Source organism: Emys orbicularis, chromosome 1 (genome assembly GCF_028017835.1).
Source record: "Emys orbicularis isolate rEmyOrb1 chromosome 1, rEmyOrb1.hap1, whole genome shotgun sequence".
Classification (NCBI taxonomy): Eukaryota; Metazoa; Chordata; order Testudines; family Emydidae; genus Emys; species Emys orbicularis.
This window is the reverse complement of record NC_088683.1, coordinates 225853612-226430327: the sequence shown is the minus strand read 5'-3', so window position 1 is coordinate 226430327 and position 576716 is coordinate 225853612. Positions and strand designations below refer to the sequence as shown.

General features: G+C 41.5%; 2 protein-coding genes across 6 annotated transcripts; one reads left to right on the top strand and one right to left on the bottom strand.

Annotated features, from left to right (window-relative positions):
* The first annotated feature begins 201233 nt into the window (after positions 1–201233).
* Positions 201234–562280, top strand: CNKSR2 (connector enhancer of kinase suppressor of Ras 2). Of its 5 annotated transcripts, XM_065413921.1 has the most exons (23): positions 201234–201297; positions 252786–252949; positions 278834–279036; positions 295770–295857; positions 330857–330898; positions 359796–359915; positions 369043–369102; positions 373555–373623; positions 406340–406486; positions 419000–419133; positions 423000–423211; positions 429409–429498; positions 431169–431383; positions 464273–464321; positions 465091–465263; positions 470457–470530; positions 473309–473380; positions 483222–483289; positions 496891–496991; positions 498990–499524; positions 557013–557036; positions 558651–558847; positions 562065–562280. In XM_065413921.1, exons 1-23 carry the CDS (start codon positions 201234–201236, stop codon positions 562278–562280), a joined length of 3117 nt encoding a protein of 1038 aa, XP_065269993.1. The 5 variants fall into 5 exon arrangements, with proteins under 5 accessions (XP_065269993.1, XP_065270000.1, XP_065270012.1 ...); XM_065413928.1 differs by lacking the exon at positions 557013–557036; XM_065413940.1 differs by lacking the exons at positions 406340–406486; positions 557013–557036.
* Positions 562281–566053: 3773 nt separating this feature from the next.
* KLHL34 (kelch like family member 34) lies at positions 566054–567808 on the bottom strand. The gene has a single exon (XM_065398985.1). The coding sequence runs from the start codon at positions 567806–567808 to the stop codon at positions 566054–566056; it is 1755 nt and encodes a 584-aa protein (XP_065255057.1).
* Between the last annotated feature and the right edge of the window lie 8908 nt (positions 567809–576716).

Below are 576716 nucleotides of genomic sequence, written 5' to 3'. Positions count from 1 at the left end.
ATATATCTGGGATTTGTTTTGGGTGGGATTTTAAATGAGTTGTCATTTTGTAGTTTGAACAGTTTTTATGTTCTCCATTGGCTCCTCTGCTCAAAGCAGTTTAAGTTTTCTAGCTGCACAGATGGGCTCATTAGCAGACTTTCTGATTCATTTTTCACCAGAGGGCAAAATTTGATCAATTTGTGAACTATGACGTGGATAGGTCTTTGAGGAGAGTTTGCTTGTAGTGCACCTCTAATACACAACTAACACCCATTGCTTGATGAGATCTGCTGCTGCCAAAAATACAGTCCGCTAATGCAACACAAACAAGGGCAGCAATTCTGTTAGAAATTCACACACATATTTTTTTTTGGTAACACATGGAGGTGGGTAGCATCAATATATTACACACCATGAATCATACTGAGCAAGCTGACGAGTCAGCAAAGCTGTGAGAGGATCCTGCCGTGTGACCATATCTGCCTACAGCTATCACTGCTGTTGTTGGAATAAAATAACATAGGCTATGCTCAATGGTATGGCAAAGGCTGAGGGCTGATGCCCTCCAATGTAGACCGTTGCCAACTGGCTCATCCTACAGAAGGTTCAAACTCTTGGCAATAATGACTTATTTCTGAACTGCCATGTAGGCATTGTAAGCAATGCACATTAAATGCTGACTCTGTGCCTGGTGTAGACTGATCCCACTTATTTTGTGCCAGTGTAACACCAAAATCGCTGGAGCTACTCCTGATTCACATTGACCTCAATTGCAGGATTGGGTCCTTACTTTAAAGCCTTGTCATAGAACAGCTGGTCAACTAACTTTCAAGATCATATATCTCATAGTGAATGAAGCACAAGTTATTTACTCCATTTATTTGCCATCAATTTTCTTAAGAGGTATCTGTCATACTCAGGGCCGATATGGGGGGGGGGGGGGGGGGGGAGGAGAAGCTGGTACAAATTACCAGGGCCCAGCAGTCCGGAAGGGGGCCCGGGGCCCAGCTTCCCCCCCTCTCGCGGGCCTGTTTAGCCAGCCCGCCCTTGCTGGGGGGCCCGAAAAAATTCCGGGCCCGGCTTCCCCCCCCCCCTCTTCGGCCCTGTTTAGCTGGTCTGCCCTTGCTGGGGGGCCCGAAAAAATTCCGGGCCCAGCTTCCCCGGCTTCCCCGCCCTCTTCGGCCCTGTTTAGCCGGTCCGCCCTTGCTGGGGGGCCCGAAAAGTTTTTTTCACCACGGGGCCCGAACCTGCTCTCGGCGGCCCTGGTCATACTGTTTCTAGTTTATCTGGTTCTTGAGGATTCACTTAATTCAAACCTTTAGCATTTACTGGGAACAAGATTCAAGCCTTTTGGTGCAAAATATTTGAGTAATGTATTTCAGATTCTTTGTTTTCTAGTGTATGTGTCCAAACTTAGTCCTTTATTTTCTTTTCATGATTCTGCCAAAGTATCACTATTCCTAGGGGAAATGTCTAAGCTTGAAACTTTGCCTTCAGGTGAAGTCATTCTGTTACTAAAAGTTCTCACAATTATAGTCATTCAAATAATACTGTTGTAAAATATAAAACTCTGATTATTGGACTCTGTTCCAAGATATTTCAAATAGCTGCTGTTTTCTATGGAACACTTGAGACCCCTGAAAGAGAAGCCACACAGATATGACTTCACAGATATTTCTGGAACATTTTCCCATGAGAAGAGTTGTATTTATTAGGGTCCAGTTTTGCAAAGCTCTTAAGCACATACTAACATCCCATAGACTTCAAAGTTAAAGTGAGCACATGTTTAAGCACTTTGCTGAATAAGACTGAAGCACATGATTAAAGTTAAGTACATGCTTAAGAGGCTTGATGAATTGGGATCTAGATCCTGAAAATGGTTTCTGTCTCAGCTTTTTCATGTGGTCAATAATAGTGCACTCACTTATGGATATGAAAGTGCTTCACAAAGGTGAATAAGAATTAGGGAGTTCTGTTTTGCAGATGAGGTAACTGAAATGAAGATGTATGAAAAAACTATTATTTCGGCAAATTATCTGCAAGAGCATACAACTCCAACCAAAGTCCTCTCTCAGTCACCATGTATGCATTTGTCTTGTCAGTGGACACCATAAAAACATAACCTGAAGGCTGTTCGTTTCTTGAAAAAGACAGGTACTATGTCCCAAATTGTGGATCTTTTTACACAGAAGATATTCTTATATTCAAAATACTATCAGGTTCAACATTGCTGGAGGTATCTCCCTCAAATAATTAAAAATCTTTTGGGCAGGAAACAAGCAGAGAAATTTAATTCCCCAAAGTGGATTATTCTATTCTATTTGAAACAGGGATTATTGTGGAATCCATTTTGCAACCTTAAATAAAGTGGGGACTACCACCCATTAACTATAAAAGAGAAAGGATCACATAACAAAGAGAGAAGAGGAGTGAAATGAGAGATTATACAGAAAGGAAGAATGAGGGACTCAAGGGAAAGCTACAGGAGAACAAGAAATGAGAGTTTATTCAAAGAAAATTCCAGTTACCACTTTATAATTCTGTTCTGTTTGTTCAGGTTTTTATATCATGTCCATCATCATGTTATAAAGGAAAGTTAATTGAAAGGGGAAATTTCATGTTTGAAAGCGATTACCAAATCTTGCATTGATGTTGCTTTTTAGAAAGGCTTCTCCTTCCTCACCCCATTTTTCTTCATTTCTTTATATATTTATTGCTACTGCTGTTGCTTTAAAACAAGGTGACCAGTAGATGGGTATTTGACAGTTTCAGAACATATTTACATTTTAAAAGCAAGACCATTCCATAGTTATGGAAAGGTACAGAAAGATAACATTTACTTATATAGGGAAATTTTATACATTCACAAGTTAGGAAATGAGAGGAAAGCTTAGATTACTACCTCACAATATAGTATATATCTGCTGCTGAAGGGTCCAAATCTGTTCCCATTGAAGTCAATGGGAGAAAACCCAATATGCTCAAAAGCATTAAAAGATGGCTGTAGTATTTTGCCTATTTTAATACAGAATCCAAAATGGGAAAAGGATCATTTGATGGGGAGTCGTCCCCGCCCCCCCAAGTCCTGAAGCAGTAAATTAGGCCAATTAACTTTAGGCTGCACCTGGATGAAACCTAGGGCATGCTAGGGCCTAATTGCTGATGAAGTCCACCTAGGAGAGTAGCTGGGCAGGAGCTATAAAGAGAGGAAATTGGTAGGCTCTAAGGGGGAAGTCTGTAGTTATACAAGGGATATAGGGATAAGATACAAGGGATAAGAGCAGGAAACTGTAAGGACAGAATAGGGAGTAGTAAGGCCTGGAAGAGTAAAAGCCCAGAGCTGCTAAGATCGGGTCCCTGGATTGGAACCTGGTGTAGAGGGCAGGTCTGGGTTCCTCTATCAGCCACTGTGGGAGTGATACACTAAGGACAGCTAGAAGCAGACTTTGAGGATACCCTGGAAGTGGGGAGAACTTTAATGGAACGTAGCCAGAGGACTAAGCTGTGAAGAGGCAAGTGGTGCAGATCCCAGCACGGTAGAGGCCACAGAATAAACCAGGGGAATGATGGGCTGAGTAACTGCAGAAGAGGGCATCAGACCAGTGGGTTGCAGAGCTAGCTCCCCAGATGAGTCACAAGGAGGTACTGCTGACTGGTGAATATCACAGATCAATTTTAGGCTATTCATGTCATAGAAGTGTTGAGAATCTGAGGTTTCTGGATTTATAATTGAAGCACTAACAGTTAAATTAGCTAATTAACAAACAGCTCTTGGTTTAGTATTACTACTTGAATTTGTATTTCAGCAAACAAAAGGGGGATTATGTACTATGGAATATCAAATTTATGGAAGAGAGACTGCAAATAATAATGACTACTATAAAGCATTTTTGTAATTAAGGAAAACCATTACAGAGACTATTTTGTTGGAAAATATTTGGTAGATAAGCACATACATACTTTAAACCAGACAAACAGGAAAAGTGCATCTCTTTGCTATTAGTCCCCCGACCCCAGAAACAAAGCTTCCTTAGTTATTGTACATTATGTAGTACTGGGTATTGCCATTCTGCAGCCCTGTTGGCTGTCAGCCATTTTTCAGTGATGTCAGCCTGTTGCTAAAAGTGCAATTGTCAAGCTCTAAGTGTGGTGGTTGTAGTAGATTGTTTATTACACTTGCAGCTGTACAACCACTGTAGTGATGGCAGGCAGATTTCACCCACAGAGATTGTGTTAGGCAACAGAGGTTACACTGCCCTATGTTAAATACAGGTGTAAAAAAGGCAAAAGTGCTGCTCAGGAAAGCAGCATTAATGCTAGTGGGCTGACCTCAGTCAGGTGCTACCTATAACAAATTGGGTGCAACTTGCAGGGAAATCACTGAGCCAGATTCAAGGCTGGATTGGACAATAGTGAAAGTTGCATATCAAATGTAAGCTGGTGGTGAAATAAGTGAAACTAGCTTAGTATAATTTGGACCAATCAGGCAGTCTATGACTGTATGTAATTGCAATCGGGGGGGGGGGGGGGAAAGAGGGCGTGCAGTTTGAAAAACAACTAATAGGGAATACAAAAAAAATAACCTTGGTATGGCACCACTTCTGGTGCTCAATTTGGTCTGTGGTAAAGATTCCATTGACTCCAAAATCAGTTGTACTCGTTAATGCTGGGGTCTGAATTTGATCACAGCATAATATCAAATGGGTGTAACTTGACCCTCAAAGTGTCATGGCAGCACGTAAGTCACAACCAGTGACCACTCAGCCCTTTTCAACCTAAAGGTGATGCCTTCATTTCATCAAAATCCTTCAGCCCAACACAATATGAAAAGTGGGCTTGTCTTTGAAGAAGGGAAGGGGCAAATGTAAGTATTTCCTTGGGGTACGTGTGGGGGGAGTTATGACAGCAAAATTAATTCCTATTTGTTCATTTAACTTGTGGAATGCAACATTTAATTTTAACAAAGGCACTGGCATATTCATAACTGCTCAGATGTTCCTGCTGTGTGGTAACCTTCACTTTAGAATAGGCTATTTACTGCCAAAGAATGACCACAACCAACTATTCTAAAATTCACACACTAATCAGTGGTTCAGGAACCTATTCCCCTCCACAATAATGGGGTGGGGGAAGGGCAGTCACTTACCAAGTCAGCTCATCAGAAAATCATAATTCCACTTAGCTAGAGAAATAGAGATTGAATGGAAGGGAGGTGTTAGGGCAGATACAAGAAAATCCTGCCCTTGAGGTTTTTTTAAGCTTCACAGGTTGGAGTAAAAGTAGCCATACAATAGGTCTCAGAATCATCCTGCTCAACATAAAGCATTATGGCTTTGGGAGGCTCGAGGAAGTGGGTGGAAGGACTGAACTGTGCCTGCATGTATGGAGGAGTAAAACGTGCTCTGTAATAGTCATAATACTCCTTTTGTTCTCAATAGAACAAGATGCTCAGCATTCATGATGAAGGGAGTTAAGGGTGCTCAAGAATTCTCATTATTGTTTCTTTTAAAAGTCCTCAGTATAGTCTTTAATCTAGTGCTTGCTGCTGGTGGCAGCTCATGTGCAGCAAAGACTGGACAGGAAACCCATCTTGTTGTTTTGCGGGTGCTCGGAAGTAAAAGAGCTCCTCTGCACCTTCATCCTTCAGTGCCTCTACACGAGTGAGGGGAAGATTTTTTGTCATATGTATAAAAGGAGGAGTAAAGACATTTTAGATCATCAGATCCATCCTACTTCCAGTGTAGGGTCAGTCTCCCACTATGGCTGAGCTCAACACTGAGATCAGGTCACATGATTCCCATTCTAGTGCTCGACACTAGGCAGTCCTTTCTGCCATTCTGAAAATACGTATATTACACACAAACTATCTCAAAAGAATATTAAGGTTGCAAAGTTACACACTCAGAAATTAGGAAATGGCAGAACTAAGTTTGCCTGTGGAACCTTAATTTGCTTCCCTTGTGTGAATGCAGTATGACAGTCTTTAATTACATGATAGTATTTTTTCCCACTGGGCCCTTGTCTTATTCAATGCACAGAATGGACCTCTGGGGATGAATTGGGGTTGTGTAGTGAAAGAGGCTAGTGTCTATAGGGCACCTATTTCATTTGTTGCAGATATTGAGAGGTGTGTGTTTGAAGTACAGGGGATTGTTGGGTCAAGGCCCACCCAAAACTAACAGACCTCTCCTCAAATAAGGGCAAGGGGCCACTGATCCCAGGCAACAAGTCATTGCTGGGGATAATGAATGAAAACAGGTGCAGGAGAGGGGTCAAAGGTTGAAAATCAGGGCTCCACAGCTGACTGTAATGGTTATAAAGGGATCTCACAAAACTGGGTAACTGGGCAGTAACTGGGCTAACAATGTTAGGAAAGGAGTAGATAAGACAGAAAATATCATAATGCCACCATCTAAATCCATGGTATGCCCACACCTTGAATACTGCCTGCAATTCTTGTCACCCCATCTCAAAAACAATATATTAGAGTTGGAAAAAGTACAGACAAGGGCAACAAAAATGATTAGGCGTATGGAACAGCTTAGGAAAGGAGATATTAAACAGATTAGGCCTGTTCAGCTTAGAAAAGAACTGACTACGGGTGGGGGGTAATGATAGGGGTCAATAAAATCATGAGTGGAGCTGGGTATAAAACCTAAGCAATCTTATTATGGCTAAATGTAAATGTATACATCTAAGAACAAAGAATGTAGACCATACTTACAGCATGGGGGGACTCTTTTTCAGAATCACTGCTTCCAGGATAGATTTGGAGGTCATGGTGGCTAACCAGCTGATTAGGAGTTCCCAGGGTAACGCTGTGGCCAAAAGGACTAATGCAGTCCATGGATACATAACCTCTCTACTCCTACATGAGATGCCCGTTTATTTTACCTCTGTGTTTGGCACTGATGTGACTGCTGTTGGAATATTGTGTCCAGTTCTGGTGCCCACAATTCAAGAAGGATGTTGACAAATCAGAGAGGGTTTAGAGAAGAATGATGAGAATGATTAAAGGATTGGAAAACCTGCCTTATAGTGATAGGCTCAAGGTGCTCAATCTATTTATCTTAACATAGAGATGGTTAAGGAATAACTTGATTAGTCTATAAATACCTACATAGGGAACAAATATTTAATAATGGGCTCTTCAGTCTAGCAGAGAAAGGTGTAACATGATCCAGTGGTGGGAAATTGAAGCTAGAGAAATTCAGACTGGAAATGAGGTGTATATCTTTAACAAACATTTCTCTGACAGATATTTTGGGGAAGTTCTATGGCCTATGTTACACAGGAGATCAGACTCTATGATCACAATGGACTGTTTTGGCCTTGAAATCTATGCATGAATATCTGAGTGATGAGAAAGGCGTGGCACGTAAAATGTAGCATCAAGTTGTCAAGAATAATCATATGCATCAATGCTGGAAGCAGTCAATGCCAGCTAAACAAAGATTCATTTTATGAAGAAGTCTATCGTGAAATTGTACATTTGTTTTGTATCTGCATGTCCATCATCTAATGGGTCTAGTTAAAAGGCATGCCAGAATAACTGGAAAAAAGCTCAGTTTAAGAAATTGTGTCTAGCTTACACAATAGACACAAGTCGTGTCCTGCCTGCTAGTTGCCAATAAAAGGAGAAGAAAGTGGAGGAGATAGAAACAAGAGGACTGTAACCATCGCTCTGTATCTTATCTCAGGAAACAGGTGAGATTCCTCAGCTGTCTAAAAGCAAAATCTACTGATAAACAAGGTATTTGTTATCACCAGCTATCACTCTCAGGTTACAGTGGGATCCCCATACTACTTAGTAAAGTCTTACTTCTTGAAATTCTTACTTGAAAATATGTTCTATCCGATTGCTTTAGAGATGATTCTGCTTCCCAAACTCTACCTTATATACTGTTTCTGGTCTGAACTTTAAAAGTTGTCTGATAACTAGATAGAAAAGTGTATACAAGGAAATTTAGAGCGCTATTATACAGTGTGTATAAGGGTGGGTGGGTTTTTTTTTGTTTTTTTCCCCCAACAAACTTTTTCTATTGTTTTCGTACATGCTGCAGTTACTCCCTGCCACGTGGTAAGACCTGTATGTGTCAGGGTATCTCTGGTAAAACTGATGTTTAAAAGCCTCTTGAACTGTAAGATGACTGTGAGAGAAATAGCCAATATGAAAATGTAGACCTATTATAAACTTCAAGCATTCCAATTTCAAAGGGGAATTGTGGCTCTTTTGCCTTCTTGTTTGTGAAGGAAAGATGTGACATATCATTATCATGGGATGGAAAATGTATTTTTAAGAATGCTAATGAATATGTGATTGAGAGCTTGGTTTCTTTATTAGGAACTTTTGCAATCAGTTATTTTGATGGACTTTTTGAGGCCCTCATCTGACCTCAAGTTCTGGAAGTCAGAGGATGACCGTTGTTATCTGGATGAGGCCCTGTCAACTTCCTGAAATGTAGTCTTGTGCCTATTTGATTTTTGATTTTTGGAGGGTATTATGGATTCCCAAATCATGTGGTACACAAGATATTTTAAGAGAGCTGCTGGTTTAAGCAGGATTTTTCCAAACTGGTGATAGCTTGAAGGTCATCTCACCTCCAGTGTGACTGGACTATGTTGTCTGAATCCAAAGTGTATTTCACACCTGATCTGCTCAGAGACCTCAAAGGGAGACAGCTTTGACTAATCTCCCTGTAGCCAAAGAATCCTGCTAGTGTGAAGTGCTGTATCAGCAACATTATCATAAGAACGGCCATGCTGGGTCAAACCAATGGTCCATCTAGCCCAGTATCCTGCCTTCCGAGAGTGGCCAATGGCAGGTGCTTCAGAGGAAATGAACAGAACCAGGTTATCATCAAGTGATCCAACCCCTGTTGCCCATTCCCAGCTTCTGGCAAAGAGAGGCTAGGGACAGACACTTCAGAGCATGGTGTTTGCATCCCTGCCCACCCTGGCTAATAGCCATTGACGGACCTATCCTCTGTGAATTTATCTAGTTCTTTTTTGAACCCTGTTATAGTTTTGGCCTTCACAACATCCTCTGACAGAGTTCCACAGGTTGACCAGGCATTGTGTCAAGAAATACTTCCTTTTGTTTGTTTTAAACCTGCTGCCTATTAATTTCATTTGGTGACCTCTCCTTCTTGTGTTATGAGAAGGAGTAAATAACACTTCCGTATTTACTTTCTCCACACCAGTCATGATTTGTCATCTAGTTCCTTGGATGCAACTGTAGCTCCTGCTTCTTGTGAGTCTGAAGACTTCAAGAGCTGAAGAGTTTGACCCCTGTTATCTTATGTATTTTAATTTTTTTCTATTTTTGTCTTTTTGCTGTTGTGCATGTCCTTGGACTGATCCATCTACTGAAAAGGCATGCTAGAAAAATGGGGGGGGGGCAGTTCCATCACAGCCTTTTATTATTTATAAGGTATGAAAGTGTGGCTGCATGGACATGTGTGTGAGGACCAGGAAAGACCCCACAGTGTCTAAAACTCTGCCTTGTAAAATCATTGAATGTGTATTCCTTGTTCATTGAAAATGGCCATACAAACTCCAGCTGTCAGCTATAGACTGTTAATTGAGAGCTGTTAAAATTCCACTGATTGGAATGTTTAAGATCTGTATTTTTCTTGGAGTGGAGGAGAACATTAGCTACCTTACTTTAGTGAAATTAAAGGAAGATGTTTCAATTGGCTTTGAGGTTATGGCTTAAACATAAACAATTTAGTTTTAATATTAAAATATTCAACTAGCTAAATTACTACTCTGCCATGAGTTCTCTAATTGGGGTTTATAACTAAGTGGACAGTCACCTACCTAGAGTTTTTTGTTTTAGGATTTATAGGTATTATCTACTGTACTACTCTGATGATTTGATTACTTGATTCAAATTCAATATAATTGTTAATTCATTGATTTATTGATTTCACCTTAGTTTGATAATTTTATTGCTTAATCCTTAGTCAGTTTGTTAGTGGTTATAGTAGTTTAGCCTTAGTGGTATGTTTTCTTGATTTTATTTTTGTTTAACTTTAGTAAAATGTATAAACAGGATTTTGAGTCATATTTCTTTCAGTATGTAACATAGGCCAGAACCACTGAGAATCTGAGAGATGATCTGATCCAGGTAAGAATCTAATTTGCTCCCTGTAAATCAACACTTTGATTCTTACAACTTTTCACCTTAAAAGAAATTAGCTGTGTTTTCTGGGGTTAGAGTAGATAAGAGGAGGATCTGAAATGTAATGTTCTATTAAGCAATCAAGGGAAGGTTTGTTATATAACGGAAGAGCTTCATATTGTTAAAGGTACCTTATAGTTTTGTTTGTAAAATGATGGTTTGCTAATGCAACTATGTGGCCAGTTGGATGGGAAGATGCAATGTACCGCGGTTCTTCCCTCTCTTCTCCTTCCCCCCCCCCCCTTAGTTTGGAGCTCCCTACAATACAGCCAGATGTTTTTGATATCTGGAAAGACAGTATGAACATTGATCTTCAGCATTTGGCATTTTGGAAAATGTAGTTCAGTAACAACTGGGTGACCATTTTGTTGTAGGCATGGTTGGTGGTTGTTGTGATTAGTTTAACCAATCACTAATGTGATTTTGTTTCCCTGAAGGGATTTTTGTATTAAAGATCAGAGATTAGTTACCTGGTCTGTATGTTTATAGAACACTGAAGTGAGATACATTCTTTATTTGAATAGGAAAAAATATTAATGCTTGTGGGTAGAAGATTATGGGTAATTTCAATCCACAAAGAGAACTGTGTTGGCCACCTTGATTTTTCATAGTGGAGATTATGCACTTGTAGAAGCAGGGTGACTAAAAATCAATGTTTTTAAAAAAAGTATTTTTTTTGATAAAATGCTTTTTGAGGAATGATCTAAAGATAGTTTTAATTAAGATACATTATAGCTCAAAGATTTCTCATCATGGAATAGGGATTATAAATTCCAATTCTATAGTATGAGACAATATATTCATGTAATGCTTAAGAAAAGTTTTGTAAATGAGTTCCAATAGTTCATGGATTAGGGACCCAATCTTATGGGGTTCCAGGGTCTTGTGTATAGATTATTTAGGTTAATCTTTCTATCTATCCAATGGGACTCAGTGCTCAGTCTAGAAGATACCATCAGAGATGCTTAGTTTTGCAGTTCTGTGGATTTGTGTCTCCAGAGATAACATGCTTGTTAACAGCAAAAATGTGTTTTTAAATAATATATAGAGATGAGAAATAACAGACCTCAACCCTATTGCCCCTTTGCAAATTTGTGTACAGTCAATCCTTACCTCTCTCTAAAAGTGCAAAGTTTCAAAAAGTTCAATGAATAGAAGACTGTTGGGGGTGGAATAGATCTGGACAAGGAGAAGAAGTCTGGAGCTAAATGTGAGAAGGGAGGGACAGGCAGTAGAAACAAAAGTGAAACTGTTTGAGCAGCATATTCCAGAAACCTTGAGGTCTTTCTGAGTGTAGCCTTCATTTATTTGAGATCTACCGTACCATTCTCTCACTAGAAGGGAAAACCGATAATGGCAGCAGGCCATAAAAGAGACCCAGTTAGGGAATATTTTAATGAAGTTCCTCTACCTGTGGGTAAGACGGGCATGTGTGCAAAATGCAAACAGTGCAACAAAGAAATGTAAGGCCTGGTTGCCCAAATGAAACAACATCATGAGAAGTGTTACTTTTCAGGAGGAAGCTGCATTGAAGATGATGAAAGGAACATGTCTGAACATGCAGGATCTTCAGGTTGGTAAACTTTTTTTTATTTCATACTTCTTTCTTAAGGACTGCCTGTCTTCCTTCTGGACTATTCTTGAATTCTCATGTTTGAGCATAAAATATAGTTGTTACTCTATGGTACTATCATTTTAGATGCAGTTGTGATTAAAAAATAGCTGAAATAGGCAGATCTTCCTTTTACAATTTCACCTTTAAAGTAGTACTGAGTGTCAGTGAATGCAATGAGTAATACTAAATGAGCTGTATGGTGGTAATAATTAAATAACTGCATTGACTATTTTGTTTAGGAGAATCCATCCTCAACCTACAGGATTCTGAAGACTATCCACCTTAAAGATCGCCATCATTTTCTATAGTTTCAGAGTTATCTGCCAATGATAGTGTTTCAGTCACATCATGTATGTCACATAGCCACAGTATATCACCTGTAGCAAAAAGAAAAAAAAACTCCATCATCCAGAAACAACCATAGATAAGTTTGTGATAAGAACCAGCAGATTACAAAGAGAGATAATTGATGAAAAAATTGCCTGGTTTGTTTATGCAACAAACTCTCCTTTCTGTAATGCTATCTCCAGCTCATTTTCTTGCAGATATTCTCAATACTCGTTACCAGGGTCAAACCTTAACTGCTGAAGAAGAGGAGTTGGCTATGACATGGATATCCAGCAATCATCCCTCCATAATGCCAACTATAATAGACTTCAGAGCTAAGGGTGAACCATTCAAGAAATAGATGTTTGCTGATGATTTAAAGAAAGTCACATCAGTGAACTAGTGGAAGTCACTTAAGCACTTGGGTTCAGACTGAAGTGATAATCTCACTTTTAACAGCAGTAGCTTCTTCTGCCGGTGTAGAAAGAATATTTTCTTCCTTTGGACTAATTCATTCCAAATGGAGAAATCGTTTGGGACCTGAAACAGCAGGAAAGCTTGTTTTTCTTTTCCAGATTATGAACAAACAGGAAAATGAAGGTGAAGACGACTGAGTTAGCTGCAGAAGCCAATATTTTAAGTTTCTCATGTAGACCTGGCTGACATAGTCCATTTAATTTTTGTTTTTTTAAATATTTCATTAACTAATTTAGTTAACAATTTTGACAAAAACAAACCTGATTTTAAAAAACGTGAATGTTTAACTAAATTCAAAAATTCATATGCTTGTTTTGTTAAAATATTATGTTTGCTGTTGAAGAAAAATATCCAGAATATAAAACAATTTAAATGTCTGTCTGGTGATGTTCTCCTCTTAATACAGCATGGCAAGAAAATCCTCCAAATATTAATGATTAACCTGTTGAATTGGAGATAGTTCACCTCCCAATGACTTCATAAATATCTGCTTCAATTACCTTTGGTAAATTAAATAACCAAACCATCAATCATTTTCTGATATAGCTGTAAAACTAATCTGAAACATTTTCAAAATAAATCACTTAAAAATGTATCGTGTGTACCTTCTAAAATGAAACCTACATCTCTCAGAGCCGTGAAGAATATGTATTAAGGTTATAACAGCCAACAAGAATGCACTTTTATGTAGAAATCCATGATTAAATCGAGTCTTCCTGACTAGTGATTTAAATCATTTAAATCAAATCAATTTCATTTAAATCAAATCAATTTCATTTAAATCAAATCCACTTTGTGTAGAAGTAATATGGGCAAAATATTTGATGTAGCAGTAAGGACTGGCGCTGGAGTTCTAGAGCCTATTTATATTGTCAATTAGCAGACTAGTCCTTAATCTTGGTGGTGAACTTTTTTAATTTTTAAAATAAACAGGGCTTAGTATGGTCCCAGTTTCTTAGAGTCAGAGCATATAGCAAGGAGATAGACTATTTATATGTTACCTAATACACTATCACTTTGTAACAAATCCATATGTTCCATAATACAGACACTATTACTAGATAAATTACACAGACACCTAGGAAACTGAAACTAGAATATTGAACTTTCAGCACCTGAAAGACAGCCCTCTTCCACCTGAACTATAGAAGATGGGAGATTGCATGCACACACCAGTCCCACCATTCCCCTTGAAGGTCACCTTATTCTAGTATGGGAGGGAGTAGGGTGCAGTGCCATACAGCAGCTGTGTATGTTTGAGACAGCCTAATGTTAGAGAATTTGGACCATCTGAAGGATCAACAAATCCTACTGAAACTCCGCCTTTTTGATCCTATGCAACTGGTTAGGTCGAGCTTTTAGTATCCAATCTCTCTGAAAAGGAGTTTAGATAAGTTAGGTGTCTATAACCACACATCACATTGTATGAGGCATCAGTGATCTGAACATCCTGTTGAAGCTCAGCCAGGTGAGGTTCCTTGTTTTGTGTGCTCTGCTCATATTTTTGTTCGGCTCTCATTGATGCTAGGGACCTATTCTTCTGTCATCCATGCATAGAGGATTTACACATGCAATTCAAAATGAGGTTAAGGGGAGTTCTGCTGGACACACCCCACACATCAATGAGAGAATAAATCCACTAGTGGGTTGAATAAACATAGCTGCTCATGACCTTGTCCAAACTTCTTATAGCATAAGAAAACCAGACAACCATTTTCTGTTCAATCACTTATAGAAGTAGGCCGGATTCATTTTTCCTTTTTAGCAGGGTGGATTGATTGAAATCAGCAAGCAGAAAACCTTGATTTAAATAATGAATTTTAGTCTTTTGAATTTGTACTTTTCCATTATTTTCCTAAAGACCAGCTGATTCTCATTGATTGGTAACCATTAAAACATGTTGATTTGCAACTAAATATAGCCTCTATACTAAATTTGATACTTTTTGCTAACCAGGAAGATAGACTGTCTCTATACATTTATTTCAGCAAATTATACACCTTAACATACATTTATTCAGATTCTTAATTTTTACATATTTTTATGTTGGAATATGGTGAACGATGCATTTCTTATATACCAGATTACTTTTTTACTCATGATTTGTGTGTTTTTGGATGGAAATTGGATTCAATTAATGTTTATTAAAATTGTTGTTGCTTAAATAAAACAACCTTAAATATGCTGGATGTATAAGAAAACATACATTTATCAAAACATGTTTTGCATTTAAAACCAATGGATTTATTAAACAAAAGTATTATCTGTAGTTAGTGGATTGAACTGGTTTTTTCTGGTCACCATATCCTTCACAATTCAGCACTAGGAGATCTCATCCTCTCACACCTAGTTTTTATTCCTAGATTGGAAGAGGAAAACAAACTTTCTTACTTTTACAACTCTGAATTGGTTTCTTAGTTTGGAATGAACTATAATCATTGAACTGAATAAACTGAAATGAGAAAATATTCTCTCTTTACCTGCAAAAAGCTGTCAAAAGCTGGGTTTGCACTTCAACAAACATTGTTTCCAGGTGTTTAACAGTGATTTCAGCAGTTCAGTTATTTGACTTTTTATAACATTTTAACAGCAAATATGTACTCCTTAATATTATTTCTTTAATTTAAATTATTTTAATATGATAGTAAGTTTAGGCCTTAACATATTATCATAATTGAAAATTAAATTTTAAATAGGTTTTTTAAAGTGTTTAATTTAAATTTAAAAATCATGTTTAAATAAAATATGATTTTACAGTTTTTAAAATCTTTTTATCCACAATGCTTTTTAACTAATATATCTGACTGAACATTTATAGATGTGTCTTTGAGGTTAAAACACTTACAACTCAGCCATTCCTTTGTCATAAACAGAAGGCAGGCAAAATGTCACCTCATTACCGCTGATTTAGTGAAGAACAATAAGTGAAAGTATTACAAATAAACACACATCATTTGTCAATATGAGTCACCCTTATGAACAACAGGTATTGGGTATCTAGTATGATATTTCCAGTTCTAAAGTAGATTAGAAGGCTGAAGTGTTTAATATCTATTTTGCTTTTGTCTTCACTAAAAGAAGTAATTGTGACCAGTTGCTTAATACAATTAATATTAACAAGGGGGAGCAAACACAAGCTGCAGTAGAGGATAATCAGGTTAAAGAATCTCTAGATAACTTAGATGTAGTCAAATCAGCAGGGCCTGATGAAATTCACCGTAGGGTATTTAAGGACCTGGCTGAAACACTTTTGGAACCATCAACAATTCTCTTCAAGATCTCATGACATATGGGCGAGGTCCCATAAGACTGGAGAAGGACAAATGTATCTTTAAGAATGGGAACAACCAATTATAGACCAATCAATCTAACTTTGGTCCTGGAAATATACTGGAACAAATTATTAAACAGTCAATTCATACAGGATTATAAGGTGATAAATAATAGCCAGCATGGATTTGTTAAGAACAAATCATGCCAGATCAATCTAATTTCCTTCTTTGATTGGGTTACCAGCCTAGTAAATAGGACAGAAGTAGAAGATATAATATATCTTGATTTTTAGAAAAGCTTTTGACACAATCCTACCGGACATTCTCATAAGCAAACTAAGTAAAGGTGGTCTAGATGAAATTACTGTAAGGTGGGTGCTCAACTTGTTGAAAAACCGTTCAAAAGATAAGTTATAAATGGCTCGCTGTCAGACTGGGAAGATGTATCTAGTGAGGTTTCACAGGGGTATGTCCTGGGTCTGTTATTGTTCAACATTTCCTTTAATGATTTGGATAATGGAGTGGAGAGTATGCTTACAAAATTTGCAGATGACATCAGATTGGGAGGGGTTGCAAACACTTTGGAGAATGGGATTAGAATTGAAAAGGACCTTGAGAAATAGGAGAATTGGTCTGAAATCAACAAGATGAAATTAATAAAGACAAGTGCAAAGTACTGCACTTAGGAAGGAAAAAACAAATGTACAACTACAGCATGGGGAATAACTGGCTAGGCAGAAGTACTGCTGAAAGAATCTGGGAGTTAGAGTGGATCACAAATTAAACATGAGACCACTGTGTGATGCAGTTGCAAAAAGGCTAATATCATTCTTGGATGTATTAACAGGAGAGTTGTATGTAAGACATGGGTGGTATCCCTCTCACTCTACTTGGCACTGGTGAGGCCTCAGCTGGAATACTCCGTCCAATTCTGGGCACCACATTTTAGAGAAGATGTGGACAAACTAGAAAGAATCGAAAGGAGAGCAACAAAAATGATAAAAGGTTTAGAAAACTTGGCCTATGAGGAAAGGCTGAAAAAACTGGGCATGTTTAGTCTTGAGAAATGAAGAGGGATCTGATAAGTCTTCAAATATGTTAAGGACTGTTATTGTAATCAATTGTTTTCCATGATCACTACAAGTAAGATAAGCCGTAATTGTCTTAATCTTCAGCAAGGGAGATTTAGGTTAGATATTAGGAAAATCTTTTGTAACTATAATGATAGTTAAGCACTGGAATGGGTTACCAAAGGAAGTTGTAGAATCCCCATCATTGCAGGTTTTAACAGGTTAGACAAACAGCTGTCAGGGATGGTCTATATGTACTTGGTCCTGCCTCAGCACAGGGGGAGGGACTAGATAACCTCTTGAGTTCCCTTCCAGTCCTATGAGTCTATGATTATATTTGACATCAGAGCTTTCTTTGACTACTTCAGTTAAATCAACATGGTGGGTAGATCATGAAGCCCCTCAAGGTATTTGCTGTAGAATACATATGCCTACAAAAGGGAAAGAATAAAATAAAAATCTGTTTTATAGTAGGGACCTGATTAAAAGCCCACTGAAAATCAATAGGAATATTTCCATTTGTTTCAATGCACTTTGGATCAGCCCCTAGATCTGGTATATTGTGTGCAGAGCTTTTTCAAAAATGTTATATATTTGTTGGTGAAAATTTTAAAGAACAATGTGCCCCTTCTTTCACTGACAAATTTTGGAATTTTTAATTTTTTCAATCAACTCTACAGCTGGTTGAAAAATGGGGGGAAATGGTGGGGTATAGCAAAAAAAATTTTTTGCAAAATATATTCCTTTTTGTCAAAATTGTAATTTTTCAACCATCTCTGTGTGTGTCATGAAAAATTATCACATAGGGTCATGAATATTGGAAGACTAAACAGTTCAGGTCAGTTCATACCTTTTTTCCACGTGTCCTTCGCCTCAGTACTGTCTGATACATGCAGGTACAAACAAAAGCAGATTTCCTGCACCAAGCATGCTCAGTTCAGTATCTTTCTCCCTGGCTATTTTAGAGGAAACAATCAGTTATAGCTGGGGTAGAGATGGGAAAACGAGTGGTATTCAGACAAAGCTCCACCTACAGTCCCAGAGGAGCTGGATGTATCAGCTAAAATGACCACCTGAAGAAGAGCTCTGAGTAGCTCAAAAGCTTGTCTCTTTCACCAACAGAAGTTGGTCCAATAAAAGATATTGTCCCTCACCCACCTTGTCTCACCAATGTAATAGTTAATGATATTTAAAATATCAGGGTTAGGTGTCAGAATTAATACCTAGGATAGGGTGGCTCGCATAGCTCAGTAATATTGTTTCTATCTGCCTAAGTGAAGACTCAGACAATGCAGATTGACTGAACAGATTTGTTGGTGGCCCCCACCAATTCCTCTGAAGGATTTAAACTCTCATTAGAAACAACAATAAAGCTAGCCTTTACATTTGCAGAACAAATGTTCAGGTTTTGACATGAATGTCAATCGGACTTCTGAGAATACCAATGGACAAAGGTTGGGAATATGGATATGTCCATGCAATACCCACCATGCACAGGAGAGAATGGAAGAGAGGAAAGCAATAGAGGGAGGAATTTCTTTTTTTGAAGGAGTACTTATCTGTGCACTGAGGCCCTTACAGAATACAGTAGAAAATTTCAGTGTGGTTTTTAGTTTTCATAACTGTATATTTGCTCAGGAGAGGGGGCAAGGAAGTGAAAAGAACTCAGAAATTTGATAATTCTATAACTCCACCTGAACCAAACATAATGAGATGTGAAATCATTTGTTGGTATAGCAACCCACCAATTCAATACTGCTAAGCATTTTAATCAGGTTTTATCTGACATGTTTAGTAGAACTTCAATATTTTACTTCAGACACCGTTAAATAACTGTTGATGAAATCTGGAAAGTACTAGTGCTGGTCACAGATTCTCTAGGATTTGGGTTTATTTGAATGCCCACGTAAATGTGGGCTCCCATCAATAATTCTCTAGCAGAGCATGTTAAATAACAACCCTTATTTACCATTACATAGACATGGATGGCCTCTAACTAAATGCAGATGCCAGTACGCACAGAGTATATTTATAAGATATCTAATCTAGATATGGAGCTTGCCCATATTTTTAATATTTATGTATGAAAGCAAACTAAATCCGATTTTCCCCTTCTAATCCAAAATTGTGTATGTCCATGTGCATTACCACCTCAATCTCCAGTTTTCATGTTTATTTATTATTGGTGTTACAGCAGTGCTTAGACTCTAGTTGAAATTAGGACCCCATTGTAAGTGCTGTACACATTCACATAATAAAAAGCAGGGCTTGCCCAGAAAGCTCACAATCTAAATAGGTAAGACAGACAAAGGTGGGAGAAAATAAATCTTGTTAGGGTAGCATTATTCCCATTGTACAGATTGGGGACACGGGGGGGGGGGGGGGAATGAGGCATAGACAGGTGAAATGTCTTGCCCAAGATTACACTAGAAGTCTATGGCAGATCCATGAATTGTAGTTCAGTCCCATCCTGGGGCTTAACCACAAAAGCACCCTTTTTTGACCCACTGGAAGGTAATATTTTATTTTTAATTAAAAGAATATTAAGGTTGCAAAGTCAAGCACCCACAAGTTAGGAAACATCAGAATCAAGGTTTCCCGAGCAACTGTAATTCTACCTCAGTACATATGTACTGGGATACAGATTTTAATTACACAGTCACATACTATTGGTTTTTAAAGGATCCCCTAATTATGGGCTCATGCTGAGACAACAGAGTGGAGGAAAGATGCATATTTTGTCCCAATGGCCACAGTTGCTCTTTCCAGAGGTTATTGCTGTGCCCAAAGATTTACTTTTTTTGCTAGCATGATTAAAGGCCTTTACTTATATTTAACTGATTCTAAAGGCAGCCCTAGAAATTAGGACTCATTTTTAAAAAAAATTCTTTTCAATCTCTAACAGCGTTGTCTTAGTTACAGCTTGGGAACTTGGGAACTGTGCTAGTGAAAATTGATTACTCAGACATGTGTGACTATGAGTCATCAGAGGGCTTGAAAAATAAGATGCCTGAGCTTTTTCTGCATGATTCCTTTCTTTATTTTTTAACTTGCTCTTGGACAACACAGTAACTTGATTGTGCAATGGCTTTAGGCAGAAGAACAGGATACACTTTTATACCTATACATGAGATGATGTACTGGATTGTCGGTTAAAGATTCAACCAGAAACAAGGCCTTTGCCCATTTTATTTGCTAACCACAGAGAAAATATTAAATTGTCATTCCCTCTTGAGAATTCCACTTTCCTAGGAACACAGGAAGTGCCAGACTGGAGCAGACCCAAGATCCACCTGGTCCAGTATCCTGTTTCGGACAGTGGCCAGCATCAGGTGCTCTGAGTTCAAGTTCAGGAAACCCAGCATTAGGCAATTATTGAATAATTTACCTTTAGGATAATTTATTCCTAAGCCAAACTCTAACTGATAGGGCTTATGACCTGGGACATGAGGACTTATCCTTGCCAAACTACTATTACTTTTTTCTCTCCCTACTAATATAATTCAGGATTTTTCATTATTTATGTAAATGTCTAATCCTTTTTAAATATCTTATTATTTTTGAAAAAATGTTGTCAATTTTAAATGTCTGCTTTACAGGTGCTGCCACGGGTAGTGGGCCAACTGTACCTCTGATCTCTCCTGGTGTCCTTGAGTGTCCCCTCTCCCAGGTTTCAGGCCTCCAGTCATCACCTGGCTCCAGCTGGAATCATATAGGGACCTGCATGACAGTCTCCTTGTACTAATAGTGATTTACCTCAGCAGGTCTGACTTAGGCTCAGACCCTGCAGTTCTCTTCCCTCTAGGGCAATGACCATGGTAAGCAGTGGCCAAACAGCCTTCATAAAGCAAAGTATCATTTATTTAGGACAAAAAACATTGCAGAGAGAGCCTGTCGTATAAACAATAAACATGCCTGTACACATTCTTGCTTACCAGGTAAATACTTCAAGTATTTATCCACAGTGGAACTGTCATTGGGCCAGAGAACGAGAGGAATGACCCTGTAGTCCAGAGGTTAGGGCATTCACTTGAGAGGTGGGAGACCTCTGGTCCAGTTGCTGTGCTCCAATCACTGTTTTATTATTTATCCACAATGGAACAGCTTCAACAGGAAAGAGTAAGGGAGCCTCACATCAGAATACCCCATAGCCAATGGTTAGAGCACTCACATCCTTTCTCCTTTGGGTCTCCTACATTCCTGGTGCATACTCTAACCACTGTCCTAAACAGGGCACCAACACTGCCTCTTCCAGCTGGATTTTGAACTGGACCTGATCTGGTATGCAGCCTCTGAGCATGCCTACGGTATCAGGACCTGCATGCAACATGGGTGACTGAACACCTATCCTCTGAGTTTGTGAATTGCTCTGCAGCTTAGGTGGGAGAGAGGTGTTTAGACAGCTGGACTGAGGCAACAGTGCATGTGCACAGAGGCTGGAGACTAGGAAATTCTTACCCAAAAACCTAGGTGCTGAGGAAGTTTAGGCATCTACAGGGTTTGGCAGGAGTTTGGTGGAGCCAAAACTGGGACCTAGACACTTAAATCTGTGGGTTTAAGCACCTAGGGACCTTTGTGGATCTCATTGAAAATCCGTATAGACTCTTCTGCAGAACCTCTATCTGTGTCAGCTTGTCTCCCTGTCACAGCTCACTGACCGCACCCTGGACAGCCCCTGGTGACTCATCACATCCTTCACAGGGACACTTTTCAACTCTTTATAGACCTCTGGTCTCTAGCCTGGCAGTACAGCTGTGTCACTTTGGCCTAGAAGGATGCCATTGTCTTTCAAGTGTGTGCATGGGTGTTCTTACCTCGGAAGCCAATGTGTCACATTCCTGTATAGACCCCCATTGCATACGAACACTATAAGCAAATAAGAGACATTCCATTATTCTCAGGATAAATTAAACCCACAGAGGAAATTATAATAATCCACCATAGTTATACAGTAACTTTACTTCAATGACTAAGTCACATACAATGTTCACAAATGGTTACATCTCAGTATTCATAACACTATTACATATGAGTGCCATGCCTATTCCAGGTGCTATGCCCTCAACCTAAGGAATTTGTCTACACAGAGTAGTAAAGCATATTACAGAGATGTAATTTGTAGAGTGCTCTAATGTACTGCACTCCAACTGTCCTGGCTAGACCTTGCAAGTGTGAACTAAAAAGTACCTAGTTTCAAACAGGACTACATTAACATGAACGAAGTATCTTTTGTAACTCACCAGCAGAAGTTGGTCTAATAAAGATATTACCTCATCCACGTTGTCTCTCTCTAAAATTGATATGTAAACACTTAACTAAATGGCTTTCTATTCAGGGGTGATAAAATCCCCATAGCTCCCACTTCTTTCTTTCATAGCATCATAGAAGGACTGGAATGGACCTTGAGAGGTCATCTAGTCCAGTCGCCTGCACTTATGGCAGGACTAAGTATTATCTAGATCATCCCTGACAGGTGTTTGTCCAACCTGCTCTTAAAAATCTCCAATGATGGCGATTCCATATTGTCCTCCCTGTGCAATTTACTCCAGTGCTTAACCACCCTGACAGTTAGGAAGTTTTTCCTAATGTCCAGCCTAAACTTCCCTTGCTGCAATTTAAGCCTATTGCTTCTTGTCCTATCCTCAGAGATTAAGGAGAAAAATTTTTCTCCCTCTTCCTGTAACAACCTTTTATGTACTTTAAAATGGTTATCATGTCCCCTTTTTCAATCTTACCTCATAGGTCATATTTTACAGACCTTTAATCATTTTTGTTGATCTTCTCAGGACTTTCTCCAATTTGTCTACATCTTTCCTGAAATGTAGCACCCGGAACTGAACACAATACTCCAGTTGAGGACTAGACAGCATGGAGTAGAGTGGAAGAATTATTTCTCGTGTCTTGATTACAACACTCCTGCTAATACATCCTAGCAAGATGTTGGCTGCCTTTTTTTTTTTTTGCAGCAGCAGTGTTACACTGATACATATTTAGCTTGTGGTCCACTATTAGCCCCAGATCCCTTTCTGATGTATTCCTTATAGATTCAAAGATTCATAGATTCTAGGACTGGAAGGGACCTCGAGAGGTCATCGAGTCCAGTCCCCTGCCCGCATGGCAGGACCAAATACTGTCTAGACCATCCCTGATAGACATTTATCTAACCTACTCTTAAATATCTCCAGAGATGGAGATTCCACAACCTCCCTAGGCAATTTATTCCAGTGTTTAACCACCCTGACAGTTAGGAACTTTTCCCTAATGTCCAACCTAAACCTCCCTTGCTGCAGTTTAAGCCCATTGCTTCTTGTTCTATCCTCAGAGGCTAAGGTGAACAAGTTTTCTCCCTCCTCCTTATGACACCCTTTTAGATACCTGAAAACTGTTATCATGTCCCCTCTCAATCTTCTCTTTTCCAAACTAAACAAACCCAATTCTTTCAGCCTTCCTTCATAGGTCATGTTCTCAAGACCTTTAATCATTCTTGTTGCTCTTCTCTGGACCCTTTCCAATTTCTCCACATCTTTCTTGAAATCTGGTACCCAGAACTGGACACAATACTCCAGCTGAGGCCTAACCAGAGCAGAGTAGAGCGGAAGAATGACTTATCTTATCTTGCTCACAACACACCTGTTAATACATCCCAGAATCATGTTTGCTTTTTTTGCAACAGCATCACACTGTTGACTCATATTTAGCTTGTGGTCCACTATAACCCCTAGATCCCTTTCTGCCGTACTCCTTCCTAGACAGTCTCTTCCCATTCTGTATGTGTGAAACTGATTTTTTCTTCCTAAGTGGAGCACTTTGCATTTGTCTTTGTTAAACTTCATCCTGTTTAACTCAGACCATTTCTCCAATTTGTCCAGATCATTTTGAATTATGACCCTGTCCTCCAAAGCAGTTGCAATCCCTCCCAGTTTGGTATCATCCGCAAACTTAATAAGCGTACTTTCTATGCCAATATCTAAGTCATTAATGAAGATATTGAACAGAGCCGGTCCCAAAACAGACCCCTGCGGAACCCCACTCATTATGCCTTTCCAGCAGGATTGGGAACCATTAATAACAACTCTCTGAGTACGGTTATCCAGCCAGTTATGCATCCACCTTATAGTAGCCCCATCTAAATTGTATTTGCCTAGTTTGTCGATAAGAATATCATGCGAGACCATATCAAATGCCTTACTAAAGTCTAGGTATACCACATCCACAGCTTCTCCCTTATCCACAAGACTCGTTATCCTATCGAAGAAAGCTATCAGATTGGTTTGACATGATTTGTTCTTTACAAATCCATGCTGGCTGTTCCCTATCACCTTACCACCTTCCAAGTGTTTGCAGATGATTTCCTTAATTACTTGCTCCATTATCTTCCCTGGCACAGAAGTTAAACTAACTGGTCTGTAGTTTCCTGGGTTGTTTTTATTTCCCTTTTTATAGATGGGCACTATATTTGCCCTTTTCCAGTCTTCTGGAATCTCTCCCGTCTCCCATGATTTTCCAAAGATAATAGCTAGAGGCTCAGATACCTCCTCTATTAGCTCCTTGAGTATTCTAGGATGCATTTCATCAGGCCCTGGTGACTTGCAGGCATCTAACTTTTCTAAGTGATTTTTAACTTGTTCTTTTTTTATTTTATCTGCTAAACCTACCCCCTTCCCATTAGCATTCACTATGTTAGGCATTCCTTCAGACTTCTCGGTGAAGACCGAAACAAAGAAGTCATTAAGCATCTCTGCCATTTCCAAGTTTCCTGTTACTGTTTCTCCCTCTTCACTAAGCAGTGGGCCTACCCTGTCTTTGGTCTTCCTCTTGCTTCTAATGTATTGATAAAAAGTCTTCTTGTTCCCCTTTATTCCCGTAGCTAGTTTGAGCTCATTTTGTGCCTTTGCCTTTCTAATCTTGCCCCTGCATTCCTGTGTTGTTTGCCTATATTCATCCTTTGTAATCTGTCCTAGTTTCCATTTTTTATATGACTCCTTTTTATTTTTTAGATCATGCAAGATCTCGTGGTTAAGCCAAGGTGGTCTTTTGCCACATTTTCTATCTTTCCTAACCAGCGGAATAGCTTGCTTTTGGGCCCTTAATAGTGTCCCTTTGAAAAACTGCCAACTCTCCTCAGTTGTTTTTCCCCTCAGTCTTGATTCCCATGGGACCTTATCTATCAGCTCTCTGAGCTTACCAAAATCCGCCTTCCTGAAATCCATTGTCTCTATTTTGCTGTTCTCCCTTCTACCCTTCCTTAGAATTGCAAACTCTATGATTTCATGATCACTTTCACCCAAGCTGCCTTCTACTTTCAAATTCTCAACGAGTTCCTCCCTATTTGTTAAAATCAAGTCTAGAACAGCTTCCCCCCTAGTAGCTTTTTCAGCCTTCTGATATAAAAAGTTGTCTGCAATGCAGTCCAAGAATTTGTTGGATAGTCTGTGCCCCGCTGTGTTATTTTCCCAACATATATCCGGATAGTTGAAGTCCCCCATCACCACCAAATCTTGGGCTTTGGATGATTTTGTTAGTTGTTTAAAAAAAGCCTCATCCACCTCTTCCACCTGGTTAGGTGGCCTGTAGTAGACTCCTAGCATGACATCACCCTTGTTTTTTACCCCTTTTAGCCTAACCCAGAGACTCTCAACACTTCCATCTCCTATGTCCATCTCTACCTCAGTCCAAGTGTGTACATTTTTAATATATAAGGGAACACCTCCTCCCTTTTCCCCCTGTCTATCCTTCCTGAGCAAGCTGTATCCATCCACACCAACAATTCCAATCATGTGTATTATCCCAGCAAGTTTCAGTGATGCCTTCCTAGGCAGTCATTTCCCATTTTGTACGTGTGCACCTGATTGTTCCTCCCTAAGTGGAGTACTTTGCATTTGTCCTTATTGAATTTCATCGTACTTACTTCAGACCATTTCTCCAGTTTGTCCAGATCATTTTGAATTTTAATCCTATCCTCCAAAGCACTTGCAACCCCTCCCAGCTTGGTATCGTCTGCAAACTTTATAAGTGTATTTTCTATGCCATTATCTAAATCACTGATGAAGATATTGAACAGAACCAATCCCTGCGGGACCTCACTTGATATGCCCTTCCAGCTTGATTTTTAACCACTGATAACTACTCTCTGGGAATGGTTTTCCAACCAGTAGCTCCATCTAGGCCATGTTTCCCTGGTTTGTTTATGAGAAGGTCATGTGAGACAAAAACCTTACTGAAGTCAAGATATACCACATAGAATATCAGGGTTGGAAGGGACCTCAGGAAGTCATCTAGTCCAACCCCCTTGTCATAACTATAAAGGGAAGGGTAACAGCTCTCCTGTGTACAGTACTATAAAATCCCTCCTGGCCAGAGACTCCAAAATCCTTTTACCTGTAAAGGGTTAAGAAGCTCGGGTAACCTGGCTGACACCTGACCCAAAGGACCAATAAGGGGACAAGATACTTTCAAATCTTGGGGGGGGGAAAGGCTTTTGTTTGTGCTCTTTGTTTTGGTTGTTGTTCGCTCTTGGGACTGAGAGGGACCAGACATCAATCCAGGTTCTCCACATCTTTCTAACCAAGTCTCTCATAATTCAAACTTGTAAGTAAACAGCCAGGCAAGGCGTATTAGTTTTCCTTTGTTTTCTCAACTTGTAAATGTACCTTTTACTAGAGTGTTTATCTTTGTTTGCTGTACTTTGAACCTAAGACTAGAGGGGGGTCCTCTGAGCTCTTTAAGTTTGATTACCCTGTAAAGTTATTTTCCATACTGATTTTACAGAGATGATTTTTACCTTTTTCTTTAATTAAAAGCCTTCTTTTTAAGAACCTGATTGATTTTTCCTTGTTTTAGATCCAAGGGGGTTGGATCTGTATTCACCAGGAATTGGTGGGAGAAAGGAGGGGGATGGTTAATTTCTCCTTGTCTTAAGATCCAAGGGGTTTGGATCTGTATTCACCAGGGAATTGGTGAAAGGTTTCTCAAGGCTTCCCAGGGAAGGGAATTAGCTTTGGGAATGGTGGCAGCGGACCAGATCTAAGCTGGTAGTTAAGCTTAGAAGTCTTCATGCAGGCCTCCACAGTTGTACCCTAAAGTTCAAAGTGGGGATACAGCCTTGACACCCCTGCTCAAAGCAGGACCAATCCCCAGACAGATTTTTACCCCAGTTCCCTAAATGGCCCCCTCAAGGATTGAGCTCCCAACCCTGGGTTTAGCAGGCCAATGCTCAAACCACTGCTTTCCCCCTCCTCCCCATCCATAAGGCTTGTTACCCTGTCAAAGAAAGCTATTAGGTTGGTTTGACACTATTTGTTCTTGACAAATCCATGCTGACTGTAATCACCTTATTATCTTTTAGGTGTTTGCAAATTGATTGCTTAATTGTTTGCTCCATTATCTTTCTGGTTACTCAAATTAAGCTGACTGGTCTGTAATTCCCTGGGTTGTCTTTATTCCCCTGTTTATACATAGGCACTATATTTGCCCTTTTGCAGTCCTCTTGAATCTCTTCTATCTTCCTTGACTTTTCGAAGATAATCGCTAATGGCTCAGATATCTTCTCAGTTAACTCCTTGAGTATTCTAGGATGTATTTCATCAGGCCTTGGTGACTTGAAGACATATAACTTGTCTAAGTAACTTTTAACTTGTTCTTTCCCTATTTTAGCCTCTGATCCTACCTCATTTTTACTGACATTCACTATGTTAGACATCAAGTCACTAGTAAACTTTTTGCTAAGAGACATGATTAGCAATATTCAATTAACAAATTTCACTTGCTCATCATACTGGGAGATCTACAAATCAGTGTCCAGTAGCCTTTTGACAACATTCATTGTTTTACATGCTATTGGTTAACAGGAGTGCCATAGGAAGGTTGAGCTCCCACTGAAGTCAGATTTTTAGTTGTTGAGGTCAGTGCAAGCTACAGGTGCTCAGCACCTGCAAAAATCAAGCCACCTGCCTAGATGCCTAAATATGGTTGCCAGTCCCTCATGTTAGTAGCCCAAGTTCAAAAATTTGGTTCTTAGTGGCTTGCCCCAGGACAAGTAGCATTTCAGTAACAGTCTCTGCTGAGCTGGTAGTGTCCAGTCCCATGGTTAATTTACAGGATCAAGCTGCCTCGCTAGACAAGCACTGCTTAGAATAAAGATTTTATTTTCCTCTATTGGTCTGATCATAATCTTGATTAAATTAAGTAAGACTCTGTTTTCCCTGCCCGTAGGTGACCTTAAAACTCTCTACCTCTGATAGGCTTTTCTTTTATAACTACACAAAATCAGCATTCAGAAACTGTACAGATATCTGAGATGTACTAAGCTATGTAAGGAGGGTGTGTATCTTAGAACTGGGACAGGGAAAGCATGGAAAGGGTTGTGATTTATGTTAGTCCCCCAGTTATGTGCCATTACTCGTCACCAGCATGCTGGGGACATCAGCTTCCTTTTCAGACCTCACTTCTTGCTCTCCTTAGGTTAGCTGTGCACTATAAGTGTATTGGTATTGCTTTCATCTCCATGGGGAAAGGGAAATGCTTTTACAGTTCAAGAATAACTAATGGCCTGTGACCCAGTTGTCTGAGAGTCCGCCCCTCACCCTATCCCTTGTACTGTTAGTGAACATCAGCTGAGATTCTCTCTGTCCCTGGTAGTGAACTCTCTAGGATTGGTGGCAGAGTTTTCTTAGAAGAAAGAGCCCCAGTTTGGCATTCACAGCCTGCTAGACCACTAGTTTGATGGTCTTGTGGACATAATGCATGCTGGCCTGATTTTATTTAGCTTTTGATGGATTTGTATTTTGGTTTGTTAATTCCATTTCCTTTGGCTGTCAGTGCTTTCAATGGCACAAACAGTGGTGATTTAACTTGTGCTACCTATTGTGGATGGTTTATATAGTGGGATTATGAAGAAAGGCCAAAAAACCTGGGCATGTTTAGTCTTGAGAAAAGAAGATTGAGGTGGGGCCTTATAAGTCTTCAAATAAGTTAAGGGCTGTTATAAAGAGGATGATGATCAGTGGACATGGAGAACAATTGCAGTCAGGACAAGAGGAAATTGGTTCAATCTGCAGCAAGGGAGTTTTAGGTTAGATATTAGGAAGAGCTTTCCAACTATAAGGATAGTTAGGTACTGGATGAGGCTTCCAAGGGAGGTTGTCGAATCCGCAGCACTGGAGGTTTTTAAGAATTGGTTAGATGAACATCTATCAGGGATGGTCAAGGCCTATTTGGTCGTTCCTCAGTGCAGGTGACTGGACTAGATGACTTCTCAAGGCCTCTTCCAGTCATATGTTTCTATGATTCTATCATAAGCTTTTACTTTTTTGTTTGAAACACCTAGTTGTCATGAACCTAGGCATTTTGTGAATTACTAAATTAAATAAGAGAGTGTTTTTGAAGGACTATAAAAAGAAGCCTTTCCATTTCCTCTTAACCAGTTTCAGGGTGTAACAGGCTGGCTTGTCCCTTTAATCACCTGTGCAGAGATCAGCTGATTCCCCTTTACAGAGCAGCTGGACGCTGCAGAGAGAAAATCTCCAGGGAAACCAGAGTGGGGATGGGGAGAAACAGAGCAAGATTACAGAAGGTGCTAGGAATGAGTAGGCTCCAGCAGAGAAACCTGGGACTTGTGAAGTCAGACTACAGGAAGGAAAGGCCTGGGGCTGACCTGATAAGAAGGTAACTGAATGGACTTGAGGAGAGACTTGAGAACTTTGTTTTGAAAGTTAATTTAATAAACCAGAACTCATGAAGTGGTATGAGTGGACAAAAGATTCTGTGAGTTATTGAAGAAGAAACCCCTTGAAGGAGGAAATTGACGAAGGGCCCACTTGTAGGACCACTTGGAGGTCATGGGGGGCACCCTGGGGAAGGCTACACTACCACACAGGGCCATGGTATATCGTAGGAGAAAGGAATTAAAGGGATAAGTGAATTGTCAGGAAGATCATTAGGACTCCATTGGCATCAGAAAAACCGCTGGAGGAGGATGGGTTGATTTTCTTCACATAACAATCTCCTTATTAATATTTTTATTACAGCAATACCTAGATGTTCCAACAAAGACTGGGACCCCATTGTGCTAGGCACAGTACAGACAAGTATAGTAAAAGACAAACCCTGCCCCAAGTGGCTCAGTCTAACTGGACAAGACAAGGAAAGGGTGGGAGAAAAGAAGTGTTATCATCCCTACATTACAGATAGGCACAGAGAAGTTAAATGACTTGCCCAAGGCACACAGGAAGTTGGTAGCAGAGCCAGGAATTGAACCCAGCTCTGTAGAGTCCCAGGTCAACATTTTAACCACAACTTAATCCTTTGTCTCCAGATAATCTTCCTGCTCAAAAGATATGGGTGGTTTTTAATAATCAAAGCATATGAAATGAAGTTAAACCTGGCCCCACAGCTCTTTTGTATTGCATAACTGCAATCCTATAACTAGATCATTAGTTATTTTATATTTCAGTCTACTTTTTACATTGCTGTCACCTTAAAAGGATGCTGAGCTGATAAAATTTGTGCCAGTTCCAACCACAGGCTCTGCAAAGCATTGCAAATTGACTATGTCGATTTTTTTAGAACCCTACAGTATCCTATCTGATCCCATTAACCATACAAGAGTAGCCAATGCTTTTTAACTGACAGCATGGCTCTTTCAGAGCTCTTAAAACTCCTAGGACACTGGTAAGTGAAGTGGATAGTGAAGTGAAATTGCAAAAAATCCTGCTCGTCCCAGATGACCTGACCTCTGACTCATCTTGATCTTGTCAAATCATATTTATTTAATTTAAAGTAATACTGCTGTAAACATACAATTAAGAATTTCTAATAAGTGGTAATACATGGTGTATTTTCAGTATTTGGAAATTACATTATCCTGTATGTATCAAAAGAAAGATTGACAAATATCCCTAAAATAGCTATGGTGTGAATTCTCTTACTAGAACTGTATGAAAAGAACACCAGAAAATGCAGATACTGTGGGGAAGGAAATGATCAGTGAAGGATAGTCAGATATTTAAAAATGATGGAATGACTTGATTACAAATTTTATTATACTTAGCTACTGATCATATTATACCTTAGTGTAAATAACTTTTCAGTGTACTCGTAAATCAACCCTGTGTAAAAATGAAGTCTTTTGAGATATTTTAAATTAGTCTTTAAAATGACCCTGCTCAGAAATGTTCACATTGCAGGATAATAGAGCTATGTGCGAAATGATATGCATTCAAGGAAAATGAGAGATAATGACCATGGCTCACTTAGATAAATCCATGTTTAAACCATAGACAGCTATATGCTCATACTAAATGTAGCTTGACAATGAAATCAGCCATGGTCCACTGTGTGAAGAACATACTTGTTAGACGAACATCAATCAAAAAATGACTTCATTTTCAAAATGCTGCTGAATAAGAGAAAAACAACGGACACGGCATATCTGTCGTGTCAAGTCAGTGTTTAATATAGTATTCGAAAATGGCACAGTCAAAATTTGGATCATATCTTATGAGACAACAGAGCATGTCCTGGAATGAGTTCTGTGGTTCTTGCTCAGTTCTTCCTCAACTTGCTTTATCGGATAGCACTGCCTGACATGGCAGCAGGGATTGTCCCCTGGTCAGTATTGCACTTTAGAATCCAAACATGCCGAAGGATTCTGAAATAGTTTTGCCACTATATTAAATGGTTTGAGTGGTGATCACACCTGGCTTATGTGGAAGGAAAACCAGTTTACTCCTCCAGTCTTATGCGCAACTGCTGACGTAAGCAAGGTCTGAAGGAGCTCTCCCCTGACAACTAGTGATGATCTGGCGAGAAAAGACTTCAAGACCAGACTGTATTTACATGAACACATCTACTCTGCCTAGGTATCCAACAGACAGAACTGTGTTGCCCAAATGATCAGCTTTGGATGGTGTTGGGTTATAAATCACTTGAGTATTGAATGCACAGATAATTAAATGTTGTTACCCTTATTGTACGAGTAAAGGGCAGCAGAACTATACTTAGCCTGTCCTGATTGAGGGGGGTCAACCTGAACTGAACTCTCTAAGCAGGGGGTTTGGATGCCAGATCCCAGTGGAGAGTGAGAGGGGGTGGGGAAAGGTGTTCCTGCCTGGAGGTGTAGGCTCTGCCTAAGAGTCCTAGGCACCATTTAACCTGCCCCTCTCCACCATTTAAAGACAGAGCTAATTAGGTTCCATTGAAAGTCTTTTGTTTGGTTAAGTGATCATTAGAGCTGCAATCACCGATAATCAGGTCTAAGTGCTGCTTATATCTGCTATGGGACAGCAGTTTCTGCAGAAGAGACTGCCCAGCCTGCATTAGATGTGAGGTTCCCCCACTGAGAACTGAAATCAATGAGAGCTCAAAGCACTGACAGCTGGGTGAAACCTCAAAAGACCAACTTACAGAGGTCACATTAGAGAGGCAGGTGGCAGCAGAAGGTGACGGCGCAGGGCCATCAGTGACAGAGCAGATGGCACAATAGCATGAACGGTTGCACAAGCCGCAGCAGCGGAGTGAATGATGGCATGGCAGCAGGCAGCGACACAGAGTGAACAATGGCAACTGTGAGCCAGTTGCTGCAGCATCAGTGAAGGCATTGCTCGACGTTTCTTCCCCCCTCTGGGTGGGAGGTGAACTCGTGAACGCAACTCTGAACTCTGCTGTCCTTGGTCAGCGAAGACCCAGCTGTGAGTGGGATGTGGCAGAGGGAGAGGAGTGGCATGTTAAAGGCATATTTCTTTGTTGGACTTTCACACCGCAAGGTGAGAAACGGAGGCAAGGACACTGCCCAATGTAGTCTGGAGTGGAAGTATTGCTCATGGTCAGATGTGTTCAAATCATGGTTGAGGTTTCCCCAAATTAATACCAGGTTCCTTTCCCCTTTGTATTAAAAGTTTTATCTGCTATAGACCGACTCAGTGCTTGTGAAAGGGGAAGTATTGCCTCTTTCAGGTGCCTAGGAGTGAAGTTTACTTTTTCCAGATTACTGGGTGGGGCTCAAACTGGTTCTGTGTTGTATTGTTAAGAGGGACCCATGGATAGTGAAGTTGGCCCTTGTTGCTGCCAACTGAACCTGGCTGAAGGGTTACACTTAACAATACCAGGTGTGGGGGTATTTGTGCCATTTGTAGGAACAGATGAAGGGGTTAAAATCACTGCTAACACATTGTTTAAATGTGCTCTTCTAGATGATAGGCTAAAAGATACAAATGTTGTTTCTAATATTGTGGAACATGAAGCCACTGCCTTCCTTTTTACAGTAATTCAAAATCTTTGTTTTCTGTGAATTAAGACAAATACACACAGGGTCAAAATCCATTCAGTTTTGGGTGTCCAAAGTTAGGTTCCTCATTCCAGCTTTACGTGCATAAATAAGAAATATTCCAGGGCGCCAGCCCAGCCAGAGGCAGTGGGGGAAGAAAGGAGCCTGCCAGCCAGGCAGCTGGTGAGCTGAGCGCTCCGACCAGGGGCTGGTTCTCCGCAAAGCTGGGAGCGGGACGCGCCCCGCTGGTGAGGATATGGAGGAGCAGCATGGCTGGGGGGGGGGGGAAGGGGCAAAGCAGGGAGAGGACAGCGACGGGGGAGCACATAAAGGGCCAATGAGTGGGCAGCAGAGGCGACACATAACAGGCCACTGCCTGGAGTCTGCCCGCAATCACCAGCCACTGCAGCTCACAGTGCGCCGCCAGCACCAGCCAGAAACAGGACAGGAGGCAGGGCCCTGCTGGCTGAGAGCCGGCACGCAGCAGGGGCTGCACTGATGGACCAGCAGAGGAGCGGCCACCCCACACACTGCATCTTTGCTCCACCACCAGCTTTGCAACCCCACCCCCATCATCAGCCACTGGACCCTCCCCCCCCAATCAACGCTAGTGGGAGGGTGGCTGGCGAGCAGGGATCTGGCCAGCAGCAGGACCCGCCAGTACTGATTTGGGGGGAGGAAGGAAAGGGAGGACAGAAAATATGAGACGATTTGCCCCTTTTAAAGAAAAAGTCAGGATACCTGCAGGAGGGCTTAAATACGGGATTGTCCCTTTAAAAACAGGACATCTGGTCACCCTAACTAAAACCCACATAAAATAAAAATATTTTATTTAACCAATGTATAAAGAATCATCCTTTCCAAATTTTGTAAAATGGTAAAAATTTAAACTATACCTCAGGCTAAACTGAAAACCACTAACAATAATCATCACTGACAGTGACAATATGTCAAAACAGCTGTGGGAATGTTTTTAATGACTTACTCTTGCCTCATAAATATGTTTGGAAAATATTCAATATAGAGACAAGTTATGTATGTATATTGTATATAAGCCATATTTCTCATTCTCTGCTCTTAATTACTAAGGACATTTGTATAAAAACTGTATCTTTGTTCCTCTTTTCAGCTGTTTCTGCTGCTTAGTTCCCCTCATGGAGACGTAATCCTCAGTTTTGCTAGCAAGTGAAAAGATTGAAAACAAAGGAAGAAAAATGTAGCAAACAGCTATAATATAGGCAGGATTGTTTTCCAGGATGTGAAAATGTCCTTTAAGGTTAGTTTGTTTAATGATTACAAGCCCAGATCTTCAGTCTTCTAGGTGGTGTTTTGACCTCATTGCAAATTGAGGGCAGTGAGTAGCTTGCAGGACGGGGCACTGTTAATGTGAAAGTACTGGACATCTTTGAACATTGAGTTTAGTGTCTTATTTCTGTTCTTAGTTTTTTGCTTTTTAAAGCTTATATGTTGTTTAGTTTTTTTCTTTCTTTACAAATTACTGCCAGGATTTTGCAATCATGAATACAGACTGCAGATAATACACTATTGGAGAGAATGTTCTGGTGAAGAGGGACAAACAAAAAAACTGGCCCAACTAGGTGATAATCAGCATAACAGAGGCCACTAGTGAGAAATGTGTTCTCCAGATGAACCAGATCATCATACGTATTGAGTTTGAAGTGGGGATAGGAAAGAATTATGTCTGATGTTGTTTTTGCAGGAGCACAGCATATTATATAACATTTTCATTTTATATTTTACACATTATGTATAATATTAAACATGTGATATCATTTAATCCCATGGAAAGATTAGGTTCAATTCTTCTCTGATGGCAATTCATTTTAATCAAATTGATGGCACCCTTCATAATATCCTTTGGAGGCCATTTATTTGTAGCACACTGACATTTACATGACACTTGCATACTACAGTATTTGCACCTCCGAAATTCTTTTCATGACACCTATTGCTGGCATGTCAATAGAAGCTTTACTGCTGCAATCAGCTTCTTGTGTAACTTTCTAGTAAGGATAGGATTTCTTTTAATATTACTGACAAATACAGCGTACATTGGATTCCATTAGTCATCTGGCACCATAATGGGTACATTCAGACTTTCTATTCCCCAGATCTCTTTGAGTTTCACAATGGACAAATGTTATCAAAGCTGGTGTAGCTGAAAGGGAGAGAGTACTAGGTTGAGCACTAAGTGATGCAATTAGAAACTAAGTCAGAGAGGCAGGAAGAGACAGAGATATTTAGGGACAAGGACAAGAAGTTAAAATTTGATGTGACAAAAAAGCAAGAGCCAATAGGTGAGATTCAAAGTTGGGAGATGGGGGTGCTATGGTCAGATCAGGTGAAGAAGGTAATTTTAGAGGCAGTGTTTTGTGTAGCATGGAGTGAGCGGTGATGTGAGTGTCAGGGAAGCCAGAGAGGAGAAGATTGCAGTAATCAAGATGGGAGATAATCAGAATATGGACAAGGGTTTCAATTGTTGGGACAAAGAGAAAGGATCAGCTCTTTGAAATATGATGGAAGAAGAAACATAAATATTTAGAAATGGCCTGGATATTAGGGGAGAATGAGAGGAAAGCGCTGAAGATGGCACCAAAGTTGGGTAAAATCAGAGAATGGTAATGGTGTCGATAGTAGCAAAGGGAGAAGGGAAAGGAGAGGGTTTGGGTGGAAAAATAAGGAGTTTGGTGTTAGCCACATGAAGTTTCAATGGTTGGAGAGATTTCAGAGTGACAGGCTGAAATGTGGAACTGATCGAGGAACAGAGGAAAACAAGGTAGGAATGAAGAGGTAGATTTCTGAGCAATCAGAATCAGTACAGAGCTGAAGGAAATTATACAGAAAGAGTTGCAAGAGACAGAAGAGCAAGATCATATAGTCTCAAAAATAGTTTTTCCTGATTATAACTTTCTGGCAGAAAATAGTGAATTTTTACCAGTCATAAGGCTTTTGAACAATCTGTTCAGATTAATCATAGATGGCAGTTCTATCTCATGGCCAAAATTTCTCATAAAAGACTGAAGTATCTTTCTGTGTATTGGATTTATTTAGCTTTCTTTCTTATTCAAGAATTATATATATTATCCTGTCTTATTAACGGTTAAAGACATTCTGGATTTCTGGAGTGAGTTGATTCCTTGTTGGCAGAGAGAGAAACAAAAGACGCAACAATCCTAGTCTATTTTCTTCAAAAGTGTTTATATTCTTGAACAAAGAAAAGCAGCAACAAAGCTTCAGCAACAATTCCCCTCTCAGAACTCCAGCTAAATACCATTTTTAATACTGAGGTGAGTGTGTCTTGTAGATGGTCTCATGGCAAAAACTTGCTGAAATAAAATAGCAACTTCATTTTCTTCCTGCCTCCATCATATGTCTCTGTTTGTTAGAGACATATATACAAACATACCACTCAGTAGATTCCTCACCCTCTAAATGCTCGTGCACACTTTCTTTTATTGCTAATGCAACTGTGTATGTGTTCTTTTAAAGTTCATAGATTGGTAATTCAACTTTACCTTAGTCAAAATAAAGTACAACTTTTCAGGATTATTACTCATTTACTGTATTTCTTACAAACATGGTATTTATAAATAACAAATTTTCTTCCCCCAAATCATTTTTCTTTATTGTACAATGCACCTATCAATTAACTGGTATTAGGTCTGACTTTAAAATCTGACCTGTATTTTTGTGAAGCACAGTTTTATGTCTCCAGCTAACTGTGTGCACAAGGGCTCGTATTTAGATGTAGAGCTGAGCAGAAAATGGAATTGCTATTCCTCCCGAAATTCTGATATTTTGCAATTTTGTTTTCATCTGGAATTGAAATGAAAAGTTCAAATTTTGATTTTTTTTCTCAGAAGAGAAATTCAGAAATTGCTATTCAGAAACAGCTAAATGACCTCATCAAAATATTCTACTTTGACAGTTTTGTTTCAATAATGTTGAAACTTTATATTATAATTAGTGCAATCTCTTATCATGAAAGTGCAACTTACAAATGTAGACCCTTTTTGTTACATAACTGCACTAAAAAAAATAACAATGTAAAACTTTAGCGCCTACAAGTCCACTCAGTCCTACTTCTTGTTCAGCCAATTGCTGAGACAAACAAGTTTGTTTACATTTATGGGAGATAATGCTGCTGGCTTGTTATTTACGTCACCTGAAAGTGAGAACAGGCATTCGCATGTCACTTTTGTAGACCGTGTTGCAAGGTATTTATGTGCCAGATATGCCCCATTTATATGCTCCTTCATGATTCGGCCACCATTCCAGAGGACATGCTTCCATGCTGATGATGCTCATTTAAAAAAAATGTGTTAATTAAATTTGTGACTGAACTCCTTGGGGGGAGAATTGTATGTCTCCTGCTCAGTTTTATCTGCATTCTGCCATATACTTCATGTTATAGCAAGTCTTGGATGATGACTCAGCACATGTTGTATGTTTTAAGAACAATTTCACCGCAGATTTGACAAAACGCAAAGAAGGTTCCAATGTGAGATTTCTAAAGATAGCTACAGCACTCGACCCAAGGTTTAAGAATCTGAAGTGCCATCCAAAATCTGAGAGGGATGAGGTGTGTAGCATCCTTTCAAAAGTCTTAATAGAGCAACACTCCGATGCAGAAACTACAGAACCCGAACCACCAAAAAAGAAAATCAACCTTCTGCTGGGGGCATCTGATTCAGATGATGAAAATGAACATGCATCGGCCCACTCTGCTTTGTATTGTTATTGAGCATCATCAGCATGGACGCATGTCCTCTGGAATGGTGGATGAAGCGTGAAGGGGCATATGAATGTTTAGTGCATCTGGCACATAAATACCTTGCAGCGCCGACGGCAATAGTGTCACGTGAATGCCTGTTCTCACTTTCAGCTGACATTCTTTGACAGGGTAACAAGCTTTGTGGATGGGGGGGAAGTGGTAGATGTAGTATATCTTGATTTTAGTAATACTTTTGATACTGTCTCGCATTACCTTATCATAAACAAACTAGGGAAATGCAACCTAGATGGAGCTACTATAAGGTGGGTGCATAACTGGTTTGAAAACCATTCCCAGAGAGTAGTTATCAGTGGTTCACAGTCATGCTGGAAGGGCATAACGAGTGGGGTCCTGCAAGGATCAGTTCTGGGTCTGGTTCTGTTCAATATGTTCATCAATGATTTAGATAATGGCATAAAGAGTACACTTATAAAGTTTGCGGATGATACCAAGCTGGGAGGGGTTGCAAGTGCTTTGGAGGATAGGATTATAATTCGAAATGGTCTGAAGTAAATAGGATGAAATTCAATAAGGACAAATGCAAATACTCCACTTAGGAAGGAACAATTGGTTGCACACATACAAAATGGGAAATGACTGCCTAGGAAGGAGTACTGCGGAAAGGGATCTGGGGGGTCATAGTGGACCACAATCTAAATATGAGTCAACACTGTAACACTACTGCAAAAAAAGCGAACATCATTCTGGGATGTATTAGCAGTGTTGTAAGCTAGACGCAAGAAGTAATTATTCTGTTCTACTCTGCGCTGATTAGGCCTCAGCTGAAGTATTGTGTCCAGTTCTGGGTGCCATATTTCAGGAAGGATGTGGACAAATTGGAGAGAGTCCAGACAAGAGCAACAAAAATGATTAAAGGTCTAGAAAACATGACCTATGAAGGAAGATTGAAAAGATTGGATTTGTTTAATTTGGAAAAGAGAAGATTGAGAGAGGACATGATAACAGTTTTCAAATACATAACAGTTTGTGGAGGAGGAGGAGGGAGAAAAATTGTTTTTCTTAACCTCTGAGGATAGGACAAGAAGCAATGGGCTTAAATTGCAACAAGGGAGGTTTAGGTTGGACATTAGGAAACGCTTCCTTACTGCCAGGGTGGTTAAGCACTGGAATAAATTGCCTAGGGAGGTTGTGGAATCTCCATCATTGGAGATTTTTAAGAACAGGTTAAACAAACACCTGTCAGGAATGGTCTAGATAATACTTAGTCCTGCCATGGGTGCAGGGGACTGGACTAGATGACCTCTCGAGGTCCCTTCCAGTCCTATGATTCTATGATGGTAAACAAGAGCAAATGTAAACAAACTTGTTTGTCTAAGCGATTGGCTGAACAAGAAGCAGGACTGAGTGGACTTTTAGGCTCTAAAGTTTTACATTGTGTTATTTTTGAATGCAGGGTTTTTTGTACATAATTCTACATTTGTAAGTTCAACTTTCACGATAAAGAGATTGCACTACACCTTGTATTAAGTGAATTTAAATACTATTTTTTTTGTCTTTTAGAGTGCAAATATTTGTAATAAAAATAAAGTGAGTATTGTACACTTTGTGTTCTGTGTTGTAATTGAAATTAATATATTTTAAAATGTAGAAAGATCCAAAAGTACTTCAATAAATTGTATTCTATTATCTAACAGTGTGATTAATCTTACAATTAATTTTTTTAATTGCTTGACAGCCTAATTATAATATAATTGAAACAAAGTGAGAAAATCAGAACTAAATACTCCATTTTGATTTCTGAATGTTTTGAAGTTTTTCCATAAAAAAATGTGTTGAAATTGATATGTTTCTGTGAAACATTTGGTTTTGATGAAATAACATTGTTTGATGGAAAACTGTGGCATCAACCTTTTTTTTCATCCAGCTCTATTTAGATGCCTTGATTTATAGCCACAGTTCAATTGTGGGGGTAGAACTGTGACTACAAAAAAGAGGCGACCAGGCCATAGATGTCACTCAAGTCAGTCATAACTAACACAAACAAAATAACTCATCCATCAATAGCCTCTCTCCTCGCCTCCCCAGCTTCACAAGCAAAAGGTCAGCCATTGGGCAACTGTATAGATGCCTAGTGGTCTAGTTCCCTGTGTGGCCTGCTGAGGTGGTCCATTCTCTTCTCTGCCCAACTGGTTTGTAGAGGAACACTGCTGTCTAGTTCATCCCACCAGCACTCCCTCCAGAGGCTAGCAGGAATGCCTTCTCTATGCCCTGGTGCTGTGGGGATTCTGCCCCAGAATCAGCTCCTCTTTCAGCCTCATCTCTTCCCCTTAACTAACAAGTTAAGCCAGAGCAGCTTCAAGTCTAAATTTTCTCTAGCCCTGCCCCTCAACATGGTTACTCTTCTGCTTGTCTGTCCCTCCCAATACAGGTGGCTGTAAGTAGGGAATGGCGGCATCTGGGACTCCATGTGTGGATGACCGACACTTCAATCCAGACTATCTTAGAATCTCCCTATTTATCTCCTTTAAAAAAAAATCCGCGTGTTCCCCTGTGTAACTTTCAGTTAGCTGTCCTTGTCAGTGACCTTCATTATACCCGTAAGAGTGTGCACTCATGGAGCAAAGTAATTTAAATAAGCTGTCTGTTTCTCTCTGGAAATCTGGTGAAAGCAACTCATCAAGTTTCCATAGGCCTAAAAAATAGACACATCTGCTGCAGTTATCATCAGCTCATTGGAGGAGGAGGTGGGGGATCCATAGTTCACTGTCAGGATTATTATTTCTAGGAGAACAGCCCAGGGTGAATTAATAATGTAGAAAACTTCAGGGCATGTGTATTATCCAACCACCCAGAAAATCCAGTTTCATTTGTGTTACAGTTATTCATCGTAATTGTATAAACAGCCTATTAAAATCCATAGGGCCCAATTCATTCCTCGGGAAACTGCACTGAGGTCAATAGAGTTACAACAGGGATGAATTTGGTGCGCTGTACTTTGTCATACTACCATACGGTGTGCAACAAGTTCTAAAAATGAGTTTATAATTAGAGGATCACATAATATGTGATCATGGAAAAAAAAGAAATGTATTATATTGACTGACAAATGTTGTAATTGACAAAAAAACCCTCCCCTGGTAATCACAGAAGACAAAGAATATAATGGACCAAAAGAATGAAACCTAATAATAATTAAGGTTATCCTAACACAAACAAGGAAAATTCAGGCTCTTTTGTTACCATTTAGAGTCTAGTTCTTTAAATAGGATTTGGTACAATTTAGCAGCTTTCATAATATGTGTCCCAAAGTTCTTTGCAGAGCATTGTTAGATATTAGTAGTGCAATAACAACATAAGCAAATGAAGCAGCCATAACGCATACCTCTCTTGCGCCTTAGAAACTGTTTTAGTGAGAAAAGTAACCATTCCCAGGATAATCGGTTATCCCGTGCGATATGCAAATAATACCTTAGGCTCTTTACAATTTGCTTGAATGGCCACTAGAAATGAAAAGAGAATCTGGACTGACACATCAGTTGGAGAAGGGTACCAATAATGGTGAAGTTCTCAGAGTATACCATAGCACCAGTGTAAACTCTGGATATTTTCTTCTGAAATTCTTTGAATTTGCACATTGAGGTTGTAAATGTATTTATCTTTCTTTTATTTAGCAGTGTTCTTTTTGGTAACTATGTCATAAATAAAATGTATTAGGGGATAGAAAGGATACCTTTACAAAATTGTACTCATCCTGTGATAGGTATTAACTGTTATGCATGTGTTTACCAAGGAATGCGGCTACATGGCCAGTGAAAGCTTCAGTGGTGAGATTAGATTGCCAATGATGGACATGAACCAAACATCCAGGCAGATGGATGTTAAGGACCTAGCTAGAGATCAGGGGCAACACTCAGAGGGGGGAATTAATGAGGCTATAGCCACCCAAACATTTGCCTTAGCTCTCCTGTAGCCACCCTCCCAGCGCAAAGGTCAAATGTTACACAGAAGTAAGGATGGCATGGTATGGCATTGCCCCCCTTACTTCTTTGCTGCTGCTGGCAGCGGCACTACCTTCACAACTAGGTGGTCAGAGAGCAGTGACTGCTGGCCAGGCACCCAGCTCTGAAGGCAGTGCTGCCACCAGCAGCACAGAACTGCAGATGTAAGGGTGGTGTGTGCTCACAAGATGTATAGCGCAGCTCCCCCAATTTTCTGTCTAGTCCACCTTACTCCACCCCTACCAGGAAGAGGCTGGCACTGCCCCTGCTAGAGATTGATCTGGGTGGGGCTCAATCTGCAAGAAAGCTACATCTTTTGGGGATTTGCCTTGTTGAAGTTGATGATGCAGTTTTCTTATGATGCCAAAGAACAAACATATTCAGATCTTTTGCTGAAATACTGACAGTGCTGTATATATCTCCTCTGAGCTGAAAATCTGCCAATACTCATACATGGTCAGTCAGAAAAACAAACCAACCAAAAACGTTAAACCTGCAAGTCAACTTGAAGAGTTTATGGGGTAGAAGACAACTGTCAGAATAATTATGGGCCTGATCTTTCTCCCTTGCTAAGGTTTACAGCAGTGGCTCTCAAACTTTTGTACTGGTGACCCCTTTCACATAGCAAGCCTCTGAGTGCAACCCCCCTTATAAATTAAAAACATTTTTTTATATATTTAGCACCATTATAATTGCTGGCGGCAAAGTGGGATTTGGGGTGGAGGCTGACAGCTCGCGACCCCCCATGTAATAACCTCATGACCCCCTGAGGGGTCCCGAACCCCCAGTTTGAGAACCCATGGTTTACACTGCGGTAACTTCATTGCATTCAGTGATGTTATTTCTGATTTTCATGTGTGTGAGAACAGAATCAGAAATTTAGCAAACAGCATCAGAAGTTAATTTATTAGATCATTCAATCACACGCCAAATTCCTGTTGACTTAAATGGGTATTTGTCCCACAGGAATGCAAAAGGACTGGCCTCGTTAGGCAATATCATCATGTTCACTGCGGTATTGCAACTTCTCAAAGTTGTAAAGTTAGATTATTCCTGTTTACTTTACCTCTCACAAGACTACTATACTCTGCTGTATTACACATTCCAGAAATAATTATTAAAATTATATATTTGAGTTAATAGTCCTGATTTGCTGATGGGGCTTCAGCAATTTGCATAACCTCTTTGTGCCTCAGTTTCGCCATGTGTAATGGAACTGGGAATAAGGCTAGTCACCTCACAAGGGAATTGTGAAGAATAATTAGTTAATGTTACCAATGTGCTTTTAAAAACGTAAAGCTTTACAGGTGCTACATATGAATTATTATAATATATAACAATATATATATAATATATAACACTATATTTAAGCAAGTGAACAACAACAAAAACTAGTGTTAATGCCACTAAAAAATCAGGTAAGAGACTTAAGGTGGAAGGCTTAATCTTCTGTGTGCTTATGGCTTAAGTATGATCTTACATTTTTAATCAGTGAATACATTATATAATATAAACTGGAATTTCTTATGTGATACAACCTGAGATAGGTTATGTCTACACTAGGGGTGTTATTCCCCGATCAAGCAGACATACCCATGCTAACTCTGATAGAGCTAGAGTAGCTGCGGCAGGGTGAGCAGCAGAAGCAGCTAGCTGCGGCAGGGTGAGCAGCAGAAGTGGCTAGCCGCTCCATGTACAACCCTGTCTGAAACCCTAGGTGCATATTTAGGCAGCTAACCCATACAGCACTTGTACTGTCACACCTACATGTCTATTTTTAGTAAACTTTCTCACTCAGAGCTAGCACGGGTATGGCTACATGAGCTGGAAATTATACCTTACAGCTCCAGTGTAGACATACCAATAGAGTGAGCAGACATGCCAAACCCACAAAAAAAACCCTGCAGAAATTGGACTTGTTTTTGGCTTAATTGGCTTGTGAGTTGCTTGTTGGCTAGTTTTTGACTTGTTGCTTTTTTTTTTTTATCGGCTCCTGGCAAGCAGGGGCAAGGGGGGAGAGAGGGGTGCACAGCGGGCCCACCACAGTCCCAGACTGCACGCCGGGGGATCTAGTCACATAGAATGTTGGGGTTCTTAGGGATTGGCTTGTTTTGGCCTTGTTTTGAAATGGGATTAGCTGAATTTCTGGCTTATTGTGAAAGTCGGGGTGCTTATTTACTGTGTGAAAGTTGGCAACTCTGAGAGTGAATTACAGTATGGGTATTATACCTTCAATCTTCAAACTTGGCCTTTAAGTCTCAAAGAGATCTAGAAAATAAATCAGATTCAATCCAAAATAACTGTTGTTGTTCAGTGATGCATGCCCACAGTATTGACTTTGACATAATTCAAATATGGCAAAATGGACTTGGTTGAAACTTCCCCTCTCTCGTGCACACACACACTATCATCATAATCACAATATATGGCAAGGCATTTGTTTGATGGTGGTTTGATGGTGGTTGCTTTTTAACCTTTTTAACCTTAAAAATAATAACTGCTACTGCTATAACACATCTTTTAATCCTTTAATAAAATCTAAGTAATTATTTTTATTGAATGCTGCTTAGCCCTCTGCTGTAGTGTTGCAAGGTAAATAAGTTTCATGCAGTAAAAAGAAGCAATTAGCTTGAAGTAACATTCTCCAACCACAGTGCACAATGACAGTGCTCTGTTGTTCATTGTTGGCAAATGAAAAAGACACCCACAAGCTAACTGCAAGCAATGTTAAAGTAAAATAGTGAACTGTTAGGAAAAACTGTGTCTTTTCAAAGTATGTATTGCCATTTTAACAGTGTTTGTTCAAACGTCATTAGTAACCTTTGGCATTTCATTTGGACTACTGAAAGCTTGCCACTAGGGTTACATTAATATTTGAGCAATGGCATTACACAAAAGAGGCAAGAAGTCGTGACTGTGAAAAGAAAAAGCCAGCCAAAATCTATGATAATCATCAGGAAAATCAGTAACATATATCAGATGAGTGTGGAAACAAATGTGTTTCTCACTGTACCACACAGAAGAATTTTAGTACCTTAAAAGTCAAAGAGATCCTTATACAAAATGAATTCATGCCTGGATATTTTATTATCTAGTTTAACATTCCCTTTGACAAATAGTTTTTGTTATGCTTTCCCAGCACTAGTCAAGAGATATGATTTAGAGGGATCAAATTTGTTTTAATGAAGCTAAATGTGCATTTTTTCCTGCGTCTGGGTAGATAAAGTCACATATCAGAATGACAATGACTTCTAAGTCTTAAATATGATCTACCCTTTATTAATAAATGCAAACCCCAGTGTAGACAGCCCTGTGTCAACGGGAGGGCTTCTACCGCCTCTCACAGAGGTAAATTAACTATGCTGATGGGAGAAGCTCTTCTGTCAGTGTACTAGTGTCTTCACTGGAGCGCTAGAGCTGCGCCGCGGCAGGATTTTAAGTGTAGACCTGCCCCCAATCATTTATCATTCAAGCTGCATTTCAAAGGGCCCAGTCCTTATCTGTTTACCTAGGGCATGATAGTCTTTTGGCCTATGTGCCCGGCCAGGACTTAAGGCTCTCCTTTACTCCCCTATATAGGCAGGCTACCCACATTACAGGCCTCAGTGAGGGCCACCTTAGAGGAGCAGCTACTTCCCCCGCCATGCAGGTGGGCAGGAAGTAGACAAGCAGGTACATAGAATGGGTGAAGCAAGGGCAGCAGGTCGCGGAGCTGAGCCAACTGAGGGAGAAGTAATTTACTACATGTAACAACCAATAGCAGATTTATTTCTCCTCTGGAGGACATGAGGAACCAGGGAATGAGTTGTGACTCTTCCTTACCCAGAGCAGAAGGTTGTGCCACAGTCTAGCCCATAAGCAGTAGTAGATTTGAGTTCATAGAATTCAAGTTTCATAATTTTTGCTCAATAAGGACATTAAGTGATGTAGGATGGGGTGCACACCGGGACTGTTCAAAGCCCATTGAAGTAATGGAAATACTCCTATTTAACGTCAGTGGGATTTGGTTTAGGCCCCCAAAGTGTGGATGCATTAGCATTTTACCTCAAGAATCAAGGTAAAGCCAATTTAGGCTACAGCAGAAAATGAGTAAAATGATCTGATCTGAGTCCTCCTGTGTGTACATTGTAAAACAATCTTACAGTGTGGAATAATAGACAACCTGTGCCACAGAGAGGGCCAGGACTAGAATATAGAAGGTACTCCAGAGCAAGACTGAGTCTCATTGGCAGAGCAGGCTCGGGAAACTTGCATAAAATCTGCCCACAATATGGGCCTAATCATACAGTATTTTTTCACATTAAATTCCTGTTAAAGTCAGTGGAAATTTTGCCTAAATAAAGTTTTGAATAAGGACTTCAGGCTTTGTGGTGTATGGCAGTATCTAGTTAGTGCAAATAGTTCTTTCACTTCCATGAGCATTAATCACTCCTAAAAATACAACTTTTTCAAAAAATTGTAAACTCCAATAATCTCTTCAGCTAAGTCGGCAATACAAAAATGTAAAAGCAAAAGCACTGCTGTCATATTGCAAGTTAAATTCAAACCCATGATTAAAAGTTGTAAATATCATCACTGCTACCTGTAACTGGGAGTTTTTAGGACAGGGTATCTATTGTCAATTTGGATGTATAGACATTTTGGATGCCTTGTTTTGAACTCCAAATAATTCATAAATTTATTTGACCCCTGGTTCCAGAGCAAAGACAGAAAGGAAGATCGGGACATCCCACATTAACCATTGGGCCAAGTTTTGGTCTCTAGTGTAATGTCATTGAGTTCAAGTGTTGCCTATAAAGGTAAAGAAGTTATGAATAAGAAATATTATATTTAACCTGATGCTGTCCCTTTGATGCTGTATTTACTTGAACCTTGTTTCCCTTTTAACCCAGAGTTTGGAGTTAGTTTGGTCTTTCTTAGAACTTTGAGGGGTCTGCCTTTTGCACCCATTTTCTTCATTTTATATCACCAGTCTTAATATCTTGCATACTAAAAAGAGATGGGCTGAGAAAGTGATGTTTGGATCTGGATTAGGTTTTGGTTAGAGATTGAAGTCAATGTCAAGGGTAAATTAAAGGATTACTGTTTGGTTCAGATCCAGTAACATTGTGAGAATGGTTTGAGATGTTTACACTGTCAAATCCAGAGAAATAAATTCACTTTTAGATCTGATCCTGGAGCAAATCTATGAGTATGTGTTTGTGGGGAGCAGGACGAAAGGTTGTATCCTAGTTTACCCCCAAATTCAGTGTGATTCCCATTCCATTTCTGACCCTTCTCTAATCCAAACAGAATCTGACATTTTCCTCATCTATCAGAATAAGCTCTTAAGGGATGTGAGGCACCAAAGCAGTACTTCTAGCTCCAGATAGCCATGGAAACAAGAGATTGGGAGTGGCAATTGCAGCAGGATATAACATGTGCCAGTATAATGAATTGTAACTAACCCACCAGGCTGGCCTTATGTTTCCATTTTAACAGACATTCATCTTTAAGGACAAACAGTGTGCTTGTTTTGGATCTTAACACACGAAGAATTGCATTCTCTGGAAAAAAAAAATCCATCCTTCATTAATGAAACAATCATAACATGGGTGAAACTCAGCTTTGAGGCTTCCACCTTATTTTTCTCAGAGCTGGGAAGGTTATAGAAATTATCCCAAATGCTATTCAAATAATGCATTTATTATGTCAGGGGTTGTAATCTTGATGCGAGGATGGAGGACCATTGTAAAACAGTACAGAGCAAAGGGGTTGTTGATGCAAAATCTCAATCAAAATATGAAATGAAAATTAAAATATATAAATCTCACTTTCTGTCACACACACTCTAAGGACAGGATTTTAAATGGTCAGCCTCCCTCTTCCTGGGAACAATTTGTACCTACAATTTAAGTATGGATGGAATGCTCCACACAGCAGCAATCTATTTAATGCCACCCTTTACTTAGTTTTGTCATCTACTATTCCGAAAATGAATTTAGCTTTTTCTCTTGTTTTCATTACTCACATAAAATGAAACTTGTATTTCCATTGTGTTTCTACATTTGATAGGAGGTAACAAGCTCAGGAATACTGATCTGTTTTTTGTCCTAAGTAATACATGTTAGAAGCTGGCTATAATGAGCCCAAATAGCAAATAGAAACCCATTGAAAAAGCGACAAGTGCAAAAGAACTGTCAGCGCATAGGAAAAATATGTAGCATTCTGTTTTCATTTCCCCTAGTAAGTTTTCTAAAAATTCTATTTTTTAAATGCTTTGGAAAAGTGAGCTATGACATTTATATGTACCTATACCATTTCCCTAGTAAAATCCAATTGACAGGAGGTTGGTTTGACTCTTTGACTCTTTACTTAAAAAGAATTCCTCAATGGTCTGAAAATACAAACAGAATTATTTTATAATGCTATATAAATCCTACTTGTCCAAAACTTCAGAATATTCTCTAGAATTTTGCATCTGAGCTAGACAGGTTACTGAATTAGACAGTTACCATCAGTTGTTTCACGTATTCAACCCTGGAGACTTGAATGTTTAATAAGAAAAAAACATCGTAAATATAATTTTCAGTTCAAAAATTTCAAACCAAATTCATTGAGTGGATATAAATGTAAAAGATCTGCTGGTCTCATAGCTAAAATAACACAATGATCCCAATTCTGGCTTTATCTCCTATGATTTGCAAGTGGCCATGACATGCTAAATAACACGCCACTATGGTTTGTAAACAATAGATTGTCTATTATTCTGTATTCATGTTACAAATTTATTTTATCCCAATTTGGAGCAGGGATAAAATATGTGAAAACCTGTAACATTCATTGGCAACAAAACAGCCCCATGAGTTACAAATGATTATGACAATATGGATGCTACAGTCTATTAGCTTCCTATGTGGTCTGCCTGAGCTCACATGGAAGAGGTGAACATAGCCTTCTGCGTGCAGATGTCTAGCAAGTGATCTGCAAGTCAGGTCCCTCCACGCTACACACAAAGAGATATTTGTGCTGTCAGTCAGAATCCATTGGTCCTGTGATGCTGCTTTGGTTTGTACCCCCTTTTTAAAAAATATGTGTCTGTTTCCATGTCTCCTATTGAGAGACAAAAAACAAACAAAACAAACAATGAATAAGCTTGATGCAACAGTCCAACAAGCCTCTAGGATGGTCAAAGAATAGTGCTACAGCACACCAATAGAAAAAGTGACACAACCTGAACCTGAATTTGTTAACCTTCTGGGGAAATAGAATAAACCAGAATAAGGAATTGATGGCTTTTGTTAATATTTTCTTGACAAATACTCACAATGAAAGAAAACAGGCATCTTAAAACTAATTCCAAATAAAAAATGTAAAAAGGACTGATAATCAGAGGGCAAACAATGCTGTGGTGATTTATTCCAATACCAACATTGTCGGGCTATTAGTCTAGTCTGAGGGTATGTCTACACTACGAAATTAGGTTGATTTTATAGAAATCAATCTTTAGAAATTGATTTTATACAGTCGATTGTGTACATTCCCACTAAGCACATTAAGTCGGCGGAGTGCGTCCTCAATACCGTGGCTAGCATCGACTCAAGGAGCGGTGCACTGTGGGTAGCTATTGGAATTCTGGGTTAAACTCCCAATGCCTGATGGGGCAAAAACATTGTCACGAGTGGTTTTGGGTACATGTCGTCAGTCTCCCCTCCCTCCCTCTGTGAAAGCAATGGCAGACAATCGTTTCGCGCCTTTTTTCCTGGGTTACCTGTGCAAACACCATAGCACGGCAAGCATGGAGCCCGCTCAGCTCACTGCTGCTGTTGTGATCATTGTAAACACCTCGCGCATTATCCAGCAGTCGATTGTGAGGAGGACATGGACACAGACGTTCCTGAAAGCATGGGCTGTGGCAATTGGAACATCATGGCGGCAGTGGGGCTGGTTGATACAGTGGAACACCGATTCTGGGCCCTGTAAACAAGCACAGACTGGTGGGACCACATAGTGTTGCAGGTATGGGATGATTCCCAGTGGCTGCGAAACTTTTGCATGCATAAGGCCACTTTCCTTGAACTTTGTGAGTTGCTTTCTCCTGCTCTGAAGTGCAGGAATACCAAGATGAGAGCTGCCCTGACAGTTGAGAAGTGAGTGGCGATAGCCCTGTGGAAGCTTGCAACGCCTGACTGCTACCGGTCAGTCGGGAATCAATTTGGAGTGGGCAAATCTACTGTGGGAACTGCTGTGATTCAAGTAGCAAATGCAATCACTGACGTTATGTTATCAAAGGTAGTGATTCTGGGAAATGTGCAGGTCATAGTGGATGGCTTTGCTGCAATGGGATTCCCTAACTGTGGTGGGGCGATAGACGGAACGCATATCCCTATCTTGGCACCGGACCACCTTGCCAACCAGTATGTAAACCGTAAGGGGTACTTCTCAATGGTGCTGCAAGCACTGGTGGATCACAAGGGATGTTTCACCGACATCAGTGTGGGATGGCCGGGAAAGGTGCATGACGCTCGCATCTTTAGGAACTCTGGGTTGTTCAAGCAGCTGCAAGAAGGGACTTACTTCCCAGACTAGAAAATTACCATTGGGGATGTTGAAATGCCAATAGTTATCCTTGGGGACCCAGCCTACCCCTTACTCCCGTGGCTCATGAAGCCATACACAGGCAGCCTGGACAGTAGTAAGGAGCAGTTCAACTATAGGCTGAGCAAGTGCAGAATGGTGGTAGAATGTGCCTTTGCACGTTTAAAAGCTCGCTGGCGCGTTTGCTGACTAGGTTAGACCTTAGCGCAACTAACATTCCCATTATTATTGCGGCTTGCTATACGCTCCACAATATCTGTGAGAGTAAGGGGAAGACATTTATGGCAGGGTGGGAGGTTGAGGCAAATCGCCTGGCGGCCGATTTTGAGCAGTCAGACACCAGGGCGATTAGAAGAGCACAGCTAGGTGTGCTGCCCATCAGAGAGGCTTTGAAAACCAGTTTCATGACTGGCCAGGCTATGGTGTGACAGTTGTGTGTGTTTCTCCTTGATGCAAACCCGCCCCCTTTGTTGATTTTAATTCCCTGTAAGCCAACCACCCTCCCCCATTCGATCACAGCTGGCAAAAGAAAAAGTCACTATTGTTTTGAAACCATGCATTCTTTCTTTATTAATTAAAAAAAAGGGAGATAACTGACAAGGTAGCCCGGGTGTGGGAGGAGGGAAGGACAAGGCCACATTGCTTATTGTAGCCACACTACAAATCAAAACTGATTGAATGACAGCCTTCTGTTGCTTGGGCCATCCTCTGGAGTGGAGTGGCTGGGTGCCTGGAGCCTCCCGCTTCACGTTCTTGGGCATCTGGGTGAGGAGGATATGGAACTTGGGGAGGAGAGCAGGCAGTTGTACAGTGGATGCAGCGGCGTTCTCTGCTCTTGTTGGTTTTCCTGCAGCTCCACCAGATGCTGGAGCATGTCTGTTTGCTCCCCCAGTAGCCTCAGCATTGCATCCTGCCTCTTCTCATCGCGCTCACTTAATGCTTTCCTGGATTCTGCCACTGAATGCCTCCACGCATTCAGCTGTGCCCTGTCAGTGCAGGAGGACTGCATGAGCTTGGAAAACATGTCATCGCGAGTGCTGTTTTTTCGCCTTCTAATCTGCGATAACCTCAGGGACAGAGATGATAGGCGGAGCATAGAAACATTTGCACCTGCGGGGGGATAAAAAGGGAGAGTAAAATTTAAGATGATACATTTCTGAGAACAAAAGGGAGACTCTTTCACAGTGAATCAAGCAATTCACAGCAGACAGCACATGTGCTTTAGGTGCTTTAGGTGCAAGGTCGCATTTTGCCTTTTATACTGAGCGCCTGCCGGTATGGTGACACATCACACACAGCTGGGCAACAGAATTCGGTTTCCAGGCAGCCATGGTAAGCCAAAGGATATAGGGGTTTGGCTTCTAACGCCTTCATAACATGTGGGAATGTTTTCAAACTGCAGCGCCCTCCTTTCCCATAGCAAGCAATGCCTGTTGGGTTTGCCATTTAAAAGGAGGGGCTGCGGTTTTCCGGTGGATGTGCAGCACACACCTCTCCCCACCCCTCCACATGGCTATTTGGGATGATCCCTTCACCCTTCCCCCCGCTGCATGGCTATTCTCAGGGATGATCCCTTTTAGCCAGCACAAACAGTCCAGCATGAACGGGGTCCTTTTACTGTTCCCTTACAAAAATTCCCCTATTTCAACCAGGTGACCATGAATGATATCACTCTCCTGAGGCTAACACAGGAAGATATAGACCGAATGTTGCTTGAATGCGACCAAAACCCAAGACCACTCGTTGGCATGCTTTGTGCTGCCATGATTCCAGACTACTTGCCACTGGCTTGGCATGGTAAAGTGTCCTACCGTGGAGGACGAAATAAGGCAGCCCTCCCCAGAAACCTTCTGCGAAGGCTTTCAGAGTACCTCCAGGAGAGCTCCATGGAGATGTCCTGGGAGGATTCCCGCTCCATCCCTAGACACGTTAAGACTTTTCCAGTAGCTGTACTGGCAGTGAATGCATCCCAATTCCTCAGGGCAAATCAAACATTAAACACTATTGCTTTTAAACCCGGTACTGTAGTTACAAATGTGCACTCACCAAGTGCCTTCTCCGGCTTCAAGGATCCCGCCTTGGGAGGGTATTGATATCCCGCCTTTGGTAGGCTTGCCTGAGCTCCTTAACTTTCACACGGCACTGCTGTGTGTGCCTGTTGTAGCCTCTCTCCACCATGCCCTGTGCGATTTTGGCATATATATTAGCATTTTTTCCTTTTTGATCGGAGTTCGGCCTGCACAGATTCTTTTCCCCATACAGCACTCAGATCCAGTGTCTCCCTTTCGGTCCATGCTGGAGATCATTTGCGATTCTGGGGGGACTGCATGGTCACCTGTGCTGCTGAGCTCCCCACGCTGACCAAACAGGAAATGAAATTCAAAATTTCCCGGGGCTTTTCCTGTGTACCTGGCTAGTGCATTGGAGTTGAAAGTGCTTCCAAGTGGTCACATTGGAGCAGTCTGGGATAGCTCCTGGAGGCCAATACTGTCAACTTGTGGGGGAAGAGGATAGCTCAGTGGTTTGAGCATTGGCCTGCTAAACCCAGGGTTGTGAGTTCAATCCTTGAGGGGGCCACTTAAGGATCTGGGGCAAAATCAGTACTTGGTCCTGCTAGTGAAGGCAGGGGGCTGGACTCAATGACTTTTCAGGGTCCCTTCCAGTTCTAGGAGATAAGATATCTTTATTTATTTTTTTGCATCTGCACTACCCCAAATCCGACCCAGCAAGGTCGATTTTGGCGCTACTCCCCTCGCCGGGGAGCAGTACAGAAATCGATTTTAAGAGCCCTTTAGGTTGACGGAACAGGGTTGGTTGTGTCATTTTTAAATCGACCTAATGAGGCTAAATTCGACCTAACCCCATACTGTAGACCAGGGCTTAGCCTTCTAAGAGGCAGGTAAAACCCGGTTAATAGTTATATATTTCTGGTATGCCTGTTAGGTATACTTCTATATGGTAAGGGAATATAAACATTCTACAGCTTTGACCAAAGAGGCAGTGAGTTTTTCCTGTCTGTCTATCTCTGTTTTTGAAGCTTTCATTTACTGTAGCATACTGAGCCTGCTTCTCCTCTCCTGTCTGCTGGTATAAATCCACTGATATCCCGGTTTTATGCCAGTGTAAATCTAATGTTAAGTGAGAGAAGACTCAGGCCTACTTCAGTGATGCTGACGTTGTTTCTTTTCCTCATTCTCTATTTGTAATCTCAATTTTTAAACTCCCTGCAATAGACCAAATTACAGAAAGATCATAAAAAAGATATTTTATGAGTCTCAAATTATAAGTGATGAAAGTAGAGAAAATTACACCTAGAAAAGAGTTTGAGGCTGGAACAAGTAGTTCTCAGTTCCTTTTCCAGTAGTTGTCTCATTTTGTAACTTGGACATCAATTTATGACATTCACAGTAGCATTTTAGTACAGATGACAAGCACATTTTTTCATTTTTAGAGCATACAGGGAACTCTATGGTAAAAATACTTTGGCTATATAAAAAAGACAGAGTTAATATTTTATAAGATTTCTACCTGCATAAAGGCACTTTGTAGGCTGAATTGTCTTCTAAATAACAGAATGACTGTGTCACTATTGTAAAGATACTTTGTAGGAAACACAACAAAGAAAAGGCTGTGCACTCAGAATGACTGAGCTTATCTCTCTGTTCTAAATGTCCCCAGTCCAGACCCAAACTGTTTAATTTTGATTTATTCATAGCTAGAATTGTTGAAGACAGCACAAGGAAATCCAAAAGAACGACTCTTCTAATGAAAGCCTAATCAAAGAAGCTTCAACAGATTAGGTATATAGGCACTCTATTAGTAACAGAGAAAGCAAGCAATTACTTTACAGATACATTCCCAAAGAGGTTCTGCCCGATCACTTTGAGACAGATGGTATTGCCCTCCCATCCATCGTCCTTGTCCCATTTATAGAATTAGGATAATGTTATAATAACTAGGAAAATTAACATTCGTTTTTCCCTCAGATGTGTCAAGAAAAACCGATACATGAACTCAACATTAGCAGAAAATAAAAGTAGTTTAAAAAACATAGAATGAAAATGATGTGAGCTAAAGTCCATAGTTTTATCAACCAGCTTTTCATTGCACCCTACCCCTTTTCCTCATTACTGTGCGTCTGTTTGGACAGTAAGCTTTCAGGGCAGGTATCTTGTCTTCATTTCTGTCTCTGGAAAGTGCCCAGCACAGAGTTGTCACTTTGCGACAAAATAAGAAGAAATAATAGAATTGTTTTGAACTGGCTAACATGTGACGCTGCCTCTGGTGTCAGAAATGCTCAACTGTGTGTCATAGGGGCCTGTGCTGTTGATGGCTTAAGGAGATTCTTCTTTAGCTCAGACACTTGGGCCTGTGCTCCTGAAGCCACCTGAAGACAAGTTTTATCCCTGCTACCTCTATGAATTCTGAATGAGCCATTCATGCAGCATACTAATAATTTGAGCAGGGACTCAAACCTTAAAAAACAATGCACAAATATTCACTTAAATAAAAAAGTCAATAATGTTGCCTGTGTTTATGACAATTTTGGTTTTTATTTTCTAGCAAATGCATTTAATGGTGGGAACGTTTGTGCTTTCCCTGTCCTCACAGAATCATCCCCCACTGATAAAAGTGGCGCTTAGGGGAAGTGGAAGTTCACAGCTGAGCTCTGAGAGGATAATGTTGCCCTCTGTTGGTAATAGAGAGCAGGACAAACCCTCACAGTTACGTGTTACATATACCTCTTGCAGCTGGATAGCAGCAAAGGGAATGTTGTTGCACAAGCTCTTTTGAATGCTTCTGCAGTTCTCAGTGAGTTCTCACTTAGCGTATAGCTGTGATTCTCCAAACAAAGCTCCACAGTGGAGTCTCTTAATGATTCTCTAAAATAATAACCCAAAGGCAGCAGGTTGGAGGAAGATTAATCTAGTGTCAGGCAGTAGACCCCCCCTGAGGGTTTTGGGATGGGTGGGGTACAGGTAGTGGGGAAAGGAAAGGATTGGTGGTAAGCTGAGGAGAGAGGGCTGAGGTCAGAGAGCAATTACATATATAGACCCATCTTTGGAGTCTTTAGTAAAAGTCCCATTTACATCAATACCTGAGGAGGGCTGCAAGGTCAGGTCAAGTGTAGGCAATTGCTAGCTGTTCTGAAAGCCAGGTGGTAAGATCTTTGCTTATGTGAGAAATGTAAATTGGAAATTTTAAAAATGCTGCAACAATTAGATTTTTGTTATGCTTTATTCTTTTCCAATGATGTAGTCATTGAATTGCCGCATGTGTCTGCATGGAGCTTGAAGGAAGGAAGGGACACAGATTGCAGGCGAAAAGAGTTTGAAAGAGATACCAGGAAGTCAGTCTGTGCGCACATGGCTAGAATGCTAGCTGCAGTTGCAGCATCTAAATTCTCTTTAAAAAGAGCCAGTTTAGTTTTGCAAGCATGTAGTCTTTTCATGTTTTTACCAAGATGTAGCACATGGAATAGTGTCTAGTGTCCCACAGAACCAGATAAATGGAGACTATCAGATAATGCCCTTTTCCTAAACAAACTTTTTAAGGGAAAAAAGGTTCATTCTAGGAGCCTACTCAACCAGCATCCACTGGTTGAAAGATAAAAAACATTTTTACTACAAATATTGAAGTTGTTTCAGTTTTACATGATTTTTCACTCTTCATTAAATTTTTCATGACCTATTTTATCAACATTAGTATCAAAATGGTTATCTATGTGTATTTGTTTACCAAAACCAGGGTTTGATCATCATTACTATTTAGATTTTAAAACTGATTTGAAAATTAATGAAAATGTCGTGAAAAATTTGTCAACAGGTGTTAAAATTGTTTTTGAAAAAAGAACACTCCAACCAAAACCTTTTTGTTCAAAAAATGTCAACCAGGGCTACAGCCAACCTCTTGCATCTTGTCAAAGCAACTTCAAAGAGGGCATTTTCAGTCAGTCCCCTGTCTCAAGGATTCATGCTGAAATTCGTGATTGAGATGAATAGAAAACTACCAAAGCAGGAATCAGAAATGGAAACGGTTTTCCACACAATTGATTCAGACGGAGTACTACACCCACGCAGGTACACAGAAAAGTCACAAAGGCAGTGTTTAACATAAGCTCACATTCTAGTCACCCTTTACCTTGCATATCAACCCATTCGCCAAACAGATCATAGAATCATAGAATCAGGAGGTCATCTAGTCCAACCCTCTGCTCAAAGCAGGCCCAATCCCCAACTAAATCATCCCAGCCAGGGCTTTGTCAAGCCTGACCTTAAAAACCTCTAAGGAAGGAGATTCCACCACCTCCCTAGGTAACCCATTCCAGTGCTCCTTGCAGTGTCAGGGCTCTGTGGGAGTGAGGTAACAGCACAACTGCATGAAAACATACGTTGTTTGCAGTGTTATGGTAGCTGTGTTGGTCCCAGGATATTAGAGCGACAAGGTGGAAAATACATGGGCAATGTTCTATCCTGGCCTCATCCTGGATGCTCTGACTATGGAAGACCTGCAGCGTGGCATTAGAGGACTAGACTGTGTAGCTTTACATTCTGTTCTCAGTAAGAGGTGACACGTAGCTGTGCCACCCCAGTAGCAGACCAGGAAACAAGTTGTGATTCATAGTCACAACTCCTCCCTTGCTCTAGGAAGGGAATTTAGTTACTTCATCCTCTTTTTGTGGAGCAGAGAACTTTTCCCACGTGTTAGGTCAGCTGCTTTGGCTAGCAAATAGCAGATGGGATGGAGCTATGGCTCTCCCTACACTTCACCGCTCCCCACCCATTCTCTGCCCATGACGTTCCAGGGACAGTATTGGATGAGCAGTTCCTGCTGCCTTCCTGTGGCCAGAGTCACAATCTGAGCAGCCCTCACTCAGCCACGTGAGGGAGTAAGGACTGTGAAAATCTAGGGGGAAGGGAAGCAAGGATAAGGGTAGAACGTTTCTGTCTGTCTCCTCGCTGGGGTTTTCTAGGTGTGCCCATATCTGCAACCCAAGGCAGAATCTGGCCCTTGGTTTGGAAAGCTTCAATGGAACTACTCATATGCTTACATTTACACATACTTAAGTAGCTTGCTGAACTGAAGTCAAAATGCACCCCCACCACCAAAAAAGACATATAACTGGGGAAATATAAGAGAATGGCCAGTGGAAATAGCTTATTTTATATGTTGCAATATTGAAAAGCAATAATACCAAATGAATTGGGATGAATTAGAACAACAAAGGGTAAAGAAAATAGCTTGAAGTAACATTGGATATTTTCATAGTAGTGTGGTGAGAAGAGTGAAGGAGTAATTAAAATATTAGACAGACAGGCTACCTAGCACATTAGAAATTCAGAGAAGTTTTACTAGATTAATGTGCTTCTCAAACCCTATTTAATTATAGTTACCAGCTTTGGGGGAGAAAAAAGAAAAATCTTCAGCTACGTGAAAAGATAAAAGAATAGAAATAATCCAGAGGTCAAACCAAAGAAGCATGGAGAGTAGAATTAAATATAAACATTTGCAATTAAAAACGAAGACTTATGAAAATATCAGTAATGTCATTGCACATACTCTTAAATGATTCTGGTAGTCAGCCATTGCTGAGCACATAAAATGTACCGTCTGACAGTTTGCCTCCATCTCTGTGGGTGTGTTAATCAAATAATTGAGTTTTTTCTTAATTTAAATGTTCAGGAGAAGACAAAATGCCTGCTGCTAGTCAAGGAATTTCTTGAAGGCCTCTTCTTCCACTGTAGCAAAGTAACAGCAGAAAGAGTATTCTCTGGTTTGGTATGATGGGAGATCCTAAGTCAGTTCCCATTTTCTGGTAAGTTCAAAACAAAGTCAACTGTCAAATTGTGTAGGTACGGACAATTTTGTTTTTTCTTTACAAATAGTTTTAGGACATTTTTTTCCTAACCAGCCCCCATTGCATATTCTGCACTCATTTCACATGTAGAACGTACGTTGTTGTCAATGGGAGTTCTGCACATAGAATAAGGATTATTTAAGAGAGTCCCATGCTGTAGATAAGATGGGTGTAGCCTTTTGATTGATTTAGGTGCAAAATGCACAAGTGACTAAGCACAGATCTTTTTAGTCAGGTGGCTAAATGATTTATTATAGGAAATGAGATTGCTGAGTCGCATACATAGAGACATGAAGACTTTATTCAGTATCCAAATTAATACAAGTATAAGAGCAACTGCAGAAAAGATAGTTACATATAGCAAAAATACCCCCACTCCATCATGCATATTCACAACCTGATGGAGACCTTCAGATTATCTGAGAAGGGTAGCAGTATAAGTGGGCATGACATTCAGGTTTCCACCATCTTGTCATCCAAGTGCACCCAGGAATCTTTTATAATCATATTGTCCTTTCTCCTCCTCCTATCCAGGATCATATCTGATTTTGTCTTGGCCCCTTTACCATGTTTGTCATTCCAGGGGACCATAATTAGGGTTCCAACTATTGTCATAGGCTATTTGTGTCAATACATTTCACAATGGTTTCAATACATTAATGCGGTTTTGCTCCATGATTACATGGACCATGCCCCCCACTCGATTATTTTAAGCTTAGTCTGTTCCTTGAAGTTTATCCCAAAATATCTATTGCTAAATCTTATGACTCTATGTCAAATACTCATGATAACTATTTAGGCCTTATGCTAACTAACTATATCTTGTGCTAATTGTAAAGCATTATTTCAAGCATTTTTACATTTATTTCCCCTACTTGAATTACAGCTTTAACATCAGCATCTTTAAGCATTTTAGCTTTCTTAACATATAAATTAAAGTATAAACATAAGCATAAATCTACTAAGATCAGGTTGGGGTCAAGGGTCAATGGGGAAGACCTTTACCTCTAGTATGAGCAGCTCCAGTCACTAATCCTAAAGCCAACTTGTTGTGAAACAGCCAACCAATTCCTCCCGCCATCTCAAAATAAGAAACACTATATTACTGGGACAGTTTAAATGAGTTTGTTTCATTTCATGTGGGATATTTTGTCCTGGTGGATCTCATTTTCCATCTTGTCACTGATCAACTTGTTACCTCCACCCTAGCAACATTTTGGCCCATTACTGAACATAGAATTAAGATTTTAGATTTATAGTTTCAGACTGCAGATGCACTGATGAAGATGAAATACCCACATCTGACATGTACTATGTGTGTTATAGAATGGCAAAGGTAAATTCTCCAAACCAAAAACATATATTTTATCTCTAGGCAGAGTAATTGACATGATAATATTTCCCACAAATCACAACAGAATGTGAGGCGAGGGCAAGAGAGAGATTGAGGAGACAGTAGAATGCATATGGGGCAGAGTGAGAGCAGAAAGGAGACTGCTAAGGGGGGATAGAGGATGAAGGAGACTGAGTGAGGGGTAGGGCAAAGAAGCAGAAGTCAGATATGTGGCAGGGAAATGTCAGACAAAATGGATACTAAGGATGTAAGAGAGACACTATATGGAGCAGGGCAGTATGGGGCAAGGAAGGAGAGGGCAGGAGACTGTGAGAGGGCAGGAGACTGTGAGGGAAAGTTACGAAAAATCTGGGTGACAGGTAAATGAAGGGAAAAGGTGGTGTATCGGAATCTGTGAGTTAATGTGAAGGAGTAGGAGATAGAGGGGACAGGGAGAGAGACAGGACAGGGGCTGGGAGAATAGGAAGGCAGAGAGGAGTGTGATAAGGGAAAAGAATGGAGAGGAAAAGAACAGTCCTTCCATCCCAGTGGTTAGGAGAAATTAAATGGAGTCCCTCTCTTAGTGTGGTGGGACACCTACCTCATTGTGTGTGCATCAGAGGGCATGTATACACTTACCATGGATTAACACTGCGGAGATCAATCCACCAGAGGTTGATTTAGTGGGTATAGTGAAGACCCGCTAAATCAAACACAGTTCACTCTCCCATCGACTCTGGTACTCCACTGGAACAAGAAGCATAAGGTAAGTCGACGGGAGAAACTCTCCCGTCAACCCAGCGCGGTGTTGACACCGCAATAAGTCAACTTAAGCTAGGTTGACTCCAGCTACGTTATTCACATAGCTGGAGTTGCATAACTTATGTTGACATAACCCCATAGTGTAGACCTGCCCTAAGTTTTTCAACTTGAAATAATTGTACACAAAGTAGGGGTGATGGGCTCCCTCAAGAATCAGAACTATTTTAAAATAAAACTCTCATGATTTTAAAACCATTCTCATGATGAGGTCTGAGTTATGATTTTAGAACATTTGAAGTTGGCAATAGAATGTCGACAAAGTGCTATATTTTATCTCTAGGTTTTTGTTTTGTTTTTGTCTTTTTTTTAAAAAAAATTGTAATGCAAAACATAGGCAATGGATCAGAAACCAGGGCATACAAAATTGTGGAGCACAATCATCTTGCCACTTATTTGTATTCAGAAACAAAACCCTCCTGACAGAGCAGTTATTGAGTTTATAGTACCTCATAATGTTTTTCATATTTTGCATACAGAAGCACAACAGAGCATAGTGAAAATAAAAATGCTTCCTCATCTCTCGCTCTCTCGCCTTAATTTCATCAGTTTAGTGCTTGTGCAGACCACAGCCAGATGTTTGATTCAGAGCTGTGGATCCAGCATAGTAAGAGAGAGCGTCACAGCTTGGGAGAGCTATTGTGTATGTCTCAGTGAAAGAAGAGCGACAGTCACAATGAGCAATTCCAGAGGCCAGACTAATCTAGAATCTGACCACTTAGAGGCCACGCTGTAAATACTTGCTCCTTCTAGCATACTCAGAGAGGGAGGGCTCCTTACTCAGCAAGCCAGAATCTTTAAGCCAGTTTCTTTGAATATTACCCTGATCCTGAATAAATAATATTAATATGCAATGTAGTACATTAACATTTTATTGAAACGTTGCATTAAAGTCTACAATAAAAAAAATTACACCATAACAAATCAACGAGGTATGGGGGTGGGGAGAGAAAAGAAAGAAGTCGAGAAAAACAAATGTATATAAAGCCCAAGTTCCTCTACTAGAGAAGCGAGAAGAACAGAAGACTCATGGGATGAAAACCTGACTCCATTGAGGTCAACAGCAGCTTTGCAATTGACTTCAATGGTGCCAAGATTTCACCTATTAAGTCCATTAAAGACTAATGCAGATCTAATTTACTGCAGAAGCAATTTGATACTATAGAAAATCCCAGGGCCTAATTCTGCCAACACAGATGCTTTTTAGTGCACAGTGAGCAGTCCCACCGAAGTCAACAGAACTACTCACAATGTGTACAGTTAAACATGTGTGTAAGTCTTTGCAGGATTGGGGTTTAAAATAGTGGGAGTGATCGGAGCTATTTATCTCAAAATGTTTTGAGGGGGGAAGAATGGGCCGCCAGCAATCTTTGCTATCCCTAACTCATGATCCTATTCTCTGTGGAAGAAGAATCTATCCACAATGAACATCCCTAGAAAAATCTCTGGTACAGCAGGATGTCACCTCATGTGTGCCTTGCTTAAGAAGCTGACAGCTGTCTACTTTAACACTCCACATAGGAGTCATCTTTTGCATGATACTTTTTTCTATATTAAAATATCGATAGTGGCTAAGAATCCTTTGCCTTCCAGATATAAGAAATACTAGCACTCATGTGCACATGATTAAAAAATAAATTTGCCTGCATACTAGGAGGTTATAATGCATGAAAATATTGCCCTGCACTGTATACTGTGTCCCCCTATCTCCTATTAAAAGTATAGACCTACGTAAACTGCTTTTGGTGATGCGGGAATCCTAGACTATCTAAATGTGACTTGTATTCTTTTTCTCTTTTTGATTTTGAGAAACCTCATTTCTGATTTGAGAAAAGGAATAGTTTATCTTCAGCTGCCCTATTTATATTAGAACAATACACCCAAGAAATCAATACACTTAACAGAACAGAGAGGACCAGAATACAATTAGGTCACAAAATGGTAGTTCTCTTTTTTTGCCTCAGAGTCCTATGCTTCTCTTTTTTGGCACAAAATAACTTTGCTCTTTTAGAAGCACCACACTCAAACTTCTCCCTGAGGTGCGCTGTTCCTTTTCATTGCTGAGCCCTGGCGCGTTGACTATTAGAGACTGTGTAAAGTCAGTAAAGAAACTACTAACATCATGTGTAAATAGTCTCACTGAAACCAAAGGTAACTACTCCCATGATTCAAACCTGCTCAAATGAATAAGGTTTATTCAGGATCTGCGCCTCATTTAGGGATTGTATGGTATAGTAAACATAGATAATGTACATAGAGCTAGGTCATAGGTCATACTGTGCTTACAAATGTAACAGTCCTCTAACCTGATGAATAATGAAGCATCACATTTCAAAACCCTTGAAGTCTTTTTCACCTTTTTTCTTGTACTTCTGAGAAAGGCGTATTTCCATGAATCATGGCAAACAAATAGAACATGGGTTGTAATGATTTTCTATTTTAAATTCATTGTTTGGGTTCTCTTAGTATGGCATACAACTCAGGATTTGTTTGTAATGATTTTTCATATCCCCAGAGAGCCTAATGGAATTAATTCCAATAATACTTTTGAATGTATTACAATACTAAATGTCCTGAACAGTGGTGTAAGTACAATGGGAAGAGAGAGGCATGATGAAGTTGATGGTTTATAGGATTAATAATGGGATTGTGTCACGTCTAAGTCCCCTGTGTGAATCAAACCCAGATTAGTAATGGCTGAAAGTTGTTACCATTTGATCACTGTCTGGTGAGCTGTATGAAATGGCTACATAACATATTAAATAAATTAATGGAGATATCCTATTTCTTAGAACTGGAAGGGACCCTGAAAGGTCATTGAGTCCAGCCCCCTGCCTTCACTAGCAGGATCAAGTACTGATTTTGCCCCAGATCCCTAAGTGGCCCCCTCAAGGATTGAACTCACAACCCTGGGTTTAGCAGGCCAATGCTCAAACCACTGAACTATCCCTCCCCCTAAACCCAGCACTTCCTAAACTTGTGGAATTCAGTGACACAGGAAGCCAGGACAAACACTGTAACTGGATCCATTAAAAGGGCTGATCATTTTCCGACCAGACCCCTAAGCATATTTGTAGCTATGCAAGCTAAGGTAATAAGGACAAGGACAGCATGAGCAGTTTCAGAGCAAGCTTTTTTACAGTGCCAATCAGCTAAAGGGCACTTGACCCTTTAAGGCCTACCTTGATCCTTTCCCTCCCCCAAGAACAGGAGATGTTAGAAACAAGATAACTGGACTTAGATGGTCTCAGATTTGATTCAATATGGCAATTTCTATATTCTTCCCATCAGCCTATCCCCCAACCTCCAGAAGCCAGTTTAGCTGCTTTCTGGACCTAACAAATCCTGGAGAATGATGTGGACCTTTATTTTTGGTAAACAAATTAATTCTGCTACTTTACATGTTTTAAAAATCTTAATTAATGATCTGGAGGAGGAGGTGGAAAACTGATAATTACATTCTCTGATGGTAGTGAGTTGGAAGGAGCTGCAAAGAGCTGTGAGGGTAGAGAAATAAAGATCAAGGTGATTGGAAACATGTTCAGAAAATAACAAAAAGAGATTCAGCTTTGAAAAATGCATGTTAATGCTTCTGGGGGAAAATAATCAGAACACGGATATTCGATTCAAGGAGAAACTCGTGTTTGGACAGCAGTAATCGTAAAGGAAATGGGCTGGGTTGTTAGTGGACTGCAAATCAGACATGAATTTCTAATATCAGATGTCCACAAAGGGTGTTTGGAACCACATGAAATTATTCTTATATCGCATGGAGTCCCATTAAATCCAAAGGGGCTTCATGGAGGCATCAAGTCCTCTCATATGGATCTGATTGCATGGTCAGGTTCTTACGTTGCATATAGAGATGTGTCACACCATGTGGAGAAAAAGTTTCAGAACCTTTCTGTATGACTGCTGAGACTATATCTGAACTATGGAGCATCTGATTACCAAAAATAAATAAATACACCTCTACCTCGATATAATGCTGTCCTCGGGAGCCAAAAAATCTTACCGTGTTATAGGTGAAACCGCGTTATATCGAACTTGCTTTGATCCGCCAGAGTGCGCAGCCCCACCCGCACGGAGTGCTGCTTTACCGCGTTATATCCGAATTCATGTTATATCAGGTCGCATTATATTGGGGTAGTGGTGTACCTAAATCTAAAGGAGAGCCCTGGAAAGTGTTAAGTTGCCTTGATGCACATTTTTGTAATTTGATTTTCCTTTCTATTTCAAGGGGGGAAAAGAAAAGAAAAAAATAGGAAAAATCCAGTCCTGTTAGGCTTAAGAAATGTATAAAGCTTTCTTTAAGGGAGCTTATAAACTGCACAGAAAAAAAAGCCTGCCTTCTTCAGAGTCTAATAGCTCCACAGAAGTACATGAACAAATGATTTTAATATAGAATCTGCTTTGCTTTGAAATCTGTCCACAGTGCAAGTTTTCCATGTATATATAAAGTATAAGTGCTACAGTTGATATTACAGCTCTCAGTGCTCTTAACATTCTGAACTGAAATCTGTCGAGAGAATGTTTTCAACATAGAAAACTTTCTCTATACATATTAGCTATGATGCTAACTCAGCAATGCATTTAATTAACTACCACTCATCATTAGTAAAAGCCACTACTAAGCATACACAAAAACAAGCCCTTAGAAGCCTAGAGCTTACGTTTGTGGTGGTGGCAGCGGTTGGTTTGTTTGTTTTTTAACCTGAAGGAAGGTCAAAAGTGAAGGGCCTAGTGTTCAGTGATAACTAACCACTCTGAAAATTTCATATTAGAAAGATCTGTTTGAGTTATTTGCCTGTGGGCAAAACAACACCCTCTCCCCACCACATTTTTCCTTTAAATAATTTTTTTTTAAATCATTGCATAACTCAGATACGCCTGCTGGAACTTTGTACAAACATTTTAAAACAATTAAGACCACTCTTGGGAAAGTTCAGCCCAAAATAATTTTTTGCAGGACATTGTAAAAATATAAAAATAAAAAAGGTGTTTAGAACAGAAGTTGTGACATAACCTAACTTGTCCAGCACAACCACTATAAGAAAATATATATATCTGCATACAAGTCATTTTTACAGTTCTGAACTGACAAGCTACAATGGACACTGTTTTCACTATCATGGCATTATATTGGTTATTATGTCACCAGGATTACCCCAACCCCAAGTGTTCAACAATTATGAGTCAGGTCCCACAAAAATCATGAGATTGGCTTAAAAATAATGAGTTTTTAAAAAATTGTTTTATTAGTCTTCTCTTTCTGAGTCTGTAAAGCACACTCAGGTAATGTTTTCAAGCTTTCGTCCACAACCATGAGTACTAGAAACCTACTTTAAAAAAAAATGAAGCTGAGAATTTTGTGTAGACAGAAGACCCCAGGAGCTGAGGCTTCAAGAAAACACTAGATATCATAAGACCATGGATAAAAATGGCAAGAGTTGGCAACATTGTCACATGCTTTATTTTAAAGGATGCATTAGCACATTTTACCTGATTCTGAGACCACGCAATGGGGCGTCCGCCCCATACTGTCCTGTAAAGTGTCAATAGAGTCGTAAGGAGGCTGCGTGAAAAGCAGCCAATAGGAGTGGGGCTGCGAGGAGTAGCCAGTCATGGCCTGGCAGGCCCATATAAAAACAGCTGCAGGGCAGAGCACAGTCAGTAGCTGCCTGGAGCTCAAGGAGGGAAGCCCAGGTTCCTAACAAGAGGAAGGAGTGTTAGCATCCTGGACAGAGGAGTGCTACTAGCAGGGATTGAGGAAGCTAGAGAGAGCTCCTGGCTGGCTGCTAAGACTGGCATGCTGAGGCCCTGAGGTAAGGGTGAAGAAGGTGCTAAGGCCATGGGGAAGTGGCCCAGGGAAATGCACTGAGAGGTTGGAGGGGATGCAGCACATGGCTGCCATCTACAGGGTCCCTGGGCTAGGACCCGGAGTAGTGAGTAAGCCTGGATCTCCTCCCCCCACTTGCCACTGAGGAAGTGGCTGGACAGTTGGACTGCAGTACTGGCCCCCAGAAGGGAGAAATACAAAGTGTGGCTCAGCCAGAGGGCCGTGTTATGAAAAGGATGCTGCAGTAATTGGAGTGATGTGTGTCCGGGAGCAGAAGTGATGGTGGGCAAGACTTTACCTGGAGTAGGTGCACCAACCTATGGCTCTGATCCCCAAGACAACCAGCAGGAGGCACTAGTGTGGTGAGTGGAGCCCCGTCACAGACCACTTATGGTGGGTTTTCAATAAGGTTATGTTCATGAGCTTTCCTTGGTTTGCATTCTCCCTAAACTGGGCAGAATGCACATTACTTCCTGGTTGGAGGTCCTTTTTTATTTCCTGCCTCAAAATACAAGTGATTAACTGCATCAACAGGCAATTACTCCTTCATCACAAACAGCTGCCAGCACATCTAAACAATAACTCTGTGTAGGTGCTCACCATTCGTGGTGGCAAGCAGAAGTGTGATGGCATGGAGGTCACCCTGGTACACCCTCTTTCGGTCAGACATGGTGCTGGAGGTGAGCCCTGCCTCACTTCCTTTCACTAGAGTTTTGAGCAAATTCACTCAGACCTTTTTATCTGAACAGCATGCCTCTTCCAAGGATCTCATTTATTACTGATAGTCATAAGCACAAGTAGAAGCTCACTCAGATACACCAGGGGAAACTTGTCACCACCTCAGGCTTAGTTCAACTAGCCATCTCTGCCTCTTTCCTTGAGGAGACTCTTCTTTCCTGCATCTGAAACCTGTCTCTGGTTTGGGAACACTTTCCAGGTCCTTCTCAGTGTTACTCCTTTTCAGTCCTTCTTTAAGCAGGAATTCCCAGCTCTCCTCTTTGGAACTGGGCTACATTAGTTAGTTCCACACCTTCTTCTTTCTCAGGGTTGTCCCTAGTTACCCTCCTGGAGCTGGGTTCTTTTATTCAGGTTTTCTAGTCCTTCCTAAGCAGGACTTCTCAGCTCTCCTCCCTGGAGGACCTGGCTCCTTTTCCTTAATTAGCCTTCAGGCTGCTCAGCAGGGCAGATTTTCCCTGCTACTATTTCCTGGTGACTGCTCTGTTATGAGAGAGGAAGGAGCCTTATGCTGATCCCCTTCTCCAAGTTAATCCCCAATTGGTCAGGTGGACTTGCCCTGCCCTCTCTGCAAGGCTCCTGACCCTGGGCTCTTAAAGAAACAGTAACAGGATTACTTCTCAAACATTTCTTACTTCCAGGACTGCTTCCTCTCTCCCAGTGTCTTCCAGGTCTATATATATATATATATATATATACACGTATGTGTATATGTGTGTGTGTAATATTTTTGAATGAAAACAATTATACAACTTTTAGAACTGCAGTTAAGAGCCCAAAGGGGAGAAATGACTTTACAAATCAGAGAAGAGAATATATTTTTACAGGCTACCTTACCTGGTTAGGAATAAAAGGGGAAAGGAAAATGACTTTTGCATAGTTGAGAACTAATATGTATTTCACACTGATGTCTAGAAGGAAAGGTGGGTGGGAGGAAAAATCCTGTTTCTAAATAAAAGAAAATGAAGCAAATATATTTAGAAACTGCCTATAAGCAGAGAGCGGAGAAAAGAATCCATTCCTAGAAATGCTGCCCTTCTGCCATCCGTGATACCCTCTGCATTTTCTTCTGGCTCCTCCTGCCACCTATTTCTGAAGGTTGAGAGTTTGTAGTGGAAAGCTGGGCACATTGGTTTTAAGCCACCCAGGACTTCCCTATATCAGTCCCCTTTAAATTGCCCACATAGTACAACTACCCAGGATCTGGCCTATTGACTTTTTTTATGGCAAACACTGTACTCTGGAGGCGGAAAGGAGCTAGAACCTGTGAAAGGGGATGCCTGTATGTGTGCACATGTGTTGCTTGTTTGCATTGACCCAAAGGCCATTTCTGTAGCTGCAGTCTGCAAAGTTGCTGATTTCCTTTATGAACTTACAGTGGTTTGGATATACTAATTTAGGAGTATCATAGCATTCATCCCTACAGACTGACCAGGTTTATTGAGATTAACTCTTTCCATACCTTATCCTGACATGCCTTGATCTTTTGAACTGATTGGCCTAAATCTGACTGAATATTAGAACTTGTTCAAAAATGGACATTTTTAAACTATCATGAAAAATTCAAAAATATTTTTTCACACAACTTTTTTTTCCATATTTCTGTCAGCTCAATTTTTAATCAAACAAGTCAGGAAAAACTATTTCCACAGCAACTATATCTCTTCTCCTTATTTGCATTACAATAAAGTATTTCATTAGATGATCACAAAGCATGGTCCAGGTCCTGGAGTCTAACCTGCCCAACAGAACCACTTCACTAAGCTGAAGACCCATTGACTTCAGTAAGCCTCCAGATGTGATCAAGGGTCTGCAGGCATGTATCTCATTGCAGGATTTATGCTGATATATGTAGTTATACAAAATGATTCATGGGATGGATGTCAATGGAGTTACGCCAGGGATTAATCTGGCTGAATGAATGTATAATTGTAACTGGGAGGAGGGGGACACAGATCTCTTTGCATCATTGAAAAATGATGTTATTTGAAGTAATAAATGCAGAGGAAACTGTTGGTAAGCAAACAGTTTTTCATCAGGTAAATGATTTTGTTGGTACACCTCTACCCTGCTATAACGCGACCCGATATAACACGAATTCTGATATAATGCGGTAAAGCAGTGCTCCAGGGGGGCGGGGCTGCGCGCTCCGGTGGATCAAAGCAAGTTCAATATAATGTGATTTCACCTATAACGCAGTAAGATTTTTTGGCTCCCGAGGACAGCGTTATATCAGGGTAGAGGATTACATTAAAGTTTTGTAGATTTAGATGATGCTCTTAACTACTTAAATTATAATTGTCAATTTGTCTCATTACTGTCGTCTTCTTTTGGGTTAACTGTTTAAAATGGGGGGGGGGAGGGGAACTGCACATTTACCAACATGTCTAGAATTGTGTTCAGTGCCTATCATACATATTGGTCAAGGTGCCTTAAAATAGGCTTTTAAATCCACATTCAGACCCCTAATAAGAAATCTGATTTTCAAAACACCCTCTGATGTGTCAAGCACCCAGTTGTTCCCCTTGACTTCATTATACGCTGCTAGGTAATCAGCACTTTTGCAAATCAGACCAATTATTTGGGTGTCTGCATAAGGATTAATTAGCTTAATTTTAGACATCCATTTTTAAAATCTTGGCCTCTACTTACATCTCTCCATATCAAATTCTATAAATGCACTTTAATTTGTTAAGAGATATTAAAATAATCCAGTAGTGTGCCACGAGAACAATGATTGTATAATGGTTGCTTAGTAATTACCTCTTGGACTTCCTGAAAATAATTGTACTCCAGTATGGTATTCATCAAAAAAGAGGGACAAGGACTGTATGTTCCCCCCCAGGATTTACATTCTAATATTTTGTGAGCTATTAAGTCTTGCCAAATGTGTCTACATCCCCAGGAGATGAAACAGAATCCTAATAAAATGGTATTGGTTAAACACTGAATAATTATTTATATCCCATCAACTACTGGGCTAGGTGCTTCACAGACAGGTCTAAAAACAAGTTACTTACAGGACAAGGTGTTGCTTCAACAGGAATAAGGGTGACAGTATTAGTCCCTACATGAGTAATAAAACGTAAGTAGATTGCTGCCCCCTTTTTTTTTTACTCAAGTTTCCCTCCTTTCGTTACATTTAGACAATTGACTGCATTTATGTAAGCTACTTTTATATTTTGTTTACTACTTCTTTGCATCATTTTATCCATTATATTGCACATAACTATAGTAATTAAAGAATAGTTTCTGGCTTGGTATGTACAATCTGAATTTACATGGCTATTACCCACCTTTCATGGCACCATAAAAAAGAACGCACCATATCTTTGAGCAGAAAAATCCTACTTCTGTATTAACCAGAAGGGGTTGTTTATAATTCAGAGTGCATGGACTAAGTAGTGGAATAGAGAAGGTGCAATAGCTGCACTTAGGAAAGGCTGGGTTGGTGAGTTTGTGGCATCTACTACCATGTGATGCGCTGAATTAATGAGATCTGCTTGCAGTGCAGCTGTAGAAACCTGGCTAACATCAAGGTTCAGCAAAACTGTAACCAAAGCTTTGTACACACTACAGCTTACATCGGTATAAATTATGTCACTCAGGGGTGTGAATAAGCCCCAGCGATGTAAGTGACACTGACCTAAGCGCTGGCGTGAACAGTGCTGTGAAGCAAGGAGATTCTTTTCCCTAAAAATCAGGCAGCACAGACAATACTGAAGAGGTTTATTCACGGCACCGGGAAGACTGATAAACAGCTTCAAAAGTACGGTCTTACAGTGACCAATTATATACATTTTCTTATCAATTCGTTTGCATTTACCTTGTACTTACAGAGACAAACATTGTTTCAGAGAGAGAACACTTAACATAATAATGACAGGAGCAGAACATACGCATAGAAACCATTCTGATTACATCAATTATCTATGACTACCCTGAAGGGGAGGGGTGAGGGTAGGGATAGGGGTGAGTGTTCACAGATATCCAGAGAGCTGTGGAGGGTTTGTACTGTTCTTCCTTACTGAGAGGCTGAGTTGCTGGGCAGACATCTGACCATTTAAGTTATCAGGTGTTTACAGCTGCCATTGTCCTTGGGCCTCTGGTGTTTCTGCTTGTTTGTTATGTGGGTTTCTGCCTCAGCTGCTAACTGAATGTTTAACTCTTGCCTAACAGTGCTATGTCTCCTGCTGACATAGCCACCGCTGCTCGTGGGGGCTAATTAAGTCAATGGGAGAGCTGTCTCCCGTCAGCTTAGAGCATCCACACTAACAGCATTACACTAATGCAGCTGTGCCGCTGTAAGTGCTGTAGTGTAGCCATCTATAGCCTAAGTAAAGGCTAATTCCTCAGTGCTCTGCATGCTTTTGACTTTTATCATAGGGCATTGTTTTCTAACTGAACCTGCACTACTTCACCTTCTCTGCAGACCTTAAACAATTTGGTTTTAGTGGCAATTTATGTGAGACCCACACAATAATATTCTTTGTTCAAATGCAGAGTTGATTAGAGCTGTGTGAAATGATATATACTGGGCCCAATTCTCCTTTCACTCACAAGCAAAAAATCAATGGGGCAAAGGGGCTGTGGGAGGTTATCCTGCAGACTTTACAAATCTTTCGTGCTCCATAAAGTTACTGCAGTTCCATTTCTAACTGTGTAGTGTTTGAATTGCCTTCATCCCATCAACAGATCCTCTGGTTCTATTGATCTTCACTTTGCACAAGCCTGGAATTGGGAATTAAAATGAATGTAAGCCACCTTCACAGCCCCAGATCCTGGGATAAATCTGTGCCAGCCTGGCCCCATGGGGGCTGCTCCAGTTACCCACAGCCCAGAACTCACCCTTGCAGTAGCCAGAGATCACCTCTCCTATAACCATGCCACCTGTGCCAGAATTTAGTTCTGTGCTGTCTGCAGATTCCACAAAGTACAGGTGTCCTCAAGGGGTCAGTTCAGGTGACTTTGCAGCTGCAAGCATATAATGTGTAGCCATTTCATTTTGATTTCATAACATTCTGACTTTGAAAAGTGATTTTTGCCATTCATATTTCCTTTTTACCCATATTAGTTGTTACAGGTTCACCAGTCTTCAGTGGTATAAACTGTTAGTGCTTATTTATCTATTTTGGGAGCTGTAATTTCAGTCTTAATATCTGCTCTGTGTAGGTCAGTCTTGCTTAAAATAAATTCCTATTTGCCTATATTATGGCCAATGATGATGCAGGAAAAACAAAGCTGCAACTGAAATATATTTCTATTGACTATTTTAAGATTTTTAGTGTGGCAGTAAATCATGATATCTAACTATTATGCCTGTATCATACTATATTAATCTTAATCCCTTGAGGGTTTTACAGACTGAAGTAGTTGACTTTATGATTTTGCAGGAAGCAGTTTTTTACCGTTGATTTTTAACCAGATTAAAACTTGGTGGCAGGAGCTCAAGAAATTTTTTCACATCTTAGCTCGCAATCTACATTATTTACTGTATCTTGATCTTCTGCCCTTTAGTAAATCTATTGTTGTAAAGTCAGGCAAGAGTATTCAGCTCTTGGTTATGCCAGCATGAGGGGGCTTTACAGTGTGACAAAGCGTGTGGGAATCCAAATGAACAGTGTCACAGAAATGGAGTTATCTTGTACTCTATTATGCATCCAAGTTCTAGTGACTTTGATGCATTGCTATTAATTAAAAAGAAAAATAGTCAGTCTTAGCCCCTCAGTAGATGCCAATGTAAGGTAATAACACTGAGGAACAGATGCCCTTGTATAGGCAAAACTCCCATTCACTTCCAAGAAGGGCTATAAAAAGGCCCAAACACATGCTGTGAGCAAGCTAATTATCAGGAATCTGGGCCCACAGCAGCCATTGGACAACCTAATAAGCACAGTTGGTCTGTAGTAGGCTGTCTGATTGGCAGGAAGAGTCAGCAGACCTGCTCTTAAGCCCAGCAGCAGAAGCAGTTTGGTGGCGGACATGTCCAAATGTGGATTTGTTTAATCAAGTTAAGGGTAAAAAGGAGAACAGGTATAAAAAATGAAGTGTCCCAGTGTATAGATGAAAAGGGGAGTTGTTGTCAAATATATCCAGATGGTTCCAATAAAAAAAGAATGGGGTGGCATATTGTATACCAAAATTAGGACTTAGTACATCTAAAAGAATATCCTATTTTACAGCTGTCATGACAGCTGAACTAATAGCAAAACTGCTAGTGTTAAACTGGATCTGGGATGTACACACAGCAGTGGAGGACATTTTTCTTGGACTCAGTAGCAGGCTTTATGGTAATAATAAAGGGTGTCCCCCTGTGTGGAAGTGATTTAATCAATGAAATTATATGTCTAATAAAAGCTAGTATAGAAGGGGATACATGCAGCATGAGCCTGGATACTAGGGTATACTGAGATAACAAAATGGTGGACAAAGCTGCTAAAAGCACTGTAGGAAATGGATGGACTGACCCAGAAATTCTCCTGGATAAAGGGGAATTCAAAAGCCTAGTACAGAAAAGTTTAAGAGGAATGGCAGACACACACAAAAAATGGAGTAATGAAAAGAGGAAGATTCTATTTTTTGAATTGTGCTCTAGAGTTGAGGATAATTACCTGGTCCAGGGGAAAATGCAGTGACTTAGTTTAGAGTTCTAAAGTAGCCATTGTGGCTTAAACAAAAGTCTTTTTTGAACAAATAAACAAAAAGACGGACTATGTGCACCCTGTAAGGGGGAAGAAACACATGCTCCCCATTTATGGGTATGCATGGGCTTTAATAAAGACAGGGAAAAGCTTTTTGAGGAATTTAAATAACGTAACTTTTGTTACCTTAAGCCAGTGTTTCCCAAACTTGGGATGCTGCTTGTTTAGGGAAAGCCCCTGGCGGGCCGGGCCGGTTTGTTTCCCTGCCACGTCCGCAGGTCCAGCCAATCGCGGCTCCCAGTGGCCGCGGTTCACTGCTCCAAGCCAATGGGAGTTGCTGGAAGCGGCGCGGGCTGAGGGACGTACTGGCCGCCGCTTCCAGCAGCTCCCATTGGCCTGGAGCGGCGAACCGCGGCCACTGGGAGCCGCGATCGGCTGGACCTGCGGACCCTGCAGGTAAACAAATGGCCCAGCCTGCCAGGAGCTTTCCTTACACAAGCGGCGTCCCAAGTTTGGGAAACACTGGCTTAAGCCATTTAGTAAAAATAGCAGGGAAACAGGATAGCATTGGAAAGGTATTGTTACTTTGCCTGAAAGACAGCAGGCAGAATGAGCACATATAAACTGCTAGCTACTTAGGAATTATAGTTGGTCGTGGCTGTATACTATCCAGTCAAGTCTGCTTCGCCATGAAACCAAAGAAAGTGGCAAAAATGTTTGGTGGCTGCTCAAGGCATTTGCCCAGGCCTGTGAAAGCTCCTGCTTCTGCCTTGGCCCTGGCTCCAGGCAACCTGCCTATGACCCTCGGCTCTGATTCCTGACTCCAGCTCTGACCCCTGACTCTGGCATCTGGCCTCTGACTCAGGAATGGGAGACAAGGGTCAGTACTAACTTCTGACTCGTATCTGGACCATCACTCTACCTCTGACCCTGGGCTGCTTTTTCTAGCTACCAACTCTTGCTGCAATCACTAGGTACAACTGTCGATGTCTCTGACACTAATTCAGAAATGTCATCTTTGGGGTAACTGTGGGTATTGTACTCCCCATACAATATCTACCTAGGATGTTGGGGCACCTTGGTATATTCATGAAAAATAGAGAAGTTGGAAAACTTCAGGTCGTGGCATCATTAGCAACTATTTCAGTTTTCTTTTTTGGTCTGGAAAAGGCAACATTAAATCCATAGCGTTCATCAGAGGGAATTTATTAATTTGGTATAAAGTATGCTTGAAGTGTTCTGTTACTTGATGTTCTGGCTATAGATTTTGGGGAAAACACTGTTAGCAATTTATGCCACATGACATCTTCAGTTGGGTTCCAAAGGTTCTAACTCCTCTCAGCATTTGACCTACTGAGTTTAGAGGATGAATTTTGCCTGATAGTTACCTTGTGATTGCATGATGCATACAGCATATTGCTATCAAATATATTGTCACTGACAAAACAAAGCTGCGGAGTTGCTACATGTATATGTGGTCTGTCAGACATTCACTTTTCAGAAGGAATTTAGTTGGGATAACCTGAGCTGTTCTGTCTGTCACTGAAATGAATGTTGTCTGTAAGCTATTATATATTAGGGCTTCACTCTGAAGTCCTCAGCCATGTTAACTATCCAGAAAATCCAATACCATCTTTATATGGACGTGTTTTTTCCATTCAGTACCTCCTGTTCTTCGCCTAATAAAATATAATCCTTGTAGTGACATTTCTGTTAAGGGCATATGTGTTTAAAGCCAGTTGTAAATATTTAAAAAAAAAAAACATTTTAAAACAGCAGTGGGCATATTTCGTGTTGTCACTATCACTGCTATTTTGAACACAGACTCCATGCTGTTCCTGTAGGAGTCTGCCAAATCTGGAGAAGTGACTCATTTTTCATGGGAAGATGCTCGATGCTGTCACTTTTAAAGTGTTGCAGCCTTTAAGACAAGCTTGTCTAGGATGTTGCAGCAGTCTTGAAATCCTAGCTGCCATCTTGGATTTGCTTTTCTGAGGAGCACATTCCTTTGCTTGCTTTATAAGCTTCTTGAAACAGATACAGTATGTATTTTTAGAGTAGAAACTCTAATTCCTTCCTCTTCAGCTCAAACCTAATTTGTCCTCAAACTGAAGTGAATGCAGACTTAATCCTTTCAATGATTTCCCTGTGCCATAATGAACCCTAGCTCATTAACACTATTTGCAGAAGAGAAAACACTTAACACAAGCACCTGCTTTTATTTAAACCTTACACAGGTAACAGTTATATACTCATTTTCCTTTGCCTCACTTGCAAAACAAAACAAACCTATAAAACCCTGAACAAATATTTGAATGTGCTAACTTCATTTGCTTAAAAGCCTATTTTTAAAGAGTTTAAACCGATGAAAACTATTCAAATACATTTGGACATGAGACTGCACCACATTAGCAGTAATTAATACCACACCAGGGCATCCAAACTAAAGAAATACAGTAAAGTTTCTAAGTAGCAGACCTGGGAATAGTTAACCCATTTCCCCATGTCTCAGCTGTTCTTCATTATGTAGGGCAAACCTACATGTTGGATTCTAATTTCTTCATCCCACACAGTCCTTGTTTTGTTTTTTCTCCTCCTCTTTAATATCATAAAATCCTAGTGGTAAAGTATAAAATAGAGTTTTTATTTAAACTGAGAGGTGATCTATAGAACCCAAGGAGTTTACTGCCGTTAGTGCTTTTAATGATTTCTATTACGGAGCAGCAGCCATCCCCACCTCATGGTTAAGGTTGTAACAGCATTTCCCTTTTGAACTCAATTCCTTCTCCCACTTTGACAGTCCTTTCTTGGCAAAGTAATATCAGCCTTAAAATCTGTAAGCTATAAGTGGGGCTGAGATATGAAGTGAATTGGACAAGGGATTTATAAAATATGAGGGGTTCACCTGAGTTCAAAAAGTCTTCCACCTTTGCTTAAGCACAGAAAGGAGAGAGAGGACCTACTTAATTAAATCCCCCCCCCCCCCCCCCGTTGAGATGTAGGGCCTGAGCCAAAGCCCACTGAAATCTTTTGATCTGGACCTTAGTGTGGGAGACCAAAGATGACCTGATTACAATCACATTTAAAAAGTTCTCAACAGTTTATATAGGCATGTCTCTCTAGCTCACCATTTCCAATGAGCTCAACATAGGACTTCAAATACAACAGGAGACCTAAGCTTTCATTAGAAAGATAAATGTCTCTAACCGATTTCCTTACCAAGACAGACCTCAGCATGTGAGCCAGTCCCTGGAGGTGGAGGGAAAGGAGAAGGACTTCAATGGGAACAGGAAAAAAAATTCCCACCTGAATTGAAGCTAATCAGACAAGCTGCTTGAAGGTGTCAGACAAATGGTGATTACAGCTAGACTGTGTTTCTCCAACATTTCCTGACCAGATCATTGCTTAAGAATGGAAAGTGGGAGCAAATTAAAGTTATGCTATCTGCAATAGTCTGACGGGGGAATGTGTCCCAGTTCCAGTGTGACCCTTCCAAGGACCCTTCTCTCCTCTGCCCTGCACTTAGTGCTACATGCTTCTATGCTCCCTGAACACCTCCTAATGTCTGTCGGGAGGGAGCTCTGTTCCTGCAAACCTTAAGAAATCTCTGATTGGGAAGGGGAGAATAAACTGAGCAGGGAATTTTGTGGGGGGAGGGAAGGGGGGTTAACACCAATGTTCTGAAAAGTAATATATACTCTCAACACTAATGTGTGTTTGTAGCCTTAACTTCTTAACAAGGGTGTTGGGGGGCGGGAGTTAGAAATTGATTTCCTTTGTTTCTCAATTGTAAGGGTAATTGGTTCAAATTTGTCTTTTGATAATATATTTTCAATATATATTTTAGGACACAAATACCAGATTGTTTAAATCACATTTTGAAGTGGATACTCAAGAGCAGGAAATTCCACAGAGATATTTTGAACTTAAAACAAATGCTAAAACATGGTCAAACTAACAAGGAAGCAGCACCCTTTGAAAAACAAAAGATTGGTATTAAAGCAGAAGTGAGCTGCTAATGAGAGAGTCAAACTCTAATGGACGAGCCCTTTATACCATACTGGCATCAAGGCAACCAAGTAACTTGCTTTGATCCTTTGCACTGTGTTTTTCTGGTTGTTAAATATAGGTTCTACAGCAACTGTTGCAGCACCAGGTGTTGTTGTTGTATTAATTTAGATAAAATGAATGGGCCCAAAGAGGCAAAGGTGTTAACATGACCCCGTAACTGTCCAACATTAAACAGTTTTAAACAAGATTCAGGGTTTGGTATACAAAGACCTCAGCCTGCTTAGCATCATGGCAAATACATCATTACATTTTTTGAAAACTTTTCCTTTTTCTGTAGCTGTAATAAAAAACAGTTAAAGCATTTGAAATGTAAAATATTAAATAAGGGTTTCATTTTAACAACATCCGTTGTTCCCTTTCCCATTATCTTTATCTGTAAAGATTTTTCGAAGGAAAATTCCTTGTCTGACACTCGTTGAGATGCTATAAAAATGGTAATAATGGTCCTTTTGGAGGGGTGGGGGGAAGAGAAGAAGTTAGTTGAGATGGGCTGGAGCTGTTGTTACAGTCCGATCCCATTTGCTAACAGACAACACAAGACAAACACAAGTGAGAAAAGAACAGCAAAGATTAAAAAATGCAGCTTCTGTCTGTGGTGTTGACTCTTTCAACCTCACTGCAGGAAAACCACAAGCTCAGCACATGGACATATCTGCCACTCCCAGACCTGGCAAACTTGTACCAATATCAGGCTCTTTAGGGCATTGCCTCTCTGGTCACAGGCTTATAGCAGTAGTGCAAAATAATCAATCTTGGCTGGCTAAGCCCAACTTCTATGAGCCAGAAGGAGAAAGGAGAGGGTTAGGAAAGAGAAGAAATAGGGTGGGGGAGGAAAAGGACTCCTGATTTTGGTGGGGGAGAGGGGGGCGTTTACAAAGTTTCACATGCCAGATAGTAGTTCGGATTTTGCTGGAGCCAGTGGAAGTAGCAATGTCATCTGGATCCTGCTTTCGTGGCCCAATCTGGTCAGGACATCCCTCAAGATCAGGAAGACAGGTCTTGGGTCCCAGGAGATGGTGGGGATGGCAGCCATGAGTTAAGCTTGCTCCTTCCCTTTCTCTGGTCTTTCAGTCAGCCAACATTCACATCCATCCATCCATTCATCTCTATTTTCCTCCCAAAGTCTCTCTCTCTCTCTCTTTTTTTGTTTTTGTTAAATTATTATTTATTTATTTAAGGACCCCCCAAAAGGTGGAATGGTGGTGGTGGTGGGTGGAATACCCTGTCTTCTTATTTTAGCCATCAATTAGGCCTAACTTCCAATGCACCAATTTTGGTTTACTGATTTTTAGCCCCACACTTCTCTTGCTTACCAGGCATGATTTTAACACGGTCCTTGAGTTAACTCCGTATGCTTGTTTGTTTGAATGAACCTAGTCTTTGTCTCCCTTTTGCCCCTTTCCCCATCAACATGTATTGTTCTTGGTTACTGTGACATTTTATGAACATTTACTCTTCACAGTTGGGCTCACAACCAGAGTAAATTTGTAGGCACAATTATCACACCAGTGGCTTGGTCTAGTCCTGCACTGGTGTAGGCAGTTGAGGAGAGTCGGTCAGGATGGAGACTAGTCAGCACAGAGAAAAGTGAATTAAAGAAACTTGTGTGGGGAAAACAGAAGGATTTGACCCTTTCACCTTTAATGGGACTATAGCCCAGGTTAGTTTCTGAAAATTGTTACCCTCTGGTGGTGGCCTATTGATCAATGGAAACAACCAGCAGTGTTAGTCCATTTCCCAGAAAACTGCTGTCCACATCACAAAACCCACTTCAGTTACCATTAATTAGCAACCTTGTCCTGACAGACTCAGCTGAGAGGCCAGTGACTGAATTATCTTTTCACATCCTGTCACTACAAAGGTGGTCCCTTCAGGTCACGGCACATTAATTGGCAAATGCAGAAGGCTGGGTTATTGCTGTGCCTGCTCTGTGGAACACTGAGGGATTTGAGTATCTAGTGCTAGCACTTTCCATAGTACTAAAATTGTCTGTGTGAAGGGTGGGTGGTGATTTTGTTTTTTAAAGAGTGCAATACCTTCCATGTTCTGGGGATGAGAATGAAGTTAAAGGCAGCACTCTACATGTGGAAAGGAGAGGGTAGGAGATGATGTTAATGATTTTAACTCAAACATATATTCATGCCTCATTGCAGAATTTGGAGGTGAGCAAAGGTAAATGAGTTCCCCCAGGGATTCCTCTGTTTCTCACACAGAGTCCGGAATAGTTCCTCCAATTCCTCCTTGTATCCTTTGATGCTCGGGAGGACCCTTCAGAACTTATCAACATTTTCCTTTTTATCATCTAGAGGTAGCACTAATGAATCAGCCCTATTTTATTCAAGATTTTGAGGAAAATGCACAATTTAGCATTTTCCATAATCCCATAAAACTAGTCCAGTAATACTTTTTAACTGCATTTTATTATGTAATATGATTCATTTTACCGCTGGGAATTATTAGGAACACTGGTATCACTAGGCACAAGATACTGCTAGCACTTCCACTGTAGCATTAGGGACTGGTAATGTACCTAAAGTTAGATGCTAGAACTTTTGCTGTATTGCTGGCCATCGATTGCAACATGATCTCAAGCAGAAAGACTGAAGTGCTACAAATCCCTAACTCTCTCATAAGAGCCTGATTACTCTCTTCTTCACCAAATTACCTCTATGCTAAATGTCTCTACTTGTATGCTTCATTAAGTGGCTGCATTAATGTGTGCTGGTTGTTTGTAATTTATACTGGTTAAAATATTTTAATGCACCTAAGTCCCATTTTCAAAAATGATGAAGGCACTTAAGAGCCTAAGGGTAAAATGTTCAAAAGCACGCAAATGACTAAGGATCTTCAGTCTCATATTTTTTTAAAATGCAGATTTTTAAAGTATTTTTGTCCCTTTTGAAAATGGGACTTAGTGTCACTCAGTGCTTTTTTTTTTTTTTTTTTTTTTTTCCTGAATATTTTACACATTGTTTTACTTACAGATTACTTAAAAAAATATAATAGTAGCCATTGGAAACTGTCACATGATAGGGATCAAACATGATAACTTTGGTAACCCTGGCTAAATATCAAGTGACTGGGGCTTAGAAATTAAGGTGAGTCTTTGATCAGCACTTGTCTGTACTACAGCTGGTTTAACTAAGAGATAAGACTAGATGATTACAATAGTCCTTTCTTGCTTTATAATCTATGAAATTAAAAAGATTACCTGAAGGTCAGGGAATGGGGCACAAAGAACCAATCAACCAAGTATCAAGTGTGGTCCATGCCACAGGGCAATGCGTGCTGCCTCCACCACTGAACTGTTACGACTTTTGGTTTTAGTGTGTTTATTAGATCCTCATGGGAACCAGAGTGGGCTATTTTCAGCTGGGAAAGAGCGTGCAGTATGCTTTGTTCCAGTCATTTTAATGCATACTTCCGCTAATTCAGAGGCACAGGAGTCACAGGAAGCAGAGTCAAAGCAAGGGAGCAATTCTTAAAAATAAAGGCAAGTACAGTTTCTCTTAATTGAGTGCTCCTTGAATGTATGGCTTATCCAGGTTTTTGAAGGAAAAAAGCTTGCTCACAAGTATAGGTTCTCCAAGGTCTTATAGCACTAATTAAAATTCCTTCAAGCATAATGCTGATTGTGGGTAGGTAGGTGTTATACTGTACCACTAATAGAACAGTCAGAGCTCATTCAATAGCACGTGACTCAACCCACAATTCAAGAAATGTAAAATTAACTTAGTTGCAGTAGTAGACAAATGTTTAACAGCACCAAACTATACAGTTTAGAGCCTGGCCTATTCTTGATTTTCGTTTTCAAGGTGTTACAGTGTGCAGGAACTGAAAAGGAGCATAGGATCAGAAAATCTTTTAATAAGCTTGTTTTCACTAGCATTTCTGCAAGTTTACATGATTATACAAGTGAAATGTATATTGATTCTCATGTTGTCTACTTCCACTACAAGATGTTATGCTTAATGAATTATAGTAAAGGTAAAGTGAAGAAACATGTATTTATTCCTATCAGATAAGATGAGGAAGGGCACCTAAAGAAAGGACACCACTGATATTCCTAGTTCAGTGTGTTGGATTGGGTTAAATAATGGGTGTTTATAAACATTGACTGTAAGCTGTTGAGGGCAGGGACAGTCCTTTACTACATGTTTGTACAGCACCTAGCACACTGGGAGCCCAACCCACTTGACGTCTTGATGAAACCACAATATAAATTTTGGAGGATGATGATGATCAACTTTATGGGGTAAACAATGGACAAAAAAGGGAGATTTGAGGAGGATAATGGAAGCGAAAATATATCCCTCGGATACTTCTCCCTGATTACTTCCATAAAGACTCCATTTCTCCATAGGTTTTTCTCTCTGGTTCATCTTATACAGAGGTTCTCCCTGTTCCAGGGAAATCCTAAGGGGAAAAATCAGATCCTAAAAATGTCACAATAAGCAGCGTTAATCCTTTGTCCTTCTATTCCCCTCCCAAATATGATTAGGCATCAAGATAGAGTGAAGTGGTGGTTTACTACCCATGCTCCAGCCACAGTGCACTCAAAACCCAGAACAGCTGGAAGGTTCTGTTAAAATGATTTCTCAATATTTCACAAATTATATTGCTATTACTGGGTTGCAGAGTAAACCTCCCATAGGACAAATCTGGCTGCTTGCTCATCTTGAATTACTTTTGCCTGTGATTCGGGAAGACAGCACTTCATTGGGTTACATGCAGAAGGTTTCCTTAGCCACCATGAGGGCTAGAAACTTAATTTTATTTTTAATAGATGCTTAACTTAAAAAAAACAGCAGAGCAAGTGGGAAAGTGCTAGTATTGTATACAGCAGGGTGGATTTGATTTAAATCAAATTGATTTAAATCACTAGTCAGGAAGACTTGATTTAATCATGGTTTTCTACATAAAAATGCATTTTTGTTGGTTGTTATAACCTTAATACATATTCTTCACAACTCAGAGATAGATGTAGGCTTTAACTTTAGAAGGTACACACTATACATTTTTAAACAGTGATTTCTTTCGAAAAATTCAGATTAGTTTTACAGTTATATCAGAAAATGAATGATTGTTTGGTTATTTCATTTACCAAAGATAATTGAAGCAGATAGTTCACCTCCCAATGACTTCATAAATATCTCCAATTCTACAAGTTAAACATTAATATTTGGAGGATTTTCTTGCCATGCTGTATTAGGAGGAGAACATCACCAGACAGACATTTAAATTGTTTTATTTAACTAAAACAACAACATTATGTAATCTGGATTTTTTTTCTTCAACAGAAAACCTATAATATTTTAACAAAACAAGCTATGGCCCTCACTTCTCACATTTATCTCCAGACTTCTTCTTGTCCATATCTATTCCACCCCCAACAATCTTCTATTATTGAACTTTTTGAAACTTTGCACTTTCAGAGAGAGGTTCATAGATTCATAGATTCTAGGACTCGAAGGGACCTCGAGAGGTCATCGAGTCCAGTCATCCCCTGCCCTTATGGCAGGACCAAATACTGTCTAGACCATCCCTGATAGACATTTATCTAACCTATTCTTAAATATCTCCAGAGATGGAGATTCCACAACCTCCCTAGGCAGTTTATTCCAGTGTTTAACCACCCTGACAGTTAGGAACTTTTCCCTAATGTCCAACCTAAACCTCCCTTGCTGCAGTTTAAGCCCATTGCTTCTTGTTCTATCCTTAGAGGCTAAGGTGAACAAGTTTTCTCATTCCTCCTTATGACACCCTTTTAGATACCTGAAAACTGCTATCATGTCCCCTCTTAGTCTTCTCTTTTCCAAACTAAACAAACCCAGTTCTTTCAGCCTTCCTTCATAGGTCATGTTCTCAAGACCTTTAATCATTCTTGTTGCTCTTCTCTGGACCCTCTCCAATTTCTCCACATCTTTCTTGAAATGCGGTGCCCAGAACTGGACACAATACTCCAGTTGAGGCCTAACCAGCGCAGAGTAGAGCGGAACAATGACTTCTCGTGTCTTGCTCACAACACACCTGTTAATACATCCCAGAATCATGTTTGCTTTTTTTTTGCAACAGCATCACACTGTTGACTCATATTTAGCTTGTGGTCAACTATAGCCCCTAGATCCCTTTCTGCCGTACTCCTTCCTAGGCAGTCTCTTCCCATTCTGTATGTGTGAAACTGATTGTTCCTTCCTAAGTGGAGCACTTTGCATTTGTCTTTGTTAAACTTCATCCTGTTTACCGCAGACCATTTCTCCAATTTGTCCAGATCATTTTGAATTATGACCCTGTCCTCCAAAGCAGTTGCAATCCCTCCCAGTTTGGTATCATCCGCAAACTTAATAAGCGTACTTTCTATGCCAATATCTAAGTCGTTAATGAAGATATTGAACAGAGCCGGTTCCAAAACAGACCCCTGCGGAACCCCACTTGTTATGCCTTTCCAGCAGGATTGGGAACCATTAATAACAACTCTCTGAGTACGGTTATCCAGCCAGTTATGCACCCACCTTATAGTAGCCCCATCTAAATTGTATTTGCCTAGTTTATCGATAAGAATATCATGCGAGACCGTATCAAATGCCTTACTAAAGTCTAGGTATACCACATCCACAGCTTCTCCCTTATCCACAAGGCACGTTATCCTATCAAAGAAAGCTATCAGACTGGTTTGACACTATTTGTTCTTTACAAATCCATGCTGGCTATTCCCTATCACCTTACCACCTTCCAAGTGTTTGCAAATGATTTCCTTAATTACTTGCTCCATTATCTTCCCTGGCACAGAAGTTAAACTAACTGGTCTGTAGTTTCCTGGGTTGACTCTGTGTACACAAATTTGCAGAGGGACAATAGAGTTGGTCTTAAGTCTCACCTCTATATATTATTTATTTATTTAAAAACATTTTTGCTGTTAACAAGCATTTTACCTCTGGAGAGACAAATCCAGAGTTTGAGAACTGCAAAAGGAAGCATCTCTGATGTTATCTTCTAGACTGAGCACTGAGTTCCACTGGGTAATGATTAACCTAAATAATCTATACAGAAGCCCTTGGAACCCCATAAGATTGGGTCCCTAATCCATGAACTATTGGAACTCATTTACAAAACTTTTCATAAGCATTACATGAATATATTGTCTCATACTATAGAATTTATAATCCTATTCCATGATGAGATCTTTGAGTTTTAATTAAGATAAATTATAGCTATCTTTGGATAGGTTTTTTCCTCAAAGCATTTTATCAAAAAAAATAATCAGATTTTAAATCATTGATTTTTTTTTTTATCCACCCTGGTATACAGGTACTGTCCAATCCCCTTAGTGAAATCTAATAATTTCACTTTTATGTAGTGAAAACAAGCAAAAGTCGGCCACTTTCATATGCAAGTAAATGATATTTAAAATTTTGCTTCTGTCACTTCCTAGAACTAGGGCAAAGGCAAATTCTGTTTTTCTTCAGGTTCTGTCAATTTCTTTTAGACTTCTGTACGAATATTTCCACTAATGTGGTTGATTTATTCCTTCCTTACCATCAGTTTTCATTGTTATACCTAGTTCCTATCAATATTTTCTGCCAGGTTATTTGCCTCAGGTTAAAGATCACTTTTTTCTTAATAAATTATTTCAAAAGGCAGCTGTCCCCTAAATCAGACAAACAAACTTTTGTCTTTGCAACTTCTCTTCTTTTACAGACTTTTTTTTTTTAAGTAGAGATGTGAGAGTGATAAAATACAGGCTATCCATTTTGTATGCAAGATACCAAAATGTTACCCTCCTCTTCTGAGTGATCTATCCTGCCAACTGCCTATTAAAATTGAAAGCAGGTATTTGGTACACACCAAAATGTTGGCAGGGCTTTCAAAGCAGAATGCTAATTACTGGAAGATTCTTGAATGAACACTTTGAGCAACCCCTTCTGTTTTACTGAGGAATGTATTGATGTGCTCATCCTTCAGGAAAGGGTCAAGGGTAAGGTCAGGGGCAGGGAAGATGTGGGTTTCTAGAATGATGTGGATGAAATAAAAAGATAATGAAGGTATCTGAGAGGATCATCTCAGGGGGGAAAATGCATGGCCATACACTAAACTTTTGCAAAATGTTGGAGGGTTGAATATGTGCTGCATGGGGGGAAAATGTGAATTTCTATATGCAAAAAAACTAGAAAGTGATGGGCACAGGGTTGAAGTCCAGCATTTGAGTTCTGTTCCCACCCCTGCCAATGACTGGCTTTAAAATACTTTATTCTTAAGATAGCATTTTACAAGCATCATTTACTGAAGCCTCAAAACAAGGGTCTGATGTAGGTAAATATCACTAAGCACATTTTACAACTACTGAAACCAAGATTAGCTGACTTGCCTAAGGCCATGTAGCAAATTAGTGTCAGAGCCAGGATTGGAATCCATGTATCCGGACTACCATACTTGTGTCTAATCCATTAGATACCCTATTTGAACTGGTCTGATTACCTAATGCATCATTTCTGAAATGGGCTCTGTGACCAGAGTCCCAGGGTAGCCAACTGAGGTCACTCAATTAGGGTGAACTGCAAAGAATGGGGTAGATAATCCCCAAAGCTGGTGGATATTCCAATACTTAGATTACCAAAACAGCTTCTATAATACTTCACTGATTACCCAGAAGCCAACAACACAGTGCCCTTAAAGCAACCCCACCTTAGGCCTCCACCAAGACGCCCAAGTCTAATGATGAGGATTACTGAAAATCGTATTCATCATATAAGAAAGTCACACCAATCCCAAAGGATCGGACACATTGCCTCCCAGGTTAATGAATATTCCAGATCTTACTCAAATACACGCTTACAGCCTATTCTTCTTAACTAAACTAAAAATTATTTTTAAAAAGAAAAGAGTATTGGTTAAAAGATCAGTATACATACAGAAACGAGTACAGTTCTTGAGATTCAGATTCATAGTAGAGATGGTGAGCTTTGTAGTTGCAAAGAGTTCTTTCAGAATTAGTTCATAGGTTATAGTCCAATGTTTATATTCAGGGTGATTCCAGGTTAGGACTGGAGATCTCAGCCTTTTGGCTTAAGCTTTCCTGCATGAAGCATCAAGCAAATCTGAGATAAAAAGGATCAGGACCCCAGACATTCTTATATAGTTTCAGGTCTCCTTTGACAGCTCAGAGTCCTTAGGTGAACATTAGGTCTATTTCAAAGTCTCCATAATTGCCTATTTCCTAAGCATCACTGGTAATTAGCTATATGAATTAACATAAGGTAATTGCTTGTTTTCCACCATTCTCAGGTGATTTGCTATACATTTCAGAGAGATGAATACAGTGATATTACTATGTTTACGGTTCATTTAAATGTTAATATTTCCTTTTGATATCTGAGGCTTGGTCTACACTTACCCCCCAAGTCGAAGTAAGGTACGCAAATTCAGCTACGTGAATAACGTAGCTGAATTCGACATACCTTACTTCGAACTTACCGCGGTTCAGACGCGGTCCACACGCGGCAGGCAGGCTCCCCCGTCGACTTCACGGTACTCCTCTCGTCTAGCTGGAGTACCGCAGTCGACGGGGATCACTTCCTGGTTCGATTTATCGCGTCCACACCAGACGCGATAAATCGAACTCCGAACTTCGATCCGCAGCCGTCGAACTACCCGGTAAGTGTAGACTAGCCCTGAATCAACAGCTATAGTGACAGACAGGAACTATCTGCTCTAGCCTATCTAGCATAGAGTGGTCCTAATTACCATTTATATACTTTTCTAACATGTCTCTACAGATTGACTCTGTGTCATTTAGCCTGCAGGATGCTTAACCCTTTCTGGCCATGCATCACACTTTGTATAAGATTCGTTGCAATTACATAACAGTGGTAGTAACAATGACTTGTGTCACGTGGTCATATGTTAATCAGATAATGTCACAGGCTCATAGCAAGAACTGGTCAAAGTTTGTTTGAAAATGAAATTTTTCTTCATTTTAATTGAAACCATTACTGAAACTTTTCCTTCAGTAAATGATAAATGCTAATAATTTTTTTGAAAAAAAAATCACCAGATTTTCATATTTTGCATATTCAAATAAAATAATTTTCTCAACTAATTTCTAAGGCCAAAACTGTGTGGCCAGGTTTGAAATGGACCATCAAATACCACTGAATTTTTTGCAAACTTTTTTTCCCCTGACCAGCTGTAGTCCTTGACCCACAAGTGGATCACAAGAGGTGTGAGATGGTAATGGCAAAATCCCCAAAACATGGCAACCACTCCCAGAAGGGAGTAAGGGAAAAGAAAGAGAACATTTCCAATCCCTCCACCTGAACAGCACAAATCTCTTCAGCCTTCCATGTTTTTCCTATGTATGTAATACTTTCCCTCAGTTGATCTACAACATCATCACCCTCCTTCTTAAGAACCACTCTTCCACAAACCCTATACAAAACCAACTAAGATTTTTTTTTTTTTTTTTTTTTTTTTTTAGTGAAGAAGCCACTGATTGAAAGGGTTAGGTAATAAGAGATGTACTTCCTCAGTTCCAAACTGGCTTCACCATGTTGTACTCCAAGTGAAGTGCTGCTTAAAGCAAGTTACTCGTTGTTCACCTCACCATCTCTCAGAGGGCTTCAAAAATTATTTTTAATTCAAATCTTTTAAAATGTAAATTGACAGCAGGGCATCCTGGAGGAAATGTCAGAAAGACAGATTGAGGTCTGGGATTGGACGGAGGGAGACAGGTCAGGAGTGGTGAGGAAGATATGAATCTGCAGCATAAATATGATAGTTGAAGCTGTGTGAAAGGGGGATATTGCCCAGAAAAAAAGACGTATATGGAAGAAAAGAAGGGGTTAGAGAGGCTGTGAGGTTTTTAATTCTGAAACAGAGAAGGGTAGATCATCTACATCTCAGGGCAGGACCTCATCCAGCAGAACTCTATTTATTGTCTGAGTGCCTGTTCAAGTGGAATTAACTCCTCTGATCAAAAGCACAGAGTTACTGCACAAGAGATTCAGTATTCCATGGGAATCAATAATTGGACTGAAAGATAAAGGCATTTCAGGTAAACTGAAGCAAATAGAAGTTCACATGGCAGACCTTAATTCCTCTAGTGGCTGTGTTTCTGTGCTCACCGGAAAAGTAAACTGATTAAAAATCTCAGAATTTTATCAAGACCCAAAAAAACAACCAAGGATTGTATATCTTTGGAATCTGGTAACTTGCTGTTGCTACTATTTGGTAACTTTGTGAAACTGAGATGTATATTGCTTTTTAAATTCCAAATATTGACTATTTAGTTGTATATGAGTCATAATAAAGAACTGGGCAATTTTTAGACGGTAGAACTGCTTCATTTTTCCGTAGGCTGGTCTTTAAACCAGATTTAGAAAACGAATGGCCATTTTGCCACTCTCCCCCAACTCTTAATCTGTGGGTAAACTATCCTTGTGGGACCTAATTTAATGGAATTGGTTTCTACTTTTGCAAGGATATTATTGTATGCCATGAATCAGTCTTCCACACAGCTGAATCACCTTAAACTCAAAGTCCTCATGGATGCCGAACAAGGCAGCCAAAGCAGATGTCATATTCAAGTTCCAGGGCAAAGAGAATCAGCATGTACCTGGACTACACCGTATTTTTATTTTATTTTTTTTACAGAAAAATCAAAGGATATTTTTTGCCAGATTGAAGCAATTATTTTGGGATATGGGTCTCTGTTATTGTTTTGTACCTGTTATATTTGCAGTTGAACTGTTTGGGACAGACCTGAATTTTTAGATGATATTTATCAGTGAAATTGTCACTGAACTTTGGAAGATATAAGCAAGGACAGAAGCCATTTTTTGGCATCCATCACTAGAAAGACCCAAGGAAACAGAGCTCTTGCAAACTGAGAAAGATGGGTCCTTCACTCAAGGGGGCGGGGGTTGAAGTCTCTGAAAACTAAATATAGGTGAGAAACTATCTTGAACAAAGCCTGTACCTTGCTAGACTAAGTTTTAGACTTTTAGATGCATTTTCACCTTTAGCAAGGGTTGCATGCAAAAACTTTATCTCTTTTATTTGAACTCACTTAAAATCCTATCTTCTTTTTTAATACATTTATTTTACTAGTAATCTAAACCACCAGTGCTGTGTTTGAATGAATGTAAATGTTAACTCCAGCTGATGTGGCAAGCTGGTGCGTTTTGTATCTTCAGAGAAATAATAAGGTTTGTTTGTTCCTCTAAAGTGTCCAGAAGAGGGCTGGACATTACAGAACAAAGGGTTTGGGGAAAGTTCGAGACTGGGAGTGTGTTGGGTCACCCTGCAAGTAGTAACCAAGACTGCAGGAAGCCAGAGTGGGGCTGTAGACAGGCTGGTGGACTCAGAGCTGCTGAACCAGGGCTGCACAGCACACAGACACTCAGGGTGTGATCTGTATGCTTGCAAGCTAGTTGTAAGCATCCCATGTCAGAACCTACAGCAGCAAGGCATTGTGAGGCACTCAGGGTTACAGGACGGGTGATGACACAACCCTTCAATGGTCCGGATTGCCCCCAGACTCATCACAGTTTCTACCATGCTTTTTGTCTAGGATGTTAGCTTCTTAGGGCAAATTTACTTGTGGACTAGGTCAATACAACTCACTTGACTTTACTAATTCTGCACCTGCTCACATGTGAGAATTTTACCCATTGTGTTTTCATAGGCACCTTACTTTCTGTTTTAATCTATGTATCCAATTCAAAAACAGCAGCGGGTTGTTCATTATATAAAGTTACAAGATTCAGGCTTCCAGCACAAGATTGCTCTCTGTCCTTCACATCATAAAACAGGAACAATAATGGAAATGGTTAAGAGAAAGACAGCCCACTGACCAACCTTAGAAAGCGAAGAACAGCTAAAAGAATCAAACATACACACAAGGGATGGATAAGCAAATCCTACAACTCAAAAGGGAAACTTGTTAAAGGCCTGATCTAAACCCGTGGAGGTCTGTGGAAAGGTGTCCTCCCCCCTCCTCCCCGCCGATTTCTATGAGCTTTTGATCAGGCCCTAAACCCTTACACTCCCACTCTCCTGTCAGCCACCCTGTCACAACAAAATGTACTGAAAATCTATCAAAAGACTGGACTGTAATTCAAAGGAAACATGCACTAAATGCCCACAGGAAAAAAATGTGTTCTAAATGTGAATGCTCAGTTTTACTCCTCTCTTTGATATTAGAAATATACTGTAACTAAAGACAGCCGCTAGCATATCCAAAGAACCAACACTGGTAATAATCTCTCTGTCCCTAGATCTCAAGTAATATATTGTATCAAGGATTTATGTGGTTTCTTGTACAGGTAAGGACTTCTTTGTAAACAAAACAAAACCAAAAACCCAACCACTTCTGCATTGCATCCTTCCTCACATGATATCATTCAGAAGGCCAGATTCTGAGGTGCCTTCTCTTCACCCATGCTAATACAGTAACTCCTCACTTAACGTTGTAGTTATGTTCCTGAAAAATGCAACTTTAAGCGAAATGATGTTAAGCGAATCCAATTTCCCCATAAGAATTAATGTAAATGAGGGGGTTAGGTTCCAGGGAAACTTTTTTCACCAGACAAAAGACTATATATATATATATATATATACACACACACACACACACACACAGAGTATAAGTTTTAAACAAACAATTTAATACTGGTACACAGTGATGATGATTGTGAAGCTTGGTTGAGGTGGAGGAGTCAGAGGGTGGGATATTTCCCTTCCTGCTAAATGATGAACTAGCAATTGGCTGAGCCCTCAAGGGTTAACTCTCTCTCTACACAAGGCAGCAGGAATGGAGGGAGATAGGCGCATTTCCCTTAAGTACACTGCCAGATCAGCTTGCTGAGACACAGCTGCTGCAAGCTCCCTGAGTCCTGGTCTGTCCCCCCTGTTCTATGGAAGATGGGGTAAATGGGGTGCAGGAGCGGGGGGGAGGGGGACACACTGACATTAGCCCCCCTCTTCCTTCCCTCCCCCCTGCACAGCAAGCAGGAGTCTCGGGGAGCAGATCCAAGGCAGAGGGCAGGAGCAGCACTATGGCAGTGGGGGGAGGGATGCAGCTGCTGCACAGGGAACTTCGGGGAGTGGGGAGCTGATAGGGGGCTGCCGGTCAACCCTGGTTCCAAGCCCCCACCAGCTAGCTGCAAGGGGCTGCTCTTCCTGCAAGCAGTAGACAAAGCAGGTGGCTGCCAAATGACATTAGAAGGGAGCATTACACAACTTTAAACGATTATGTTCCCTAATTGATCAGCAATGTAACAATGTTAACCGGGATGACTTTAAGTGAGGAGTTACTGTACATTTAAATTAAATATGGAAGGGGCCTGGTCTTCTAGTCCATTTCCATTCCTCAGCGTCTCCAATGACACAACTATGGATTTAATAATAGCCACCACGTACCTCGTTAGTGGTCCACAGGAAGATGTGTAGAATCCACATAAAAATTAGAATCTTCCTTAGTGAAAACATGTCATGCCTATTTGTGGAACGTACTGAAGAGGATAAAGGAAGCCTCACATAAACAAATACACAGACTACAAGATAACTTGGCTGCTTTCGTAACACTTTCAGTAAAACAAGGTGTGAAAGCAATTAAACCTAAATCTTTCACATTTTTCACAAATTGATCCTAACAAAATAAAAAGAATGGTTGCCACCTGACAGATGTAAACAGTACATCATCCACCATGTAACAACACTGTGGCATAATGGCTTATATACTACAACTAAAAAGCCATTAATGTCCTCTTTTCAGTTTTCTCCCATAAGTATTTCCATTGCTTTCCCTCATCCCTACACCAGGAATGTCCTCTCTTATCCTAAGTGCTACATAACTTCCTTCAAATTCCCCTCAAGCCCCACTTCTAAGCTAAACAACAGTGAAATAGCATGAAGTGTAACTTCCACAAAGTAAGTCTATGAAGTTGCTTGTTTTTGCAAGTCTGGATCATCCCTTGTCTGATGCAGTCTGTCCCTGAGTTGCGTGATATATCATATAGAACATTTAGACTGCAAACTCTTCAGGTGAGTATGTGTCTTGTTTTTCTGAGGCATCTATCACATTTTGGTGTTCAGAAATAATTATTAATAATACGATTTCTAATCAAGAGTCAGGGTCCTTGGGTCAGAGATCATCTAGCTATCTAGACTCTGCACGTGTCATGCTTACCTATGGAGTTGTTATATACAATTGGTAAATAATAATCACTTTGAAAAATGTTAAATTTAGGGGCATTATACAGTATTTTCTTCAAATAAAAAGACTTTCTCATAACTTCATATCTGTAAAGTAACTCCTAGGTACTAACGCAATAAAAGTATTAAATAATAACCATTCTTGGCATGAGCTCTGGTTTGCTTAAAACACTTCAGGGAACTTGTTATATGAGCCCATTTATTATAGTTCTGGCCTTTCTTGGGGGGGGGGAGGGGAAGAGGAGGGGAGTGGTGAGGCCATCATTAAGGGTGAGCTATTCAATGTCTGAGCTTCCAAAAATCTTTCTCAGCTTCTCCATATAAAAAGAATTAAAGTTTCATGGCAAAGTTATGTAATATGCAATGTTAGGAATATCTCACATACCATGGAATGGCAATGTGTTATGTACAGCAGTATCAGTTGTTCAAGGCACGTGTAACATTTCTAAGATGCCAGAAGTCATTTTTAAGATTGGGTGTAGTACATGCTTAATTCCAATAAATGACTGAGAATTTGAATGGGAAGTTTTATACACGGGAAATTTTGTAAGCAGCTGCAGAAATGAACTTTGCAAACAGAACGAATTCATTATGACAGGGGCCAAACATTCCTGAGTGTGGACATTTACTAGTGTATTGAGGGTGCTAGTGAAATACAAATAAATAACATTAATGGAAATGAAATTAGAACCTCTAAAGCAATAGAAAAACTATATGCAAATCTCCTTTCCTCTTAAAACTTACTGAACAGTAGCCTGTCCTGAGAAGGCTTGGCAAGATCATAATAAATCATATGAATCATAGCATCATCCTGGGAACTCTGCAACCAGATCAGTAATTATATGCCTTTCTGCTCCACACTCCACCTGCATATTGAGGGAGTTGAAAAATGATCAGTTTCTGAAGCTGGCCTCATTACAGAGTGACACACTAACAGACACATGTATAGAGTGCGCTGCACCCAAGACAATCTTGCCATCTCACAAAATTAATTAATGGCTTGTGCTTGCAACTTCTGGTTTCACAGGAAAACTAATATGCAGAACTAATTATTTGTCAGCACTGAAGTTCTGGTCCACTGTGCAGAGCCTGAATAAAGTTGCTTTGCATGGAATTGTATGTGGGTGTATGGAATCCTACTTCTTCCTATACGGAGACAGGGTCTGAAACACCTGCCACCACTCTATTTGAAGGCTGTACCTCTCTTCAGCATTGCAAAATGTGGTGATATACTGAATTGCAGACACACTGGCCATGCCCCTACTACGTCCCTAACTTGCTCACATCCACATAATCTTCCTGTGAGCTAGGCTCCATGGTAAAGAATGGACTGCATTGTTTCTCTGAAAAGCCTCTTCATTTTCCTCTCCCGCACGCAGCATATTTTCTGTCTTTTGGGCCTCCCCACACTGCTTTGTGGGCCACAAGATTTGGCCCTAAGAGAATAATATCCATGAAATACTTAATACACTGTGAAATGGCTGTTTTCTCTCCTCTTTGATCGAGCCTGTAGCCTGGGATCCTAAAGCTGGTAGTGTGACTCTTTTAACTAGGCAAACTAGTTCAAATTATTTTTCACTCTTGTATCTCTCAGTTTTCCCAGGGCGCTGCCCAGAATCAGGAACAAGTTTCAAAATACCACGGAAAAAGTATTAACTGGAAGCAAGAAGCTCAAGAAATCTTTCAAGAAAGGCTGCTTGTAAGATTTCCAGCCCACTTGTGCAGACTTGTGAAGTTTGGCTGACAAACCACAAGTTTGGACTTCTTGAGTTTCAGCCATCAAAAAATTTAACAGAAATGGTGTTTTGTGTGACAGATGCTTCAGATGCCCACAGAGAGTTAAGATGGTTTGCTTATCAACCTCTGTACCCTTGAAATATTTGTGCTTCAATGAAGTCCAGAAAACTATGATGATAATGTGTGAGATAATTAAAACTTCAGTCCCCCAATCTTCTGAAAATACAGACACTTTTAATTTTTATATGTAAATAAATATACAAAAACATTAATGCAAGCAATGGCGTACATATTATGAGCCAAATGGTGCTGTAAGGATTTACAGTCGCTGAGTGTCTGGCCCAAAATCTCCTCCCAGGTTGCTTTACTAGCAAGTAAACATGTTCAATGTGAGGCTCAGTAACTTTTAAACTAAGATTTAATACATACCTTTCAAGCCATCTGCTTTTTTTGAATCTATATCTCAGATATTCAAAAGGCACTTTTCTCTGCAAAAGAGCTTTTAAAAAGATTGGCATGCCAGGCACGCTTAGGGTTGTCATGAGCTTTATTTAAACAAACTCATAGGCTGGGTGAGCTGAAGTATCAAACTAAAATTTTCTCAACAGAGCCTTGCCATAAAAAGAGCCATTTGTGTCTATAGTAGCAATTGTAGCCAACAAAATTGAGAAATACACTTAATTAGTAAATGTTTTATGTATATTTTTAAATAGATAGGAAGTATTAGTAGCTAAGTGTTTCTAAATCTCTACACATTTTGTACAGAGGAACCCAGTTCAACTAATATGAACTGAAGGAAAAAATTTTGCAAGGAGAATGTACAGTATTTGAAAGCAGATGGAATATGTGGACTAAAATGCGGGGTCATTTTTTAATCATGTATAGTTCCTACTTAAAAATAAGCTTCCTGTCTAGCTAATTGTTACTGGACCCATTGAAGCAATATATTTTCAGTGCACCTTAGTCAAAAGATAAACAAAATGGCTAGTTCCCAGGGCCGGCTCCAGGCACCAGCTGAGCAAGCTGGTGCTTGGGGCGGCAGATTGTTCGAGGCGGCATTCTGCCCAATCCTAGGGCGGCACGGCCGCTTTTGTTTTTGTTTTTGTTTTTTTTTGTTCTTGTTCCGCTCCGGCTGCCCTGTAGGGGACGGCGGCGCGGAGAACCAGAGCGCCCTGCAGGGCAGTCCTCTTCCTTCTGTTGCCTGCCCAGAACTGGGCCCGAGATGGCAAACAGAGTCCGTCGCCCGGTGTGCTTGGCACCAATAAAGACACCGAGGGGAGAAAGCAAGCCAAGTTTACTTCAGAGCTCTGAAATGGCACTAGGAGACCAGCATGTCTCAAATCCAGTGCAACAAATACAAACAAATTTTACCTTTTATACTCCAAACTGTTTGCATACATCTCTTTGTCTGGCTGTTCCCCCTTACCCCTCCCTTCCAGACAACTGTTACAATAAGCTCTACATAAACTTGTGATAAAACTTTCCCAGTCTCTGCGACCTTGGGTTAGATGCCTGTAAACTAACTACACCTCCTTTCCCTCGCTCCTTATCTCTTATTTCTGCTAGTGTGAGTGAAACTGCAGCCATCTGCTAGAAACGCTGACCAATACATTTCTGCTTCAGCCTGCTTCAGAGCATGTAAGCAGTTAGCATAGAAGTAGGTGAGAGTTCACAAGATGGGGTTTGGGGGTTCAGGTAGACCCAGAGCAAAAGAGTTTCATCAGCACTTTTGGCCTTCCGCTCTCCCGAGTTACCTGGTAGCTAGCTATGCCTAGTGGACCCCAACAATCCCTCCTTTGAGAACACTCAACAAACCTTTGTCAGAGTTTTCTCATACTCTAAAGACAAAATGCGATTAAGCTCCATGCAATCAGGATTATCAATGAGAGGGTATAAGGGAACTTCTGGGGTATGGGAGGTACAAATCTTACGTATGAGCACTTTACAGCAAATGAGCAAAAGAAAAAGAACAAAACATATCACCACACCTGTGAGCAAGATGCGAACAATGATTCCCCCTATATCCCCTAGTTCCCCTAAACCAGATATCCAACCCCAAAGGGAATCCAAAATAGTGGGTTCTCTTTCCTGGGCCTTCCATTGGTTAAAGGCCCGTTCAGCTGACAAGATGTGCTTGTTAATGTCCTGTGAAAACTCTGGGACATAGGTACAACACTCTTCTCCAATAAGGGCACAGACCCCGCCTCGTGAGGCTAACACATAATCTAGGGCCTGACGGTTCTGCAAAGCCAGCAGTCGAAGCTGGTACAGCTCAGAACTTATGCTTTTCTCTATGGCTAGGGTATTATTGGCAAACTGGGTGAGAAATTTAGACAGTCTTCTGTAGAGTTGGGTTAGCCGTCCCACCCCATAGGAAGGGAGGGCTATCATCCCAAACCTGTCTCCTTCACTGATGGGTTCTAAGGTAGCTCTCAAGGATCGATAGTACCTGGGACGACCTGAGGGAGCCTTAGGTAGAATGCGGAGGGGAGGAGCAAGATAGCCTTTGTAACAGCTACCATGCCAACCATTAGGAAGCCATTTGTAGGCACTAGTACCACAAACCCAAAAGGCTTCACCATAACTAGCCTTTCCATTGTTACCTTGTGAGTCCCGTAGGGTGGCTTGTGGGGAAAGGGTAAAGAATGCAGCTCCGGTTTGCCAACCAGTGGCATTCAGCACAGGAATAGTGAGACTTATACCAGGACCAATATAAAATCTACACTTACTAATGCCCGCAAACCAGGTATGTTTACTCGTACTGGCTTGCTGATAACATATGAGACCAGTGGGTGGAGAATGTAAACGAATAGGCTGGGGCTTACGAGTGCCCCTATAGTGGGAAATCCAAGAGCCATCGTGTAGGCCACAAGGAGCTTCCGCAGTACAGTTAGATCGCAAACCTAAATTGTCAGAAGTGCTGCTGCTGGTAACCATCCATCTTTGACAAAAGTCTGACCAATTTTGGGGTACTACTCTCCAGGGCAATCCCGCTGAATGATGGGGAGTCTGGGCACATATCCAACAGTTGGAGAGATTGAACTCACGGGCAAAGGCAATTTTTAGGGCCTCGTATGTGTTGGTAGCCATATCTGCAGGGATGGCTCCCCATCCTGCATGCGATGTGGGTGAAACAGTAGGTAACAGAAGAATTGCCTCAGTGATAAAAAGAAATGCTGTGAGAGACCCTAAACCTAAACCCATATTGTAATTACCACAACCCAAATACCCAGAAGATAAGAAGAATTGTTGACAAGTCAAAAAATAACAAGACCAAATACATAGGCCAGGTCGGCCTTCTGTGAGAAAATAAAACCAATGCTCAGGGTTCTCGCGGGGAGTATGCTGTGACTGTTCAGAAAGATCACAACGCATTCCCAGCGACCCTTACTGTCTTTTGAATAACAGCTTAAGTCCCAAATCATCGCTGGCAGTCTTCTCCGCAGGCTGGACAGTCCACTGTTTAGGAGTGGGCACTGCTTTCAGTCGAGAGTGATGAATCCAGTTCTTGTGTCCTTCGACCTTTGCCGCTGTATGGGTGACAAGCAGGACGGTGTGGGGTCCCTTCCACTTCTCTTGGAGAGGCTCGTCCTTCCAGGTCCGAACGAGAACGGAGTCACCAGGCTGCAGGGAGTGGACCGGAGTATCCAGCAGAAGAGGCTGTGAATCTTTGGTGTACCTGTGAAGAGAAGAAAGAACAGCAGACAGAGAGCACATGTACTGAGACAAGAAACCACACCCCACTTCCCACTCCCCTGCCAGAACTGGGGTACCATTCATAGGCCATGCTCTTCCAAACATAATCTCGAAGGGACTAAGCCCTATCCTACCCTTAGGGAGAGCACGAATGCGAAGTAACACAAGGGGCAAAGCATCAGGCCACCTAAGAGAGGCCTCCTGACAGACCTTTGAGAGGTGTCGCTTGAGTGTCTGATTTGTGCGTTCCACTACTCCACTGGCCTGGGGTCGTCAGGGTGTGTGGAGTTTCCAGGGGATTTGCAGAGCACTTGATATCCTTTGAACAATTTGAGATGTGAAGTGTGTTTCATTGTCAGATTCCATCCACTGGGGAAGGCCGAAGCGAGGAATGATTTCCTTGACAAACTTAAGAGCCACTGTTTTGGCAGTGTTGTTGCGACATGGGAAGGCTTCAGGCCATCCGCTGAATCGATCCACTAAGACGAGAAGGTACCTGTACCCTTGGGTCCTGGGAAACTCAGTAAAGTCTATTTGCCACACTAATCCTGGGCCTGGGGTAGGTTCCAGGGTGGCTGGTGGCACTGCTACTCCTGGTCGAGGGTTATTCTTTTGGCAGATTAAACATTCAGCTTGTACCTGTGATGCTAGGGGTTTAAGTCCAGAGGTTAGAAAATATTTATTTATAAGCTGGGTAAGAGCCTCTCTGCCTGCGTGTGTGGTTTGATGCAGTTTCTGCAACACTGGTCGAATCAGGCCCTTGGGCAGGAGGATTTTTCCCTCTGTGGAATAAAGCCATCCCTCCTTTTCCTGGAGACCGAGACTGTCAGCCAGGTTTCTGTCCTCTTGGGAGTACTGAGGAGCTGCAAGCTCCCCTACTGATGGGATGAGGGCATGCATTTGGGCATTCTCCTCAGTTGGTGATTTCAGGGTAGCAGCTCGCTTAGCTTCCCTGTCTGCTCTGGCATTGCCCTTGGTTACATCTTGATCTTCCCTTTGATGGGCTTTGCAATGTACCACTGCTACTGCTGAGGGGAGTTGTACTGCTTCTAAAAGCCAGAGAATTTGAGACCCATGCTTAACCGGAGAGCCTTGGGCTGTTAGCATTCCCCTTTGCTTCCACAAACCAGCATGAGCATGCAATACCCCAAAAGCATACTTTGAGTCAGTAAAGATATTAACCCGTTTGTTTTTTGCCAGCTCGAGTGCACGAGTTAGGGCCATTAGTTCAGCAAATTGGGCAGATGTTCCTGCCGGTAAACTCTCAGCTTCCATGGTATCATGAAGAGACACAATAGCATAACCAGCCCTCCTTTGCCCCTCCACAACAGTACTACTTCCATCTGTATACCATTCCAAGTCAGCATTTGGGAGTGGCTGATCTTTTAGATCTGGACGGCTAGAATACTGAACATCTATGATTTCTAGACAGTCATGTTCCTGCTTTTCTGTCTCTGGTAGCAGTGTAGCTGGATTAAAGGAGGGACAGATCTGCAGGGTGACTTCAGGATTCTCTAACAGCTTCACCTGGTACCGAGCAACTCGAGCCTGTGTGAGCCAAAGACCACCCTTAGTGTCCAGCAAGGCTCGGACCATATGGGGAACATACACTTGCACAGTTCCTCCCAGTGTCAGTTTTTCAGCTTCCCCAAGCACTAGAGCAGTAGCTGCGACCGCCCTCAAAGAGGCTGGCCATCCCTTTGAAACTTGATCCAGTTGTTTAGAAAAGTATGCCACAGGACGCTTCCAGGCACCTAATAGCTGGGTAAGCATTCCCAAAGCTACCCCTTTTCGTTCATGCACATACAGTTGGAACGGCTTAGATAGATCGGGCAGACCTAGGGCTGGAGCTTCCATTAGCTTCCTTTTAAACCTTAAATGCCTTCTCTGTGCCTCCTCCCTGGCTTTGGCTATGACCTGAATCCGCTCCACTTCAGACAACAAGGTTCTCATAAGTATATTACAGTCATTCCAGTCAGGCTTATGGCTAGCTAGACATCCTTCAAAGATAGAAATGAACTTGCTTGGATTCATTGAGAATTCTCCTGCCTCTGCCTTAAAAGCAGCTAGATGGACTGGATTAAAAGGTACATGCGAATATACAGACACTATCTGGGCTGGCCGTTCCTGTGTTCCTGGACGGGCTACCACACTCTCAGTAATCAACGGATACAATCCCACGGGGGGGGGGGGGTACTCTCTGAAGCCTGTGGGGGTGGAGGAGCCGAAGGGGACACCGATTCTGGCATTACAACAGTGGGAGGGTTCTGGGGTTTAGCAGCAAATACTACCGAGTCTGTCGGAGTCAAATGGCACTTGAGCAAAATATCAGTCCTATTTCTTAACACCATAAACGTATACGCATAGAGATGTTCATTCCATTTACCTGTTCTCTGACAAAACAAAAGCAACTGAAGGATCGTGTTGTAATTAAGTGATCCTTCCGGTGGCCACCTTTCTTGGCACTCCAGCTGGTACTGAGGCCAATCAACTGTACAGAACCTTTTCAATTTACTTTTAATCAACTGATCAGATCCAAACACTTTCCAGTTCACCAGAATGCATTCTAAGGGTGTACACTGTACCCTGTCGGCTGTACTCTGTCCCTGCCCCATATTCTAGGGAGACTCTGGGCGTCCCCAGGTCAAAACAGGTAAAGTCCCCACTGGACTGTTCCTACCTTATCCAAGGGTCCGGTTCCCCACCGTCGCCCGCAGCTGCTTCTCCACTGTCTGTGTGCGTTGCACCGTTGTGCCCTCCGGGGTCGAGCAAATCACGTCTCCGCTGAGGCCCCCGATGAAGTCACCGATGAGCTCTGGGCGTCGGTTGTCGTCGTAATCCGTCGGCCACCAGGAGGGATCCGGGCAAGGCTAAATTTCAGCCTCGAGCCCCACGGTAGGGCGCCAAAACTGTTGCCTCCCCAGAACTGGGCCCGAGATGGCAAACAGGGTCCGTCGCCCGGTGTGCTTGGCACCAATAAAGACACCGAGGGGAGAAAGCAAGCCAAGTTTATTTCAGAGCTCTGAAATGGCACTAGGAGACCAGCATGTCTCAAATCCAGTGCAACAAATACAAACAAATTTTACCTTTTATACTCCAAACTGTTTGCATACATCTCTTTGTCTGGCTGTTCCCCCTTACCCCTCCCTTCCAGACAACTGTTACAATAAGCTCTACATAAACTTGTGATAAAACTTTCCCAGTCTCTGCGACCTTGGGTTAGATGCCTGTAAACTAACTACCCCTCCTTTCCCTCGCTCCTTATCTCTATTATTTCTGCTAGTGTGAGTGAAACTGCAGCCATCTGCTAGAAACGCTGACCAATACATTTCTGCTTCAGCCTGCTTCAGAGCATGTAAGCAGTTAGCATAGAAGTAGGTGAGAGTTCACAAGATGGGGTTTGGGGGTTCAGGTAGACCCAGAGCAAAAGAGTTTCATCGGCACTTTTGGCCTTCCGCTCTCCCGAGTTGCCTGGTAGCTATGCCTAGTGGACCCCAACACTTCCCTCCCCGCCGACTGGAGCGGAGCCCTCGCGGCAGGCGGCAGGAGGCGGCGCAGCGGGAGGGGCCGCGTGGCAGCGCCCCTGCTGTAGCCCTGGCCGCCCCCTTCTCTCTCTCTCCCGCCCGCTCCCTCCCCTTCCCCCCCCCCCAGCTGGTCCCCCTGCACCCGCGCTCCAGCCGCGCCGCAGGTTTTTGTTTGTTTTTTTTTGCTTGGGGCGGCCAAAAAGCCAGAGCCGGCCCTGCTAGTTCCCAAGCCTTTGACTGCAACTTGAAACAGCAATCAATGCCTAGATCAGAGCACTCCCGTAAGCCATACTGTACTGCTCTAGGGAAATGGTGAAGAGTACTTGCTTGTTACTAAGGTGTAGTCAAACACACACCAAGCCACAATAAATGGGCTTTGTACTGGTCTGGGCTACAGAGAACCCACATCCCAACCCACATGGGGTAGCTCTGCAATCCTTAGGTCTGGTCTACACTGGGGGGGGGGTCAATGTAAGATACGCAACTTCAGCTATGGGAATACCGTAGCCGAAGTTGCGTATCTTATTCCGACTTACCTCCCGTCCTCACGGCACGGGATCAACGGCCGCGGCTCTCCCGTCGACTCCGCAACCGCCACTTGCTCCGGTGGAGTTCCGGAGTCGATGGGGAGCGCGTTCGGGGATCGCAATAAATCGATCGCTAGTCGCCGATACGGCGGGTAGTCTGGACGTACCCTAAGTCTGGAATAAGGCTAAGGAATCTGCATCCTTTAGTGAGGGTCTATGTGATCAGAGATCAGTGACTACACTTCTTCCCTTTGTCTATCCCCAAACACTTTGTAGTCGTTTATTCAGACTTAGCACTGATTTACTAGGTTTTTATACATAAAACAACAAAAGAAAACAGATTTGTGAATTTACTGAACAGCACTAATAATATAAGCACCGGACATAAATTTCTGTTTCAATCACCTTATATAATCATTTAACTATGGCCTTGGCTACACTTGCAGCTGTACAGCGCTGTGAGGTAAACCTGTCTTCGTACAGCTGAGTAGGGAAAAGCACTGCAGTCTGTCCACACTGACAGCTGCCAGCGCAGTGGTGTGGCCACACTTGTAACATTTGCAGCTGTGTTGGGAGCGGTGCATTATGGGCAGCTATCCCAGCATTCATGTGGCTGCAACGTGCTTTTCAAAACGGGGGGGTGGGATGGATTGTGACAGGGAGTGTGGGGGGAGAGAGAGTGCTTTTTGGAGTATGTCAGCTCTCTATTTTGCAAGTTCCGAACTCCCGGCCCCCTGCTCATTCATTTACTCACTCAAAGCAAGCTGCAAACTGTTTGCTTTTCTCTGTGGTACGAGCTTTGAAACCAGCACTTCCGCATTCCTGCAGCCGGTCACAACAATGGAGAGGATTGGCCACTTGACAAGGTGATTAGTACAGCGCTGCAAGCGTTTACACTCACACCCGTGAGTCGTAGCCACTCCACTGCAGCTGTTATTCCTCTCGGAGATGTGGAGTACCTGCAGCGGTGTACCCAGGGAGATACAGCGCTGTAAGTGCCCTGCCAGTTTGGACGGGGAGTGAGTTACAGCGCTGGGGGAGGCTTTACAGCGCTGTAACTTGCAAGTGTAGCCAAGGCCTAAGTTATCTATTGTGGTTAATTCATATGTAACCAATGTGTGATGAATAGACTTAAGTTGTAGGTATTAGGTATAGGAATAAGTAGGATAGTATTATAGGGGTATAAGGTTGATGGGCATTTATGAGTGATGCATGTGAATTAGGTACATAGGTACTGCTGTTGGGGATGCTGCTGCAGCCCCTTGCTTGAAGTGGTTTCCATTATATACAGGGTTTACAGTTTTGTTCAATGACTCTCAGCACTCCCAGTGTACAAATTGTTCCTGCATCCCTGTAGGTATATAAGCAAAGCAAGGTTGTAATGCAAAGCCTGCAGCCAGAGGCCTGTAAGATTTTAACTTAGCCACATTAGGCCTTAGGGCCAGGCCTAAAGAAGGGTTGACACGAGGAGGTGACCCAAGAGTAACCCTGTACCAGTAAAGTTACAAGATTACTGTAAATTATGTGCTAAAAGGTGATGTTCGGTACCCATCAATAACACAAGATGCTTGATTGCAACATCATGGAAAATTCTGCAGTGACTGCAGGTTACTATGGGGACTTGTTGACATAAATGCTAGTGAAAATATGGAGAACTAAGAGGATAGCCTTTAAAAAGTGGGGAACCCCAAATTTTATGAGGAGTGGAAATCTTGATAAGGGGAAAGGATTGGAACCCTCAGGCAAATGCATATGGATTATAGGTTTGAGCATAACACAGCATAAGAGGGGTTCCCCAGCATGAATAGGGAGGAAGAATCCATCAGGAGACCCTCCACAGATGGCCACCTACTGCATGAGCCACCCATCTTTATGGTACACTTGGAGATGTGAGGTATGAGAACAATGATGCTGGACATATTATCATAGAATCATAGAATATCAGGGTTGGAAGGGACCTCAGGAGGTCATCTAGTCCAACCCCCTGCTCAAAGCAGGACCAATTCCCAACTAAATCATCCCAGCCAGGGCTTTGTCAAGCTGGGCCTTAAAAACCTCCAAGGAAGGAGATTCCACCACCTCCCTAGGTAACGCATTCCAGTGCTTCACCACCCTCCTAGTGAAATAGTGTTTCCTAATATCCAACCTAGACCTCTCCCACTGCAACTTGAGACCATTGCTCCTTGTTCTGTCATCTGCCACCACTGAGAACAGCCGAGCTCCATCCTCTTTGGAACCCCCCTTCAGGTAGTTGAAAGCAGCTATCAAATCCCCCCTCATTCTTCTCTTCTGGAGACTAAACAATCCCAGTTCCCTCAGCCTCTCCTCATAAGTCATGTGCTCCAGACCCCTAATCATTTTTGTTGCCCTCTGCTGGACTCTTTCCAATTTTTCCACATCCTTCTTGTAGTGTGGGGCCCAAAACTGGACATAGTACTCCAGATGAGGCCTCACCAATGTCGAATAAAGGGGAACGATCACGTTCCTCGATCTGCTGGCAATGCCCCTACTTATACAGCGCAAAATGCCGTTAGCCTTCTTGGCAACAAGAGCACACTGTTGACTCATATCCAGCTTCTCATCCACTGTGACCCCTAGGTCCTTTTCTGCAGAACTGCTACCTAGCCATTCGGTCCCTAGTCTGTAGCAGTGCATGGGATTCTTCCATCCTAAGTGCAGGACTCTGCACTTGTCCTTGTTGAACCTCATCAGGTTTTTTCTGGCCCAATCCTCTAATTTGTCTAGGTCCCTCTGTATCCGATCCCTACCCTCTAGTGTATCTACCATGCCTCCCAGTTTAGTGTCATCTGCAAACTTGCTGAGAGTGCAGTCCACACCATCGTCCAGATCATTAATAAAGATATTAAACAAAACCGGCCCCAGGACCGACCCTTGGGGCGCTCCGCTTGAAACCAGCTGCCAACTAGACATGGAGCCATTGATCACTACCCGTTGAGCCCGACGATCTAGCCAACTTTCTATCCACCTTACAGTCCATTCATCCAGCCCATACTTCTTTAACTTGGCGGCAAGAATACTGTGGGAGACCGTATCAAAAGCTTTGCTAAAGTCGAGGAATAACACATCCACTGCTTTCCCCTCATCCACAGAGCCAGTTATCTCATCATAGATGGCAATTAGGTTAGTCAGGCACGACTTCCCCTTGGTGAATCCATGCTGACTGTTCCTGATCACTGTCCTCTCCTCTAAGTGTTTCATAATTGATTCCTTGAGGACCTGCTCCATGATTTTTCCAGGGACTGAGGTGAGGCTGACTGGCCTGTAGTTCCCCGGATCCTCCTTCTTCCCTTTTTTAAAGATGGGCACTACATTAGCCTTTTTCCAGTCATCCGGGACCTCCCCCGATCGCCATGAGTTTTCAAAAATAATGGCTAATGGCTCTGCAATCTCATCCGCCAACTCCTTTAGCACCCTCGGATGCAGCGCATCCGGCCCCATGGATTTGTGCTCATCCAGTTTTTCTAACTAGTCCTGAACCACTTCTTTCTCCACGGAGGGCTGGTCACCTCCTCCCCATACTGTGCTGCCCAGTCCAGCAGTCTGGGAGCTGACCTTGTTTGTGAAGACAGAGGCAAAAAAAGCATTGAGTACATTAGCTTTTTCCACATCCCCTGTCACTAGGTTGCCTCCCTCATTCAGTAAGGGGCCCACACTTTCCTTGACTTTCTTCTTGTTGCTAACATACCTGAAGAAACCCTTCTTGTTACTCTTAACATCTCTTGCTAGCTGCAACTCCAAGAGCGATTTGGCCTTCCTGATTTCACTCCTGCATGCCTGAGCAATATTTTTTTACTCCTCCCTGGTCATTTGTCCAATCTTCCACTTCTTGTAAGCTTCTTTTTTGCGTTTAAGGTCAGCAAGGATTTCACTGTTAAGCCAAGCTGGTCGCCTGCCATATTTACTATTCTTTCTACACATCGGTATGGTTTGTTCCTGCAACCGCAATAAGGATTTCTTTAAAATACAGCCAGCTCTCCTGGACCCCTTTGCCCTTCATGTTATTCTCCCAGGGGATCCTGCCCATCTGTTCCCTGAGGGAGTCAAAGTCTGCTTTTCTGAAGTCCAGGGTCCGTATTCTGCTGCTCTCCTTTCTTCCTTGTGTCAGGATCCTGAACTCGACCATCTCATGATCACTGCCTCCCAGGTTCCCATCCACTTTTGCTTCCCCTCCTAATTCTTCCCTGTTTGTAAGCAGCAGGTCAAGAAAAGCTCTGCCCCTAGTTGGTTCCTCCAGCACTTGCACCAGGAAATTGTCCCCTACACTTTCCAAAAACTTCCTGGATTGTCTGTGCACCGCTGTATTGCTCTCCCAGCAGATATCAGGGTGATTAAAGTCTCCCATGAGAACCAGGGCCTGCGATCTAGCAACTTCTGTTAGTTGCCGGAAGAAAGCCTCGTCCACCTCATCCCCCTGGTCTGGTGGTCTATAGCAGACTCCGACCACGACATCACCCTTGTTGCTCACACGTCTCAACTTTATCCAGAGACTCTCAGGTTTTTCTGCAGTTTCATACCGGAGCTCTGAGCAGTCATACTCCTCTCTTACATACAATGCAACTCCCCCACCTTTTCTGCCCTGCCTGTCCTTCCTGAACAGTTTATATCCATCCATGACAATACTCCAGTCGTGTGAGTTATCCCACCAAGTCTCTGTTATTCCAATCGCATCATAGTTCCCTGACTGTGCCAGGACTTCCAGTTCTCCCTGCTTGTTTCCCAGGCTTCTTGCATTTGTGTATAGGCACTTAAGATAACTCATTGATCGTCCCTCTTTCTCAGTATGAGACAGGAGTCTTCCCCTCTTGCGCTCTCCTGCTCGTGCTTCCTCCCAGGATCCCATTTCCCCACTTACCTCAGGGCTTTGGTCTCCTTCCCCCGGTGAACCTAGTTTAAAGCCCTCCTCACTAGGTTAGCCAGCCTGCTTGCGAAGATGCTCTTCCCTCTCTTCGTTAGGTGGAGCCCGTCTCTGCCTAGCACTCCTCCTTCTTGGAACACCATCCCATGGTCGAAGAATCCAAAGCCTTCTCTCCGACACCACCTGCGTAGCCATTCGTTGACTTCCACGATTCGACGGTCTCTACCCAGGCCTTTTCCTTGCACAGGGAGGATGGACGAGAACACCACTTGCGCCTCGAACTCCTTTATCCTTCTTCCCAGAGCCACGTAGTTTTGGTTTGCTCCTTCTTGATTTATATCTGTAATTGTGTCATTGATTATCTGTGTAGTAAGGTTTTTAATAAAGGGAAGATTGATAACTTGTGAATGCTGTTGTGATCTCTGCTGTTGTTCCTCGTGTGCTCCTAGAGTCTCCAGCCCTAATGACATTTCTACTGATGGTTCTTGCCCTGCTAATTCTAATACTGTCGTCCTTAGGAAGGGCGAACTTCTGGCATAGATTACCTTGATTTAAGATCCCATTGGTAATATCAACCCATGCAGAATATAAAGGCTACAAGTCTATTGTCATTTTAAATAAATTACTTTTAAAATTGCATATTTGATTTTTCATTACATATGAAATAAAAGCCATTTTCCCAAGCCATCAGCAGAAAGTAGATTTTAATATAACAAATAATATTCACTGCTGATTTAGAATTGTTTGGGACTAAATTTGTCTAGAATCCATACTTTTTGCTTTATAACAATTTTAAAATATATAGGGCCTCATCCAAAGCCCATTGAAGTCAATGGAAAGATTCCTTTTGGTAGGCTTTGGCTCAGGCTCATAATCCTTTCCTCTCATTTATTATAAGTGCAATGGGGTGATTCTCCTGGCTGCTAGTCAATGGTGCCAGTGCAGGTAATTTTATGTATGCTTTTATAATATGCTCTGAGGAGAAAATCTGGGATACATACCTTAACAAACTTCAAATCGCCTTCACCAAACAAAGATGTTCCACCAGAGAAGTAGCTCACATGATGGATATAGGCTAATCAAATACCCTGAGACAACCTGCTTCAATGCAGGGGGGAAAAACACCCCTTTGACCACACACCCCTATTTGTCACCTATTACCACACACTGGAATCCATACAGGGTATCATTAAACAATTACAGTCCATACCCGATGAGGACCACAACTTGAAATAAATCTTTCTTGAACCCCCTCTTCTTGCCTTCAAACAACCCCCCCCCCAACTTCACCAAGCTTATAATCAGAAGCAAGCTCCCCACATCAGGACACACCAACTCAAAGCGGCACCAGGCCCTGCCATAATAGATGCAGAACCTGAAGACATATCTCCACTGCTATGATGATCAATACCTCACCCAACATATCTTTAAAGATCCAGGGTTCCTGCACATACCTATTACACAATGTGGTGTACCTCATCCCGTGCACTAAATGCCCTAACAACAACTACACGGGTGAAACCAGACAATCACTATGCTTTCAAAAGAACTACAGAAAAATGATAAAAGACAAAAATACCCTGTCCCCTGGGTGCAAACACTTTTCACAAAACGATCACTCCATATCTGACCTCTCAGACCTCATCCTCAAAGGAAACCTGCACAATCCCTTCAAAAGATGAGCTTAAATTCATAACTTTTCTAGACACTAAAATTCATTATCTTAGTAAAGACATAAAATTTACAACAATCAGTAACCCACTAACCCCCCTTTTTTTGTCCTATGACTGCAGAGGTATTAATGGGCGACTTCACCTCAAATGGTCCCTTAGAATATGTGTTGATTACAGTACTTATGCTAAACAATCCGTTCCACTTTGTATTTAACTGTGATACTCTCAGTACTTTTCCCGGACCTGAAGAAGAGCTCTGTGTCAGCTTGAAAGCTTGTCTCTTTCGCCAACAGATGTTGGTCCAATAAAAGATATTACCTCACCTACCTTGTCTCTTTAAGAAGGAAAAAGGCAGATTATTATCCCCATTTCATAGATGGTGAATTTACCCACACAGAGAGTAGGTGAATTGCCCAAAGACATACAGGGAATCTATGGCAGAGTCATGAGCACAACTCAGATATTGTAAGTGCCAGGCCAGTGCTCTATAACCACAAGGCCATCTTTACTCGTTCAACAGAAAAATTAGATGTCAGAACATTAGAAGTCTCTCTTAAAATGCATTTGGAATCTTGGTGAGGTAATCCTCACAATAAGCTTAGGAAAGATTTGTGATGTTAAAAAAAAAAATTCAAAAGTAGTCCAAAAAAAAAAAAAAATCTAAGCTACTACATTCTCAGCATTAGTACAATAATAGCAAAAAAGCTTAGACATTTCAATGACAAAATTAATATCAACGACAAAATTAATATCAACAAGTATATATCTTAATATGAAAATGACCACTGTTTATACTACCTCAAGTGCAATAATGTATCTGTGTTGTTTAAAGCAAGCAGTGTGTGAGAAGGTAGTAGGATGTGAAAGAAGAAAAGCTAGTTCATCCTCACCTGCTGCTCAAACAAACAAAACCTTTGGAATGAGCCAATTCACATTTAATCTCAGGGAAACTGCAATACTGGTAGCATACTACAAATAGATGACGCAGTTCTGTTCCCATTGTCTTCAGTGACAGCATGATAAAGCCCTAAATGATTTTTTAAAATATAGGGAGGCAGGATACAGCACCATTAAGATATAATGTTTATTTTGTGCCAGTGCCAATGCTACTAATGTATTGCTCTAAACTTCACTATGTCCCCCACAATCTGATCCAAATGTATCTTAAAAATAAACAATATATTGGCAAGTTATTCCAAACACAGCAGGGTCAATAGATTTCATTGTAGGCAATCTTGTTTCTTCTTACAGAAATAATTTAGAGTACTCCATGTAGCTCTGTGAGGTGATTTCTCCTAGGAAACTTACTTATGTCATAACTTCACTATTGATGGCTAATTTCCCCTGGAATTCCCTTCTTTCATACTGCATGATATGTTCCATTACAGTGTGAGTTAGAAACCTCTGACACTTGAACTAATCCTAGAGCACACCAATGGATGCAAAAGAGCAAAATCCATAGCAATCTGACAAATATCTATCCTTTCTGAATAGGGTCCAGCCACTAAAACCTGTTATTTAAGTGCAGCTTATTGAATAATAGGTACTGACTAAACCACAAACAGGAAAAAGACAAATGCCCCATTGAAGAAAAACTGTAGTGCATAGAAAAATAGGCCAACATTGAATAAGAAAATGTAAAGATATAGGATTTGCCATGCAAGAATAGAGATCAAATCTGCCTCTGAGAGTGGCCATATGTAATACAGTAGAAACTTGATTTTATGAACACGATTTTATGAATGACTGGTTATATGAACCATTGTATCCCTTGATCAACAAGGTACATCTGTATGTGGCTGAGCAGAAAGTTTTAGTTACACACAGTCAGGATGAGGGTGACCTTCCAGCACTCTAGTGAAAGTACCTTAGCCCTGGTCTACACTACAGGGTTAGGTCGAATTTAGCCGCGTTAAGTCGATTTTATAATGAATGCATCTACACAAGCAACCCCGTTCCATTGACCTAAAGGGCTCTTAAAATCGACTTCTGTACTCCTCCCCGGCAAGGGGAGTAGCGCTAAAATTGACCTTGCAGGGTTGAATTTGGGGTAGTGCAGATGCAAACCGACGTTATTGGCTTCCGGGAGCTATCCCAGACTGCTCCAATGTGACCACTCTGGACAGCACTTACAACTCCGATGCACTAGCCAGGTACACAGGAAAAGCCCCGGGAAATTTTGAATTTCATTTCCTGTTTGGTCAGCGTGGGGAGCTCAGCAGCACAGGTGACCTTGCAGTCCCCCCAGAATTGCAAACGAGCTCCAGCATGGAGCGAACGGGAGACACTGGCTCTGATTGCTGTATGGGGAGAAGAATCTGTGCAGGCCGAACTCCGATCAAAAAGAAGAAATGCTAATATATATGCCAAAATCGCACAGGGCATAATGGACAGAGGCTACAACAGGGACACACAGCAGTGCCGCATGAAAGTCAAGGAGCTCAGGCAAGCCTACCAAAAGACAAAGGAGGCAAACGGTCGCTCTGGGTCAGAGCCCCATACATGCCACTTCTGTGATCAGCTGCATGGCATTCTTAGGGGGGGGACCCTACCACTACCCCACCACTGTCCGTGGACACCTGCAAGGGGGGAATCTCACGCAACAGGAAGGAGGATTTTGTGGATGAGAAAGAGGAGGAGGAGGAGGAGAATGCGCAGCAGGCAAGCGGTGAATCCGTTCTCCCTGGCAGCCAGGACCTTTTCCCAAGAGCCAATACCCTCCCAAGGCGGGATCCTTGAAGCTGGAGAAGGCACCTCTGGTAATTGCACATTTGTAACTACAGTACAGGGTTTAAAAGCAATAGTGTTTAATGTTTGATTTGCCCTGAGGAATTGGGATGCATTCGCGGCCAGTACAGCTACTGGAAAAGTCTCTTAATGTGTCTGGGGATGGAGCGGGAATCCTCCAGGGACATCTCCTGGAGGTACTCTGAAAGCCTTCGCAGAAGGTTTCTGGGGAGGGCTGCCTTATTTCGTCCTCCACGGTAGGACACTTTACCACACCAAGCCAGTAGCAAGTAGTCTGGAATCACTGCAGCACAAAGCATGGCAGCAAATGGTTCTGGATTTTGGTCGCATTCAAGCAACATTCGGTCTATATCTTTCTGTGTTAGCCTCAGGAGAGTGATATCATTCATGGTCACCTGGTTGAGATAGGGGAATTTTTGTAAGGGAACAGTAAGAGGACCCCGTTCATGCAGGGCTGTTTGCGCTTGGCTAAAAGGGATCATCCCTGAGAATAGCCACATGGCGGGGGAGAGGTGAAGGGATCATCCCAAATAGCCACGCAGAGGGGTGGGGGGAGGTGTGTGCTGCACATCCACCTGAAAACCGCAACCCCTCCTTTTAAATGGCAAACCCAACCGGCATTGCTTGCTATGGGAAAGGAGGGCGCTGCAGTTTGAAAACATTCCCACATGTTATCAAGGCGTTAGAAGCCAAACCCGCATACCCTTTGGCTTACCATGGCTGCCTGGAAACCAAATTCTGTTGCCCAGCTGTGTGTGATGTGTCACCATACCGGCAGGCGCTCAGTATAAAAGGCAAAATGCGACCTTGCACCTAAAGCACATGTGCTGTCTGCTGTGAATTGCTTGATTCACTGTGAAAGAGTCTCCCTTTTGTTTTCAGAAATGTATCATCTTAAATTTTACTCTCCCTTTTTATCCCCCAACAGGTCAAATGTTTCTATGCTCCCCCTACGATCTCCGTCCCTGAGGTTATCGGAAATTAGAAGGCGAAAAAAATGCACTCACGATGACATGTTTTCCAAGCTCATGCAGTCCTCCCACACTGATAGGGCACAGCTGAATGCATGGAGGCATTCAGTGGCAGAGTTCAGGAAAGCATTAAGTGAGCGCGATGAGAAGAGGCAGAATGCAATGCTGAGGCTAATGGGAGAGCAAACTTACATGCTCAAGCATCTGGTGGAGCTGCAGGAAAGCCAACAGTGGTCGCCGCTGCAACCACTGTACAACCGCCTGCCCTCCTCCCCAAGTTCCATATCCTCCTCACCCAGACACCCAAGAACGTGGGGGGAGGGGAAGGGAGGCTCCAGGCATCCAGCCACTCTACTCCAGAGGATGGCCCAAGCAACAGAAGGCTGTCATTCAAACAGTTTTGATTTGTAGTGTGGCTACAATAAGCAATGTGGCCTTGTCCTTCCCTCCACCCCCAACCCACCCTACCCCACCCGGGCCACCTTATCAGTTATCTTCCCTTTTTTTTAATTAATAAAGAAAGAATGCATGGTTTCAAAACAATAGTGACTTTATTTCCTTTGCCCGCTGTGATCGAAGGGGGGAGGGTGGTTGGCTTACAGGGAATTAAAATCAACAAATGGGGCGGGTTTGCATCAAGAAGAAAAACAGACAACTGTCACACTGTAGCCTGGCCAGTCATGAAACTGGTTTTCAAAGCCTCTCTGATGTGCAGCGCGCCTCACTGTGTTCTTCTAATCGCCCTGGTGTCTGGCTGTTCAAAATTGGCAGCCAGGCGATTTGCCTCAACCTCCCACCCCGCCATAAATGTCTTTCCCCTTACTCTCACAGATATTATGGGGCACACAGCAAGCAGTAATAACAATGGGAATATTGGTTGCGCTGAGGTCTAACCTAGTCAGCAAACAGCACCAACGAGCTTTTAAACATCCAAAGGCACATTCTACCACCATTCTGCACGTGCTCAGCCTACAATTGAACTGCTCCGTACTACTGTCCAGGCTGTCTGTGTATGGTTTCCTGAGCCATGGGAGCAAGGGGTAGGCTGTCTCCATGGATAACTATTGGCATTTCAACATCCGCAACAGTAATTTTCTGTTCTGGGAAGTAAGTAAGTCCCTTCTTGCAGATGCTCAAACAACCCGGAGTCCATAAAGATGCGGTGAAACGTCCCTTGTGATCCACCAGTGCTTGCAGCACCATTGAGAAGTACCCCTTGCGGTTTACATACTGGTTGGCAAGGTGGTCCGGTGCCAAGATAGGGATATGCGTTCCGTCTATCGCCCCACCACAGTTAGGGAAACCCATTGCAGCAAAGCCATCCACTATGACCTGCACATTTCCCAGAGTCACTACTCTTGATAGCAGAACGTCAGTGATTGCATTGGCTACTTGAATCACAGCAGTCCCCATTGTAGATTTGCCCACTCCAAATTGATTCCTGACTGACCGGTAGCAGTCAGGCGTTGCAAGCTTCCACAGGGCTATCGCCACTCGCTTCTCAACTGTCAGGGCAGCTCTCAACTTGGCATTCCTGCGCTTCAGGGCAGGGGAAAGCAGCTCACAGAGTTCCAGGAAAGTGGCCTTACGCATGCAAAAGTTTCATAGCCACTGGGAATCATCCCATACCTGCAACACTATGCGGTCCCAGCAGTCTGTGCTTGTTTGCCGGGCCCAGAATCGGTGTTCCACTGTATCAACCAGCCCCACTGCCGCCATGATGTCCCAATTGCCACAGCCCATGCTTTCAGGAACATCTGTGTCGATGTCCTCCTCACAATCGTCCTCGTGCTGCCGTCTCTTAGCCAGGTTCTGCACATACTGTAGCATAATGCGCGAGGTGTTTACAGTGCTCGCAACAGCAGCGGTGAGCTGAGCGGGCTCCATGCTTGCCATGCTATGGCATCTGCATGGGTAACCCAGGAAAAAAGGCATGAAATGATTGTCTTCAGTTGCTTTTATGGAGGGAGGGAGGGAAGGAAGGAGGGAGAGAGTGGAGACTGACGACATGCACCCCAAACCACCCGCGACAATGTTTTTGCCCCATCAGGCATTGGGAGCTTAACCCAGAATTCCAATGAGCAGTGGAGACCGCAGGAACTGTGGGATAGCTTCCCACAGTGCACCGCTCTTTGAGTCGATGCTAGCCACGGTAGTGAAGTCGCACTCCGCTGACTTAATGTGCTTAGTGTGGACATAGGCAATCGACTGAATAAAATCAATTTCTAAAAATCGACTTCTATAAAAATCGACCTAATTTCGTAGTGTAAACATACCCTTAGTCTCAGGAGAGTCACACCTCAGAACAATTGTGTGTGAGTGCCCCCGTGTTCTTAAGTGTTCTTTTTCATGATGGCTGCAAAACTTAAGCAAACTGTATTCAGCGTTCAAAAGAAAGTAGAGATTGTTGAAAGTATGTACATACAGTACTACATGAGTGCAATCCATTTGCAAGATTGTAACAGGCACACTATACATGTATTGCCCTGTTATATACACTATCAATGAATGATTATTAAATTAACATGTGCACTGTACCTAATGTAATTTTGCAATGTTCAGTTTTATGAACATTTTGATTTTATGAACGTCTCGGTCCCCAATTACTTAATAAATAAAGGGTCTAATGTACTTTTATTGTAATTATTTGTACTGAGTAGAGACCTCCAACCAAGGTCAAGCCTCCATTATGGTGGGCTGTCAAGGACCAGACCAGCAAGGTACAGCTGCTGGCATGCTCCCTGACTAACTATGCTGCTAAGCAACCAGTGAGTCCTGCTGCACTGCCTTAGAACTCTGAGTGGCCACAGCTCCTGATTGGCTGCTGGTTTAGCTCAGTGCAGACCATGCCTGAAGCTGGGCTTGCCCGTGTTCCAGCCCCTTCTCCCTTCTGGCATTGACTACAAGCTTTGCCTCTGTCTTATGACTCTGGCTGACCCTCTGGTTCTAGCATTCATTCTCTGGTACTGATTGTGGTTGCCAACTCTCCAGGATTGTCCTGGAGTCTCCAGGAATTAATGATTAATCTTTAAAGGTTATGTCACATGATGAAGCCTCCAGGAATATAGCCAAAATTGGCAACCCTACTTATGACTCTGGTTTACCCCACTCCCACCTCCCACCCTCCCGGCTCTTGCATTTGGCTTCTGTTCCTCCAGTACTGACCCTTGGCTTGTTTTCTGGAGTTTGCCTACCCTGGACCCAGGTCATCTGGTAGACTGAACTCTTGCCTTCACCACTAGATCTGACTGCCCATAGTATGGTTGGCAACATAGACAGTGTACATCATGTGAGTAAGAGACAATTCCTGCCTCAAAGAGCTTATATTCTAATAGACCATACAGACAAAGGGTGGTAGCGTTGCCAACTTTGGTTGGACAAATTCCTGGAGATTTCATCATATGACCTAATCTTTAAATATTAACCTTTAATTAAAGATTAATCTTTAATTCCTGGAGACTCCAGGACAAACCTGCAGGGTTGGCAACCTAGGTGTGAGAGAAGAAGTATTATCAGCTCAATTGTACCGATGGGGTACTGAGACACAGAGAGAGGCAGTAAATGACTTGTCCAAGGCCACACAAGAAGTCTATGGCAGAGCAGAACTCAGATTTCCTTAGACTCGGTTCACTGTCTTAACCACAAAACCATCCTTCCTTCAAGGAAAGTGAAGCTTGAAGATGAAGCATGAGACATTCGGTACTCATACTAAAACACAGAATTACAATATTACAAAAACTACAAATATTATGTTTGCCTGGCTGACCTCCTGTACCAATGAATTCCTACACATCTGAAGAAATATTTGTCTGTTTGCTGTAACTTTCACCTGCTCATTTGAGGGGAGGTTCTCTTCCTCTGTAGCAGTTGTCACTGTAGCAAGGCAAGAAAGACTTGTTCTTGATGTGTCCCAGATATTGTCCCCCATCTTGGAGCTGTCAGCCAGAGAGAATAACTTCAGGCCATGTGACCCTTTGAAGAATCTTCCCCTTCTGATTAGGACATAGTCTCTCTAGCAGAGAACTCCATGGAACTTTTAAGACTCTGAGTCAAATCATATAGACTCTATATATCATTAAGAGAAGGATTTTTGAGGAATGACCTCCATATAGCTTAGAAACTCTCTCCAGTTTGCAAAACTACTCATTGTTTTCTGTTTTTGAGCCAGGCTTCTCTCACAGGATTACCATCTCCTGGCCTGGAATTCTCTTGACTATGTAGTTTTGTCTCTATAAAAATAAATCTTACAGTGAGTTCATTATAGTCAGCTTGATTTCCCCTTTACAATACCATTATAGTTGTTTCAGTGTTCTCTCAACAAATCTCTTAAATTGTTTCCAATATTTTTCCCCAAACTGTTCAATTAACTGCAAACTCATATGGTCGTATTTCAGAAAAATAGTGTTACCCTGGCCAATTGCTAATAGTGAAGAATAAGAGAAGAATTCACTACTATACTCTCTTTAAAGCAGGTGCAGTCCCCAAGTTCGGTTTTGACCAGCATAGGTAACAAATGCCATAGTATCTTTGATATCCTGACTACTTGTGGTTTATAACTCTCCCTCATGTCTAGCAGTATAGTGTCCCCTTACACCATGCTGGGGCACTGGCTCAGAATCAGTACAGCTGAACTACTGAACAGCCAATACCACTGTTTAATCCTTTTATCTTATAATTTACACAGTGAATATCTTCAGTAAGCACTTTCAATGTTGTATAATTATCATTAGCTCCTGGATACAACTCAGTCTTATGTACTATCTATTTAACTGAGTGACTTTCCAAGATATATGTCCACAACAGTCCCCAAGTATGTTGGCGGTTCAAAAACTGTATTAGAAAGTGATTCTGTGCTACCTCTAAGAATATACTTCTTTGTTAGATTTACCATTAAAACCCTCTCAGTCAATACCTGGGCAATTTAAAATCCCACATGATCAATGTTCTGGCTTTTTTTTTTATATGCTGCCAATAAGAAACTTCTCAGCACCTTTTTTTTTTTTTTTTTGTCCTCAGCTTCAATCCCAATAGGTTGTATGTCCAGCAGGCCATAGTAATAGAAATTGCTTTTATATAGTGCCATTTATACTTCCAAGGTATCACAACATTTTACAAAGTAATGACCTAATATATCTATTCCATTCCATCTCTTGTTTTTGTCTGTTTTGCATGCATATTCAAGCTATTTTAAATACCAGATCTAATAATTTTTCCATAAGATGTATACCGTAAATATAGAACATAAATAGAATGTTATGTTTCAGGTTCTGAATATGCCTGGGGAACTTTAATCTGCAACCTGTGAATATGATTCATCTGTTTAAAATCTAGTGAAGATATACTGGGTGGAGAAAGTCAAATGCCTTTCTATGGAAAGTTAGGTGAGCAAGTTTCTCTCAGTGAGTGGCTGTTAGGCCCCCACTCAAGAAACCATCTCTTGCATTGACAGTCTTGCCAACTATCACTCTATCTCTACCTTTTTTCTCTGAGTTAATATGATTCATAAGGTTGTGATGAGGCAACTCTGATGTCATCTGTTGTCTGCCAGATTCAGCCTTTCAAACTGTGTTAGGTCTGGTTGGATAATTGCAGACTCCCAGCAATGAATAAATGCTAAATGTTCACTTTGTCAGCAGCCCTTGATACCACTGAACATGAAATGAAGTTCCGTTGACCTGCCTATTGCCCCTGACTGCAATAGACCACATCACTCAAGTAGTTTCACCCTTCCCATTCAGAGTTCTCTGAGGTGGAGGTGCTGCCACTCCACTATATGGACTCTCTCAGGGGGTTATGCATGGTTATATTCTGCTACCTCTTCCTGTTTGTTGAGGCTGAGTGGGTGGTTGAGATAATGAGATGTTTGGGGCAGTGGTGCCATTAGTATGCAGATGACATTCAGTTTCCTGTCTTGGCAAAATCCAAATGATAGCACCTCCTTGCATTCCTAGTGCAGGTTAGGACTGAATGAAACTCATAGCTCTCAAATGTCCCTAACTTTGAGGGAGATCACTCATTTAATTCCCAAAGTTCCCTATGTTCCATACCAATTTGGTGTCCCTTCACTTTTAGTGTTGAAACTTGTTTGCATCAGAAATAAAGGATCATTAAACTGAGATCATCATACACATAGCTATTTACACCAGTGTATCTCACAGTATTTTAAATCTCCTACTTTGTGCACCTTATTTTTGGTCTTTGTCACATACCTTGGCAGGTTGAGAGGGATGATGGGACCTAGTGGGCTGAATATTTCAGTCAAGGTGGAAGTGGCATGGAAAGGTACAGGGAAGCATCTTGAGAGGGAGACAGGGTGATGAACACCAGAGGTTCACAAATCGGGCTGGCTGGAAAATAAAAATTCTGTTTTATGAAAAATGTTGAGGTTTCAAAATTTGTTTTTGTTCTGTTGCAAAAAGAAATTACTAGGGAAAAAAGTGTGTGAACCACACCCCAGAATAGCCAATAAACCCATGGTTAGAGAAGTTACCTGGGATGTGGGAGATGCAGATTCAACTCCCTGCTCTGCCTCCCTTTCTCAGATTCCATCCTAGACCTGACAAACTTTCCCAGCAAATTTTTTGTTGAAATCAATACATTTCTGTGACACATTTGGGTTTCAACAAAATGGCATTTATCGATGAAAATAAATTTCATCAAAAATGTTTCAAGCAGCTATATTCACAGTCTGAGTCTGCTTTTGGATCCCCAGTTCTTTCTGGAGTCCCAAGTAGCAATGGTAGCCAAAGTATTTTTTCCGCCTACATTTAGATGATTGCACCCACTTCTCTCCAATGACTACCTCAGCACAGTCATCTATGCCTTTATGGCGTGCTTATTGGATTATTTCACTGTCTATTATATTGGCCTACCGTTGCTATTACACTCTGAATCTTGAGATTCCATAGATTTTTTTGAAACCAGAGACTTTTTTCAGTCCGTTTCTGAGTAAAATTTGAGGTATTGATTTTAATGTGTAAAATCCTACATAATTTAGGTTCTGTCTAGCTTAGAGGTTGCTTCTTTCTCCATTAACCATCTCAAGAGTCGAAATCAGCTGAGGCATTTTTGTTAATAGTCCCTATCCTTGTACATCTGAGGAGACTGGAGGCAGGGAATTCTCATAAGAGGTGCATCTATGCTGGAATTTGATCCCCTCATTGTTTTATCACTGCCAGAGTCTTTTGACCTTCAGGGAAAATTACAAAGCTCATCTATTCCTTCAGGCTCTTGCTTTGGAGCATTCATTGCAGGGAGGATAATGAACTATTTTTATGAGGGAGTCTGTTTAGATACATGTTGTTAATCAGCTTGTTTTTATTTTTTGTCCATGTGTATATAGCATATCAGATAAAGGCATTTTATAGATTGAGAATTCTATTAAAATAAATTCTGAGACCGTCAAATGTAAAAAGGAGTTTGTGTTTATCCATATTCACACAACTAATTAAAATATATAGAAGCACAGCCAGATGTATGGCTTAATATACACCTAATTAGAATATCAGGTAGCATTGCTAATCCTTGCAGGCAAGAGATGCCTGGCTGCGTATTTCTCAATATTAAAATAGACTCTCTCTGAGGATAGTAGCCAGGAACAGCTTAGCTTCATGTGTGTTGTGCAAAAGAACTGTCCGAATGCAGTGTATTCCTGCTGCCAGTCCTCCTGTCTGAAAATAATGCGCTATTGTTCAACTGAACATGTGTGGGTGACAGATCAAGGGACTTCCTGCAGATGTTCATATGGCAAGCAAAGAGGGCCCAATTTCAGTTTACAACAGATGGGACTGCTGGTGCAGAATGTCAGTACACAATATCAGTTGTCTTATGGGACACGAACCATGAAGAGAATCCTGGTAAAACTATATGGCTGTGGATCAAGGTCTTGCCCTCAGTCAATACCAGAATATACTATAACCATAATATAGAGGGAACTTAATTAAAAGTGGAGACTGGAATTTTCAGTTAATGTAGATATAGTAAATGTAAGTGATTCCCTGGGATGGTGCTGAACCATGATTCATATCCAGATTTCAAACAGAGCAAAGTTTGGACTACCTGTTTTTGGAAGCTTGTTGTTTCAGACAATACAGAGCTAGCAGGCAGGTGCTAAATTTGGATTCAAATCTGAACTCAGATTCTGAGTCCCCCTCACACGCACACAAAGTTGAGGATACGGGATTTTAGTTCAGACTTATTTGTAGTCATTACTGAGTTGGACCTGGGGACTGTATAGAGATTATACTGGTTTTGTTTAGTTCCCTCCTCCTCCTCTATAAGCTACCTTAAAAAGCAACAGAGGGTCCTGTGGCACCTTTAAGACTAACAGAAGTATTGGGAGCATAAGCTTTCGTGGGTAAGAACCTCACTTCTTCAGACTTGCATCTGAAGAAGTGAGGTTCTTACCCACGAAAGCTTATGCTCCCAATACTTCTGTTAGTCTTAAAGGTGCCACAGGACCCTGTCATAACTATAAAGGGAAGGGTAACAGCTCTTCTGTGTACAGTACTATAAAATCCCTCCTGGCCAGAGACTCCAAAATCCTTTTACCTGTAAAGGGTTAAGAAGCTCGGGTAACCTGGCTGACACCTGACCCAAAGGACCAATAAGGGGACAAGATACTTTCAAATCTTGGGGGGGGAAAGGCTTTTGTTTGTGCTCTTTGTTTTTGGTTGTTGTTCGCTCTTGGGACTGAGAGGGACCAGACATCAATCAAGGTTCTCCACATCTTTCTAAACAAGTCTCTCATATTTCAAACTTGTAAGTAAACAGCCAGGCAAGGCATGTTAGTTTTTATCTTTGTTTTCTCAACTTGTAAATGTACCTTTTACTAGAGTGTTTATCTTTGTTTGCTGTACTTTGAACCTAAGACTAGAGGGAGGTCCTCTGAGCTCTTTAAGTTTGATTAACCTGTAAAGTTATTTTCCATACTGATTTTACAGAGATGATTTTTACCTTTTTCTTTAATTAAAAGCCTTCTTTTTAAGAACCTGATTGATTTTTCCTTGTTTTTAGATCCAAGGGGGTTGGATCTGTATTCACCAGGAGTTGGTGAAAGGAAGGAGGGGGGATGGTTAATTTCTCCTTGTTTTAAGATCCCAGGGGGGTTGGAACTGTATTCACCAGGAGTTGGTGGAAGGAAGGAGGGGGGATGGTTAATTTCTCCTTGTTTTAAGATCCAAGGGGTTTGGATCTGTATTCACCAGGGAATTGGTGAATGTCTCTCAAGGCTACCCAGGGAAGGGAATTAGCTTTGGGATGGTGGCAGCGGACCAGATCTAAGCTGGTAGTTAAGCTTAGAAGTTTTCATGCAGGCCCCCACATTTGTACCCTAAAGTTCAAAGTGGGGAAGCAGCCTTGACAGACCCTCTGTTGCTTTTTACAGATTCAGACTAACACGGCTATCCCTCTGATACTATAAGCTACCTTGTAGATCCTGAATGTTGAAGGGAAAAATGCAAAGCCTACTATAAGGTGGGTTAAAGCCTATGCAAAGGTGTAAGGTAAATAATTAAAATATAGTACCCCATATCATTCTTAAAAGCCTTTGCGACATCCAACAGATTTGCTTCACTATGGACCAGTTTTGCTACCCTTATTTACTCTGGAAGTCGCCCCACTGATGTAAATGGAGCCTACTCATGGAATAAGGTATTACTCAATGTCAGGAAAAGGAATCTGTCCCTTATATGATCACTAAATAAAAAGTTAAAATATCTAGGGATATGTTAGATTAAGGCCATTCAGACTTTTTAATAGGTTAATGGTGTAATGTAAAATGAATAAATGCAGCATCTAATCAATAGTTACTACAATGATTTTGCAACCAGTACATTGCACGTTCTGTAACAGTTGCAGTTTATAGAGGGCCTTATCAGGGAAGCCAACCAGAAAGAAGTTTGAATAGTCTAATCTTAAAGTAATGAAAGCAGGAATAACCATTCCAAGGTCTGAATCAGATAAATCTGCCTGCAGAATGGTGATAATTTTTTTACTACCTAATTTTTTTATCTTCCCACAGGATTTTGATTAAACTCAAGACATAAACCAAAACTCTACTCAAATGACTGTTAAAATACAGAAAACATCAAAGGGTACTACAAGGGAAAAAAGAGTCTGTCATGTTTTAGTATAAGCAGAACTATCTTCTTTTATCAGCGTGAAGTCAAGAAAATTCTTGGATTTCCAGGAGTGGACATTTGACAGGCATGATTATACCGTAACATCAAGATGGCAGCTGTGCTTTCCCCACCCCCCTTTATCTTTATTTCCTTCTATTAGAAGAATAGTTATGTATTTCTGAGCCATTGAGTACAGCTTTGTAATTTTTTTTTAAGTTTTAACTTTTGTAGAGCTCCCAGAGAAATAAGGATAAGAGCTACAGGTACCCCCCTCCCCCCAAAAAAGTTAAAAAATAAACAGAAGTATAGACATGCAACATTAATTATGGCTATTGCTAGGTGAGAAAAGTTATAATATGTCCATATCAGTGAAAAATATTTGTCCAGGGTGACACAGATGATTAAAAACACAAGTGCCTGATTCTATGACACTCTTTTCTAAGGACCTGATCCAAAGCCCCTTGAAGTTTTCAGAAAGACTTATTGTCTTAATTGGGCTTTGGATCAGAACCTAAAACCCTAATCTTGCAAGCTGATCCACATGGGCAGATCCTTTTGCCTACACAAATTCCCATTGAAGTCAACTGGGCTCCATATGGGCATATGTGCTGCTTGCAACTTTGGGGGCATAAGGACCCTAGGTGGCAAAAATTGGGAGTTTTGCTAGAGTAAAGAATACAGAATCAGCTCAAAATCAGAAGGCCAAGTTCTGCCATATATTCCTGGAGAATTCTCACTGACTTCAGTGGGGGCCACATGCGTGTATACAAAGGGAGGATCTGGCCACAAGACACCACTATCCAGAGAAGAGACTAAAAACACTGTGAGAAATACAAAGATTGCACCAGCCAGTTGACACAAGGGTACAATCATGCAATCATTAGTAGAATCATATGCAGCAAATTGTTCAAGAAAAACCAGGCCCACGGGGAGGCCAGAGTCAGAAGCATAGAGTAGTATATCATTGTAAAGCCTGGTCAGTGTGCTTGTGCTGCTCTCACTAAATCTCAGGCTGAAACCATATGCATTTTCCAAACCAATGATTATTAGACACAAACTTTAAACAAAATTGGCAAAAAGGGGAAAATTTGTTTTGGATGAGAACAAGCTAAATGTTTTACAGATAAAGCATTTATTTTTCAATAATGGTCAGAACCTATTTCCAATCAATGTCAGCTAAACCAACCTCCCACACTGATATAACAGTGGCCACGCGGGGGGGTTGATTCAACTGTCTCTGTTTAAATTCACCCTAATGCAGAAGAGGATGTATCTGTATGATGAATGGTAAGTTGAAAACGGTATCTAGTGGTGTGATCTTTCTGAACTCCGCTCTAATTTAAAATTTCTAGTCTTGATTCTCCACTGTTATAAACCAGAATAGCTGCATTACACTAGGTCCATTATGTTAAAGATTTGCATCTGTTTGGTGCTTGATACAATCTGGTGTTTTCTCAGTTTCTCTCTAAATATACCCTTTTGTCTGAAATGCCGAAGATAGATGCTGGAGTGGATTTGTCTAACTTCCTGTCAAATCAATGGTTATTCAAAGAAATCTCTTTTGTTGTTTTGTCACAGAAAGTTACATGGCATGCTTCACTGTGGAGATTTAGCTAATCAGTGTTAGCATGAAGAGCTTGCTAGTTTGGCTAATAATATGGTACACTATGACTTCTTGTTGGACAATGAGTTCCAAGGACTTGTTTTACTATCTTGCAGTTTAGGCTCTTTTATTTAGGTAAAAATGTGTCTTCTCTATCTGTATCCAGCCTATTGCCTACTAAGGAGAAGATGGCAGGGGGTTGATGTTTGAGTCTCTGTGAACGAGTGGTAGCTAACATTAACTGTTTTGAATTAGAAGAATCAAAGCAATAAGATGATGTAAGATGGCAATTCTGATGATAATTTAACCTGGTGTTAGTAAACATATGTGTATGAATACAGAGCATTTACTCTGCCTAACCCAAATTCCACTGAAATCCATAATAGTCTTCTCCCTTACTTCAGTGGGAGTTGGATCAAGTTCATTGTGACTTTTTGTAGTGATGATGGTAACAGAAAAGGGGCTTCCTTATTATGGTCTGGCTCCTATTTATTGATTTCAGTGAACACCAAATGGGGAACAAACCGAATGCAATAGACCTATACCAAAGCAAAACTAAAGCTTTTATAGTGTCTATGCACCAGTGTGTATATGCACTAAGTTTGGCTCTGAATGAGAGATACCCTCCCGCCCCAATGGTGTATTTAAACTGAATTATAGAATAGGTGACACTGGCTTCTTTGCAAAGAGGCATCAAACTAGAGAACTCTTCAAGAGTGATTCCTCCCCGTGATTGGCATATTGCCCTGTCTTCATGAGAATGAGTAGTTATTGATCTTCTTTGGCCCAGCCATACAAAGACTTATATTGGCTTTTTTATGGATATGTAATAAACTGGGAGCATAGCTCATGTGGGACACCCCCAACTGGCCTGGCACAACAACTTTTCTTCACAAAGATGAAGTGGCATAATTGATTGGAACATTTAGGCCAAAAGCAATATTTTATTATTATGTATTTGTATTATCAGCAGGCCTTAAGGTTCCAACCAAGACTGAGCCTCATTGTGCCTGCTATTGTACATATGCTGAGTAAGAGAGAGTCCCTGCCCCCCAAGACCTTACAGTGTCAATAAAGGAGACAAACAATGGGCAGGAGGGAAAACAGAGTTATAGAGATGTGAAATGACTTAGCTATGGTCACATAACATGTTAGGGGCAGAGCCAGGAATAGAATCCAACATTCCTGACCCCCCCCCCCAGTCTAGCATCTTAGCCACTACAATGCAATGCCTCCCAGAACCTGCCTGCCTTCTGATTGTACTTCTTTGAATGCACACTAGTGAACTGAGGGAAGTGTATGCTCTTTGGACGCTATTCTAGAAAAATCCCACTGAACGCTCACTGGGCCAAATTCTGCCTTCAGATATATGGATGCAGCTTCCATTAAAATCAGTAAGTTGACAGAACGTGACCTAGTTTACATATTAATTAATTAATTCATTAATAACTTTTAATGATGAATTTCAATAAACATACCTCTATAGACAAAATACTGGATGAAATCCTGGCCTCATTTCAGGCAAGGGCAGTTTTGCCTTTGACTTAAGTGGAGGCGGGATTCCACTCATTTGGTTTTGCAGTGTGAGAGAATGAGACTTCAGGGCCTTGTTGACACAGGAAAGCTGCACTGCCATAACCTAGAGGAGCATCTTTTACATTTCTCAGTACTTTAGCCATAAATCATCCTGCTCTTTCTATGATACAAATACAAATTGTATCTCCAGTCTTTAAAAAAGAACAAGGAAATGTACAAATAGTAGCTGCTTTTCGTCTAGAATCTCTTTTTCAGGTAGGTCTAACCTGACTAGACCCACACATGCAGGTAATGTCTGCATCCCTATCCCTGCCTACTGGGATGCCTCTATAGAATGCTGCTGGCTGATGCCAGCTAGGCAGATGGTGATCTGAGACAGTCTGTGAAAGTGTGTGATCACATAACCATTACCCCATCCTCCCTCAGGCCCATTTGTTTCACCTACTATTATGCCTAGTCACAAACTGAGATTGTAGGCTCTTTAAGACAGAGAATTCCTTGTATTATATATCATCATAGCATCTATCATGGTGGAACCTTGGGACCTTTCGTGCAACTCTAATACAAATAGAGCTGGGCAGGAATTTTTTGATGAAACACCAATTCGTCAAAAACAAAACTTTTCACAGAAACATCTCAGTTGAGAGGAGGGAGACCTACCCCAGAATAGCCAATTGCCCAGTGATTAGGGCACTGAATCTGCCTGGTTCAGAGCATGGCTCTGGAAAAAAAATAGCTGGCACAAGAAAGGAAACCTCAGACTTCTGGTAGACTCTGCCTTACACCAGAAAGCCATGAGAATTAATTGACATTTCTTTGTTCCTGTTTCTTATGCTGTACTAGAAGTTTCCAAACATTTATCTAAGGGCATCTATTTATAGCAGGTCTAAAGAGTTAAAATAAAGTTTGGCTCACCCACCAAACCTTTCATTTAGAGCAAAGGCACTTAGGTGCCTAAGTCCAACGTCTAGGCATCAAATCCCACACGGAGGTGCTTTGTAGGTGCCTAAATTTCCTACATGCCTAAATTTCTGCTAGTGGGCATACACAAAGCTATCTAAGTCCAGATGATGCCAAGCCATGCAGAGTCCTCACTCACTCACTCACCCCTGAGCCCTGGTGCCATTCACAAACTAGGCATTACCCTTCCTATCTTGCTTGTGGGGGCTGATCCAGTAGGCAGGCTCAGAACACAACTAACGCTCACAGAAGGGCAGGGGGTGCCTACCTATCAGCCCAGTGGTTAGAGCTCTGGCATGTGGGAGGCCTGGTCTACACTATGACTTTAATTTGGATTTAGCAACATTAAATCGAATTAACCCTGCACCCGTCCACACAACGAAGCCATTTATTTTGAAATAAAGGGCTCTTAAAATCGATTTCTGTACTCCACCCTGACGAGCGGAGTAGCGCCAAAATTGATTTTGTCATTTCGAATTAGGAGTAGTGTGGCCGCAATTCGATGGTATTGGCCTCCGGGAGCTATCCCACAGTGCACCATTGTGACCGCTCTGGACAGCAATCTGAACTCGGATGCACTGGCCAGGTAGACAGGAAAAGCCCCGCGAACATTTGAATTTCATTTCCTGTTTGCCCAGCGTGGAGAGCACAGGTGACCACAGATAGCTCATCAGCACAGGTAACCATGCAGGCCGATAATCGAAAAAGAGCACCAGCATGGACCGTACGGGAGGTACTGGATCTGATTGCTATATGGGGAGAGGATTCAGTGCTAGCAGAACTTCGTTCAAAAAGACAAAATGCCAAAACTTTTGAAAAAATCTCCAAGGGCATGATGGAGAGAGGCCACAATAGGGACTCAGATCAGTGCCGCGTGAAAGTCAAGGAGCTCAGACAAGCCTATCAAAAAACAAAGGAGGCAAACGGTCACTCCGGGTCAGAGCCGCGGACATGCCGCTTCTACGCCGAGCTGCATGCAGTTCTAGGGGGGGCCGCCACCACTACCCCACCTCTGACCGTGGATTCCCAGGCGGGGATAATCTCATCAGCTACACCTGAGGATTCTGTGGACGGGGAAGAGGAGGAGGAGGAGGAGGACGAGCTTGCAGAGAGCACCCAGCACTCCGTTCTCCCCAACAGCCAGGATCTTTTTCTCAGCCTGACTGAAGCACCCTCCCAACCCTCCCAACCCAGTATCCAAGACCACGACCCCATGGAAGGGACCTCAGGTGAGTTTACCTTTTAAAATATCAAACTTGTTTTAAAAGCAAGCGTTTTTAATGATTACTTTGCTCTGAGGACTTGGGATGCATTCGCGGCCAGTACAGCTACTGGAAAAGTCTGTTAATGTGTCTGGGGATGGAGCGGAAATCCTCCAGGGACATCTCCATGAAGCTCTCCTGGAGGTACTCCAAAAGCCTTGCCACAAGGTTTCTGGGCAGTGCAGCCTTATTCCGTCCTCCATGGTAGGACACTTGACCACGCCATGCTTGCAGCAAGTAATCTGGTATCATTGCATGACAAAGCCTGGCAGCATATGGTCCCGGTGTTTGCTGGCATTCAAGCAACATCCGTTCTTTATCTTGCTGTGTAATCCTCAGGAGAATGATATCGCTCATGGTAACCTGGTTGAAATACGGGAATTTAATTAAGGGGACAGAGGTGGCCGTTCCTACTGGGCTGTTTGCCTGTGGCTGAAAAGAAATCCTTCCCTGCAGTTAGCCAAGCGCCGGGGGGGGGGGGGGGGAAGTTGGCCCAGAGCTTTTCGCGTTTGACTAGCAGGGATCTTCCCTGATACCAGCCACGCGGTGGGGGGAGGGGTAAAGCGATCATCCCAGAGAATTCATGGCAGGGTGGGGGGTGTTAGTTTGGTTCCTGCAGGGATCTTCCCGATACCAGCCACGCGGTGGGGGGAGGGGTAAAGCGATCATCCCAGAGAATTGGATGGGGGAGGGGGTTAGTTTGTTTTCTGCTGCTGAAGGTTAACAGGAAAACCGCAGCACTCAACGGGCTTTGCTTGGTATGTGGGAAAGGAGGGCGCAGAAGCCGAAAGACAATGGCTTACCATGGCTGCATGCAATTCTGTTGCCCGGACCTGCGTCTGTGATCTCTAGCAGCAAAGCCACAGGCACTCAATATTAAGAGGCAAAATGCGACCTTGCACAGAAATCACATGTGCTATGTAATGTGAATAGTGTTGGTCACCATGAAAGAGTATAAGCATTGTTCTGCAAAATGTATCTTTTTAAAAAATTCTCTCCTTTTTTCCCTCCCTCCAGCAGCTGCAAATTCTTCAAGCCTCCCTCCTCCGTCCCGAAGGCTATCACAGATAAGGCGACGGAAAAAGAAGACGCGAGACGAGATGTTCGCGGAAATCATGGAATCCACCCGCAGTGACAGAGCTCATCTGAATGAGTGGAAGGACACGGTTTCAAAGTATAGGAAAGAAGCCAGTGAACGTGAGGACAGGAGGGACCAATGTGAGGACATGAGGGACCAACGTGAGGACAGAAGGGACCAACGTGAGGAGAGGAGAGATGCTCGAGGAGTCGGGATGCAATGCTGGGGCTGCTGCGTGAGCAAACAGACATGCTCCGGCATCTGGTGGAGCTTCAGGAACGGCAGCAGGATAACAGAGTGCCGCTACAGCCCCTGTATAACCCCCCTCCCCCCTCACCATGTTCCATAGCCTCCTCACCCAGACGTGTAAGAACGCAGAGGGGGAGGCTCCGTACACCTTCCCATTCCACCCCAGTGGACAGCCCAAGCAAAAGGCTGTCATTTTTTTAACCTTTTTTTAGTGGCCTTTTCCTTCCTCCTCCCAAACCCCACCCGGGTTCCCTCCCTCTTTTTATAATCTATGAATAAAGAATAAATGATTTTTAAATGATAGTGACTTTATTTGGTTTGAAAGCAAGCTGGGGGAAGGGCGAGGGTGGGTTCCTTACAGAGAATGAGTCAATAAAGGGGGCGGATTTTCATGAAGGAGAAACAAACAGATATTTCACACTGTAGCCTGGCCAGTCATGAAACTGGTTTTCAAAGCTTCTCTGATGCACAGCGCTTCCTGGTGTGCTCTTCTAATCGCCCTGGTGTCTGGCTGCGCGTAATCAGCAGCCAGGCGATTTGCCTCAGCCTCCCACCCCGCCATAAAGGTCTCCCCCTTACTTTCACAGAGATTGTGGAGCACACAGCAAGCAGAAATAACAATGGGGAGATTGGTTTGGCTGAGGTCTGAGCGAGTCAGTAACGATCGCCAGCGACCTTTTAAACGGCCAAATGCACATTCTACCACCATTCTGCACTTGCTCAGCCTGTAGTTGAACAGCTCCTGACTCCTGTCCAGGCTGCCTGTGTATGGCTTCATGAGCCATGGCATTAAGGGGTAGGCTGGGTCCCCAAGAATAACTATTGGCATTTCAACATCCCCAACGGTTATTTTCTGGTCCGGGAAGTAAGTCCCTTGCTGCAGCCCTTTAAACAGAGTAGTGTTCCTGAAGACGCGAGCGTCATGAACCCTTCCCGGCCAGCCCACGTTGATGTTGGTGAAACGTCCCTTGTGATCCACAAGTGCTTGCAGCACCATTGAAAAGTACCCCTTGCGGTTTATGTACTGGGTACCCTGGTGCTCCGGTGCCAAGATAGGGTTATGGGTTCCATCTATCGCCCCACCACAGTTAGGGAATCCCATTGCAGCAAAGCCATCCACTATGACCTGCACATTTCCCAGAGTCACTACCTTTCGTAGCAGCACCTCAGTGATTGCTTTGGCTACTTGCATCACAGCAGCCCCCACAGTAGATTTGCCCACTCCAAATTGATTCCCGACTGACCGGTAGCTGTCTGGCGTTGCAAGCTTCCACAGGGCTATCGCCACTCGCTTCTCAACTGTGAGGGCTGCTCTCATCTTGGTATTCTGGTGTTTCAGGGCAGGGGACAGCAAGTCACAAAGTTCCATGAAAGTGCCCTTACGCATGCGAAAGTTCCGCAGCCACTGGGAATCATCCCACACCTGCAACACTATGCGGTCCCACCAGTCTGTGCTTGTTTCCCTTGCCCAGAATCGGCGTTCCATGGATAGAACCTGCCCCATTAACAACATGATCTCCAAGCACCGGGGCCCGCGGTTTGAGAGAATTCTGTGTCCGTGTCCATGTCCATGTCCATGTCCTCATCACGCTTGTCGCTGCGCTGCCGCCGCCGCCGCCTCCTCGCTTCGTTTTTCTGGTCCTGGCTCAGCATAAACTCCATGAGAACGCGCGAGGTGTTTACAATGTTCATGACTGCTGTCTGGAGCTGAGCGGGCTCCATGCTTGCCGTGGTATGTAGTCTGCAGTGTTCACCCAGGAAAAAAGGCGTGAAATGGTTGTCTGCCGTCCGTTGCTTTCATGCAGGGAGGGAGGGAGGGGTGAGGCTGTACCCAGAACCACCTGCGACAATGTTTTTTGTCCCATCAGGCACTGGGATCTCAACCCAGAATTCCAATGGGTGGGGGAGACTGCGGGAACTATGGGATAGCTATGGGATAGCTACCCACAGTGCAACGCTCCAGAAATCGACGCTAGCCCCGGTACATGGATGCACACCGCCGAATTAATGTGCTTAGTGTGGCCGCATACATTCGACTTTATACAATCTGTTTCCCAAATTCGAATTATATAAATTCGGATTAATCCCGTAGTGCAGACATACCCGGAGACCCATATTTAAATGCCTGCACTGGTGCAGGGACTAAAGCGTCTCCCCCTCCTAAGCAACAGGCTACTGGCTATTCTGAGGTCAGTTGTTCTAAATTTCTTCTGTTGAAGCTGTTCCACTTTGTATTAAATAGTCATTGGGCAAGAGAAGGAAAGAGACTCTATGGTCCAGTGTTACGGCGCTCTCCTGGAAGGTGGGAGAGCCAGGTTCCAGTCCCTGCTGCAATGAATATTTAATTATTTATACACTGTGGAACAGGTTCTAAAGAGAGACTGAGAATAGTCAGTAGCCTTGTGATCAGGGATGTGGGAGACCGGGGTTCAAGTCACTATTCCAATCAGATAGAACAAGGATTTGAAAACAGGTCTCTCACATCCCAGGTGAGGGCTCTACCCATTGAGCTATTGCCTATAATGGGGAGTGCTCTCCCTTTCCTCCCTCCTACCCCATGAGAGAAGAGTTACTTGGTTTAGGCACTTAACCCCAAGAGAGTGTTCACAGCTGTGAATCCTGAGCAGAGAGAGGCTCCTTCCTCAGATCTGGTGGTATGCACCTAACTAGCTTTCAGGGGCTGGATTTAGGCCAAGCTCCTCTCCTCACCATTTCCTAATGGTCAGCTTAGGTGGCTCCCTGCTCACCATGCTGACTTCTAGGAATCCCGTTCTTAGGTGCCTATTTTTCCCCATGCTTTCTATAGGGAGCCTAGATGCCTGATGTGGCAGAGCCTAAAAGTCGGGTGAGCAGTTCCCACCTAAATCTCCTCTGTGGATCTAGGCCCAAATCTCTGAACCTTTTGAAATTTGCCCAGGGAAGATATTCAACATAATATTCAGAAAACAGAAGTGGAAGCTAGGCGTTTGATTCTGCACCCACCGAACTCAAGGATAAAGCTGCTGTTGATTTCAATGGGGGAGGATCAGGCAATAAGTGAGCATCTCCTGAGAAAGCAGAAATAAGACGTAGAGTTATAATCAGTATTGAACTAATCAGTGATAAAACAATGAGATTAGCTCCTAAGGGCGAGATCATTCCCTCCCATAGTAAAAATTCTCTCAGGGATCCCCCCACATCATCCTATAGGGGAAACAAAGTTGGCAAATCTGAAGCCACTTCCTCAAATTTATGTGTCTCACAAGCCAGTCCACATGAAAAATATTAATACTCTAGTGGTGTGTTCGTATGACTTAAAATATAAAAAAAAAAAATTTGTCAATAGCTAATAACTTTCATTCCTAGCTTTAGCTCAGAATTCCTTGTAAAAATATCCGCTCACGGAAAGGAGTTTATAATGGAGCTGTATAGTTTGAAGTTCAACCTTCATTTTATATGAAAACAAACCTGATTTAGAGGACTGCCAGACAAGTAAGAACCACATTTTTTCTGTTAATTTACATTGCTTTGAAATTTACAACTCAAATACTTTCCACAGCTTGGCCTGAAAAGCTACAACTATATGTGCAACCTTCAAAGCAAAATAGAAACTCTGGCTTAATGTTGGGCCCCTTTACTTGATCTACATCACCAGATAAATTTACAGGTGTTTGGTGCACAGTCAATCACACATTCCTTCAGGAGCAGTGGCACGTGAATCCTTTCTGAGGTAAGGAAGTATCTCTGTACAAAATCTCTTTCAAAATGCAATCCATTTGCACAAGACTTATTCTAGCTTCTTTATTACCTAGTGTGAAATTCAAAACATAAATTCAAATAGCTTCTGTGATATATTGGATCATTAAGTGAAGGGTTTTATTTTCTGAGGGGAAAAGTCCAATAACTTACTACTTACATTTACACAAATGTTAAAAGTCACAGGAATGAAATGCAAAATCTTATTTTTAGTCATTTACTGAACAGGTCTACAAGAAAAGAATACATGAGCTGGGTTCTAAACAGTAGGTTCTGGGTGAAACTAAGGAAACCGAGATCCCTGTTTGTACAGCGTAAGTTGTTATAGTTATTAGCTGTATTACAGTAATGCACAGAGACGTCAATCAGAATTGAGGCTCCAATGTACCAACTCCCCCTCATGTGCCCCGCCCCCCTAAAAACCAGACAATTCTTGCCCCAGGGAGCTCTCACATTCTAAGACTATGACAAGTTGTAATAGGTGGAAGACACAGACAATAAGGTAGGGAAATGGTGGAAAGGTGCACTAGAGTAAAATGCATATGAGATTCATAAAAATTGGTTGTCATAGTAGCAGGACACATAAACCAGGATATTGCTATGCTGTAGCTATCCCTGGATGTCAGAATGGCTCCTTGGAACTGTGGACAGCCATGCACAGTTTAGAGCAGCCCTGAAGATGCTCTAAATTATGCTGTGGGCTGTACCAACCTCAGGTACAGCCCACAATCGATTCCCAAAATCAAGGGAATATAAAGATGGCATAAAGACTCTTTGGGTCCTGTGCCAAAGGTTTGATAGACAGACCCAAGAAGTGGCACCTTCGTATACATCCCAATAAAAAATAAGTTCCAAATAAGACTATGCTGGACCAGATCCTCACCTGATACAAGTTTGCATATACTGAATTTTGGTTTATAAGTGTTAGGAAAGATAGTCTAAAAATATAACACTGATTGTGTTAAATAGGATTCATCTTTTAAAAGATAATTCTTGGATCAAGAGTACATGTTGGTACTATCAAATGTCAATTTTCAGCTTTTTTGGTGCAATTTGAAGATCATTTACAATACCTACAATAGCAATATATTTTCTTTTTATACATTTCCTAAGACATTGCCATTGCCCAACCGTTTGCACCCCAGATTTGATATAATTGCTATAATCTACTGAGGAATGTCCTCTGGATACAAAGTACATTCTTAGAAGGGTGGCCCCTGTTTTGTGTGTGCAGACTACACCCACAGTTTGTAATCTGCAATTCAGTTTCCATAGCATCCATCAGTGTACTATTTCCATAAATGGTCATGTTCAAAGAGTACACCTGAATAGAAAATAGTGTTCTCCCCTCTCTTCCTTTCTCAAAATCTCTTACTGAAAGAGTCTGAGTGGTGTTGGAATGAGCTTCTTAATAAACTATTTAAAAGGTTCATTCCCACCTTATTTGATTAGCATCCTAGGGATTTTTTTATTCCTTCAGAGAGCCCAATTCTGCATTCTCTGTTCCTTACATACCAAAAATACCTACTGAGTAGGTGAATATTGAAGGAATGCAGGTCTGGGACGAATGCGCGTGCCATTAGTTGCTAATGAGAATTGCACCAATACTTCAGAGGCCCTGACACTGGAAACACTTAGGCACCTGGGAAATGTTACTCGTATGAGTGCTCCCATTTATCTGAAACAAGCGTAATATTACTCATGTGCATAAGGATGTGAAGTTTGAACACTAAAGCTGTAAAATGAATTGCATTGTGAAAGCTTCCCATTTTGAAAACAGCTTTAAATGTTACCAAAACTAACCAGGTGTAGAAAATCCTTTATCCCCCCCCCCCCCCCCGCCCCACACATACACACAGCTTTATGTTCCAATATATCATCTTAATAAAAGTTTTGGGTTTTTTAATCAAATTCCTTCCCTGGTGATCTTCTTACTGTGCCACAATGGAACCCTGATGAAGTAAATAAAGTCTGCAACAACTGATAATATAGCAATATATTCAAAGACCATTTTAGAAAGTTAACACACATACAACATATAATCCATTTTTCATGTCTCCTTCATGCAGAAGTAAGCTGCATTTAAAGGCATTATACATGCTTGCTGTGTAATTACATTAATCAGCAAGAGCTTCTTTTCTGTGTGCCTTTGCTGTTGCCATGGCAGCATCCACATGTTTGCAAAGTACAGAGCACACACAGACCCATTCTTAATTATACTTACAAAGTTGCTACATTTCAAAGGAAGGAAATAAATACAAAGTTAAAGTGAGGATGCTGAAAAGAAGAGATATGAACACATTTCCAAAACATCTTTATCTTGTGGTTTATTTCACAGCCTATTATAAGAACATTTTAATTCTTGGTTTCCTTTGTGTGTTTGTGGCAAATTCAGAATAAGTCTGCCAGAAATCGCAATGCTCCATTTCTGAGCTGACCACAGAGCTATTCTTTATGAATCAATATCATTGAGAAAGATCTTGCAAATCTTAACAGTAATAGAATAGGGCAAAAGTAGAGAGTGTCTGACAAACAATTAAAATACCAACAGAGCATTCCGTTCATTTGAATCTACCACTTCTGATGCCTTAATGAGCTGTTGCCTTCACACAGTCTCTGCTCTTGGTGCCACTGCATAATTTTGGGTGACACGGTAGAGGCTACATACCATCAGTCTGAAGATGGAAACATGAGCTTAATCAAGCATAATTTACTTCCTGTGACACGCACAAACCCTCAGCTCTGTGCAGTGCTCACTAACAGCATGGCACCAACTCCTTTGTTGATGCATAACATGCAAATTGCACTCAGTGCTGACATCTACATTATTTTTTGGTATGGATAAATAAGGAATTCCCTTGTTGGAAATTAACATTCTCCCTGAAGTTGAGCAAAGCCTGTGCCGATGCCAGCATGAATTATGTATTTTCAGGGGGTGGAATGTCCTACAATTATAGTATTATTCATGCCACAAAGATTCATTGGGGGGGGGTAAAAGTAATCAGAATGTTCTGGAGTCCCAGATTAACTTTTCCAGAGTTTGCAGTGAAATGAAATTGGTCATCCCTAGTTTGCATGCTTGTGGCTATCCCATGACAAACTTGTCAGGTCTCAGCACTTGCATGAGAAAACTTGGGGGGAAATCCAGATGTGTTGTGGTAAGTGGAGTTGCTGATTCAGTAAGGAATAGGAATATATGGAGATATACCTATCTCATAGAACTGGAAAGGACCTTGAAAGGTCATTGAGTCCAGCCCCCTGCCTTCACTAGCAGGACCAAGTACTGATTTTGCCCCAGATCCCTAGGTGGCCCCCTCAAGGATTGAACTGACAACCCTGGGTTTAGCAGGCCAATGCTCAAACCACTGAGCTATCCCTCCCCCCTTAAATAAGGGCCACTTTTCCAGAGTTGATATTGAAACAATGCCATGCAATGGTAATAGGGGGCACTATCTTTAAATATAAAATCCATTTTGCATGTGATTTGCAAATAGAGTGGGTGAAACCCTATTTTCCACCTTATTTTTAACCCTTAGCTGGTTTGTTTTGTGTTTTACAGCATGTACAGTCTTGTAGTAGAAAACTGCTGTGTGTTCACTTGGTTATGTGCATTTTTCTGTGGAAAAAGGCAGCATAGCTGCCTGTGTTAACAGACCACATTAAGACTAGTGCTAAGGAAGAGTCAGCTGTTGGAGCAGTAGGGGCTCTCATACCCACACTTAGGAGATGCTTCTCTGTTACTTCCGTTATTGCTGTTTCTGAGGCTAGGTCTACACTACCCGCCTGAATCGGCGGGTAGAAATCGACCTCTCGGGGATCGAATTATCGTGTCTCGTCGGGACGCGACAATCGATCCCCGAATCGACGCTCTTACTCCACCAGCGGAGGTGGGAGTAAGCGCCGTCGACGGGAAGCCGCGGAGGTCGATTTTGCCACCGTCCTTACAGCGGGGTAAGTCTGCTGCGATACGTCGAATTCAGCTACGCTATTCGCGTAGCTGAATTTGCGTATCTTAAATCGACCCCCCCCCTGTAGTGAAGACGTAGCCTGAGTGTGTCCTGTCATTTGGTTTATGGGACTTAGCCTAGATATCCTATTCAATCAGAACCTAGATATTTGCCTCCCCCAGCTGGAGTAGGGGCCAAAGCCAGGACTCCTCCAGATCACAGCAATCCCAAGCTAGGAAATTGCCTCTTGGAATCATAAGCAGCCTGCACAAGTTACGGAGGCCTTCAGGTTATTCTAACTTAAGCTGGGGACTGGAGCAGAGGCTACAGCTTTGTGGGACTGCAAAAGCCATTCTTTGCCCTCCCTCACTCCTCCCGTCTTCTGATGTGTGCTGTGTACTCCTCTGCTGCAGCCCAGAATCTGAGCCCTGCAGATGGGCCAATAATGATGCTGTTCACACTCTTAATGAGAATAATGCTGCTGCTTCTGAGTTTGCTCCTGCTTACGGGCTTCTAGACCCAAATTCCTGCACTTTACTATGTATGATGGAATTTCCCCACAGCTTTCAGAGACAAAGCACTGGAAACAAGGACTACAAGACTAAAGGTGGTTTCATTGTACAAATATTTTGTCATATATGTAAGCTTGTCTTGCCATTGTTTTTAGGCAGAGCACAGATGTTACCTAACCAGAGGACAGAACCATTGTCCAACCAGGCCACAGAAAAACTATGTGACTAATCAACAGAGTGTAACTTGTAAATTGAAAATTGTTAATATTCCCAAAGATACTTCTGTTATTGATCTCTGTCAGGGTTCCCTCCCCACTCTGAACTCTGGGGTACAGGTGTGGGGACCCGCAGGAAAGACCCCCTAAGCTTATTTCTTCCAGCTTAGGTTAAAAACTTCTCCAAGGCACAAATTCTTCCTTGCCCTTGGACGGTATGCTGCCACCACCAAGTGAGTCAGACAAAGATTTAAGGAAAAGGACCACTTGGAATTCCTGTTCCCCCAAAATCCCCCCAAGCCCCTTCACCCCCTTTCCTGGGGAGGCTTGAGAATAATATTCCAACCAAATAGGTTAACAAAGTGGGCACAGACCAGCCCTTGGGTTTTTAGGACACTAAAAACCAATCAGGTTCTTAAAAGCAGAACTTTATTATAAAGAAAAAATAAAAGAAGCACCTCTGTAAAATCAGGATGGAAGGTAATTTTACAGGGTAATCAGATTCCAAACACAGAGGATCCCCCTCTAGGCAAAACTTTAAAATTACCACACAAAAAAACAAACAAACAAACAAAAAACAGGAATAAACCTCCCTCATAGTATAGGGACAATTCACAAACTAAAAGAAAAGATAATCTAACGCATTTTCTTCCTATTACTTACAATTTGTAATCTTAGAGGCTTAGTTCAGGTATGGCTTTAGGAGATGTATTTTCCCTGCCCTGATTCCTCGCTGACCCGGAGAGAACAAAACAAAAACCTTCCCCTACAGATTTGAAAGTATCTTCTCCCCTTATTGGTCCTTTTGGTCAGGTGCCAACCAGGTTATCTGAGCTTCTTAACCCTTTACAGGTAAAGGAGGGATTTTATGCTACCCTTAGCTGTATGTTTATGACAATCTCCCAAAAAACAATTTTGCAAATACTTCTGAAGAATAACTATATGTGGGAAAGGTCTCCTCTCCTACTGGACAACTAGTGAATAGAAAAAGTGATGGAATTTGTTGCCTATATTGAAATTATTCACTGCAAATTATTCACTCAGCTCTGCTAATGACATCATACTGACTCAAGTGATTAATACTGGGCTCCAACTTCTCTCCTCACTTTATACCTGCGTGTGCAACCGCATTGTATTCAAGGCAGAACACTAACCACACAGGCAAGCTGTTTGAGGTAGATTAAGAACTAGCAGGGGAAATCTCGGGAGTTCACCTCCCTCCCTCAAATATACCAGGAGTCTACTGGTCATCTTGTGGATTTTAAAAATCTCTCATGTTGCCAATTTACACCTTGGGCTACGTAAATGATCCCCTGTGAACTGGCATCTGAAGAAGCCTCTGAGCATACCAATTTGCACAGCAAGGGACCTGCAACAGCAAGGCAGAGACTTCTAAAATCTTTGGGCCAGATCCACAGGCAGTGTGAATCTGCAAAGCTCCATTGCAGTCAATAAAACTGCGCCAGTTGACATCAGCAGGGATCTTGGCCCTTTAATAGAAAACTGATGATAAAATAGAAGACGGGGGCAGAAATGAAAGGCTTTTACATTGTGGAAATATGATGATGGCAACCAAAAGGAAGGGCTGGGGACAAAGATAGGAGGGCAGGTTTGAAATGATGAAATCACTAATAGGAGAAAAAGGTGAAAAAAAGATAAAGGATAATGGGGAGAAGGCCCTTTGGTTGACTGACTCATTTTATATCCCCTATACTGTACTTGGGTTTCAACAAAGTCCGTCCAATTCCTCCATAGAGCTAGTATGAGCAGCCAGCATAATGGTTTCAGTTTACACTCTATGGGCTAGGTTGTGACTTCTATTATGCATCCACATGCAGCATTAAGCGCGCACACACACACACACACACACACACACACACACACACACATTAATGCCTGTTGTGACCTACCAGGACTTTGGACCAGAATGAGTGGGGGTAAGTATCATCTTATTGCTCCATCAGAGCAGATGGCAGGAAGCAAGAGGGGCCTTAGCTCCGCTCTCAATGCACCAGCCAACACAGCTGAGCCAGCACAGTGGATAGTGTAATGTGCTGCTGACCTATACCAGGAGCAAAGCACATTACTATCCCTTTACATCAAGGGTGGAGCAGGGAAGTTGTCTCCGAGTCACAGTACCTTCCAGAGCTGCTCTTGGCATTGTTCTCTTTAAGTACCACTCTCTTGCCTAAAGGTACAGTGAATCCCTCTAATACAAAGTCACTGTCTACTGAATATTCAAAATGCTTACAGATAAGTTCCTCACTATATTTCCACTCAAATTCCCTTTTTAGTATTGACTTACTCCATTTCTTCCAGTTAGTATTACAGTGCCTAGCGCAACAATTGGGGCCTTGAAGGGTATGTCTATGCTGCAATAAAACTCCTGCAGCAAGCCGGTGTCAGCTGACTTGGGCTGCAGGGCTATAAAATTGCAGTGTAGATATTTGGGCTTGATATGGAGCCCATGTTCTGGGACCCCGCCAGACTAGACGGTCCCTGAGCCCAAATGTCTACACAGGCTCTGGGACCATCTAGTCTGGCGGGGTCCCAGAACATGGGCTCCATATCGAGGCCAAATGTCTACACTGCAATTTTATAGCCCTGCAGCCTGAGCCCAAGTCAGCTGACATGGTCCAGCAGTGGGTGTTTTATTGCAGTGTGGACATACCTTAAGTGCTACTATAACACAAATCAATAAACAGTAAAATTGCCACATGCCTGTTGACTTGCTGTCATTCTTCTTTTCCAAGCTTTTTTCTCTCCCTTCTTTCTTGCTCTTTTTTCCTCTCCCAATCCCTTATCTCGCCCTCTCCTCTCCCATGACATAGTAGGTGCATTAGCTGTCATGCTCTTTTGTTATCTTTGCCAGAACACGGGGAATCAGATCATTCTTGGTGGAGGACTCTTGCGTTTCTGTATGGGCCACCAAAGTCTGAGTTTGGAGGTCTCAGTACAAGATTCATCTGTCTTGTCTGACATACAGTTAATAATTAGCAGTGTATTTCTTGCTGGTGGTGGAGTGGGTGATGAGATGGTGGGCTGGGCTGGAAAGGTTGTGGCCACACCGATTGGCAATATGTTGTATTTGTTTGTAATGTGGATATTCTTTGATCTTCCTGTTACAAATTAATGTAAAGATCAAATAAACTCCTATCGGGAAATTGAGTGAACAAGTGTACTTTACCCAAAACCAGTTCAAAGCTGCATTGAGGCCTGAAGTACCTGAGGTCCAACTTTAAGGGGGAAAGGATGCATTTGTAGGACACTGTAGTTATTAACTGTCAAACAGCTAATACCTCATTTGGAAGAACTTCAGATATCTGGAAGATGAGCTGTGTATATGTAGGGTCCAAATATCCAAAGAACTGGCAAAGAATGTGGACCATAAATCTGTCTGAGAGGATATTTTTGTCAAAGTTGGTCTCAGGGCAGCAGCATCTGCGTGACATTTTGGATAACCTGCTCTCTTGCTCTTCTCTGAACCTCAGCTGGAATCTGAGCTCCATTCCTGCAGCTTCCTTGCAGCTGTCAGGCCTGGTTAGATTCAGCATAGCAATAAACATTCCAGTCATTCTCAAAGAAACGTGTTTATCAAAACACTTTTACACTCTGCCAGTGTTTTCCACTTCTCACAGTCACCAACTCTCACTCTCCTCTGCCCCAAGTTCTGTTCCACTACTACTTCTTCCCTTCTTATGCAGGCAGTGTGTAAAATACAATCCCCAGAAGGATCAATGCTGGGAGTGGGAGTGAAGATAAGCCCTGGTGCCTGCTATTTTAACATTCTCACCATACATGGTTCAGCAAAAACAATAACTGAATAACCAACAATAAAATGCCCTCTTCCCCAAAATAACTGATGAATTCTACTCTGGGCTATACATGGTCAAAGTCCAGGATGTCGCACATTGCATTCAGTCAAAAAATGCACAAACAAAAGAATTTTAATAAACTAATAATAGTTCACACGTGAGCCATGGGGACCATAGAATTTTTAGACACACATGAACCACAGCATTCAGGAGAAGGGTCCTCTGCTCTCTTCAGTCCTAGTGCAGCCAGGCCACCCCAGCCTTCCAGAATGTTGTCACTCCCAGAAGTCTGTGCACCAAACACACTCTGTCCCTGGATGGCTTCCCCTCTGATACAGCACTTGCAAAATAAAAGGTCCTGCCCCAAATTTTTCACATTCTGCAGGGAGAAAAGGGAGGGAGAGCTTCCATGCATCCATTCACATAAACTCTGTTAAAGGCCCTCCCTGCCTAGAGATAAGTTCAAAACACTTGCTTTATTCATGGCTGCTTCATTTTTTGATCATCATTAGCTCTGACTATCTGTAAAAAGTGTGTGATCTGACACCACTGTTCTCAGTCACCTGTTGGTTTATCATTAGGGCCCTACCAAAGTCACAGTCCATTTTTGTCAATTTCACAGTCATAAGACTTTAAAAATTGTAAATTTCATTATTTCAGATATTTAAATCTGAAATTTCAGGGTGTTATAACAGTAGGGGTCCTGACCCAAAAGGTGGCTGTGGGGGAGGAGGGGGTCGCAAGGTTATTTTATGGGGGGGGTCATGGTATTGCCACCCTTATTTTGCACTGCTGCTGGTAGAGGCGCTGCCCTCAGGATTGGGAGGTCAGAGAGCAGTGGCTGCTGCCCAGGCGCCCAGCTCTGAAGGCAGCAGTGCAGAAGTCTGGATGGCATGGCATGGCATTGCCACCCTTCTGCGCTGCTTCCTGCAGAGCTGGGCCCTCAGTCAGCAGCTGCCACGCTCCGGCCACCCTGCTCTGAAGGCAGCACAGAAGTAAGGGTGGCAATACTGTGACTCCCCTACAATAACCTTGCGACCCCGTGACCCTCCTTTTGGGTCGGGACCCCCAGTTTGAGAAACGCTGGTGAAATCTGTATAGTATAGGGTAAAATTACACAGAAGAGCAGATTTCACGGAGGAGACCAGATTTCACGGTCCATGACACCTTTTTTCATGGCCGTGGATTTGGTAGGGCCCTATTTATCATATACTTGGCTTTTTTTGTTGTGCATGTCTGATTTGCATGTTTCTGCAAAGCGGTTTAATTTGTTTCATTTTGTACAGCAGTAAACTTCAGCAATGCCATGTTTTTCTCCACTGTATCCACACAATCGCTGTGCCTTTATGTACTGTAAGTTACTGCTCTTGCTCTACGGAGTTTTTGCCTGTATCTCTCTGTCCCTTTGGTTTGGTAATGGGCATTTGTTAGAATTTGAATATCCTTTCCCTTCTGAATGCAGTAGTAATTTATTGCCTTGCTTTGCACCAATATCACTGGTCTACAATTTTTGAGAAGTCGTCTGCTTCAGAGATAAAATGTGCTATTTATTATGTATTTTGATGTGCTGAATTCAAATATGACAACTAAAACAACTGATTGGCTACTGTTTCTAAGATATTTAAGTTTTTACATTTTATGTCTATGTATATTGTGTAGATAGTAGAGTTTTAATCATAAATTGGAAACCTAGGTCTTTTCATGTGTTTATGGTTGCTTTACATGATAATATTTCACCTGTCCTGTTTATGTAACACTTTAAAAATCAGCAAAAGCGTTATATACATAAAATTTATTATGAAACAAAAGGCAAAAAACTATTATGTACATAGTTTAGTCCTATTCAGTGTCTACTCGGCGCTTCTTGGCTTGTCTCTTGTATTCATTAAATGGAGCATCTCTTGTCACTGTCCAGCAATAGTCTGCAAGCATTGATGGGCTCCATTTGCCCTGATAGCGTTTCTCCATTGTTGCAATGTCCTGGTGAAATCGCTCGCCGTGCTCGTTGCTCACTGCTCCGCAGTTCGGTGGAAAAAAATCTAGATGAGAGTGCAAAAAATGTATCTTTAGTGACATGTTGCAACCAAGGCTTTTGTATGCCTTGAGGAGGTTTTCCACCAACAACCTGTAGTTGTCTGCCTTGTTGTTTCCGAGAAAATTTATTGCCACTAACTGGAAGGCTTTCCATGCCGTCTTTTCCTTGCCACGCAGTGCATGGTCAAATGCATCATCTCGAAGAAGTTCACGAATCTGAGGACCAACAAAGACACCTTCCTTTATCTTAGCTTCACTTAACCTTGGAAATTTTCCACGGAGGTACTTGAAAGTTGCTTGTGTTTTGTCAATGGCCTTGACAAAGTTCTTCATCAGACCCAGCTTGATGTGTAAGGGTGGTAACAAAATCTTCCTTAATTCAACAAGTGATGGATGCTGAACACTTTTCCTCCCAGGCTCCAATGACTGTCGGAGTGGCCAATCTTTCTTGATGTAGTGGGAATCTCTTGCACGACTATCCCATTTGCAGAGAAAACAGCAGTACTTTGTGTATTCAGTCTGCAGACCAAGCAAGAGAGCAACAACCTTCAAATCACCACAAAGCTGCCACTGATGTTGGTCATAGTTTATGCACCTCAAAAGTTGTTTCATGTTGTCATAGGTTTCCTTCATATGGACTGCATGACCAACTGGAATTGATGGCAAAACATTGCCATTATGCAGTAAAACAGCTTTAAGACTCGTCTTCGATGAATCAATGAACAGTCTCCACTCATCTGGATCGTGAACAATGTTGAGGGCTGCCATCACACCATCGAAGTTGTTGCAGGCTACAAGATCACCTTCCATGAAGAAGAATGGGACAAGATCCTTTTGACGGTCACAGAACATGGAAACCCTAACATCACCTGCCAGGAGATTCCACTGCTGTAGTCTGGAGCCCAACAGCTCTGCCTTACTCTTGGGTAGTTCCAAATCCCTGACAAGGTCATTCAGTTCACCTTGTGTTATGAGGTGTGGTTCAGAGGAGGAGGATGGGAGAAAATGTGGGTCCTGTGACATTGATGGTTCAGGACCAGAAGTTTCATCCTCTTCCTCTTCCTCGTCTGACTCAAGTGAGAATGATTCTGGTGCATCAGGAACCGGCAGTCCTTCTCTGTGGGGTACTGGGCGTATAGCTGATGGAATGTTTGGATAATGCACAGTCCACTTTTTCTTCTTTGACACACCTTTCCCAACTGGAGGCACCATGCAGAAGTAACAATTGCTGGTATGATCTGTTGGCTCTCTCCAAATCATTGGCACTGCAAAAGGCATAGATTTCCTTTTCCTGTTCAACCACTGGCGAAGATTTGTTGCATAAGTGTTGCAGCATATGTGTGGGGCCTACCTCTTGTCCTGATCTCCAATTTTGCAGCCAAAAGAAAGGTGATAGGCTTTCTTAACCATAGTGGTTATACTGCGCTTTTGTGATGCAAAAGTCACTTCATCACAAACATAGCAGAAGTTATCTGCACTGTTCACACAAGTACGAGGCATCTCTGCTCACTTTGGCTAAACAGAAATGTGTCCCTTTGCAAAATCAAACACTGACAAATAAGAGAGCACGACACTGTATGATTTCTAGATCTGATATAGGGCAATTTGTTCAGCAGAGTGATATAAGCTTCGTTATGATTGCATCATCCATGACTTCTAGGAATAACATGATGCAATTCATATCATGTATGACGCAATACCAGCTTCAGATTGCATCATTCATTGTTTTGCCTAAAAAGCAAGTACTGTCCAAACCCAGTCATAGATTTATTCATAGATCCAGTCAAAGATGTATTATCTATGTATCAGCTCTTAAAGATGATACCCTTACTCTTATCTTTACTCCATGACTGATCCCATTATCCCCATTGGGCTCACATGTGGTGTCAGGTATTACTTAACAGGTGTAAAGAACATCAGAATCTGTCCTAAAGTCAGCACACCTCACAGAGAGACACTTGAGATGTCACAGTACCAAAAGCTTGGCTTTGCTGCCATTACAGTTTAACTGAGAAATTTTAAAAGAAGATTGCTGATGGGTTCTAAATCTATGTTCTAAGCTATTTGGAAGACTCATATCTAGCTACCAAGTGTTAACAGCCAATCTGCCAATATAATAGTTAGCCATAATACATACTGCTATCCTGCTGCAACAATAGCACATTTTAATAAAACTGCTGTAATGAAACAGAGCATTATGTACTTTTATACCTTGATTAGGAGTTGGCACATTTAATTAGATTAAGTAACTATACGCATTCTATCTTGTCAGCTTGTTGCTAAAGATCTAAAATTTGCATACTCTAGGCAGTACAGATGCACTTTCAAAAGACATTCTGGTTTCTCCAGCAGTTAGGCCTGCCGTTTTACTGGTTTTTTGCCCTTGACCACTGTTGTGTAAGCATCTGATTATTTTTGTTTGGATTTTGGGAGCATCCACCATGTGCTAGGCACTTTCTATGCACAAAGTGCTTTCTATGCACTTTATAAGCACCTCAATACCTTTTAGGATTTTGGTCCAGGGGGCTGTCATAAATTAGGTAACACATTTTTTGGTGATTTTCAAGACCCACCCACCCCTTGTAACACTCAAACAAACACACACAATTAAGAACCACCCATCCACTACTGTGTTACACAATTTATGGACAGCCCCTAAGTGGCTAACTTAATTAGCTTTCAAATCTCTTCACCATTCTTTGTTACAACCTCACCAATGCATTCTAGTCCTGACCTGGAATGACCACTTCTAGAGATGAGAGGGTCATTCAGTCTGCATACCAGTTCACTCCTATGCATCTCTGCTGAGACTGCTGTGGTGCTGATTTTTGTTACAAGTACATGTGCCCATGTGATGGACGTTTCTATAGTTCACCATCAGTCCCCTGAGATCTTCCATCATCTCATAATCTTGCATTTAATTATTTTTTCTTCCCATAAACAGCTCACACGTACTGTTCTAAGAGGTGATATCACTTGTAAAATGATATCACACACTCGCCCTTCATGGCTGGAGGCCTGGAAAGAAGCTACAAGTGTTACTTATCCCAGGAAAATGGAGATCCTTAGTTAGTGCTGCTGCTAAAACTGCTATGAGAGCCTCTGTTCTTGGTCCAAGTCTCCACAGAGAGGCAGATTCCTCACAATTATTCTAGTTACTGGCTCAACACCCCCACAACAGCAGTGTGTGGTAGCAGCCATGACATTTTCTAGAATAGTGGTAAGGTATTATGAATTTAGCCACTAGCAAAGAGGAGGGCAAACAAACAAAAAGAAATTCAAAGGGAAACAGACCATTTAAAGTAACTTGAGTTATGCAACAAACAGAGAGAAGGACCAAGAGACTGGAAAAGGAAGATGGCTAAAAAAAAATCAACCCCCCTCCCCCCCCCCAAAAAAACAAACAAACATGTATAGCAACATCTATCTTGTCCCGGTCTCACACTTCAGGTAGTGCTGATAAACCCATTTTGATGATAAGCCATGCAAGACTAAACTGTTCCCAAGCCCTCAAAGAAAATAGATAAATACAATCTTTTGTTGTTCGGTGTTTCTCTGGTTTTGATGCAGTAGCCTTTTAGACTTGTAGCTGATCATTTTTACAAGGGATACAAATACTAAGGAGAGTACCAGCAATTTGCTTAGCGCTGATTCAGCTGAACCTGAAGCTGAAACAATAAGCAAACCGTTGCCAAGGAACAGGCAGCCTTGTAGCAAAGCAGAGAAGTAGACACGCTCAGACCATGTAAAAATATTTCAGACTTGAAGTTTCCACCATACTTCCCTGGTGACATAGCAGCCAGCCAGAACCTGCCAGGAAACAAAAACAGGTTTAAACACAGCATTAAGCACCCAACATAGCAGCTCTGCTAGATTCACTACGACAGGAGTCAGCAGAGCTGAGTTAGGAAACTTGAACAATTCAGTGCAATAGTTACACCAAGATCAAGGTATGAAAACCAGGGGAAGCTAGCTGTGAATTTGAAGAGAAAAATGTGGCTATTCTGCTTCTTCCATTTCTTTATATAAAAGCCATGAGAAAAGGATCAAGCAGTATCTACAACTCCTGATAAACAAAGGGATTTTCTGCTCTTATTAGTAGCAAATCATAAATTACTGTTCATATAAAGGGTGAAACGTATCTTAAATGGTCAACAGGGCCTTGTGCTGGAACTTCTGCACAATAGTGAATTTCACCCATGAAACTTATTGTCAGCAAGCAAAGTATTGTGGAGGATACAATACATCTACAGTAATGAATGATATAGCAATAGAGCAATCTGGGCATCCCAACCTTTCTGGTACCTCACACCACTGGCTTTTTTTTTTTTTATAATGTTGAATATATGTCTTGAGGCTTTGGGGTTTTTCGCCTTTTTCATTTTTATAGATCTCATCCCACTTTGCCTGTGTGAAGTGCATTAGTTACTATGGAAACAATGTAGTCATTTGTGTGAAAGGAGTTTGGTGACATCCACATGTGCAGTATAAAGTTAATTTATATCACTGTTGTGAGATGTAGGAATTTCTGTGAAGGTTATCATGACTGTGTGAGAGAGAGTGAATATGTATGTGTCTTTGTATACTGGATGAAACAGTTCAGTTATATAGATGCAGCAAATAACTGAGCTGTAGAATATAGCAGTATTGATACTGATATACTAAGATCCCTGGCTGTAGAGAGACAAGCAATTCACTCCACTATTTTTACTTTTCCTCTTTTGTACAAATGTCTTTGTCTTCACTATGCAGAGCAACTTTTAAACATCAGCAATTTAATTACCACAGAGAATATTTTGATACAAATCAGCTTGTGGCAAAAATGCAATACTGCTGAAGGAAAAGACAAGTAAAACAAACATAGTACATGAAAAGAGGAGTAGAAATAACATTGTGACATATTTTGTAAATAATAAACTAAAGCTATCTGTTTGGTAGGTATCTCATTTGGCAACATAAAAGCAAGTTTTCCCAACTGATACTTGTTTGATGGTTTAAGAAACCATTTATGACTATTCTGTTCACACCTGCTGGAGGAATGCTTACTGAGTTTCACTTCAAGTATGTTTCAGTTAAAAAGGAGTGTTATGGCAGTTTAAGAAACTGAAAAGGGCTAAATTGTGACAGCAAACCTCAGCACTACATTGGGGTGCATTACAAGTCTGTATTACTCACAAGTCCTAGAAGCCTTATGTGTGAAAAGGCCAAGTTTTGGAAAGTGACACTTTCTGTTTGTGGAAATGACCATAATGCTGGCTTGGAGACTTATTAGATTAATAATTTGCAGTATCATAGATGATAACTAATTTGAGAATTTGCCATCCTTTCTATCATTAATTTACTCTATCAAGATATGCAAAACAGCTTCCTTGAGTATTACTGTGTAATGCAAATTTAACAGTCTCAAGAATATGAACCTCTGAAATAAAAGTTGGTTTATATACCATGTGTTTCAACAATGTTAAAAGCCAGCAAAGGTGTGCTAGCTTGACGAATCAAATGAATTTCACCCTGTAAGATGCTGGAACCAGGGAAAAGGAAATCAGTGAGAGATCTTTACTAGGATAATGAAACCAATCAAGAGCCCATGGGGGCCAAGGACCCCACTGAATTCCCCATTTACAGTTACATTTTGAGACCTGTCTTTTAAAACCCATTTATCCTTTCTAAATACTAGTGGAATGGAAAGAGTGTTATCATCACCATAAGATACGTCTGCATCATCTGTTTTTCCCCAAATACAGATCAGAAATATTTATTGTACCCTTCTGCTTTTTCTGCATAATTATTGATAATTCTAACATTTCCGTGTAGTAATGGACCAATACCATTGTCGGGATTCTTTTGGTTCCTAACATATTTTTAAAAATCCTTCTTATTGTCCTTAACTCGGCTGGCCATAGATTTCCCCTGGGTCACTTATTAATTTTCTACAATTCCTAACTTCTGATTTATATTCATTATTATCAGCTTCCCCTTTCTTCCATTTGTTATATATATTTTTTATTTTTTATGGCTGCCCCTGTAAACCTGGTTGGTTTTTTATCTAGCATAGCCTTCTTTCTCACTTTCAGGCCTCTAGTAGGATGTTCTTAAATTATTCCCAATTATCATTCACATTTTTCTGATTAAATTCTTCCTCCCAGCTGATTTGGCTCATAATTGTTTTCAGCTTTGTGAAATTGGCCCTATTAAAGCACCAAGTACATATATATTACTGGTCTGGACTTCACTCTGCTTGAGCATTATACATGTGATCAAGTCATGATTAAGGCTACAATTTAATCATGGGTATTTTTAGTAAAAGTCATGGACAGGCAAGAAACAAAAAATCACAGCCTGGCCATGACTTTTACTAAATATACCCATGATTAAATTGTACTATAAATACCCCTCAATTAATCTTGGCGAGCCCTGGGGTCCCGCAGCACCAGCTGTGTGTGTGGGAGTGTTCTGGGGGGGCTGCGGCACCATCTGCCGGGGGAAGGGAAGACCTGGGGGGCCCTGTGCCATTCTGGCCACCCCGGGACCACTGCTGAGAGCCATTGAGCTATGGCTGCTCCCGCCACCCCCGTGACCGCTGCTCAGGCAGTCCCCAGGGCCAGCCACATCAGCCATTGCTTGGACAGTCCCCAGGGCCAGCTGTCTGAGGCCACCAGAGCAGTGGCTGATGTGGCTGGCTGCGGGGCTCTGGGGTCAGCCACACTGGCTGCTGCAGAAGTCATGGAGATTGCAGGAAGTCATGGAACCTGTGACTTCCACGACCTCTGTGACAGACACGGAGCCCTAGTCATGATCACTTGTACCTAAGCTACCACTAACTTTTAGTTCTGTGATCAGCGTCTCTTTATCTGGTAGAACATATTTGAGTCAGGAAAGAAAATTGGTGCAGTCCGTACAGATCTGACTGCTGTGACATGGTGTGGCATGTTGAGCTGACTACCAAGCTGATGAAAATTATTCTTTGTAGGCTGATGGTGTGGTTTGTTCAAGAAATAATTAGCAATCAAAGCTTCATTCTGGAAGTTGGGGAGAAAATCAGTTGCTTTAAACATCTCTGCAATGGCCTTCCACAAGGGTCAGTTTTGGCTCCCATTTCATTCAGTATATACACATATGACCTTCGTGAAACACAGGCTGAGAAGTATGTGAATTCTGATGACATCTGTATTGCTGACCCTGGAAATGACTTCCACAGGATTGAAGGGAATGTCAGCCAAGACATGGATACTTTGACCACTTACTTCCCATAATGGAGACTAATTCTCAGTGAAACCAAAACAGTGGCAACTACTTTCCATCTTGCCAATCAACCCATCATGATCTGTGTCCAAGGTCAGCTACTGCCATTCCATCCAGTTGTCACATATTTGAGCATAAAACTTGACCATTGCCTGACATACCAACCTCATCCGGAACACCTGAAAATCAAAATCTCTTCCCATGTTGCCTTGATGTGAACACTATCAGGAACCTCTGGAGAGCAGACCCTTTGGTACTTCATACATCTATATTAGCCCTGGTGTTTGCTCCAAATGATTACTTTTCTGTGGTCTGAGGGTGCAGCCGCCACATTCATTGTCGACACAGAGTTGCATTTGGCCACCAATATTATTAGTTGCTTCTTGAATTATATACCAACCTCCTCTCTGTATGTGTCTCCGTCAGACCTTTAATGAGATTCCATTACTACTAATGCCTGGAGAGCTGAAACAGATGAAACTGACCAATTAAATCTCCAATTGACTGATGCTCCATTTTTCAGACAGAAGACATCACACAGTGCCAACTTGAAGGTCTGCTCATATTCAGTCGAGGAATCCCACTCTTGTGATCCAGGATGTGACACCACGGCTGATCTCTTGACACCCTTTGCTATGGCAGCTCACGCATTCTTGGACAAGAGCCCTACTGGCTCTTTACATTGTATGGATGATAAGCACCATCAAGAAGCTGAAAACTACATCCTTACAGAGTGGAAGCATTGGTGGGAGAGTCTAGCACACTAAGTAAACTCAGGAGTCCATAGCTGCACCTGCCTGCTTGTCTACTTGATTGCAGATTTTGGAGCAGGCTCAACAACTACTTTCTGGCTTATCCAAAGGTGTCTCAGTTATGAAATGGCTTGATATGGTGTAATCCCCATACTGTGACTGTGGGTCATTGCTGCAGACAATAACGAATGTGGGGAAGAGTGCCTAACCTGACATCTGCAGGCCTGTTTACAATGCCTAGCTGTAGCGGGGTGGATACCCGCTCCTGCCCTGAGTGGTTGGAAAAGCCCTGCAGACGGCTGGGGCTGGGCAAGGTAAAACCCTGGCTGATTGGGGGAAGTGGCTGCAGCTGGGCCACACCCTAATCAGAGCCCAGATGGCCGGTATAAAGAGGCTGGGAGCCAGGAGCTCAAGAGTCTCTCTCTGTGTTCAGGGAGAGAAGGGCCTGGCTGCAGGGAGCTAGATGCAGAGTACCTGTAGGGGAGCAGGGCTGGGGAGCTCCAGGCTGGAAAGCCCCAGGCTGCGGCCTAGTATTAGGCCAAGGGGTACTGGGGGTTGCAGAGGGCAGCCCGGGGCTAGGCCAAGGCAGCAGGTCCAAACCCAACCTTGCCAGTGATGAGTGGCCTATACTGCAGTCTGCCCCAGGGAGCGGGGGCTAGATGGTGACTGGCAGTGGCCTAGTGCTGAGGCAAGGTGGGGATAGTGGGTGGGGGTTCCCCAGGGAGGGGAGACCCAGATCTGTGGGGTACTGCCAGGGGTCAGCATCCCAGTAATAGGGGCACCGGATCCTGGGAGGGACATGGGGGCCAGAAGAGGACAGGCGGATCACCGGCCTGCAGAGGGCGCTCGAGAGGCTGGTGAGGTAATTCCCTAGAAGACCAGCAGGAGGCACCGCAGGGGTGAGTCCAGACCTCTACACTAGCCTACCTAGATATAAGGATTATCCTCTAGTTACAGAACCTGGACATCAAGCTCTAACATCTGCATCCAGGAGAAAGAAAGTGCCCTTCTGGTGTGTGTCTTATCTTAGCAAAGGCTGCCAACTCTACCAAATGAGGTATGTAAGATGAGATAATTGCTCTGATGTCATATTACATCACAATTCATCAGAATCTAATAGAACATCCTATGTAATGAGACTATGATGTTCATCTGAATCTTCACCATTTTAGGCCCTGATCCTGCAATGTGATCCACTCAAACAGATGCTTATGCTCACACAAAAAATCCCTTTGAAGATAGGATTAGAGCTGTAACCTGGTGTGACAGTGCATGCCTCACCTCTGCAGCGCCTCCTGCTGGTACCTTCTGGGAATTAGCTCTCCAGCTGTCGGAGTGCCCTCTGCAGGCCAGTGTCCCACTTTTCGTGGCCCCCGGGTCCCTCCTGGACCCGGTCACGCCGGGGTGCTGCCCTCTGGCAGTACACCCCTCAGTCTCTGGGTCTCCCCTCCCAAGGGAACCCCACCCACTACCCCGCCTCTCCTCATTCATAGGCTACTGCCAGTCAGCAATGAGCCCCTGCTCCCTGGGGCAGACTGCAGTACAAGCCACTTATTACAGGCAAGGGGGGTTTGGACCTGCTGCCTCTACCTATAGCGGAGCTGTCCCTCTGCAGCCCTAGTACCCTCTAGTGGGCCCTTACTTCAGCCTGGGTCTCTGCTAGGCTGGAGCTCCCTGGCCCTTCCCCAGCACTGCTCCACCCTAGGTACCTTCCTCGGCTCCCCCAGGCAGCCTGGTCCCTCCCTCTCCAAAGGCTAGAGAGAGAGTCTGCCAGCTCCTGGCTCACTGGCCTTTTATAGGGCCAGCTGTAGCGTGATTGGGGCGTGGCCTAACTCCGGCTGCTTCCCCAATCAGCCTAGGAGCTATTTACTCGAGCAACAGCCCTCTCCTGGGCTGTTTTAAGCCCCAATGATATGACAATGTAATTATTTTATGTAGCATTTTTAAATGAACGCCACAATGCCACTAATCAGCTTGGTCAAAAGATGTGAACAATTTCTCTTTCTGTTTTTCATAGTATTTGTCTTCTCTTTTCAGCTCTTTTCAAACACATCTGAAATATCATGAGTAAGTTAAGCATAAATGTCTGAATCATATCAAAAGATGACACATAATGAGAGAATGTAATCCTCTTTCAGCGAAATGCTTTTTTTAACCCCCAAAATCTTCATTATGTATGGAATTGCACTATATGGGGGGAGGGCCTTCTAGGGGAAACAATGGTTTTCTCCCAAGACAAGTTGCCAGGCCTCTCTTCACTATGTGCAGTTGCAGGCCACTGGCAGTTGTGAGAGACAAGTGTGTGCTGAAAAGTTCATGTTTTCACCCTCAGCATAGAGCAGCTGGAGCAGGACAGACACAAATTCATCCATTCCCCTCCTCATATGAGACAGTGGCAATTGTTCTTCTCCCCTGCTTACTCAGAGCAGAGAGAAAGGGGAACTGAGAAGTGATGAGTGTTGGATTCCAAGGGGTTTTGACACAGTTGGTCCCAATTAGACTAGAGGGAGATTGCCTCCTTTTTGGTGAAATATCATTCATTTTATAGTGGCAAAGTCCATTAAAATGCATTAAAGAAATGAGACTTTTAGTCCAGGTTACTATGGCCAAATCTATGCTGGATGAATTTTTACCCCCACATTCCACAAGTTCTAAGATAGTGGAAGTTCTAGTGTGGACAAATCTCCAGCAGCTGAAACCATTTTGACCACCTGTGGAAAGGTGAGTCATTTCAAAATGGTGGTATAAATGGTGCTAGCCTCCAGAGTCTTGATTACACTAGGACTCCCATTGGTTTAGAATTAGTGGGGGAAATCTTGAATATATTTCCTCACTTCTAAGTTAGACCTACATTTGGAGTTTCACTATAACAGAGTTCAGGATCAGGGGGGTCCATTGTATTCAAAAGTGTTTAAATTAAAAACTTGTTATGGTAACAAATTAGTCAAAGAGCTAAATTGTGGCATTAAGCCAAAGACTTACATTGTGGGGGATACTGTGGGAATTCACTTCACCAGCAGAAATTCCAAGAATCATCATTCCTTTCTTGGAGCTGTCAGGTGCACAGGGGGTGCTCTCCTTTATGGCTGGACTGGTGCAGAACAGTGGGACTATGGCCCTACCCTCTTCCCTGCCCCTTTTGGGACAGTTAGCACTACTAGTTAGCACCAATTGCTAGCCTTGTGCTAAAGGAGCATTGAGGTTCAGCTATGGACAGTGGCTGTGTAGGCAGTACAAAAGGATGCTTCTTGTGCCCTCCGCCCACAGGCCCAAACTGACCCAGATTGCTTTAGCTCCTTAGCAGCTCTCCTTCAAGAATTGCTTACATTTTAGTGCTGTTAATTCTTGTGGTGGTGGCCATATCAAACACATGATACAGTGGAAAGTTTGCAGGATTGCCACTCAATTTTTAATAACTATTTCTGGGCCCCTCTTTATGGCTGGATATCATAAATGAGGGAAGGGAACAAGAGAGGGAGGTGCACAATGGTGGCTTTAAGCTGCCTTTGTCCACCTGTGATCCTGGAGCTGCGATGCATTAGGCCAGGCCTCAGGGACAAGTTAAAATAGGTCAAGGGCAGCTCTGTCGCCAGGAGCCATTCTATCAGCTGGAAATTGCTGGGACAAAGACATGCACAGGAACGATCCTGCCCTGGCTGACTCAGCCAGCTTTAAGGTAGTTTTTTGTAAGCAAATGGCACAAGCCTGTCCTAACACAGGGGATAATCTGGCACTTGGATTCTGAACTAAGTGTACTTGTCTCTGTCGTAGGAGTTCTTGCTGAGTGTAGGGTGACCAGATAGTAAGTGTGAAAAATTGGGACGGGGGTGGGGGGTAATTGGCACCTATATAAGAAAAAGCCCCAAATATCAGGACTGTCCCTATAAAATCGGGACATCTGGTCACCCTAGCTGAGTGTCAAATTTATTTGGCAATGCTTGCTACAATGCCTCTTACAATGCAGCTTCAGCTTCACCTCCATTGCTTTCTCTCACCCTTCCAATGACAGTTATCAGTTTTAATTGGTAGCAATGTCAGATGGACCAACTTGGAAACAAAGGTTAAAGTACATGAAGAATAAGGAGTTTAGGATCAGGGGGAATGCTGGATATTTATGTTGATGTTGACTCTAGAAATTGTTCCCGATTTCAGTCATGCAATGCTGTGTCAATAGGGAAGATTGTATATGTAACCACAATCTTTATAAAGTGTTTCTCTGAGATTTGTCTTCTATTTTCAGTCCAGAAAATTGGTAGATATGAATTTTCTAGGTAAGGGGTGTAATTTTCTCAATGTACTTTCTATATGAATTATATAAAACACCATAGTAACATAGGTGTTCCGTAATATCCTACTGCTAGGCAGGTCAAGAGGATCTTCTACTGTATTATATCACTTGTGGGTCATTCTGCAAGGTTCTTCTACGATTTTGTCATTGCAGTCATGAATGGACATTTAAGGCACATCACATGCCAGTCAAAACTTTGAAGAATTTATTCTATTTTATCTGCCATTTGCTCAGGTATCTAGAAGCCAGTATTTTTTTCTTTTTTAAAGTTTCACAAATGACTACATATACCTCTCTCTCTCATATTATTAGTTTTATACTGTAGCATCTGAGCTCCTTTCACATAAAATCAACAGCATTAGTGAAGTCCCTAGTGGACTTCCTGGGGTATGTCTACACTACAGGATTAATCCGAATTTATATAATTCGAATTTAGGAAACCGATTTTATAAATTCGAATGTATTCGGCCGCACTAGGCACCATTAATTCGGTGGTGTGCGTCCAAGCTACCATAGTAGCATCGATTTCCAGAGCGTTGCATTGTGGGTAGCTTTTACATAGCTATCCCATAGTTCCCGCAGTCTCCACCCCCCTTGGAATTCTGGGTTGAGACCCCAGTGCATGATGGGGCAAAAAACATTGTCGCAGGTAGTTCTGGGTACAGCCTCCCCCTCCCTCCCTGAAAGCAACGGCAGACAACCATTTCGCGCCTTTTTTCCTGAGTGAACTCTGCAGACTCCATTCTGCATCAAGCATGGATCCCGTTGTGCTCCAGAACGCAGTCTTGAACATTATAAACACCTCACGCTTTCTCGTGGAGTTTATGCTTACACAGGACCAGAAAAAAGAGGCGAGGAGGAGGAGGCGGCGATTGCAGCGCAGCGACCAGCGCGATGAGGACATGGACACGGACACAGAATTCTCTGAGACCGCGGGCCCCGGTGCTTTGGAGATTATGATGTTAATGGGCCAGGTTATAGGCTTGGAACGCCGATTCTGGGCCCGGGAAACAAGCACAGACTGGTGGGACCGCATAGTGTTGCAGGTGTGGGACGATTCCCAGTGGCTGAGAAACTTTCGCATGCGTAAGGGCACTTTCATGGAACTTTGTGACTTGCTTTCCCCTGCCCTGAAGCGCCAGAATACCAAGATGAGAGCAGCCCTCACAGTTGAGAAGCGAGTGGCGATAGCCCTGTGGAAGCTTGCAACGCCAGACAGCTACCGGTCAGTCGGGAATCAATTTGGAGTGGGCAAATCTACTGTGGGGGCTGCTGTGATGCAAGTAGCCAAAGCAATCACTGAGGTGCTGCTACGAAAGGTAGTGACTCTGGGAAATGTGCAGGTCATAGTGGATGGCTTTGCTGCAATGGGATTCCCTAACTGTGGTGGGGCAATAGATGGAACCCATATTCCTATCTTGGCACCGGAGCACCAGGGTACCCAGTACATAAACCGCAAGGGGTACTTCTCAATAGTGCTGCAAGCACTTGTGGATCACAAGGGACGTTTCACCAACATCCATGTGGGCTGGCCGGGAAGGGTTCATGACGCTCGCGTCTTCAGGAACACCAATCTGTTTAAACGGCTGCAGCAAGGGACTTACTTTCCGGACCAGAAAATAACCGTGGGGGATGTTGAAATGCCAATTGTTATTCTTGGGGACCCAGCCTACCCCTTAATGCCATGGCTCATGAAGCCATACACAGGCAGCCTGGACAGGAGTCAGGAGTTGTTCAACTACAGGCTGAGCAAGTGCAGAATGGTGGTAGAATGTGCATTTGGCCGTTTAAAAGGTCGCTGGCGATCCTTATTGACTCGCTCAGACCTCAGCCAAACCAATATCCCCATTGTTATTACTGCTTGCTGTGTGCTTCACAATCTCTGTGAGAGCAAGGGGGAGACCTTTATGGCAGGGTGGGAGGCTGAGGCAAATCGCCTGGCTGCTGATTACTCGCAGCCAGACACCAGGGCGATTAGAAGAGCACACGATGAAGCGCTGCGCATTAGGGAAGCTTTGAAAACCAGTTTCATGACTGGCCAGGCTACAGTGTGAAATTTATGTTTGTTTATCCTTCCTGAAAACCCGCCCCCTTTATTGACTCATTCTCTGTAAGGAACCCACCCTCCCCCTTCCCCCAGCTTGCTTTCAAAGGAAATAAAGTCACCATTGTTTAAAAATCATTTATTCTTTATTAATTGATTATAAAAAGAGGGAGAGAACCTGAGTGGGGTTTGGGAGGAGGATCAGCGGGAAGGAAAAGCCCAGTAAAAAAAGGTTAAGAAAATGGCAGCCTTTTGCTTGGGCTGTCCACTGGGGTGGAATGGGAGGGTGTACGGAGCCTCCCCCCCCCCCGTGTTCTTAAACGTCTGGGTGAGGAGGCTATGGAACATGGTGAGGAGGTAGGGGGGTTATACAGGGGCTGTAGCGGCACAGAACCTGAGTGGGGTTTGGGAGGAGGATCTGCGGGAAGGAAAAGCCCAGTAAAAAAAGGTTAAAAAAATGGCAGCCTTTTGCTTGGGCTGTCCACTGGGGTGGAATGGGAGGGTGTACGGAGCCTCCCCCCCGTGTTCTTACACGTCTGGGTGTGGAGGCTATGGAACATGGTGAGGAGGTAGGGGGGTTATACAGGGGCTGTAGCGGCACTCTGTTCTCCAGCAGCCGTTCCTGAAGCTCCACCAGACGCCGGAGCATGTCTGTTTGCTCACGCAGCAGCCCCAGCGTTGCTTCCCGACTCCTCTGATCTTCCTGCCGCCACCTCTCATCTCGAGCGTCCCTCCTCTCCTCACGTTGGTCCCTCATGTCCTCACGTTGGTCCCTCATGTCCTCACGTTGGTCCCTCCTGTCCTCACGGTCACTGGCTTCTTTCCTATACTTGCAAACCGTCTCCTTCCACTCATTCAGATGAGCTCTTTCATTCCTGGTGGATTGCATGATTTCGGAAAACATCTCTTCTCTCGTCTTTTTTTTACGACGCCTTATCTGGGATAGCCTTCGGGAAGGAGGAGGGAGGCTTGAAACATTTGCACCTGCTGGAGGGAGTGAAAAAAGGAGAGAATTTTTTTAAAAGATACATTTTTCAGAACAATGCTTATACTCTTTCACGGTGTATACTATTCACATTACATAGCACATGTGATTTCTGTGCAAGGTCGCATTTTGCCTCTTAATATTGAGTGCCTGTGGCTTTGCTGCTAGAGATCACAGACGCAGGTCCGGGTAACAGAATTCACCTTGCATGCTGCCATGGTAAGCCACTGTCTTTAGGCTTCTGCGCCCTGCTTTCCCACATACCAAGCAAAGCCCGTTGTGCTGCAGTTTTCCTGTTAGCTTGTTTTCTGCTGCTGAAGGTTAACACCCCCCCCCCCCATCCAATTCTCTGGGGTGAGTGCTTTCTCCCTCCCCCCACCGCGTGGCTGGTATCAGGGAAGATCCCTGCAGGAACCAAACTAACACCCCCCCACCACCACCCGCCATGAATTCTCTGGGATGAGTGCTTTCTCCCTCCCCCCACCGCGTGGCTGGTATCAGGGAAGATCCCAGCAGGAACCAAACTAACAACCCCCCCCCACCACCACCCGCCATGAATTCTCTGGGATGAGTGCTTTCTCCCTCCCCCCACCGCGTGGCTGGTATCAGGGAACATCCCTGCAGGAACCAAACTAACACCCCCCCCCCCCCACCCGCCATGAATTCTCTGGGATGAGTGCTTTCTCCCTCCCCCCACCGTGTGGCTGGTATCAGGGAAGATCCCTGCTAGCAAAACGCGAAAAGCTCTGGGCCAATCCCCCCCCCCCCCCTTTGCACTTGGCTAAATGCAGGGAAGGATTTCTTTTCAGCCACAGGCAAACAGCCCAGTAGGAACGGCCACCTCTGTCCCCTTAATTAAATTCCCTTATTTCAACCAGGTTACCCTAAGCGATATCACTCTCCTGAGGATTACACAGCAAGATAAAGAACGGATGTTGCTTGAATGCCAGCAAACACCGGGACCATACGCTGCCAGGCTCTGTCAGGCAATGATACCAGATTACTTGCTACTAGCATGGCGTGGTCAAGTGTCCTACCATGGAGGACGGAATAAGGCTGCACTGCCCAGAAACCTTGTGGCAAGGCTTTTGGAGTACCTCCAGGAGAGCTTCATGGAGATGTCCCTGGAGGATTTCCGCTCCATCCCCAGACATGTTAACAGACTTTTCCAGTAGCTGTACTGGCTGCGAATGCATCCCAAGTGCTCAGGGCAAATTAATCATTAAAAATGCTTGCTTTTAAACCATGTTTTATATTTTAAAAGGTAAACTCACCTGAGGTCCCTTCCATGGGGTCATGGTCTTGGGTGCTGGCTTGGGAGGCTTGGGAGGGTACTTCAGTCAGGGTGAGAAACAGATCCTGGCTGTTGGGGAGAACGGAGAGCTGGGTGCTCTCTGCCAGCTCGTCGTCCTCCTCCTCCTCTTCCCCTTCCACGGAATCATCAGGTGTACCTGATGAGATTATCCCCAGCTCGGAATCCACAGTCAGAGGTGGGGTAGTGGTGGCGGCCCCCCCTAGAAATGCATTTAGCTCAGCGTAGAAGCGGCATGTCCGCGGCTCTGACCCGGAGCGACCGTTTGCCTCCTTTGCTTTTTGATAGGCTTGTCTGAGCTCCTTGACTTTCACGCGGCACTGATCTGTGTCCCTATTGTGGCCTCTCTCCATCATGCCCTTGGAAATTTTTTCATAAGTTTTGGCATTTCGTCTTTTCGAACGCAGTTCTGCTAGCACTGAATCCTCTCCCCATATAGAGATCAAATCCAGTACCTCCTGTACGGTCCATGCTGGTGCTCTTTTTCGATTATCAGCCTGCATGGTTACCTGTGCTGATGAGCTCTCTGTGGTCACCTGTGCTCTCCACGCTGTGCAAACAGGAAATGAAATTCAAATGTTCCCGGGGCTTTTCCTGTCCACCTGGCCAGTGCATGCGAGTTCAGATTGCTGGCCAGAGCGGTCACAATGGTGCACTGTGGGATAGCTCCTGGAGGCCAATAACATCGAATTGCGGCCACACTAACCTTAATTCGGATTAACAATACCGATTTTGACGCTACTCCTCTCGTCGAGGAGGAGTACAGAAATCGAATTAAAGGGCCCTTTAATTCGAATTAACTGGCTTCGTTGTGTGGACGGGTCAAGCATTAATTCGAATTAAGGCAGCTAAATCCGAATTAAAGTCGTAGTGTAGACCAGGCCCTGGAGTCTCTGGCACATCTCTTTTTAGGGTCAAAAGTTTGAATGGGGTAGTTTTTTGTTTGGTTTTTGGTTTTATGTTGGAGGCAGGGAGTTGATAGGGGTTTGGGAATAAAAGGCAAGTGCAAAAGCCTTATTGATGGCAGTCTCAATAAGGAAAGTTTTGCATCATTTCCTAAAGCTGGTGAGACTGGATTTGTCTGATCTCCTCTGAAAGACTGTCCCATAGCCAGATCACCTAGACAGAGAATGCTTTGTCTCCAGTTTTCACATGCTTTGTCCTTAGCTTTGTTATCTGCAGTGTCCCTGAGGAGTGCGGCTGTCACAGAAGATCCTAGATAAAAATTTGGTCTTTGATATAGCTGGGGCTTAACCCACTAATTGCTTTGATAAGGGCCAAGGCCATAAACAGGCATCAGAAGCTAACTGGAGCCAGTGGAAGCACTTGAGCATGGGCTTAATGTGCTCACAGCAGCCTGTGCCAAGAAGAAGTACAGAATGTGATTGCCTGCCCACTTTAAGTCTGTGTATTGTCTTCACATTCAGCTTCAGATACAATGATTAAGGGGTTAGAAAACATGCCTTATAGTGACTGACTCAAGGACCTCAATCTATTTAGTTTAACAAAGAGAAGGTGAAGGTGTTTGATCACAGTCTGTAAGTACCTACATGAGGAACAAATAATTTAATAATGGGCTCTTCAATCTAGCAGAGTGTGTGACTTGATCCAGTATGACTTGGTCCAGTGGCTGGAAGTTGAAGCTAGACAAATCCAGACTGAAAATAATGTATATATTTTTAACAGTAAGAGTAATTAACCACTGGAAGAATTTACCAAGGGCCTTGGTGGAATTTCCATCACTCACTTTTTGAATCAAGATTGGATATTTTTCTAAAAGGTCTGCTTTAGGGATTATTTTGGGGACATTCTATGACCTGTTATATGGGAAGTCAGACCAGATAACCACAGCAGTTGGACTTCTTGAACATTCTGAATCTATTAATGAGTTATGGTAATTCAGTCTGGAGGTGACAAATGCATGGACCATTGTGGCTAGGTCCTCATCCAGGAGGATAGGATTAAGTTTCCCAGAGAGGTGGAAGTAAAGAGGCATTTTTGGAAACTGATGCTACCTGACCATCCGAGAAGTCAGACAGGACCCTGAGGCTTCACACCACTTTGCTGAATGGGAGCTGTTTGCTTTTGGTGGAAGATGGAGATAACATCTTGGCCACCTCTTCAAAGCATTTCCTATTTCTGGCCAGCAGCACTTTAGTCTTTGTGGATTTAGCTAGAGCTGGCTGCTGTTCACCCAAGAGCTAATTTCTTTATATATATATATATAGTTGTATGTCACTGACAAACTGTTGAAAGCTGAACCCATCGTGTCTCATTATCTACCCCAGTGGTCTCATGTAGCTATTGAAATAAAGGAGGGATAGTTCGGATCCCTCTTGGAGCTTGTATCTGAGGATTTTCAGAGAGGAGGAGCAGATACCCATCCCCACTCTGAGTTCTGCTGGAGAGGAATGACTGGAGCCGCTGCAGTGCTGGACTATGTACCTCTGCTATGTCATGTAGGCCTGTTAGTAGTATTTTGTGGCCTTCAAAGATAGCAGAAAGGCTCAACCATCCGGCTGGAAATCTTAACTATGTCCATGGCCATGAAGTCATTTTCTACGGCCACTAGAGCTATCTCAGTGTCGTGCCCTGGTCTGAACCCTGAGTATGTGGCATCCAGGTTGCTGGCTGATGTCCTGTTGTTAGAGTTTGATGGTTACTACTTTCTCAATTATTTTGCCCAGGAATGGGAAGTTGGAGACAGGGAGGTAGCTGAAGAGGTGTTCAGGGTCAAGTGTTGGCTTCTTGAGTATTGGATGTACTATTCCATTTTTTTAAGGAGTTTGATAGGAGTGTTTCTCTGGAGGAGATATTGACTATTCCCATTAGTAGTGGGCATAGCTGATCTTCACTGACTTTTATCAGTCAGGAGGGGCATGGATCCATTTCACAGGTTGTGGCTCTGAGTTTAATGAGCTTCAGCATGTATGATGGGGCCAGACTCAGTCAGGGGTTGTAGAGTAGTTAATACAGTCTGGGGGTGGAATTTCCTCTCAGATAGCATCATATGTATTCTGTTGATCTTATTAGTCAAGTACATTGACAGTTCTTCATATCAGTCCATGTTGGAGTTTAGTGTCTGGGTTAATTAGCTAAATATCTGTGCTGACTGAGATTCTGCTGTGTTGATTGTGGAAGAAGAGAAGGCTCATTTTGCCTCCTTCACTGCAGCGGCCTAGTCCTGCAAGTGCTATTAGCAGAGGGATTCAGAATGTCTTGAGCCGCTGGAAGCGGCAGCCAGTAAGTCCCTCGGCCCACGCTGCTTCCAGCAGCTCCCATTGGCCTGGAGCAGAGAACCGCAGCCAGTGGGAGCTGCGATCGGCCGACCCTGCAGACGCGGCAGGTAAACAAACCGGCTTGACCCGCCAGGGGCTTTCCCTGCACAAGTGGTGGAACAAGTTTGGGAACCACTGAGCTTGTATTTTAATGATGATTCCTACACGGATGTGTCTATCTTAGATACTTATATGGCCTCTATTACTGTTGTATCTGAACTGAGCACCTCACCGTGTATTTATTCTCTCAACAATTCTTGTGAGGTAGGAAAGTGCTATTGTCCCTATTCGGCAGATAGAGAACTGAGGCATAGAGGGACTAAGTGATTTGCCCAGCGTCACACAGAACAGGGAAATGAACCGGGTTTTTAAAGTCCCAAGCTGGCACCCTAACCTCTGGACCATCTGTTCCTTCTGTTAGAAAGTTCATGCTTTTTATGGGGTCATTCTCTGGCTGATGCCTGCACAAGTCTACAAAGAGAGAGGAACAAAAGAGGAGCTTCCCACCTAGTCCTCTCACAAAGCACCTCTGCTCAGGGGGCAGACAGACTCCTGTTGAACAGCTAGTCCCTGCACCCTGCTTACTCCAGCCATGGTCATGTGGAGATGGGTGGCTGGGTGTAAAGTGGATGGCATAAGTCATGGGTGGAGGAGCTGTTATTCCAGCATGTTAACCCTTGCAGCCCCAAGGGGAAGTTTGATACTGACTCCTCCAAAGAATTCTTATACTGACTCAACCAGACTTCCCCCTGGGGACTCCAGCTACTATGCATGCCCGTCCGGCATGTAGGACAGAATTTTGGTCATGGAGATCATTTTACTGTGAACAGCTATTCACTGCTTTCAAAAGACCGTGGTCCACATTTTTTTCAGACCTTTCTTGTTTTAGTACAATGTGTGACACTTATGAAAGTATCAAATTCCAATGCTTTGTAGTATGTAGGAATTTCATTTAATCATACTAGTATAATATTACACAGAAGGTTAACTCCATTCTAAGACTTTAATGTAGGAAAGAGCCCACTCATTCCTATCATATGCTATTTAAAAAACTTAAAAGATAGCCAATTTCTGGCCAATATATGACAGAGACAGAAAAACTTGTCCCAGTTTGACTTTATTGCTCACTCTCTTTCAGATGTTTAAGGGCAGAGCTAGAACGTAAGATCATATTAACTATGACCTGTTTGGCTTAAATGTCCTTGCTCTGCAATGGATGAATAAAAACAGTACCCACCATACCACAGAGGATTGGGGGCAACACCAATAGATCCCCAACACCTACTACCCATGAGTGTAGGCCATCTTGTGTGGATGTATACATGCACACACAGTTGTATTTATATAGACAAAAAAAATGCTCACAATCTGGACTATTTTTATTGTCATGGTCCCTGGGTAAACTATCTCTTCTGAGTCCCTTTTCCAGTCCCCCAGGAGCACCCTTTTCAAGTGGAGGCCCATGACTCTACTTTTCTTTGAAATGGGACCCCACAATGCAACTGCTGTCTGACTGGATCTCTGGGTCACATCCGCTGGTGGTCAACTGTGATACCTAACAGGCCCAATTTGCTTGGCATCTGCAAGAGTTTCCTCTTCAGGTGAAGACAATGGTCAATAGCAATGTGCAGTCATATAGAAGCAGCGCTTTTATTTGGATTTATTTTGCCAAAAGGTGTACAACACTCCAAGGAATGGAATTAAAGCAACAAAGAGGCCTGTGCACATACTGTCTTACCTATGCTTGGCACTTCCTCAAGTCTGTAGGTAGACATGACTTAGCTTGGTTCCCCCACTCTCTTGGTGACCATGTCATGGATCACTTACTGCAGACCACTGACTCTGTCAGCCTATGGCAATCTGCAGCAATTGACAATTCTCCCCACCCACTTTCTTGTGTGAGGATTTTTTAAGTGATTGGTGCCTCCTGGTTTTCAGGTTCACAACCTTGGTAAAACAGCTATGTCACCAGGGTTGGGGCTAAGATATTGCCCATTATTTGCTACTATCCTGGTTTTTGTGTTTGTTGAGATGCTGCTTTTCTAGGTCATTGTGTTAACTTCCCTGCTTGTTTCCCCTAACAGCCCTATTTAATCTAATGTCATAGCAAGTAGCCCATCGTAAACAAACACAGAGGTATGCACAACAGTCATAAAAATAATACATTGTCCACTTCTCCACACTTACTATTTATTATTTCACTAGAATGCAAGATGCCTTCACATAAAGGCAAGCTCCCTGCCTTGAGGAGCTTACAGACTCATTTTGGACATGACCTGACAAACAGCTTAACAAGACAGTAGGGAGTAGAAAAGGAAGGACAGTGTCAACATCATTAAAATTCTGCATTTACTCAACAAGGCTTGTTCTGTGTATTACACTGTATGTAAACTAGTGATACAGATCTGAAGAAACTGCATTGATGTCAAAGCTGGCCCTGCTCAGTGTTCCTGAGGGTCATAAGGAATAAGCGGTGGTCGTGGCTCTACTTTCCTCCCTGTACCCAGCATCTAGCTGCAGGGCAGTATGATCCACACTGGTAGAAGAGGAGGAATCAAAGCTGCCTGTGGTAATGTTCCCTCATCCTTTAGGAGGCATTATGTCTGTTCCCGGCCTTTGCAGGCCTAATGACCACAGTAGTTACTTCCCAATAGGTAATACAGCGTCCTGCTAGCCAGTGTGTGTGTGTGTGTGACGTATAAAATCTGTCCTTAAAAGGACACGGGGAGGACAATTTATTCTTACTGAGTTGTCATATTCATAACCAGTATAACTCTCTGCAATGTTAAATGGCCGTGGTTCAGTGCTAAAGCTCCTTCTTAAAATGGCCATTCTTTTCTACTTGGTTTCTTCCAAGTTTAAGCAATGGGGACACACTTGCTTTAAGCAAGGATCTCCTGGGATCCAGTATGTGAGGAGGGTGGACACTAAGACCCAGTGGTGCCCCAAATTTTCAGGGGCCTTACGCAGCTGCCTATGCCTGAGGATGGCCCTGGGTGCCCCCAACCACTTGCCACCCTAGGCGGCTGCCTAGTTCGCCTAGTGGTTGCACCGGCCCTGGTTATCAGTACATATTTCAAAATAATGCATATTTTTCAGGCAAATCATTTTACATTCTTCCACATAGTTCTTGATTTGGGTTTTGTTTGTTTGTTTGTTTGTTTTTTACTATAATTTGGCATTGAGGAATTTGCTTTTTATCTTTATCCAAGAGGTAAAATATATTTATTAGGAGGGTTATTTTTCACATTTGTATGAGGTTAGACTATAAATTATGTAACATGGTGGTTCCAGAATGGGCCAATAGGATTCAGGCATTTTCTTTTTAACATGTCTCTGCACCTAATTTTTTCCACCAGACTCAAATTACAGAAGAACATGACCTCACCTAAAAATATTAGCACCTCAAAGTACTTCAACTTCAGCGACAATATTAACACTTGGTTCATTTTTAAAAAGCCATGGTATTTCTTAGAACTTTCTGTGTATGAGACAGGTTACATATAAATATGCCTTTTTAAGAAATGTAAAATAGCATATTTGTGCAGTGTGAGATGATGCATTTCTTCACATAGACCTCAACTAAAGGGAAAACATACTACAAATATATAAGCAGTCTCATTTTATGTGAATTGTTTCTGACAATACACAAATACAGAATATCAGTGTCTGACATTTGGAATAAATATTACAATATTAAGTATGTGTGCTAACCTTATAGACAACGGCCCCAATCCAGCAAAGTACTTAAACATATGAGTAGTCCAATGAATTAATATTAAGCATGTTTTAAGTGCTTTTCTAGTTTGGGGACAATATCAGGGATATATCTGTGGCTCACTCCTATTGCACTTGGATTATCAACCCATGTACTAATACCTCAATGCAAGAAGAATTTATGCCAGATGTCATCCACTCACCTCCTTCAAGTTCAGAAGGATGGAGTTTAATATAACTTAAATTGAGCAAATTAAATTAAATAGAATAGACAACAGACAGTGTGGCCAGACATTGGAACAGAAACAGAGTTTTAGACACGAAGCACCAAAAAAGGTAATAGAACATATTTTTCTTGCATGTTACTAGTTCCATGCCATGGAAATAGTGAATTAATTTGAAAAGAGGGAAAATACACAAATGCATACTGAAATTACAATAGTAGAAAAAAGGATCATGTCTCACATTTACATAGTGCTTGTCATCCCAAAGTATCTCAACGCTCTCTACAAATTCACCAAACTGATGTTCAAATAATATATAGTGTAAATAATATATACACAGTAAACTACAGCTGAGGTAAAATGAGGTGGTGGTTTAGCAGAGCACAGGAACACTAAATTGATTAAAATAGTAAATAAAGAATACTGTTGGAGCGAAATCTGTTGAACTTAATGGGAGTTTTGCTTGACTTCAATCAGCCAAAATTTCTAATTTTACATTTCAAAAGACTGCACATACTGCAGGACAGTGGTCACTGAAACCATGCTGGAGCATTGCTTTATTACAGTGTACGTGCATTTGCACAAATAAAATATAACTACCAGCAGCAGAAAAGTCTAGAGCTCAGGTCTAAGTATTCTAATTTCCCAAACGAGCAACCCCCTAATTTATCTCCTATTAAGACTATTAAGGGTAATTACAAAATGGAGCCTTTGTAGTATTGAGCATCTCAGGCAAGTAAAATGGATATGGCAATTTGCATTATCACCAAAATCACCATAAGTGAATTCTAACAGGACTTTGGGAGGGAGGCATGCAAAGGACATCTCATAGACTCATAGACTTTAAGGTCAGAAGGGACCATTATGATCATCTAGTCTGACATCCACAGAAAGTCTTTGAAGATTTCATTATCATGGGTTGAACAGTTCATTAATCATATTTGGGGTTCTTTTCTTGCACATATGAGACATGCAAAGGGGTACTGAAAAGGTCACTCTGTTTAATGTAGGTTAAATGCATGTCATTTGATTTTAGTAGGAGTCAACCCTATTCCTAATGTGCTAATGTGAAAATCATGTTAAATGGCAGTATCTTGTAAACAGCTTTGTTCGTTGCTTTGTACACTCAAAGAGAGGGGAAAAGATTCCACTTGGGATAGCACTAGTAATATGCCCAGATAAAGTTGATACTCTCCCAGGTTTTAACAATTTATTTTTATTCTAGATTAAAGAGATTAATATAATCTAAGTGAAGATATCAAGAACAGGAATATGGTAGTACAAAATCTAAGGGAGAAATAATCTTATGCTCAGAGAACAGAGGATGTAGTACGACTTGAACATAAGTTAAGTATGTAATTGCTTACAGGTAGCCTGTCCTAATGTGTGTACAGAAGGCTGAATTGAACATAATAGGAGTGGTAGTTATGGCAAAGAAAGTGACAGTTTATTAAATTAATTTTCCATTTGAGTTTGTATAATTGAATATTAAAGGAAGACAAAATATTCAGTGCACATGGAGTATAACTTTGATATAACACATTATGATACTTTATGCAAAATGCTGAGATTAATAATCAGACTGGACAGCTCCAGTAGAATCTTTCAATCACATACTAGCGACGTATTACTCCTGATAATAAGTTGCCAAGCCATGCAGCCTGTCCAAAAGACGAGAACAGATGCTGCTCTGATAAACAATCTGGATCATTTTTTGTAATTAGGTATTTACATGAGAGAACAAAACTGCTGTGCAGAATAAATATTATTCACATTTTATCCCTTATTGCTTATTAAACCAAATGATTTGATTGGCTTTGACGAAGGCTTTTTGGCCTTTGTGACATAATAACTATTTCAATTAACTCCTGGGAGTAGATGACAGGGTATGGATCACTCAGTGATTGTCTGTTCTGTTCATTCCCTCTGAAGCACCTGGCATTGACCACTGTCAGAAGACAGGATTCTGGGCTAGATGGACCATTGGTCTGACCCAGCATGGCCATTCTTATGATTTTAATTATTCAATTAACCTATACATGATCAAAAGTAACTAGAGCATCTTCTATTATTGTGTATGTATTATATGTTGGCCAACAGTATAATAAATACTATGGATTATTTCTTAATGTGATTGGAAAGCCGAGCAATGTGTTTATCTAAGGATTTTCAGGATTGTTTAATACTCTTCTATGAAGTTTTCTCTCTCAAAAAATACCCTGCCCCCAAGAAATGTAATTAAGTTAAAAAAAAAATATGAACCACTAGATTCAAAGTTCACAAAAATCACACCATTATGCCTATTTTTCCTCCCACAATGCCATGAGTGTCAGATATAAACATGAATTTCCTGGGTTTGCTCTGTATGTGTAGGTATGCAATTCTTATTTTTCTTCTTAAATTTGTGAAAATATGGTGTTTATAAAGGTCAATATGGTGTTTATAAAGGTACAATAAAAGCATGGGGTAGATCCCAGCATAACATGTTTAAGTAATGTGCCAGTGCACCTTAGTCCGAACCTGGAACTCTCCTGCTAATCCAGTCTAGCAGATCCTCCTGCATGTGAACTCTGGCTAAACAGACATGCATTGTCTGCAAAATCTGCTCAATGTTCATTAAACAGCAAGTAAATAAAGATGGTCTTGCTCTTTAATCGGATTATATTTAATAACGTAATTATAAATCATATATATCCTTTCTGTTTTTCATTTAAGGAAGTTTCTCAGATTTTGCAATATGCTCAAAGCCAATTAGGAAGGCAACCTGGTTATTACAACTTCAGTTCACTGAGTTATAAAACAAATGTAAACAACTTTTATTACAGTGAAACTTATATTTTTAATCTTAAATAAGGGTTAGATTTTTTCAAGAACCATGACTCAACACCAAAATTATTTCATGCAGCTCAGTAAACTGTAGGCCCATATAAATGTACACTGTAGTTTACAATGAGTGAGCTGGGAGGACCAGCTAGCAAGCAGAATCTAGTTTCTGAAGACATTACAATCTCCAGGCACAAGCAAAAACAAACAGAAAAAATAAAACCAAACAAACATAGGCCCCAGCCTGTAAACTGTTCCACATGGGGAGACCCTTGTGGCTGCATCGAGCATTCTGCATGGGTGTGGTGTTCACCTGTGGCTTTGGGCCACAAAGTGTGACAGTCACATGGCTAGAATGCTTCTAGAGCTGAGGAAGTTTAGTAAGTTTTTTGAATGAAGCAAGGGAGAGAATTTGGCATAGAATTTGAAAAGGCTATTTCAGGCATAAGTGGAATTCTTAATAAGTACTTTTTAAAAAGACAGTATATAATTCCTCCATCAACTACTCTTAGCACTTTCCATAAATTAAATAACACACCTCCAGATTTAAGAAGACACTGATCAATGACTTCCTCTCTTTTATGGCTCAAAAATTTCACTTCCAATTTCATTTCCATGCACCTGTTGGAAATGCGTTGCTTCTGTAGAATTTTCTGTCCACAGCAGCAGGATTTTTCTATCCATTTACTACACTCTGACTACCAACCCATCGACTTATAAATAATGTAATCTCTTTTATAAGTTTTAAAAAACTATGAGTCCCCATGTGTGTTGCTAATAAAACTATACATTTTTTGTAAGTATTGGTTAAAATTCACTCTTCAATGTATTTCTTGCTATAAGGCCTGATCCAAAGCCCACTGCAGTCAATGGAAAGACTCTTATTTACTTCAATGGGCTTTCAATCAAGCCCATAGGGATGTCACTTGCTTAGTAAACTTTATTAAAATTATCTCTCTTCTCTGAGCTTGGCATTAATGCCTTAACGCTGGTAAATAACAAGTGTTTTAATTTAGAGCTTTTGAAATCGAAGTTCTATCTAGGATATCACAAAACCTAAATGGAATTAAGTGGCAGATGCTCAACTGGTGTAAATCAGCCTAGTGCTTTGACATAAGTGGAATAAATGGAGCTACGCTGACTTACAGTTAAAGATCTGGCTCCAAGAGACACAACTTTTATGAAAAATGGAGCCCTTGCAGAAGTGAGTGCGAGTTTGCCACTGACTTCCATGAAGCCAAGAATTCACCCAAAGAACATTAAGGGGATGTGGCACACACTGCTACTGTTTGTGCTTTAGTACCTTTCAGTGCAGTCCTCTGTGAAATGCTCTAAGTAAAAAGATGGACACTGTCCATGCAAGCATTATTGCAGTGCACAATAAGTTTGAACTGTTGTCTTTGGGAGTTTCCAGCTGCAGCACAGAGACTTGCATGGATACAATAGATCAGTTGATGACGCAGACCAGATTAGAAATGGAAGAGGAGTAAAAAAGATTAATGCATTATGCACAGCTGTGATTAAAAAGAATAAGGCTCTACATTCAACAATAGCTATGCTGGAAAATCATCTTCATGTGTAAAATGTGAAAATAATTGGAGTGCCTGAAAATGAGGAGGGTAGGGATAACTATGAATTTTTGGAAAGATTCCACTTGGTCTATATATATGTGGAATGATCTTTTACAGTATCTGTTGAGCATGTGTATAATATTTAAATTTCCATACATAAATAGTATGGTGAAGATAATGTTGCAGGATCCTATCAGTGGTTTGAGTTAATATTAACTCTCAAGGATGTAGGAGCCCAAGAAATGAAGGAATTATGGGTGCAATTCTCAAGCAAGACATCCAAATCATCTTAAATTGGGCCCCAGAGCAACCACATATCTTCCCCTCTTTGCATGTAGGAGGTATCAGAAATATGCAACACAGTACATTGTTTTTATAACTTGTTTCATACATACATGTGACTGATACTAAGTGTAATGCTTTGTCACCACGTTAGCTTTTGCTTATTTTTCATGTAAGTGCTCTAATTTCATGATATGAAATTTGGAGTTGGAGACATACTAATGACAGTTGATAGTGGACTGCCTACTGCCACACTTTATCTCGTGAAGTGCTCCTGTAAAGTAGCTCCTTTTCCCATGAAGAGCTGATTGTCCTTGCAAGATTGGGCCCTTAATGAGTAGTGATGCTATTCGGTGTGTTATTTGGCTAATTAAGAATTTGTATTGTTTTTGGCCCTAAAGATGGCTGTACAGGAGAATAATCACTGTAAACTTAATCTGAATAAGGTTCTAAATTTCACAGGCATTGATAAGTAGGGCCAGTCATAAATTGTTTGTCAAAATTATTTTTTGGCAGAAAAAGGGGTTTTGACTAAATACTATTTTGCTCCTAAGCTGTTTGTCTTCCACAAAATAATTTTACTTTTTGCTGAAATGTGAACTCAAAATATTGTGTATATTTACAAAATGCACAAATATATATAAAATACACAAAATAGAGTTGTGTATATTTATGTTAATATAACTCCAATCTAATAACTTTTAAAATGATCCATGAAAAATATTCAGTGACTCAAATAATATAAATCAAGTCTCTCACAATAAACAAGATGGGTTATCATTTCTATGTATTACATAACCGTTAAATACACACACTCCTTAAGCAACTTTGAGCTACATTGGCAAAGAGCAGTGTTACCCATTAATCCAGTTTTGATTATACGATAAAAATCCAAAAATGAGAGTCAAGAATAATTTCTTATAAGGATAAATAATAGAATCTAGGTCTGGTCAAAAAAATTCTGTTGCAACATTTTTTCAATGAAAAATGGCTTTTCCAGCTAAATGAATTTTCCCCCCAAAAATATAGTTTTAGTAGAAAAAGTAGTGTACGGCAGAAGTTTAAAAAACATATGACATTAATTCTAGATAAGCTAAACCAACAGTTGAATACCATTCTCTAAGAAACAGAAAATACTAATAATGTGGCATAATATCTGCTGCCCTGAACAGTAGCACTCCTCTCATGATGTTAACAAATCAACATGCACTAGGAAGGGAGTAGTGGGGAAATGCCTTCTTCCCCCTTCCCTCCTTTTTCTTTTTAAACTTTCTTTTCCTCTTTTTTTGTTCTGTTCCTCTATTTCCAATATTGTCCTTTTGGCCTCCTTTTCATGTTCCTTTCACAGTAATACACCTAAAGCTAGTTCTCATACTTCCATAACTTCCTGGAACTATTTATCTTTATATAATCAAACATACACACACTGTGAACCCAAAGCCATGAGCATTGTAAAGCCAGTTTTAGACTGACTTCATTGGATGGTGGAAGCACTCAACTTCTTAGAGGATCAGGCCCAATCTGTAAACTGTTTGAAAGTAGTGGAAGATTAGTGCTTATGAAAAGTGTTAAACCCAATATGTACGTCACATCCAAGGATCCATATCCTATCTTCACAGTTACATACTTTATAAAAGTACAGCACTGTACCAAAAAGGTCATATTCAAGTACATTATAGGTAATGCTCATTTCCTCTATAGTATTGTACCAATTTTATATGGAATACTTTGCATTTTTATTTTAATATATTAACATTAGATCCTGTATAACTATAAAACTATCATTATAGTAATATCAGTGTAAATACCAGTGTTTACAGAAGAGACAGTAAAGTGCTTTCACCCACTGTGTTTTATAAACAAAGGACCAGAAGCAGTGCCTAAAGTGGCATAAGTTAGACTCCGATACACGGATTCTACTCTTAGAGCTATTTATTTTTATCTATGTGCAAAGGAGTTTAAGCAAGTGTAACTTACACACTGAAGATGGAAGAAGGTGTAAGTTAAAGTCAGGTGGGGCTATTTTAACTTACACCTTCTTAGAGTACATGCTAATGTGCCCCCCCCCCCCAAAAGTAAGTTACAGCCATTTCAATTACTATCCCTAATCATAGAATCATAAAGCTGGTTTAAGGAGGTTTGAAGGAACGTAACTTACACTACTTTATACACCTGTGATGAATTTGGCCCAAAGATTTGGAATCCACCTTTTTCTATTATGAAAGAAAGGCGTAAGAATGGCAGTGCATAGCAAAAACACTGGAATATCCCCAAATTTGATGCTGAGGCTCAGGAAAAGCACCCCCTCCTGCCCCATGGATTTACAGTTTAATGTTTGGATTTACAGTTTATGTTAAAGTTATTATAACAATTCTTAGCTTCTTCATTAACATTCTTTTAAATGGCACAAAACTATTCAGAGAAGCTACATCACTGAAATATTCTCTATTGCCGATTGTTTTTCTTTTTAATGGGATAAGAATTAATGTGACCTATTTCTACTCTGGTGCTGATTGCAGTATGATAATGGTTGCAGAGTACCATTGAATGTTTTGTGTGACGAACACTATAGGAATTGATCCTAGAATCTCTGTCTTTGTAGATCTGTGTTTCGTTGTACAGTACAGAATTGTCATTGACCCGAAGAAGACTGGTTTTTATAATTTTTTATACAACCTAAAGGAAAAAAAATGCTTCCTTGAGATGGAAAAGTCTATGCTCCATAGACACTTTGCAATACTACTGTTTCATAAGTCTGTAGTTGAACTCCATGATTCCTTGGAAAACAGACCTTTCATTAGCAAAACTAGTTTTTCAAGAAGCTCTAGAATCTCAATCACCTTGGGATAGTGACATCAAGAAAAGTATAGAGTACTGTACTTCCACATTTTGCTACTTAGCCCTGTTCTACACTACGAGTTTAGGTCGAATTTAGCAGCGTTATATTGATTTAACCCTGCACCTGTCCAAACGATGAAGCCATTTTTGTCGACTTAAAGGGCTCTTAAAATCGATTTCTGTACTCCTCCCTGACGAGGAGATTAGCGCTGAAATCGACCCTGCTGGGTCGAATTTGGGGTAGTGTGGACGCAATTCGACGGTATTGGCCTCTGGGAGCTATCCCAGAGTGCTCCATTGTGACCGCTCTGGACAGCACTCTCAACTCAGATGCACTGGCCAGGTAGACAGGCAAAGCCCCGCAAATTTTGAATTTCACTTCCTGTTTGGCCAGCATAGCGAGTTGATCAGCACAGGTGACCATGCAGAGCTGATCAGCACAGGTGACCATAGAGTCCCAGAATCACAAAAGAGCTCCAGCATGGACCGAACGGGAGGTACTGCATCTGATCGCTGTATGGGGAGATGTATCCGTGCTATCCGAACTCCGTTTCAAAAGACGAAATGCCGTAATATTTGAAAAGATCTCCAAGGGCATGAAGGACAGAGGTTATAACAGGGACCCGCAGCAGTGCCGCGTGAAGCCTACCAAAGACCCAGAGAGGCAAACGGCCGCTCCAGGTCAGAGCCCCAGACATGCCGCTTCTATGATGAGCTGCATGCCATTCTAGGGGGTGCCTCTACAACTACCCGACCCCTGTGCTTCCCTCCTCCCCCACCCCTCCCGGGCTACCTTGGCAGTTATCCCCCCATTTGTGTGACGAATTAATAAAGAATGCATGAATTTGAAACAACAATGACTTTATTGCCTCTGCAAGTGGAGATCGAAGGGGGAGGGGAGGGCGGTTGGCTTACAGGGAAGTAGAGTGAACCAAGGGGGCGGGTTTTCATCAAGGAGAAACAAACAGAACTTTCACACCATAGCCTGGCCAGTCATGAAACTGGTTTTCAAAGCTTCTCCGATGCACAGCGTGCCCTGCTGTGCTCTTCTAACTGCCCTGGTGTCTGGCTGCGCGTAATCAGCGGCCAGGCGATTTTCCTCAACCTCCCACCCCGCCATAAACGTCTCCCCCTTACTCTCACAGATATTGTGGAGCACACAGCAAGCAGTAATAACGATGGGAATATTGGTTTCGCTGAGGTCTAACCGAGTCAGTAAACTGCGCCAGCGAGCTTTTAAACATCCAAAGGCACATTCTACCACCATTCTGCACTTGCTCAGCCTATAGTTGAACTGCTCCTTACTACTGTCCAGGCTTCATGAGCCATGGGAGCAAGGGGTAGGCTGGGGTAGGTGCGACTGCGCGGTGCTGCCGACTGGGAGAGCAGCCTGAGGCAGAAGCCTCCAGCTGGCATGATATTCCAGGCAGGACTGAATCTCCATTAGACGAAACTTAAAGAAGAGAATGACCTGGAGTCATTCCCATTTTTGTCCAGGTGCCCCCGACTGACCTCACCGTGGCCGTCCAGGAGCACCCATGTCTGCCCAGGTGTCCCCGACCAACCTAACCGAGGTCGGCCAGGAGCACCCACAGGACGATGACGACGGCTAGCAGTCGTATTGTACCGTCTGCTGTCCGCAAGGCAAGGCAAGGCAAGGGGAGGCTGCTGTGTAGCTCTGCAGTACCGCGTCTGCCAGCAGCACCCAGGAGACATATGGTTACAGTGAGCTGAGCGGGCTCCATGCTTGCTGTGGTATGTCATCTACACGGGTAACCCAGGAAAAAAGGTGAGAAACGATTTTTTGCCATTGCTTTCACGGAGGGAGGGCCTGACGACATGTACCCAGAACCACCCGCGACAATGTTTTTGCCACATCAGGCATTGGGAGCTCAACCCAGAATTCCAATGGGCAGCGGAGACTGCGGGAACTGTGGGATAGCTACCACAGTGCAACGCTCCAAAAGTCGATGCTAGCCTCGGTACTATGGACGCACACCGCCGACTTAATGCGCTTAGTGGGGACACACACAATCGACTGTATCAAATCGATTTCTAAAAAATCGACTTCTATTAAATTGACCTAATTTCATAGTGTAGACATACCCTTAATCTTCTTGATCTAGCCCTATCATTGTACAACTTAAAACTATAAGAATATTAATTAATATATTTAGTATCTTAAAGAATATTTAAGTTTTATAGGTCATCTCCTTTAAAGGTAAAAAAAATATGCAGACCATTAAAGAATCCATTCAAGAAAAAAGGAAGATCAATTTTTATTTACTCAATTTCTAAACATCTAGCAGCCAGGAGAGGGAGTATGAGGTGGAGCAGGAAGGATGAAAAAGATGAAAAAGACCTCACAATGGTACAAAGTGACTGGAAGAAATAGGATTCAAAGACGTGCTAAATACAGAGGTGATGTGTAAGGTATTGTAAATTAGATGCCTTTACACTCAGATTCCCTTACACTCTGCTATACTTACATTTTAAGGAGCTGGAAGAAGGTATAAAAGTGTATGTTAAAAGGAGTTTGGAGACAACTTTAACTCTTTACACACTTCTGTTTGGTGTATACATTGCTTGTACATAGACTCCCTTACATATTGGTGATATGGATACAAGAAGCTCCTTGGGGTGCTGATGTGTAAGATGGTTTAACTTGCATCATCTGAACTTGACCCACAGTCCAGAGGAACACTGACCCCCTCTTCACTGACAATCTCATCTCTTTTTTGCTGCACCGACATTCACACAAACCATTGGTTTATGAAAGCATATTTCAATTAGCTACAGACAATAAACGATTGTTTCAGTTACCTGATCTTTAATGATATATTGTGACAGCATGAATAATTTGTAACACAGTTCTCCTCCCCACCCCTAATGGACAATAAAGGGCATCAGAAAGAATCTCTTTGTACAAAGACTCAAAATGGCAGGCTATCCTATGTAACATTTCATGGTAAACAACTGGGTCATTACCATATTCAGCCAATGCTATGGCTAAATTTTATTCCGTTTTTCATTTTGAAAAATTGCACGAGCCTCATGGTACAATAGTTTGCAAATAGTTCTGAGAATTATATGCCCACCCTTTGAAATATCTGAAAGGAAGGACAGTTGCGTAGTTACAGGGCTGGGAGCCAGGACATCTGGGTTCTCTTCCCAGCTGTGCCACAGACTTACTTTGTGACTTGAACAGGTTGCTTAGCTTCTCTGTGCCACATTTTCCTATCTGTGTAAAAAGGGGATGATAATACATACTTCAGAAGGATAATGTGAGGCTTAATTCATTAATATTTGTAATACCTAAGATCACTGAACGTAATGTGCCTTATAAATATGAAGTAGTGTTATTTATAGGATTGACAGCTGGCTGAAATAACCTCTTAGATCAAAACCTGAGGAATAAAAAGAATAGAAAATAATTCTGTTATTCATTTGGAATTATTCTTCAAAAATAGTTTGACGCACTCTGAAGGTGCTTGTTATCTCTACAGAGAATCTGCAGTGAAATCAGTTATTAGCTAAATTAAAAGGCTGACCTCTCTTTTTGCCTCCTCCTTCCACAAACCATTGTCTGTATGGCTCTTAAATTTCTTAAGCAAAGTAAGCAATCATGGGATCAGAGGGAAGGTCCTATCATGGATCAGTAGCTGGTTAAAAGATAGGGGGAAAAGTGTAGGAATAAGTGATCAATTTTCACAATAAATAGCATGGTCCCCCAAGGATCTGTATTGGGACCTATGCTGTTCGACATATACATACATGATCTGGAAAAGGGGGTGGACAGTGAAGTGACAAAATTTGTAGACAATACAAAATCACTCAAGTTTGTTAGTAACTCTTCACAGTCAGTTTTGGACCTAAGGGGGTCTCATAAAGCTGGGTGACTGGGCTACAAAATGGCAGATGAAATTCAATATTGATAAGTACAAAGTAATTCACACTGGAAAAAATTATCCCAGCTATACATACCTGGGGTCTAAATTAGCAGTTGCCACTCAAGAAAGAGATCTTGGAGCCATCATAGATAGTTCTGTGAGAATAGGTGCTCAGTGTGCAAAGGCAGTCAAAAACACTAACAATATTAGGCACCATTAGGAACGGGATAGATCAGGGGTTCTCAAACTTCATTGCACCATGGCCCCCTTCTGACAACAAAAATTACTTCACGACCCCAGGAGGGGGGACTGAAGCCTGAGCCCGCCAAAACCCCACTGCCCCGGGTAGAGGGGCCAAAGCATGAGCCCCACTGCTCTGGGCAGGGAGGCCAAAGCTGAAGCTCAAGGGCTTCATTAGGGGGCCTGAAACCTGAGCCCTGCTGCCCAGGGCTGAAGCTTCATCTTCGGCTTAAGCCCCAGGCCCCACCAAGTCTAAGCCAGCCCTGGTGATCCCATTCAAAGGGAGTTGTGACCCACTTTGGAGTCCGAACCCACAGTTTGAGAACCACTGGGATAGAAAAGAAGACAGAAAATATCATAATGACACTATATAAATCCATGGTATGCCCAACCTTAAATTCGCCATGTAGTTCTGGTCACCCCATCTCAAAAAAAAGATATATTAGAACTGAAAAAAAGTACAAAGAAGGGCAACAAAAATTGTTGGGGTATGGAAAAGCTTCCATATTAGGAGAGATTAAAAAGACTGGAACTGTTCATCTTAGAAAAGAGGCGACTAAAAGGGGTTATGATAAAGGTCAATGAAATCATGAATGGCATGGAGAAAGTGAATAAGATGTGTTATTTACCCCTTCACATAACACAAGAACTAGGGGTCACCCAATGAAATTAATAGGCAGCAGGTTTGAAACAAATAAAAGGAAGTATTTCTTCACTACGTTTACAAGCAACCTGTGGAACTCATTGCCATGGGATGTTTGAAGGCCAAAAGTATAACCGGATTAAAAGAAGAATTAGATAAGGTCATGGGGCATAGGTCCATCAATGGCTATTAGCCAAGATGATCAGGTGCAACCCCATGCTTCAGGTGTCCCTAAATCTCTAACATCAAGAACTGGGACTGGATGACAGAGAATGGCTCAGTTGACAATTGTTCTGTTCATTCCCTCCAAAATATTGAGCAATAGCCACTGTTGGAAGACAGGATATGGGGCTAGATGGACCATTGGTCTAACCCAGTATGGCAGCTCTTCGGTTCTTATATACAATGGATGATACAGAAGAGACACCCATACATAGTTTCTGAGCTTGATTAAAATCTTTCTGGAAGACAATGAAAGATCAGAATATGGAATACAAACATTTGTGTCATCCTATATCAGGGGACAAAGCATATCTGTGATTTAAGCCATTAGGTCTGGGGTTAAGTGGTGTAATGGTTAATCTGGTTCTGGGACAAAAGTGCCTATGCTGGTAGTTTAGAAGGAAACACAAACAGAGAAGGGGCTAATTATGAGTATTGTGAAGCAATGGAAGCAGGAAACAGTACAATTTGTCTGCCTGCTCCATTCCATGATTAGAACCAAAACTACATACTCTCTATACTCAAACATCATGTTAAATAGGCTGTGTATAATGATGGATCTACAGTGAGAGAATTCCTGAGAGACACAAATTAGATCTTAGATTGTTAATACTTCCTCAATGAGGGAAAACAAAAAACCCACCCTAACTATTCACTTACTTTGCAAGATGTAAACTGTATATTAGGATTCCATCAAACTTTTAAATATTGTAAGATATTATGCCCTCTATGGATTAGATGAACATTTACTTAAACAATTCTTACAGTTTGACAGAATTTGCTCTATTGCTTCCTGAATAGCTGCTTGATTTCAAATTATAATAAACTTGACTTTTCATATAAGAGGAATGAGTTGCTTATTATCAAGCCAAGACATTTTGAAGCATTACAAAAAACATTGGCAACCTGTGGGGTTTAGTATAGATGAAAAACAAATATTTTAAAAATATTGTCTAGTATTTAGCATAACTGCTTTCTTTTCTTTTTGTTCTCACTGCAAAAGTAAAACAAAAGGAACAAAAATAATCATTGTTATACCAGTTTATTTGCAAAATATTTCAACATATGTTTCTCAGTATTGGCTTGGTTTCTCTGGAAAGACTTGACCTGTTTGAGAGAGAGAGGTGATACAGTGTGACAAACCTAATTAATTGACTTTTAGGAGGAAAAAAGCAGAACAATTTATTCTTCTGCTATATCTCTCATCCTGTACAGAAAGGTCAAAGTTTCAAAATTGAAAAATAGTATAACAATTTCTAAAAAAAACATTAAGGGCTACTGTGCCAGGACTGCTATAGTGCTAACTAAAGTCTCTAAAACAAACTTCAAGGCACTTGGTATTAACAACCACCGATGCACAATGGGATCCTAATTCTGTTGTCACTATTCTGATGCTATATGAGCATAAATCTGTTGAAGTCAATGTGCCAGATTCCACTTTTAGATACTCTGTATGTACACCAATGAAAGTCCACAGACGTTAATGGCGTTACTCTGGATTCACACAGATGTAACTCAGAGCAGAATTTGGCCCAGTGGAGTAATTCAGTATGCTGTTGGTCAAGGGGATTAATAGCGCATAGACTCAAAGGACATTTTAGAAAGGTAGGAAGACAAAAAGCTGATGTATAGTAAATTCATCCCATTTTGATTTAGCAGCTGTATGCAACCCTTCAATGAGAGTGGAAGGCAGTCAGCATTTTGCAGGGGGCCGGCAGCATCTCCCAGGCTCAACCAAATATTTTGTAATGCCTTTCCAAAATTATTAAAGAATTAGCTAAAGATTATGTAATTGCCGAACAGATATGTGCTTTAAATCTATTTGGAAAAAGGGATGAGTATTACTGGCCTGGAGAACAGTTTAACATCTGTATTTAAAATATCCCTGGATACCTTAGGCCTATAAGCTTTACACCATCCATGGAGAAGATACTTGAAACAGAAATTATCCAGAGAATATAAATGATTTGGAAAGTTATAATATACATCAAGAGAGGCAATATTGATTGTGCAACAAATCCTGCAGAGGGTATTGTGTTAGTATCAAAAGTATTGGCAGGGAGATGCTATTACTGTATTTTACCAGGACTTTATGAAAGTTTATAAAATAGATTGAATAAAAAGAAACAATCTAACAAAGATTCTCTTGTATTAATTTAGATGGAATAACTGGGTCAAAGGTATTAACATAACACTGTTTAATGCTGGACAGTGACTGGGTTAAACAAGGTTTGGGATTTGGTATACAGAGACCTCAGGCTGCTTAGTACCATGGTTAACACACCACTAAAAATCCTTTTTAACCTTTTATTAAAGATACAGAAACGAAGGGAAAACCATTAAAGTATTTGAAATGTAACATAAGGTTTTCATTTTAAGAACACTTCTTGTTCCATTTCTCTTTAGCTGGAGAGAGTTTTAGGAAGAAAACCCTCCAGTCTCTTAAATGGTACCAAAGATGGTAATTGTCCTTTTGGGGAAAAGAGAAGAAGTTAGTTAAGATGGGCTAGAGCTGTTGCTGTTAAAGTTCAATCCCATCTCACCTCAGGTGGTAGTTGGGATTCAGCTGGAGCTGGTAGAGGTGGCGATGTTATCTGGGTCCCTCTCTTTGGGCCCTGGGGTCTCAGGAGGCAGTTGGAGTAGCAGCCATATTGGTGAAACTTATTCCAGTAGCCTCCATATGTATTTCTCCTCCATCTGTTCTTTCTTAAGGAACCACAAAGGGAATGGAGGGTGGAATAGCTCATCCCCTCATTATTTTGTCCACCAGTTTGGCCTAATATCCAACACACTTTGGTTAATTAATTTCTGGTTCCACATTTTCTGTTTTTACCAAGCATGATTTCAACATAGTCCTTAAATTATTCAACTTGGCCTTTTTGTTTGGACTAATTTAGTCTTTCTGTTTGGTTCTGTTGCATCTGTTTATAACATTGGCTTACCTTCTGTTAACATTTGTTATTATAGGTTATTTTAACATTTTATGAACTTCCATATTGATCTCACAACTAAATTAAATTTGTAGGGCCAATTTCCCAACAGTTCCCATCTTTGCAGATCTGGCACAGTAGATACAGTGATCAGAATTTGTTAGCCACATCTGTATCCTGAAATCCATATGTCCAACTCAACAAAAAAACAGCCCAGAAAAAAAATCTTATTTTACTACAATCAGTTTAACAAACTCTTTCCACTTGAATGGATTACATCAGGCTCTAATCTCATTTCTCATAGCAATACTGGATCATCTGGTCAAACTAATGGTTTAATTATGATCTCATACAAGATATAATGTCATCAGCTATCTTCTAAAATCTCTTTTTACTCCCATTGTGTACATTTGTGCTGTCGCTGTGTTTACAATACAATGTGCAGTGATACGAGCTCAAACAAAATATCCAAAATAAGACTACATCCCTAAGACTTTTATACCTTTCAGATGTATGTATATGAGCCTATAACATCATGGCTTTCACAAATTGATTTAATTCTTCCTTGAGCAAATGATAACTGCGTAAATGACACATTCATACCATATAGCCCTTCTAGTTTCTCCAGGATTATTGGCAGTTATATAGAAGATTCTTGCTACTAATGAAGAGACAGGTGTCATGGAAATCGGGATATCTTCATGTTGCTTTATACATTTGTGTAGAATATAGCCTGTAATTATTGGAGGTAGTTATGGTAATTTTTGCAAAGTGTAGTAGGATGTGTCAGGCATGAAGTCTGCTCAAGATTTTCTCCTTTTGAACTGTCACTTTCTTTCTGTTGAACTGATAGAAAAAAACAAAATGATTTAGTGTAATTTTCCATATATAGTCTATTGAGGCAAGTTCATTTTAGGTCCATGGATGGTGCTGGCAGCAAAAACTATCATTTCCTTTTGGCATGGACTTATGGATAAACACTCACTCCCATACTGCTGGACCTCACAGAAGTGTTGTATATTATCACCCTGGAGATGCAACTGCTGCACCTCAAAAATCTGGCAGTGAAAATGAACATGTGCAGCTCTGGTTCAGATCCTTCCCCTGGGAACAATCACAGCAGTTTGTAATGGGCATCTGCACCTCCACCTCTAGAGACCTCACTTGTGAAGTTATACATTGCTCTGTCCACATTCTTATTCTCTTCAACATGTATCTACAACCTTTAAGGAGATCAAGCAACATTCTGGCTCCAAATACCTCCAGTATGAGGATGGCATGCAATGCAATTCTACTTATCTTTCACAGTAAATGTTAACAGTACCACCTCCCAGCTATCCCAATGCCTAAGCAAAATCAGTGTTGGGATCAATAGTAACTGAGGGCATCTAAACCTGATCAAAATGTTAATGGGAAGAGAACATTTCAAAGCACTAAGCAAAACTCTAATATCATCCTCAATCCAGGAGGCCAAAAGAGTTCACAGCCTTTGGATCCTCATGGACTATGTTGCTATTGGATTTTCAAATAGCCACAGCTGCCAGAAACACTTTGTTCCATCTACCACTGGCCAAGAGACTAGGCCCTGTCCTATCATTTACCAACTTGGCTGTATGGATCCAGGTATATGTGACTTTCAGGCTCAACTAATGCAGTGTGCTGCATTTGGAAATAACATCATCATCTCCGGGGGAACACAAAACTTCAATATGGCTCAAAATGCTGCAGCCCACCTATTAAGTAACACACACAATGCAGGTACATCATCCTGGGGCTCCAGATGTTACACTTGCCACACAACAAATACCAGACCAAATTCAGAATTCTGGTCCTTCAACACCCTCAAAGGGCTGAATCTAGGCTACTTCAGGGACTCAACTCTTTCTATGTAACTATGACCTTTCATGATAGCTGCATTCCTCAGGAGCAAGCGTGAGGCTCTATCTACATATGGGGAATTTGCATCAGTGTAACAACATTGTGCAAGCCCTAATATAAAAGTTTTGCACTGATGCAAACAATGTCTTACACTTGCACAGTTTATTTTGGTATGTTACCAGATTACATTGCAGTGGTGTAAACTCTGCACCTATGCAGCATGTCTACATTTAAACCATCAATGTCATTACATCAGTGCAAATTTCCTTAATGTAAACCGGCCCTATGAGTCATGAGAGTGGGAGACACAGCTTTTTCTGATGGGTGAGCAACAGCTCTGGAAGTGTCTCCCTCAGGAGCTTAGTATAATCACGAATCTCACTGACTTCTGGACAAAACTTAAGATTCCACTCTTCTTCATAGCTTTCCCACAATAATAACTTTAGAAATAAAATATATCTCCCTTCCTTCCCACGTGGGTGAAGAAGAGAGAGAACCAAACATCAATATTAATGTGACTACATAGCAGACCCATTTAATTCCATAAAATGCTCAGACACCATAGTAAGGAGCACAATAGAAATGCCCAGATAGATGAGATATGTGTGATACCAACCATCAACAGGCCTTTTAAAATTAAGACGGTTAAGGGATTTCTGAAAGGATTCAGTTGCTTGCAGCTTTGTCTCACAATTGGTATTCAAAGAACAGAGCTAATTGGTTTTACTCACTTCCTTTGCCAAAACCCCATTCAAAGGTACTTATGTTTCCCATTTCCTGAATTTTTAGTGGTGGTCTAAGTCAACCCAATAAAGGAGACCAGCTTCAGCAGATTCCAAGGGTGGCATTGCTGATTGCTGGGAATCTGTCTGGCCAAGATGGTGTCCATTTCCCAGGTGGAAATCTGATCCCCGTAACTAGACTGCGGACAACCATCCAGTAAAAGGCAATTTGTTAGTCATACTCTTCTATGGCTGTCTTTTGTGTTCATGAAGTGTTGACTGAAATATGATCAGCAATTCTTTCTACTTAATGTATGATGCATTATGTTTGAAGCACCATATACATTTAAGATAATTTATGAGTGATAGTTAATCATAGTAATATTAAGAAACATCAAAACACATTTAATTATTGCACAGAGATGCTGTATTTGTAAATGCATGTAATTCATTCTAATAATGTGGTATACATATGAAAATACTAAAATTACTTTCATCTTGAGAAATTTTGGGGATTTTTGCATAAAAAAGAACTTTTAGAGCAAGTTGTTGGTGTGGGAGACAAAGTAAAACTGTGAAGTTTCCTTATTCATTAGCAGCCAGATTGTTCCTTCCTATTTCAGATATCCAAACCCCACAAAAACTGGATTGACACATTATTTTGTGGCACTAGAAGATTTATAACTGCTCCAATTTAGTCAGTGTGAATGCCACCCATCCCTGCTACAGCTACACACAGTATAAGCAAACAGTATCCTATATTTAAGAGGAGGTTTCTGACTTTGAAGACATATGGCAACTCTTCTTGAAGTCAGAAAGAAGAATTGGCATGTAGTACTTGTACTCCTTGCCAGGAAGACAGATTGTACTTTTCTGAGTATACTGACAAATGTCCCTTCTCACTGTGGTTTTGCCCTTTTTATATTACTGTATCATTATTCTTTTCCTTTTGTACTGCACTGTGTAATTTGGATTACTACATTCTTAGGCAATTCTAGAATTCTGTTTTATTTTTGGAATGGTTTAGAAAATGATCAGATGTTAATTATCTTTTCACATATATACATTTATCAGTAAAAATATACTTAAAGAGATATTGCCCATTGTGGTTAGACAAGCAATATGAATATTCAAAAGGTAATAAAACAGTATGTACAACCACAAATAAACTGCAGCATTTCTTTTAAAGTTACATTTTTAATGAGATTTCTGAACCTACTCTTGTGGGCTGCCATTTTACATTTGTGATGCTAATGTGTGGGAACCCAATGTTTATAATTAGTAGCTGTTTTCTTTTATAATCTGCTCTAGTAGTCTTTTAACACAGAAGAACTTCTATGAATATTTGCCTTGGGATTTTTATTGTTTCAAGCAGTGCATTTGTTGCTGTAGTATAAATGTAGTCTTATTCTAATAAGGTAGTTGAATGAACAAACCACCTCCTCTCCTCTTCCTAAAAAAAGGAAAACATAAATGGTCACATACTACCTGTGACGGACTATCTTAGTCTGCAGAAGAGAAGAATGAGGGGGGATTTGATAGCTGCTTGCAACTACCTGAAAGGGGGTATTTGATAGCTGCTTTCAACTACCTGAAAGGGGGTTCCAAAGATGATGGATCTAGACTATTCTCAGTGGTACCAGAACAAGGAGTAATGGTCTCAAGTTGCAGTGGGGGAGGTTTAGGTTGGATATTAGGAAAAACTTTTTCACTAGGAGGGTGGTGAAGCACTAGAATGGGTTACTTAAGGAGGTGGTGGAAACTCCTTCCTTAGAGGTTTTTAAGGTCAGGCTTGACAAAGCCCTGGCTGGGATGATTTAGTTGGGAATTGGTCCTGCTTTGAGCAGGGGGTTGGACTAGATGACCTCCTGAGGTCCCTTCCAACCCTGATATTCTATGATTCTACCTCTACATGTTTTTTTCCCCTAGGGATAGGAAACTCCATGAGTTCTCATTTCCTCTTTCAAAGTGGAGCAGGATTTTCCCTCTGCCCCATACCACCATTGAACTGGCAGGTTGGCTGTGCTCTCTGAACCTGCATATCTTGGGCTGTTCAGATGTGCAATATCATTTTCATGGAGGCCCACAGCCTCCACACTGCTCACTTGCCTCTTTCTTCCCCAGGGCAGCACAGATCATCTCGCATGAGCTATGCTGTCATGAAATTCCTTGCTGATGTCACAACAAAGCTCTAGTACCACTCCTGCAGTTGTGTAAGTGGGAGTTACTGCTACAACTAGAAAAAGCTTCCAAGGAGATTTCAAGGGAAGCATATTCTGCAGCTCCTTGGCTCTAGCCCCCCCAGAGCCTTGAAGCCACTGTCCCCAGGTATTTGCCTGGTGGGTCTTGCCCATATGCTCAGGGTCTAATTGACCGCCATATTTGGAGTCAGGAAGGAATTTTCACCAAGGTCAGAATGATGTTCTGTGGCCTGCAATGTGCAGGAGGTCAGACTAGATGATCACGATGGTCCCTTCTGACCTTAAAGTATGTGAGTCTGTTGCCGGCCCAGAGGGCCCGAGGGGGCAACAGGGTTCGTTGCCCGGTGTGCGTCGCACTGATAAACACACCAGGGTGGAGAAGCAAACCAAGTTTATTCGAGATCTCGAAAAGGCACTCAGGAGACCAGCATGTCTCAAATCAGAAGCGCAACAAATACAAGCAAGTTTCCCATTTTATATTCCAAGCAGCTTGAGTAAGCCTTTGTTCTGTTTCCCCTCCACCCCTCCCTTCCCGACAGCGGTTACAGTAGGCAGTACATTGTGGCGTGTTAGAAAAGTTCTCGTCCGCATGTTTATCTTTGGCCTTGCAAGCCTCAACGTAGTAGACTTCCCCCCCTTCCCCCCTCCTTCTTCCTTATCACTACTGCCTGTGCTAGTGTGAGCGAAACTGCAGCTGTCTGCTAAAAAAGCTAACTGTTACATATTCTGCTTCTAGGCAGTTAGCATAGAGGCTGGTTAAAGTTCACAAGATGGAGTTACTTTGGCTCACTTAGACCCAGAGCAGGGGGGTTTCATCGACACTTATGGCCTTCCACCCCCCCCCCCTCCCGAGTTACCTGGTAGCTATGCCTAGTGGCATCAACAATTCCCTCCTTTGAGAACACTCAACAAACCTTTGGCAGAGTTTTCTCATACTCTAAAAACAAGATGCGATTAAGCTCCATGCAATTGGGATCATCAATGAGAGGGTATAAAGGAACTTCTGGGGAATGTGGGTACAAATCTTATGTATGAGCACTTTACAGCAAGCGAGCAAAAGAAAAAGAACAAAACATATCACAACACCTGTGAGCAGGAGGCGAACAATGCCTCCCCCTAGACCAGGTAACCAACCCCAAAGGGAATCAAAAATAGTGGGTTCTCCTTCCTGGGCCTTCCACTGGTTCAAGGCCTGTTCGGCTGACAAGATGTGCTTGTTAATATCCTGTGAAAACTCTGGGACATAGGTACAACATTCTTCTCCAATAAGGGCACAGACCCCGCCCCGTGAGGCTAACACATAATCTAGGGCCTGGTGGTTTTGCAGAGATAATAACCGGAGTTGGTAAAGCTCAGAGCTTATGCCTTTCTCTATGGCCAGGGTATCATTGGCAAACTGGGTGAGAAATTTAGACAGTCTCCTGTAGAGTTGGGCTAGCCGTCCCACCCCATAAGTAGGGAGGAATATCATTCCAAATCTGTCTCCCTCACCGATGGGTTCAATGGTAGCTCTCAAGGACCGATAGTACCTGGGGCGACCTGAGGGAGCCTGGGTTAGAACACGGAGGGGAGGAGCGAGATAGCCTTTATAACAGCTACCATGCCAACCATGAGGAAGCCATTTGTAGGCACTAGTACCACAGACCCAGAATGCTTCACCATAACTAACCTTTCCATTGTTACCTTGTAGGTCCCGTAGAGTGGCTTGTGGGGAAAGGGCAAAAAATGCAGTGCCGGTTTGCCAACTGGTGGCATTTAGTACAGGAACAGTGAGACTTATACCAGGACCAATATAAAATCTACATGTACTAATGCCGGCAAACCAGGTATGATTACTTGTACTGGCTTGCTGAAAACATATGAGACCAGTGGGTGGAGAGCGTAAACGAATAGGCTGGGGCTTAAGAGTGCTACTATAGTGGGAATTCCAAGAGCCATTGTGTAGGCCATAAGGAGCTTCCACAGTACAGTTGGATCGCAAACTTAAATTGTCAGAGGTGCTGCTGCTGGTAACCATCCACCTTTGACAAAAGTCTGACCAATTTTGGGGAACTACTCTCCAAGGCAATCCAGCTGAATGGTGGGGAATCTGGGCACATATCCAACAGTGGGAGAGATTGAACTCATGGGCAAAGGCAATTTTTAGGGCCTCATATGTATTGGTAGCCATGTCTGCAGGGATGGCTCCCCATCCTGCATGTGATGTGGGTGAAACAGTAGGTAACAGAAGGATTGCTTCTGTGACAAAAAGGAATGTTGTGAGAGACCCTTAACCTGAACCCACATTGTGATTACAACAACCTAAATGCCCAGAAGATAAAAATCACTGACACCAAACAAATCAAAAAATAAAAGGACCAGGACCATAGGCTAGGTCGGCCTTCTGTGAATAGATAGAACCAATGCTCAGGGTTTTCGCGGGGAGTGCGCTGTGGCTGTTCAGAGAGATCACCAGGCATTCCCAGCTACCCTTACTGTCTTTTGAATAACAGCTTGAGTCCCAAATCGTCGCTGGCAGTCTTTTCTGCAGGCTGGACAGTCCACTGTTCAGGAGTGGGTACTGCTTTCAGTCGAGAGTGATGAATCCAGTTCTTGTGTCCTTCGACCTTTGCTGCCGTGTGGGAAACCAGCAGGACGGTGTGGGGTCCCTTCCACTTCTCTTGGAGAGGCTCGTCCTTCCAGGTCCGAACAAGAACGGAGTCACCAGGTTGCAAGGAGTGGACCGGGGCATCCAGCAGAAGAGGCTGTGAATCTTTGGTGTATCTGTGAAGAGAAGAAAGAACAGCAGACAGAGAGCACATGTACTGAGACAAGAAACCACACCCCATTTCCCATTCTCCTGCCAGAACCGGTGTAACGTTCAGAGGCCATGCCCTTCTAAACATGATTTCGAAGGGACTAAGCCCTAACCTGCCCTTGGGGAGAGCACGAATGCGGAGTAACACAAGGGGCAAAGCATCAGGCAACCTAAGAGAGGCCTCCTGACAGACCTTTGAGAGGTGTCGCTTGAGTGTCTGATTTGTGCGTTCCACTACTCCACTGGCTTGTGGTCGCCATGGTGTGTGGAGCATCCAGGGGATTTGCAAGGCACTTGATATCTTTTGAACAACTTGAGATGTGAAGTGTGTTCCGTTATCAGATTCCATCCACTGGGGGAGTCCGAAGCGGGGAATGATCTCCTTGACAAACTTAAGAGCCACCGTTTTGGCAGTGTTGTTACGACATGGGAAGGCTTCGGGCCATCCGCTGAATCGATCCACCAAGACGAGGAGGTACCTGTACCCTTGGGTCCGGGGAAACTCAGTAAAGTCTATTTGCCACACCAATCCTGGGCCTGGGGTAGGTTCCAGGGTGGCTGGCAGCACTGCTACTCCTGGTCGAGGGTTGTTCTTTTGGCAGATTAATCATTCAGCCTGTACCTGGGATGCTAGGGGTTTAAGTCCAGAGGTTAGAAAATATTTATTCATAAGCTGGGTAAGAGCCTCTCTGCCTGCGTGGGTGGTTTGATGCAGTTTTTGCAACACTGGTCGGATCAGGCCCTTGGGCAGGAGGATTTTTCCCTCTGTGGAATAAAGCCATCCCTCCTTTTCCTGGAGACTGAGCCTGTCAGCCAGGTTTCTGTCATCATGGAAGTACTGAGGGGCTGCAAGCTCACCTACTGATGGGATGAGGGCATGCATTTGGGCATTCTCCTCTGTTGGTGATTTCAGGGTAGCAGTGCGCTTGGCTTCCCTGTCTGCTCTGGCATTGCCCTTGGTTACATCTTGATCTTTCTTTTGATGGGCTCTGCAATGCACCACTGCTACTGCTGAGGGGAGTTGTACTGCTTCTAAAAGCCGGAGAATTTGAGACCTATGCTTAACCGGGGAGCCTTGGGCTGTTAGCATCCCTCTTTGCTTCCACAGACCAGCGTGAGCATGCAATACCCCAAAAGCATACTTTGAGTCAGTAAAGATATTAACCCATTTGTCTTTTGCCAGCTCGAGTGCACGAGTCAGGGCCACTAGTTCAGCAAGCTGGGCAGATGTCCCAGCAGGTAAACTCTCAGTTTCCACGGTATCATGAAGGGTCACAATAGCATAACCCGCCCTCCTTTGCCCATCCACAATGGCACTACTGCCATCGGTATACCATTCCAAATCAGCATTTGGGAGTGGTTGATCTTTTAAATCTGGACGGCTGGAGTATTGGGCATCTATGATTTCCAGACAGTCATGTTCCTGCTTTTCTGTCTCTGGTAACAGGGTGGCTGGGTTAAGGGAGGGACAGGTCTGTAGGGTAACTTCAGGATTCTCTAACAGTTTTGCCTGGTACCGAGCAACCCAAGCCTGGGTGAGCCAGACACCACCCTTAGTGTCCAGCAGGGCTTGGACCATATGGGGAATATACACTTGTACAGTTCCTCCCAGTGTCAGTTTTTCAGCTTCTCCAAGCACTAGGGCAGTGCCTGCGACCGCCCTCAAGCATGCTGGCCACCCCTTTGCAACTTGATCCAGTTGTTTAGAGAAATATGTCATGGGACGTTTCCAGGTGCCTAATAACTGAGTAAGCATTCCCAGGGCTATCCCTTTCCTTTCATGCACATACAGTTGGAATGGCTTAGAGAGATCCGGCAGACCCAGGGCTGGGGCTTCCATCAGCTTCCTTTTCAAGATTTTAAATGCCCTGTCCGCTTCTGGGGACCAATGAAAGGGGTCATGATCCGCTCCCTTAACACATTCATACAGAGGTTTAGCCCACAGTCCATACTCTGGGATCCATATTCTGCAAAAGCCTGCCATGCCCAGAAATGCCCTGAGACGTTTACGGTTGCTTGGGCACATTCAGACCCCCCTTTTCTTGGTTGTCAGCCAAGTCTTAGCTGTGAACAATGTCCTTGGATGGGGCCAGCATCTTATCTTTGGACTGAGCTTGCTAGCTATATTTTCCAGTTAACTCATTCTGTTCTTTTTCCTTCTCCCTTTCTTGGCTTCTTTTAACCTCCAAAGGAAACTTCCACTCTTCACTCATACACCTTTTCCCAACAATGAACACATACACATTGCCATTATACACCCTTTCAGTAACATAACTTCTATACAGAGCTTTGGAGCAACAAACCAGGATGAGCACACCCACTTTTGAGGATTCCACTCGGTACAACCTCTGGTGTCCAATAGCTTTCCTTTTTAAAACCTTAAATGCCTTCTCTGTCCTCATTATGCCTCTTCTGTGCCTCCTCCCTAGCCTTAGCTATAACCTGATTCCGCTCCACTTCAGACAACAAGGTTCTCATCAGTATATTGCAATCATCCCAGTCAGGCTTGTGGCTTGCTAGACACCCTTCAAAGATTGAAATAAACCGATTTGGATTCGTTGAGAATTCCCCTGCTTCTGCCTTAAAGGCAGCTAGGTGCACTGGGTTAAAAGAGACATGAGAATACACTGGCACAATCTGGGCTGCACGATCCTGTGTTCCTGGACGGGCTACCACATTCTCAGTAATCAACGGATACAATCCCACCGAGGGGGTACTCTCTGGAGCCTGTGGGGGTGCTGGAGCCGAAGGGGATACCGATTCTGCCATTACAACTGTGGGAGGGTTCTGGGGATTAGCAGCCGTTACTACCAAGTCTGTCGGAGTCAAATGGCACTTGTGCAAAATATCAGGCCTATTTAATATCATAAACGTATACGCATAGAGATGTTCATTCAATTTACCTGTTTGCTGACAAAACAAAAGTAACTGAAGGATTGTGTTGTAATTAAGTGATCCTTCTGGAGGCCACCTTTCCTGGCACTCTAGCTGATATTGAGGCCAGTCAACTGTACAGAACCTTTTTAGTTTACTTCTAAGCATCGAATCTGACCCAAACACATCCCAATTTGCTAGAATGCATTCTAAGGGCATACACTGTACCCCGCCGGCTGTACTCTGTCCCTGCCCCATACTCTAGTGAGACACTGGGCGTCCCCAGGTCAAAATAGGTAAAGTCCCCACTGGACTGTTCCTACCTTATCCAAGGGTCCGGTTCCTCACCGTCGCCCACAACTGCTTCTCCACTGTCCGTGTGCGTTGCACCGTTGTGCCCTCCGGGGTCGATCACACCACGTCTCCACCGAGGCCCCCCGATGAAGTCACCGGTGCGCGCTGGGCGTCGGTCGTCGCCGTAATCCGTCGGCTGCCAGGAGGGATCCGGGCAAGGCTAAATTTCAGCCCACGTTGGGCGCCAAAACTGTTGCCGGCCCAGAGGGCCCGAGGGGGCAACAGGGTTCATTGCCCGGTGTGCGTCGTACTGATAAACACACCAGGGTGGAGAAGCAAACCAAGTTTATTCGAGATCTCGAAAAGGCACTCAGGAGACCAGCATGTCTCAAATCAGAAGCGCAACAAATACAAGCAAGTTTCCCATTTTATATTCCAAGCAGCTTGAGTAAGCCTTTGTTCTGTTTCCCCTCCACCCCTCCCTTCCCGACAGCGGTTATAGTAGGCAGTACATTGTGGCGTGTTAGAAAAGTTCTCATCCGTATGTTTATCTTTGGCCTTGCAAGCCTTGACGTAGTAGACTTCCCCCCCTTCCCCCCTCCTTCTTCCTTATCACTACTGCCTGTGCTAGTGTGAGCGAAACTGCAGCTGTCTGCTAAAAAAGCTGACTGTTACATATTCTGCTTCTAGGCAGTTAGCATAGAGGCTGGTTAAAGTTCACAAGATGGAGTTACTTTGGCTCACTTAGACCCAGAGCAGGGGGGTTTCATCGACACTTATGGCCTTCCACCCCCCCCCCTCCCGAGTTACCTGGTAGCTATGCCTAGTGGCACCAACAAGTCTATGAGCCCCCAACCTAATCCGTGGGTCCTAATCTGTCATATGATATTTACTATGTATGCAGCCCAAATACTTCTGTCATGGGCAGGATCTTAGCTACAAATTATTTAAAGAGAAGTACCATAACTCCAAAGAGGACATGAAACTTAAAAATGATTGAAATAGTGCTTTGCCTGAAAATTCTGTATGTGCTCAGTGCTTGTTTTTGTCATTTAACTAGTTTACATCTAAAAAGGAGATGGACTGCACAGTCTGTCAGCTTTCACAGTCACTCCATGGGACAACAGTTTCTGATCCTCAAAATTGCTCTTCAGTTTAGAATGTATCCCCACTATCTCTGAGTTAAATTCTGTCATTTTGTAGTTAGTTACACATGAGTATTTCAGATTAGTTATAAATACTATAGGCAATGGATATATAAGTACTAATGGCTCCACAGTGTTTAAATTACGACTTGTTCTCCTGAGAGGGGCAAAATGTACCACTTAACTCCATATGGAAAGGGATTAGTAATTGATACATATTGGTACAAAAAACAAGTATAACCATGGAAAAGAATAATCTCTCCCCCTCCCCCTCGCCCTTGCAGGTATGACTGGGTGAAATTGTATGGCCTGTGTTATAGAGAAGGTCAGGCTTAGATGTTCACAGTGGTCCTTCCTGATCCTAAAATCTATTAAACCTGTTTATTTCCTTATACAGCCAGTAATGGAGCAAGTCCCAGTACACAATTTACTTGATTGCCCCTGTTTAAGAGATGTGATGGGACTCAAATTGTACGTAAAACAGGTTCAAAGGCAGGATTTCTTTTTTATTTAATGAAGAAACCTAATTGAAATTATAGGGATTTCTTGGGGGAAATACTCAGGCCAGTCATTTTTAAATCCTTTTAAAAACCATGATTTTTTGTTTTATAAAAGGTGTTTGAAGTCTTTGAATTTTTACCCCTTGGCCACCTTTCTCATCTAATAGCTTTAAGTGAGTCCTGAGTGGTTTAAATGATTAAACGTCCTTTGGGGGATTTATGATTTGTATTTCTGATTACACAATAAATATAACATCAAGTCATTATTACACAATCAAGATTAAAATGTTTAATCCTCAAAAATTAGTTCATATCATATTAAGTGGTCATGGATTTAAGGCATATCCAAAGGGTAAGATGACATTTAGGATAAGATGACATTTGTCATTAAACTAATACTTTAAAATACACTGAAGGAGGAGAAGATGAATTGAGTGGTGAGAGGAGGGGAGGGGAGAAAAGGGGAGGAAAGAGAAGAACTGAACTTAGGCGAAGAATTAAATCAGAAATATCATTGACCAGTTGGACCTCTTTACTTAGGGGTAGACCCTGCTACCCAGTACTCATACTGAGTGGTAGCTTACTACACAAATAGTCCCATGTGCACCATCAATTTGGTGGCAGATTTCAATATTGTTACTCATGCTAGTCCTACTAAACTTGGGTGCTACCCAACCTAAGAACTTCAGAACCTGACCCATAAACTTTGCAGAGTAAGCTATCACTCAATGCAAGTATGGATGGCAGAATCAAGTTCTCAGAGACATTTGGATGAAAGAGCATAAGAAAAGTATTCCTTGAAGTAAATGCCTAACTGAATCTTGCCACAAAATGGGCAAGCTTTCCTTGCTTGAAAGAAATACTACCCTTTTCACAGATTTCCTCTGGGTATGTTTAATAGATCCCAGCTAATTTGCCTATTTGGGGCTACTTCCATTAGCTTTATTATTATTTCTCTTAGAATCTAACTTGTTTCTGTTATCTGAAACAATATCTTTGGAATCATAGAATATCAGGGTTGGAAGGGACCTCAGAAAGTCATCTAGTCCAACCCCCTGCTCAAAGCAGGGCCATTCCCAGACAGATTTTTACCCCAGTTCCCTAAATGGCCCCCTCAAGGATTGAACTCACAACCCTGGATTTAGCAGGCCAAGGCTCAAACCACTGAGCTATCCCTCCCCACCCTGCCTTCTTTTACTCCAGGGAAAGATTGTAACTTGTCATTGAACAGTGTGCAGGGCTTATATATCCCATCAGCATTCTCTGAAATTTCTGGGAAATCCACAGATATTCAGCAATCCATCACTCAGAGCCAGTGTACAGTCTGGCCCCATGTAAATAATACAGATGCTCAGTGACAGACTCTTGATTTGTATTGCTTCACTCAGGCAAAAGAAAAATAAAATTAAATTAAGGTATAAAAAGTGAAGGTTAAGCAGACAAAAACTGAGGGAGTGTTTGTCTAAAGAGTTACTAAGGTGCTGAACAGACCAGCCGTGCAGTGCCTACACAGAGCCTAATTCTGCCACCCCAAAGCTGAGTATCACGTTGGTCCAGTAGGACTTAATTCTCTTTTGCATCATTATTGTTATTATTAATCGTTTGTATTGCAGTAGCACCTAAAAGGCCCCAGTCAAGCATCAGGGGACCATTGTGCTGAGCACTCTACGAACACAACAAAAGATTGCCCCTGCTTCAAACAGCTTATATTCTATAGCTTCAATCCTAACAAAAACTTCTATTTTACTACTGAAATTTACTACTGGGAGTAGTCCCATTGAAGTCACTTGTAGTAGTAAAATTAAGCACGTACATAAGTGTTTGCAGCAACGGGGCCTAAGCAGACATATCCTCTGCTTTTGACTTCAGACTTGTAATACAGCATTAAATTCCACCCTCTCCCCCATTTTTATTTAACAATGGATTTACTTTTATCTTTATTTTCACTACTCTAAAAGTGGAAGGGTATTTAATTGACAAATGTGACTGCACAAATACAAATTTAGACACTTTAAAAAATACATGTGAACATTTAAAGTATTGTGTGTATTAGATCAATTGCAGTGGATGAGTTAGTACAAAAACTAGGATTATACAATCTGCACTTTGATGCACTTGAATGGATCCTTGCACCTGGGCAGAATCTCATTGAAGAGGGCTCTGCCTAGGCAAAAAGATGGTGCATGTAGATTGGATTGCAGGGTCAGGGCCATTGCCTGGAAAGGAAAAGCAACAAAAATAATTTGATTGAGATATTTAAGATTGGGAAAGTCACTGTAAAAGTCATCAGTCTCACCTTTTGACTCCTTACGCTAGCAAGAGAACAAGAAAAAAATCAACCAAGCAATGAATTTAGAACAATTTTTGAAAGAAATACCTTCTTTGTACCACATTCTCAGGCTGTGGAATTTGCTGCTGCAGTAGGTCATCAGGTTAAATACTATGGCTGGATAATTTTATCACTCATAATGGGCCAAATCCTTCTCCTTTAATCCATGCACGTAGTTCTATTGACTTTACTAAAAGTACTTGTTTGCGAGAGACAGCAGGATTTAGCTGAATAGTCGTATGATAGCTGTGCCAGATAAAATAACAAATGTAATCAAGTCTTTTGCTTCAGAGCATACACTGTTTACTTAAGAGGCTAGTAAGCAAGGATTTTTCATTTACCATTTCATAATTAGGTCAGAGCATTTTCGAGCAACAGATACTGACTGCTGCTAGAGGTAAAGGGTCAGAGATGAACCTATTGTCTTCTCCAGTGTTGCAAACCTTTTCCCCAGTGTAACTGTAGTTTATTCTGTAAGTATATATTATAGGACACTTACATGTGGGTATTGACAAAATGGGCAGAAAAGCCACAGAAAAAAATGTGAAATATTTGAACTTGTATTAGTTTTTGAACTCTTCTTAACCAAGCATGCAAATGATTGCCCCTCTCCTCAGCCACAATGTTGTAAATTATACATTAGTGGTATGAATTACAAGCCATGTTTCTGTCTGGACTGAAGTTGGATATCCATTTCTAAGTCTTCCAGAATAAAGGTTGCTAATAGAAACCATTCTTAACAATAGCAACAATAGCAATAGCCCACGGTTTCCTTTAATTTTGTAAGGATTTGCATCCTTTGCCCCTTTCAGAGGGGAAAATGACTAAAATTAAACTTTGCAAATGGAATCCTGAGTTCCAGAAAACTATAGGTTTTAGTGGCATTAAGTAAAGAAATCATTCTTAGAAAAAAACTGAGTTGCCAATGGGATAGGATGGATTAAGGCCTATGCACTATAGACAAGTCTAGAGTAATGCTTCTGCAGTCAAGTAATGATGTCAGAATCTTATCCCTCCTTAAAAAAAGAGTTTCTAGCTCTGTTAATTGCAAATAAAACCTTGAAAGTGACCTGAGTATAATGTAATCAGTGCTGTTATTAGCAGGACTAGGTTACCCCCTGGCTTGCTGGAGGGAGGGGACCACTTCTGCTGCTCCCAACTCTCCTGAGGGGGGACCTCTTCTGTAATCTCTGCCATTCTCTAGGGGAGGGGACCCAAGATGTCATGCCTATCTCTCTGTGTGGGAGATCCCTCTGCTGTCACCCATACCACTCACAAGGGTAGGGGGTCTGGCTGCCACTGCTCCTTGCCAGGTTGGCATTCTCTCCACAGCTCACTATCTCACTCTTTTGGTCTCTCCCTTACTCTCCAGAGTGAGAGGGGACGACTAAGTGGTGGAAAGTAGGCAATAATAAATATGGGATATGGAATGAATGAGGAGGGAGAGAAAATGAATGTGTAGATGGAATGAGGGAGGGATAGAGTAAGAGTAGGAGAGTCTTCACTCAGAGATGTTACATTTCAATGTGGGTAGCCATTTGTTCTGCACACAGCCAAGAGGGAACGCTGGTCCTCACCTCACCCCTTGGCATAGGAATGGTTGGGAGAGTTACTATCTCCTTGGAGCTGGGGTTCCTGCCTATGGGTTGATTAGGAGGAGCACACCTACACCACCCTGCCACCGCGGTAGAGGTCTCTTTCTGCTGCCATCCCATCCTGTTTTTGTTTGGGTGGTGCTGGGTATATAGGGAATCCTGCACTCGGGTGGGAGGAGGATGAGTCCTTTCTTCTCCTGGATGGACCCAAGATCACCTGGAGACAAGGAGTAGGGAGGAGACCAGGTGTGGCCCAGACTACCCAAAAGGAAATGGTGGCAGACCCCTACCATCCAGAAGATTGCATTTGTGGATGCCCCTGGCTGCCAGCATCCCACGTGGTGCGATGGTGTGGAGATCAAGGCTATGGCAGGGATCGGACTAAAGGGAGCCCATGTGGTGGTGAGTCTGGGAATTGCCTTAATCTGACCCTGATTCTGCCAGTTTTACTCACATCGAATAGTCCCTTACTCCACCAGTAATCTCATTAAAACAAGTGGAATAGTGGCGGAAATGAGCATTACTCAGCTGGAGTAAGGTCTGCAGAACTGGGCTGAGTCTTAATAAACCAGAACTATCTGAAGTTAAATCATCCATCCTTGTATAGGCGTAGCAGGTGAATTACGTGTTGAATATGCATGAAGGAGCAAAACCACCATCCACTTGACGTTCCATTCATTCTGCTAGTCCAATCATGTGGATTTTAGGTATTTGAATAGATTAAAAATCACAGCCATTTTCCAGCAGGGCTTTTCTCAGTAATTACCTCCCGGAGCCCACTCAGAAACGCTTTCAAAAGGAACACGATGCCTCCCGGCTTGATTTCCTCCTCCACCTCCTCCTGATGCATCAGCACCACCAGCAGCTCCTGCTACTTCCCCCTCCCCCCCGAAAGACGGGGGTTTACCTTTCAACTAACCAGACGCTCGAGCAAAGCCGGCGCCTCGCGCTCTGAAGTTGGACTAGTGGAAACAGGTGCTCTGCGCGGCCGCCTCCCGCGCCTTTCGCTCGGGAGCGCTCCGGCTCCCACCTCTGCCGCCCCCTCGCTCCCAGCGCCGGCCCGGGCGGGGAGTGCGCGCGCGCTGCGCTGGGGACTGGGGCTGCGCGGGTGCAGCTCGCCCCACGCGCGTGAGATTTCGCCTTCCCCCGGCGGCTACTGCTGCTGCTGCTGCCGCCTCGCGAAGCAGCATCTCCCCAGCGCGGAGCCGGGCGGCTTCGCCTTTTCCTTCAGCTATTTGCAGCTCGTCATTTCCGCCAGGCTCCCGGCCGTGCGGGAGAAAGAGACAAGCGTGGAGCTGCCGTGAAGGCGGGGGAGACAGTGGCTGAGCCCCAGCCCCTTGGCCGCCTGGTTAGCCGCCCACGCTCACGTCTGCCTTCGGAGCAGTCCGGGGATCGCTCGGGAGCAGCGGGGGCGGGAGGCCCGAGGCGACGGAGCGTGCAGCAGCAGCAGCCGCCGCCTCCCCCTCCCCGCCGAGCCAGCAACATGAATTGAAACCCCGAGAGAGACGCAGAAGCAGAGCCAGCGAGCGGGAGAGGCGCGCGGGGCTTTGGTGGCGTCCCCTCCACTGGCGGGCTGGGGCGCTGAGGCTGGGCTGCGAGAGGCTTGCCGGGTACGGGGCTGTTGGAAAACCTACTACAGCAAAAAGCAACCTCGACCCTTCTCCCACCTGCCCCCCACCGCCACCACCTCCAGCTCCTCGGCTGCCCGGGAGGACAAGGGGAGTGGGTCCGCGCTTCTCCGCCCGCCAAAGAGGCGGCCAAGTCCCCGATGGCTCTCATCATGGAACCCGTGAGTAAATGGTCTCCGAGTCAAGTGGTGGACTGGATGAAAGGTAACTAGCGTGGCCAGGCTGTGTGGTATCCCCGGGGTCTCTGTCCCCCCCTTGCTGTGGGCTCGGCAGCATTCCCTGCATTTGTGTGTCCGAGCTGGTGTAATCTGGGTGTCACGCACGTTTGTCTTATGCTTTCTCCTCTCCCCCCCCCCCCCAAGCGAACTGGTGGCGTGTGGTGCGATGGCTGAGAAATAATCAGCCCCCGGGTCCGCAGCCCGAGAGGGCAGGATCCGTGTCCCGCTCAGTCTGTTACACGTGAGACTTTAGCTGAACCTGGATGGACATTTCTTAGCGCCCTTCCCTGCCGCGGCCCCTCCGCCGGCAGGTGCTACTGCTCTCCGTGGCCAGATGCCAGCTCTGGGGCTGGAGAGGCACCGAGCGGTCCCTCTGACTCTGCTGCTGTCCCGGTGTGCTCGGCCGGGGTCCCCGCACTCGGCCGCCACTCAGCGGGGCCGAGTCCGATGGGGCGCTGCTGGGAGAGAGCCTGGTCCATAAGACTCAAGTGCTCTCCGTCTCATCATTGTCGTCCCCTGTCATCAGGCAGGTATTTGATCCGCCACCGCCAGCCGCCTTCTTCCCCGCCCAGCCTCTTTCTTTCACTCCTGGAGCGGCCAGGGGATTTGCCTGGCCCGCGGAACCTGCCCTTCCCACCCCTCCGCTCTGGAGGGGAGCGGTGGTTCATTGCTGCGTTACCCCTCATAACTCCTGCCGGCCAGCCCAGCCCGTCTGAGCTGCCCCTGGTCCTCACACGCCGGTCCGGATGGCTGGTTCTCAGTCGCTAACGTGCTGGTTTCCGCTGTGGGGCGAGCGGCTTGGCGTGTTTGGCATTGCTGGGTGAGGGCGATTGGTTCCCTCTCCTCTCCCTGTACCGCCAGAGCGATCGGGCGCCTCTAACCCTGGCTGCCGGTGGAGTATTTGCTTATAGGCGGCCGGTATATGGTGGCTGTACAGCCGGGGAGCGCAACAGTTCCCTTATCTCTCTCCCCGCAAAATTTCATCCATTTACATCAGTGGGGATGCTAGATCCTTCCAGTCTTTTAAGGCGCTTTCCCCGTTTTTATTGAGACTGAATATCATTTGCACCCTTCTTTCCTCACTATAAGGCTCCTATATACGTTGTAAGACTGCCTGACGCCTCAATCCACTATCTTTGTAACGCGCATAGTATTTGCCTGCTCAATTATTGTTGTATGGGAATGGAAGGAGAGTGGTTTAACACCCCCCCTCCCACCGATGATGTATTTCATACACTGTAATTCACATGCTTTAAGATTCAGTACCTATGTTCAGGAGGAAACCGGGTGGATTGTTTTAAAAATTAACTCCCAGTACTTGAGCATGAAAATGGATCTGTTTTTTTTTTTTTTTAAATAGCTTAGCTGGTCCAATTAAAAAAAAACACATTACATATTTCAGCTCAGGCTATCCTTGACAGATGGGATATGAAATGACTCATATAATAAAAGTTTAACATAATGTCTGATGTTAGTTAATAGAGATGACTGATTTAAATGCATGCTTTACTCATTGTATTTTGTCTTCAGAGGATTAAAACTTTAAGCAAGATCTACCATATGAGAGAGATGTAATCAGTCCATTTTTAGTCAGGGGTTTCATCTCCTATGAGCACCAAAAGAAGCCTCCCCCCTTGAATGAAGCATTGGAAATCAATATCTTGTTATAAAATGTATTTCACTGTATAAAACAACGCCTGTCTAAACCCTAGATGCTAGTAAAAGTTTTAAAGCTTTCTGATCATGATCTAAGATGTATTATTTACATTGACCTGGAACTCTTTATTGAACTGTATTTATTCACCCCACAGCTCAAGCCCTTAAAAACAAATCTTATCCAGATAGGAATTGAGCTTTGACATGTTTTCATATTATTTTATATACAGATACAGTTTTAAAACTCTAATTTAAAAACCAGAATTTTTAGTATTTCTAATCTAGGCTGCAGCTGTGATTTGAATAACTCACATCTAGTATTATGTATCCTTTAATAAAGACAGCACAACTGGATGAATATGACTTTTGAACAACTGTTACATTGTGGGAGTTCTTCATAACATGTTGCGCCCTACTAATGTGACAGTGTCATCATCCTTAAAATTTGAGGCACATAGCATATGTTTTCAGTTATTCCACCCTGGCATTTATAGCCATAAATAGAGTTATTATGTTCAGTAACACTCATATTTCTTGCTGCTGCAGAAGTCCTCTCCATCCACAGAACTTAAAAACAAACAAAAAAACATGGATAACATGGTCATTCATCATCTAAGAAATTACAGAGTAACCAAATTTTACAAAGCTATTGAAACAGGCTGAAAGTTGTCAATGTTGATAGTATGTACCTGGTAACTGTAAAATATTTCACGAGAAGTATTAATTTAAAAAAGTCCAATAAAAGTAAAAGATTACAGAATATTTGGGAGCTTTCTCAATTGATGGCTTAGAATACTCTTTGTAAACTTTCTCCACTATTGATTTTTAAACAAGATATAGTCTCTCCCTTCTTGGCTTAGTAGATTTGGGAAGAGTGGGTTTTAGCCTATTTTTAGCTATACCATATTTTCCAGTCCTGCCCTAGAAATGTAATAACATAAAAATTTTTTTTTAGAAAAAATGTGTTGGCAAGATGTAGCCATTATATATTTTTGCTGAAAATACTGCACCTATGTAAAATCAGTCATTAAAATAATATCAGCTTGTTTATGATTACTCTAATAAGATCTAGTATTCAAAATTATATCACTATTTAAATACTTGTAGCCTGAAACCTATGTCTAGAGATCACTGTATCATCTGTCTGAAAAAAACAATATATGCAAGCTTATAAAAGAAACATGGTTAACACAAATTATGCTTGAATTTTACATTGCAAAACTTGATTTTAAATGTATCTAAACTCAGAATTTAGTTTGGCTTTAGTTGATCTTGTCTACATTTACCGGAGGATTGATGCTGCAGCGGTCAATTTAGTGGGTCTAGTGAAGACCCGCTAAATCGACCACCAATCGCTCTCCCGTCGAGAAGAGTAAGGGGAGTCAACAGGAGAGCGTCTCCCGTTGACATCGCGTAGTGTGGACCCCGTGGTAAGTAGATCTAAGCTACATCGATTTGACTTACACTATTCACGTAACTCAAATTACGTAGCTTAGATTGACTTTCCCCTTTAGTGTAGACAAGGCCTTAGCAATGAAACTGCAGTAGCAGAGCAAGTAATACTGATGACATACTTAAAAGTTTTAAAGTAATGTTAAATTGTTCTTAATCTTTGTAGGAATGAAATGAAAATTCAAATTACTCAAGGAGGTGGCAGTGAAATAATTTCCTTAAAAAAGGATAGAATGGCCTCTTGAGCGTTAATACTAAAGGAATGTAGGAAACAATTGTGGGGTTTTCTAGTGCATGGAAGTGTGGAGATTGAAGGGGTGGTGATATTGCCAAGTTATGCAAGTAACCTAATCCTCAGTGAACAGACATACAGCACTTCTAACCTTCTCTTTCTTTCTTTTTGTACTTGGCACCCAAGGTGAAAGCTCACGTTCATTGCATCTCATTATAAAAGAAGCTTCAACATTTGACTAGAACTCTCTGAACAGAAAAATGTAGATAAATTACATAATTTTATAACTCTTTGGTTTAGAAATTAGCAACATAAATAGTGGTGTGGTGTACTGTACTTGCTGAATAATGACATGCAAACAATTGGAAATACTGTAATGGAAAAGGTTAAGTGGAGGTGGTCACAATGACTTCACCCCCATCATTATTGTTCTAAAGTATTGCAATTTTTTACAAATTATCTGATGGTGGCATTTGATATCCACTTCAATCACTTTTTGTTTTCCTAATGCTTTTTAAACATTTATTTCTAACAGTATTACACAAAAAAGTCTCAAGTAAATAGCGTATTCATATGCTTAATAGATACTAATTTGTATCTATAAAAAGATAAAGAAATAAAATGTGTAATTAGTACATCTGTCTTATTTCATTAGAACTTCAGTGGAACGCTGAGGAAAATGCATTAAGGATCTTCATAATAATGGAGATCAGTCCTGGTTTGCATCCATTGCACTGAATCTTCGTTATTAGAAATCAAGTGCTGTTTGAATGTTTTTTAGAAATTGGGTTATTTTGTTAAACTGTAAACACTGAACTCGGTTATAACAGCTTGCTTTCCATAGGTATTCAATTATAGAATGTGTCTGCTAAGGGTAGATCTCTCAAGAGTGTACAACAGTTTGTCTAAAAAATTGTTCTTTAGATCAGCTTTCAGTGTTCAAAGCGCAAAAACTTTTTTAAAAAAGAAAAAAAATTCCTACTGATTACTATTATCTGGAAGGTGTGTGTGAGGAATGCAACACTTCAGATGATTGCTTTTGGTATTTATGTGATGATAATCTTACTGGTATAAATTGAACACTTGCAATAAATGGCCCCGCCTGGAATTATTTTTTCTGGCAAAAGAGGGGCATTTTGCTGGAGTAAGGACTAAAGGATTGAGCTCTATATTAAAAATGGAGATAAACTAATGTAAGTAAAGCATTATAAGCTCAGAAGCAGTACGTAATATATCTAGACTTCAGGAGGAGATCTAGGTGTGCAAGGAATAGGAATGAAGTCCATGGATATTTCATTGGATAAAAATCTCTTAAAGTAAGATTTTAAACTTCTAATAATTCCAATATACACAATGTGGCCCAATAGTTTTCAAATGATCTATGGATTCCAGTAAAGAAATGGACATAGTGGTTATAGACTTGGCTTAGTGCTTAGTTGGTCAACATTCAAATGACCAGTGAGAATCTATAGAAGTGGAAGAATCCATATACGCTAGTCACAACTCACAATTTAAAAAGGACAAAATGCATTCAGCTTGTGTCAGCATAGATATTTTGCAAACTTTAAAATTAACCCATCTACAATAACTGAACTGACACGGAGCTGTCAGATCAGCAGCAGGATTGGCTTTTTTTCTGTCTCCGACATACAGTATGTTATCTTGTATGGTGAGGTTGGAAGAAAGGAATATTTTAATGTCTTAAAACTGCTTTTTCTTTTTCTTTTTGCTTTTTCACGTGTTTAATGACTATTCTTAAAGGCCCTTTATGGATCACTGAACTAAGTTGATGTCAATCAACTCCTCTGCCTTTTCCTATGAGGACATATGTGGATTTCACTGAGGAATTGTGAGACATTGACATATTCCATGGATGATTCTTATTGGGAGTCATGGTATGCACTTCTTCGAGAAGTGGAGCTGTCAGATACACTTCAGATTTTTGAAGCATTGGGGAAATGCTGAGGACAAGATTTATGATTACTCTCCAAATACCAAGATGCACTTTGCAGGGTCTTATATTTTTATTAACTACATCCCTTGTAAGAATATTTATAATAGCTGTAGTTTGCTGACAATAGCTTGATTTACTGTGGTTGATATGGTGACTCATTAGTTTTCAAAAAGTGCTAGTTAATTTTAATCTAATGCTCCCAGCCTCTGTCCCCCAAAAAGGATGCCATGCTGGGGAAAAAGTTAATCAGTTTTGAAAAGCTAAATTAAACCATCCAATGAAGCTTATATCTTTGTTAACTGTACCCTGTGATATTTTACTAAATAAGCTAGCTTAATATCAGAAGAGAACACAGTAGATTAATATTACCATGTAGCTTTGCTTGTAGTAAACAGAAACTGAAATCTGATGTGTTGAGTTTCTCTCATGGCTTTTAATGCTATATTTTTTTCCATCCATAATATCTTTTTTAAAGCAGTGCATGTTGGGGGACAAGTAGCATGGAAGTGCTAACAAAATAAAAGCAGAAAGTAATTAAGATTCTTAATTTTACTGTGTTTAATATTAAACACTGTTAATTTCCTCAGAATAATATTTTTTTCAAGGTAGGTAGAGTACTATGTAGGTTACTGTGTGTATATTTCAGATGAGACATCAAAACTGAGTCCCTGTCTATCGTGCATAAAGAGAAATTCCATAGCCCTTTTCATAAGAGCATGGGTTTGTTCTGGTATCATCACCCTTCCCTCCTGACAGCAATACTTTAAGTGACAGATGGCTTCCACCCCTGGGGTGGCTGCTTTACTTCAGTGATATGTTTTATGTTTAAGAATCACCCAGCACTCCTGGCACAAGAAATTGCAGGCCTGTATGGAAATTCCCTGAAATGGCTCTGGTCTTTCCTTTCAGACCAAACCAGAGTGGTGTTATGGGCAACTTTTCTGCCAAATCTAGAGCCCTCCCCTGCAGAGTTCCACAGGCTTAATCCTTCATCTCATTATTCAAAATCTATCCAAAGGCCTTTGGGAAGGTTGTTTAGACAGCGTGGGGTGAAGTGCCAGCAGTACAGAGACACAGCTCTTTATCTCATATCTCCCAGCTTTCTCGATACTTGGCACCCTGAGGAAAAGCAATCGCTAATTTTGAACTTCGAGAAGACTGATAGAAAGAGAGACACTCTTTTAAGAACGGTCTGCATCTTTAGGATTTCTTTAGCTTTAGGGATCTTTTAGAATCTTCCTTGTATTTGGATGTCCATATAGCCATAGTGGCAAAAAATATGCCCCATCCTAGTGAACGCAGATATGGCTATGTTGAAACACACATTTGTGACCTCCAGGCTTGATCATTGCAACTGCTTACATCTAGGAATGAAGCCCCACATTCTGAAAATACTCTAATTGGCAAAAATGCAGCTACTGTCTGCTTAGCAACAGCATTCGCTGTGAACATACTACCGAAGTTTTCTCTGCACTAGCTTTCCACTAAATGTGGAGTCAGCTCAGTTAAAGGTCTCTGTCCTGATATTCAAATGTCTCCGTGGAACTGGCCTAGGTGCCTGAGAAAGATCACTTATCCCTCTGTGCCCATTACCTGCAATGACAGCTACTTTCTACTGGAACAATGAAACTGTCAAGCAATAATGGGGAGGCCCATGAGTGAAAGAGAGAGAACTTTCACAGGAGCTGAACATAGAATATGGAATTCATTCTTATAAGCACTGAGAATGACCACAGATATGGCCACTTTACAACTTCTTGCAAAACTCATTTTTGGACTTGGCTTTCCCTGAATAAAGTTCCTCTGACATGCAACACATTAGTAAATCAAAACACAGTAAAATTATAATTTAATCAAACTATCTGCTATAATGCTGGTAATATCTGTGTCCCCTCCCCCTCTCACTCACCCAGCAGTATGGCACCATTTCCACGTCCTGCCCCTGCAGCCGTGGTTTTCCCTGGGGAGGAAGTCACAAAGTTTTCACCCTTGCCTCTTCTATGTTAGGGGGTGGGGAGGGAGACAGACAGACACACAGAAACCAATCTGGCCCATAGACAAGCCTTTCAATATTACCTCCTTCCAAATGTCCTCCAATGGTTTATTAGGTTAAAATTTGCTTTTTGCTCTTTGGCTTAAAAAGTTTTGAGCTTTTGTATGTAATGCCATTTTTATATGAACAAATGTTTACATTAGAGTCTACTGTTGTCAGCCTTGCTTTTCGTATTATAATAGATTATTCATAACCCACTTGCAAAACATGTTCAACAGAAATAATTGTAATCTCCCTGTTTTTTTCTTCTGGAAATAAAGCTGCCTATGTAAAAGGTATGAAACATACACATGATCTGCAATCTTGTATTCATTGGTGAGACTGTGTAGGTAGTCCAAGCATTGCACAACAGTGAAAAATGGTCATTGCTAATTGTCCTGTGTGGAACAGGTGGGACTTTTACATGGTGTTAGCATTAAAATATAAAGTTTCTTTCAGAATAACAAATTGAAATTCTGCCAGATCAGAGGGTGCATACAACACTCCATTCACTTTTGAAGTGATGCCATTAGACTTTAAAGCATAACAAGGAAAGCTGTTGCTGAAAAACAATGAAATAGGGCTGTACTTCAGACTTTTTATTATGAGGAACCATTGAATGTTTTTCTTTCTTAGAACTTTGATACCATTCTGAAATTTTTATTAATGCAAATTTCAGAATAACAATGAGTTGTTTCCTACAGTATAGTGAAAAGGCTAATCTTTTTTAGTTTAATTTAGTGTATCAAATTTCATTTTAAAAGGATTCCATTTTTAAAACTGCAGTGAAGGATCGTCCCTGAAAGTTACATATTTTACCTTGTATTTTCTTTCTGTGAGCATCTCTTCAATATTTTTGCTCATCCTTATGACATTATGATTTTTAATAACATTGATAGCTGTCACTTAAATCAGTTATGGTGATCTATTCAGATATATTAGTCAGAGGCTGAGATGCTTTAAGTGCCATGGTTTATGAGCCGAAACCAAAACTTGAGTTGAAATTAATATATGCGACAATGCTTAAAAGTCCCTCTGTTGGGTAACATTGTCTTTGCTATGGCAATCAGCCACTTTGCAAATAATTAATAAAAACCATATTTTAAACATAACATAAAGCACATACATTAGGTAAGCTGTTAATCTTCTAGGTAGATAGTCTTAATGGATGAGGCAATTTTGTTCAACATGAAAGTAAATGTGCTAATTGCAGTGGCCTTTTAATATTGCCTGTTGCACCTTTATTTTGTTTGAACATATTGTTCTGTTTCTAAAACATCTGTTGGTTTAAACATAGCCTCACAATATGTTTTCTCAAGTGATTTCCACAACGGTTATATGCTATGTTCATAGCAGTGCTAGGTTCTGATCTTTCATAGTTATTTTGGGTTTTGTTACACAGTACAGCATGTCACTTAAGCCAAACAATTTTCAAATGGGGATGGAGCATTCTTGACAGGCTTACTATTTGATGGCGGCAATCTTGCAGAATGTAGAAGTAATGTAAACCATATCAGTTTTTCATATTAGAGTTTAGAAATGTCTATTTTATAGGAATTTAGGCAGTATGCTTTCTAATATTAGTTCACTAATAATGAATTGTACATGTTCACTGTGTAAATTCCCAAATGCTGAGTGCTCCAAACTTTGTGTCTGCTTCCAAGAACCACCGATCATTACCAAATCTCAGTGACATCCCGTTGGCATTGTGGATGCTAGTCTGTATGTCTCGGTGATGGACATTTTATTGAGCGCAGTTCTGCTCCCATTGAATCCATGGATGTTTTTTGTTACTGATTTCCAAGGAAGCAAGCAAGACTACTGTTGTTTTGAGAGAGTTCTTCATTTTCAGACATGCATCTGATTGTATGTAGCCAGGAGGAAAGTAAAATGTATCACAAGAAGAGATGTCTGCAGCTGGTTCTTCAAATTTTGACTATGTATGCATTTTTTTTTTTAAAAAGACAAGGTGGGTGAGGTAATATCTTTTACTGGACCAACTTCTGTCCCTTACAATATGTGTTAACTGCTTATGCTGTGCAGTCTGGTCCATCTTGTATTTATTTGTGACACAGAGTACATTTCCCAGACCTGAAGAAAAAGCACGAAAGCTTGTCTCTGTCACCAACAGAAGTTGTCTAATAAAAGCTATTACCTCACTTGTCTCTCTGATATGCTGGGACCAACATGGCTATGGCTACAGCTACACTGCATACATTTTTAAAGACATTTTTGTTTTAATTAATGTTGGCATTATCACCTCAACTAAAGCTTTAATCAGGTTAATTTTAGCTTTAGAACTAAAATGTATTAGGCCCAAATCAAGGAACTGTACTAGTATGGTACTTATTAGTCAAACTGAATCCTCTTAGTTGTGGTTTTTTTTTTTTTAAAGGAAAACTATCACAGCCAAAAGTTGATGGATAACAAGAAAAACACAGTAGAACATGTCTCAAAATGCCTGATTTTTGTTTTAAAAAGATATCATAAGATTGTTGAATTAATTTTAAATATTCAAAAAGCTACGTTCAGGATATTTCATAGTATCCTGTTGCTTTCTTCATTCTTCTGTTCTAGTTCAGATTCACTTTTTTTTTTCCCCTTTTCAAGGGAGAGTTTGAGAATGGTATTTGTTCAGTTGTAATTTGCAAAAAAAGGAAAACATTTTTTGGCCCAGATACTTCACTATATCGAAGCTGTGCTCAGCTGTAGAGGAGAAGGGCAGCCTCAGGAAGCGGGGTTCAATTCCCTGCTCCTTGGCATTCCAGCCCCAGGGAGCCTGTTCTAACTTGCTCCGCTGGTGTAAGTAAGTAGGACCAACAGGGGGGCCTGCTGTAACATCTGCTGCAGCTGGGCTGCTGAGGGCATGGAGTAGGATGACCAGATAGCAAGTGTGAAAAATCGGGACAGGAGGTGGGGGGGGGGGGTAATAGGTGCCTATATAAGAAAAAGCCCCAAATATCAGGACTGTCCCTATAAAATCAGGACATCTGGTCACCCTAGCATGGAGCCACTTCCTGGAGCTTCCACTTCCCACTGCGGGCCTTATGCCAGTGGGGGATAAGGTGTTGTGAAGCTCTGGTCTACCACACTCCTTCATCTCAACCCTGGAATGCCCTGACCCACATCCCACCCTCCCCATACAGCAGGGTTAGGAGGATGGCTAGAGGTGAAGGAGGGAAGCCCTAGCCTTCTACCCCAGCGGGTTCCCCTACACCAGTGGTTCTCAAACTTTAGCAACCCGAGGACCCACATTTTGATTTAAAATTTTTTGCGTACTCCCACACTCCTCACTCAGCCCCAGGCCCTGCCCCCACTCCATCCCTTCCCCGAAGGCCACACCTCTTCCCGCCCCCACTCCACCCATGCCCTTCCTCTTCCCCACCTCTTTCTGCCCCCTGCCCCAGGCTCTCCCCGTCTCTGCTCCTCCCCCTCCCTCCCAGTGCCTCCTGCGTGCCACTGAACAGCTGTTCCCCGGCATGCAGGAGGCACTGGGAGGGAGGGCGTAGAGGCTCGGGAGGAAGGGAGGGGGAGGAATTGATCAGTGGGGCCCACGGACCCCCTGGACTACCCTCGTGGACCTGCAGGGGTCTGTGAACCCCAGTTTGAGAAATGCTATCCTATATAAAGGGAATTCTCCACTGCTCTTTTAAGTCCTTAATGGGCCAGAGAATCCAACCCTTCATGTTCTGTCTGCCTTCACAGAATATACTCTTTGAAAATAAGTATGGGCCTGATCCTGGCAGGTGCTAAGCACCCTCAACTCACGTTTACTTCAATGGGAGTTGAGGAAGCTCAGCACTTCACAGAAAGTGTCCAACATCCTTGCAGTATTGGGCTTTACGTAATTAACCTCTGCTACCGTACCATATGGCAGTAATTTCCAAGTAAACTGTTAATTAATATAAAAGAGCGCACCAGATTACTCTGTAGTTAAGCTGTATACTACTGAAGTAGGTTATTCTAATACCATGGGTTGCCATGTGCTGCATATTCATCTTATTCCTCTATGTTTAAGCTAAGTAGATTGGCTTCATAAAGTAAAATAGTAAATCTACTAAGAACTTATTCAGACTTTAAATTAAAGTTTCAATGTTCTAATGTAAATAAATGATTTTAATGATTTAGCAGCTGCACCTATTGAAGTCATTGGCAAAGCTCTCATTGGCTTCAGTGATATCCTGACATCCAGGTGCTTTCAGGGTCGGTTTTAGGGGTGGGCGAGCAGGCACTCATCCTGGGCACAACTTCCACTGAGCACCGTACCTCTGGGCTTTTCCCCCCCAATTTGATTGGCTGGCCCTCCCCACTCTCCCCCCACTGATTGGTTGACTGTTTTCTTGCTTGGATGCTGGGAGTGCATGTGCTGGAGGGTGTGTTGCTGAAAATATTTTTCATCCTGGCCTGCAAAACAGCTAGAGCAACATAGGCAGAGCAGATTTCCGAATAAGGTTCTCTAGGAAATGCATATGAAACTTATTAGCCTTCTTCAGATTTTGGATGCCATACAAAATCACTTGCTAGTATTTTACTGATTTCTAGTCACAGATCCTCTAGACTGGAGATCAGATCTATTAAGATTACTAGCTAGGCTATCTCAAAAGGTCTCAGCTCATGCAATGAGGTTCACACAAAGTAAGACTTTAAAATGCAAAACTCTTACAACTTAAGATAGACAGTAATATTTATTATTCATTTTATTTTTACTCTAACATGATTAACAAGTCAACAATTGCTACAGTTGTCAATGAGCTATTTTAAAATAGGTCCTTCTCTCCTCACCCCTCCCTTTCACCCTGATAATCTGTATGCAGTTAATAAAGCTGAACAAAATCTGCACCCATGCCATCTAGTGCTGTGATCCCGTCATTGAGGTCAGGCCAGATAAGTTTTTTCGATGAGAGATTTCTGCGGGATAGGAAAAGTTGTAGGACTGTGTTGGTGATTCACTAGGTGGCATTCTTCCCTCTGAGTCTGTATTGAATCCATTCCCCTGCATGGTGGTAAAATGCAATGCTGCCGAATAGGCTATCTTTTAGTAAGGTGCTAAACAGAAGTCCTGACCATCCTTGGCACTTTTCGTAAATGTAGAAAAGTAGAAATGTTAAACATGGTGCTCTGATTATATTCTGCATAATTAAATTATCCTTGCGGTTTCTATGAATAGAGTATCTTTCATTACTATCTTAAATTGTTGTGTAGTAAATTGCTGGTTGCTGTTAAACAGTTGCCATTTTTATCCAGTGGTAAGGTTTATTTGGTGGATGAAGAGATTCCTCTGTTTAGTTCATGTTGTAGAAACTTAAAATATTGTTGTATTAAAGTATTTGGAGTGAAATATTTGTTCTCCTTGTTTAATGCTATTTTTTTAGAGGGGTAGCCATGTTAGTCTGTATCAGCAAAAACAATGAGGAGTCTTTGTGGTACCTAAGGGTATGTCTACACCCAGCCGCTAGTTCGGCGGCTGGCAATCGAAGTTCTGGGTTCAATTTATCGCGTCTTGTCTGGACGCGATAAGTCGAACCAGGAAGTGCTCGCCGTCGACTGCGGTACTCCAGCTAGACGAGAGGAGTACCGCGGAGTCGACGGGGGAGCCTGCCTGCCGCGTGTGGACCGAGGTAAGTTCGAACTAAGGTACTTCGAACTTCAGCTACGTTATTCACGTAGCTGAAGTTGCGTACCTTAGTTCGATTTGGGGGTATAGTGTAGACCAAGCCTTAGAGACTAATAAATTTGTTAGTCTCTAAGGTGCCACAAGGACTTCTCATTGTTTTTGCTATTTTTTAAATGATGGTGGGGGAGCACTATATACATACAATCAACTTAGCACAAGTTTATTCAAGAAATGATCAATATTATCTATTAAACTATTGAAAATATATTTTTCTCCAATATGGCTTGCCCTATATAGATCTAAAAACAAATATTAAACTTCTTCTTTGTGTAGCAGTATATGTGGCAATGATGGGAGTTGAAAGACAGGAGTAGAGTACAGTAAATAAGTGAATTCTTGTTTCTTAAGTTGCTGTGCTACCAACTTTGATTGGCTTCTAGATTCGTTGCTACTTTCATTTATTGTGGACTGGTCTCTTCAGAAAATAATAGTCTTGTGTACATTAGTCCCAGTTAAATAAAGAAATATTTTTAGACATATCGGTAGTTTCAAAACAAATACTATAACAACAACAATTTCCCTTTTAATTTCCTGAACTCTTTGTACGTACATTTGTGCTGTCCTAACCATCGTTGACCTTCAGAAAGTTCTCTAGCTTTGGCATGAGTGAGAGAGAGTTTGGGACAATATAGGTATTGCGTACGTGCTCACTGTCCCTCTAAAATAACAGGTGCAGTTGTATCTGTGCATAAATGAAGTTTGCTTGGGAGAGTAAAAAGTACTTGGTTTCAGTCCAGTAGAAGTTAGTTATACCTCTGCATGTAGTGCAGGCTTCAAATGATCCATTCGTTGTGGGATGTATACGAAGACAAGCATGAGCTCCTTTATGTGAATTCATGAGAACAAATGTCAAATGGAATGGATAAACCTGCATTCAGCTGGCCCAAAAACCAAAGACCCTTCTTTGAAATCTAATCTCTTGTAGGAAAGGTCCTGAAGGAGGAGAATACACCTGATGATCACTAGAAAGGACATCTGCTGCTTTGTTTCTTAAGTGAAGTTAGTTCCCAAGGTCTTTTTTAAGTTATTAAATTATTACAAGAAATTAGTTAACAGATGTGCAGCAGCACGTACACTCATCTCAAAAAATCATAGCATCAGCAAAAATGGTTGTTCAACTTGGATAAATGTTTTGGGAGGAGATGGTGGGGGGAGGGGAGAAAAATCAAGAAAGTTGCTGTTTGATATAATGCAGTAAATTAGCCCTTTTGGCTCTCCAATAGTACTTGCATTTAAGAAGACCTAGATTTAATATGGTGGTAGGGTATATATGTTTTTGTATTGCAAATGGTGTGAATTCATGCTAAGTGCATTTGAAGTGTTTCAATGAAGCATAGTATGAAGATTGTGCAACCTGGCCCACTCTTCCTAATACTTTGCGAAGAGAGCAGCTCTGAATGATAGTTTTCAATAGATATGAAGTTGAATGGTATTAATGGACCCTTTCCAATTTCTGACTGCTAGTATGAATGGTATCTATTTCACTATCAGTAATCTCAATACTGTGCATATCCAGAGTAGTAACATTTGGCCTGCTGTTTCAAGGATTTCTTTCTTCCATTAAAATCTTTTATTCTTGGACTGTGCAGCAAAATAACACTTAATAGAGTGGGTTGGAACATTTTTGACTAAATGTTTTTTCATCTAAGATTAAACATTTTGTGGAGATGTATCTATTTCAAGAAAGTTTTTGTTGGGAAGGTCTCTGAGGTTTGAGGTAGACTCTTTAATCACAGAGAAAGGTGTTTGATTCTGGTTTCTCTCTGACTTTTCATTCCAATTTCTCAACATTGCTTTAAGCATACGATTTAGCAAATTGTGTATTAGGGTAATATCTGCATATGCATGCAAGTTATCATGAAACCACAGTAAACAACTCTACAAAAGAAAACAAAGCTTCTGTAATCATGAAACTTTCAGTCATCATCCTGAAATTAGTGTTTTCCCTAAATTGTTGTTTTTTAGCACCAGAGTTCATAATAATTCTTTTGGTTTAGATGAGGCTGCTGGAAGAGTCATGCCAGTGCTGTTAAGGTGTGCAATTCGTCACCTTGTTTGAAACAATAGCATTTGGAAATTCACTTACAATTGCAGTAATTACAAGAGTATTTTAAATGACAATGAAACATTTTGGGCAAAAGAAAATTTTTCTTTTCTGTAAAAATATATCCAATTTAGCATCTAATGTTCACTATAAGATAGTAGGTGGGGTTTGGTAAGGAAAATGGAGGGTAGATTCTATTCAACTGCTAAAATGTTGAAAGTCAGGACATGGTAGTCTCATCAGTGAGGTTTTTTTATTTTGGCATTCAGTCTTAGAAATAATTTTTATTAACCATCTTCACTTATTTCAGCCTCAATTAATTTTTTGTCCTCTGCATCCAAGCTATTCTATATTAGATTACTGTAAGCTAAAGTGAACTGTGGAGTTGCAAGTTCTGTCACAGGTTTGGAAGCAGATGATACTGATGGCCTCTGAATGAGTAAGCCTGGATAAGTTGGATGAAAAAATGATAACAATGCAGCAATCTGACCCATGGGTTGCTGGCAGTGTTTTTGAGGTAGAATGTGATTCCTGTGATGGCATACATTAGCTGGAACCCTGTGCATCTGAATTATGACAAATTCTGGTTCAGAGGCTTGATTCTGCAAGATGCTGTGCCATGAGCTCTGATTGTCTTCCTAACAATGTGAGTTCAGGGCACGCCGCACTTTGCAAGGTCAGGCACTTGGTGCATAATAGAATAACTGAAAATTTCATTTAGAAATGAGACAGTTTTAAATGTATTGACTGAGGAAAGAGATTAGGTAACTAAAAGGAATCTTTCTTACTCAAAATACAGATGACCAATAAAATAGAATAACAATAAAATCCTGGTCCAGTCTTTTATTAATATTTAATAAAAAAAAAAGTGAAACAATGCCCAACCTGAAAAAGGTATGAACATTTGCTTTTTAATATACTGGAATATACTAGCTGGTTGCAACTGAAAATAATATTATTGTGGACTGTGTTGAGAAGGCAGATTATTTTTATCTCACATTTCAAATGAAAAATTAGTATTCTCATAACTTTACATACATACAAGTTTCAGCTCAGTTAAATTGTCTTGGTTTCAATAACTAAGACAGAATTAAATAACATTTGCCGTTCCTAGCAGTTATTATATCTTGAGACATCTCTGATTTTTTTTACACTCCTATTATATTAGTAAACTTCATACATGTCAATAACTAAGTCTACCTTTTACATATGCATGGAGGATGCTGTGTTCCACTGTTAATTAAAACTAGAAATTCTAATCATATGCTCTGTTTTGTATTGAAAGTACTGCCTTGGCAGAATTTCATATTGGTAAATGTTACAAAATCAAAATTTTTGTCATATTGGAAGAATTGCAATGAGACTATGGACTTCTAAAAGAACTGATTGCTGTGTATCAGAGTTTGCTGTAGAATTCTCAAGTTCAAGACACACCAGCAATTAAAAATATCCATATACTGCAAATTCTGGAATGAAAGTGGCTTCCAAATAAGTGAGATTTTTAAAAAATCAATATTGCAGTCTCCTAATATTATCATTGCAGTATATAGGTACATTTACGTTATCATAGTTTAGTTAGCACTTTAAAATACTTATGAAGTAGCCAGCACAGTTGTTTAGCTGTACAGGGGTGATACATAGTACCTTCATGTAATCATGCTCTCTAAGGATCTTTGACTTCAGTGGGCTTGGGTGAGGCCCTAATGTGGTCCCCTTAAAGTTACTGTAATGGAGCAGATGGGAAGCTGGAGTTCAGAGGGAGCTTGTAAGGCCAACTTAAAAACTGTTGCATGCCTTTTTATTAGTGCCATTTCACTGTTGCATATGTGATTTTTGTTTTTAATTTTCTCTGTGCTTTTCTCTGTGCTTAATCCAGTTGCTTTGTCTAGTAAAAATAATTTTATTTTTTAACTCTTTATAGACGTCACTAAACTTTAAAATATTTCATTTGAATGCCATTCAGAATTAAATGTTCATATAGATTAGAATAAGTTATTAAAGATTTAAATGTTCATAATGGGACACGTGCCAGTTTTTGAAATGAAGTCATACTGGTCAGGAGCTAGAAAGTAATAAGCTTAATAAGGTTTTAAAGGTGTGTTGCAAAACATTAGCCCCTATAAAGCGTGTAAGATGGTAACAATATACAGTATTTCAGTTGTTTTCCTCTAATGGGTCCATCTTTAGTTCTGTGATGAACTGGGGCTATGTGTGTACAGTTTAGGATTTCTTATCATGAGTGCTTATAGGTAGGGCCCTATCAAATTCACGGCATGAAAAATGCGTCCCGGACCATGAAATCTGGTCTCCCCCTGTGAAATCTGGTCTTTTGTATGCTTTTATCCTATACTATACAGATTTAATGGGGGAGACCAGCGTTTCTCAGATTGGGGGTCCTGTCTCAAAAGGGATTTGCAGGGGGGTTCAAAGGTTATTTTGGGCGGGGGGGGGGGTCATGGTAGTGCCACCCTTACTTCTGTGCTGCTTTCAGAGCTGGGTGGCTGGAGAGCGGTGACTGTTGGCTGTGCACCCAGCTCTGAAGACAGCACCCTGCCAGCAGCAATGCAGAAGTAAGGGTGGCAATACCATACCATGCCATACTTACTTCTGTGCTGCTGTTGGCAGTGGCTCTGCCTTCAGAGCTGGGCTCCCGGCCAGCAGCTGCCTCTCTCCAGCTGCCCAGCTCTGAAGGCAGCGCTGCCGCCAGCAGCAATGCAGAAATAAGGGTGGCAATACCACAATCCCCCTACAATAACCTTGCAACCCCTCACACAACTCCTTTTTGGGTCAGGACCCCTACAATTACAACACCATGAAATTTCAGATTTAAATAGCTGAAATAATGAAATTTACAATTTTTAAAATCCTATGACCATGAAATTGACCAAAATGGACCATGAATTTGGTAAAGTCCTACTTATAGGTATGTGGAGCCACCATTACTGACAGGTCCTGTCGCAGGATGGTACACCCCAGACAGATACAATGGGGTGATGCTTAGGACTCAACATCCATATTCTGGTGCAAACATGTGGGAACAAGGGATGCGCTGCATCCATAGAAAATAATTTTAGTTCAACTCCCCCTGATGGGAGGAGGGAAGGAAGGGTGTGGGAGGATGGGGCTCAGCGGGGGGAAGGAGAGTTTGAGTATGTAGGGCTCAGTGGGGGAACTGTGTGCTGAGGGAGTGGGACTTGGTGGGATGGGGCCCTACCTATAAGCACTCATGATAAGAATTCCTAAACTGTATACATACAGCCCCAGTTCATCACAGAACTAAAGATAGATCCATTAGAGCAGGGGTAGGCAACCTATGGCACGTGTGCCAAAGGCGGCACGCAAGCTGATTTTCAGTGGCACTCATACTGCCCAGGTCCTGGCCACTGGTCTGGGGGGCTCTGCATTTTAATTTAATTTTAAATGAAGCTTCTTAAACATTTTAAAAACCTTATTTACTTTACATAGAACAATAGTTTAGTTATATATTATAGACTTATAGAAAGAGAGCTTCTAAAAACATTAAAATGTATTACTGGCACGCAAAACCTTAAATTAGAGTGAATAAATGAAGACTCGGCACACCACTTCTGAAAGGTTGCTGACCCCTGCATTAGAGGAAAACAATTGAAATATATTGTTACCATCTTACGCTCTTTAAGGGGCTAATGTGGGTGTCTAGTTGCAGGTGGTTGGGCTCAGTGGGGTGGGGGTTCGGGTAAGGGGGGCTTGTTGGGGTCATCCAGTATGGGGAGAGGGCTCATTTGGGGGGGGGGGTTGATGGGCCTGCTTAATGGGGGAGTCCCAGCTGCTGCTGAGAAGATGCCGCATGCTGGGCTCCCCCTTCCCTACCTTTCTCTCCATCCCCCTTCCCCATCCTATCCTCCTTTCCCACTGCCTCTTCCCAATCCCACACCACTTCCCCTCCCCACTGTCTCCTGTCCTCTCCCCTCCCCTCCCCTTTCTTCTCCCCACTGTTCCATGCCCTTCTCCACCTTCCTTCCCCACTGCCTCCTCCCTCCCCCTTCCCCCATTTCTCCTGCCCCGCCCTACCACGGGCACTCACCCTTGTACAGAAAACAGGAAGGCTCCCAGCACACAGAAGGGAAGCATGACCAACACTAGGACCCAGAAGGCAGCATCCAGCTGCAGAGTCAGCAGTAGGAGCTAAATCATCCTTCAGCTGGGCAGCTTTGCACTTGCAGAAATGGGGCGGCAGAGGTGCATGCCCCCCATGCCTTGCCTGTGTTTGGGGAGCAATGCTCCCCCCAAACTACATCCACGGGTGTCCCCAGGCCCGCTGCTCTGGGCACCAGAAACCACGTGGGCAAATGACTGCTTTTGTGGCTTCCCTTTGCTTCCCCGTCATTTTCTGCAGGGAAGCAAATAAATCTGCAGAGGGATCTGAATTCTGTGCCCATGCAGTGGTGCAGAATTCCCCCAGTAGATATGACAGAGAGATTTAGACATTGCTAAGGAACAAATATTTGAATACATTAAAAAACTAAACTGTTTTGGAAAACAGAAATTGCTTTATAATCTATTCAGTCATTTGGTAGATTTCCAAGGAACATCCAAATGCTGCATGAGATGGTGGTATAGGTGTGACTTTCGCCAATGTATATTGCTATGGAATACATACCACTGGAGGTACCATTTTTTTGCTCACATGCAATTTAGGTCCTAATTACTCTTGGATATTAAAGACCCTGTAACTCAGGGATCGGCAACCTTTGGCCTGTGGCCCACGAGGGTAAGCCCCCTGGCAGGCCAGGCTAGTTTGTTTACCTTCCGTGTCCGCAGGTTCGGCCGATTGTGGCTCCCACTGGCTGCGGTTCGCCGCTGCAGGCCAATGGGGGCTGCGGGAAACAGCGGGGGCCGAGGGATGTGCTGGCTGCCGCTTCCCGCAGCCCCCATTGGCCTGGAGCGGCGAACCGCAGCCAGTGGGAGCCGCGATCAGCCGAACCTGCGGATGCAGCAGGTAAACAAACTGGCCCAGCACGCCAGGGGGCTTACCCTGGCGGGCTGCGTGCCATAGGTTGCCGATCCCTGCTGTAACTCCTTTTGGAAGAGTAAGGGTGTTAGACCTGGTGTTTTAGCCAAACTCCAATTTGGGTAATACTGTACTTTTTGCTACTGAATATTTCCTTTTATACATAATTTGTTTCTCATATCTTCTCATGTAGGATTACTATGTGTTTCACCCCAGAATTGGCAGCATTCTCGTGATGGGTGAAGTGAATTCCTCATTATGTATTTTGCTGAAAGAAAATGCTCAGAGTTCTCTGCTCTAAAACTTTGTATATAAAAGATTATCATCTTTAGATGCACTGAAAATGCTTCTAATTGCCTACCTTCCTTTTTATTGAAAAGAAGCTTTTCTAATAAGTTCTTTATATGGCTATCTAATTAAAAAATCTCCATTATATTATTCTGCATATATCTTGTTTGGTATGCAAAAATTATATTCTCCTTGGCAGATTTATTTCTTGTTGATGTTAGTTTAATTGGACTCCACTGTACCAAATTTGTATAAACTAAGAAATAATAAGGCATTAAAACATTTTATACATTTGAAAATACAAAAGCCAGTAATAATAATAGAGAGTATTTTCAGTGTTCTTTGTCATAAGAGACCATTAGTTCCACATGCATAAGTGGCTCTGCCTTATGGCAAGGCTAAGTTAAGGGAAAATTTAGTTTGATACATTTAAACCTAGGAATTTCTTTAAATAAAGATAATTATAACGCACAATGTGCCTTAACTAGCAACGTTTCTAAACGCTGTCAGGCTGGAAAAATGTTTTTTTAGTGAAGAGGCAAAACTGTTCTTTCCCAAGTGCTCCATGTCAGGTGCAGCCCTTTTGAATTGTTTTAAGTTATTATGCTGTTCCATCCATCACTTCATTTGCTGCACTTTTATTATTCAGAACTGATTTAAGTGTGCACTGGAGAAGCTTGAGCATTGGCACTCCAGATAACACTGCTCATCACTAGAAGAGGCTACCTGGCTGTCAGAATGGAGGGTAGCCATATACATATTTGATGGACAGGAAATGTCAGAATGTTGAATGGACTAATTAGAACATTTTGTTGACTTTGACATCTTCCTGTGGAACAAGTTTAATGTTTTGGTGAACCCCATATTTTATCTGGCACATATTTGTTTGAAAAATTTCAACGAGCTATAATGTACTCTTATCTTTACATTTCCAGGTGCCATTTTCCCCTTTTCATTTATAGTACCCTGATCAGGACCTCATGCTTTCTACTGAAGTTGGCCCAGAATCCAGAATGCTATTGCAAAATCCAATATTCCTCTAAAATATGTAGGAATGGGAGTTTTAAAAAGCACTCAGCATTGACCTAAGTATGCATTTAGTGAAGTCAATTAAATTTTTTCCCATTAACATCAGTGAGAGGAGAGTTAGGCCAGTGCTAAGTGTTTTCAAAAAATCCCACCCGAACATTCTTTCCCTTATGCTTGTGAAGATTGTATTGGTTTATGCTCGGTTGGCTTAGTCTACTTGAATCTCCAAACAGCCTGAAATTAGTAAAAAGTAAAGTTGAGAACTGGACACATTTACCTCAATGAGAGATTAAATTTGAAACTTGATGATCAGTTAAAATGTTAGCATTAACTACTTTCCTGCTGTTTGAGACAGAAACTGTTTTATGTGTATGTTAAGTGCTTAGCACTATGGCCCTGATAATCCTGGATGGGCTCTTTGAACACTATTGGAATATAAAATATTAATGTTTAGCCAAAACGTCAACATGCTTATTTATTGTGCCTGGACTGTGAAAACAGTGAGATGGTTGATTGCTGTCAAAAGTTGCTGGTACAGGTAATTAGAAGATCAGGCTTCATTCTTCCTCCCAGATAAAACTCAAGCCCCTTTCTCCTGTAGTCCCAACTGAAAGGGGGAACTGGAGGCATATTCCTTCTCCAGTACCAAAAGCTGCAATTGTGACTTGAGCACCAAAACCCCCATACTTCTTTCTGCCCAGCTGTCAAAATCTCCAGCTCTCCCCTGACAACTTCTTGCTGTACTGTTACGTGTAGAGACACAAATCTGCAACATGCTGAAAACAGAAAATGAGTAAAACGAATCGATTAATATTCTAACACTGACACTCCTATTGAGTTTATTAATATTTATATTTAATAAATAATCTTAGTGTACGGAGATAAAATATGTTGAGGCTCCATTGTGTGAAGTACTGTATGAACATTATAACAAGTATCTCTGGCTTAAAGAGCTTGCAGTCTAAAAGACAAGACAGAAAAGATAGATGAGACAAACATGCAGCCAGGGTGATAAATGGGGGAGGATGGGTAACAAAAATAAAAGGTGTGCACATTTCTTGGCAAAGCAGAAGTCATTGAAACTTGCCACCTGCTTAGTTGTTATCCTGGGTTTAATATGAGAGAAAACACTTATTCATAATTAATGTATTCTGGATGTACACTTTGGGACCCCACTGTGTTACGTGTCATATGGATATGTAGTAAAAGATAGTCCCTTATGATCTCGATTAAGGCAGTACATAACAGATGGGTGAAATCAATAGAGGGAGGAAGAGACGGTAAGAGTAATAAGTGTTTTCCCCCCATAGATGAGCTTTGTGAACAATTGATAGTCATGGAGTACCACTAGATATAAGATATCGTCACTTGATATAAATTGGAGTAGATCCATTGGGTTTTGATTTAATGTTTGTTCATGGAGACAAATTTGTACTGATGAAACATAAACATGTTTCAGAAATCATGTAAAGCTATAATAAAAATGTATGTGTCCCTCAGAACTTAATATGATGCACCACACTCATCTGGAGGAGAGACGGGGCTTCTAGCTACTGAATTTATATCTTTTTTGCTGCAGAGTGCACAGGGCTTGAAAACATGAGTTTTATGAAGTTTATATAATATTGCCCCTTTTTGACCTGAGTGAAGTCAAAATTTGGGGTCGTGGGGACGTTCCAGTTGGAAGTAGAAATTGATGGAGTCTGGTATTTTCTTTGCCGTTTATGTGCAAGTAATGTACAAACTCCTGTGTCTCTGAATACATATAGCAGGAAACAGGTTCTTTTGCTCACAGCACCAAGAACACTCTTTTTTGGCCTGCACTCATGAGCCAAAAACCTTTTTCAGGGTCAGACACCATGCGTTCAGCTGCTCCTTCTGGCGGCCTGCCTGTTTCTGTGTCTCTCCCAGATTTTGTCTCTGTATTGGGTTGTATATACATGCCACTCCCCCCCCCCCCCCCCCCCGTATGCTGCAAAACCCTCTGTCTACTCAGTCCAAACTCCTGGGCGGGTTCACAATCCCCTTTTGTCGTAGTTGAGGGGCTTCTAATTAATTTATACTGACATTTATGATAATTGAAGGATGCATTCACACCCAATCTCAATGAAGTTTGTGATGCGAGCAGTCACCAATACCTTTGAGCATAACCATATATAACTAAGTATCAGAGGGGTAGCCGTGTTAGTCTGGATCTGTAAAAAGCAACAGAGAGTCCTGTGGCACCTTTAAGACTAACAGATGCATCTGACGAAGTGGGCATTCACCCCCGAAAGCTTATGCTCCAATACATCTGTTAGTCTTAAAGGTGCCACAGGACTCTCTGTTGCTTTTTACATATATAACTAAAGATATTTTTTAAGAAAAACTTAACTAATGGATCCTTTGAGTCTATCTGGTGTGTGTGTATGCCAAAGAATAATACAAAATGTGGAATGGAACCCTTTAGAACACTCTCTAGTAAGCGTTTAGTGAACTTTGACATTTCTATAACAGCAGCCTTCTCAGTTTCAGCTTTTATTTCTGAGGATTGGTACAGCTCTTAAAAGGAACATTTTCTTGGGCAAAGCATTTACTGGCAGACTCAGAAAACATTTTAAAAGGAATTTTGAAGTGAAGTCATTGTATAGTTTGAGACCAAGGAAAATCTGTATATTCTACTGTGAAGCTCACACAAAATAATTAAGAAGAATAATTTTCAAGTTCTATAGAAAATGTGGTGCAACAAATTTTAACATACTAATTAAAATGAATAAATAATGCAAAATGTTCTCAATGTACTATGCACCATTTTTATAATATTGTATGTAACAGGGCCAGCTGTCTGAGTGCCCGTTGGTGCCAGAGGTCCCTCTGCAGCACCCTGCTTCAATTTCCCTTCAAATCACAAGGTCACAGACCAAAGGTAATTAAAACAACTCCTCTTCTGGGGTCTAATTTATTTAGTCTTGACATATATTGGCTGTCCTGATGCTGCATTAGGTAAGTGTCTCTCTGCCCTGAGGTAGGGGGCTACAGCCCTCCTTCCCGAGCTGGGTCATAGTTTCTTTATTCTCTGCCAGTATCCCTAGCTGAAGCTCATCCTTTTGGCTCTGCCTTCCAGGCCCCAACCCTTCTCCCAGTCACAGTCTTCTACTCACTCCAGCTCTTGTCTGCCAGAGCTTCCATTTACTGCTTCCTCTGGCTCTTTATGGGAAACACCTGTCCTCTTATGCATCCCCATCAAGCCTGTTACTGGGACACAGGTGAGCTGCAGCGTTTCCTTCTTAAAGGTCCCAGTCCACTCTGTGACAAACACTAAACATTCATACTTAAATAAACATTATTTACAACAGAAAATGACTATGAAGCACATTTACCATATGCCAAAGGCTATGAAGTTAGATCTTGTGTCTGATTTATACAGTCTTGCTGGCAGTTTTACCTGTAAAGGCAGTATAACTTGTTGGGGGATGGTCACCCCATTGTAGGGGAATCCTCTGATGGTGGAGAGCTAGCAGAGAGGCTCATTCATCACCTCCTTTCTGCTTTTGGTACAGGGGGCATAGAAGGTGCTTCTCTAGTTGCTGTTTTGGTTCATCGTGGCAACCAGACCAGAACTAAGTAGGCTTAGAAGTAGGAGGGCAGAGGTGCCATTTGTGCATCCACATACATCCCCCGAAAGTTGCTCTGTATACATTATGGCTGTACACAAGAGTTAGGCCAAACGTCTCCTAGTATGCCTCCCATTAGTGGAATGTTGATGTGCTCACTGAGAGTGAATCTGCTTGAGCTGCAGAGGGCTTGCAACCACAAAGCATGTAGTATACTCTCAAAGTAAACAAAGAAGCCCTTTTTAGATGGATTAAACTGTATAAGGTGAGGTGTGTGGTTTTTTTTTAACATTAGTATTTTAATTACAGTTTGCATTTCTTAACCTAGTGGCTGTCATCTTACTGTAGTGTGAGATGATATGTAAAATGGGCAGTCAAAAAACCCCTACTGGACGTATGTGTGAGTCTAAACACATTGAAGTCCTTTCCGTGTATTATAAAACAAGCTAATATCTAGGTTCAATATTAAGCTACAAGTTACAATACAGTTCTGACTGTTAAAACAAAACTAAAGCAGGTAGTATATTGGTCAACAATATAATCAAAGGAAGGTCTATAATGGTTGTTTTTTTAACATATTCTTTGAACACTCAACTTTAAATATTAACATTTAAGGTGAGTTTAGTAAAAGACCTTGAAACATGTTTAATCATGATGCCCTTTCTTAACAGAATGGCAGCCAGTGGTGTCAGGTTAAAAAATACCAATTGTAATTAAAATTTAAAATACATTGTCACACTGTCTAGACTGGCTCACGACCATAAGTGCCTGTTTCAGGGCAGACTGTCAAAATTGGGTCAGATGCCCCAACCAGTCGTATGTTCTATAATTAGATTTCACCAACCTAGTACCAAATGTGAACTCCCAAAGCACTACAATAGTCTTCTAATGGAGTCAGAGACAGCCCCCTTAGACACTTCAGTCTATCTTGCCACCCAAGCAAGCTGGTTTCTCTGATAAATAGTCACTTACACCAAAAATCACAAAATATTCAGGTTGCAAGCAGTCCCAAGAGACCAGTCATTTACCCAGGTTGCCTTACATCCTAGATCTCAATTCTATAGTAAATTAACAGTTTATTAGCTAAGAAAAAGGAATGAGAGTTTATTGAGAGGTTAAAGCAGGTAAAAATATATGTGCAGGTGAGTCATGGTCTATACTTTCAAAAGGTAGCAGAGATGTAGTATTCTGGCAGTTTCTCAAAAGTCTTCTAGGGATACCCAAAGTAACTCTGGGGATCTCAGTCTTTTCATTTGGTTATTCTGCCTGTTAGAATCCAAACAGTCCAGAGATGAAGAATTTTTCCTTGTGTCCATACTTATAGCTTCTTCTCCCAGAAACCAAACTGACAGCAACAGTTCCCACACAGGCCCCTTCTTCATAGAGTGGGGAGAAAGTCTTTGATCCTTGATTTCGCACAATGGCTCATTTGTGTTTAATTAACAGAATTGAATATATTCTTGTAAGAGACCATCATTTGCATTACACAAGGCTTCTTTCTCGTTTGATGGGTTACTTAGTTACAGGATTATATACAATGCAAATGTTTGCTTTACATTATAACATGGGTGTAGTTGAGTGAGAACAAGACGTGGCATCCTACAAACATTTTATAAAATACTAAACACATTCTTATCAATTTAACATCTAATATTTATTTTGGTAATGCTAACACACAGATCAGCAAGACAGGTTTCCAGCTACGCATTTGTCAGTGTTCAGTGAGGCCAGGGGCATTGGCATGAGTTGGCACCTGGTCTACCAGTGTCACATACATCTTGCTGTTTACCGTGTGAAATGTTTTGACTACTGGTAAACTGAGTGTCATTCTCCTCTGTAAACTTATTTTTAATTGCCTAACAACTGAAACCATTAATAAAATATTTCTGTGCATTCAAGATTTTTAAAAATTTACAATCTGGAAACTGGATCCTCTCATTTGGCTTTAAGTCTTTTGGTATCTTTAGCATTCGAGACAAAAGGATAATTTTTTCTTAAAATGAAGGGTCTACTATTTAATGAAATGTTAAAAGGCTGATACAACACTAGTCTTCTAAGAGTAACACTTACATTGGTTTGCTTCTCCTTCATAATTCACATGAAATCCTCAAAACACTTAGAAATGTGCAACTACACAGCTTACAATAAAGGGAACATTAAATTATAAATCAAAGGACATTTTCTAATCTTCAGAGCACTGCAAAGTTGTAAAGTACAGTTTTTCCTCATTTTAACCTACCCATACAACTGCCTTCCAAATAGTTGTAAAATAAAACTATCAACTCCCACATACATCTGTAATTAAAGAACCTACTCCTAAATCCAGACCTACTCTGAACATACACAGCAGCACAAAATTGAAGTTTTGTCAAAATCATCTTAATTTTTATTGATGATACTTTTAAAAATACCCGTGTACGTGAAGTTGGCAAAAGGCAATTTTTAACAGTTTATATCTCTGTAAAAGCTAAATGGAATTTCACAGGATAACAAAAAGGTGTTTCCCTAACCCTGTGCTGTTCCCCCTGCCAAATACCAAAGGCCTGCTGCGAACAGTGGTTGCATAAATCTTTTTATAAGGGAAAGCTAGACAACCTAAATATAGGAGTTGCTGCCAGCTCCCCTAATAGTGATAGAGATATACAAATCTCATGGCAGCATAGTTGGGGAAGAAGAGATTCCCTTACCTGTGGAATGCTAGGCAACAAATGGAAATAAGTTATGCTGAAGATGACTGAGGAAAATAGGTCCCAGAATGATGAATGTAGCAATCATGGAGCTTGGTGAAACCTGAAATGCAGGAGAATGAATTTAATTCCCTATAAATGCCTGTTTTTTACTTTATGCTGAATGGCAATGTTTTCATTAAGGAGTAACTGAAAACCTGATCAAATAAAACCATCCCTGGATTCTGTGATTCCTGTATTATGTTGGCCTAGATTTCCTTAATAATGTTTAGAGAATGCTTAATGATGAGTGTCAGGTTTTAGGTTGCTAATTTATTTTATTTTTGTTTTTTACAAAATGGAATAAATTTTAAGAGAACAAAAAATAGCTACATGCCCTCATGATCTGCACCCTATGGAATTCTGAAAACATAGATTGCTCTTTGTAAAGTGCTTTGAAATCTACAGATGCCTGAGGCCCTGACCGTGCAATGAGCACCACTCAGACGGTCTGCATCTTCAGAATTCATTGCATGATTGGGGCCTAAAATCTATTATTGTTGGTAGTAGTATCAGGTTTTCTATCACTATGCAGAACTTTATTTCCTGTAAATGCCATATTTAATTCCAAGGTAACACCTTTATTTTCATGACCCTGACCAGTTTGGTGTATTTTCAGGGTGAATTTTTTACAAATACAAAAGTAGAAACTCTTGTAAATATAGACCCACATTCAAAAACATGTGAGTAAACTTACGCACATGCTTAAGTGTTTGCTGGCTAACATAAGGTGAGAATTTAGAGAACATCATTTACACTATATTACATGGATTTTATAACTGTTCTGGAATTATTTGTGGATGCATCCTGTTAGACGTTAGTACTTTTTTGATGTTGGCTAATATTTGGAGTGTGTGTGTGTGTGTGTGTGTGTGTGTGTGTTAAAAGAAAGAAATAACTGAATATTTCCACAATTTTTGTTTGACACTGTCTTTGAGACTTTAAAAATGTACTACGGTAATTAAAATGTAAACAAGGTATAAATGTTTTTAATGATTTCTCAATTATATCAATGCAGTGTTTTTCCTCCCATAATTATAGTGAAATAAGTGGTCATGAGGGACTGATGAGCCAAAAGACTGAAATTTTCTAATTAGAGGACAAGAGAAAAGTGCAGGTAATAGAAATATAAGCTTCCTCAATTGTGATGTGGTGGTTGCATCTCAGACCTTTTCTGGTGTGAATCTGGGAATATTCTGGGATAATAGGCTTATTAAATCATTGGCTACTCAGATTGCTAAAAGGATGGCAAACTTGTTGTTTTTTTGTGCAATGCAGATGGTGGTCATCCAATGGCCTTGATTATGCAAACACACACATGCAAAACTTGCTAATTGTCAGAGTGGTTAAGCACTGAAATAAATTGCCTAGGGAGGTTGTGGAATCTCAATCATTTGGGATTTTTAAGAACAGGTTGGACAAACACCTGTCAGGGATGGTCTAGATCAGGGGTCGGCAATGTTTGGCACGCGGTTCGCTAGGGTAAGCACCCTGGTGGGCCAGGCCAGTTTATTTACCTGCTGACGCGGCAGGTTCGGCCGATCGCGGCCCCCACTGGCCGCGGTTCGCCGTCCCGGGCCAATGGGGGTGGCGGGAAGTGGCGCGGGCAAGGGATGTGCTGGCCGCGGCTTCCCGCCGCCCCCATTGGTCCGGGACGGCGAACCACGGCCAGTGGGGGCCGTGATCGGCCGAACCTGCCGCGTCAGCAGGTAAATAAACTGGCCCGGCCCGCCAGGGTGCTTACCCTGGCGAGCCGCATGCCAAACGTTGCCAACCCCTGGTCTAGATAATGCTTAGTCCTGCTTTGAGTGCAGGGGACTGGACTAGATGACTCTCAAGGTCCCTTCCAGTTCAATGATTCTATAACTTTAAGTACATGAGTAGTCCCAGTGACTTTAGTGGAGTATTGAATTGACTGCGAAATCCTCAACAAACATGACATCCACCATAATCTCTTCACCTCCGAAAGGACAGCCATACAGTCCTTGAAATCTAATCACCAGATAGTGATCAAACCAGCAGACGAAGTAGTACACAGCCATTGTAGTCCTCAACCACAATGACTATGTTAATGAGGCCAACCTACAGCTCCCTGACACCACTTACTATAAAGCAGTGGTTTTCAAACTTTTTTTCTGGGGACCCAGTTGAAGAAAATTGTTGATGCCCATGACCCAACAGAGCTGGGGATGAGGAGTTTGGGGTGTGGGAGGTGCTCCGGGCTTGGGGGGACGGTTCAGGGATGGGGCAGGGGGCTGCAGGGTGGGGCCAGGAATGAGGGGTTCAGGGTGTGGGAAGGGGCTCTGGGCTGGGGCAGGGGGTTGGGGTGCGGGAGTGGGGGTCAGGGCTCTGGGCTGGGAGTGCAGGCTCTGGAGTGGGGCCGGAGATGAGGAGTTTGGGGTGCAGAAAGGGCTTCTGGGTTTGGGGGGGTCTCAGGGCTGGGGCAGGGGATTGGGGCGCGGGCTTACCTCCGGCAGCTCCCGGTCAGCGGCGCAGCCAGGGTGCAGAGGCAGGCTTCCTGCCCGCCTGTTCTCCAAGAGAATCTACAAACTCATCCCCCACGAACCCACCCCAGGGGCCTTCTACATGCTTCTCAAGATATGCAAGCAAGGGAACGCAGGCAGACCCATCATCTCTGGCCATGGCACTCTTACTGAAGGAATATTGGGCTCACAGAAACCATCTTCAAACCACTCACCACACAAAGGGCCAGGTTCCTTCAGGATAAAACTGATGTCCTCCGCGAACTCCACAATATTAATAACTTCCCTCAGAACACCATCCTTGCCACCATGGATGTCACCTCCCTCCCTGCATCAACATCCCTCACAATGATGGCATAGCTGCCTGCCTCAAATATTTACAAGACAATGGACAACCCTCAGATATCCACCCCAAACACATCGCCAAACTCATTCATTTCATCCTCACCCATAACAGTTTTACATTGAACAACAACATGCTTTTTGTCAAAACCAAAGGAAGAGCCATGGATACTAGGATGGCTCTCCAATATACCAACCTCTTCATGGGCCACCTTGCAGAAGAATTTCTGGACAAGTGCACCACAGAACCAATGATATACCTGAGATACATGGATGATATTTTCATCCTCTAGACCAGGGGTCTCAAACTCAAATGACCACGAGGGCCACATGGGGACTAGTACATTGGCCCGAGGGCCGCATTTACTGACACCTCCCCCCCGCTGCCCTCGGCCCCGCCCCCACTCCACCCCTCCGCCCCGCCCCGCCTCTTCCCACCCCTTCCCTGCCCCCATTCCAACCCCTTCCCTGAAATCCCCACCCCAACTCCGTCCCCTCCCTGCCCCCAGGGGGAGCAGGAGGGGTGTGGGGTGTGGCGGGGGCTCAGGGCAGGGAGTTGGGGTGAGGGGTGCGGCAGGGGGTCAGGGGGCTCAGGGCAGGAGGTTGGGGTGCAGGAGGGGTGTGGGGTACAGCAGGGGGTTCAGGGCAGGGATTCAGGGTGCAGGGTGCGGCAGGAGTCTCAGGGCAGGGGGCTGGGGTGCAGGAGGGGTGCAGGGTGCAGCAGAGGGCTCAGGGCAGGGGGTCAGGGTGCAGGAGGGGTGCAGCAGGGAGCTCAGGGCAGTGGGTTGGGGTGCAGGAAGGGTGCAGGGTGCAGCAGGGGGTCGGGGTGCAGGAGGGGTGTAGGGTGCGGCAGGGGGTTCGGCTGCAGGAGGGGTTCGGGGGGTGGGCTCCAGCCCAAGGCAAGCCGGGGGCAGGGTAGGCTCCCTGCGTGCCTGCCCTGCCCCCACGCTACTCCGGGAAGCGGCCGGAACCTGGGGAAGGAGGGGCGCAGGGGTGTGTGTGGCTGTTGCTTCAGGTACCACCCCCAGCAGCTCCCATTGGGGGAATGGGAACGGGGAACCGCGGCCAATGGGAGCTGCTGGGGGCAGTGCCTGAAGCAACAGCCACACACACCCCTGCGCCCCTCCTTCCCCAGGTTCCGTCGGCTTCCCGGAGCGGTGCGGGGGCAGGGCAGGCAAGCAGGCCGGGAGCCTGCCCCCGGTGCGCGTCGGGCCGGAGCCGCTCTAGGTAAACGCTGGGGGAGCGTGGGGGGGCCGCGAGGAGCTTGCGGGCCGCAGAAAGTAACTCTGCAGGCTGCATGCGGCCCCCGGGCCGCGTGTTTGAGACCCCTGCTCTAGACAGATGGCTTACACTCGCTTATAGATTTCCACCACAACTTTAATAATCACCACACATCCATTATTCTCTCTCTGGAACACACCCATGCTAGCATCCACTTCCTGGACACCACAGTCAGTTTCAACAATGAAACCCTGGAGACAACCATATATAAGAAACCTATGGATCACCACAGCTACCTTCCTTGATCTAGTAACCACCCCAAACACAACAAGAAATGTGCTATCTACAGCCAGGCACTCTGATACCACAGAATATGCTCTGAGGAGAAAGTCCAGGATACACACCTTAACACGCTTAAAACTGTCTTCACCAAACAAGGAGACACTACCCGAAAAGTAGATTGCTTCATGGAATGGGCCACCCAAATACCCCAAGAGAACTTGCTTCAATGCAGAAATAAAACCCGCTCTGAACACACATCCCTAGTTGTCACTTACCCTTTATGGGTTCCAGTGTTGGATGGTATCATCAAAGTACAACCCATACTCGTTGGGGACCCCATTCTGAAAGAATTCTTTCCTGAACCCCCACTTCTGGCCGTCAGACAACTCCCCCAACCTCTCCAAGCTCATGATCAGAAGCAAGCTCCACACAGACCAGGACACACCAACTCCAAAGCAGCATCAAACCCTGCCATAACAACACATCTGCAGGTTTTGCATCTATCTCTGCTATTACAAAGATCAATACTCCCCACAATACACCTTTCAAGATCCCTGGATCCTACACATGCCTATCACAACAACGTGGTATACCTCATCCAGTGCACTAAATGCTCCAACAACAATTATGTGGGTGAAACCAGACAATCACTACACTCTCAAATCAACTCACATAGGCAAATGATAATAGAGAAAAACACCCTATTGTATGGGTGAATACTTTTAACAAAGCAGTGAGTCTCTATCTGACCTCTCGGTTTTCATCCTTAAAGGAAATCTACACAACACTTTCAAAAGACAAGCCTGGCAGCTTAAATTCATTACTCTGCCAGACACCAAAAATCACGGACTGAACAGAGACACTGAATTTATGGTTTACTACAACAATCTGTAATCCACTAATCTTCTCTTTTTGTCCTATGTCTTCAGAGATGTTAACAGGCCATTCTACTATGAATGGTCCCTTACAATATGGGCTAACTAGCTATGCTAAACAATCTGTTCCACCTTGCGTTTTGCTGGGAGTTCCTTTCCCAGAGCTGAAGAAGAGCTCTGTGTGGCTCGTAAGCTTATCTCTCTCCCCACAGAAGTAGGTCCAGTAAAAGATACTACTTCACCAACCTCGTCTCTCATATACTTAAAGTTAAACTCATGCGTATTTTGTAGGACTGGGACCTATATTTTGGATGTGCAACCTGGGTGACTTACATTTACAAGAGAAATTTTAATATGGGGAAATTTCCAGATTTGTGAAGGGATTTTGTGTTTGTTTGGGGGAGGAGGGTGATTTGTTTTTTTTTTCAGCTTTAATATTGCATTAATGCTAGTGTCTTGCATTTAATTTGCCCTTCACTCTTTTTCTATGAAGGTCATACATTCTTGCGTGGTCACTAATTGTGCAAGTAGTATTCAAGCAGAAGTACATTTATGTTGTTACTTTTACATTTCAAGGTGTATTCTCTATTGTTCTTTACTTGGTGCGAGAGACTTACCTTCTGTTTATAGTATGATAGTGCTACTCTGAAGAAGGAGCCCATATGCAATTTTGCACTGTTTAAGGCTGCTGTGAACAACTGATTCACTGAGGGAAGCAATAATATTATCTCCATGTATTTCAAAATGGAAATGCTGGTTAGTATTGTTTCCCAAGCATTTGGTGAAAACGTAGTAATTTCTGTAGTACATTCTTGAAAATTTGAACCTACAATATTACACAAGATGGGAAGGGTAAATCTTTTTCAGATTATTTTGAAAATATTGTTATTCAGTTGCCTGCTCATTGACCTTAAATGTAAAATAGATTATTATTCACCAATTTACTTTATAAGATGCTTTCAAAATCTGCTAGTGTCTGCATACTTAATTTTGTTTGTCTGAGAAACCTGTAATCCTGTTTTCAAATCTTGATTTGCTTATTAGCCTTCCTCATCCTAATTGAAAAAGAGAGAGAGGCTTTGGACTAAAACCCAATGATGGCTGGCCAGACATTGAAAGATTGTTTGCACAGCTGCATCTAGGCAGTAACCAAACCATTAAACAACCTAGTGGAGGAAAATGAATAAGAGACACTTGTTGGCCGGAACATTAAATTTCCTGGGCAGTACTATGCATGTTATGAAGTCATTGCACATGCTGGGTCAGTGCCCTTACCCATTCCCCCACCCCTCCACCACCCACTGCCCCTCCCGCTTTACGTTCAGGAATAATTTGTGCTTTGCTTTTTCATAATAAGATAGCTGGCTTAAGACACCAAAACAATTCCAATGAATGATGCACTCGGTGTATCTTAAATATAACTTAAATTAAGAACCTTTTCCTGATAGTTAAATGATTCACTGACATGAGTGAAGACAGTGTCTGGATATCTGTCTTGTCTCCTTGCAAATTGTAGATTATGAAACTGGGCTACTGCGCAATAATTTAATCAGTAGCATCAGAAGAGCATTAAGCTCCATTAAACATTGGGTCACCATCATAACAGACAAGTATTAAATTATGGCTTGCAATTTAGCAATGCTTATTCAAGAGGCAATCCTTAGGTTCCTGGCAAGTGTTTAATGGTTTATTATCGAACAGATGCTTCAGAGTTTAACATATGACTAAAGTGTCAAGTTGTGTCAGAGAAGATGGGTGCAACACTAAAATATGGTTATGTCACTTTGGTTCTATGACTACATTAGACACAAATCAGACCATATATGCAAAAATGAAGTGATTCAGTAAGGTGTCATTGAAATTAGGACACTTAGTAGGTAGTAACATTTAAATCAAGTAAGGGCTTCTCAAAATGCTCTTTTTTCCCCGTCCAAGGTTGGTGTACAATATCCATAGCTTATTCTGGGACTGCCTTTGTAAAATCTATTCACCAGTGATAGTGGAAAACTTTCCCTGATGAATGATGGGGATGTCAGCCATCCATTTCTGAAGAAGTTTAAATTTTTATGTAAAATAGTAATTTTTAGGGCTGTCAAATGATTAAAAAATTAATTGAGATTAATCGAATGTTTAGCATATCTGGCATGTAAATACCTTGCAACGCCGGCTACAACAGTGCCATGTGAACGCCTGTTCTCACTTTCAGGTGACATTGTAAATAAGAAGTGGGCAGCATTATCTCCCATAAATGTAAACAAACTTGTTTGTCTTAGCGATTGGCTGAACAAGAAGTAGGACTGAGTGGACTTGTAGGCTCTAAAGTTTTACATTCTTTTATTTTTGAGTGCAGTTATGTAAAAAAAATTCTACATTTGTAAGTTGCACTTTCACGATAGAGATTGTACTACAGTACTTGTATGAAGTAAATTGAAAAATACTATTTTTTTAATCTTTTTTACAGCGCAAATATTTGTAATAACAATATAAAGTGAGTATTGTACACTTTGTATTCTGTGTTGTAATTGAAATCAATATATTTGAAAATGTAGAAAACAGCCAAGAATATTTAAATAAATGGTATTCTGTTATTGTTTAACAGTGTGATTAAAACTGATTAATCGTGACTATTTTTTAAATCTAGTTAATTTGTTTTGCGTTAATTGCTTGAGTTAACTGTGATTAATTGACAGCCCTAAAAATTTTATATTCCTTTTGATTGTGATAATCTTCTGATTGAGACCCATCACAGGACTGTCTTCCTGAGTCTTCAGACAGATGGCTCCAGTGACTCTGCTCTGCTGTTCATATCTTTCTCAAGCATCATCAACAGAGTGAAACTAACAAGACTCTCTAGTCTGTTTCACTGTTGCTATTCAGAACCCTGTAGGCAGCAGTGAAATCGTCAGGAGGCTTGTCAGTTCATTGCTGTTCAGTGCTTCTGCTGCTAAGGAAAGCTATGAGTGACAGTAGAGGAAGGCATTGGAGCTACGTGGTGGGTAGAACAGCAGAGGTTCTGAGGTGTGGGTTTGGCTAGTTTGGGGGCTGAGGAAGGGGGAAGTGAGATTGAGATCTTTTCTCTGTCCAGCTTCAAATTTAGCAGAATTTTATATCTATCTCTGTCTGGTTGGTAAGAAGAAGCCCCCATGTAGGAATCCCAGCACCATCTCCTTTCTCAGCAGCTGGGGATGAAGGAATTGGGTTTCTCAGCAGAATGTCGTTCATAGACATCTTTCTTGTCCACCTTTTGACAACTAGTTTTAGTTCTCTGTTAAATGTCTAGTAAAATAGTTCAAGCCCTCATCTAATGAAGACTTATGTCATTGTGATCAATATGTTGTGAAGAAAGCCTTCACTGTTGTGCAAGAAACCAGAGTGCTCCTTTCATTGTTAGAGGCTGGGAACACTGTGCTAGTGCTACAGTTTCTGGTGAAGGAAATTAAGAAGCTGGCTTCAAAATGGTTGAATTTCTCTCCAGTGGCTAGTCTGCAGAGTTACACTGGTGATCAGGGCCGGCTCCAGGCACCAGGCAACCAAGCACCTGCTTGGGGCGGCACCTGGTAAGGGGCGGCCAATCTTGGGGTGGCGGGGGGGCAGCGCGGCATTCCGCGGGGGGGGGCGGGCTCCGGCGGCTCGGCGGGGGGGCGGCGCGGGGCGCGGCACTCGGGGGGGGACTGCGGCAGGGGGGGCGGGCTCCGGCGGCGCGGCGCTCGGCGGGGGGGCGGCGCGGGGCGCAGTGCTCGGGGGGGGTTCCGGCGGCGCGGCGCTCGGCGGGGGGGGGGGAGGCTCGGCGGGGCGGCGCTTTTTTTTGCTGCTTGGGGCAGCAAAAAAGTTAGAGCCGGCCCTGCTGGTGATTGCCTGGAAGGAGAGCATATGCTCATCCTTCTGTCTGGAAGATACAATGATGGTGATTTGAACTATTAGGATAATGTGGTGAGAGAGGCTACCTGGGTTAGAAGGGTTCTTCTGTGACTGAGTGTCACAGTTACTAAAATCCAAAATTTCATGTATGTTTATTTTTAAACAGAGTACTGTCACAAATCTGCATGTATCATCTTGTCATACTATTTTTTCCCTTTTTGTTTTAGAAAAATCCTTTTAAAGCGCACCAGCTAACATGTTGCTGAACTTTTAGTGCAGGATATGTGTGTCTACATTTCAAAAATGTAATGTGTATGAAATCCTTTTTTTCCATTCCCTTACTTTTCCTCTCTTCACAATGGTGAAATTCATCACTGTGCAGAGGATCAGCTGTAAGTGGGATGTCAGTGGGGCATGCTGTTTGCATCTGGGTGAACATTAGTCTGTGTTCATAAGCAGTACAAGTTGTCCTTATCCACCAGTGCTTGGCTTAAGGCAATAGCCTTACTGTTGAAAGACACCATTGCAGTGGAAATAAAGAAAGAGGGGTTCTAATTAATACAAGAATTTCAGTGTGAAGTAAAGACTTTAAGGTACTGTATGTGTGGAATATGCTTGAGACTGAAATATTACCTAAGCATTAGTATGGATACGGAACAATGGAAGATAGGAGTGTGACTAATAAATGCATGTTTGATAAGTGGTTTGGCAGTCAGAAATAATGGATGTTAAGTGATATGTTTGCAGATTCTTCAGATCAGGCACTTTCTAAAATGTCATCCTCTGGAGTATTATCATGGTTCAGGAGCTTTGCTATGGTGCCAGAAGATTCCACAGCAGATCCAAGGCACAGAGATGGGGAAAGTAAACTGGGATTCCTATTCCTATTTAAGAACAATTCGTTTGGACTTGTGCAACTATTAAAAAAGGCAACTAGTCATATGCTTTAGGCATGCTTGATGTCACTGTAAAATACATAACAAAAATACCCAGTAAGGTAAGCAAGCAGTACAATTCTCTGTAACTGTTTCCTTAGAAATCTGTGGGATGAATATTATTATTGACTTTGAAAAAGTCATGATTTTTCACCCCACTTTTCAACCAGCGCTAATGGGTGGCATTGAAAATAATTAATATTTTACATATAAATCCACCTTTCCAGTACTGGTAAAGAAAACAAAAGGTTCTTAATCAAATCAAAATAAAGTGTGCTATAATTGGCTATAGCCAATGTAACAAATGTTAAACTGTATTCTCCTCTTTGTTGCTCTCTTATGAAGATTGATGGGAACATGCATGATTAAGGCAGCAACTTTCTTCCGCCCCCTCCACCCAGTAATATTATTTGGTGCTACTTGTTATACTATATCCATAGTTGGTAATGATGATCATGTAGGGAAAATCCAAATCCAAACACAAAATAGAATCCAATGGTATAACTGTGTGTGCTTTCTTTATTAAAAAACAACAACAACAACAACAACAACAAACAAATCCAAATAAACCCCCAAACCAGGTGAAGCTTGCCAGATTTCCTGACCATCTTGAAACTCAGTCCAAGTATGTGCTGAACCAGAAACCCAGGTAAAATTGGGCTCAGATTTAATCCACCTTGTCCTCCCTGGAGGTTCCACCATGTCCAGGTCCCCTACCAAATGGGTCCTGGGAGCATCTCTTTGTGTTGTCTTCAAGGGGGCAGAGACCTGGAACTCTCACCTCTGATATGTTTAAAGGTGTCTGCCTGTCTCAGTTCTTCAGTGGATGGCTGGCAGTCCTGCCTCTTTCCCATCTGTCAGTGTGGGGCATTCTAGGTGCATCAGGTCATTGCAGCAGCAACAAAACCTGGTGACTTCGGGTCAAGTTCTGCTTTGGGTTGTGCCAGTTTAAACCTCTGAACCAGTCATAGTAAAATTTGTTATCCTCATGTGTGAGAAAATGCATGTAAAACAAAGCTGCAGCATTTGGCATAAATATATCATCCCAACATATTACCAGTGCCGAATGATGGTATCAGAGAATGAAAGTGGAGCAAACTGATATGACTTACTTACACATTCCTGGTATTTACCAATGATGGGGAAATATATAAAGAAGTAGTACAGATGTTAATTATGGGCTTGATATTGCTGTGGGGTTTTTTTATTTTAGTTTTTTTCGGGGGAGAGGTCTGCTGTGGTGCTGCTACTTGTTCAGAATAGATGCATTCCAATATAAGCATACTCGGAAGGTGTCTTCTGAAGCATATCCTGGAAGGACACAAGCGATGGTAAAAGGCATAAAAAACAATGGCCAGTACTCTTGTACATGGTTAATGTCAGTGTAAGCCTTTGGCTTACATATGTGTATAAGGTTTTGGGCATTTTATAGATACATTCATAATTTTTTTAACATCTAATTTTTAGGTTAGGCTGTAAAATCTGAGGTATCACTGTCCAGTAGTGCAAATTTTGACAAAAAGATTAAGGCTATTAAGAACAAAACACTAACTTTTTTAGACATTAATAGGTATATTAATGTATTTGATCAATGCTTTTAAGTTACAAAAAGTCTCTTACCAATTTAATCAGGTTGTAGAACTTTTTTTGGTCCAAATCACAAAACCATTATAAATCGCAAATTATACCAGATTGTAAAAATTTCTGTTTGTGAAAGGCTGAAGACTAGGAATTGCATGGGCATTGCAAGGGAGGATTAAGGGTGCTTGGTTCACAGTTTGGGGAACCTTGCACTCTGACTGTCTACATTAGGCCTGATTATTAATAGCCTCTACCTTGTGTAGTTTTTTGTACCGATGTCAAGTACTACTGTTCCAATATGGGTGCATTTTACGTTTGGTTAGCACAGCTGCAAATGATTACGTGAGGTGAAAGAGAGTGGGGAATTGGGCCCAATGTGTCTTGCTTTTCAGAGTCATTTGTCTTTTAGTCTAATGTGCATAAAAAGCTGTGATTGAGACTGGTATCTAGAAAAGATGAAACTATTAGAAGTTTTATCTGTACAAAAAGCATTCCCTATATCAAAGGCCATCCTTTAAAGGTTTATGATGGTCCTATTCTTAGAACAACTTGTTCACAGAAACATTTATTCTTGGCTGAAACTATGACTAGTTGGGTTACTGTGTATGGTGGTGGGAAAGCAAAATGAAAACTAAAATGGAGATGTTTATATGGTGAGCCTTACTTTTTAATGTTGGTGGTTTGTTTTGGGTGTTCTGCTTTGTTTACCATAATCTACCATGGATTTTCCATCAAAGTGTGTTCTATCATAAGGCTTTGCATTTATGCTTAGAATTATCTTTAGGGATTGTGGTGACTTTATCACTGTGTGGGAAAGATTTGAAATGCAAAATTATTTATATAAAGTTTGCACTGTGTATTACATAAATGTCTGAGTTGCAGACCCCTAGAATACACATTGCCTAAGGGTTAGAACAATTCCTGAGTTTGATTGGCTTCAGGCCGTATTGCACACTCTCCAGATGTTTTTCAACCATTAGGCACAATTATCCGAGTTTTGCCCTGGAACCCAGATGGTATTTGTTCTATCACTTTAGATTTTTGTTAGGGCTGTCGATTAATCACAGTTAACTCACACGATGAACTCAAATTAATCACGATTAAAAAAATTAATCACGATTAATCGCAGTTTTAATCTCACTGTTAAAAAGTAGAATACCAATTGAATTTTATTAAATATTTTTGGATGTTTTTCTACATTTTTAATTTCAATTATAACACAGAATACAAAGTGTACGTGCTCACTTTATATTTATTTTTGATTATAAACATTTGCTCTGTAAGAATGATAAAATAAATAGTATTTTTCAATTCTTTACATTTGTAAGTTGCACTTTCACCATAGATTTTTTTAGTTACATAACTGAACTCAGAAACAAAACAATGTAAAACTTTAAGTTTAGAGCCTACAAGTCCACTCAGTCCTACTTCTTGTTCAGCCACGCTAAGACAAACAAGTTAGTTTACATTTACGGGAGCTACTGCTGCCTGCTTCTTATTTACAATATCACCTGAAAGTGAGAACAGGCGTTCACATGGCACTTTTGTAGCCGGCATTGCAAGGTATTTACATGTCAGATATGCTCAACATTTGTATGCCCCTTCATGCTTTGGCCACCATTCTAGAGGACATGCTTCCATGCTGATGATGCTCGTTTAAAAAATAATGCGTTAATTAAATTTGTGACTGAACTCCTTGAGGGAGAATTGTATGTCTCCTGCTCTGTTTTACCCGCATTCTGCCATATATTTCATGTTATAGCCATCTCAGATGATGACCCAGCACATGTTGTTCGTTTTAAGAACACTTTCACTGCAGATTTGACAAAACTCAAAGAAGGTACCAATGTGAGATTTCTAAAGATAGCTACAGCACTCAAACCAAGCTTTAAGAATCTGAACTGCCTTCCAAAATCTGAGAGGGACGAGGTGTGGAGCATGCTTTCAAAAGTCTTAAAAGAGCAACACTCAGATGCAGAAGCTACAGAACCCAAAAAAGAAAATCAATCTTCTTCAGGTTGCATCTGATTCAGATGATGAAAATGAACATGCGTCAGTCCGCACTGCTTTGGATAGTTATCAAGCAGAACCTATCATCAGCATGGATGCATGTCCCCTGGAATGGTGGTTGAAGCATGAAGGGACATATGAATCTTTAGCGCATCTGGCATGTAAATACCTTGTGATGCTGGCTACAACAGTGCCATGTGAATGCCTGTTCTTACTTTCAGATGACATTGTAAACAAGAAGCGGGCAGCATTATCTCCTGCAAATGTAAACAAACTTGTTTGTCTGGGTGATTGGCTGAACAAGAAGTACGACTAAGTGGACTTATAGGCTCTAAAGTTTTACATTGTTTTGTATTTGAATGCAGTTATTTTTTTAATGCAGTTATTTTTTGTACATAATTCTGTGTTTGTAAGTACAACTTTCATGATAAAGACATTGCACTACAGTACTTGTATTAAAGGTGAATTGAACAATACAATTTCTTTTGTTTTTAGAGTGCAAATATTTGTAATAAAATAAATATAAAGTGAGCACTGTACATTTAAATAAATGGTCTTCTATTATTGTTTAACAGTGCGATTAATTGCGTGATTAATCGCGAATAATTTTTTTCATCTCTTGACAGCCCTAATTTTTGTTAGTGCATGCTGGTTGCTTGAGAAATGTGAGAAAGCAGCTGCAGTACCAGTAGAATGGCATGGTGTTGTTAGATGGACTCTTGAGCATGTCTTTTGACTTGTAGACACAAGTGCATGCTATTCTTGGTAAGTGTCCACATTCAAGTTTCCTATTGGTTCAAAAGGGAGATACTTTTGGTCAAGAAAGATGCACAGAGGTGAAAGTTTTTATATGATGTCAGTGTAGAAGCTGCTTCCATTTCCTTAAGTTTCAGAAGGGTAAAAAGATGGTTTCTATCTCTTTACTATTTATCTATAGATTATACTTTTAATAAAATGTTTATCCAGTTGCCTCCCACTAGTGAAAAGGCAGACTTGAAGCTGGAAGGAAACACAGTTAAGAAATCTTCAAGTACTTTATACACAGTGTCTCTTTTTTAAAAGGATGCCTTATATTTTACAAATGACCTATTTATAGCACAATTATTACTTACAGCCAGATGCATGATAGTGCATTTTTTGGGGGGTGGGGAACTACAGATTCTACAACATTAGATACACGGAGGAAAAGAAAGTATTGGAAATCTGTTCAATGGAAAAAATGAGAGACAGCCTTATATCAGGATCAAGTAGATTTTAAAATATATGGCTACCATTTTTGGAATTTGAACAAAATAAATACACAGATAATGAGATGAGCTTGACCAAATACATATAGATCTTTTAAAGGTAACAAATACAAATTATGAATCTTTAATACTTGTATAAAAATTAATGTATATTTATAAGATGTGAAAAGTTCTAGTTATATAGTATAAAAAGATATCATCATGTAGTTTCCAGATCCATCATTTAGGTTTTGCACAAAAGGTTTTACAAATCCTGATATTAACAGAAAAGTATTAAGAACTTAAAATACCCAAACCTGTTGGAATTTAGACATCATTCCTCTAATACTTGTAGCCCATATATTTCAGCATTGTTTTAATGCAGTAGATCTCAAATTACAACTGTCAAACAACCAGTTTTCTACATTGTTCTTTCCTCTGGTCTCCAGGGCAATCAGAACAGACAGAAAATGCTATGTTGAATTGGTTCAGAACTGGAAGATGGGTTGACCAGCAAGAAGGTTTCTGTTTTGTGAAGTGATCTGCAGAATAAAATGAGGGAGGCGGGGAGAGAACCAGCATGCTAGTGCATTAAAACCAGAAAGTAAAACAGACTAGAAGGAAAAGTGCTGGTTGACTAGTAGGTTTTCATTATCATAGCTGAGCGAATTGCAAAGACAATGCGTAAATGATAGAAATCATATTAGATAAATAATAATTAAAAATTCTAATATGTATTAATAAGAACATAAGAATGGTCTGACTCAGTATGGTCAATGGTCCATCCAGCCCAGTATCCTGTCTTCCAACTGCGGCCAGTGCCAGATGCCTCAGAGGAAATGAACAAAACAGGGCAATTATCAAATGATCCATCCCTTGTCGTCCAGTCTCAGCTTCTAGCAGTCAGAAGTTAGCTTTTTAAATTATTTTTTATGCATCCTCAGCCAGGACCATGTTTGTGTTTGCACTGCACTTAGCACCCTGGGACCCTGATGTGGAATGGGGCCTCTGCATACAAACCTTAAATAATGTATTATTAAATATAATCTTCACCTGAGGTGTCAAACCTCTTATTGGTTGTTTTTTGGGTTTTTTTGGGAATGTGGCCCTGCGAACATGGGCAGAGGACTCAGGAGGAGCAGGGGCAGCCGCGCAGCCGGAGAGAAGCGGTGGTTTCCCCTTCAAAGCGCCGCTTCTCTCCAGCCGGCTGTGTGGCCACCCGGTGCTCCTCCTGAGTCCTGCAGCCATGTTCCCCGTGCTCCTGTGACTCGCACCTCCCGCCTGCTCCCCTGCCCCTGTAGTGCAGCCCCTCCCCCCCGCAGGAGGTGTGCCGGTGCTGAGCTGCCTGAGTGCCCGGCCCTGGGGCCCCCTGTTGTTGGGGGGTCCCATGCCAGGACACCCTGTGTTCACTGTTAAATCTGCCCCTGAGCCGTGCCGCCCAGCTGGAGCCAGCCATGCCGCCGCGCTGGCGGCATGGCGAGCTGAGGCTGTGGGGGAGGGGGAATAGCAGGGGAGGGGCCGGGGGCTAGCCTCCCCAGCCGGGAGCTCAGGGGCTGGGCAGGACGGTCCCGCGGACCGGATGTGGCCTGTGGGCCGTAGTTTGCCCACCTCTGGTCTAGGCTGTAAATACAAATTCACTTGCTAATGTGCCAAGTTCAATATCATTCTTTATGAAAACATTAATTTTATAAAGGAAAGTTTTAAGGGCATGATGGAAGCTTCACTGTGATAAACTATCTGTAGATATTTTCACTTTGTGCTAAGCATGTTTGATAATGCTTGGACACCTTACTGGAGGATTTTTTTAAATATAATGTAACAACTAAACTATGTTTATTAAAAAAAAAACCATTTTTTTCTTAGTAATGATGGGCTTAGCTTGCAAAATTTGGATCCAGATCTAAATTTCCTCAAAATTGAGGTGTATGCAGATGTTTCATGTAGTTTCTGGTCTATCTCTAGTTTATAACTAAACTCTCAAATTGTGCTGAGGCTTTAAACCATTCCAACACCAGCCAAAGAAGATCTTTCAAATTAAAGTATCAAATACCATGATGAATGCCTACCATCCTCCTCCCCCTTTGCAGCCAGTCATAGCAAACTATTTTGAGTAAATGCCTGCATTCCCCATATGAGAGATGGTATTAATGTTGGCTTCATTCAAAGGATTCCTGACTTTTGCTGCTGTGGGTTGTTTGGCAGGCTTCTTCCTCCCTCTCCCCTTTACCTCCAAGACATTTCTATTCCCATTGACAACCACACAAACTTTCAGCATGCTTCAGCATTTTTGGTGTGCAAAGGCCACAGCTGTATGTTGAACAATATATCATTTATAATCCAATAAAATAGTCCTAAATAAAACAATGATAATCTCTTACATTGAGAATAATAATAATCAGGGACACCGATCCTTGGTTTTCATAGAAATATGGACGGAATTGCAAAATTTGGGTCTTCTCACTGCATTTAGCAGTATTCTCCACATTTTAAGTTTTCCTTACAAAAAAAGAAAATGGATTTAGCTGTTAACTTTTGGCAATGTTGAAACTATCTTTCTGAGTTGGCAGGCGGGTATATTGAAACAAATAGCACCCAGAGGAGTGTGAATTTTCAAGTTTGTCAAGAGCAAACTCTGCAGGCATGAAAACAGAAGAAATTTTAATCACGTTGGCAGGACAGGACATGAATTTAGCTTAGGAGTGTAATATCAGAGAAGGGGGGGGATGCCTATTTCATCCCACCTTTCTACTGAAACCCTTCACATTGCCCCAATCACACTTCTTTGCTTCCTAGATCCAGTCTAATGTGAAGACCCCCATACTTTCTCTGCTGTTCCTTTCAACTCATATAGGATATCGCTCCCCTTCTCCTGATAAAGAATAGAACAAAATGGAAAAATAAAAACATTAATTCCTACTACTTTGTCTCCTTGTTCATTTGTGGTACTTTGCTAAATTAGGTTGCTACTATGTGCATGCTGTTTCCTCTGGTAGGAAAAAACTTCATACAGCCATAACACAGATGCACAATGGATCCAAAGATTGTGCTGACAACCTTAACTCTGTATGGAGTGTAGTTGTAGCCATGGTGGTCCCAGGATATTAGAGAGAGCAAGTGGGTGAGGGACAATATCTTTCATTGGACCATTTTGAGCCACACAGAGACTTGAAGAAGAGCTCTGTGTGGCTTGAAAGCTTGTCTCTCTCACCAACAGAAGTTGGTCCAATAAAAGGTATTACCCTTAGGCCACACAATGTGAACTACTATTTAGTGGGGCCTGGGTTGGAACCCAGTGAAGCATGGAGGGCTCAGGTTCCCCTATCCCTGGCCACAGACTCTTGCTGCTGGGCGACATGGAGGTCATGGACTCTCATCGCTGGGTGGTATTGCTGGTATCAGACAACAAACCCCTCTACACATGGTGGAGAATGCAGGCAATGCCCAGGTTCTGTTAAAAGGGCCACTGGAATACCAACTGAAGTGACCCAAAACTGAAAAGCTTTGCATCCCCGTCCCCCGCCCCCGATTTGTTAACCTTTTGAATACCTTATTTTTATTGCATTTTCAGCTCATTTCATGACTTTGATGCATGATTTAATCCTGTCATATAAGATGATAAATTTGCATGCTAGGATCGTAAATCTGAATTTATTCACACCATATATAAGCAAATAAAAAAATTGTTTCCTCTAAGTTTATAGAAGTTTTTATAATTTTAAGAATAACTGAAATGTACTAATATCAAGCAATTGAACTGTGCGCCAACATTGGGTGGGCCAACATTAAATAGTGTTACAGTAGGTGACAGCCTTAGAATGTTAACCATAGTCCTTTAGTTCAAAAGGTCGCTTTTCTCACCCTTACTCACACAAACTGAAGCACAGCTTCAGAGAGATACAAAGACTGACCAATGGCATTTTCAAACGATAAAACAGCAAGCAATGTCAGTCTCTTGTTGGCCATCATCGATTGAACGTATGTTTTAATGAGCCTGAGCTTTGAAAAGCTGCGCTCACCACTCACAACTGTGACTGGCAGCATGAGCAGAATCTTCAAAGCTATCCACACATTAGGAAAAACGTCCTTTAACTCTGCATCATGAATGAATTGGAGAACTTGGAGTTGTGAGTGCTTCCCGTGTTGCAAAATGTGATGGACATTGTCCAGTGCGACAGGGAGATCTTTATCATTGATGATGTCTGAACATTCCTCATGTGTCAGAGTCCGATGAAGGTCTGTACAATTGCTCAAGAGTGTTTTCCTGTCTGTCAGCAGCTTACTAAGGTCATAAAAAACTGCCCAGATCTTATTGTGGTGCTTCATATATCCAAACCTTTCTTTGATGGACACTCAGGCAGTGTCAATGAGCGAGCAAAAAAACACCCTCTTGAATTTTTCTTCTGAGCTTCCTATCATCTCATCTCTGCTTTTGGAACCAAACTGTCTCTTCTTCCAATGAATACAAGCACCACAACTGGGCTCTTACTTCACTTTGTTCTTGTATCTCAGTGACTGACTGGTGACACCGCACCCCTTATACACCCACAAAGGCACGGCTGACAACATTGTAGGAGGTTCAAGGAAAATGTAGTTCTCAGAAAGTCTGGAAGGTTCCATGAGATTCTACAAAGATCCAGAACATTCTATGAGGTTAATGAATAATGAGTCCACATATGGAATACCTGAAACATTTTACTTCAAACATTCTATTTTCCCTTTTGCCACTAACAACAAAAACAGCACCCTGAGCCTGGTGCCCCCCAATCCCAGCCACCACAGGCAGTAGCTTGCCCCTAAATCTGACCCTAGTTTTCGATTGCTCTTTAAGTAAGAAATAGAATGACAAAAATAAGCGACTTAGAAAGGATGTTCTAATTTGGGATAATAGGAAGAAATGCAGCTCATTCATTATTGTGGCAAACTATTCTCAAAACGTCCTGTAGTCTACATTTTAATTATGGCTTTGCTCTTCCTTGGTTTTATGAACTTGGTGAGGCAGGCAGTTGCCTGCATTTCTCTCTCCCTACAGACTGTCTGCACAAGTCTCTTCTATACCTGAGTGACAATTAAAAATATACAAGAAGCAAAGCAAAAAAAAAAAAAAAGGCTATTTGAATGCAGTTTTCTTTAGAACTGACATATACTATATGTTTATTGAATAGCTCTATAATGACTCATTTTTAATTTGTATTATTAGCTGGTAGTGATATGAAACTAGTTTTTCTGATTACATCAATGTTTCATTTGATTATTCCCACACAGTCTACGTAAGCAATGTGGGAATTGTTAAATGAAGAAATATCAAAAGTACTTCTTGGCCTTTTTTTTTTTTTTTTTTTTGGCCTACTATGAAAAGACATCAAATGTCTGCAATCTGTTTTAACACATTTTTTTACATATATAATTCATGTTGTATCGTCAGGAAAAAAATGTTCTGCCAACAGTTTGAAGTACTATATTTAGTTCCTTTCAAAAAAATACATGTGCCATTATATGAGAGATTTCAGATGTGAAATAACTTGGAAAATGCGATTCTCAGATTTCAAAAGCCTAACAAGGCCTCTAACAGCTTTCTGGTAAAGTATGTGAATATGGATTATTCAGAAAAATTCAGTGAAAACTATTTTCACATGTTTGGGGGAGTGGTGCGTGTGTGGGTCTGAATAAATGCTTTTTGAGAGTCAGTAATCTTTGAATACAGTCAGATCAATCCTTTTCTCAACTTTAGTTGTACTTTAAGGTTTACATCAAAGGGAGGCAGCACCTGCATAAATTGGAATGTAGGAATGTAAGGTGGCCTTTTTTTTTGCAAGGGAAGTGACAGGGAGAAAGTACTGCTACGTATGTATCATATAACAGTGCTGGACTTTATTCCCCATGTCTCTATACTGAATGTAACTGGTAGTGAGAGTCCTGGAAGGATATGGCAGCACTTGGGTGAACTGAGGACCTCCTGTTCAAATGATGGGAACAAATAGAATTGACACTTCTGGACTAGAAATAGGGATTCTACCTTTGGAGGAGGTAATAGTGTCTATATTCTGTGAAAGAAGCAGGATCCTCTTAAACATGCGCACGTACACACACACACTGTGCCATGGGTGTGTATCCTGGTTTATAATCTTACATTTTTTATACATTTTTTTTTCTTTAATGAAGATTGGATACTCAAAGCATCGATTCTTGTGTTTCCTTTTAATAACAACAACAACAACAACAATTAATAATAATTAATAAATATCAAATGGACTGGCTAATGTGGTAATACATCCAAAATGACAGGCCATATTGTTTTGGCTTGGCAGATCATGAGTGTTTCTACTTTATTTAAATCATCCCTTTTATCTATTGATGGCAACCAAACCATACAGTTTTTGATCTACCATTTGTCCTCAGTGGGTCCAGCTTAACCAATCCAGAATCCCTTCTCCCCTTTTCCCAGTATTGATTCAAGAGATAAGAGGGTAGGGACTTATTACATCAGCTTTCATTATTGAACACCAGACTATTGCCTTTTCCCTTACTAGAGAGTAATTTAGTGTAAAATGAGTCAGAACACCATTTGTTGTTAAAATGCTTATTTTTCTCTTAATATGTTGCCGTATGTGTCTCTTTCAGTAAGTGGACAGCTACTCAATTAGAAGGGGAAAAGGAGTGCTGAGGGCACAAAATGATAGGTTGATGGTGTGGTGCCTCTATGAGTTTGTTTACACTGTTGGGGGAGGAGGAGAAAAGCGTGTTCTTATATCAGGCTAGCTAACCTGCATTGGCTAAGTTGGGTAAAAAATAGCAGTGAAGACATGGCAACTTGGATCAGCAATTTGAGTTAAACTGTAGGGTAGCCCGGAGTTGAACTGTGTGTTTGTGCAGTGTCTAGAACAATGGGGACTTAATCTTGGTTGGGGCTTCTAGTGTACTGTAATACAAATAAGCCATGTGATGTCCTCCACAGAAGAATCTGTCAGGCTGGACTGTATAGAACATATTCTAGGTAAATGTACTTGTGCTGGGATGCAGACTTCTTGCTTTGGCTGGGATAGGATCCTGCAGCCATGACCCAGTGGTGCTGCTGGGGGAGGCCACATCGTGGCATAGAGGTTTGAGGACTGAATCCTGGCAGGACCATTCAGAACTCCACTTGAAAGCCTCTCTGAGCTGAGGTAGTTAGATGTATCTGCACCTAGTTATGCTCAGAACCTCAAACAGGCCCAGACTACTTTCATGTGGAAAGTGAATGGGATTTGCTGTCTAGAAATCAGAGAGGAAGATAAAAAATTTCCTATTTACACGGTATGATTATGTATGGTTTGTTTTTGTAGTTTGAAGTATAAGGATTTAAGATGCATGAAGAGATTATGGCCGTGTGTGTGGTGTTTTAGTTGCTCTCCAAGAGAGAAAAATCATATAAAATGAAAACAAAACCCCATAGAATTTTCTGCACAACCTGGGACTCCTGTGAAGTTCTTATTCAGCAGACATATGGGCTCTTGCACTCACATGCTGTCTTACTTAGATTTTTATTTTTCTGATTATTCAGTAAAAGTGTTGTCTTTCGTTCCCAAATAAGATAATAATTTTTAAAGAGCAGATTGCTTATTTCCTTTATATCAAGATGAGGATGGTGGAAACTCCTGTTACTACTTGTGATTTTTTTGTTTATTTGCTAAAATGTCTATAGTAAAGATATGCACAGTAGTTGTAGCCATGTTGCTCCCAGGATATTTGAGAGATAAGGTGGGTGAGGTGTATGAATGACCTGAAGAAGAGCTCTGTGTGGCTCGAAAGCTTGTCTCTCTCACCAACAGAAGTTGGTCCAATAAAAGATATTATCTCACCCACCTTGTCTCTATAGTAAAGGTAGTTCATTTCAAATTAGTTATGGATATTGCTTTCTGTTAAGTAATGCTACTAAATGGCTCCAGGTAACTCTAAATATTATGTACTTAACTAGGAGTTTTATTAAATCTTACATAGTGAAGATTTCTAGATGATAAGTAACTTATAGGACACCTTATAACTACCGGGTTGTCGGGTGGGATCGAACCTGGGTTCTCTGAAGCTAAATATCTGGAGATATTTAAGAGCAGGTTAGATAAATGTCTATCAGGGATGGTCTAGACAGTATTTGGTCCTGCCATGAGGGCAGGGGACTGGACTCGATGACCTCTCGAGGTCCCTTCCAGCCCTAGAATCTATGAATCTATGAATAAATGCATGAGCCTCCGCTGCATGAGCTAAAAGCCACATGGCCCTTAGCTAAGGCTGTAGAGCAGACTCCTTAATCTCTAAGTGCCACTAGAGGAGACAGACACCACGCCCAGGAGGTGTGTGGGTTACACAAGCTTCCCCATAAATTCTGCCAGTTTTGGGCCTCTCCAACAAAGACTACCAGTCCAAAAAACAAAAAAACAAAACACTATAACAAATTATGTCAAGTACTGTGGTGGGTTTTGCTGCAGGCAAAAATATGTAGTAAGCTAGACTCAAATTAAGTCTTAAACCTCATGTTCCACGTAGTCTTGCTCACTCGTTGGGACAGATTCTGTCCCCTATTCCAACCACCATACACTGTTCTATTAATATATGGCAGCTATTAATGCACTGCAGCTGGCCAGGGTAGATTCCCAGCAGCATAGGTTTGCCATAAGTGACCCTAGGCTGCTGTCTTTGGAAGACCTGGCATAGGAGATGTGCCAGATTCACATGCATAACACATGGCACTACAGGGATTCAGGGCTGCCATAAATGGAGGAACCAGGCCTGCTGTTTTGGCCCTAGGAGCAACCCATAATCTGGAGCATGCAAAAGTGGCATAAAGCCACCTTCTCTGCTCTCTATGCAGCATAGAATTAGATCCTTTGATTTTTTTTTAATGCTTAAACATTTTGCTTATCCTTCATGGGCTTTTGCTTATTTAGTCCATTTTAGTTTGACTTTTTATTTGTGAAGTCCAGAATGTTAACTTTCCCCCCTTTCCCTCTCTTCTTGTAGGTCTTGATGATTGCCTGCAGCAGTATATTAAGAACTTTGAGAGAGAGAAGATTAGTGGGGACCAGCTACTACGTATTACTCACCAAGAACTGGAGGATCTGGGAGTCACCCGAATTGGCCACCAGGAGCTTATCTTGGAAGCAGTTGACTTGCTCTGCGCATTGGTAAACTTCCTGGGAAAGAGGGGAGGGGGAAAAAACAGGAAAGATATATTATTTGAGAAATTGCTAAATAGTTCAACAAATTCTTGACATTAAATGCTAAATTGCTTATATATTGTAAAATACGAAGTAGTGCATGCCATCATGCTGAGCTGCTGATTAGAAAGAGGCTTTTAATTTAATAAACTGATGTCACAGATTTGAGGCTGAGAGGCTTGCACATCAACCTTAAGAAAAAATCAGCCCATCCTAGATCAACTCCCCTTCTCAAAGGCTAGTTTCTATTCAAATTGAAATGTGAAATTGTTGTATGAGAGTGCAATAATTGGATTCTGGTTGCCCTTTAAAAACAAAAGGTCCTGATATTAATCAAGTCAGTTTCCAGTGTCCCTTTCATGCACTCCCTTAGAGTATTATAAATTACATGTTGGATGATTATTCCAGTTTGTTAAAACATAGCTGCTTTTATTTTACAGTAAAAAGGATTAACTGTTGAAATAATTATCTAATATGTAAATAATTTGTACGCTTCCTGACATCTGGTTACAGACATGAATGGTATAACACGCACTAAGAAGGTTGTCTGCATTCTCAGCTGTGGGATAGGTGCTACTTCTGGGCATGGGATTATAAAATGAGAAGATAGTGGGTGATTCCACTAAAATGTTCTTGATTTTTCCAAATTACTGGGGTTTTTAATATGAGCTAGCTTTTAGAGCTTCAGAAGCATCTGTAGGGAAGCCTAATCCCAGTGGAGCAAATCCAAGATGAAAGATTCAAGTGCTCTTCAGAGGGCTTTGTAGTCCTGTGTATCTGCCAAAGTTGTTTTTCCATGTGACAAGTCTGTAGGTCGTATTGTCATGTCTTTGGTGGGAGTTTGGAGTGGGGACGGGACTCAAATTAAAAAGAAGAGGGAAATACAATAAGACAAGAAATAAGATAGAGGTTGGGTTTTGAACATACTTCCCCCTAAGAACATTCTGTACAGTTGTACCATTGTTGACAATGACACACAGAGCTTCAGTGCAATAGGAAAATCTAGTCCTGGGGTCCGAACGTATTTAAAATGTTGTGTGTGTGTACACACATATATATGTGTGTATATATATAGAGAGAGACAGACACACACGGGAATCTTCTGAGAACTGCTGCAGATGTGCAGAGGGATGTAAAGTAGGTTACTTGCTACAGTATAAAGTGCAATGAAAATATAAAGAAAACAAATTTTAATTAACTCAGAAGAAACAAAATTGAAATTAGTGTGTCTGGAGTGGCTGCACAATAGTATGCACCAGACAGATTGTTACACTGAGCAAGCATTGTTTGTTATAGCTGGTATATGCTTGTTTCCTCATGCCCAGTTACTATAATTTATTTTTTGAGAAATAGGTGCACCATATATTTATAGTTACCACACACATAAAATAATATAATGGAGTTGGATTACATACACAAAATATGAGGAATTTGTAGTGAAGGTTAAGCATCATGCTTAGTTTGTGCTATTGTCTAGACATTGGTGATCAATGTTATGTATAGGTATGTAAGAAAGATAGGGTATACTAACCTTATTTAAGCAAGTGCTTAATTGATTACCTGTACCACCTTTCCTAAGGTTCTTTTAATTTCAATTGCTTAACTAAAGAAAAGGATTCAAGTTGAATTTAGTTTTACTGAGTTTATTAAATATCCTTAACAGTAGCAGCTAAGAGTATAAGGATGTAAGACAACAAAAATAGTATTGAGTTATGATTTGGCTAGCACAAACTAGAAAATTGGTCGATATAACCATTTACATTTTTCAGACTCAAATCACACAACCACAATAGAAACAATACTTACACTTAATCACTTTGTTTAGATTTTTGATTGAGTTCCTCAGAATAGGGCCTCGCTTGTGCCAACTGGTTATCAACACCGGTGTTGCTAATGCAAAAAAGGAAAAAACAATCCAAAACTAGAGCACAAGACACAGCTTGGTCAGTTACTTATGTGCCAATTCACCCAGGTCTCCTCTTCCTTCTTTATTGGCTGGTTAAATACCACCCGATCACATTCAAGGTTTTGGTCCTTCTCTTCCATTCACCTTCAAGGGATTGGCCTAAATTAACTGAGGAACCACCTCACTCATCTCCCACGACAGCTGCATTTCACTGGAACTATGCCAAGTTCCTTATGTGCAGGAGACACAACTTCCTCTAAATCTGATTCATGATTGTGGAGCTCATGTCTGAAGGACAGTGGAATGACCTCAGTGCAATCAAAACATAATGAAAAACTCACTACTTTGCTTAATCTTCCTTTAGTAACACCACCACAATCACGTGTTTAAACTCAAACTCCCTAGGGATATTCTGGAGTTCACTTAAGTGTGTGAAGTATTAAGAAACCATGGCGATGAGTGTGGTATAAAAAACTAGGTAACCAGATTAACCACCAGGGAAGGATTTCCTCTCTTCTCCGCTTCTTCCCCCCATTCTTTTAATTTCTTCTGTGAATTCTGAAACAACTTTTTTAAAAAATCCCAGACAGATAGCACAGTGGGGGCTATCCAGTTTATTGCACTGATTGCAGCATGTATGATTACCTGCCTTGTGTGCAGGTGACATATATATGAATTCAGTGCCAGCAACTCAAGGCCCTCTGAGACCAAGTACAGCCTCTTGAGACCAGAGGGGCTGAACTAGAAGAGCTAAGGGAGATAGAGAGGTACGCAGATGAGACTTTCAGGGAGACAGTAGAGCAGTTCCACCCCCAGTCTGTTAGTCTCTTTGCTGTAGAGGAAGATGAAAATCTTGGGGAAAGAGAACATCAAGCTGGAGTGGAGGGAAACAATCTCATAATTGAGGCCCCACCTTCTAGATGATGTCATGGTATCCTCTTGCACTGAGGATATCCTTCCAAGGAAGGAGATCCCTGTTAGGATTTGATTATCAGAAACATAGATAGTTGGGTTTTTGATGGCTGGGAGAACCGCATGGTGAATTGCCTGCTGGGTGCGAAGGTTGCTAAGTTCTTAGAATCATAGAAGATTAGGGTTGGAAGAGACCTCAGGAGGTCATCTAGTCAAAGCAGGAACAACACCAACTAAATCATCCCAGCCAGGGTTTTGTCAAGCTGGGCCTTAAAAACCTCTAAGGGTTGAGATTCCACCACCTCCCTAGGTAACCCATTCCAGGCTTCACCACCCTCCTAGTGAAATAATGTTTCCTAATATCCACCAAGACCTTCCCCAATGAGACATCTGAATAGATTTATGTCCAGTGCTGGGGAGGAGCCGGTGGTCATGGTACATGTAGGTACCAGTGATGTACTGAAAGATAGTAGAGAGGTCCTGGAGGCCAAATTTAGGCTGTTAGATAAGAAATTAAAGTCCATGACCTCTTTTGTAGCATTCTCTGAAGTGCTTCCAGTTCCATGTGCAGGTAGGGTGACCAGACATCCCGATTTTATCGGGACAGTCCTGATTTTAGAGGACTTGTCCCGCGTCCCGACCTTATATTGGTCAGGACGCACTTTGTCCCGATATCGGGGGGACCGTGGCAAGCCGGTGCTGCCGGCGCCACTTACCTCTTCCTCCTGGGCCCTGGGGCAGCGCAGCTAAGCTCCCAGCGCAGCGGTGCCAGCCCGCCGGCCGGCAGGAGCCTGCAGAGTTCAGCCCTGCCCCAGGCACACAGAGGCGGCGAGGAGGTCTGCTGCAGCGGGGCGGGGCTTGTAGACCCCGGCAGCGAGCGCCGGGCAGAGAGAGACACCCCCCCCTTCAACCCACCCCGACCCAACCCGACCCGCCTACCCCGACCCGCGACTCAGCTTCTGGCCCGGCGGCACCAGCACGCTGGCCGGAAGGAGCCTGCAGACAGGGTGCAGCACTGCCCCACAGCCCCAGGCACACAGAGGCGGCGAGGAGGTCTCCACTCTGCTGCGTGCTGCAGCAGCTTGTAGACGGGCGCCGGGCAGAGACCCCCCCCGCCCCCCTCAACCCGCCCAGACCTCACCCGCGCGAGCGACGCGACCCGACCCGACCCGACCCGACCCGACCCTACCCTAGGAGCCAGAGGGAGGGACCTGCCTGCTGGATGCTTCCTGGAAGTCGCTCCAGCAGGTGAGCACTGCTGGGACTCACCTGGTCCCCTGGCAGGTCCCTCTGGGGGGGCTCCTGGCCAAGCAGGTGTGAAACCTTACCTGGCGGCCAAAGGGGGGGACTCCCAGGGAGTTCGGGGCGAAGCTGCAGAGAAGGGAGCGGGGCGGGCTCGGGGAGGGGAGACCAGCACCAAGCCACTTGCCTTTCTCCCTGTCTGCAACAGATTTGGGTTTATCTTTATATTAAGGGGCAAATTCACATGCAAAATTCTCATTGAATTCAATAGGTGTTGCATGCATATAATGATGCCTGGAGATGGCCCATAATTTACACACTGACAGAGGCAGACATGGGGCTTTATTATACTACTGAAGAAGAAAGTTTATCTAATATTTGTGCATATCTCAGACACTTGAATGTTTGCCCATGCCTGTTGCAATAGATGACAATCTAGATAGGTTGTAATCTCTGCTCCTTTGTTTTCTTTCAGTTTATTTCAACTATAACACTTTATTGTGCTCACACATGGAAAAAATATTGTAAATTTAATTTACAGCCTTATTAATGCTCCCTGTTGGACTTTGGTAAACTGTCATGAGTATTTTTATGACCTTCATTACTGTGGTATCTGTGCACCTCACAATCATAGAATCATAGAACTGGAAGGGACCTCGAGAGGTCATCTAGTCCAGTCGCCTGAACTCAAGGCAGGACTAAGTATTATCTAGACCATCCCTGACAGGTGTGTGTCCAACCTGCTCTTAAAAATCCTCAATGATGGAGATTCCACAACAGCCGTAGGCAATTTATTCCAGTACTTAACCACTCTGACAGTTAGGAAGTTTTTCCTAATGTCCAACCTAAACCGCCCTGGCTGCAATTTAAGCCCATTGCTTCTTGTCCTCTCCTCAGAGGTTAAGAAGAACAATTCTTCTCCCTCCTCCTTGTAACAACGTTTTATGTACTTGAAAACTGTTATCATGTCCCCTCTCAGTCTTCTCTTCTCCAGACTAAACAAACCCATTTTTTTCAATCTTCCCTTATAGGTCATGTTTTCTAGACCTTAAATCATTTTTTTGCTCTCCTCTGGACTTTCTCCACAATCTTTAACATATTTATCCTCACAACTCCCCTCTGAGGCAGGGAAGTGCTAATATCCCCATTTTACAGATAGCCTCTCTGTGCATCAGTTCCCTAAGGCCCAGATCCTCAAAGGTATTTAGGCACTTAACTTCCATTAAAATCAATGGTAGTTAGGTGCTTATTTACCTTTGAGGATCTGAGCCTTAAGTGGCTTACCCAAGGTCTGTGATGGAGCAGGGAAGCTGGGTCTCCCAAGTCCTATGCTAGCACCTTAACCACTGCACCCTCGTCTCTCTTTTATGTTTCATCCTAATCTGTGACTCTCCATACTTTCATTGTCTGTCATTAATGTAATATTCTTCTAAACAAGATTGTAGTAGCGCAGTGCACTGAAATAACTGCCACCTCTTTTTTTAACAACACACTCTCTGCTAATGATTTCTACAGGCGCCATGTCACTCTTCTCATCGAATGAAATGTTGCTCAGATTGATGAAAGGGCAACAGATATGTAATCTGGGGGGGGAGGGATAGCTCAGTGGTTTGAGCATTGGCCTGCTAAACCCAGGGTTGTGAGTTCAATCCTTGAGGGGGCCACTTGGGGAATCTGGGGCAAAATCAGTACTTGGTCCTGCTAGTGAAGGCAGTACTTGGTCCTGCTAGTGAAGGCAGGGGGCTGGACTCAATGACCTTTCAAGGTCCCTTCCAGTTCTAGGAGATGGGATATCTCCATTAATTATTATATTTTTGGGGGGGAGGGATAGCTCAGTGGTTTGAGCGTTGGCCTGCTAAACCCAGGGTTGTGAGTTCAATCCTTGAGGGGGCCACTTAGGGATCTGGAGCAAAATCAGTACTTGGTCCTGCTAGTGAAGGCAGTACTTGGTCCTGCTAGTGAAGGCAGGGGGCTGGACTCAATGACCTTTCAAGGTCCCTTCCAGTTCTAGGAGATGGGATATCTCCATTAATTATTATATTTTTGGGGGGGAGGGATAGCTCAGTGGTTTGAGCGTTGGCCTGCTAAACCCAGGGTTGTGAGTTCAATCCTTGAGGGGGCCACTTAGGGATCTGGGGCAAAATCAGTACTTGGTCCTGCTAGTGAAGGCAGGGGGCTGGACTCGATGACCTTTCAAGGTCCCTTCCCCGTTCTAGGAGATGGGATATCCCCATTATAAAAAAAAAAAAAAAAAAAAAATCTATTAATTTACAATACTTGGCTATGAAGGGCTAGATTGTGCCTTTATACCTCAGTCCTGAGAAGATACATAGAGCTGAAACGCCCCTTTGGGAGCTCAGCAAGGGATTTCACCATGGGGAGACACAATCCATCCGTGAACTTCCAGATAAGTCTGCTACCCCTAGTCCTGTGCTTATCCTGCTCTAGTCCTTCTTCTCTTCCTTTGAGGAGATTTATCTTCCTGGGATGTGCACAGAGGGATCAGTCTCTGTGGTCCCTCAAATGCAGTGACTATGGCTGGCCATTTGGCAGGGCTTCATTGGGGAAAGGTTTTGTGCCTCCACCAGCATCCCCCCACAAGGGCAAGTTGCAATCTGGTCTTAAGCAAAGGTGTTAATTGGACAAACTTGTGTTCAGTTACTGGTAATAGTTGAAGGCCTGATCCTGCAAATGCACATGTGAGTAACTTTACTCCTGTGAGTAGTCCCACTGAAAGTCAGTGGACCCACTCACAGTACTAAGCACTTTGCCCCTAGGCTTTAGTCACTATAATGTCCTAAGTGGGCCATAAGCCTGAGCCTTCCAGAAAGTCACTCTAAGCTTTAATGGCGAAAGGCCTAGCTATTCTGTCTGTTTTTAGAACTAGAAGTCACCAAATTAAATTAATAGGCAGCAGGTTTAAAACAAACAAAAGGAAGTATTTCTTCACACAATCAATCTGTAGAACTCTTTGCCATACGATGTTGTGAAAGTGAAGACTAAAGAAAGGAAAGAATGAGACCAGCAGAATAAGGACAGTGCACTTCAAAAAAAGCAGACTTCAACAAACTCAGAATTTGTACGGAAGAAAATGTGGTGGGAGGAAATCTTAAGAGAAGTAGGAGTTCAGGAGAGCTGAGGGTTTCTCAAGGAGACAGTATTAAAGGCACAATGGCAAACTATCCTGATTCACACAACGCACAGTCAACCTGTGGAACTCTTTGCCAGAGGATGTTGTGAAGGCCAAGACTATAACAGGGTTCAAAAAAGAACTAGATAAATTCATGGAGGATAGGTCCATCAATGGCTATTAGCCAGGATGGGCAGTGATGGTGTCTCTAGACTCTGTTTGCCAGAAGCTGGGAATGAGCAACAGGGGATGGATCACTTGATGATTACCTGTTCTATTCATTCCCTCTGAAGCACCTGGCATTGGCCACTGTTGGAAGACAGGATACTGGGCTAGATGGACCTTTGGTCTGACCCAGTATGGTCATTCCTACGTTCTTTTCTCTGGCATAGCCCTGGTCTACATTTAAAATTTAGTTTGACTTAGATCTCTTAGAGGTGTGAATTTTTCACACCACATAGTGCTGTAATTAAGGATCTCTCAAAACTGGGTGACTGGGCAACAAAATGGCAGATGAAGTTCAATGTTGATAAATGCAAAGTAATGCACATTGGAAAACATAATTCCAACTATACATATAAAATGATGTGGTCAAAATTAGCTGTTACCACTCAAGTCATTGGAGTCATTGTGGATAGTTCTCTGAAAACATCCACTCAATCTGCAGCGGCAGTCAAAAAAGCGAACAGAATGTTTGTAATCAATAAGAAAGGGATAGATAATAAGACAGAAAATATCATATTGCCTCTATATAAATCCATGGTATGCCCACATCTTGAATACTGTGTGCAGATGTGGTCACCCCATCTCAAAAAAGATATATTGGAATTGGAAAAGGTTCAGAAAAGGGCAACAAAAATGATTAAGGGCATGGAACAGCTTCCGTATGATTAAGACTTTTCAGCTTGGAAAAGAGACGACTAAAGGGGGATATGATAGAGGTCTATAAAATCATGACTGGTGTGGAGAAAGTAAATAAGGAAGTGTTATTTACTCCTTCTCATAACACAAGATCTTGAGGATATTGTGAAGGCCAAAACTATAACAGGGTTAAAAAAAGAACTAGATAAATTCATGGAGGATAGGTCCATCAATGGCTATTTGCCATGATGGGCAGGGATGGTGTCCCTAGCCTCTGTTTCCCAGAAGCTGGGAATGCGTGACAGAGAATGGATCACTTGATGATTACCTGTTCATTCCCTCTGGGGCACCTGGCATTGGTGTTGGAAGACCAGGATACTGGGCTAGATGGACCTTTGGTCTGACCCAGTGTGGCTGTTCTTATGTTCATAATAAGAGTATAGAAGTAGGAATATACTGCAGAGCACCTGCCCAGGATAGTTTCAGTGATTTTGAAATGCTCAGGGAGATTAGAGAGGCTAGCAAAACAGAAAACCCAGTAGTAATGGATGATTTAAACTATCCCCATACTGTCTGGGAACATGCCACCTCAGGACAGGATGCAGAGAGAACATTTCTAGACACTATTAATGACTGCTTCTTGGAGCAGCTAGTCCTGGAACCCACAAGGGGAGAGGCAGTTCTTGATTTAGTCCTGAGTGGAGCACAGGATATGGTCTGTGAGGTGAATATAGCGGAAACATTTGGTAATAGCATCCACCATGTAACTAAATTTAACATGCTGGGGGAGAGGGGGAGAATACTAAAGTAACCCATCACAGTGGCATTTAACTTCCAAAAGGGGAACTACACAAAAATGAGAGAGGTAGTTAAGTGGAAATTTAAAAAGAACAGCCACAAGAGTGAAATGCCTGCAAGGTGCATGGAAGCTTTTTTAAAAAACATCATAATAGAGGCTTAAACTAAATGCATACTCCAAATAAAAAAACAGCAAGAGGAAGAAAAAAAAAAGTCACCATGATTAAGCAACAGAGTAAAAGAGGTGGTTAGAGGCAAAAAGGAATCCTTTAAAATTGGAAGTCAAATCCTACTGAGGAAAATAGAAAGGAGTATAATCTCTGACAAGTAAAGTGTGAAGTATAATTAGGCAGGCTAAAAAGAATTTGAAGAGCAACTAGCAAAAGACAAGAAAACTAACAGCAAAACAATTAAGTACATCAGAAGCAGGAAGCCTGCCAAACAATCATTGTCACCACTGGATGATCGAGGTGCTAATGGACCACTCAAGGAAGACCCAGGCCATTCTGGAGAAGCTAAATAAAATCTTTGCATTCATCTTTTCTGCAGCGGATGTGAGGGAGGTTCCCATACCTGAGCCATTCTTGTTAGGTGACAAATCTGAGGAGCTATCCCAGACTGACGTGTCAGTAGAGAAGGTTTTGGAATAAATTGATAAATTAAACAGTAATAAGTCACCAGTACCAGATAATTTTCACCCAAGAGTTCTGAAGGAACTCAAATATGAAATTGCAGAACTAGTAAGTGTGGTATGTAACCTATAACTTAAATCTGCCTCTGCACCAGATGATTGGAGGATAGCTAATGTAATGTGAATTTTTAAAAAGCCTCCAGAGGCAATTCTGGCAATTACCGGTCAGCAAGCCTAATTTCAGTACCAGACAAATTGGTTGAAACTATAATAAAAAACAGAATTATCAGACACATCCGTGAACACAACATGTTGGGGAAGAGTCAATTTGGCTTATGTAAAGGGAAATCATGCTTCACCAATCTATTAGAATTCTTAGCGAGTGTCAACAAGGATGATCCAGTGGGTATAGTATACTTGGACTTTCAGAAAGCCTTTGACAAGGTCCCTCACCAAAGGCTCTTAAGCAAACTAAGCAGTCATGAGATAAGAGGAAAGGTCCGCTCATGGATCAGTAACTGGTTTAAAAGATAGGAAACAAGGGGTAGCAATAAATGGTCAGTTTTCAGAATGGAGAGTTAAATAGCAGGATTCCCCAAGCATCTGTACTGGGACCAGTGCTGTTCAACATATTCATAAATGATCTGGAAAAGGGGTAAACAGTGAGGTGACTAAATTTGCAGATGATACAAAATTACTCAGACTGTGAAGCATTACAAAGAGGTCTCTCAAAATTTGGGTGACTGGGCAATAAAATGGCAGATGAAATTTAGTGTTGATAAATGCAAAGTAATGTACATTGGAAAACATAATTGCAACTACACATAAAAAAATGATGGGGTCTAAATGAGCTGTTACCACTCAAGGAAGAAATCTTGGTGTCATCATGGATAGTTCTCTGAAAACATATATTGAATAGGCATCAGCAGTCAAAAAAGGTAACAATCTTAGGAGCCATGTAGAAAGGGATAGAATATAAGACAGAAAACATCACAATGCTGCTATATAAATCCATGGTACGCCCACACCTTGAATACTGCATGCAATTCTAGTCATCTCATCTTAAAAAAAAAAAAAGGAATTGGAAAAAGGAAAAGAGAAGGACAATAAAAATAATTAGGGGTATGGAACAACTTCCATATAAGGAGAGATTAAAAAGACTAGGACTGTTCATCTTACAAAAAAAATGGTGGGGGAGGGGGATATGATAGAATTCTATAAAATCATGAATGGTGTGGAGAAAGTGAATAAGGAAGGGTTATTTGCATCTTCACATAACACAAGAATTAGGGGTCACTCAAGAAATGATTAGACACCAGGTTTAAAGGCCAAAAGTATAACTGGAATAAAAAAAGAATTAGATACATTCATGGCAGATGGGTTCCTCAATGGCTATTAGCCCAAATGATCAGGGATGCAACCCTATGCTCGGAATGTCCCTAAACCTCTGACTGCCAGAAGCTGGGAGTGGACGACAGGGGATGGATCACTTGATAATTGCCCTATTCTGGTCATTCCTCTGAAGCATCTGGTACTGGCCACTGGACCATTGGTCTGACCTGGTATAGCCATTCTTATGTTTTTATGTTTGAGTTCTGTGGATTGGGATTTAGGAGGCTGTTTCTTGACAGCATTTTAAAAACTATGGGTCAGACCTTTGGATGGTATAATTTGGCGTAGCTTCACTGATTTACACCAGCTGAAGATCGGTCACCTAATGAAACCATCCTTGAAGTGCAATATATTGATGGAGAATGTGGTGGTGGGGAAAGGAAACCCCCTCTAAAAGAAGGAAATAATACATATTTTTTACTTTGAGTCTTGCGTAGGTCACGGGGAAAGTAGCAGATACGGTGTGCTTAGAAACTTACTTAATGTCAGTTGCCTAAATTGCTATGGCTGGTACTAGAACTTGGTTATATTCGGTGCATTCAAAATTGTGAATATTGAGGATTACTGCAGACAGGGCAGCAGTGTGATTTGCCAGAGAAATTATTGATGTGCATCCATTATGAAATTAGTTATCATTAACATGAAACATTTCTGTGCAAATGAATGGAAGAATAGAACTACTTTATCCACGAATGAGTCCTCTTAAGAATATACTTTTTGTCTTAATCTCATCTTCTGAAACCATTTCCTAGACAGAAATCCTTTCCCCTGCCTTTATCACTAGTTAGATCTCAAAATTACATTTGTCAATAATGGTGAACATTAAACTTAATCAGCCCTGTGATACTGAGAGAAGATTCCATTTAGGAATGGAAGATCATATGTACTAAAGTTAAGATTTATTGGCAATATCTTCTTGTTCATAGGAGTAAAATTACTTATCCTTTTTATCATTGGCCTTTATAAGCTACAGTTGCATTCATATATATATAGCTGTTTCTTTCCCATCTTTGGCCTGAACTAAACGACAGAATCAAAAGTCCATAACTGGTCAATAAAATGAGGACGTAAAAGGATGTCTCCAATAGCCCACACAGGTCACTTTGAAGGTTCTTATTGCTTTTTTAAGGTGTAGTTGAACAGTTCACTTAGAACCTTGTGGGAAAACTATGTTAATGCTAAATGATCCGCCTCCCACAAAATGACAAAAACAGAGAAACCATGGGTAGGGGCCTCAAGAGATGAACACCTCAGTGAGGAGAGGATCCATTTGCAGAGATATCCCATGCACACATTTCTCTCTGGACTTCCTTCCCCTGGGAACAAGGCCATGGAAACTGTAACCAAACTTGATGGATTCCCAGGGCGCTGTGGGAGGCCAGGCATCTGGTTGGAGGGGCTGTGTTCATGCATGGGCTTTTTGTCTGGTGCTGCCATTGGAGCTATGTCAGTCACTAGGAACTCCTTATGGCCGCATCTGGCACAAGGACTCCTGAGAGGAGGTTCTGGGGAAAACATAACACACCTCAAAGCTGTGTTACCTTTTATGGGGAGTCTTTGAAGGGACCTGATGGGGATGATGATTCCCTTTTGCCTTTGCTTATTCAGTTTTCTCCTGGTCCATCCAGCCTCCATCCCTTCCTCACACATGTACCTCAAACCCATGTAGGAGGGAGGAGGATGACACTGTGATGTTACCTGATTTCCCTTTCTGTGGAGAAGTAGGCCTGTGCACAAAACTGCCTCAGCCTCCCCCTCCATGTGAAATTAAGGGGTTTACAGTCTGTGTTGTGGATCTGAATTTTTACTTATTTATTTAATTAATTAATTTTAGTGGCTGCTTATAAGAGTTTAAAAAGGTGCACACCCCTTCAAAGGAATTGGTGTTTAAAGATGTCCATTATGGAATAACAAGTTTTAAACTGGTGTTACATTCATGACAATGCCAGTGGTTTTACTGCTTCCTTTAAGATATCAGTCTGAGATCTGGGTGTGATGTTTACTACCGTACAATAATATTCTGACATCCTAAATTATAGAGGAATGAGAGCAATTGGCTAACTAGGACCACAATGATCTATTTGAGAGAACATAGAGAAAAATAAGGGTAATTACTGCTTTGTTTTATGGACTCTGATTAAATTGGATTAACAAAATAATTGTATACATGCTTTATTAGTGATAATCTTCAGTGTCATAACTAGAATTTGCCTTTCTGATGCCCCAGTAGATAGTGCAGCGATACAGAAATCGCTCTCTGAAAAGCACAGATGGGATTGCTGGGACCAATATCGTCATTTATGTGAGACTCTCAAACTCCAAGGAGTTCTGCAGAATTGCTTTCCCTCACTTTAGCAGTATAGTATTGATAAACATTGCAATCACTTGGGCATAGTTTGTTTTTCAGTCAGCAAAATCTCATAGCAAATGTTAGTAACAAGAGAAGTGTTGTTGTAGCTGTGTTGGTCTGAGGAGAGGAGAGACAAAAGATGGGCAAAGTAATATCATTTATTGGACCAACTTCTGTTGGTGGAAGAGACAAGCTTTGGAGCTTCACAGTGCTCTTCTTCAAGTCTGGAAAAGGTATCCAGAGTGTCACAGCTAAATTACAAGTTGGGACAGACTGCTAAGCATAAGGAGTATCATACGGAGTATCATCAAACAATTATAACCCATGCTTGATGGGGACCACATTCTGAAAGAAATCTTTCCCAAACCCCCTCTTCTGGCCTTCAAACTACCCTCCCTCCCCCCAACTCACCAAGCTTATCATCAGAAGCAAGCTCCACACACACCAGGATACACCAATTCAAAGCAGCACCAGACCCTATCAAAACAAGAGATGCAAAACCTGCAGATGCATCTCCACTGTTACAATAATCAATACCCTCTACAACATACCTTTCAAGATCCAGGTGTCCTGCATGTGCCTATCACAACATGTGGTGTACCTCAAGCAGTGCATCAAATGGTCCAACTACAGCTATGTGGGTGGAACCAAGCAATCATGCTCTCAAATGAACTGAAACAAAAAAAATGATGAAAGACAAAAATATCCTATCAGTCATAAGAACGGACATACTGGGTCAAACCAAAGGGCCATTTAGCCCAGTTTCCTGTCTTCCAATACCAATGCCAGGTGCCCCAGAGGGAATGAACAGAACAGGTAATCATCAAGTGATCCATTCCCTGTCTCTCATTCCCAGCTTTTGGCAAACAGAGGCTAGGGACACCATCCCTGCCCATCATGGCAAATAGCCATGAACTTATTTCGTTCTTTTTTTAACCCTGTTATAGTCTTGGCCTTCACAACATCCTCTGGCAAAGAGTTCCATAGGTTGACTGTGAAGAAATACTTCCTTTTGTTTGTTTTAAACCTGCTGTCTATTAATTTCATTTGGTGACCCCTAGTTCTTGTGTTGTGAGGAGTAAATAACACTTCCTTATTTACTTTCTTCACACCAGTCATGATTTTATGGACCTCAGTCATATCCCCCCTTAGTCATCTCTTTTCCAAGCTGAAAAGTCCCAGTATTATTAATCTGTCCTCATACGGAAGCCGTTCCATACCCTTAATAATTTTTGTTGCCCTTTTCTGAACCTTTTCCAATTTCAGTATATCTATTTTTTTTTTAGATGGGGTGACCACATCTGCACGCAGTATTCAAGATGTGGGTGTACCATGGATTTATATGGAGGCAATATGATATTTTCTGTCTTATTATCTAGCCCTATGGGCAGATACTTTTCAAAATGTGATAGCTTCATATCTGACCTCTTAGTCCTTGTCCTCAGAGGAAACCTGTACATCACTTTCAAAAGACGAGCCTGGAAACTTAAATTCATAACTCCTGCTAGACACTAAAAATCATGGTCTCAACAGAGACTGGTTTTATGGTTCATTCCAACAATTTGTAACCTACTTACCCCTTTTTGTCTTGAGACTGCAGAGGTGTTAATTGCCCACTTCATTTTAAGTGGTTTCTTGCAACATGTGTTTACCCCTTATGCTTAACAATCTGTTCCACCTTGTATTTAGCTGTGTCATTCTGTGGCACTCTGGTTACCTGCAGAAGAGCTCTGTAAAGCTCCAAAGTTTGTCTCTTCCATCAACAGAAGTTGGTCCAATAAAAGATATGACCGTCTTGTATCTCTCAGTAATTACATAAGTCATTTGGAATAAATAATTACTGAAACAAAGCTAGTCATCTTTTTGTTTTGTATTTATGAAGATGAAGTGTGAGGAGCACACACTGTACACTTATAAAACAGCATAATTTAAACACTGTAGATTAACCTGCTTGGCAATGCTGCTTCAATGCGAAGGAAGGATGATACACTTCTTAAACTTTGTTTTGGCATTTAAAGACCCTGGGAGAGGTGGCAGGGTCTGAAAAATATATATTGTAAATTTGTTAGTCTCTAAGGTGCCACAAGTACTCCTGTTATTTTTGCGGATACAGACTAACACGGCTGCTACTCTGAAACCTGGAATATTGTCAATGGAGCTAGTAGCAATGCCTGTGGTTAAGGATGCCCAACACTTCCCATTATAAAAGCCTGTTTTCAGTTGTTTATATGTTTATAACTTTGCTAATATCTAATCGTTTGCGCTGAAATTTTCAATGCCGGCTGTTTGCCTCAGGCTTTTTTTGTTTTTGCTTTTTGCTTCAGCTAAAATGGTTCAGCCATTTCTGAGAATGAAGCTTGGGAAAAATATTGTTTGCCTACGTTAAAACACACGCACACAAATTTTGCAACCGTTTCATCAAACACCTCCTTGCTTTGCAGCAGACTTGAAATTTGGCAAGGTGGTTGCCCTGGTGCCTGGCCAAGTTTTAAATCTCTGAAAATCTCAGTTTGCACAAGCTCAGTAGAGACTTGTTCAGTTTGGCGGCTAAATTCTCCACCAGAGAATCTGTTTGTATTGAGCATGCTCCATCTCCAGCAAGCAACATTCTCCAGCCTAGTGTTGCAGGGCCTGACCAGGACTTTTCTGCAATTGCTTCTCCTGGCTGATTGGGTGCTCAGGGCACAGGAACTGAGAGCAGGCAGACTGTCTTTTCTGTGCTCTCAATTATCCCTGTCTGTCACCCATTCAGTGAGGTCGAAAAGGAGGAGGCAGCTACACTGGAATGCAGAAAGGTGAGAAATGTGATGTGGGGGACAAGGGAAGAGAGGGTTCCATAAGCTAGAACAGGTGGGGGACAGGCGCTGGGGAGTGAATCGGAGCAGAGTGGGCAGGAGCTGGTGGTGAGGGGTAGAGGGGGAGTGAGGCTAGGGGCACAGGGGCAGAAGGGTCTAGAATCACTAGAGCACATACTCTTCTCCAGAACCTGGAAATGAACTCAGAAATCCTGAGTCTTCACAATCTTCTGCTGTCAGCAAATAACTGAATCCCAGTAGCAAAGTATGTATCTCATCTCTCCTCTGTTGTCTGCTCCACGTAGAGGATAACAGCCTGCTACAGCTACCATTTACTCTGTTACTTCAAATGGTAGAGGTTTGTGCATCGAAATATTCAAACCTTGCTGATGTGCCATGTGGTGTCAATATTCCACATGATGGAATGTTTTTATTTGTCTTCTTTTGACATAATTTTTTAAAGAACATTATTAGGGCTGCAAAGTCAAGCACTTTGAAGTTGGAAAATGCCAGAATTAAGGTTTCATGAAACCTTAATTTACCCCCCCCCCGTGCATTTGCATCATTATACAGTCTTTAATTATACAATCACACAGAATGTTTTTTTTACAAGACATTGCCTCATTCAGAGAATGGGTAAAATAATAATTCAGAGGAAAGAAAATGTATAACTTCATCCTTGTAAATTTTATTCATATCATCGAGAAATGTCAGGCATAATCAAGAAGTTACATTCCTAAATATGTAATTTATTAAAGATGTAGTGCAGTTATCTTGTAGAGTTTAGCATTTATATTTTCAAAAGGCTGTCTTGATGATTTAAACTAAAAGCATTTTTAAAAGATCCATAATTATCCTTGTCTTTAAAAATATTTTAAGTGTAATGACAAATATTTTCCAGAGGAAAAAAAAAATCTTCTACTTCTGTTATTCACTCAGCTGCTGCTGCTTAGGGTTGTCAACTTTCTAATCACACAAAACCAAACACCCCTGCCCTGCTACCTGCCATGAGGCCCCGCCCCTTCCCTGAGACCCCACTCCCTGCTTGCTCCATTCTCCCTCCCTTCGTTGCTTGCTCTCCCCCACCCTCACTCACTTTCACCAGGCTGCGGCAGGGGATGGGGTGCAGGAAGGGGGTGAGGGCTCTGGCAGGGGGTGTGGGCACTGGAGTGGGGCCAGAAATGAGGGGTTTATGGTGTGGGAGGGGGGCTCAGGGCAGGGGCAGGGAGTTGGGGTATGGGAGGAAATATGGGGTGTGGGCTCTGCACATGGTACATCAGCAAGGTGTGGAAGGAGGTTCTGACCTGCGGGAGGGAGTTCAGGGTTGGGCGGGGGTTTGGGATGTGGGCTTTGCCTGGGCGGCGCTTACCTCCTAGGTGGAGGGGCCGTGGTTCCTGGCCAATGGGAGCTGTGGAGCTGGTGCTTGGGGCAGGGGCAGCGCGGGGAGCCCCCATGGCTGCCCCTGCGCCTAGGAGCTGGACATGCCAGCCGCTTCCAGGGGTTGCAGGGAGCCAAGGCAGGCAGGGAGCCTGCCTTAGCCACACTACACCACTGACTGAACTTTTAGCGGCCCAGTCAACAGTGCTCACCGGAGCTGCCAGGGTGCCTTTTTGAGCAGGTGTTCCAGTTGAAAACTGGATGCCCGGCACCCCTACTGCTCCTGCTGCCTCCTCCAGGTGGGAGGCAGCAGCTCAATAAATCACCATCATTAGGGTTCTATATATTCCTGTCTTAGTTCTGTTCCTATTTTTTCCTTTGCCTCAAGCAGAAATATTTGCAGTAATATCTACTCCTGTGTTCTGTAGAGTAGTCCTATTCTTTGTGGTTTGGGTAATGCTTATTTTTCACCTAAACCAAATAATTTCTCAGGCATTTCTTGTTTTTTGTCCTCTAGGGGAAATGGTATCCCTTTTTTAACATCTTCTATAAGGGATAAAAATTTCTACAGGACAGAATCACTTGTATCGCTTAGTGGGTGGAACACACAATGGGACTGTCTGTCAGTTGTCTATACTAGAGAGTTCAAGTGAATCTACATAGCAGCAAAGCCATTCTGGTCAATGAAAATGTATACTTCCTCCACATGGATTGCAGCAGCTTTCTGTGGTGAAAAGGGAGAAATAATGGTTGAGGGAGAGATGTAAGGTGGCCATATGGTCCTTCCTCTACCATGTATGTTTTTAAAAAACATGCAGTGACCTTGATCTCAGATGTGCGCAAAGACATCAGCGCAGTAGTGCCAGTGTAAGAAACTATGATCCACCTGTCTATTTTAAAGGTCTGTGAAACGGCTATGGGAACTGAGGCTTGAATCCCAGCAGCTTTAAACTGTGCGCTGACAGAGCAGCTATGGTAGGGTTAACACTATATCTGTGCACCAGTTTGGAACATCCAGCCTTTCTTCTTATCTATGCTGCGGTGTGAAGTGCTTTAGCCTATTAGCAAATGTTCAACTAGTTTTTCTTAGGTTTGTTTTTTTGAAGTGGGCTTTTGTTTTAATAGTTAAGCAACTTTGTTCAAGCTAATCCAAAGTGTTTTCATTCAGCTTTTCCCCCCTCATGGCATCAAATGGCTAGGGCCCTACCAAATTCAAGGTCCATTTTCATCAGTTTTGTGGTCATAGGATTTTAAAAATCAATCATTAATTTCATGATTTCAGCTATTTAAATATGAAATTTCAGTGTTGTAATTGTAGGGCTTCTGACCTAAAAAGGAGTTGTCATAAGGTTATTGTAAGGGGGGTTGCGGTATTGCTACCCTTACTTCTCCGCTGCTGCTTTCAGAGCCGAGCAGCTGTGCGACTGCTTGCTAGGAGCCCAGCTCTGAAGTAAGTGCAGAAGTAAGGGTGACGATACCATACCTTCAGTCAGTCACCACTCTCTGGTCGCCCAGCTCTGAAGGCAACAGCGCAGAAGTAAGGGTGGCATGGTATGGTAACCCTTACTTCTGTGCTGCTGCTGGCGGAATGCCGTTTTCAGAGCTGGGTGCCTAGCCAACAGCTGCCGCTCTCCAGCCACCAGCCGCTGCTCTTCAGTCACCCAGCTCTGAAGGCAGCACAGAAGTAAGGGTGGCAAAACCACAGCTCCCCTAAAATAACCTTGCGACCTCCCTAGAACTCCCTTTTGGGTAAGGACCCTCTGTAGAGGAGCGGACTCACCCAGCAGCACCTCCTGCTGGTTATCCTGGGAATTAGCTCAATCCAGCCCAGAGCGCCCCCTGCAGGCCAGTGGTCCACCTGTCCTCCAGCCCCCATGTCCCACTGCCCTTTTATCTGGAGGTGCTGCCCCCTGGCAGTACATCCCTCAGTATTAGGGTCTCCCCTCCCCACAGAACCCCCACCCACTATCCCTACCTCACCTCAGTATAAGGCTACTGCCAGTCATTGTCTAGCCCCACGCCCTGGGGCAGACTGCAGTATCAGCCTACTACATCACTGGCAAGGTTGGGTTTGGACCTGCTGCCTTGGCCTACCCCTGGGCTGCCCTCTGCAACCCCCAGTACCTTTTAGCCCAATACTAGGCCACAGCCTGGGGCTTTCCAGGCTGGAGCTCCCCAACCTTTCCCTGCTCCACTCAGGTACCCTGTCTTTAGCTTCCTGCAGCCAGGCCCTTCTCTCTCTGAAGGCAGAGAAAGACTGCTGAACTTCTGACTCCTGGCTCCCAGCCTTTTTATACAGGCCAGCTGGGCCTGATTGGGGCGTGGCCCAGCTGCAGCTACTTTGCCAATCAGCCTAGTAGCTGCTTCCCCCTGCAACAGCCTTCTCCCAGGGCTGTTTTAAGCCCTTCAGAGCAGGAGGGGGTGTCCACCCCGCTCCACCCCCAATTTGAGAAATGCTAGTCTCCCCCATGAAATCTGTATAGTATGTGGTTAAAGCATACAAAAGACCAGATTTCACAGTGGGAGACCAGATTTCATAGTTTGTGACACATTTTTCATGGTTATGAATTTGGTAGGGCCCTACAAATGGCACAGAGCATTTGCAGGCAGAATGAGTAGGCTGCCCCCCCCCCCCCACAAAATATAGAACTGATTGATGGTGATTGGTGGTGCTGCTTGTCAATTTGCGAAGGAGCTGCAATTCATCACTCACAAACTGTCATATGAAGATTAGCAGGTAAAATTTCTATTAATGGACCCCACAAGTTTTAGCTCAAACACCTGCTGCTAAGCTTCACAGCTTTCTGTTATAGTTTAGTTTCCTCAGGTTTTTGTTCTCTGACTAAAGACTCCTTTAGAGCCATTACTGTAGTGTTGTGGTATGATTAGGGTAACTCCTGTTGCAATGGAGTTCAGTCATTCATCTCTTTCAAAAAAGAGATTTCTGAACTCGTTTAATCTCTGGTAATTCTTCAGTGGTTGGTTTTTATTTTGGATTGTGGAACCATAATATTTTCCATAGCATGCAATTATGTCTTTTTAGATTGCTTGAAAATGAATGCATCGTTTTGCTTAAAAAACCACATTGATGGTGATGCATTTCCAAATTTAAATTATGATCAGACTTGGGAATTATTACTTGGGCAAGTTTTTCCAAGCTTAACATGTACAGCTTTTCTTTTTAATATAGCCCAGTGATGGGGGAAAGAGGGTTGTTAGTTTGGCAACTGTTTTAAAGGTATTTTTTACTTAAGGGGGTTTTAATAAACACAGCTGTGCAAAATGATATTCTGGCAGAAATTTGGTATATCTATATTCACATTCCTTGCTATAACTGTATTCTATTTTGCATAGAGACTTCATTGAAATAGACTCACTACTAATATAAAATAGTTCTAAAATTTATTGATTTCAGGCACTAGCTTGTGCTCCTGATTATTATTATTATTATTTTTAAATGAGAGCAGGTGATGGCTCTACAAGAGCAACAGGTTTTGTTGTTTTTACATCCTTATTTCCCCTCCCCCACTAGTGCCAATGAGAGAAGACATCCAAAAGAGAGACAGACAATCTTTAAATAGTCATAATGTGCAACTTTAACTTATGGCCCTAAGCTTTCATAGTAATTACTTTTCTAAGTATATTTTTTCATATAAATCTGTATGGCAATTTACTTTATCATTCACATGTAGCAAGAGTGTATTAAGAATAGTATTCTAAGCCTGTATGCCTTGATGTAAAAGTGAAGAATTGAGCAAAATTGCATATTATTATTATTAGTTTAATTATTTGCATTATAGTAGAATTCAAGGCCTAAACCTTGGTTGGCGTGCCATTGTGCTAGGCAATGTACAAGTACATAACTGCCTTAAAGAGCTTACAGCCTAAATAGACAAGACAGGCAGAGAGGGTTGGGGGGGAAGAGAGATGAAGTGACTTGTCCAGATCGTCTCAGCAGGTCAGTGGCAGAGCCAGAACTAAAGTATACAGACTCTCAGTCTAGTGCCCTATCAACTAGACCACACTGCTGAAATCACATAATTGCTCACCTCCCTCCCCCCACAACAACATACAAGTAATTTGCATTTTTTAAGTTTAGCTATAAAGATCTGGTAGCTAGTTTAAACAAAAATCTCAAGAGCAAAGATACTTTTGTTTACGGTTGCATCCTCATCTTTTTGTTGTTGTTACTCTTAGATTTGTTCATTTGTTTCCTGCATTGTTTGTGGTGAATTGAACCAGACATTTGGGAGAGATGACCAGACAAGAAAGATGGTGTTTGGTTCTTCAACCTTTTCCTTATGTGTCTTAGCTAGAGCTGAGTGAGATTTTGGTTTGTGGGGCTGAACCAAAACATTCAGGAAAAAAAAATGGTTTGGTTTGAACTGAAACTGAATTTTTTTCAGTTTTTCTAGCTGAAACTAAATAACCAAAACACTTTTGTCTCAGGTCAAACAAAACAATTTGAGCAGAAATTAAACCTTTTCAGTGTATTTTTTTTTTCCTTTTGGGCATTTTCAGGCGTTTCACCATTTTATTAAAATTCAATTAAATTTGAAACAAAATGGCATTTTGATATGAAATATTTCAGTTCAAAATAGTCAAAACAGACAGTTTTGACTTTTTAAAATAAATTTCCTGGCCAAATCTATTTGCTGAATTGGACCTGAATTTGTGAATAATTTTGATGCATTCATCAGCAAACTTATATTTACCGAAAAATAATAGTCCTAGTTCTACTATTATGCTCATCGTATCCCTCCAACTACTGGGCAGAGCAAATCCATTTTTATTGTATCTGTTGTTCATGGTGATAACTTGTGTCTTTAATTAATTTAGTGGTTTTGCTGAGGTGATTAATTACTGTCAGTTCTTTCACTGCATTATAAAGCATGCATTGCTTTTTCCATGTTAATTTTAATGTCGGCTTAGAAAGTTTTTCTACTTATACTCTAAATCTGTCTATCGTATAATTGGTATAGAATCTTTAAATAGTGGAGAAAAATGATTGCCTTCAGTATACTGTGTATTTAATCAATAATTAAGTCTCTTTCGAAGGGCTTGTGTATGACTAGGAAGAAAAGTCAGCAACTGTACAATTAAGTATTAAAGCTTCTGTGGTCAGAAAATATGTGGTAGGTCAATAGATAAGCTTGTCTTGAAGCCTCTGGTTCTCAGGGTTTTAATGTGTGTCTGTGGTTTATTTTTATTTACCTTAAATAAACCTTTATTTACCTTAAATCCCCCTACATTATTCAAATAGTCTTAAAGTGTAGCTCTGCTGTGAAAAGTAAATGTTTAGTTGCTGAATGACTGCAAGTAAAAAGAGACTCTGGCCAGGATGATGGGAGACACGCACAAGCTCTTAGGTTGCTCCCCTCTGGCGCATTGTAACACCTCTCCAGGAGTAGAGACTGTGTGACCACCCAAATATGTGGGATAGAGGGGGCAGCCAGTGGTGAAAGGGCCCATGGTATTTCTATGGGGAATTCTTGCAGGAGGCAGATTCTTCCATGTGGATCTCAGCCCCAGTGGAGTTGTTTGCTTTCTATTCTACCACTCCATCAACAGTACCTAATAGAAAACTGTCCTGCTAATAAGCAGCAGCAAGTGTGAACTCCCCTTTCTATTATCACCTGAATGACTTGTTAAGACCCATTCATTTTACTGAAGTTATGCTCTGAAGTGATCCCTAGGAGCAAATTATATACATCCTAACTATCTCCTCTCTTATTCACAGGATGGCTAAAAATACTCCTGGAGGAATTCTGTGCCAAAAATTAAAAATTCTACACACAATATTTTAAAATTCTGCCTATTTTATTTGTTAAACTAACACTATATAATCACACCAGTTTCAGTTATTTTGGTAATTTGTTTCAAAATACCTGTCAGCAAATATGTCTGTAACAATACAGACACACAAAAATTCTCCCAGGGGTAGAGAATTAAAGAAACCCTTACGATAACCCAGTTTCTGTTTCTCTGTCTCCTCCCAGCCAAGGGGCCAGACCCCCACGGCCCCTCCCCCTGAGTCCAGCTGTGGGGCACCCCTCAGTCCAGACACTTGCACTCCCTCCCCCCAGAGCCCCGCTGCATCCCCCCAGCCGAGATACTCACAGCACCTCCTCCCCCAGAGCCCATCCATGCCTTCCCCAGCCCAGAAACTTGCATCCCTTCCCCCCAGAACCCAGCTGTGGGCCATCCCCAGACCAGACACTCACTCTCTACCCCTCAGAGCCCAGCCACAGCCCTGACACTCACATGCACCCCTGTTCCCTCAGAACCCAGCTGTGCCCCCACAATGCAGACGCCTACCCCACCTACTCCCAGAGCCGAGCCACGGGGCGCCCCCCAGGCCAGACATTTGCACCCCCTACCCTCCCAGAGCCCAGGGATCCAGAGGGAGAAACAGCCTGATGCTGGGTCCTGGGCTTGTATGAAGTTTCCGGCATGCTGCCTCCTTCCTCCAGGGCTTGCCAGGAACTGCGGCTGCTGGGAACCCTCCAGCTTCCACTCCCTATTACCCCCCAGCAGTGTCTTCTGTTTGTGAGCTGGGATCTGCTGGGTCCAGCACTCCACTAGTGGTAGCCAGCAGCTATGCAGCCCATTTCTGTGGAGGGGAAGGAAATTCTGCGCAGTGGTGCAGAATTCCCCCAGGAGTAATATAATTTGTAATATACTTCAGATACAAGGGGAGGGGATGAAGGTGTTTGGTAACTGGTTCTTCATCATTATTTTTGTCAAAAGTTGGGTTTTTGAGGAAGTAGCAGAAAATGTTGAAAGCCTGTGCGGTCGCATGGGTGTAATGTGGGTAAAAAAGTCAAAAATGGGTGAGAGTTTAAAAATTGGATGGTAAGAGGCCACAAATCCCAGTGATTGACTCTGGTGACATTCTAAAGAATAGGAGCTCTCAAACATACTTGTAGCTATTTCCATTGCTTTACAATGACTCTACAGACATTATAGGCTTCGGTGTGAGTTTTGAGGTTATTATGGTGCTACTTGTGGTGTTGTGTGAGTGGTTGTGTTGATTTGCACGTGGGTTGTTTTGTGCAGGGAGAGTTGTGGGGAATGATGGGTATATGCTGAAGTGAGGGACTGTGTGTGTTTGAGGTTATTGTGTATACTGGTTTTGTTGTGTAGGTGGTTGTGTTGTGCTGGGGGATTTTGTGTGTGCTGCATGACTGTGGCAGTTGGGCACACAGGTGTGGTAGCTGGGCCAAGTAATGCACCATCAGTGCAGTCTCTGTCATGCAGCTATTGAACTGTTGTATGCAAATTAGCTGTAGAGTAAGGGTGGTGATTGGTTGAGTTACCTCTGATATCTCAATAGTCTAGGACTCTTGGCAAGGCATGGGTACATTCCTTAATATAGCTGTATACCACAGGGGTGAAATTTGTGAAGTCAAAATAGCTGAGAACTGAAAAATTGATTGGTAAGAGACTTTGAAAAGCCAGTGATGATCTAGCCTGGTGATATTCTGAACAAAAAGAGCTCTTGACCATGTTGTAGCTGCTTCCAATGCTTCACATTGAGTCAACAGGCATTTTTGGCTTCAGAGTGACATTCCTGGATTTGGTTGTAATAGGTACAGTTAATAATATGAATTATATATGAGAATTATTTCATTTTATGATGCATTTTTCAGAAATATTTCCATAAAATGGAACGATTACCAAATTTTTGTAATCAATTAATATTGCTGTATAATTCAGTGCATATCTGCTGCATATTGGAGGAGTCCATAATTTCAGTCTAAGAGATTGCACAATACAAGGGACTACAGTACAGAATTTGGCTTCAAAATTGGAATGTAGTTAACAATTCGGTTGAGAGATGAGCCAGAATTGTACAGTCTTGTGCTCAGTGTTCCATAGTTCTGCTGTATTGCTAATGAGAGTAAAAAGGAGTAAAAAGTCATTCTTTTCACTAAAGTCAGCAAATGTGATTTGGAATGCGCCAGGTCGGATTTGGATATTGAGTAGTATCTTGCTACAGAAGTGGTCCCACTGAAAACTAACGGGACTAATCGTAAAGTAAGGTATTGTTCAGGGTGAGTCAGGGTATTGGAATCTGTCCCATAGGCATCAGATCTCTTGAGTAGTAATGCACTGCTTTTATATAGCCACTTTTCTGAGCAGAAGCACATTAAAAAAAAAAAAAAAGTCCAATGGTAGCTCTGGTTGGTTTTTAAGCACACACATTTTATACTTTAAAACAGTTAAAAGATTAATTACAATTTTGCTTTTTTTCCATTTCTATTCTGTATCCTGTAGAAACAGAACATGCCAGGAACAACAACAACAAAAATACATTCATGAGTAGGCATGTTCCTACCTTAATTATCAGGAATGGCTAAGTTTCGAAGCATAAGAGCATTATTACTGTTTCTCAGTTCTACATTATGGCAAAAAGTACTAACTTTCTTTTAATTTTATTTCTTTTAAATGCAGAACTATGGTTTGGAAACAGAAAATCTAAAAACACTTTCTCACAAGCTAAATGCATCTGCCAAAAATCTGCAGAACTTTATAACTGGGAGGAGGAGGAGTGGTCACTATGATGGCAGGACCAGCCGAAAATTACCAAATGACTTCCTGACCTCTGTGGTGGATCTGATTGGAGCAGCTAAAAGTCTGCTGGCTTGGTTGGACAGGTAAAATCTCCCAAATGTTTCACAGGTAACCAGTTCATGGACACACCCAAAACAACCCTTTTAAAATAATTTTATACTGATTTTTAAGTGTAAGTTAAAACCACCAGTTGACTTTAAAGAATAGAAATTTAAATTGATCTTTAAAAAGATGAAGCTTTAGCATGCAGTTTGGACTGCACTCGGGATCATATTTTTAAAAATACTGTAACAATGGGCTTATTTGCAATTGAATATTACGGCTAAAATGGATAAGGCAAATTGATGAATTTTTGTATTGGTGCAGGGACAAACTTTTAAATGAACTGTTTAATTCAAACAAGTTCTTTTGATGTTTATTGCGCTGGTAAAATTTTTGTACCAATGTTAATACCTAGTTCCACAGTATCTGTGTTGCAGTTATGGAATGTCTTTACATGCAGTTATGGAATTATTTACATGCAGTTATGGAATGTCTTTGAAGCTCTAGACACAAATAGAACTTTTCTGATCAGCTGCCTTTGATGTTCCGCTTATAGGATCTGATCAAACTCAGATTACTCGATGGAAAGACTCCCATTGAAATCAATGGGAGCTGGATCATGCCCTTACTTTACAATACCTTGCAAATATTCAGGACCAGGACTGACCTTCTTACTACATTTCTTTGTTCCAATTTTATTTATCATGGCACTGAGACTCTCCAGGTAGTAAAGATGATTATTGCAATTTCTCAGGTGGTTAAAATTATTCTGCTTTTAAGCGTATGCCTTTATAAAAACACCTCACAAGTCATTTTATAGTCAACCATAAATAGGCTGCTTGTCTTGTCTTGATTTGAATATGCAGTTGGTAAAGGGCAATTCATATTCGTGTATCGCCAACTGAAGCTGTGATGCACTGTAGATTAAGCAAAAATAAAAAATAAAAAAAAGTGTGTGTGTGTGTGTGGGAGGGGGAGATTCTGAAAATCCAGACAGATACTTTTTTTTCTTTTTGTCAGGAAAATTACCTTTGTCCCCTAAAAGAAACTCTCTGGACAGAAGTGGTTTGTTTTAAGTGAGGTATGTACCTGTCCAGCTTTTAAGAATGTATTCTTCAAAGTCCTGCTTTTGCTTTAGGAACTGTAACTGCCATTGACTGCTTGTCTTGAAGTTTGAAAAGATTGAGCTAAAATTGGAAAACAAATAATAGAAAAGAGACATCTTGCAGTTTAAGGAGTAATTTGTTGGTTATGGTGTAAATAATATAGATATTGTGTTTTCCTTTAAGTTTGGCAATAGCATTACAACCAGAATTAAAAAAAAATGGATGCCTAATGTTAGACTTCTAAGACCATATTTAGGCACCAGGAGAGGTGATGTTTTAGTGGACCGAGTACTGAACAGGACGCGGGAGACCTGGATTCTAATCCTGGCTCTGCTGTTAACCTGCTGGGTGACTTTGGGTGAGTCGTGCCTCAGCTACCCTATAAAATATAAATGATACTTACCTGTTTTGTAAAGCACTTTGAGCTCTCCTGATGAAAAGCCCTAGGTAAGAGCTGGGTATTATTATTTATTATATAATAAGTATAACCTGGTTTACCGAAAGGCAGAGCACCTGGAAGCTCCCAGTGACCTGGCAGTTCTGCATTTTTGAAAAGCCAGTTGTTTACTTAAATGCCTAAATATAGACTTTGGAACCCAATGTAGACACCTATTTTAAAAAGCAGGAAAAGTCCTTTAAGAACCATTTTGTTTAATATATCTTTTGAAATATTTTCTGATTTCTGATATCTGCACTTACAAAAGCACATCAATAGTTAAGTCTCTACTGAGAATAACCTCATTGAAGGCACCTTTATTTTTAAAAGTTACACTTCAAACTCACCTAGTTTTAGCTTGATTTAACCTGCCTTTTTAAAATACTTTAGCTCTTCTTTGTTGAGGGTTAATCATAAATACTTTAAGGCCTAGCACTCTTAATCTTAAAAGATGCCAATAACATAAGGCTACGGTTTCCTGCTTACCTGCTGCAGCACATTACAACTTGTACTATAATTACACATGCTGTTGCACCACTTCTGCCACAAAAAATGTGTGTGACACTTAAAATGTTTGAGTCCAAAAGACTGTTGGGTGTTATGAAATGTAGGGGTTTTTAATTGAAAATGTTTTAAAATAAATTAACTTTTTTATTATTTCTAAAATATAATTGCCCTAGCTATTGTAAATTGTCCTTGTAGTGCTATCACAGGCGCCTACTTTCCTATGTGCCGGGGGGTGCTTGACCCCCGGCTTAGCCCCAGGCCCCACCCCCACTCTGCTCCTTCCCCCAAGTCCCCACTCCCACCACACCTCTTCCGACCCCATTCCTCCCCCTCCCCTGAGCGCACCATGTCCTCGCTCCTCTCCCTCCCCATGAGCCTTCTGCACGCCACGAAACAGCTGATCGCAGCATGCGGGAGGTGCTGATCGTCGGGGCCCACCGGCGGGTGGGAGGCGCTGGGGGAGGGAAGGGGACTGATCGGGGGTCTGATGGTGGGTGCTCAGCTCCCACCATTTTTTTCCCCAGGGGTGCTCCAACCCCGGAGCACCCACAGAGTCATCGCCTATGATTGTGCTATTGATTTTAGTTAATAATGTAGATGTACTAGACTTACTAATGGCAAGAGACTCTTAGAAGGTGATGAGGTCAGCTGACAATTGATTTCTCTGCCTCTATAAACATAAACTCTAGATGAAAACACACATGCCCTTATGCTTTTTCTTGAGGAATAATCAGCTTCTGAAATCCAAATTCAACATAATAGTTGTTCCATTTGAGCACTAATGTGTGACATGATATCCAAGGTTATGCCAAGATTGCATACTTTAGGATTAGACACAAAGCCAAAGGCCCCCTGATAAGTGGATGTGGCCCAGCAATCCATGCCCTGTCATTCTTTACTGAAATTATAAGAAGATTATTTATAAAGGCAGCCACTTTATATCAGTCATAGATAATACTACAGGCAAACAAAAAATTGAGAGAGTTAATAAAATCATCTTAAAAATACAGTTCCCAATTTTACTTTCTGTTAGTTGCCCTTTTGAGCTCATCTGGAGCTGTGGCTGCTCGGCGCCTCTGACAATGGAATCTCAAGGCGTTTCAAATTTCAAGGCACTCAGAAATTAAGGCAGCCAAAATGAGAGGCTACTTTTGAAAATGTTGTCTTTAGTACCTGAATGGGGCTTTCTAGAAACAATATTTGAATTTCACTTAATTATACAGTAAATAGATATTTTGAACAGGTATGTAATTTAAACATTCTTGTGTACGTTTTTGTGAAATTTTAAGATTTTCTTCTAGTATATAATATTTTTCATTCAGTAGGTCCATTTTTCCTCTTTCAGATGTCTCAAGGGGGCGGGTTAATGGCTATGTATTATTCCTCCTTAAGAGCATGAATGTCTGGAGATCCATAGGGTTCTGTCACTTCCTGTTAAAGGGCAACTGGGGGAGATAGAAAGATTTTTTTCTTTTACACAGATATGGTTTTGCTACTATTAGTCCTGACAGTCAAAGCTGAGCCACAGACTTTTCTGTTTCAGAGATACTATGATGGTTGGAGCTACCTAAGATAAAATGGTCTGCATTTTTCTGTTGATTAGTTCTAGCCGTATTTTTTGATAGGTTCTCTGAGTGGGAGTGTTTTTCTAGTGTTTCTTTATGGCCTTGAAGACCTGAAGACATTTTCTATATGATGCTTTTATAGCCAGTCTGGCTGAAGTGTCTGACTGCTTCTCAAGGCTAACCTTAGGGAAATCTGCATTTTATATCCAATCTTTTTTCATGTAACTTCACTATTGTGTTTTCAGTGCCTCAGAGAGATGGGGGGACATTTGTGATTAAGCTGGCATAGACTTGGCCCATATAAAATGAAAGGGAGGCATCGAGGTGAAAGGGTGAGGGTTGTAGGCATGCCTCCCCTCTGACAATAATTTGCAGCCCTGGAGTGATTTGATATATTTCTGTCCTTGGATTCTCGGGTGGCAGCTATGGCTTATAGCACCTATTTCCATCTGTGACAAAGGAATTTATCAAAAGGAATAACATGGACATTAACACAGAGATACATGCCATTGTAACATCCAGACTGGATCACTGATACGCACATTTACCTGGGGCCACTCTGGAAAAAGCAACTAGTGGCTCCAGCTGGGTCTAAATGCACCAGCTTGCTTCTTGGGTGGAGAGCACATAAAACTTGAGCTCCATCTCTGCACTAGCAGTTTGTTCATTTCTGAATGCAATTTCAACTTGTTGGTTACAGCCTATAAAGACCTAAATGAGCTGGGCCCATATATCTGAGAGATTGCCCTTTTCCTATGGTCTGTTGAGACTTCTGATTTGTTGGGTTACTCTCACTGTTGGTTCCCAGGGTTAAACTGGCCATGGCTGGTATCAGGCCATTCTTTGTGGAGGGTCCATTCCTCTAGAATCTGCTTCTTCCAGTGACTGATCAGAACCAGAGATCAATGAGCATCAGGGCATAATTTAAAATTTATATTTTTGCCAAGTTTTTAAAGTCTTTTGGTTTAACTTAATAGTAGGGATTGGGATTTTTTTGTAGAAGGCTTCCAAACCTCCATTTACAGATGGGTCAGTCTGGCTGTTTTAGGTGCCTACATGGGAATCTGATCCAGGCGCCCTGAAAAGTATCAGGGCTCAGGACATTAAGGTGGTTGTGGTTTACTTACAAGAACACTTTGACTTCCCTCTTTCTCACCAAGCCATAGAATTCTCCTCTACTTCTAGAAGGGTGTTGTCCTAATGTTTTATAGTCATGTTTTTGTACTCTTTTCCCTGATCCTCTGATCTTTTGCCTGTTAGAGCTTTGTTTTCTTAAAAAAACATCTTTGGGTACATTTAGATGCCAACTGGCATGGAATACAGGCCTTGGCAACCAAACAGCTGCCTTGAATCGCTGCCTTCTATTGGCTTATATCAAGACCATGGGTCAAATAATACTGCCCCATATGTATGGACGTATTTTTGTTTAAGGAAATATGTTCAGGTATTACAGAATTATTATGTTGTGGCCATTTGGGTATCCCATACAATTACTGTTAAAACCTATCTCAGAGTTACTGTGAGCCATTGTTTCTGCAGTCACAGGAACTTATTTTATCTTGAGATTATTAATATATAGCACTATTATAAATTCTTCTTATCTGGCACGGTAGATTCCTGTTTTTTCTGTCTTATAGGACTGATGCATTCTGTCCTGTAGAGGGGAGTCTTCAGTGCTGTGTCTGTCTGTCTGGTACCTAATTACAAAGGTCATCTTTGGATCCCTTGAAATATGTGCTAACTACTTATGCTAAACAATATGTCCCACCTTGTATTTAGCTGTGACACTCTGAGTACCTTTTCCAGACCTGAAGAAGAGCTCTGTGTAGCTCAAAAGCTTGTCTCTCTCACCAACAGAAGTTGGTTCAATAAAGATATTAGCTCTCCCTCCCTGTCTCTCTAAAGATCACCTGTAACAATCCTGTGGAATGTATTTCTCATCATCTCTATTGAATGGTTATTAGCCATAACACACAACCTTCAAAAAAAAATTTTTAATTGAAAACCTCTCTGAAATAGGGGAGAAGAAGAAAAAACCCAGTTAGGCACTGTTTTGTGTTTCTGGCCATGAAGCAGCAAAGTTATAGATAACACAGAGCTGAAGCAACCAGTGTAATGAGTAGAGCAGTAGTTCTCAAACTTTTGTATTGGTTACCCCTTTCACACAGCAAGTCACTGAGTGCGCCCCCCCCTTATAAATTAAAAACACTTGTTTTATATTTAACACTATTATAAATGCTGGAGGCAAAGCATTATAACCTCACAACCCCCTGAGGGATCATGACCCCCAGTTTGAGAATCACTGGAGTGGAGAGTGCTATTTTACACCTTTTTATTAAAATATTCAAAGGAAAAACATAGATAGACAAAAGACCTAGGAAAATTGGAACAGTGTCAATAAAAAAAGCTCCGTCGAAAGGAAAATAAACTAAATAATCAGAAAAAACTGTTCAAAGGAATGAAAAAAAGACACAATAAAACTTTCACCTTCCAAAAATTAACTGCAAAAAACACGGAGCTGACTGAGACACTTTAAATGTAAGACAGATTACAAATTAAATGGAAAATAAAACTGAGGTTAAAAATTGTGGGTGTGCTGGAGATAAACATAAAATTAAGGCAAACTAGAATGGAATCTTATATTGCAGACTGGTTTAGGGAGTGAAAGCTCAGTGAACTGTGGTTATGGCCACACAGTCTCAGTGCATAGCAATTCTATGGTGTAAAACCACTTTGTAAAATTGATACACTAATCTACTGAGTAAGAAGTTATCTGGTTATATTTGCTGACTTTATTGAAAAGTACGTTTTTATTCCTGCTAACCCTGAAAATTTTGTTCCATCCTTTGAATCCTCGTCAGAATTGTTTACAAAGTTCTGGTTGGGGTCGCTCTTGTACAGCCCCATTGAAAGTACCCTGTAAAAATTAATTGCAATTGTCGGGTTCCATCTGAACCATCTTTCATTGAGTTCCATATCGAATATATGCAGTTAATCATTTTTTTCTGTGAGCATCGTAAACTCAGGCTTCTGAGGGTCAAGCTATTGTTGTTTCTATCTCCAGCACCATTTTTAAGGTTCTACAACCCAAATTGTACCCTTAGTGGCACCTATGCACACCGCACGGTTGGGTCCCTTTGTCCTGAGGCAGTAAGAAAATTGCAGAACAGTGATGTCATAGAGATGCCGCTTGAGAGAACACCCCGGAATCCCTGACTATTGAGCAGTGCAGCAGCCTTTAGAGGTCATCTTTTCTTCAGTTGGGACATGGCTAATTCATTGTTCTTGTATTTTGATCTCTTTTTTTATTCCTTCACACTGCTTCCAATGTGTTCCCTCCACTTTCTATGGTCCATATCTTTGCAGTCCCACCAGAGGTGCTGGAACAATTTTTATAGTGGGGGCGTTGAGAGCCACACTGTAAACCCTGTATATAATGGAAACCACTTCAAGCCAGGGGGTGCAGCAGCACCCCCAGCAACCGTAGTTCCAGCACCTATGGGTCTTACTTAAAGTTCTGAAATGAACCATAGATTTGTGAATCTGAGGACCTTTCAAACATTAATGTACTTATCCTCACAACAATATTAAACCCAGTTTACAGGTGAGGAATTGAGGCACAGAGAGCTTAAGTGGCTTGTCCAATGGCACACAGGAAGTGCACAGCAGAGTCAGGAACTGAAACCTGAACTGAGTCCCAGTCTAGGCCAGTTCAGTTTCTTAATCAGAACACCATTCTTCCTGCCATAAGGTTTAGCTGTATTCTGACCTGACAGACAAAAAAGTTGTCTTTGTCTTCACCTAAAATTGGGCAAGGACTCCCAGTTCCTCAGTTATGCCTATGTGTAAGGGGACTGTTGCCCCCTTACTAACATTCAGTGGGGGTGTTTTGGTTGGCTAGCTCCCAGCACTAAAAGGGGAAGGGTTGATGGGAAATCAGGAGCCTGAGACTGACAGTCCCCAGGAACAATGGGGAGAGGCCAATGCTCCAGATCAGCCTGATTGACAGGGCGGGCAGGCTAATCAGAGAGTCAGGAGGCCAGGGGGGTCCCGTCCTCCGTGTGAACTGGAATGGCCTGGGTCAGACAGAGTGGGGCCGAGCTAAGGAGAGAGCAGGGGCCCGAGCTAAGTTGCTGGGAGCAGAGCTGCAGCCCCAAAGCCAGAGCACAGCCCAGAGAGAGCAGACCTGCCCTGGGAGGAGAGCTGTAGCAACCAGAGCCAGAGGGGCCAGACAAGCAGCCCAGGAAGCAGGTCAGAGCTGGGAGCAGAGTCACAGAAGCAGCCTGCAGAGCAGACCTGTCCTGGGGGCAGAGCTGTAGCAACCAGAGCCAGAGAAGCAGCCCAGGGAGCTGGAGGCAGAGCAGCAGCAGCCGCCGTGCTGAGGCAGAGTGGAGCCGGGGCTGGAGCAGTCCGGAGCTGGGTGCGGTGAGCAGCTGGGGAGAGCGAGGGGGACCCTGGGCAGTGGGCCCAGCACAGGGAGACGCCTCAGCCAAGAGGCCTTGCAGGCCAGACTTGGAGGGGGATCATAACCCCGACCGGGCAGGGACGACACTGGGAAAAAGGGTCCTGCCACCTAGAGCTTGAGAGCGTGTGGCCACCGCCAGAGCAAGTGTCCAACCCACAGCGTCTCTGCAGCACAGCCAGGGCCTGAGAAGGAGGCCTGGGACCTACAAGGAACAGACTGTGAACTTCCCTGATGTTCCACAGACACTGTTTGTGATGTTCCCTGCCACAGAGCAGGGTGATGGGTTTTCCTTTAACCTTTCCCATTTTTCCTTATTCTTTTTTAAAATTAATTGTTAATTAAACAACTTGTATTTGCTTTAAATTGTATGAAATTATCAGTGGGTCAGGGAGGTGCCCAGTGCAGAGAGAGTACCCCGGAGTGGGGACACCCTAGCCCCTGTCCTGGGTGACCACAGCAGGGTTGGGGGTCGAGCCCCCCAGGAATCCTGGGCCCAGCCTTGTCGGGGTTTACGAGGACTCTGCCAGACAGGAGAGTGGAAGGGGAGTCCTCAAGGGCAGGGAGGCCTCTGGGTAAAGGAAGTGGGAGTGAGGACTCAGATCCTTTCGCTAGCCCACTTCACCGGGGTAGTGCAGAAGCCAGGAAAGTTCCCCACAATAGCGGGACCATTCCCCCGCTTACATATGCACTAGTCTATTATTTTTTTCCTAAGTGGGAAGCTCCTGCAAAATCAAGGACCTTTCAAGTTTCAGTTAAGAGAGGACCTGTTTCTTCAGATCATGTTCTACCTCACATTCCAGCATAACTATTTTTGACTGTATGGCTCTGGCATGGGAAAACTTGATTTAAAAGATAACATCCACCATTTTAGCTTCCAGAAAAGAGTTGCTTCTGCTCTACATTATAATGCCACCTGTTTCATGAACACACTTAATAGAGAATGGCCCTTGTGTGACATGTAGTAGCACTAAAATAGTTTGTGTATATGGTCTCTCATCACCTGCCCCAATGATATAATTTTGATGCTCTGTTTACCTGCTTTTCCTGCATCCATCTGTATGTTCTGCCACGTTGCCCTCTGTTTGGAATGTCCTCCTAATTCTAGTCCACCAAACTGCTGTCTTTCTGACAAAGAAACCACTTCTGAAAACCTATTTTTGTGTGTCTCTCAACAGAAGGTGTTCCAGTAAAAGATACGACCTCTCCCACCTTGTCTCTCACTTATTTTCTGTTATCCAGAATATGAGTCAATGTAATAAACTGTAAAGAAAATTCCTAATTATTATTGAATCTGGGCTTCCCAATACATTTCTCTATTCTGTCTTGTTTAGGTTGTAAATCCTTTGGGGGTAGGAGCTGTCTGTATGTTGTGTGTTATGCAGAGCTGATAGTAGGGGTTGCCAACTTTCTACTTGCACAAAACCAAACACCTTTGCTCCGCTCCCTGCCCCTCCTCTGAGCCCCCGCCCATTCGCCACCCCTTCTCCGAGGCCCCATCCCTGCTCATTCCATCTCCCCTCCCTCTGTTGCTCGCTCTCCCCATCCTCACTCACTTGCTCATTTTCACCGGGCTGGCTCAGGGGGCTGGGGTGTGTGTGGGGGGTGAGGGCTTCTGCTGGGGGTGCAGGCTCCAGGGTGGGGCCAGAAATGAGGAGTTAAGAGTGCAGGAGGGGGCTCCAGGCTGAGGTAGTGGGTTGGAATGCGAGAGGGGGTGAGGGCTCCAGCTGGGAGTACGGGCTCTGGTGTGGGGTCAGAGATGAAGGATTTGGGGTGCAAGAGATGGCTCTGGCTGGGGGTGTGGGCTCTGGTGTGGAGTTGAGGATGAGGGGTTTGGGATGCAGGAGAGTGCTCTGGGTTGGGATCGAGGGGTTCAGAGGGCAGGAGGGGAATCAGGGATGGGGCTGTGGCAGGCGGTTGGGACCTGGGCGGGGGTCAGGGGTGCAGGCTCCGGGCGACGCTTACATCAAGCAGCTCCTGGAAGCAGCGGCATGTCCCTCTCCAGCTCCTATGTGGAGTCATGGCCAGGTGACTCTGGACGCTGCCCCATCTGCAGGCGCTACTCCTGCAACTCCCATTGGCTGCGGTTCCTTGGGCTTGGGGCGGGGGCAGCGTGCGGAGCCCCTTGGCTGCGTCTCTGTGCAGGAGCCGGAGGGAGGCATGCCAGCTGCTTCCTGCGAGCTGCCTGGCATGGAGACTAGCAAGGAGCCTGCCAGCCCCGCTATGCAGTGCTGCCAACTGGACAGTCAATGGCCCGGTCAGCGGTGCTGACCGGAGCCACCAGGATCCCTTTTCGACTGGGTGTTCTGGTCGAAAACCGGACACCTGGTAACCCTAGCTGAGAGAAACATTATTGGTTCTTAATAAATAGTAAGAGTGATGTCTATAATCTATGAAGTGTTTGTGTTTAGAGAGTTGGATTGGGAAAGGACTGATTGTTCTCAAAACTCTTAAGGGATTCTTCATCAAAGGCTCATGTACCATAATGTAGCAGAGAAATGTTCAATTAAGAATTGAAGAAAATTTAGTTGATATTTTGTGCAGTAACCACCACAGTATTTTTACAAGGGTGTTAATCGTGTACTAGATATTTCTACAGGGAACAATGGATTTCTTAGTGTGCTGTTTGTCCTAGCCACGTGTGGACAGGTTACTCAATCTGTCTTTCACAGCTGCTGAACTGTAACATGATCCATGTTTTCTCCCCACAGCTTGCATACCAAATGCTTAAATTACTTCTACAATCTAAGTTAAACATTAGGAAATGGGAACAAAAACATCTTGTGGTGGTGAGATGATGTTTTCCAACCTGGCAGTCTGATGCATAGAGAAGAATTAACAGGCTGAGATAGTTTGACAATTTAGCATCCTGGTGTCTTATATGTGAAAAAGCAGAGTAAAAAAGTGAATTAGAAGTCCTACTCTTTCTACCTATGCTTAATAAGGAGAAGAAGGTGGTAATCTACAATAGCAGGCTGATGAATGTTTTCCTTAGCGAAAAGTAGGAGTTCTTAAGAAGGTAGATTAAGGAAATTAATTCCTTTGAAGTGCAAAAACTGTGACCTCAATTGAGGAAAGCTACTCCTCAAAGCACTTAAACACATACTTACATCCCATTACAACAGGACTTAAGTATGTGCCTAAAATCAAGTGCGTTGCTGAATAGATATGGACAGCTGAATTGGGACCTATAAGCCTTACTGCTCTCAGCTGTGTATGCTTGTGCCCTGGAACGCAATTTAGTATTCCTGTTTATATGTCCAGTACAGCATGTGCTGATTCACCCATTGCCATTCAAATACAGAAATATCTTCGTATTCAGCTTTAGTACATTCTTTGAATGCTTTGGATTGCAGTAATCTCACTGTAGAATTCACCTTCAACTAAGAAATTGGTCTCTTTTTGCCACAGTGCTATGTTCATTAAGACGATTTTGTGTACCTTTTATAGCACTTAAAAATAGTTGAATTTCTTTCTCTCGTTGTTTTCAGTCAATGAGCCTTACCCACATGTGGTTTTTAGTTGCAGAGGAAAAGGGAATAGCAGGTATGCATTGCCTGGAAGTATGGTGTCTAAAGTGTTCCCAGTCACCAAAATGTGTTAAACCAATAACTCATACTTTGAAAGTAACAATCCCCTTCACTGTGTGCTGTGATTTTGTACAACCTTATGAGCCATGTTTGGTTGCTGATTGTCCTGACAGTTGTTTAGTATTCCATGAGGTGAAAAAACAATTAATTGTGTCTTTATCAATAAATACAAAAAATTAATCTACGTGCTTTTCTGTCAGTTTTTCAGTTTGTCATCCATGGGCCTTATATTCCCTTTATGTACTCCCCTTTTATGTTTGTTTGAATTGGGGTAATGAACATATCAATAAATATTACCTAAAATTGCTACGGCACTTATCCCTATTAGTGCCACAGGAGCAGCTGCAAATGTTTAACAAAGCATTAATTTAAAAGTCTCTTTTATTCAATATAAAGTTCATTGCATTTCCTACTTATATTGAATTAAACAGTCCAGTTACAAGTACAAGTAAAACATGGTACATGATGGTCTACTACCATGATTCTTAGATGGGATACTGGCACAGTTACGTGTACTACAATGCAAACTACTATGGTTTTTTTCTTCGTTTGTTTGGGGTTTTGTTTGCTTCTCCTCTCTGAGGGCTGAATTATGATACAGACTGGATTATCCTGAAATTTTTTGTGCTAGAAGAAATTCTCAAATTGGGTTCTGGTTCTTAAGCTTAAGCTTAAATTCTTTTGCAAACTTGTCCCCTTGATCTGATTCTAGAATGAGGTTAACTCTGATAAAAGTGCTTGTTTCTATTGTTAGTAGTGGAATTTGGTTACTGCATTTGTTAACGTTTTTGTTAATAAGACATTTAGGTCATACAAATACAAATTGTGTAAAGATGTGACAAGTCAGACTAGTCACATCCTTGAAATTATATACATACTTAGTGCTTTCCTGGATCGGGGCCTTAGATGCTAGCTGAGAATGGTAGGTCAGAGGAATGTAGAGTTGTTTGGTTTTGAAGGAAGAAGGCAGAAGTTGAAACTTGATACAGTTGGCTGGGGACTTAAAAGAAGTAGGGAGGATGTGTTCTGACTGGGTGTGGAATGCCTTTTTACCAGTTGCATTTTTGGTGGATTCAAATGGCATTATCACGGGTGTGAGGAGGAGGAGGTTGTTGTGATAATCAATACACAAGGTGTAACAGTTATGTGTTGCTATTTAGGTTTGGTCTGTCCTGTCTGGAAACAAACTGATAATTTTAATATAATGTAAAACAATGTTACATGCCTTACTGTCAAGGTGGACATTTTATAAATGAAAATAGGATTTTGTGTGTCAGATTGAGGCTTCAAATTGTGTCCATCATGGAATTTGGCCAGTGATCCTATACTAAACATTCTAGATGAAATTTTCAAAATTGATTTAGGAGTGGAAGTCTCATTGAAACTCAACATTTGAAAATGAGATTAGCCTCACCCACCTTGTTTCTCACCATTTATTATTGATTTTAGCTGCTGGAATGAGACAATTCCTTACTAGTTTCCTGCCTCCCCTGCTCCAAAATCCTCTTACCCTCACCATTGTTACTAGTTTCACTTTGTATTTTCAGTGTCCGTTTTCTCATTTTTGTTTTTATGTTCCATTTGTTTTTGTTAAATTACATTTGCAGTCCATGTGCCATTTTCTTGTTCTTTAATTTGAGTTAAACCCAATTTATTTGGGTATTTTCAATGTTCTTCATTAAGAACAATGCTAATCAAGGCTTCATTGTTGTCTTTATGAACTGTGTAACCTAACGAATAGTAAAACTATGAGAGAAGATCATGCTGCATTAGAGCCAAAAGCCTACCGTAGAATTTTGTTTGGAAAAATGCTAGAGGCTTTGAACCATCAAATAGATTCCAGCTGTGTAATTTGAAGATCAAATTGTAATAAAATCCAAACATAAAGTAAAATAATACCATTTGTGGCTTGAACTCATTCGTTCTAAATAAAGGTGAGAGTTCAAAAATGAGTATCATCTTTTAAAATCATGGCTTTAGAAGGGTTTTCTCATCTTTACAGTGACAATTGTGAATGAAAAATAAATACAAATATTTCTGACCCTTTTGGATACAATAGTCTTGTTTTAAAAGATTATCATATCTGAAGAGTTAATTCCAGTTTCAAACATATAATAAGTTCATGTTTTTATTGTAATTTGGTGTGTGTTTGTATTTGTGTGTGTGTGTGTGGGGGGGGGGGGTAGACTTAGTATACAGTACACATGTTGTTGTTGGAGTGTATATATAAAAGCTGCATGTAAATAGTGATTGTAGCATTTGACAAGTTGCTTTTGTCAAGCACCCTTGAACTCCTGACGTGCACTCTGTCCACTAATCCCCCACTTTCAGGACTGCTTCTAGTTTTCCTAGCCTCTGCACAGCTTCTATCAGCCATACTTCTGTTATAAAAACAACACACTGCCAGAGGAATGTTACCTTCTTCCATCTAATATATGGAATTTCCTCCCCCCAAATTACATCAAATTGAGGTGCATATTCAATTCTGACACATTGTATCTTGTGACCTATGAGGGCTAGAATGGGAGTTTTAAACCATTAGAAAGGGGAGGAGATTCTGGTTTTCTATTGGGAAACACCACTAGTTTTTAGGAAAGTTCCAAGATAGCTGCCTTTAAAATTGCAATATTACAGCACATGGAGAAACTATTGTAGAACCCTATAAGAACTATCTAAAATGTCCTAGTTATGATGACTCTTGTCTACAGAGCTTTTTATTACTGAACTCATGGTTACTGAACGTTGGCTATCTTTACAGTAGGAAAAATATCAACAAAAATTGTAAAACTCTAAACTTTTCCTGTAAAGTATGTGGCATACAGAAGATACATGATGACATAATATAAAGCTTTTATTGATATTCATTTGGGATGGCTGCATTACTTACATGAGTGGGCTCTGAGCTTATCTCAAATGAGTGGCAATAATACCCTTCTATCCCAGCATCATGTGTTTTCTATACTTGTTCATTCAGTGTTGTGTGTGTGTGTGTGTGTGTGTGTGTGTGTGTGTGTGTGTGTGTGTGTGTGTGTGTGTGTGTGTGTGTGTGAGAGAGAGAGAGAGATTCAATTGATCAGGACGTGCAGGTGAATGAACAACACACAAGGGATGCATTTTGAGCAGCAGGAAGTAATATTATTCAACATTGGAGGGAGGCACTTCCCGCTCCCACATATTAGGCATTTATCCACGGCAGTGTTCAGGAGTCCCACTAAACAACCAGTAACTTGATGTAGACCCACCTAGGTCCACCCCTTGGATTCAGCTCACTTCTGAATCCTCCCCACCTTTTCCCACATGGAGGGATATAGAAGTTGCCAAAAGAGGATATCCGTCTGCAAGGACTTCAGGTCTCCTTTTTTCCTTTTGGCAATACCATAGACGCCAACTCTGGAGCACCCATGGGGAAAAAAATGGTGGGCAGCCCCCCTGTCAGCACCTCCCCATTCCCCCAGCGCCTCTCACCTGCTGCGGATCAGCTGTCCCGCAGTGTGCAGGAGGTGCTGGGGAAAGGAGCCAGGGCAGGGCGTGCTCAGGGAAGTGGGCAGAATGGGCAGGAAGGGGTGGCGCGGGGGCAGGGCAGGGTAGGAGTGGGGCCTTGGGGAAAGGGGTGGAGTGGGGACAGGGTAGGGTAGAGGTAGGGACTTGAGGGAAGGGGTGGAATGGGGGCAGGGCCTGTGGCGGAACTGGGGGGGAACACCTCCCAGCACATTAGAAAGTTGGCACCTATGGGCAAAAGGACCACCAGCACTATATTTACCTCTTGGAGCTGGTCCATTTTAGCCTTTACCCGCAGTGGACACTAGCCACAAGTTGTAACAAGTTAAACACTCTTACTTTCCTAATATTAAACGTTAAGTCTTATTATTATAATCAAACAGTACCTCCATGATGCTGTGAGGAAGGCAAAAAAACCCATCGTACCTCTTGCCTATTTTGTCCAAAGGGGAAAAAAACCTTCCTAATCAGTCAGACCTGCAGCATCCACTGCACGAACACTGCAACAAAGGGGAGGGAGAGCAGGGAAGCTAGCCAGAGCAAGACATTTTTGAAAAGCCCACAGGAGTTTAACTAGGTGGTGGGGGCCATGTGAGCCAACTGGTTAGATTGTTCACCCATCCCCAGCCAGTGGTCAGGTGATGGACCCAAAGTGGGGGCATCTATGGCCCACATACCTACAAGCACTGCAAGCATACCTGCATCCATCCCAGGCAGTCCAGGGAACATTCCTTCCCAGTTGATTGTAAAACTGCCAATATGTCTAAATCCTCATTTGCAACATGCCTACTGTTAAAATTTTGGACTTGTCTTGCAGAGACTTCCAGTCCTGCCAAAGAGTATGATAGTTTGTTTAAAATGGAAAAGAGACATAAGTGCTAGACTAAGATAACTTGAGTGTATTTGAATGTAGGCCTTCAATAGTGAAAGGTGAGGACTGCTGTCCTAAGAAAATGTATTTTTAGTAATATTTTAAAATTCTTATAACAAAACCCCTGGGATTGAAAGATCATGGCTCCAAATCAACCTTTACGTCTGCTTCTTAGAAAGTCTATTCTGATTGTGATTGTTTTGCCCTTTTTAGAAGCAGAACTAAGGGCTTGACACAGAGTATTTCTATTGACTTCCCTGGGCCTTAGTTCAGACCCTAAGACATTCAGTGCATTAGCCAAATGCATTAATGACTGTATTCATACCTGGGCACCAGCTGTACAACAGATGGAAACAATACCTTTTCTTTTCTCAGTAAGTGTGTGCTTAGACTACCTCAAAAGACATGCCTCTGTATACCTAGGGCTCATATGGTGAAGTGGAGGCAGTTTCAGAAAGAAGCTACAGGGTTTTGAGGAGATGATGCCTTTATGATTAGAACTTCTCTCAGAATGATTTAAAAAATCCTGAGAAGCCAGGAAGAGAGTTGAAGTAGCCATTTTCTAAAATTATGTTCTGGTACATACAATGCTAACAGTGGATTTTAAATATTTCTGATGTATTACTCAGTCCTGTTAAGAATTAGTATTAAAGCAATCTGTGTTTAAAGTGCATTATGTGCCACTGAAGCAGGGAAAAATCATCCTCCCCATGAACATTTTTTCTTTTTCTTTTTTTAGATCACCTTTTGCTGCTGTGACAGATTACTCAGTAACGAGAAATAATGTCATACAGCTCTGCCTGGAATTAACAACAATTGTACAACAGGTATGAGACTATACACTTATTATTCTCATTTGAATTTATTGTTGCCTATTTAATGGTAAGTGGCCCTTTGCAACGAAATTGAATCATTTTGTGTCATCCATTTTCCTGTGTCCAGTTACAGCATAAAAGGAAAACTGTTGTGTTTAGTAAAATGCTTTTTAGAAATGTGTGTTTCAGTGTCTGCATAACTTTGATTTGGATTGTGCTATGCATGTACATCTCTCCTGTGTTGCAATGCTGAACTTTATTTTGAATTCCTTAGTTTATATAATTGTCAAGTTGAAAATTCCTATTTGATATTGTATTTCACTTGTAATAGTTTCTCACTTATTTTTTATTAAATGGAGTAGTTCAGAAGATCTCTTTGTATTACTCTGCATTTGTGCAGTCACCTTCCTTTTTGCACAATTCATAATATCTAGAATCTTTTGCAGATAGTGTATATTTTCTGATTGTCTAAAATGTTGTATATTAGTTTTCTTAAATTCTGTCTTCAAGAGAGCAACAACCAGTTACTTAGTCTTTTGCTTAAAGGTATGACTTCACTTTCCCGAAATAGAAGGGAAAATTGCTTGCATTCTGAGGATGTATATAACCTAGAACTTTCCCCAGTTTCCATAATTTCTTTTAGATTTACTGATGAAAAGTTCTATATAACAGTAATGCCGTTGTGTGTCTGTAGTTTAGACCTGTCCCCACTCTTGGCTATCCTTCTTCTGGTAAAAGTGAAAAGCAACTTTTGCTACAGTCCAAACCAATGTTGGCATGCATTCCACTAGATGGATTAATGATAGAAATTAAAGTAGGTCTCTTCAACTGAGTATTATCTTATACCAGTGTTTCCCAAACTTGGGACACCGCTTGTTTAGGGAAAGCCCCTGGCGGGCCGGGCCGGTTTGTTTACCTGCCGTGTCCGCAGGTCCGTCCGATCGCGGCTCCCACTGGCCGGGGTTCGCTGCTCCAGGCCAATGGGAGCTGCTGGAAGCGGCGGCCAGTACGTCCCTGGGCCCGCACAACTTCCCGCAGCTCCCATTGGCCGGGAGCAGCGAACCGCGGCCAGTGGGAGCTCGATCGGCCGGACCTGCGGACGTGGCAGGTAAACAAACCGGCCCGGCCCGCCAGGGGCTTTCCCTAAACAAGCAGTGTCCCAAGTTTGGGAAACACTGTCTTATACCTTTGATTCAAACAGCCGAAAGATCTGTTCTGGTGTTTACAGTGCCCTTATGATTAACGTGGCTGTAATCAATTGCTTAAATCTTGTTGATTATATAGGTTTAGTTAATACCCCAGTTTATCTAATTTTTGAGGGGCCAGTTGTGGATTCCCATTCTACAGTGAATTAATTTTATAGGCTATCCAGAGAGTCTACCCTAATTTATCTAATGATGTTTTTGTTTCTTAAAAATGCAAAGTTGAAGGACTGCTTATTTGTTAGTTATGATTCCTGACTGGCGGATAGATGGCGTGAGGGATTAGATAATAAATTCTGTATTTTGGATGGATTATTTTTAAATGAAAGGATGGTTTTGTTTGCTTCTGGATATTTTACTCTTTGTGAGTTGTTATTCATTTCTATGAACCTGTGGTGCCCCTTGCTTTTTGATTAGACCTGTGCAAACCCAGCAGAATTCGGCTTGCCAGTGGTGTATTGACAAAATCAAACCTGTAGTAGTTCTTCGAGTGCTGTCCCTGTGGGTGCTCCACTCTAGGCGCCGGGACGCACCATCACCTAGAGTGGAACACCCACAGGGACACGCATCTCCAAGAACCTCAGTTACTGCAAGGTGAGTAACTTTCTGTTCGGGTTTGAGGGTTTTATTGAAGGTTAGGGTTGTACCTTCAGGCGTGTTGGAAGTTAGAGCTGAACAAACTCAAAACTACAAGAGCTCACTCAAAGCTTTCATCCTTACTGCCCCACAAATTACTCCATATCTACCAACCCCCCACTCACATACTGATCCTATTTATTATTAGTGTTCTCAGGGTGGAGCGTTGATAGCTGCTTCCCTGGGCTTGGCCTATTCCTGGTGATTTTTAATGGATACCAATTGGCTGCCCATCCCATCGTCTATTTTTGGTGGGGGCAAGAGCCTCAAAAGATTCCCACTGACCAAAAAATTTCAGTTTTTCAATGGAGGTTGGGAGGCATCCTTGTTTCTCTCTGCTTTCCACAAAACAGTGGGAGGGAGACTGACTTGCCTGTTGCAGTAGGCTGTACTCTAAGGCCAGGAATAGAATCATAGAAGATTAGGGTTGGAAGAGACCTCAGGAGGTCATCTAGTCCAATCCCCTGCTCAAAGCAGGACCAACACCAACTAAATCATCCCAGCCAGGGCTTTGTCAAGCCGGGCCTTAAAAACCTCTAAGGATGGCGATTCCACCACCTCCCATTCCAGTGCTTCATCGCCCTCCTAGTGAAATAGTGTTTCCTAATATCCAACCTAGACCTCCCTGACTGCAATGTGAACCCATTGCTCCTTGTTCTGTCATCTGCCACCACTGAGAACAGCTAAGCTCCATCCTCTTTGTAACCCCCCTTCAGGTAGTTGAAGGCTGCTATCAAATCCCCCCTCACTCTTCTCTTCCTCAGACTAAATAAGCCCAGTTCCCTCAGCCTCCCCACGAAAGTCATGTGCCCCAGCTCCCTGATCATTTTCGTTGCCCTCCGCTGGACTCTCTCCAATTTGTCCACATCCTTTCTGTAGTGGGGGGCCCAAAACTGGACACAATACTCCAGATGTGGCCTCACCAATGCCGAATAGAGGGGAATAATCACTTCCCTTGATCTGCTGGCAATGCTCCTACTAATACAGCCCAATATGCCATTAGCCTTCTTGGCAACAAGGGCACACTGCTGACTCATATAGAAACTATGGGCTTCATTTCCTATTGCCAGAGAGAACCTAACTACTGTGCCAAGACTTATTGGACTCTACTTACTCAAAGTAATACAGGGCTGCCTGCAGTAGAAGGGGGTTGGCTTTCCTCTCATGTCCATATGGGCTGGTGGGGGAGAGGGAGGTCAGACAGCTTTCCTTACCACCCAGAAGGCACTGAGACGGGGCAGTGCCCCTGTCTGGTGGCTCGCCAAAAATGAAGGAAGAGGGCAGCTGTCAAGAAATGGAGTGTTGAGGCATGGTGGGAGGGAGGTGGGCCAGCCAATTGGCTGGCTCGGGGCACAGAACTTTTGTGAGATTTCCCCATTGTGAAAACCAGCCATTTGAATGGCTTTATTCTTTTGCTATGAACTTTTTGCACAGCTTAGTTTGACTTATCTTTGTATTTTGTGCAACCAATATGTCTTGCCTTGGTTGTATAATAAATTCTTTCTACTTTTTTTTTTTTTTTTAAATCAGTCATTTTACAATTCCAGAGTTTGATTTAGTTTGCATTTCATTTGGCTAAGAGAGGAGCTAAGTGCTCTAATGGTTTGTTTGTGGTTTAAAGTATGTGTTTGTCCTACAAAGCTTATTAGAGCTCTTCTTGTGCTTTGGGGAAAGGGCATAACCCCAGAGGATGACTGTGTGGGCATCTCTTGCCAAAGTTGCACCTATCACTATCGTAGTCATGGCTGTAGGTCAGGAGTAGTCAATTATATTTTTGTCAAGGTCCATATTTTTTGGACAAGGTATAGTCAAGGTCCAGACTCCAGAGAAAATAATAAATAAATAATGATAACAATAAGTAAATAAAAAGATTTCAGGGTCTGTTCAAAAGTATCTGGTGGTCCGAATTTGGCCTATGGTCCATCTATTGACACCCTTGATGTACGTCGTTGTCTATCACTTAATGTGACTGGAAACACCACCTATTCCTAGGGGGGAGGGATAGCTCAGTGGTTTGAGCATTGGCCTGCTAAACCCAGGGTTGTGAGTTCAGTCCTTGAGGGGGCCACCTAGGGATCTGGGGCAAAATCAGTACTTGGTCCTGCTAGTGAAGGCAGGGGGCTGGACTCAATGACCTTTCAAGGTCCCTTCCAGTTCTATGAGATAGGTATATCTCCATATATTCCTTTTCACAGGTCTATTTTTTTAACAAACTGGGGAACATGTAACTTATCAATCATCATAATTCTTTCCAGTAATTGTCCATTTCTCATAGTTCGTTTCCTCACAAATTCATCCCCCTGCTCATTACTGCTAGCTCCTTACATTTTTTGGAAAGTACACTCAACCTTTGAAGCTGGGGAGGTTTGAGTGTTATTCACTTACAGGAGTAACAGCAAATTGTATTCACTTGCCTCTAGAAAAGAGAAGAATCATCCTCCCCAAAGATAACATTAGGCCCCAATCAAGAAAGCACTGCAGCACGGCACTTAACATGCTGACGCTATCTTGGGACTTTAGTCAGGACAGGGACAATGATAAATTCCATTGCTGGTCCCAAACTCATCTGTTCTGATTTTTATTTACAGCAGATATGTTCCATCCCAGTAACTTAGTATCTATTCACTGATCTTTTGTTTCATATGATCATAGAGTTTAAGGCCAGAAGAGACTACTAGATCATCTAGTCTGACCTCCTGAGTATCACAGGCCACCAGCACCATGTAGCACCCTCACATTAAACCCAACAATGGCAATTAGACCAAAGTAAATGAGACCCCCAGGAGACTAGACTATTATGTGCCACAGGCAGAGAATAGGAGGGATTGAGATGCACCAGTACTTAAGGCCCCCTCAATAGCAGAGAAATGATGAAGTGAGATATGCCCAGATAATCCTGGCAGCTGCGCTGCATCCACATGCTGCCAAGGAAGGTGAAAAACCCCCAAAGTCGCTGCTAATCTGATCTTGGGGGAAATTCCTGCCTGACCCCATGTGTGGCGATCAGTTGGACCCTGAGCATGTGAGCAAGAACCAGCCAGACAAGCATCTGAGCGAGAGAATGGTTGATGCCACTTCAGAGCCCTGGCCCATCCTGCCCGGTGTCCCATCTCCAGCCTTGGCCATCCCTCATGCTTCAGAGGAAGGAGATTAAAAAAATCCCAGAATACATTGGAGGGGGTGGGGAGAATCTCTTCCTGACCCTTGCTGGTAGCCAGATGAAACCCTGAAGCATGAGCTTTAGGAACATAAGACATAAACCAGAAGTGAGCCCCAGGGCTGTTGAGCCCTGCCTACCACCATCACAAGTAACTCCATCATACAGTTGCACTCACAAATTTGTCTAGCGCTCTCTTTCAAAACTAACTAAATTGTTTGCCCCCTACAGTTCCTTTGAGAGGCTGTTCCAGAACCTCATCCCTCTGATGGTTAGAAACCTTCTTCTACTTTCCAGTCGGAATTTGTTTACGGCCAGCTTATATCCCCTTTGTTCTTGTGTCAACATTGTCCTTTAGCTTAAACAGCTCTTCACTCTCCCTAGTGTTTACCCCCCTACTGTATTTATGGAGAACAATCGTATCCCTTCCCAGGCTTCTTTTTGCTAGACTAAACAGTCCAAGTGCTTCCAATCTCCTCTCATAAAATAGGCCCTCCATTCCTCTGATCTTCCGAGTAGCTCTTCTCTGCACCTGTTTCAGTTTAAATTCATTTTTCTTGAATATGGATGACAGAATTGTAAACAGTATTTGATTATTCCAAATTGAATACAGTTAAATTCCCCTGTGTACTACTGTTTTGGGCTACAAACTGAATGTCTAAATGTTGCATCAGCTTTTTAATCTCCGATTCCCTTTTCTTTTGCATTTAAAATACTTCTATGTGAGTTTACAAAATTCCTATACCTGAACTTAGCTATCAAGAGGTTTTTTAAAAAGACTAGTGGCATTTTTAAATGCCTACACGTAAAGTGTGCATTTGCTTAAGTTCTGTCTTTGGCTCTTGTAAATTGTTGTTGGTCTGCTATTTCATATACAGTTCAAAAATAGCACCCTGAGCTTCAGCATGCAGTGAATGAGGCCTATGAGGATTCATACCCAATTTTTGTATCACTCGCTTACAGCTGAAAAGTCCTCAGAATTATTAACAAAAACATCAGAGGGGTAGCCGTGTTAGTCTGGATCTGTAAAAAGCAACAGAGAGTCCTGTGGCACCTTTAAGACTAACAATTTTACCCACTTTAGCTAGAGAACAATGTTTTTAAGCTGCCATATTTAAATAATTTTGCTGGTTTGAGGTTAATTGTAGGGGCAATGAGGATTACATTTTTCTGTTATCAGTACAAACTGGATAATGAAGAAGAAATTGGCAGAGTTTTGGAAGTATGGAGTCTAGGAAAATTCATCATACTTGTGTATGAGCTGTAATACAGAATTCTTCAGACAAGCCATTGTATATAATTAAGGGTAAGATTTTGTCATGGTTATTTTTAGTAAAAGTCACGGACATGTCATGGGCAATAAACAGAAATTCACGAAAGCTGTGATCTGTCTGTGACTTTTGCTGCTGCAGCCCCATAGTTTCCCCCCATCCCCAACATGGTGGCTGGGAGCTGAGGGGTTCCCCCTCTGCTCGCGGCAGCTGGAAATTGTGGGGGGGGGGGCTGCACCCACGGCAGCTGGGAGCTGCAGGGTGACCATATTTCCCAAAGAGAAAACGGGACATCCCTAGGTGTCTCCCTCCCCCTGTGCGAGCCTGTAGCGTGTCACTGGAACCCTGAGGAGGGTCTCCTCAGGAGTCTGTCACCTGTCGCTGGAACCCTGCCAGGGCCCCACTGGCTGCCATCTGCAGAGTCCCACAGCCCCTGGGGCTGAAGCAGAAAATGTCATGGAGGTCTCTGGAAGTCACGGATTCCGTGACTTCCATGACCTCCGTGACATAAATGTAGCCTTATATATAATGCGATATAGTATATGTTAAACATTATATTAACTAGTTCATTTGCTATTTTAGTTACAAGCCAGCTGGAGCCAAGTAATTGTTCTGTATTTGTCTGCTGCAGAAATGGATATCTGCCATTGACAAATAGTTTCCTCAGAGCATTGCAGGCTATTATTGTAACCTGAAGAAGACTGCGTTCACACTAAACGGCTCTTGTACTATTCGTCCTAATTTTTTTTTTTGTTCTGGGACTTTGGGGTGTTATAAAGTAGTAGTTTTATCTTCCAACTTTCATCTTGGGAACTCTGGGATAGTTGAAACAAGTCCTTACTAGTAGCTGATTTCTGAGCTGTAATGCAAGTCAATTTTACTGATACTCTTTTATTAACTCTGGAGACTTCAAAGACTATCTTTATAAAAACATCTCAGACCTAGAGAAAACCCTTAGATTCCAGAGGCATTGCAAATAGTGGCAGTTCAGACATCCTTTTCTGCCACTTCCATTACAGGGCTATATAGGCTTTGTATCTTGAAGTTGTTAAGGGCCCAGTTCTGCCACCCATATGTAGAGAAGGATCTTACTCCACAAGTTATGCAGTTGAGATCAGTGATGCAGTTTGTGAAGTAAAGTTCCATTTGGCATGAGGTGCCAGAAGTAGGCCCTAGGAGATTTAAATATTCTTCTTAAGAAAATAGATGATCACTTTGCAGCAGCATTGCGGAAGCTTTGACTGTGTTCACTACTAACCAGAGTCAAAAGGACACGATGCAACAATTTTTCTCGCTGCACCATTTCTGATAAAGCATGTCCATTGGCATTGGGTGTTTTTCTAACTTTACTTTTTTCCTTGCTTCCAAGAGAGGAGGCTGTAATATTTATATTTTCATGTGAACAAATGGTTGCAATGCTAATATTATTTTATAAGCAGGCTACCACAACTCTACTGGAGGCACTCTTTTTAAAAAAAAAAAAATACTGGAGAATGTTTAACTTTATTGTTAGGCCAGTAATAAGAGAGAGAACTGTGATCATCACTCTAAAGGTATATTCTGGGACAATTTAAAATTTGGTTATACTTACTCCTATTCACCCTTAACTCTGAAAGTCTTGATTCTGCTCCTGCTGAAATCATTACAAAACCCACATTGACTTCACTGGGCTCAGGATTGATCTCATAATATAATTTTACAAGGATATGAAGTTAATTTTTTTTAACTCCTGAAGCATATTCTTCAGAAGATCAGTTAGAAGTAACACTGGTCTACAATTTTTGAGAAGTCGTCTGCTTCAGAGATAAAATGTGCTATTTATTATGTATTTTGATGTGCTGAATTCAAATATGACAATTAAAACAACTGATTGGCTACTGTTTCTAAGATATTTCAGTTTTTACATTTTATGTCTATGTATATTGTGTAGATAGTAGAGTTTTAATCATAAATTGTAAACCTAGGTCTTTTCATGTGTTTATGGTTGCTTTACATGATAATATTTCACCTGTCCTGTTTATGTAACACTTTAAAAATCAGCAAAAGGGTTATATAAATAAAATTTATTATGAAACAAAAGGCAAAAAACTATTATGTACATAGTTTAGTCTTATTCAGTGTCTACTCGGCGCTTCTTGGCTTGTCTCTTGTATTCATTAAATGGAGCATCTCTTGTCACTGTCCAGCAATAGTCTGCAAGCATTGATGGGCTCCATTTCCCCTGCTAGCGTTTCTCCATTGTTGCAATGTCCTGGTGAAATCGCTCGCCGTGCTCGTCGCTCACAGCTCCACAGTTCGGTGGAAAAAAATCTAGACGAGAGTGCAAAAAATGTATCTTTAGTGACATGTTGCTTTTGTATGCCTTGAGGAGGTTTTCCACCAACAACCTGTAGTTGTCTGCCTTGTTGTTTCCGAGAAAATGTATTGCCACTAACTGGAAGGCTTTCCATGCCGTCTTTTCCTTGCCACGCAGTGCATGGTCAAATGCATCATCTCGAAGAAGTTCACGAATCTGAGGACCAACAAAGACACCTTCCTTTATCTTAGCTTCACTTAACCTTGGAAATTTTCCACGGAGGTACTTGAAAGCTGCTTGTGTTTTGTCAATGGCGTTGACAAAGTTCTTCATCAGACCCAGCTTGATGTGTAAGGGTGGTAACAAAATCTTCCTTGATTCAACAAGTGGTGGATGCTGAACACTTTTCCTCCCAGGCTCCAATGACTGTCGGAGTGGCCAATCTTTCTTGATGTAGTGGGAATCTCTTGCACGACTATCCCATTCGCAGAGAAAACAGCAGTATTTTGTGTATCCAGTCTGCAGACCAAGCAAGAGAGCAACAACCTTCAAATCACCACAAAGCTGCCACTGATGTTGGTCATAGTTTATGCACCTCAAAAGTTGTCTCATGTTGTCATAGGTTTCCTTCATATGGACTGCATGACCAACTGGAATTGATGGCAAAACATTGCCATTATGCAGTAAAACGGCTTTAAGACTCGTCTTCGATGAATCAATGAACAGTCTCCACTCATCTGGATCGTGAACGTTGTTGAGGGCTGCCATCACACCATCGATGTTGTTGCAGGCTACAAGATCACCTTCCATGAAGAAGAATGGGACAAGCTCCTTTTGACGGTCACGGAACATGGAAACCCTAACATCACCTGCCAGGAGATTCCACTGCTGTAGTCTGGAGCCCAACAGCTCTGCCTTACTCTTGGGTAGTTCCAAATCCCTGACAAGGTCATTCAGTTCACCTTGGGTTATGAGGTGTGGTTCAGAGGAGGAGGATGGGAGAAAATGTGGGTCCTGTGACATTGATGGTTCAGGACCAGACGTTTCATCCTCTTCCTCTTCCTCGTCTGACTCAAGTGAGAATGATTCTGGTGCATCAGAAACCGGCAGTCCTTCTCCGTGGGGTACTGGGCGTATAGCTGATGGAATGTTTGGATAATGCACAGTCCACTTTTTCTTCTTTGACACACCTTTCCCAACTGGAGGCACCATGCAGAAGTAACAATTGCTGGTATGATCTGTTGGCTCTCTCCAAATCATTGGCACTGCAAAAGGCATAGATTTCCTTTTCCTGTTCAACCACTGGCGAAGATTTATTGCACAAGTGTTGCAGCATATGTGTGGGGCCCACCTCTTGTCCTGATCTCCAATTTTGCAGCCAAAAGAAAGGTAATAGGCTTTCTTAACCATAGTGGTTATACTGCGCTTTTGTGATGCAAAAGTCACTTCACCACAAACATAGCAGAAGTTATCTGCACTGTTCACACAAGTACGAGGCATCTCTGCTCACTTTGACTAAACAGAAATGTGTCCCTTTGCAAAATGAAACACTGACAAATAAGAGAGCACGACTGTATGATTTCTAGAGCTGATATAGGGCAATTTGTTCAGCAGAGTGATGTAAGCTTCGTTATGCTTGCATCATCCATGACTTCTAGGAATAACATGATGCAATTCATAACATGTATGATGCAATACCAGCTTCAGATTGCATCATTCATTGTTTTGCCTAAAAAGCAAGTACTGTCCAAACCCAGTCATAGATTTATTCATAGATCCAGTCAAAGATGTATTTTAGTCATTTCTGGTTTAAATTGAGATCCCTTCCCTTTATAACTCACTTATCCTCCGCCATTCCCAAGTCAAGGGTCGTATATACTGACCCAATAGCATATCTTGAAAACTAGAGCCAATCAACAATTGTAAGCATAATTTTCGTTCTCAGTGACCCAGAATTAGTAAAGTTTGACTACATTTATTTCAGAAGCATTTTGGCTGTAGAGCAGTGATTAGACAGTGGGAGTAAAGACAGGATTGAAAAAACTACACCCCCCCCCCCCCCCCAACAGCATAGAACCCATGAATATAAGATTCTATGGTATTGGGGGGAGCTGTGGAGGAGAGTCATAGTAATTCAAAATGAAAATACTTGTTAGTTTGTATATTGTCAGGGCAAGGACTGTCTCCTGTGTGTTGGTAAAGTGCCTAGTGCAATGGAGATCTGATCCTGGTTAGGGGCCAGGGGGCGCTGTATGAATAGCTGCAGAATTAACAGTAATTTCAACCAGAAGAAATAAAACATTACATGTGACTGTATAGTTTAAAAGAAGTAATGCCAAGCACTGTATCAGGGATAATTAGAATTCAACACAGTTAGATATGATTTGAACCTAATCTGGGACTCCTTCAAGACTCTGTATATGCTTACAGTCTCATCCTTGCAGTAGTCCATCAAAAAAGCCACTGTGCCTTTAAAATAACAAGGAGTCTGGTGGCACCTTAAAGACTAACAGATTTATTTGGGCATAAGCTTTCGTGGGTAAAAACCTCACTTCTTCAGATGCATAGAGTGAAAGTTACAGATGCAGGCTGTGTCAGTATATAATGCCTGCATCTGTAACTTTCACTCTATGCATCTGAAGAAGTGAGGTTTTTACCCACGAAAGCTTATGCCCAAATAAATCTGTTAGTTTTTAAGGTGCCACCAGACTCCTTGTTTTTGTAGATACAGACTAACACGGCTACCCCCTGATACTTGCCTTTAAAATGTAATCCATTTGTGGCTATACATTCCTGACAATAACAGGTTAACCAATGGAGAACAGAAAATAATAATCAGAGTTTCCACTCTTTTCTATCTAATTTCTGAGCATAAAAACTAAGCCCTTTGATACCTGGGACTCTTTAAAGACGAAAACCACCCTAATCATTATTTGTTAGATGGGGAAAGGCATGTTTTATGGGGCCTTCTCCATGTCTGTGAAAACAAAATAAAAACATCCTTGTGTGATATTAAATTGTAAGGTTTTTGAGGTGTAGGTACTGTGTCTTCCTATGTGTGCGTACAGCTGCATTCAGGACTGGAGCCTCTAAGTGCTAATGCAATACAATGTATGAATAATAGCAACCCTCTTAATATACTAAACATGGAATTGCAATTGGTTCAGTCAGTAAGAAAAACATCCCTATAAAGAGGATTCTAGAAGTTGATTATAGTCTGAATTGGCCAGTGCACCAGTTTCTACATCCATCACTCTTAGGGTTCTTGTTTGCCACAGAAGCTGAAGCCTCAGTGAGAGAGGATACCATGGCATCTTCTGGAAGGAGGGTCCCAACTATGGGATTGTTTCCCTCTGCTCCAGTTTGATGTTCTCCTTCCCTGAGACTTTCATCCTCCTCAACAGCACAGAGGCTGTCAGACCGGGGGTGGGACCATTCTACTGTGTCCCAGAAAGTCTCATCTATGTACCTCTCTGTCTTCTTTAGCTCCTCCAGCTCAGCTACCTGGCCTCCAAAGCCTGTACACGGTCTCTGAGGGCCAGGAGGTCCTTACATCGAATGCACACATACGCCACCTGCCCATAAGGCAGGTAATCATACATCCTGCATTCAGTGCAGCAAACTGGATAGCCCCCACTCGATTGCTGGACTTCTGCCTGCGTTCTCTTTTTACTCCTGCAGCTCTTTCCTTTCTTGCTTTCTTGCATCTTAATATTACCCTTGTAATGATTGCTGTGAGTGCATTAATTTTACTCTGCAAATCCACTGATTACCACTGTCTATGAATTTCAGTAGCAACCACCGTGTATAGGAGACAAATAAAGATTCATTTTTTATAAGTACATTTTTATTCTACAGCTATGCAAACATTTCAATTTCCTACAAGGGACAAGATAATGAAGAGCACTTTTTGAAATGAGGCTCTCACAGCTTGGTGTCTGTCCAGCTGTCATTGTGAAACACATCCCTCGGGATGGAGCGCATGGGGTAGTGCAACAGCCTGGGAATGTGCGAGGAATGTGTGTGGGGAGTTTGAGGAAGGCAAGAAAGGCAGTTTTGTATGGGCTGCAGGAGGAGGTGAGCACAGATGTGTTCCACCTGCAGCACAGTCAGGGACCTTAGCATATCTGTTTGGTCCTCAAGCAGCTGTTTCATCTGCTCCTGTCCCTGTTTCCTCTCCTGGCTCTCCACTCTCAGTTTTTCATTGCTAGCGAGCACAGAGCATGGAGAGAGACTACCAGCAGCATCAGATGATTGCAGCAACTCCCTGAAAATGTCTTTCTTACTCTTCATCAGGGAATTGCTTATCAGACTGGGCTGCTCAGCTGGTGTGCAGGAGGAGACCCTCCAGGGCACATCTGCAGAATCTAAAGAAACAATAGACGAACTATTGAGTGCACTCTCACAGCCTTGATTCATACAAGTTACATATACCACTTTCTCACTTTCCCTTGGCAGGCACACGGCATGGCAAGAGCCCTAACCACGGTGAGTTTGGCCAGGGGGCGGGGTGGGAGAGGGGACAAAGCATTGGGTGTTTCAGAGGGGGACACAAGTGCCTATTCTGAATACTGGCACCGTTTTCCACAGGCAGGGGCGGGGGGGAATGGAAGCTGATATCTTAATCCTGAGGGTAACTGAGGATGCAAGGGTGCAGCCCCTGCGTGCATATGCCTGCAGACCAGATCCGTATACTGCTTGTCTGTATGCTGCTTTGGTGTCTGCAGAAGTAATTGCCGATGGCGCAGCAAAGCTTCCTGCTGTGGGAGAAGAAACAAGGCAGCCCTCCCAAGGAACCTTTGGCAGAGGATTGCAGAGTACCTCTCAGTTGGCGTTTAGGCACTATCATGATAAGGGTGAAATCCTTCTACTGTTGAAGTTAATGGGAGATTTTCCATTGATTTCAGTAGGGCTGGAATTTCACCCTATAGGTTCAGGTCGTCCATAACCTTTGTTGCATGTAAACAAGTACAAATGACTAGGATGGTACTGGAAGGAGTAGAAGATTTATTGCTTTTCTATGCCATCTATAGGCAGCTCTTCTATCATTATCATTCTCAGCATTCCTGGAGTATCCAGTAGATTTTTTCAATAAAAAGATTGGAATATCTTCTTCCTCAGGATTCAAATACTGAAAACATTGGGAATATCCAAGAAGTCTCATTTTATGTTCATTGTCTTCAAAGTAATCAGCCCCTTTAAAATAAAATATTTACTGGAAACATACCTTATGCCTTATTCCTGTTTTGTGTGTGTTATGCTATTCTTCAAAAGAGACTCTTTTCACCTTTCTTTAATGATTCTGTGTGATTTTAGCTTCGCAGAAGCTAGGGTTTGACTCACAACCTTAACCCTGCCCTCTTGTGCTTATACATTGAAATAAACTTTGATAACGTGGAACCCAATTTAGCGAGATCCTTGAGCACATACATAACTTTAAACACGTGAATGGTCCCACTGAAAGCTTTAATAGGATTACTTGTGCTTAAAGTTACACATGTGCTTAAGTATCTTACTGAACAAGGGTCATGGAAGGCCAGGATGGTGTTGTGGTTGATCGGGACTGGGGCTTGGGAGATCTGCCCCTAGTCCCGACTTCTGTCAGACTAATTGTATGACCTTGGTCAAATCTTTTAATTTCTCTGTGGCACAGTTTCCCATCTGTAGAATGTAGATAATTCTACTTCCTTACTCCCACTTTTGGTTTATTGTATGCTCTTTGGGGCAGAGTCAGCCTCTTATGCACAGCAACTAACATAGTGGGGCAATGATCTATAATTTAGACAAATAATAAATATGATTGCATACCGCTTCCGAAATAGTTCAGTATTATTTTTACGTGAGATATACAGAATTGTCCTATTTATTTTTTGTACTGAGGAAACTTAAAATACATATAAATGTAAAAATAAATCTGTTAAAACAATATTTTTGTGCTTCTTATTTAAAATCTTTTCCACTGAGGATGCTTCATTTCCATTTTTTAAAGTACTAATTGGTAAGAACTTGCCAAATATAACTCTAAAACTGTAGGCCTTCAGCTCAGCTCAGCTAGATAGTTGTCTGTGTCAGCTATTCTTAACTAATGATCTGTTTTTAAATATTCACACCATTAAAACTACTAATTGGTGTCTTTTTAAAGAGGCTTTACATTTCCAGTCTCAGGGAGATCTACAAAACAGGTCAAGTTTGAGGAATATGAACAGTAGCTTTTTAGTGGATAACACCATTTACCCAGCCCTCCAAGCACAAACTAAATATAGTAAACAGCCCAAATGATGAAGGTTTTGTAATGCTATAACTGACTGGAAACAGAGGATTATAGTGTATAATATTTTAAAACCTTTACTGCCTAGGATCCACATTGTTTAAATTTCAAAACAGTGCTCATAATTAGAATTGTTCCAGGGTACACATTATCTCTGGCTGACATTTTCTTCCCATTTATAATTCAAAGACTATGTGATGGCTAGTGATAAGGTGAAATGTAGGTTAAAGGAACACTGGAAATGTAAAACCTTATTCTATTTAGGAAAAGTGATACTACAGCAGTTTCATATTATTCTCTAAGGGTAGAGATAATCATGGGAAGGAATGACCTTGTTGAAATTAGAGTAGCTTATTTGTGTATAACACAATTTTTTAAATTGTAAACCTCAAGGGACATAGTTTAGTTTGGGTAAGTTGCAGTCTAAGCCTGGGCTTCAGTGAATTTATAAGATGTGTATGTATATATTTTGTAAATTTGATCATAATTTTTATCCATTTTTGGTTGCTTTTCTAATACTGTATTTATTAATGTCATGAGACATGGGCTCTGGTATGCCTAAGTCCAACTTTCAAAAATGATTTGGGCACTCCAGAACCCAAGTCTGAAGACATTCATAGTTTACCCACCAATGATCCAGTATTTGAAAACTATCTAAAGTTTCATTGACACTCAGTGAGACCTAGGCTCTGAAGACTGTCACTCTTTAATATGGGACTTAGACTCCTAAATCATACAGATTCTTTGAAAAAATTACCCTTAGTTTCCCAAGTCACTGAGGTGCTTTTAAAAATCTTACACAATAGTAATAACAAAATCATCCAAAGCCCAAGATTTGGTGGTGGGGGGACTTCAACTATCCGGATATATGTTGGGAAAATAACACAGCGGGGCACAGACTATCCAACAAATTCTTGGACTGCATTGCAGACAACTTTTTATTTCAGACGGTTGAAAAAGCTACTAGGGGGGAAGTTGTTCTAGACTTGATTTTAACAAATAGGGAGGAACTCGTTGAGAATTTGAAAATAGAAGGCAGCCTGGGTGAAAGTGATCATGAAATCATAGAGTTTGCAATTCTAAGGAAGGGTAGAAGGGAGAACAGCAAAATAGAGACAATGGATTTCAGGAAGTCAGATTTTGGTAAGCTCAGAGAGCTGATAGGTAAGGTCCCATGGGAATCAAGACTGAGGGGAAAAACAGCTGAGGAGAGTTGGCAGTTTTTCAAAGGGACACTATTAAGGGCCCAAAAGCAAGCTATTCCGCTGGTTAGGAAAGATAGAAAATGTGGCAAAAGACCACCTTGGCTTAACCACGAGATCTTGCATGATCTAAAAAATAAAAAGGAGTCATATAAAAAATGGAAACTAGGATGAATATAGGCAAACAACACAGGAATGCAGGGACAAGATTAGAAAGGCAAAGGCACAAAATGAGCTCAAACTAGCTACAGGAATAAAGGGGAACAAGAAGACTTTTTATCAATACAGTAGAAGCAAGAGGAAGACCAAAGACAGGGTAGGCCCACTGCTTAGTGAAGAGGGAGAAACAGTAACAGGAAACTTGGAAATGGCAGAGATGCTTAATGACTTCTTTGTTTCGGTCTTCACCAAGAAGTCTGAAGGAATGCCTAACATAGTGAATGCTAATGGGAAGGAGGTAGGTTTAGCAGATAAAATAAAAAAAGAATAAGTTAAAAATCACTTAGAAAAGTTAGATGCCTGCAAGTCACCAGGGCCTGATGAAATGCATCCTAGAATACTCAAGGAGCTAATAGAGGAGGTATCTGAGCCTCTAGCTATTATCTTTGGAAAATCATGGGAGACGGGAGAGATTCCAGAAGACTGGAAAAGGGCAAATATAGTGCCCATCTATAAAAAGGGAAATAAAAACAACCCAGGAAACTACAGACCAGTTAGTTTAACTTCTGTGCCAGGGAAGATAATGGAGCAAGTAATTAAGGAAATCATCTGCAAACACTTGGAAGGTGGTAAGGTGATAGGGAACAGCCAGCATGGATTTGTAAAGAACAAATCATGTCAAACCAATCTGATAGCTTTCTTTGATAGGATAACGAGCCTTGTGGTTAAGGGTGAAGCTGTGGATGTGGTATACCTAGACTTTAGTAAGGCATTTGATACGGTCTCGCATGATATTCTTATCGATAAACTAGGCAAATACAATTTAGATGGGGCTACTATAAGGTGGGTGCATAACTGGCTGGATAACCGTACTCAGAGAGTTGTTATTAATGGTTCCCAATCCTGCTGGAAAGGCATAACGAGTGGGGTACCACAGGGGTCTGTTTTGGGACCGGCTCTGTTCAATATCTTCATCAACGACTTAGATATTGGCATAGAAAGTACGCTTATTAAGTTTGCGGATGATACCAAACTGGGAGGGATTGCAACTGCTTTGGAGGACAGGGTCATAATTCAAAATGATCTGGACAAATTGGAGAAATGGTCTGAGTTAAACAGGATGAAGTTTAACAAAGACAAATGCAAAGTGCTCCACTTAGGAAGAAAAAATCAGTTTCACACATACAGAATGGGAAGAGACTGTCTAGGAAGGAGTACGGCAGAAAGGGATCTAGGGGTTATAGTGGACCACAAGCTAAATATGAGTCAACAGTGTGATGCTGTTGCAAAAAAAGCAAACAGGATTCTGGGATGTATTAACAGGTGTGTTGTGAGCAAGACACGAGAAGTCATTCTTCCGCTCTACTCTGCTCTGGATAGGCCTCAGCTGGAGTACTGTGTCCAGTTCTGGGCACCACATTTCAAAAAAGATGTGGAGAAATTGGAAAGGGTCCAGAGAAGAGCAACAAGAATGATTAAAGGTCTTGAGAACATGACCTATGAAGGAAGGCTGAAAGAATTGGGTTTGTTTAGTTTGGAAAAGAGAAGACTGAGAGGGGACATGATAGCAGTTTTCAGGTATTTAAAAGGGTGTCATAAGGAGGAGGGAGAAAACTTAAAAATAACAGGAGTACTTGTGGCACCTTAGAGACTAACAAATTTATTAGAGCATAAGCTTTCGTGGGCTACAACCCACTTCTTCGGATGCATATAGAGTGAAACATATATTGAGGAGATATATATACACACATACAGAGAGCATGAACAGGTGGGAGTTGTCTTACCAAGTCTGAGAGGCCAATTAAGTAAGAGAGGAGGAAAAAAAAAAAAAAAAAAACCTTTTGAAGTGATAATCAAGATAGCCCAGTACAGACAGTTTGATAAGAAGCAAGTGTGAGAATACTTACAAGGGGAGATAGATTCAATGTTTGTAATGGCTCAGCCATTCCCAATCCCTATTTAGCCCTGAGTTGATTGTGTCTAGTTTGCATATCAGTTCCAGCTCAGCAGTCTCTCGTTGGAGTCTGTTTTTGAAGTTTTTCTGTTTTAAGATAGCCACCCGCAGGTCTGTCAAAGAATGGCCAGACAGGTTAAAGTGTTCTCCCACTGGTTTTTGAGTATTATGGTTCCTGATGTCAGATTTGTGTCCATTAATTCTTTTGCGTAGAGACTGTCCGGTTTGGCCAATGTACATGGCAGAGGGGCATTGCTGGCACATGATGGCATATATCACATTGGTAGATGTGCAGGTGAACGAGCCCTTGATGGTATAGCTGATGTGATTAGGCCCTATGATGGTGTCACTTGAATAGATATGTGGACAGAGTTGGCATCGGGCTTTGTTACAAGGATAGGTTCCTGGGTCAGTGTTTTTGTTCAGTGATGTGTGGTTGCTGGTGAGTATTTGCTTTAGGTTGGGGGGTTGTCTGTAAGCGAGGACAGGTCTGTCTCCCAAGATCTGTGAGAGTAAAGGATCATCTTTCAGGATAGGTTGTAGATCTCTGATGATGCGCTGGAGAGGTTTTAGTTGGGGGCTGAAGGTGACAGCTAGTGGTGTTCTGTTATTTTCTTTGTTGGCCCTGTCTTGTAGGAGGTGACTTCTGGGTACTCGTCTGGCTCTGTCGATCTGTTTTTTCACTTCAGCAGGTGGGTATTGTAGTTTTAAGAATGCTTGATAGAGATCTTGTAGGTGCTTGTCTCTATCTGAGGGATTGGAGCAAATGCGGTTATATCTTAGAGCTTGGCTGTAGACAATGGATCGTGTGGTGTGTCCTGGATGGAAGCTGGAGGCATGTAGGTAAGTGTAGCGGTCAGTAGGTTTCCGGTACAGGGTGGTATTTATGTGACCATCGCTTATTAGCACAGTAGTGTCCAGGAAATGGACCGCTTGTGTGGATTGATCTAGGCTGAGGTTGATGGTGGGATGGAAATTATTGAAATCATGGTGGAATTCCTCAAGGGCTTCTTTTCCATGGGTCCAGATGATGAAGATGTCATCAATGTAGCGCAAGTAGAGTAGGGGCGTTAGGGGACGAGAGCTAAGGAAGCGTTGTTCTAAGTCAGCCATAAAAATGTTGGCATACTGTGGGGCCATGCGGGTACCCATAGCAGTGCCGCTGACTTGAAGGTATATATTGTCCCCAAATGTGAAATAGTTGTGGGTGAGGACAAAGTCACAGAGTTCAGCCACCAGGTTAGCTGTGACATTATCAGGGATACTGTTCCTGATAGCTTGTAGTCCATCTGTGTGTGGAATATTGGTGTAGAGGGCTTCTACGTCCATAGTGGCCAGGATGGTGTTTTCTGGGAGATCACCGATGGATTCTAGTTTCCTCAGGAAGTCAGTAGTATCTCGAAGATAGCTAGGAGTGCTGGTAGCGTAGGGTCTGAGGAGAGAGTCCACATAACCAGACAAGCCTGATGTTAGGGTGCCAATGCCTGAGATGATGGGGCGTCCAGGATTTCCAGGTTTATGGATCTTGGGTAGCAAATAGAATGTCCCTGGTCGGGGTTCTAGGCATGTGTCTGTACAGATTTGTTCCTGTGCTTTGTCAGGGAGTTTTTTTAGCAGATGGTGTAGTTTCTTTAGGTAATCCTCAGTGGGATCAGAGGATAATGGCCTGTAGAATGTGGTGTTAGAGAGCTGTCTAGCAGCCTCTTGGTCATATTCCAATTTATTCATGATGACGACAGCACCTCCTTTGTCAGCCTTTTTGATAATGATGTCAGGGTTGTTTCTGAGGCTGTAGATGGCGTTGTGTTCAGCATGGCTGAGGTTATGGGGCAAGTGATGTTGCTTATCCACAATTTCAGCCTTTGCACGTTGACGGAAGCAATCTATGTAGAAATCCAGTCTGTTGTTTCGACCGTCCGGAGGAGTCCACGCAGAATCCTTTTGTTTGTAGTGCTGGTAGGGGGGATTCTGTGGGTTAGTATGCTGTTCAGAGGTATGTTGGAAATATTCTTTGAGTCGGAGACGTCGAAAGTAGGATTCTAGGTCACCGCAGAACTGTATCATGTTCGTGGGTCTGGAGGGACAAAAGGAGAGGCCCCGAGATAGGACAGACTCTTCTGCTGGGCTAAGAATATAGCTGGAAAGGTTAACAATATTGCTGGGTGGGTTAAGGGAACTACTGTTGTGGCTCCCTGTGGCATGAAGCAGTTTAGATAGTTTAGTGTCCTTTTTCCTTTGTAGAGAGGCAAAGTTTGTCTTGTAAATGGCTTGTCTAGTTTTTGTAAAGTCTATCCATGAGGAAGTTTGTGTGGAAGGTTGGTTTCTTATGAGAGTATCCAGTTTTGAGAGCTCATTCTTAATCTTTCCCTGTTTGTTGTATAGGATGCTGATCAGGTGGTTTCGCAGTTTCTTTGAGAGTGTGTGACACAGTCTCTCAGCATAGTCTGTGTGATATGTAGATTGTAATGGATTTTTTACCTTTAGTCCTTTTGGTATGATGTCCATCTGCTTGCATTTGGAAAGGAAGATGATGTCTGTCTGTATCTGTACGAGTTTTTTCAAGAAAACTTGTTCACCTTAGCCTCTAAGGATAGAACAAGAAGCAATGGGTTTAAACTGCAGCAAGGGAGGTCTAGGTTGGACATTAGGAAAAAGTTCCTAACTGTCAGGGTGGTTAAACACTGGAATAGATTGCATAGGGAGGTTGTGGAATCTCCATCTCTGGAGATATTTAAGAGTAGGTTAGATAAATGTCTATCAGGGATGATCTAGACAGTATTTGGTCCTGCCATGCGGGCAGGGGACTGGACTCGATGACCTCTCGAGGTCCCTTCCAGTCCTAGAATCTATGAATCTATGAATATAGATCCTCAACTCCCAGAATATGTGAACTGTCAGCTTTCACATAAAAAAAGTTTCTAGCAATCATGGTTGGAGAGAAAAACATAAAACATACGATCTCAGTGCACCTTAAAGACAATAACTAGAAAGCAAATAAGAGCCCCAAATGTACTTTTTAATTAAAAAAACAAACAAACAAACAAAAAAAACCCATGAGATTTCTAAGCCAATCTCATGATATTTGGGTGTGCCTCTTGGTTTTTGAACATTTAGGATAGGCAATATTGAGCAAAGCCTGGGAAGAGAAGCAGGAGATAAAAGGCAGGTCCTGTGATCAGTCTGAGACAGGTGAGAGAACAGGGAATCTCTCTGCTTGTAGTGCTGAAGGGAAACAACTATGGCTACTAAGTCTTTCCTGGTAAGGGCCTGGGAAAGGCACCTGAATGAGAGAGCCATGTTCTGCCTGAAATAATAGACCTCTGCCACCAAATGGGGTGAAATGACTATTCACAGACCCTAGTGGAATGGCTGTGGAAACTTTGAGGACCAGATGTGGGTGGCAATCATATTTTGGAGTTAAATAAATCTAAAAAAATGTATCTGGCTTCCTTTCTAGATAGATGCTTTGGACATTGTTAAAGACAACACTTACCAACTGTTGCACATTGTATCCCAGATTCCACAGTTATTTCCTGTATTAAATTGAGGCAGAAAAAGGATATTTCACCTTCATATATCACTCCCTTGGTAACTCTTTGCAAAAAAGTTAACTTTGTCATTTACTGTATTTATGTGAATCAGAGTTAATTGTAGAAATGAAGGTTCAGACCCTGCATTTCTTGCACGCCTAAAACTGACACTTCAACTTTACCATAGTGAACCCCCTTGGAAATGGGAGCTTTAGATGTGCAAGAAATGCAGGGTCAAGCCCTGTCTCAGTAAACTGGTATGGTCAGTGTGCACATCAGAGGTTTGTTTATTAGGGCAAACATTTCAAATAAGATTGTCTGTCTGAAATTCGTGGTATAAATGTTAAGGTGATAGTTGAGTCAGAAATACTATGTACTTTTTTTTGGTATTGCTGAAATTCAATTAATTTTATTTCCTGTGTGGCCAGGTGAGCATCTGAGGACTATATGTATCTAAAAATATATTTTGCTACAAATGATTTTGATACCCAGGAGCAATTACTGTATTTATAGTGTGGGAAGAAAATAGGAGTAAAAGGCAGCTAGAAAGTCATTTGGTCCTAAATGATCTTCAGCATTTGAACATGGAAAGGAATTGAAAGTTTTTCATTAGAGGAATGAAATTTTGTCATTACAAAAAGCTTTATTTTATGGTTTGACACCTGCCAGTATGAAGCTATTAAACCTGTATTTATGGGTTGCCCTTTCCTGGGATTTAAAAAAAGAGAAACTATTATGTCTGTGGAACATTTTGGACACACTATAATTTTCAGCATCTCATCTGTTAATGATTTTAATGGAGATTTTCACCTATTGATTGAAAATGCCTTTAGCTGGAGAAATCCCCTTAGAACTGAAGTTGTATTCAGAATTCTGTCAGCAGCTAGAGCCAGCGAGATACCCACGCACTTCCTGTCAGTGCTGAAATAATTGTCGTGATTTCTTCCCTCGGTGTATCAACTCATCTTAGAATTATTACATCAGGAAAGTATTTCTTAACAGCATATGTAAAGTGCAGACAAAAATGTGACCAGATATTTAGAGATAATAAGTTAGCATTTTTTGAAAAAACAGAAAGGATAAAAATAATTCGGTTTAGAAAGGTGGAGGAAAAGAACCTTCTCTTATATAATGTAACTCTCTATTAATTGTATCCCAGAAAATGGTTATTGATTTCTTTTGTTCTAGCTGTAACAGCAGAGGCTTGATCTAATGCTACCCATTCTGGCTGATTTATGTAAGTTATGTGTTGAATTTTTGCATGAAATGTCTAGTTGCCATGGTGATAGGTGCCACTGTATATAAATTGTTAAAATAAATAATGTTAAGGCAATTCTCTTTGTGTTCAACTACCTGGGTAGTGATTACTTTTAGTTTGCATTATATTTAAGGAGAGAAGACCTTAGAGAAAATTACGGTTTAACAAAATATTCAGGGAAAAAAGCACTACGGTTTTTAAAACATTTTAGTTATTATAAGTTTTATAGGCAATTACTTTTATAAAATAGATTTTTTTAATAACTTACATTATATTTCCCCTCACATGCCTCTTTTCCAAAGGATATTTTCTTTATCTTCCTTAAATGGATGTATATGATATATTCTCTTCTCTCACCCAAATGTGCTTAGATATGATGTTCCTGATTCTATTAGTGGTGGATAAGATGGATAAGTTTTACACAGCTGAGTTCTGGATAGAGTGGATTGGGGCAGGGGACAAGATGAGGGCCAAGGAGGTTAGAGAGGAGATAGTTACAGCCATTGAGACACCAGAAGGTGAAAGTGTGGACAAGGATGTTTGTAGTTTGAATTGAGGGAACTGAAAAGATTTCTGAAATGCTGCAGGAAGGGAATCAACAGAATATGTGTGGAAAAGGAAGCGGAGTTGAAAACAGCATCCAGGTTCTGAGCCTGTGGGACAGAAGGTGGTGGAGTTGTTGACAGGGATGGAGAAAGAAGGGAGGGGGGAGGATTTTGGAGGAAACATTAGTTCATTTTTTAGTCATGTAGTGTTAGAGTTGGTGACAGATATCCAGGAGGAGATTCAAAGCTGTGAAATCTGAACAGAAGGGGGGAAGAGATCTGTGAATCATCAGCACAGAGATGGTAATTAAAGCAGCATGAACTTAAGATGCTGCCCAACAACAGGGGGTAGATGTAGAAGAGGAGAGAGTTGAAAGCCGAGCTCTTTGGGACACTGACAAAATGAGATGGAGAAGGCCAAGTCAGTATGGGAGACCCTTAGGGAATAGTTAAAGAGATAGGAAGAGAATCAGGAAGGTACAGAGACTGTGAAGTCTACTTGTATCATATATCATTTTAATCTTTGTTTGTCAGTGACTAAATAATTTAAATATTCGGCATACGTGGTAGGAGGAGAGACATGGGCATTAGATTTTACTAAGTAGTGGTAAATTCATTAAAAGTTAAGATAATAAAATAAAAATCCACCCTCATCCCTTAAGGACAACTGCAGTGGAAAGAGTGGAAGCAATATCTGCTCTTGGAATTCACCAGCTTCATCTTCCCCCTCACTTTGATGTTCAAATTTAGAACTGCCAAACTGTCCAAGGCCTAATTCCTTTTCATCCAAAGCCTTGACTTTTTAAAAAAACATTTTAGCGTTTATGAATTTTAAAGGAATTTACTCTAGGCCTGCTCTATTCAAAGGCTTTTTGCACTACGGCAGAAGGAAACTCCTGACCTCGTCATGCCCCTAATCCATTTCCTATTGGTAGAAAAGAGGATTACCTCATTTGCCTAATTTTGTAAGGTTAGTAGTCCCAATTGTGACAGATATTGCGATCTCATTCAGTAGCTTTGGAGACCATATTATATTAAATTTCTGAATGGTTTACATATGAGTAGGGCTCTGTCTCTGTCACAGAGGAAGTCATGGATTCTGTGACTTTCTGTGACTTTCTGTAGCGGCCGGTGTGGCTGACCCCAGGGCTGCCTGAGAAGCTGGCTCTGGGGCCAGCTGCTCGGGCAGCCCTGGGGCCAGCCACACTGGCTGCTGCTGGAGCGGCCCCGGGGCCAGCCGCACTGGTTGGAGCTGGAGCGGCTCCGCAGCCAGTTACTTGGGTGGCCCTGCAGGTGTGGCCCTGGGGGCGGTTGGAGCAGCTGCTGTTCGGCGGCCCCCAGCAGTTGGTGCTGCTGGCCCCGGGCCTCCCCCCAAGCAGCGGCCCCATGGTCCTCCCCCAGAGCAGCACCCCCCAGCTACAATTTAGTCAGGGGTTTTTATAGTACAGGTCACGTGACCTGTCCATGACTTTTACTGAAAATACCTGTGACTAAATGGTAGCCTTACATATGATTATGTTGTGCTCCATGGGGGAAGGTTACCACAGCTCCTCCAGGACACAGTGGTTGATGATTAATGTACATCACTGAGGCTAAACAGTTCTAGAGAGGTACCACCCCTGCAGGAATTTGCATATACTGGGTCAAGCTGGGTTTTCCAGAGACTAGGAGACAAAGAGCTTTTGATATATAAGGATGAGCTTGAACTGATTTGTGGCCTTCTTTCTAATCCAGCAAAGGGAGAGGATCTTCTGTCTAAGTGTGACAGATTTATGTTACCAGTCTGCCTGGGGCTTCAGGTGATCAGGCTGAGGCCGCAGGAACTTTAGGGGAGGAGATGAAGGAGCACACCAAGTGACTAAGTTTAAAGCTTTATTAACCAAATAACAGCGGTGAGTGCTGGGCGTGCCCCACGTCACTCAGAGGGAGGAAGAAAGCGTTAGTGCCTGAGCCCTAACCCATTTTCATACTTACACATGCACAACCCAAGGCTGGCCAAGCCTGGGTGTAACGTAAGAAGAAGAGGGGGAAGGGTAGACGAGAGTTCTGCCCTGTGCACAGGTCGCCTAGGGTCCGCTTTAAATCTCCAACTTGCTTCAGCTTTCGGGAGGGTTTTAAGCCCTGGGTTCTTCCGGGGGCATTTTCGTCCAGGGACCCTTGTCCCCCATGCTCTTGATACCAGTCCAAACCAGCCTTCCGCGGCTCCCTTAGTTTCCCCAAAACACACCAGTCTCAGGGTCGCGAAACTGTTGTTTTTCAACTCACTGACCTTCGCAGTCTTACAAGTTTTGCAACCCCTTCAGTTCTGTCTGGCTCAGTTCTCCTTTCTCACGGCTGGCCGGGGTTGAGACACAGGCTTCTGGCTGTTTGGCAGCAGAGAGCTCGTTTGTGTGTGCTGGCCTTGGGCTGCGGTTTTGTTCCTTATCTTTGGGCCTAGCTGGATCCTCGAGTTAACCCGTTCCTTTCTCCCGTCCTCCCCCTTCGGCCTCTTGTAACCTGCAAATGAATCTTCCACTCCACACTCACACCTTCAACCCTTCCCAAGATGCTTTCCAATGCATATAAAGGCAATATACAATGCTGGTGCTTACGCAGGGGACCCCATGGGGGTGGGCATTTTATTGTGACATAAGCGGGGACCCTACCCTAGTGGAAGATTTGGAAAGACTTTCGCCTACTAGGGCACCATAAGAGTGATTGGTGACTCTTGTTATGTTTACTGTGTTTAAATTATTTGTTATTTGTTTTCATTATAATATTTCTGCAATGCTTTTACCTCGAGAATAAAGGTGCTTGCTTAGAAGGAGCTGTGTGGTAACTTGTAAGTGCTTGCAATACACTGTTCATAGCCCTTGGAGAGATAGCAACCCACAAGGGCTGGCCTTAAGGCAGTTTGGCTTGCTGGTGATATTACAGTGTCAAGCAGGAAGCTGTGCTGCCTTAAAACCCCTGGTCAGAAGGGATCGGGACAAGAGTCCCCTCCCAGAGACAGGTGATGGCTGGAGACCTAACTGGACATTCCTGGGATGCACTTATCCTGAAACTGTGACACCAAGCACCAAGCTAAGTCTTTGTTGGTGCATGCTGTGCTCAATAATGGTACTTGAGAGTTCCAGATGCAAAAAGAGTTCTCCTGTTGCCCGGACCCTTCTTTATTAGCCATATATGCCACTCAATGGTCAATCCTGGCACCACTGGGAGTTAAACAAAACCATGGTAAATGTACTGGTATAGTGTGCACTGGAGCATCAGCTATTACTACCCATTGCCCATAGCTATATTTAATATCTGAAAATCTTTTTAAAACGTGATAAACTTTAACAACTCCAATAAACTGCCCTATTAACTTTTATACTGTGTGGTCCTATGAGTGATGAGTTTTCTTATTCGTATGTTGTCCTTTGATGTGTTAAGAAATTGTAAAGAAAGGTACAAATAAACTATATAAGAAGGTCACTTTTAAACTGTAACAGAGGAAAAACCAGGAAAAGCTAGGAAATTCAAAGATTAAATGTCATCTTTAAGCTATTTTAACTTTAAATAGGCACTGTCCATTTCATTTGGAATGTGTATATTTTAAAAGAAATTGTTCATGGTCTCTTAAAATGTATTTTAAAAACCCCTCTCAAAACTCAAAAACAAAACAAACAAACAAAGAACCAAAACCTCATCCTTTTGATTGTGACTTTTGTCCTATGGGAAATACCAATTTTACTCTGTCTAATCAAATAACTATATATTTGCTGCCAGATTATAACACTTTTTGTGACTCCAATTTTGCCTGCCATTTACTTGAAAGTGTTTCCTTAATATTAAATGTTGATTTTAAATAAATTAAATGTCTTGTGTCTCTCCCCCTACGCCCCTGAGTACATTTAACTTTTAAAAATATGAATATATATTATGTGGATTTTTAAAAGTTATATGTACTTTGTGTGTGTGGGGAAGGGAGGCTAGAGAGAGTGTGACACACACACATACATAAAGAAAATTAAAAAAATGTAAAATACCTAACCATCATACAGTTCGCCTCCCTACTAATGCACATTTGTTCCTTACCTTATTTTTTCTAGATTTCTAATCTAAAGCAAATATATATTTTAATGAGGCTGTTTTTCTGCATTTTGTGTTCAAATGTTTTGTGTAGTTCTTTGGAAAATACACTTGTGTATCTCTCTCACACATCAAATTTGATTGCTCATCATAAAACAATCAGGAGCTTTGTACATGTATTGATTGCATACCTGGAAATCATGGTTTTGGCAGTAAAGCTCTTTAAATATCTTCAGTTTTCTAATCATTATGCAGGATCTGTTCTTTACCAAAGTGTGCTCAAAACAGCATCTGCTTCAATTTTTCCATAGGTTAGATTATTTTGACCTAATTTACTGTTTCCGAACTACCCTGGAGTAATGCAGTTCTCACCTGAGTTTCATTAATCAGATTTTTCATGCATTTGGTATTTTCAATAATGACAGGCTAAATTGATTGCATCTACCTTGTTTTTGTAGTTCTCTGTAAAGGACCTAGTTCATTGTTGTCACTAGACAAACAATAAATAGTGATGATAAATAGATCTGCAGAGTATCTTCCACCTGCTGTACTCCTTTCTAAGTTTTAATTTATTTTTAAAGAACTCTTGTCATAGCCTACTATAAAGATTCCAATTAAATCCCTGATTCGTGGTCTCATGAACAGTCTAATTTTGCATGTTACTAACTAACTTCTTAGGAGTTACCTTCACAACTAATGCTCTATGTAAATATTGTTTTAAACTGAACTAAGTTCCATTGAAATATGGGTGCAGGGTCAAGCCCTAAATGAACTTCCTGGATAAGAATAATTTTGAGGCCAAAACAACATTCTTTTGGCTAATGCAGTGCTGATTGATGAAGAAGCAGAGGGTAACATTTTAAGCATTTACAAGAACAAGTTAATCATATTTATTTTTGCTAACTGAGTAGCAATACTGACAGACAGACCATCTTACTGCTGGAAATCCTACTAATAAAGAGTTCAATTACAGTTCTAACCAACTTTAGAAGCAAAGGAGTTAAAAGGATTAATTAGCTTTATTCCAGTCACTGGTTACATTGACAAACGAGAGAGTCATATAAATTATTTGGCACTACAGGTCACTTTAATTCTTCTTATTTCTATTTATTTGTTTATTACAATCATATTTTTCATTGAGTTTAAGGTGAGTTTTTCAAAAGTGCTCAACAGTGGCCTAATTCTACAACTTAAGTCAATGGGAGCAAACTTTGGTTGCCATCAGTGTGAACAGACTTAAACCAGCATCAGCATTTATGAAAAATCATTCCTTTCAATATTTACTTATGGCTATTTTGATTTCACTTATGAGATGTTTCCCTTATCTGAAAAGCTTTTGTATGTTGCTCTTTAAAGTGATGGTTCCTGTGACAGATCAACTTTAGAATGTCAGTAATTTCTTCTTAGAAGAAATCTTAAAATTAAGTTACTGAAATATTAGGTGAATGTCTCTTTAAAGAGCTGATTCCAAAGTATAACATTAGACTAGATATAGTAGACATTTTAAAAGGAGGTTAATTAGCATTCCAAAATGATGTGCGTAACCCAAAGGCAATTGCATTGGGGATGAAGTAAGTGAGGGCAGGTGCAGGAAGGACTAACTGTTAATTGTGTGATATACCTTCAAATGAACTTCTGAAGAAGTAAATTGTAAAGAGCATGCAAGAAAAATTAGAACCTAGAGATTTTTATCAAAAGCCTCAAGTTCAGTCCTGAATGGAATTGGCAAATAGACAACCGACATTGCATGAAAGATTGGCTGCTATATTACCTGGGTTGGGGCACCTGTCTAAATACTTTGGTGAGAGGGGAACAGATGGAGAGGTCACAGATAGAGAAATCAAAGCAACCTGAAAATGTTTACCTGAGGAGTGGGATGAATGACACACCTACTTTGAAACGAATGCGACAATGACTAAGCAGAAACTCCAAAGGTGGCATGTGCCTGGATCTTGTTGAGGAAGACTCTCTTAGTTGAGATTTGGAGGAGAAAAAAGCTGTGATGCTCCATAGGTATATAGGATTTTAGAAGAGCTAAATGAAGCCCGTCCCATAATGGATCATTAGGGGGCAAGGAGGCTTGGATGTTACTCCTGACCAGAGGCCCCTACTGAAGATACTGCTAGTGTTAAGTGCAGATTTGTATGACCTTTTAACTTCTTACAGCACAACAGAGCAAACAGCTGAGAAAGAGAGACTGGGTCTATTCTTTGTACATCAGCAACAGAATTGTATGCTAAACACTGATTGCAAGTACAATTACAAAAAGAACAGGAGTACTTGTGGCACCTTAGAGACTAACAAATTTATTTGAGCATAAGCTTTCGTGGGCTACAGCCCACTTCATCAGATGCATAGAATGGAACATATAGTAAGAAGATGTATATATACATTCAGAGAACATGAAAAGGTGGAAGTTGCCATACCAACTCTAAGAGGCTAATTAATTAAGATGAGCTATTATCAGCAGGAGAAAAAAAACGTTTGTAGTGATAATCAAGATGGCCCATTCCAGACAGTTGACAAGAAGGTGTGAGGATATTTAACATGGGGAAATAAATTCAATTTGTGTAATAACCCAGCCACTCTCAGTCTCTATTCAAGCCCAAGTTAATGGTATCTAGTTTGCAAATTAATTCTAGTTCAGCAGTTTCTCATTGGAGTCTGTTTTTGAAGCTTTTCAGTTGCAAAATTGCCGCCTTTAAGTCTGTTACTTAGTGACCAGAGAGGCTGAAGTGTTCTCGTACTGGTTTTTGAATGTTATGATTCCTGATGTGAGATTTGTGTCCATTTATTCTTTTGCGTAGAGATTGTCCGGTTTGGCCAATGTACATTGCAGAGAGGCATTGCTGGCACATGATGGCATATATCAGATTGGTAGATGTGCAGGTGAACGAGCCCCTGATGGCGTGAACGCAATGGGATTTTCACAGGTGTAATGAAAAGACTAATTAGACCCATGGAACCATTAGTATTTGAGGTGATGCATGAGAAGGAAAAGACCCAGCTAGATATTTGTATTCCAGATTGTGTGGGCAAGACAGATAGTTAGAAAAAGTATATTTTATTTGTAAATTGAAAACACTTAGTCTGGAAATCATTAAGGGAAAATAAAAATAGAACCCATGTTTAGAGTCTCTTTTCTGAAAAGAACTACATTGATGTCTATTTGTTATTGTATAATTTAGAATTGTGTGAGAGACAAATAGCTTGTTAGATTCATTTCATTTTACTTCATGGAGATTTCTCTATATACTTATATGTTTAGGTGAGTATATAAATATTCCATAGATACAGCAAGGATTGTCACTATTCATTCCTGTAAAATCTCATGAATAATAGACTTTGTAACTAGAGGAGCAGAAGGGCCCAAAGAACTGCTTCTGGGTATAATTAAAGGAACATTAAATAATTTAATCTGTCAGATCTCACTTGCCTTGTGTTATTTGTAAAAGTAACGTGGGAGTAATTCTATATCCATTTCTTGATCTCCCCTCCTTCCCCATACAAAATGGGTATAATGACATGTACATTCTCCTCATCTAGGGCAGTATATTTATTGATAGTAGACACGTGAACTTAACAAGTTCAAAGAAATGATTATTTGCACTTTTAACATATTTGCTTAGGTAAGGTTTTTAAACTATTATAGAATTTTTGGAGAGATTTTATAATATACTGTAAAAAGCCAGGTTTGCAGAATAGGTACTGAACAGTTACAGAAAGAAAACACAGTATTAAAGCATTTCAAAACCTTCTACTTTAATTGAAGATTTCATTGTTCTGTAAAAGTTTACTAACCTTCTCCCAGTTATTATTTGTTTGGAGGTGATATAAGGAAAGACAGGAAAATAAACTTTTCATCTTCTGGTGACGTGCATGTGTTTATTGCAATAATTGCTCTGATTTACTGATGATGTAGATTGGCTGCAGTATCACCTTGAATCATTTGGTGCTTTTTTTTTTTTTTTTAAATAAATTGTAGCCCCCCCCAAACACTCATTTTAATCCTCTGTAATTATTAAAGTTACAGTGATAGAGTTCATACAGAATAAAATAATTTATAATGTTTCTGTGGCTAGTTTTTTCTTTACTTTTAGTCTTGAAGGGATCATTTTAAAACATAAGAACGATCATACTAGGTCAGATCAATGGTCCATGTAACTCAGTATCCTAACTCGGAAAGTGATCAGGGCCAGACGCTTCAGAGAGAATGAACAGAGCAAATCAATTTTGAATGATCCATACTCTGTCATCCAGGCCCAGCTTCTGACCATTGGCGATTTAGGGACACCGGGAGCGTGGGGTTGTGTCCCTGACCATCTTGATCCCTCTTGTCATTAATCATTAGTTTTTGTTTAGAGGGGAGGCGGAGTTATAGTAATCTAGTTTAGAATATCTGATATGACTTTTAAACAAAAAGCAAAAGCAGTTTTATCAACCAACCGTTTTTAAGCAGTAAACAAACTTTAGTTGCTGCTTTCATATGACTAACTGTTGAGGGTAGATTGAATTGCTCGTGAAGGACATTTGTATTTCCCAAGTGACTTGATCACTATTCTTGAATTATGTTCATAACCTCGTGTGTTTTTCAGTGACTGAAAATCTCACATAATAAAAGTTGTATACATGGGTGCCTTAGTTGTGCAAACTCTGGAAGGCTGTGCGTTCTCTCTCGCAGAGTCCCCCATCTCTGACCATCACCTGATCTCTTTCAGCATCACCCATTAGTGCTACGGTGACCAGATGTCCCAATTTTGGGGTCTTTTTCTTATATAGGCTCCACACCCCCCGTCCCGATTTTTCACACTTGCTGTCTGGTCACCCTAATTAGTGCCCTTTCTCATGCTCCTTTCAAACAGGACTACATTAATGCAAACTAGAAACCTTTTGGGTCATGCCCACAGTTTCCACACAGGGGAGTTACAATGCAGCACTTTGGTGCTCACTGCTATTCACAGCCCCATTGTCCGAACTGTGGTACAGTGCAGACATAGCGTAAGTGTTTGTATATAGACAAGCCTTGAGATACAGCCTTTTGATTTTATTTGCTTTTTCAGCTTTGACGTGTCTTTTGGGGGAGTTTCAGGATTACAGTAAAGCTTGGGCTGGTGAGACCATTCATCATACATGTATGACTGGCAGTGAGTATAAGTCCATTTGGCCATGTTATTCTGTTCAGACCTAGAAAACTAATTCTAAGAATTTCCCAGTTGGTTTTCAATTTCTAGCATTGTAGTTATTGGTCTGTCAGAACTAGACAGTTTGCTCCCCTTTCTTTGGATTCTAAGCCCAGGACATATGGTTTCTTCTAATGTTTATTTAACTATTACATTACAGAGTGGCAATGATATTGACCCTTGCTAGTCTTCTGTTGTTTGTAATAAACAATATTGCTTTTTTTTAAATATAATTTTTTTTCTGGTTTGGGCATGTTGTGGATGTGCTAGTTGTCTCTCATGCAGAATTGCCAATACCAAAAGCACTGCTTCTCAATGACCACCTAGATACAAAGTTTCTGATTGATTCATTTTGGGATGAAATGGAAGAAGGGGCAACAGCTGACAAACTTTGTAACCCAAAGCCCACATAAATCCATTATTTTATACATTATTTAGTTTTCTCTTTTGTATGTGTGTTTTTAAATGGTTTAAAAAGTGATATCAGAGCAAATTATTGTGTAATTTAGCACTTCTACTTAAAATATCTATAGATATTTCATCATAAATGACTTATATTATTTACCCACAATTTAATAGTTTTTCCTCTGGGCTATTAAAATATTTGCTATATAGTCATTCATGTTTTAGTTATGTGAAGAAAAAATATTTTAATTATTATGGTTTAAGTACACTCATTTTGAACTGTTTTATTTGTTTTCAGTATTATGTAATTCATGCACATAAAGAAAAATAGCCTTTTCTCCAGAGTAGATAACTGATTAGATTGTGTTCCCTTTAAATTGACTACTTGATTTGTAGTAGTTTAATTTGTAATATGAATAGTTTACTATCTGCTCAGCGACACTTGGATTTTTAAATGTTGCTAAAATGTTTTGCAGTTTCTCATTGCTATTTTTGCAAAATGATTCCTGCAAAACATAAATATATCCAAATCGACAATGTTATTTGCCCTCTCACATTTAAAAGTGAAACGTGTCTTTTGCAGATAAGAAGGCCGATGCTTCATTGATGTCTGCATATAATTGTTAGATTTTCATTTGGCTAGATTATTAGCAATGCCTTTCCAATACAAACAGCCACTATGAGGAAAGTGCTCCCAGCTTAACCTGCTGGTTCTACACTGGGGCTGGTTCATGTGAAACTTAAGAACAGGTTAGTTTGGGGTGGTTTTTTTTTTTTTTTTTCACGATAAGCACCAGAAATGTTTCATGGCTTAGAATTGCCCACACTTGTATATCTACCAAAAATTGATCTTGTACTCTCTGTGCTATTGCTATTGGAAAAACATTTAAGAAATGTAAGACTTAAAATATAAGCACCATTTTTTGAATTATTATTTATATTACAGTAGAGACTAAAGGCTCCGTCTGAAACTGGAGTAATGCTTTCAACAGCATACATTTTATTTCATATGCACAAAAATATTCCTCTTCTTTGCTTCTCATTTCCCTGTATTTCCTAGTTTCTGTATCCGCCAGGATTTCTGTCCCTAATCCACCCCCTGAATCCTGTATCCTCTACCTTTCCATGCTTTCTCATTTTTGTTCTTAGCAAAATGATCGTGTACAACCCCTAGTGCGCTGTGTGTGTGTAACAGTCTAACTCACTTTTCTTCTTCATTCTCCATCCTCCATGTCCCCAAATCCATGGGTGATGAGTCAACTCACCTTTTCTCTTCTTTAAACTTTGCCCCCTCTCTGGAGTGCTACATAATCATGATGATTCAACTCAATGTATTGTGGATAATTCAACTTCCTCTCCCTATTTCCTTGATCAGATGGGAATGGGAGGGACAATTGCTTTCTGAACTAGGGAAATGTTTTAGCCTCTCACACCTATTTTAAATTGAGTGAAATGTTTGCTGGGTTACATTTTGGTTTTTGGTGGGTGGGAGATGTTTCCGTGATACAAAGGAAATAAGATTTTATTAAGGGAAAGTAAGGATAAAATGAGAAAGGAGGAGGAAAGAGAGATGGGTGAGGAGAAAGAGGCCAGCCAGCTATGACTGTAGTAGGGCATGGCACAAAAGGATATTAGGGAGAGGGGAATAAAATCCATTTTGTGGGATTTCAACAAAAATAAGGTGGAGAACCAGATGTATAGGTCTTTGCTACTCAGGATTTCCTTCTTATTCTACTATCTCTATTTGGGCTACATAAATCCTTTCATCATAGTTGGGACACTGAAATGGGGTTTTCTCTATAAATTTTTCAGTATGATTAACCCTAAAAAAAGCAATTTTCCAAAAGATGTTTTACTTAGTGACTTAATGTTCCTCTTCTACTTTCTCTTTTCAGGATTGTACAGTATATGAAACAGAGAATAAAATTCTTCATGTGGTGAGTAGTCCTTGGATTTCTATAAACACACATCTCTACTGTGTAACACCTATGATTTTATCTTTTCTTTTCCTAGCAGTAGTGTCTGTGGTGAGGGTGAACTAATTTGGGCACGTTGCATCATTTTTAATAACCAGCAACATGGGGAATCATTAGCAAATAGAGATATGCCTGAAGCAGGACGCTGGATCTGAATACCCCTCATTTTAGAGAAGCTTGCATCTCAATTCAAACTCTGATTTGGGCCCATCTCTGCTGATAGGCAACAGATATTAAAATGTGGTTATGGTCACAGAAATGGCTATGTAAAAATGACATTTGACTCAACAAATCTGCTCTCTAGGCATACACAGTAACATCTGTTTACTTCAATGAAAAAGTTTAAAGTTTATACTACTTTTTACTCCTGTTACCACTGCAGACCTAATAAAACTATGGGAGAATGAACCTACTCCTCCTGGCTCATGTGTCATTAGCAGAAATGCTTACTAAGTTCCACTTGCATAATCTTTATTGCTGTTGATAATACGTCTGACTTTCAAAATGCAGTTTGTGTTTGAAGGGCTGCTCAATGGAGGGGTGAGGAGACAAAAAATGTGAGCAAAGTTTTTCTGGAAATTATTGAGTCAATGAATGTGGAGCCCTAATATAAGATATTTAATTGCTTGTCAGACTGACTGTATTTTGGTAGGTATTGAGTTAATACTGACCATGTTTCTAAAGTCAGCCACAAATAGTGCTGTTCCTGAGAGCAAGTAATTAATTGGTTTAATTTACAATGTACTTTTTATTTCACTGGTCAGATAGACTTTCATACCTATTCTTTATGCTACTCAAGTAAATTATCTTCATTTCTACTTCGTTGGATATGAAGCTTTACAGAAGATTTTCTATAAATATTTTTTTTAATGCTCCCAAATCAAATGCCTAGCAAGCGCAATTCTTTAGGCTGCTGACACTTTTGATTTTACAATAACTGCAGAACAAAAAAGTCTCCTTGAATTCTTCAGTTGCACTGACATTTTTTCCCTATGGGACAAAAAGTATTAGCATTTGTAGTAAGCCTGACTTTGTCATCTTTGACTGACTGATCTCTACAAGCATTTAAATAATGAAGTTTTTAATGGTGCAGCCTTGGCAAAAAGTTGAAATGCTGCATGTTGGAACTGTTCTTCTTCGAGTGCTTGCACATGTCCATTCCAATGTAGGTGTGTGCGTGCCCTGAGCACAGTTGCTGGATTATTTTTCCTTAGTGGTATCCATCGGATACCTCTGGTGCCGCACACTCATTGCACCAGTATGAAGGGCCCTGCCGACCCCGTGCCCCTTCAGTTCCTCCTTACCGCTTGTGACAGTTGCTGGAACTTCCCTCATTGCTCAGGCAATTTCTCCCACTGGTTTTTCTTCTCTTTCTCATGAGTGAGTAGTAGTTTTAGTAGTTAGTGAGTTTTGGACGCCTCTACCCTTGGTTGGAGAGGCTTGTCCACTCCCTGGTGCCAGGGTATGTCTCGGTCACCAGGCTTGAAGCTCTGCGCTTCCTGTGGCAAGTCAATGCCCTTGAGCAACCCGAACTCAAACTGTCTCAGGTGCCTAGGGGAAGCTCATTGGAAAGACTGTTGCCAGATCTGCAGGGACTTCAGACCCCGCAACAGGAAAGACCGGGAGGCGAGGTTGAAGGTCTTCCTCCGGGAGGCAGCCATAAGACCAGCATCGGAGCCAGGTTCGGACTCAGCACCAAACACTTCAGCTTTGGTGTGGAATGCTCCTCCCACCAGTCGAGAGTCCTGGCACTGATCCTCCTACCTGGTGCCCTAAGAAGAAGCACTGTAAGCACCAGGAGAAGAGTCGTTCCCCAGTGTCAAAAGGAGATCCGTGTCGGGCTGCTCTCCCTCTCCTGCACTACAGCAGCCACCTCTGCCAGCCTCGGTATCCCCATAGGCTCCGCTAACTCCGGCATGGGAAGTGCCATCCTCCAGCAGACAGCGTACCAGTCAGTTTGCGGTACTGTCAACTCCAGAGGCAGTTGTGGCTGCTTGAGACCTACTCACTCTCCCAATCCCGGGGTCCCCGGAGATTCAGGACTCGGCACCGCCAGTACCTATGAGCGGCAGAGAGACGTTCCCCAGCTTACGGCCACCCTTATGGTAGCCTTAGCTTGGACCTCTCCATGGCGCTGTTTGCTGGCACCAAGAGGGATGGCACCGCCTTGGTCTCCCAGCTGCAGCTCATCTTCATCATTGGAGTCCGAAGAGGGACCCTACTCTCACCACCATCAGGATAGCCAGCACTACTTCCTGCTCTGTTCCTACCCTGCTGTTGCCTCTGAACACTTGGCCTCCGGGACCGTGGGGACCAGCACCCATGCAATGGCCTTTTTGGAACCTCGGGGGGTTTTCCCTGGGCCAGGGTGCCGTTTCAAGGTGTTCGTATTCTGTGGCCTCGGAAAGTAGGGCACCTCCGGTACTATGTCGCGAGACCCCCAACCTGGATTCTGGTGCTGAACCTCAAGAGGCGGTCCCACAGGTCTCGTTCGAAACAGAGGAAGAGGCGGAGGACCCTCAACCAGCCTTAGCCTCTTCCTCCTCATCCCCAGATGAGGCAGTGATGGATACTGATGTGTCCTCACTCAAGATGACCACAAGACCTACCAGGACTAATTGAAGTGGGTGGTCTTGAACTTGGGTATCCGAGCCAAAATACTCAAAGATATGACACACGGTTTACTGGACATTTTGTCAGCAGCAGGTCCCTCAAGTGTGGCTCTACCCCTTAATGAGATGATCATGGACCCAGTTAGAGCACTCTGGCCGACCCCTGCTTCCCTTCCTCCTAGGGCTAAAAGGGCAGAGCGCAAATACTGCACACTAGCCAAAGGGTATGAATTTCAGTTTTCACTCTCTCGTCCAGGGTCCCTAGTGGTGGTGGCCGTAAATGAGAGGGACTGTCAAGGTCAAGTGGGCCCCGTACCCAAGGCAAAGTTCCCCCAAAAGCTGGACTTGTTGGATAGGTTTGGAAAAGGGGTAACTGGGTAACTAGATCCAGAACTGAAGGGATTGAGATGGCGTACTTGAGCGTTTTGTAAAAACGAGCGCTTCAAGCTGTCCGAGGGCCTGGGGCAGATTGTGTCAGCCCTGAGGAGGAGGTTGGTGGATGGGGTCTATGTCTGAAACCTTTGTAATAGGTCGAAAAACCTGTTAGACAGATGGGCTACATCTCCGAATAGCAAACTAGCAAGCTTTGCTAGGTCTCTATGATTTTAAGATGTAAAATTTTAAGAACATGCTCCCCCAAGACGCCAGACAGGAGTTCTCTTCATTAGTTGAAGAGGGAAGACATTAGCCTGAGTCTCCCTGCAGGTAGCCTTGGATGCTGCCAGTTCTGTGACCAGATAGATGGCCATGGCTGTTAACATGCGCAGAAGCTCCTGGTTACAGTCTTCGGGATTTCCTCAGCAGGTATAGCAAACCTTCCAGGATCTCCCATTTGAAGGGCCCTCCCTCTTTTCAGAGCAAATGGACGCCAAACTCCACGCACTTAAGGACTCCGGGGCGACCCTAAAATCTCTGGGTTTTATACATAGGCAGTGTCCAGAAAACACTACAGGCCTCAACAGATAGGACACTGTTTCACGCAGCCTGCCAGGCAAGACCAGCGGAAGAGGAAGAACAAAGGTTTCAGGCATAGACCCCATCCACCAACCTCCTCCTCAGGGCTGACACAATCTCCCCCAGGCCCTCGGGCAGCTTGAAGCACTTGTTTTTACAAAACGCTCAAGTACGACATCTCAGTCCCTTCAGTTCTGGACCTAGTTACCCTAGTTACCCCTTTTCCAACCAACTCTGCCATTTCCTCAATGCCTGAACCCACATTACCTTGGACCCTTCAATTTTTATCCACCCACCAGCTCTCCACCCCCCGTCCTCCTTCAGGGACCCTTCTCACAAGCAACTATTGGAACAAAAAGTCCAATCCCTCCTTCGGGTGGGAGCCATGGTAGAGGTTCCACGTCATCTAAGAGGAAAGGGATTTTATTCCCGTTACTTCCTAATTCCAAAAGCTGAGGTGGGGCATCTCAGACCGATCCTAGACCAGCCTCATTTCAACCACTATCACAAGAGCTTGAAGTATGTCTCCTTGGCTTCTATCATACCTTTGCTCAGTCCATGGAATTGGTATGCCGCCCTTGATCTAAAGGATGCATACTTCCACATATCGATTTTTCTAAGCCATAGAAGGTTCCTAAGATTTGTTGTGAACCAGTTCTCAGTTCTCTCGTTTGGCCTGTCTGCCGTCCCATGGATCTTCACCAAATGTCTGGCAGTAGTAGTGGCTTTCCTCAGGAGAAAAGGAGTTCATATATTCCCATATCTTGACAACTGGCTAATCAGTTGGAATCCAACATCCATCTCATCCGATTGACCTTTTGGGCCTTAGGCCTACTAACAGACTATCAGAAATCCACCCTTCTTCCTGTACAAAGGATAGAGTTCATAGGGGTGGTTCTTGACTCTGTACGGGTAAGACCTTACTTCTAGAGGATTGTTTTCACTCAGTCTCGAACATAAGTTCCCTTTAGACACATCTGGCCACCACAGTCTGGATATGCTTGAGCCTTCTGGGCCACATGGCATCATGCACATATGTGGTGCAACACACAAGGCTATGTGTCAGTCCTCTCTAGGAGTGGCTGGCCACAGTATATTCACCCTTGCAACACCACCAGGTCCTTGATTCGCTGACTGGTGAACCAAAGCACAGTTTGTGCAGGAGTACCTTTTTCAAGGCCCCAACTGTTGGTGTCCTTGGTCTCTGATGCCGAGGCATTGGGTTGGGGAGCCCACTTAAGGCCCCTCAAGACTCCAGGGTCTGTGGTCAATATCAGGGAACTCAGGGTGGTCCACCCCACATTACAGACAAGACGGTTTCAGTTCTCATGGACAATACAACCGCCATTTATTACATCAACAGGCAGGGTTCAGAGTGCGTTCTTCCCCCTTATGTCAGGAGGCAGTCTGGCTGTGGGAGTTCTGCATCACACACTCAATTTATCTAGAAACATCTTACCTGCCAGGAGCACAGAACCAACTCACGGATCGCCTCAGCAGGTCCTTCTCCACTCACCACAAGTGGTTGCTTCGATTGGACATTGCAAGGGACATCTTCCAAAGGCGGGGGACTCCCCTTATAGACCTCATTGCTACCCATGGCAACAGAAAATGCCATCAGTTTTGCTTCCTGCAGGGCCGTAGCCTGGGCTCTCCTATGGACACCTTCCTGTTAGCATGGTCAACTCACCTGTATTATGCCTTTCCCCCCAGTCAATTGATACACAAAGTTCTGCTGAAGATCAAGGAGGACTGAGCATGGGGCATCCTCATAGCCTTGGCATGGCCCAGACAGCACTGGTTCACCACCCTGTCAAGCCTTTCAGTGGAGATCCCAATCCGGCTTCTGCTATATTGGGACTTGATCTCCCAAGACCATAGTTGGCTGCTCCATGTGAACCTCAGCTCTCTTCATCTGACGGCCTGAAACCTCCATGGCTGAATCCTGAAGAGCAAGCTTGCTCACAGCAGGTCCGTAGAATTTTAATAGGCAGTAGAAAACCCTCCACCAGGGTGACTTATCTAGCAAACTGGAAACGATTCTCCACCTGGTCTTTCCAGTGCGGCGTTCCTCTTGCACAGTCCTCATTGCAACTTATTTTGGAGTACCTTCTTCTCTTGAAACAGCAAGGTCTGGTCTTCTCCTCAATCAAAGTCCACCTGGCAGCCATTTCAGCTTTGCATCCTAAGATTGCAAAAGATCGGTCTTTTCGCACGATATGGTAATCAGTTTTCTCAAAGGCCTGGAGTGAGAAGGCCTGGAGTGAGTGTACCTTCAGGTAAAGGAGCCGATCCCGCTTTGGTGCCTAAACCTCATCCTGTCAAAGTTTACAGGAACACCCTTCAAGCCTCTAGCAACATGCTCGCTGTTGTACCTCTTCTGGAAAGTGGCCTTCTTAGTGGCCATCACTTCAGCCAGGAGGGTTTCGGAGAGCTGACCCTTCACATCAGGACCCACAAATACAATCTTCTTCAAAGATAAAGTGCAGCTGCACTTGCATCCAAAGTTCCTCCCGAAAGTAGTCTCTCAATTCCACTGCAGCCAACCAATTTTTCTACCAGTATCCTGCCCTAAGCTGCATGTGAATAGGGAGGAACAGCGCCTACACTCCTTGGATGTTAGATGGGCCTTGGCATTTTATATTCAAAGGCCCAAAACCATTCCACAGATCACCTCAGCTGTTTATAATGATAGCAGAGAGAATAAAGGGACTCTCCATCTCTGCCCAGAGGATTCCATCTTGGATTACATTATGTATCCAGGCATGTTACAAACTCACGAGAGTTCCTCCTCTGACTAACCTGACTGCTCATTCCACAAGATCTTGGGCATCTTCGGCTGCTTTCTTAGCGCAAGTTCCTATTCAAGATACCTGCAGGGCAGCAACCTGGTCCTGGGTGCACAAATTCTCAGCGCACTATGGCATTACCCAACAGGCCAGAGACAATGCCAGCTTTGGCCGTGCAGTCTTCCAGTCAGCTTGTACTTGAACTCCGAGCCCATCTCCTGTACAACTGTTTGTGAGTCGCCTACATTGGAATGGACATGTGCAAGCACTTGAAGATGAAAAAACTGTTAGTAACCTTTCTGTAACTGTTGTTCTTTGAGCTGTGTTGCACATGTCCTTTCCAAGACCTGCCCTCTGTCCCCTCTTATTGGAGTCAGTTGGTAAGAAGAAACTGAAGGGGTGCGGGCCGGTAGGTCCCTTTATACCAGCACTATGTGTGCATGGCACCAGAGTGCACTGGAGCTGACCCAACAGATACCACTAAGGGAAAAAATTCTGGCAGCTATGCTTGGGGCATGCACACCTACATTGGAGTGGACATGTGCCACACATCTTGCAGAACAACAGTTAGAGAAAAGTTAGTAACTGTTTTTTCTTACACACACAGAGATAATACTCTGTATTTGTGTGTATGTGTATATATGTACGTGTATAAATAAAAATAAGAAAATATATTGAGCTTACCAATGGTCTGAAACAGAGGGTGAAAAGTGAGGTGGCAATATTTACAGGTGCTACAGCATTATTTAGTATAGTCCAGACTAGAAGATTGTGGAAAAACTTCAGAGGAATCTAACAAAGCTAGGTGAATAGGCAAATTGGATACAATGGAATTGTTGACAAATACTTTTCAATGTGCATTTCCATGCATAATTTGAACTCATACATACATCTGGGTTTTACCCAACTTTAACCACTCAGGAAAAAGACCTAGATGTTATTGTGGACAATTTAATGAAATTTCCTACTCACTGCTCATTAGGGGTTGAAAAAGCAAACAGTGTTAGAATGTACAAAGGATGATATAGAAATAACATGAATACTGTAATGCTATTATTCAAATCTATGTTACGCCCTCACCTGGAACATGAAGTTCAGCTGTGGTCACCCTTTCTCAAAAGAAAGACGTAGCAGAAATATTATTTAACATTTATATTGCAGCAGTGCTCAGAGAGATCAACTGAGTCAGAGTCCCATTGTACTAAGGCATTGTATAAATATAGTAAATGGCAGTACCTGTTCCAAAGAACTTGCAGACTAAAAGACAAGATGAAGCAGGTCAAGCAGGGCGGTGGGGATCACAAGGTAACAAATATAACGTATGCAAAGAATCCTATCAGTGTGTTTGGTTCTCATCCCATCAGTAGCAGGGATCACAAGTTGCCAACTACTTACCTGTTATCAGATGGCAATTTTCTGTATGCTTTCTGGTGAATTTGAGGAGACAGATGAAGGCAGAGACGTTATGGATTTTCCTTAGGAGATATTACCACATATGAGGGATGGCATAGGGAAAAGAGTGAAGGTACATGTGGAAGAAGCAGACAAGCAGGTCTGGCATAGTAGGTAAAACCAGACTGGAAGCTGGCTTTGTAATAAGATAATAGAAAACACAGGTAGGGCAGGGCTCAACTTTGGAGGGTTTTGATGGTTAGCATGAGAAATTTGTTCTTCATGAAATGGAAGAAGGGAAAGCCAATGGAGGGATTTTGAGAGAGGGGCGAGGAAGATTATTTTAGCAGCAGCTCTTTAAATAGCTTTGAGTGAGGCAGAGTTGCAGGCATTGAGGCCTTAGAGGTGGAGGTTGAAGTAGTGAAGGAATAAGATGTTCAGAGATTGGCTGAGATTTTTGGCAACGTGGGCAAAGAGGAAAGGATCGGTCTTGAAGTTGTGCAGGAAGGCATGTTGAGATATAAATACAGCCTGGATGTTTTGTCAAAGGAGAGGGCAAAAGAGTCATAAAATAAAACTGAAATTATGGGCTTGAGTAATAGGATGATGAGGATGCTCTCTGCAATAATACAGTGAGATTGAAAGAAGGGGGTGCTTTGGGGAAAGGTCAGCAGCTTGCTTTTGGCCAGGTTGAGTTGGACATCCATGAAAAGATGTCAGAGAGGGGTTGAAATTTTAGTATGGATGGAGGAAAACAAGTCTGCAGCAAACTCACAGATTTGAGAGTCATCATTTCAAAGAGGGAAGTCAAAATCACATTTCTGAGAGTGTGTGTGTGTGTGTGTGTGTGTGTGAAAGGAGAAGAGAAGAGGTAAGGCAGACGCCTGAGGGGCCCCCACTAAAAGAGGGAGAGTTGTGGAGAAAGACCCACCAAATAAGACCTTGAGGGAGTGATCCAAGAGCTTGGGGGAGAAAACAGAAGAGGACAGGGTCAGGAAGGCCTAGGAATGATAGGATTTTGAGAAGAATATAGTGGACAATGTCAAAGTTCAAAGAGAGTGAAGATGAAAGCCCTTTGATATGGCTAGGATGAATGTCTCGATGAGAGCAGTTTCAGTGAAGTGCAGGGAGTGGAAACCAGATTTGAGATGTCGTAGAATGGGATTAAAGGTGAGGAATATAAAATACCTGGTGTAGATGGTGTGCTCAGTGAGAGTGGAGAAGAAGGGTAGAAAGAAGATGAGGCAATAATTTGAGGGGAGGTTAAACCAAGAGAATGGTGACTAAAATGATTCGAGGTATGGAAAGAATCCCATGAATGATTAGAAAAACGGAGAAAGTTTTAGAGGTGCATAAGAGGAAGGATGAGGCCAAAAAATATGTGGAGAGAAAAAGTTAATTCTTCTGTCATACAAGAACATGGTGACATTCAATTAAATTGAAAGGCAATAAATCGACAAATGATGAAAATACCAATTAGCCTGTGGAACTCACTGCCACAATATGTAATTCCCACCAATATTTTAGATGGAATTTTTAAAAAAGGAATAATGAGAACATCTACAGTTTCACTAAATAGGATAAAAATAAGAGCTATATAAACCTTTAATCTTCAGGGCATAAACCGACCGCTTTCTGATTTCTTGCACCTCCCTCTGAAGCATTTGGGGCTGGCTACAGTCAGACACTGGATGCTGGTTTAGATGGGTCTCTGGTCCAATCTCGTGTGGCAGTACCTATGTTTGGTTCCAGATGACTCCAAAAAACTTAGTCCAAGGTAAATATCATTACAGAGAGAAACAAAGTGTGAATGACAAAAATAGAGTAATTGTACACAGTTACAAAAATTACTTGGATGCTTTAGCATAGTGTTTAGTTATGCTACAACAGTGACACTCATTAGATTTTTGGTTTGGCTAGGCAATCTAATATTTAGTTAGCTTTAGACATTAATTGTTGGACAGTCATGGAAAGTTCAGATGGTGGTTTTGCTCTTCATGAATAATGCTGACCTATATTTGTTTTAATGAGACCAGAAATATTAAAGCTGCTATAGTTCTGACAGCATGATTTGTTTTTGAGATCCCAGTGAATGTTGTCTTAGTTCCTTGGCCGTGAGATCAGTTTGGGCTGTAGTGTGGGCAGAGTGCTCAATTGCACAGGTATCTACTTGAATGTGTTATCAATTATGTATAAACATTAGATCACATTCTAATAACTTACTTTATTGATAGTAAATTTTGAATATCACAGCAATTTTTAAAGTGATGTTTACCAGCCAACATTATCTATGCTGTCAGTGATGTGTAGGATACATGTAGCTGCATGCCACAGTGAAAAGCAGGCTACATCCACACTGCAATGTGTAGCTACATGCAGCAATGAAAGGCCCTGGCAGGGGGAAGCAAATCGGAGAAGCTCTAGGAGTTCCCTGCTGCCAGAGACTTTTACTATGGTGAGGAAAGGCCCTGGCAGGTGGGAGGCAGTGGGGAAAGGCTCTGGCAGTTCCCTGTTCTTTTTACCAACCTAGTGTCTCACTGCCTCCCCCCTGCCAGAGCCTTTCCCTGCTGCCAAAGTCTTTCCGGCAGCTCCCTGTGGCGGGAAAAGGCTCCAGCAGCGGGGTGCTGTCAGAGCATTTCTCTGCTGCTTCCCCACTGCTGGAGCCTTTGACTGCCACTGGGAACAGCTATGGCAGCGGGAATGCATCGGGACACTGTATTGCTAAAAATAGCAATGTAGACATGGGAGGCACTGCTTTTATGTGAAGAGAGTCATGTAGGGTGTATCCCCTGAGGTTCTGGTGTACCTGTACTCTTCTCACCTATGCAGTGCCTCATGATCTACACTCCTGTTTATACCTATGTGAGGGTTTGTGTGCAGTGTATGTACTTGACATGTTAGTGCAGACATAGCCTCCGTGAGCACCACAAATCATAATTTTATTTCTGTTAGGGATTAAATCTATTTCTTTGCCTTTCAAGAAATTGTAATTTAAAATAGTAGAACAAAGGCATTTTTAATTTTAATCAGAATATTACCATAGCTAATAAAGTACTCTATGTTATTAAACCAAATACCTGATAAGAATCTAAGAAAAAAAGATTACGGAAAACACACAATCGGTTATGTTTTCCTCCTTCTTAGTCGTTCATCCTTATTGATCTCTGATTCCTCAGAATGAGTTTTACAAGCTTACCTTTTTTTGCTTAGCAAGCCATACTTGTTAAATAAATCTGAATAGCAAAAGGAACAATAGAAATTATTTAACTGGGAAGAATGGGGTTTGAAATCCAGTGGATCAAAAAAATCACAAGTGCTGTTTACCAGTTTTAGTTACTATTTAAAACAAATGGAGATCTGTTGTACTGTGTAGATACATTCCTAATCAATATATAAAACCCTTAAATAACACTGATTAATTTGAGACATATTGTTATATACAGAAGCCTCCAGAAAAGATTAATGTGGAAAGCTGTTCTAGATCTATGTAAAGATGGTGTTCTGGAAGTTGTGTTCCTGGTTGTGGAAAGTCTGGCCAGAGAACATTTTTGTTGAAATACCAGAAGTGCAAACACCTTGGAGAATAATTAAATGTTCCTATCCTAATTATGTAATGCTGTATGTGATGGGAGGATCTAGTTCATGAAGTGATACTGTAAATGTTAAAAACAAAGCAAGCAGGACTGATTATAGAAAGGAGACTTTGAGCTAAAATCTACTTAGCAGTTATTTTCTACAATTTTTTCCCAGTATAATTCTTCGGGATAATTATTCATTGGCCATTCAGAGGGAACAAAAGAAATTTTCCGGTGGAATTTGACTTTGCAAAGATGGAGAAATTTTTTGAAGCATATTCTGTTGGCTAGAGAACTATGAAATATTTAAGTTGTAATTAAAATTAAACAGCCTGAATATGAATTTTAAAACAAACTAGTTATTTTAGAATCAAGTTTAAACACTTAAACACATTTAAAAATGAACTAATAAAAGTATGGGATTTTACCACTATTGTTAGTGATCTTGTCAATACCATAGTAATGTAAAATCTCTACTGTTCACTAGAATGCAGTAACTGGTAGATTTCATTGTAGCACAGGATATCCTGGAAAGTTCAGAAGTTATTTGTAAGACTGCAGGTCTGATCTTCAGCTTCCTGTGAGGTCATTTTGTGCCACCAGGGTGGTGCAATGACCTTTAAAATAACCATTAATGAGCAGCTGATTTAGGGAATGTTGATGGGCACCAGAGAATGTGGAACTGGAATGTGGTGCACGCCACTAATCACCAGACATCTACCGCAAAGGGGACTTGTCTTAGCCATCATAAGTTTGGGTAGCTTTGTGGCTTCTCTAACTTGTGCTGGGATCTGTTTGCTAGCCCCCCATAAAAGGGGGATGTAAAGGGGGATTAGTCACTTTTTCTGCTTCTTGCATATATACTTCGTATTATTTTAGCTATTTTCATATTGTACTTGAAGCATGCCCTTTACCTTTCAACATTGAAGTGCAGAGTTTGCCTCATCAGTCGTTTCCCTCTAGACTTTCCTGGGTATTTGAAAAGTGCAGAGTATTTTCCCTTGCCCAGTCATTCTGACAACACTTTTTTTCTTTACCCCCCCTACCCCTCCCCCCACACAAAAACACCCCCGTGTCACAAATTCAAACCTGTGTTCAGAAGGAGGTCATAAGAAAACACTAATACAATCTGTGAATCAGGGAAGATAAGATCAGTTCATCCAGTGCCTACTCTTTCTTTTTCCTTGGACAATACAAATGGAGCATGTCTAGAATTTGCTGCCCAAGACAGAGGATCAAATACGTTCCATGAATTTGTTTGCTACATCAGCAAACATATCAAACATATCAACCATTGAAATACCTGCCAGGTGTTTATAAATTTCACTGCAGTAGGGAATTGACAATTATAGCATTAAGTATGATAAAGCATCATGAATACTATTAGCAAAATTTCCTTAATCAGTAAAGCAGTTTTAGAAAATAATAAAAGGTAATGTCTGTTTCCGGAAAACAGGTGCTTTATATTGGTATCAGTTTTCAATGAAACTCGACATTTCTGTGATATAGCTTATGCTGAATTGGTTGTATTGAATACTAATAACTTCCTAAATTGCCTATAATACTATGATTAACACAAGAGTGCTGTTTGTCTACTTTTCTTACACAGTGAGAAAAAATAGTTGGTTGCCCATATGCACAATTTCAACAACAGTGCATTGTTTTTCATCAAATACAAACAAAATTAGTTTCTCCTGTTTCCCCTCAGTCATTAGGTCCATTTGCATCAAACAAGCTTCAAACTCCAGGGAAGGCTGGGAAAGTCAGAGAAAGCTTGGGTAAAGCTGTGAAGTAAAGGTATATTCTATGCTACTTTACAGCAACAGGCAAAGTCTTATATAGTCTTAAGTCCAAGCATGCAAAGCTGATCCAGAGAAGCAACAACTGTTAAACTCTCTGGAATGTTTGTGGAGAAAAGTATTAAGAAATCAAGAATTGTTTGCTTCAGAATTCATTAAATGTTTGTTTCTTAAATTAGCATGTTTAGCTCTGGAAAGTGCTGGCATCTCTTGCAGACTGAAGTCCTTGATCCATAGCGAAGGTACAAAATGAGCAGCAACAATGCAAATTTCCCCCTATACCTCAGCAGTGGTTTGCAACCAGGGGGATCATAGAGTCATAGAAATGTTGGGCTGCAAGGCACCTTGAGAGATCATGAAGTCCAGTCCCTTACACTGTGACAGGACCAAGTAAACCTAGACCACTGCTGACAGGTGTTTGTCCAACCTGTTTTGATGGGGATTCCACAACCTCCCTTGGAAGCCTATTCCAGAACTAAACTATCCTTATAGTTAGAAAATTTTTCCTAATATCTTCCTTGCTGCAGATTAAGGCTATTACTTCTTGTGCTACATCCAGTGAACATGGAGAACAATTGATCACCACCCTCTTTATAGCAGACCTTAACATATTTGAATGATGGGTCATTGGTGGTGGGCTGGAGAGTGAGCCTGCCCCATGCTCATCTGGGAGCAGCGGCTCCTGTCGCCTGGTGCTGAGCCCGGCTCCCCCTCTCCAGGAGTGGGAACCTAGAGTCATAGAATTTAAGAGCAGAAAGGACCACAAATCAGACCCCCTGTACATCACAAGCCAGCAACACTACTGAGCACCCATATGCTAAATTCAACAACCAAAATTAGACCAATTTATTACAGCCCATGGGAGACTAGACTGTTATATGTCACATGCAGATAATGGAAGGGACCGAGGTGCACCAGTGCCCAAGACCCCCACAAAGGCAGAGAATGATTACGTAAATCATACCCAGATAATTCTGGCAAGTGAGCCGCACCCACACACTACAGAGGAAGATGTAACTTTGGAGGTTTTTCTGCCAATCTGATTTGGGGAAAGTTTCCTTTTGGATCCCACATATGGTGATCAGTTAGACCATGAGCACATGTGCAGGAGCCAGCCAACCAAGCACCCAACTCAGAGGCCTGGCCATCCCTGTCCAATGTCTCATCTCCAGCCGTGGCCATCCCTGTCCAGTGTCTCATCTCCAGCCGTGGCCATCCCTGTCCAGTGTCTCATCTCCAGCCGTGGCCATCCCTGAAGCTTCAAATGAAGGAGATAAAAATCAATCCAGAATATGTTGGGGGATGGGGAGAAATCCCTTCCTGACCCCTGTAGCTGGCCAGCTGAGATCCTTAAGCATGAGTTGAGAAGATTGTTCCATCTCCATGCCCTTTCAATCCTATTCGGTCTATTAAGAGTGCCAATAAGGGTAACAACTGTAATTTGGACAGGAACTGAGCTGTGTCCACCAACTCTCTTCAGAGATCACTGCCAGCAGATGATAACAATCAATCCTTCGCTAGCCTTGACTTGCAACATCTATATCCTGTTACCATTTCCCAGAGTCATCCAGTCTCTGAAGTGTTTTTATTATTTAGTATTATTATTATTTATTTAATAATCACATATTATAGACAGTGCTGGTAGCCTGACACTTCCCATTATAAGATTCTATTTTCTGTTGTTTATAATTTTGCCAGACTGGGTGTCTGCTTCAGGTTAAATTTTTTGGTTTTGGTTTTTGAAATGTCAGCCCAACCAGTTCAAATATTTCTGAGAATGAGGCTGGGGGAAAGATATGTTGTTTTGCCCACGTGGCCAATTTTTTTCACCTTCTGAACAGTTGTAATGCCCCCATGCTTTGGAGCAAGAGCTTGAAATTTGACGGGGATGTGCTTTGTGTCAGGGATGAGCCTTTTGCTGTCTCCATGAAAATCCATCCAAATTTGGCCACATTATAAGACTTTGAAAAATCAGTTTGCCTTTGCACAGTAGAGACAAGCTAGAACTTTGTAGTTTAGTTCCCTAAAGATTTCATCTGCACTTAGCATGCTCCATTTTGGGACTGCAGAGGCCTGAGCAGAACTTGCTTTGTGATTGCAGTTCCTGGCTGCTCTGGGCCATTTTGGTGACAGGTCCGGGTATTGGTAGTGAGAGCAGGGAGTATCTCTCTCCTGTGCTCTCGGAGACCTTCCTAGCCAGAATACCGGCCATGGAAGCTGGGGCGTGAGGGGTAGGGAAACTGGGACTCAAGGTTGTATGTGGGAGTTGGGAGGGAGTAGATTGGAATTAGCTGGGCAAGAAGACTGGAACTGGGAGCGAGGTGTGGGGGGACTGGGGCTGGCTGGGCAAGGAGACTGGGAATGAGGGAGGGGAAAAGGGGAGGATTGGAAGCCAGTAGGGAGCGGAGTCTAGAACTATCTGGGCAAGGAGAGTGGGGCTGAGAACCAGAGGTGTGGGGGGAACGGGGCTGATTTGAGTGGAGCCAGAGTATGGGGGAAGAACTAGGACTGGCTGGGCAAGGAGACTTGCGGCTGGGAAAGGAGACTTGCAACTGGGCTGAGAAGCCTGAGGAGTGAGATTGGTACTGGCTAGTTGAGGAGAATGGGACTGGGATGGGGAAGAAACAGGACAGGGACAGTTGGAAGGGGAAAGGGAAGCACAGATCAGACTTGAAGGGAATGGGAAGATATCTGTGCCCAGCAGAGGATGCTCCCCTCCAGATCCTGGAGTGGAACCCAAAATTCACGAGTCGCGCCATTTCTTTTTGTCAGCAAATATCTGTGAAGCCCATTAGCAAAGTGTGTGTCTCCTCCCCCTCTAGTGGTTGCTCCACATACAGGATAACAAGCTATTGCTGCTATCAGTTACTCTGTTAACTCAAGTGGCACAGGTTTGTGTGGTGGATCTAAAGGTGGATAAAACCTTCTGATGATCCATGTGGATGTCAATATGATGCCACATGTTTTTTTCAGTTTGCTTTTATTTAAACCTTTAATTTTTGTTGTGTGTGCAACTTCTATGTTAAAGAAGCATATTAAGGTTGCAAAGTCTAGCACTCAGAAGTTAGAAAATGCCAGAATTAAGGTTGCCTGTGCAACCTTAATTTGGCCCCCTTGTGATATGCATTGTGATAGAGTCTTTAATTACATGATCACATACTGTTCTCTCCACAGGACCCCTGCCTCGTTCAGTGCATAGGATAGACCTGCTCTGGGGATGAATCAGGGTTGGGTAGTGAAGTAGACTGTAGGACCTCTGTTTCATTTATTGGAGAAGTTGGGAGGTGTGCAGTGATGAGGTAGGGGATTGCAGGAAGAAATTAGGGTCTCATGGTTAGGACAGCTGAATACTGCCCTGAAGAATTGGATTGTATCCCTGCCTCTGCCACAGAGTTCCTGTGTGATGCTAGACGAGACACTTAAACCAAACTTCCCACAGGTGATCACTAAATGTACGTTCTTCATTTTCTGGGGGCATGACTTGAGACCCTGGTGTTTGATTTGAACATGTGCTGAGTGCTCCCAGCTGGAACTGAAGCCAATGGGAGCTGTGCTTTCAACATATAAAGTTCTGTATAATGCTACATACTCTGAAAAATCAGGCCCTAGGTGTCTCAAGTTGGGCATCAACATTTATTGCATACTTCTCACAGTAATCTCTCTCTGTTTCAGTTTCCCCCTCAGTAAAATAGAAATAATAAATTGTGACTATAATGTTTGTGAGGCACTATACTCGAGTGATGAGCCTGTGAGGAAATTAAAGATTCTGTCTTCAGAGCAGGGTTTGAATAGTGTGCAGTAAATAAGGCAGGGACCATACGATGAACAATAAGGAGAAAAGGAAATAGCAAATAGTTGCTTGCTGAGGGTGTGTCTACACTGGAGCTGGAAGATGTAATTTCCAGCTTGATGAGACATACCTCGTCCAGCGCTAAAAATAGACGTGTAGCTGCAGTGGCATGAGTGGCTAGTTTTCTGGAGTATGCACCTAGTGTCTCTGACAGGTATGTACTCAGGGCAGCTTGTCCTACTGCAGCTATACTGCTATTTTTAACGCGCTCGCTTGAACAGAGCTAGTGCAGGTGTCAAGGCTGATTCCCCACTCTGGCACTTTGAGTGCAGAAGGTGGGGGCCCGCAAGGATTCTAAAAATTAATACTGGCCACTCCAGGCTTGTATTAAACTCCCAAGGTTACAGCTTTTCTTTGACCTTGGATGGGTAGATGCTACCACCACCCAAGTGCAAAAACCCCTTTGAGAACCCAGGAAGGCACATTTGGGAATTCCTTCCTGTAGGGTACCCTCAAGCCTATAAGCCCCCCTCAGGGGAAGAGCTGAGAAAGAAAACAAAGGAAATCAGCTGTTGCACCAGCTGATTAAACAGCATATGCACAAACCTCTTAGGGACACAAAAATCCAATCCTGTTCTTAAAGAAGGTAAATTTTATTAAAAACAAAAAGAAAGAAAGAAAATACATCTGGAACTTAGGCTTTTTGCTAGGTTTAAAAAAAAACCAATTACAAGGGTTAAGCATCAAGATAGCTTCTTGAGGTCCAGCTTAAAGGTTACAAGCAAAACAAAAGCACGTGGAGTTAGCACAGAGTCATAAAGAAATAAGACAGAAACCTAATCGCATTTTCCTAGACATTTCCTGATCTACTTACGTACCTGGGGTTTCAAATGAGTAGTTTCTAGGTATGATCTGATGATTTTCATACCTGGCCCAAGCTCTTTCTTACAGCATAGTTCTGGCCCTGTTTCTGCTCTCTGGGAGAACAACACAGACAGACAAAGGGGAAGTTTTTTTCCCAATTTTAAAAAGTTCTAGCCTTCCCATTAGCTCTTTTGGTCAGGTGCCCACTCCCTTCCTTTTACCTATGGACTTTTTAACCCTTTACAGGTAAAGCAAGTAGAGAACAGCTGTTAACAGGGATTTTATAGCTAACTGGCTGGCGGGGTGTCCATAAAAGGGAGTCCCCCCCCAACCCCCTTCATTTATCACAGGAGGTGTCCTCCTCTAGCTGGAATTTATACCTCTAGCAGCATTCATCCTTTGCACTAAATGAGAGAGGGGTCCTGTGGAAAAAACAGTATGAGATCATGTAGTTAAAACCAGTATCATAATGCATATGCATTAGGCGGATGAATTAAAGTGGCTCAAAAGGAGGAGCCAGTCAGACGCTGAAGCAAGCATAGTAGCTGCATAAAGCATTTCAAGCAGGGACTGAGGGACACTGATGATATCATCAGAATGTTTACACTCTGAGCATTCCGTCCCCTTGCTGACAGCCTCTTTGCTCCAACTGCGCCTGCTCCCTCCTTCCCTTTGTCTTGGGATCGGGAAGGAATTTTCCCCCAGGTCAGATTGGCCAAGACCCTGAGAGTTTGTTGCCTTCCTGTGCAGCATGGGGCATGAGTCACTTTCAGGTTTAAACTAGTGTAAATGGTGAATTCTCTGTAACTTGAAATATTTAAACCATGATTTGAGGACTTCAGTAACTCAGCCAGAGGTTAGGGGTCTATTTCAGGAGTGGGTAAGGTTCTATGGCCTGCAATGTGCATGAGGTCAGACTAGATGATCACGATGGTCCTTTCTGACTTTAAAGTTGATGAGTCTGTGAGTCTTCCTATTTAGCTAATACTCTCCTTATATAACCCCCCAACAAAAATTTTTTTTTTAATAAGAAACCAGAGAAATCATGGCATTTACGTGACGTTTGCTGCAATTGTATTGTTCTCCTTGCTTATAAGTTCTGTCCATATCCCTTTCCCTATTTAGATTGTAAACTCTTTGGGGCTGCCTCTTATTCTCTGTTTGTACAGTGCCTAGGACAATGGGGATCTGTTCTGTTGCCCCTAGGTATTACCATAATAAACATGATAAAGATAATTGTTTTAAAAACCTAACAGAAAAATTTAATAAGTTGTGAAAGGTAGCTAAACAGGTAGTATGTTTTGGCCTAGAAAGAAGTATTTGTGATTAAGAATGACTAAATTATACATAATCAGCTGGGCCTGTAAAGGTTGGGTAGGGTACACCATTAAAAGTTTATATACGTATGTATTTCCAGTATACATTTACAAGAGGCATCAGAGATTTTCTAAGAACAGCAAAAAAATTTTGACCAGTGAGGCAGGATCAGGCAGAATCTTTTAAGGTTATTTTCATTCCGAAGGTCTTTAGATGTTTGGCCAAGAGTATTATCCATTCTCATTTTGCTCTCTAGTATTAAAGCAATGATTTCTCATGTATGTAATTCAATGTAAAAACAAACAAACTGACAAACCAAAACACTTATTGTCATCAGTCTGATGAGTGCTGTACAAACATACATGAAAACAAAAGAACGAGTAAATACAACATATACTTTCCAATTTATCATTCAGTAATTCATACCCTCCAGCAACAAAATAGATTGGAGAAGGTTCAGTGGTGAAACAAAACATTGTTTTTATGAAGTTTGTTTATTGGACCAAGCTATTCTTTAATTACTAAGTAGACAACCTTATAATTAGATCTCATTATCTAAAGTAACTATTTCTCGAGGGATCCCCTTTAAGGATTCAGTGGTTATAACACCATCTTATTGAACCTCTCAAGTCTATAAATGCTTGGTGCCTTTTATTTTTTTTCTGAATGTCGTATTAAGTAGAGCTAATCAGAAGATGAGGCAAATGATTCACAGAAATTTTTCATTTTCATTTTAGTGTGGCTTTTTGTTTTCTGCCAGTATTTCTAACTGGCTCTCATATTAACGCACACTGATGATGTTTAACAGATCTTTAAAAGGCTGCCATCTTAAGGTTCTGAAAATGTATTGCATCAGTGCCATTAGTAGTTTCACTGAACAAAAAGCAGACTTTTGGGTGGAGTTGTTGATCTTAAAACCTAAAACTCTTCATGAGACACTGAGCCACCAGGATGTCCAAGGAAAGTAGTCTGTAGGTATATGAAGGCTCAAATGAACAGCAGTATTTCAGTTCACATTTGGAAGTTTATATTTGCAGCCATAAGGGCTAGAAACTTAAACTGCATAAGTCTAGATAAGTTATCTTGAATATACTTCAATTTAATCTCTCAATTTTTGGTTTCATTATTCTAATCTAATATTAATATAACCCTCAGTCCAGTGTTTCAGTTCTTTTGCCTATGAAATAGCTTATATAGGTTTTGATACAGCATGTTTTTATTAGTTTTAATGTTCATATGTTCCCAGACTCGGTGATTTTTTTTTTTTACATGCATAAGTGTCTTTCCTTCAATTCTTCATCTGTTCTTATGAAGTCCCTAATTTTTCAGGAATTTTAAAAAGATTAACATTCCAACTGTATAACATACGTATCAAATGGTTACTTTCCTTACACCATGCTGTGCTTGCTTTCAATAAAAGAGGGATGAATATTACTCCAGGCCACTCATAGTGAGAGCAAAATTATCCCACAACAAGGAATGAACAAAACCAAAATAGGTGTGTTCTGCTGCTAAAGTTGCCTTCATGCCATTAAATAATTGGCAACAAATGGATTAATCATATCCTTTTTCTTTCTGAGAAGCATAGTAGCCTTAGACTGAGCAGGTAACCATCCCATCAGACTCAATGTATACCTGATGCAAATAATTTTCTCCTTCAATGCTTGCCAAGTTTAATGATTCAGTTAGTCAAGGGTGGTTGGTTGTTCCTTTGCTGCATCTCTTGGCAGTGTTAGTGAGGAAAATAGTGCTTATCAGAAATACAAGGCAACTGAAAATTGTAGGATGAATAGACCAGATATGTACTCAGAGGTTGCATATTACCAAAAATGTTCTGGACCTGCTATTTTGCAAAATATAGAATGGTAATATGGTCTCTTTCTCAAAAGTTGACTGCGTAACTTGGGCAAAAATGAAAAGGTGACTATTCAAGGTGGAGGGAGTGTGTGAGGACATGTTAGACGAGAAGACCAAAGAGAGAGGCTTATTGTGTATGTGGGGGGTGAGGGGAAATAGCTCTTTAGGAGGGGAGAAAGGGACTTAATGGATGAGAAGTGGGTGGCTGTTCCAGAGGCGTGAGACAGCATAAAAGAGTGTGCAAAGCAGAGTGTGAAAATGAGATGAAGAGAGCAATAAGGAGAAAGGACTGGGAGGAATTTATAGAACCAGGAGGGTGAGGAGGAGGTTTGAATTTGAGGAGGTAAAAGATGTTTCTGGATGATCATTTTCCCTTACATTAAGCTGTGACTTCATCTTAGAAACAGATATATTAAAACCCCTTTTATTGTGAACTAAAAATACAGTAGACCCTGTCCTCTGATTTGAGATAAGATTCTGGATGAAAACTTCCATACACTGAACAGGAGATGCTACATAGAATAATGCTAAGTGAACTGTATAGCAAAAGGCTTATTCTGTATTATTAGTTAGCATGTTATTTTATAGTGTCTCAGGGTGACAGTGGCCCTTTAAGAGGGAGCCGGGCCAATGCACTCATCAGCACACTCCAATTTGGCTAGAAGAGACCCAGGAGTCTGGGCTTCCTGGGAGCAGGAGATTGAGTAGGACATAAGAGCAGCTAGGCACTTTATGGTTCGTGGTAGAAGGCTGAAGGCAGGAGAGTAGCGAGAGGGGTTTGCTGGCTGGTGTGTCCAAGCCAGAGAGCCTGAGCCAATGACCAGAGAGGGCTGAAGGCAGGGAGCAAGCGGGGGAGCTTACCACTGACATCTCTGGGGCCAGAAAGCTGGACCTAGAGGAACTGTGACGGGGTAGGGAGATTGGGATGCTCCCATCAGAAAGCCTGTGGGGGTTCCCACTGGGAAGAGCAAGATTGCAGTCCAGCTGGGGTGACTATCAGAGCCAGAAGGACAGAAGAGGACCGACAGAGAGTCCAGGCAGGGCTGAAGGTGCTTGTATCTGGAACATTGAGGGATGAAATGTTGGATGATCTTGATGACTATTTGCACTGGGGGTAATAAATGGATTTTACGTTGAGGCTTTTGTTATGGATCATCTTACATGATATTTTAATAATAAACCAGCCCCAAGGTGGGGTGGAATTGAGAGAGGAGAGTTTGCATAATGGTATTCGGTTTTCTGAGAGAGGAAACTGAGGCAGGGTGCTGAAGAGCCACCCCCGGCCATGAGGGGTGGCTCAGAAGGTGGCTGATCCTGTTACATACAGACATTTAGGATAAAAAAAAAAGTGCGTAAGTCCCATTTTAAAAAATGCCTGAGTCACTAGGGCTACATCTGCACTACACACCACTGGTAGTGGCATGTAGTATTCATGTAGCTACACGCTGTAATGAAACGCAGGCTCTGACTACATTGCAGTGGTGTAGCTACACATGTCAGGGAAAGGCTCTGGCAGAGGGGAAGCAGCAGGGACAGCTTCAGCAGTTCCCTGCTACCAGAACCTTTCACTGGGGCAGAGAAAGGGGTCCAGCAGCAGGGAGTTGTCAGAGCCTTTCCCCTGTATCAGGGGAATGGATTTGGCAGTGGGGAGCATCTCCCAGCTGCCTTCCCCCTGCCGGAGCCTTTCCCTGCTGGGAGAGCCTTTCCTGTGAAGGGGGAGGACTCCAGCAGTGTGGAGGCAATGGGATGGTAGACTGCTTTAAAAAATAAAATCAGTGTAGACAGGGAGGCACTGCTTGGGTGAGTAGAGAGTGTGATGGGTATGTACTCACATACATACCCCCATCCTTCAGGCATGTTTTTTCCTGCATAAGCTGTGCCTCACCAGCTACACTTTATATCTATGCGAGGGGGCTATGTGGCATGTATACTACACCCTGCTGAAACAAGCGTGCAGTGTAGACATATCCTAAGGGTGCGATTGCAGGGTGGGTAGGCACACCCATGCTAGCTTTCATTTAACTAGCACAGCTAAAAATAGCAGTGAAGAGGCGGCAGCATGGGCTTCAGCATAGGCTAGCAATGTGAGTTCTTACCCAGGGGGACAAAGCAGGCTTCTATAGCCCATGCTGAAGCCGTTGCTGCCATGTTTTCACAATTGTTTTTAGATGTGCTAGCTAGACCTAACGCAAGGGCATGGGTACGCCTGCCTGTGTTGCAGTCACAATTTAGATTGCACTATAGATATATCTTAGGCTACTAAATCCCATTGAAAGTCAATGGGACTTAGGTTCCTAAGTCACTAAGACACTTTTGAAAATTTTACCACTAGTTACTACAATGTTAGGAACTCAGATACTATAGGAGGTGCTCTATGGGATGTGCTCATATACTCTGAATGTCCGCATAAAAGATAGTTCTGCAGAAAAATCTTTTAAAATATCCTTTTAAAAATGTCCTAAGAATTATTTTTTATTTTCACATACTCGTTTAAAAATAAAAACTGTGCTCTTCCTACCTGAAACACATTTCACAGCTTGCTTAAGTTGTGAGTTATTACAGAAGGCTTCAAAGGCTTGATGAATTGCTTTTTCCACTCTGAGGTACCTCATTTTGTTTTGAATGACTGGAATGTTTAGCCAGAGATTCAATGCAAGGTCAATTCTTAAACCTTGCTCAATCCCAAGACTTTCAATGGAAATCCATCAGAGAGAACTGCAAACAACCCAAACCTCTTAAGGGTAAAAAAGGAACATTACAACATGAGTTCTCCCTGTCTGTGAGTAAAAACAAATGACAGTTTCAGTATAACACGGAGGAGGAAGACATTCTCTGAATCCTTTCACTGAGGAGACATCTTGAGGAACGAGGTGTTCTCATAAAAAAAATTAAAAATGGATCCTGGTTCCTGTGAAGCCAGCCAGCTTGATTAGATAGGAAAGGTCACTGTTAATAAATGGAGACCCAGGTTCATGTTTTATGGTTTGGTTTCATATTGTAACCATTTGTTGCCATTACTCGTTTCTATTTAAATCTGTATTCTTTCTTAATAAAACAAAAGTAGGCTTATTTATAAGTACTCACAAGTTCTGTGTGGTTTACAGGAGCAGTGGTTTAAGGTAAACCTAGTAAACTGGGGCACAGTGTTCCTTTGGAGGCAGGGGATCTGGGATTTCTATAAGTAGCCAGTGGCAGGGGGAGAGATATAACAGGAACATTGCAAAGGGACTATGGGACTGGAGAGCACCTATTGTTAACCTGCAAGGAGGTAGCAGGGCTGGCATAGCCAGCTTGGGTGGCTGAAGGTTGGTGGTGTTAGGGAGTTGACATCCAGCCACCACAGGCAAGACTCCCTCATGCTGAGTCAGGGGGTAACAGGTAACTCCTAGTCCCGGGTACCCTGAGAACCATCACTGTAGCATGGGAGCATAGAACTTCATGACATCTGCTAGGGACTTCGCTATTGCAAACTGATATTATGTGAAAGGTGCTCAGATACTTTGATGGGCAGCAGTATAAAACTCTTACGTATATAGATGCCACACATTTAAGAGCTGTTTTGAGAGAAAAATTCTAGTACACTTAGAAATGTCTAAAAGCTACATAAAGTGGCTCTTCTGTACATAATAATGTGGTGATTTTAAAATCCAATGTTTTGAGAGTTTCTATGTCTAGCGAATGAGTAGTTTGTGTCCATTTGGAAAGCTGAAAGTGTGAGACGGTATTAAAATCCTGTTTCTAGCCTTGATGGTGCACAAGGAGGGCCGGCTCTGGCTTTTTGGCCGCCCCAAGCCAAAAAATAAAAATAAAAACCTGCAGCGCGGGCGGAGCCAGGGTGCAGGGGGACTCCCTGCGCTGCAGACATGCCCCGGCTAGCGGGGGGAGAGGGAGAGAGTGGGGGAGAGAGAGAGAAGGGGGGCGGCCAGGGCTTCAGCGGGGCGCTACCACGTGGCCCCGACTGCTGCGCCGCCTGCCGGGAGGCTCTGCGCCGCTCCGGTCGGCTGGGAGGGAAGGACGCGGGCTGCCCTGCTGGGCTTGCTGCAGGGCACTCCCGTCCTCCGCGCCGCCGCCCCCTACAGGGCGGCCGGAGCAGAACAAAAAAAAAGCGGCCGTGCCGCCCTAGGATTGGGCGGAATGCCGCCTCGAACAATCTGCCGCATCAAGCACCAGCTTGCTCGGCTGGTGCCTGGAGCCGGCCCTGTGCACAAGATAATGGACCTCAAACCTGGACACTTGTACAGAACCTCGACCCAGTGTAATTTTGGGTGAATAGGAAGAAACATTTGTCTAACATGTTGATTCTTTTAAACTGGCAGCTGCATGACGCTGCTCAGGATTTTGTAATGTTAGAAGTAATATTGGGAGGGATGTGGGAAGAATATGGGTGCAGTGGTTAAAGGGTGTAAGGGTCCATGGAAGATACATATCAGAAAGGTCTGCAATTTATAATATGGGTATCTTCACTGGGTGTGCATGCATATGCACATTATACAAGTTATACAATACCTCTGGGTAATTGGCAATCCATCCATGTTTTCTTTTTATAATTGAAAATGTCAATACAAAGTACTTTGGCATTTCCAAATTGAAATGTTCTGGAACTATCTATTCCATGAAAAATGCTAATAATTCTGACAAGAACAAACCTTGAAATATCAGAATTTTTCATGGAACATAAATTCCAATTTTTGATCAACTCTAATTGATTGACTTCACTTTCTATCTCTAGTTTTGATTTATTTAAATAGATTTTACCAAATACTCTCCTAATGCCATGTTAAATGGCTCTTGACTTCTTGACTTCATATACAGGTCAGAGAATAGGTCAAACTGTGAGGAAATGTATGCTTGGAGGTAGAATGATGGATGAAATGAATACACATGGGTGTAATAGCCAAGGCGATAAAGCCTATCAAACACCAAATTGGGAAGATAATTATTATTCTAAAAGATAAAAATGCCAGTGTTTACTATGCAGATAAGAAAAGTTATATTTGCACTTCAAGCGTTTGAAAGTTAAGTGTTACTTAAAATTTTTGAACAAGGCATTTTAAGTTGTTAGTTCTCCTTTATTGGGGTAGGTAGCAGAGTAGTACCATGAGAGGAGTAGAACAGGAAGAAGGCAGAATTGAGACCTTTCAAAGTTTTGGCCCAAGCGAGGGGGCACGGGGGCGTCATTTGAGCTCCCCGCCTCAGGTGCCAAAATGTTGTGGGCCGGCCCTCTGGGTGAGCATGTTCTGTGTTTTGTAAATGCATATTTTAAATGAGACATGCCACTCCTATGGTTTTTTCTCCTATGCATCTCCTATGTTGCAAGGTATTTGTATGATTTGGTGTTTAAAACCCTGTGGAAAATATTTGTTGTAAGAATAGTTTGTGTGTACATTATTCAAAACGCTTTGATGGTCCAGTCTAGCAAACACTGACACATAAAAGTTAATTGACTCAACTCTTATGTGTTTATATGATCAGGCCCTACAATTTTATTTCTTTTCTATAAGTCCGCTACCAGTGATCTGATAATGATTTGCAATTATTTTGGAAATATAGCATCAGTTAAACTCTGGAAGAAATACTAGTTTCATTTTCAACTGCTAATTTTCTTGCTCCTGCTGTGCAAATTATCACAAATCAGGGTGGAAATGGTTTCCCTACCTACTCTTGTTATAAAGAGACTGAAACATTAGAGTTCAATAAAATATGCCATCAATATGCTAAACCAAGGTCCCTGCTGCCTACAAGTGATAACAATAAGGAAAATTCAGGGGTTAGGATTTAGGATCCTGCCATATTATCACATTATCACTGTTATACCGTTATGTTTGTTTTTCATCTATTACGCTGGGTTTATTTCACCTTTTACATCAGGTGCTTGTTTTGTGGTTTGAAATTACAACTGTGAATTTGACAAGGAAAGGTTAGTTTGATTCATATCATTTATACAGGTTTTTACAGGTACATCTATAGACTCATAAAGAGAAGTTAACATTTATGTGGATTCATTTTGATTATAATGCACTAATTGCTACTTGAAAGGGTGACTGATACTGTGAGCAAGTGAGGCATTTCACTTATTTGAGCAGTCTGATTAGCTTTAGCCCTTTTGAATATGAGGACAATTACACTGGTTCTTGATTAGTTCTTCAGTTACCACAGTGCTGTGACCAAAAGAACGTTGTCATCATTCAGTGTGCGAACAGTACGCTCTCATAGGAAATCTGAGTTGTGAAACCCAAAGTTCTGGCCACCAATAAGGTATTCCAGGCAAAGCTTTAAAGCTTTCCAAAATTACGAGCTCCAAAAATATAAAAGAAGCACAAAAAAGAAATTATCACTACTTACTATCGTCAGGCAAGAGAAAATCATGGGGGGAAAGGTATAAAATACCTACATTATAACTATAGGTCTTTAGAAACCTCCAGTATTTTTTATTTTTGCAGAAAAGAAACACTGTCAGGGATAGCAGGTCTAAGATATTGCCCCATTGTGAACATGCTTATCTGTTATAGGCTTCAACTTCTTGACTCCAAGGTGTACATTTTTAATGGTGAGAGTAATTAATGATTGGAACCATTTACCAAAGGTTGTGGTGGATTGTCCATCACTGACCATTTTAAAATCAAGATTGGATGGTTTTTTTTCTAAAAGATATGCTCTAGGAATTATTTTGGGGAAGTTGTATGGCCTCTGTTATACAGGAAGTCAGACAGATAATCACAATGGTCCCTTTTTGCCATGGACTGTATCAATAAATACTTTTGGAATTGCGAAATTTTATATAAATTCACTTTTGGGGAAATTTTTATAAGTAGTACAAAACAGCCTTCAGCATTAATGTGAGTTGTCCATGATTGTTAATGACTTGATTTTCATGTGTCTGAGCAACTGCAACCTCCACTGAAGTCAGTCAGTACTCACCACCTTTAAAAACAGGTGAGAAGACTATATTCCATGCATATACTGTGCATCTGAACATTAAGACACTGGTACAGTGGGTTTAATGATAGGGAGTGGGGAGAGAATGCACACTCGAATTTTTTTTTTCTCCTGTTGAGGCAAAAGTATTTGAGTTTGTGTTTTCTCTTCTGATGTTGTGCCGGTTTTGTCCCACTACAAAGATTGGGTCCTGTATTATATTGCTAATTGAAGTTTTGTCTGTGAGGATGAAATTAAATTTTGTCCACCAAATTTTGTGTTTGATAAGCTAACTATAATTGTGCGGGCCAAGAGATGTATTCATTATAGGCCACAGTAGTGACTCAAGGATATGAGGTAATTACATGTATCTTCTCTGCTGAAACTTTTAAATGCTTCATTCCAAATATATTCCCTCTCCCCAATTTTATTTTAACTCTTTCTGGTAGAAACCCCTGATCCTGAACTTGAATTTACTAGCATGGAATCCATTGACTTCAGCAGAATTCCACAAAAATTCAGTGGCCATTGATGCGGGATCAAGGCTTAACTCTGGTGATCTTTGACTTTAAAAAACAAAACAAAAACCTGCACAAATATCATTGTATAGTAAAAATTAAAATATTTTGGGGGACCAATACAATTAATTTAATAGTAGTAGAAAACTTCAAATACTACAAATACACAAAGTTCCCATTTTGAATTTTTTATATGACTGTAAAATGAGGACGATTGATCCTAACTTCCTAGACAATCGAATTTGTTTTTCAAAGAATGAACTATAATTGAACTCAGTAGCATTGTGAGTTGTCTGTAGTAGTCTTTCATCTGTGTTTGCCTTATACCAGATAACTTTATGGGAAGAAAGACTCAAGAATGTAATTTAGTTGTACAAGTTAAGAATGCTAGTTCTTTTAAATGTTTTTTATTGGGAAGAAACTGTTCAAATAATCATGGTATATTTACTGTAGTTTTCCTTTTATTTTTCTTCTAGTGTAAAACTCTCTCTGGCGTCTGTGACCACATTATCTCTCTCTCATCTGATCCTCTCGTTTCGCAGTCTGCTCACCTTGAAGTGATCCAGCTAACAAACATAAAACCAAGTGAAGGGCTGGTAAGAAGTACGCAGTTAATCAAAAGAGTTGTCCAAGATGAGAGAGTTAATTCTGTAAATAAGATCTATACTGGTGGGTAGGGACAAGGCCACTTCTTTTTAAAAAAATGTTTATTTAGTTTGATTTTTCACACAGCTGGTCTAATGTTATGGGTCTTTCACATAAATAACTGTTGTATCAAAATGTAAATAGAAAGAAATGGAAAGTAATTCTCACCAGTTTACATCAATATTTTAGACTATTCTAGGATCTTGAAATCTGGGGGGATTTAAATTAATACCTAAACCCTGGCCATGAAGTTTGGGTGAGATTATGCACAAAACTGTCAAATTCTGGAATTTGCTTCATAACATCTCCCACTGAGAAATAAAACACTTTTATAACTTATTCAAGGACTCTACAGCAATTCCCAGGAGAAAAGTAGATTCTTAAATTGTATTGCAAGAAGTCTACATGCTTAATCAGATGGCTGTAAAAGACCAACGTAGCAATCCCTTGAGTGTCGCTCATGAGTTGACCACTGCTGCTTGGATTACGCATGCAGATAGCAACCATTGCATAAAAGAAACAACACTGATTACAATTGGAGAAATGACATTTGACATCATGAATAACAATGCCATCTACCTACCTTGGGGACACCAGAAGGTGTTCGGAATTCAATTAATCATTTCTTGAGAAATTGCTACTACACCGTCTTTTGCTGCCTACACACATCCATGGTCCATTTACTTGTGTAGTATCTGTACTGCTGTGCTCCCATTCCATGAGTTACTTTTTGAGTTAGTGGTTTTTATTTTTTATTTAATTTTAATCTTTTGGCAACTTTTGTTATGCCCAGGTACCTAGAAATAATGATTTATTTGGTATGTCTCTCTTCAGAAAAACAGCAATTAAAATTAAAGGAATTTTATTTTTAATTGGTAAATATTACCCCATCCTTTTGTTTATTTCACTGGCTTTCTTTTCATGTCAGAATCCATTTAAAATTGCCCTTCAGGTTTTCAGCTCTCCATGGACTCCACCTTACCAATTTGTCATCCTGTTCTCTTACTCTGCTGCCTGCTCATCCCTTCTCTTTATCCCATTTCTACTGGGAAGGGACATTCTCACTTTTTCTGTCCCATCTTTCTGAAGCTCTCTCCGTGTTTGACGCAAGGCCTGTCCCATGGTTGCGCTGGTTTTCCAGCACTCTTTTCTCATAATTCCGACAAGAAGTGAGTCAACTAGTGCAGTTTTCTTTTAAAGCAAAATTATTTTTGTGGTTCTATTTCCAGCTCTCCCATGACCATGGGCAAGTCACCTCCCCTCCTTGTACCTCTGTGTCCCCCACAACCTTGAGTCTATCCTGTCTGTGTAGATTGTAAGCACATCATAGCAAGGACTGTCTCTTAATATGCATTTGTACACCCAGCACAATGGGGCCGTAATCTCAGATGGGACCTTTAGGCACTATGGTAATACAAATAGTGATAACTGTGTGTATTTTTAACGGTGGGGGAAAGAATTAACCGTGCTTTGTATAAGCTTTAGCTGTGCATTATTTTGTTACTGTGTCGTCTTTCTTTCCCTTCCTCCCCTTGTCCCCATGCCACTGTTTTGTTGCCAGTTTTTTGAGTCACATCATCTAGGCTGTAAGCTTTTTGGAGCAGGGACCATGTTGTATGAGGTGCCTAGCAAACTTTTGAGTTGTATAAAATGGTAATCCTAATAACTGGTTATCCTTGTTAAACCATTTTCTAATGTTTTGTATGAATGATGCAGCATTTTGGGGAGTTATTAAGATGTAGCCAACATGCTCTGATTTATTGTCATTAGCACTGACCTGGTTCCCAACTTGTCAGTTTTACAAGTTATGAAAGGTCTTGTAGTTGATAGTGGACTGCACCTTGAGGGCCACCACTTAATTGCATAAGGAACTTGATGACTTCTTGACCTAACAAGACCTTTTTCCAGGATCCAAGTCATAATGGAATTGGGAAGATAGAGTTATGACTGACCTCCTTTCAGTGGTTTGGACACATACTGGAGTTTTGTACTGGCAAAGTTATTAACAGTATTAATGTTGTTAACATAAGAAAAATGGAAGGGCTGTCTGCAATAGGGCAGTAAATAGGCAAGAGCGTCTCATACCTTTGAAGATGATACTGTCTGCCAACCAGGAGAAGTGAAACATCTAAAATAGCTGGAGGGGAGAGTCTCTAAGAAGTTAAAGTAGAATGGGAAGAGGAGGGAGGGAAATAAAAATAGAAAGCAGAGTGAGACTTATCTGAATTTCTGTTGTAAATTGTTCTTGGGATCTGGGGAGTGGGCAAGGTGTGTGTGGTTGGATGAATGGTTACTGTGCATGGTGTTGGAAGAGATGAAGTTTAATTGAAAGTAAAAAATAATAATCTTGACATCTGGTATATAAGTGCTAAAATATCACTTTTAATTAAGTACCTCTGAAATTGTACATGAAAAATATTATTGAAATTTAAATAGCAGTCATACATAAATGTGAAGTATCAAACTACTGTACATGTGCTCTTTTCACAATTAAATATTTTATGAGTTTTATAGTAATGTATATTGTAGTTAACATGTGGAAAGACATGACAAAATAAGCATAGCAAGTAGGAAAATATTGTGACTATTGTCATGATGTATGGAGAATTCTTTTTGGATGGAGCTTGAGTAGATTGCTATGTTGTTGTTGGTGGGGGGGTTTTCCCCTCCCCAGTCTGGTGCCTGATTTTGGCTCTGTGGTTGTTTGCATATATGTAGTACCTCATGAGTATTGCAGGAAGAAGGGATACAGCCTGCAGCATCGAGAAAAGTGAAGATGAAAAGGAAATTGTAAAATACAGATCTCTCCTAAAAAGCCTTAATATCAGTTAAATGTTGGTCAGCTTTGCAGACATTTGTAGAGATATCCCATTTGAGAAAAGACTTGAAAGTTGATTCTTCTGTATCATTGGACAGAATGTAACTTAGTGCTTCTTTCTGCTGTTTATGTTCCAGAGAAAAGAAATTGACTAGTTTAGCTGGTAATCCTTTACCCTAAGGAAATGGAATCTGAAATATTTCAACTGATTTAAAGAGTTTGAGAATAGTGTGTTCAGCACTGCAAAGAACCAAAATGTGCATGTGTTTATTTAGAAGAAAAATAGAGAATCTTGTTACAGCTGTGAATGTTTTTCCAACCCTTAGCAAGGTTTTCTGACACACTTCTGTACCTTTTTAATTTTTTTAAATGATGATATGGAATTTCAAAGCAGGATCGCGGCATTATGAAATTTAATTTATTGATTTTGAGGTTTTCGAGTTCAGTTTTTCATTTTAGTGCTGTCCTTTACATTTCAAATACTGTTATCAGACAGTTTCATTCAAGACCTAGTTAATCGTAAGGGTTATATTTTTTTTATGAATTAGGGAATATAGAGACTAGTATTTCAAAACATTTTACAGACTGGGTGTTCTTTTTGTTTCTCTGATTGCTAGAACAAACTTAAAATTAGTCTGTTATAGGCAGAAGGTCCCAAGTTTGTTCATGTGGCAAATAAATGGAATGAAGCTGAGTGTAGCGGTGTGAGAGCAGTATACTACTGGTGGCCTTGCTAGCTGAAAGTCCAGGTATACTAATGTTCCTCTGAGTCATATAACCTAAAATAATGAGGAAGGAGGGATTTTGAGAAGAGGATGCATGAAGCTATATAACATTTATGAGGCTCTTAATGGTCCTCGTTAGCTTCACTGAACTCTAGAGTTGAATTGGAGAAGTGTGTTGCTTTAGTTTTGAAGGGTGCTGACTAGACCACTTTTGGAGCACATGTAATATTTACTAAAGAAGCCTGTGACCTTTTCTTTGTGTTTGGGGGGAAAGCTTCATCATACGACCATCTCAGTAGAAGAGTTCAAATTGAGTTAAATATGAGGTAAAATGAGCTTAGCGTCTTGCTGTTGCAATTCAGTCCAGTATCAGAGACTGCTAATTCACAAAATTCAATACATAAAAAAGCACTGCCTAAAGTACATCTAACTTTATTGGTGCATCCTTTTTAAAAAGAGAGTGGGAGAAGTTTTTATCTTTAACTGAATAATATTAGGCCCAAGATAAAATTTGTTAATTGGTTTTAAATCAGACCATCTGCCAATAACTGATCTGGGTACTCTCCGATGTTATTAAACATGCAGCATCCATTAAGAGGGCTAGTCCTTAAATTAAGTGCACACGAGTTCCTTGTTCTTATGGTGATTGCACTCAAACGTTATTTCTGGCATACTAACTGGATTAACTCAATTTGTTTGACATGACTTATTCTTATAAATTCTCCAGAACTTTAGAGTTGCCTTTGAATACTAGAGCATTAGCCCTGCCGACTTTAGTGCTGTTGAACAGCACACACAAAGCATCATGTTCAGTGAGGGTGCTATTACAATATTGTAGGGGGAAAAACAACCCAGAGCGACCAGAGAGATTGAAGTGTTCTCCGAGTGGTTTTTGAATATTATGATTCCTGATGTCATATTTGTATCCGTTTATTCTTTTGCGTAGAGACTGCCGCTTTGGCCAATACATGGCAGAGGGGCATTGCTGGCACATGATGGCATATATCACATTGGTAGATGTGCAGGTGAACGATGGTGTGGCTGATGTGGTTAGGTCCTATGATGGTGTCCCTTGAATAGATATGTGGACAGAGTTGGTATTGGGGTTTGTAGCAGGGTTTGGTTCCTGGGTTTGGTGTTTTTGTTGTGTGGTGTGTAGTTGCTGGTGAGTATTTGCTTCAGGTTGGGGGGCTGTCTGTAAGTGAGGACTGGCCTGTCTCCCAAGATCTGTGAGAGTGAGGGATCATCCTTCAGGATAGGTTGTAGATCCTTGATGATGCGCTGGAGAGGTTTTAGTTGGGGGCTGTAGGTGACTGCTAGTGGCGTTCTGTTACTTTCTTTGTTGGGCCTGTCTTGTAGTAGGTGACTTCTCAGTACCCTTCTGGCTCTGTCAATCTGTTTCTTCACTTCACCAGGTGTGTATTGCAGTTTTAAGAACACTTGATAGAGATTCTGTAGGTGTTTGTCTCTGTCTGAGGGGTTGGAGCAAATGCGGTTGTATCTTAGAGCTTGGCTGTAGACAATGGATCATGTGATGCGGTCTGGATGAAAGCTGGAGGCATGTAGGTAAGTATAGTGGTCAGTAGGTATCCGGTATAGGGTCGTGTTTATGTGACCATCGCTTATTAGCACTGTAGTGTCTAGGAAGTGGACCTCTTGTGTGGACTGGTCCAGGCTGAGGTTGATGGTAGGGTGGACATTGGCCAAACCAATGTCTCTACGCAAAAGAATAAATGGACACAAGTCTGACATCAGGAATCATAACATTCAAAAACCACTCGGAGAACACTTTAATCTCTCTGGTCACTCAATAACAGACCTAAAAGTGGCAATTCTTCAACAAAAAAACTGCAGCTTCACGTTGGAGTCTGTTTCTGAAGAACTGGAATTAATTTGCAAACTGGATACCATCAGATTAGGCCTGAATAAAGACTGGGAGTGGTTGGGTCATTACAAAACCTAAATTTAATTTCCCCAATACTAATTTCTCCCTACTGTTACTCACACCTTCTTGTTAACTGTTTGTAATGGGCCACTCTCTTACCACTTCAAAAGTTACTTTTCCTCCCTTGGTATCCTGCTGTTAATTGATTTATCTTGTTAGACTGACCTCACACTTGGTAAAACAACCCCCATCCTTTCATGTATTAATAGCTGCTCCTGTATTTTTCACTTCACGCATCTGATGAAGTGGGTTCTAGCCCACAAAAGCTTATGCCCAAATAAATTTGTTAGTCTCTAAGGTGCCACAAGGACTCCTCGTTTTTTACTGAGGTGTGAGACTCTATTTACTTTCTGGCTGAACATCTAATAATACTCATCATTGTTTACTTCTTTTCAGAACTTTGCCATTTATGTATGTGCCTATCCTGAACCGAGTTCACTTCATAGATCTAATTTATGTTGGAGATGTACATTAGGATTATTTTGTTCTCGAATATGCCTGATATTTTTCTTCGACTAAGGTTATGTGCATTGTTTCAGTGAAACATCAGCAATAGTTTTTACCTTATTTTCAACATCAATATGTTGTGTGTGTGTGTGTGTGTGTATAGTAAATATAACTTCATTACAAACAAATCTGACTGAAAACTTTTGTTTAGCTCTTCTGGTCGTTCAAGAGATGAGATAGTAGTGGAAACTTGTGTATTTCACTGTTATATTTGAATGCAATCAGTCATTTTTCTTGCACGTTAAAGGTGAGATTTTAAAAAAATCTCTGTGTTGACTTAATTCTGCTCTCACTAAAGTCAGTTGGAGTTTTACTACCTTAACAATTCTGAAAACATTGATTTGTGCTGAACTCCTGCACAAATGAGATTGGATGGTCCAGTGGTTAGGATGCTAACCCAGGACTCTGAGATCTAATTTCAGTTCCCTGCTCTGCCACAGACTTGCTCTGTGACCCTTGGTCAAGTCACTTAGCCCTGGTCTACACTCAGAATTTAGATCAACATGCTTCCATTAAGCTAGCTACCACAGCTTGGGGAGGTGGATTAGCTACAGTGACAGAAAAAGCCCTTCCATCGCTGTAGGTAACATCTAACCCATGGTGCTACAGCGGCATAACTACAGTGCTGTAGCCGTGTTGCTGTAGTGCCTATAGTGTAGATATGACCTTAGCCTTTTTGTGTCTTAGTTCCCCTTCTCTAAAATGGGAATAATAGCACTTCCTTATCTTGCACTTCCCTACCTTACACAGGTGATAGCTCTTAAAGATAGATATCCTAATAAATAGAAAATCACATGATGCAGGGTAACACATTAATGGGAAAATGACATTGTCCTACAAATCTTTGGATTACAATGATTTTCCCTTCTAGTCCCCAGTAGTGGGTGAGTGTGGAGTGAGCAAGATGTGTGATGGCATAAGAGGGTGGGGAGGAGAGAGACAGGGATCCTCATGGAGCATACTGAGCAGTAGGGTGTGGAACTCAGTCTCTACTTTGCCCTTGGTAGCATGGCATGTCCAGTAGGGGTGATGCCAATGATTTACTGCCACGGGCTACGTGGAGCTGAATGATCTTTGCAGATATCTTTGCAGAGCAGAATGATGGAGTAATAGGGAAGTTAAAAATTTGGAGTCAGATAATCTCTTTCTTGGGGAGGAGGTGGAAGCAGGCAGGCTTTGGGGGGGAAATCTTCAATGGTCCTCTTGGGGGATTCTCCCCTCACTTTGTTCCATTTTGGGAGTGGTTGCCCACCCCTGCCTCATCAGAAAGGTCGCAGAGACTGGCCCCAAACATAATTAATCCCAGGAGATTTGCAGGCACCCAAGGCCCTCCATCTGGAGGCTCCATGCATCCTCACTGTCTAGTCCAGAGGTCACCAAACTGTGGGGTGCATCCCCCTAGGGGGACACAGAGGAACGTTCAGGGGGAGTGGTGGGGCCCAGTCCAGCCCCCACAGGGCGTGGGAAGGGAGTGCCACCCAGCCCAGCTCCACTCCTGGCCCTGGCCACAGCCCTGGCTCCACCCCCAGACTCGCTCCCCGTCCTGGGCTCTGCTCCTAGTCCCACCCCAAGCCTCGCTCCCAGCCCCAGCTGTAACCCCAGCCGTGGACGCCTTACCTGGAGCCGCGTCCCCACTCCAGGCCCCGGTTCGGGGGGAGGGCCAGGCGTGGACACGGGTAAAAGGGGGCGAGACCCTAAAAAGCTTGAGGACCACTGGTCTAGTCTCTGGTGACCACTCCCTGGCAGCACAGTTCCAATGGAATTCCTCTGCTAGGGATTCACTCTTGGCTGTGCTGCCCCAGGTATAGGGGAGGGAACAGCATGTCACTGAATACTTATCTTTTCCGGGTTGATCTGAGGGGCTAGAATGGAAGCAGTGCTCACCTTGCCTGCCCAGTGTCCATCTCCTTTCTGCAAAGAGGTCTGGTGAAAGGGAAGGGAAGGGAATTGTTGCAGAAGTGATTGAACAAACCCCTTTAGGTTCCCCACCACCACATGGCATCTAGGGGGAACAATCTGGGCCTCTTTGCTGATGTCACTGAGAGAATGATAGAATTTTGCATGGAGGGTGAGGGTGCAGAGCATGACTTGGAATGTGGCAGCTCCCCCAACTCTGGTCCTGGCTATGGTTGCCAGGCGTCCGGTTTGATAAGAGTGTCTTATGAAGGTATTAAACTTGACAAAATCATGATTAGATGATAAGGTGAGTTTTCTTACTTGTACAACATACTATCATACTACAGATGGGTCTCTCTTTAAAAGAATAAAGCAATTAGTTTTGTAGTGTATTCCCCCATTTGTGGCTCAGTGGTTGTTACTAAAATATAAAAGGTAGTTCTGATATTGTCCCAACATCTGCCCACAAACTAATCTTTATGTACTTATGACTTCAAAATGAGATGTCACTCACAGTAGATTGTACAGTTCTACATATATGGTAATCCTTCTCCTTTTTGGTATGCTTTGATCAGCATTGAAATAGTTAGCAAATTGTCATGATTAAGGTTTAGTTAACATGGTGTTGAGGTGAATGAGGTAGTTAGCAATTCTTAGAGCTGTTGTTTCAAGTACACATCACAGATTCGGTTTCCACTTGGTTCACATTTGAAAGTTTATCTTTGCAATCTTAATGGCTAAAGAACTTATTTTTTATGAAACCTTAGATTCTGGTAGCTTCCAGGAAAAAAGCTGACGGCACCAGTCATCCTAATACAGCAGTTGAGTTTCTTTGTAAGCAGATAATGTTGCAGTGGTGTTTCTAGTATAAGGAATAGCTATGAGGTACCACTAAAGCCATGGATATTTACAAAGATAAAGCTTCAAATTGCAACTTCTGTATAGGTGCTAGAATCATTCAGTCTTATTGTTCTATCTCAGTTAACTTCTCTCCTTTACCCCCCCCACTCCAGAAAAAAACACCACACCACACTTTTCTGTCCAGAGACGTATTCCTCGTGGCATGTATTAATTTATATCTCAAATAATTGATAGATTTTCCTTTTAGAGAGATATGCAAATTTTTTTGGATGGTAATAGTTTATGAAATACTTTACAAATTCTTTCCCATGATGTCTTTTTCTTAGGGTATGTACATTAAATCAACATATGATGGTCTCCATGTAATTACTGGAACAACAGAAAATGTAAGTATTGTTAATACTGTACATTCAGGCCTGGAAGCTTTTTTGACCTTACATTTGGTTAATGCCTTCCCTTCGCTACAGACTATATTTTGCTTGAAAAACTTTGCTAGTTGGCTGTGAGGGATCAATGGCAAGTTGGAGGGCAAAAATGAGATTGCTTTTGTTTATTAATCCAGGACAGTCGGCTTTACTTCATTCTTGCAAGGTATTTAAAATGCTTCCCTTGATCAAATTAGGAGATAGCTGACTTGCTGGGGTTTTCTTGGCCTGTGTGTAAAAGATAAATGTTTTTAATATGTACTGACTAATATGCTGAAGTTTGCTGTGGCACAAGAAAAAAATAGTTTTTATATCTATCCAACTTCATTTGATTTTGTAATGGAAGTAAAAGCATGGAAATAAGGGCATCCTTTGAAGTTGACATTAAAAAATGTTGTTGTACACTTCTGCATAGACTTCTGAGTAACATTTGAGGTAGGGAAGTGTAGTTGTAGCCGTATCGATTCCAGGATATTAGAGAGACAAGGTGGGTGAGGTAATATCTTTTATTGGACCAACTTCTGTTGGTGAGAGAGACAAGCTTAGGAGACGCACAGATCTCAAAGCAGAGCTCTGTGCGGTTCAAAAGCTGGTCTTGCTCTCCAACAGAAGTTGGTCCAATAAAAGATATTACCTCACCCACCTTGTCCCTCTATAGTAGGGATCACTTAGATGTGAGCTTACTCATTGAAGGACAGCAAAGAGAACTCTAAGCAAAACACAACTGCATACTTTTCAGCTGCCTTATAGTTTGCTTTCCCCTTCTCCTCCACCCCCTTTGTACAGAATTGGATGCCCATTAGGGAGTTGGCAAGCTGATGGGGTTTTTTAGGGCTTTAATCCATAACAATAGATACAGAGCAGGCCTCTAACACAAGACTATGCAGCTTTCAGGACAGTTTAGTCAATTTCTCTTGAAAACTTTGATGACCTCGTGCTCAAACAAATTTACAAAGAAATACTTGTTCTACTCTGCTACTATATCATTTCCTGACAAACATGAAGCGTCTCAAATACTGAATACTTTTACATCAGATTTTTGCACTGGGATTCTGGAAATATCTCATGCCAGATAGAATAGAAATATGTGTGGGGAAGGGGCAGGTCCTCCATAGGACCTGCAGCATGCAAGCTTTCCTTGGACCTTTGTCCATTTCTTCTTCCTCTTGCTGCAGACAATGTTGTTGGGCTGTATTCTATAATATGTCTGTGGTAGGATCTCTGTGAACACCAGCCTTCCTGGAAGGAGGAGCAACATAAGCCATTAAGGAACTTGAAGACTCAGTCAGGGTTCTTACAAATCAAACCCACAGCTCTCAGCATCACAGGTGGAATAAACTACAGTTCTGTGTTGGTGCAGGAGGGTTGTGACATTTCTGGGAGACATAAGCAAAAATGAGAGAAGAGTTTTGAAATTTGAATTTCCCTTAAATTTAAACTAAGATATGCAACCAACTCAGTCTACAAATTACTGGGTTGTTTTATTTCACAAAGGTGAAGATAATGAATTCCCTAAGAATCTTGAGATTTCATTCCTACTTTCCTCCCTGATGCATCGATATAATTCTATAGTAGCAGAGTCCTGTCAGGAGGAAGCAAACACAATGTTTTTTTTAATTTAGTCTTGATCAGTTTCACGCACTGAAGCTCTGGAGGTGTTAAGAAAGCTTCAGCCTACCAGTTGGATATGGACATTCTACTACTAATGGCTAATAAAGTTTTAATGAAGAGTAAGCTGTTAGCATCTTTCAAACATGTGGTTGTTAGGACCATGCATAATATGGAAAGACAGGCATCATACTGGTGTACAAGAGGAAGCATCTACAGATTCTGGAAGGATTGGTGCCTATCATTATTTGGAAGATGTTGCCTACCATTTTTCCATTGATAGTTTTCAATCTGGGATGCTACTGGATTTCTAATTGGCAGTGGCAGTCAAAAAATCTCTTTACATCTACATATGCCCAAACGTTTTTGATCTTTTTTTCTGATATGGAGCATTTCATAGCTATTGTAACCTCTAGTTAGGATTTATGCAATACTCTTTCCATGAAGCTACCCTAGAAGACCACTGAGAAGCTGTTTTCTGTGCAAAATACAGCTACCTATATACTTAGTATTGCAAAGGATGCGGTGCATATTACATTTGTTATCCTTAACCCTGCAATCACCTGCTAGATGTGATTCAAGGCTTTGATGCCCATCTATACAGCCCTCTGTGATTTGGATCTTGGCAACATTAGAAGCCATTTCTCTCCCAATATACCATTTTAGCAGTTAAAATTAGTTGGGCATTTCTTCTATAAATCTTTAGATTAGCACTCAGAGAGAATGGAGTCAGATTCTCCATGGAGGGTCTCTTGGCTCTGTACCGTGTTTTCTCTGGTGCTCCTGCAGAGCTAGAATGTGTTAACCTCATGGTTCAAGGCTTATCTCTTTACTCAGACTTTAGCTTGAGAGTAATGATTATGTGGGATACATTGAGGCACGGTGATGGGTCAGGCATGAGTGTATCGCATGGGGAGGTGGGGAGGGAGTTTGTATATGGTGCAAAGAGACTGTCTGGTGAGTACATTTTTACAATTCATAATATAAATATATAAGAAAAATGAGAGACTTGATTCATTAGTTGAAAGCAAACCTGAACTGATCATTGTTTGCAAAATTAAATGTTTAATTCTCTGATGAGTATCCTGGTAAGAGATTCAAAAGGAAATATTTTCAAACTGGTGTCATGTTGTGACATGTATCAGTCCAAACACTAGTGCTTCAAAAGTGGGATCTTTGCTTTTTTTATTCTAATAATCACCATATGAAGTTCTTAGAAAGTAGTTATTTATAAAGTCCCCCCTCTGCTTTCACTAAACTAAACTGTAAACGCAAATATTCATCAGTGCAGGTGTCTGTATTAATTCCTACTTGAAAAATCAGCCAATCACAAAATCAACAACCCTCTAATAAGAGGAATGCAATTATCTCTAGTACTGAGAGAGTTCAGTGAGTGTCCAGAACTTCAATTTTACATGTTATATGCAAAATGGCACCTTCACTTGCACAACACTATATGGGTTAGTCTGTGATTCAATGAATGGCCCTCTTCCCTAACACCGCTTCTTGAAACACACATATTTTTCTTGAACATCTCCTGTCCAAATGCTGACTCAGCTTATTATGATGAAATCTGCATGATCATAGCAGAAGGGGACAATGTGACTGCAAGAGGCAAACATTTTGACAGACAAAATGGTTCAGTTATATTGTTATGATTAAACTGAATTCTGGACTTTGGGAATATTACATTTAGATCATTTCTCTTTTAGTAAAGCCACAAAATGATAAAAGTGAATGTGTCTAATTCTAGTTGCTCAATACAAAAATGTAGCAAATTTCTGGAGTTCCTGGTGGATAGATCCTGACACTTTCATACTGTGGCTCTTTGATTCTTCTTTTAATAGCAGGGGTAGTTCTGTATCTCCGCAGAGCCCAGTTGAAGTTGGTGGGGCTCTATCTACATGCTATCAGCTGCAGACAGGGCGGGAAAAGTCGAAGAAGTTTTGCTTTATAGAAAGCTTAGTGTAATTGTTTTGCACCAAGAGTAATTAGTCTATTGCACATGTTAAAGACACAAGGTGGGTGAGGTAGTATCTTTTATCTGACCAACTTCTGTTGGTGAAAGAGACATACTTTGGGGCTCCACAGAGCTCTTCTAAGACAACACCGTAAATATTAAAGGTAGAAATATGAGAAATAGAAAAGTTTTTTAAATGAGGCTGTTATTTAGAGAAGCAAAACTACCTCTACTAATTCATCTTTGAAGGTATGGATTTTTACAGTATCCCTCTTCTAGTTACATCTCTAGCAACTAATAATAGTTCAGAAATATAAATTTACAGTTTATCTGTCTTATCTACATGGCCTGGATACTGATTGTATCCGCATGCAAAAAATATTGATTTTTTTCTGAAGTTCACTTGAAGTATTTGTTTTAATTAGATGAGAACATGAAAGACATAATGTTGCAAAGTATATTTATGAAGCTGTTGTCCATTAGAGCTCTGGCACTCTGAGCATTAGCAGAAGGTGGACCTCTAAGATTTACAGATATTAGATGGCTTAAAACGATTGGTCACTTATTAGTATTAAAAAGGCATCCTTAGAAACTGGCTAACCTTTGATAATATAAACATTGCTACCTTTTTTAACATTTGACTGTCTTGCATACAATTATACAGAATATTGTCTCAAACAACGATGAATGACTTAATTAAAAATCTTTTTTTATTGATTTACTTCATTGGAGAATGTAATTATGAATCTAACCTGACTTACATAGCTTAGCAATCTTACTGCTGAAAGAGAGATGGTGACCAGTAAGAACTGTCTTCTTTATCATCTCTTTTATTTTAAATTCAGTCACCTGCAGATCGGTGCAAGAAAATCCATGCTGGAGATGAAGTGATTCAAGTTAACCACCAAACTGTGGTATGTATAAATATGTTCTGTGTCAATTGGAGATAAAGGTGCACTGGCATATCAGCATGTATACAGAAGAAATCTGTAGAAATGTTTTATATTTTGCTAAACTATTAGTGGGTTTTACATGCAAGTTTTTTTTTTTATTCCCTGCCCTCTCCCCCACCTTCCAAGTGCACTTAGTTTGTAACAGAATCACACAATTTCTGGGACAGGAAAATTTGTGGTGTTCGTACTTATCCTTTATCATCTGAATAAGGAAGTATTACTTCACACAACACACAGTCAACCTGTGGAACTCTTTGCCGGAGGATGTTGTGAAGGCCAAGGCTATAATGGGGTTCAAAAAAGAACTAGATAAGTTCATGGAGGATAGGTCCATCAATGGCTATTAGCCAGGATGGGCAGGGATGGTGTCCCTAGTCTCTGTTTGCCAGAAACTGGGAATGGGCGACGGGATGGATCACTTGATGATTACCTGTTCTGTTCATTCCCTCTGGCCAATGCCAGGTGTCCCACTGTCGGAAGACAGGACACTGAGCTAGATGGACCATTGGTCTGATGCAGTATGGCCATTCTTATGTTCTTATGAATATTATGGAAGATGTTGAATTATCTTAGATAGCTGAGGTTCTGGATAGCCTAGGGAATTTTCATTTTGACTAGGCTTTATCAAATGACACAGCTCTGTTCTGGGTGATAGAAGTTTTGGATAGGAGAGATTCAGGTAATTTGAATGGTACTATAGTTGCAGGCTAAAGATTGACATTACATGCTAGGAACTGGAAAGCTTCTTTAATTTAAAATTTAATAGAATGCACCCAGCCTATGTTTGTGTGCCAGAAAAAAAAAAGGTGCTTATATAGTTACTATTCTGACTTAATCTAACCATTGTTGATACACATAATTTAAATTTTTCAAAATTGGAAAATTAGGAGTAAAATAACCATTAGGTATACCTAATAATTCCCTATTATCACTACCAAAATTGAAGTGCTGTACATTAGTTTCTGCTGATCTTATTTAGGACTATTAAACTACTGCAATCTAAAGAAAAATCTCTTAGAAAAATAGGTTTTATGATAAACATCTTCTTGTATCTTGTAACATAAAAGAAATATAATTGTAATTTAAAAAGGTACACTTTGTTTTCCCATGTATAGGCTATCTGTCTTTCATTAAGAATAGTGAAAATAATATATTTTAATGAAAAAGTATTTGTGCAAACAGTTTAACTGACCAAAAAGGTTTCTAAAATGTTGTTAGTACGGCAATGGTTTGTTAAAAATATGTTTCTGAATTCCTAGTAGGGTTCCATTTATGGCTTTGGGAACTGATGAAATTGTACAGTACGTCAGCTCCTCTGCGCAACTCATTATAGTATTTCATTATGCCCTCCAGCTAAATTTGATATAAAATATACTGTGCATGTTTGAAAGTTAACTGATGAGGTGCTACCTTTTGTGCTGGGGAATTTAAATTAATAAACCTAACCAGAACAGGGCAAGGTGGAGTTTTTTCTTTGTTGTTTTTGATCTGTGGAATAACCGTTTCAATTTGTATTATTAATTTCAACTATATAAAATGCTAGAGCAAGGTGCCATTATACATACTGTGACAAAGTTCCTCCTCTACCTTGGTGGGTCCTGCGCTTATTGGCGGATTTGTTCACTTCACAGATTCACCCTGTGGGTCAGGAAACAGTCCAGAGACCTTCCCCTCTGGTAGAAGCTATAGTCCAGGTCAATTCCTCCTGTGTTTGATCAGGAGTTGGGAGGTATGGGGGGAACCTGGGCCCGCCCTCTACTCCGGGTTCCAGCCCAGGGCCCTGTGGACTGCAGCTGTAGAGTGCCTCCTGGTACAGTTGCATGACACCTACAACTCCCTGGGCTACTTCCCCATGGCCTCCTCCCAACACCTTCTTTGTCCTCACCACCGGACCTTCCTCCTGATGTCTGATAACGCTTGTACTTCTCAGTCCACCAGCAGTACGCCTACTCACTCTCAGCTTCTTGCACACCTCTTGCTCCCAGTTCCCCACACACACTTCCTCTCCTCTGGCTCCCCTTGGTTTGACTGGAGTGAGCCCTTTTATAGCATCAGAGGGGCCTTAATTAGAGTCAGGTGCTTAACTGCCTCACCTGACTCTTAGCAGGTTAATTGGAGTCAGGTGGTCTATTAGCCTGGAGCAGCCCCTGCTCTGGTCAGTCAGGGAACAGAAAACTACGTATCCAGTGGCCAGTATATCTCCCTTCTGCTACTCTGCTGTTCCTAACTGGTCTGGGTCTATCACATATCCCTCCCCCCTGCTCAACACCAAGGGGGTTGGGCAGCTTGGGACGCCAGACAGTGTACACGTGATAAGCCATCGGCGTTGCCATGGCGACTCCCTGCTCTGTGCTGTATGCGGAACTGGAAAGGTTGGAGGGATAAGAACCACCTGGTTACCCTTGTGTTCTTTTCCTTGTTCCGTTGCATCCATTGAAGAGGGGCATGGTCGGTCACGAGGACAAATCTGCGCCCCAGCAGGTAGTAACGCAGCGTTTCCATGGCCCATTTTACGGTGAGGCATTCTCTCTCTACCACTGCGTATTTTTGTTCCCTCGGAAGGAGTTTCCTGCTGAGGTAGAGAATTGGGTGTTCCTCTTCCCCAGCCATCTGCGACAGGACAGCCCCTAGCCCCACCTCGGATGCATCTGTCTGAAGGATGAATTCCTTGGTGAAATCCAGGGCTATCAATACGGGGTTACTGCAGAGGGCAGTCCGTAGGTCTGCAAATGCCCTCTCTGCTGCGTCGGACCATCTGACTGGATCCGGACCACAGGCCTTCACTAAATCCGTTAGGGGACTTGCCCTTGTGGCAAAGTGGGGAATGAAACGCCGGTAATACCCCACCACCCCTAGGAATGCTCGGACCTGCTTCTTACTACTTGGTCGTGGCCAATTTTGGATGGCCTCTAACTTGTTCAGTTGAGGTTTCACCACACCTTTTCCTACCACGTAGCCAAGATATTTGGCCTCTGTGAACCCCACAGCACACTTAACAGGGTTTGCCGTAAGGCCAGCTCACCTGAAGGTGTCAAGGACTGCCCCCACCACCTTCAAGTGGGTTTCCCAGTCTGGGGTATGAATCACCATGTCATCCAAGTAGGCCGGAGCATAGCTGGCATGGGAGCGTAATAACTTGTCCATGAGGTGCTGAAAGGTAGCTGGGGCCCCATGTAGTCCAAAAGGAAGGACCATATACTGGAAAAGACCCTCTGGTGTAGAGAACGCCGTCTTCTCCTTTACATCTTCAGCTAGGGGAATCTGCCAGTACCCCTTTGTCGAGTCTAGGGTCGTTAAGTACCGGGCATTCCCCAGACGGTCTACTAATTCGTCTATGCGGGGTATAGGGTAGGCATCAAACTGGGATATCTCATTTAGTTGCCGGAAGTCATTGCAGAACCTCGTGGTGCCATCAGGTTTGGGCACCAACACTATTGGGCTGGACCACTGACTGTGAGATTCTTCAATGATCCCCATCTCCAGCATTTTCCTGACTTCCGCTTTTATTTCCTCCCTTTTGGCTGCTGGCACTCGGTAGGGCCTCATTGTTACTCTGGCCCCAGGGTTCGTGACGATGTGATGATATGTCCCAGTTGTGCAACCCGGCTTTGTTGAGAATACATCTTGATATTGGGCGATCATCTCAGTTACCTCTTTCTTCTGGGCTGTCGTTAGATCAGGAGACACCCTCACATGTCCAGGGTTTTTGTTCCCTGGGTGTAGGTCTTCCCGAACCACTGTGCACGACTCTCGGGTATGCCAGGGTTTCAGAAGGTTGACATGATGTATCTGTTCTAGTTTTCAATGTCCCGTTTGTCGCACCTTGTAATTTACTTCCCCTACGGGTTCAACTATTTCATAGGGCCCTTGCCACTGGGCCAACAGTTTACTTTCGGCTGTGGGTACCAGTACCATTACTCGGTCACCGGGCTGAAACTGACGAACCTTGGCTTGACAATTGTAGTAGGTTTGCTGGGCCTCTTGGGCCTTTTCTAGGTGCTCCCTCACTATGGGAGTGACCCGGGCTATCCGGTCCCTCATCTGTAGCACATGCTCTATTATGTTCTTCCCCTCACTGGGTTCCTCCTCCCAAATTTCCTTGGCTATGTCCAGGATGCCTCGGGGGTTGCGCCCATATAACAGCTCAAAGGGGGAGAATCCAGTTGAGGCCTGAGGTACCTCCCGGATAGCGAACATAAGGTAAGGTAGTAGGGTGTCCCAGTCCTTCCCATCCTGACTTACCACCTTCCTTATCATAGCCTTGAGGGTTCGGTTAAACCTTTCTACCAACCCATCAGTCTGTGGATGATAGACTGAAGTTCTCAGGGTATGTATATGGAGCAGCGTACAGAGGTCCTTCATTAGCTTCGACATAAATGGGGTTCCTTGGTCTGTTAATATCTCCTTTGGTAGCCCCACTCGGGCAAAGATCCCCACCAACTCCTTAGCTATCGTTTTAGAGGCCGTGTTTCGCAGGGGGACGGCTTCTGGGTAATGAGTAGCATAATCCAGAATGACAAGTATATATTGGTGGCCCCGGGCTGTCTTCTCCAGGGGTCCCACTAGGTCCATGGCTATTCGCTCGAAGGGGACCTCTATGATGGGAAGGGGTACTAAAGGTGCCCTCAAGTGGGGACGGGGACTGTGCAGCTGACACTCCAGGCAGGACGCACAGTACCTCCGCACTTCTTCATGTACTCCGGGCCAGAAGAACCGTCATAGGACCCTGGCCAGGGTCTTCTCTACCCCCAAATGTCCCCCAAAAAGATGACTATGGGCAAGACTTAATACAGCATTCTGGTGTTTTTGAGGTACTAGGATCTGCTGTACCTTCTGCCCCTGTACTGGTGCAACCAGGTATAAGAGATCCTTCTTCATTATGAAGTAGGGTCCTGGTCCCTGGGTTTTCCCTTCCACGGGGACCCCATCTATTTCAGTCACCTCCTTCCTAATGTTGTCGTACCTTGGGTCTTCTGCCTGGTCCCGTCCAAAATTTCCTCTCCTGGGGCTAATCTGCCCGAGATCTAGGGGGCCAGTCTCTGTTGCCTCTATTGGTTCAGAAGTGTTAGGGTGGGGGTCAGACTCAGGTTCTTCTCACTCCTGGGTGGCCTCCTTTTCAGCTGCTCGGGTCCACCTACCTACGAGAGCGACCCTTTGGCTTTGGGTCAGTATTCGGGTTCCCAAGGCCTTAGCTGCCCTCCTTTCCCTTTTTGTCTTTCTACCCTGTCTGGGAGTGGAGAACAAATTTGGGGATATTTCAGAGAAGACTGGGGGTTGACAGTCTACTGTGGATGCCTCACTAACTTCAGGGTTTCCCCCTTTCTCCAATCCCCTTACCGGGAGTAAGTCTCCAAACCCTGGGAAGTCCCTCCCTATGAACACCGGGTATGGGACTTTAGGGACTACACCTGCTGCTACCTCAGCAGTGTTCCCCTGAATCTCGATTTTTACTGGGATGGTGGGGTAATAACCAACTGTCCCATGGACACAGGTTATCCCCGTATGCTTAGCCCACAGCAGCTGACTGTGCTTCACGAGCTTCCCCGAGACAAGCGTGATAGCACTCCCCGAATCAACCAGTGCTGTGGTCTCTACCCCATTTAGTTTCACTGGTCTGGTATACGTATGTGAGGTTAGTGAGACCCCCACAAGGTGGATTAGGGAGCATGGGTCTGCCCAGTTCCCCAGGTTACACTGCATAGGCTCCTCAGCATTGGGACACTGTGCAGCTATGTGTTCCCACTCCCCGCAGGCATAACATCTGTATGAAGCCCTAGGCATTCCCAGGTCTCTTGGTTTGGGCAGTCTAACATCACGATCCTCTTCTCCCTCAGTGCTCAGACTCTTTGTGGCCTCTAGTGGGCCTTCAGCCCCTCTCTTTTTCCACCTGGGCCCTGTTGGTGGCCCAGTCACCCGAGCTTTGGGGCTTGGTGCTGCTAATTTAACCCGGGGTGCCTCTTCCTTAACTGGTCGGGTCAGCTCCCTCGCCGTCCTTCGCCTCTCTACCAATGCGACGACCTCATCGTAGGTGCAGGGTTCGTTCTGGCTTACCCAGGCACGAAGGTCTGGCGGTAGTCCCCTCATGTATTGGTCAATGACCAGAACCTCTAGTATGTCTTCCGGATTCTGGGACTCAGTTCGCGAGATGGATGAGGTCATACAGTTGGGACCGCGGGGTTTTGTTTTCCTGGTACCTCCACTCGTGATACCGCTGGGCCCGCACTGCAGTCGTTACCCCAGATCTGGCCAGGATCTCTGCTTTCAGCTGGGGTTAGTCTGCTGCAGCCTCTTCAGGCGTATCATAGTAGGCCTTCTGGGCCTCCCCACACAGGAATGGGGCAAGGATGCCAGACCACTGATCTCGAGGCCAGGCCTCCCGTAGGGCTGTCCTCTCAAAGACCAGAAGGTATGCCTCTACATCATCCTCCCGCGTCATTTTCTGCAGCCAATGGCTGGCCCGTATGAGCCGCATCCCATCATGGCCACGGTTCAGCTCTGTAAGGGACTTTACCTGGTTTACCAGTTCCCGCAACATAGCTCGGTCTTGAGCAGCCTGGTCCATCAGCAGGTGATTAGTCTCTTGCTGCAGCTGCACTGCCTCCTGTTGGGCGGCTGCCTGGACACGGGTAGCCTCCTGCTGGGCCACTGTAGCTTGTATCAGTGCCCGCACTACGTCATCCATTGTGGTGAAAAAATAAATAAACCCTCTCCCTTTTTTTTTTTTTTTTTTTTTTAAAACCACCCTCCTTCTTCCGCCGCGCTGTGCACCCCAAATCCCACCCCTGACACCAGTTGTGACAAAGTTCCTCCTCTACCTTGGTGGGTCCTACACTTATTGGCGGATTTGTTCACTTCACAGATTCACCCTGTGGGTCAGGAAACAGTCCAGAGACCTTCCCCTCTGGTAGAAGCTATAGTCCAGGTCAGTTCCTCCTGTGTTTGATCAGGAGTTGGGAGGTATGGGGGGAACCCGGGCCCGCCCTCTACTCCAGGTTCCAGCCCAGGGCCCTGTGGACTGCAGCTGTTTAGAGTGCCTCCTGGTACAGTTGCATGACACCTACAACTCCCTGAGCTACTTCCCCATGGCCTCCTCCCAACACCTTCTTTGTCCTCACCACCGGACCTTCCTCCTGATGTCTGATAACGCTTGTACTTCTCAGTCCTCCAGCAGTACGCCTACTCACTCTCAGCTTCTTGCACACCTCTTGCTCCCAGTTGCGCGCACGCACACACTTCCGCTCCCTGGCTCCCCTTGGTTTGACTGGAGTGAGCCCTTTTATAGCATCAGAGGGGCCTTAATTAGAGTCAGGTGCTTAACTGCCTCACCTGACTCTTAGCAGGTTAATTGGAGTCAGGTGGTCTATTAGCCTGGAGCAGCCCCTGCTCTGGTCAGTCAGGGAACAAAAAACTACTTATCCAGTGGCCAGTATATCTCCCTTCTGCTACTCTGCTGTTCCCAACTGGTCTGGGTCTATCACAATACACATACATTGTGAGTCCTTTCTTTATTTTTACCAACTACAGGAAGCCAAAAAAACCCTTCAATCTTTAAAAGCTTTTCATATCAAAACTATATTAAAATCAATCAAAAAGTATACAAGTCCTAAGAAACACATCAACAAGCACTCAGTCTCTAGACTGGAATGAATGTTCTTCCTATTAATTTCAATGGAAGTTGTCACTAAATCGCTTAGTCAGCTCTAAAAATTTCAACCATCTGATTTTCGTGCCATATCTGTACTCCCTTTACTTTGTGGTGAGTGCAGATTTTTACTTGTTAATAATATGACAGAAATCTTGAGATGATCTTTTGGTATCTAAGAATCTTAGTTCTTATGATTCAATTTCTGAAAGTTCATTCTCCCCTCCCCCCCGCGAGCAATACACCACAAACGTGACTTTTGATATGTATAATTCCTTTGCAATTTATATAATAGGAAATTGATGAAGTAAAAATAATTTACAATTTTATTTTGTATGCTATAACATAGAGTATATGTATTGCATTAGAATAGTACATTTATTCAAAATCTAGTTTCTGGAATATAAAACACAGACTTTTATTGCCTCTACAATGTGTTCTGAGGCAGTTGTCATCTTTGGTGTTGTAGCCAAATGGCTTTTACATATTTTCAGCATTCCAAAATATATATATACAATATATACTCGTTCATAAGCCGAATTTTTTTAGTAAAAAAGAAAAGCACCAGAGAAGGGGGTCGGCTTATGAACGGGTATAGAGAGGGAGAGGTGGGACACAGCCCCTCCCCCCAACAGAGGGAGCAAGGAGAGGCAGCACAGCCAGAAGGGAAGAGGCGGGGCCAGAGAGTCTCTCCGCTTCTGGCCACGCTGCTCCCCCCCCCCCAGCCTCCGGGACTGGCAGGCTGCAGCTGTGCCACTCGGCCCCGCCCCCCAGAGCAGCCTGTGGCCATGCCGCTGGAGCACACTGCGGCCGTGCCACCCGGCCCAGTCCGCTGGAACATGCTGCGGCCGCGCTGCCCGGTCTGGCCCGCTGGAGCAGGCTGCGTCCGCACTGCCCAGGCTGCCAGAGCAGCTCCAGCCAGGTCAGAGACCTTCTCCCCTGACCCTCCCCAGATAAGGTGGGAAGGGATGGGATGGGGAGAGTGTGGGGGTTCCGGGCTAGGGGTGGGGTCATGTGGGGGGTGATCACAGGGGTTACTCCCCTGACTCCCAGCTTCTTCCCCCCCCCCCCCCAACAAATTTCCCCACCAGTTGCTGTCCTGGCCCGTCAGGGTAAGCAGCTGGCACGCTGGGACACTTTGTTTACTTAGGTTTACCTCCGTGCCTGCAGACGCTCGAGGTAAACAAACCATCTTGACCTACCAGCGGCTTATCCTGATGGCCCGGGAAGCAAAGTTTGCTGACCCCTGAATTATAGGGTCGGCTTATAAAAATTTTCCATTTTTACTTATCCATCTGGGGGGGGGGGGGGTCAGCTTATAAATGAACCGGCTTATGATCAAGTATATATGGTACTGCTTGTCCCCTGATGACAAATGAGCACTTTTGCTGAATACTGAAATGCAGCTTCTACATTGCCTTTCTTACAAGGAAAACGGGGCCCTCCACTTGACTGGGATTTGTAGACCCACAAGACTTGGAGTGTTGAAAATATGTAAAACCCATTTGGCTACAACACTAAAAGTGACAATTGCTTCAGACAATATTGTGGAGGCCAAAAAAAAGTCTGAGTCTTGTCTCCTACAAACAAGATTTCGAATAAATGCAAATTTTAAAAATATTTATTTGTGGCCTCACTGTACCCAGGATCTTTTCTATTACATATTTTCTTTTTCTGTTTCTCAGAGAGAGAGAGAGAGAGAAGATCATGGGTGCAGTGATTATATAGATATGTTTTATTTATTTATTTACTGTGGTCTCGCTGCACCCAGGATTTTTTTCTTTATTTTGAGGATTAGAAACTTACAATATGATAAGCATCTGTCATCCTGTCGGTGGTATCCAATACTCCAGTTCACCTCAAAATATGTCCTATTTTGTGTCCCCGGCCATGATCAGACCGCTGTGCTAATTACTGAACAGGCTGATACGTGTCCTGAAGAACTTGCAGTCTAGCTGTGGTGAGCCGTTTTTCTCTGAAAACAGATAAATAGATCAATTATATTTTCAGCTTTTTCCTCATTTGGAGGCTCAGATATCTGAGGATCCTACACACTGGATTTTCCAGTCTTTCTGTTTTTTTAAGCATCTGTTTGTTCTCACTTATTATATTATTAGACAATTGAGACTGGTGGTTCTGTTTTTCAGCTTGCTTCTGTAGATCATCTCTTACCTATCCATTTATCAATCCTGAGTCCTTTTCAAACCCCTCTTTAAGGTTAAAATAATAATTACCAAGTCATTGGAGATTTATAATAGAACTATAGACAAATATTATTAACCTATAATTGTAATTAATTTGGTACCTTGCATGTGGGAAACCTAAACATAATTTTACTTAAAAGATTCCTTTTAACTTTAGCATAAACTGAAAAATTGAGCAAAATGTTGAATACTTTTTGCTTATGTTTTTAAAAATCAATACTACATTTTCAGTGCAAATTTTCCTGCTTCAATATGAGAATGAATATAAATTAGGGAAAAGAAGATGTTAATTTATAACTCTGCATAATGAATAAGATTTTCAGCTAACTCCTGACACAAAATCAGTATTTTAATCTTGAGAAAGCTTCTTCTTTGCAAATGTCTGCTGATTTTAAAGTAAACAGCATAACAAACTGGCAAAGCAAGATAAATGACTTATTCATGCTTATTTTCATGATACATGTTCCAATTAACGTGTTCTTATGCTGAATGTCAAACCATTCTTTATTGGCATCCTCTGTACAAGTGCTGGTACTTAATACATATGGTTATTGAAATTGGCACTGGAATCAAAGGGTATGTATACACCCAGCCGCTAGTTCGGCCCTCCTTGCTACCCCTAAAGGGTCTAAAGTGAGTCATGATTCTTTATGCTATATTGCTATGAAACCTACAGAATACAATACAAGCCATTTTTTTCTGGCATAACCACTGGAATTTAAATATTCTTATTAACGTTAAAAATGAAGTTTAAATTAGTTTAGAAAATATGTTAATTTGCAATTCAGAAAAGCTTCCTTGTTTATTGTAGTCTACTGAAATTAAATAGCTACAGAGAGTTCCATCAATGCGATATTTTGCCTTACTATTGCAGGCTTGGATCTCTGAAGTATTCTAAGGTTTAGATGCTCATCTCTCTCACTGAAATTCAGTGGATTTTGGGCTCCTCATTCTCTTAGGTTTCCTTGAAAATTCCAGCATTAATCTCCATAAAATGCCTTATTTTTATACAAATGTTAAAAAAACCAAACATAGCAGAATGTTTATAAGGTAAAAGTGCTCAAACAACTTCATATTTATTATTCAAGCGTGTTCCAAGACAACCCTTCTTACACCCCCTTGATCAGCCAAAAAGTCTTGGGAGAAATGTTGTTGATATCTCTCAGGGAACTATTATTGTACACAGTTAACTCTAGAATTTTGGATATGTCTGTTGTAAAACTATATTTTAAGTTTGTAAGGGAGAAACCACAGGAGTATGTAATGACAGCGTAGGATAGATGAGTAGTTGATGATTGTTAATCAGTCTCCTGTGAAGTAGAAGTATTTTCTATAATTTGGAAATGTCTTTGGCATATTATATGCAGTTCTGATAAAAGGTTGAATTGACATGTAACAGTAGATCTCTATATTTTATGTATTTTTATTAGCTAAAACTCATCAGAAAATATGTGCTAGCATTTCTGACTGTGTCTACCAATGGATGTCAAAAACTAGGGCAAATTTAACTAATTAGTGGACGTTAGAGAGGCAGGGTGGATGAGGTAATATCTTTTATTGGACCAACTTCTGTTGGTGAGAGAGACACTAAGGCCTTGGCTACACTGGCACTGTACAGCGCTGCAACTTGCTGCGCTCGGGGGGGTGAAAACGCCCCCCACCCAGCGCAGCGAGTTCAGCGCTGTAAAGCGCCAGTGTAATCAGCACCTGCAGCGCTGCACGCTCGCTCGCAGCGCTGCAAGCTATTCCCCTCGGAGAGGTGGAGTACTTGCAGCGCTGCGAGAGAGTTCTCGCAGCGCTGGCGGCACGACTACACTCGCAGCGCTGCCACGGCAGCGCTGTGAATTCTGAAGTGTAGCCAAGGCCTAACTTTCCAGCCACACACAGCTCTTCTTCAGGTCTGGGAAAGGAACTCCCAGCCTCACAGCAAAATGCAAGGTGGAACAGATTGTTTAGCCTAAGTAGTTAACACGTATTTTAAGGGATCATTCAAGGTAGAATTGCCTGTCAACACCTCTGCAATCATAGGACAAAAAGAGGAGGTTAGTGGGTAACAAATTGTGGTAATAAGCCATAAATCCAGTGTCTCTGTTCAGTCCATGATTTTTGGTGTCTAGCAGAGATTTAAGCATCCAGGCTTGTCTTTTGAAAGTATTGTGCAGTTTTTCTTTGAGGATGAGGACTGAGAGGTCAGATATAGACTGATTGTTTTGTGAAAAGCATTCACCTACAGGTGATGGAGTGTTTTTGTCTTTCATCATTTTCCTATGTGAGTTCATTTGAGAGCGTAGAGATTGTCTGGTTTCACCTACATAATTGTTGTTGGGGCATTTAGTGCACTGGATAAGATATTCCACGTTGTTGTGATAGGCATGTGTAGGGTCCATGAATCTTGAAAGATATGTTGTGGGGGATATTGTTCATTGTAGCAGTGAAGATATATCTTCACTGTTGTTGTAGCAGGGTCTGTTGCTGCTTTGAGTTGGTTTGTCCTGGTCTGTGACGATCTTTCTTCAGATGTTGAGCATGGACAGGTCGGAGGTTGTTTGAAGGCCAGAAGTGGGGGGTTTAGGAAATATTTCTTTCAGGCTGGGATCCCCACTGAGTATGCACTGTAGTTGTTTGATGATACCCCATCTGGGTTCCAGTGTGGAATGGTAGGTGACAACTAGGGATTTGCAGTCAGAAGGGGTTTTATTTCTGTATTGAAGCAGATTCTCTTGGGCTATTTGGGGTGGCCTCTTCCATGATGTGATATACTTCTCTAGAGGAGTGTCCTTGTTTGAGGAAGGTGGTTTAAAGTGTGTTAAAGTGTATATCCCGGACTTCCTCCTCAGAGCATATTCTGTTCTATCAGAGGGCCTGGCTGTAGATAACCGATTTCTTGTTGTGTTTGGGGTGGTTACTGGGTCTAGGACGGTAGGTGTGGTGATCTGTTTATTGGTGTCTGTGGGGTTCCATTGTTGAAGCTGATTGTGGTGTCCAGGAAGTTGATGCTGGTGTGAACATGTTCTAGAGAGAGTTTGATGGATGGATGATGATTGGTGAAGTTGTGGTGGAAATCTATGAGGGAGTTTAAGTTGTCTGTCCAGAGAATGAAAATATCATTGATGTATATCACTGGTGGACAGTTTTATGTAGTGGCTAATAATTCCTATGTACTTACTACACACAGTTACCGTTTAAACTTTAACTTGGAGCAAGGTGGTACTTGGAGCAAGGTGGTACATAGATAATAATAATAATAATAATTAATACCTAGCTCTCTCAGAGCATGTTAGCCAATCTAATATGGGAAACTACTTTTGGATCACATTGGCCAAGTCAACAGGCTTTGGGCTGTGAAAGTTGTTTCATGTCGTCACACAGAAAATTGACATATTCTTAATAATAAATCCCTCATGGCTTAGAAGGTTTAATCAGAGTGTAAACTATCCTATACTTTCATGCACCATAAAACATTTAATCATTTTTGGCTTTGGAGATAGGTATATAGTGAGTTTCTAATACCTGTCCAGCTGTCCCCTCATAAAATTAAAGAGTGTTAGTATTAAGCTAAGTTCAGTGTACATTAAAGTTTCTCTTCCACTTGTTAAAGAGCTATTCTGAGGAGTAATCCCAGTTTTCCAGTAATTTTAACATAACCTGTTTGAAAAAGAGCCTTTCTCAGAAGCTAGCAGTACGATTTGGGCATTGAGAACAAAGCCACTCACTTATTTGAAATTAAGAGATTTTAATAATTTTTTTTTCATTTTGTTGCAGATGGAACAAATATGATGCATAACTGCTTTAAAAATTCTTGTTATGGCTAAAAATACAGTGCTTACAGTGTGACCAGAGAAGTGTCAAATTGTGTTAAGAAAATAATAATAATTACCTCACAGACATTTGTATTGCAGTATGTGCTGTGACATGTAATGCACTTTCATTTTCCCAGACCTTCTCAATGCTTAAGAAGTTAAATTTTTTGAAGTTGAGTGAAGTTTAAGTTGTTTGGACCTATACTATAAGCTTCCAAGATCCTACCCAGTAGAACCCAGCATCTATTGTTGTTCCACCCTGATGGATTATGTTTGCATATTCTGTTCTAGTTCATCCATATCTATGTGTTGTATGAGCTAAAAGGACAACATCAGTTGTTTAGTTTGAGTTTCCATTTATTTATTTGTTCTCCATTACCAGTTATAGAGTGGTCCTCTGATGTTTTTGTTCATTTCTCCTGTGGAAAACTTTAGTTTCTTTTACAGTTTTTTAAAGCAGCTGTTGCAGTTCAACTAAACAACTAACAAAATCATCCAAAGCACAGGACTTTATCTACCAAGACATCTGTCGGGCACAGATTATCCAACAAGTTCTTGGAAAGTATCGGAGACAATTTTTTATTTTAGACGTTGGAGAAAGCTACTAGGGTGCAGAGGCTTTTCTAGATTTGATTTTGACAAATAGGGAGGAACTGGTTGAGAATTTGAAAGTGGAAGGCAGTGTGGGTGAAAGTGATCATGAAATGATAAAGTTCATGATTCTAAGGAATGGCAAAGAAGGAAACAGCACAATAAAGATAATGGATTTTAAGAAGGCAGACTTTAGCAAACTCATGGGAGTTGGTAGGCAAGATCCCATGGGAAGCAATCTATGGGGAAAAACAGTTCAAGAGAGTTGGCAATATTTCAAGGAGACATTATTAAGGACACAAAAACAAACTATCCCACTGCATAGGAAAGATAGGAAGTATGGCAAGAGACCACCCTGGCTTAACCAAGTGATCTTCAATGATCTGAAACTGAAAAAAAGAGTCCTACAAAAATTGGAAACTAGGTCAGATTACAAAGGATGAATATAAACAGTGCAAGCACGTAGAGATAAAATTAGAACGGCCAAGGCACAAAACGAGATTAAACTAGCTAGAGACATAAAGGGTAACAAGAAAACATTCTACAGATGCAGTAGAAGCAAGAAGAAGACCAAGCACTGGGTAAGCCCATTAGTCAATGAGGGGCGGGAGGAAACAATAACAGAAAATGTGGAAATGGCAGAAGTGCTAAACGACTTTTAGTTTAATAGCATATGGACATGTAACATGGTGAACGCCAGTGAAAATGAGATAAGATTTGAGGTTAAAATAGGGAAAGAACAAGTTAAAAATTACTTAAACAAGTTACATGTCTTCAAGTCAACAGGGCCTGATGAAATACATCCTAGAATACTCAAGAAGCTGACTGAGGAGATATCTGAGCCCTTAGTGATTCTCGTTGAAAAATCATGGAAGATGGGAGAGATTCCAGAGGACTGGAAAAAGGCAAATATAGTGCCCATCTATAAAAAGGGGAATAAGGACAACTGGAGGAATTACAGACAAGTCAGGTTAACTTCAGTAACCAGAAACATAATGGAGCAAATAATTAAGCAATCAGTTAGCAGACATGGAGAAGATAATAAGGTGATAAGTAACAGCATGGATTTCTCAAGAACAAATCATGTCAAACAGACGCAGTAGATGTAGTATATCTTGACTTTAGTAAGGCTTTTGATACTGTCTCTCATGACCTTCTCATAAACAAACTAGGGAAATACAACCTAAATTGAGCTACTATAACGTGGGTGCGTAACTAGTTGGAAAACCGTTCCCAGAGAGTAGTTATCAGTGCTTCACAGTCAAGCTGGAAGGGCATATCAAGTGATGTCCTGCAGAGATTGGTCCTGGGTCCAGTTCTTCAATATCTTCTTCAGTGATTTAGATAATGGCATAGAGAGTACACTTATAAACAGTTTGCGAATGATACCAAACTAGCAGGGGTTACAAGTGCTTTGGAGGATAGGATTAAAATTCAAAATGATCTGGATGAAATTCAATAAGAACAAATGCAAAGTACTCCACTTAGGAAGGAACGCACATAAAATGGGAAATGACTGCCTAGGAAGGAGTATTGCTGAAAGAGAACTGGGGGCCATAGTGGATTACAAGCTAAATATGAGTCAACAGTATAACACTGTTGTAAAAAAAAAAAAAAAAAAAAAAAGCAAACATCATACTGGGATGTATTATCATGAGTGTTGTAAGCAAGACACGAGAAGTAATTCTTTCAGTCTACTCCGTGCTGATTAGGCCTCCACTGGACTATTGTGTCCAGTTCTGGGCACCACCTTTCAGGAAGGATGTGGACAAATTGGAGAAAGTCCAGAGAAGAGCAACAAAAATGATTAAAGGTCTAGAAAACATGACCTATGAGGAAAGATTGAATAAATTGGGTTTGTTTAGTCTGGAGAAGAGAAGCCTGAGAGGGGACATGTTAACAGATTTCAAGTACATAAAAGGTTGTTACAAGGAGGAGGGAGAAAAAATGTTCTTCTTAACTTTCGAGGGTAGGACAAGAAGCAATGGGCTTAAATTGTAGCAAGGGAGGTTTAGGTTGGACATTAGGAAAAACTTCATAACTGTAAGAGTAGCTAAGCACTGGAATAAATTGCCTAGGGAGGTTGTAGAATCTCCATCATTGGCGGTTTTTAAGAGCAAACATCTGTCAGGAATGGTCTAGATCAGCAGTTCTCAACCAGGGGTCCGGGGCCAGTGTTAGACTCGCTTGGGCCCAGGGCAGAAAGCCGAAGCCCCACCACATGGGGGGGATTTGGAGGATGGCGTGGACTGCACCCTCAGCAAGTTTGCAGATGACACTAAACTGGGAGGAGTGATAGATAACGCTGGAGGGTAGGGATAGGATACAGAGGGACCTAGACAAATTAGAAGATTGGGCCAAAAGAAATCTGATGAGGTTCAACAAGGACAAGTGCAGAGTCCTGCACTTAGGATGGAAGAATCCCGTGCACTGCTACAGACTAGGGACTGAATGGCTAGGCAGCAGTTCTGCAGAGAAGGACCTAGGGGTTACAGTGGACGAGAAGCTGGATATGAGTCGACAGTGTGCTCCTGTTGCCAAGAAGGCTAACGGCATTTTGCACTGTATAAGTAGGGGAATTGCAAGCAGATCGAGGGACATGATCATTCCCCTCAATTCAATATTGGTGAGGCCTCATCTGGAGTACTGTGTCCAGTTTTGGGCCCCACACTACAACAAGGATGTGGAAAAATTGGAAAGATTCCAGCGGAGGGCAACAAAAATGATTACAGGGCTGGAGCACATGACTTATGACTTATGAGGAGAGGCTGAGGGAACTGGAATTGTTTAGTCTGCAGAAGAAAAGAATGAGGGGGGATTTGATAGCTGCTTTCAACTACCTGAAAGGGGGTTCCAACGAGGATGGATCTAGACTGTTCTCTCTGGTACCTGATGACGGAACAAGGAGTAATGGTCTCAAGTTGCAGTGGGGGAGGTTTAGGTTGGCTATTAGGAAAAACTTTTTCACTAGGAGGGTGGTGAAGCACTGGAATGGGTTACCTAGGGAGGTGGTGGAATCTCCTTCCTTGGAGGTTTTTAAGGTCAGGCTTGACAAAGCCCTGGCTGGGATGATTTAGTTGGGGATTGGTCCTGCTTTGAGCAGGGGGTTGGACTAGATGACCTCCTGAGGTCCCTTCCAACCCTGATGTTCTATGACTGAAGACCAGGGTCCCAAGCCCCACCACCCAGGGCTGAAGCCGAAGCCTGAGCAATTGCCCTCCTTGCTACCCCTTAACACCAGTCCTGGCTTTCATATGCAGAAAAACAGTTGTTGTGGCACAGGTGGGCCGTGGAGTTTTTATAGCATGTTGGGGGGGCCTCAGAAAGAAAAAGGTTGAAAATCCCTTGTCTAGATAATACTTAGTCCTCCTTGAGTGCAGGGGACTGGATAGAAGACCTCTCGAGGTCTATGATTCAAAGCCAGTTTTTCTCCTAAATGAAAGTGCTTTAGCTCAAGGCCTTATAAGTCTGGCCTTGAGGGAAATAATTAAAAAAGAAATTTGGTCCCAGGTGGGTTAGTGGAGTATTCAGTCTGCCTGAGAGTTCTAAGAAGGGGCTTGTGGATCTTCTGCCAGCCCATCTGTGCAGTTGCTCTGTATTTCTTTCTACTTCATTTCTCTTCCATTTTAGCCTTCAGTCCTTACTTCCAACCATAACCCCTGCTAGCAATGTCAGGTCAACAGACGCCATTGTGATGAGCATGAATGCCATTATATGTAAATATGGCATTTGTGTATATAAAATGAGAGCGAAACTAAGTAAGATCAGACTTGGTCAGGAACTGGACTGGAGATCTTTAGAGGAAAGAATTGAAGGAATTGCTGACTGTGATACAGTTGGAAACCCTCTTCCCCCTCAGTCAGTACATGACTGGAGCCTTGGCATTGCCTTGGAAACACTGCACTCTCCTGGATGTCTTTTCCTTCAAATGAGATGTAAAACTGAGATCCTGACCATGTGTAGTCATTTAATATATCCAATAGCATTTTTCATAAGTGTGTTTCTCATTAATCCCATTGTCCTGGCTGAATCCCAATGTGGACAACTCTATTATGTATAATTCTTCTGTAATTTACCTTTGTAATTACATATTTTGTTTTGATAACTATTTAAGTAGATTAGGGATTTTTCCCTTCACTTCACTTTGGAAAAAATGTTCTATAGTGGTCATGACTGAGGGCGGCTGCTGTGTTCCACTGAATGATGCCTATATATATATAGGTATTAGTCTGTAAACTCATTTGGGATTTTTCTGTACAGAAGCTTCTGAATAAATGTAGAGTACTAATAATGTATGTTGCTGTACAACTGTTTAGGTTGTGCTACATTTTGAGTTCAAGTAATAGTGTTTCTATTACAAGAAGAAAAACTCTGTCCTTTATATAAATTATCCCCTGAAGGATGTGCCACATTATATGAATTTGCACTAAGAATGCTATAATTCTTCACCAAAAGCATTGGAAGAACCTTCCAGGACTATGAAGGTGTGGGCTATCTAGTACTTATCAGGTGATGACACAATATTGTAGTTCCTAACTGTTGGATGGCTTATGCTGTAAAGTATTACAAGGTGTTGCTGTGGTACACAGTGTGATGGTCATACCAAAATAGTAGTAATTGGGAATTTGTGTTGCTTTTTGAAATCAAAATACTGATGAATTTTTTAAAAGAATTAGATATTGGTTCTCTGGTGGTGATTCTCTAATACCATGTACATATAATGTCACCACATAAATATATAATAAAAATGTTAAGGTACAATAATTGATGTATTTAAGACAGTTAAGTTGTAAGATTCTTGGGGGCAAAGACTGTCTCTTTGTGCTGTCTACAGAGGTGAGCAGAGTGCTGGTGCTTAACAAGTAAGAATACAGTGGTCACAATTTTGTACCTAAGGAAGAGACTGTGTACTTGGGAGGTTCCCTGCTCTCTCCCCTTCCCCTCCCTCCCCCCGGCTCTATTGGGATTCGATACTTCTGAACTCCTTTATGCTTTGAATTTGTCAATCAGGTATCCAGCTGACAGGTACTACACACATTACACAATGTTGTTCGACTTAAGTCCGGATCTACAGCCTCACTGCTATTTAACTACCGTGCCTCCTGAACAAAGATATTTAACCATGATAAACTGCATAGTGGTTTTGCATGAAAGGACAAAAGTTTGAGAATTTTGGTTAGGAGCACCAAGATAACTTAAACTGTGACCTGGGCTCAGTTTGAATATAGATCTCCAGAAGAATGTGCTACCTTGCCTTTTTAAACACATTTAGACATATAGGTTTTTTTAATTGTATGTATATACACATGTATAGATAAATTTTATATGTCTACCTCTTCTCTCATGTTATGACATAGGAGACATGGCCAGATGGTGCTATGGTGCCACCAGCTGGAAGCAAGGAGGAAAACTGAGACCCTGCCCCTGCATGATATAAGCCTCTGCCAGACATGATCCCTTTAGTTTGCTTTGCCCCCTTTGGAACAATCACCCAAGTTGTTTCTTTCTCCCTCCTTCTGCCTCTCCGCCTCCTCCTTTATTTCTCTATACTAAAGGGGGGAAATAGAGAAGAAAAAGAGGACTGCCCAGACACTTCCCTTCCTATTCCTGATCTCCCAAAGCAACCCTATAGCAATCATGCCAGGTCCACCCCCCACCTGCTTTGGAACATTAGCTCCACCATTATGGAAAGCCACCTGCTGATGTTTCATCGGATGCTTGTGTTAGGGATGTATTTTCTCAGGGGGATTGAAACCTTCCTGGTTCCTCTCAATCCTCTGTCAGAGATTAAGCATCTGCTCCTACAAAGAGGTTCTTCTTGGTCTGTTGTACAGAAAGATGCCTATTTACATATCTACATTCTATATGACAACTGATGCTTCTTTCATGTCACCCACAGGAAGGGCCATTACCAATTCATTATCTTTCCAGTTGGCCTGTCTTCCCTTCTCCTCTCCTCCCCTCCCCCCCCCCCCCCCGAGTATAAGACTCTTGTTTCTTGTTGAGCACTCTGTTGACTGTCAGGGCCTCCTCCCTGGTTCTTGCCAGTGCAACCTGCAGTTATTGGGATGCTACTTAGCCTGTGTGGACTTAAGCCCAGATCCACAAAAGTGTTTAGGCTCCTCACTTACATTGAAACCAGGGGAAGTTAGAGCCTAAACCCCTTTGTGGATCTGGGCCTTAGTCCCTTGTGTGTGGCTCATTTTGGATTCCGGTAGTTCTGTGGAGGCCCTGACATCCCTGGTTCTCGTACCTGATGAGTGTCAGAAATCTAACCCCCATCCCTTTTATAAGTAGGGTCCCCTTATTGATTTGAGCTGTGAGACTCCTCTCTTCCTCCCAGATGCTTGCAGAGAACTTGAATCTTCTCTCACGGGCCAGTGCACTGCTCCCACCTGCCCCATACACAAATGATTACATGGCTACTGAATGGAGTTGCTTCCTAAGGGAGACTCCAAGTGGGAGACTGGTTAGCAGCAGAAAATGTCTACCTCATGTACTCTTAGGATTTGTTGGATCTTTTCAGCCTGGTTGAGTCAAGGAATATCACTGCCCTATTACGCTCATTCTGGCATGTTTTGGATTTTCTAATGTCAGGCTTCAGCAAAGGTGTCAGCATCAGTGCTCTCCATTTGCATGCCTCTGCTATAGTGGCTATTCAAGGCCTTATTGAGAGCAGGGTCATTGTTCCACATCACTAAATTGAGAAGTTTTTTCCCATTATCTCTACAAAGTGGTGGTTCATCCAGTCAGTCCTCAGCAGCACCTAGACTTTGCCTTGCAGGTCTGATTGCGGGTCCCCTTCTGAGCCTTTTGGGCAGGCTCCTTTAGCATTTACTTTCTTTTAAGGCTGTTTTCCTTATTCTGGTCACCTTTGCCAGGTGAATGAGTGAATGGAACTCAGTCGTCATATATTCATTTTACCTGCAGCTCTTTCCAAACAAGGTGGGTCTTTTGCTTCCTCCAGAATTCATTCCTAAGGTGATTTCTGAATTCCATGTGAATGAGCCCATTGTTCTCCCTACTCTTTGCCCAAACGCAGTGTCTCCCTAGATAAGCAGCTGCATTTGTTGGATATTGAGTTAGTTCTGAAGCATTCTTTGTCATTTGCAAGAGTTTAGACAGTTGTGCCCTGAGCCACTGTCACTAGGTAAGTCTGACTGTATTCTGATAGCATGTGATCAAGCTGGTAAACCTCATCCCAAGGTAGTAAAATGCCATTCAATTAGAGTCTCTATATCGTGGACAGTGAGAGCTGAGGCATTTGCTTTGGATGTGTGGAAGAGAGCAACTTAATCTTCTCCTCACCATCACTATCAACTAGTTATCAGTATTCTTGGGCTGCCTTTGCAAAGTTTGCTAAGAGCAAAAAAATTAAGCTTGCCTCTTGGGCATCTGTATCCTTTATCTGTCCATGACTCCTGTGTCATAGGGTGGGAGAAGAGAGAGATGTACAACAAGGGAAAATTACATACCTGGTAATTGTGTTTGTCATAGTCTCCTCTTTTCCCATCCTACATTCCATCCTCCTCCTCTCTTGGGGAATCACTGGTACTGTCTGTACAAAAGTTAGAGGAGGAGTATTCTGGCAATATTCAATCTTTTGTTCTGTCTGCCTTTTCATCTGTGCTCTGGAAGCATCTTTCACTAAAGGGACAGTGTGTGCCTGAGGTCTACAGAAAGAGGGGTGGTTTGTGCATTTCTTTGCCTCTTTGCTTGCAGTTGGAGGCAGCATGAGACTCTGTCTATGATTCCTGTTTCACAGGATAAAAGGGGAGACTGCAACAGTTACCAGGGTTGTAATGTTCCCTTTTCTTCCCTTTTTCAGTGTACTGTATATGTAGGTTGGTTTGTGTGTATGAATGTATTTGTTGCTTTACTGTGCATGGATAGCTATCTAAATAACTATGCATTCATCATCCCGAACACTGAAAGCCAGATACAGCTTTCTCCCCCAGTTTGTCTTGAGTATGCACATGGATTTACAAGTCTTTGCACCATTAACACCAGTGTAAATGACAGCAGAATCTGAATCTAGCCCAATGTTAAATAATAAAAACCTTTAAAATAATTCATGCTAAAAATGGTTGGAGAAACCATGATTTCCAATCCTCCGATATGGGCCAAATAAAGAAATAAAAAAACCCAAACTTTTGTGTGTGAAATCAGAGCTTGTCTAGACGAGGAGTTAGTTCACAGCAAGATGGGGTATAAATCGACCCTACGCTAGCCTGGCATGCACTAAGTGTCCATGTGGACCCTGCTGCTGCGCACTAAAAGTTCTCTAGTTTGGCTGTCCAGTAGATTGGGCCTCCTTAAAGTATTTACGGTACTTTAAATTAGGCACATGCATAATTCATTACTTTCTTATTTCTGTGCAGTGAGAAGTAAATGTAGAAACAGAGTAAGATGGTGATGATGATAGCTCTTGCAAATGTAGCTTAAAATTGTAAGCAAAACAAGTTAATACTTTACCATGGAGATAAAAATCAATGTAGAGGAATTCTTTAATCAATCTTAGTTGATTGAAGCCTAAAAATATAACTATATCTCAGCTGAGTGCTGTATATAGTGCAGTTTTATATCAGTTCAGTGTTGTTGTTTTTTGCCTGTCTCATGTTCTGTGGCAGAGAGATTCTATTGGACTTCAGGGGGACTGAGCAATATAAAAATACTAAGGTAGCTATAGGCTTCTTGATTATGAAATGTTAAGTGAATATCCAGTCTAAGCATCTCTTTCAAGGGTAGCAGCATCTATGGGCTGTAGTGGTGCATGCGGTTATCTCAAGTCAGTTTTTTCATGCTCTAAGAAAGATTATGTGGAAAAATACCCCCCCCCCCCAACATCTCGGGGGAGGGGACCTTTGCTCGGACTTCAGGGAGAATATAGTGTCCCTGGAAGGCAAATGTGGGGGAAGAGGAATGAAAAATCAGACACCCCCCCCCCCCCAAAAGGAGAAGGGTGCATGTCGAAGCCATGCCCTCCCTTTGGGTTTTGCTGCATCCTTTTGGCTGGCTAAGGAGGTTTGTGGTAGCTGATTGGCTCCTCCCTGGTAAGTTATATCTTTCCCTGTGCATGTTTTTGTGGATTGGGAAGGATTTTTTTCCCACTAGGTGAAATTAGCTGAGGTCTTGTGGGATTTTTTGCCTCCTTGCAGCATTGTGGAGGCACAATTGGGGCACAGACTGGGATTTAGAAGCCTATTAAATGAAACTATAGAAATGTGTAGTTGTTGCAACTTGTGGCAATGTCCAGTGCAGGTAAAGGCTAAAAGGTGCAGCTCCCAGAGGTAAATAAGACCAATGATTTGAACTTGTGGACCTTGTACCTGTAAGGTGCCTAAAGACACTCTATAGCCAATCCCCACAGAGGAGGAAGGTTAGGGGACTCAGAAGTGAACTGAGTCCTGGGAGGTAGGTTGTGCAGGGGCGGGTCTAACCTTGAGTTACTACTTCTATAGTGGGAGTGGGAGCCCTGTAACCCTCTATTGGACCCAGTTAAATGCTGGGTATGTGAGATGAGGGGGCATACATCACCTCTACCTGGTGTTACTTTAATAAAGTTGCAGCCTGCCACTTAAAATCCACTGTTGTGTCTCTTTTGTTCCCCCGAGTGTCCTGAGGAAACTATTGGAGTGAAATGACTCATGCCAGCACATAGGAAATCTGGCACTGCTTTAAATCTGGCACTTCAAGTTTTAAACTCCATTTCTGGCAGCAGTTTTAAGACTTTAATCAGAGAACATACAGTACACAGCCACATACACGAACTCCTATAATGGAGGCTAAAATAGGAAAATGAACAATTTTCTATCACTTCCGTGCAAGTATCCATTCACTTGCTAAGTGTAGCTTTTAAAACAACGTGTATCCAAATCAGTGCAGTCGACCTCTTTCAGGTATCCCTGTTTCACCTACCTTGCAGCTTAACATGAATGTAGTGATTTAATTGTTCAAAGATGCACTTAAAGATTTCCTACACTTTTGTCTGAGACAAAAAAATAAAAAATTGGCTTAAAACTTCTACAAAACACTGTGGAGGTGAAAAGTCAAAGTTAAGGGTTATTGCTGAATGAACAATATTTATAATGAGTAAAATGTCTTTAGAATTATACAGTTTTGCTTCATGATTAATTTATTTCATTTATGAGGTCTAGAAATGTTACTATATCTACCATCACTCTTCTCCTGAAGGATAGTTTTATGCTTAGGCCACTAGATTAGGACTCGCGAGTTCTTAGTTTACACTTCCCTGTTGTGCCACAGACTTCCTGTGTGTCCTTGGGCAACTCACTTAATCTCTTTATGCCTCAGTTCCCCATATGTAAAATACATATATTTTCCTAAATCACAGGTGTTGTGAAGATAAATCTATTAATCTTTGTGAGGCACTCTGATATTACATTGATGGGAGCTGTATAAGTAACTGGAGCGAGTAAGACAATGAAATCAATTAGAAGTCCTGTCAGCTAGGAGTATGGGAACACAATTAAATAAATCTTATGATGATGGAATGTTGTTTTAGTGTGTAAAGCACGGTACTCTGTGTCAGTACGCACCTGGATTCTATTGTCAGCTCTGCTCATGACTGTGTGTGTCCCCTTGGGAAAGTCTCTGTACTTTGGTTTACCCATCTGTAAAATGAGCATAACAATGCTTACTTCATAAAAGCGTAATGATATTTAATTAACAAATGTTTATAAAGCACTAGGAGATTATCAAACAAAAGCTGTGATCTACTTCAATATAGTTTATATGCAAGCTATGTTGGTGGTGGTGGTATTTGAGGCCATCACTCTTTTGGTTATGATTAGATTTAATAATAAAATTAACACTGTGCATGTGTAGTGGGACTTTTAAAATCATATTTAACTTTATTTCAAAGTCAAACTTCTTCATGTAAGGCAAGTGATGTATTCCTCATTCAGAATCACAGGGTGTATAAGCATAGATGTTTGGATTAAAAAAAATATTATAGAAGTGTGGAGTATTTATTATTCATTACTGGTGACGAGCTAACCTGAAAAAAATCAGAATATGGAATCTGTTGATGCTTCTTTAAACTTTAGGCAGCCACCCCTTCCCAACCCTATAATGTATTCTGGAGGAGGTAGCCCTGAAGCATTCTATTCTTTTCCAGTGTCTTCAGAAGGGATGGAGGGAGGAAAGGTAAACCTATTGTTTGCTTCATTCTTTCTAGATTTTCACATGACTGCCAGCTGATATCCTTCCCCTCTGACCTCCTTTAGGGGAGTCAGTCTGCTTATTTACCAACCTCATGTAGATAGTTTAAGGTCATGTTATCAACCCAACTGTTGGCAGAATAAAAATGCTCCCTTTTGTTTAATATTTTAACTCAGCAGCAGGTTACTAATTATTTGGGTAATAATTTCATAGATGCAATGTAATGTTTCATGCATAATTATTATTAATTTTTTATTCATTGTGAGGCGAGCAATCTGACCATTCAGATAATTTGTTAAAGAGCTTTTGGATTGCGTAATTAACTGAAAACTATTTGTGTGAATGGAGCCCTCCCCTCCACCACACAAATAGTTTTTCTTTTTATTTATAAGCTCATAAATATTGAAGGAAGTCTTTTGATCAGTCAGAAGCAAAATTAAAGAAAGTTAGTAACATGACAGCTTTGATTTCCTTCAACAATAAGTTTTAATTAAATCTTTTGGTAGAATCAGCATGTTTGCTAAGCAGGAAAACAGTATAGAAGGCCTTACAGCAGTGGTGGGCAACCCGCGGCCCATCAGGGTAATCCACTGGCGGGCCACGAGACAGTTTGTTTACATTGACCATCCACAGGCACGGCTGCTTGCAGCTCCCAGTGGCTGCGGTTTGCCGTTCCTGGCCAATGGGCTGTCGGCCGTGCCTGCAGACAGTCAATATAAACAAACTGTCTCGTGGCCCGCCAGCGGATTACCCTGACGGGCTGTGTGTGGCCCATGGGCTGCAGGTTGCCCACCACTGCCCTACAGTTTATATTTAGCAGGAAAATATTTCTTTCCTCCAAAAATCTAATTGACATCACCAGTTTTTCTTTTTCTGTAGATTTGGAATGAGTTAACATAAATGCAAAAAATATAGTCCTCCCATCATGAAGGCATTGATTACTGCTAACCCTCTTCCTTAGACATACTTAGTCTGGCTATGTTGGAAGAAGGACAGGAGACTCTGGATGAGGTTTAATTAGGCTACAACTTTATTCTTAAATGTCTGGGAGTACCCAGCAGATAAAAGTGTATAGTGCAGTTAATTCCATGATCATTTTGATATATACCTGGGAGGCTTCTGTAAACCCTCCCCCTTACCTATCCTGGTCCCCAGCCAACTTGCTGCTGGGACCTCACTATCCCCACCCCCTCGAATAAGGGTTTAGGGGGAAGGCTATGTAGGAGGGATGGGGTTGGCTCCCTATCATGTCAATTTTAGGAGTCCCAAAGCTCCCCATTTTTGCTCCTTTAAAGAATACCTCCTTTAAATCCTTTACCAATCCATTTTATCTGAGCACTGTATCCCTTCCCTAACTCCAACCTCCAGCCAATAAATGTTGTAATGTGAATAAGACTACCAATTTTTTTTTAAAAATGCAACAGCTCATATGCCTCTGTTGTTTGAGATATTCTTGCTGAATTTCTGGAACTTTAGATAATTCAGTGCTGTCATCTGCCTATATCCTGTGGCATCCTAAAAATGCTCCACTTGGGTCCTCGCATTTCTGCTGAGCCTGTAAATGTTTTTGTGGAGATGCCCTGGCTGCCCTGAAGTACTATGCATGAGAACAGGTGCTTCAGAAGGTGCTGACATAGCTTTTTGAGGATGTGGAGCTGGTTTACCATCTGGCACTCTAAAGGAGCAGAAAGTCAGTCCCAGTCCACAACTCTTTCAAAATGCCAGAAGGATGGGGTGAAGAGGGATTAGAAGACTAACAGTCCTTTGCCCCACAGATAATTTGATTTGCCATGATAAAGGGCAAGGGAGTAGTTAGATTCTCTCCCGTTTTACTTTTGGAAAGGAGATAAAGAAAAGAGGGCTGCTAATATCAATTTTCCTAAAGTGGCATAAAGAGGGGAAACCTCAGAGAAGATTTTGTAGGAATTGTTTGCACTATTATTTATTTTCTGTAGTATCCACAGTGTGCTAAGCTTTAAGGAAGATGCAGTCTCTTCTTGCATGCATGCCAAATGTGAAGATTTTAAACAAAGCTATTTTTAAATGATCAGGGTACAGAGTATTTTTCATATCCAGACAACTTAACATTTTACTAACTTTCTGAGGTGAAAAAAAGTCTCTGGGCTAAGACCAAACTAAAAAAATGTTTTATCAAATTTTAACAGCAACTGAAAATAGGAATTCAGAATAAAAGTATTAATTTAGACTGTGGTGACGCTATAACCCAAATATACCTACTACAAGCAAGGTTCACATACCAAAGAGGAGAGTTTGTTGGAGCTGTAGTTCTTGTCATCCTTAAAGATCTATGTGTCTCTGTCATTACAGGCTCTACCTCTAGATAATCAACTATAACGTGAGTAATGCGTCCTGAGTCAGAGGTAACATGCATTCTACTTAGCAAAATGAAACAATGGGGTCAGCCTGCAACTAAAAAGACCTGCCATGATTAGATCACGTTGAAAAAATTGATGTTGTAAATTATTTTAAGTTACTTATATTAATCGTAACTTTTAAAAGTGGACAGGTAGGCCTCTTAAGTCATATCATGAGTTAAAATACTATGTGTTAAAATAAACCCAAGCAATCCCATCCAAACAAAACCTGCTCTGAACCCTTCAACAGGATTCAAATAAAGGAGTTTGCTGTAAATGAAATTCTCCTTTCCTTGAATGCTTAACTAAGTACTAAAACCTTGGTGTCTTTTTTGTTGGTTTTGTTTATCCTTCCTCTTTACAGAACATGGGATAATCCACAGAATTTAAGATAATAAAATGCATTAAATATGGTGGTCTAAAAACATTGTTGCTTTGTAAATTACTCCTGCTCTTGGTCAAATCCTACATGTTGACTAGCTGACTTTTATTAATGCATTTTGAAATTCCATACAAGAAGCTAGTATTAATGTAATATTTAGAAACCAGGAAATTCAGTGCTGAGTTTGAAAGCTCAAACATAGCTTTGCCACACTGTGCTTATTTTGTAAAATATTGTGTAATTTTATATCCTTTAAAATTATTTGTCTCATAATAAAATGAAAACTGGAAATTCTTGCATAACCTTGCATATAGCAACATTGGGTGTCCAGACTGGGTTTGTTGTTTACCTCAAGATCTACAAAACAAGACAAACTGAAACAGAATCAGTTTAGTGTTGTATAGTGGTGAAAATTTAGAAATAAATGGCCCTGAATTTAATTTAGGTGGTAAGTGAAACATCTTGTTAGAAATGCATATATGTTCCTCCTCATGCAGCCCACAGAATAATTAGCACTGAAGTGCCTCTTTTTGGTACATGGGTTTGTGTGTGTTAGGGCAATTTGGAAGGAGCTTTATACAGAAATTTGGAGACAATTGTAATACTTGTGACTGCTTTTCATTTACTTTTCTAATTCTTTCCTTGAAGCAATTAGAAACATATTTTATCTAAGGAATTCAAATTTCTTTACCAAGGAGATGGTATATCATAGATGGGGAAACCGAAAGTACAAAGGCATTATGTCATATGGGCTAGACTTTGCCTCTCCCTGATGTGATTATCTACTGTGGGCGAAGATACTAGGGTCCCAATAGTATCACCCGAAATTTGACCCATCCAGTGTTCATACACATGTACTCGGTGGTTTGACTGACAGCTAGTTCTTCTGTCTAATGTAAGGTGACTTGTCTTGCTCACACAGTTCCCCACGTGAATAAATGCGAATAGCAGTAAACAGCAATTTTGGCAGCAAATCAGCTAGCTTTGTATGAAGTAGGAGAATAGCTACTTGGAATTTGGGCAGGCCTTGCAAGACACAATCCAGCCTCTCTCAACAGCAGGATCAAAAGAACAAAGCAGTTTTGATGACAAAATATGTGTACTGTGTCACACAAAGAAAGGCTCGACTACAAGTAGCCAACTTACCCTCCTGTCTTGTCCTCCTAGGGGTGTTGAAAGTCTGAAGTCTTAAAGGGGGGAATTGGGAATTGCTGGGGGTGATGGTAGCAGGGAGATCTTGAAGAGAGCTCCTGGAAGATAAATTTAGTTTACTTGGAAGAGGGCTTTAATCCAGGGCCTTTAGAATAGCTTGTTCTGACATTTTTCAGTTTCAGGCATGCTTCCCCTTCACTTCCTACTTTTAATCGCCCCCTCCTACACTAAAATAAAATTAAATCTATCGTTCAGTTTGTATTAATACTTCTGTTTTATTCTGTTTTGCTGGGGTCTTACAATGATCATTGGTTTGTTTATGCTTCCCAGAGATCATCAGTACTGAGTAGCAGTTTCCCTTAATCTATCCTTGCCAATCTGATAGCTGTCTTGTTCCCTCAAGAATCTTAGTATTTCCTATTCAAGAGAGATGAAACAGTCTGAGGGCTGACTGGTCCAGAAATGAGATTCTTACGAGGGCATCAATGAATGTGGAAGGTGGACTTCATTTGAAGATTATAGCTAATTTTTCATTGGAAAGATCTTAGTCAACTAAAATTGTTTTTGCCCCAGAGAATCTAAATTGGAATGTACAAATCCTAATAATTTTCAGTGTTCTCCTTTAATCCCCACAACTCTCACTCAAAGGTTAGAGAACCTTCCATTTATTTGAAAGTACCCCAGGAAAGGCAGGACAGTGTTCATCTCAGCATAGTTTGAAAATGTACATTAAGTAGTTTTTAAAAACCTGTCAGCATAACCAAAAAATCAGTTAATATATCTTCTGCCTGTTATATTTAGAAAGGGGATGGAATTAAAGCACAAGGCATGATTCTCTCACGCAACTTCATTCCAACTTATATGACAAAAATCTTGCATTACTGCCATAACTCTGTAACTTGCACCATGTCATCCTCTTCAAGACTCTTAGTTTTGCTTTATTCTGCACCAGGATTCCTTCACAGAAATCTTTTCAGTTGATGTACACTGTTATAGAATTAAAATGAACAGTGGGTTACATATAGAGAGAGGGTGTTTAACAAGTGAGAATTTTTATTCAGTCTTTCTGGCAGCATAAAGGAGAATGAAATTACAGGTATATTCAAGGTGGTAACTTTCCTTGGTCCTTAAAAACTCACAAAATGTTGAACACATCCATGTGAATCAGAAAGCACCGTTATGGACACACAAAGTGGTTTTTCTTAAGATAGTAGTACTCAGAACCAAAAGTTTTAAATTTTATTCGGTAGCCTTCTAGTTGCTACACATATTATTAAAGTAAACTGGAGACTATGGCAAGATGGTGAATGTATTCTACAAAACTTGATAAACGAATATGTGTAGTTTTATTCAAAGTACTATAGCAAAATGAGTAGTGGTTTTGGATTGAAAAATACTGGGAAAGGACATATGTGAAGAGGTGTGTGTGTTCGCCTTTTATATATATATATAAAGTTCCAGCCACGCTTAAAAGTCCAGTGTGGAGTCCAGAAGAGATTCCATAGGAGCAATTTTGTGAGTGTTCTGCTTCCTTGTTTACATTGATATACTATACAAACACACCTTGGTGGAGAGAAGATGAGAATTTAACATTTCATGCAATGCATTTTGCTGTACTGAGAAAGGATGACTAGGTTCACTGTAGCACTTGAAGAATGATGATGGCAGCCTTCCTGTGCCTCAAGACTATTGACACAGGCACTATTGCTGACTTTGATCAATATGCCAATCTGAGATCAGCAACTCTGAAAATAATTGGTGATTGGAAAAATCAATGTATGATTTGGCATAATGGATGAACAAGCCAAATAATATGTATATTTTGAGCATCTTACATTAGACTTAATTTCTTGGCAGCATAAATTTGGTTACCAGTTTTGCAGTAAATCTGAGTTTGTTCTCATGCACCCAAGAGTAAATTCCCTGAAGTGAAAGGGAAACAACATACAGATGTGTTTCACTGCTATACTAGACTAATGAAGGACAACATCAATGCTCCACTTCTTGATATTTTTCCATCTTATCCTTCCATAAGTAGCAGCATGCTATAGGTAGCATTGTACTATGTGTATTTACTTCATAGGTTTGGAAATTTCATATACCAGTTAGAAAATTTTCTTGTAAAAAGAACAAAATTAAGAATGTTTTTAATCATGATCCTTTAAAGTTAGGAGAAAACATAGTTATTAATGTTTAAAATGAGAGACACTTAGGGATGTAAAATATGTTAAAACGAATAGCTTTCTAAACACACAAGCTAAGATTTTCAAGTGACTTGTGATTTTGGGTACCTCAGATTTTAGGCGGTCAATCTGAGCCACCTTAACGGGGCCTGATTTTTTTTTATTTTTTTTTATTTTATTTTTTTAAGAATACACTGAGGGCTTGCTCTCTGAAAATCAGATATCTTTAAGGTGTTCCATACTGGCAATCTAAAATCTATCATTAGTCACTTTTGAAAAGCTTACTCAAGTTGTGTACCATAACAACTTTCCTTTTTTCAAAAGCTACATACAACAAATTATTCCAAAAAATTCTACCAAGTATTTAGAAGAAAAGGACAATTAGTCTTTTCACACTCATCAAGTGCCATATTTCACAATATTTGCAAAGTACTGTAATGTAAATGGGAAATTTTATTTTTGGACTGATGTTCAAGTACAGTAGCTAGATTACATTTCATTTATTAATTTATTGTAATTTAAATGGATGAAATTATTTAGAATAAAATTTCAAAAGCTGTGGTGTTTAAATTAACTAGGCTTTTAAATTTATTTTATAGCATTGTAAAGAATAGAAGTCTTAACTGAACCCTGTTATGCTTGCATCTGCCTGAAGTAGTAATATTTTAATGGTGTTTACAGTAATATTAATAGTATAATATTAGCATTTTTAAAGAGTAGAGGTATGGCAACATATATTTAGTAGAGTTTACAGTAATTATGAAGCATAAGATGTGCAGTTAAATTATGTTACTCTGGGTTAGACTGTATGAGATAGAAGCTAGGTCCTTTTAACCCTTTAACCTCTAAGGAAATACATCAGTGTTCAGTTATAATTAGTTTAAAAATCACAATGCGATTAAACTGTGTGTTTTGGATGGAGGAGCAGTAGTTTAGTCATTCTAATAGCTGAAATGGTACATACCCATTTTAGTGTACCGTAATAAGTATTATTTTTAGTTGGCATGTTTTCTAATACTGTAATTTAAATTTTGACAGTTTTGCAGAGTTAATCTTCTAAAATATATATATATACACAAACCTATTATGTTATTATTAAGAAGGGAACATTACCTCTTGAATACTGTACCTCAATTTTATTGTAATGATTTTGCTGGTTACCAGGTGGGGTGGCAGTTGAAAAATTTGGTGAATGCACTACGAGAGGATCCGAGTGGTGTTATCTTAACTTTGAAAAAGCGACCTCAGAGCATGCTTACCTCAGCACCAGCTTTACTGAAAAATATGAGATGGAAGCCCCTTGCTCTGCAGGTAATGAAGCTTAATCATAAGTCATACACCATCATTTTAACTATAGATTATCTCAGTGATGCTTTATTGTGCTTCATCTCAGCAGCATATGGATTTAATCTTGTATGCTTTGAAAACTTGTTTGTGAAATGATATCTGCACAGCTTGTTCTCATAGGCACAGTTGAAATTAAATCCATTGGTTAGACCTTTTAAAAGGAAAAGACAATCCATAAGTTCTTTTGTGGTTTGGAAGTATTTAAAAATTATCCCAGATAACCGCAGGGTAATACTTCTAATGTACACAAATTGTTTGAGGGCTCCCATTCATTTTTCTAGGCATAGTTAGGAAGCTGCTATATTATAGTTTAGGTTCTTTTAAAGGTTACATTGCAGCATATTTTATAAATAGAGAAAAAATGTGATTTTGTTTTCAATTTAGCCAAGTACTTAATCAAGTGCACAACTTTAAGCATGTGCCTAAATATTTTGTGAATCAGGACCTTAGACAAGTACATGACTTTACTCCTCTGAGTAGTCCCATTGAAGTCTGCTCACGTGAGCAAAGGTATGCCTAAATTATTTGTAAGGATCAGTTCCTTAGTACTTAAAATATGTGCAGGTCTACAGAAGGTCTAAGCTGACCCTTTATTTCTCTTGTTTTTTAATAAAACTATAGTATGCCAAAAATGGAAATAGTTTAGTCAAAAATTTAGCATTTTACTTTAGTATAAAACATCACTGTGATAGCTTTATTTCCTAATAATTAAATTTTAGGAAATCCAGAATAATCTATCTCCAGGCTGATTAAACCATTTTACCAATTGATGAAAGCTGAAAAATAATGTATTTCCCCTTCACTTCAGTTGGGGCATAATCTAGGAAGAACTTTATTTTCCTTGCATAAAAATTGCATTCTTAAGAGAGATTATTATCCTATCTTAAACATAGTCTAATTTAAAAATTAATACTGTTCATTGAAATAAAAAGTCATATTGTGAAGGAAAATGAGATATGGAAATGCCACTGCTGATAGTGGCTTTCTTTGCCATTTAAAATGCTGACAGGTTTATAAAAGCAACTAATACCATTCATCACATCCTTTCCTCAACCCCACCTCCATGGTTAAATATACCATTGTCTTTCAACTTGAATAGCTGTTAAAAAGATTAAGTTGTTTTAGCATTTAAAACATGAAGTACTCCATGGAAATGTGGCATTAAGTTTCAACCAACAAATAGCTGATCAGCATCTGAGTATAGAACTGAAAATATGTATGCATGATAATGGGCATATGAATGTACTTACTTGAAAGTTGTGATTTTATCAAAGTTTTTTTGCTGACAATATAACCATCAGTGAAAAATACACATCATTGCTTAAAATGAGACTGTACCCTATTTCCTCTGTAGTATTTTTTGGTGACATTATGTCCATTTCATTAAATATTTGTTCTGGCTCTACTTGAGTGTCTGCCACTAGACTATTCCCACCAAAGATCCCACAGCAGGATTTTATAAGGGATAGTGGAGTAGTGGAGACACATGAATGTGCAGTTAAATCAAGAGAGGAGACAGGCTATTCCAAAGGGATGGGGTGGGAGGGGGGATCAGACAGCAACCAGCTTCCACCCTTTAGGCTTCATACAGCAAGAAAGCATGAGTCTCTAAAGGGCTCACTGAGCCTTCTTACATGGGAGTGAGAATCCATTAAACTCCCCTGAAGATTCTGATGTCAGGGCAGTGTACATGAGCCACCAGCCTTCCCTTGTTGAGATGCTTCTGCTGCTGTGACATCAGGGACGTCATTTGTTATGGGATGAGGAGGCAATTGCCTCCCTCCCCCCGTCATTTTCATAGTTCCTCACCACTCAGTGCTGCGGTGTCTCCCCCAGGCCTGCAGCAGCCAGTGGGGAGCAGGCCATTGTCAACACCGCCTGCCTCTTCCCACTAGCTGGATGGGTAGCAGCGGCAGTGGCCTGGGCCAGGTCTAAGAAGAGCGGGAAGAGGCCTGGTCCCTGCACCAGGCCAGCCATGTGCGAGACACCTCTTGTGGCCTGCACCCTTCCCATCTCTCTGGGACAGGGACAGGCCACCACACCCCCTCCTTGAGAGTAGGACCGGCCCCCTAACCTCCCACAAGCAGCTGTAGCCTCAGTGAGAAGGAAGAAGTGAAGATGGTGACACAGCTTTGCCCCCCACTCCCTGAATTTTTCTGAAATGATGGCCCTAATGAATGTGCATGCACCAACATGCAAGCATGAGGCCTATAATTCACCCACTCCTCAAAATCTTAATTTAATCGCTAGATGAAAAGGTTTTCATGTGCACATGGCATTATATTGCAGAGATGAAAATTCACTTCTCTCTTAATTTGTTCAATTTGGGTCTAGTTTACAGTTTAGCATACTTAGAATGTCACAGAGCAGATACAGTTTTTAAAGTGAAATTTTAAAGATTTTTTTCTTACAATAATAGTATAGGAAATACTGGTAGTTTTTGAGGATATTTTGATTAATAGAAACTGAAATCCTATTAAAGTATTATAAATACAAACCTGATATGACATGGTGATATGTTATAGTCTTATTAGATATGACATAAAAGAAAAAGCCAGGAATCTTATTTTCGCATGTTTGTGTGTGTATGTGTGTGTGTGTGTGTGTGTGTGTGTGTGTGTGTATCTGCGGTACTTCATGGCTTTCTAAAGTGAGGGATAATTATTTTCTGTAGAAAAAGTTTCAACAATAAGTAGGACAAATTTCAGAATCTGCATAATGCTAAGATCTGTCTTGTTAACTTAAACACATTGGAGTTAAACAGAATACCAGTTGGCCCAGATGAAATCAATTTTAAAGCTTAAATACTGAATAAGTGTGTAATAGCTATGGCAAATTCTGATTAATATAAAAGCAAAAAAGGTGCCATACTCTCACAGCTGTTCAAAAGTATGAACTGATTAGCATCAGACATCTGCATCGATTATCCATACTATTTTGATGATATTTTCATTTCTCTACAAATCCTAATGTCACTGTCCAGAACACAGTTTACTCCAAAATTTACACTTTGTAATTAGAAATTGCTATTTTGTGTTTCCTAAGTATGTGCTAGTTTCACAGACAGTTGATATTTTGTTTAATGGCAGTGGGAAAGACTTACTATGGGGAGAGGGTGAAAAATGGATGTTAACATAAATAGATAAAAGGAACATCTCCATAGTCTCTTTTTTCGAACCATAACATATTTGCTATATCAAGATGTCATTAAATAATGGAGAATGTTATAAGTGTGCAATCATCTCAAAGCTAAAACTGTTCAACAATTTCAGCACACATAAGCAATAATAAAATCCATACCCCGAAATAAGGTCTTGTGAAAGCACAAAATATAAGAAGATATATCCGTAGCAACAGGTATGGAGAGGAAGTATAATTAGTTATTGACTTAGCGCCTGTAAATTAGCTTTTTATTTAACTTCTGCAAGAGGGGTGAGTAGAAGAAAAGGGCAAAATGTGATTTCCGAGATTAATCAAATAGTATTGAGTGTTGTAGGGGAAAGTGGGACTTGGCAAAATGTAAGAAGCACTGGTAGTGAAACAGAGATTTAGTTTTTGAAAGCGCCTGCATCAGCAAACATCTCTAATAGTTGTCACATCAAACTTGGAGGCATAAATGGTTCAGCAAATTAAATTAAGGGGCTCATTTACATTGGGATCTTGTAATTGAAACCTTTTAAATCACAGTTCTAACAGAATAATATTGACACATTAGTCACTAAACTGCCCTCTGCTTGCTTAGTTGATAATTGTATGTACGAACATGAAAGTTCGTCATTTGCAGCAAGATTTAAAAAATCAAAGATTTAATGGAGCAATATTAAGTATATGGGTGAATGCTAGATGAAGTACTCCAACGTCAGCACTGTGTAAGTGCTACTAATGACTCTGTGGTATATGAATCATTTCAGTGCAGGAGATGACAGGAGTTGTGAGAGTTTTAAGCTTTTTTTAATATGTCCTGGTAATATTGTTAACCACCTGTTGTCCACTGAAAAACTTTTCTCCTCTTGTAGTGCTCTAAACTTGTAATATATCAACCAAAAGTTCATGGTCTGTAGATGTGAAAAGGGCTTGTTGATAGTGCCAGTTGGCAAATCTGAAAAACTACGAGTCCCACAAGCTTATTTCTGTGAATGCAATATGTTTATTTTCCACAACTTGTTCCTGTTGTAAGTGTCTTGCCATTGATAATGCGCAAGTGACATTTAACAAATGGAACTTTCTGTTGACTCCTTCATTTGGTTTCCTTCTTTTAGCAGACATTGACTAATTTGTTTTTTCACAATTATTATATGCTGAAAATATCTCTGAGAGGTAAAAAAGTAAAATAAAAAAAATGCCAAATCTCTGTAGCAGGCTGGAAACCAGAGTGCAAAAATATGACTCAGCATTCAGAATAACGCCGACTAGAATATGGCTTTATATATTGCACAACATCATATAATGAGGTCCCAGCCTGTGTACATGTGTGCGCATAGCTTGAACTATAATGTCCATCAGAAGAGGAAAAAACATCCATTTTGTTCTATACCTGTTTAAAACAAGTGAATTTTTTGACAGCAAAGGACACCTGAAGGCTCTCTGTTTAAACCTCCATAAATTAATATTTTCCACCTTTTTGTGGCTTATCAAAGTTCTATGTTTTATACATTTTTATCATGTCATAATTTGTGAATTACAGGGATTTTCAATGTATATTTTTTATAAAACTTGAATTAGGCAGCTACAATATTGGGGCTTTCTAAGATGTTTTTTGCGGTTGGAAATAATAATTATTATGTGATCATACAACAAATGCTAACATGTCATGAATGCAACCATGAATCTTACTAGATTTGTTTTTCCCACTACGTTTCCATTGCTATTGTGGTTCATTGTGTGGAGTCTAAAATGACATTCCCGATCATAATGATTATATTTTTGACAATCATTAGACTTGTCAGGTATGGAGTTTTATCTTCAACCTTTGTTTTTCATTTCTGCCACAGGTTGAGATAGTTGAATACTTTATCTGAGAACTAGAACTATGCAAACTTTCTCTGTCCTTAGAACAATCCTTCTGAGATTTAGAGTGTTTGCTGATTTAAATGTTTGTTGTACCTCAGACCTTCTGTTTCAGTCTACACTCTTCTTCCTGACTTCACCATTTCTATTATTTCTGGGGCTTCCCTCGTAGTGGCTCCCCACAATACAATTTGAGCATTCCAAGGTATACTTTTGTCCTCTGAGGTGAAAGTTAATAAAGAAGAAGATTTTTGAGCTCATGGAATTTAAAATAGGCAGCAGCGGGGCTGTAACTGCCACGTGCTGTTTCGGGATAAGCTACAAAGCCTACCTCTAGCCCCTGGTATGTGCTTGTGCTGTTGGCCAAAAGGAATTTGAACTAACCTGCTGAAGACTCCTGATCCAGACTGGACTCTTTCAGGCTCATAGCGGGACTAGAGAAGCAGGGAGTGATGTTTCTGGAGGGTTCAGCTAAGCTATGAGGGCCTTGTGCCCACCACTGATGTCAATGGAAAGACTCTCGTTGACTTCAGTGAGCTTTGGATCAGGCCCAAATGGGTAATCAGCATCCAGACTTTAGAATGTTTATCAAGAGATGAACAGAATTTTCCTGACCACTCTGATATCTAGTGGGGTCCTATAGGGTAGGAGTGGCCAACCTGTGGCTCTGGAGCCACATGCGGCTCTTCAGAGGTTAATATGCGGCTCCTTGCATAGGCGCTGACTCCGGGGCTGGAGCTACAGATGCTAACTTTCCAGTGTGCCGGGGGGTGCTCACTACTCAACCCCCTGCTCTGCCCCAGGCGCTGCCCCCACTCCACCCCTTCCCCCAAAGCCCCTACCCCTTCCCCCAAGCCTGCCATAGCCTTGCTCCTCTCCCACCCCCACAGGCCTCCTGCGCATGCGAAACAGCTGATTGCGGCAGGCAGGAGGCGCTGACCGGCGGGGTTGCTGGCGGGCGGGAGTTGCTGGGGGGCTGCTGACGTATTACTGTGGCTCTTTGGCAATGTACATTGGTAAATTCTGGCTCCTTCTCCGGCTCAGGTTGGCCACCCCTGCTATAGGGGGTCAGTCCTGGGTCTGGTACTATTCAATATTTTCATAAATGTCTTGGATAATGGAATGGAAAGTTTGCTTATAAAATTTGCAGATCACACCAAGATGGGAGGAGTTCTAAGCACTTTGGAGAAATGATTAGAATCCAAAATGACCTTCACAAATTGGAAAATTGGTCTGAAATCTACAAGATGAAATTCATTAAAGACAAGTGCAAAATACAGTCAAATGCACAACTACAAAATGAGAAAAAACTGGCTAGCTGATAGTATTGCTGAAAAGGATCTGTGGTTCACAGGGTATCATAAATTGAATGAGTCAAAAATGTGATGCAATTGTGAAAAAGGGTTATATCATTCTGGGGTGTATTAATAGGAGTGTCATATGCAAGACATGGAAGGTAACTGTCCTATTCTACTCAGCACTGGTAAGACCTCATCTGGAGTAATATGTCCAGGTCTGGGTGCCCCACTTTAGGAAAGATGTGGACAAATTGGATAGAGCCCAGGAGAGCAACAAAAGTGATAAAAGACAGGACAAGAAGTAATGGGCTTAATCGGCAGCAAAGGAGATTTAGGTTAGATATTAGGAAAAACTTTCTAACTGTAAGGGTAGTTGAGCTCTGGAATAGGCTTCCAAAGGAAGTTTTTAAGAAGGGGTTGGACAAACATGTGTCAGAAATAGTCTAGGTTTACTTGGTCTTGCCTCAGCACAAGGGACTGGATATGATGGCTTCTCGAGGTTCCTTCCAGTCCTACATTTCTATGATTTATGATTTTGTGTTAATCCATTATTAGTCATCACCATTTTGATCTAGAGTATTTGGATGACAGATTTTGTTCATTTTTAAATAATGTATTGTACTATTCTATGCACTACTAAGGCTGTTGGTAAAGGATTTTTAGTAGCTCATCATACAAGGTTCTGAGGCTTAGAACTTCATTTGTGGTTACATATTCACTTTGCTGTACTCAACTCTCCAGCTTCTTTGCTGAAAGAAAAGAGATCTTGAAGTCATTGTGGCTAATTCTCTGAAAACATCTCTCAATGTGCAATGACAGTCAAAAAAGCTAACAATGTTAGGAACCATTAGGAAAGAGATAGATAATAAGACAGAATATAGCATCATGCCACTATATAAATCTATGGTATGCCCACACCTTGAATACTGAGTACAGTTCTGATTACCCCATCTCAAAAAAGATATCTTATAATTGGAAAAGGTGCAGAGAAGGGCAACAAAAATTATTAAGGGTGTGAAACAGCTTCCAAATGAGGAGACATTAAAAAGACTGGGACTTTTCAGCTTGGTAAAAAGACGACTAAATGGGGATAAGATAGAGGTGTATAAAATCCTGACTGGTGTAGAGAAATTGAATAAGGAAGTATTATTTACTCCTTCACATAACTAATGAACCAGGGATCATCCAGGCAGCAGGTTTAAAACAAACAAAAGGAAGTATTTGTTCACACAACACATAGTCAATGTGTGGAACTCGTTGCCAGAGGATGTTGTGAAGGCGAAAAGTGTAATGGGGTTCAAAAAAGAACTAGATGAGTTCATGGAGGATAGGTCCATCAATAGCTATTAGCCAAATGGTCAGGGATGCAACCCCATGCTCTGGGTGTCCCTAGGCTCTGATTACCAGAAGCTGGGAATGGATGACAGGGGATGGATCACTCGATAATTTCCTGTTCTGTTCATTCCCTCTGAAGAACTTGGCATTGGCCACTGTCGTAAGACAGGATGCTGGGCTATATGGACCATTGGTCTGACCTAGTGTGGCCATTCTTATGTTCTTTAAGTTTTTCCTTACCTTAGGTTTGAGAGGAAATTCTACTTTGATTATTTATCATTCCCCTCTTTTTAATTTGCTTATATTGCCTCTCCATCCTCTAGCGACAACATTTTGTTCTGTTTTTGTCAGTTATTTGTGATTAAATTCATGAAATTACAGTTTTAATCATTAAATTTAAATAAACCCCTGTAATCTGTAGGATATTTAGTTGCCTAGTTGTCTTTTCACTACATAGGAGCTTGGCACTCTCTCTAGTGTTGTTTAAATGGATTCTGACCAGAGTTCCTACGAAGCCTGAATTTTTTATATAATATTTCATTACCTCTTCATTTCTTAGTTGCAAGCTGAAATAGACTGAAATGTGTAAACAATTTAGTTTATTGGGAATGGTTTGTTCAATAAATTGTTACTTTTTACGACCAAAACACAATTGTTTACTGATGAAGACACTGTAAAAAAAATATTACTACCTAAAACTTTGTGTTGGTTTAACTTGTATTTTTTAAAGTTATATACCTTTCTTCTAGAGTTTTTGTTTATCACTGCTTGACTACTATGATTCTCTATGTTTACATGTGTTTGTGTGTGGACTCACACACAGTATCACAATTTCTCTCCCCATCCTCACTTTAACTGTAACCTTTGAACTTCCACTATCAGACCAAGGCATACAATGGATAATGTGTTTGGTCTCTGGAGATGGAAGGATTTTAATAGTATTACTAGGTGAGCACTCCCTCCCAGTCTACAAAATGGCACTGATTGTAGCATTGAAAGTTCCAGGCAATGATAGAGAAATAATTAGGTGAAAATGCCAGTTCCAGACATAACCAACGATGAAATATTTGGAGGGAGTATAGTGTATTTCATCATTGGTTGTGTCTGGCACTAGCGTGTGTATGTGTGTGCATGAAATGTTTTGAGTAGATGCCTCAGCTTGTTGTAATGTATCCTTTATTATAAGGATCTTAGTGACAAGATCACTTCTGATACACAGAAAAGGAAGCAGTGAAAAAGATTTTGCTTTCTTCTAGATTCTGCAGGAATCAATGTATGTCATTGCAGATTTTCCTTACCTTCATTTCAAGGATGTTGTGAAGCTTAATTTATTAACTTTGTAAAATGCTTTGAGATCCTCTGGTGGTTAAATGTAGTGGGGAGAGAGTGAGTGGATGAAAGTAGTTGTACTCTGCAAGACTCTGCCTACAATCAAAGCTGTATTCACTTGTGCTGCTAATATGTTATGCCACTCATTTAGTCCTCCTCCTTTGTTGCATGCTTGGATCACCATCCACAATTCTGACATTTAAACACTGAACATTCTGACAATTGTCAGAATTAGGCATCAAGTTTAACACCCCACTGAGCTGCAATGTGAGAGCAGCTCATACCTAACAGCTATTATTCCAAGCTGTTTTCAGGCTCTGGTATTCATCCCATTATCAGCTGCTTTTACTTCTCATTTGGAAGGTTATCTTCACAACCATAAGGACCTAAAGTCTTTAATTTTTTATTCTTTTTTAATGAAAGCTGAGCTTCTGTAACACAAGATGGCAGCCACCACAAAGAAGTACCAGCTTGCTGAGCTACTGCCAGGTGGCCCAATTTGAACACATTTTTAAAGGGTTTGTTGTTGTCATATCTGTTGAAAACAGTGACAAACATCTGGCAGGGACAAGTTGTTTCACTTTTCCATTCCTTGGTTTAAAAGTGGGCTTCTACTTCTATGCACACTGCCAGGTTTTTCTTCTGCTCTGCTTTTATGGACTAAGCTGAACAGGTGAATTTTACAGCCTGACCCGATGGTGGCAAGGGTAGGACACTTCCAGATCTATTTTGGAACAGTACTCCCGAGCATTGTGCTTGATGTTGTAGACTCTACTTACAGTTCTTGACCTTCTAAAAAAACCTAGGTCATCTTGGGAGAGCTAGCTAAGCTACTGTCCAGCAAGACACTAGAGTCACTCAGATCCCTGGAGAATTCACTCAAAAAACAACTCTGATACCATAGCCCAAGTTCAGCTGCCCAACATGGAAACCAAGGATTTCCCTCAAGTTATCTTCAGACCCCCAACCCCAGCCAGCAGGATGTGTGCACATGCACACACTCTCTTCTCTGATGGACAGAACATAACATCTTCCAAGGCAAGATCAGAGTTTCCACTGGCTCACCTGAACAGTGGAGAGACTGAAATCTCTCATTCTTAAAGACTCATGAACCCATCAAATATCCAGAGCCCATTATCAGAACTATTCTGAACAGCAAACCAACTAATAAACCTGGATTGCCTTCACCAAATCTTGGACTCATGTACCACCTGCTATGAAGTGATGCTTGCAGAACTGCCAGATTGAAACAAAAAAGCTTTACCAGAAGCTGGGTCTGTCTCACAAAGATATGAGGCCTGGAGGGTCATCTAGGCCAACACACAGGGAAATTCTTTGCCAGTTCCCTGCACCTGCAGCCTGGTGAATCAAGGCCACTGGGGTCCCAACTGGCAGTCGCCTGAAGGAAATTTCACTCCCCTCACACTCAGTAAGCCTGAAAAGGCACTTCCCATACTGAGCATCCATTAGAAAGGAAATAAAATACTTTGCTTTAGTAGACGGTTCAGGGATTCAGAGTTAGCTTTCATGGTTGAAATCTTCAGTGATGTTATTTCTGTTGTCTTAGGTCAAGAGGGGTTTTTTTGTTTTTAGAATTCCTGAAACGGATTTCAGGCTCATGCTTGTTTTTAATACTCATATGGTCTTTTATCTGTTCCTTCCTCTGTATGTCTTTCTCTACCTGCCCAACCTCCCAAACAGAGACTGTAGTTTGCTGCCTTTTTTTTTTTTTTTTTTTTTTTTAACAGATTCAGACTGTGAGGGACTCACATTTATTCTAGTAGTTTTAGAATAACTAATTAGCAAACACTTCAATTTGTCATTGTTTAAAGGTTATAGGTCAGTAAGAGTTAGCAGGACAGGATTTAAAAGTGATCATAAAGTTAATATTCCAAAAACACATTGCAAGATTAACATTGGACCAACAAAAATTCCAGAATGAAGTCTAACACAATACCACTCCCAAGTAACATTTTGAAGATATCCTGTGGCACAGGATTTCCTTTCATGTTTGTAGGATGTTTCAGATATCCTAAAAGGCACACATGAATCTAACAGTATTTAAAGATGCAAAAAGGAAATACTACAGTAATATGCAGACAATTTTTGATGTATCCAGTTACTATTGTGAAAGATTGAAAAGTCTAATTGGTTTAGCAAAAAGACAGCAGCTCATTGCTGTCTTACAGAAGGCCCAAATTTGGAAGAAGGTCTGTTGTTAAACCCTCAGGGTTTGCTGTAGTCTAGGTATACTGCAGAGGTGTCATGATTAATATGTGGGGAAGGAGAGCTGATTACTCTCTACAGAAGTGCCCCATTGACCTGTCACAATTTATTCTTTACAGAGCTTGCAAAAGTGTCTTCTATGCATACTGTCCTTTTAGCCTGAGCTCATAGCTTTTCTGTTCTAAGTACAACATGAAAAAGTTGTGTCCTAAAGCACTGATGTGCGTGAGGAATCTATAGCTGTCGTGACCACTGTGTACTTCCAAGCCTGTAAGATTTATTCTTCAAGGCATTTATTTTTAACAAATGGAAGGAGAGCGAGCGCTTTAAAATCAAAACAAAATAAAAACCAACATATTTTTAATATTAGAATTACTCAGCATTTGCTTTCTTTTCTGAGTGTAGTTAGCATAAACGCTCAAACTTAACGCTAGTCAGCAGAAATATTGTGAGGCTGAGCAAACTGGCATGCCTCTTATTTCCTTCATTGCACTTCTCTCTCTAACACTCAGAGAAAGAGATGTGAGAACTGATGGGGCTGTTAATCAGAGCTATTGAGAGAGAGAACACCAAGCTCGGGCTGGAATGGTAGCTAGAATCCAGGCATAGTCTGCAAGGGAGGTGTTCACTGCCTGACTAAGGCCTGGGTAGGGTAGAAAATGCTCAAAAACATGTGAAGTGTTATTTGGTGGAAATGTGTCCTGAAGAGTGTAGAATAATAGACTCCCATTTGCTCTGTATCATAATATTTCTGCTTATAAGATATGAAGTCGGAGCTACAGTATCCAAAGCCGTAGAAAAACTGAAACTTCCACAGATATTTCTTACATAATAGCACTGGTATTTTTGAGTTTAAATGACGACATCTTTTTAAATACATACCTATACAACCTCTATTGTAAACACTAGAGTTTAAACAAGTCACTAGCTTCTGGGTAACTTACATTAGTGAAGCTTCGAGTGGTGTCCCTACATGACTATTTTTATGGGCACTGGCAATAGAGTAGCTTGTACTAAGCAAGAGGGAAGGAGAAAGGATGTGAAGAGGAGTCTGCTTCACAAGCATAACTCATGTCCCTTTTACAGTTTGTGAATATCCCTTCTCTTTAATATGAATAGTTTTTCAGATAGTTTAAAACAACCATGTAATATCAAACGTATTTATTTTTAGGTTTTATTTTATCAGTTTGTCTTTAATTTTAATTATTTTTATTTGAAAATAAGAATATGCTAGATATAATAGATACCCATGTGTTTTTTTTCTCTTTTTTATTTTAACCAGCCGCTTATTCCTAGAAGTCCTACAAGCAGCGTTGCTACACCATCCAGCACTATCAGCACACCCACTAAAAGAGACAGTTCAGCACTCCAAGATCTCTACATACCCCCTCCTCCGGCAGAGCCTTATATTCCCAGGTAAAAAGCTAATGATGATGTTACAGGTTCCTACAGTTTATGGACAAAGAATGGCACTTGTAAAAGACTGAGCATTCAACCAAATTTAAGACAGTAGTTAAAGATAAGAAAAATGATTACACTTGTTGAAAGTACGTATTCATGTATATGGATTGGAGGATGAGGCCTCTGATATTTTCCCATGGAGTTCGACTAGTTGTTAGAAATATAAGAGTGACTACACTGGATCAGACCCATGATCTGTTTGGTCCAGCATTGTGCCTCCTGCAGTGGCCCACACCATTTATTGCAGAAAAAGGTACATGACCCTCAGAGTAGGTAGATTTGGGCTAATCTGCCCCATGATGGTGTCACCCTAATCCCTATTAGTGAAAGATTGTCTTGAACCCTGAAGCAAAACTAGAAAGAATACTTTGTGTCTGTGATGTCTGCCATTTTAGCCAGTGACAGGGATTGAACTGGGATACTCTATAGCTAAAAATGTGAATTTCTATAGCTTGAGCTAAAGGGAGAGGCTCTTACTGCAGTGGATTGCTACTTTTCTACAGCCATGGTAATTCCTTTTTTAGATATGTTTTGTATAACATCATTGGAGCAAATTGGTAGGACAATATTTGAGGTATGACTTTCATTCTATATTCTGTAGCTACCCAATTGTTCCATAAATATATATGCCACTCTGAGCTGAAACAGCCACCTTCATCACTGTCCCTTCAAGTCTCCAGCTGTCCTCCTCTGTGTCACAGAACGTTTTCCTTCTGACTGAGCTGTCAGCCTCCAGTTAGGAGTCAGAAGAGCAGCAGCAGGTTCATCCTTCGGTTTATCACATTGTCCTATTACCACTCATCCAATTCAGTATGCTACCGCAGTATACCCTGTTGTTCCTCTCCAGTAATCCCGTATGGATATTATAGCATATAAATACATTTGTAAAATATGCATTGTAAGCAATACAGATGCCTTAAAATACACAGTGAGAATAGCAAGAGAACATAATTCAGAGGAACAGATTTTTCTTAAATGTGTGTGTAGAACATTATATAACCAAATAGTGATTTAAAAGCCTTTTTTTTTTTCCTGGCAGTCTTTTGTTACATTTACTGGGCTATGTTGGGAGAACAATGTGCATATTTCCTTAGGGGTGATTAGAGTCACTCAACAGTGACCCTTCCAGCCAGTTGATAAGATGTATTGCCTGATGCTGACAAGGCTTTCTTATGGGTTATCCCAGGGTGATGTGAATGGCAACTTAAACTGGCAGGGGAAGAGAATTGTGCATTTATGAGAAATCCTTTATTCTCCAGAGATACTGAAAACCTTCTGAGTCAGAATACTGAATTTCTTGTTCATGGTTTTGATGATGTCACAATTCTTCTGTGAAGCCCTGAATTGAAACTTGTAATTCACTCCTGGTCACTCCATTGTCTTATCTAGTCTATCATTCACGTTTAGAAAAAATGCTATGTGCTACCACTTTATGTAGTATGCAGCATAGCTAGCCCCTGCTTAAACAATTATTCCAATTTGTGTCTTTAAAAAATGACAGAAAGTACAGGTAGTTTCTCATTAAGGATTTTTTCTTCTAATTTATTTGAAATGCCCATAGGGAATAAACATGTCGTTAATTCATCTTGTAACTGGATGTCACCATATCTCTATGCAGGTGCTACTGAAAGAGCATTGTACCCTCAGAAAAATTATCTTCAGGCTTCAAAGATTTAATTCTAAACACTTTAGACTGAAAGAAAAGCACTTAAAGCAGTCAGAGTTCTTCAGGTTTCTCTTTAGATGTAAACCTTATAGTTATAGACTATAGACCTTTTATCTTTGAAAGTGAAGTTCAAAGATGTTTCTGGCTCAGAGAAGTAATGCCTATAAACTGCTTAAGGTACATCTAGCTATGTTTCTTTTACTATATTAATTTTATTAAATGAGAAAATGAATTGGTTTTGCACAGCATTTTTAATGTGCAATCCTACTTCAACAGCTGATAACCCATCTATCACATAAGTTGTGATGTTTGAAAATGCATCCTTTATATGATTTATTCTAGACATAAAAAAAATAAATTATGGTAGGGTTGGTGTGTGGACCGACACTAATGAAATACTATATCAATTACTTATCAGTTCAATGCTCCTAAAAAACTACGCTTATTGCATGATTAAGCTGTGCATTTCTGTAATCTTTTTGTCAGTTTAATCCTATTGAACGGTAGTTCACTTCACAAACCCATCACATAATATATTGCATAATATGACTTGATTGAAAGATGTGTTCTGGCATTTCAGCAGTCTTTTGTCTATAATTATATGTATTTATGCATCTCTTCGTTTTTATTTTGTGTACTATCAAATAGCTTGGTGCCACTCTCCTGGGTTGCTGTTATTGTGTGTGTTTTTGGTTGACTACAAACAAAAGCAATAATTCTTTTGCTACTGGAAAATAATAGGGATTCACTGCTTCAATGTATATTATATATCTCTGTAGCCATACCACCTGGGGGTCTGACTATATCCACAAACAGCAGAGACAACAGTTATCAGTGAAACTAGAGAATGTTTAGTTGGAACAATATTGGAGCTTATCTTCTTTGTGGGACAGTCATTTAGGATTCATATATTTTATTTGAACAGAGTTACCCATCCATCATATTTTCATAGGCACAGTTAGCCAATACTTATATATATTTCTCCCACACCAAATGCAGTGAAGCAAAATTTTGGCATGAACATCTCAGATTCATATTCAGCAGTTGGGTGTCAGTATGTAACAAATTATGGCAGCAAACGGCCACCACTGTCTCTAGCTGAACTGCACATGTGAGGCATGGGAGTTAGAAATGAGGAACTTCAGCTCCAAAAATTTGAGCTTAAGGTGATTCCTTTTGTGATCCCAGACTCTTTACAGTGCCTGCAAAGAGGCTATAAACTCTACCACAACTAACTGAAACTATTCTTCTTTATAGTAGAGGTCTTTGGTTTTGGAGCTAAAGAGACTACATTCATTCCCCAATGACTGAATGTGTGAAGTTTGCTATTCTTTTGACTATTGTATCTGCTGATTGTGACTACAGTTTCAGTAAAGGTTGGGGCTTAGCTGTCTTAGATGGGCCTAGGACTTCAGATGTCATTTTAACTCATCCTGTGGTCACCCAGGACTTTATCATAAGTAGGGATAGAATGCGGGATTATCAACTCCAGAAACAATCTTTTCATCACTCAAGCTAAGTTGTTCATGGAGTTCTTGGTGGCTATCGCTACATTAATATACTATCACGTCTCAAAAGCTAAACAGGATCTGGTCTGGTCAGTTTTTTGAAGGGTAACTTTGAAGGACAATCTGAGGCATGCAGATGCTGTTGGTGACTGATTACGTGACACACTTCTCTTGGATTCTGTATATTTAATAAATTTTCATTTAAAACATAAAGTCATCTATTCATGACTCCAGGAGCCTTTGATACATTAAAAATCAATTATAAAAGAAAAAAGCAAGCATCATCTCCTTATCTGAAAACAGAAAATGCTAGTTTAAAAAAAATCCAAATAGTAGTTTACCTTGCAGAACATATAAGCCCTCATTGTCCACCTCCCTTCTCAAAAGACCAAGAATGATAGATGAGCTTTGCAACATATCCAGAATTCAGGCGATTTAAGACTAGGAAGGAGTAAATTCAGGATGCAATTGAAGTGAATTGCCAGAGATATATGGAACAGCTTGCATAGTAGTGCAACCCCCAAAGATCAATATTATCTATTTCTTGATCATATAAATATTTATATGCACCCACACTCTTAAAACAATGTTCAAGACAAAAAAATGTCCTATCTCAATTCATTCAAAATCTCTCTTGTTTACTACAGGGATGAAAAGGGAAATCTTCCATGTGATGATATTGGCAGACATATAGTGGGCAAGCCAGTTCATAAGGGTTCCGAATCTCCAAATTCATTTCTTGACCAGGAATATCGGAAGCGCTTTAATGTGGTTGAAGAAGATGCAGTCTTATACTGCTATGAATATGAGAAAGGAAGAACAGGCGGCTCTGGGAGAAGAGAGAGCACTCCAACGTATGGTATGGCATTGTTCTGATAAGGATAATCCAAATCCCCTTGTTTAGTTTTAGTAGATTTGTTGGTTGATGTATCCTTTTGAAATAGAAAATGTGTGTATCAATCTGATTTTCTATTAATCTTATTATGGGAAGATCTCAGGCTAAAAGCTTTTGATATTGTGTATCAAAAAACCCTACTGAATGACTTAAGGCATAAAAAATGGAAGATTAGTCCAATCCCGTATTCTTTATGCTGATTGTCAAACAATTTTTCTGTCCAGAAAGTTGTACTTAATAATATTACCAGCTTCACCTTCCAAATTATTGGATCACTATTCTTAACCCAGTTTACAACTTCTCCCAGGGTATGCAGGAGATAACTTTGAGTACCATTGTGTAAGGAAAGCAGCCAGTAACCAATTTATTTACAACAAGGATACAGGATGCAAGTGGTTCCCTGCATAATGACATATGTTGCATAGGTCCTAAAAATGGCTATATTAGTAAGAACTGTCCTGTGGTTTTCCTCTATTTCCAAAAATGAAGTATGACTGATTGCCTGCATTTTGTAACATTATATGAATTCTTGCTTACCTTAAACTATGTGGATTGTAACAACTTTTTAATTATAATAGATCACTCTTGGCTTGAGGTTAATATATTGTCCCAGTATGCAGGTTACTCAGTACTCCTCTACACCGTAAGGTTGGTGAGGTGACATCTTTTATTGGACCAACTTCTGTTGGTGAAAGAAACAAGCTTTCAAGCTCCACAGAGCTCATCTTCAGGTCTTGATGTGAAGCTGGGACCAATATGGTTACAACAACACTTCATCTAGTAATGTGGAGTGTGTGTGTGTGTACACACATACATAAATATACACAACAGTATTGTGCTCTGCTGGATCGAATTTCAGACCTGTTCATGTCTCCCTCTAGTGGCTGGCCCAAAGAAGATATAGGATGGGACTTCCAAAGGAATACCAATGGGAGCTGAGTATCTGACACCCTTAGGCTCCTTTGAAAACCTCAGCTATAATCCATAGAGCTATCGCACTATTGGAGCTTCTGCATTAGCTGAAGTAGTACATTTTCACAGCTTTGGAACAGAAGAACTTTGTTTCTGTTCCTGATGAAAATTGAGACGTTGCCATGGTGTGGAAAGAAGTTAGGAGGGAGTCCACCGGTATCATATAGGACCATATACTTTCTGTTTTAGGTCCAACTGAGGCATCTATTTGTGGAATTTTCCTCACTGCCCAAATTCAGACAGGGCTTATACCAGTGGGGTTCTCACCACTACAATGTAGTGATGAAGCAAATTGAGCCATTTCAGAGACAAATTAGTTTGTACCCACTCCCTCACATACTATGCTACCACTCTCATACCTTTACCTTGCCAAAAAAGGAATTCAACTAAGTTTTGTCTGTCTCCAAAAAAAATCAGAATGTATTGAGCATAACTGTTGTGTAGAGAATCAGACTGACCTTAACAAGATATTTTGACTGCTGTAATTTTAGCTGAGCACGTTATTGAATACTGTTCAATGCATTTGCTGTTCTATTTTAATTATTAAGTTCAATGTAAGATGCATGTTGGAATAACTATGATAATCTTGACACCACCTTCCTTTTGAGGAGAAGACAAAGTAGAATTAATTTATCACAGTGCACAGATTCAGTACACCATACTCAGTCCTTGATTGCAGCCAAGCTTTTGAAATCCTTTGAGAGAGAAGGTACAAACTGAACTCAAGTTGTATAAAATATTCTCAGGACTCTGTGTAATACACATACAGAATATTAAAGGATGCATTTTCATAAAGATGCACCTGCTTGCAGAGTGTGCCTTTTAAAAAGAGAAGAGTGACGGAGATGAGCCCTGGAGCATCCTTAAAGACAGTTATTGTCAGTTTTATCCCAGCCCTAAAGTTAAGTTAAACTGGGGTAATAACTTTTCACTTCACTTCTCTATTGAACATTGTATTAGCTCAGAAAGGTAGTTGTGTTGCCTTTAACTGAGCTACATTGCTAGACTGTGCCCTCTTCTAAGTCAGATGCTTAAACTGCTATATATACCTATGCAGCATAATTAATGGGTGTGTACTACAGTGTCTTGCTACTGGGTATCACTTTTGTGAGGCTGGTGCAATACCTCTTCTTGGTTCAAAATGTCACAGCGTATAAATCCTCCTGCAAAATTCTCATCATCCCTCTAATTTTGAACTGTGTGCACATTTTCTGTTACAGCTCACATGGCTCTCTAAAATGCTCAGGGCATTACATCAACTTAGCTACACCTATTAAAATTGGATGTTTCATTTATTATAATTGCAGAGTGCAGTCACATCCTGAGCTGCATTAGGATTTGAATGCCACAGATCTAGAGTAAAGATGGCCAAAGTTCAGGTGCATAGAAACACTGGGATGCTTAAAGATCTGCCCGGGGGTCAATTATTATGCTACATGATACTTTTCCAAGTTGCCACTGTGAGGACTGAGCTATAAATATGTAGATCATAGTTAGCACTGGGAAACGGTGGGGTTATTTAATCCTTCTATAGAGCCTTTTATCTTTGTTAGTTGATTGTAATTTAATTTGTTTCTCTTGTGTACAGCATACTATTCAATCCCTTTCTGTGTTTATTAGTTAAAATGTACTTATTTTTTAAGAGTATTGAAGTTCCAGTCACTAAAATGCCCCCAAAGCTTTCCACACGTAATTTATCAACACAGGGTTTATATGTGGCATATGAAATGTGTAAAACCAAAACAATTTGTTTTGTGGTGAATTACTAGTGCATGCCAAATGGAGTTGGAGAGTCCAGAGCATTAATTGTTTTCAGCACAAGCTCATAATAATATGATAAAATCATTTTTAAATGCCTTTGGGCCTGCTCCTTCAGTTGAGATCAAAAAGACTTAGTTATTTTTCAGAAATGAGGGAATTGGGTTTTTGACGATTTTAAAGGATAGATTTCTGACTAGTTCTCTATTACTGACTGGTAGCTACCATACAGTTATTGCTAATTGACCTCTGAGAGCTTCAGCTTACATCCCAAATTAGAAGTTTCCCTGAGAATGTTCTTTAGAGGATCCATGTGAGTTGAAGAGGAGATTGGCAGAGTAGGAAAATGAATGAAATTTGCCATCATGGGAAGGAGATCATTTAGGCAATCCAATGGATAGTTCATATATGAATAAATATGGAGCTTTAGAAATCAGCACATAGAGAAAACATTTGTTATGAATGTGGTCCTTGGTAATGATCAGACCTACCTGTTTTTTATTACAGCTTTACGAAAAGTCTTGTTGTGGTAGATGCAGTATTTTTTGTATAGTATGGTTTGAGTTCAGTACAGTGCAGCACAGAAGAGAATGTTCATATTTCCAGAGAAGTCACCATGAAAATTCTTAATTGTATAAATATAGGAGGCTAATATAGGCATCAGTTCAACACTATCCCTATTCAGAAAAGCACTTAAGCATGTGGGGGGGGAGGGATAGCTCAGTGGTTTGAGCATTGGCCTGCTAAACCCAGGGTTGTGAGTTCAATCCTTGAAGGGGCCACTTGGGGATCTGGGGCAAAATCAGTACTTGGTCCTGCTAGTGAAGGCAGGGGGCTGGACTCAATGACCTTTCAAGGTCCCTTCCAGTTCTAGGAGATGGGATATCTCCATTAATTATTAATTATTATTATTATTATTATTATTATGTGTTTCAATGAAGCAGTAACTTCAGTGGGACTTAAGCACATGCTTAAAGTTAAGCAGGTACAGTATTTAAATGATTTCCTGAATAGAGATACTTTCCTGATTTGTGCCCATTGACAATACCAAACTTTTTTTTTAAAGATATTCCTCTATACAGTCTTGTTTTTTGAGGATTATAAATGACCCCCTTAGTGTACAAAACACATAGCATGATTTTAATAATCCCATACATTACATACTTGAATGGGTTGACAGACATGCTTGAATATTTGTTTTCGGTATAACTGTGTGATAGATGAAGTGGGGGGGGAGGAGTAGCTCCCTTTGATGGACACCCAGCCAGCCAGTTAGCTGTAAAATCCCTCTTGGTAGCTGTTCTCTACTTGCTTTACCTGTAAAGGGTTAAAAAGTCCCCCAGGTAAAGGGAAAAAAAAAAGTGGGCACCTGACCAAAAGAGCCAATGGGAAGGCTAGAACTTTTTAAAATTGGGAAAGAAACTTTCCCTTTGTCTGTTGTTCTCTCTGGGCTGAAGAGACGGGCAGCAGGAATGCTGTGTAAAGTTTGAACCGGATATGAAAACCATCAGATCATATCTAGAACTACTTTTAACAACTCAAAATATGTAAGTAAATTAGGAATGTTTAGGAAGATGCGATTAGGTTTATTTTTTGTTTATTTTTTAAGGCTTGTGGACTCCTCTGTGCTAACCCCAGATGCTTTAGTTTGCTTGTAACCTTTAAGGTAACCCCCAAGAAAGCTATTTTGGGTGCTTAATTTTTGGAATTGCTCTTTTAAAATCTAGCAAAAGCCTAAATTCCAGATGTATTTTCTTTCTTTTTGTTTTTAATAAAATTTATCTTTTTTAAGAACAGGACTGGATTTTTGGTGTCCTAAGAGGTTTGTGCATATGCTGTTTGATTAGCTGGTAGCAACAGCTGATTTCCTTTGTTTTCTTTCTGAGCTCTTCCCCGGAGGGGGGTCAGAGGGCTTGAGGGTACCCCACAGGGAGGAATTCCCAAGTGCTCCTTCTTGGGTCCAAGGGGTTTTTTTGCATCTGGGTGGTGGCAGCGTTTACCAAGCTAAGGTCAGAGAAAAGCTGTAACCTTGGGAGTTTAATACAAGCCTGGAGCGGCAAGTATTAATTTTTAAAATCCTTGAGGGCCCCCACCTTCTGTACTCAAAGTGACAGAGTGGGGATTCAGCCTTGACAAACTGTATATCTTGTCTTCCTATATATTTATTTACAGAAATCTTTCTAGTAATGTCAATTAATAAAACTTTCCAGGTTATTTTCATTTGAATTTTGCTGTGTTTTGAGACTAAAGTTATATTCATACTGTTATGCATTGTGACTAATGGATTGGTAAGCAAAAAGTAAGAATTCATTCTGTTTGTAAAAGGGTTTAAAATATTTTGGGTTTGGATTGCCAGATATTGCAGTATATGCCATGAGGTTGTATTGCTGCCTTGTATCAGTACATTATTTAACTTGTTGAATATTTCAGATCTCCTTAAATAGCTAGTAATTAGGTTGTGCAAAACTCCTTTCCATTGACCAATGTCGGTACTTTTGGAACTTTCTCAAAAGGAATGACAATTCGCAGCATTTTTAAAAATACCCCCATGGCTCTCAAATTAAAACTTTAAGTATAATAATTTGATAAATTAAATAAATTAATGGAGATATCCTATCTCCTAGAACTGGAAGGGACCTTGAAAGGTCATCGAGTCCAGCCCCCTGCCTTCACTAGCAGGACCAAGTACTGATTTTGCCCCAGATGGCCCCCTCAAAGATTGAACTCACAACCCTGGGTTTAGCAGGCCAATGCTCAAACCACTGAGCTATCCCTCCCCTCTCTTTTCTGTTGTTGTCTAAAATGTGAGTGAATTTTCCAGACTTAATATGCTGTGTTTTGGGTGGGTGAAATGCTTCATCTAGAGGGGCTACATTTGAGGTTTGAAATCGTTGTTTCCGTGCCCATTCAGTCATTGATGTATCTACTAAGACAGACACAAAGTTGCCATTTGTGGTCCTGTTTTTTGTGATATGGACACAGCCCTGATATCCGTTAGTCTGAGACCAAAAGCTCATTTCACATAGGGCATAAAACAATTCTCTCTATATCTCAAATTGCATTACAGAGTAATTAACAGATGCTAAGTGGAAATGACTTGGAAGCCTTTATGTGCTTGGAAGAAGCTCGTTCTAAACCTTGAGTTTTAAGTCTGATGTTACTGAGAGGGATTTTTTTCTCTGTCAGTGGGGTTATTTCCTAAAATTTTTGAAAAGTTCCATGGAATACTTAACTTCCACTTAGACCATTAACAATAATGGACTGAATGAATTTGTGTTTTAACCTCTTGTCCAGAAGATATACTGGCTCTTTTCCCATAAATAATTAGCCTTGTAGAATTAACGTACATATTAACACTTCATTTAAAATATTTTGAGTTATACAAGACATTGTAAGAATTTGGCATGACACCATTTTTTCCTCTGTTTTAGGCAAACTAAGACCTATCTCTATGCCAGTGGAATATAACTGGGTAGGGGATTATGAAGATCCCAACAAGATAAAAAGAGATAGTCGGAGGGGTAAGTGACCTGGGACACTAATATTGTTCAGTGCTGTATGTTTTTCTTAGCATCACTTGACTTAAGGAAAGCTCATTACAGTTTAAGTCCTCATTTGGTCCCTCTCTTAAAATGTGGATTTCTGATAACATAATCTTGGAGTGTTCCCATTTTTCATTATGTATACTTATTTTTTGCTCATCCCCATGTTCCCTGCATAGGGCCTGAGGAAGTTGCACAGCAGAGGGGTACCAATTCAATTTGGCTGTGTTTCATTATATTGACATTGCATTATTTGAACACGGTGCCATCTGACTCTTTTTGAAATTGGCCCCAAAATTTCATAAAATGATAGTTAATTTGTTTTACTGTTATGACACACAATTAATGTGGATATTTTAAATCCCCTTAGCTTGAGGGATTGTTATTTTTGGCTGGAAAACATCCCAGGGGGAGCTAGGAGGGCTCAGCTAGAAAAAGGTCAGAGATGAGATGCTCTCCAGATGAGAGGTTCAGCTGCAGAATTCCACTGTGCATCCATCCAATATATTCATAGACTTTAAGGCCAGAAGGGATAATCAGAACATCTAGCCCGACTGTCTGTATAACAGGCCATAGAATTTCACCCAGTTGCCCATATATTGAGCCCAAGGCAAAACAAAATTAAAACATGCCCATTGTTGAATGTTTTCATCGCAGTACACCTCTACCCCAATATAACGCGATCTGATATAACATGAATTCGGATATAACGCGGTAAAGCAGCGCTCGGGGGGGGCGGGGCTGCGCGCTCCGGCGGATCAAAGCAAGTTCGATATAATGTGGTTTCACCTATTACGCGGTAAGATGTTTTGGCTCCCGAGGACAACGTTATATCTGGGTAGAGGTGTAGTACCCAGAGACTGCATTGTGCTAAGCACTATACCAATACGTGAAGACATGGTCCCAAAAAAGCATACGCTCTAGGGAAAGACCAATGTTTTAACAAACTGTTCTTACCCCATCATTGTTTTATGTTCACACCTTGTAATTTGAAAATCTGAGGCTGTAGTATTGCTACCTCTTAAACTACAATGATACACTAATAAAAAGAAAGGATATAGCTTACTGTACGCAGCAAAAGACCACTAGCATCGTTTGCCTTACCACTACAAAAAGGAATTATTTGTATTGTGGTGGTGTTTAGTATTCAAGGATCAGAAGCCTCTTTTTCTTGGTGCACACACAATTGAAAAGCTGTCCCTATCCTAAGAAGCTTGCTGTCCAAATATAAGATGAGACTCAACAGATGGATAGAAACCAGGAGGGAGAACAAGGTAAAGTGAAATAGTCAATGCAAAATATACACCACCTTATTCATCTATGATCTAGTTTCTAAGAACAAGACTGCAGATGTCATAGTAAAGTAATAACTGTGTATTTGGGGGAAGACCTGAGGGCAAGTGATCTTTTTTTCTAATTTCTTTGACATGAATCTTGAACCTTGTCCATCCCAAAATAACTATTGCTATGTTAGCATATTCACAACATATAAATAATTTTTGGAATACATTTTGTTTTATGAGGCAGAGCTAAAGACTTCAAAAATGAAGATAAACCTTAGCAACAGACGAGTGCAGTATATTTAGGAAGAAGAAGTGGCATTTATTAAATGATTTGCAAGTCAGTCTTTTATTACTGTTTTTCAATAGAAAATTCATTACTTCGCTATATGAGCAATGAGAAAATAGCTCAAGATGACTACATGTTTCAAAGGAATAGCAAAAAGGATACAGGGAAAAAATCCAAAAAGAAAGGAGACAAGAATAATAGTCCAAGTCATTACTCCTTGCTGCCTAGTTTACAAATGGATTCATTAAGACAAGAAGTCATTGGCACACCTGGGCCAGACACCACCTACTACCATGTGAGTAAAAATAACAAGATGCATGATGATGATGATGGTGAGAGACCGGCTTGTGACTTTTTAATATTGCTTATTGCACCCTTTTCTGTTTGATCCTATTTCAGTTGTTACTGTTCTGAGTATAACTGTGCCCTCTTTCCCCCATCTTTTGGAACTCTGATTTTAATCTTACAAACTGGGGAATGGATATATCTACAACTGTGTTTAAACTCAACTCATGATCCTAAAGGGGATTATGTTTGAAATGGAGTTTGCCATCTTTTTCTTGCCAGCCTCAGCATAGGGAAATCATCTGATCAAATAACTATTACCATTCAAGTATATATTTCACTGTGTTTTCATATGTCAGATATCATTAGGCATATTACTATATGTATGATTGATATGACCTGGAAAGGATCGATACAATAGTGGGGAAAACTGAGGGTTTTTTTTCTACTTTTGATTAAGAAGAATCCTAAAGTCTGTAGCTGCTTTTAGCATATAGCCCTCAGTGACTCTGAAAGAGAAGAGTGTTGAATTTGATGTGGCATGTCAGGTAAATCAGTAACTTCTAGGTATGTCCAAAAATGAAGTATTAGTTAGAAAATAGCAAGATGTTTTGGACCTGCTGTCATTTTTCCACATGGAATAACTACTAAATATTAAATGTTTAGGTCTTGATACAGAATAGGGGAACATAATATACCTCCCCCAAAAGTGAAACTTGATCAGCAATTAATCTCAGACCATGGGGTTTTCTTATTGTTTGGTACATTCGTTTGAAGTGTATTATTGATAATAATTCATCTGAGAACATTTAAAGGAGGAAAACAAATGTATTCACAACTTTTTTTATTTTTGAGTTAAATAGCTGTGTTCTCCAGGTGGAAGGAGCATCACAAAAATAAGCTGCTTAGGCTTACTGTATTCCTCCAAGAGAGAAGCAAATAAGTTCTCCAGCAGGGTTATCAAACTAATTGCTGTTATTTTCATAGATCAGGAAAAGAGCCATAATCTAGAATGTCAGTATGCATGGGATCTGTTGTTATGGCTTAATCCCAATTTCTGCTGTGATGGTGTGTGTTCACAGCAGATGGAGCTCCACTGAGACTAGTAGGAAACAGGTGCTCTGTTCTCCTCTTATAATACACTGGGCCAGATCCTCAGAGGTTGTCAGTTGATATAGTTTACTTGAAGTCAATGGTGCAACATTGATTTACATCATCTGATCATCTGGCCCATTAATTTTAATACTTCCTTTGATGCTCCTGTGTATACAAGTTTGATCATTTTCAAGAAAGGTCTTATAAACGTGGTACAGTAGAGCTACTCATGGTTCACTTTAATTAACAGGAGCCATAGGAGCAGTGAATGTGCTTTCCTTGTATGTTAATCCACATGCAGTTGGTGTTTTGCCTTTTGTACTGCTAACATCTTGCAGTGTCACCTTTAGGGCAATACAAATTAAGTCCATAAACTGTCATCTCTGAGTAATCAGTGAAAGTAGAAACAAATGATTCATCTAGCGGGTTGTGAAGTCAGATTGCTTTATAGCGCTCTTCTCTGTACATAAATTGTTTATAAATTTTATCCTCTTCCTCATGTCTGCAGCCAGTGCTAGCAGAAATCTAAATCAAGCCAAGAAACCTTAAAATCAAACGTATTGAAAATTAGGAAATTCAAAGTTGGAATTTTTCTGTCTTTAGAAGTGTAATGAATTTTCAGCACCTCTTCTTATGTTCATATAATGCTCATTTTTTTCCTGCATTCACCACTTTTCTCCATTTCATGTTCTCCTTTCTTTATATACATATTTTAGGTGTGGTTCTCTTCTGAAAAATGCTCTTTTGGGGTTACATGATTGTTGTCCATCAGTGACTTCCCAATTTGCTTAGTTTCCAAAAATGTGTTAAAAATGTATGTTTGTTCAGAATGCTAGACGCACATAGACCCTGTGTCGCCTTGGTGTTCTAGCTCTTAGATGGAGGAAAACAGCTTAAGCTGCACTATGTTACCACACAGTATGGTCTATCTGTTTTTCTGGACCATATTAAGCAATTGTGAAATAGAGTGCTTAATGTCCTACATAAGTAAGGGTGTAATGTGGCTTCCAGAATCTGTTACTAGCAGTGAAGCTGTGAAGGAAAGAGACAAACATGGAATCCTTCACACAACACCATCTTTGGTGTCGCTTTGTAGAGAGGAGCCACACTTTGAAGACATTGAAAATCCTGTGTATTAAGGCTATGTGGTAGACCCCTAAAATTGTACTAGTAGTGTAGGTACAACAGAGGAAATATTGGCAGAAGAGTAAAATGGAAATATCTTCAGAGGACTAAAGTTTTATAAATACTTTTAGGTCATAGTTCTGAAAATATTGTTTATGAATACAGCATTGTCTGTTATGCTGCTTAATTAAACTAAGATGATAAACTTGCTTCTTCACTCATAACTGTGTGATTTAAATTAGCAATTTCCTTAAATAAATAGATTTTGCTACTTCTTACTTATACTGAAGGTATGTATGAAAGTAATAGCTATCTTGAAAGCTGGCAAAACTTCTGCTTTCTAGTTCCTGAAGAAAATAATGAGCACGAAGTTCATATTGTAAAAGAAGTTTGTGTGTGTGTGTGCGCATGCATGCATATGTGTGCACATGTATATTTTAAGGACAAATATTTTTAAAACATTGCATGATAAATAATAGACCATATGTCCTCAAATGGAGATCTGTGAACCATCAGTTATCTACAGAGTACACCTCTACCCTGATGTAACGCGAGCCGATAAAACACGAATTCGGATATAACGCGGAATAGCAGCACTCCGGGGGGGGCGGGGCTGCACACTCCGGTGGATTAAAGCAAGTTCGATATAATGCAGTTTCACCTATCACGCGGTAAGATTTTTTTGGCTCCTGAGGACAGCGTTATATCGAGGTAGAGATGTACTTGATTCATAGATTTTTAAGAGCAAAAATGGACCATTGTGATCATCTAGTCTGACCTCCTCATAACACATGCAATTGGACTTTCTTGAATTATGAATTCAAGTCCAATAATTTTGATTGTCTAAAAGATATGCTCCAGTTCAAAGATCCAGTCTTGATTTAGAAATTTCCAGTGATGGAGAATCCACCACAACTCTTGATAAGTTGTTCTGAAGGTTAATTACCTCCACTTAAAATGTTGTGCCTTATTTCTAGTCTGAATATTATCTGTGCCTTATTTCTAGCTTCAACTTCCAGACATTGGATCCAGTTGTCTGCTAGATTGAAGAGCCTTCTATTATCAAATTTCTGTTCCCCAAGTAGGTACTTATCAAGCAAGTCACACCTTAACCTTCTCTCTGATAAACTGAACAGATTGAGCTCCATAGGTCTCTCATTATAAGGCATGTTTTCTATTCCTTTAATCATTCACGTGACTCTTCTCTGAACCATGTCCAATTTGTCAGCATCCTTCTTGAAGTGTGGACACCAAAACTGGATACAGTATTCCAGTAGCAGTCACACACGTGCCAAATACAAAGCTAATATAACTCCCTACTCCTACTTGAGTCCCTATTTATGCATACAAGGATTACATTAGCCCAGTGGTTCTCAACCTATTTACAGTTGTGGGCTTCATCCCATGCTACCTGTATGGCCCTAAGGATGTCACTTGGGCTGCAGCTGTGTGCTGATTGGGTTGCAAGCGGCCCACGGGCCACAGGTTGAGAACCACTGCATTTTGGCCACGCATCACACTGGAAGCATGTTCAGCTGATTACCCACCATAACTCCTAAATCTGCTTCCCAGGATAGAATCCCCCATCTTGTAAGTATGGCCTGCATTGTTTATTCCTAGATATATGACCTTATATTTGGATGTATCAAAACAGATTTTTTTATTGCACTTATCTTACCAAGTGATCCAAATCACTCTGTATCACTAATCTAGCCTCATTATTTACCACTCCCCAATTTTTGTGTCATCTGCAAACTATCTCAATGATGACTGTATGTTTACTTATAGGTCATTGATAAGTGTCACATAACATAGGATCCCTAGAAATCCATGCAGTCATTCCTCATTTACAATTACATTTTGAGACTTATTAGTTAGCCAGTGTTTAATCCATTTAATATATGCTGTGTTCATTTTGTATGTTGCTGGTTATTCACAGATACAGCCAGCGCCATGGAACCAGCTGGCTATCTACTTGCTTTTAGCTGGTTCTGTACATGTCTTGTCGGGGGGGGAAAATGCATGACAAAAAAAAATACATTGACAAATTGGATTATTGCCTACTTAAATTATACACTACTGTCCTGTAAATAAAACTGGTAATTGTAATTAGCAATGTTCATTATAATTCAAAAGCACATAACTACCATTTATGTGTTAAAATAAAAAAAAATCAACCCATTATCTCCTGAAATATGTAGTTCAATTCAAAAGAGGTTTGTTACCACACAGAAACTAAAAATTAATGATATGTTCTGAGTTAATAACCTGAGGCTAGGTTCAAAAACATAGTAGTCTGTGAATTGTATTATTTTGTTGTTGTTTTTTTATTCATTTTTCTTTATCAGAACAGTGACATTACCTAATCCTTAAAACAGTTTAAGGTTTGTAATTGACTTACCATGGCAACAAATGTCTGCTCAGGAAACATGTTAAAGAGTTATGGCTTTGAAAATTAAATAGTTGTTAATTATATCCACTAAATGTGTTTAACTGTTACATCAGTATACACACGTCCTTTAACAAAATTTGAAAGCAAGCTAGTTTATATTTTAGTCTGCGAAGGAGATTGAAGGTGGATAAGAGAGAGAAATAATAATTTTAAGCTTATCCACCATATCACTACATAGTTTTGGGTTTTTTTCATTCCAGGAAACGTTGCAAACCTACATTGATTTTTGACCAAGTTGTTGTTTTTTCTTCTTCTTTTTCTTCAGTGTTGTTGAGGAAATATCAACCAGCGTGTTAATATTTTTATTAAGTCAAGGCAAACTCTTTGAGCTGCTGCTATAATCCAAAGCACAGTCAGGGGTTCAAAGTGATGTATTACTGTGGATACAAAGTGGTGCAGTTAAAATTGTCTTGGACCTTTGGGGCTGTGACACACACAGTTACATTTTTGTAAGTTTGCTGTAGTGTACTTCATAGGAATTTCCCCACCATGTTATGCTTTATTTTTGTTACAGGAAAAGAAAGTAGTTATTTAAGAGGTAAATTGTGTCATGGGGTCAAGGCAAGTTGTATAACGTAAATAAATAATACTTTCTATCCCTCTAGAAATAGCACTACTATTGGAAGAAAAAAGAAACTGACTTAACACAATAGAACATTATGCAAGTAAAACAAGCATTATTCATAAATTGTTCCCAAATCAAATGTAAGAAATTGTTATTGTTGACATCACTAGTAATCAGGTTCCCCGTGAAAGGCAGGATATTAAAATTTTCCCCTTACCATACTATAATGTAACAAATGGCCATATTACATTTGTCATTTTCCCCCTTTTCCAAATGATTTTATACTCTGTTGTTCTTTCAGTGTATTAGTCAATTCCTGTTGATCTGCTGTTTGTAAAGATGGCTAAACAGCATTATAACTTCTCATGGTCTCTAGATATTCAGCACCATTTTAAATCATTTTGACATTGAGCTAGCAATACTTTTTTTGAGTGGTGTACTTTTCATTGAAAAGACTGGACTTATTCGGTGGTTGAGATATAACTGATAGAGGCCTGTGAAGCCAGAAAATGTGGGTGGAGAGAGAAGAGAGACAAGCAGAGCAATTCTTGGGATTTTTGTTGAGGATTAATTAACTTATACTTCGAGATACCCCCAAAATTAATTGATATTTATATATTAAATATGGGAAGATGTGAGCCTGAGGCCACCATTAGCCTCTTGCTGCAGATTTGGTACAGTTTGTGCACACTTGCAACTGAGGGGGGGGGGACCCCAAAACAAAAAAGAAACAAAAACGGCTTCCTTTTTAACCAGGAATAGCAATCCAAAAAAGGTGGGAGAACATCTAGGTGATTTTCAGCACCTTTCTATAGTGTTGTACAACTATGTACAACTAATTAAATACTCATCACAATGAGCACCCCTGTGAAAAAGCCTAGCATTCATATCCCCACTTTGTACATGGCGAAATAAAGGCAGAGAGGTTACGTGTTTTGTCCAAGGCCACAGAATCAGTGCCAGGGATGGATTAGAGGGAGCCCCTTGCTCTTAGTCCGTCATCTAGATGAGGCGACTAGTCATCCTATTTAGTTGACTCCCACCTTGTTTCCAGAGATTGTTTGCTCACCAGCGTTGCTGTCTCAGCCCCAGGCAACCAGCTGAGGTCATGGAGGTCTCAGCAACATCCGTGATCCGCACCCAGGTAGCACTGATCCCAGCAGATAAAAATTGATAAAAAGTGAAACCAAACATTGAGCTAACAGGTTTTATGGGACCTAAAAGACCAGATAGGGGTGGCTATGGAAAGAAGACCATGATATTTAGGAGAAATCTAACTCACTTCTAATCCTAGTCATTGTTTTATAATCTCAAATCTAGGGTTTTTTGGCAAAGAAAAAAAATCTAGAAACATTCTTAAGTAAATTAAGGATTAATTTTCATATTTAGAGGTCCATTGGGGAAGAGGGACTGTGGCTACCGATTTTTCTAGACCCCAAAGGCCAGCCCTTGATGAGAGGTAGATTCTCTCTCATAAACTTGCTGTTCCTCTCCACATGAAGACTGAGATAAAAGAGAAAGAGAAAATACTTGAACAAATACTACTTACCCTTATTATTAAGCTTTTTGAATCAAGGAAGTATATTAAGAGAGTGTGTCTGCATGAAACCTTGTAGCAGCATGCACATGAGAAAAGGGGTCTGCACTTCTTCATACAACACAAGTCTCCTAATAAACTAGTACACAAAGACTTTTAACATGTAAATAAAGGATTGAAGTTCTTATATCCATGGACAGAAAAGGCAATGTTGCATGCTGGGAGGTCAAAAGAACTAGTCGTATTTTCATTTTAAGGAGAACGGTGTTTATATTTTAGTCTGTGAAGGAGATTGAAGGTGGATAAGAGAGAGAAATAATAATTTTAAGATTATCTACCATGTCACGGTGTTTAAATTACTTCTGCTTGATTATTTTTCCTTATAATTGTGCATTTTTAACAAAACAATTACAGGGGAAAAGTAAAAAATACAACAAAACAGATTTTAAGAAGGTGTTTAAAATCTGGACACTTGTTATCGTACTGTTGCAACATATGTTGCATGGCGTATTTTCTACTTTCAGTTGCCTGAAGTCCACAAAGTGAAATTATTTAAACATCATACTATCTAGTGCTTAATTTGTTCCAGGGCTTGCCAGGGCTGAGCCCCGGCACCTCTAGGCTGGCAGTTCATAGCCCCGGGACATGTGGGCTTGCTGCATCAGTTATGAACATAAAAAAATTGCTTGAGCCCTGGCACCTAATTGCTTGAGCCCTGGCACCTGATTACTAGTGCCCTGGCAACTCTTTCATTACAAATTAAGCACTGTGACTATCTCTTTTTTGATGCAATAGTCTATAGTTACTCTGGTCACTTCGTAGTATAAAAAAAAAAATCTACCAGTTGCTCTGGAGAGCCAACTAAACCTGGAGAATAGTGGAAAATGTTTTGCACAAACATTTGCTTTAATTTTTAAAGACTAGTTTCAGCAGTGTTCATGCCTCTTTTTCATTTTCTTTCCATGAACTTTTGTGGCTGAGTAGCATGAATGTTTGCAGAATGATTTTAGGTTTATATGCTTGAATTCCCAGGAAGGCAAATTTTATATGTCTTTTTGCAAACATTTATCAGACACCTGATTAAAAGAATTTTGCATGTCTAGTTAGGGTACAAAAACAGTGCTATATATCTGTTGACAAATAAGAAACAACTCTTGAATTTCAAATAAGCAGCCATAGGTTAAATAAAATTCATGAACACTTTTTTGTCGAATAATGCATACATTGTGAAGAAATCGCAATCTGTGCACAAAAAAGGAGGCAAAATTTAATTTAATTTGTTACAAATTAATCCCTTAGCTCTAGATATAACCGTGCTACAGTACACAAAGTAGCTTCCATTGAAGACTTAAGAAAATAAAAACCCATGTGAAGGTTGTACACATCATTATTAAAATTCCCCTGCAAATGAATAAATAATTATTTGTAACCTCAGCCAGAATTCTGAGAAAAGTGGGTGCGTACAGTTAGACTCCTAACTACACAGTTAGCACCTAGAACCAGCTTGATTTTTTTTTTCAGGTGTGGAGTGTCCCCAGCTCCCACTGAAATATTAATAATATTCTATAAAAATCCAACCCTGCTCTGGTACATGAAAATTATTTTAAATCAATACATGTTGCATTAACTAACTCAAACTTTACCAGATGATACACTCTACCTTCCTATGCTAACAGATCCCCACTTGTGCCTGAAAGGAATTCACCTTAAGAAAGACAGGAGGTAACACTACTTGCTCTCCTTCATGACTTTCAGTGGAGACAGGGCCAGCTCTAGGATTTTTGCCACCCCAAGCAAAAACAATTTTGGCCGCCCCCGCCCCCCCCCCCATTTTTTAATTACCCCGGCCCCGCCTCAACTCCGCCCCTTCCCCAAATCCCCAGCCCTGCCTCCTCCCCCCAGGCTCTCGAGCCTAGCAGGGAGGGAGGGAGGGGGAGAAGTTGCGCCCGCGCCGCGGCCACTCGAAGTCTCCCCCTCCCTCCCAGGCTCTCAAGCCTGGGAGGGAGGGGGAGATCCCGAGCGGCCGCGGCGCACGAAACAGCTGATTCGCACGGCGCTGCTCCCCCTCCCTCCCAGGCTTGAGAGCCTGGGAGGGAGGGGGAGACTTCGAGTGGCCGCGGCGCGGGCGCAACTTCTCCCCCTCCCTCCCTCCCTGCTTGAGAGCCTGGGAGGGAGGGCGAGTAGCGGCGCGCGAGCGGCAGCAGCAGTGGAGGTGAGCTAGGGCGGCCGGGGCACATTTTTAGGGGCAGCATTCTGGCGCCGGCCATGCCGCCCCTAAAAATGTGCCGCCCCAAGCACCAGCTTGTTTTGCTGGTGCCTAGAGCCGGCCCTGAGTGGAGAGCAGGTGTAAGTCACAGATGAAACTCCATAGGACCCTTCACTGAATTAGTGTCTTCCCAGCTGCCTGGGGTTGCCTATCTTTTGGCTGGTGCAGGCTCCCAGATGGATAGGAAACTCTGGCTTCTTTCTACCTCATCAGTCACCCTTCATTGAACTTTCTGCCATGGTTGAATCTGGGCCAACAAATCGACACTTAAAACTGGGAAGGAGGGGATAAAGTATCTGTAGCTGTTCATCTGTGGAAGTGGTAAGAATGCAGGGCAGCCCTGCTTTCTTCAGTAGAAAAAGGAGTAGCTTTACAAAGTTATAGAAGGATAAAGAGTGCTTAAAAGTTTATTCAAAAGCAAAGCTGCTAGTAAAATATTCCCTTTAATGTGATGCAGAATGAAACAGTTGTCAGTGCTGTGGATGTATCTGACACCTATTCATACCTTGTGCTGTCACCCTCCCCACTATGCTTCAGCTAAAAAGGCTTTCCCAGTTATGGACGGTTGCTTTAATGGAGGGAGTTCCTCTACCAATCATTTTAATTGTTTCATTATGTTGGGAAATGAGCAGACTGAGGAAATAACTGTAGAATTCCAGCCTCGCGCCTACTGGAGCATGAAACAGTCATGTGCACAATCGCAAGCGTCTCATAGGTTCCAACATTGCCTGTAGCCAGGGCACATGGCTGTCTTGTCCAGGTCTCCACCAGTTTTCTCAAACGTGACCTACATAATGGATAAGCACATCTCCCTTTTTGGGGTGGAGGAGATAGGCTTCCAACCTCTGTTTGCCAAGAATAAGAATCTGAGTGATATTGTACATCGTCTTTCCTTGTAGTATGGAAAAAATAATCATGCATTAGAGAAAATGTTGGAGAGGGAAGTGAACAAAGTGATGAGCGATATCACCATCAAAGGCAGGAACTCTTGAATCCTAATAATCTTGCTAGAGAAAAAAGTAGGCAATACCTAAGGAGTACATGGAAGGATAAGGGTGAACAATAAATGGTAGTTTAAGCAGTGAAGAGAATTGTTTTATATTCTCTAGATTTAAGGCTTTAATTCAGTTATAACATTACTGCTTAGCTCAAGCCAGCTTGTACACAAGCAGTCCCCTCAGTAACCTGTTCTGTAGGTTCTACCTTTGGCATCTCTTGGAGACAAAACTTTAGACTGAAGACATAACTACCACATGCAATTGTGACCTCTGATTTCTGACTAGGCATGTTTGCCTAATATTTGCCAAAATATTAATGTTTTGTCCTTTTTTGTACAAAATCATTCTAATTAATTTCACTTATTCCTGTGTTGTGATCTCAGTGTCATTCATATCACAAAAAGGAAAGTAAGGCCACATCTGCATTCCTTCCCTTTGAAAGAAGCATTTAAATAACACCGGTTCAACAGTTTGGGGTTGAGGGATGGTCGCCATTTTAGAAAGATTGTTGTGAAGGAACAGTTAATGTGGAGGATTTCAGCTATGTTTTTGCACCCTCTTGAACTGTTAATTAAATCTGGAATTACTATTGCAACAAAACAATGCGGCTAAGGAGAAAAGATGAGGATGGCACATAGGTAAACTTGAAGTGCACATCACTTTTTAACATTTAATTAAACTTGTTTATTGCCCTCTCACTGGTCGGTCTGTGTGTGGAAAGAATGAACTGTTATAATTTTCTGCCATGTGTGACAAGGCACTTCCTCCACCTTGGCAGGCTCAGCACTTCCCTCTCTGGCGGTGGGGCCTGATATAAGTCAGCCCCACTCTGGACAGCATTTATTCACCCTCTTGAGGGTTTATTTCCCAGTATTTTCCCGGCAGGCCTCAGGAGTGCTCCTCCACCAAACAAACAAAAAAAGAAACCAGTTCCAATGCAAAACAAAGGGGGACATCTTTCCCTACTCCCACTCTGAGGGTGGGTGACCTTGTTACTGGCCCTGAGGTGCCAGTCCTTCCCCTAAGCAGGCAATATGTTATGTAGCTTCCCATGTAGGGAGAAGATCAGCCATCTACCCTGCAGAAGCTTGTCTCTTCCCCTCTCTTACTGGAGGAGGAGTTTTTAAAGGTCTCAGGCAGCCCTTAATTGGACTCAGGTGTCCCTAATTGACCTGAGATAACCCCTTTTCAGCTTATAGGGAAAAGAGCCTTTTTTGTTCTAGGACTAATATACCTGCCTTGGCGTTTTGAGAAGCAGATTGTTTCTTTACTGCCTCATGGACAGCTGCAAGCATGAACAGAACCGGTGGAATGAAAACAGCATGCAGAATTCTTGCATTCCTTAGCACAGTCTTCTGTATTAGGGACTTTTTTATTGATATAGGATGTTGAAGTTGAAGATCTCAAAATGGAAAAACTGTTAAGTGTGATTTGATCATCCAGGCAGCAGTTGGTTTGCATAATCTCAAATGTGTACAACTGTTGTGAAACTGAGGTGCTGAATTCCAGAACTTCAGTATGGAGCTTTTCTCTTTCTTTGATTAACAAGCCACCACTAGTCCATTTTTAAGGTTCTTCCATCAAGAAAACTATATAACTTAACTAAATTTTATTTCTTTATTTACAAATAATGTTTTGAAAAATAAAACTACGTTCCTACAGCTGTCCAGCCTGTCTTTGTCATGCATGATAAAACAAATAAAGAGAGAGAGAGACACTTAGTAAGGTATCTAATCTAGCCTGCCAGTGCAAGACTATTCCCAGCGGTATATTATCTAGTGCTTTGTCAAGTTTAATTTTACATTGTCAAGAGAGGTAGATCTACAGTCTAATACATCTCACCATTCAGCTTTCTTGATTTTTTTTCAGTCTATATTTCCCTGTTATCTATTTCATTTAATCATTCCTGGTTATGTCCCCGTTGTATCAGCCTGCAGAATTCTTCTTCCTTCTGTGGTGTTTACATCCTCCCTGTAGCTCTAGCTTTCCTGTCATGTCACCCTATGGTAGTACAATTTAGAGATTGTTATAAACCAGTTGAATCAGTAAGCCAGTTTCTCTTTTGTTAAATGAGAGGTTAAATGTGGCAGGATGTGTAGTTGTTTCAGACAAAAATACATCTTGGGTACATGGTGAGGTAGCAGGCTGTGTCACATCAGAAACCTTGAAGTGTGGTTATCTCATAACAACTAGACTCCCTGGTGTTTTTTAATCCACCTAGAAAATTGTATACCTGGCCATTTGAGTGGCAAAATAAATAGTAAGGTTAAATAGTATTGAACTTGTCATAAATATAGGGGGAAGGGTAGCAACCTTTATGTATGCCAGCCCATTCAGTAGCATAAAATCCCTCCTTGGCAGCTGTACTGGATTGCTGAACCCTTTGGGGGTACCCTGACATGAAAGACCCTAAACTTATATTCTACCAGCTTAGGTTAAAATTTCTCCAAGGCACAAATTCCTTTCCTTGTCCTTGGATGGTATATTGCTGCCACCACCAAGTGATTTACACAAAAATTCAGGAAAGGGTCACTTGGAATCCCTATCCCCCCCCCCCCAAGTCCCTTCACCCCCTTTCCTGGGGAGGCTTGAGAATAAAATACCAACCAGTTGCTTTAGCAACGTGAGCTCAACCAGACCCTTTGTCTTTAGGACACTGAAATCAATCAGGTTCTTAAAAGAAGAACTTTTATTATAAAGAAAAAAGTAAAATACTCACACCTCCATAATCAGGGTGGAAGGTAACTTTACAGGGTAATAAAAAGATTTAAAACACAGAGGATTCCCCTCTGGGCTCAGCTTCACAGTTACAAAAACAGGAATGAAACTTCCTCTGTAGCATAGGGAAATTCACAAGCCAAAACAAGAGATAACCTAACGCATTTCCATGCCCTACTCACAGTTTCTGTGGTTTTAGATGGATTATTCCAGGTATATTTTTCAGGAGATATTGTACCTGCTTGGCTTCTCCCTCCATCCGGAGAGGGAACAACACACAGAACAACAAAACAAATCCTTCCCCTGCAGATTTTAAAGTATCTTCTTTCCTCATTGGTCATAAGAACATAAGAACGGCCGTACTGGGTCAGACCAAAGGTCCATCTAGCCCAGTATCCTGTCTACCGACCGTGGCCAATGCCAGGTCCCCCAGAGGGAGTGAACCTAACAGGTAATGATCAAGTGATCTCTCTCCTGCCATCCTTCTGGTCAGGTGCCAACGGTTTACCCTTAACCCTTTACCGGTAAGGCAATCCAGCACAGCTGCCAAGGAGGGATTTTATGCTACTGAACGGGCTGGCATACAGAAAGGTTGCTACCCTTCCCCCTATATTCATGACAGAACTATATGGTTGTCACATAGTCATGAATTAGAAACTTAGTTGGCCAATCAGATTGTTCTCTGTGTTAACCAATTTCTGGAAGTATGGAAGCAGCCCCACTAGGCTAGTGGAGATTTGGAATCCTCTGAGGCTCTTGTGGTAGCAAAAGGAAGACAATTGAGTCATTCTTCCCTTATTGCAGATGATGCTCAGTGTTTGTTCATAGCAGTCAGAGATGGTGAGCTGACCATTACATAATCTCTTATGGACCACTGAGTAGGTAGATTTTGTGGTATAAAAAGAAAGAAGAGAGTTCTAAAAAAGTCCCCAAATGACAGAGTTGAGGGAAACAATCCCATCACAATTTAAAGTAGATCACCGCTTATTGTCTGCTACCACTCATAGAATCATAGGACTGGAAGGGACCTTGAGAGGTCTTTTAGTCCAGTCCCCTGAATTCAAACCAGGACTAAGTATTATCTATACCATTCCCTGATAGGTGTTTGTCTAACCTGCTCTTAAAAAACTCCAACAACAGAAATTCCTTAATTTATTCCAGTGTTTAACTACCCTGACAGTTAGGAAGTTTTTCCTAATGTCCAACCTAAACCTCCCTTGCTGCAATTTGAGGCCATCGCTTTTTGTCATTATCTTCAACAGTGAACAATTGTGGTAGACTGGTATGTGTTCAGTGAAAGTATCTGCATATCAGGATCAGCATCAAGTGTACAGGCAAGACAGCAACCATTAAAGTACACCTCTACCTCGATATACCGCTGTCCTCGGGAGCCAAACAAATCTTATCGCGTTATAGGTGAAACCGCGTTACATTGAACTTGCTTTGATCCGCCGGAGTGCGCAGCCCCAACCCCACCGCCACTCCCCGGAGCACTGGTTTATCGCGTTATATCCAAATTCGTGTTATATCGGGTAGCGTTATATCGGGGTAGAGGTGTACTTGCAACTCATGCTGGAAAACACACCAGCAATAACTGTCCAATTACCGTCTAAATATTTAGAGAACCGACATAGAGCAAATAAGTGGAGAAAGGCCTAGTTCTATGTCTGAATCTAGGCCTTTTTCCACTTATTTTCTCTACAGTTGAGAATCTGAGTATTTGTATGCATTCTTGTCAGATTTTCTTCTCAAAGCAACTATTTGCAGATTGGAAAGCTTTTGAATTCTCTTTTACACAGAAACTATTGTTATAACTCTCAAACAAGTTGGTAATAAATTAATAAGACTGTACGTCCCTAAACAAACCAAAAATACTGTTCTCTCTGAGTTTTTTGTAGTTGCTTTTAATGTTGATTTTGCAGCTGAAAAGTTTTATCTGTAACTCAGCCCTAAATATGTTTTGTTTTATTTTTTCTTTTTGTCTGCTTGGCCACATTCTGAGATGCTTTTTTAAAAAAAGTTATATAGTCTATAGCTAAAGAACTCCTTCCCATGGTGTAGGGTGAACATTATTTTCACTGAAGCACACATCCAGGCTTCCCTTTGTCTTGAGGAAGTGTGTTGAAGCTTGAGGTTCTTCCCTGAGACACTGATGAATTGTTTGATATAAATGCATCCATCACTTTCAAAGGCCTTCTGGTCCTAGGATTCTTAACCACACTAGTAGAGAAGAGAAATAGAATGAGGTGTAATTGCTGTTCATTATTTTCATATATTGTAGCAGTCAAAAGTATTCCAGGCACTCCATAAAAGACACTCAGAATGACCTGATTTTAAATTAGTTGGTGGGTGCCACCTAATTTATGAGAATTCAGTCCCATGCTGCTACTGACATTAAAAGCAGTTGCTATTTCCTGTTTGCAAGCACCTCCATAGATTGATAGATTATAAAGCCAGTGATCATCTAGTCCAACCTCCTGCATAACACAGACCACAGAACTTTCCTTTATTAATTCCTGTTTGAACTAGAGCATATCTTTTAGAAAAACATACAGTCATGATTTTAAAACTCCAGTGATGGAGAATCCGCCACAATCCTAGGTGAACAGTGCCAGTGATTAATTACCCTCACCGTTGAAAGATTGTATGCCTTATTTCTAGCCTGAATTTGTCTAGCTTCAGCTTCCTGCCATTGGATCGTATTACAATCTACTGTATTGAAGAGCCCTTTCTTATCAAATTTCTGTTCCCCATGTAGGTGCTTATAGACTGTGATCAGATTACCCATATCCTCCTCCTTCGAGTGCTTGTTCATATTGATTCCAATTAGGTGTGTGCGCACCACATGCACAGTTCGCCGGATGGTTTTTCTCCTAGCAGCATCTATTAGGTCAGCTCTGGAGCCCCCTGGAGTCACACCTTCATGGCACTGCATATAGGGCCCTGCCGACTCGCTGCCTCTCCAGTTCCTTCTTACCGCCAGTGATGGTCGTCGGAGCATTTCGTCTCTCGTGTTCAACAAGCGATCCTCTAGTGTAGTGTTTCTGTAAATAGTTAAAGCCAGTTTTTTTAAAAGTTGTTTGTAGTTAGTTAGTTAGATATTAGGACTTGGATTTTCCCTCCCCTGTTTCCCTCACCCTTTCCAGGGCCCAGTCCATGCCTTGAACCCAGGGATTTAAGCCGTATGAGGTTTGCCAGAAGCTTGTGCCCAAGGGTGACCCACACTCATCTTGTCTAAAGTGCTTGGGGGAGTCCCATCAAACAGACAGGTGTCAGATCTGTAGGAGTTTTCACACTCGCACGAAGAAAGAGAGGGGCCACAGATTAAAGTTACTGCTAATGGAGGCAGCTCTGCGCCCTCAATCTGAGTCGAGCCCCATGGACATGGCACTGGTCTCCTCAGCGTTGGTGCGCAGCGTGCCGGCTTCGATCCGGGAGGTGCCGAGGAAGGACTCTGGTTTCAGAGACCCTCAGCACCAGCACTTCCTGGCGCTGAACACGGCGCGGGATCAGTCTTGGCACCGCTCACAGTCCCTGGTCCCAAAGAAGCAGCACAGGAAGACTGATAGAGGGCGCTCCCCTTCCTGTGCAAGGGAATGGGAACCACCCAAGGAAGGATGACCAGTGCAAGACCACACCTTCCCTCCAGCTCTGGGAGTTCTGCATAGCACACGCCATACTTTTGGAAATGTCCTATCTTCCAGGGTCGCAGAACAAACCAGCAGACCGTCTCAGCAGGTCTTTTCACAATCACAAGTGGTCTATCCATCTGAATGTAATAAACAATATCTTCCAATAGTGGGGAGTTCCTCAGATCGACCTGTTCGCCACAAGGGCCAACAGGAAGTGCCTACAATTCTGCTCCTTCCTGATCCACAGCCTGTGTTCGTTAGCAGATGCATTTCTGCTTCTATGGAAGGACTGCCTGTTCTATGCATTCCCTCCTATATCGCTGACTCGCAAGGTCCTCCTCAAAATCCAGAGCGATGGAACCTCAGTGATCCTGGTGGCACCTGCCAGGACACGTCAGCATTGGTACACCATGCTACTGGAGCTATCTGTAGATACTCCAATCACTCTACTGTTAGTTCCAGACCTCATCACTCAACATACGGAAAGCTTTAGCATCCCAATCTTGAGTCTCTCCACCTCACGGCTTGGAAGCTGCATGGTTGAACCCGCTAGAACTCACATGCTTAGACCCCATTAGGGAGGGTCTTCTGGATAGCAGAAAACCTTCAACCAGAGCTATTTACCTGGCCAAGTGGAAAAGATTTGCGATTTTGTGCTTGCAGTGCCGTATCCCTCTGACACAATCATTGGTCCCCTTTATCTTGGACTACCTACTAAAGTTGCAACAGCAGGGCTTGTCTCACTCCTCGATCAAGGTTCACCTGGCTGCCATATCAACTTTTCTCCCAGGAGACCATGGCCGCTCCATCTTCACTAACCAAATGTGCGGTGGTTCCTCAAGGGGTTGGACAGATTATATCCTCATATTCGGCAGCCCACCCCCACTTGGGACCTTAACTTGGTACTCTCAAGACTGATGGGGCCCCATTCGAGCCCCTAGCGACATGCTCACTTCTGTACCTTTCCTACAAGGTGGCCTTTTTGGTTGCAATAACATCAGCCGGAAGGGTGTCCAAGCTCAAGGCTCTCGTATCTGACCCTCCATATACCATTTCTTACAAAGATAAGGTGCAACTGCGACTTCACCCGGCATTCCTCCCGAAGGTGGTCTCGAATTTTCATGCCAACCAAGACACATTCCTTCCAGTCTTTTTCCCAAAACCCCATGCCAATAGCCACGAGTAGAGGCTCTACTCCCTGGACATACGGTGTGCACTGGCATTTTATATTGAACCAACCAAGCTGTTCTGCAAGTTGAACCAGCTGTTTGTTGTGGTAGCAGACAGGATGAAAGGCCTCACAGTGTCCACACAAAGGATATCGTCGTGGATCACATCCTGTATCCAGGCTTGTTATGACCTGGCAAAGGTCCCTGCCCCCGCTCTGACTGCACACTCCCCCAGAGCTCAGGCATCCTCAGTGGCCTTCCTGGCCCAGGTAACGATCAGGAGATATGTTCTTCAGTCCACACTTTCACTTCACATTACACCATCACCCAGCACGCCAGGGACAATGCAGTGTCCAGCAGGGCTGTGCTTCAGTCAGCGATTCCATGAACTCCAACCCCACCTCCTAGGTAAGGCATGGGAGTCACCTAATTGGAATCAATATGAGCAAGCACTTGAAGAAGAAACAACGGTTACTCACCTTCTTGTAACCGTTGTTCTTAGATGTGTTGCTCATATCCATTCCAAACCCACCCACCTTCCCCTCTGTCGGAGTATCTGGTAAGAAGGAACTGGAGAGGTGACGACCGGTCCTATATGTGGCGCCATGAAGGCGCAACTCCAGGGGGCTCCAGAGCCGACCCGACGGTTGCTGCTAGGGGAAAAGCTTCTGGTGAACTGTGCACGCGGCACGCGCACATACCTAATTGGAATGTACATGAGCAACACATCTCGAAGAACAACAGTTACGAGAAGGTGAGTAACTGTTTCTTCTCTTTGGTAAACCAAATAGATTGAACTCATTGAATCTGTCACTATAAGGCATGTTTTCTATATTTTAATCATTCTCGTGGCTCTTCTCTGGACCCCCCTCCAATTTATCAACATATTTCTTGAATTGTGGGCACCAAAACTGGACACAGTATTCCAGCAGTAGTTGCATCAGTGCTAGTATAACCTCCCTAATCCTATTCACTGCTCCTCTCCTCATACATCCAGGGATCACGGGAGTGAACTACACAAGATTGCCAACCGTGAAGAATCAGGTCCATTGTCTATGTTGTATGGTTTGTGAAATTGTATAGAAGTGGTACATAATAAAAAATTAATGACAAAAGTACTGAAAATATAATTTAATGAATTGGGTAACATTCAGACTTTAAGGTCCATTGTTTTGTGCCTTTCCTGTGTATGCGAACACTTCGGCAAATCAGCACAATGTTTTTTAAGTGAGCAAGTTTTTCTAAGCACTGCTCCTGGGATGCTTTGAAGATTGTTCAGTCTGAGTCCCAGCAGCATTACCAATACTCCCAGTGCTACACCACTCTCATGCTCACAGTAGCCACAACCCCGCAAACTATCAATCAGCACTGCAGGCGGTTTACTGTTCGCACTGTAAGAAGAATAACTCTTTCTTTTTTGCACTGGTGGGGTTGGGGAGAGGAGTGTGTGTGTGAGTATCTGCCCGCACTAGGAAAGAGGATATTGGCTTTCGTCTTGTTGCCTCGTATCCTAGTTTGTGACTCAGCCAGTTCATTTCTGCTCTTGTATTTGTGAAAAATGTAAATATAGATTAAACATCAGAAAATGATACTGTTTTTATATGCCAATAATTTCCTTTTGTCTTCAAATATTCATCTTTGCTCTGACTCTAACTCTAACCAGATGAGATTTCTGACTCTAGGGATTTTTGAATTTAGAATGGCTCTCAGTACTGTAACTCAGTGATCACTACTGCAAGCTTATGATTGGAAAAAAAATGTTCATGTTACCTTTCTCCACACTCTGAGATGTTCTGTTTCACTTTGCACTTAAAGGAGATTCCTTTAGGGTCACAGAAGGCAATATGCTTTGTATCCTGGAACGACCAGTTCTTTTACCACCTTAAATCATGGGAGAGGAAAAATGGTGTGATATGACTTTTAATTATATTTGTAATGGATGAGTTACAGATACTAAAATGCTCTTTCCCTCATTTCCCTGTGGAAACTTTCCCTGCGTATTTTCTTGGGTCAAGGACTACCTGATTTCAGCACTGATGTGTGCAGCTATTACTAGAGCTATTCCTGGCGATATGATGCAATGATAAAGAAGCACAAAGCACCACTTGCTGGAAATGTCGTTTTAGTCCTGAAGGGTATGAATTCAGTGAAATCTCCAACTCTTGGAACTAATTATAATGACACATACTTGGTAACTTAACCAGTAGATAGAGGTTCTCTCATGATGAATGGCACAAAGAAATTTGACCAGCTGGACAAACAAGATTGTTTTGAAATCTTCTTCAGAAGATGAGCAAGAGAACAGTACGCTAATTGTAAATGTCTTCTCCATCAGATCCTTTGGTATAAGTCTGCCCCTCTAAGAGGCTACTCCATGCTGATTGCCTATTCCATCAAAGTATATTATAAACACCTTCCTCATAACTCTACAAAACATTTGATTCCTGTTAAAATGGGAGCACAGTCTTGCAAATAAGTCCATTAGTATATTTCCTCTGTATTGCTACTTGTTTTCACCAGAAACTTGATCTAGTTTTGGAAGTCAGAGCAGATGCTTTGTATTGCCTGTCTTATTCATATAGCTTATATTCCAAAGTTTTTAAGGGAGAATAGTTTACAAAGATGTATTGTCTGGCATTCAAAACACTAGAGCAAAATTCTGCCCTCGTTACTGTGGCACAGACAGACACAAGGGGAATGGCAGCCCCCAAACAGGTTGCATGCAGGCTGAATGGTGGCTGAGAGAGATCTGGCTGGGGTAACATGCCCAGCAAGATTCCTTGCTGCTGCTGCTGCAGAAGTAGCTGTGTATACACTCCTGTCATAAACACCAACTAGCATCTGTAGTGTGTGTGCAGGAAACTCATGGCCTGGCTTTGTCCACAGCCCCCAGTATTCTTCTGACTGTGGCAAATGATTGAGTCATTCTCACTCACTCTCCCCGCCCCAATGGCTCTTTAAGTATGAGAGTCATAGGGCCAGAGAGAATGACTCTGCAGCCTGGTGGCTAGGGCACACACTTGGAAGTGTCAGGGTCCAATCCCCCGCTCCAGTGATGCTTTATTTATACATGATGGAACGGCGTCAAAAGGAAAGAGCCCCACATCAGAATATCCCGTAGCTCAGTTGTTAGACCACTCTCCTGGGAGGTGAGACACCCCTATTCAAATCCTGTCTCCCAGCTGAGTGCTCTAACCAGTGGCCTAATGGGCACCATCCATCCCGTGTTTTGATGGGACCCAATCTGGTGGATGGCATCTGACCACACCAACCCAGTGTGTGACTTAGGTACTCCTACCCCAGTTCCTGGATTGCTGTGGGCCTTAGGCAGGAGATAGGCACCCACATGCCAAGAGAGAGACAGCAGTGCACATGCCCAGAAACAGAAACTTAGGTGCCTTGAGAACTTCTACAGCAGAAATTTTAGGCACCAAGTGAGTTTAGGCGCTTGTAGGGTTAGGCAATAGCCATGTGGATCGCAGTGGTGTAAAACTGGGATTTAGGTTCTGGGGCTCTGTCTGTAAAGCAGCAAAATACTTAAGCACTTGCTTAACTTTAAGCATTCAAGTCATCCCATTGAACTCAATGTTAATAATATAAAATGAGAAAATATTTAGTATTTTCACTTCATCTTTTAATATTTACATGCTATACAAATTAAAATTGTGATATCACACACATACCATATATCACTGAATATTGAGTCTAAACGGGATTAAACATTTCCCTCTCTTCACCAAAGAATAAATATGGTAGATTTCAAATCCCTGGTGACTACTTTGTGTTTGCCTGCACAGGGGATTTTTGCACTGGTGTAACTATACTGACTTAGCTTTTGAAGCCAGGGAAGCTACACTCCTGTGCAAATCATTCTTTATACTGGTGCAGCTGCATCAGTGTACCTGCCTTAGTGCTGAAATGTCTACTGTAGTCAAGCCCTTGGAAGCCATCTTTTCAAATACCATCACCCGGTAAAGAGAGAGAGAGGGAGGGAGGAAAAGTTCCTGGAATGTCTTAGATATGGCTTCAGTAGTAAAAGTTCCCTGAAAGTTCCAAATAAATTTCTGTTAATGGTTAAATTTCTTCATTCCCTCCACATAACCCCTCCCTCCAACCCCCCCCCCTTAATTATCATTTTCTGCAGAAATTCTTTGATTCAAAGATTCACATGTGCATAAAATTATATTTTTAAATTATAATAGTGTAGAGCTCCACCTAAATAAATTCTACCTATCACTTGGCTATTTTTTCAGTTGCAGTCTAGAATTCTCGAGTTAGAAGCAATTCAGTCAATCTAGCATCAAAGTGAAGAATTCTTTTCTTCTCTTTCTTTTCTGAGATCCCAAATGCTTCCAGTCACAACTCCAAAACACTAGGGATAGGCTAACCAAGAAAGTAAACAAGCCAAAATGCTATTCGTAAATAAAAAAAAATTACTTGCAAATATTTGTGTGTCTAGAACTTCCTCCCCTTTTGCCACGCTGTTTTTCACAGCCTCTTTTATTCACTAACTCGTGAACATTCTGGAGAGGTAATATTTATTCATCAAAATGTGTTTAGCAAGCAAACATCATAAAAACAAGCATGAATAACGTTCATGTTTTCATTCTCACTAGGAGAGCTCCAGCAGCTGTTTTGTAAGTTCTTTGTGGAATGGGAGTTGGAAAGAGAAATAAAAATAAAACTTTTAAAAAAAGCAACACTAGTGAGGTGGTGTGGTGAAAAATTATTTCAACCACCAAGTAGGGTTGAACAGGGCTATCTAGTCTGGCAGCACTTCATAGTTGGGGATTAACCTGGTCATCCATCTGTGTGCTTGAGGGCAGCCAGGCTGTGAGGAGAGGAGAATAACTACAGTGGAGCACATATCCCTCGGTACCTCCTGGCCTGGTAGTATCAGAGGTATATGCTGTGCTATGCATTTAGAAGACAATCTGAGGAGCTGGTGAGAACAGTGGCGGGAGTGGCAAGCAGCAGTTGCACCAGACAAAGAAAGCAGCACTACAGCAGCAGCCAGTAGTTTCCTCCATGCTGACATCAACAAAGTGCTGGTGCTGGGTCTGTGCATGCACGCATATCAGAGAACAAAGAGCGCCAAGACAGCGTACTCCATGACAGTACGCAAATATTGGAGATACATGTCACAGGTCAAGACCACTGCACATGAATTCCCCCTCAGTGATTCAACAAGGGCACCCACTCTGTCTGTTGCCTCTCTTGGGGGGAGACACACGTCCCTCTCCCTTTTGATTGGGGTATTCCCAGGCTGCACAGTTCCCTCCCTTCATTGTGTTATTCCTAGCACAGACAGGTTGCCCAAGAACACCTGCTTGCTTTCTCTTCAGAGATGGATAACTGTGTAACTGCTACAGTTATAAGTTACCACACAGCTCTTTCGAAGCAAGCCTACTTTATTCTTATGGTACCAAGCGTCACAGAGAAAATATAGTAAACACAATAAAAGAACCTACACACATGCTAATAAGCTTAGCAGGTTTCATCCTAACTCTCAGATGGACTCTGGCAGGTGCAGCCTTTTAATACCCCATCTTAGGGGCATCCTTGCAAGTTCATTGGAGCTTCAGTTCAGAACAAGCACACAGACTTATGAGGCCTCTGTAGACCAAGTCCTTCCAATCCTCCCTTAGGGTTTGGGCCCTCCATAGACCATGGTTCCTGTCCATTTGCTGGATCAGGAAGAAGGCCCTAAATTAGTTTAAAATGGGATTTCATCCACAAGTCTTTCCTTTGTCTCTTGGTCTCTGGAGAATCCAGTTTGAATGTGTACGTGCATATCTCCTGGGGGTATGTAAGTGGCTTCAAAGGCTGATCATGGCAGAAGTTCATTAGCATCTCCCCTGCCTATTAGAGAAGGTTCATACAGTGCCACAATAACACATACACAGTTACATTTTCATAGATTCATAGATTCTAGGACTGGAAGGGACCTCGAGAGGTCATCGAGTCCAGTCCCCTGCCCGCATGGCAGGACCAAATACTGTCTAGACCATCCCTGATAGACATTTATCTAACCTACTCTTAAATATCTCCAGAGATGGAGATTCCACAACCTCCCTAGGCAATTTATTCCAGTGTTTAACCACCCTGACAGTTAGGAACTTTTTCCTAATGTCCAACCTAGACCTCCCTTGCTGTAGTTTAAGCCCATTGCTTCTTGTTCTATCCTCAGAGGCTAAGGTGAACAAGTTTTCTCCCTCCTCCTTATGACACCCTTTTAGATACCTGAAAACTGCTATCATGTCCCCTCTCAGTCTTCTCTTTTCCAAACTAAACAAACCCAATTCTTTCAGCCTTCCTTCATAGGTCATGTTCTCAAGACCTTTAATCATTCTTGTTGCTCTTCTCTGGACCCTTTCCAATTTCTCCACATCTTTCTTGAAATGTGGTACCCAGAACTGGACACACTACTCCAGCTGAGGCCTAACCAGAGCAGAGTAGAGCGGAAGAATGACTTCTCGTGTCTTGCTCACAACACACCTGTTAATACATCCCAGAATCATGTTTGCTTTTTTTGCAACAGCATCACACTGTTGACTCATATTTAGCTTGTGGTCCACTATAACCCCTAGATCCTTTTCTGCCGTACTCCTTCCTAGACAGTCTCTTCCCATTCTGTATGTGTGAAACTGATTTTTTCTTCCTAAGTGGAGCACTTTGCATTTGTCTTTGTTAAACTTCATCCTGTTTAACTCAGACCATTTCTCCAATTTGTCCAGATCATTTTGAATTATGACCCTGTCCTCCAAAGCAGTTGCAATCCCTCCCAGTTTGGTATCATCCGCAAACTTAATAAGCGGACTTTCTATGCCAATATCTAAGTCGTTAATGAAGATATTGAACAGAGCCGGTCCCAAAACAGACCCCTGCGGAACCCCACTCGTTATGCCTTTCCAGCAGGATTGGGAACCATTAATAACAACTCTCTGAGTACGGTTATCCAGCCAGTTATGCACCCACCTTATAGTAGCCCCATCTAAATTGTATTTGCCTAGTTTGTCGATAAGAATATCATGCGAGACCGTATCAAATGCCTTACTAAAGTCTAGGTATACCACATCCACAGCTTCTCCCTTATCCACAAGACTCGTTATCCTATCAAAGAAAGCTATCAGATTGGTTTGACATGATTTGTTCTTTACAAATCCATGCTGGCTGTTCCCTATCACCTTACCACCTTCCAAGTGTTTGCAGATGATTTCCTTAATTACTTGCTCCATTATCTTCCCTGGCACAGAAGTTAAACTAACTGGTCTGTAGTTTCCTGGGTTGTTTTTATTTCCCTTTTTATAGATGGGCACTATATTTGCCCTTTTCCAGTCTTCTGGAATCTCTCCCGTCTCCCATGATTTTCCAAAGATAATAGCTAGAGGCTCAGATACCTCCTCTATTAGCTCCTTGAGTATTCTAGGATGCATTTCATCAGGCCCTGGTGACTTGCAGGCATCTAACTTTTCTAAGTGATTTTTAACTTGTTCTTTTTTTTATTTTATCTGCTAAACCTACCCCCTTCCCATTAGCATTCACTATGTTAGGCATTCCTTCAGACTTCTCGGTGAAGACCGAAACAAAGAAGTCATTAAGCATCTCTGCCATTTCCAAGTTTCCTGTTACTGTTTCTCCCTCTTCACTAAGCAGTGGGCCTACCCTGTCTTTGGTCTTCCTCTTGCTTCTAATGTATTGATAAAAAGTCTTCTTGTTCCCCTTTATTCCCGTAGCTAGTTTGAGCTCATTTTGTGCCTTTGCCTTTCTAATCTTGCCCCTGCATTCCTGTGTTGTTTGCCTATATTCATCCTTTGTAATCTGTCCTAGTTTCCATTTTTTATATGACTCCTTTTTATTTTTTAGATCATGCAAGATCTCGTGGTTAAGCCAAGGTGGTCTTTTGCCACATTTTCTATCTTTCCTAACCAGCGGAATAGCTTGCTTTTGGGCCCTTAATAGTGTCCCTTTGAAAAACTGCTAACTCTCCTCAGTTGTTTTTCCCCTCAGTCTTGATTCCCATGGGACCTTACCTATCACCTCTCTGAGTTTACCAAAATCCGCCTTCCTGAAATCCATTGTCTCTATTTTGCTGTTCTCCCTTCTACCCTTCCTTAGAATTGCAAACTCTATGATTTCATGATCACTTTCACCCAAGCTGCCTTCTACTTTCAAATTCTCAACGAGTTCCTCCCTATTTGTTAAAATCAAGTCTAGAACAGCTTCCCCCCTAGTAGCTTTTTCAACCTTCTGAAATAAAAAGTTGTCTGCAATGCAGTCCAAGAATTTGTTGGATAGTCTGTGCCCCGCTGTGTTATTTTCCCAACATATATCCGGATAGTTGAAGTCCCCCATCACCACCAAATCTTGGGCTTTGGATGATTTTGTTAGTTGTTTAAAAAAAGCCTCATCCACCTCTTCCACCTGGTTAGGTGGCCTGTAGTAGACTCCTAGCATGACATCACCCTTGTTTTTTACCCCTTTTAGCCTAACCCAGAGACTCTCAACACTTCCATCTCCTATGTCCATCTCTACCTCAGTCCAAGTGTGTACATTTTTAATATATAAGGCAATACCTCCTCCCTTTTTCCCCTGTCTATCCTTCCTGAGCAAGCTGTATCCATCCACATCAACATTCCAATCATGTGTATTATCCCACCAAGTTTCAGTGATGCCAACAATGTCATAGTTGTATTTATTTATTAGCACTTCCAGTTCTTCCTGCTTATTACCCATACTTCTCGCATTTGTATATAGGCATCTAAGATACTGGTTTGATCTTTCCTCCCAGTTTTGTCCTGACCCTCCTTTCTCTCTGCCAATATAGCCCACACTCCCTCTCGTTTCCGACCCGTCTCCCAGGTCTCCATGTTCCCCACTTACCTGCGGGCTTTGCTCACCTGTCCCCGTCGAACCTAGTTTAAAGCCCTCCTCACTAGGTTAGCCAGTCTGTGTCCAAATAGGGTCTTTCCCCTCCTCGAAAGGTGAACGCCATCTCTGCCTAGAAGTCCTTCCTCAAATAGCATCCCGTGGTCTAGGAAGCCAAAGCCCTCCTGGCGACACCATCTTCGCAGCCAGGCATTCACCTCCATGATGCATCTGTCTCTGCCCGGGCCCCTACCTTTGACAGGAAGAATCGAAGAGAATACCACCTGCGCTCCAAACTCCTTCATCCGTACTCCCAGAGCCCTGTAGTCACTCTTGATCCGCTCAGTGTCACACCGCGCAGTATCATTTGTGCCCACATGGATGAGTAGCATGGGGTAGTAGTCAGAGGGCTGGATAATCCTCGACAATGCCTCCGTAACGTCTCGGATACGGGCTCCCGGCAGGCAGCATACCTCCCGAGATGAAATGTCAGGGCGACAAATGGGCGCCTCCGTCCCCCTCAGCAGAGAGTCTTCGACCACCACTACCCTACGTTTCCTATTCGCAGTGGTGGCAGCAGACCTCCCAGCCTTAGGGGTACGAGGCTTCTCCTCCTTTACTGTAGGGGGTGATGCCTTCTTTCCTGTATCAAGAAGAGCATAACGGTTACCTATTACCACAGCGGGAGGGTTCGGAGCAGGGGTGGAGCACTGCCTGCTGCCAGACGTAACCAGCTGCCAGTGTCCACCCTGAGCCATCTCCTCCTCCACCAGTGGTGTATCAGCAGTCCTGTGTACTGGGACAGCTACCTCAGCTGTCTCCACATGGACACTGTCCAGGAATTGCTCGTGGATTCGGATGCTGCTCAACCTAGCCACCTCCTCCTGTAGCTCTCCCACCTGCTGCCTGAGAGATTCCACCAGCAGGCACCTTTCACATTGGATGGTCCCCCCAGCCTGGATATCAGTAAATGGAAATTGCAAGTTACAGTCTCTGCAAAACCACACCAGGATCTGGGTAGAAGCATCCATGCTCAGGCGCTCTGTCTGGCTACAGGCGCAGGTGGAGGAGACAGAAGCAGTGCTGGCACAGGTGTTGCGGGTCTTCCTAACCATCGTAAGCCTCCCTCTGTCAAACTCCCGTCTGCAGCCCCCTGTCCGCTGAAAGGGTTGTTTAAGCAAGAAGTTTTCGGTTTTAAGGGGAATAAAGGGAAAACAGATAGAACCGGCAAGGGACCCTCGCCCCTTCCCACTCCCCTTCCAAACTCCCTTGCGAAACTCCCTGTTAGCAGCCCCTGTTCGCAAAAATACAATGTACCCCAAATTTTAATACAATGTACCCCAAAGTTGGTAACCCCAATTTAGTAAGGTTTAACTTAACTCAGTAAAGCTTATCTTAATTCCAAAAAGTTTGTTCAGGATAGTAACAGGATACTGTCAGGCTGTCACAACGTGAATAAGCTCTGATGAAAAATGTCTCCTCATGGTGCCAAGTTAGTCCCATTGAAATGGGTGACTAGTTATTTTCTGGTTTGATAAATAGTAATTTATAACATGTTGTCATTAGTTAAAATAAAGTTGATCAAGTATAATATTTTAGTGTTTAAGAATGTGCTTTAATCCCACTACAGTTAAGCAAATGAATAAATGTTTTGTTGAATGGAGACCTTAAATCTGTTGATGATGATATAAGAATAGTCGTTTATTAGTCCTACTGTCAGCTGCACACATTTGCATTGCAACTAAGTAATTAGAACCTGTCTTCAATGTAGAGTGTTTAATTTAAGATTGGAAGATAACTGAAGAACATGATGCTTATCTCTAGTTTTAAGTGCCTCGAAGGTTAATTGCTTTATTGCCCTACAGTACTATGCTTACAAAATTTGCAATGCATATCATTCACTCCTGCTATATAGAAATATCAGTATATTGAAAATTTTTGAAATCTAGTGAGATGTAGAAGATTTGTCAGTTAAAACATTTTAATTATTTTTTGTGAAAGAGAGAGAGAGAGAGAGGTGGGACAATGTACTTTCACCAATAAATGTGTATAGTTAACAAATGTAATATGTGATCCATTTTTAAAGATTCTGAATATAAAAACTGTGACTTTTTTTTTAAATTGGAAAAATCAAACCATTACATATAATTATCAGGGGAACTATACTGATGTTTGTTTAGTTTATTCGAATGTCAGGCACTACTATCTTAAGTACAACATGCATCTGGGACAAAACTAAAAGGGAAAATGTTCCATTAAAAAGAATTATTTTGATTTTTTTTCTGCTATTAATGCAAACCAAGTTTGGCATAGACCAATCCATCCCAGTATTGTCAAATTTCAAATTAATTAGCTTTAACACTAATGACTATTTCTGAGAAACCAAAATTAAACAAACTGCCAGTTAGTAATTTTGCAAATTAACTACTAAGGGGAAACAGCTGCATAAAAATTTCCTACAGTTAGAGCCCAATCTGGTAGTCTACAGATTCAGTGATGCAGATTCAGGCCCTTAATGCATTTTAGTTTGAATTATCTTGAGATGGTTAAATGCCTTAGAAAGAAAACACCACATTTGTGTGAGCTCTGTCTTTAATACTCTTAAAATAGGTGTGTTTTAGTGCTGCGGTTGCAATGGAAATGATATAATTTAAGATACTTTTTTATAGTTGATGCTCTGGTTTGGGCACGCGTATCGTTCAGGCACTTTAGTGTTGGTATATTACTAAACAGGAGACATTGAGTCCATTCAAATAAATGAGATTTAGGATAATGCAGGGAGTTTTCAGTGTAATTATGATATGAATCGAAGTGGCCCTGCTTTTAGAATGAGAAGTTTTGCTAATTGAAGTTGTGGTATATAGCATATCGTTCAGAGCATGAATAAAATGTTGGAACCTTTTCCATTAGCAACTATTTCTACTTGAGTTGATGTACCCTTTGTTTCGTATTTACAGTGGTAGTACAGTTCCATTCTATCAGTTATGTTGAGTAACTAATACGTAAGGTTCAGATTCTGTCATGGGTATTTTTAGTAAAAGTCATGGACAGGTCACAGGCAATAAACAAAAATTCACGGAAGCCCGTGACCTGTTGCTGACTTTTACTGAAAATATGGGGGCTCTGGCCCCAGGCAGTTTCTCCAGCCCTACCACTGTGGCAGAGGCTGAAGCCAAAGAAGTCACAGAGGTTCAGTAAAGTAATGGAATCAGTGACCTCCATGACAAAGTCGTATCCCTTACTAATAACTGTCTTTCTGAAGTGGGTTTTAGCCCACAAAAGCTTATGCCCAAATAAATTTGTTAGTCTCTAAGGTGCCACAAGGACTCCTCATTGTTTTTGCTGATACAGACTAACATGGCTACCACTCTGAAACCTGTCTTTCTTTTGTGTGTGAAACCAGGTTCCTTTTTAATTTCAGGATTATTCTCAAAATGTGTAACAGAGATGAATTCTTGAAAGGTGGGGCCAGTCATCTATTTAAATATAGTAGGTAAAACTTAAAGGTGTATTGAAATCAATACTCTACTTTGTAGCTCATTAAAAATATTTCAGTATCCAGTCTGATAAGCCATTGATTAATAGAATTTTGCAGCAAAATATGAGTTTGATGCAGTGCTATCGGTTGATTTTGCTGAATTCATAGGATTTAACATTTTACCTTTTTATATGTATAGCATGTTCCAGGCCTAAATAGAAAAGGAGAAAAACAGTTTGAGGACAGGGTGGAAAAACAATATCTGATAATGGGTGAGGAGCTGCAGTTAGACAGTTGATGGCATTCAGCAGCAGCATGGGAGTCTAGTAATCACTGTATCGCCATGCACCACCAATAGAGTAAATAAAGAAACAAACGCTTTGGGAACTTGACCCTCATGCACGTTTTTGGAATCATACATCCCGTGAGTATGCAGTTGAGTCATTAGGTCCATTTATACATACCATTCTAGGAAAATGTCATCTCCAAGGTGAAACTGGAGCTAGTTTTGTTCTGCATAGAACCAGTCAAAGAAATTAAAAACCTAAAATCTAAATAAGAAGGTAAGTTAAGCCTGATCTAAAGCCCATTGAAGTCAATTGAAAGGCTCCCATTGACTTCAGTGAGCTTTGGACCAGGCCCTTAATTATTATCTCATTGAAAGTGCTAATTCAGAACACTGAATTGTAATAAAACCTTTCTGCTTTTCATTACAATATACTATGGACAAAAATGGCTATTTACTTACATTATTTTGAGGTGACGAAGATTGATACCCCTTCGCTAACATCTCCTCCAAAAAACCCAAAATTCAGCAAGGTGGAAACTCATTCCTGCAGAGCACACTTAGATTATATGTTCAGACCAGAAGCACTTTTATAGCTTGTGTTTAAAAAACAAAACACACCACCTTTTTAAAGGTATTAAGTACCACTTAGGAGAAAATAAGCAAAACTTCTCCTTTCCAGTTTAGGTGAATTAATCGTGGAAAACACTTAATATAGGAAAGTCAAATGAAATAAAATAGTGGGTTTTTTGCACTGACAGCTGTTAAGGATTTTTTTTTAAATATTAAACTGTCTACACTGAATTAAAGTAAGATTTGCAAAAGTGCCTAAATGACTTAGGAATACAAGTCACTTACACACTTCTGAACATCTCACCCTTTCCTTCTAGGGCAATACAGACATATTTAGGCCTGTATAAATAGACCTATTGAACTTGATTCAGAATTGGAATTGGTTGCCTTTAATGAGGCTTTGCTAGCTGGGCCCAGTGGACTAGCACCATTAGAGGAAGGAAAGGGACTAGACACAGTCAATCAGGAGTAGTTGTCTCCACACTTACCACCAAAGGCAGGATGATTTCAAGTAGGGCCCTATGGATTTTTTCCAACATGGAACTCCCATTATGTAATCACTCTTTCATTCCCCTACACCACTCCACCAATATACTCTGATGCTATCTAGGATCAGACAGGGGTGGAGATAGGGATGATTGGCCTTCCCCAGTGCATTTTCAGGGATCAGACACCAGGCCAGCTGCTTGGTTTCATGATGTTACTGTTAATTATTGTGGCAACGTTGTTATATGGATTTAATTTGCTGTTTGAGAATTTGTCAGAACTTCGAAGGGGGAAACCCCTTGCAGATGGAGATGGGTTGTCCCTTTCCCATAATGTGAACATGTGAGCTAAGTCGTGACTTATATGCAAGAACTGGGAAAGAGAAGTTGGGTATGGAATGGACCTTAAAATAAAGAGAGCTTTGTAACATCACACCCCACCCTGCTTTGGGAAAGTTTATCTTATTAATTAGGAGCAGGCTTCAACCCTGTGGGGCCATCAGTATTTTAATTTTGATTTATTTGTAACTAGTTGGACTAGGAGATGCCTGAAACTTTTGGTTTTTATATTGGCTGAATAAAACTTGAAGCAAGAGGTATTTACACTCAGACACTCTTCTGTGAATTTTATTGCTGTTACCAACAATATAGTAAGCTAAAATACAAGGCAACTAACACTAAAGTGGTGCATGTTTTTTATTATTATTATTATATTTTTCACTCACTGAATAATGGACATTTATTGGTATTTGAGTCTTATAGCAGACGTGACCCTGTAGTATAGCCTTTTATCAGCGAGGCCCTAAATACAGAGATAATTCAATTCTGACCTTATTTCTGTGCCAATACTTAAAATTGCTTGGGTGTGTCGGCTCTTGGTTACTAGGTTCAGTCGGGACCAGGTAAAGGACATAACTTTGTAAGTCAAGAGTCTTTAGTTGTGGAACTGTCTCGATCTTCCATATCTTTTGGGACGTGATAATAATAAGGCACATTTATTTCAGCAGATTTCTCCCTGAGTTTTGTTTCTGGACCCCTTCCTTTTTTTCCCCCCAATTTCTTTCTCTCTCTCTCTCTCTTCCCCTTTGTTTATTTATACATAATACAAAATAGTATAGCACTCAAAAATTCAAATACTGAAGGCATCTACAAGCAAATCTGTAAAGTTCCAGCCAAACCTTTCTAGCACCATCAGAAAAATATTTTGTCATAGTTTCATAAGGCATTGAAATAAAAAAAAAACACATACACTAAAATCAGAAATTAAGATCAGCTATCCAACGGACCACCAAACAGAACTTCCCCCAAAGGAGCACTACCACTCTAAATGAGTGGAAAATGTCCTGTTAACACAAACCATAGTGGAAAAAAAAGAATGCCTGTTTCTGAGAGAAACTTTAGTTCTAATTGGTGAGTTGCTTTTAACATGCTGTATTGTTTTCCTTCAACAGTTCATGAAAGTCTGAAATAAAATTGTATTTTTCCACTGTTGCTAGAAATCTGCCTAGGACATTTTTTAAATTTTGCCTGGTAATGCTTTTTGGTGTTCAAAGTTTTGATTGCTATTTTTATAAGAATTTAGGAAGGGCTTGGAACACACTAAGTACATTGTTAGTTTTTCACTGCTTTTCTGTGTCTTCATTTGCTTACAGACCTTTCAGCAGTCTTCTCTACAACAGAAAACTAAAAAGAAAAACAAAGGTAAGCATTAAATGGGTACTTTTTGAAGTGATGGTAGAAAATAGAAATGTGAATATTACTGTTTAAAATATTGTAGTATTTTACAGGTTGCAATTTGTTAGCCTGAACCAAATTTATAGTCATCAGTTATCCATATGACAAAACTATCCAACCAGGATTAACAGCCCTTCTCTGATTCAGCACATCTTAACTATATTCAACATTCTCTTTTACAGAGGTCTGAGCATGTTACTGAATTGTACTATGCAGGGTTTTGTGGGTCTTTTGAATATTAGTAAAGATGTACTTTTCAAAATATTGTCCAATATAACCCAATTTTAATCTTTTAAATATATATTTTAAGCAGCCCTTACCTGTATGTACATTCATATGTAGCTATTTGTGTGTTTACATATGTTGCCATGAAATGAACAATCAAGATGTACATAAACATATGTACCCACATAACACTGTATTTGTATATCTTGTCCTCCTTTCCTATAGAACCCATCTTGTTGCCTTCATTTATTGCATTTTGTCTTGTGTTTAGATTACAAGATCTGTAAGATAAGAGAATATATCTACTTTTTTTCTTTTGCTATGCACACATTTTGTTGCTTGATTAAAAAGAAATAACAATAATGACAACGAAATTATTATTGAAATGTTTTTGTTAAGTTTGTAAAGATGGATTTTTAGAGAAATTTAGCATGTTGTGTTTGATTGATTAAATGCATAATGTAAAGCCTTTCACATATACTCATTTCAATTTAACAATTGGCATTTTTAGCTCCTATTCCTGGTAAGAGCAAAAGGCGGATTTCCTGTAAAGATCTGGGCCGTGGGGACTGCGAGGGCTGGCTTTGGAAAAAGAAAGATGCCAAGAGTTATTTCTCCCAGAAATGGAAGAAATATTGGTTTGTTCTGAAGGATACTTCTCTATACTGGTATATCAATGAGGAGGTAAGAAATAGGCACATTCGTTGCTCATCCTGTCTAATGCTAATAAGTTTTATACTGTGTTGTTGTCATAATTAGATGGAAGGTCAAATCCCATCCTGAAAACAGGTGAGTGATTTTATTCACCCAAATAATCTTACTGAAATCAGTAAGACTACTTGTATGACTAAAGTCACTCATATGCATCAGAGTTTGCAGGATTTGCCCTTTAAAATTTTTCTTTGTAGCATAAGGAAGAATGTAACTACTCACCTCTGTATTCCCGTACCCTTAATAGTGTGTAATAAAGTCGTTGTTCTCTCATGACAACAAAACACAAATTTAGAAGAGCGAATCTAGAGTCATTTGTCCCTGTCATAACTGAAACAACATTACAGCCATAATTTATGTTGCATTTGGGGGTACCTTATTTAATTGTAATAAGGAATCTGTGGTATTACTAAAATCCACTGTAGTTATGCAAAACGGTCTCAAATTGTGTTCTCTTTTGATACATTGTATCTAATATGGATTATCGTTTTGAGTGCTTAATTATATACTGATAACATTGGAAGAGCACCATTAAGCTGCCTAAGACCCTGATCCTACAAGGGTCCCTCATTTATCTAATTTATTTGCTTCTTTGGAAGAATAATTGTTTTTTAAATCCTTTTTGGTGGAATGGACTCTTTGCCAGTTGGGTGAAAGATCAGAATTTCTTTTGGAAAATCCAACTTTTTTCTTAATGGAACTCTTTTTAGGAAACTGAGATAACCTTAAACTCTGATAGACTCTCATGTAGTAAAATATATTTACACCATGTGTCTGAAATAGGGCTGTTAAACGATTACAAACAATAATAGAATACTATTTATATAAATATTTTTGGATGTTTTCCACATTTTCAAATATATTGATTTCAGTTACAACACAGAATACAAAGTGTACAGTGCTCATTTTATATTTATTTTTATTATAATATTTGCACTGTAAAAATAAAAGAAATAGTATTTTTCAGTTCACTTAATAAAAGTTCTGTAGTGCAATCTCTTTATCATGAAAGTTGAACTTACAAATGTAGAATTATGTACAAAAAATAACTGCATTCAAAAATAAAACAATGTAAAACTTTAGAGCCTACAAGTCCACTCGGTCCTACTTCTTGTTCAGCCAGTCACTCAGACAAACAAGTTTGTTTACATTTTCAGGAGATAATGCTACCCATTTCTTGTTTACAATGTCACCTGAAAGTGAGAACAGGTGTTCACATGGCACTGTTGTAGCTGGTGTTGCAAGATACTTAGATGCACTAAAGATTCATATGTCCCTTCATGCTTCAACCACCATTCCAGAGGACATGCGTCCATGCTGATGATGGTTTCTGCTCGATAACGATCCAAAGCAGAGCAGACCCAACACATGTTCATTTTCATCATCTGAGTCAGATGCCACCAGCAGAAGATTGATTTTCTTTTCTTGGTGTTTCGGGTTCTGTGGTTTTCGAATCAGTGTGTTGCTCTTTTAAGACTTCTGAAAGCATGCTCCACACCCTGTCCCGATGAGATTTTGGATGGCACTTCAGATTCTTAAATCTTGGATAGCTGTAGCTATCTTTAGAAATCTCACATTGGTACCTTCTTTGCATTTTGTCAAATCTGCCATGAAAGTATTCTTAAAACATACATGCTGGGTCATCATCCGAGACTGCTGTAACATGAAATATATGGCAGAATGCGGGTAAAACACAAAGCAGGAGACATACAGTTCTCCCCCAAGGAGTTCAGTCCCAAATTTAATTAACCCATTATTTTTTTAACGAGCAACATCAGCATGGAAGCATGTCATTTAGAATGGTGGCCAAAACAGGAAGGGGCGTACAAAAGTTTAGCAGATCTGGCATGTAAATACCTTGCAACACGGGCTACAAAAATCCCATGCGAACGTCTGTTCTCACTTTCAGGTGACATTGTAAATAAGAAGCGGGCTGTATTATCTTCCATAAATGTAAACAAGCTTGTTTCTCGTAGCGATTGGCTGAATAAGAAGTAGGACTGAATGGACTTGTAGGCTCTAAAGTTCAACTTTGTTTTGTTTTTGAGTGTAACAAATAAAATCTACATTTGTAAATTGCACTTTCACAATAAAGAGATTGCACTACAGTACTTGTATGAGGTGAATTGAAAAATACTATTTCTTTTGTTTATCATTTTTAAAGTGCAAGTATTTGTAATAAAATAATCTAAAGTGAGAACTGTACACTTTGTATTCTGTGTTGTAATTTAAATATATTTGAAAATGTAGGAAAAACATCCAAAATATTTAATACATTTAAATTGGCATTCTATTGTTTAATAGATTAAAACTGCGGTTAATCGTGATTCATATTTTAAATCGCGATTCATTTTTTTGAGTTAATCGCATGAGTTAACTGCAATTAATCAACAGCCCTAGTCTGAATGGTTCCAATTCCTCATCAACTTGTGAATTCTGAACAGTTGGGGGCAGACTTTCTTGTTTATTACTTGTCTGTATGATGCTTAGCCCTGGGAGGCATTTTGGACAGCTAGATTATTCTTGTTATTTAAGACCATTGTGGTTCCAAGGTGTGGTATCTTACTATAAAAAATAAAGAACAAGAATAAGCAACGTGTTCTTTCTTTTGATGTGTAAATATGCTCTGGTGGCTAAGATAACTTTACTTTTTCCTCTAAGAAAAGAATGTGCTTAAAGATATCCAGCATTGCAGGATCTGTCCTTTCCATACTTTCCTTCCAAATTACTTCAGTTCTATTTTTCTCTGTACATCTGTGCCTTTAAAAAATAAAATAAAAATAAATAAAAATCCATACAGGACATTTAGAATATTAAAAATAATTTTCCTGGAGTATCTTTAAATCTTACATTGAAAATTAATTATTTTAAGGGATCATCATCAGAGGGTGTACTAGATTGTATGCTCCTTATAATGGTGACCTGATAACTTCTATTTGTCTGTCAGATTTTATGTTTAGTCATAATGCTATGTTATAAAGTTATAAATGTTAATAATAATACCAACCAAGTTTATTATTCTACTGTCTTTGAGCAATGGAGAAATAAAGGCACCTCAAAGTAATACAGACTCTATGAACCTATGTGAAGTCCCTTTGAGTCCCTTTCTAGTTGGTTTTCTTGAACCAGGATGGAAAGGAGGCAGTTTACTGGATTTAAATGAATACGTCCTGTATTCCTGGGAATACCTGTTCCTGTTGTCTTGAGAGAGAGAAATGACAGTGTCAAATGATTAAACAAAGGCTTGATGCATGCTTATGCACTGGTGAATAATGCACTTTTAGAAAAAGGAGAAAAATGTGCGATGTATGTGCTTCTGAAGACATTGCTACAAAAGCATTTTACATAAAGATTGTGTTCCATGATGCCAGAAAATCCTGATGTATTTTTCCCCCTTTGGGAGCGGTTGTGAATATCTAATATAATTTAATGGGAGCAATGACAGAGAAAAGCTACGAAGCTGGAGCAATACAGTGAAAGATGTTTAAAAGAGGTAGATAGTGTTCTCTGCGAAGTAGAGCAGTACGAAAATCTAGAAAATAAATTGACAAGCATTCCAAGCATTAAAAATGAAAAACAAGTTGCTATGACAATGTGACTATAAATGGGAAACCTAAGCATGCACACAAACAAATGGAAAGTCCTTTAGGTAGGCTAGAAGAACACACATTTGAGTTAGGTGATGAAAATCAAGAGTAGAGATGGAATGGAGACTAAAATTGTCAAAGACAGATAGTTGTCATGGATGTCGGAGAATGTAAGAGTTCTTTGCATGAACAATAAGAGCACAGGTTACCAAAAACAGTAGTGGAATGTTAATTGCTTGGTGGATGGATTCAAATAAAGGTATATCTCTCGGCCTTCCAAGGACTAAATATGTGACAAAGAACCATAGTGATTAATAGATACATTTTAAAAAAAAATAGAGAGGGAAGAGCATGAAATTATGTGGATTCATTCCTTTAACATATATCTGTTTTCTCTAGTCTCAATTTCATGATTCTATATTAGTGATGTTAATAATTCACCGTTATAAACAGCAGTATTACACAGTCTGTGGGGCTGATGTATTGGTGTCCTAAAACAAATGCTGTGCTTTTAAATTGTGAAAAGTTGAGGACAGGTCAAAGTCCAGTAAAGCTATTCACAATTACCAAGCCTTTAGAGGAGGATGGCAAGAGTCCAAGATTCCCCCTCTGTAAATGTAACTGATAAGATATAATAATAACTGGAGAGAGATCATTCATCTTAGCTGCAACATCATGTAAAGATGGCAAACAGTACACATTTATATTTTAAAATTGGGTTGATTTACAGTACTGTGGGGTTGTTCTGTTCTCATAATAAAATACAGGTTGAACCTCTCTAGTCCGGCACCCTCGGGACCTGACCGGTGCCGAACCAGTGAATTTGCCGAACCACGGGAGGTCAATGCAGAGTGCCAGTGGATCTCCATACACATGGGAAGTAGGGGTGCAGAGGGTGCTGCAGCACCCCCTGGCTTTGCGCCCAGCGTGGCCTCCCACCCGGGGCCCCGCTGCCACCCGGAGTCCCGGTCGTCGGCCCCAGGTCCTCCCCCTCCCTCCTGGAGCTTGAATGCCGTGACTCAGCTGTTTGCGGAGCTCCGGAAGCGCTGGGAGGGAGGAGGAGGAGTTGGTAAGCACGGAGCAGCTGGCGCACGAGAGTTGTGGGGGGGAGGGATCAGAGGGGGGAGCTTTGCACCTGTGAATGCTCCGTACCCACTAGTTTTTTCCCGTAAGTGCTCCAGCCCCAGAGCACCCATGGAGTCGGCGCCTATGCCAGACCACGGATGTTGTCAGACTAGGGAGTGCCAGATTACAGAGGGTCAACCTGTAGTTTGCATTTCATCCTTTGAATTACTGTATCCTCAACAGTAATTTCAGCTGTGAAATGGTTTCTAAGGCAGTTGGGCCTTGTCCATCTTGCCAGCCAAACTACTAAAATCATATTTACAAAACCACATTCTAGACTGAGGTCCATGACCTCCCACTCTGGCAATACTCCCATTGATTTGCCAGAAGTACAGTAATATGCCCTACATAGGGAGCTGGTAAGTAAAACTCTCTCTTTGTTTACATTTAAGTTTTAATGGACTTTCATCTTAAGCCTCACTAACTTGAGTAACATATAGAACTGTCTCCATAGGATGAAAAAGCAGAGGGATTCATCAGTCTACCTGAATTTAAAATTGATAGAGCCAGCGAATGCCGCAAGAAATAGTAAGTGTGTTTAAAATCGTACAGTGCAATAACAAAAGAAAAGGAGGAACAAGCAATCTCTTGCTTTCAAGGAGTGAAAGTTTCCTTGTTCATGATAGTCAAATTAGAATGGAAATCATTGTAACATGATTTGATTGCATAACACAAATCATAGTAAACAGTCAATATTCCTGTGCGGAGGGGGGAGGCGAGGGGATGTGCATGTGCTTTCAGGGTCCCACCCAAGGACACAATGAGTCTGTTGCAAAAGCCACACAATTCTCAACCATCAGCAAAATTAATTGAAACTAATAGGAATGCTTAGCTCCTTCCCACCCTGTTCCCCAGCTGCACCTTCATTGTCCCTCCTTTTTGTTTTGTGGAGGAACAGACTTAATGGGTTAACAAGCACAAATAAACCTTTTTTAAAAGCAAGCGCTGAGAGATGGAGGAGGTGAAATATTACAAAGACAACACAAGAAAAAGAAGAGGAGATGGGAGGCCTGTTCTTTTTCTAAATCAGTTTTTTACTAAATCCCTTTGCCGCTGTGAGATTCTATGTTTGAAATAAAAAGTTTTGCTAAAAAAAAAATGTTTAGCTGTACAGTAGCTGTACATGGCTTTATTTTAAGAGTTTTTTGCTTTTCCATAGTTAATTTTTATCTGTCATCTTGTATCATTGTTTTAAAATAAATAGCAATGAGTTTGAAAAAAGCTAACTCAGGATTTATTATGGCTCTTAACTAAGTGTTTTGAATACAAAGTAAGTGAAAAGGCCTTTAGGAGACACGTTGCCAAATCTAGACACAAACCCTATTTTATTCAAAACTAACCAGAAGAGTTTTCTAAGTTCATATTTCAACCATCTGCTGACATTGTGGGCTTCCTCTTGAGCAGGGATAAAACAATATAGCTCCACTGAAGTTAATGGAGCTACACTGATTTACGGTAGCTTGGGATGTGGCACATAACTCTAAAATTACTTTTGTCCTGAGTTGTTTGTATATCTTTGGCATACATAAGTATCTATCTTGCTGTGCGCGTGCCTGCGTTCACACATTTTCATTCTTACCACTGAAATCTCTGTGCATTGTCCCGTCACAGGCAAGTGCGTGGTTTGGTTCTTTTGTATAAAGCTCACCTGGCACCGGTGTAATTCTTTCAGCAGACCTCTGTATTTTAGCATTCGTTTCACTTTCAGTGAAACAATGAAAACTATACCAGATAAGCTGTTTAGAGATTAAAGCTTGTCTTGATGACTTACATGGCCTTTTAAAAAGGATACTAATATTAGTTTACATTGCTCTTTAAAGTAAACTGTTCTGTGTAATAGTCTTTAAAAAGGGTAAAACATTTTTAAAACTTTCATCTGTGGTTTTGGGGGTTTCAGTTTTCAGTCATTGCTCTGTGTTTTTCACGGATTAAATGCAATGTGGCTCTGCTTCATTTATTTTCTTGTTAGTGAAGCAGCGTCATTGATGATGTCAGTTCATCTCTGAAAACTGCACTTCATTTAAATTATTGTCTCACTCTGAGTCCTGTCGACTGGGTAGCAGAACACACAAATATGATTAATAAAAACATCCACTTGAGTGGTAGATAAAGAAAAAAGATATTTAGTATCCAGATGACAGATGTTGTAATAATTTTAAGATAAGTCAAGACGTGAGTCTCAACAACTTGATTATATCTTTTTAAACAGAGCAGATGCTGCTCAACATCTGTTCTCACTTGTGTAACGTTATTCTGTGCACTGATGTGTAGAGGAATCCTTTTTGTCTAACATTTACAGATTTCCTTCCCTGACAATGCCTTTCTTTCTTCTAATACCCCGGCACATAGTCAGAGAAAAGACCAGTTGTCTGTCTAATTGATCTCCCTTGAAAACAAGGACAATGCACTTAAATATATCATACTGTTTGTCTTGTTTTCTTTGACTTTGCTCTGTGTTTTGATGCTATTTTAAAGCGATCTTTGGGAGGCCATTAGTTTTTAAAAACTATTTCTATATTGTACATTATTAATAATTAACTTTCATAGAATAGTTTTCATATCTAGATCTCCAAGTGCTTCACTATAGCTTTCTGTATTTGTAGAAAACTCTCTGCACACTTTTTGTTTTAACAAATTGTTTGCAGTAAATAGATGAAATACTATTGAGCTCTCAGTGACAACTCATGTTGATTACTTTGGTGGCTGGGAAAGATGACATGCCATTACCCATCATGCTAGATGACCTCATAAACACCCCGTTGGATTACAATGCTTGTCAAAAATCAATCAGCACATCACATTTTTCTGTTTGAATTCCAGTCGTTAGTGCTGAAGGTAATGCCAAGGGCACTGTGATGTGAAAAGTCAGAGGAACGAGAGCTTTTCTGTTACATCAAATAAACTGTTCAGTCATTTTTCTGTTCAGAAACTCTTTTGACACCTCCACCCACCATAAAAACAATTGCCTGTTGTATAAACTATTTTAACTGCTTCAGCTTATCCAAATGTAACATCTGTCATGTTAATAGCTGTTGAACTGTCTTTGTGCATGTTTGAATGCAGATGTTATTTAAAGATAGATGGTCAGTAAAGCCTTTTAATCAGTGACAGCTGGATCGATCCCAAAAGTTATAAGGCTGAATTAAAAAAACACACACATGCTTAACCAACTTGCAAGAAAATTAAACACAGACTGTGTCATTTCATTAAGTTATTTGGATTTCTAATTACCTTTAATTTTTAAAAAGATGTTTTGTGTAATTATTATTTTTGCCCATTATGTTTTGACTTTTTTCTTCCCAACAGTGCATTCAAAGCCTGCCATCCTAAGATCAAAAGCTTTTACTTTGCTGCTGAACATCTAGATGACATGAACAGGTAATCAAACCTAATAAAGTATAAAACCGTATAGAGAACCATCTCTGAATACAATGCTTTCCTCTGAAGCCAATGATAACACGTCATATATTTGTCTTCATTAAAGGTTAAGTTTTAGAGTTTTAGATGAATGACTTCAAAATAGGATCTTAATTTTTTGAGAAAAACATGTTTTTAATCCCCATCCTCACCTATGGTCATGAACTTTGGGTAATGACCGAAAGGACAAGATCATGGGTACAAGCGGTGGAAATGAGGTTTCTCTGCAGGGTGGCTGGGCTTAGTCTCCGAGGAAGTGTGAGGAGCTCAGCTATTCGGGAGAGCCTCGGAGTAGAGCAGCTACTCCTCCGGATCAAGAGGAGCCAGTTGAGGTGGCTCGGGCACCTGATAAGGATGATCCCTGGGAGGCTTCCATTGGAACTATATCGGGCATGTCTGATAGGGCAGAGGCCCCCAGGCCTACCCAGGACACGCTGGGGAATCCCCCAGGAGGAGCTGGAATCTGTTGCAGAGGAAAAGGGGGTCTGGTCCTCCCTACTCTCCACGCTGCCGCTGCGACCAGGAAAAGTGGCATTAAGGAAAAAGAAGAAGATATTTTTAATATTCATTTTATGCAAAAATGACCTCAGATTTTGTTGAAACACATCACTCACACACACACACACACACACACACACACACAAACACACACATCTATTCTCACCCTTGTGGAGGTAGCAAGGAAGTAAAACCAGGTGTTAGAGGTCAATGTTTCTTTAAGCTATGAGGATAGTGGTTGTGCTCTCATCACTGTGGCTGAAGAAACATGAACTCTGCAGGGTGGATTCTTCAGGAAATAAAGCAGGTAATGATGTTCCTGAGAGTGTTGCTTTTGGGCCCAATCCATCAAGGATGCTAAAGTGTCCTCAAGTGGGAGTGTAACTGGCAAAATTCATCCCTGTGCAGAGGACCAATACAAGGCTTATTCAACTTAAACCCAGTTTTGAGGGCCTGTGTGCACACCTCTACATGGTGTGAATTTCACGTAGAAGGCACTTAGGGTGAAATTCTGGCTCTGTTGAAATCAGTGGCGAAACTCCCATTGACTTCAGTAAGCCCAGGATTTCACCCTTAGCACCTTGTAGAGTAGACCTAACTGTCTGCTCCTTAGTCCACTTTTGAGATCTTACTAAAAATGCTTTAATTTTCAACAAAACTTTAGCAAGATCACTTTTAACTCATCTAGGCAAATTTTATACAAACTCTGGTGACCCCTGTCTGTTCAGGGGTTTGCTATGGCATTTTTTATTTTTCCCAGCATAAAGTGGAGTACATTTATTCTGAAAAAATGTATACTTGTCGTTTTTGTTATATGGTAAAATAACCTAATTAAAGTTTCCCATCTTAAACTGATTGTCCTGTTTCCGTGGACTCATGCTTGCAGGCTCCATTGATAAGTGAGATGGTGAATATGCTTTTAAAACAAAGAAAAAAGACAACCTTACACAGTCCATATAACTTATTAATAAAATACCTTAGCAGTGATAAGAATGATGACACCTATAATATATTTACCATCTTTAACTGCTTTTAGGTAACAGTCGGTTTCTGGAAACTTTCATTTCGTACTGAGATCAGTTGACCAGAAAATAGATTAAAGTTTTACATTAACGTTTACTTTTACTTTAAAATGGATATAGGATAAAATTTTCAAAAGCAGCTAAGTCTCATTTTCAAAATTTGTAAGACTTTGCTTTTGCTCTTCATTGTGTTACATAATTCCATCAGGCTATCCACTAATAATGTACTTTACTATGCACTGAACAAAATACCCTCAAGACTAATAAAATCCTGACCACACTGAAAATACCATGAGTATTAAACATAAGTAAAATCTGTGTCAGTAGATCAACACTTGGTATGAAGATATTCTAGGTTTTGTGTGGTAAAAATACATAACTATGCAATAAACAGAAAGTACACACCAGTGTGACCTTTGAAAAATGGGTCTGTGACTAATCACAGTTAATTTAAGTTTTTTTTAACTCTACATCATGACTTACATTTTGCCATTTTGGAATGAGTTCTTAGCAGGTCACAAATTAAATAAACCAACAAACAAATACACACACTGGACCAAAATCTGATCTCAGTTACACAAATGTAAATCTGAAGTAGTGGCCCTACTCCACCAAATATAGCCAAGATCAGAATCTGGCCATGTGATGTTAAAATTTCTCTTTGTTTAAAGTACCAGAAAATAATTACCCTTAGTCCCAAGCTCTGGTTCATTTCCAAAAACACTGACTTCACACAATTAACATTTTTTTTAAAAAGGTGATTATTAAAGAATAAATCTTTTAAGTTCAGAGATAGCATAAGAAAGTATTTAAAAGTATTTGTTGCATCCTTCTCTAGCCTTACAAATATTCACTCAAACTTTAAGAAATAGACAGTTGTGAGCAGGGTCCCAGTGCGAACCAGCTATGGTCACTCAATTAGAGTGAACTGCAAAGAATGGGGCAGACAATCCTCATAAAGCTGGTGGATATTCCAATACTTAGATTCATCAAGCCAGCATAAGACAGCTTCTTTATTACCTTACTGGTTACTCAGAAGTCCAAATAACACAGTTCCCTTAAAGTGATCCAGCCTCAGGCCTCCATCCAGGTACCCACATCAAATATGATGAAAAATTCTGTAAATCTTATTTCATCATATAAAAGAAAAGCTTCTACCAATCCCAAAGGATCAGACACATTACCTCCCAGGTTAATGAATGTTTCAGATCTTACCGAAATACACGGCACAGCCAATTCTTATTAACTAAACTAACATTTATTAAAAAACAAAAGAGAGAGAGTATGGTTAAAAGATCAATATACATACAGATATGAGTTCAGTTCATTGAGGTTCAGATTCATAGCATAGATGGTGAGCTTTGCAGTTGCAAACAGTTCTTTCACAAATAGTTCATAGGTTATAGTTTAATGTCCAAATATCCTATTCAGGGCGTTCCAGCATAACTGGGACCTCAGTCTTGTGACCCAAACTTCCCCTGATGAAGCCTAAGCAGATCTGAGATGACACAATTAGGACCCAAGGATCTTTTATACAATTTCATGTCTTTTGACAAGTTGTTGTTCCTCAGGGAACAAAAGGTAATTAGGATGACTTTGAAGGAGGTCCATCACCGGTACTTAGCTATACGAATTAACGTAAGGCCATTTGCTTCTTCCTCCATCGTTCACCATACATTTCAAAGAGAGATGAATACCGAGATATCCCGGGTTTACAATTCATTTAAATGCTAGAATGTTCGTTTAATCTCTGAATGATCAGAATGCAGCATAGACAGGGACTGTTGATTACATCGTTGACCCTACTCATACATATGTAAATACACAAAAACATAAACATTATCTCCCCACATGTCTTTTGAGGGTTATTTAGTCTGCAGGATGTTTAACCCTTTCTAGCCATGCGTCACAACAGTATTAAAATATTCTGAACCATTTTGATTACACAAAATGGTTCCGTCATTTTCTGTTAGTTTTTATCGTCAGGTTTCTGACAACCACTTTCATTGTGCAGTCCTTTGAGCACTGTTTGTACCGTGTTACTGGAGGTAGAAGAGAAGGGCAGGAATCTACTAAAAGCATAGCCTTATTGAAAGGAAAATGTGTTTTCCGGTAGTTAAATTCCTTCAATAATTATTTATAAAAAGGAATTATTTGCTATTTAATTGTACTTATGTATACAGGATATAGGAATTATATATGTATGTGCATGCACACATATATATGACATGTGTGGATTTTAGACTATATAGTCTTGTTACTGCTCAGATGATCATGTTGATTTTATGAGGCCTAAATTTCCATGTAATGCTGGCAACTTCTGTGTTTTGTGATCATTGTTCTGCTATTTGGTGTAGTGAATATGTATTTCCTAACCTGATCCCTTACTTAAAGGGACACTGTCTTTCCAAGGTTGGCAAGTTTGGAATTTACCCTTCCCTTTCTAAAACACATCTGCTTTTAAAAATGATCAGTCCCATCAACATTAAAATCCCATGTTCTGGGCTGGGAGACATAGAGACAATAAACCTGCAGTGGGAGAGTGTTCAGAGAACCTATTTTGCTCATCCCACTGTGTCTCCATTCAATCACCTCAGTTTTTGTGAACAGGCAGAGTATTGACATTTATAAGCATCTCCTTTCTAAAGGCACCCTTCTGTGAACCAAAACAAAGGTGAGAAGTCTAATTTCAGTCTGATACTATGAGAACAAAGACTTAGAATGTAAGAACAGCCATACTGGGTCAGACCAAAGGTCCATCTAGCACAGCATCCTGTCTTCTGACAGTGGCCAGTGCTAGGTGACCCAGAGGGGATGAACAGAACAGATAATCATCAAGTGATCCATCCCTTGTCGCCCATTCCCAGCTTCTGGCAAACAAAGGCTAGGGACACCATCCCTGCCCATCCTGGCTAATAGCCATTGATGGACCTATCCTCCATGAATTTACCTAGTTCTTTTTTGAACCTTGTTATAGTCTTGACCTCCACAATATCCTCTGGCAAAGAGTTCCACAGGTTGACTGTGTGTAGTGTGAAAAAATACTTCCTTTTATTTGTTTTAAACCTGCTGCCTATTAATTTAATTTGGTGACCCCCTAGTTCTTGTTTTACGAGAAGGAGTAAATAACACTTCCTTATTTACTTTCTCCACACCAGTCATAATTTTATAGCCCTCGGTCATATCCCCCCTTTGTCGTTTCTTTTCCAAGCTGAAAAGTCCCAGTCTTATTAATCTCTCCTCATACGGAAACCATTCCATGTCCCTAATAATTTTTGTTGCCCTTTTCTGAACCTTTTCCAATTACAATGTATCTTTTTTGAGATGGGGCAACCACATCTGCATGCAGTATTCAAGATGTGGGCATACCCTGGATTTATAGAGAGGCAGTATGATATTTTCTGCCTTATTATCTATCCCTTTCTTAATGATTCCCAACATTCTGTTCACTTTTTTGACTGCCGCTGGACATTGAGTGAATGTTTTCAGAGAACTATCCACAATGACTCTAAGATCTCTTTCTTGAGTGGTAACAGCTAATTTAGACCCCATCATTTTATATGTATAGTTGGGATTATGTTTTCCAATGTGCATTACTTTGCATTTATCAACATTGAATTTCATCTGCCATTTTGTTGCCCAGTCACCAAGTTTTGAGAGATCCTTTTGTAGCTCTTTACAGTCTGCCTGGGACTTAACTATCTTGAGTAGTTTTGTATCATCTGCAAATTTTGCCACCGCACTATTTACCCCCTTTTTCCAGATCATTTTATGAATATGTTGACTAAGACTGGTCCTAGTACAGACCCCTGGGAGACCCCACTATTTACTTCTTTCCATTCTGAAAACTGACCATTTATTCCTACCCTTTGTTTCCTATCTTTTAACCAGTTACCAATCCATGAGAGGACCCTTCCCTCTTATCCAATAGCAGCTTACTTTGCTTAAGAGCCTTTGATGAGGGACCTTGTCAAAGGCTTTCTGAAAATCTAAGTACACTATATTCGCCCTTGTCCTCATGCTTGTTGACCCCCTCAAAGAATTCTAGCAGACTGATGAGGCATGATTTCCCTTTACTAAAACCATGTTTACTCTTCCACAACAAATTATGTTAATCTATGTGTCTGACAGTTTTGTTCTTGATTATAGTTTCAACCAGTTTGCCCAGTACTGAAGTCATGCTTACCGGCCTGTAATTGCCAGGATCACCTCTGGAACACTTTTTAAAAATTGGCATCAAATTAGCTATCCTCCAGTCATTTGGTACAGAAGCTGATTTAGTAGCTGATTTAGTTAGTAGTTCTGCAATTTCACATTTGAGTTCCTTCATACTCTTGGGTGAATACCATCTGGTTCTGGTGACTTATTATTGTTTAGTTTATCAGTTTGTTCCAAAACTTCCTCTAATGACACCTCAATCTGGGACAGTTCCTCAGAATTGTCACCTAAAAAGAATGGCTCGGATTTGGGAATCTCCTTCACATCCTCAGCTGTGAAGACCAATGCAAAGAATTCATTTAGTTTCTCCTCAATGGCCTTATCGTCCTTGAATGCTCATTTAGCATCTCAATCGTCCAGTGGCCCCACTGGTTGTTTAACAGGCTTCCTGTTTCTGATGTTCTTAAAAAACAATTTGCTGTTACTTTTTGAGTCTTTGGCTAGCTGTTCTTCAAATTCTTTTTTGGCCCTCCTAATTATATTTTTACACTTCATTTGCCAGAGTTTATGCGTCTTTTCCCCACTTTTTAAAGGATGTCTTTTTGCCTCTCACTGCTTCTTTTACATTGTTGTTTAGCCACGGTATCACTTTTTTGGTTCTCTTACTATGTTTTTTAATTGGGGGTACACATTTAAGTTGAGCCTCTATTATGGTATCTTTTAAAAGTTTCCATGCAGCTTGCAGGGATTTCACTTTTGGTGCTGTACCTTTTAATTTCTGTTTCACTAACCTCCTCATTTTTATGTAGTTCCCCTTTCCAAAATTAAATGCTACAATGTTGGGCTGCTGTGATGTTTTCCCCCACCACAGAGATGTTACATTAAATTATATTATGGTCACTGTTACCAAGGGGTCGGTCTCTATTCACCTCTTGGACCAGATCCTGTTCTCCACTTCGGACTAAATCAAGAATTGCCTCTCCTCTTGTGGGTTCCAGGACTAGCTGCTCCAAGACGCAGTCATTTTAAGGTTCCATTCTTTAAGCCTCCAATAAATTTCCAGTAATATCTATAGTATCTTTAGATTCTGGTTATCGTGCAACTGGTTACCAGTGTCACTTAGATCCTTGGGGCTATCTGAGTTGCAATACAGCAAGCCTGTCTTGCAGCTATGAGCCAGGTGATGGGGAAAACTTGACACTTTCCTTTTACCAGAAATATTATATTGCCTCTTGTATATGGCAAGACAGAAAATTATTTTGATGTCTGTCACAAGTTATATACAGTATACTCCTGATTATCCGAATATCAAGGGGGACATGGATTTTATTCGGATAATCAGGAGTTCAGATAATAGAGCGAATAGGAGCCATTCGGCCTTTTAGTCCTCCTCCTCACAGTTCTGGCCAGGGGGATCTCTACTCTGCCCCACCTAGACTACAGTCTCCCCATCCAATCTCTGCACCTTGTGCCTGCAGGAATCGGATATCGCTGGCCCTGCAGCAGCACCCTCTTGCACCGTAACAACATACATATGTGAGGTCTCCTATACCAGTGAATGCTAATCTTCTTATTGCTTTAACAACCCTAAGCATTTCATCTTTATGCTGTAATATTTTATCGCTCTTCTGTTCTTCAGAAGGTTTTTATAACTTCCCTGACATTCCATATCATCCTCATATGTTTCCAACTTTAGTCACTCTATCCATTGCTTATGCACACATTAAAAAATGTTCTGATCTTCATTATGAAACCCACCATATCTGAAGGAGCTATGCTGGGGGATTCCATGTTACATGCAATGTAATTTATTACATTGTTAAAAATGCTTCAGAAGCTAATGCAGTCCTTCTTTTAGCATCGGAATTTACAAGCCACTCACGAGAAAATGGTGTTTGAACATTCTGCCATATTGGGGCATACTGCAAAGATTAGTCATTTATTCCATATTGTATGCATGTCTGGTTTAGATAGTATTCCAGATTATGGGACAAATCGTCAGCTACTGTAAGTTATTAACTGTTAGTTCTTCTATAACTATTCTATAAATTATTCTATAACTCTGTTAGTTAATGCACATTTCATGAGATTATTGTCAGATTGCACTTTTCAGGAAATAGCATTTTCTGACAACAAAATTACCTATTAAAATGAAGTTTATGCCATTTGATTACAAAAAACAGTAATTTGCAAAAGGTAACCAAGTCATTAGTGCAAATTAACATATCTAAACATTAACTTAATTGAGTGCCACAAGGATTTTATTGTCTCTTGGATTTAGGATGAAATGAGATCTTGCTAAAAGAAAAACCTTATTATCTTTAGTATCTAGTGTTCTGAGATCATAAGGCCTTTCCAGAAATATTTCACTGGTTTGTTTTTTGTTTGTTTGTTTGTTTGGTGGGTTGTTTGTTTGGGGGTTTTTTTTCTTCTTCTTCTTCTTAGTGCACATTGGCTGCATTTAGTAGTAGTAAACTGTGAACTGAAGTAAAAACCATGGATCATGCCTCACTGCCGTGCTTTTAACATATTTTAGGTTGATCTTTGTGAAGAACTTAATGTAAAGCTTTGATAGTTTTTTGCAAAGGGTCCTTCTCTCTTCTGATTTAAGACATGAACAGTTCTGTGGGGCAGGGTTAGTTGGTTTGTTTTTGTTTGCTTGCTTTTGCTTTAAGACTCCAGTTATTTTTATAAATGTATGGCAGCTATTAACTATTATAACTGAAATTTTGTAATCTTTTATTCTGATTCGCTTGTCTTCTCTCCTCCCCGTGGTAACATTAATTAGATGTTCGTGTGAGATGTTCTGTAGTCACAGCAACAGTAACTTCGCAGCTAGCTACTGTTATTCCTAATGTAAAGTGATTTATGTTTCTTGTACATGATTTCAACTGTCAAAGGACAATGCTGTGGTCCTTTTGAAGGAGAGCTTCAGCACATCATGATCTGATGTATGGTTAACATCCGCTGAAATGCCTTGGAAACTGTTATTTGGAAACAATTGCAAAAGATGCTATACCTCACTTGTCAAGAAAATATTCTATTTCCTTATATACAGTGTGCAAAGGAGGCATAGCCGGCTCTGAAACAAGAATATTAGCAGAATACGTTCTTCAAGTAAGAACAGAGTTAACACTGGTAGTCCCTCTCATTTTGTTGTATATTTAAGCATTAAAATTGCTGTTCATTAGCTTGGCAAGCAAGGGTTCTATAACCCTGGCAATGGAATTTTTTTGAGAAATAATTCCAGATTTACCTATGGGAGGTTGTCATGTTGGCTTAAAGCCTCAGTGATGGAGGAGTTGATGCAGTGTGAGCAGTTGGATAATGAACACACTGAGGGCCCCATGGGGGGACAAGGGGAGGTTGAAGCAGTGTGTTGCTACAGGCAGTTGAATGCATGTTTGGCAATGACAGCATTGCTAGAAGAAAATAATATAGATGCATTTTTTTTTTAATTCATGCAGTTTACGGATGTGTTTTTTCAGGTCTAAATAGAAGTTAAAACTTTAAATGTGAATTGTGTTTTGATGCAACTACCTTTCACTCCTCTGCTTCCCCAACACACAAAAAACAGGTTCTGGTGTGCTTCCATCTCTTTATACTATGCACTATAGGTAAGCTTTACAACACATAATGGCATAATTAAACCCCCTTGTCTGTTCAGAAGTGAACCTGTTCTTTTGACTACTGGGTTTGATCTTTTTCCCCTGCTACGATGCCAAATCAGGCCTTAAAGTGTTGCTTAAATCTCTGTAAAACATTGTGTGTACTTGAGAAATCAGAACAGCGGGAGTATTGGTAGGGTGACATATCTGTGAGCACCAGATTTAATAGGGCTTTGATTATAGCAAAAGTCTTTATTTTATAGATGTTTGACATTTTCAGTCAAGGTTTTCCTTTTGAAACAGAAACTTTGGTTCGGAAACAATTGTTCAACAGCAAAATTATAGCTCTTTGAAGACACCATGAATAGAAATATCAAAGAAATCCGCTGCCTTATATATAAAATATCATTGTCATGTATCTCTTTCAGATGGTTTATAACCTTTTAAAAGTAGCAAAGTCCAAAAAATTAACATGTTAAATTAGTCTCACTGCTTTTTTTTTAAATATTATTTCAGATGGCTAAACAGAATTAACATGCTTGCTGCTGGCTGTGCAGAAAGAGAGAGGATCAAGCAAGAGCAAGGTACAGTGGTATTATTTTGCTTACTTCATTTAGCTTCCCTTAGGATTGCCAGGCCTCCAGGATTGTCCTGGAGTCTCCAGGAATTACAGATTAATCTTTAATTAAAGATTATGTCTTGTGATGAAACCTCCAGGAATACGTCCAACCAAATTTGGCAACCCTAGCTCCCCTTCTCGGCTGAACTATTCTTTATATTTTTCTCTGTGTCATAGGTCCCATTCCCATCATCTAAGAAAAATTCATAAATGGGTTTCACAGCTGTTGCAGAGTTGTTTTTGTTTTTCTTCACTCAAAAGCAAAATCCTTTCAACAAGGTTGAAGCTTGAGTTCACAGGGAAGAATCTTTCTTCTAAAGCCTGTTGACTTAGGGTATGTCTACACCACCGGGACTATGGTGGCACAGTTATGGCATTGCACCTATGCCACTGTAGAGTCATAGTGTGTAGATGCTTCCTACTTTGACAGAAGGGCTTTTTCCACCAATGTAATTAATCTCCTCTCCAAGAGGTGGTAGGTATGTAGAAAAAAGAATCCTTCTGAAGACCTAGCCCCACAGCAACCACCACGGTATTTAGGTCAGCGTATATATGATGGAAGCACACACAACTTCCAGTAGTTGGGGATCAAGCTCTGTTGGACTGAGAAAGGAAGGGTCTCCAGAGAAAGGAAAGACGAGTTGCCTCCTTATCATAGGATCATAGACCTCAGTGTGTTGTAGACATTTTAAGCAAATTGAGGCCTCAGACTATTTAAATTTAAAATGGCGTCCAAGGTAATTAAGGTCAGCAGTGAGACTCCCTCCTCCCACTTATTCAAGAAAGACATCCCTGGCAATTCTCATGAATGTTCCTTGTTATCTCTCTAACATCATTCCCTCGCATTGGTTTATCATATGGGGTAGACAGTGCCCTCTGTATTTGTTTGTGTATTTGTGTTTAAGCAGGGCAAGAGGTATGTAGCTAGAGGGAGCTTCAATCGCACATCCATCATTCACCAGAGTATAGGGTTTTTAGTTCAGTTGAGTGCCTTCGTGGAGCCTCCCTTGACTGATAGCACGAGGGCTGTTTTGTTTCTGAATAGTGTCCTTATTTACTAAAGGCATCAGGTTAACAAAATAAAAACAATTTATGTTCAGCAATTTTTGCACTATATGAAACTCTAAAGCTGACATTTCTGTGATTCGGTGGCTCTGCCATTATTCAGCTACATGCTTGATTTTTCAAAAAGTCTTCTATTTCTATTCTATTTGGTCTTCTGCAACAAGGGCTTTTAATACCATTGAAACAATTCAACAGCAATTGTCAAACCTCCTTTCAATTAAGCATTGAATGGTTCTGAACCTACTGTGCATAAATATATCTCACGTTTTTCAGAGATGCACAAATCACTGAATTGTGGGTGAAGTTCTGGTGGAAATGTGTCTTTCTTCAAGTGAAACCTTCACAGAATACTTTATATCAATAATATCAAAATTGTTCCACATTAAATGTAGTGAATGTTAATGACACGATAAGGGACATCTTTGGAGACACAGATTACTTTTTTTCCAATATTATAAAATAGAGGAGAGGAATATTTATTTTTCATACCAGTAGAGAACAGGCAGTCCTCAACTTTACGACATTCGATTGACACCCTGATTCGACCTACGACCATTAATCCAGAAGGTTTCCAAAGCATGCTCTATGCACTGATTATGCCCACCATTGAAATTCTGTCACCTGTGGAGTAAAATGTGGCAATGGTTTAATATCATACAGATTTTAGGTAGTCAGAATGTAATCAGTTATCCCAGTTAGGGATTAGGGCAGCACATTGATACTAACAATCGTTCTCTTGCTAAAAAAGTCGTGATACCTTTAAAAATGATGAGGCATTTTGATTTGTTTAATCTAAAAGACACCACTTACAGCAGCAGGTTGTCAGCCAAATTTAATTTTGACTAGTGAAGTGCACAAAAGCATTGGCCAAATTATATTTTTTGCTTTATACAAATCAAACAGCAACTAGGTGGGTTTTTTTTTTTTTTTTAAGAAAATGTTCTCCTGTGTTGCTAAGTTTAAGCCTAAATATTTGAGTTATAAGCCAGAAAAAACATGTGTTGCGATGGAATTGCTGACAGGCATTTCACCATAAGCAGCTCCCTCAGGCTTTGCTGTAATACACATGCACATACTTGGATGCAGACACTATTTTTTTTTAGTAATTTGAGAGAGACTAAGACTCAAAGACCTTGTAACTTTTTATTTTATTGTATTTTTTGCTCTTTCTCAGGACTTAGGCCTCTGATCACATGAAGGAAATTACTTGGGGGTTTCTGTGTAGCTATAACTACTTAAAGTTTGTGTTTTAATGATTCATGAATCCTGTATTCATATTCAGTTGCTTTATGAGGACACCTCTCGGCTACATGCCTGTCACAAATCATGACAGGCAAAATCATTCCAGGAAAACTGTCTTGTTATAAAAGCAACCAAAAATTATTAGCACTTAAAAGTACACCAAAACCAAACGGAAATACAGTTCTTCTTCGAGTGCTTGTTCACGTCCATTCCACATTAGGTGTACGCGCGCCGCGTGCACGAACGTCGGAAACTTTTTCCCTCAGCGGCTCCCGTCGGGCCCGCAGGGTCTCCCTTCCCGCCAGAGCGGCGCCCCGCCCTAGCGTATATATATCCCTGCTGGCCCGACCCTCCCTCAGTTCCTTCTTACCGCCCGTGGCGACGTTGGAACAACTCTATCTCTCGCTTGAGAGTGTCCCTTAGCATAGCCATTAGCAATAGTTATCAGTTCATTGTTTAGTTAAGTGTTAGTGTTAATTAGTTATTTAGTTGTCACAAAGACCAAAAAAAAAAAAACTCTTGGTGATAGGGGTTTGATCAACCCCGGCACCGGCCCTGGGCGGCGGGGCATGCCGCACGCCCAAGGCTTCAAGGCTTGTGCCGCGTGCCGCAGGCCCATGCCAGTGAGCGACCCGCACGAGTCGTGTCTCCGTTGCCGGGGGGAAGCACACCAGAAGGAGCGCTGTAAAATTTGTAAGGCTTTCAAGCCCAGAACACAAAAGGAGAGAGACTTTCGTCTGAAACAGCTCCTCATGGAGATGGCGTTACAGCCCTCCGCTTCCACGGTACCGTCGGCTTCGGTGCGGAGTGCCCCGGCATCGGTCCGCGACCCGACACAGGCGGTGCAGACTAAGCCTACGGTGCCGCCTCGGCGAGATCACGCCCGGCACCGGTCTGCTTCGCCGGCCAAGCCCAAGAGCCAGCCCAAGGCCCGGGGTCGCTCCCCGCACAAGAAGGTGGCACCAGCGAAGACCGCTAGTGCGGCCAAGGCCGTGCCGGCCCCGGCACAGGTCCCGGTACCAGTGGCTCCGGCGCCGAAAGGCCCGTCGAGCCCCGGGACAAGCGCGTCGAGTGAGGAGGACGGACTGGAGGAACTGTTGGAACAGCCCTCCACCCCGGACACATTTGAGGTGGCGAAGGACCTCATTGAATTGTCCTCCGTCAGCACACTCCGCGCCAAAGACATTCCGCCACGACTGCCTTCCAAGGGCAAGCCGGCAATGATGCGCCCATCGCGGTCGCCATCTCGGCACCGCTCACGGCGCCGGTCCTGGTCGAGCTCCGCCTCGGTGGACTCCCGGCTTCCCGCCGCGCAACGGGCCTCCAAACAGACAGGCCCCGACGCGAGCGAGGCACCGTCCCAGCAGCCCGGCCCGAGCAGGCACCGGGACGCTTCGACGGCAAGGGCCCCCAGACCATCCTCCCGCAGCCGTTCCCGGTCCCGCGGTCAACGGTACCGTTCTAGATCCAGATCGGTACGGCGCTACTCACGGTCCCGGTCCCGGCGGCACCGCTCCCCGACACCGGACCGGCACCGCCCCACGGCACCGCCGTGGCCCTCTAGGTCACCGTCGCTTGCGTCGGAAGAGAGCTCGGGGCTTTCGAGATATGGCCGCAGAGGGCACGCCGCTACATGGCACGAGGCCTCTTGGCAACCGCATTGGAGCCATCCGGGACAGTGGCCGTTCTGGACCCCGTGGGCCTATCATCAGCAAGGCCCTCCGTCCAGAACCTCGAGATCGGGCCCGTCAGGGGACCGGTCCCGCTCCCCACGGTGCCGCCCCACCTCCCGTGCGGAGGCCACGGTCTCCAGACCACCGGATGCAGAAAGGGCGGACTCGGCACCGAGCCCGGCACCGTCCGTGACCCAGGGCAGGGGACGCACCCCGGAGGGCCACCCCGCTGAGGAGGAGTTACAGGAGGATGAGGACGCTCAAAAGGCCATGACCTCCTCCTCCTCACCGGATGAAGCCGTGGCGGGCACAACAGTGTCCGGCCCTCCCCCGATTGACCACCGGGCACACCAGGACTTGCTCCGCCGGGTGGCCCTCAATCTGGGGTTGCAGGCGGAGGAGACGGTCGAGCAGGAGGACCCCATGGTAGACATTCTCAGCCCGGAGGGTCCCTCCAGGATTGCTCTTCCATTAATAAAGACTGTACAGTCGAATTATAAGACTGTGTGGCAGACGCCAGCCTCCTCTACGCCGACCGCGCGGGGCGTCGAGAGGAAGTACTTTGCCCCATCCAAAGGGTTTGACTTCCTCTTCTCCCATCCAGCCCCATGTTCGCTGGTCGTTTCGGCGGTCAACGAGAGGGAGCGGCATGGCCAGCAGGCCCCAGCCCCCAAGGCCAAGGAGGCGAAACGATTAGACTTGTTCGGCAGAAAGGTCTACTCGTCGGGAGGCCTCCAGTTGCGGATCGCGAACCAGCAGGCGATCCTCAACAGACATAATTTCAACTCCTGGGCGTCGGTGTCTAAATTTAAGGATGCCTTGCCTCAGGGATCGCAACCCGAGTTTGCGGCCATTGTGGACGAGGGAAAGGCGGTGGCCAAGACCTCGTTACAGGCCTCGCTCGACTCGGCTGATGCGGCCGCTAGGACTATCGCGTCCGGCGTGGTGATGAGACGCTCAGCGTGGTTGCAGGCGTCTGGTCTTCCTCCAGAGGTGCAAAACACCCTCCAAGACCTTCCGTTTGAAGGGACGGGGTTGTTTTCGGAGCAGACAGATGCCAGGCTCCATGGCCTCAAGGACTCGCGGGCTACCCTCAAGTCCTTGGGGATGCATACCCCTGTGACACAGAGGAAGCCCTTTAAACCGCAGCCTCCACAGAGGCAGTACCAGCCTCGCCCTTGACACGAACCTTACCGTAGGCGGGGCAGAGACAATAGGCGTAGGCGCAACAATACGCCTAACCAGGGCCAAAACCAGGGCAACAACAAGCCGCAGCCGGGCAATAAGCAAGGATTTTGAAGACGCGATCGAGGACAGCGTACCTATCTCTTCCCCGGATCCTCCCCTGTGTTTCAGGGACCGCCTATCCCGTTTTTTCCGTGCCTGGTCCCATATAACAGACCATTGGGTCCGGCGCACGGTAGAGTCAGGATATGCCCTCCAGTTCTCCTCGCCCCCTCCCTCCCACCCACCCCCCTGTCCCTCTTCAGGGACCCCTCTCACGAGCAACTTCTTATGCAGGAGGTACGGACCCTCCTCGCTGTAGGGGCGGTGGAAGAGGTTCCTCGGGACCTCAGAGGAAAAGGGTTCTATTCCAGATACTTCCTCATTCCCAAAGCGAAAGGAGGCCTCCGTCCTATCCTGGACCTTCGCAAGCTGAACAAGTACTTGCTAAAACCACGTTTCCGTATGGTCTCCCTTGGTACCATCATTCCTTCCCTGGATCCGGGGGATTGGTACGCTGCCCTCGATATGAAAGACGCTTACTTTCACATCGCTATCCGCCCGGCCCACCGGCGGTTCCTGCACTTCACTATCCAGCAGCGCCATTTTCAGTTTGCGGTCTTGCCCTTCGGCCTGGCAACGGCCCCATGTGTCTTCACGAAATGCATGTCCGTGGTGGCGGCCTTCCTTCGAAAACGACGGATGCGCGTCTACCCATACCTAGACGATTGGCTCCTGGCGGGCCGGTCAGAGGCAGAGGTTCATGCCCACGTGACATTGGCGCTACAAGTGTTCCGCGATCTCGGCCTGTTGGTCAATGTGCCCAAGTCCTCACTAGTCCCCACACAGAGACTGGAGTTTATAGGGGCAGTCCTGGACTCGGTGGCGGCGCGGGCGAGTCTTCCCGTATCGCGTTTCCTGGCAATCCAGGAGGCCGTGACCTCCATTCAGAGATTCCCCACGACCACGGCCAGACGTTGCTTACAGCTCTTGGGGCACATGGCGGCATGCACCCACGTGGTTGGACACGCCCGCCTCAGGCTCCGGCCTCTGCAGCTGTGGTTGGCCCAAGTATATCGCCCCAACAGCGACCCATTGGACATGGTCGTCACGATCCCGGCTCGGGTATCGAGCGCCCTCTGTTGGTGGCTCGACCAACAGCAGGTCTGCGCGGGGGTCCCGTTCGCCGCCCCACAACCAGTTCTGACGTTAGTGACAGACGCGTCGGACCTGGGTTGGGGGGCGCACCTAGGGGACCTACGCACTCAGGGCTTGTGGTCCAGGGAGGAACAGTTGCTTCACATCAACCTGAAGGAGCTGAGGGCGGTTCGCCTCGCCTACCAGACCTTTCACGCCACCATAAGAGGGCACGGCGTGTCAGTTCTGACGGACAACACTACCGCTATGTTTTACATAAACAAGCAGGGCGGGTCCCGGTCCTCTCCTCTCTGTCACGAGGCTCTCCTTCTCTGGGACTTCTGCATAGCCCATTCAGTGCACCTTCGGGAGGCATATCTCCCTGGGGTCCAGAACGGATTGGCGGACCGTCTCAGCCGGTCCTATCTCACACACGAGTGGAGGCTGAGGCGGGACATCCTCCGTTCAATCTTCCTGAGGTGGAGGTTTCCCCAGGTGGATCTGTTTGCCACCATGGACAACAGCCAGTGCCCACAGTTTTGCTCCTTCCAGAACCGCAGTCCGGGCTCTCTGGCGGACGCCTTTGCAATCCCGTGGGGCGGGAGCCTGCAGTATGCCTTCCCCCCGTTCCCACTCATCCACAGGGTCCTTCTAAAGACCCGCAGGGACAGGGCGACGGTCATTCTCATCGCCCCGGCGTGGCCACGTCAACACTGGTTTACAACTCTCTTAGAGCTGTCCGTGGCCTCTCCGATAACCCTTCCCCTCCATCACGACCTCATAACACAAGACCGAGGTCGCCTACTCCACCCGAACCTGCCATCGCTGCATCTCACGGCATGGCTGCTCTCTGGCTAAGTGAGGTGGAGCACAGGTGCTCTCAGGAGGTCCAGCAAATCCTCCTGGGTAGTAGGAAGCCCTCCACAAGGGCAACCTACCTTGCCAAGTGGAAGCGCTTCTCCCTCTGGTGTGAGCCTCAGCGCGTGCAGCCCTTGCAGGCCTCGATACCACTGATTCTGGACTACTTGCTGCACCTTAAGCGCCAAGGCCTTGCCCCCGCTTCTATTAAGGTGCATCTAGCCGCCATATCGGCGTTTCACCCGGGGGAATTGGGGCTGTCCGTGTTCTCCAACCCCACTGTGGTCCGATTCCTCAAGGGGCTGGAAAGGATGTTCCCCTACACTCGCCCACCTATACCCCCGTGGGACCTCAATCTGGTCCTCACTAAGCTCATGGGGCCCCCCTTTGAACCCCTGGCCTCTTGCTCCCTCATGCACCTTTCATGGAAGGTCGCGTTCCTCGTGGCCGTCACCTCGGCTAGGAGGGTGTCGGAGCTGAGGGCCCTCACCTCGGAGCCTCCTTATACTGTTTTTCATAAGGATAAGGTGCAGCTTAGACCTCACCTTAAGTTCCTCCCTAAGGTGGTCACGAGTTTTCACATGGGGCAGGACATCTGTTTGCCGGTGTTCTTCCCCAAGCCCCATACGGACCCACGCCATCATAGCCTGCATACCCTCGATGTTCGGCGGGCGTTGGCTTTCTATCTGGACCGTACCAGGCCTTTCCGCAAGTCGACTCAACTATTCGTGGCCATTGCGGAACGGATGAAGGGCCAGCCTATTTCGACGCAACGCCTGTCGGCGTGGATCGTGCTTTGCATACGCACGTGCTACGAGCTCGCCAACGTGCCTGCACCTCCGATCCGGGCTCACTCTACTAGGGCCCAAGCGTCCTCGACGGCCTTCTTGGCGCAGGTCCCGCTTCAGGAGATCTGCAAGGCAGCCACCTGGTCATCGGTTCATACTTTCACAGCCCACTACGCGATCCACCATCAGACCAGAGATGACGCGATGGTCGGCAGGGCGGTGCTTCAATCTGTTATTCCTTGACTCCTATCCTCCTCCAATGGTAAGCTTGTGAGTCACCTAATGTGGAATGGACGTGAACAAGCACTCGAAGAAAAAAAGACGGTTACTTACCTTCTGTAACTGTTGTTCTTCGAGATGTGTTGTTCACGTCCATTACACTTCCCACCCTCCTTCCCCTCTGTCGGAGTCACCGGCAAGAAGGAACTGAGGGAGGGTCGGGCCAGCAGGGATATATATACGCTAGGGCAGGGCGCCGCTCTGGCGGGAAGGGAGACCCTGCGGGCCCGACGGGAGCCGCTGAGGGAAAAAGTTTCCGACGTTCGTGCACGCGGCGCGCGTACACCTAATGTGGAATGGACGTGAACAACACATCTCGAAGAACAACAGTTACAGAAGGTAAGTAACCGTCTTTTTACAGTAAGATCTTATTTTCCTTTAAAAAGTAAATAGCTTCCGTTGTATCTTTTATACCCTTAAATATGGTATTAGGTACAGTATATTTTTAATTGGATAGTACATTGATCAACCCAATAAAATCTGTTAAGTAAGGGCTATGTGATGTATGAACTTCAAAATTAAATTAACAAAAGGTTGAAAATATCTAATAGTTTATATGTTACAGCAAGAACCACTCTTCATCAATATATCAAAGGGGAATAGAACCATGTAATGTACTTCTTTGGACCTATATTTGGTGAAGGTGGTAGAATTGCCGACAAAAAACTATAGACTAAGCTATTCTACCGTACTGTACTGCCTAAATACCAGGTGCTGATACAAAGAAAAACTGAGTGGTGATATATAACCAGTGGTCAAAGTTGCACTTCACATGAAAGTGGCAAAGTTGTTTAACTTAAAGTGATGTGGCAGTGTGCAAAATAATTGTCACTCTCACGCATCTTGTATTATTATGTGGAGGCCAAACTCAGGGAGTGGTACCCACGTATGATGTGGCTGAGTTTTGCTCCAAGAATGTTTGGGATGGTGTGTATGTAAACTACAATCTGTGCTTTATCTTGAACTCTTAGTCCGGGAGTATAGTGCAGTAAAATCTCATTAGGTGGACAGGTTAGTGATAGAAAGCTAAGGGAGATGTCATTTTATTCGTAAAAATCTACAGAATCATAATTTCAATGGTGTCAGCCTCTGTGGAATGGCAGGGGGGAATTCACTGCCCCTCTGGCTCCCAGCTCCAGGTCATCCAGTTGGTGGAAATTTTGATAATATAATGTCATCAGAAATGAGTCAAATTGGGTATCATTTGAAAGCCCTTTTTCTCCCAAACACAATGGTGCCAAATGTGATGAATCTAGAACATTTATGTAGATATATATTCGTACAAATGTTTAAAACTCAACTCTTTTTGAATTATTCTTTAATTACTCACATAAAAAAAGACATTCATCTTCAGTAATCCTAGGGAAGCATGCCTTGTCATGGAGGACCTAAAACATTTCTTTATCAAAGACATCATCAGTGTCATCTCTGTCTATGGCACCACTGCTAGACACGTCACATTGATCCTCATCCACACCACATTCACATGTCCCTGTGCAAGGCAGGCTGCTGGCCAAATATTTGCAGGGTGGTGGAGATTTGGTCTTTGCACTCCACTATTTGATTAGCTGAAGGATTGATTTGGGAGTGCCTGGTACTTCACACACAACTGGTGTGGTCAGTCCATCTTCCCAGACCTAAGGGGAGAGTAATTTTGGATGCATTTGATCATCCTGGAGCCATCCTATTGCTTGATAATTTGACTCTTGATAGCAGGTATAAATGCACCCCCTTGTTGGTGGCAATTTTTCTCCATCTGTCTGCTTCTTGGAAAAACATCTGCCAACATAGCTCTGCAAGTGTCCTAATGGTGGTCTTCAAATAGTAAACTCGGCATATGAACACCTCTGGTGCATTTATGCCTTAATCAGTGACTTTCTCAGCTGTTCCGAGCACCATCAGAGTGAGGAGAGAGTCTTCGAAGGCTGAATCAAATGCCAAGATAATTTAGTCTTTCCAGCCAACCTTCCAGTAGTGTCACATCCAGAAAGAGCATGGAAACCTGGCAGTGTGGTGGCTTATAATGGTCCGAGCGATATGAATACATCTCTGAGGGATATGCAGTGATTCTGGTCCCCAGCAGCAGGCACCAAAACAGAATCTTGCAGAAAGTCTTGGTTAGCATCTCACAGAGAGCACTAGAACATCTTTGTCTTGTGCAAAGATCCAGAGTTTAGAAGCACCTCCCTCTGTGGTATTGATGGCATGCAAGATATTTTTAGTGTCAGCTTCCTCATGAAAACTAGGAAGAAACTCCACTGAACAGTTTAAGGCAGCAGTTTCATTACACCATGCAATGATGAAATTCCTTGAGCAATTCTTCACATGCTGGATCATTTTTCCTGCAAGGTATGCAGTTAACTCATCCTTCATGCGAGTATGAGACAGTAGTTTCTTCATTGTGACATTGGAGATGTTCATGGAGTCAATGAATTTGTATGGGACCAGTGCAATACCATGGAGTCTCCTCTTTCTGGTAATATTTTTAATTGATTCCTCTGCATATGTGTCAAACATGAAGTGGACTTTGTCATAGGTCCAGTATTTTCTCTGTAGGCACATAATGAAGTGTTCAGCCACATCTTGGCAGGTGTTAACAGTTCCTGGTTTATTGAGAGGTTGTACCTCAGCCATGCCATCTATGATTGCTACCCTGAAAGGCCTTTGCTGGCATGAGATACCGGTCACATTGTCAGTAGGTGCTGGCTTAGGAAGACTATGCAAGATGTGCATTAGTTTGCTTTTCAGGTAGCAATATGCATTGTTCAGCTGCATTCAAACATTGAGTGTGATACCACGGATAATTTGTCCTTTCTCAAAGTCTCACACAGATCAACTCACACTGAGATCTGGACAGGATCAGGAGATGAGCAAGCGACCTATCTGTGGTTAGCTCTGTAGTAGTATCTGCCACCTTCAATCTGACTTTCCTTTTTGCATTCGAGCACAGCTTTAGTCTGTTCTTCTTGATTGGAGCCCATAAATTGACAGAGCCTTGGGTAATTCTTTGGGTTGTGAAGGCTTCATACAAGTCATGGCCCAAAGTATCCATTCAACTGACATCTTTAGCTATCTCATCACTGAAGACTGCTTTCATCATGATATTAATGAGCTCTGGTCCATCAAACACAAAGGGGTTGCTAGCGCAAGTAAGCTCATTTGTAGCTTTAAAATTGCCCTTTCTTGGCATTGAAAGAGTCTAATGAATCTAGGTGGTGCTTGGTTACTTCTGGGGAAGTCATCCCAGTCATGCACCCTGTTAACTTTACTTTCCATGCAACGTTCTCACTCAAAGTGACTGCTTCATACAGTTTCTCACTTGTCTCAAGTGTTGAAACTGTGCTTAATTAATGCCTTTGGGCTTCCATCTTCCCGCAGAAGCAGGTGTTCTTCTCAAAATGCATGCCATGGGACCTAGGATAAGGTGAGTCTCACCCAGAGGTGGCACTGGTCCCAGCATATTCAACATTTTCCTGTTGTTCAATGTATTTCCTCTCCAATCATGCCAAAATCAATTTGTAGGTGGACTTCTTATAGTGTGTAAGGTGCCATCGAGCATTGTGTTTAACCAGGTCCTTCATGTTGGTATTCTCCAATGATTCAGCTACTAGTTGGTACTCTGTCTTCCCATTGATGCCTAAAAATGATCAAGAACAAAGTAAAAACAAGGAGTTTGTAATAAATTACTTTGTGATTGTAATTAATTATGTTATATAATGTATGTTATGTAACTATGTGCATACCATTTGTAGATGTATTCCAGTGATTTCTGGCTGGATGTCAATCTCTTAACCAGAACCTCATTACAACTCTTTTCACATAATAAACAAAGCTGATAAACAATACTACTGAACCACTTCTTTTTTTTGCCGATGATGGCAAATCAATTTGAAGCACTCCTTCCATTTATAGTAATCTGTAACATAAAAAATATTAATCGGGTATCATGTTCTGAGCATTCACTGATAACGTAACATAGTACTATCAGTCAATTTAACTTTGTGAGGCTGCATGTTCAACATGCCTGTGTTAAAGAATAAATTTAAAACATTGATTTTTAAACATTTTCTCAAAAATATATCTACATGATTATTCTAGGTTTGTTATGTTTGGCACCGTTGTGTTTGTGGGTGAAAAGGTTTTCAATGATACCCAACTTGACCCATTTCTGATGATATTGTATTATCAAAACTTCCATCAACCAGAGGACCCAGAGTGAGGGGCAGCGAGTCCCCTCTGCCATACCACAGAGGAGGATACCATAGAAATTATAAGTCTTTAGATTTTTACAAATTAAATGACACCTCCCTTACCTTTCTATCATTGCTTGCCCACAGAATTATACATTACAAACGCTGTCTTTTATAATTTCTTTTTCTCTGTTGCCCACTTACCAAATACCAAATTGGTGCAAATTAGACCCCATTTTATGGCCAATTTAAGCCTAATGTGCAATCTACAGCACCACTAAATTTGGCCCAAGGACTTCCATGTCCATTGCACTTGCTGAATTTGGCTCATTATCTTATCAGTCACATTTTTGCTGTGATAACAAGGCAGTAGGCATCTTACCAACATGCCTAAGACAGAGACAGATTCCTGTCTTACCTCCCATACAACTGATTCCCACTGGAAATCACATCAAAGAGCCTGAAGAGCTGTGAGAAATTCATGAAAAGACTATACCTGACTATACAGGTGATAGGATTTTGTTTGTTTGTTTCATATTCTTCATGTTGTTAGCTAAGTTTGTTAGCGTTAATGCTGCTTCATAACTCAAGGATAATAGCAAGTTAAGATTTTTTTCATTTTTTTTCTACTTGAAATATAGTTTCAACAGACTCCAACCAATTTTTGTCCTATTTTATTTGGCAAATGTTGATGTAGTAATGTTGTGTAGAGCCGAATGTTTTATAGAGTACTATGAGTATTTTGTACAAATGCCACGTTTATCGTTTATATACTCTACAGTTTGTATTCACAGTGTTTCAGTAGATTAGTATGTAATCTGCTGAAGATGGAGTGATAGGTTAAATCTATAAAAAATGTTTTGAGGTCGTTCTGTCTTTAGATTATAACAACTTAAAATTATTGTGGTTGTCATTTATGAAGTCAGCAGTTGACAATGCTTATTTCACAGTGGTATCTGAGGTTTGTTTTGGCATTTGTTTTCTTGAAAGCTAGTGTGTGTGTGTGTGTGTGTGTGTGTGTGTGTGTGTATATATATATATATATATATATATATATATATGCATCAAGATAGTTTAATTTTTGGATTTGACATGTATACAATTTTTTAGATTACTGGAGTGAGAGTGATAAGGAAGAAGCAGACACTCCATCAACACCCAAACAAGACAGTCCACCACCCCCATATGATACATACCCACGACCTCCTTCGGTAAGTCATCTACAGTTACTTATTTGGAAAGGTGTTTGGCATAAAGCATCAGTTTTGCCTACTTGAATCATTTCTTGTGAGATTAAAAAAAAAATCTGTAAGTATAAAACTCTGAAAAGAACAAATTTCATTATCTCAGTCCTTGATAAAATGTTTGCATTCATCCCTGGGAGGTGTAAAAAGACCATAAAACACATTTTTAGTCACAACCTGTTTCTGATCAAACTTAAGATCATGATGATTGTGTATCTTTTTAAATGTATAGTTTTCCTGAATTTCAAAACCTCCATATGATTAGTGGTCAGGAAATAGCCCTAGCTGGAAAATAGACAAAATATTGATTAGCATCAAGGAACAGGGGTGTATAGGTGTCATTCGTAAGGCTGGAACTTTGTCCAGGGGCAGGAAAGGAAGCTGTGATTTAATAATCATGTCTTGCATAGCTACAGAGAAAAGAATCTGTGTTCTCTACAAGGAGAAGGAAAATCAGGGAGAGAAGACTGCTATGCCATAGACTTAAAAATAAATAAACAAACAAAGAACAAACACACAAAAATAAAACCTGATGCTCCTAAATAGCCTGAGTTAACATGGAAGGCAACAAGGTTGACATTTATACAGCTATGGTTCAGTGAAATACTCTGTTTAAAAAAAAAATTGTGGGATGATGATGCTTTTCTCCTTTTCTCATTAAAAAACTCCGAAGATGTTATAGTACTTTACTTTCCAGTACACTGCTTTATTGAAAACATTCATTAAACAACACAGCTAACTAACACTAGAACAGGCCCAGGGGAGCAAATTTTATATGTGACAATTAGAAATAAGAGGACAACCAGCACTGCTATCTCCACCAATGTGTACAAAACCCTGGTTTTGTGAGGACACATAACCTTGCTCACCAGACAGTTAGTTCAGTTACAGAATTCCTTCCAATCCCTCTTATGACACCATTTCTAGGACCACTCCATTGTACAAAACAGAACCTACTCACTCAAGTAGAAGCCCAGTTACCCTCGGTAACATTCAGAGATTCTTCCTAAACACACGATTGTGCTGTCAAGTGTAAACATCAAGCAACACCCTTTTAAGTAGCAAAATGCACTCTTAATTTCCAGAAAAGCTTCAGTAGTTATCTAACATACAAGTTCTGTCTCCAGTGATTACAGTTGTTTTGTTTGTGAAAACTTGTGTATATCTATAAATTAAAACAAAAAAGCTAATCTTACTCAGTTTCTTCTCCCAGCAGTTGTTAACATAAGGCCAGATTATGAAGCTCGAACTCACACCGCCTTCAGAATTTTTAAGTTTTGTCGATGTACTAAAAAATTAGTGGATCTTAAAAAAATGGAATAAACAAAAGTAGGAGCACAAAACAAGACAAAATTTAAAATTCCTGGTTTCAGAGGTGTATAAGTTATCTGAGTGCAAAATGTTGGATTGGAGCATATGGGGGAAGTATTTTTTTTCCTGGCTATATAACTTAAAGGACATTTTTATGTAAACTTTCCAAAGCATTCACCTTCATACTGAGTCCAAGCACTGAAAACTTCATCCCAAAGAAATTTGTTTAAGGAGTTACATGCAACTAAATAAGGGTTGCAGTGGAATTTGGATGTCATCTGAAGATAGTACTCACGAGCTAATATAGGGCCAGATTCTGCCACCCTTGTACGTGCTCGGTAGTGTTTTACTCTGAATAATGTGAGTAATCCCATGGAGTCAATGGGGCCGTTCTGCAGAGTAAGGAGCATTCAACGTGAGTAAGAATCTTATCCACAGTAATTGTGTTAGTGTGTGTGTGTATGTGTACGGTATATTTACATATATATATGCAGAGACAAAATATGACCATAGGAGACAAAACTAGTTAATCTGGTAATACATGCCCTCATGATTAGAGTGAATACCATCATGATAATATGACACCTGCGTATTTATTATTAGTAGATGTGAATGTATTTTAATCTAAAAACTATGTTAATGTTCATTTTGTAGATGAGCTGTGCAAGCCCTTTTGTGGAACCAAAACACAGCCGACTTTCATCTACAGAAACTTCCCAGTCACAGTCTTCGCATGAAGAGTTCCGTCAAGAAGCAGTAGGGAGCACCACTGAATCACCTGTACGCAAAACAGCCAGTCAGCGACGTTCCTGGCAGGATTTAATAGAGACGCCACTGACAAGCTCAGGACTGCACTACCTTCAGACTCTGCCTCTTGAGGATTCAGTGTTCTCTGACTCAATTGTAATCTCTCCAGAACACAGGCGGCAGTCAACTCTTCCAACTCAAAAGTGCCACCTACAGGATCACTATGGTCCATTTCCCTTGGTAGAGGGTGAGAGAAAGCAAGTGCTAAATGGGAATGGAGGCAAGCCCCGCAGTTTTACTCTGCCTCGGGATAGTGGGTTCAACCACTGCTGTCAGAACCTTTCAGTTAGTGCCTCTGATCACCAGGAAGATGTACAACAGAAAAAGTTAGATGAGGAAGAGGAAGAAGGGAAAGCAGCAGCAGAAAACCAAGAAGATAAAAGTAAGTATTGAATATTCTCTATGGCTATTCAAGATTCCTATTTAAATAACTTACAAGTTGAAAATCTTTTCCTCTTTAATTAAAACAAAATGAATAGTCTCTTTAATTTTCTTTTAAAATTTAACAATTTACCCTTGTTGCAGATGCAATTGAAATGACCTTTCTGATTTGTTTTTTGTACAGTTCCTTAATAACTAACAGAATGATGAGTCATGTACCTTAGATTTCAGAACAGCCCATGGTTACAGCACAGAATTACTATTTTCTTCTAGTCATTTTTAGTTAATGGATTTTGTTTCTCTTTCCTTTCCATTTCTACTCACTCTCCATCTCCACTAACACACTCATGCCTTTGAGACATATTTGGTGGGCTTTCCAGTTCAGAACCTGCTCCTGTTGAAGTCAATAACAAAACTCCCACTAAATTCAGTAGTGCAGGACAAGGCCCTAAGTGCTTACTGTGTAGGTTGTAGAATCCTGACAAGACAGCTGAGCAGGTTATGACTAGTTCAGAAAATAAATAGAATATATTTTCACCAGTTCTTCACCATTTTCTAACATGTAATTTGAAAGATAAAAATACAAGAAACAATTTATGAAACAAGAACTTCATAGAAGATATCTACATGAACAATTGGGATAAAAATGAGCCTGAAATAGCATATTCACTTCTTCCATGGTGCATTAGCTCATCTTGAGATCAGTTTTTTTGTCGGAGTAATCCAAATTAACCTCTAGAACAAGGATTTCAGAGGAACCTTCTCCCCACATGTGCATACACTGGTATCAGACAAATCTACCCCTTATGTGTTTCATGAACTATCCATCGCCATTATTTATAGAGCTTCTTAACATATGTTGGCTATCAAAGTTCATTTACCAACCATCTTGAAGGGCCAGCAAACAAGGCCTGCATCAGTTAGTTATGGGGTTATGCTACAATTAAGTTATCTGTAACAGTGAAGAAGGCAGACAACCTACCAGCCTCTTGAAGGAACTGTGGTTGCTACTAACCTGAATCCCTCAAAATGTGTAGAGGGCCTGTTGGCAGAGTTGGCATGAATAAGGAGTCTGAAAACGATAGAGGCAGAGAGGTGGGAAAGAGTAAAGAAGTTTCACAAAACTACAAAACAGACAAAAAAAGGTATCCATTAAACTGTCAACCTAACAGTACTGCTGAATATTGGAATTAGTGTTGAATTTTTTTATTCTCCATGGCAGATGTGAATAGTTTTGCTCTATATTTATGTTTTTAATTGATAGATACTAGATACTCTGTGATATGCATCTGGCTTTTAATTAATCCTGGTGCCATTTTTTTAAGGTAAATTTTCATTTCAACTCATCTGGAGCACCTTTCAAACATTTACATTTAATAGGGTAACATTTAGGCTACTAAAGAGTCAGAACTTAAGATGTCTGATGCAGTTTGCTATATGATTAAACTCCATCACCCACAGACAAAACATGTTACCCTAACTACTTTTCCCCCTGGGGATTTGGCCTTCAAATGAGCTTTTAATGGTAGCAATAAAAAATGATAACATCCTCCCAATTTATGAAAGGAAAAGAATAGCAGCACTGACACTGTTAGGGGTGGCTTAGAGACTTTGTTATGGACCCTGTGTTCTTAGGTGATTTAAAGTTCAGTTGCAAAGCTTTTTGTCGTTGCATTTTAAACCACACAGCAATAATAAAGGGACACACCTTGGATTAACAGGCCGGAATCTGGACTACCTTCCCCCCACCCAACCCCCCCACGATCTCCCCCACCCCACATTTCAAGCCCCTTCTCCAAAATTGACATGTATGTTTCCATTTTGAAAGGGTCTCCTTGACAAGCTCATGTTGGGGTTTTTTGTTTTGTTTTGGTTTGGTTTTGTTGTGTTTTAATTTTAGGAAAGCAAATAATTACCAAAGAGGCAATCATTTCAGAGATGTTAATGACTAGCTAGAAGGGCAAAATGCTCGTGGTGAATTATTAACCGTGAGAATATAAAAATGTGAAGAAAATATCAAGTAGCATGTTGAAAAGTTTGAACTGCTTGTTGCTATGGCTACAATGTTCTGTTTATAGTACTGGCCTTTTCCTGTGTGCTAACCCATAGACAGACAGGATTTTATTGCCAGCCTTCTTCCAAAATGTAGAATCTCAGTTTCTGCGCTGTGGTGACACAAACTTGCTCATAACATTGAGTTTGCTGAGATGATGAGTGCATTTGGGCATGTTGCACCATTACCCCTCTTTCTCCATGTTGTGAGAAAGCAAAAAATTGAAATTGACAAGATTCATTCTTTCAGGGCCAGCAGGGAGAACAGAGAGAGAGAAAGAACAATAACCCCCAGTTTCCATATACAGTGTTACCTTTAGAGACAATCCAAGTTGGGATTCAGAAGACCCTGTACCTTGTAATGGATTCTTTAGAGTAGTACCCTAATTAGGGTGACCAGATGTGGGACAGTCCTGTTTTTTGGGACTTTTTCTTATATAGGTTCCTATTACCCCCCACCCCCAATTCGTTTTCTCACAGTTGCTATCTGGTCACCCTAACCCTAATGAATCTCAAATAGTTATGATCTATTGGATAAATATATGTGTGTTAAAGTTGAATCATTTCTGTTGATTTTGGGTAATAAATACAACTCCTTTGCAACTGTTAACATGTGAGTTAAATGTCATTGCTGGAAGTTTGTCTTTGGGGCTTTTTGTTTCATTTGTTTTTAATTCTCACCATTACAAAATACAAAAAATAAAATCAACTAATTTAAAACTACAATCCCTTATCCCATGTTTTTGAAAAATGTTGTTCAGACAACTGCACACAGCTTAGGAATTCAGTGCTTTGTTTATGACCCTCGGTCAGATCATCAGCTAGTGTAAATTGGCATCGCTCTATAATAGACTTCTATGGAGCTCCACTGATTTATGACAGCTGAGGATCTGTCCCTGTGTCTTTAAATCACTATTTCATGCTCAGAGTAGGCATTGCAGGAGCCACTTCAATGGATGATTTTGTGTACCTGATCTGGTTCCATACCTTGGTACATTGTGGTGAGTTTAAGATGCTGAATGCCCTTTCCTATGCTGGTTTGTTAGAACATTCACTTTATTATGTACAATCTCTATATTTTTACTCCAGCACATTAACATTGCACTACTCGTTTTTATTTCCTTAATGAGTCATTTAGACTTTCTTTCTCTGTATTGACATTGTCTTGTGATTATTGTTATTTTTAACCGGAATTTATCTCCTGTGGTGTATGTGTATTTGTGCATGTGTTCACTTCTGAGATTATTACACAGGCAGACATTGTTCAGGGGTGATTCTTTGGAACACGTAGGCATCCTCATTGGGAGCAAACCACCTCTTGTTTTGTTTTAAAGCAGGCTGCACATGATGAACGTATTAATTGGTCATGGCAAAACACATTACGTATCCGTGATTAAGTCATGAAGGACAAGTCCTGCCTTCTCAGATTTGCCTCACTGTAGATGGAGGTAATAGAATTAGACAGTTATGCATCACATCACTGCCACCCACTCTCCTTCAGGCCTAAAGTTTATCGGTGCTGCGTATATTTTGACATGGATTTCACCACTGGATGCCAAAGAGCACCTAAAGTTATTCTTGACAGAACAGTTTATTTGATTTTCGCCTATAAAGAGCTTACTTCATTTTTACTTTCTTTACTATTTGAAAGTTAGTTTTGCATGATTATTCTCTCATTTTCATAGGACCAATGATTTTGTGGGAGAAGGTGAAATTACTAATATTAATATTTAGCCTGTAAGAGAAATAAACACTAACTCTCTGCAACGGCAAATTGAGCATAGCTCCTACTGACTTGGCCAGAGGGAATGCTCCCTTCCTGCTCATTCACTAGAACTACCTTCTATGGACCACAAGAGGACCAATTAGAGTCTCTGCTGCCATAACTAACAGGACACCAGATCTGGCGTTAGGCATAAGCAGACTAAGCAATTGCTTAGAGCTCTGAGCAGCTCAAGGGAGGCCGCTATTCGCTTTTTATTATATGTTGGGGAGGACAAAAAAATATTCCTGCTTAGGGCCCCCAATGGGTTAGTACCTCACTCCAGGACACACACAGCCACCAGAAAGGAAACTGCTAATTGGTTAAAGCTGCTCCTTGGCCTAGCCTCAGTTAGCAGATAAACACATGAATTCTAGCAATATCTTTTTGATCATTTAGGCACAGTGGGCACTGTAATAAGTAATAATTTGATTATATAGAATCAACCTGTTGTAAAGAATAAGGATAGAAAACATTTTAAAACAAAACTGCTTATTATATAGCTAGATCTATGGATTTTGAGAAGATGTGTGGAAGAAAAAAAACCCTTATAGGCCATTTTTTCCCTTCGCAGACTCGTTTCCTTCTGCAAAGTTCCTGTCCTATATAGCCTCTCTCTGCCCCTGCAAGCCTTGTGTGCCCTTCTCCTGTAGGTCCACAGCCTTGCAAGCCCTAGGGTTTTATACTGCTACCCATCACCATAGCATCTGAGCACCTTCCATGTAAAACTGATAGCAATAATGAAGTCCCTAGTTGATTTCATGGAGTCTCGGGCTCTCCTCCTTTTTCAGGGTGAAAGCTCTATTTAGAGTATTGGTTTCAGGTTTTTATTTATTTGTTTGTTTGTTTTATGGAGAGGTGTGTGGCTACAATGGGTGTCAATGCTGTGTCATTCTTACTACGGTAGAAACCGGCGGGTGGTTGTTTTGGGGTGAGAGTGTTGAAGAGGAAGTTTTTGCAGTGTTTCCTAAATATGATCAGACTCTCTAGATTAACCTGCTCTCAGCTGGAAGTTTGTTTCACAGCCAGAAACCCTCATTCAAGAATGCTTTGTCTCCAGCTGTTATATGCTTTGTCCTGGGTTTGGTCATCTGCATTGTGCCTGAGGAACTCAGCTGTCTTGGAGGTTCATAGATCAAAATTCATTCTTTAATGTAGCTGGGGCTTGATTCATCTGAAGCGCCTTGTTAAATGCTAGGGCAGGAGCTGCTGCAGCTCCTGCTGGCATCTCTCAGCTCTGTGCAGCCAGGACTGCGTTCTTTGCTTCTCCCTCCCTAGGCAGCAAAAGCAGCCAACAAGTGGTTACTAAGAGAAATTAGAATTTGCTGCTTCCACACCACCTAGTGTTTATAGCAAGGGAGTGCAGGAAGCTGCAACTAGGCAAAACAAGGAAAGCCAGGAGCAGAAGCCTGTGTCCACACCCATAGGATCAGCTCTGGGAGAGACCGTTGTTATCTCCATAGTGAAGGTTACAACCCAGGGTTAACCTTTTCTCCTTGGCGAGGGAGAGTGTCTTAGTCAAAAAGTGAACTGTGGATAAGGTCAAGTATTTCAGATTCCTGAAACTGGTAACAGTGAGGCTTTTTTCATTTTCTAAAGTAGACAAGGCGGCATTCCATTTTAATGAAGAACTGTATGACATATAACCCTAGTGGGCCAGTAGCTGGACCAAATGGTAACACAGTACTTCTCAGAAAGATCAATATTTGCTTAAGTAATGAAGGCTATGTCGCATCTCCATTTTAACTGGGTTTCTGCCATGTAGCCTTCAGTGTGTTGTTTTCTATTTTTCTTATAAATAGGGTACCTTTCACTTTTACAGTGGGGTTAAAAGATAGTGAAACATACAGAAGTGAGCAGCACTCATCTGTGAAGCTCAGGTGAATATAAGTTGAGGATGATGTATGCCTGAAATGAGTAGGACAGGGTATGCTTTCGTGATATAGATCCATTGACTCCGTTTTCCAATAGAGAGGACTCCATTAAATATATTCTGTGGTTTGACCACCTTGTTAGACAGCTTAAATCTGCACCAGCAGACAGGAGAGGACTATTAACATGTTATATTTTCCCCACTGTGACTATTTGGGTTAATAAAGGTATGTGTGTCATGTAGTGTCTAAGATGAGTGAAGAAAGGCATAAGAGAGATGATGGGTAATATGTCAGGTTGGAAACATACCTCATGAAGCCTAATGGGTGGCATAAAGTACAGCATCTTCAGGGTCACTAAGGAAAATGTTATTCTAACCTACGATGTGAACTATATGTCTTGTTAAAATCAGAACATTTCCCGTTGTTGTTGTTCTGTCTGGCACAGCCTGTGACTCAAGTGGGCTAATCTCCTGGCTGCATTTTTGTGTGTCATTTTACAATCTGACCTGTTTTTAAATGTTTGGTTGAAGGTTCTCATCATGACTTCCCCTTGGCTGGAGCGCCTCCCTTATTGCTGTTTTCATTTATGGACTATTATCAGCAATTCCACCACTTAATTGTCTTTGAGACTTCTAGTAGTAGCTCTCACTACTAACTCATAATTAGTGTAGCTTGGAATGTTTGAAGAGTATTTTTAAAAAATCATCTCAATTATATTGGGATATATTTGCAGTGGCTTACATGTGTTTGCTGACATGAATTCATAGTGCAAAGAAAATATTTTAATTTATTTCTTGGAGAGGTAAATCATTTGTAGCAGATCGCTGTTTCAGGCAGTTAGAGGCAATGGAAAAGTATAGTGACAGAAAACTGTGTCTAACTGCTCTGGAATTATCTGTTCTTGGTTTTAAATGAATAACAAAATGCTTTATAAAACAAATAGGACACTTTGTCTGTTGTGCATATTCCTGTGGTCTTTATTAATCTAGTTGACATAATATTTCTTAAAAGCTAATCTAGGCTGAAAAACCCAACCTCACTGATTTGACAAAGTCCAGCTGGGTGTTATTTTAATATGCTTCTTTTTACATAATGTAAAATATAATTTCACATGTATAGCTCTATATATTCATATATAATAAAAAATTGTCTTACTAGATGACAAAATTAGTTGCTTAACACAGGTAGGCTTTCTAATAAGGCCAAAGCAAATTTTTACTCCATATATTCAGGGATACTTTAAGATGGTCTCTTAAGGCAGGTATTAGCCTAATAAGAATGGTCTCTTGTACAGGTTTCACTGTGCGTTATTGAACGTTTTGGGGTCCCAATTATGTGAGGTAATGAGTGCCATCAACTCCCACTTAATTTTTTTCCAGAAAACTGGACAGTTCTGCTTAATCAGAACTGCTGCCTAGTGTACTTTAGTTTTCCTCTTTCATGGGAATGGAGGGAAAGAGAAGGATGCCCCACACATCTTGCCGTTTCCTAAAATATGTGCAATGCCACATCTATGTTCTGTCTGCAGCTCTCCAGTGGTGGTTTCATTAGGAATGGCTCACTTGTGGGAGAAGTTGCTTTCACTTCATCCTAGCCTTATAGTAACCAACTAAGCAAAGGACGAGTCAGATTAAGTTTTCCCCTGAAGCATGCGCCTTAATGTGCCTTCTTCCAGAAACTATAAAGCCTGACAGAGCTACTTTTGGCCCTGTGCCATTTTTTTTCCTGTATAGGAGCTACAGTTTTGTGTAATTATTATATTTTAGATAAGCTTTTCTCTAAACTTTCAAGAGCACGCTAATATCCCTGAGAAGACACGCACCCCATTAAAAGCTGTTTAACTGTTTCCTGTCTGTTCACTTACATGTTTGTCTACTACCCATATAAAACATGGACTTTTCCATAAACTACTCCTACAAAGATTTTCACTTAGAGAAATCAGTACTGTGCATGGGCATACCTCTTACAGATAATGATTCTGATCTCCTTAATAAGCCACTTTGAGATCTACTGAGGAAAAGTGCTATATAAGAGCTAGGCATTATTTATGTATGTGCTGGGTGCTATACAAACACAGAAGAAAAAGATGGTCCCTTCCCCAAAGGGCTTGCAATCTAAGTATTATTATTATTTATTATTTTATTGTTATTTTTATTACTGTTTACATTATATTTGACACAACATTGAAATTTGGGATGGGGGGGGAACAAGCTTTTGTAAATCCAGTGGGCATTGTAAAAGATTCTGTACACTGGTTTTAAATTAGTGTGAAAACAAACATTCTTCTGCAGTGTTTGAAAACCAAACACCGCATCACTTACAAGGTAGCAATTCAGAAAGTGATACTGGCTATTAACAAAAGTCAAACTGACTTAACCAGGTGCCCGTTTACTTCAGTGGTCTTTTACATGGGTGCAGGTATCTACCCATACAAATCTGGTGCCTTAATTGATTTTCATTGCCCAAGCTGCAAGAAAAATAGATGAATGGCATAAAGAGTACACGTACAGTAGATTTTATAATTTATTTCACTTTTAATGATTTAAGATATAATTAACAGCAAAGGTAAAAAAGTTTTTTGCTTAGAATATATGACTATAATTGTATCCTTTCACGGTAGGGGACTTCCTACGTGGCAGAGTGTACCCCAAGTTGTATTATTGGAGTGGAGGGAGTTAATAGATCCATGTTGCCACAGCCTTCCCTTGGCTGTTACCAGGTTGGGGGGAGGGGCAAGGAATAGGTGGATAAATTAATATACTCCATGATTGCATTAATTAACTTTTCCTGATAAGTTCCATGGAGCAGAGGGCAACATATGTCTTGCCCTTGGCTTTCCTATCCTCTTCCCTTTCCCCTTATACCCCTCCCCCCCTCATAAACCCCAGAATTTGGGCAGGGAGGCAGATGATATGGTGAGGCCGTAGCCCTATTTGTGTATGGAGGATGGATTCGCATATGGAGCACCCCTTCTCACACTATTCTGCAGTACATAATCTGGGCCATTAGTTCTTATGTCCTGTCCCGCCGAGATTCTTAATTTATAGTACTAAATGATGTGTGATTGCTCTCTGGTTTACTAGCTTGTCACGACTCTCGAGCAAAGTATAAAACTCTTTGCATGTTTGCAGATATTTTCTGCAAAAGTACAAAAGTTGCCTTCATTTTAAAGCATAATATACTGAAGTTCTTTTAAATGAGGTTACATGATTTACTTTAAAAATATGTAGTTTGCATGCAAAAGGCAAAGACATACAGCTTGTTTTTCAGAACTCGCTGCATAAATTACAATTAAAAGACTGTTTTCTATTCTAAATTTTGCATTTACATTTTTTTCAGTGAGAGATTGAAATTAATGCATTACAGTCAAGGTTTAATCATGTATATAAATCTCCTTGCAGCATACTCACTAAAAATGTTTTTAAAGAAGCTCTCAAATTTAACCTCAGCCCACTATGTGAGGAAGCTGCTTAGCAAGGGGATGTATGCAGAATTGTGATCATTCATCTCTTCAGTGACATATAACAGGTATTTAGCCTAATCTTAAAGGTTTCTGAGACAGCTACAATGAAGAGATGTTAATAAGACATTGTGTGTATAAGAATGTTTTAAAAATGTATATACCCTGTGACATTCCAGAGTGCAATCCAGAGTATGACAGATTGTGTCACCACCTGACCCGCAACCTTAGGTGCCTCACAATGTTTTGCTGTTGTAGCTCCCACCCATGTCTGCTCACAAACAGCATGCAGGTCACACACCTTCTGTCTGTCTACCTCTACAGCCCTGATCCGGTAGTACGGCTCATATTCATTCTTCTATTTCCAAGCAGCAAAGTATTTTCTGGAGGTCTGTGAATAATTAAGAGTTATCTCTTGGCAGCGGGGAGTTGCATTTGTTCTTCAAGAGTCTGATGCTTGCAGTTCATTCATTGGATGATTTTTTCTTTGTAACCCTTTTGGCATGTGCCGAATATTCAGTTTTGCCAAGTCTCACGAATCTGGCAATATGTGATGTTTTTCTTAAAGCCCCAGCTCTTCTAGAAAGGTGATTGTGTGGGAATCTCAGCTTTCATTAAAACATAAGTCAGTTTTCTAGACCTCATGATTGTGGTGAAAAGCTTGAGAACATGACCCAAGTGCACACTAAAGTCTCAAAAGATAGAGGGCAGATAAAAAGAACCCTGAATCTATTAATTTTAAAAATCTAATTATTTTTGTGGGCCTGACTCAGTAGTTTTGATTGAAAATACTGAATACCATATCACCAAAATAGCTACCATTATATTATTAAATAGTATGCTGTAGTGGATTTAAGCATTCATGAAACAGCCTTTAAAAAATTCTGCATTACAGATGGAAAACTATTACTAATTGCAGTATTATATGGGAGTTTTTAGAAATGTTTTAGTTTGGGTCCGATGTCTAAACCATACTGTTACTTTTATTTTTGAGTTGTGAGATGATGAATTGAGATTTTGTATAAATTTGTTATCCATCCTGGTGAGTATGATAAATAAAATGAAATGAATGATGCATTGCATTTAGAAGTGACAAACAAATAGTATTGAAGTTATTGATGAAATGTGAATTAAGTTTTGAAGCAGAGAAATTTCAGAATATTTCCTGCCACTTAATGGATGCACATACTTTATAGCAGAGACTCAAATTTTATAATTCTGGGGGGTACATTGGCAGCTTCCCATGGGCCAAGAACCACCCCTAGCATTTATACTCATGCATATTATTTAGTCCAAACTAAATGTACATAACCTTAGCATTTGTTAGTACTTACATATTTCTTTATAGATAGAGATTATTTGTTTGAGTTCCCCAATGATAAACTAGGATTGCCAGATGTCCAGTTTTCGACTGGAACACCCAGTCGAAAACGGACCCTGGTGGCTCCGGTCAGCACCACTGACCCGGCCATTAAAAGTCCGGTTGGCGGCGCAGTGGGGCTAAGGCAAGCTCCCTGACTGGCTCTGCCCAGCTCCTGGGAAGCGGCCAGCATGTCCCTCTGGCACGGGGGCGGTCACGGGACCTCTGCGCGCTGCCCCCGCCCCAAGCACTGGCTCCACGGCTCCCATTGGCCGGGAACTGCAGCCAATGGGGGCTGCAGGGGCAGCACCTGCAGGTGGAGGCAACGCACAGAGTGCCCTGGCCGTCTAGGAGCCGGAGGGACATGACACCGCTTCCTGGGAGCCATCTGAGGTAAGCGCCGCCTGGAGCCTGCAATCTGCACCCCTTCCGTGCCCCAGACCCCTGCCCCAGACTGGAGTCCCCTCCCTCACCCTGAACCACTCATTTCTGGCCCCATCCTGGAGACCATACCCCCTCCCACACTCCAACCTTCTGCCTCAGCTTGGAACTCTCCCACACTCTGAACCCCTCAGCTCCACCCCGTAGCACCGAGCCCCCTCCTGCAACCCAAACCCCTCATCCCTGGCCCCACACACCCAGCCAGAGTCCGCACCCCAATCCCCTGCCCCAGCCCGGTGAAAATGAGCGAGTGGGGGAGACCAAGCAATGGAGGAACAGGGGGTGGAGTGAGCGGGGGGGGGGGGCCTCAGAGAAGGGGCTGGGCCTCGGGGAAGGAGCGAGGCAAGGGTGTTTGGTTTTCTGCCATTAGAAAGTTGGCAACCCTAATATAAACCAAATCAGCTTCAGCTTCATATTGTAGTTACAAGAAGAGGAGGGCCAAAATGGCTGCATGTTTAACTGGAAGGCCAGACTTGGAGCACTTTGGGCATTTCTGTTTCAAAATAAAGACAACCAATTATCTCTCTCTCATTATAGAGGATGGAATTTTGGCCTCTTAAAGTATAAAATGACATATTAGCCCTGACTCATTTTAAAGATCTGAGCTATTAATGTGATGGGGGGGAAAATCAGATAGAGATTTGCTGACAAATTTCTACAGTATTTTTTCCAGTGAGTTTTCTGAAGTGTAGAATTAATTTTGTATGGGTTAATAGGAATCCAGGGAAGAAAATTCAACAGGCTTCTTTGGGGATATTTCCCCTGTTTGTAAATTTAAGACTTGTCAGAATTCCAGCATATCAGACAGTAATACTGCTAGGTTTACACATTCCAATAATATTTAGATGAGCATATCATAGGGCAATGCAAAGGTTTTACATACATCAGGGGCTAATCCCTGTGCTATTACATCCCAGAAGAACAAGGCAGGTACTGTGAAAAGTTTCAAAGGGAGATCATTTTGATTGATCATTTGAGGGTAACAAGAATAGATTTTAAAACATGGGGGAGGTATATTACAGAATTAAATACCTTATTTATTTGAAACTCAAGTTTCTAAAAGCTTCAGCTAATGCCCTAGTTCTCCCACATACTCTATTAATCATTTAGACTACTTAGAATTAATACCATTAAGATACTGTGGCACAAATATCAAAATCCATTTTAAAATTCTAACAATTTTAAGTGACTTCTAAATTTGGCACAAAAGTAGCATTTATATTGTACTGACTTCAAGGCTTATAGTCTAATATGAAAATCATATTTAATCTTTAAAATGCTTTGTCAGGGAAAAAACTTGTACTAAATGACTGTACAGCACATATGTATTAAACTCCAGAGCAGACCCTAACTTGGTATGAACATTTTCTGTGGTCCTTTCCTCTCCATCCCACATATACCCACAGATAATTTTATTATTCAAAGCTAAATTTAAAACATCAAGGTGTAATTTTTTTTTTTGGTGGGGGGGGGAGGGCAGGGGGAAGCAAATTTCTTTAGGGACTCTTACAGCTGCATAAATGCCCTGGTACAATTTGCATTGAAGTCAAAGTCTTCCACTGACTTCAGTGGGAGTTGAATCAAGATCATACTGGCTTTTGGTATATTTTGATGTTGAGAGTCATCAGATTACCGTCTCCATTATGAGATCACTGTGTTATCTGAGTATTTTAATGTATCTCCATGAATATAGCCTTGCGAAGTTGTCATAAAAAATTACTAGTGACATCACTAAAACAGTCTTTACCATGATGATTGATGTTAATGCAAAAACCTAAAAATATTTTGTAAATGAATAGAGATTGTTTGCCAAAGAAATTGCTGCCCCTGGGTGAGTAGAATTGTGCAGAGACTTTGTGTAATTTGGCAAGTCAAGTCCCATTCACTTAGATAGAAGTTTTGCAGTTGTTTCCACTATCACCAAAAAGGGTTTCAAAATTAATGAGTAGAGCTGGTTGGGAAACAGGATTTTAGGTCTGTGAAAAATTTTCAGAATTTTTTTCATCCTGAAATGAGACATGTTCCCGTGGAATGTTTCAATTCTGTTGAATCATGTTTTCCAGTAGAAAACTGTTTTGTTTGGAAAACTTTTGACTAGCTCTACTACTGAGTATGTTAAGTGGCTATTTTTCAAGCTTTATCTTAGCCTTCTTATTTCATTTTAAAGTTTAATAGTGGAAGAACATAGTTCACTTCAGACATTAACAACCAGATAAGATGTTTATAAAGTGAGCTATGTTTGTTACTTCTTTCCACAGGTCTTAGGGCTTGGGGAAGTTTGTGACAAAAGGTTCAAATGATCTACTATTGCTCTATCTGAAATGATGGTTTAACTCCTATAGCCTGATTTGGCAGCCCTTACTCATGAACTTTACTTGAGTTGGCACTGTTCATGTAGATAAGGTTTGTATACTGGGTTTATATTAGGGCAGTGTGTAAATACCAAGATTAAGCCTTATATAATTTTTAATGGATTTTATTAAAGCCTTAAAAATCTGTGTTGTAAAACTAAAATCTGAGTCTTAACTGTGAGGGTGCTTCTTGTGCTGTTATCACTTTCTATAAATAGTGGGTGAATCTTATTTAATTCTGATATACTCTGTCAGTTGGGTAGAATTTTCCTTTCCTGTGTGTGTGTGTGTGTGTGTGTGTGTGAGAGAGAGAGACAGACAGAGAGAGAGAGAGAGAGAGAGACAGCTACAGGAGAATGCAGGAAGGAAGGTATATTAGCCTCAGGATAGATAAGAAGGTCCCTCTTCCCCTGGTAACTGAGCAGTGGTTACTCCAGGTTAATTAGGACTCCTGGAGCCAATTAAAAACCTGCCAGAATGGGTTAAAAGCCTTCCCCTCAGCCAGTCGGGGGGAAGGGGTGATAGGCATTGTGAGAGTGGAGGTGAGGTGTTGGAGAGCTGAACGGTACGGAAGCTGGCAAGGACCGGGGAGAACCCCACAGGTATAGAGGTATAGAGACTGGGGAGAAACCCTACCCTGAACAGGAGCTAAGGACCCTTCGAGGTCCACAGACTTGAAGAAAAGGACCCTGCCAGAGGGGAGAGACTGAGCCATGCGTTTGATGTGGTGCTGCCACACCTGGAAGGACTACCAGAGACTAGGGCTCCCTCCCCCGGCAGGAGGGTCGGGAGGAAGCCCGCCCAAGCAAAATGGGGACAATAAGCCAAGTGGCGTGGGGAAGTAACCCAGGGAAGCTAGCAACTCTCCTGGGAACTGGCAGCATGAAGCTACTACTTGTAGGGTTCCTGGGTTGGGGCCTGGACTAGAGGGTGGGCCCAGGCCCTCACACCCCCTTTTTCCTCTGGATGCCCACTGAGGAGGCCAGAAGCCCCAATGAAGCAGTAAGGGCCTAGCAGGCCCAGAAACAGGAAGGCTGGTTGGAGACAGAATTTCCCTGCCCACTATAAATAGATGGGGGAGATTCTGAGAGACGAGACGCTATCCTGACCCACCACTAGAAGGAAACATGGGACCCACCAAGGCAGAGAAGAAGCCCTGTTACACACACACTCTCTCTCTCTCTCTCTCTCTCTTATAGAGAGAGAGAGAGAGAGAGAGAGAGAGACACACACCAGCTTATATTAGGAAGATTTTCAAAACCTCATTTAGAGGTGTTGTGTAACGAATAGCACATTTTCCTGTTAGTTCTCATCTTCAGTACAGAGTTCATAATAATAATAGTTCTTATAGCAGTTTTCATCTGTGGATCTCAAAGTGATCAAATTATAATTTCTCCATTTTTTAATATGTGGAAATTGTGACACAGAAAGGTGGAGGGTTTTGACAAAGGTCACACATATATAGCAAAGCCATTTGCAACATGATTCTCAAGGATGCTAGGAATACATATTGATAAACCTGTACAAATGAACTATCCTAATATTTCTTATATTAGGGAAGGTGTTACAAATCCAAATCCTAGAAAGTTGACAGTGATGAATGAAACAGCGAGAGTGGGGAATGATTTTTTTTAAAAACAGCAAAATACATTTTAGAATTTAATGAATATCGGTTTAGTCAATTAATAGCTTCTGACAGACACTTTGGTGCTTTATAACTCTGTAGTGCTAGTCATAGATCCTGCTTGCACACATTAAACTCTGTAGTGGCCATCATGAAGACTGTAACATCCACAGGCTACACTTGTAGCTTTGCACACTCTTTGTAAAATGTTTTGGGACTCTAATGTTCTGTATTTATTACTTAAGTATATAAAATTTGGTGGGAAAATATCTAAATAATGAGAGAAACAAAAAAGGTATAAGTGGGCTGTGTACTAATCTCACTGAGAATAGATATGCAAAACAAGGTAATTTTTGAGCTATTAGTAGAGGTGGGGGAAGAGTTTAGAATTTTCAAAATATGAAAAAAAAACCTATTGTTTCTCAGACTTACCACATGCTTGTACAAGGCTTGTACAATTAAACAAAATCAAATTGCCCCTCCCCCCAAAAAATCTCTCTAGCATAAAGCTAAGCATTGTCAGTATCCCAACAAGGGCATTCGGGGCCAAGGGTCAGACAGGGGCAAACCTGAGGCTAGGAGTAGCTGAGGCGTTTGTTGTCAGGTCCAGACCAGAGTCTATACCAAGGGTCAGAGTCCAAGTGAGGTTTCAGGGTCTGAGTTAGGAGGCAAAGTCCAAACCAAGCTGAGGTCAAGCCAGGAATTCAAAAGCAAGGAGCAGGAACAGCCTTGGCACAACTGGATACTTTCTGGAACACCTCTTGGGTTTATGTAAGGCAGGGAGCCAATCAGGTCTGTCAAACTCTTGAGGTGGAAATTTCCATAGTCTGTGTCCACAGTGTGTCATGGGAAGTGGAGTCACTACAATGGCTCCAAATATTACACTGCATTTATATGTCGGTCATTTCACAATTCTGTGTGTACCACTATCCTTTTCTGGATAGAATAACTTCTACAGCATCTAAGCACTGTTATTTGTGTTACTGTTTAATGAGTTATCTCTAGCATATGTGTTTCAGTATTGCCAGATGTAAAGTCTCATAACTCAGTGCAAAAATTCCAGCCATACTTACAAGATGTGGGACTCTATCCTGGGAAGCAGTGACTCTGAAAAGACCTGGGGATCGTAGTGGATAATCAGCTGAACGAACATGAGCTTCCAGTGTGGTGCTCTGGTCAAAAGAGCTAGTGTAGTCCTTGCATGTATGAAAAGGGGAATATCGAGTAGGAGTAAAGAATGTATTTGGCACTGGTGAGACCACTACAGGAATTCTGTGTCCAATTCAAGAAAGATATTGAAAAATTGGAAAACGTTCAGAGAATTGCCAAGAGAATGAATAAAGGATTGGAGAATATGCCTTAGAGCAAAAGACTCAGCAGCTCAACTGGATCACAGTCTTATAAGCACCTATGTGGGGAATAGAAATTTGACAATAGAGGACTCTTCAATCTAGCACACAAAGTACATGGCTGGACATTTCAGTGGGATTATCATGAGCATAAAGTTAAGCATGTGAATAAGTGTAGCCTTAGTATTATGCAGAATTATTTAATGTTTACGAGCATGTTTGTAGAATATAATCAGTATTTTAGGAGTTGTACATTACTCTATTTTAGTGGCCACTTAGCTTCTTCTGCACCAAAAAGTTACGAGTCACGAGATGCAAAATGATGTAATGAAATGTGGTGTCCCATCAAGAGATTGCTGTTGTCTTTTTAAGTGTTTCACCAAATGTAACAATGACTCACTGCAGAGATTACAGAGCTGTTATATCAGAAACAATATGAAACCATTTATATATAATTTTCTGTTTTCCAGTGCAAAATTGTCCAATAGCAAGATGTAATATGCCTGTCCCTGGTCAGCATGTCAAGTAAAGAATTGAAGTGGTCAAAAGAAGAGCAAAATATATAGTTATTTTTTCAAAACTGTACATTTCTACATTATATGTAGGCTTGGCTAAAATATTTTTAAATCAAAATTGAATGTTTTTCTAAAGTATACACTCTAGGAGTTATTTTGGGGATGTTCTATGGTCTGTGTTACACAGGAGGTCAGACTAGATGATCACAATGGTCCCTTCTGGCCTTGGAATCTATTAATTAATTTTTTATTTTTTATTATTTCAGAAGATAAAATTGATTATTTTTAAGAATTTATTTTAGATATTTATCACTGATAGATTTTCACAGTTCTGCGAAATAATGGGTTTTAAACAATTTATTATTATCGATTTTAAATTTGCAGGAAATTTTGCAGGGGGCAGACAGTGTGGGGGTCAGATAGTAGTTCTTTAATGACAGTAGATGTTGAGATTTAAAGACTTAAAGCTTTATATCCACTAAAGCACAAATTTTGTCAGCATCACGTCAAAATATACAAAGCAAGTATCCTTAAATCAAACTCTAATAAGTTCTCGAGCAGTGTTTTTCTTTCTTTGCCTATTTATATGTTTAGGTTATTATCGATGGAATATTTTTCTTCAGTTTGTGTGTGTATGATGAAATTGATGTTTACTGACATTTATCAATCAAATCAAAATCTTTCCAAACCTAATTATATGAAACATCTTCATGGTAAAATGGAATAATTACCTTTATACAAATGAATCCTATGTAGGCTACCCTAAAAGTATAGTGTGCCGGGGTCAAATCCTGTTTTATTACTCATCTTTAGGCCCTACCAAATCCATGGCCCATTTTGGTCAATTCCACAGTCATAGGATTTTAAAAATCATAAATTTCATGATTTCAGATATTTAAATCTGAAATTTCATGGTGTTGTAACTGTAGCGGTCCTGACCCAACTCTGAAGGAAGCAGTGTGGAAGTAAGGGTGGCATGGTTTGGTGTTGCCACCCTTACTTCTGTGCTGCTGCTGACGGGGTGCTACCTTCAGAGCTGGGCGCCTGGCCAGCAGCCACCGCTCTCCGGCCACCCAGCTCTGAAGGCAGTGCAGAAGTAAGGGTGGCAATACTGCAACCATCCTACAATAACCTTGTGACCCCCCCACAGCCCTCGTTTGGGTCGAGACCTCAGTTTGAGAAACACTGGTCTCCCCTGTGAAATCTGTATAGTACAGGGTAAAAGACCAGATTTCACAGGAGAGACCAGATTTCACGATCCGTGACGCATTTTTCATGCCCATGAATTTGGTAGGGCCCTACTCATCTTAGTAGATTGACTAACTTCAATGAGACTACTGGCATGAATAGACAAACCAGGATTTGTCCCTGGAGAGGCAAGCAAATATATAACAGAACTGCACATGATTTAAAAGATTTGTTTGAATAAAATTTCTAAAATATTCAGAAAATAACAGTATTTGTTGCTGTCATCACACTAACTGAAACACAGATTTCAATATACCAGTAGTTTTATCAGGTAGGGGCTAACAGATGCGAGTGGAAGAAAAGCTCAAATAAGAACGTTTTTGGTTTATTTTTTAAGCACCAGCAATATGCAGTATATAGAGGAAATCATAGTCACTGCTCCAAGAAATTTGGCGAATAAACGTAAAAACTGCCTTCAAATTCTTTAAGAATACTGCAAAAGATGTATTCCTCTTTGTATTACGTGAAGGCCCCAGTTAGGATTGGGGGCCTATTGTACTAGGTGTGGTACAGACACTCAATAAGAAGCAGTCCCTGTATCAAAGAGTTTACAGTCCAATAAATAGACACACAATCAAACAACGATAGTCGGACAACATATAAACATAATGGCAAAGGTATGTAACTTGTGGAGCCTTTTTAAAACAAACTGCCCCAACCTTTTCTCTGCTTTTATTTTACTAGGCGTAGGTGTTTCAGCCTTGGCTGACTCAGTGTGCCATTCTCCTACCCTGTCTATTCCAAGGAAATGGAAGCCGGGGGAAGAAATGTTGTTTTTAAATAGCTGTCAAAAACTCTCTCTCTCCATCTCAATTTATCCACAACTGGAGGAAGACCTGTCATATTCTTGTTATCCCTCTTCCCCTTCCATAGAACCACCTAAAGGGGCTGTTGACCATGCTGAATTCGGCCTAACAGTGGAACTATATTTTACTCATAACTTTAAAAAAAAAAAAAAGTAAGATAGCCTTATTAACATTAGGCAGTAAGGATTCTACCTTATTCTATACCAGCATTTGTCCATAATGAAATTGAGTGGATATAGATAGATAGATAGATATCGATATAGGTATATAGGGATGAGAAATAAGCTTGTTTCATTATGTTCACGTGTTTTGCAAATGTGCAGTTCTCTATTGCCTTGTTTAATCATAGTTCCAATGCCACAATTAAAATGTATGACACATATACACAGATTTATAGACAGATCTTCGTCTGTCTCCTGATGCATGTATCCTATCTATATCTGTCTCGCTGTTGCTAAGCTTTCTAGGGCAGGAAGGTGATAGTGCTGTTATGTGGGGTACAGGCAATATTGTCAGCATTTAGCAAATAATTAAGGCATTGGGAGCTCTGGTTCCCAACTGTATCCTACTCCAGTAGGCTTTTCTGTTACGGGACCCTTCTTGAAAAACGATTCAGATTAATCTGATCAAATGCCCGTAGTATTTTATAACCTACAGGAAAATATTTTTGTGCATCATTTGTAAAAGCTATAATTACCCCCATTCGTTCACTGACAATAGTCAAACAGATTATAAAGTGCATCAAATACCATAAAGTAACCTGGGAAAATAAATTCCCAACTGCAGACACCACAGTTCTGGTACTCCCTATCGCACACTGGTTCTCAAACTGGTTAGTGGGAGTTGTGAACTGTGAGGCCTGACCCCGGCCAGGCGTGGGGCTGTGAGCCCCAAGCCCCTCCAGCCCAGCTCCACTGCACCTGCAGCCTGTTCCACTTCCAAGAAAGGGAACCAAATAAAAGTTTGACCACGGCACCATTTTTGCTATGGCCAGCCCTGGGACTAAGACACCATTAGAGGGCTTGATTGTTCAGCAGCTGAAGAAATACTTTATTATTTAACAGTCAGACACACAGGCACATACTTTCTCCTGAAAATAATGGCCACCTCTACTTCTAAAACCACTAAAAAATGGAAGTATCTGGAGTCTTACATTAAAGACGGTTTTACCAGCATCATTACCTCTGGATATTGAAAAACTGCAGTGTGTCATTTGCTGCGAAGCTTTGTCTGCTGAATTGATGAAACCATGCAAACTGCAGCGACACCTTGAAACTAGACAGCAAACGTCTGCTGCTGTATGTTGTGTCGCTATGAATCGCCCATACCAAAATACCACATACAGTAGGTGAGGAGCTTGTTCTGCCAGCATGCAAAGATATTGTGTCCCTTATGCTTGGCAATGATACTGCCAAAAAGCTTAATTTACTTTCTATGTCAAATGCTACTGTTAAAGACCGAATACATGAGCTGACTGAAGAAATCAAAGAATAAGTTGTGCGCAAAATTAAACATTCAGCTTTCAGTATGTTCAGCCTGCAACTTGATGAAACTACTGATGTTACTAACTGCACACAATTGATAGTGTTCGTACAGTATGTTAATGCCGAGGATCTTAAGGATGAGTTATTATTCTGTGAACAACTTGAAACAACCACAACAGCACAGACCATTTTCAATAAGGTGAACGCCTTTTTTGAAAGCAGTGGCATTAAGTAGAAAAATCTTTGTGGTATCTGTACCGACAGTGCTCCAGCCATGATGGGTGCATGGTCTGGCTTTCAGCAGAAAGTAAAGTGCGTGTCACCTAATGTGATCGTCAAGTCCTAGTGCAAAGACACCGTCAATGTGCTTTAATGCTGTGGTGGGTGTTGTTGTACGAGCAATGAACTACATTAAAGCACGTGCTCTGAATAGACATCTCTTTTGAGAGCTCTGCAACAAAATGGATGGTGAATATGAAGCTTTGCTTTTCCACACTCAAATCTGATGGCTTTCTAAGGGGCGTGCATTAAAGCGCACTTTTATACTTCGTGAAGAGATGGCGGAGTGTTTCCTGCGAAAAGAGAAACGAGCTGAACAAAAAGTTCAGTGACAAGAAATGGCTTCTCTGGTTGGCATACCTAGTTGGTGTCTTTGATAGCCTTAATGACCTCAATCTATCGCTTCAGGGGAAATGTTCAACATGAATAGACCTGACCAATAAAATCAGAGCCTTCCAGATGAAGTTGGATCTGTGGTGCAGAAAGTGGGACACAGACAGATACGGCACGTTTCCGACACTTTCCTCATTCAGCGAGGAGGAGGGGGAAGTCAACATCGATAGTGCTCTCAAGTTAGCTATCAGTGAACATCGGAGAGCCTTTCACAAAGAGTTTTCATGCTACTTCCCAGCGCTACCACAAGCACTTCATTCCCTGGTGAAGAACCCTCTCAGTGTGACATCTGAGCAGTTACCTACTGAGGATATTCACACACAGGAACAGTTTGTCGCATGATTAAAGATGATTAGGGCCCTTCCACGTGAAATCTGATCTCCCCGTGCTGCTGGGAGCCTGGGGCTCCTAGCTGCTAGTCTGGCCAGGCTGGGGAGGGACAGGAGTTGTCCTTCCCCTGCATGGCCACTGTTGGTGGGGAGATTAGACCCATCCCAAGAGGCAGCACAGAAGTGAAGGTGGTACACCCTCCCTTCTGCGTTGGAGCAGTCCCGGAGCTGGGCTCCGGGCTTCCGTCCACCCATCCCCCGCAGTTCCTGCTGCAGCTCTGTGTGCCGAGCTTGTGGCTTCCTCCCCCAGCAGCTCCTCCTGGGGGCTTCTGTTCCCGGCTTTTGCAGCCGGGGCAGCCTGGGCTCTGGGCTCCCCACCCCTGCAGCTCCTGTGCGGCTCCAGACACGGCTCCTTCCAGGACTGGGGACTTCTGCTCCTGGCAGCTGCAGCCGGGGCAGCCCAGGCCCGGGGCTTCTGCCTCTCCCCTCCCCTCCCCTGCTCCAGTTGGGGCTTAGGGCAGCTCAGGCTCGAGGTTTCCACCTCCTGTGTCTCCAGCTGGGGCTCAAGGCTTCAGCCCTTGCGGCTGCAGCCGGGCTCAGTACACCCGTGCTCGGGCTTCTTCCCCCATGGCTCCTGCCGGGACTCGGGGTAACTGGGTAGGGGCTACCACCCCTGGGCTTCTTCTGGGGCTGGGGCACCCATTTTTCTACGGGGCCCATAAATTGGCTGGGGTTCCCTGCCTTAATCTACCACTGGCCTGGACTAGCAGCTAGGAACCCCTGGCACCTACCCACCTTGGGACCCCCTCCCCATGATCCCATTTTGAGTCAGGACCCCCATGGTTAGAACACCATGAAATTTCAGATGTAAACATCTGAAATCATGAAATTGACCAATTTGAAAACCCTCTGGCCCTGAAATTGACCAGAATGGACCATGAATTTGGTAGGGCCCTAATGATGATGATGAAGTGAAAGCAAAATTCATACAGCTGCCTCCAAACCAGTTCTGGTGCTCAGTTGCAAGTGAATACCCACCAGTGTCTGAAATGACTCTGAGTCCTTCTGCCTTTTTCCACTACCTACAAATGCGAAAGTGGATTCTCCAGCCTTCTCACAATAAAGATGAAATCTCAAAACTGGCTTCATGGGAAGAACGACATCAGGTGCGCCCTTTCTAAAACAACACCAAGAATAAAATGTCTTGTGTCAAATAAACAGCATCAGCCAGCTCACTGATTTTTGGCTGCTTCTCGTGATTAATTGCTGTCAAGTAGTAAAATAAAATTCTACTTAAAAAAATACCTTTTCTGTTTATAACAATAATTCGATAAAAATGTTTTAGTCTTAATTTAAAAGCCATGAGAAAAGGTAAATTCATTTTAAGCAATAAGGTTTAAATTTAGCATTTAACATAGTGTTAAATATAAAAATGTTTTTAATTTCTCAGGAGGGTCACACTCAGAGGCTTGCTGTGTGAAAGGGTCACCAATACAAAAAGTTTGAGAAACCCTGCCCCTTTCATAAGAGCCTTACATTCAGGATGCATCCGTTTGAGATACGTTTTGAAAAATAAAATAAGAGTACACACAGAACTTCATTACCATTTGGTGTAATTAACTCCACACCAAAAAAAATGCGTCAAATGATACCAAGGATATTATAAATGGATGACATGAACTTCTTGGGTTTCTAAATGTTTTACTTTTGTCCCTCTTTCAAAGACAACCTAGTTTTCCGCACCTTCTTTATGGTAGATATGAATAATAAATTGTAATAAGACTATTTTTGAATCTAGTTACTTTTTGTTCATTTGTAGCACCAATACTACCATCATGAGGTGAAGACTTGCAGAATCCCCTTCGGTGTGCTTGGAATAAAAGTATTTAGGAGACCAGAGACGTTGATTATGGAGGCGTCAGTAGCAATTCTGTTGTTTAAAGTTGCATTGAAATTTGCGCTTATAGTGGGAATTAAATCCCTTTTGATGCATAGAAAAATAATGAATGTATTGCCACCAAACTTACAACTTTCTTAGTGGAGAAATAGTTTTCTGAAATGTTATAAATCAGCAAATGTTTTCAGTAGTTTAGGAGTTAGCAGCTGTTACACGTGACTCAGTTTTCATGTTTAAATTTGAAATCTAACTTTTTCCTTTGCGTTTCTCTAGGTAGCAAATGGGTTGGTCAAGACTGTTCAAAGTGTAGGTCCATGTAAGCCTAGACTAAATGTCAGACGTAAGCTAGTTTCATGTAAAAGAAAATACCACAAACTCAACAAATATATTTCACACATCCAATTACTTATTCAAAAAAAATATTCAACCTTAACTCTGATTGTGCAGTTCTCAATTTTTTAGGACATTGATTTGATTTTTAGAAATGTATATTTCACAATAGGAATAGTAGGTGCAAAGGAGGAAACTAGTGGGAAGTGATTTGAATAAGAAGCAAATGAGTATGTCTTCATAGAAAGAAACAAAGCTGAAGTTTGTGTATAGGCAGTGTGAAAAGAATGTTTGAAAGATTGAGGATGAGGGGTAGAGGCAACTAGATAGACAAAAATGTAGTTAATAAAGTAAAAAAATATGTGGTTGGGGATTTGTTTGATTCTGAATAATTGGTTGTGAATAAATGAGAAGGGAGTATGCTGTGTGTAGAACAGGAGTGTGGAGTGTACTACTGAACAGGAGTGTGGAGTGTATTTGCGGATGCGGCTATCCTCAGAGCATTTTTGCGGATCAGATGCAGATTTTGTATCCACATGGGGCTCTACTGTTGTGTGGTTATGGGGGTGGTATACATGTTAATATTTTTCTTCATTAGTGATTTCCTAGATTTTTTGTGACTGTATTGATGTGAAATGCACTTGTGCAAACTTAATGGTAAATGAGCAAAGGTCTTTGTGTGAAAATATTTAAATTACAAAGCCAGAAAAATCTAGTTTACTCCAGAACTACCCTCATGCAGGGTCATAATGCAATTAACTAATCAAACACAAGATACTCCAGAAGCCTTACATCATCAGAACAAACTTTCATTTCCTGGCTATAGTCTAAGGGCAGGTACCTGTTACCTGGCAACTTCTGAGGCCAGCTGTCTTTTATAGATGTCCCTTTCATGAGTTTCAGAACACCCAGTTTTCTTCCCCAGCTTTAAAGCCCTTTTGTAAACTAGGATTGCTTTACATCCATCAGACTCTGGTTATAGAGAAATAACCATTTTCTTTTTGAGCCTCTGAATGTTGATCCTTAATCTGTCAGGTAGGAGTCTCTGCAGGACAACATGATGTTCACCCTAGTCCTGGGTTTGAGATAATTGCCTTCATGACACTTCTACCCCTGCTTAACCTAGGGAGTGCAGAGTGATACTGCTAAGCCTTTCATTGTTATTTGATACCAATACTTAGTTTGAGCTTTTTATCACTAATTTTATTTTAAAATATGTCCCCTGTTTCCTAGCAGATTGCTATGGCAACACATATGGTAAGGTAGCAGCTGATGAGCCGCAGGCTTTATCACTGCTAAATTCAGGGGCTGCACTTGACTCCAGCCTGTGAGTTTCTTCAGGGAGCTATGTAATGTAATTCTTCCTTCCCACCTTCACTGATCAGCTGACTTCTCCATCACCAAGGAGACCAACTCTGCCCACACAATTGAGATTTGAGGCCAGCAGTACCACAGCCTAAATGGGGTCTTTGGGGCCAAGGCTGTTACAGGCTGGATGAGAAGTTTGCTGAAGCACTGCCCCTTTCCACCTATAAGAGTTTTTTATGTTACTGTGTACAATCCACTTTGAAGAAACAAATTAGCCCCTTTCTACATCTGATCTAAAACCAGAAATATTATAAGGATAACCAAAAAGAACCCCACGTAAGGACCGAACTTATCATACCTATTTTTTTAGTGCAAACAGAGCATATTGCTTAAAGAATACAGTAGATAGCATAATACCTTGAAAAATTCAAATTCTTAGATTCTATAACAGTATTATGGAACATTTTAAATATAATTTTCCTTACTCAGGGAATTTTTGACTGTCGGTACATGTGGTTTTCTATCTGAAGTTTCTGTTCACAGTAGAAATCTGTGTGAAGTAAATATCCTGATTAAACATTCATGCTTTGGAGTTTCTTTGGGTTGTTTTGTTCTTGTTAAAGTATAAAATATAGTTGGCTTTGGGTATCCTGTTCCTCTAACAGTTGTGTCAAAATGCGGCCAGGCAGAGGATCCGAGTCTGCGACGATAACATGGATCATGCAGTCCCAGATGACAGAAGTTGGAGTGCTGTGGAAGCAGTTTGCTCAGTGCACATAGTGAGGGTAGCACCTTCCATCACTCTTATCATGACCCTCTTGTCTGTCATTGCCAGTATCCTACAGTTCACATGCAGGACAGTCGGTCACAATGTGGAGCCTCCAGGGGAAAATCTCATGGTTCAGAAATGTTTTCATGACTTCCCTGTGGCCAGAGCCTATAATCTTACACAGCAGCTGGTCTCTGCACCCCCACCCATCAGCTTCATTTGGCTCTGAGTCATTTTCACACAAGGGAAGAACCCAGAGCAGATGGCCAGGGTCAAACCTGTCTACTGCAAATACAGAAAAGCTAAGGAATACCTGAAATTGGGATTTTTCCAGTTTAACTCTGCATTGTCCCCACCCCATTACAAACACTCCTAATTACTTTAGGTAAATAAATGCTGGCATCATACAGAAATATAGGGTCCAGTAGGGTGAGTACCACATCATAGCTGAACTATCAGGAAGCAACCCTTCTGTAGAGCTGAATTTAATATATGCTCGGGGAAGAAAGAAAAGATTGGTTTTCCGGGGCTCAGTCTTAGGCGGGGAATTCGGACTCTGTTGTCTTTGTACCTTGATTTAAAGGTCCCTGAGAGCAGAGCTCACAGGAGTGGATTCTCCTTTTCTAGTCTCCTCTAGAATGAGAAGAATTTGGTCAAGATCTTTTTTTAAATATTATGAACGCTAATGTGAGGGGAATCCATCCCCAAGAGAAGAAGGTATATGTCAGGCGCACCAATTCTCAAGAAAGAGCATTCCAAAGGGCTGGGGTAGTTCGACTGCACTTGGTTCGAAGGTTGGGCAGTTGGATGGGAGTTGATCTCAGTCAGACTCTTGAGCAGAGGTTTCTTCCCTTGAGTTCTATGGTATGTTTGTGAAACCTTGTGATTCCTGAGGGTCATCTGTGGCATGCTGTTGGTTTATGAAAAAAAAATTGCCATTTTTTCTTCAATAAATAGCAGGTTTTGTGATTATAAAGGTATTTAACCAAGAGCAGGGTTAATCCATTATATGACATAAGGCTGTTTTTGTTGTTTCACTTTTTTCTGTTCAATTGTATGTAAATGTATTTGCTTAGCAAGTTAGAAAAGATAGTAGACAATTCAAAAAAATCACTTTTATTCAGACTTGCAGAGACTGAAATAATTTAAAATCTGTTGGTTGTTGCTATCTTTAAATTAAGTTGTAATCCACTAGGGATCATCTGACATTTTCAACACTTGATTCCTGTAAGAGGAGCCCTTGCCCTAATGAAGTCCCTGTTCAACTCTGATTTTCTCTAATTACGCTGGTGAATGCAATATTTGGCAGATGATGTGCTCAGTATAAAACAAACAAGTAAACTTTCTAAGAGCTTTGAAATTAGTTGTTAGTTTTTATTTGAACAATTATAAAATTTTGGAATATGTGGCATGCCAGACGCATCTCTTTTATGTAAAACCTTTTTATGTAAGACAGTAGAGTAAATATAATTATTCTCATAAAACGCAAAAGCAAAATTCATCAGATGATAACGTGTCCTTTCAAAATCTACCAGGTGTACAACATTTTACCATTAATTCTCCATTTCAAATGCCCAAGTGGTTAATGAATTCACTGTTGCAAAATTAATAGCCAGCTACGGTATTACTAGGAGTGGCTTTTAGGATGCTGTAGACACCTCAAGTTGGAACTGCAACTTTGTTTTACACTCAGGAAAAGAGATTTCTGCCCTACATTTACACAAAACAAATTAATACTAGATTTCAAAGAGCAGAATCTTGTTATGCTATTTTATGCAGCATATTGAACGTGCCTATCCAAAGTTCTCAACTGGATGAGCATCTGAAAATTCCTTTTCATGCATTGTAACAGTTCAGCAAACATAATCACAAAAAGAGAGAATAGAAAGAGGATTTGTTTGTTTGTTTTGATAGTACCTTCTTGCTTTACCTTACTCACATAAATAGTCTGATTGATCTTGGATTGAGGCCTACATAATCCTCTGGTCACAGGTGATATGGAATGTATAACAATGTGTCAGGGTTCTTCCGTTGACTCACTTGGTTAGCAGGTATCAGCGTAAAGTTACTGAAGTTCTAGCCAATGGTTGGAGGTGAGGCCCTTTAACTCTCAATATGGATATAATAGAGCTAGAGAAGTGAAACAGGATGCAGCATGTCCTGGAGGGACCTTGGGCATCCAGCTCAGGAAGGAATCTGCGAATGAGATTTGGTTAGTTATCTAGTTGTTATTTATATTACCATAGTGCCTAGAAGCCGCAGCCACGGACCAGAACCCTGTTGTGCTAGGCGCTGTACAAACAGAACAAAAAGACAGTTCCTGGCCCAGAGATCCTATAATCTAAGGATAAAACAAGAGACAGCAGACGGCTATAGACAGATTAACGGGAGTACAAGGAAACAAACTCACTCTTAATATTTATCAGAGAGTATGCAACAATCTAGGGACAATAGAGTCATCAGGAAAGGAATATTTAGAAAACAGAACGTATTACTTGCTGCTCCAAAAATTACAGGTTTCCATCCCTTGTACTAAAAAGGAATCTCTCTTGGCAGTAATATAGCTTATGTTTTCAGCATACCTAAGCACGACATTCCAATTCAGGGCAATAATAAACAAACTAGTGTACATTACATACTGTTTATATACAAAAATATAACTTCTCAAACATATTCTTTTATATATAATCTATTTTCTGATTGGCTTGTTCTGTTATTTGTTATTTATGTTTCACTATTGCTGAGAAGCCCCCAACCAAGTTTGGGCCCCATTTTGCTAGGTACTGTACAGACAGACCAAAGCATTTACAACCTAAATAGGTCAGAGAGAAATAAAGTATTATTCCCATATTGTGATAAGGAATTGAGGCACAGACTGATAAAGTGATTTGTGCCTGGTCACACAGGAAGTCTGAGACCATCTATTTATATTCTGTTATTATTCTTGAGTTGTGGAGTAAGCCAGTCCCTGTGTGGTTCAGTTAGAACACTAACTCTGGAACTGTATTCTTCGCTGAGAACAGGACTTTTTGGCTCTCTTCTCCATATTTTTTTCTCCCTCTGGATCATCTTATTACTACCTATCTTTAACTTTGGACCCATGTAGGTGACTTCTAGCTCATTATCTCATTTGGCTCATTTTCTGATCCCACTTGTTCCCATCTGTCTACCTCTCTTTCCTTTGTCCAGGCTGCACTATAATTCCTACTCTTGAATATGAGTTGTACTTAATTGCAAACAAGATTAGAAATTCTAGCCATTTTTAATTATTTCATTTTTACGGGCTTCCTGCATCTCTGTTTTCTATATTCCAGGAAGTGCAAAATGAGTTGTAAAGATAGACCAAGATTCCTCATGAAATAGGTCCATGATGGCCCACCTTGACTGACTTGCATCTCCACACCCAACTCAGAATTGTCAACCTGATGTTCACAGTTCCTTGTGGTCTCACTCTACCTTTCCTCTAACTTTATATTCACTTAAATCCCATGCTTTTCCAAACTTGGCCCTTCTCTATCTTTTTAGCTGAGGCTCTTCACTGCTGAGAATCATTCTTTCAGTTACGGGGCCCCATCCATCTAGAACCTATCCTTCATCCCCTCTTTGCTTCCGTCAGTAAATCAAAAACAATACACAGACACACATCAGACCCTGAAGGTTCAGTCTTGAGTGGGGCTTTACATTGGTGGACCAGTGTTTACAGGCTTTGTGAAAGAAACAACTTTTAAAGTGGAGATTGAATAGAGGAGGAAGTTGTTTGGTCCACAAGGAAGAACTGGGATTCTAAGCTGAAATTTATTATATTTACATCATAAAATATTGCAGCATTACATCACGATATAATGTTTTAAATTGCCACTGTTAGGAGTGCATGAATACTACTCAAATGCTTTTCTCACTTTTGTGTCATGCTCTCATCCATAATAAAAACAAAGTACCAGTATTACTCAATGTTTATCGAATTTTCAGGTGGTCCCTATCAAAAATGTTTTGTGCAGATCAAAGACAAAAAAATTTGTCCAACAGAAAACTATGTACTGCATTGTTTGTCATATATATTGATTTATTTCTAAGTAGCTGCTTCCCACAACTGCCATTGGCCGGGAACGGCGAACCATGGCTACTGGGAGCTGCAGGAGGGCCCCGCTTGCGGTCAGCAGAATGTCTCACGGCCCGCAATCAGATTACCGTGATGGGCCGCATGCAGCCCACCACTGGGTTAGAGGAATTGCTAGAGCAGGATTCAATATGCAAGAGTCGGGGTCAAAATCAGGCTGGGATCAGAGATCAGAGGTAATACCAAGCTGGAATTACAAGACAGGAATCAGTGTCAGAGTCAGGCTGGGATCAGAGACTAGAAATCAGGAGATGAGGTGAGGTCTGGAGTTGCAGCAGGCCTTGAAGTCTGTGGTTGCCCAGACAGCTTCCTGGGACACCCTCCATGGTTAAATATGGGGCTTAGTCATTCAGAGGGCCATAGGGTACTGTCACTCTGGGTTCCATGGGCGGTACTTCCTGCGGTGCCTACTCACCACAGTGCTCCCTGGCTGTGGCCAGTGTTGGTGCTAGCCCATTGTGGCTCCTAAGCAGGAATATTTTGGGGCCCCACACATACTAATAATTAATAAGCCCTCCCCCCCCCCCCAAGCTGCTTGGGCCCCTAAGCAATTGCTTAGTCTGTTTAAGTCTAGCGCCAGCTGTGTCTCTTCATAGTTCAGACGAGGCCAGAACGGAAGAAGGAAGTTTATATAGAGTCACTAGCCAATCAGAAAGCAGGTCACTGAATGCAAGAAGCTGGCCCAGCCAAGTCCATGAATTCCCTAATAATTAAGGCCCTGCTTGAATCGTGGGATGATTGTCAAATAATTGCAGCTGAGGTGGGAACAAGCCATGGAAAATCACAGGAAAGTAATCATGGACCTTTATTAATTGCAGTAATTTGGAAAAGTCAGAGATGATCTATTTATTTAAGAAAAATTTGATGGAACAATATAAATGCTCAAATATTATGTTATGCCTGCTAATTTTTTTGATAACCCAACATTTTGCTGCAACTATATTACAGTCATTAATGCATGGGGCTGACAGCAGGGTTGACAGAGGGCTGCCAGTTGCACGGGAGCTGAGAGTGGGAGCCCTAGCTGCCAGCCACCCAGGGCTGATAGCAGGAGTGCCACCATGTGTGGAGCTGACTGTGGGACTCCAGCCACCCTGGGCTGACAAAATTGCCGTGGAAGCCTAATATTGTGGGATCTGCAATTTCCACAATATCGCAAATTAAGTAAGGCATTACTGATAATCCAGTGCATTGGTGTAGCATGACGACCAAGGCTGCTTCCTGAAAACCCAGTGGGCCTAGGTTTGAGACTGGGGTTTGAAACCAGGGTCCTGACATTACCCCACTCTGGGATGACCTCAGGGCACCGCAGGCTTCGGTATATCTGGGTGTGCCCTATGGAAGACATTCACTTTGCCAGGACTGTGTACATGGTGAGCTGGTTCACAGGTCTGCTCTTTCCCAATCGATGTGGGTACCACAACTTTCCTCTGTGTATCTGGGAATGTAGGATCTTGTGGATGAGATATTCTTCTTGTCCCTGAATCTGAATTGATGGGAGGGCTGTTCTGGGTTAGGGAAGGGATTGTCAGAGAGGGGTTTAAGGAGGAAAGCATGAAATACAGAATGCATGTTCAGGGATGGGGAAAGCCAAAATTTGAAGGTTACTGGGTTGATTTGTCTGTATATCTGGTAACGACTTACATATTGGTGATCTAGTGTGCGGATGGATTGGCCAGTCTTGAGATGATTACCTGATAGCTGTATCTGCTGTTCCACTCTGAAAATGGGTCCCTAGTCTGAAGTAATGTGGTCTGGGAGGCCATGGTGGTGAGATGACGCGACAGGTGGTATCCTCAGCGGTGGGGAGTTGTGTGCAGGGAATGAAGTGCACCATCTTTCTAAGCTGGCCCACCACTGTTAGGATAGTACGTCAACCTTTGGATTAGGGGAATTTGACAATGAAGTCCATGGTGATCCAGGCCCAAGGCCTTGCAGGGTCTCAGCGGCTATTAGCATCCCAAAGGATTTAATTTGAGGTACCTTTATAGGGACACAGGTGTGTCACATGATCTGACAAGTCCTTGAAGGTAAAGAAGTCTGTCCTTCTGTGTGACTTCAGCCGGGGGGGTTGGTATCAGGGGTTAGGAGCCTCTGGGCAAAAGAGTCATCTTGAAGAGCAGAATATGTGCTTTCCATTGAATTTGATAGCAGTGATCCTCCGAGGAAGTGATGCTGTTTCAGAACACAGGGTGACTCTACATCAGATTCCCTAGGGTCACTGGCATGCTCTTGTTTTCTGGAGAAGGTGTCTGCTTTTCCGTTCTTAGTGCAAGGGCAGTATGTGATGGTAAAAATCAAACCTTGAGAAGAAGAGAGCTAAGCTTAATTGTTGTTGATTCAAAGCTGTAGCGGAGCTCAGGCACTTCAGATTTTTATGGGTGGTATATATCTGCACAGGGTATTTTGTCTCTTCCAGGTAGTGCTTCCAGTTTTCATCTTGATGACCAGCAGCGCCTTATCTGAAATTGCATAATTACATTCAGCGGGGGAGAGTTTTCATGAGAAATATGCACAGGGATCGAGCTCTTTCTGGAGACTCTCTATTTGGGACAACAACTCCCTGATGGCAACGTTGGAGGCATCAGTTTCCAGAATGCATGGCTGACTTAGGTCAGGATCCCTGAGGATGGGAGCAATGGTGAACATTTTTTTTTCAGGCATTCAAAAGCACGTTGGGTTTCTGCCATCCAGAAAAAATTTGTGGGTTTTGACCAAGGAGGTTATGGGAACCAGATTTTGAGAGTAATCCCGTATAAAGTGCCTATAAAAGTTTGCAAATCTAGTGATGCATTTGATTTCCCAAATGTTTCAGGTCGTTGCCTGATCAAGGCTTACTTCTACCTTCCAGGGATCCATGCGGACTCCTTTGGACTCTACAGTGGGTTGCTTGAAGATACAGTCTTCCAGTTTTTCATAGAGTCCATGTTGGCAAAGCCTTCCTAATACATTGCTCGCATGCTGCTCATGCATGGGTTGATCCTCAGAATAGATTAAAATGTCATCTAGGTCGGCAACCACATAGTAATCCAACATATTCCACAAAACATCATTGATCAGGTCCTGAAAAGTGGCAGGCATGTTGGTAAGGCCAAAAGGCATCACCAGTTGCTCAAAATGACCATATCATGTTCAAAACATGGTTTTCCACTCATCTCCTGGCCAGATCCTGACTAGATTTTAGTCTTCCCTGAGATTCAGCTTGGTTAATGTCCAGCTGTTCTTACTCGGTCTAGAAGCTCCATGATCAGGGTAGTAGATATCGATTTCACATGATGATTTTATTCAGGGCACGGTAGTCAACACACAGCCTCAAAGATCCATTCTTTTCTACAAAGCAGACAGGGGCCCCAGCTGGGGAGGTGGACTATGGGACAAAACCTTTTTTAGATTCTCATGAGTATATTCCTTAAGAGCTTCCAGTTCAGGCTCAGGTATAGAGTATACTCTCCCAAACAGTATCTTAGCACTGGACTGCAAGTCCATCAGGCAGTTGTATTCACAACAGGTGGGCAGGATGTCTAAACCTTCTGTTTTTCGAACACATCTGCAAAATCCTGATATCTCATGGGGAGAGAAACAGCTGACCCTAGAAGTAAGGAAGCCCATTTTGCTGCTTGACCCCTCCACCACACCTGAAGCCTGTGTGGGGTGTCTGGCTGGGGATTTTGAAAGCTTCAGCTTGGGGGCCAAACGGCAGTTGGTTCAACAGTACTCCAAGCTAAACATCACAATTTGCTGCTGCCAGGAGATACTTGGGTCATGCTTGGCCAAGCAGGGGATTCCAAGTATGACAGAAAAGTCTGGGGACCAGATTGCCTAAACTGAAGAGTTTATGGTGGTCACTGATTACTGCTTCCATCAGTCAGGAAACCACTGTTCTGGGACCTAGACGGAAACAGTGAGCCATTGACTATCTTGACCAGGTCAGTTGCAGCCTTGGGCTGTATGGGGAGACCAGGTACTTGGGTTACAGTGGTGTCCATGAAATTATCACCTGCCCTAGAGTCAAAGCCCACTGGACGGGAACAGCTTGTCTGGAATTCTAAATTGAGAGTGGTAGCTGGAGCTGCAGGTGAGGGGATGATCTCAAGGTGGTGGGGCAAATGCCTAGAAGACCTTGCCCGGTGGAGTTTTCTATGTAACCCAAGCTTAACCCCTTCTTATTGAGGCTGGGCAGGGGTGTTTCCCAAAGCTACACAATTCGTGGCTTTTGCCAGGCAGATACCACGTGTCCCATGTAGCCTCAGGAAAAAATCATAAATTCTCTCATCACCAGCGTTCCTGTTCAGAAGGATCCAGATGAACTCATGCCAAGTCCACCTATGTGGGCTCAGGCAGGGGGGGTTGCAGGTGGAGCCTGGACATGAACTGGATCCTCTCTCCTATCGTGTCGCCACTCACTAAGCTGAGTGTCATTCAGAATACAAAGTTCAATAGAGGTGTCAAGTCCTGTGGGGGGGAGGGGGAGGTGTTCATGTGGGCTAGTTCATCTCTTATCTCATTACTCAAGCCTGTCTGAAATTCATGTACCTGGGCCAGTTCATTCCAAGCCATATCTGCTGCCAGGCATTGGCAACAACCCACATATGACGCTGGTGATCCCGGCCTGACAGAGCCTCCATAAGGCAGCCTCCATAATGAGGGCCTGAAAGGGATCATTGAAAATCATTCCAAAAGCCTTCAGAAAGGAGTCCCAAATAGCCAATTGAGGATGATCCTGTTCTAACAGGAGATACGCACTCCAAGGCTTCATCAGTGAAGAGGCTAATGACCAGGCCTACCTCAGCCTGGTCCGTCACATAGACATGGGGCTTCAACATAAATAGGACCCTGCACTGGTTTACAAAACCACAAAACTTGCTGCACATACTACCATAATGCTCCAGTAAAGGCACCATGGGCTCGGATACTGAGGGGCTGCAAACCATGAGGTTGGACAAGGCATTCCCATTTGCATCTCTATGATCCATTTCTGAAGGATGAGATTCATAGATTCATAGATTTTAGGACTGGAAGGGACCTCGAGAGGTCATCGAGTCCAGTCCCCTGCCCGCATGGCAGATAAATAAATGGAGATATCCTATCTCCTAGAACTAGAAGGGACCTTGAAAGGTCATCGAGTCCAGCCCCCTGCCTTCACTAGCAGGACCAAGTACTGATTTTTGCCCCAGATCCCTAAGTGGCCCCTCAAGGATTGAACTCACAACCCTGGGTTTAGCAGGCCAATGCTCAAACCACTGAGCTATCCCTCAGATAGCTGTTGTAGTCCCCTTTCTCTTATAAAGGGGACTACAACATGAGGGACTTGATGTTCTGGTGGGCACCAGCGATGCTGCCCGTGTGGTTTCCATGCCCCTTTCCTTGGAGCAGGAGCAAGACCAGGAGGAGATCAAAGGGTAATGCTGTAATGCTCAGGAGTCAGGCGGGTCAAAAGGAAGTCCTGATCAGTAGTCAGAATTTGTGCAAGAGGTCTGCTCGCCAGGAGATCCAGTCCAAGGGGAAGAGACAGCAAGGCGGCTGACAGAGTCAGGCGTAGCAGCAAGGCAGGGTCAGGTGGGTCCAAGCAGCAACCAGTGGGAAAAAGCTTGTTGCTCAGACAAGGCCGGAAGGGAAGCAGGAAGTTTATATATAGTTACCAGCCAATCAGGACCAAGACCACATGGCCAATCAGGAAGCGGGTTGCAGAACCCTGGTATCCAGCCCACACAAGACTGTGAATTTGCTGGTAATCCAATGCATCAACGTGGCATGACAGCGACAGCTGCTTCCTGAAAACCTAGGTGGGTCTGGGGGTGAGACCAGGGTCCTGACAACAACACAGAACTTTCAGCCCAAGGGATGGGAGGACTTGAAATGGCTTTAAGTCAGTATAGTCCCTCCTGGTACTGAGCTGATCCAGGGGGCAGAACAGGGCTTTTAGAGACCTTTTACACCACTACCTCCTTTTTACGCAGCATAAAGGGGTCAGGAGCATGGAGAGGCTCTCATCCCAGGCATCATCATATCAATCTAATTTTAGGCCCAGACATTTGCAAGCACTGCAGAACTCAGATCTGAAATAGTTTAATATAAAACCTGATGTAATCTGCCCTTCAAATTCTAACTATGAGGATTTTTAAAGTTTGCCATTTCATTACTAAGATATTTTTTAAGCTACTCATTCTTTCCTGGATGTACAAAACCACAAAGTTTTGTGTTTCTGTAACCCACACACCTCGGTGTGGTGTTCTGTCCCATCTAATGGCACTGAGACCACTTAAAGAGAGAGCAATTAACGAGTCTGCTTTACAGCCTTAGTTAAGAGACAGTTGGCTTTTAGCTCATGGGGTAGAGGCTCATGCACTAAGCTCCAGAGATCCCTGGTTCAATCCTGCTCACTGACAACCAGGGTCTGTCAGAGTTGCATTTTCTCTGGCTTTCCCAAGGGAGTTAAAAAAAACATTCCCAGAATTATGCTGTCATCAATGAAGCATGTGTAAAAAGCATTTTTGTTATGATAATAACACTAATTAGCCTTAAATATTCAATATTAAATTCAACAATATTAGAGAGAATACAAGTTAAAAATAAGTTTGCCAAATGGAAAAGAACAAAACGAGTAGGGAGGGATTCTCTTTATTATTTCCAAGCTTCAAGTCCAAAGCATTAGAGTAGTTTCGAAACACAAGTGAGGGCTCAATTTGGAACTGTGGTTTAATCAGGACACTGGATAAGTATGCTGGAATTGTTGAGCCTGCTGCACAGGGTGGCGGGAAGAGTTCAGAGGGCGTGTTCTGTTTGATCTATCCAATGTGTAAACTAGAGAGGTTTTGGTAAAATGAAGTTGAACTTTAGGCAATCACAGATAATTTGACTAATTTCAGCTCATGGTGATATTAGAACTGGCATTGGCCTCCATTCCAAATATAGCCTTTTTGCAGGGGTTCTCAAACTGGGGATCGGGATCCTCAGGGGGTTACGAGGTTATTATATGGGGGTCGCGAGCTGTCAGCCTCCACCCGAAACCCCGCTTTGCCTCCAGCATTTATAATGGTGTTAAATATATATATAAAAAAGAATTTTTAATTTATAAGGGGGGTCGCACTCAGAGGCTTGCTATGTGAAAGGGGTCACCAGTACAAAAGTTTGAGAATCACTGCTTTTTGTGTATAATCTGGAATTCTCATAAGTGAGAATAATTAAACTGAAATACATAAGTCATTTGCTAGAGGAATGTAGAGGATGGAATGTACATAATATACAGAAAGGTAAATAATCACTCTATGAATTCACAGTTTACAGAGAAGGGACAACTAGAATCCAAATAGCATCTTGTGCTCTTTCTGCATATCTAAATATACATGAACATCATCATGCTCCCTCTTTCCTGTACCTGTTCTTCCAGTTACATGGTACCCCACTCCTCCTGGAAACTTTATGTATACAAATTTATACAAATAACGAACATTTGCCAAACTCTATGCAATCACGCTGTTTTTATTTTCCCAACTAGCTGGCTTCCTAAATCTAGGAATAGAGTTTAGAGAAGTTTAGAGAAGTTACTAAATGCTGTGGTCTTACATAAAGAAGACCCCTCCCATGCTCCCAACATAATATCTTGCCCCAAACTCAAATCTGTTCAACTGAGGATGGGAGGACATAAAATAAGCAAAATATGTTGGAATCCTCATAATTCTGAGAAGAAAGTAGAAGCCCCACCAAAATGGAAAAGAACTCTGCACCTCTGCCAATAATGGTCTCTGTAAATAATGCATGGTAGGCACCCAATTTTTAGAGCTGGTTGAAAATTTTCTGACAAAATTATTTTCAATCAGATCTAATCAAAATGTTTTGTGGAAATGTATTGGTTTCAGCAAAAGTTTCATCAGGAAGGTTTGTCAGGTCCAGTATGGAATTGAGAGAGTGAGACACTTGAATAGTCAATACCTGTTGATTAGGGCACTCACCTGGGATGTGACAGACCAAAGTTCAAGTCTTTGCTCTGATTCAGGCAGACCAGGGGCTTGAACTTAGGTCTCCTATATCCCAGGTGAGTGCCCCAAACTCTAGGCAATTGGCTGTTCATGGAGAGAGAGATCTTGTTTTTTTTTCATGAAAATTTTCAAAAGGCCACATTTTTGTTTAACATTGGTGCAAAACCAAATTTTTAAACCTTGAAATTTTCATGAACTGGAACTGTTGTTTTCCAGCGATCCCTACCTTTTATTGGATGTAGGTTTTAGAGTACTTAGAAGAATCGGGCTTTAAATAGAAAGCTGGTCTCTTAGCAATGGTAGAACTATTGCTCTGCTTATAATAACATCCTTGTTTGTTTAATCCAGTTTGATGCTGGTGAGTTATCCAATTAATAAAACCTTCATAAATGACCAGTAGAGTCAAGGGGTTCCCCTGCAATCAACCAAAAACTATTCTGCTGTTCTCAGGAACAGAGAGAGTAAAACAAAAACATTTCTGCCCATTATATAAAATAGCTTGTAATGAAGGAAGCAGGGCTGAAATGTAAATGAGATCTGGGTCTGCAAGACACCAACCTCATTTAGTATGGTTATTGGATGGTGTGCAGCCTATTAGACATGGAGGCTACACATTGAGCAATAAGGATAAAAATAAATATCAATCACTAATTTGGAATGAAATTCACCCCGTGCAGAGGGCCAACACGAGGCCTAATTCCCACTGTAGTCCTACTTAGGTCCTGTTTTGTGGCCTTAAATGGTGCATAGATCTTGTGCTGATCCTCTGCACAGGGATGAATTTCACTCTTGCAGAGCATGAACCTTCCCGCATACTGAATAAGGCAGGAGTCATGTGGGAAAAAGTAGTATGCCGTTTTGCAATGTGTATTCCCAAGCGTATAGTGTTAAGTTTACACAGGCAACCTTAACTTTGGCATTGCCAGTTTTCTGAGGGCTTCATTTTGCAACTCTCAAATTCTTCTAATGTCGCTTTTTGCTATTGAAAGATAGAGAGGGCGACCAAATCATTCTGGAGATATAAACTATATATGGGAGTACAGAAGGAATCAATGCTTATTTATGTAAAAAAGAAAGCATTTAGTAACCTCACTTCAGTAAAAATGAACAAGACAAGGCCGTCTCCCCGGGGATCACCGTGTTTTGAGCCAGACCCATGATTTCTTTCCTGCTTCTGTCTCCACAGAAAGGAAAAGGAGATATTTTTAAATGTGTACAAGAAGAAATTATGATTATACATTTCTTAATATAACCACTACCCTCACTGCTTTGCGAGATAAGTCCTGCTTTTCACAGTATTGTAAGTTTTAGTGAGTTCCCTTTTGGTATTCTTATTTTGTTATTTTTAGTTCAATAAGGATATAGAAAATTCTAAAAAGACAGGTAATATTGGAAAGAATGGAACTTGCTATATGCAAGATAGTATGTTCCTTCATAATTCAGCAGTGGATGTTCCACATTCCTTGCTCCTTCTGGGCAAGGTCAATTCATTTACCATTTAATGCAGTAGCATCTTTCTATAAAGCATTATCCAGAGCTGTGTGACGCCTGTGACCCACTACATCCTTATCGTCTTAGCCTCATTCCTCCAAACAACTCACTGATGTTCTGCAGCATGTGTTTCTCTGGACTATGCTAATTCTTCTGATGGGGTATTGAAAGGCAGTGTTAGCTGTGTCATCGAAGCCCTTCCTCATTCATTTACTCCTGTGCAAGTACCAGACAGCTCCCCCTTGTCTCTGCAAGCATCTGTTTGACCTAAACAAGCCTGAAGATTGCAATGGCTTTCCACTATTAAAAATGAATTGTTATAAATCTGCCAGCATTCATCAAAAAGAGTTTAGACGTGTCAGAATAGCTTTTCAAACAAAATACTCAGACATGTTGACTGTTTCCCCCAGTGGAGAGGGAGTTACCGCAGCCCTAGAGCAGTGGTCTCCAAACTTTTTTGATCACGCACCCCTATCAGTAAAAAAATTTTGAGCACGCACCCCCTGCCACGCCGGCTCTACCTCGGACTCCCGCCCGAACTGCCGAAGCGCAAAAAAAAAGCCACTCGGATGAAGCAAAAAAAAAAAAAGCTCCTCCTGCCGCGCACCCCCAAGGATCCTCTTGCACACCCCCTGGGGTGCATGCACCCCACTTTGGAGACCACTGCCCTAGAGCTGCAGAAGCAGCAGTGAAGCAGTTCATGGTGTGTGTGTGTGCGTGTGTGTGTGTGTTTCTTTCCCCAAAGTCTGTATTCATTGCTAGGTCAGAGCCTGGTTACTCAAGCCACAGGATTTGGCTCTTAATGCATATACATAAATGTACTAGAAATATGGTTAAATTATTGGAACAGATGATGAACAGAATCCCCTGCTCAGAGTGCTATCTCTGTTTGTGTTGTGAATATGTAGATAGAGATAGAAATACATATACACACTGACACACTGCTAACTGAGAGAAAACAGATGTAAGGTGCAATTAGTATTTCAGTGGTTTTCACTATAAAGTGTGAATTCAGAGACTTGCTTTTCTGCAAATTAAGTATTTACTCCAAGAATAGGAAATTCTATAAGCCTGCTATTTACTCCGTATACTTCTTTGTTAATAAGGAAATTTACCAGAAGCAAGGTATTACCATTCATTAGGCAGATTGTAATCTGTTTAGAAATTAAAATACAGAACATCTGCATTTGAAAGGTGTGCTCCCAGAAGACTGCAGTAATGTATTATACGTTCTGTTAAAAATCAGATCAACGTGAGGCTTCTCTCAAGTTAGCTGCTCATTAATGACTGCTGTTGTGCCCTCATTTCTGTGTGCAACTCTCACAGGGGAAAAGAGGGGCAATGCTGCATGATGGCTTTCACCTTATACATCCCTCCCTTCATTTAGAACTCTGTGTACTGAAGTCATTTTAAAATCTGATGTCTCAGTAAGTTCCCTTATTGAGTGTGACTCCCAATCATTTCCCACAGATGGAAATCTTCTGCTCACCTTCTGCTTTGTTTTTTGTTGTCATTCTTGGAAAATTTGTGATGTTCCCAACTATTTAAGGGACCTGACTGAACATTCCTTCTGTCTTATTCACTGGGTTGGTATACAATCCTGTGCATTCATTCTCTCGCAGCCACTTTTGTTATGGACCGGACCTCCCACTCCTGCAAACTGGCCCAAATACATAACTACCATACGTTTCTTACATTATTCCAGTAGTTGTAGGAATCTTCAAAGATTTCTAGCAAGCAGTTTTGATTGTGTAATCACTTTAGGGGAGTCATTTGCCCTTAGAGCTGTTTTAATAATTGATGAATAAATATGATAAGATCAATTCATTGTCTCTCATAGGGTTATATTAATTGTTATATGTGAACTACAGCTGGTTTAATTGTCAAAATGTTTGCAAATCTCATAATGTTTATTCATCCAAAAAGTGCATTACTTGTTCCATTGTGTGTCGTTTGATCTCCTGTTTCTAAAAAGCTGACCTCTTGCAAGGCAACAGAAGCAATAACATGTGACTTTGGTGATCAGTCACACACCACGAATAGCAATAACCAAAGTGAACTGTTCACATAGAACTCATAGGCTGAAACGTCTTTGTATAAATTATTTGACAAATGCTATGAAAAAAGAATACAGACTCAGTTTGTGAATGATTTGCAAAAAGAAAATTAAGCAACCCATGTATCATAATGTAATACAGTGCCTGCCGTAAAAAGCTGACATTTATGAACACTTGATAATGCAGTTAGCACAATATTTTTTACTAATATAGGGCTACACTCTGGCATCTGTTGTGATTTTAAAGGCAATTACTGTAAAGTAGTAAAATAAATTATTTAGCCCCCAAGCATGCTTAATAATTATAAAAATGAGTTTTCACTTTGTTTGCCTTTAAACAGCTAACGAGTAAATAGGACTGCAATATATTCACACATCTGTAATAGTGCACTGTGGATAATAGTGGAACTGTGATAATAGATCTAAACAGTGTTTCCCAAACTTGGGACGCCGCTTGTGTAGGGAAAGCCCCTGGCGGGCCGGGCCGGTTTGTTTACCTGCCACGTCCGCAGGTCTGGCCGATCGCGGCTCCCACTGGCCGCGGTTTGCCGCTGCAGGCCAATGGGAGCTGCTGGAAGCAGCAGCCAGCACATCTCTCGGCCCATGCTGCTTCCAGCAGCTCCCATTGGCCTGCAGCGGCAAACCGTGGCCAGTGGGAGCCGCGATCGGCCGGACCTGCAGACAGGGCAGGTACACAAACCGGCCCAGCCCGCCAGGGGCTTTCCCTACACAAGCGGCGTCCCAAGTTTGGGAAACACTGATCTAAAGCATGACAAAAAAGGATCTTACCTTGCATGATGGTATTACCACAATACTTGTAAAAACATTACTGAATAGTCTCTTCACAGGAATTTCTTGCTAAAAGTTCTTTGAGAAATTTGTCACCTTCTAATCCAAAATGTAATTGGATTGTAGCTCCATAAAAATGTCCTCTGCCAGTGCCACCAACCAGAGAAGGCCATAGTGCACTCTGCCAATCAAAAAGGGGGACATAGTCAACATGGAAGGCCCTCCTATAAAAGCACGTTGGATTTCCCAGCTATCTTACTTAGGGTACACAAAAGAACTGATTTTAGATATCCAGTAGTTAATGCAGCCTTGTTGTAATGTAAGTGAACCCTGCTGCATTTCACAAAGTCCAAAGAGTCAACTTATTTCTGGTAAAATGTCAGGAAAATGAAGCATTCTCCTTAGATATCCCAGTTGACATCCTGAACCCGGTTATGTGAGATTTCAGAGATAATGGTGCAATACAGAAACAGCAGATTCCTCAGACTCCTATGAGAGGTCTTCTCCTAACCCTTCCTTCCCAGCAGACCCAAGACCATGTGAATATTATTTTAAATGTTGACGATATTACATAATGTTTTAAAACAGGCTCAAAGGTGAAAAAGTTTCCCTTTTCTGTCCCACTCACTCCCCACCCCCGCAAGCAAACCCCCCTGCTCCCTCCCCCCAAAAAATACCACACACACACAATCAAGATCAGCCTGTAGTGTGCAGAAGTAAAGTGGATTCTGGGTTAATATACCTGATCAAAATGGATTGTTAGTCATGCGAGTTTTGAAATCTGCCTTTTTTTACTACTTGCAGTTGCAGAAGGGTAAGTGTTCCTTATTTTAGACAATAGATTATGTAAGAACTCCTATAGACTTCAATACTTAGGTTATTGTCATATGAGCTGTTCTCCTTCCCCTCTCTCCTCCTCCGCTTTGGCATACAGAATAGCTTGCACAATTGCTAGTTGTGAAATAGTACTATCAAAGAATTTAAGGACAGAATGCAGCTCCATGTGGAGCCCCAGAGCATTTCAGTGTTATACCTATTGGGAGATGCTTTTTTTCTTTGAGAAGACTGGAGATGAACTAAATGGGCCTATCATTCTTTCCATCCAGGATTTCTGTTAATAGCTCCCTTCCATTGTTGGGGTAGTTGTTCTTTTCTGTTAATTCAACCCTGGTGATCTGCTATACGCTGAAGTGTAAAAGCGGAACTTCCTGGTCTTGTCTCCTCTTCCCAACCTAGGTGTTCTCTTTTGGGGGAAAAACATTCTCCCTGAAAAGGGATGGGTGAACCTCACCAATTAAATTACATTTTGGCTATATTAGTAAAGCTAGATTATATTCACAAACCTTTTTATTCTGTGTAGTTTAAATCCCGGGGCACTTTCCCAGAGTGATTAAATTTAAAAAGCAAAACTTGTTGTGTGTGTGTGTGTGTGTGTGTGTGTGTGTGTGTGTGTGTGTGTGTGTGTGTGTGTGTGTGTGTGTGTGTGTGTGTGTGTGTGTGTGTGTGTGTGTGTGTGTCAAAATACATACAGCATATAGTAAAATAGACATGGTATCTAATATTGCCAGCCTGGCTTTTGAAGCAGCTGTTTTAACCCTAATTATATAATTTTACTATATGCTAGCATTTTCCCCTCTAAGAACACAGACCCAATAAGTTTCAAGAGTGTGATGATGTTTGAACCCACACTAACATCATATGTTCAAAAGTCAGGTAAAAAAGTCAGGCCTGTCCCTATTTCTGATCTTCCATTCATAACTTCACAATACTGGGTCTCCAGTTGGGAGAGTGAAATGAGCCAGATCTCCTTATGTCACCACTTCTGCTCTTTCATAATTAGCTGTCGGTAGGACATGTTTGTGTATGCCCTGTACATTCAGGGGGTTGGGGTGGATCCCTCTCTCCTCCCCCCTCACTCCCATGACCTTTCCCAGTGCTTGCCAAATGGGCTAATCCAGGTTAAACCAGACTACACTGAGGAAGTAGATATACATTAGTTTATTTGATCTTCTTTTAATTGGTCTTCATTCTGTTTTTTTAAAGTGTCTATGCAAAGTGAAAATGCAAAACAGCACACTCCTACATAGCTTGTGTGCACCAGAAACTGAAATCTCTGAAGGATCGTAGTATAAAACCAAAACAGTGCCATGTCCTTGGGCTCACACATGCATGCAGACAAGAAAAGCACTGTAGTGCTAAAACCTTATGAAAATCTTGCCATATTTGCTATTTTCTCTTGTATCAAGATTGCATGCTGGTATTTCTAATATACTAATATGATATGGAAATAATGGCACGTCACAGTTCTTTCATCATATTGTATCACTGCTTTATCATATTAGGCTAATACACTGCGAGAGTTGATAGAACCTCTCCATGCCAAATCGGATCCACTTCTCTTGGCACTGAACTGATTGGACTCAGATTGATAAACTAATGATTAGAGAATTTAGATCGGAGAGAATTGGCACGACGGAGACTCAACTTCAGCCTCTTGCAAGCAACCTAATGGCCTCCGTTCAGAAAGTTTAATTCTTCTTGAATAACTTTGATGTTTATAAAAGAGAACAGACATTTTAAAGCATAGACAACCAAATGTCTGGATATGGGGACTCCAGGAAAGTGTTAAAGGGGCAGACCTATTACCAGTCTTTTGAAGAATGCATCCTTTCCACAATGGGACTAGGCACAAAATCATATCCTGTCTACATGGAGCGCAGTTGCAGAAAATACTGCCCCCTGCATAGGAGAACAGAAGGGGAAGAGGGTCATGGCAGGGGAAGGGCTCTGATGACACACATTTGTGTTCTGCAGACTTCAAGGAATTAAAGAGGGATCAGCTATGGTAACTATAAAATCCTTTTGTTTTTATGGACTTCAGTGACTTCATTCAGGCAAAGCAGAGAAAGCTAATATAACTTAAGCGTACTTCACATAAGTGAAGGAAGTTAACTTGCTGTATCATACTAAATTAAGTGTATTCTTCCAAGTCAAGGTGTGTACCAACTATTTGGAGACTTAATATATGTTTAATGATTTATAATGAATTATCAGAGGGCACACTGAAACTGATTTGGATGACAGTGATGGAGAAGATACCTCATGCTGGGATTTATTAGACTCCACAGATACAATCTACAAATCCTCTTTATCTTCTAAGACTTACATGTGAGTGATGCTGCCTCACAGAACAGGTGTCAAGTATTCTCTGTATAGCACTCGCACTCCATGGGGTTGTTTTGGGGCCAGTATTTGTCTGGATGTCACTCAAAGTAGATTCCAATATTGTTATTTATCATTATGTTCTGGCTCCCCTATGAGTTAATGTTTGCCTCTATCTCTGTGATTAGAATGTGGATTTTCCTTTATATATTTGGCTACGGGTGTATTGTAATAATGTCAATGCTAATTACTTGATATTTCATATTATCTTATGGAGAGATACTTTTAAAAATGTATTTTGAAATGTTTTCCTTCTGTTGGCTCAATGTATGGTATTGCATTCTGTTAATACCAATAAAATTATATATATATATATATATATAGTTATATATAAATATTTCCCTTTTATATATAAGTAGACTATGCTTTTTTCCTCACAAATAAGAATTGTGCAGTGAATAAAATTGCATCTCTCTGCTTTATAGCAGTAACAAAACTATAATAGTTTTAATATTAATTTTATAAAATAAAAATCCTGTATACTATGACATATATGCTAGTTGGATATTCATCAGTATGCATATTGTGTTTCCATTTAACATTAATGGGCCTGCCACAAGTCAATCTATATATTTAACAACATGGTTTTGACATCTTTAATTGTTACCAATCAAGAAACTGAACATGCCTATTATAGCAAAGTATGCCCACTGTTACTTGTTGTTTACAAAATTGTACATTGATACAGTTTTTGCCTGTTGACCAAACAGATGAACCCACCGTGTTTTTATTAATCGCATATCCTTAGGAATTGATTTTTAAATATAATTTACTGCTCTTTCCAACACTTGACAAAGGCAGAATTCATCTCTTTATATAATGTTGCCTTTGAAATACTTGCCTCTGCCAGTGTCGATAAATCAGTGCTAAGCGCATAAAGATTCTGCAACCTGAAAGATTTATTGTTAAAACCTTGCTGGAATGCCCTGCAACCTGAACCAGTCCTTTGCATCCTGTCATTAAACTACAGAATTAGTTAGAAATGAAATGTTTTGGAAATGAATTAGAGTATCAGAAGCCAAGATAAGAATCTAAAATGTCCTTTGGCTGCCATTTTGGGTTCCACTGATGGCTCATTTACTGCTTTTGCCAAAGGCCATAAGGAGCTAATATATCTGCCCCACTGTGCATTTTAACTTCAGCTTCATTTTTTCCTCTCACAGACTGTATTGAATGAGCATTACCATTTTTGAGAGGGATTCCGAAGGGCTGCAATTAGCAGCCCATGACATTAATTGCATACACATTTGTCAAATATTTTTTCTGTATGCCTTAAAATAAAGTTTGGAAAATGGCAGTAAACGTTTCTTTAATGAAGACAGTTGATTTATTCATTAGGTTAGGGTTTTTTTAAGGTATTATTTTCTGCTTAATAAAAAAATCTATATTACTCATTGGCAAATTACCCAGCTTTGCCTCTGCATACCCTTTGTCCATAAGCTCTGTTTCTCCGTTTCCTGTGGGAATGCACACATGTATTCTTCCTAATGGATATGGGACAGATGTCTCTTCCATCATGATTATGGTACCAATTCTGGGAGAAAGTTTTTTGTTAAAGTGTACACATTCCATGTTCAAAAGTTTATTCAGCATCTGGACATTTAATTGCATAAGAAATCTGTGGTAAAGAGTATATTGCTGTTAAATTTTTGTTGTTGTTTTAGGTTTATTACCAAAGGTGCTATGTAGGGGCCCAGTCCTAGGTGGTGCTTAGAGGAGAACAGACTACAGTGGTGTTGAGGGCACTCAGCACCTGACAAGCTTTACATCTTGCAATGTCATGCCTTAAATAAATAAAATGTAAATTAAGGTACAGATTAATTAGTCCGAGGTCTAATCCGTGCCTTTATCAGGAAATCTGCAAGAACATCGGCATATATGACATGTTTAAATAAAACCTATGAGTAAAATTTCCAAAAGGGCTTAAGTCCAATTTTCAGAAGTGCCTAAGACACTTTTGAAAATGGATTTGAGGCTCCTAAGTGAGTTGGACGCTTATGAAAATTGGACTTAAACTCTTCTGGAAATTTCACCCTGTGTTGTAGTTTCCAGGGAAGTAAAGCATAACAGATATGACATTTACGATCCCTGTGGAGTAGGGTTCCTGTTCTCAGCGAACAGGTGATGTACTAGGATTAGGTACTCTATTCAAACTTAGTTAGGTACCAACCCTATAAACCTTGACAGATATTGCTGTTGTACAAGAGTGAGTGTCGCTCAAATTGGACTGATGAGTAATGTAGCTATGTCCAACTGTTCCTACCATTTGTCATTTAACCTTTTGCAACATCGTGTGCCCTTACAGTTTAGGTTTATGAAAAGAATGTTTTGCTGAAGAAATAATTGCTTCCAAATGGTTGCTGCTGGACTAATCCATAGGGAAATCATTATCCATTTAAAAGTGTCAGTGCCCCCATCTATACAGTGACACAAACTGTCTCTCCAGTTGCACTGTCCCCTGAATACTTCAACTGTCTTTCAGGGTGGCATGGTTTTACTTTGTCCCTGAACTGAGGAGAATGAGAGGAAGCTTGCAGGTGAAATGGTAATGGTGAATGCAATGTTTATTTCACTTTAACAGTTTGCATCAAAATTAAACACTAATTTCAGCATGTAGCATAGAAAAGAAACAGGAAATTGACAAGAGAGCCTCTTTCATTATGTAAAATTTTCCCAGTGAGGCACTAAAAAAAAGCAGCAAATAAAAATTAAATTGACATTGCCGTATGGAAGATAATGTAAGTAAATCACTTAAACCAAATATTAAAGGATATATTTATAAATATTTGTCATTGCCAACAAATTCTGCTGCTAATAATCAGTTTCTTGTTACTGTTAGGAATTTTATTTTTATTTGAATTTTATTTTTTCTATGCACTTTTTGCACTCATTAGTACAGTCATACTTAAGTGAAGTTCTGGAACATCCTTCTAATGGGAACAGTGGGGGCAAAACACCTAACTGGCTTCCAGACTGAGCTTGATAACTTTATGGAGGGGATGGTATGATTAGACTGCCTACAGTGGCATGTGGTCCATCTGTGACTGCTAGTAGCAAATTTCACCGATGGCCAGTGATGAGACACTAGATGGGGAGGGCTCTGAATTATTACAGTGAATTCTTTTCCGGGTGTCTGGCTGGAGGGTCTTTCCAACATCCTCAGGGTCTAACTGATTGCTGGGTCAGATCGGCAGAAACCCTGCGGGGTGTTTGCTTTCCTCTGCAGTGTGGGGCATGAGTCACTTGCTGGTTTAAACTGGAGTAAATGGTGGATTCTCTGTAATTTGAAGTCTTTAAATCATGATTTGAGGATTTCAGTAACTCAGCCAGAGGCTATGGGTCTATTATAGGGGTGCTGTGGGTGAGGTTCCGTGGCCTGCAATGTGCAGGAGGTCAGATTAGGTGATCATAAAGGACCCTTCTGGCATTAATGCCTCTGAGCTGATGCATCACAAGCACTGGAAGTTAAATAGCATGAGAATGTACGCTTTTCAGGGCAGGGATCATATTGGTATGTGCTTGTACTGTGCCTACCACAATGGGGCTGAGGCCTGTAAGGTGTTACTTCAATACGATTAATATACCTCAGACCCTACAAAGACTAGGAATCTGGTCCTCCCCTTATTTACATCAGTTTTATAGCTCCTTTGATTTCAAGGAACCAATTTCACCAACAAAAAGAGGAGAATCAGGCCCTAGGTCTCAGATGATGAGTGTACCATTGAGCTCTGCTGTGCAGACTTTCTTGAGAATTTCCTCTTTGTCTTGAAGGTTACATAATAGGAGTAAATAGGACATGGATATAAATCTCCCAGATACACTTCCTCTGCACAGGAGGCAGTGGTGTAGCCTGTTACCTTAATACTCCAGTCCTCTGATTCTCCAGCTGCTAAAACTTACTCTGGAAATGTGTATTGCAGCTTGTTTTTAAGGGCAGTCCTCCCATAATTCAGTGAGAGTTCTAGGAAACTCTTTTCTACCCCCCCAACTCCTTCCCAGTACACAGGCCTCTCTGAAGCACTCATTCATCTCTGCTTTGTTGACTGACTTAGTGGCAGCTCTAATGTTAAAACATTATATAATACACAGGTTAAGAAAAAAGTGTCGGTACATCTGGGTATAGTGCTTAGATTATCCACAAATACAAGTTTTGTTTTAAAAGTCATAAGATACATAGAGTACATAATCAGCAATGAACCAAATTTAGGTGAATAAATTTAACAATAAAGTTTCGATATTAGCATCCTACTAATTTGAAAGAAGAACAAAAAGGAAGGGGATTGCAAGAAACAGAGAGGGCAGGAGAGGTAGAAGGCGAAAAGGGGAGGGAAGACGCAAAGAAAAGTGATCTGCAGAATTTCAAAAGAAACCCAGAGATTAACACAGCTTGCATTTACCTTTGAAAAAGGGCTCATTTTAAGAAACAAAATAACATTCAGACCTTTATTTTACTGTAAGTGCAGAGAAGGAGGTGATAAGTGATATAGGTTTCCTTTTGCACTTTAATAGAGGAATCTGCCCTAAATCATGCTGACCAGCTGATTAGCATTTGGTTTCCATGCAGACCAGAATTGTATCTTATTTTACCTCCTGCCTACTCTGTGCTGTACTTAAACAGTGTGCCAATTGTTCTTTTCTCAGTAATCACCCGTGGGAACTACACTGCTCTCCTACTATGAGCTGATTTTCCGTCTAACTATGGCTTCCTTTATAAATGTGCTTCACAGAGGTGACTTCATGTGCAGATGCAGTCTCCTCCTAAAATTTTACCTTCCGCTGGTTTGAGTGGTTCTCTTCTTTTGGTTTAGGGTATGACTACACTGCATCAAAATACCCGTGGCTGCCCTGTCAGCTGACCTGGGCTTTCCGGTGCTATCAAATTACAGTGTAGACATTCAGGATCAGGCTGGAACCTAGGCTCTGGGCCCTCCCCCTTGGCTTCTGCCTGAGCCTGAACATCTACACTGTAGTTTGATAGCCCCGCAGCCCAAGCCCTGCGAGCCTGAATCAGCTGACATGGGCCAGGCACAGGTGTTTTATTGCAGTATAGATATGCCCTTAGACTAAATCGAGAGAGAGAAAATATCCAGTTTTGTCTGCCAGTCTTCTGTCTAAATAGATGTAGAAACTATTTAAATTCCCGTTTCTTTGAATTATAAACTTTGATTTTTTTCCCCCCCTTTGTGTAATGTAAACTTATCTTAGGATCCCTGTCACGTGAACAGTAACCCTTAGAGTACTGAAGGTGAATTTATGGTACCCTGGCATTTTGCACTAAGGCCTGGGCTACACTAGCGGGGGGTTCGAACTAAGATATGCAACTTCAGCTATGCTATTCGCATAGCTGAAGTCGAAGTATCTTAGTTCGACTTACCTGGCCGTCCTCACGGCGGTGAGTCGACTGCCGCGGCTCCCCCGTCGACTCCGCTTACTCCTCCTGCCGAGGTGGAGTATGGGCATTGATCCGCAGATCGATTTATCGTGTCCAGATGAGACGCGATAAATCGATCCCCGATAGATCAAACACTACCCACCGATCCGGCGGGTAGTATAGACATACCCTGAGAATCTGAAGAATAGGTTACTTCTCTTCAGTGTCTCTTCCCATCCATCCAACCCAACCAAATCCCACCTTTTCTCTCCTTATACCTTCTTGCTCTCCCTTCTCTAAACATAATGAGATCCTTCCCATTTCCCTACTTTTTTCCCTCAGCCCTTCTTTTGTTGAGCACCAGAAGATGCTCCCAAGCAGAATGCTGCCTCACCCTGCTCACCTGTCTCCATGTTCTTTTTCCGATTGCCTTATTCATACTGGTCCTGCCCCACTCCAAGCCTGACATCCTGATGCTTCTGCTGGCTGACTGACTGAGCAAGGGCTCGGGAATTTTGAATAAGGGGACCAGGTCATGTGTTGGGCCTTGTCTTCATTAGCAGTTCACATGTTTGCTTACTATGTATTAACTAAATCCCAGACACTGTTTATCTCAACCTGCTAACACATGTGACAACTACAAAGTGCCTTGTCTGCACTAGGATTTTACCTCATGTTAGTTATCATGTGTAAGCTTAACATGTGGGCAACAAACACCTTTTAGTGTGGATGTGCCCTCAATGTCAAGAAGGCAAACAAAGAAAGAGGGAAATTTTTGCATGGGGGTGGAGGGAGGCTCAGGACTTCCTTTATCTAATACTCCCAACCTGCCCACTTACCTGTGCCCAGAAACCCACCCTTGTCCCTGGCATGGCACTCACTAGCAGCCACGAAAAGGTCTTAGAAGTTTTCATGAAGTCAGTTTCCAGGTGCTAAAGATGAATTGTCAAGGCTTTGCTGTAAAGTTCAAAGCAAATCATGTGAGATTTCCGGGGGGGAGGTAGCTGTTTAATAATGTAATTAGTGCCTTTTTCTAATAAAATTACCTCCCCAAGATCCTGGGAAAGCTCAGCTGAGCTGGTTTCTCAGCCAGAGAGTGTGACCTCATCAAAAGGAATGAAAATAGGAGTTTAGATTTCAGTGGAGCACAGGGATTTCAGACTGATAATTTTCACCTTGCTCACTCTCTGACATAGAAACCAGTAAGGCTATAGCTCAACTTTCTCAGGGTTTTCAGAAGATGGTAATTTTGTTCATGTGCATCGTTAATTAATTACAGGTGAGTAGTGGCTAAGCGTCTGAGGAGCTGGATGAAGCATGTAACCAAGTAGTAAAGTTAGCAAAGCAAAACATTTAATTCTTTGAAGAAGAAAACAATGTAGGGAGCCTGGAGAATAGAAAACAGGTGGAGGGGAATTGAGAAAAGGAATGTAGCCACAAAAAGGAAATGGCAAGAGGCAACTGCCTTGATGACCTCACCAACTGCAAAAGCCCTCTTTCCCCAAAATACTGAAGATATGCTCAGGTGGTTGGCAATCCAAAAGGAAAGAGGAACCTAAAGATGAGGAAAGGAATCTTAGTGACATTGGGAAGAACAGCAGAAATATGATGAGCAGGTGCTTAAAAGCCTGCAAGCCTCAAAAGGAGGACTGTAGGTCCTTGAAACACCTGCACACTCAGCCTGGTGAGTGACAAAGTTGAGGGCTGATGGTGTTGTGTTACCTTTGCACAGATGATGTGTGTGCTAATAGTGTTGGATGCAATCTGTAGTTCTTCTGGTACCTTTCTTAACTGCAAAAGCTTCACAGGTCTATAGTTCATGAAGACCCCTTTAGTGGCAGAGGACTAATGGAAGGTATAAGAAGTCACCTCTGCTGATATAATAATAATAATATGGAAAGCTTCTGAAGAAAGTAACAAAACTTTAGAGACTGAGATTAGAAGGGTGATGAGAAATCTATGCTCAGGGCTCTGTGTTTTCTGTGACTCTGTCTATAACATCTATCCCCTGCCACAGAATCATGCTCTAACCCATAGGATTGAATATGCAACCCTCTGAATGTCACTGGTTCAGTGTTGTCTTCCCGAGTCCGCAAACAGACAGTAATACTTCTCAGTGGTCTGGCCTACTCCTGTTCAACTCAATGAAGAGTTACATCTGAAACCTAATACTGCTATGTAAATATCAGCAATAGTAACTATTTGACTCTGACCATTTTAGTAGCAATATCCAGCTAATGTTCTACCTGTTGATCTTGGATACACTGGGGGAAATAATGTAAAGAGGAATAATGGAGCAACTGGTTATTGACAAGGATATCTGGGGCAGGAAACTAGTTAACTCCCACCAACCCACAAAACTCAGATCACTCACAAATGGGATTGCACTGCCAAAGTCACAAAGTGTATCTGCATGTCTTTAACTCAAATCATTTCTCATCCCTTGATGTGGTACCAAAAGCCCCAACCAGAGTCCTGCACTTAGGACGGAAGAATTCCATGCACTGCTACAGACTAGGGACCGAATGGCTAGGGAGCAGTTCTGCAGAAAAGGATCTAGGGGTTACAGTGGACAAGAAGCTGGATATGAGTCAACAGTGTGCCCTTGTTGCCAAGAAGGCTAACGGCATTTTGGGCTGTATAAGTAGGGGCATTGCCAGCAGATCGAGGGACATGATCATTCCCCTCTATTCGGCATTGGTGAAGCCTCGTCTGAGTACTGTGTCCAGTTTTGGGCCCCACGCTACAAGAAGGATGTGGAAAAATTGGAAAGAGTCCAGTGGAGGGCAACAAAAATGATTAGGGGGCTGGAGCACATGACTTATGAGGAGAGGCTGAGGAAACTGGGATTGTTTAGTCTGCAGAAGAGAAGAACGAGGGGGGATTTGATAGCTGCTTTCAACTACCTGAAAGGCGGTTCCAAAAAGGATGGATCTAGACTGTTCTCAGTGGTGGCAGATGAACAAGGAGTAATGGTCTCAAGTTGCAGTGGGGGAGGTTTAGGTTAGATATTAGGAAAAACTTTTTCACTAGGAGGGTGGTAAAGCACTGGAATGGGTTACCTAGGGAGGTGGTGGAATCTCCTTCCTTGGAGGTTTTTAAGGTCAGTCTTGACAAAGCCCTGGCTGGGATGATTTAGTTGGGAATTGGTTCTGCTTTGAGCAGGGGGTTGGACTAGATGACCTCCTCAGATCCCTTCCAACCCTGATATTCTATGATTCTATGAACTTTCTCCTCATCAGCTGCAAAAAACCTCCACCTTCGCTTCCTGATAAAATGTTTCTGGCTTCTTTGTAAATTCAGAGGCAGTGTAAAATACATGTCAGAAACCTTCCAAAATTGGAACTTGAATATCAAAATAATGCAGCTGCTTCTGTGCTGAGTATTATTCAGTTTTACCTTTAATTAAATAAAAAATGTCTGATGTTGAATATACTTGAATCTGCAGCAGAAATTTCATTGTCACAGACTGGCACCACTCTGGTGTAGCAATTGGAGACCTCGCTATAGAATTTAGGCCTAGTGTGCCGCAAAGTACATGTGGGGCTGTTCTATACCCAAGTGAAAAAGCTGCTCAAGAAATGGATGCGGCCAGGAATAACAATCTGTGTTCCAGATTAGGGACTCTCACCTTCATCAGTGTATGGAAATCCTAAAACCATTTTTTCAGAGGAGCCAGGTGGCTAGAGAAACGCAGTCTGGGACTCAGGCGCCAACTCAGAATAATGAATAACAACCTAATGTTTGTGGTGCCATTCTAAAATCAGTCTGTGAATCCCTCTAGGCCTACAGCCCTCCTCCAGAATCTGTTCTGTATCTGAATCAGGTATCCCTTGAGGCCTGATTCTTCCTTAAAGAAACTGTAATGCTAGTGCAACATATCAGACAGCTACAGCCCCAGCTGAGGCCTTCCATTGGCAAATGGATGTATTACTAACCCAGTCACTTAACCATGAGCTAGCTTAGATCAAAGTTAAAAGGGTGACACTCTTAATTTAATCTCAAATCATGCTGCTTTTAGGGTACCATGTCCTTTAGGGTATATCTACACTGCAATTAAAAATCTGTAGCTGGCCCATGCCAGCTGACTCAGGCTTGCAGGACTCAGGCCAAAGGGCTGTTTAATTGTGGTGTTGACCCTCAGGCTGGAGTCCAGGCTCTAGGACCCTGAGAGGTTAGGAGGGGCCCAGAGTTTGGGCGGCAGCCTGAGCCCAAATGTCTACACCACAATTAAACAGCCCCACAGCCAGAGCCCTGCGTGCCCGAATCAGCTGGCAGGGGTCAGCCGCAGGTGTCTCACTGCAGTTTAGAAATACTCTGTCTCTCAATCTGTGAGATCAGGAGCTTCTAATCATAGGAACCAATTCCGAGAGTAAACTCCCAGCCCCCACCACAGTTCCAAAGAACCACACCTGCCATGCAGACAAAAAAGAAATAGAAGGGAAAGGAGATAGCTGAGTGGGGAAGGGGACAATCTTCCACTCATACCCAAATTCACACCGTGCAAGAGGGTTAGTTACAGAGTTACAGCAACCAAACAACAAACATCTACAACAGCATGACAACTGCTACCACATGGATGTTACCATGATGGTGGTTGCCCTCAGGAAAGGAAGTGAAGGAGAAGAGGGAGTTCTGCCTACCCTCCCTCAGGAACTTTTCTTTTAGGAACCCACAGAGGGGAAAAATGGCTTCAGCCCTCTAACATATGTGTTGGGACTTGGACCTCCATGTTAATATTTAACTGTCCATGAACTGTCACTCTTGTCCCTCATCCTTTGCCCCTTTGTCATGGAATAATTAGGGGGAAAGAGAATCCATCCCTTCACAGCTTGTATATTTTTAAAGTCTTTGGAAACCTTAGCAAGATTTAGGTATTTAAAAAAGTAAATTTTTGCAATTCATCTTTAAAGCCCTGGACGTTAGCCAGTTAGCTAAAGGTTTCACCAGCATTTACAAATTTGGGGTGAAGCTTTAAAATGAAGTTATTAAGTGAAAAGTCTCACTCCCCCACAGGAGCTGATTGAGGGGCAGCTCCACTCACTAAGAGCAGTGCTGTCGTCTTTATCATTTCCCAGGGTGCAGGAGCATTCACTGGAACAAGGTGGTGATGTAGCCTCTGCAAAGGTATCTGACATCACTAACAAAGGGGCCTAAATGCAGAGCGAATCCTAAATGCTCAGAGCCACCTCACTGGCTCTCTTTTCCTCACTGCTCAATCCTTCACACCAAAGCCCAGCCCTACTCCCAAATGCAGATGACTACCCCAGTCCCTAAGTGATATCAGTGCCTGGATGAAGATAAACTCAAGCAAGATGGAGGTGAGGTATGTGGATAGAGGGGAAATATTTCAAAGAATTGGCTGACACCATACCACTATCCTTTGAGTACATCTGTCTGCCAGTCGTCAGGATGGGGTGCAGACGGGGGCCTTCTGGACTCTTCATGGCTGCCAATATCAGGATAGCGTCTGCTACCAAATATACCATTTTCCATCCAGCCAAGATGTTCCCCCCATCTTAAATCATTGATCTGGTGATAGTGATACCACAAATGGAAATTCTCTTGCCCAAGTTACCCCTCAGGCCCTTTCACAGATTCATTGATGGCTTCTAGGTTCAATTACTGCATAATTCTTTATCTTAGCATGAATATGACAGCCCTGAAGAACTTCAGTTGATGTTGACAGTGGCAGATTGACTATTTAATAATACAGGCTGATGCAAATACTTCACCTGTGCTTTTTGGAGTTACAGGTGAATTTAAGGTACTGCTCTTCTTATTCAAAACCCTAAATGGGTTAAGCCTAAATCGTTTCAAGGACTGCCTCTTAATTGCTCATCGGGAACACTGGGATTTTCAGTAACTTGTGAAATGCATGATAGGGTTGAGAGATTTCTTAGTGGCTGGCCCCAGGCCATAGAACACCCTGCCACAAGAGATTAACATGCCATTGAATCTGGACAGCTTCAGGCTAAATTATAAAAACTCATCTCTTCAGCATAGTTTTCCCATAATAACTACTAACCACCCATGAGGAGAAAGCATGGTCATATGAAACAAAAATTGTTGCTGGAGGAAAGAGACTGGAGAAAGATTCACTTTTTATATAACAAGGGAGAAAAGGAAGGGAGAAACAGACAAAATAATCTGCTGTCAGATTTAGCTAGCTTTATCCAGATTTCTTTGTAAATCACTCAGATACCATTAAGATAGCACCTTAGATCGATAGAATTACACATTGGAAGATGCAAACAAACGTGAATACACGGACCATACTAATGTTCCTCTTCATTATAATGTCTCATGGAAATTCTAAAATTGAGGCCTAGCGACATTTCTAAAAAAGCAGAAAAATCAAAACACAAAGGATTTGAGCCAGTGTATTAGTATTCACTTATTTAGTCTTTTCCTTTTATTTTAACCATTAACTGTTTTTATAACAGAAAAGGAAAAAAAAGATGATGCATCTTGTCATTTTGATTTGTCTTTAAATGTTGCCTACATACATATGTGATTAAATCAATGACTGTCTCCCAGAAGCATATTATATAGTAAGAGGGTCTAGGGGAAAAACATGCAACAACCCAAAGGCTCTTTTCAAAGCCACAACCTCTCAGTTGAAGAGCTATAATCCTTCCTCACGTATAGGACGATTAAAACAAAACGTGTGCTTTACAAATTACTATTAGATTAAAGAAATGTACAGAAGAGTCAAAGGACTGCATGTCTTTGAGGATTTCTGCTGATATTAATGATTGTAAAGTGCTTTGAGCATGTAAGGCATTATATAACTGTAAGTATTATTCTGGGAGACAGGTTTTTTTTCTCTCTAGCTTCCCTGTTTGAAACTGACCCAGGTGAGTAGTTACTATACTGTGTGATGTTTGTTTGGCCTCTGTGAAATGAGTAGTTGGTCTCAGTCCAGTTTGTGGTTGGCATGTATCTACCCCCCAGAAAGCTGCTGTCACCATTAGCACCAGTTAGCATCCTTGTCCGTAGTGTTAGTAGAAAAGCTAATGTCTGAGTATACATGGAGACTGAAGCCCCAGTTCAGCAGGGTACTTAAGCATGTGAGTGCTCACATTTAAGGCACTTAACTTCTGTGCTTAAAGTCAGGCATGTGCTTAAGTCTGAATGACCATCTCACTCCGACAAGTGGTTCTTTCAGAAGCTGGTTGAGGAGATTGGCAGGTTAGGTTCGGGTGGGAAAACATGCACTACTGACAGGGAAGAAATGAGGTCTCCTCTCTCTAATGCCGTCTTATCTTTTAGTGCTTTCACAGGCAATATTTTTTTAAACAATATGTGCCGGAGAATCAGTGAGGCAAAATTAATAGCTCATCCTTTTTCCCACCCGTTTGTGTCTGGTCTACTTAGGGCTGGTCTACACTGGGGGCGGGGGAATCGATCTAAGATACACAACTTCAGCTATGAGAATAACATAGCTGAAGTCAATGTATCTTAGATCGATTTACCTCGGGTCCTCACTGCGCGGGATCAACAGCCGCGGCTCCCCCATCGACTCCGCTTCCGCCTCTTGCTCTGGTGGAGTTCCAGAGTCGACGAGGAGCGAGTTCGGGGATCGATTTATCACGTCTAAATGAGACGCGATAAAACAATCCCCGATAGATCGATTACTACCTGCCGATCCGGCGGGTAGTGAAGATGTACCCTTTGTACAGTTCCTAACACAACAGGGCCCCAATTTAAGCTGAACCTCTAGGAATTACTGTAGCGCAAAGGATAGTACAGGTGACTCCATACATTACTTTTTCACATGTGCATGAATAGGGACAAAAGAGAGAGAAAATTCAATGTCAGTTGAAGAAGCAAAACAGAAACAGTCTCCCCCCCCCCCCACTTCCCCCCCCCCCCCACAAATCCTAGGAGAAATGCCGCCTCCTGAACTGCAGCACATTTTTACTTTGTTTTTGAGATCCTTTTTGTATCCCCTAAAGGGAAAAAAAAAACCCAAGACAATGTTAAACCTCCTTCCCCTGATTATTTTTCCGTCGGATCTCTCACCTGAAGTTCCTTCTCATTTGGTAGGCTGCTCCTCTTGCTCCCATTTCTTGTAATAGCTTATGAATTTACTATTATGGTTAATTGTAATTAGAGTGTCTATTATGACAGTAAACTTATACCCTGTAATCTTTTTTTTCTGCTTTGTAGAAAGCTTTGTATTGTCAAAAGTTTTGCTTTTGTTTCTCTTGAAAAGTACCGTATCTAGAAGTGATTTACGTAAGCAATAATTAGAGAGAAATATAGCTTTAGGTAGTGTTTGACTTGCAATACTTTTGAGGGGGAGCGGATTTTGGCAGATGTGGAATACTCTCCCTATATGTGAAATGATCCCTTTCTGGGTTTGTTAAAAATACTGCTTTTAGGGAGGCTTTTATGGGTTTTTAATAACCATGTTAATTATACACTGTTCCTTTCTCTTGGGTTTTTTTTTTCCTGGTTTTTTTAAGCTGAAACTGTAGAAGAAAAGCCAGCAGACTCCTTGCAAGATTTGTACAGAGCCTTGGAGCAGGCCAGTCTGTCGCCTTTAGGAGAATACCGGATTTCCACTAAGCTGGAGTACAAGAAGTTTTTTATAAAAAGATGTAGCGATCCAGTAGTCAATGAAAAACTGCACCAACTGCGAATTCTGAAAAGCACTTTAAAGGTGAGATAATAGAGGGTGGGGAAATCCCACCAAAGAGTCGGATCTTATTATATTGTATTCAAAGATTAACTGTACTCAGCTGGAGGGCAGTCTGAATCTTGTGTGTGAAAAGAACAAAAGAGAGACATGGGAAAATGCTGTTCTCAGAGCCGAGAAAAAGTGTCTTGGGGTGGGGGGGAGGAATCCGTTTTATTTCTCAATAGATAAAATCTCTGTGAGCTCCTGCCCTACCTAGTTAAACATGATTTGATCTGAAATTTTCAGAAGAGGTATTAATCCCCCTTTTTTCCCCAAAACATTTTTATTTACTAAGATAAATGTGCTATATCATTACCAGAGAGTAAGCTTAATTAAAGTCAATCGTTTGGAAAGTGGCAGTTTTATTTACAATGTTGCTGCTCTATGATTACTAAGCTTGTCTAGAAAAAAATTGAACATTTGTTTTCTGCCTGAAGGTGGCACAAAGATTTATGACATAAATGGCCGTAATGATACAAACAAATATTGTCATAATGGCCCTACATTTAAAACAGAGCATTTGTATTTTGAAGTTTTAACCACCTTGTCTAGCCCCTTGATCATCACAAAGTTATCGCAGTGCATGCTATTCCAGATTACACCAGGGATGTTCCTTTAAAGCACAGCAAGCAATAGATACTCTTATGCTGGATCTTCCTTGAGGCCCAGTTATCTATATTAAATTTAACTTACTACATTTTAAGCCACTAGATACTAAATAAATTGGCCTTTGGTAGCAGCTTTCGTCTCAGAGTGCTTTACAAACATTAATTAAGTCTTTCAACCCCCCTGAGAGGCACTTAAACAGTATTATCTCCATTCAATACGGCCCTGATCCTGCAAAGACTTACACAGAGGCTTAACTTTACTCACTGTGAGTGTCGTCCCATTGAAGGCAATAGCACTACTAAGGCTAGGTCTACACTACAGCGGGGGGTCGACCTAAGATACGCAACTTCAGCTACGTGAATAGCGTAGCTGAAGTGGCGTATTTTAGGTCGACTTACCTGGCTGTGAGGACGGCGGCAAGTCGACTGCTGCCGCACCGCCGTCGACTCCGCTACCGCCTCTTGCCGCGGTGGATTTCCGGAGTCGAAGGCAGAGCCATCGGGGATCGATTTTATCGCGTCTTCACTAGATGCGATAAGTCGATCCCCGATAGACCGATTGCTACCCGCCGATCCGGCGGGTAGTGAAGACGTGCCCTCAGAGTATGTAAGGTTAAATGTATACATACATTGCAGAATCAGGACCTAGAGGGGGAAAGTAAGGCTTTCAAGTGGCTTTCCCAAAGTCTCACACAGGAAGTCTGGGAAAGTGCCAGAAACAGAACCAAGTGTTTTCTACTTCCTGTCCTGTGCCTTAATCACAAGACTGTCCTTCCTCCTGGAAGGTGCAAACTCGCTGACTAGTAGTAAGGAGGTACAGAATACCCATGATTTATTAATACAGCACCCGGGAAGCACAGTGCGGTAGTACGAGCACAGGTCTGGAAAGCAGGAGTTCCTATGTTCTAATCTCAGCTTTGCCTTAGTTTACCTATCTCCAAAATGAATATGCAACTACTCTGGGGAACATTAATAAGCTATTGTTTGCAAAGCACTCTAAACATGAAGATCGCTTTATACATGTTAATAATATTTTAAATTTACTACTTCTTGGTACCAGCCTCAAGTGTATCAGGTCAAAGACAGAACAGGCTGGTTTTTTTTAACTACATCCATCACCCTTACCAAAATGGATGAAAGCTTTAGCATATGTATACAGTTATCATGGAACAGATAAATTAGCAGTGGGGACCCTGAGGCTTCCTGTAGGAATAAACGGTAAAGGAGAAGTTGTTGATGAACAGATCACTACTATAGGAAAGGCCTCGTGCTGTAAACCTCGGTGATAATTGTATTATTAAGGCTTGATTCTGTTGCATCCAGCTGCCCTTGGCTGCAGTAGAGTGGAGTGACTGCAAGGGAACCTGGAGCCTGCTCTGATCTACACCTGCTGGCTATGGCCCCTCAAGAGCCAGGGATTGTTAAGAGCATAGCACAGAGCCGCCACACACCTTCTCCACCCATGTGCACCCCAGACAGCAGGGGAATAGGGTACAAGTGGGATATTCTGGCTCTGAACTTGCGGTGGAGATCCGGCCAGGTTCTGGCCCCTATGGGTATGTCTACACTGCAGCTGGGAGGTGTGATTCCCAGAGCCAGTAGACAGACACATCCTAGCTCAGCTCTAACTAGCATGCTAAAAATAGCAGTGTCAATGTTGTGGCTTAGTCTAGCTGCTCAAGTCCAAGCCTGCCTGTACCCCTGGATCTGAGCTCAGGCAGCTAGCCTGAGCCACCACCAGTGGTGCAAAGTCTACATTGCTATCTTTAGCGGGCTCGCTCATCTCAAGCCGTCGCAAGCCTATCCACCCATGCTGCGAATCAGTGTAGACATATCCTTTTTGCTGGGAGGAAGTTGCACTGAGCCAGAGTATCGGGCCTACTAGATGTATTTATGATCTTTAATGAAGAGCAGTTATCTAATTAAAACATCCTTGGGGGGAGGGATAGTTCAGTGGTTTGAGCATTGGCCTGCTAAATCCAGGGTTGTGAGTTCAATCCTTGAGGGGGCCACTTAGGGATCTGGGGCAAAATCAGTACTTGGTCCGGCTAGTGAAGGCAGGGGGCTGGACTCAATGACCTTTGTGTCCCTTCCATTTCTATGAGATAGGCATATCTCCATATACTATTTATTATTTTTTCACATGTAGTGCTCAGATGCCACAGTGAGGAGCCCAGCTGAAAAGCCTCCCTGTACTGATTGATGTCAGGCCATCTGTTTGCATCCCACACACCAACACAGTATTTCTTACGAAATCAAGAAAAGTCAACAGATGGCACTTTACAGTGTGAAACATTTTCTTAGAAACTAAAGCTGCTAATAGTAAATAGCAAGGGATTTGTTTTTACATAACAGATCAAGGGGTAATAAGAAGGGAAACTCTGCAACCCAAGTGATGTCCAACACCCTGACCCATGTCTGACATCATTTTTAAGTAGACCCCAAAAGGCTTAAAATCAATGGCTCACTATGCCCCCCTCTTTCTAATGCCTTTGTGTCTTACATGTGCTTGCCCTTTTGTTAAGTTGCTCATCATTTATGAGATACTCTTGCTAGTAATTTATCACTCTCTGTTCTTTTTTCTTTTGCAGGCCAGAGAAGGAGAGGTAGCCATTATAGATAAGGTTCTCGATAATCCAGATTTGACATCTAAAGACTTTCAAGAATGGAAACAAATGTACCTTGATCTCTTCTTGGATATTTGTCAAAACAGTACCCCAAGGGACCCTGTAAATGGCTCTTCTGAAGTAGATGCACTTATAGCCTCTTTAGCACACACCCATTCATACATTGAAACGCATGTATAAGTGTCTTCTTTTTTGTCAATTTGCTACATTCCAATCCTTTACTCAGTGCAAAAGTAGTTTTTCTATCAATATGTGGGAGGTCTGGTAAATTATATTTTAATGTTACTAAGCTGTGTGAAGTAAACCTTACATGGTCCATGATCCCATTGTAATGGGAATTTGTATATTTTTATGCTACCAATGCTCAGCTTGTGTTTAGCTTGTGCAAAACAAATGAACATGGTTTTTAATAAATAAAAATATATTTAAAAAAATACATTTTGGAAGATGGCGAGCTTTGAAATGAAAGCTCTAGAGGATCAAGGTTTTGTGACTGAAGGTCAGTTGATCTCTTTAAAAATATAATTTTATACTATATAATTCCAGTGTTGCATTACATTTTTGGAGTTCAGGTATTATTTTGATTATGTGGAAAATAAAACATTTTTTTATATTTAATGAAAAACTCTAGGAATTTTCTTAAGTGACAGACAAAAAGGTAAAGCAGTGATCATCGCTGAGTTTTGATGAAAACAGACAAGAATTAGATAAAGAAATAAGGACAAACAAAAAAAATCACTGACAAGTTCAAGTATCAAAAGTTCAGGTGTTAACTATCACATGCTTTTTAAAGCTGGTTTGTAAGAGACCTATAATACGGGTTTATCATCAGTGCAAATGAGTTTCTTTTGTTTGTTTGTATTTTTAATTAAGACCAAATTGTATGTTATCCCCCCTTAATTTTATTGTTGATTCTTTATTAATAATAATATGATTGCTTTTGCACTGATGGTATCAGGTTCATGTGCAGCTTTTTGCAATGACAGCAATCAGACTTCAATCATTTTTGTTAAGGATGTTTAACTCATCCAAAAAAAGTAGCTAAAGAAAAGGATTCCAACTTACTGCTTTCAGTCTGAAACACTTTGTCAACTCCCACATGGCAGAGAGGGAGTAAATAGGATTTTTCAGCTAATCTCCTACTTGTTTCCTAACCTGTTAAATTCAACATTGTGTATGCAGGAAAAATGTGATATTAACAAGGTCAAGAATATAATCTGAAAAACTAGTGACAACTAAAAAGCCTCTGTTTTGCTTTTCAGAGTAGCAGCCGTGTTAGTCTGTATCCGCAAAAATAACAGGAGTACTTGTGGCACCTTAGAGACTAACAAATTTATTAGAGCATAAGCTTTCGTGGGCTACAACCCACTTCTTCGGATGCATATAGAGTGAAACATATATTGAGGAGATATATATACATATATATACAGCATGCTCTCTGTATGTGTGTATATATATCTCCTCAATATATGTTTCACTCTATATGCATCCAAAGAAGTGGGTTGTAGCCCACGAAAGCTTATGCTCTAATAAATTTGTTAGTCTCTAAGGTGCCACAAGTACTCCTGTTGTTTTGCTTTTGAAGAGGAACGGATGTCTCCAGCTTCTGTTGAGTTCACAAACCAATTAAAATGTTTTAAACTTACATAAGATTTCAGCTACATGTGAAACAACCCAGGGAACAGGAGTGAAGCATTTACTTAGACTTGTGCACATGCCCTGGAATGGGCATGGAGGAGGAAAATCCTGAATCATGTATTTATCCTTTACCAGCTTATTGTTTATGAAAAGTGAACAGAGCATGACAAAATATTTGTGCTGCTTTTTAATGTTTTGCTGCAGAAGTTAAGAGTCATGACATGGTTTGATAATACTCATGGCAAATGGAAAAGCACTCATTAGTAGTCCTTACCATGTGTTGTTCACTGAACCAACTTTAGACTATTGCCTGTACAGCTCAGTGAATGTACTTAAACTTTAAGAGCTCGGATATTTACTGGTAGTTAGCTTTGCTGTTGGGATGAAGGCAAGAAAGGAGGAGTGTCTCTCTGTTTATTTGTTTTCAGATTTTTTTTTAATTGCATTTTGGATTGCAAATGTTTTGCAGATTTTGCACAATTGTACAGAGGTGTGGCCTTTCTGCAGCCCATTTGAAATAATTCTAATTCAAGTCAACATGGCTGACGAATCATGTATTAATGTTTGTACGGAATTCTGAATCCAATGTAATATTTGTATCATTTAGAAGAATCTGTTTGTATAAACTGGACATTTATTTACTGCATGGGTACTGACTTGTATATTAAATTTGTGAGGTTTTGTATATTTCTCATAACAAAAAATGCTTGATCTGAAATGAATTGTACTATTGTTCCAAGCATTTACACTCTCGTTATTGTTTTACTGGACCAAAAGTAAATATATTCATATAAAAATTCTTTATATCTGATGGATGTATATGCACATCACGTAGCTGATTCTTTGTTGAAACTAAGGCAGTTTAGACAATGTAGATCCGTTGCTATGCAACAGCTATTCTGCCTGCACTTTACTTTAGAAAAGTCAGCTTGATTGCTGTAAAAGGTGAAAATTAAACATTACAATTTAAGCTAGTCTAGCATGAAAGAGAGGAGAACATTTGTCCCATTCGTTGTGCTGCCTTCTCTTAATAGAATACTAAATGCTCTTGGACAGATATATTTTTACTGTATTAACTTTCAGGCTAGAACGGGAACAGTGCAAGATGAACTAAAATAAATTTAGCTTTTAAATGAATATTTATGAAATTTGTTTTGAGTAAATTAAATCTTTAATCACACTCTGGAATCTAGTCACATAACTGCATTTTACAGTGCCTTAAAATGTCCTCCCAACCCATTCCCTATTACTCTGTCAGCATTGCCAACGTGAAGTGAGGCAATTGCTTTCTCTGGAATAGCCAGACATTTAATATAGAATTTCAAAAGAGTCAAGTTAACTTTCTTTCCTTCTTAGTCCTTGATAAAAGTCAAGCTTTTATTACTTCATTTCCCTCTCATATATTGGTTCAACAGTTAAAAAGAATTTCACCATCATCTTGATCATCATCTAGCAGGACACAGTATGCAGGATGTACTCACTTAAGTAGCTGGATATAGCAACTATTGTTGCATGTTCCACTGTACCTTATAATAATTATATTCATTCAGAACTAGCTGCCTCAGTTAATGTGTGGTTTTGATACAGCAAATATGTACTGTGCCAGTACAGAGCACACTTTAAAGCCCCACCCTGAAGGGCATGCCATAACAAAAGCTATTTCACAGAAAGGTTGCTTCCCCTCTTGGTTCAGTTCCTATATCAAACAATCAATGGTTTAATATATAACCATAATTAAGGCTACATTTTATCCAATCCCTCTTCTCCATGCAGTAATTTCTTGCTGATTAGCTAAGGCACACTCACTTAGCTATTTACTCAAATAATACCATCCTCTAAGTGTTACTTATTAAAGCTGTTACAGGCAACAATTTTCTGATCTTTATATACTACACTTTCATTTTGCTTAGCTATAGTATAAAATTCAATACCACTTACCATCTGGGGAAATGACCTTTAATTAAAAAAAATAGAGATTACATTTTTAACCCTTGCAAAATCTGACTTTAGACAGCTATTAAATGCTTCCAAGGAAGTACAGCATTGGAATTCCTCTACATCATCCTTTCAGGATGTGCTACTTGCCATATCTGCCCTTGGCAAAACCTGCCTTCAGCTATACAAGTCACAGCACATTTTTTCCCATGCTAGTGCCTGATTTCCTGTCCATAAGCACTGTGTGGGGTGTTTACTAAAGCAAAACCTCAACTCTGTTACATTTAGTGCAGTTGCAATTGTCTTTTTTCCTCTGCGGCTGCCCTGCTGTCCTGTTCTTCAGTCGTTGGAAGCATTGACTCAGAAGTTTGGCTCCACTATTATTGGGTGTCCTTAGTTTCTGCCAATTCTGAGAGTTGTAGCACTGCACACTGCAATCCATACCAAGGTAAGGGAAGTTTGCAAATCTCTTCCCAGCAATCATTGTCTATATCATAACCCACCACATCTTGGGTTGGCACCTCCTGGGAGTCTTGCCATTTCTTTCCCCCAATGAGAAGTGCCGTTTCCTCTACCACAGCCAGACCATAGCAAAATCGGTCATAGACCAATGGCCTTAAGCGAGTCCACTGGTTTGGGGCAGGGTCATACCTTTCTATTTCAGAGAATGGTTCATACAGTCCTAAAAATGTGAAGATGGCCTCTCTGATCGTTGCCATCTGATGTCCAAATCGAGCAATGCTCATGGAGGCTTGCTTTCTCCACTGTCCTTCCAAGCTGCTCAAAGAGAACACATCCTTACTTGTGTTGGTTTGATCTGTGTATTTGCCACCTGAGATGTAGATCGTGTTCTTGCAAACTGTACTGGCATGGCCATGCATCTTGCATGGCAATTCTGTAGCCTTTGTCCATCTGTCTCTGCTAATGTTGTAGACTTCAACAGATGAATGCAGTGATCCGGTCTCGCCTCTCCCACCAATTGCAAAGATCTTGTTGTCTAGGATGCAACAAGAAAATTGGCATCTCTTTTCAAGCATTTCTGTGATTTGGGTCCACTTGTTAAATCTTGGGTCATAACGATGGACCTTGTTTGTAACTGACAAGCTGGTGCTTTTCATGTCACTTTGCAAATCTGCTGTTTCCCCACCAAGCACATACAGGTAGTTTCCAATCACACACATGCAGTGATTCTGTACTCTGTCCTGCACCTGCGTTAGAGTTCTCCATTTGTGATTGTAAACATCAAAGGCCATCACATCGCTGACCAGTCCCTCATTGGAAGTCCCTCCTCCTAGCAGGATGATGCGCGTTTGCTGGTTTCTCAGGGTGCTATACTTATCCTGCAGGATGGGCTGTTTAAAAACTAGCGAATGGTAGTTTATTGCTTTTATGATCAAGCATTTAATAGGTGTCGTGAGAGACACTTCTGACTGAGTGTAGACTTTTCTCAGATCTTCCACTGGGATGAGACCAAATCTTATATGTTCTAATAGGTTGCTTCTGTGAATCAACCTGGATTTATCATGCTTCAGCCAGATGAGCACTAGATTCAGGAGGCAGGATTCGTTCACCATAGGGACGTCAGGGGATTCTACCACTGCCATCAACGATCTGAAGTTCAGTAAGAGCAGCTCCATGAAATGCAAATCCAAAAGTTTCCAGAGATTACTGATGATGTATTTTTCTGTCGCCGACAAAGCATCTGGAAGATAGAACTTGGTGGCAATGTTGGCAGAAAAACAGCAATTTTCCAGGGTCAGGTTGTTAACCAAGTACTGATTGCACAGGCCAATAGCCTCAGTCACTTGCAAGTAACTGGCAGCTTCCAGGGTGTCCTCCAGATTCTCAAAAGAAAGGGGCAACCAGGAGGTATAAATGAAATCCAGGACATGCTGGAGACCGGTGGGTGAGATGACTTGTAGGTGAATGACACTGGCTTTGGATTCTTTTGTGTAGCTTTTGAACATAGCTCTGAAATAATCACTGGAGCAGGCCAGCAGGGACTTGTGTGCAGGAAACTCATTTTCCTTCACCTTCAGTAAAATATCACACATCAAGCCTTCGGCTCTAAGCATTTGGTACTGGGAGAGCACAGTACTGCAGTGTGCTTTGCAATAGGCCAGGAAGTAACTCATGGTGCATAATACGATGCTTTAAGCTAATTTATTAAAATTAATATGCACCGACCAATTAGAACAGTTGCACAAATCAACTTGTAGGTCCCTTTGTAAGAATGCCCATCAGAGCCTCCATCTATTCAAGAAAAGCCCAACCGAGAAAATCAGGCCCTCTGAGCCTAGCGGGCTAGCTTAGTACATTTGCAGTGAATTAAACGCATTCATTCAATGAGAAAACAGCTGAACCTAGTATCAGCCTTGGGATGCTTACTTTTCTTGCTTCCATTTCATGCAGAAGGATGGAAAGTCCACAGTTGCGGGGAGCTACTGCTTGGCTGGCCATCATGTGACGGATGTGGGAGCTAGATGACAGTCTTCAGACATGGAATTTTGCGTCGGCTCAGACGTCTCTCTCGCTCCTTCTTTCTCTGCAGGCTAATCAAAGAGCTCGTCTGCGGCTGACAGTGCATGGCATTGAGCAGAAACAGATGGGGGGGGAAGTGATGAGGAGAACGTTTGCCGTTGCTTTTTCTGTCTGAGCCTTGTTTGTATTTCAAACTTAGATAAGTTTAGATCTCACTGACCGTGGGACAACAGACCACGTTTGGTGATCTTCTCTCACTATGTTAGGAAATCTGGGCTGAAGATCAAATCAGCACCCAGGGAGTAGAGCAAAAGGGATTTCTGAGCTTATAAATCTTGTGCCTGGAGGCAGAAAGAGAGGCAAAATTCCATGATTAGTCACTGGTTTAATTTGACATGCATTTCTGAGCCCTTTGGTTTAAATGGTATCACCATAACTCACACCTACCAGAATAGAATGCAAACACAAGCTCCGTGTCATAGCTGTCCAAGAGTTGAACTGAGTGGGGGGTGGGGAGAAGGATAGGGAGGGGGAAGAATCTAGTAGTTTTATGAACAGCCTGAGCCAAAGCATCTGTCATTGAATGACCTGAATGGAAATCACGAGAGTAACACATTTGTATAAAGTGGTGACAAAAATAGATCCCATGTTATGTCATAGTAAACTGAACTCTGTTTATAGAGGAGAGAGAATTGGCATCTGTTACCAGCTGAACTTCTGTGGATAGTCCATAGCTGACTATATTAGCTTTTCCACTTTGAGTTTGTTCTAATTAAGTACAAATAAAGGAGGATTATTTGATTTCTCACCTACGCCTTCTGGGATCTAATTCCCACCAGGGAAAGGAGGTGTGGATGGGCTACATATCTTGGTCTCTTGAGGCTTTAGCTTTATTTGAGTAGCCCTGGGTGCAGGCTCTGAAATGCTGTGATCTGACAACAATCAGGAGTTTCCTTTTGACACCCTTCCTTCCAAACACTCAAGGCTTGCAAAGTGACAGAGTTGATAAAATGCTAGAGCATCCTGCTGCATTGTGGACCAACAGACTCTGGGGCAGGGGCAAAGTCCTGCAGTTGTCCTTTGCTGTCATCCACAGGTAAAGTTTCTCAGCATTCGAGTGGCTACATAATATAATTTTTATTCATCCTCTGTACACTGATAGAATTTCACAGCTGATTGGAGTGTTTTTTTCTAGGAGGGTTTGTTTTCACAGTGTTCCTTTACTGCTAAGTAAAACCTCAGTAATAGGGATGAAGATGATTACTGGCTGCAGTAGATAAAACAGGGCTGAGTGACTTGCTCATGCATCAGAATTATACAGTGTGTCCTACTCTGACTTTTTTTAAATGTGCGTGTTCATTGCTATAGCATTTTAGAAATGATTTTTCTGCATAGACCCACTTTCTGTTTATATTAGAGACCATAAATCAGGGTCTTATTGAAATAATAATCTGTGTTGGTAACTAGATGAAACTAACACATACTGGTCAGGGGGTAAGAAAGAGACATTTTTTCTTATATAAGCTTCCTGTGTCCCTAGGAGGAAATATTAAAACATTTAAGAGGAAATGAAGCAATATTCCGTGATTTAGGTCAAGCAATCTGATTGGCCTGTTCCCTTTCTTTTTTGCACCAACTAAAGATAAAATGATTCCCCAGTACCATCAAACTTGTGCAGTCAGTCTCCCTGTGGGTTCAGAGTGGATGTTAAATGCTCCATTCCTCATTGTCACGGTGACACTTCCTTTGCTTTTGTTTTGTACATGATGTAGATGATACAAGGGTGCAATCAGACCCAGGCTGTTTAAAAGACTCTCAAAACTGTAGCTGATCCATTGTGTCACTGTAACCAGGAAAGGAGATGTGACTGCAGCTAAACGAAATGGGGCTTCTCTATACACAAAAGCTCCACTGGTTTAACTCAAATCAGTAACTGAGGCTTGGTCTACAGCCAGGGTTGCACCAGCTTAACTATCAGGGTAATGTTAACCTACTTAGTTGAACTGGTACAGCTTTCTGTGTTGACACTCTGATGTTAATGCAAGCTGGCTTATATTGGTTTACCTTACATTTTTAAATTAGAAGGGTAGTAGTACCTACTGTAAATATATAGTGTAAATTATAGATGCAGGCTAAACTGATGTACGCCAATTTTAAACTGATATGTGTCCACACACAGAGTTGTGCTGATTTAACTAAATCTATTTAACATCATACCTACAACTGGTGTAACTGCGTATAGACAAACTCTGACAAGCTAAATTGATATGTGCCAGTTGTAAATTTATTGAAATGTGTCCAATCAATTTCAGCTAAACTGTTGCAATAGTTACGTGCAGAGCAGCCCTCAGTTATGCCCATGTAAATCTGAAGTGAATGAAAGCAGAATTTGGTTCATTTTAACGGCCACTTAGCTGGTAGAAATATTTGTCTGGGGCATTTATTTGTCTGACTGGTCATTTAATTAATTACAGAAAGACCTAAACATTGGGGTGGTTTATTTTTTTAATGGGGAGTTGAAATAAAATTAAATCTTTCCTTGAGTACGTCTCCAAAGTGTGGTGTTATAAGAGCAATACCCTCATGCCAAACTGTAAAGTTTTTTGGTTGAATATAATGAGAAAGGTTATAATATTTTTTTATTTCAAAGTAAGGAACTTTTCTCACTGGTTGGTTGGTTGGCAGATCAAACCCATTGCTTTTACCTGAATCACTAGATAGCCTTTAAAGTTAGGTTCAAATTGATATTTCAATTACATATAATTTACTTGAGAAACCAAACTTTTTTTTTTAAACTATATGCATCCATTAGATTTAGTGAAGCTACTTGGCAGAGACTTTTAGCATATTTTCTATCTAAAATGGAAATGGTCTGGAATAAAACCTCACAGTTCTATGGAAGTACCAAAAAGCCTTCAATACCGTGGAAATGCCAGATGAGAATGGGTTGTACAAAACAGATAAGAATGGGTTGTGTAAAACTTTTGGGCTTTCACTTTTGCAATTATTTTTTTCCATTGAAAAGCTGGGAAATATCATACATTGCAAAGCTTTGTCCAACGTCATCAAATAGCTTTAACAGACCACAAGTTAGCAAATATTTCTATTACCTTTATAAATGTTTCCATTATTTTTTAAGGAAAGGGCACAGAAAAGAGAAAAAACAGTGTACAAAGTTACACAATTAAAACTGGGATCATCAGTGACAAGTAGTTCACAGTAAAACAGTCATTACAAAGAGGTGCCAAGGGCAGGATTTTAGCTACAAAATGTTACATAGGAAATAAGCCTGTGGTGGGTATTACACTGACACTACAAAGAGATGCGAAGGAAAAAATATGCTGACTTTTGAGCTGCACACAAGTGACATCACTTTAAGCAAATCTCTTTTAGTTGCTGATCCAGCTTGTGAAGTTATTTCTCATATTCTTCCCCCTCCTCTTCTCTTTTTCAGGTGCTCTTTTGTTTGTCTCCCAGGAGGACACATTTAATTAGCATGTTTATTGCTCCCTCAATGGATTAAATATGTGTTTCTCATTGAATAAAAAGCAGGTTGGGAAAGTTTTTAAATAGGGTTTACATGTCAGAGTGATTGCTGTGGGATGGGCATCAGGGCCAGCTCCAGGCACCAGCGCAGGAAGCAGGCGCTTGGGGCGGCCAGTGGGAAGGGGCGGCACGTCTGGGTCTTCGGCGGCAATTTGGCGGTGGGTCCCTCACTCCCTCTCGGAGGGAAGGACCGGCTGCCGAATTAATTGCTGCTGAAGAATGAAGATCACGGCTTTTTTTTTTTTCTTCGCCACTTGGGGGGGGGGGCAAAAAAGCTGCAGACGGCCCTGATGGGCATGTCAATATTTGGACTGTTGCTACCACATGAGCTACTAAAGAATAACAACAAGCAGATAGAAAATAATGTGTAGAATATTTGATAAAGAGACCTATTATAATTTGCTCCTTGGATCAGCAGGAGGAGAGAGGTGGTGGTTATGCTGGGGGCTTTCTCCCAGGAGCTCAACTGGGGAAAGAAGTTTTCCCTTGTGGTCTGGTGCCCAGAGTGGCCTCGTGCCCCCAGGCTGCCCAGGAGTTGCTCTGAATCAGTATGCCCCCTGACCATCCCCCTCTCCAGCCAATGCTACCCACTTTGGAGGCTGTGCTGGGGTTCTATCGGGGGAAGGGGGGGAACTTCAGGCTTCAGGTGGGTGTTCCAGCATCAAGGGGCACCCTGGATCTGGCCAGCTTCTGGGCTGAATCAGAATGGGAGCTTTGCAACTGACTTAGCAGAAACCAGATTGGGCCCTAAATTAAAACTACTTTACTGATTGTCCACTTGTGATTAGAAAGCAGGAATGCCGTGCTACCACAGAGCAGTCATGCATGAACAACTAACCTGACAATTCCTGCTCCCTGGGCTAGAACATGTAGAGTGACCAGATGTCCCGATTTTATAGGGACAGTCCCGATTTTGGGGTCTTTTTCTTATATAGGCTCCTATTACCCCCCACCCCCATCCCGATTTTTCACATTTGCTGTCTGGTCACCCTAAGAACATGTGCCACTATTCAGTCCTGTTACTGGGCTGGGCTTCTCCCCAGTTCCAAAGTACAGTGCTGCCACATACCCAGGCTTGTTCAAGGAGGTTTGTTGTCTTCAAACCAGCAAGTAAACAGACTGAAAACTGTCTTTTAACTCAATTCTGTTCCCTCAGGGTTCAGGGCCACCCCTCCTAGGTGTCTCTGTCACTCCTACTCCTGGCAGCTTCCCAGAGCATCTGGCCCCTTGCTCCAGGGACCCATCACCAGCATTTGCTCCCTTCCACTGTGGCTCTCTCCCACAGCTGCCCACTTGCAGCTCTTTATGGCCCAGGTATAGCCCAGCCCTCTCTAATAGCTTGGTTGGACTCACCTGCTCTGGTCCAGGGTGCTGGCCTCAGTCTATTGATGGGGACCAGCTACCCTGTGACAAGCCCCTAGTAGCTTGCTAAAGTACAGCACCAGTTGGCTTTGGGATGCACATATGATCCACAATGCTGGGGTGGCCTATGTGATGAGGTTACTTCCAATTTAACCTCCTATTGCTTTTATATGGACAGAAAAGAGAGGACAAGGAACACCCAATGCCCTGAGACCACAGAGGAAAGAACACAAATGATGGTTTCCTCTATCAAAACACCGCCAGAATCAGGTAGTGCTAAGAATATTTACAGAGTGCAATGGACACTGCGGAGGTCTCTCTGAGATCAAGATGTGTTTAATATACCAGATGGCTAGAATTAAATCCTCTCCAGCTCCCCTAATTCAAAATCATTCCAGCACTCCCTAAGCCACAGAATTTTTCCTTCCTCACAAAAATGAGGCAGTGGCATAATGCAACATTATTAAACAGACTGAATCTGTTACCATTTCAGGTAGCAAGTGTCTGATCTGAACTCACAACTGCTGACGTGGAAATGGAAGTTTTTAAGAATTCCTGGAGTTAGTTACATCATCATCATCTTCATGTTGTTCTTCAAATCCATAACAAAAGCTTAGTTGCCCTGGAAGTGAGTAGTGGAGGGAGAATGCACAGCTGTGCTGTACATATTTAATTTACAAACACACATGCAGGTTTGAATAATTTTAGGCAGTGATCTCACTGGTAAGGAAATAGAACATAATTTTATAGACTGGGTGAAACCCACTGAAATGAACGGTGGAGAAGCTTGCGAGGAAGAATGAATGATGTGCAAGGCAATTCTCGCAAGTAAAGAGATTATTTTTTTAATGATGCATGACTAAATAAGATTAGGCTTGATTGTGGCAAAGGCACTCGTGATGTGCATTGTATACAGGGCCAGCCTGCATGGGTTCGTTGCCAAGTGCATGGCTAGCAATCCTCACTGATAGTTTGACAAGCACAGACCAGAGATTAGAAACAGTTTGTATGGATAGCTGGTCAGAGACTTGGTGCTGGAGCCTCGGCTCACCTGGAAGGAAGCCAGACATTGTCCCTCCGCACAGGGAGCAGACAGTCACTATCTCCCACAATTGGGAGAAAGAATCATTTTTGCTTAATGTTTACTTTCTGTTTTTGACTGTGACCGATACAGCACTTTCCTGCAATATCCTTGACAGACCATATGATATTAAATGTATGTATTATTGTGGGCTGGGATTGTATGTAACCTCTCTAGGAGGGAGATGTGATACCTGGAAGTTGAAAAGGCTATATTGACAACGAGCTAGACAAATATGGACTTTTGGGACAGTAAGTGTTAAGTGGATTTCCTGGGGAATCCCTAGAGAGAAGTTAATGCAAATTCCCCAACTGCGGTTATGCAAAAACCCAGCCTTTTGAAGCTATGCACAAGGCAGCGAGGGTGACCACCTCACTCCTGGTGTGATCCAGATGGGAAATTTGCACAGGCTCACCCTGCTTGCAGAGGTGAATCAAACCTGTTTTTCTTCAGTAGGAACCAGATCAGTCCCTGAGAGATTACTGTCACAGCTCAGGGAAACTGCACCTGTATTTCCCCTCAATGGCTCAACTCTCAGGCTTTCAGCTTTCTAGGCTGTAGACCCACCCCTCTCTCCTTTTTGACTGGGGTATTTCCAGGCTGAACAGTATCCTGCATTGACTGTGTTGTTCCTAACAAAAGATAGTGTGCCTCAACAAGCCTGCTTGCTTCTCCCCTCGGAAATGGTTCACGGTGTAATTGCCAACCATTATAAATTACCACACAGCACTTCCTATGCAAGCCTATTGCATTCCTTACCTAAAAGTACTACAGTGAAAACATATTAAAAACAATAAAAGAGCCTACACACATGCTAATAAGCTTACACGATACCACCCCAACTGTCTCCAACATGGGCTTTGGCAGGTGAGTCCTTCAAAACCCCCAGAGGGGTCTCTTTTGCGTCACAAGTTCATAACAGCCTTAGCTCAGAACCAGCACTCAGTTTTATGGGCCCCAGTAAGAACATAGGAGCAACCATACTTGGTCAGACCAATGGACCATCTGGCCCAGGATTCCTATCTTCTGACAGTAGCCAGTGCCAGGTGCTTCAGAGGAAATGAAGAGAACAGGGCAATATTGAGTAAGTCATCCTCTGTTATCCAGTTCCAGCTTCTGGCAGGTGGAATTTAGGAACAGCTGGAGCATGGGGTTGCATCCCTGACCATCTTGGCTAACAGCCATTGATGGACCTAACCTCCATTAACTTATCTCATTCTTTTTTAAATCCAGTTTTACTTTTGGCCTTCACAACATCCCTTGGCAATGACCTGCTTTGCCGACGTGATCAATTTTAGCTGTTTTGGGTTACAATTCACTTTAGTCTTGAACCCAGGGGTAATGAAATGTTGCCACCCATATTGTATGACTGCAGGGCAGCAGAACTGTACTTAATGTGCCCTAATTGAGGGGGTCTCTTTAATTTACCTCACTTGCTGAGCAGAGTAGAGCTGCCAAATCCAAGTGAAAGGGGTGAGGGCAGGTGTTTCTGTCTGGTGGTGTGAACTCCGATTAAAGAGTCCTAGATACCATTGGCCCCTTGTAGAGTCCTTGTTTCTGTTCAGTGATTGCTAGAGCTGTAGTCACCAACAAGCAGGTCTAGGGGGCTGGACCATTGACCTGGCATAGGGACAATGTGGCAGCAAAAGACAACGTGGAGGGGGCAGCAGCAGTGAGGTGCCCACTACCCACTGAAATCACTAAGCTCTGGGCCAAGTGGTGGAACCTCAGAACACAGCACTGCAGCTTGCGGCAAAGGCAGCAGCAACAGCGGCGGAGATAACAAAAGCAGCAAGAAGTGGTGAGCAGCAGAGGCATTGCTTGCCTCCTTTCTTCCCCCCATTTAGGGGTGGGAGGTGAACCCACGTGGATGCATGCCTGAATTCTGGAACTTTGCTGACTTTGGACAAGCAACTGTGAGGGGTGTGCAGCAGAGGGAAAGGAGAGTGGTGCATTAAAGGGACATTCGTTCGTCGGACTTTCACTCCGTGAGGTGGGAAATTGAGGCAAGGGACTACTGCCCAAGATACCGTGGGGTGGGTGTTCATGATTTGCATACTTTTGAATCATTATTGAGATGTTTTCCCAAATTAATGCGGTGATCCCTGCCCCTTTTTATACACAGACTCAGTGCTTGTGAGTGGGGAAACATTGCCTCTTAGAAGCGCCTGGGGGTAGTGTTTAGTTTTCCCAGATTTCTGAGTGGGGATAGGGGGCTTGAGCCAGTCCGGATTTGTATTGTTAAAAGGAACCCGTAGACCTGGGCCTTGCTGCTGCTGACACCGCCTGGAAGTAGGGTTACATTAGGAATCCTTATCAAATGTGAGATGCATTATTTATCTCCTTGCTCTCATTATTCTCCTCTAGCTCGTCTCCCAGCAAGACCCCAAATATTGCCTTGCTAATCAAAAGCAACGATTTACTTAAACCAGTTCAAAGGGCTGAGTAGTCACTTATTTAAGTTTAAACCGCCTTATTTTGGGTTAGCTCAAGTTGGTTAGGAATTGACTTAAACTAAATCAAATGAATCACTCTTAAACTGAAACAAGTATGTCCACTGGTTTAACCATGTG

Excerpts from the sequence above, each read along its gene's own strand:
- CNKSR2 (XM_065413921.1), top strand. The coding sequence starts at position 201,234 with ATGGCTCTCATCATGGAACCCGTGAGTAAATGGTCTCCGAGTCAAGTG. Across the intron at positions 419,134-422,999 it reads GCAGAGCCTTATATTCCCAG|GGATGAAAAGGGAAATCTTC; the intron begins GTAAAAAGCTAA and ends TGTTTACTACAG. Across the intron at positions 496,992-498,989 it reads CATACCCACGACCTCCTTCG|ATGAGCTGTGCAAGCCCTTT; the intron begins GTAAGTCATCTA and ends TTCATTTTGTAG.
- KLHL34 (XM_065398985.1), bottom strand. The coding sequence starts at position 567,808 with ATGAGTTACTTCCTGGCCTATTGCAAAGCACACTGCAGTACTGTGCTC.